The 530,312-nt window shown below is 41.2% G+C and overlaps 6 protein-coding genes, 1 long non-coding RNA gene and 1 pseudogene across 18 annotated transcripts; 6 read left to right on the top strand and 2 right to left on the bottom strand.

Annotated features, from left to right (window-relative positions):
• The first annotated feature begins 95,707 nt into the window (after positions 1-95,707).
• Positions 95,708-109,696, top strand: LOC144576360 (ATP-dependent RNA helicase DDX3X-like). The gene is made up of 17 exons (XM_078364491.1): positions 95,708-95,801; positions 97,503-97,563; positions 98,550-98,597; positions 100,804-100,918; positions 102,199-102,354; positions 102,435-102,534; positions 103,172-103,307; positions 104,024-104,109; positions 104,339-104,437; positions 104,522-104,682; positions 105,090-105,234; positions 105,339-105,483; positions 105,719-105,900; positions 105,975-106,092; positions 106,378-106,531; positions 106,890-107,023; positions 107,229-109,696. The coding sequence occupies exons 1-17, from the start codon at positions 95,766-95,768 to the stop codon at positions 107,306-107,308; spliced, it is 1,956 nt and encodes a 651-aa protein (XP_078220617.1). The 5' UTR covers positions 95,708-95,765; the 3' UTR covers positions 107,309-109,696.
• Positions 109,697-112,374: 2,678 nt separating this feature from the next.
• LOC118150939 (uncharacterized) lies at positions 112,375-148,566 on the bottom strand. Its single transcript, XR_013531919.1, has 3 exons — positions 141,323-148,566; positions 123,474-123,581; positions 112,375-114,984 (listed from the first exon to the last, which is right to left on the bottom strand). It is a non-coding gene; the product is annotated as an uncharacterized LOC118150939 (long non-coding RNA).
• Positions 148,567-149,428: 862 nt separating this feature from the next.
• Positions 149,429-362,797, bottom strand: LOC118150929 (histone demethylase UTY). 7 transcript variants are annotated; one of them, XM_035289914.3, is made up of 28 exons: positions 362,319-362,797; positions 362,059-362,122; positions 343,315-343,423; positions 328,390-328,439; positions 308,169-308,227; positions 305,803-305,923; positions 290,274-290,328; positions 287,165-287,199; positions 244,831-244,924; positions 236,568-236,694; positions 233,281-233,379; positions 232,595-232,814; positions 231,924-232,058; positions 231,304-231,459; positions 230,692-230,787; positions 217,955-218,727; positions 208,448-208,577; positions 206,852-206,957; positions 206,123-206,328; positions 182,728-182,792; positions 182,571-182,645; positions 181,935-182,083; positions 180,128-180,242; positions 176,587-176,774; positions 174,882-175,023; positions 153,033-153,159; positions 151,670-151,855; positions 149,429-150,866 (listed from the first exon to the last, which is right to left on the bottom strand). In XM_035289914.3, exons 1-28 carry the CDS (start codon positions 362,468-362,470, stop codon positions 150,840-150,842), a joined length of 3,861 nt encoding a protein of 1,286 aa, XP_035145805.1. In that variant the 5' UTR covers positions 362,471-362,797; the 3' UTR covers positions 149,429-150,839. The 7 variants fall into 7 exon arrangements, with proteins under 7 accessions (XP_035145805.1, XP_035145808.1, XP_035145807.1 ...); XM_035289917.3 differs by lacking the exon at positions 231,304-231,459; XM_035289916.3 differs by lacking the exon at positions 231,924-232,058.
• LOC118150936 (ubiquitin-ribosomal protein eS31 fusion protein) lies at positions 205,013-205,590 on the top strand. Its single transcript, XM_035289951.3, has one exon. The coding sequence runs from the start codon at positions 205,058-205,060 to the stop codon at positions 205,526-205,528; it is 471 nt and encodes a 156-aa protein (XP_035145842.1). The 5' UTR covers positions 205,013-205,057; the 3' UTR covers positions 205,529-205,590.
• Positions 362,798-372,474: 9,677 nt separating the features above from the next.
• On the top strand, positions 372,475-400,182 carry LOC118150933 (ubiquitin carboxyl-terminal hydrolase 9Y-like; annotated as a pseudogene). Its single transcript, XR_013531886.1, has 10 exons — positions 372,475-372,694; positions 375,060-375,250; positions 376,488-376,607; positions 387,063-387,236; positions 391,113-391,251; positions 392,733-392,996; positions 393,881-394,005; positions 395,483-395,702; positions 398,951-399,136; positions 399,577-400,182. The product of XR_013531886.1 is annotated as a ubiquitin carboxyl-terminal hydrolase 9Y-like (transcript).
• Positions 400,183-404,735: 4,553 nt separating this feature from the next.
• On the top strand, positions 404,736-434,260 carry LOC118150931 (putative bifunctional dTTP/UTP pyrophosphatase/methyltransferase protein). 5 transcript variants are annotated; one of them, XM_035289946.3, is made up of 7 exons: positions 404,736-404,837; positions 412,738-413,104; positions 413,272-413,451; positions 415,112-415,274; positions 422,704-422,847; positions 427,641-427,763; positions 433,911-434,260. In XM_035289946.3, the coding sequence occupies exons 2-7, from the start codon at positions 412,778-412,780 to the stop codon at positions 434,129-434,131; spliced, it is 1,158 nt and encodes a 385-aa protein (XP_035145837.2). In that variant the 5' UTR covers positions 404,736-404,837; positions 412,738-412,777; the 3' UTR covers positions 434,132-434,260. The 5 variants fall into 5 exon arrangements, with proteins under 5 accessions (XP_035145837.2, XP_035145835.2, XP_078220590.1 ...); XM_035289944.3 differs by having other exon boundaries at positions 404,736-404,927; XM_078364464.1 differs by lacking the exon at positions 433,911-434,260 and adding an exon at positions 428,684-433,904 and having other exon boundaries at positions 404,736-413,104.
• Positions 434,261-441,474: 7,214 nt separating this feature from the next.
• On the top strand, positions 441,475-484,547 carry LOC144576578 (uncharacterized). The gene is made up of 9 exons (XM_078364537.1): positions 441,475-441,666; positions 441,814-441,972; positions 454,093-454,415; positions 456,965-457,137; positions 458,107-458,240; positions 458,771-458,800; positions 460,108-463,237; positions 464,547-464,669; positions 484,480-484,547. The coding sequence occupies exons 1-5, from the start codon at positions 441,475-441,477 to the stop codon at positions 458,235-458,237; spliced, it is 978 nt and encodes a 325-aa protein (XP_078220663.1). The 3' UTR covers positions 458,238-458,240; positions 458,771-458,800; positions 460,108-463,237; positions 464,547-464,669; positions 484,480-484,547.
• Positions 469,667-512,697, top strand: LOC118150650 (granulocyte-macrophage colony-stimulating factor receptor subunit alpha). The gene is made up of 12 exons (XM_054251643.2): positions 469,667-479,879; positions 488,955-489,062; positions 494,158-494,300; positions 495,561-495,684; positions 496,676-496,805; positions 497,689-497,861; positions 498,834-498,967; positions 499,690-499,719; positions 502,856-502,991; positions 505,291-505,387; positions 507,603-507,684; positions 509,056-512,697. Exons 1-12 carry the CDS (start codon positions 479,717-479,719, stop codon positions 509,131-509,133), a joined length of 1,398 nt encoding a protein of 465 aa, XP_054107618.1. The 5' UTR covers positions 469,667-479,716; the 3' UTR covers positions 509,134-512,697.
• The last annotated feature ends 17,615 nt before the right edge of the window (positions 512,698-530,312 follow it).

The raw sequence follows: 530,312 nt of genomic DNA, 5'->3' as shown, positions 1-530,312 counted from the left end.
GGTTTTGATTTGCATTTCTCTAATGATTAGTAATGTTGAGCTTTTTCCTGTATGTTTCTTGGCTGCATGTATGTCTTCTTTTGAAAAATATCTGTTCATGTATTGCACCTACTTTTTAATGTGGTTGTTTGGGGGTATTTTTCTTGTTTTAAGTTCTTTACAGATGCTGGATATTACACCTTTGTCAGATACATAGTTTGACAAATTTATAGTTACTTTTTACTGAATTCTTGAGGCTTTTATGTGGGAAACTTTTATTTTTTACTCCTTTTTTTTGTTTATTTTTGAGATAGAGTCTCACTCTGTTGCTCAGGCTAGAGTACAGTGGCACAATTTTTAATCACTGCAACTTCTGCCTCCCAGTTGCAAGCGATTCTCCTGCCTCAGCCTCCAGAGTAGCTGGGATTACAGGCGCATGCCACCATACCCAGCTAATATTTGTATTTTTAGTACATTTTAAAATTATTGATTCAATTTCCTTTCTAATGATTTGGTTTGTTCCTTTTTTATTTCTTCATGATCATCTTTGACAGGTTTTATGTTACTTCGAATTGATTCATTTCTTCTCTATTACATCATTGTTTGGTATAAAGTTTGTTGTTTGTAGTTTTATAATCTTTGTATCTTTGTGGCATGAGCCATAATGTCCCCTCTCTTATTTCTGATTTTATTTATTTGAGTCTTTTCTAATTTTTTCTTAAAGATTTATTTTGTTTATTTTTCAATAAGTTAAATCTTAGGTTTTGTGAATCTTTTAAAATGTTTTTAGTCCTATCTTCTGATCTTTCTGCTCTTCTTTCTGCTAACTTTGGGCTTAGATTGTTCTTACTTTTCTAGTTTCTTGAGGTATAGCAGTAGGTTCATACTTGTATCTTCCTTCTTTTATGATATAGGTTAATCCTTCCTTACACATGATCTCACAATTCTACTTTTGGGTGTTTATCCACATAAATTGAAATCAGCATGTTGAAGAGTTATCTGCACTTCCATGTTCACTGCAGTCATTATTCACAATAGCAAAGATATAAAATCAACTTACATGTTCATTAACAAAGGAATACAGAAAATGTGGTATATCTATGAAAGGAAATAATATTAAGTCTTTAACAAAAGGAACTTCCCGACATTTGTGGCAGCATAAATGAACCTATCAGCCATTATATTAAGAGAAAGAAGGTTGTTACAGAAAGGTAAATACTGCATATTTGTGGAAATATTAAAAATTGAACTTATCAAGGCAGAATAGATTGGGTTTGGGGTAGGTACCTATAGGCAATGGGCAAACATTGGTTAAAGGGTACAAAGTATTACTTAGATAAGGGGAATATGTTTAGCAATACATTTTATAGCATGATAACTATAGTTAATGCATACTTTAAAATTGCTGAAATAGTAGATTTTAAATGTTCTTATCATAAAAAAAGTATGTGAGGTTCTTAATAGGCTTGATTTAATTTTTCCACAACATACACATGTATGAAAACATCACATTATACCCCATAAATATATTTATTTATAATTTGTCAAGAAAAGTTTATAGATGTACTGTACAACAACATAAGTACAGTTAATACTAGTGAACTATACACTTAGAATTAGTAAAATGTTGTGTTTTTGTTTCCCACAGTTAAAACCCCTACAATTTAATTTTTAAAAAATGATTCAGTAATTTTCTCGATTGGGCTAGAAGGGTGGAAGTATTTCTATGAAGTACTTTCAGGTCCAGTAATCTTTTAATCCTGGCACCCTGGATTCTGTAGAGGTCGTTTAAATGGGGTTCCGTACAGTGAAATAGTAAGATGCTCATGGATAGTTATAGTATGATGGGAGAAAATAATCCTACATATGCACACTTAGCCATATCAGCTGCCTTTTTTTTTCCTGGGTTTATTATTTTTTTCTTAGTCTTTTTTGTTTTTCTAATTAGCACCAGGGTTTTGATTACTTTGGTATATTCGATTTGTGGATAGCATTGCTTGAAAATGGCTTCTCCTGTTAAATAAAGGTATAAACATTAATACTTTTGAATATGTTGTTTTACAAATATGAGAATTGATCCTGCCAGTTAAGTCACATATTTAATGGTTGACATTGTAGTAAAGTCAGATTCTTTATTTCCCAATTTAGGACCTTGTTACTAATTATTTCTATCTGAGACTTAGAAGCAAATTAGGATGACAGTATTACATCTGTACACAATGAAATGTCACTTGTGTACACTGTGAAAGTTGTCGAATAAATATGGAATCTTTGATGTTAAAAAAAAAAAAATCCTAAGAAATGGAGCCAGGAAAGGCCAGGAATATGGGGTTCTCAAACTTGTATGCCTGATAGCAAAGAAGACTCTACAAAAACTACAACCTTGCACAAAGGCTGTCACAAACTAATAGTCCATTTAAATGGTCTTATTTAAACTAACTTCAAGCCCATTTAAACTACCCTGCAGAATCCTGGGTGCCAGGATTTAAAGGTTACTGGATGAACTGATTGCTAGTATCACTATTAGTCAATTCTTACATTGCTTTAAAGAAATGCTTGAGATTCAGTAACTTATAAGGAAAATATATTTAATTGGCTCACGGTTCTTCAGTGTGTACAGAAAGCATGGGAGCATGTGCTTCTGGGGAACCCTCAGGGAGCTAAGTCATGGCAGGAGGCAAAGCAGATGGAAGTGTCTCACATGGTTAGAGCAGGACTCAGATAGGGTGAAGTGCCACACACTTTAAACAACCACATCTCAGAAGAGCTTACTATCACATTAACAGCACCAAAGGGGAGTGGTGAGCAACTGTCCCCATAATCCAATCACCCCTAACCAGATGCCCCATTCAACACTGAAGATTACATTCAGTGTGCGATTTGGGTGGGAACACAGATCACAACCATATCACAAAGTTATTAAAAAAAAATTTCGATAAGACATCTGTCCAGCAACTCAACATCACACTGGGATTATGTTTGCTACTTTTTGACTTTCCCACATACCTATGTTATTGATCTTTGTAGCCAGGGATAGTTATTTCAAAACAATTACATAATCCTCCTCATTTATTGCTTTAAAACTCCTTTGTCTTCCTCTACTCCCCTGAATGTGCACCTAGTTTATTATAGCTTTTGTGTTCCTTGTAATGTTCCGTTTCCAAATAAACACCTTTTCTTTTAAAGAGTCTCTGTTTTTCAGATTTACAATACAATATGTTGCATTTTAGATCACTGGTAAGTAGTATACAGGAATTTTGTAAAAAAGCAAAGTCAAATTTGTACTCCTGGCCTCAAGTGATCCATCTGCCTCAGCCTGCAAAATTGCTGGGATTATAGTATGAGCACTATGCCAGAGGTGCCCATCTAAATCACAGCTTTTTTTTTTTTTTTTTTTTTTTGAGACAGAATTTCGCTCTTGTTACCAGGCTGGAGTGCAATGGCCCGATCTAGGCTCACCGCAACCTCCGCCTTCTGGGTTCAAGCAATTCTCCTGTCTCAGCCTCCCGAATAGCTGGGACTACTGGTGTGCATCACCATGCCCAGGTATTTTTTGCATTTTTAGTAGAGATGGGGTTTCACCTTGTTGACCAGGATGGTCTCTATCTCTTGACCTCATGACCCACCCGCGTCAGCCTCCCAAAGTGCTGGGATTATAGGCGTGAGCCACTGTGCCCGGCCTATCACAGCTATTTAATAGTGTATTGAAAATGTACATCAGGTCAGGTAAGGAAAAAGAATAGGCATTCAAATTAGAAAAGATTAATGAAATTATCTTAATTTGCTTGTTGACACCCTGACCAACATGGTGAAACACTGTCTCTACTAAAAAAACACAAAAATTAGCCAGGAATGGTGGTGTGCAGCTGTAATCCCAGCTACTCAGGGCAGGAGACAGGATATTTGTTTGAACTTGAGAGATGGAGGTTGCAGTGAGCCAAGATCACACTACTGGACTTCAGCTTAAACGACAGAGCAAGACTCTGCCTCAAAACAAACAAACAAATAAATAAATAATTTGCTAATGACATGAAACTTTATGTCAAACACATAAACGTTACACAAATACACAAACTGTTAGACATTCAGTACATACAAATAAGTCATATTCTCATATACTGGCACTGAATAATCTGAAAAATAAATTGAGAAAATCATACCATTTAAAATAGAATCCAAAAGAATAAAACACTTAAGAGTACCATTTGTTTGCTAGCTTGCTTGTTTGTGACACAGTTTCGCTCTTGTTGCTCAGGCTGGAGTGCAATGGTGTGATCTTGCCTCACTGAAATGTCTGCCTCCCAGGTTTAAGAAATTCTCTTGCGTCAGCCTCCCAAGTAGCTGGGATTACAGTCATGTGCCACCACAACCGGCTAAATTTTGTATTTTTAGTGTATACAGGGTTTTTCTATGTGGATCAGGCTGGTCTCGAACTCCTGACCTGTGGTGATACGCCGTCTTGGTCCCCCAAAGGGCTGGGATTATAGGCATGAGCTACCATGCCCAGCCCCAGAATATCTTTAACCAAGGAGGTAAAAGACTGGTAAACTGACTTTAGCAACAGTATCTTGTGTATGACACCAAAAGCACAAGTAGCAAAATAAAACATATTTAAATTGAGAAAAAGTGAAATTTATGAGTACCTAGAGACACTACCAACAGACTATATAAATAACTAGTACATCTCAATAGGAAAACCCAATTAAAAATAGGCTAAGGGCTTGAATGGATATTTCTGTCTAAAGAAGATATACAAATCATCAGTAAGTACATAAAAAGATTCTCAACATTATTGTCCATTACAGCAATGAAAATTGAAACTACAATGAGATAGCATTTCATACAAATTAATACTTATTTTTAAGAGAAAATAAGTGTTGGTAAGAATATGGAGGAAATGGACATTACATATTGCTAGTGAAAATACAAAATGCTGCAGCTGTTGTGGTTAAGGATTCTGCAATTTCAGTATTACATATATACCCAAAATAATTGAAAACCTCACTGATAGATATTTGGACATAAATATTTATGGTAACAGTATGCAGAACTGCAAAAGGTGGAAAGTGTATGACCTTTCATTGTAGAACATCAACATTCTAGCTTCCCTTACAGTAGGAGTGATAGTACCGACCCAGGCTCTGCTAATTAGTGCTTATACTGTAAACTGAATTGGAAATAAAGGATACAGCTCTAAAATTTTAACAAGATTGTGCTGCTGAGGTTGGAGATAGCCAGCAGGCCTACCAAAATTAGAGGGAGCAGCATGCCCAGATGTTCTAGGGACAGCATCAGAACTCAAAGTCTGTTACATTGTGAGTCTATAACGGGAGCAGGGACCAGTGTCCTCATGGAATTACATCTCTACAATTATTCTGGACATTGTTCCTCGTTAATTTACTTCTAATCTTCATTCCCTGATCCTTCCTAAAGCCTATATTTTGTTACAGCCCCTCTGCTAAATCAAATAGAGTTTTTGTTATTTATAAATGTTTTCAGTATATGTTCTTGAGTAAGATATGATGGTGTCTGCATGAAACCATGTGACATGCACAAACTGGGTAATTTAAGAATTTAATACATGAACTGTTTACAAAGCAAGTAGATTTGTGGGAAACTAATGAGATACAAGGCAACCCAAAATGTTAGCAACATTGGAGAGTACTGATCAGTTCAGGCTAGTGTGAAAGTGTTGGGAGACTATTTTTTCTTCATGTGTCAGCATTCCCACATGGTTTACCAACAATGCACCTTGAGAGCTAGAGACTAAAGATAGGAAACATCACTCTCCCCTTTGAAGCACTTCAAATCCTAAAGCCTTCCCCTTTTCCTCAGGAGATACTGGCTTACCTTCCAGTATTGCCAACCTGGAGACACTTTCCCCACAACACTTAAGGAGTTTGGCTAGCATTTGATTGAATGAGTTATCTCAACCGGAGAGGATGATGGGAAGATCTTTAGCAGCTTTGATAAAAGTTTGGTGTCCTAACTGAGGGTTTCTCACCTATAATTCAACCCACCACAAGCCAGGTGAATACCTGGAACCTCAGCATCAGATGAGTGAATTGAGGTATTGTATACCTACACAACAGCTCACTCAGGCTGCTGCTTTTTGCTGTGAATGAGAAACAATATTTGTCTTTAACCAGGGCTCTAGTCTCTTTGGTCAGGATATTAAGATAATCAACTTATCAGTTGTCAGGAGGACAAATATCTCAGGTCCTCCACAGTTCCTGACTTCTAAGGATAAGCACAGCCAAGGAAGAGAACTGTAGTGACAGACGCTAAGCTTTCTTCACAAGAGAGGAGCCAAGGTGATGAACACCACCTGCATTTTATAAACCTAATCAGTCCATGGGCAGGCCTGGAAAAAGCACCATAAATTTTCACTAAGGGCCAAGGACTTCACCTAGAACTGACAGTCTGGGTCCCAGGCTTCAGGCCCTGGTTGGCTTAAAGCAGGGCCTCACTAGGGACCAACCCCTTTATGCCCAGGAGTCCATCTGCCTGTTGTCCCCATCAACTTGCCATCCATCGTGCCCAGGATAATAATCCAAAGAATGCCTTCTGCAGGCATGTTGCAAACCACCCTCAGCACTTCCTCTGTCCTACTACTGTGCTCATGGGCACCCAAAGTCTGGAGGGGACTGAGAAAGCAGGGGGCTGGCATGTCAGCACCTCTCTGAGCATGTGCACACTCCTGGCTGGGTTGTGACAGCACCTGGGCTTAGCCACAATATGGCTGCACACTGCAGTGGGCACTGGAAGTGGGGAGAAGCCAGGCAGCAGGACCAGGTACTTTCAAACCAACAGAGACAAGGGAGCTCCCTGGGCCCCCATGGGTGTACACATATCTGAGTCTGCAGTCACTTCTGGGTGGCTGCAGCTAAGCTTGGGGCTGCTGCCCCACCAACTTGGAAGGGTATGTCTCCCACCCACTCCCAGCTCCTGCTAGCCCCATGGAGCATGCAGCCCTGGGCCATGCCTCCCCCGGTGCAGCTGGCATCCCCACAGTGGCTACTCCAAACAGGTTATGACCATTACTATGAGTTATAATGCTCTTGGATAACTTCGCTGAGCATGGTGCCTCATGTCTACAATCTGCTTTGGCAGGCCAAGGCAAGAGGATTGTTTGAAGCCAGGTGTTTGAAACCAGGCTATGCAACATAAAATAGTAATTCCCTGACTCTATAGATACACACACACATGCATGCACATGCACACAAACATGCAAAATGGAAGACATAACAGACCAAACAATAAGAAAATTTTTACCAGGGACTCCAGATGCAGTTATTTTCAAGGTTAGTCACATATTTAGTATTTTTTGAATCAACATGCAAGACATCTATAGCAGTTCCATGTGTCTCATCCAAATTTTGCAACTGAGAGAAAAAAAATAACTAACATTTCCTATGCCTTCCTCTTAAAGAAGAAGAGATGTTTCCACAAAGGCCTTTTGTAACACTCCTCATAATGTATCAGTGGCTAGCACTGGACCACACAGCTTTTCCTGGAAATACTGTTAACACAACTAACCATTATCAATGAATTAATAACATTAAGCAGAACTAGGTTGACTCCCATAACAAGAGATGGAGTAAGCTTTTCCTTTAAAAAAAAACAGAGCAAAACAAAATATACACACATGATATGCAATGAAGGGGTGGGTAGTTCAACACATTTAAAGCATCTTTGGTAGAAAGGATAAGTATGTGTTGGGTAGGCAACCACTCACTACAGAGGTTACTACACTAAAAGAGTGATAAACTATTATAATGAAGAAGGTTTGATTACTTTTTTGTCTTAAAATTAAGTATAGGTATTAAAGTTTTAAGAGAAATCACTACATGAATAGAAAGACAATGCAAAATGTCCAAACAAGTAAAAGGGGAATATGGCCCAAAAAAACCCCAAACAAAATAAACAAGCCTTCAAAACAAATTAAATATCTGTCAGTAAAGCAGTCATAAAAGAAGTGGAGAAAGAGCATGATGAAAACAAAATATGAAACAAAATATATAACAGAGCCAAATATATTAATAATTTCAACAAATGTTAAGTAGACTCTACCTATTAAAAGCCAAAAAATTATAAACTTAGTTAAAACTCCAGCTATACAATGTTGACAAGAAAAATATATGAATTAATAATATGAAAAAGCAGAAAGTAAAAGGACAGAAAATATATAGCAGAAATATATAGTGCAGCTGCTGCCAAAATTTTTTGAATAAAATACTTAAATGCAAAATAAATGTTACATAATGACTGAAACAACAACTTCCAATGTCATAAATGGTAGCACGCTTTGTCATAGAAAATGTTTTAGCAATGGCTTCAAACAGGTACAAGCAGAATGCTTTATTCTTTTTAATAACTTCACAAAATAGCATTGTGTGGAGTTAACTCATTAATTAACCAATATATTATTAACAAATATTTAGGTTAGTTTCACTTTTTGCTACTACAAATAGTGCTCCCTAAGTATGTTTATACACAGGTATTACTTCTGGACATACATATGGAAATTAGTCTGCAAAATAATTTCTAGTAGTAGAATTACTAGGTCAGAGAGTATAGCAAATAGTTAAATTTTTCTTTAAAAATTTAGCAGTTATCCCAAGTTATATTCAGATCAACAATGTAAAAAAGTTTTTTTTTAAAGAAAGTATTTTTATCTTTTAAAAAGTCCCTGACTTTCATTTATACCTGATGTTTTTTATTTTATTTTATTTTTGCCAATCTCATTGATGGAGAAGGATAACTTTAGTTTAGTCTCTTATTTTTGTTGTTTTGAAGTCTGTTTCACATGTTTCTGAACTGTTCGGACTGGGTGCAATGGCTTATGCCTATAATCTCAGTACCTTGGGAAACTGCATTGGGAGGATCACTTTAAGTTCTGGAGTTACAGACAAGCCTGGGAAACACACGGTGACCCTGTTACCAAAAAAAAAAAAAAAAAAAAAAAAAAAAAAAAGAAACAAAATTAGCCAAGTGAGGCAACACATGCCTATGGGAGCTAAGGTGGGAGGATCATTTGAACCCAGAACCTGGGTCACAAAAAAAACGCCATTTGTATTTTCTAGTTCACTTTACTAATATGTGATTGCAATTTTCTAATTGGTTTGTTGACAGTCTTTATATGTAAATTAATCTTTTCATGTCATATCCATTGTCTCTCTAGTTTATCATTTGAATTTTGTTCTTATTTACACTGAGATATTTTATTTCTTATAACAATATTAGTACTTTCACCCCTGAGAGATATTTTTATTTTTGAGTAATTATATATATCATTCATTTCTTTTACGGCTTCTGGAAACAACACACATAGAGCAATCATAAACAGTATCTTTTACCAATTAGAAAAGAATATTTTCCAGTTCATTTTAAGATGCCAGTATTACTACAAATCCCAAAGCAAATGATAAAGTATGTGGTTTGAGATTCACAAGAATATGAATTCATAATAATACTATGACTCCTAACACATACACATTTTTTTTTTCTTTTTGACACAGAGTATTACTCTATCACTCAGGCTGCAGTGAAGTGGCATGATCATGGCTCATTTCAGTCTCAACCTCCTGGGCTTAAGTAATGCTCTCAATTTAGCCTCCCATGTAGCTAGGATGATAGCCATGTACCACTGTACCTGATGAGAGTACATTTATAAAAAAGAACATCCTTACAGACTTATATGAAATTATAAGCAACAATTCTCAATAAAATATTAGCAAATCAAATCCAACACAAAATTATGAAGAAATTATATGCTATTACCAAATGCAATTCCTTCCAATAGGGCAAGCGGATTCCAAATTCAATCAATCAAGAGAATTCACATGTTAACAGTTAAAGAAGAAAAATCACATAATTTTGTCCATTTATATAGCAAGAACATTTCAGTGCTTCGTGTAGTGGCTCATGCCTGTAATCCCATGCTTTTGGAGGCCTAACTGTGACAACTGCTTGAGTCCAGGAATTTGAGTCTAGCAGAGCAACACAGGAAGATCTTGTCTCTACTAACAATAAAAATATTAGTTAGGCATGACGGCACATGCCTATGGTTCCAGCCACCCAGCAGGTTGAGGCAGAAGGATCCCTTAAGCTCAGGAATCAGAGGCTGCAGTGAGTTATGATTGTATTACTGTACTACTGACTGTAACAGAGCAAGACCCTGTCTCTAAAAAAATAACATAAAAACATAAAATATATTATCTATTTATAAGAGAAATTCTCAAGAAATGAAGAATAGAGGGTAATGTCCTCAACTTGATGAAGGAGATCTACAAAACACCTTCAGTCAGCATCAGACTTAATGGCAAAAGAAAAAACACAAGGGGGCCGGGTGCGGTGGCTCAAGCCTGTAATCCCAGCACTTTGGGAGGCCGAGGCGTGTGGATCACGAGGTGAAGAGATCGAGACCATCCTGGTCAACATGGTGAAACCCCGTCTCTACTAAAAATACAATAATTAGCTGGGCATGGTGGTGCGTACCTGTAATCCCAGCTACTCGGGAGGCTGAGGCTGGAGAATTGCCTGAACTCAGGAGGCGGGGGTTGCGGTGAGTCGAGATCACGCCATTGCACTCCAGCCTGGGTAACAAGAGCGAAACTCTGTCTCAAAAAAAAAAAAACCGCAAGGATATCCAAGCTCACCACTGCTGTTAAATATTATACTGGAAGTTCTAGATAGTGCAATAGGGTAAGAAATAAATAAATAGAAAAAAAAATTCTATTTGCAGATAATATAATTATCTATGCAGAAAATACCAATGAGTTTCTATAAAACTGAAAAGGTACTGAGTCCACCAAGTTTTCAGTACTGGACACATAAAAGAAAAAATATAACACCATTTACAACTGACCAAAAACTAAAGTTCTTAGGTGTAAATCTAATGAAATATGTTCAGAAGTTTTATGCCAAAAACCGCACAGCTTACGAAGAGAATATAAATATATGGAGACATATAACTATCATCATGAATTAGAAAACTCAGTGTAGTGATATTAGAATCTCTTCAAATGAATAAATTTAACCCAATTCCTATCAAAATTTGGCCAAGAAACTGGGATATTTTGACTATTAAAAACTAAGCAGTAAGCATAAAGAAGAATTAGCTCACATGGTTTCAAGTCACTATTTGGCTACATGAATAATTGGTGGAGAGCTGCTGTTGATATGATGATGATATTGGAGGTATGATGTTAGAGAAGTAAGAAATACTTAATTCAATGAAACAGAATAGAAAATCCCAGTTGTTTGACAAAGGTGCACATGCAGCACAACAGAGGAAGGACATTTTTTCAATACATGATTCTGGTTCAATCATATATTTGTGGGCAAAGAAAACCCCAAACATCAAAAATAAAACAAATAAAAACCCCAAACATCAAAAAACAAACAAACAACAACAAAAAACAAGAAAACAAAGTTACACTTAACCCACCCCTTATGCAGAAATTAACTGAAAATGGATCACAGACTATAAACTTTTATTAAAAAACACAAGAGAAAATCTTCAGGATGAAAGTTTTGATTAAGAATTCTTAGACATTATACCAAAAACATTTTTAAAAAATTTTATAAAAAGGTTAACTTTGACAAAATTAGATATTTTCTACCTTCAAACAGCTGTTGAGAGAATAGAAAAAGACAGGCTACACATTGAAAAAAAAAAAAAAGGAAACCATAAAACTCACAGAGGACTAATATGTAGATTGTATTATATGAAGAATTTTTAAAATTCAATTTACTATTGAATAGAAGACAAAAACAAAACATGAGACATTTCATGAAGGGAACATATAGATGGCAAATGAAAAGATGTTCAGTATTATTGTTGATTATGAAAATAAAATAATAACTATTACAATTATAAACAATCATAAATAATATCTTTTACCAATTAGAAAAGAATAATTTCCAGTTCATTATAGAATAGATATTACCTTTTTCAATTTGTTTGTACAAACCTGGATCCAAATATGACCGGCACTATGTATGTTATGTTTCTTAAGTTTCTCCTTCATCTTAAGTGTTTCTTCCCCACCTCTCTCTTTTTTATTCCTCCTTGCTGGAGTTTATTTATATGTTGAAGAAACAAAGTAATTTGTTCAGTATACTTTCCACATTCTGGATTCTAACAATTTTATACCCTCAGTGATGTTGAATTTGTTTCTCTGGAATGAGTATTTCCCAACAGCTATAATAGATTCTGAAGGCTTTGACCAGATTTAGATTTCACTTTCTGTCAAACACTACATCTTAAGTGGTAATTGTTAAAACATGCACGCTGAATGAAGAGAACCCCCAAATAGGCTTTGTGTGAGCAACATGGCTGTTTATTCGCCTGGCTAAAGCCAAAAAAGCAGAGGGTGATGGGATAGGAGTTGATTTTGTAGGTTGGGGGAAGCGGTTAGTTAAAGTAGTAATCTATATTTTAGGAAGGGGAAGGGCATCACTGGATGTATGGTCACAAGGGTAGGGGTTATCTACTAAAAATAGACATGATGGTAAAGGGAGTTATTGGTTGCAAGCAGAGGGGAAGGTGAGGTAAATTACATAGTCACAAGGATGGGGGGGCCTAAGAAACCCAATGTCCAGGGGGATAATTCCAGAAGGATAAGCAGGAAAAATGCTTGCAGGCTGCAGGTTGCAGAGGGAGAATAATTAGTTGAGGCAGGAACAAGTTGTTTCCTTCTTTCTGTGGCCACCTGGTTACTTGTGGTTACCTCAGACTTTCTGGCTTCTGGGAACCATCCAGAGGTGTATGTGCAGTCACTAAGCCTGTAGTGGCCAAGATCGGACTCAGAGGCATAACAGTAAAATGCTTTTTTAATAGAGGCACATTATACCTAGCTGTCTTGTTACTTGTGATTGAGGGAACTATTGATGATCAAAGCTAAGATTCAGTCAATTCTTCAAGACTTGAAAATGATGACAAAGATTTTTATGATTCAACATAATTTGCTATGATGCTTCCATCAAGAGATAGTGTAATGCTGTAATTTATAATCTAGAATTTCTTAATATTTTTTGAAAGAGAATTCTTGAATTTTCATTTTGTTATGAGCCCCAGTAATTAAGTAGCTGGTCCTGGGTATTAGCACCATGTAGGAGATATGTAGAAAGGAAAGATTTATTTACAGTGTGGTTGGCCGAATGTTGGTTCCCACCAAAGCAATAAAAACCACTATAAAAAATTCAGAACATTTCCTCTAGTTTCTTCCTCTACATATATGGACTTGTTACATTGTTGAGTTTTTACTAGATGTTTTTCTATCACCTTAATACTGTTTTTAAAAACCTTCATATTAGTTTCCCTGATGTAAAATCCTGAAGTCAAGGATATTTATTAGGTTAGTTTAGTTTAGACTCACAAGTCTCCCAGTCACCCAGTCACCCAGGAGCGCCTTTTGGCTGGGAGAAGCAAATGCCTTTTTGCTTTCAGATGAAAAACTCAGTCTTTTCTATGAAAACAGCAGTTCAGTTCCTCACACAAGGTAAACTTTAGGGGGAAAAGCAATGGAGAATGTTCTTTAGAATAAGTCTCTGAATGAGAATTAAGATCTTTAAACAACTTCCTAGGAGAAAAACAACTTAGAATAAAAGAAGGACCATCAACTAAAGGGAGGTCTGGGACTCAGGAGGATTTACCAGTTCCACCAGAGGAGATACTCATATTATTGTTGACAAAACAGTTAAACTCTGTAAAATATTTTAAGAGATTTATGTTGAGCCAAATATGACTGACCATAGCCCATCACACAGCCCTCAGGAGGCCCAGGGTGGTCAGGGCACAGCCCGGTTTTACATATTTTAGGGAGGCATAAGACATCAATCAAATATATTTAAGACATATACTGGTTTAGTTTAGAAAGGCAGAAAAATTCAAAGTGGGGGCTTTCGGGCTGTAGATAAATTTAGACACTTTCTTACAATTGGTTAACTGTCTAAATACCTGGGATTAACTGAAAGTAATGTTCAGGTTAAGATAAGAGATTGTGAAGACCAAGTGTTATTCTGCAGAGGAAACTCCTAGCAGACTTCAAAGAGAGCAGGAGTTGCTGTCAGACTTAAAGGGGTGCCTGGATTTGATAAGGAAGGAAGAAAAACAAAGGGAAAAGTGGATGATTCTCTATAGAATGTGGATTTTTCCCACAAAAGACTTTGCGGGGCAATTTTAAGCTATGGCAAGGAAATATATTTTGGGGTAAAATATTTTTATTTTCTTCGTTGTTATGCCAGAGTCACATTGGAAAGTAAGTCACAGTATACAGGGTTAAATAAAAGTAATTTGAAGCTGGGCATGGTGGTTCACAATGTAATCCCAGCATTTTTGGGAGGCTGAGGTGGGCAGATCAGAAGATCAGCAGATTGATACCAGCCTGACCAATAGGGTGAAACCCTGTCTCCACCCAAAAAACAAACAAACAAACAAACAGAAAACAAAAAATTATCTGGATATGGTAGTGTGCACCTATAATCTTAGCTACTCAAGAGGCTGAGGCAGGAGAATCACTTGAACCTGGGAGGCAAAGGTTGCACTAAGCCAAGATCAAATTACCACTCCAGCCTGGGTGACAGAGTGAGACTCTCTTTCTCAAAAAAAAAAAAAAAATCTTATATGAATTTATGAGTTGTGTGGCATGACTCTCCAGGCTCCTAAGATAGGAATTTGGGCAAGATAAAAAAGTTAGAGCTTAGTTTCCTCAGTTAGAAGACAAAAGGAGCCATCGTCTGGACTGGATGGTCCCTGAGTCGTGCAAGGAGTAGTCTTTGCAGGAGCAGAATCTTCAGCAGTATATGCCATGTTCCTATAAAAAGTAACTGCAGGATGGTGTCATTTATGACAACTGTTTTAGGCTGGTGATGTTCTGCTGTTTTATAGTCACAATGTCCTCTGTTGAAGAATGATAGTTGAAGACTGTGCTTGTTTGTGTCCCTGTATCTGGACGGATGCAAACTTTAAAAAAACCTTTATTAAGCAAAACATCTTTGTTGGCAGAATACACTATGAAATAGAAAATACAGTCTTTTTTTTAAAGATGGAGTTAGTTATGTCAAGGGTGCTATAAACAACAATGTACCTTAGATTCCCACAGTTTTCATACTAGAAGAGCTAGTGTGAATCATTTTGTTCAATGTTTTTTTTTTTTTGCACTTGACTGCCATAGCCAATAGATGTGTTCAACAAGCAGATAGATAGGCAAGAACTTAAGCTGGATTGTCTGACCCCGATCTAGTCCTCTTTCCAAAATGCTACCCAACTGCCAAAATCCTATCATTTTTAAGCATCTTACCTCTGTTTAGTTGCTCATTCATTCATTCATTCTTTCAGTACCTATTAGTTTGTTGACCTTTTCTGGATCTGGTGGTTTTGAGAAGTCTTGCTTTCCTTAGTGAAAAGTGTTTTCTTTTTTTGTTTTTCTCTTTTGGTCAGACATTTTTTTCTTGAAAGCATTGATAAGAAAAATCTGCATGTCAGGGAGTTTGTCAATACGACATGTAATCCAAAAAGTATCTGAGAAAAGTCTCAATTGTTTTAGAAGTTTATTTTATTTTATTTTATTTATTTTATAATTTGTTCTTACTGTTGATTTGCACAGAAGTTTATTTTGCCAAGTTTAAGGACATGCCTGTGGCACCACCTTCAAAGTTCCTGATGATGTGTGCCAAAGGTAGTTGGGATACATTAAAGGGAGAAACATCAATCAATACTTGTAAATATACATTGGTTTGGTTCAGAAGGGTAGGACCACTAATGTGGGTTTCAGATTTTAGGTGGATTGAAAAGATTTTCTTACTTTCAGTCATTTGAGTAATCATCTAAATACCTGGAATCAACAGAAAGAAATGTCTGGGTTATAATAAGAGATTGTGGATGCCAAGGTTTTGTTGTGCATATAGTCTCCAAGTATCAGAGAGGCTTCAGAGATAATAGATTGTAAATATTTCCTGTCAGACTTAAAGGATCTGTCCTACAATCTGTGAGGCTTGTTAGAGTTCCCCTTGTCATTGTGGCCTAAACTAGTTTTTCACGTTAACTTCTGAATGCTTTATTTGAGAGGATGGGTCTTTTCAGATGGTTTGAGACTTTAGATTTTATTTTTAGCTTACAACTTTATTTCTGGATAGTCCTGTTTCAGGTGTAGATAGTGGTAGGTAGGAGGCTTGTTATTGCTACAGAGTCAAAGAGTAAGGGTCAAAATCCCAGTAAGGAATTTTAAGACAACCAAAAAAGCAAATTGGGATGATGATGTTACAGATTGGTAAAATGAAACCTTGTTAAGTCATTAGTTTACATACCTGCTATCACTTTTTAATTATTGATACATTTATATTTCACCTTAGGTAGAATTTTAACTCCTACTATCCTTACTCTATAGAGAAAACCTAAGAAACAGAGCTTTTAACTATGTGAGCTTTGAACATCTGAGACATCAGTTAATTTAGAAAACCAGGGGTAAGTGGAAACAATGGCTCCATATTAACCTTTTTATGGTGGTGTGTGTGTCACCCAAGCTGTAATGCAGTGGCACGATCCCAGCTCACCACAACCTCTGCCTCCCAGGTTCACCGATTCTCCAGCTTCAGCCTCCCGAGTAGCTGGGATTTCAGGCATGCCCACCACATCCAGGCAATATTTGTATTTTTAGTAGACATGGGGTTTCAGCATGTTAGCCAGGCTGGTCTTGAATTCCTGACCTCATGATCCACCCGCCTCAGCCTTCCAAAGTGCTGTGAGCCACCGCTCCCGGCCTCAAACATCTTCATTGTCGTCGTCTTCCCATTGAAGAGGCTGCAGAGGAGGAGGAAGCGGGAGTAGGTACTGCCATCTCATGGGTGGCCGAGATGTAGGGAAATCCATGCATCTGTGGACCCTGCGGTTTAAATCCGTTACTCAAGGATCAGCTGTGACTAATGTATGTATTTCGACACAGGCACCAGTGCCCATGCACACACACAGCACACCAGCATCTCAGCTCAAAGCCTTCACACTAGTGTCTCCCTGAGTACCCAGGCTGCTCCTGGAGCAGGTGGCACTGCAGGAACCCCAAACTCCAGGGGTCCAGCAAGGGCCACGCACCAGATTTCCACAGTGACAGTAGCTGGCCCTGAGGAGATCTTGCAGGTGCTCAGGCTCCGTTCCCGGATTCAGAGTTGAACATTGCAGCTGCAGTGAAAATTCATCGAATATTTCCAGAGAAAATAAGCCTTTTCAAGAGAAACTTCATATTTCTTTAAAAGCCAAATTCTGTAGAAAAAATAAAATCAAATCTTCACGCCATGGCAATATCAAAGCAGTCATGGCCTTGGAATGGTTTACATCCTGTGGCTACCATATGGGGTGTGGCTGGTCAATATCCTGTGGCCGCCATACTGGGTGTGTATGGTCAACTTCCTGAAGCCACCATACTGGGTGTGGATGGTCAATATCTTATGGTCACCATATTGGGTGTGGATTATCAACATCCTATGGCTTAGCAGAGATGAGATTTCACCATGTTGGCCAGGCTGGTTAAGATTCTCCTTTTATCTATGAAGAATGAATTGTGGATGATCAATATCTTAGAGGCACCATATTGGGTGTGGAGGGTCAACATTCTATGGCCACCATACTGGGTGTGGATGATCAACATCCGATGGCTCAGTAGAGATGAGGTTTCACCATATTGGCCAGGCTGGTTAAGATTCTCCTTTTATCCATGAAGAATGAATTGTCGATAATCAACATCCTATAGCCACTATATTGGGTGTGGGTGGTCAACATCCTGTGGCCACCATGTTGGGTATGGATGGTCAACATCCCATGGCCCACCTCATCTTAGTGAGCAGAGGGGTGACTGAATGGAATTGGAGGCAGCTTTTTCTTTGGCAGTTCCCAGCTTGTCTTTTCTCTTTAGCTTAGTGGTTTTGGGGACCGAAGATTTATTTCCCTTTCACAACTCCCAGTTACATACCAACAATTCATGAATACACATTTATAATTAGTAGACACATAGGCTTTTTATTGGAACAACTTTTTAGAAATGTGAACTGGGAGGTATTCACTGACAGGTCTTAATATGTTTTGTTTCTCTGAGATAAACTAAAAGTATATAATAAGTCTAAACCAATATTGAGTAACTGGATCATGAGGACAGTTTCCCACATTCATTCTTCTAATAGTGAGTGGGTTCTCATTAGGTCTGATGGTTTTATAAGTGTTTGATAGTTCCTCCTGCGTTCATTCTCCCTCCTGCTGCCCTGTGAAAAAGGTGCTTGCTTCACCTTTGCCTTCAGCCATGATTGTAAGTTTCCTGAGGCCTCCTTAGCCATGTACCACTGTGAATCAATTAAACCTCTTTTGTTAGCAATTACTCAGTCTTGGGTATTTCTTTACAGCAGTGAGAGAACAAACTAATACAGTTGTCTCTTCCAGTTTTATAGAGTGGCTATCATAGGGTACAAACTTTACACAGGACACACAAATCCTGGTGGGTTTTGCCTGTCATACACGTGTGAGGGCTGCTTTGCCAGAAATGGATGTGGCCTCTTCGCTGAGAGTTTGGGAATCCAGGCTGAGATTTACACCACAGATGAACAAAAATTGCCTTGCTTGGAGCAACAGTGCAAGGCTATTGTGTCCATCACAGGTTCCTTTTCTTAGAGAACAGGGCTCTATGTGGGCTTGGGCATTGGCATACAGCTGTTTCTCTGGGCCTTGTCTTCTAATTACTTGGGTTGGGATGTTGTAGTAACTATAATGGGAGAGAAAGTATGTCCAAGGAAATTCATTTACAGATAGTATGGAACTTCTGCCACTCTGTTAGGAATGGTGCGCTACTATTTGTAAGTGCAATGTTATGATGGCAGAGCCTCAGGGAGGGAGAGGTGCACTATGTGTTTGTCCATGGGGTAGGACACATTCTAGTAATGCCTCTGGTCTCAAGATGGTGTCATATAGCAGCAGCTTGCATCATGGGGTTAGGAGAGGATCACAGTGTAGGGTCCTTCTTTAAAGTAATGTAGCCATGTTAACTTGCTAGACGGGGCTCAGCCTGTGAGGACTATAGGTGTAGCAGACTGTAGGTGTTCTCTAAGAATGTAGGTATCTGTGGTTTTAATGCAGGCTTTTACGGGCCTACTGCTTACCTTTTCTCCATAGGAATAGTAGCTCCTGGTTAAAAGGTAATCCTAGCTGGAGTAGTGAGATATTAAAGGTAGAGTGTTTTGATCCCTTTTTTAATGCAGCCATCAGGAGCCTCCTCAAGGCCTCTTTCTCTCTCCAAATTCTCTGCTCCAGATATTTTCATCAGAAAGTGGGTATTTTTTCATTCTTTTGGCCCTTCTTGTTGGGGAGGTAAGTGTTAAGTGTTACACATCTCTAATCAGCTGTTACTGATGTTTCTCTTGAAAATTTCTCTAAGGTTATTTGTAGCTTTAACTCTTCATTGATATTTTCATAGTTTTTATGTATATTGTTTTCCCCGATTTTATTTGTCTGTGTTCTCTTTCTCTCTTTCATTTTACTTTACTTTTGAGATGAAGTCTAGCACTGTTGTCCAGGCTAAAGTACAGTAGTGTTATCTCGGCTCACTACAGCCTTTGTGTTCTGTGTTCAAGTGATTCTCCTTCCTCAGTCTCCTGAGTATCTAGGGTTACAAACATGCATCACAATGCACAGCTAAGTTTTTGTATTTTAAGTAGACACGAGTTTTCACCATGTTGGCCAGGCTGGTCTTGAAGTCCTGATGTCCAGTGATCTACCCGCCTTGGCCTCACAAAGTGCTGGGATTACAGGTGTGAGCCACCACACTGGACTCGTGTTCTTTTTTAACTCATTGGTTATGAAGACAATCATTTCAAATTTATTAATCATTCTTATGATAACTTTTTTGAATTAATAGTCTGGTAATTCACTTTTATGTCTCATTATGTTTGGTATCTTACATTTGTTTTTTTATTTAGACTATTTTTTGCTGTATCTTTGAATGTCTTGTTATCTTTTGTTGGGTCTTTGTTGAGTTGTTGGCATTTGTAAAATTAGCAACCTCTCTAGCCTTTGTATGAATGCCCTTTTTCTCCTTTTCCTTTCTTTTAAGTGTAGGGAGGACTTTTTCCAATGAATCTAACTAGATATTCTGATAACCCATCAGACCTTTCATGAGAATGAATGCTATATTTGGGCTTGTCAACATAATTTTGAATTGCTTTGCTTATATTTTCTCAGCTGTTTCCTTTGCTAGCTGCAGTATTATAGTATTATTATAGTTTCATTAAGCTGATGACTGCTGGGGAAAGAGGGTCAGGAGCTTTTATTCTGTCATCTTGCTATGGTTACTACATTCAAATTCTCTATTTTTCACCATTTGTTAATGCTTTGTAAAACAGTGTTTGTGGTCTCTGAGGCAACAGTGCTCTAATATTTTCATTCCCCTGTTTTTGAATATTTTGTTAGTAAGTGTCGGAGAACTACACATTACTATACTTAAATGCATTTAGGGAATCGGCATTAAAATGTCTGTTTTATCAAAGAACTAAAAAATACTTAAACATCTCTAACTATTTCTGTTATTCCTATATAGTGTTTGCCATATTTCCCTGTGATGTCTGCCTGAGACCATATACTTGGTACTTTGTTTAGAACAGCCGGATTGTAATGATGATGAGTTATAGGATTGCATTCTAATTTCTGGAATGTATTTGGTGGGGAACCTTTGGACAGATACATTCTTGAAGGGTCTCCCACTCTGAATTACCTACCCCATGTTTACTGTGCAAGCCTGAAATTTGGTGGTTCACTATACATTATCCCAGCAGGGTGATGCCATACTGATTGATACCTGTATTTAGTTCAAAGATATTTATCTGCCTGAGAGAGCTGTTTTTTATTTTTAATTATACTTTAGGTTCTATACATGTGCAGATCAGGCAGGATTGTTGCATGGGTGCATGCATGGCAATGTGGTTTGCTGCCTCCATCCCCCTTGTCACCCACATCTGGCATTTCTCCCCATGTTACCGCTCCCTGACCTCTCCACCCCCACCACTGTCCGTCCCTTGGCCCCCTACCAACAGATCCCAGTGTGTGATGCTTCCCTCCCAATGTCCATGTGTTCTTATTGTTCAATACTTACCTATCAGTGAGAACAACATGCATGTTAGATTTTCTGTTCTTGTGTCAGTTTGCTGAGAATGATGGTTTTGAGATTCATCCATGTCCCTACAAAGGACACGAACTCAGCTTTTTTATGGCTGCATAATATTCCATGGTGTATATGTGCCACATTTTCCCTGTCTAGTGTATCATCATTGGGCATTTGGGTTGGTTCCAGGTCTTTGCTATTGTAAACAGTGTTGCCATCAACATTCGTGTGCATGTGTCCTTGTAGTAGAACGATTTATAATCCTTTGGATATATACCCAGTAATGGGAATGCTGGGTCAAATAGAATTTCTATTCCTAGGTTCTTGAGGAATTGCCACACTGTCTTCCACAATGGTTGAACTAATTTACCCTCCCACCCACAGTGTAAAAGTGTTCCTATTTCTCCACGTCCTCTCCAGCATCTGTTGTCTCCAGATTTTTTAATCATCGCCTTTCTAACTGGTGTGAGATGTTATCTCAGTGTGGTTTTGATTTGCATTTCTCTAATAATCAGTGATGATGAGCATGTTTTCATATGTTTGTTGGCCTCATGTATGTGTTATTTTGTAAAGTGCCTGTTTGTATCCTTTGCCCATTTTTGGATGCGTTTGTAAAATTTTTTCCTGTAAATCTGTTTTATTTCTTTGTAGATTCTGGAGATTAGCCCTTTGTCAGATGGGTAGATTGCCAAAACTTTTTCCACTCTCTTGGTTGCAGATTCATTCTAATGACTGTTTCTTTTGTTGTGCAGAAGCTCTGAAATTTAATTAGGTCCCATTTGTCTATTTTGGCATTTGTTGCCAATGCTTTTGGTGTTTTAGTCATGAAGTCCTTGCCTATGCTAACATCCTGTATGGTTTTGCCTAGGTTTTCTTCTAAGGTTTTTATGGTGTTAGGTCTTATGTTTAAGGTTTTTTATTTTGTAAATTTCCACAAGGCAAAACCTGGCAGGTATTAAATCTTATAATCTAGGGTGCTACCATTTTTGTCACATTAATTGCCAATCTGGTGGGTAGGGAGGAGTCCCCTGTCAATTTCCTTTTTGATCTTCCACTCTTTGTATAGTAATCTATCCCAAACATATTAACTTCCAGAAATGGGTTCAGCTCATGCTTTCATTTTACATTTTTCTCAGAGTTAACTTTAATGATTCCTTAGGCGACCCATGTACTTTCCCGTGGTGTTTTCCCCTTCCTCTCAGGGTCTCTTTTACCAGTCCCTTGAAATAAGTATAGTGAGTTCATGCCTGTTCACCTGTTCACATGGCTGTCTTAGTGGTCAGGAGCACTTGAGAGGAAGCTTCCCAGCTTGTGTGGAGCTTGTTTTCTTCCAAAGTCTTAATTAGCACCAAGCTGCCTGGCTGGAAGTGGTGAATTGCAAACTCAAGAGTCAGAGTTTGAGTCACAAGTCCTTTTAACCTAAGAAATGACAGGGTGGAGGATATAGCCACTATATAATTTCTCAAGAATTAATCCTTGGTTTTCAAAGATTTGTAGCCCTTTCCAAATATGGGAGTTAATATAATAATTTGTAGGAGGACAACTGAGGAGGATCCTTCCTTTCTCTCTCCTAGTCTCTTTCTTTCTCTCTATCCTTTTTTCTTTCTTTCTCTTCTCTCTCTGTCTTTCTTTCTTTTCTCTTTTCCTTTCCCTTTTCCTCCCCCTCCCCCAGGTTTCTTCCTTCCTCCACCTCCCCTCTCCCCTCCTCCCCATCTCTCCCTCCCCTTCTCATTCCCCCTCTCTCCCTTTTCTTTTCTTTCTTTCTTTTTTTTTTTTTTGAGATTGAGTTTCACTGCTGTTGCTCAGGCTGGAGTGCAGTGGCAAGCTAAGGGATTCCCCTGCCTCAGCCTCTCGATTAGCTGGGACTACAGGCAATGCACCACCATACTGGGCTAATTTTATATTTTTGGTAGAGGAGGTTCCTTTCCAATTGAAGTTTAAGGGTATTGTTTATCTTCTAACAGAGGGCATCCTGAAAGTTCGGGCTGTCAATCGCAGATAAACAGCCTAAGCTACAGAAGTGGGGCAGGTAATTTCCAAACTTCATACTCAAACAATGGGCCCCAGTAAAAAGAGTAGGCCTTAATAAGTACATTCCTTTCCTATTGGGCATACTAAGATAGGGAAATTCAAAGTGGACTTGAAGAGTTGCCTGCCATTGCAAGAAGATGTTTGGGAACAGATGCAGCAACTCTCCCTCCGAGAGAAGCAACAGAAAGGAACACTGCATGGTAATATGTGGGGTTCTAGTAGTTCATTTTTAATTAATCCCTTTATTACTGGCTGGAGGTCTTTCCTCCCTTTAATGGAAATGGGATATTTTTTCTGCAAACTATTTCTCATAGTTGCTTTAGTTTAATTTGTAAGGGTGTGATTTTTAACCATTTAAATTTTTCTTTCCACTTTCTCTGTTATTTGACTTTTTTCTACTCCTAATTCTAAACCCAATCTCATAATTAGATTTTTACACAGAAATTTGTCCTGTTCCCAATTTAATTAGCACTTTCTTGAATATCAGAACCTGAAGTCCCTTCCCTATTATTCCTGATAGTGTCAGTTTTTCCTTAGAGAGTTTTGTACCCCTTGGTTGGTGAAATAAGGAGAATTCAGCCCCCAGTCTTAACAGAAAATGTCACTTCTTTTCCCTCAGGTCCCAAACTTATTCAGGGAGAGCTACTAAGAAGCAACCTGGCCCCCGAGCCTCTATTAATGCTTACAAGGGGATTACCTTTTTTTCTATTCAGGACATTTTTTTTTTAATCCTTGTAACATCCACTCATAGTCTGTGGAGTTTTCCCTTCATTTCTTTCTTCTTTTGATGTCAAAATCTATTATTCCCTTGTGTCCTTATTTTTATTTATTTATTTATTTTTAATTGCATTTTAGGTTTTGGGTTACATGTGAAGAACATGCAAGATAGTTGCATAGGTACACACGTGGCAGTGTGATTTGCTGCCTTCCTCACCTTCACCCACATTGGCATTTCTCCCCATGCTTTCCCTCCCCGGCTCCCCCCACCCCTGCTGCTGTCCCTCCCCTATTTCCCCCAAGAGACCCCAGTGTGTAGTGCTCCCCTCCCTGTGTCCATGTATTCTCATTGTTCAACACCCACTTATGAGTGAGAACATGCAGTATTTCATTTTCTGTTCTTGTGTCAGTTTGCCGAGAATGTTGTTCTCCACATTCATCCACATCCCTACAAAGGACATGAACTCATCATTTTTGATTGCTGCATAATATTTCATGGTGTATATTTGCCACATTTTCCCAGTCCAGTCTATCATAGATGGGCATTTGGGTTGGTTCCAGGTCTTTGCTATTGTAAACAGTGCTGCAATGAACATTCGTGTGCATGTGTCCCTATAGTAGAACGATTTATCGTCCTTTGGATGTATACCCAGTAATGGGATTGCTGGGTCAAATGGAATTTCTATTTCTAAGGCCTTGAGGAATTGCCACACTGTCTTCCACAATGGTTGAACTAATTTACACTCCCACCAGCAGTGTAAAAGTGTTCCTATTTCTCCACATCCTCTTCAGCATCTGTCATGTCCTTTAAGAGGGGTTTGAGCTAATCTTTCTCTAACTAAACTTTCCACATTGGAAACCATGATTTTTGGTTTTTGTTTTTGCTTATCTTCATCTTTCCTTACAAATACCTTTTGGAATTTTCCTCAGTAATTCATCAATCAGTTTTTCATTCCATCCATCAATCTTTTGTATTTTTTTTTTTTGAGACAAGGAAAGAAAGAAAAAAGGAGTGAAGGAGAGGAAGAAAGAGGAATAAAAAGAGAGAGAGAGAATGAAAATGTTGCTTTATTCTCAAAAGTGGGTATTAATAATGGCCGATGAATATTTCATTTAAACCTATGAGTAGGTGCGATGTGGTATTCACAAGAATGTATATTTTGTGTATTTAAAGTGGAGAGCTCTATACATATTTATTAAGTTTACTTGTTCCAGATCGGAGTTCAAGTCCTGGATATCCTTATTAATTTTCTGTCTCATTGAGTCTAAGTCTCTACGTATCTGGGTGTTAGGATCATTAGCTCTTATTGTTGCACTGATACTTTTACCACTATATCTTTGTTGCTTTAAAATCTATTTTATCAGATGTGAGAATTGCAACTCCTGCTTTTTATTTATTTATTTATTTTTGCTCTCCATTTGGTTGGTAAATCTTTCTCCATCCCTTTGTTTTGAGTCTTTGTGTATCCTGGCATGTGAAATGGGTCTGGATGTAGCATTACCATTGGGTTTTGGCTGTATCTTTTGATTGGGGGATTTAGTCAACTTAAATTTAGGATTACTGCCATTTGATGTTAACTGACTGTTTTAGCCATTCATTGATGTAAATTCTTCTTTATGTTGATGCTCTTTACTTTGTGGTATATTTTTAGAAAGGCTAATACTGGTTGTTTCTTTCTGTATGTAATGCTTCTTTCAGAAGCTCTTGTAAAGCAGGCCTGGTGGTAATAAAATCTCTGAGTAGTTGCTTGTTCATAAAAGATTTTATTTTTCCTTCAGTTGTGAAGCTTAGTTTGGCTGGATATGAAATTCTGGGCTGAAAGTTCTGTTCTTTAAGGATGTTGAATATTGGCCCCCACTCTCTTCTGGCTTGGAGAGTTTCTGCTGAGAGATCTGCTGTAAGTCTGATAGGCTTGCCTTTGTGGGTAATCTGACCTTTCTCTCTGGCTGCCCTTAGTATTTTCTCCTTCATTTCAACCCTGCTGAATCTAACAATTATGTGCCTTGGGGTTGCTCTTCTTGAGGAATATCTTTGTGGTGTTCTCTGTATTACCTGGGGTTGAATATTGTCCTGCTTTGCTAGGTTGGGAAAATTTTCTTGAATAATATCCTGAAGAATATTTTCCAGCTTGGATTCATTCTCTCCGTCACATTCAGGTACACCTATCAAACGTAAATTTGGTCTTTTCACATAGTCCCACATATCTTGGAGACTTTGCTCATTCCTTTTTATCCTTTTTTCTCTAATCTTGTCTTCCTGTTTTATTTCATTCAGTTGTTCTTCGACCTCTCATATCCTTTCTTCTGCTTGATCAATTCGAGTGTTTAAACCTGTGCATATTTCTCAGAGTTCCCATATTGTATTCTTCCGTTCCATTAAATCACTTATATTCCTCTCTAAATTTTCTATTCTCATTAGGATTTCATCAAACCTTTTTTCAAAGTTCTTAGTTTCTTTACATTGGACTGCAACATGTTCTTTTAACTAGCAGAAGTTTCTTATTATCTATTCCCTGAAGCATGATTCTGTTAATGAGATGCACTCATTCTCCATCAAGTCTTGTTCCCTTGTTGATGAGGAACTGAGATCCTCTTTAGAGGGAGAGGCATTCTGATTTTGAGTATTCTCAGCCTTTTTATGCTGGTTTCTTCCCATAATTGTAAATTTATCCACCTGTCATCTTTGTAATTACCAACTTTCAAATTAGGTCTCTGAGTGGACGTCCAAGTTGTCAATTCCCAGGGCCGAAATATGAGCAACCCATTGCGCCGGCCAAAACAGTGGCGCTAACACTGATGCTGCTTTTCTGCCCAGGAATCTCCAGTCTGGCTTCCTTCTTGAGTCCGTAATAGGAGACTCTGCCTTCCCAGAGCTCCAAACGTCAGTCAGAAAAGGAACCAGTCCCTTTTACTCTGCACCAAGAGCTGCCGTGCGGAGGTTGCCCTACTGTGTACGCCAGATGTAGTCTGCAGTAGGTTCTAATGTGATCTCTGAGTCTCTGCAGGAACGCAAGAGAGAGTTTTCTCTTTTGGAAAGAAAGGTATTTTTATTTATTATCTTGAATGCCTTTGAGACATTTTGTGTCCTAGAAGCGAACTCTTTGATTCCGTAATTATTAATTCCCTGAGGTGCTGCATTTGGGCCTGGTTGCTGAGATCGTCATTATTCCATTTTGGGTTGACATTTGAAAAATTTTTTTCGGCTGGCAGAACATCTTGCCCAGGAAGGTATTACCTCTCACAGATGATCATGGCTACTCTCCCAATCATTCCTCTTTTCTTGTTTCTTTTTGAAATTCCCAACTTCAGTACTTGTAAGAGGAGCATTTACAAAGCCAATCTCTCCCTGTCCCATGAGAACTTCTCTAAGAAAGAACATGCTAGGTACCTGCTGTGTGGAAGCAATAAGATGTTCTCAATATCCCTCTTACACTGCTGTAAGTTAAAAAAAAAAAAACTCGAATAAAGATTTAAAGGAGCAGTTGGTTTGCCTATCCCATAGTCTGCAGGTCTTTCTTCTTCTAACACTCCTGCTGCCCCTTGATCTTCTTGTCCTATTTTTTGTGAGACATATGGAGGGGACTAGCTAGACATGTGATCCCAGGGCTTTTCAGTGGGTGAGGGCTCTTTACTAGGCTCTTTTTCTTCTTATTTGAGCAGGAAGATGGGGGATAATTATTTGATCCAGCAGAGAGTGTAACCTATGTCTTCTTGTGAGGATGGGGTTTTATTATTTACATAGAAAATTAAAGCTTGGCACACTGAATTTTTACCTGAGCCAAACTTAGGCCAAAAGACCAAAGGCTTATAAATGGGGTCTTTCTTCAATAACAGCCTCAGGTCTATCTATGGTTTCTGTGGGGAACTAGGATGGCTGGATGGAGGGAACCACCACTCCCTGCAGGAAGAGAGATCTGAGACTGGCTCCCAGATTGTGAGAACCACAGTCCAGACTCAAAGAATGGATTATAGCCTCAAGAAGAGCAAAAATCCCTTACTGGCATTGCCTGAGTTTCATTATCCCCCTTATTAGGTTATACCCTGGTCGTCTTCCCTGCTTATGTTTCAATATCCCAATAACAAAACTTTCTTTCCTTTTATAGGCTGATTCCTCTTCCACATTATTTGTTTATTGTGACCTTTTAGTTGCATGAGCTGTGCATTTTTTTTTTTTTTTACATTTGCAGGCTAGCTGCCAGTACTTAGATTTATCATGCCTTGAAAATGGACCACTTAAAACATTTTATCACATTTTCCAGTGTAGACACTCCCCAATTTTGAAAGCCCATTAAGACACCTGGATGTTTCAAAGTCCATATGCATTTTCCATAGAAATAATGATATAGTAATTTTGGTTCCTAGGTCAGCTTAGGTAGTCTCATTTAACCTGAAGTACAGAGCAGGAAGTAAAAATGTAAATGGGGGCACCACATTCTCACCGTTCTGAGACCCTGGAAAAGACAGCAGAGTTCCCATCAGGGGAAAGGGGAAATAGCACTGGGTTGGGATCAAAAGACTTGGTATCAGTTTTTTCTCTGTGCCTTCAGGCCAGAGACCATCTTGTCTGACGCCAGTGCTAAGGACCCTGTATGCAGTTCAATCACTTGGCCCGCCATGGAAACTCAGCACATCCTATACTGGAAATGAAATAATAAGCACGTTGCCCTAAGATCTGATGTCATCATTTTGTTATTTGAACATTTATTTTTCTGTTTTGCTTTGTTTGAGACAGGGTGTCACTTTTTCACTAATAATGGGATGCAGCAGTGTGATCTTGGCTCAACTGCAGTCTTGACCTCCTAGGCCCAAGTAATTCTGCTTCAGCCTCCCAAGTTATTGGGACTATAGGCACCACATTCTGCTCCTAACAGTCATTTTTTTGAAAATTGTAGAGACCAGGGTCTTGCTTTGTGGCCCAAACTGCTCTCAAACTCCTGGGCTCAAGCAACCCTCCCACCTCAGCCTCACAATATTTCAACATTTCTGAGACTCAGTGCCATAAATTAGATGTTTGGGAAAAATAGGCTAGAGACCAGGCTTCTCTTCCTTTCAAATTGTATTGAACTTAGGTGTGTGGATAAGTCTGGTTATTCCTGATTTTCTTTCTTTCTCTCTCTCTCTCTCTTACTTTCTTTCCTTCCTTTCTTTCATCTCTTTTTTCTTTCTCTCTTTCTTTTGTCTTTGTTTTTCTTTCTCTCTCTCTCTCCTTTTTTTTTTTTGTATAGTAATGAAAACAATGAGGGTAGATAGGAAGACATCATGAGAATAGGGACAGAGTTAGAATAATTTACTACTGGGAAAAATTAAAGACTTATGTTTTTAAAAAAATTTACATAGAAAAAATAGAAACCATTATTTTTTTTTCTGAATTGGTGATGTGATGAAAACCACTCCTAAATTTCCCTTTTCAGTTCTTTTTTAGTTAACTCCTACCCTATCTTCCTGGTGTCTCTTTTTCCTCATTAAAAAAAAAATTGTTTATTGTTTCTAGTGTATTTATCACCATCTCACTTAGTTTATTTTTTACTGTCTATGTATTGGCCATCCTTTAGCACTATAGAAAGAAAATACCATCAGGGTAGGTTTTGTGTCTATGTTGTTCAGGACTGTTTCTCCAAAGTCTGGATAGTATCTGCACATAGTAGACATTCAATACATACTTAGTGAATAAATAAATGAATGAATTATGGAATGAGAGCAAAAAAGGTATACTTTTCTTCAGATCTAAATGAAATAGACATTTCAAATTATATTTTGAGGTGTCTACTGAAGACAAATTTAGAAATACGAAACTCAGTAGGAGAAATTTTTCTTTTTTGTCAGAAAAACTAACATAAGGAGACCCAACGCCCAGACTACTACCCATCAATTTCAGTAACCAGGGTGATTGCTTAGATACAGATGCTCTTGGTATATTAGAAGTAAACATGTATAAAGAAGGAATGCTTCTTGTATTTCTGCTTAGGTCTGGAAAGTGTGTAGCACGACTGAAAACAGCCTGAGGCAGAAGCCACCAGGCCTTCAGAATCAGTGGATTCCTGCTTGCCTCTTAGTGCCTCTTGACTTTGACCAGCTAAAGGAATTCCCAAACTTCAGAGTTTTCCCTTATGAACTGGAATATGACACCCTACCTTACAAGGCTATTGTGAGGGTAAAATTAAATGTAAGGAAACTCAGAAAAAGAAAACCTTCAGTAAATGATGGCCACTCCTACTATTGCCATCATTAGCAGAAGCTTTGCTCCAGTCACTGAGCCTGTTTGGGCTACAGTTCTCTTTTCTGCAAAATGAACACATTGGATGAGAATGATTTCAAATGGACCCTGCCACTCCAAAAATCCTGTATGCTCAGTTTTGCTCACTCAAGTATATAACTATGGGGCTTGGTGAAAAAAACAAGATATTTAAAAGAGAATCTAGATAGAGGTTTATTAAATATGATAAATTATCTGTTTATAATTCTACACTCATGACCCTAAGATATAATTTTCCCTTAATAATATTCTGGAATAAAATTTTCCATGTCTTGGCAAATCAAACTCCAGAAACTTTTCCAATGTTTGTAACAGGCTAAAGGAGTGCAATATTTTAAAGATAAATTTAATTTCATGCTGAAATTCCTTTTGTGTTTATGACTGTGTTTCAGAATACAATCCTAGAAGAGAGAAGAGTAGCTTAGAAACATCAAGAGATCACATAAGAATCCAGAAGGGTTTCATACACATTTTAATTGATTAACACTTTAAAATTGTTACTCATTGAAAAATTGGCAAAGGAAATGAACAGATACTTCTCCAAAAAAAAAAACATGTGGCTAAAAAACATAAGAAAAAAGCTCATCATTACTGATCATTAGAGAAAAGCAAATCACATAGAAATTCTGATACACTATTGGTGGAAATATAAATTAGTTTCACCTTTGTAGAGTGTTAATTATTTCCACCATTCCACCACATTGTGCTGATACTCAAGGATCTACAATCAGAAATACCATTTGACCCAGCAATCCCATTGCCGGTGTATACCCAAAGGATTATCCATCATTCTACCATGAAGACATATGCACAGGTATGTTTACTGCAGCACCGTTTACAATAGCAAAGACTTGGAACCAACCCAAATGCCCATCAAAGAGAGACTGGATAAAGAAAATGTGGTACATAGACACATGGAATACTATGCAGCCATAAAATGGATGAGTTCATGTTCTTTGCAGGGACATGGATGATGCTGGAAACCATTATTCTCATCAAACTGACGCAAGAGCAGAAAACCAAACTGCATGTTTTCCTCATAAGTGGGAGTTGAACAATGAGAACACATGGACACAGGGAAGGGAGCATCACACACTGGGGCCTTTCAGGTGGTGGAGTGCTAGGGGAGAGATAGCATTAGAAAAAAATACCTAATGTAGGTGACAAGTTGATGGGTACAGGAAACCACCATGGCACATATATACCTATGTAAGAAAACTGTATGTTCTGCACATGTACAACAGAAATTAAAGTGTTAAAAATAGTTATTCATTTACATGTTCTGACATTTCTACTGCCACAAACAGGATGAATTTGACAGTTTTTGAATCACAAAAATAGAAAGAAAATGAACTTAAAAAACAAGTTATCTTGACTTTGGGTCATATGTATCCCATAAGAGAACTTTAAAGGAGTACTTATATAACAAGAGAGATTTACTTGGGATTAGCAGAAAATAATTTACTGGTTGCCAATCAATCTTTAAAAATTATTTTAAAGAAATTATTTTGTCAAAGAGCTCTTGTGGGAAAAAAAATCTCTTAATTGTAATACTTCTGAGCGATTCACCCATTCTTTAGGTCATATTCAAATTACACACACACCCCAACAAATGCACACACAATGCACCACCCACTTGTCCCATGTCCTCCTGTAACCACAAAATGTAATATTTTACTACACCCATGCACACCCATTTTATTTCCGTAAAAATAATGGCTTTATAGTGTCAAAGAAGCAAAGAGCATAATCAAAACAGAAATAAGTCAAAATGAATAGAAATCCTTTAAAAATAAAACGTAACTTTATGCTCGAATGTATTGTTGCCTAGGTCAACAGCTATCATATTAAACATTCACATCACATAATTAAATTCAAGTGTCCTAGAAACACATAACTTACCAATATCCTGGACATAGAACAGGTGACCCAAGTTTGCCAGATAAGGAGCAGGGAAAGCTCTCCTCAGACTTGAGGCTAGAGAAGGATTCCCCTGCGATTCCCCTCAGTCTCTTCCTGCGTATACTGGTGTTGGAAGTGACTAAAGTAGAAAGAGAAAGTATGAAACCATGGCCTTGTGCTGTCACAGTACTGTCTTCCCACCATTCTCAATAAGGACTAAATTTCCCATAAATGTTACAAAGGGTACCTTGGTTCACAGTCAAGTCCATTAAAAGTCTGTTCGACCCACGGTGCAGCTGGACTGTGCTGTTAATACTAGTTTAACTTCTCACTGAGAAGCAACTCCAGCCCTAACAGTGCTGTCAGCTCTATGGTTAAATGGATTTGTGGGCTTTCCTGGGAGCCTACCAATAAGAACATCCTTTCCGTGGGAAAATGCCTCTGGAGGCCCAAACAACTCACTGTGTCAGGGTTGTAAACCACAATTTGTGAGAGCCTTAGGCATTAATCAATGACTTCTTACCTTTCCCTTCTGAAATGCTCAAGTAATAATGAGAGGCAACTCTTGCACAGAGAACCGTAAAAGACCAACACTCAGGACATAACCTGTTCCACAGCAAGGAATGAGTATATTTAACTGTTGTCTATGAAATTTTAGTGTTGACTATAAAAACAAATTATACCACAGTAGCACCATGTTCCAGTAAACTGAGAGACATTATCACATAATATCCTCTTGAATAAGTGGAACTTAGGTGTAGAAAGGATACTGTTCTCATCAATAGCAAAGAGGTCGTTTGGTACAAATTGAGGAAATACAAGATCAAATAGTTTATACACACACAGCACACAAAGACAGTAATCAATGCAACAGAGATATGGAGTGATTGTATTAGCAGATTGTAACCTGCTAGGAGAAGAAGGATATTTATTGCCTGGGAGCCTTAAGCACATATACACTGTTAACCAGTCCAAATAAAGCAATGGTCATGCTGAAGCAGATACCTTTGATATGTCTTCAGTTTATTTAGTAGAAAGAGGCAAGAGCCTTTCTTATCTACTTAAACACGGCACAGAAACCACCGGAGACCAAATTAGGGCATAAATGTGCAGAAGGTCTCTCAAATCTGAGGTCTTCTTAAGTCAGTTGATCAAAGTCCTTAGCCAAAGGGCAAGGGCACAGACAAAGGCCAACTTTAGTGTAGTGACTTGTCCTCCAGGTAGGGGTTCAGAGGATAGATTTGGGCACATCTAAATAATCCTTCTGAATTCTCCAGTACTGGGTTACTAATAATAATTCAGCTTTGGTGTTATATCTTTCTTACTTAGTCATCTCAAAGTCTAAAAAATATTTCAGCGGGCCGGGCACGGTGGCTCACGCCTGTAATCCCAGCACTTTGAGAGGCAGAGGTGGGTGGATCATGAGGTCAAGAGATCAAGACCATCCTGGTCAAGATGGTGAAATCCCGTCTTTACTAAAAATACAAAAAATTAGCTGGGTGTGGTGGTGCATGCCTGTAATCCCAGCTACTCGGGAGGCCGAGGCAGGAGAATCGCTTGAACCCAGGAGGCGGAGGTTGCAGTGAGCCGAGATCGCCATTGCACTCTAGCCTGGGTAACAAGAGTGAGACTTCTTCTCAAAAAAAAAATTTCAGCTTCCATGGGGAGTCTGAGATGAGGTAAGAGCAAATTTGGGTTCATTTCTTAAATGCCTCAGAATAATATTTTAGGTGGCATAAAATATTTAGATACACACCCATATGTAGACCATATATTGTGTGTATATACTATGTTCACCCAGATTGATGTATATATACTATGTGTAATACAGTATATATAAAGAGTATAGACTACTATCTATAGTATATATACTGCATATGTATATATGCATATGCACACATATATAATCTTTCTTTTTCATACAGTAGATATCACTTACTTTTAAAAATGGCTCCAAAGTATATTACTCAGTTTAAGCAAACTTAGTTCCACATGATTCTGTGGATACCTAATTAGAAATTCATGCCTCACTAACATGTTTCCAAACTGAAGGTAAATTGTAAGAATGCATATCCATATTGATTGTGAAAAATATCATCCTTTGCTTTACTGAAGAAATCTCAATACCAGTGTATCCTGCAGAGAAGCCTCAGATCCTTGGAAAATTTTATTAGTTACATCAACAGAGGTAAGCCCCAGCAAAAAGTTCTTTAAAAGGTATTTAGAAAAAAGACAACAAAGAATTTCTCTCTTCAAGTTAGGTGCAATTTTATCTTTATATAGTGCTCTCTGCCAGACAAAAGAATCTTAAAATAAAAACAACAACAACAACGTCCTAATATCAAGTTACCTTGAGAACTAAACTTCTTTCTTTCAGGAAATTTACTATCTTGGCTAGTGCTTAGGAGTGTTTACTGTTGCAATATTTTCTAGGGTGTCTTTGTTTAATCAGAAACAACTTCTCTCAGCAGTGGTATTGCTTACTCTGTGTGTGTGTGTGTGTGTGTGTGTGTGTGATTCTGACCTAACTTGTCCCAAGGTCCACACTTATTTCTTGATAATTGAACAAACCCAGGTTAGGATAAAGAATTTGAAACTGGAAATGTGCAAACAGCCCAAATGAAATTTTGTCTGATCCCTCACTTCCATTTTAATTCCATCTTTCCTAACTGTTCTCCTCCTCTCTGTATTTTTTTGCCTTTCTAGAAAAATTATATTCATTTATGTATTAAATAACACCAAAGCAAATTGAGAATTTGTTACATATTTAAATAACACAAAATATCCATATTTCCTGGACCCAGAAATGAGGAAAATGATTCTACAGTGCTAGTTTAGAACATTATTGTAGAGCATAATATTTTCAAATATTCTCTTTACATCCTTGTTACTATGTTGGCTACACACATCATTTTCATCATTTCTTGCTGGGAAATTTCATCACAGCCATATTATCTGCCAGTAGGTTCAGATCAATTTAAAATGCCATAGCTTCTGTTCCCTCAGTCTTTGAGTATTTATTTCATTGTGGATTTTAATTACAATGGTATTGTGCTTACAGACTGACCCCAAGCTGTATTGAATTAGCAAGTCATTTTCTTTATCTTTTATAATTAATTCAAAATGACAAGCATGTATATAAAGCATGGTTCTTTATAGACACTGTTCATCGTTGAACTTAATCATTTCCAAAGCAATGAAGTTGTATAAAATCCAAGGAGCCTTAATTCATGACAATTTCTGGCTTTTCTCCCACTCAGTTGATGGGAAATGTTTTCTCTTTTTAACTTAGATAAGCAATGGAGTTAAAGAAACTCACAGCCTACACTCATGATTTGGCTCATGTCTTTATTGTTTTCCAAATTTTATGTGTTGGGTCAGTTAATCAGATCCTAATTCTATCCTTGCATGAAAATAGCTGTAGTTTTTTTTCCTCCTTTTTGCCCCACAAATTTCAGTAATTTTTGGATATGGGTTCTCTGGCCATCTACAGAATTTCTGCCTGTGTAACAGATAGCATCTCCCTGTGCTAATAAGTCTTTTAAAACCCAGAAATTATCTTAGGTGTCCTAGAAGTCATAAATAGCAGTACATTAAGGACATAGCAATTTACTTAATAAATACCTGTTGTGTGGATAGAATAGCTGGAAATAGAGTCAGGTCTGTTTTTTCTCAAACTTGAGTCTCAATTATATTTTCTTTAAAACTGAGATATAATTTACATGCTGTATAGCAATATATAGCCTTTTGACTCTGGATTATTTACTTAGCATAACATTTTAAAGGTTCATTGTCACATGAATCTTCTCTTTTATGGCTAAATACATTCTTTTGTATTAATAGATCACATTTGTTTATCCATTAATCTATTCATGGACATTTGGATTGTTTTCACTTCTTAGCAATTATAAATAACACTGCTCTGAGCATTCATGTACATATTTCCATGTAGATATGTAAGGTCATTTCTGTTAGATACCCAAGAGTGAAATTTCTGGGTCATATGGTCATTCTGTCTTAGTTATATCTTAATTGTTTTCCTCAGGTATCTATGAGTGGTATCAATTCTTCTGTAAATTCTCATATTATTTAGTAATTTTTCTGCCTTTTTATAATTGAAAAATTGGTTTGCTATATTCATCCATCATAAAGGTCCTCCATCCATGTCTAAAAACATTTTAATGCAAAAACCCCATAAAATAAAATCCTAGATACTTAGTGTCCTGAAAAATAAATTCATCTTGATTTAGAATAATTCTGTCTGTAAAAGAATGGGTAAATTCCCCATTCATTAATAATACTTTACTATATTTATATCTGTTACAGCATTTCCTTGAAAAAGCAAATACCTCATTTATGCCTATAATCCCAGCACTTTGAGAGGCTGTCAGGTAGGTGGATTATGATGTCCAGAGATTAATACAATTCTGACCAAGATGATGAAACCCCATCCCTGCTAAAATCACAAAAATCAGTTGGGTATGGTGGTGTGCACCTGTAGACCCAGCTACTTGGGAGGCTGAGGCAGGAGAATCACTTGAAACTGGGAGTGGGAGGTTGGAGTGAGCTGAGATTGCATGTCTGCACTTTGGCCTGGCAACAGAACAAGACTCTGTCTAAAAAAAAAAAAATAAATAAAAAAAGAACACCTTTGGTAGTAGATATTACAAACCATTTCTTCCTTGTATGAATGTCAAGTCTTCTGAGAGCTGACGGCATCATCAGTCTATACAGGAGCAATATTTGCTCACTGTAAAATCTGGTATTGTCAAACCTATCTTTCATGAGACACAGGGACCAATAAGAGTTAGTGAAATCAGAAATAAGTTTTTTTATGTAAATGTTTTTATATTCAGATATACATAATTATTCAGACTGTCCGGATAAGAAATTTTGTTAGATGGTAAGAGGACGCTGTGTTCAATAAACAAATTATTTCTTAATCAGTCACATAAATAACACCTAAAGGAAGATTAAAGGCAATCAAACAGTCTTGCTCATATGTATTGTGAATATAACTTCTGAATTTTATTTAGCCCATAATAAAAGGCTTGCTAAACATTTGTATCAGTACCAAACTTTGAAATATCAACATATTCCAATGCATTCAGAATTCCCAATTATCTTTGCATAGCATTATTAAAAAGTGTAATTCTATATTGTAGTCTGCTTCACAGTTTTTTAAAAAGTATTTTCTCCCTTGTCTTCTAAGTCGATATCTCTTCAGAGATTTTATAGAGTTCAGATGTGTTGTCTCCTTCAGCATCAGTTAAATCATTTTGTAAAATTCACTGGGATTAACAGCCATTAGTAATTTGTTAATCAGTCACATAAATAAAATTTGCCTTTGAATTTTCTGTGAATATTAGAAAAAAAACTCTCTATGATTGTGTGTGTGTGTGTGTTTATAAAGGTTTTATATATATAAAGGTTTACATATATATAAAGGCATTGTCTCCCTCTGATACTTCACTCTGAAAGCCTTTCAAAGCCAAAGAAAAACATAAAATAATACAAAAGAAAGTTGAGAATTTTCCAGCAGCATCGTTTTTGCTGTTTACTGAGTTCTACAAATAGCTAATGAGGCCAGTCACCCTTGAAATCAAATTGCTGTGTTCCATCTTCTATGGAGCTGCAGTAGGTTAATGAAACTTCATGAGTCAGCACTCAGATGGTGTTAACAAAGAAACCAATGTGCACGGTACAGTGAAGATTGTTTTTCAAATTGTCCTCAAACTTTATAAACCATGCAAACAGACATTTGGATCACCTCTGTTCCACCACACAAAACAATCCCAGTTCACCTCACTCTGCAGTGCCTGGTTCCCATGCTGAGCAAATTCATGCTCTTTCAACATTTAGCTTAGGCCAACATTAGCAAAGCAGAATTTTGTCAACTTATAACCTGTGGCCAAATATATAACTTTGAGGTGGTCTGCTCTGTCTGCTTCTTGCCATATAACATTGACCTGTATGGGCATTCCATGTCTTTGCTATTGTGAATAGTGCTGTGATAAATATACATGTGCATGTGCCTTTGTGACAGAACAATTTATATTCCTTTCTGTGTATACCCAGTAATGATTCTCACTGATATAGAGGTAACTGCTTCTATTTGTATCTTACTAAGAGGGAATTAATGGAGTGATAAATGTTTAACAGGTGACTGTCATCTTCCAGCTGTGTATGAATTTCCCTTATAATATCAAAGACAAATTATTGACTAAGGTTGCCTTATAAAGATAAGTCCACTGAACTTACTTTTAGGCAAGCTAGTAAAACTACTTTTCTGAATGTAAATTAGTTCAGCCACTGTGGAAAGCAATTTGGCAATCTCTCAAAGCATTTAAAACAGAACTGTGATTCAACCCAGCAATCCCATTACTGGGTATACAACTGAAAGGAATATAAGTTGTTCTATTACAAAGATACATGAAGATGTATCTTTATCACAGCACTATTCACAATAGCAAAGACATGGATTCAACCCAAATGCCCATCAATGATAGACAGGAAAAAGAAAATGTGGTACATATACACCATGAAATACTATGCAGCCACAAAAAGTGACAAGATCACATTCTTTACAGCAATATGGATGGAACTAGAGGCCATTATCCAAAGTGAACTAACAAGGAATAGAAAACCATATACTGCATGTTCTCACTTGTGAGTGGGAGTTAAACACTAAGTATACATGGACACAAAAAATGGAGCAGGAAACACCAGGACCTATTGAAGTACAAGATAGCAGGGGGAGTGAAGACAGAAAAACTGCCTATTGAGTACTATGCTTACTATATGGTCGATGAAATAATTTTTACAGCAAATCCCCACAACATATGATGTACCTACATCACAAACCTGCATATATACCTCCTAAACTAAAAAAAAAAAAGAAAAGAAATTTTAAGAAATTATTTTTCCACAAATAATTAACCACGTGAACTTGGAAAAGTTGCGTAAGTTCATTAGTACTCTACGTAACTACTAATTAATAGCAATTTCCCTTTCTTTCTGCCAAAAAGAGGTCTAATGTTATTTGTATTCAAAGTCCCCCCTCCTGACCAAAAATAAATGACTCATCACAGCTCCAAAGATAGATTCTCACTATTTTTAGCCCATTGTGGTTATACCATTCCATTTGCTAGGAATGTTTTAAGAAGAGAAATGCGTATCAGATTTAGTTTGGTTGCATAACAACTACAAAAAAGAGCAAGAAATAAAATTAACAGTGGCTTTAAGTAAGATGCAGGTATAACACTCTGGTAGGGAAAAGAAGTCAGGCATTAGGCAACATGGGGCACTCCAATGCTTCAGGGATAAGGTGTCCTACTAGCTTACTTTTCTGCCATTTTGCTTTGCTGTCTCAGGTCCTGCACTGTAACAATTTTAGCCATCAGGAAGCCCTCACTGTAGAGGACTTAGTCACATGACCACAGTTATCTATACAGGAGGCAGGAATAACTCTAGTCAGATATTTTTCTCAATGCCTTAGTTGCAGATGGGGGGACCTATTATTTACACCTAGGTTTTTAATCATTCCTGAAAGTCCCACTCTTTTATTAGGTAGAAACATTCTAGTTCTATGGAGGTCAGCATCCTTGTAGCCCCAGAACAAACTCTTTTCTTCCCCTGATGGAAGCTAATACTTATACAGAAGTGTGAGCAACTCAAAGGGGAACAGAACTATAAACACTGAGACAGTCTAGATCTATCTTAAGGATCCCTCCTCTTTTCTTAACTAGACACAATATTCCCTAAAACCAGAGGGTAGGAAAGAGCTAAAAGCCATTACTCATACCCTAAATATTCAGGACCTCTTTAAATCCTGTAATAGTTACCACAACACCCCATATTCAGAGTGCAAAAGCTCAATGGGAAATGGAGACTAACTCAGGACCTTCACATCATTAATTAACCTGTCCTCATCTGTTTGGATAGGTACTGTCAAAAGATCTCTCCAAATTTTCCCAACCTCAAGTCAGGACCTTGCAGTTTGTTGATATTCTACTCTATGTCCCAACAGAGAAAACTTCCCAGGATCACATTGAAGTTATTAACTTCTTAGCTAACAAAGTACATGAGGTCATGTACTTTACAGAACTTCAGTAAAGTTCCTGGGTTTAGTGCTATCTGAGGGAATAAGTGTATTAGGGAAGACAGGATTAGACCTATGTTCTCTTTCCCACTCCCTAAAACCCTGAGCAACTAAGAAGAATTGGGAGCATTACATGATTTTGTAGACTGTGGATACTTGGGTATGGTGAAATAGCCCATCTCTTATAAAACATCATAAAAGAAACTCAGGGAGCTAAAACTCATCTTTTGTTCTGGGAAACTGAAGCTCTAAAGGCCTTTAATCAGCTAAAACAAGCTTGCTTAGGGCATCAGCTCTCACACTTTCTGGAGGGAGGGACTTCAATCGGTATAAATTAGAAAGGAAGGGAATAATCCTGGAAGTTTTAATGCAAGCCTGAGGACCAGCTCAACAGCTGGTGAGTTACCTGAGTAAGGAACTTAATTTGGTGGCTAAAGCGTAGCCAGCATGCCTCAGAGCCCTTTCCTCAGTTACTCTGCTGGTCTTAGAATCCTCCAAATTAACTCTGGGAAATGATTTAACTGTTTACACCTCACACAATGTGTAGCAGGATTACTGTCCTCTAGGGGGAGGCTTTGGCTAACAGATTGCCCAAGCCTTAACTATCAAGTCCTGCTGTTAGAGGGTTCTAACACTCAATTAAAAACTTGTTCCTGCCTAAATCCAGCCAGTTCCCTCCCCAGGGAAATTGGGGAGACTGTGAAGTTATCATACAGAACTATGCAGTGAGGGAGGATCTCAGGGAAACTCTGTTGGAAAATCCAGACTAGACTCCTCGCAGATGGAAGTTCTTTTGTAGAACATGAGGAAGGATATGCAGTTGTCATGCTAAATGACTATTCCAGGCATCTATCTCTCCAGGCACAAGTGCTCAATTAGCTGAGTTTATAGATCTTTTGGATTACGCAAGAGAAAGTTAGCTAATACTTATACTAACTCTAAGTTAGTTCTGTCTTCGTTCTCCATGTTCATGCTGTCATTTGGAAGGAAAGACATTTTCTTACCATGAATGAATCTCCCATAAAATATCACCAGGAGATTAACAGGTTATTATCCTCAGTTTTCATTTCATGAGAAATAGCAGTAATGGATCTCATAACTGTGGTGCCAACATTGGCCAACCTAGCTAACCTATATGAACTTCATTATTAAAAGGTTCTTTCTAACATTGCCTCTTCTAATAAGTCACCATAATATTTCTGTAATTGTCAAATTGATTGTCTTAGAATAAGATTAGAATTAGAGTTATCTCAGAATTAGATTTTTTTATAATCTTGGAAGATTTTTATTAGAATATTAAGTTAGTCTGAATAGTGATCTAGATATGTGACTTAATATTCTTTGGGTTGAATTTGTTGAAAAGTTATTTGAAATTGAAGTTTTGTATACCAAGCCTTTGGGTGTCTTTTAAGAACTTTGGGACCCAAAAATAACTCAATGCTGAAAATTTTTGGTGGTGGTGAAATAAAATACCCCAAACAAGCTGCAGAAAGAAAGATTTTCTCAGAAATTATCAACATCTATGAGGTTAGTCTAGAAATTCTGCAAGGGCAGACACCTGTATATCATTAATCCTTAACAGAATTGATAAGCATCCTTTGGATTTTAGCCAGTGTGGCAGAGCACCCTGAGATATGGCAGAAGAGAGTCATGATGGTCAGGCCCTGAATTCAGTTAACTATTACTGGTTTCTAAGAACTCATCATGCATTCACAGAGAGTCTTTGTCAAGTTCACATAAATCCTGGTAGAGTGAGATTTTATCCCCATTTTAAATATGAGCCACATAGGTAACTTCTGAAATTACCCAATAAATTCTGTGTCTGGATTAGAATTTGTCTGAAACTCGTTTCCCAACCTGGACTTCAGCATGGCTCCATTTGTGCTCCCCACCCTATCCAGTCCTAACTTGCCTCCCTAAGTCACTGGTTCACCTTCATATATCATAGCCATATCTCCCACACAGAATAATAATGCTCAGGTATTTGGAGATGAATGTGCAAAGAACAGAAATGACTTTAGAGAATAGCTGGTATTACAGGCCTCTGCCACCACGACCAGCTAATTTTTGTATTTTTAGTATAAGTGGGTTTCACCATCTTGGTCAGGCTGGTCTTGAACTCCGGATCCACCTGCCTTGGCCTCCCAAAGTGTTGGGGAAAACATGGTGTGAGCCCTTGTCCCCAACCCTGGAATGGCCATTATTAAAAACTCAAAACAAAACAAAACAAAATAAAAAACCAGGCATGGTGGTGACCCATGCCTGTAATGCCAGCACTTTGAGAGATCCAGGCAGGAGGACTGCCTGAGCCACAGAGTTTTAGACCAGCCTGTGCAATATAGGGAGATCCTGTCTCCACAAAAAACTCAAAGAAATAGCCAGACATGGTGTTGCATGCCTGTAGTCACAGCTATTCAGAAGGCTTTAAAAAACAGGGCCTTTCTCTGTTGCCCAGGCTGGAGTGCAGTGGTGCCATCATAGTTCACTGCAGCCTCATTCTCCTGGGTTCAAGTAATCCTCCCACCTCAGCCTCCCTTGAAGCTGAAACTGCAGGCCTTTAACATCAAGCCTGGCTAATTTTTAAATTTTAGGGGTCTTGGTGTGATGCCCAGGCTGATCTTGAACTCTTGGGCACAAGTGATTTTTCTATCTCAGTCTTTCAAGTAGCTAGGAGTACAGTAGATAACCATGCCCATGTAATTTTGTTTTTTAATTTTAATTTTTCTGTAGAGACATGATGTTGCTTTGTTCCCTAGGCTGGTCTTGAGATCCTGGACTCAGCCTATCTGCCATTCCCAAAGTGCCAGAATTACAGATGTGAGTCATGGCACCTGGCATCCAGCCTTCTTTTATGTGCCTCCCCAGTCTTCCTTTGGTCTTCAGCTGTGGGGACCACAGAGATGCCCCCTGCCTCCCTGTCCCCACCTTCTACCTGCTCTTGCATGACCTTCTTCAGCCATCTTTCCAAGTGATGGGGTAATGTCTGTTCCCCATCAAGCTGCAAAGTTCATGGCCATCACAAGATCTGCCTTCCTGGTATTATCTACCCAGGACATTGCTTGGCACATTAGAGGCCCAGTGCAGAAGATGTGGAAACCAATAAAGAATGTGACTGGTGACTTACTGGTTAATGTGTTGATGAATTCATCAATTCCTGAGGCTAGTACGCATGGTGAGGGCTAGATCTTGACCATGCTTCTCATAGCCACTGTGAGAAAACCACTTGTCTTTTATTGCTTTTGAACTTTTATAGACTTGCTGCTGGGGCAGAGTCCTGCAGTTAACTGGATTCATTAAACCGATGCATCAGCTTCTCATTATCTAAACTCAGATTTGAAATCATCTGTGGTCACGAAACTCTGTTTTATCATCCATTCCACAATCCCTGTGCATGATGACTTCCGTTTTGTAAATGTATTTTGAAAATAATAAAGCCACAATCTTTTTGCATGTTTTCTTCCTTGTTTTTAGTGTTATCGAGTTCTGTAAAAATTTTGTCCATGTAAGCAAAAATTTTTTTTTTTACCCATATAGTGTCTTGCTCTATCAGCAAGGTTGGAGTGCAGAGGTTCAGTCATAGCTCACTGTAGCCTTGAACTCCTGGGCTCAGGCTATCCTTCTTCCTCAGCCTCTCAAGTACGTGGGACTACATAAAGATTTGAAGAAAGGATGTATCAGAGACCTTTTTTTTTCTTACAATATTTAGTGAATCTTACTGTTTTTGGGGAAAGGCAATGGAATCTCAGGTTTATAGATTTTTATTTTTCATCTGGAAATCTGTTTTTACTTCCTACCTCTCTTTGTTAACTGTTACTTGGTCAAGATGCTCATGGGTGATCCCACATTAGTGCATAGGTAAAAATGATGTGTCCCTGGGAATAATCCAAGATGGCTGATTGCTAACATCTTGGGATTACAGCTCCCAGTGAAACTGCAAAGAACAAGAGAATGCCACATTTTCAGACAAATTTTGACCAGAAGATTCCCAGTGGAGGAGCCCCACGGGTCACCAGCGTGACTCTTGTGGCCGGTGCAGCACTTTTGCCAGCACCTCAGGGAGGCAGCTCTTGGTAAAGAGTAAACGGAACTGATTCCCCTTCTGACTGACATTTGGAGTTACGGGAAAACAGAGTCAACTATTACAGACTCAAGAAGGTAGACAGACTGGAGATTCCCAGGCAGAAAAGCAGCATCAGTCTTAACACCGCTGTTTTGGCTGGTGCAGTGTGTTGCTCAAATTTTGGCCTTGGGAATTAACAACTTGGACGTCCACTCAGAGACCTAATTTGAAAGTTGATAATTACAAAAATGACAGGTAGATAAATTTACAAAGATGGGAAGAAACCAGTGTAAAAAGGCAGAGAATACTCAAAATCAGAATGCCTCTTTCTCTAAAGAGGATCTCAGTTCCTCATCAACAAGGGAACAAGGCTTGATGGAGAATGAGTGCATCCCATTAGCATAATCAGGCTTCAGAAGGTGGATAATAAGAAACTTCTGCTAGTTAAAAGAACATGTTGCAGTCCAATGTAAAGAAACTAAGAACTTTGAAAAAAGGCTCGACGAAATCCTAATGAGAATAGAAAATTTAGAGAGAAATATAAGTGATTTAATGGAACTGAAGAATACAATATGGGAACTCCGAGAAGTATGCACAGGTTTAAACACTCGAATTGATCAAGCAGAAGAAAGGATATCAGAGGTCGAAGACCAACTGAATGAAATAAAATGAGAAGACAAGATTAGAGAAAAAAGGATAAAAATGAATGAGCAAAGTCTCCAAGAAATGTGAGACTATGGGAAAAGACTTCATTTACGTATAATAGGTGTACCTGAATGTGATGGAGAGAATGAATCCAAGCTGGAAAATATTCTTCAGGATATTATTCAGGAAAACTTTCCCAACCTAGCAAAGCAGGACAATATTCAACCCCAGGTAATACAAATATATTCCTCAATAAGAGCAACCCCAAGACAGATAATTGTTAGATTCATCAGGGTTGAAATGAAGGAGAAAATACTAAGGGCAGCCAGAGAGAAAGGTCAGGTTACCCACAAAGAAGAGCCTACAGCAGATCTCTCAGCAGAAACCCTATAAGCCAGAAGAGAATGGGGGCCAATATTCAACATCCTCAAAGAACAGAACTTTCAGCCCAGAATTTCATATCCAGCCAAACTAAGCTTCACAACTGAAGGAAAAATAAAATCTTTTACAAACAAGCAAGTACTCAGAGATTTTATTACCACCAGGCCTGCTTTACAAGAGCTTCTGAAAGAAGCATTACACACAGAAACAAACAACCAGTATTAGCCTTTCTAAAAATATACCACAAAGTAAAGAGCATCAACATAAAGAAGAATTTACATCAATGAATGGCTAAAACAGCCAGTTGACATCAAATGGCAGTAATCCTAAATTTAAGTTGACTAAATCCCCCAATCAAAAGATACAGCCAAAACCCAATGGTAATGCTACATCCAGACCCATTTCACATGCAAGGATACACAAAGAATCAAAACTAAGGGATGGAGAAAGATTTACCAACCAAATGGAGAGCAAAAATAAATAAATAAAAAGCAGGAGTTGCAATTCTCACATCTGATAAAATAGATTTTAAAGCAACAAAGATATAGTGGTAAAAGGACCATGCAACAATAAGATCTACTGATCTTAACACCCAGATACATAAGACCTATAAAGAGACTTAGACTCAACGAGACAAAAAATTAATATGGATATCCAGGACTTGAACTCAGATCCGGAACAAGTAAACAATAAATATTTACTGAGTGCTCCACTTTAAATATACAAAATATACGTTCTTGTCAATACCACATCACACCTACTCATAGGTTTAAATGAAATATTGATTGGCCATTATTAAAACCCATTTTTAGAATAAAGCAACATTTCCATTTTCTCTCCCTCTTTTTCTTTTTCTTTCTTCCTCTCCTTCACTCTTTTGTGTGACCATCACTAGTATCTAACTTCAGATCATTTTCATCACCCCATTATAAACCCCATAGCCGAGCCCTACCCTTACACCCAGCAACCTTATCAAGAAAAAAAAAAAGAAAAGAAAAAAGAAGCCGGACCGACTCAAGATGGCGCGATAAGAACTACCCAGGATTGAAGCTCTCAGTGAACGCATGAAGGGTGAGTTAGGGCTGCATTTCCAGCTGGATCTTTGTTGCCCACAGAACAGGAAAATTCCCAGGTATAAAAGAGATGTGGGATGCCAGCGAAGCGGGTTTGACTGGTGCAGCCAGTGGCCGGTGCAGCCAGCGGCCAGCGCTGCAGCAGAGCGGTGCTCCACAGCACTCCACAAAAAGCGCACTGGTCTAGGTGCTCTGTTGAACCGGCAATCTGAGATGTGACAGGGCAGATTGGCATATCCATCTGATTGAATGGGACTTGGACAGTGAGCCAGGCCAGGAGATTGCAGGGAAACGGCCTTTGGGCCAGCGCAGTGGGACAAACAAAATGGTGATTCCAAACGCTCTGGGTGGAGAGTTTCACTGCGGGCACAGCTGAACCCAGGATGGTGCAGCTTGGTGGGGAAGGGGCATTTGACATTACTGAGGCAACCTGCCCCTACTGAGATACACTCCCATTGCTGACGCAGTCTGCCATTGCCGAGGCAACCCACCACAACAGAGAGACTCCGCCACAGGGCATAGCCTGTGGCAACAGGGTGAAGACCACAGCAGCAGGGCAGAGACTGCAGCAACAGGGCAGACCTCACACCAGCAGGGCAGAGCCTTGGCAGGCAAATAGTGACTAGACTGCCTCCTAGCTAAGCAGGACAGCGCAATGGACACATAAAAAAAAACTCCAACCCCCTGAGACAGAGCATCTGGACAAAAAAGGGATTTTTGTTATGAGTTCTGCTGCAGCAAAATTAAATCTAGCAGCCTAACAACCCTAAATGAAAAACAGAGCTTACAGATCAGCACTTGAGCTCCTATAAAGTACAGAGTGTCTCCTCAAGCAGCTCTCTGACCCCTCTATATCCAGAAGACTGATATTTGGCAGGCATCATTCTGGAATAAAGATAACAAAAAAAAAAAACAAAAAAAAAAAAACAAAAACTGGTAGCATCCCTCATTGTTCTGCAGCTGCTATAGGGGCACCCATGACAAGCAGGGCCTGGAGTGGACCTCAGCAATCATAGAGTGAAGGGGCTAGACAGGTAGAAGGAAAACCAAGTAACAGAAATACTTCATCATCAACAATCTGGGTGTCCACTCACAGACCCAATCGAAAAGTCAGCAACTACACCGATAACAGGTGGATAAATCCACAAAAATGGGAAGAAACCAGTGCAAAATGGAGGAAAACACCCAAAACCAGAACACCGCAACTCCTACAAAGGACCAAACCTCCTTGCCAGAAAAAGAACAAAGCTGCATGGAATTAGACTTCAGAAGGTGGATAATGAGAAACTGTTGTGAGCTAAAACATGTTTTAAATCAATGCAAAGAAACTAAGAACCTTGAAAAAAGATTTGAGGCAATGATAACAAAAATGCATAACTTAGAAAAAAATATGAATGAATTGAAGGAGCTGAAAAACACAATACGAGAACTTCACGAAGCATGCACAAGTTTCAACAGCCGAATTGACCAAGCAGAACAAAGAATATCAGAAGTCGAAGATCAACTCAATGAAATAAAACGAGAAACCAAGATTAGAGAAAACAGTGCAAGAAGGAATGAACAAAGTCTCCAAGAAATGTGGGACTATGTGAAGAGACCTAATCGATATTTGATAGCTGTACAAGAATGTGATGAAGAGAATGAATCCAAGCTGCAAAATACCTTCAGGATATTATCCAAAAAAATTTCCCCAAACTAGCAAGGCAGGCAAACACTGAAATGCAGGAAATACAGAAAACACCACAAAGATATTTTGCAAAAAGAGAAACCCAAGGAACATAATCATCAGATTCACCAGGGTTTAAATAAAGAAGAAAATTCAAAGGGCAGCAAGAGAAAAAGGTAGGGTCACCCACAAAAGGAAGCCAATCAGACTCACAGCAGATCTCTCGGCAGAAACTCTACAAGCTGGAAGAGAGTGGGAGCCAATATTCAACATCCTTAAAGAAAAGAACTTTCAATCCAGAATTTCATCTCCAGCCCAACTGAGCTTAATAACTGAAGGAAAAATAAAATCCTTTGCGAACAAGCAAGTACTCAGAGATTTTGTCACCACCAGGCCTGCTTTAAAAGAGCTCCTGAAAGAGGCACTATACATATAAAGGAACAACCAGTAACAGCCATTCCAAAATCACACTAAATGCCAAACAGCATCAACATAATAAAGAATCTACATCAACTAACGGGCAAAACAGCCAGCTAGCATCAAAATGACAGTATCAAATTCACACATAACAATATTAACCCTAAATGTAATTGGACTAAATGCACCAATCAAAAGACACAGACTGGCAAATTGGATAAAAAACCAAAACCCATCACTGTACTGTATCCAGGAAACCCATCTCACATGCAACGATACACAAAGGCTCAAAATAAAGGGATGGAGGAAGATTTACCAAGCAAATGGGGAGCAAAAAAAAGCAGGAGTTGCAAATCTCATCTCTGATAAAATAGACTTTAAAGCAATAAAGATCAAAAGAGACAAAGATGGCCATTAAAAAATGGTAAAAGGATCGATACAACAAGAAAAGCTAACGATCCTAAACATATATCGACCCAATGCAGGAGCACCCAGATACATAAGGCAAGTTCTTAACGACTAACAAAGAGACTTTCACTCCCACACAATAATAGTGGGAGACTTTAACATTCCACTCTCAATAATAGACAGATCAACCAGACCGAAAATCAACAAGGACATCCAGGGCTTGAACTCAGACCGGGAATAAGCAAACCCGATAGACATTTACAGAACTCTCAACCCCAAATCCACAGAATATAGATTCTTCTCAGCACCATATCACACCTACTCTAAAATTGACCACATAATTGGAAGTAAAGCACTCCTCAGCAAATGCAGAACAACTGAAATCATAACAAACAGTCTCTCAGACCATAGTGTAATCAAGTTAGAACTCAGAATTCAGAAACCGACCCAGAACCGCACAGCCTGATGGAAACTGAACAACTGGCTCTTGAATGTTGACTGGATAAACAATGAAATGAAGGCAGAAATAAAGAAGTTCTTTGAAACCAATGAGAACAAAGACACAACATACCAGAATCTCTGGGACACATTTAAAGCAGTCTCTAGAGGAAAATATATAGCAATAAGTGCCCATATAAGGAGAATGGAGAGATCCAAATTGACACCCTATCGTCAAAATTCAAAGAGCTAGAGGAGAAAGATTAAAAAAAACTCAAAACCTAGCAGAAGACAAGAAATAAATAAGATCAGAGCAAAACTGAAGGAGATAGAGACACAAAAAAACCTTCAAAAAAATCAATAAATCCAAGAGCTGGTTTTTTGAAAAGATCAACAAAATACACAAACCACTAGCCAGACTGATAAAAAAGAAAAGAGAGAACAACCAAATAGATGCAATAAAAAATGATTAAGGAGAAATCACCACAAATTCCACAGAAATTCAAACCATCATCAGAGAATATTACAAACAACTCTATGTACATAAACTAGTAAACCTGAAAGAAATGAATGATTTCCTGGACTCCTGTGTCCTCCCAAGCCTAAACCAGGAGGAAGCTGAAGCTATGAATAGACCAATAACAAGGTCAGAAGTCGAGGCAGCAATTAAGAGCCTACCACACAAAAAAAGCCCAACTCCAAGTGGGTTCACAGCCGAATTCTACCAGACACACAAAGAGGAGCTGGTACCATTCCTTCTGAAACTATTCCAAATAATCTAAAAAGAGGGAATCCTTCCCAAATCATTTTATGAGACCAAAATCATCCTGTTAACAAAACCCGGCAGACACCCAACAAAAAAAGAAAACTTCAGGCCAATATCCATGATGAACATAGATGCAAAAGTCTCCAATAAAATATTGGCAAGCCAATTGCAACAGCAAATCAAAAAACTTATCCATCCTAATCAAGTAAAATTCATCCCGGGGATGCAAGGCTAGTTCAACATACACAAGTCTATAAACGTAATTCGCCACATAAACAGAACTGAAAACAAAAACCACAAGACTACCTCAATTGACTCAGAGAAGGTATTCAACAAAATTCAACAACCCTTTATGCTAAAAACCCTCAATAAACTCGCTATCAATGGAATGTATCTCAAAGTAACAAAAGCTATTTATGACATATCAACAGCCAATATTATACTGAATGGGCAAAAACTGGAAACATTCCCTTTGAAATCCAGCCCTAGACAAGGATGCCCTCTTTTGGCTGGGCGCGGTGGCTCAAGCCTGTAATCTCAGCACTTTGGGAGGCCGAGGTGGGTGGATAACGAGGTCAACAAATCGAGACCATCCTGGTCAACATGGTGAAACCCCGTCTCTATTAAAAATTACAAAAAATTAGCTGGGCACAGTGGTGCGTGCCTGTAATCCCAGCTACTCAGGAGGCTGAGCCAGGAGAATTGCCTGAACCCAGGGGGCGGAGGTTGCGGTGAGCTGAGATTGCGCCATTGCACTCCAGCCTGGGTAACAAGAGTGAAACTCCATCTAAAAAAAAAAAAAAAAAAGAATGCCCTTTTTCACCACTCCTATTCAATATAGTACTGGAAATTCTAGCCAGAGCAATCAGGCAAGAAAAAGAAATAAAGGGTATTCAAATAGGAAAGGTGGAAGCCAAATTGTCTCTATTTGCAGACGACATGATAGTATACCTTGAAGACCCCATCTCCTCAGCCCAAAAACTCCTGAAACTAATAAGCAACTTCAGCAAAGTCTCAGGATATAAAATAAATGTGCCCAAATCACAAGCATTCCTCTATACCAATAACAGACTTAAAGAAAGCCAAATCAAGAACGAATTACCATTCACAATTGCTACAAAAAGAATAAAATACCTAGGAATACAACTCAATAGGAATGTAAGGAACCTCTTCAAGAACAACTACAAAACACTGCTCAATGAAATAAGAGAGGACACAAACAGATGGAGAAACATTCCATGTTCATGGTTAGGAAAAATTAATATCATGAAAATGGCTATACTGCCCAAAGGAACTTACAGAATCAATGCTATCGCCATCAAGCTACCTTGACTTTCTTCACAGAACTGGAAAAAACCACCTTAAAACTTCATATAGAACCAAAAGAGAGCCCACATAGCCAAGTGAATTCTAAGCAAAAAGAACACAGCGGGGGGCATCACACTACTGGATTTCAAACTATACTACAAGGCTACAGTAATCAAAATAGCATGGTACTGATACCAAAACAGAGATATAGACCAATGGAACAGAATAGAGGCATTGGAGGCAACACAACATATCTACAACTATATAATCTTTGATAAACCTGACAAAAACCAGCAATGGGGGATTCCCTGTTTAATAAATGGTGTTGGAAAAACTGGCTAGCCATGTGCAGAAAGCAGAAACTGGACCCCTTCCTGACACCTTACACTAAAATTAACTCCAGATGCATTAAAGACTTAAACATAAGACCTGGCATTATAAAAACCCTAGAAGGAAATCTAGGCAAAACCATTCAGGACATAGGAGTAGGCAAGGACTTCATGAACAAAACACCAAAAGCATTGGCAACAACAGCCAAAATAGACAAATGGGACCTAATCAAACTCCACAGCTTCTGAATGGCAAAAGAAAAAGTCACTAGAGTGAATCGGCAACCAACAGAATGGGAAAAAATTTTTGCAGTTTACCCATCTGACAAAGGGCTGATATCCAGGACTTACAAAGAACTCAAACAGATTTACAGGAAAAAAACAAACAAACAAGCCCTTTCAAAAATGGGCAAGGATATGAACAGACACTTTACAAAAGAAGACATATATGAGGCCAACAATCATATGAAAAAATGCTCATCATCACTGGTCATTAGAGAGATGCAAATCAAAACCACATTGAGATACCATCTCATGACAGTTAGAATGGTGGTCATTTAAACATCTGGAGACAACAGTTGCTGGAGAGGATGTGGACAAAAAGCAACACTTTTACACTGTTGGGAGTGTAAATTAGTTCAACCACTGTGGAAGACAGTGTGGCGATTCCTCAAGGCCTTAGAAATAGAAATTCCATTTGACCCAGCAATCCCATTACTGGGTATACATCCAAAGGACTATAAATCGTTCTACTATAAGGACACATGCACACGAATGTTCATTGCAGCACTGTTTACAATAGCAAAGACCTGGAACCAACCCAAATGCCCATGGATGATAAACTGGATTGGGAAAATGTTTCATATATACATCATGGAATATTATGCAGCAATCAGAAATGATGAGTTCCTGTCGTTTGAAGCGACATGGATGAATCTGGAGAACATCGTTCTCTGCAAACTGATACAAGAACAGAAAATGAAATACTGCATATTCTCACTCATAGGCGGGTGATGAAAAATGAGAACACATGGACACAGGGAGGGGAGTACTGAACACTGGGTCTATTGTGGGGAAATGGGGAGGGCCAGCGGGAGGGGGAGTTGGGGAGGGATAGCCTGGGGAGAAATGCCAAATGTGGGTGAAGGGGAGAAAGGAAACAAAACACACTGCCATGTGTGTACCTATGGAACTGTCTTGCATGTTCTGCACATGTACCCCAAAACCTAAAATGCAATAAAAAATTAAAATTAAAAAAAGACTTTAAATCCCATGTTCACTAGGTTTTTTGTGGGAGTTTGGGGGCCCTCCTATGCCTTCTTTAGTTTTTTTTTCTAATATCCGGTGCTGACTGGGAAATAAAATGAGCCTCTAGGAGGGTAGCCCCAGATAGAATCTGGATCTACTCGGGTATAAAGACCATAGCATTAGTCAGTCAGTCCAGGAAGGCAGCTGGATTTTCATAGGAACCTGAATTATTTCCCTCAGTTTATCATAATTAACTACCTTTTGGGCTGCATTTTGCATGCTTGCTAGGAGGCACTGGGGCATCTCTTCTTGGTGGCAGTGGCCATTTTGGCCAGTTTGATAGTCCCAGTTAGGGTTGTCCTCAGGGATCGCCACCATGCCCATGGGCATCTTATGATCAGTGAGATGTACCTGATCAGTGTGTGCCCTTGCTGCCATGACAATGTGGTTATTCTCATCAAGAGTAAGGATAGAGGACAGGATTACATAAGTGTCATGCCAGGTTCAGTCATATGCCTGAGTGAGATAATAAAATTCCTTGATGTAAGCACTAGGATTGGGAGAGAAAGACCCCAAGCACTTCTCAATGATGGACAGATCAGTTAGGGAGAAGGGACCATGCATTCAGACAACACCCTCTCCTCTGGCCACCTGGTGGAGAGGATAAATAAGGGAGTTTTCATCGCTGGGAGCACTGCGTGAGCAAGTGTGAGCACTAACAGGAGAGGCCATGCCAGAACTTGGAAGAGGAGGAGCAGGAGGGGGTTGGGGGTCCACATATGGTAGGGGAGTAGTGGGTTGAGTGGTGGGTAGGGAGAGTTCTTCAGGCAGATTGGTGTTGGAAAAAGAAGAGGAGGAGGTCAGCGAAGGTGCCAAAAGCAGTGTGGGGACATTTTTGACCAGCAGTACTTGGGCAGTACGCAGGATAAGCAGAGGCTGGGGTGGGAGCAGAGATGCCAGAAAGCCTGAATGTAGGGAACCTCCACCCTCTTGCTATTCCTTTGGCAGAAGTTGTCTAAATCTGTTAGAATGTTAAAGTTGAGTGTGCCCCAGGAGGCCACTTGGACTGGTTGTCTAGAGGATACTAGACTGGCCAGGCCACAGAGGACAGGAAGAGTAGCCTTTTCTTTTTTATAGAAAGACCCAGTTGGGGTAGATTTTGGACCAGGGACCCTAGTGGTGACTTGGGATCTGGGTGGGATTTCTGATTACCCATATTTTATTCTTTTCAGTGGCCTAAGGGTGAGAAGTGGACACAGAAAGAAATCATACCCAACACGGGAAGAAAAGCTTTTCTCCTAGAGGGGGAGGCTGAGAGAACCTGCAGGCTGCAATGATAACAATGAGAAAGAAAATAAAAAGGGGCAGAGCTAGAGCTATCTGCCACATGGAAAAGTTAGAGGAGTGAAAGGAGCGGAACTGAAAAGTTGGGTTTCAGTGGTAGAACAAGAGTAAAAGGAAAAAGGAGAACAGAGTTATTTCTAGAGGCAGGAATTCAGTGAATGTTCCCTGGAGCCAGTGGTCTGTTACCCACTGTAGAATATCTGTTACCCCAAGGGAAGCAGACCTGAACCACTGTATATCGGCTAGTAAGAGCCTAAGAAAGCTGTCAAATCTACAGTAGAGACAGGACCACATATAGGATTGATGGACAAAGAGTGAGTGCCCCCAGATGGGAGACCAGTCTGATCCCTTCTTGGCCACGTTCCAGAGGGATGTTTCAAGGTGTCTTGGCTCAGGGGTACTCATATAACCCCTGGGCCTGGTCACCTCAGAACTTTTGGTCCTGAGGTGAATCACCGTTATGCCTTATGACGTCCCTGTGAAACCACGGGTGGAGGCCCACACAAGCCCCAGAGCCATTAAACTGTGGGACTACACATTAACCCACTCATGCATTCACTCGGGAATAGAAAGAGAAACCGGAAGTTTGTAAGCGGAAGCTGGCCTGCCAACAGGCGCGTTTGAGATTGAGAGCCGGGGGTTATGTTTTGGTCCTGGGCAGGGCCTGGACTTGTAAGCGGGCTTCTGATCATTGAAACCTCAGCCACTGCTTTGGAGATGATTGGAAGTGCAGCTCAGCATCCCAGGCTGTCCCACCAAACACCAGAGACTATGAGAGGGTTCAGGAAGGTGCATAAGTCTCCCTCAGATTCCAACCCTGAGATACCCCTTACAGGGAGAAGACAAGAGTGTAGGGACATCGTCTCCGCTATGCTCAGGTCCGTGGGATGAGGCCAGGGCCATGGGCCCTCGGCCCTTGGCAAGGGACGAGAAGGAGTTCCTGACTTCGCTGTGATTATGAGCAGGGAGTCCACAGAGCAGGCAGCAGAAAAGGCTATGGGCAACAGAAGTCTTACCTCGTGGCAGAGGATCTCCTGGTCCAGCGTCAGGTGGAGGAGTCAGTTTCCCTCAGCAGGGAGTCTTACCACTCCTCCCAGGTTTGGACACCAAATGTAAGGTTTACTGCCGAGGTAAAATGAGGAAACTGAGGCAAGTATAAGAAAATGAGAAGCTAATTTATTCAGCTACCAGGTGAGGTTCTGTGGTACAGGAAGGAGTCAAAGAAGTCTGTTTAGTGCTAGGGTTTCATGGGAAGAGAAAGCAATTGATTGGCTTTTGGGGAAAGAAAGTGAAGGCAATTTTATTGGCTGTTAAGAGGCAGGAAATGTCCGGAGCGAGCTGCCATTGGTAGGTGGGTGGGACCTCAGGTAGGTATGTCTTGATTGGCTATTTGGGAAACAAAGTGAAGGCAATTTCATTGGCTGTTGAAAGGCAGGAAATGCTTGGGGCTACCTGTCATTGGTAGGCGGGTGGGACCTTGGGTAAGTGGGCTGGTGAGGGTACTGTACAGGGCAGTTGGATACCTGGCAGGGTTTGGTGGGGCTTCTTTAAAAATTAGTTTGCAGGTTTTTTCAACAGTGGGCTGGGGATTGGATACATAGTTGAGTGTGGGCTTGGGTATGGTATGGAGGGGCGAGTGTGGGGAAGCCATGCGGGGAGGCCAGATAACTAGCTTGGGTGATGACATAGTTATGAGGTGCAGAGAGGGATGGATGTGTTCATTTGACTCCTGGACAGGCAACTGGCCTTACACATCCAACATTACACTTCTCAGTAGCTTTCCCTACTCAGTAACTTTTTCTCCCCTCCCCTCCTTCTTCCTTCTTTCCCCACCTCTTCTCTTCTCCCCACCTCTTCTCTTCTCCTAAACTCTTCTCTCCTTCTCATCCCTTCTCTCCTCCCCACCTTTTGTTTCTCCCTACCTCTTCTCTCCTGCCTACCTCTTCTCTCCTCCCCTCCCCTCCTCTTACCTTCCCTCCTCTTCTCATTTGATATTAAGCCCTAACTTTCTTCCACTACAGATCATCCTACCCATGGTTGAAATTGCAGCTTCCCCTGTGAGCCTGGTGAAAGAAACCAAGATTTTTGTACTGTCAGGGACTTGTATATTCCACATACTTGCTTAATCCTGGAAATTCTTTCATCCCTTGCTTCTAACTTCCCCAAATCCTCTTAATATCCCACCATGGTTAATTATCTCTGATGCTCCTGTAGGGTAAGCTATTGCTACCTGTGTCAAGGTGATGCATCGTTCTTTAAGAGGATCTGTGCCGATAATTATGCTAGAGTGGGGTAGATAGGGGAGGGTACAGAATATATTCAAAGAGTGTGTTGCAAATTATTTGATGGGGGGTGGGAAAGAGAGAGAGAGATTGTGTGTGTGTGAGTGTGTGTGTGTGTGTCAGTGTGTGTGTAGGCATGTATCTTTTTCTTGCATATTTGAGCCAGAGGGAAATAGAGCTATGTATATTCTCTACAACCAAATTAACAGTTGTAGACATTGGTCTTGCTCTTGCTTTGACCATTTATGGTGCTCTCAAGAGCTCAGTGTTACCTCAGATTTTTAACATTACGACCTGGCTAGTTAGTTGTAGCTAAACTTTCCTTATTCTTTGTCACCAGGTGACACAGAAGTTTACTGTAAAAGTACACTGATAAAATAGCATTTGGACCTTGGAAAATATTTTCCCACCAGAACAGTGAAATCATGGTTGTCTTGTAAGCTCATCCACAAAGTACAGTTTGACTATCATGCATTTGGGATACTATGCATATAATCATGAAATATTACTGAGAGGAACACTCTTGCCTGACAATTAATGGAGCAAAGCAGAAAAGGGCATCTAGCTAGGAGAAAATGACTCAAGATGTCAGCTATGAGATGGAAAGAATGTGGATATGTGATAGGTCTTTAGAATTAGAACAGATTGTTCTAGAAAACAACTACTGCATCCTAAAATTAGTCAAGTGTGGTGGCGGGTACCTATTAATTCCAGCTACTTTGGAGGCTGAGGCAGGAGAATCACTTGAACTTGAGAGATGGAGGATGCAGTTAGCTGAAATCACACCCTTGCACTACAAGCCTGGGAAACAGAGTGAGACTCTGTTAAAAACAAAACGAAACAAAACAAAAAAACAGTCCAACAAAATACTTCTCTCTCCTCATATACACTCCCTTCTTCCCTTTATACCCCAAGACCATACATTTTGAACTTGCTGAGCTGTAAGAAGTGAGTGGAGAGGTAGAACACAGATGCACAGCCTTCAGTAACTGAAAAGAAAAAAATATGTCTAACTCTAGCTTCCTGAGCTCCCTTCAGCCACAGAGCTGCTGAGAGACAGGAATCCAGCAGCAGAGTAGAGTGAGGAAGTCATTCCTACAACCTGTATTTGTGGGTCATTAGTCCCCCAACTTCAGCATAATTGCAGAATCTGCAAATTTAAAAGTGCACTAGGTAAAAGCCTTTTGAGGCCCATATTTTGCTAACACATATCAATATTGTGGTAAGCCAAATAAATGTTTGTTAAAATTCACAGTCGCATCTTTTCTATTTTTTTTTTCTTTTAGAGACTGTATCTCGCTTTGTTGTCCAGGTTGGAATGCAGTGGTGTGGAGTGTGGTGGTGTGATCACAGCTCACTGTAGCCTCCAATTCCTAGGCTTAAGTGATCCTCTCACTTCAGCCTCCCAAATTGCTGGAACACCAGTATTTCTCACTGATTCTTTTATTTAAAGAAGAGATCTTGGTATGTTCATCATTTGTCTTTTGAACACCTGGCCTCAAGTAATCTTCCTGTGTCATTGGGATGACAGGCATTGAGCCACTATGCCCAACCTATGACTTTTTCCTAGCATTAATCTCTCTGTCATTGCAAGCTGTCTCCCATATGTTTTGCCTTTATTCAACATTATTTTGGTGGAATGGCCAGTGTTAGTAGACAAGACTATCTGGTCTAAATTTAGCATCCTTCTCTGTTCTCAGGGAAGTTTTCCTGGCATTGTTTTGTTTTCTTTGCACACCAACAGGGTGCAGCTCATTGGAAGGAGCTTGTAAGGCAGCTACCATGATAGTGTCATGATCAGATGAAACATGATAGTATGTGTCCTGCTCATGGTTAAGGTTGTCCTTTATGCTTCTGATTCTTCTGAGTGCATTCTACTGGTAAAAGGTCATGCGCTTAGGGAAACATAGGCATGCTGGTATCTTCTAGGTCCTCTCCAAAAACAAAGCCCAGGTTAGGCACACTATGTAACGTCTGTAATCCCAGGACTTTGGAAGGACAAGGTAGGAGGATCACTTGAGCCCTGGAGTTCAAGTCTTTTTTTTTTTTTTATTGCATTTTAGGTTTGGGGGTACATGTGCAGAACGTGCAAGACAGTTGCATAGGTACACACATGGCAGTGTGTTTTGCTTCCTTTCTCCCCTTCACCCACATTTGGCATTTCTCCCCAGGCTATCCCTCCCCAACTCCCCCTCCCGCTGGCCCTCCCCTTTTCCCCCCAATAGACCCCAGTGTTTAGTACTCCCCTCTCTGTGTCCATGTGTTCTCATTTTTCATCACCCGCCTATGAGTGAGAATATGCAGTATTTCATTTTCTGTTCTTGTGTCAGTTTGCTGAGAATGATGTTCTCCAGATTCATCCATGTCCCTACAAACGACACAAACTCATCATTTCTAATTACTGCATAATATTCCATAGTGTATATGTGCCACATTTTCCCAATTCAGTCTATCATTGATGGGCATTTGGGTTGATTTCAGGTCTTTGCTATTGTAAACAGTGCTGCAATGAACATTCGTGTGCATGTGTCCTTATAGTAGAACGATTTATAGTCCTTCGGATATATACCCAGTAATGGGATTGCTGGGTCAAATGGAATTTCTATTTCTAAGGCCTTGAGGAATCGCCACACTGTCTTCCACAGTGGTTGAACTAATTTACACTCCCACCAACTAGAAGTCCAGGGAAGAAATGGAATATTTTCAATTTGTAGAATATAAGGAGAGGCACAAATTGGGAAACATTTTAAGGAATAAAGTCCACAGATCCTTGTGCATGTGTGCTCTGAGCAAGACAAAATCCAGAAAGGACAGAGCAAAAGATTATCATTTACCTGTAGAAAATCTAAGTGATTCTAATTGGCTTAGAATGGAACAGATGGTTATGGGTATCTGAAATTTAGAAATGAAAGTTAGTTAGTTAATCTACAGGTGAGGAGACTACAAATCTACCTTGTGGCATCACATAAAGGGAAGGGAAAAAAAGCTAAAGAAAAAAAAAAGCAGGAAGAATTAATATTTTGAAAACCATATCTGTATAATTCTGAAAAGACAGAAAAAGATCTCTTGGGTTAGTGCACGGTTGCTGTAGAGTTAACCTAAGCAACATCGGTGAAATAATGTACTTACACCCAGAACTCAAAAGATATTTCCCTGTGGATTAATATTTAAAATTTTACATTTGTATTCATAATCCATTTTGAGCTAAATTTTTATATAAATTATAAGGCATACATCAATATTATTTTTTGTTTTGTTCTTGCATTTTGTGTCTAAGCTCCAGGACCATTTGTTTGTACCTCTAAAAAGGATCAGTAGAGTGAATTCGTGTTGCTTTATTTTCGTGTTTTCTAGTCAGGTCCATTTTTATATCTGTTCATCTTTGTGCCAGTGCCTCACTCTCTGGTTTGCCGTAATTACCTAATAGGTCTTCATATACAGCAAACAGTTTTTCTTTATTCTTTATGAAGATTGTTTTACATCTTATAGAGTCTTTCCTTTTCATATAAATTTTAGAGTAAGTTTGTCTAGGGCTACAGAAAGCCTTCCTGTGATTTTTCATATGTTGGGCTAACTATATAGACAACAATGTTTCTCATGTCTAGAATACATGTCTACATAAATATGCTTGCAGTATAATTGATAGGTTAATAAAATTAGTATCTTTAATATGTTGTGTATCCCAATCTGTATATTTCTCTTCATTTCAGTCCGCGATTTTTTTTCCACTGGCTTTTATAATGTTCAGTATGCAGATCCTGTTTGGATCTTATTCCCGCAGATTATGTCATTTTTAAAAATTGATACATAATATGTTACCTATATACGAGGGTACACGTGATATGTTGGTATATGTATACAATGTGTGATTCTTAAATTAGGGTATTTTGAGTGTCCATTACTTTGAGGATTTACCATATCTATGGATTAGGGAAAATTCAAGTCTTCTTCTCTTTCTAACTTGAAATATACATTGTTATTAACTACAGTTACTCATCTACACTGCTGCGGAATAGTAGAAATGCCTTTTATGTAACCGTATGTTTGTACCCATTAACCTACCTGTCTTGATCAGCTTCCTCCCAGCCATCCATCCTTCCCAGCCTTTAGTATATCATTCTACTCTCTACCTTTATGAAATCATTTTTTAGCCCCCATATATGAATGAGAGCATGCAATATTTACCTTTCCACATCTAGGTTATTTCACTTAACATAATGTACTTGGACAAGGCTCAGTGCTCATACCTGTAATCCCAGCACTTTGGGGGCTGCGGCAGGTGAATCACTTGAGCCCAGGAGTTTGAGACCATCCTGGGCAACATGGTGAAATTCCTCCTCTACAAGAGATACAAATATTAGTCGGGTGTGATGGCACATTCTTGTATGGCCACCTACCTGGTAGGCAGAAGTTAAATGATCTCTTAAGCCTGGGAGTTCAGGGATGCAGTGTGCCGTCATTGTGCCACTTCCTCTATCCTCGGTGATAGGGCAACATTCTGCCTCAAAAACAGTAAACTAATGAATTCCACTTCCATTCATTTTCTGCAAATGACATGCTTTCGTTTTTGCTATTTTTATCTTATTATGTGTTTTGATTTGAATATTCTCATGCTTAGTGATGTTGAGCAGTTTTATATGCCTGTTGGCTGTCTATATGTCTTTTTAGGAATTGTCCATTATGTCATTTGTCCACTTTTTTTTTTTTTTTTTTTTGAGACAAAGCCTCGCTCTGTCCCCTAGGCTGGAATGCAGTTGTGGGATCCTGGCTCACTGCAACCTCTGCCTCCCGGGTTCAAGCGAGTCTCCTGCCTCAGCCTCCCGAGTAGCTGGGATTGCAGGTGCTCGCCACTGTGCCTGGCTAATTTTTGTATTTTTGGTAGAGCTAAGATCTTACCATGTCATTCAGACTGGTCTGAAATTCCTGACCTTGTGATCTACCCACCTCATCCTCCCAAAGTGCTGGGATTACCGCACTTGTCCATCTTCTAATGGGATTGGTTTTATACATGAGTTGTATGAGCTTGCATTTTCCAGATACCATTGGTCCCTTGTCAGATGAATGGTTGGCAAATATTTTCTCCAATTCTGTGGGTTGTCTGTTCCCTCCAGTGTTTGTTTCCTTAGCTGTGCAGAAGCCTTTTCGTTTAATATAGTGCCATTTGTCTATTTTTGTTTTTGTTGGCTGTGCTTTTGAGGTCTTGGCCATAAAATTTTGACCTAGATCAGTGTTCTGTTGTATTTCCTCTACTGCTTCTAGTAGTGGTAAACTTTTAGGTCTTTAAGTCTTTGATCCATCTGGAGGTTATTTTAGTTTACATATTTTGAGACATAGTCTTGCTGTGTCACCCAGGCTTGAGTGTAGTGGCAAGATCTTGACTCGCTGCCGTCGCAACCTCCCAGGTTCAAGCAATTCTTCTTCCTCTGTTTCCCATGTAGCCAGGACTATGGGCACCTGCCACCATCCCTGGCTAATTTTTGTATTTTTAGTGGAGACAGGGTTTCGTCACATTGGCCAGGCCGGTCTCCAGTTCCTGACAAGTGATCCACCCACTTCAGCCTTTCAGAGTGCTGGGATAACGGCATGATCCAGTGCACGTAGCCTGGAGGTGATTTTGTCATTCAGTAAGGAAAGAGCTCTAGTTTCATTCTATTACATATGGATGTACGATTTTCCCCACCACCATTTGGTAAAGTTGGTGTGCTTTTTCAAGTGTATATTCTTTTCATCTTTTTTTTTTTTTAAAGAAAGTCACTTGGCTGTAAATATCAGGATGTATTCTGGGGTTATCTTCCTGGGTTAATTTGCTTCCATTGATCTATGTGTCTTTTTATATCAATACTATGTTCTTTTGGTTATTGTATCCCTGTAATACATTTTTAAGTCAGGTAGCATAATGTCTCTTTTTCATGTGGATTGCTCTGGCTATTTAGCTAGTTTTGTTGTTAGCGTTACATGAACTTTAGGATTGTTTTGTCTATGTCTGTGGAAAATGGCGTTGGTATTTCAAAGGTGATTGGACTGATTCTGCAGATTACTTTGAGCAGATTGTTCACTTTAATGACATTCCTCGAATCTGTGAGCATGGGATGCAATTCATTAGGGATAATGGTCTGCAGTTTTCTTTTTTGTTGTGTGTTTTCTGGTTTGGGGCAGTAGTGTGTTCCATTTAATGACATGAATTCCTCTGATCCAAGAGCAAGTGGATGCATTCATCAAAGATTGTGGTCTGCAGATTTTTGTTGTGTGTTTTCCGGTTTTGGTTATCAGTTAATGCTGGTCTGATAGAATGAGTTAGGGATAATTCCTTCCTCGGTGTTTTGGAATAGGCAGATTGATGTTTATTCTTTGTTACATGTTTAGTAGAATTCAGCAGAGAATCCATTTGTTCTTTGGCTTTTCTTTGTGGGAGGCTTGTTATTACTGAATCAGTATCAATACTTGTCAGGTGTTCAGGATTTTTAATTCTTGATTCACTCCAGGTAGTTTGTATGTTTCCAGGAATTCATCCATTACTTCTGAATTTTCCATTTAGTTTATACTTGTTCAGAGTAACCCCTTGTCTTTTCTCTGGTATCAGATGTAATATCTCCTTTTTTACCTCTATTTGTATTTATTTGTTTTTCTTCTTTTCTTGGTTACCTTAGCTAGTAGTTGATCAGTTTTATATTTTCAAGAACCAACTTTGTGTTCATTGATCCTCTGCACACTTTCTTTAGTCCCCGCCCCCCCCCAGCTTTTTTTATTTGAGATTTGGTGTCACCTTTATTATTTTGTGTCTTCTGCTAATTTTGGGTTGGACTGTTATATTTGTAATAGATGCATCATTAGATTGCTTAGTTAAGATCTTTGTACTATTTAGATGCATGCGCTTATTGTTACACACTTCTCTTTTTTAAACTGCTCATGTGATATTAAACAGATTTTGATGTATTGTTCCCATTTTCATTTATTTTAATAATTTTTTTTCATTTGAATCTTTACTTCTTCATTGACCAATGGTTGTTAAAGAGCATGTCCTTTAATTGCCACATATATATAGTTTCCAAGGTTCCCACTGGTATTAATTTCTAGTTTCTCATGGAGTTTTTTTTTTCTCTTTTGCCTGTTATTATATGATTGTGTGTGTGTGTGTGTGTGTGTGTTTAATTTTTTAAAGTGAGTTAGTATCTCACTATATGAGGCTGATCTTGAACTCCTGGGATCAAGCGGACATCCCACATCAGCTTCCCTAAGTGCTGAAATTACAGGTGTGAGCCACCATGACGAGCCTTTTGTATTTTTTTTATTTTAATTTTCATATGTTTTTCAGACAGTGTCTTGCTCTGGAGTGCAGTGGGGCAGTCATGGCTCACTGCAGCTTTGACCGCTGGGCTCAAGTAATCCTCACACTTTAGGTTCCTGAGTAGCTGGGACTACAGACAATGCCACCATGCCCTGCTGATTTATGTTATTTATTTATTTTTTTAGATGGAGACCCAAGACTATCATTACTCACCTGCAATTAATTTTCCTCAGGACTGGTCCAGCATTTCAGTCAGAAATGAAAGAGGTGATGCAAAGTCGGTGTTTTTTCTTTGTTTTTTTGTTTTGAGGTGGAGTCTCACTCGTTGCTCAGGTTGGGGTGCAATGAATAATGTGATCTTGACTCACTGCAACCTCTGCCTCCCAGGTTCACAGGATTCTCCTGCCTCGGCCTCCTTAGTAGTTGGGATTACAGGGGGGGTGGGGTGGGTGGGGGGGGCGGTGCACAACACCACACATACCTGGCTTATTTTTTGTACTTTTAGTAGAGATGGGGTTTCACTATGTTGGACAGACTGGTCTCAAACTTCTTTCCTGGTGACCTGTCCCGCCTCAGCCTCCCAAGGTGCTGGGATTACATGCATGAGCCACCACGTCGGGTCTTAAATTTTTAATAGAGACAGGGTCTTGCCATGCTGCTCTCCTCGAACTACTGAGCTTACACAATCCTCCTGCCTTAGCCTCCCAAAGTGCTGAGATTACAGGCATGAGCCACTGAGCTCAATCTTAATTTCTCATTTTATTCCACAGTGGTGGTAGAATATGCTTCATGGGATTTTGGTTCTCTGAACTTTTTTCAGAATTGTTTCGTGACCTACAGTGGTCTGTCTTGGAGAATCCTCCATGTGCTCATGAAAAAAGTATGCCCTCAGCAGTTTTGCGGTAAAACATTCGGCAAATTTTTGTCAGGTACCTTCAGTTCGATGTCTAGTCGGAGTTCAGTACTTTATTGTTTTCCTGTCTAGATGATTGCTGTAAGGCAAGTGGGGTTTGAAGTTCCCCCCATTCTTGTGTTGAAATATCTCTCCTTAGATTAAGATTTGTTTTATGAACCTGAGTGTTCCAGTACTGGCTGCATATATATGGAATTGTAATGACCTTCTTTGTCTTTCCTATTTTTCCTGCCTTTGGCCTAAAGTATAGCTACTGCTGCTTACTTTTGGCTTCAGTATGCTATTTTCTGTCCGTTACTTTCAGTCTGTATGCTGTCTTTGCAGGTATAGCGAGTTTCCTGTAAACAGCATAATAGTGGATCACGTTCTTTAATCCATGGAGTCTATGTCTTTTAAGTGTGCATTCTAGTCCATTTGTTTTCAAGGTTACTGATAAGTTGATATGTGAGGTCCTATAGCTGTCATACTGTTAATTGTGTTCTGATTTTGTATATTCCTTCTTTCTTTTTCTCTTACTAGTATTGTGTTGTGGCAGTTATCTGTAGGGGTACCATTTGTGTCCTTTCCTATTTTTATGTTTTCTTACAATAGAATTTTATGTCTTGATGTGTTTTCGTGGTGGCAAATATTTTTCTTCCATTTTCAGAGTTAGTACTCCCTTAAACAGTTCTGGTAGGCCCCATCTGTTGGTGATGAATTCCCTCAGTCTTTGCTTGTCTGGAGAAGACTTTAATTCTCCAGCATTTGTGAAGGAAAATTTAACTGGATATAGAATCCTGGGCTGACAGATGTTTTCTTTCAGCACTTTGGATATATCATCTCATTCTAACCTTGCGTGCAAGATATCTGCTGAGCAATCTGTTTGTCCATTGGGTTTTCTGCTATAAATAACTAGATCCCTTTTTCTTGCTGTTCTTACAATTCTCTCTTTGTCATTGACTTTGGACGACAGTGTTACTATAATGCGCTGTAGAGAAGATTTTTTTTGTGTCACATCTGAGCGGGTAGCTGGATCTCCTGTATCTGGATGTGTAAATCTCTTGCTAGACTTTGGAAGTTTCATTTGTTATTTTGCTAAACAGCTTGTGAGTCCTTTTGTTGTTTTTTCATCTGCTGAGATACCAGTAGTTTATATATTCGGTCACTTTATGGTGTCCTATATATTGTAAAGATTTTGTTAATTCTTTTTTATTCTTTTAAAAATGTGTGTCTGCTTTGTTAATTTCTAAAGACTTGTTTTCAAGTTCTGTGGTTGTTTTTTCTTTCTTTCGTTTGCTTGATCTAGCCTATTCTTGCTGCTTCTAAACCCACTGTGTGTAGTTCATGAAAAGAATTTTTCAGTTCTAGAATTTAGTTCTAATAAAAACTAAACTGGTATACTCCTCCTTCATATACTCACTTGCTTTTGTTTCTGGTTTTTAAAATGTTCTTCTTTCTCGCTGAGCTTCTTTATAGTTATTCATATCGTTTTTCTGCCATTTTATGAATATCTTTTTGATTTGGTTCTATTTCTGGAGAATTATTGTGTCCTTTGGAAATGTCATATTAACTAGCTTTCTCATGTGTCCTTTCACTGATACCAGCATAACTGGCCTATCAGTCCCTTCCAGTTTTCTATAGGGAAGGACATATTTCTGAGGATGAATCTAGCATTGCTTGGGTAAGGCACTTTGGCTTTAATTCTCGGTTCATGCAGTAGGATAGTCTCTGTATGATTTCTTGGTTGTAAAGAGCATCTGAGACTTTTTCACTGGCTGTGGGTGCAGTCAGTATTGGAGCCTGTACTGCAATTTCACTGGGGACTCGGACGCCAGCTTGGCCAGACTGCAGGCCCTAGTAGTGGCAGCAGTGGACTGAACAATTATATCTTTGGGCTTCAATGTGACCTGCAATGGCACAAGTGTTAGTGTGTCCAAGCAGGCCAATGCTTGGGCCCCCAGGTGGCCTACACTGATGGAATAGTGACAGCTGTGTGCTGGGCATGTGGGTAGGTTAGTGGGCCTCTGGACAACTGATGTAGCATGGCTGATGGCGCTGGCAGTGGCAGTGGAAGGTCAGCCCCCAAGCAGTGTGTTCCAGGCTGCAGTGGGCTTGTCAGGCCAGTCTCCTGGCCTACGTGTGATACCTTGCATACACGTATCCGCTGTGGTTATAGCAAGCAGGTGAATGAGATCCAGCCTGAGCCCCCTCAAGAGGAGTGTTCAGGTGTCAATAATACTGGACTGAGCTGGGTAACACCCAAGCTCCAGACTTAGCTCTGGCATAGGAAGAGGATTAAACCTTGTCAGGCTGGTTTTTTTTCCTCAGGGCTGATGTTGTGTACATATGCTGGCCATGGAAAAGCAGGGGTTGGGAGGATCCTCAGGCCACTGGCAGAATGCTTAGGTGAATGGTGGCAGGATTTGTGCCACTTCCCTGCCACTAGGCAGGCAATACTGGTTTCAGTGACAGCAGCTTTGGCCTGCCTGTTGTCAGCACATGTGCCACACGTGCCTCAGCTCTGGTAGTGCTAACTACGTCTCGGGGACAGCAGCAATCTTTTCTATTGCCTCTCAGCCCCAGCACTGCTGGGCTCCAGAACAGTAGGCAATCTTGTTAGGTCTCAGTGAATGTAAGGGATCCTGCACAGGCTCTATCCATAAGCCAGTGCCTTCACACTATTTCTCTGCAGCTCCCTATGTTAGTTTCAGGACTCACTGAGTGGGGTTAGTTCTCCAGTGGCTAGGATTACAGGGGTACTGGTGTCAATATGGATCCCTGGGGGTCATTAACCGCTTAAGTTGTTAGATAGTCTCTCAGCTCCCAGCCCATCCTAGCCAAGCAGGCTGCCTCACCTAATTCTTCCCTGCTTCAGGTATTGCCTCTTTTCCATTGCTGTGTCTTGGATGATCAAGTTAGGTGTGGTTACTCACTTTGGTTCTCTTATTGGAGAAAGCAAACGCCCCTAGTCAGCCATCACGAAGGCTTCTTCATTTCTCTTCGAGAGATGTAATAAGTCGTACTGGTTTTTTAAATTTCTATTTCCCATGTTCATCTTTAGTGTACAGAACGATGATTGGCTTTTTTATTTATCTAATACTCTCTAACCTTGCAGAACTCATTTATTAATTCAAAAAGGTTTTGGAAATTCTTTGGCATTTTCTGTGTGTACAAGCTGCAAGAAAGAAGAGTGTGTGTTCCTCCCTTCCTATATGTCGTTCACTTGTTTGTTTTCCTTTATCACAGCAGCTGGAACTCCCAATATTGTGTTAAATAAGAATGACGAGAATGGACACTCTTGCTTTCTTTCGTCTCCAATCTTTGAGAGAAAAAAAACCCCATATTTTTCTTAGTAGTACAATGTTAGCTGTAGTTTCATTAGGAAATGCTCTCTATTAAGAATAAGTTCTCCTCCATTCTTAGTTTCCTAGCAGGTTCTACCATTGAGTGTTGAAATTTTCAGATGCTGTCACTTTTCTGCATCTGTTGATATCAACCATATGACTTTTCTTCTTTTCTTTTTTTCTATCTATGCAATTGCTGAGGAGTGATTTACTTTCGATTATGTGGTCACTTTTAGAATAGGTGTGATGTGGTACTGAGAAAAATGTATGTTTTGTGGATTTGGGGTGGAGAGTTCTGTAAATAGTTGTTAAGTTTACTTGTTCCAGGTCTGAGTTCAAGTCCTGGATATCCTTGTTAATTTTCTATCTCATTGATCTGTCTAATATTGACAATGCAGTGTTTAAAGTCTCCCACTATTGTTGCGTGGGCGTCTAAGTCTCTTCGTTAAGTCATTAAGAAGTTGCCTTATGTATCTGGGTAACTCTGTATTGGGTGAGAATATATGTAGGGTCGTTAGCTGTTTTTGTTGCATTGATGCTTTTACCATTATGTAGTGTCCTTTTTGTCTCTTTTGATCTTTGTTGCTTTAAAGTCTGTTTTATCAGAGATGAGAATTGTAACTCCTGTTTTTTTGTTGTTGTTGTTGCTGCTCTCCATTTGGTTGGTAAATCTTCCTGCATCCCTTTGTTTTGAGTCTTTATGTATCCTTGCATGTGAGATTGGTGTGGATACAGCACACCGATGGGGGGAGGCAGAGGCTACAGCTATTCCAGAGATCATGCCATGGGACTGCAGCCTGGGTGACAGAGGGAGATTCTTTCTTAAGAAGGAACAAAAAAGAAGAAGGAATGAAGTTATACATTAAAAAAAATATCTAGAGACAAATGACAGAAGAGACATACCATACCAAAACACATAGGATTTGCCAAAAGTGCCTCTAAGATGAACGTTTATCATACTAAACGTTTATATTTGAAAAGAGGAAAGAACTTCTCATGATGGCTGACTGGAGATAGTAGACATGAGTTCTCTGCAGAAAAAGAAAAGTTACAGGTGAATAATTATAACCCCTGGACTGGAATATTGAGTGGAGAATGGTAAAGCCTATCTGGGAATCCAAAAGGGAAGAATCTGAAAGTAAGAAAGGAAGAGCTTGGCAGAGATCAAATCCCAAGAAACCTGGAGTCCTTCGGAACAGGTAGGTGGGCTTTTGTGGTTTCCCTTACCCTTGTTGCAGACTGTTGGTTTCTGAAGTGTTGCAGAGTCTGTCTGCCATAGTGAGCCCAATCACTGGAGAGGGAAAAATTTGAGAACCTCTTTGGGGGAAAGCATGGGCTGGCAGCTCACACAGGCTGGCTTGTTATCTCCCCAGACTTCAGCTGAGGTGGCAGGTTCCGTAATGGATGTCTGTTTATTGTGAGCCTCTTTCTTGTCTAGAGGATCTCAGCCATTGTGTCTCTGTATCACCGAAACGCCTGCAAATTTTCCCCAGCACCTACTTGGACTGCAGCCATCATTTAAGGCTGGTAGAACCCAGGAAGCTGCAGGAGGCCCGATTCCTGGAATCCGTCTGTGCTGGATTCCTGGAGGTCTGACCCTTGCAGTGGGATATCGCTAGGAGAAACAATAGTGCAGTGCACCATGGGAGCACTCTTTGGGACAAAGTAAACCAGAACGTGGTGCTTTCTTGCACGTGAGAGCTTCCCGCTTTGCAGACCGAAGATGACTGTATTCTTTCCGGTATAGATGGAAGCACTGTCCTGGGCTCTGTAGGGGAGGAGTGTGGATCTGCCACAGTAGTCAGCTGGAACCAGTACTTGGACATGGATTTGGAGAGAGAGACTTCTCCTCCCACCCACTCCTGCATTCACAGCCATGGCTGCTCCTGCAGAGAATGGACAGTTATTCCAAGACTATTTGAGGCAGCTCTCCCATCTCCCTTCACGGGCAGTGTGCTCCCCAGACCTGGGCTTGCTTGAACAGCAAAATCCCACCCCCACCATCTCTACACAGAGTGTCAGTGTTATTGCAGTTGAAGTCAGGTGAGCCACAACCTGTGTGTTTGGGGCCGTGGGAAAAATTTCTGAGTTATGGATCCCAAACAAATGTGTGATAGGAGGCAGCTTGCCTTTTGGCCTGCCCAACATGCATGTGGAGCTGATGCATCCCTCTCCCTTCCCTGGCAAGACCATAGTACATTTCACCATAAGCTCCCCATGCCACCCTCAGAGATGGTGCTTGTGCTCTCTGCAAACCAAGCCTCCATCCAGCTTTGTCTCCCTCTCCAGGGCTGGGCAGGGAAGTCATGGCACTGAGCAGTCCATCTTTTTAGACAACAAAGAGCTCCTCCTGGGAAACTAAGTTCTATCACATGCTCATCTGCTTCTGCGGCATTCAGCTAGCTCTTAGCTATAAGCACTGCCTACTTGTCTGGAGGCTAAAATGAGAAACCCAGTACAAATCCTGTTGACAGAGGGCAGGCTGATGGAGAATGAGATAAACTTCCTGAGACGTCTGCAATCTCAGTCTCACAGAAGGTAGTGAGCCTGCTCGAATACACAGTAAATTGCTAACAGAACCAGCATTTGAGAAGGCTACTGGACAAAGCCTATTTATAACCAAGGAACTCATACAGAACCTTGGCCCCTACAGCATCCAGGATTGAAGCCAAATGACCACAGACAACAAACATTACAGTCACACAATGAACATTACAGTCACCCCACTCAAGGGGTGGAAAATCCTCAACCAAAGGAAGGTAAATTAAAAAGCCGAACACGACAGCTGCTGCATAACAGAAGGGATGAGTGTAACGATTCCGGCATTATACGAGAGCATGGTGTTATGACACCCCCAAGGAGCATACTGCCTCTGTAGCAATAAATGGTGATGAAATGAAAATTCTGAAAGGCCACAAGGAGAACTCAGATTGTAGGTTGTAAGGAAGTGATATCAGCAAGGATCCAAAAAGAATGTTAAACAACAAAAATGAAAATCGGAAAAATAATTTAGAATTTGAATAAAAAATGTGCGACCCCTTGCAGACCCCTGCCCAGTACCCGATCCCAAGTAACAGCTCGAGCGAGAGTTGGAAGCCGAGTTCAGGTTTATTGGGACCAGCGGGCAGGCCAGGAAAGGAAGGAGATCGGGACTGGCTGCAACTGCGCAGCTGAAGTAGAAAGGCTTTTATAGGAAAAAGGAACAAAGGGCTGACACAGAGCTGATGAGGTCATCGTGGAGGCTTGAGATAGACTGATTGTCTCCAGGCAGATTGATTGACTGAATGTAATTACTGGGCAGAGTAGGGTGGGCCATGCGGGTCCTTTCTGTAGAGGTCAGGCAAAGTTCAGACAGGCGGGAGGCCTAAGGGTTGAGTGCGTTGGTAGAATGCAGGAAGTCTACGGGTAGGGTCCGGGCAGGGTGACTCACTGGGGTTGTTTTTGGGAAGGAAGTCTGGGGGTAGGGTGCGGGTAGTGAGTTTCTACCTAACATTCCCGACTCTTTAAAAAAGGACAAAGGGGCGGCGGAGTCGTTCTGACTACTTCCTGCTGGACAGGGGCGAAGTGGGGGTTCCTTTAAGGAGTCTGGGAAGTTGGTAGGGGGCGATAAGTGTAGTTGGGATGGCTGAGAACTGGTTGTAGCATCATTTGGTTGATTGTGACTCGAGTGAGTTCTTGAAAACGGCGTTGTAGAAACTGAAAGAAACAAGGAGCGATAAGTAAGAAAAGACATATGATTATCAGAGGCGCTACTAAAGGGGATAGGAGAGAGTACATGGACGATGACCACCATGTGGTGGCTTCAGTGGTAAACTGATGACTTTGTAGTTCTGTCTTGATTTTCTGGAGCTTTTCGATGCGGGTTTCTACTGTTCCGGATTCATTGATATAGTAGCAACATTCTTCCTGTAGGAAGATGCAGGTTCCTCCTTGTCCAGCTGTCAGCAGGTCTAGAGCCCGTCGGTTTTGTAGGGCTACCTGGGCTACTGAAGTGACCTGTCATTGGAGAGATGCTAGGGAGGCAGCAGAGTCATCAATTGCCGCTTGTAGCTGCAAGGAAAGGCGAGTTATAGCTTGATTATTATTAACTAAAGCACCTGTTCCTAGGCCTATAGCGGCAGAGGATCCTGCGAGGGAGAGCCCGATTACTATGGGAAGAAAAACAGCTCGTCGTTGACGATGGGGGCTGGAGTAGGTATGAGTGGTAGTGTGTTTCATAAGAAATTCAGCTGGTGAATAGACAGTGAGGCGTGGGACTAAGGTGACAGGGAGGCAGCGGGAATATTCTTTGAGGTCGGATACGGTTAGGAGTTTGGAGAGGGTGCCATTGCACCAAAAGTAGAAACCGTGGGGAGCTGTTAGATTAGTCGTAAGTTGTTGGGTTTTGTTACAAGTAGGGTCTAGGTTCTGTAAAGAATAGCACATTGGAAAGGAGGAAGTGTTGAAATAGAAGAGTGGGACGTCTGGAATGGGAGGAGGGCATTGGCTTGTTTCAGTGGTTTGGTTTGCAGAAAACATGGTTGGGACTGCGACTAAAGGAGTCTGCCCAAGAGTAGCACACAAGAGACAGGAGATTAAGTCGGTGAGTCCAGTCTGATTAGCAAGCTTTAGGCCTTCTCTCATAAGGGTTAGCCATGAAAAGGGGGCTAACTTAGTTTTTAGTGTGGTTTCTTGTATTTGGATTGTGTTGTGAATTTCTGGTGAGGTAAGGACGTATGCCCGCCAGATGTACAGGTGTGAGGACGGGTAGCTGTCGGTGCTTGTCTCATAGACTGAGACTTTTTGGGGCGACAGCCACCTTTGGTCTCTTGGATCTGGAATAGTTAGAGTGAATTGGGTTTCTGTAGTAGGGTTACCTTCTGAGTCGAATTTGGTAGTCCTTTCAATGAGAGAAGGGAAATGATTCTTCTGCTCGCCTTCGTTGAAAGTAGAGTCATACTTACAGGACCTCCAGACACATCCCATACAAGAGTGCCATGTGGAGACTTTACATTGACCTGGTTGTTTGTAGTTAAAACACAGCAATGGGTGAGTACTGTGGACGTTATTGAAGGCGGAGAAATTGAGTTGGATGGGGAACGTGCACCCGGTGGCGGGGCAGTCAGTAGTGGTCAGCAGGCGGTTATGGGAATAAGGAGGGGTTTCACAAATTCCAGTGTTTTTGGTGTAGTTTTCAGTAAGAAAAAATCTCCAGACATACTGTGGGTTAGCTAGGGATAAGTTAGGTCTTAAAAAGCTTAAGTGATAGAGGACCAGTAGGAACACACTCCCAGCGGGGACTGGCAGAGCCATTAGGATACTTCTTGACTCTGGAGAGATGAACCCAAGAGGGAATCTGAGCAACTTTGATGGCTGTGGGGGTGGCTAAAATGACGGTGTAGGGCCCCTCCCAGCGGGGTGAGAGGGGTTTTGGGGTGAGGGTCTTAATAAGGACAGAATCACCAGGGGCGACTGTCTTTTGGTTTGGTGGAATTACTGAAGTCTGGGGTATGGAGGCATTGGCATGTTCTCTAAGTAAGTGTCTAAGAAGGGTAAAGTAGGGAAGATAAGTGCTTAGAGGGGAATTTTCTGGAGGGGGTGGGGTGGAAAGCAGGAAAGGTCGCCCGTATAAGAGCTCGAATGGGCTGAATTGTGAGGACCCCCGAGGGCAGGCTCGCAATCGGGTGAGGGCTAACGGTAGTAAGGAGACCCACGATTGTTTAAGTTCGAGAGAGAGTTTGGTAAGCTGTTCTTTGATGAGTCCGTTTGCCCGTTCTACTTTACCCGACGACTGGGGGTGGTAGGCCGCATGTAGTCTCCACTGAATTCCTAGGGAAGTACAGACAGCATTAGTAACTTTGGAGACAAAGGCCGGGCCGTTGTCTGACTGTATAGTGGCTGGCAGCCCGAACCGAGGGATGATGTCTCGGATGAGATGGGCGGCAACGGTGTCGGCAGACTCGGAGGTGGTAGGAAAAGCCTCAATCCAGCCTGAAAAAGTATCAACAATGGTTAACAAGAACCGGAACCGTTTATGTTTTGGCATGTGAGTAAAATCAACTTGCCAATCTTGTCCTGGCAAAGATCCGCGCAGCTGGTGGAGCCGTTGGCGGAGGTGACGGGCTCCTTGGGGGTTGGATTTTGCACAAGTGAGGCATTGAGCGTGGACCTGGTGAATAAGGGAAGAAAGTCCTTCTGGGTGTAATATGGGTAGGAGGAAGTGGAGCAGGGCTTTTGGCCCGATATGTAGGGAATTGTGGATGTCTTTTATGATGGCAGTCTTTTGTGCTTGAGGTAGTATCAGAAGGTTGTGATTGAAGGCCCATCCGTCCCTGAAGGTTACTCCAGGGTTTTGCTGTAAAAGTTTGAGCTCAGAGTCGGAGTACTGGGGTTTGTAGCAGTGTGACAGGAAGTAGATTTCCTTTGGGGGTGGGCAGGTTCGCGCCGTCTCCCTGGCTGTCCTGTCTGCAAAAGCATTACCTAGGGCCACCAAGGATTTAGAGGTTTGGTGTCCTCGACAGTGAATGATGGCAACTTGTTTTGGAAGCTGGATGGCTGAAATAAGATCAGCTATAAGTTTTCCATTAATTACCGGGGTACCCTTGGTGGTTAAGAATCCTCTCTCTTTCCAGATCATACAATGGGAGTGTGCAATAAGGAATGCGTATTTTGAATCAGTGTATATATTGACAGTTTTGTCTCTGGCCCACCTGAGAGCCCGGGTGAGAGCGATTAATTCAGCCTGTTGTGAGGTGGTCCCCAAAGGGAGGGAATGTGTCTCAATGACGTCTGAAGGAGTTACTATTGCATATCCAGCAATACGGGGTTTCCCTGGGCGTAGGAAGGAACTCCCATCTACAAAAAGTGTTGCTTCAGCCTGGATGGGGGTGGAGTGTAGGTCAGGCCGCGGAGATTGAGTTTCAATGATAACCTCGAGGCATCGGTGGTTCTGTGTTGGAATGGTTGGCGAAGGGAAAAGGGTAGCTGGGTTAAGAGCGGAACAGTGGGAGAGAGAAATGTCTGGATTCTCCAGGAACAGAAGGTGCAGGAGCTGTATTTTAGATGGCCCAAGGTGAGGTAAAGCCTGACTAGACACGAGTTCCTGCAATCTGTGGGGGGAGAATACTGTGAGTGGTTGCTGGAGGTTAATCTTAAGGGCTTCCGTTGTAAGTGTGGCGGCTGCTGCTAGGGCTCGGAGGCAAGGAGGCCAACCCTTTTCCGTGGGACTGAGTTGTTTGGAAAGATAGGCTAGTGGAAGGAGGGTGTTGCTAACTGGTTGAGTTAGGACTCCAACTGCGATGTGGGCCTTCTCATCAGTATACAAGTGAAAAGGAAGATTAGGATTGGGTAGGGCAAGAGAGGCGGAAGCACATAGCGTTTGTAGGAGTGTGTGGAAGGCTCGAGTTACTGTTCCCTGTGAAGTAAGTGGGCCTTCAGGAGTATCTGCAGCGGCTTGGTAGAGTGGTTTGGCCAGAAGGGCAAAGTTGGGTACCCAGTGCCGAAAAAATCCCACTACTCCCAAAAAGGAGAGTATTTCAGTGGCAGACTGAGGAGGTTGGAGGGCTTTTAGAGCCTGCAGTCGGTCGGGGATAATGGATTTTTTCCCGGGGGAAAGCTGCAGGCCTAAGTAAATGACTGATGAGGTAACGAGTTGGGCTTTTTTCCTTGAAACTCTATATCCTTTGTCTCCTAAAAAGTTGAGCAGTACTGTAGTGGCTCGGCTGCACTCTTCCTGGCTGGGGGAACAGACGAGTAGGTCATCAACATACTGAAGAACAACAGATGGGGCTAAGTGGCAGCTTAGAAGGTCTGTTGCCAGAGCCTGACCAAACAGGTGAGGGCTGTCCCTGAAGCCTTGGGGTAGGACTGTCCAGGTGAGCTGACAGGAGTTGTCAGTAAGGGGGTCTTCCCAGGTGAAGGCGAAGATAAAATAGGAATCTGGGTGTAAGGGAATGGTGAAAAAGGCATCTTTGAGGTCAAGGACTGAGAAGAAAGTAGTGTTGGAGGGGATTCTGGAGAGTAGGGTGTATGGGTTTGGAACTACTGGATGTATGGGGACTACAGCAGCATTGACTAATCGGAGATCTTGGACTAGGCGGTATTCTCCTGAGGGTTTTCGGACTGGAAGGATGGGAGTGTTACACGGGGAATTGGTAGGTACTAGGAGACCACAACATTTTAGTTTTTCAATGATAGGGCGGAGCCCTAGGCGGTGTTTCTTTGAGATAGGAAACTGGGGTCGACAAAGAAATCGGGGGGATTGGTCCTGGAGCTGAATCTTAACTGGCTGATGGTGTGTAGCCACTACAGGTATATCTGTTTCCCATACCTTAGAATGTACTTTTGGGAGGTGAATGTCTGGGGAGACACAGTCTGAGTCAGAGCTAAGGTGGTGGGCAACCAATAGGAGGTGTGGAGGAGAGGAAGGGAAAGTGATGTGGGCTTTAAGTTTGGTAAGAATGTCTCGTCCTAGTAGAGGTACAGGACAAGAAGGGATAATAAGGAAAGAGTGGCTGAATGGGACAGAGTTATATATACAGGTGAGCGGTGGGGTTTGTCGTGGCGCGTGGGCGACCCCGTCGACTCCCACAACAGAGACCTGGGAAGGTATAGTTTGTCCTGGGAAGGAGGAAAGCACAGAGTAGGTAGCCCCCGTATCAAGCAAAAAGGAAATGCTTTGTCCCGCTACCTGAAGCAATACCCTAGGCTCGGCAAGGGTCACTGGGGTCGACGAGCCTGGGCCTCCCTAATCGTCCAGCAGTCCTAAGAGCTCAGGGTATAAATCCTTCTGGCTCGAAGGAACGGGGTATAGGTGGTCAGAAGAGCCGGGCTCTTGAGTGGAGACGTCAAGAGCTTGACTTTCTGAGGAGGGACCCCTTGGTTCAGTTCCTCGGCTCGTGTTGACCGGGGCCCTGGATCCCTGGGGACACTCCGACTTCCAGTGACCACTGAGCTGACAAATAGGACAGGGTCTGGCGGGTGGTCGTGGCTGTGGACAACGGGCGGCCCAGTGTCCTTCCTTGCCGCACTTATAACACGCCCCTGGAGGAGGCTTGGGGCCACTTTTCGATCCCTTGGCTCCAGCCGGCCGTAGGGCTGCTACTAAGGCCTGGGTCTGAGCTGCTGCTAAGGCCTGGGCTTGCATTGCAACTTTTTGCTTCAAACGAGTTTGGCGGGCAACCTCAGCTGCATCTTCCCTGGCATTAAAGACTTTAAAGGCCATTTTCACCAAGTCTTGAATGGGAGTCTCTGGGCCGTCCTCGGCCTTTTTAAGTTTTTTCCGAATGTCAGGTGCAGATTGGGAAATGAAGTGGGAAGCTAAGATGGTAGCCCCGTTTTGGGAGGCTGGGTCTAGTCGGGTATAGCGGACAAGGGCTTCTTGAAGGCGGTTAAGAAAAAGAGCGGGGTTCTCATCTGGCTTTTGTGTGATCTCTCGTAACTTATCATAGTTAACTACTTTGTTGGATACAGTCTCTAACCCACGTAATAAGTATTGAAGCATGCGGTCTCGGGCTGGGATATCAGAGCCGGCACCATCCTGATACACCCATTGGGGATCTGTGGTGGGGATGACTGCCGTTCCTACTGGAACTTGGTTTGGATTTATGGCATGATCCCTATCTGCTTGATGTCTGGCTGCCGCTAGGACGCGCTCGTACTCCTCGGCAGAAAGGGTAGATGTACAGATGATGCGAATGTCTTGCCAAGTGAGACTATAGGCTTGGGTGAGATACTGAAATTCCTTAATGTAAGTGGAAGGATCAGCTGAAAAGGACCCTAGGCGGCGTTCTATTTGAGCAAGGTCTTGGAGAGAAAAAGGGACATGAACTCTAACAAGGCCTTCCGCTCCGGCCACTTCCCGTAGTGGCGCCACTACTGGGGGGAGGGTCGGTGTTTTGGCACGAGTGTGAGCCGCTATGGGAGAGGAGGAGGGAAGAATGTTTGGGGGAGCAGAAGGTGTAGATGGTGAAGGGGAGGTAGGCTCAGTAGGGGAAGGCATAGAAGGGAGGGGGTTAGGTGGGTTAAGAACTTCTGGAGCGGAGACGAAAGGGGAAGACAGATAGTCAGGCATTTCTTCTTGTAGAGTATAGGGAGGGGGTTTGGTTGAGGAGGTAGGAGTCTGCGGTGGAGGGGTTCGGGCTAAAAGAACTTGGTGAGTGGAGCAAGAGGAGCAGAGATCAGGGTGGGAACGCAAGTCCCAAAAAGCCTGAACATAAGGCACTTCCTTATCTTTGCCAGTTCGGCGGCAGAAGCTATCTAAGTCACGGAGCACGTTAAAATCGAAAGTGCCGGTGGGAGGCCAATGCGACTTATTGTCGAGCTGATATTGGGGCCAGGCTACTTGGGAGAGAAAAACAAGCTTTTTCCGTTTAAGAGTTTGAGAGTAGCCTAGGCGATCAAAATTGAGTAACAGACAGCCTAACGGAGTGTTTTTTGGAATTTTGGACTCCGTATTTCCCATGGCGTGTGCAGCGAAGGATTCCCATCCTACTAGCCAGGGGTAGTCTCGGAACAGGATCCGAGCTCGGAACAGTATCCGAGTGGGCTGAGGTAGTGTGGGAGGAGGCGTCCCTGCCGCCCACTAGCTACTCCAGAGGAGAGCGGATAGGAAGGACCAGAAAAGGCGTCCCTCGTCTGATCGTTCCTATTTAGTAATTCGGATTGGGTGGTCAGAGAAGGCGTCCCTTGTCTGCCGACCCAAGGCTCCTGGAGCCTGGCGGGGAGGTCTAACGGGCCGGCCGGATGCCGAAAGACCTCTGGTGCGGGGGCTGAGGAGAGAGAGTTCCCTGTCACACACGCCACGGAAGGGAAAAGGCGGGAAAAGGCAAGAAAAGGGCTTACCTTATCCGGAGTGCTGAGGTCGAATCGAAGGGGGTCTGGCGAGGTCGCTGGAGGGAGGGGGTCGCCAGGGAGGCTGACGACCCTCGCTCCCGGGTTTCGGCACCAAATGTGCGACCCCTTGCAGACCCCTGCCCAGTACCCGATCCCAAGTAACAGCTCGAGCGAGAGTTGGAAGCCGAGTTCAGGTTTATTGGGACCAGCGGGCAGGCCAGGAAAGGAAGGAGATCGGGACTGGCTGCAACTGCGCAGCTGAAGTAGAAAGGCTTTTATAGGAAAAAGGAACAAAGGGCTGACACAGAGCTGATGAGGTCATCGTGGAGGCTTGAGATAGACTGATTGTCTCCAGGCAGATTGATTGACTGAATGTAATTACTGGGCAGAGTAGGGTGGGCCATGCGGGTCCTTTCTGTAGAGGTCAGGCAAAGTTCAGACAGGCGGGAGGCCTAAGGGTTGAGTGCGTTGGTAGAATGCAGGAAGTCTACGGGTAGGGTCCGGGCAGGGTGACTCACTGGGGTTGTTTTTGGGAAGGAAGTCTGGGGGTAGGGTGCGGGTAGTGAGTTTCTACCTAACAAAAAATGCACTAAAGAGATTGGTATTTTAAAAGCAAATAAACAGAACTTCCAACCATAAAAAATTTACTGAAGGAGTTACAAAACCAGTGAAAAGCCTTAACATTAGACTAAACCAAGTAAAAGCAATAGTTTTGGAGCTTGAACACAGGCTTTCAAATTAACATAATAACACAGAGCTGAAGAAAAAGAATTCAGAAATGAACAAAATGTTCAAGAAATGTGGAATTATGTAGTGCTCAAACACACTAGCCTTAGATATGCCTGGGGCAGAGGAAACAGAAAAAAAATGCAGATAGGGAAAAAGTGAAGAAAACTTACCTGGTTGTGCTATAGCTGTAGACATCCAGATACAAGAAGCTCAAACAGCTGTTGGGAGATAAATTACAAAATAAACTTCACAAAGGGGTATAGTCATCAGACTATCTATAAATCAGTGTGAATGAAACCAAATGCAAAGCAGCAAGAAGAAAGGACCTAATTATCTGCAAAGGGAATGCTGCTACACTAACAGTGGATATCTCAGAAGAAATCTTAAAAGTCGGAAGAAATTTGAGTTGTACTCTCAGTTTTTCTAAAGAAAAGAAGTAAAATCTAAGAATTTTTTATTTTGCTAAACTAAGCTTTATAAATAAAGAAGGAATAAAAGTCTTTCTCATGCAAACAAATGGTAGGGGAATTTGTCACCACTGCAGTTGTGGTATAAAAACAGCTCCAAGATGTTCTGAACTAGGAAATGAAAGGTCAACACCCAACATCATAAAAACCACGTGGAAGTGTAAAAATCAGAGTGCTTGTAAAGCAAATACACAATAGAGACTATAAACTACATGAAAATTAACATCATGACAGGAAGAAGACCTCACATATCAATATTAATTTGAACTTAATTGGAACAAAATTCTCCACTTAAAAAATGGAGATCAGCATATTGGAGTTAAAAAAAATCAATCATATCCTGCTTATAGGAAATGCAAATGACTTATAATGATGAATAGACTCAAGGTAAACAGATGGAAAAATTCAAATAAACGTATAGCAAAAGCTAGCAGGAAAAGCTATGTTGATATCAGATTAAACAGACTTTAAATCAAAAACAGAAAAAAAAAACCAACAAAAGAAAAACACTGGGGCAAATAAGGTCATTATATAACAATAAAGGAATCAGTTCATAAAGAAGCCATAACAAAGCTGAATATCCCATGCATCCAATCTTGGACTACCCAGATTCATGAAACAAATACTTTTAGGCCTAAGAAAACATACAGACAGCAATACAATACTAGTTAGAAACTTACTGAAATAAGTATGATTAGAAATGAAGAGGAGACATTACAAAACTGAAAGCAAGGAAACAGAAGATCATTAGAGATTACTGTGAGCATCTCTTTATGCAAAACTAGAATACCTAGAAGAAAAGGATGAATTTCTGGAAACATACAATTGCCTACAATTGAAACAGGAGGAAGGAAGGAATCCTCACAGACTAAAAATGGGTAGTGAGCTATCAGTAATAAAAATATCTCCCAATAAAAATATTCCAGACCGTACTGATTTACAGCTAAATTCCACCAGACATAGAACTGGTACCAGTCCTATCAAAAATGTTACAAAGAATCAAGGAGGATATCCTACTTACATCCTTCCACAAAGCCAGCATAAGCCTGGTACCAAAGGTAGGCAAGGACAAAACAAAACAAAAAAAGAAACTAAAAGCCGATATCGCTGGTAAGTAATAGATGCAAAAAAACTCAACAGAATACTGTTAGACTGAATCCAACAGGCCATCAAGAGATGATACACCATGGTCCAGTGGTTTTTCCTCCTCTTCCTCCTCCTCCTCCACCTCCTCCTCCTCCTCCTCTTCCACCACCACCTCCTCCTCTCCTCCTCCTCCTCCTCCATCACCACCTCCTCCTCTTCCTCCTCCTCCTCCTCCACCACCACCTCCTCCTCTTCTTCCTCCTCCTCCTCCTCCATCACCACCTCCTCCTCTTCTTCCTCCTCCTCCACTTCCACCACCTGCTCCTCCTCCTCTGCCACCACCTCCTCCTCTTCCTCCTCCTCCTCCACCTCCTCCTCCTCCTCCACCTCCTCCTTCTCCTCCACCTCCTCCTTCTCTTCCTCTTTTTAAGATGGGAAACTGAGCACTCTTTCACTCAGGCTGGAGTGCAGTGGTGTGATCTCTGTTCACTGCAACCTCTGCCTCCTGGGATCAAGCGATTCTTCTGCCTCAGTCTCTCGAGTAGCTGGGACTACAGGTACCCACCACCATGCCTGGCTAATTTTTGTATTTTTAGTAGAAATGGGCTTTTACCATATTGTTCAGGCTCATCTCAAGCTCCTGATTTCAGGTGATCTGCCCGCCTCGGCCTCCCGATATGCTGGGATTACAGGCGTAAGCCACCATGCCCGGACAGTTTTTAGTCTAAAAACGCAGGTATGCTTCAACATACACAAATCGATAAGTGTGATTCACTACATAAGCAAAATTAAAAGCAAAAATTCTGTGGTCACCTCAATAGATGAAGAAAAAGTGCTTGATAAAATTCAGCATGACTGCATGATAAAAACCCTTAACAAAATATGCATAGTCAGATTTTGAAGATGACACAAAAAATGGAGAAATAATTCCTGCTTTGAATTGAAAATAAAAATCAATATTTAAATGATCATCCTGCCCAAAGCATTATACAGATTGAGTGCAATTTCCATCAGGGTTTCTTTGTTAACTACCTGCCTCTTTGATTTGCCTAGTGATGTCAGTGGGATACTGAAGTTCCCCTTAATTACTCCATTCCAAGCCCCCCACTATTTCTCCATTGTTATCAGTGTGTTTTCTTAGAACTGCAAAACTAGAATACCTAGAAAAAAAAGGATGAATTTCTGGAAACAAGCAATTTCCTATGATTGAAACAGGAAGAAGAAATCCTGACAGACTAATAATGGGTAGGGAACTATCAGTAATAAAACTGTCTTCCAATAAAAATACTCAGGACCATACTGAGTACTTGTCTTTGTTGTCTTTAATAGTATTTGTCTTATGAATTTGGATGCTTTAGTGTTGGGTACATATATATTTAAGATGATTGAATCTTGCATTGAATCCCTTAATGTTATACAAAGCCCTTGGTTTTTGTTGTTATTGTTGTTGTTTCTACTGTTGTTGGTTTAACAAATCTGTTTTATCGGATACTCTTTTCTGTTTTTACTTTCCATATGAAGAATTTATATTTTCCTGTTCCTTTACTATGACTCTGTAGCTGCCTTTAGCCATCAGTGTAGGTCTTTTGTAGACAGGAGATGGTTGGGTCTTACTTTCCCCATCCAATTTGACATTTTATCTTTTAAATGGAGCACTTAGGCTATTTACATTCAAGATTACTATAGGTATGCAAGGTTTTGTTCTTGTCACAGTGTTAGCTAGTTGTCTTGGAGTGTCAACCATGTGTGGCTGCTTTAAAGGATCTCTGAGATTTGTACTTATGTATCTTTTTATGATAGTATCATTCTTTCATTTCCAGGTTTAGAACTTCTTTGATCATTTCTTATTGACCTTTTCTACTGGAGATAAACTCCTAAGCATTTGTTTGTCTGGGAAAGACTTTATTTTTCTTTCATTTATGAAACTTAGTTTGGCAGAATATAAAACTCTTGATGGGGTATTGTCTTTTTTATTAAGGAAGATTAAAATAGGCCCTTTTGCTTCTGGCTTTTAGGGTTTCTGTTCAGTAGCCTGTTGTTAGTCTGATGAGATATCCTTTATGGAAGATTGAGGCTTCTCTCTTGCCGCCCTTAGGAATTTTTCCTTCCTATTTATGTTGAATAGTCTCATGACTAAATGACTTGGTGAGGTTCTTCTTGGAATTTATCTTCCAGAAATTATCTGGGCTTCTTGTAGTCAGATGTCTAAATCTCTCCCTAAGCCAGAGATGCCAGAGATTTTGTGAGTTATTATCTTAATTAGGTTTTCCATGTATTTTGCTTTTTATTCTTCTCCCTGTATAATATCTAAAAGTCCTATGTCTTAATGCTTTACATAATCCCATTTTCTAAAGGTTTCGCTCATTTTTAAAAATTATTTTTTGTTAACTTTGATCTGACTAGGTTAATTTGAAAGACCTGTCTTCCAGCTCTGAAATTTGTTTTCCCACGTCATCTGGCCTATTGTTGTTTATCAACTCTATTTAGTAATTTCTTTGATTAATATCCTGAGTTGTCTTCATGATTTCTTTGTGTCACTTTTTAGATTTCTGTTGCATCTCTTTGAGCTTTATTTATTTATGTTTTTATTTATTGAGACAGGGTCTCACTCTGTTGCCCATGCTGGAGTGCAGTGGCATAATCTCGGCACGCTGCAACCCCTACCCTCTGGGTTCAAGCAATTTTCCTGCCTCAGCCGCCTGAGTAGCTGAGATTACAGGTGTGCATCACCATGGCTGGCCTCTCATTGAGCTTTAAGATGAGTATTTTGAATTATCTGGTATTTCAAAGGTTTCATTTTGGTTAAAATTAACCGCTGGAGAGTTAGTGTGATTCTTTGGGAGTGCTTTAACAATCTTCTAAATACACTTTTGGAGTTTTTCTCTGCTTGTCATCAGGATAATTTCTTTCTTTTTATTTATTGTTTCTAGTCTTGTTTGCTCACCTGTGTCCCACACCCATCCCACCCGGATCGCACATACACCCCTTGGGGAGGCGTCTATGATGTACAATGTTGTCTTTGACTTTGGTACGGTGTGCTTTCAGTGGCAAAGGGTCTACACAAGTAGTTGCAAGAGTACGACTCACTGTTCAAGTTAGGTGGCACGGATAATAGCTGTTGCTAATGCGGATGTGTATATACTCGATGCCTGTTTATTCAGAGAAACTCTACTGCCTAAGGCAATCGGCTGATCTGTGAAATGCACTGTGGTCTGAGCTCCCTGCTTAGCCCCACATGTCAGGATGGCTGGGACAACATGGGCAGGGCTGAACCGGGAAGGGCCACCTAAAAGTCCCCTAATAACAGGCAAAAGTGTAGGTTCTGAGGGAATAGGGGTCTACTGTACAGCTGCCAAGTGCCCAGAGGTGTGTCTAGGCATGGAGTTGTTAAACCTCTGCTGCCCCAAGTTCTGCCAACAGGAAGTGGGAGCAGCCTAAATTTTGTAATCTAGGAGTGGGTGCTCCAAGTGCCTGAGGATATATGAGGGTAACAAATGAAGAGAGTTTTTCTGCACTGAGATCTTTGCAGCAGAGGGAAGGTTTGGCCCACGCTTCTGAGCCAGGCAAGCAGAAGTAGGGTCTGCCTCCCTTCTTCCCACACCACTTCAAGTGGTGAGGCATGCTTCACCAACAAGCCAGGGAAGAAGGGTGGGCCATCCAGCAACATGAACAGACAGGTTTTGGGTCACAAAGCCGAGGTTTCTCCGGGGCTGCAAGTCGCTGCCCCTGACAAACCTTGGCTTTAGGCACTCTTTGCCTGCTTCAGTTCTGCAATGATGTCTTCCTCTCAGTTCCGGATCTGGAAAAAGGCCTATAGTTTTTCCTGGTGTCTTTCTCCCTCACTGTCTCTCAGCCTCTCCACAAGTTGCTCTCTGGCTTGGGAGAAACAAGGTGGTGTTGTCCCTTGGTCTGAGTTCCACAGATCCACAATGGAACAGTGAGTCACAGAGTGGACTCTCTGCCTTTCTCACACACTGGGGCTTCACTCACTTTATTTCAGCTGAATTCTCTCATTGGGTTTGCTTACACACCTTCTCCTACGCAGGATCTCTGGTGTCCTTCAGTGTACCCTATGCTGGTGAATTCTCATTTTCTATATCATATTAAAGCTTGTGGAATTTGTCTTTCTTTACACATGATTTTTGTTATTTCCAAATGGCTGAGGCACATTAGAAGCCTCTAATCTGCCATTATGGAAAAAATCTATTTTTCAAATTTTAAGAGTTTTAGAAGTGTCAACGTTAATATTTCTTTAAATATTTGGTTACATTCATTAGTGAAGCCACCTAGGCCTGAGCTTTTCTTATTGGGAGTTTTTGATTTTTGATTCGTTATTGAATTCACTGAAGGACACCACAGGTCCTGCAGAGGAGAAAGTTGGTAAGCAAACCCAATGACAATAACCTTCTTTCTGTTACTCTGTTTTTCTAGGCACGGTGGCTCACACCTGTAATCCCAGCACAGTGGTAGGCTTAGGCAGGAGGATGACCTGAGCTCAGGAGTTCCACAGCGGCTTGAACATGTCAAACCTCGTCTTTATAAAAATTAGCCTGGCGTGTGCCTAAGCTTATGACTTCATCCTTCAATCTTGATACTTTATATGTTTATATAAATGTATCAATTTCTTTTGTTATCTAGTCTATTGGCAAATAATTGCTCATTGTAGTCCCCTTTGATCCCTTTTGTATCTCAGCCATTCATTGTGATGTCTTCTCTTTTATTTCTTGTTATTTGAGTGTATTGTTTCTTGGTGTAGCTCAGAATTATTTCTCCTTTTCAAAAGGTTAACTTTGTTTTGTTGATTCCTTCTATTCTTCTATTCTCTAATTGATTTCTGTGACAATCTCTGTTATTTTGATTTATAATTGCTTCACTTGGCTATGTTTGAACTTTGTTTCCTTTCCAGTTACTCTGTATGTTGTATTTTCATTTTCATCTGAGTTTCATTTTCTTTGTTTTTCCCTTGTGACAGGGTCCTGCTCTGCCTCCCAGGCTGGACTGCGGTGGTGTGATCTCTGTTCACTGCAACCTTTGCTTCCCGGGTTCAAGTGTTTTTCCTGCCTCAGCCTTCCAAGTAGCTGGAAATTTCAGGAGTGCTACCACATCTGGCTAATTTTGGTATTTTTAGTAGAGATGGAATTTCACCATGTTGGCCAGGCTAGTCTTGAACTCCTGACCTCAAGTGATCCACCCACCTTGGCCTTTCAAAGTGCTAGGATTACAGGCACCGGGCCTTGCCTGTTTTGAGGTATTTTTAAATTGCCATTTTAATTTATTCTTGTTCTAGTCATTTCTTTTTAAAAAGAGTGTATTATCTTAAATATATTTGTGAATTTTCTACGTGTCCTTTGTTATTGATCTTTTATTTCTCTTATGCTCAGAAAATCTATCTGATTATATTCTCAATCTTCCCACAGTTTAAGACTTTTTTGTCAAGTCTTTCTAAAAATTATTCTGTGTAAATGTCAAACCCATTCTTGAGGGATACTAAAGTCTACTATTACTGGTGTTTTGTCCAATTTTCCTTCTGCTCTCTCATCACTTGCTTTATGTTTAGATGCTGTACACACATACACACACCCTGACACACACATATACATACATACATATATATATATACACACACATATACATACACACATACATACATATATAAAGAAATATGTATGTAGATGCATCTATATATCTGTATGTATATATATAGGGATACAGACATATGTCTATATATGTAGATCTATGTATGTAGATGCTAGATATAGATGCTTCTTCATATATAAAGGTTTCTTTCTTAAAAAACATCATGAACTATAACCCAAATAAAACTGTAAAGACTGTAGCCTATTCTTGTGCCAGTCAGTGAGTTTTGGCTCATAAAAGGCAGCCACTGTACAAACTGTGTTCCAATGGGGAAAACGCTGAGCTGTGACCATTCCAGCTGTTTCCGTACCTCACTTCTGTTTTCTGTAAGTCACTTTCTTTTTCTGTCCATAAATCTTCTTCCACCAAGTAGCTTCACTGGAGCATCAGAGGCTACACTAGCTAAAGAGACTATCCAACTTATGAATGAATTATTCTTTGCTCAGTTAATTCTTTTTCTTTTAACACATAGGTAGGGACTTGTATTGCTATTTTGTTTTCTATTTTATAGTCCTTTTGACCCTCTCCTCTGGGTATCTTTGTACTTGCTGATTTTTGGTGTGCATGTTTAGTGACATGACGTTAATTCTTTTCCCCTTGTTCTTTCTGCATTTACTATCGGTATTTTCTTCACAGTTATTCTGGAGGCTTATATAAAACACCTTATAAGTCTGTCTTAAGCTGGTAACTGACCTACGGTTGCATTACCACGTTTACCTTCCCTCCCCTTTTGTTACATTTTTATATGGTGTGTTCATTTATTATTCTGATTTATATAAGAACATTAAAGTATTCTATATATTTACCCTTATCACACAGTTCTTTTAGTGATACCATTTACTATCACTGTTTTTGACCTAACTTTCTTTAGCATTCCCTGTAAGGTAGTTTCGTTTGTGAATACCCTTAGCTTTTGTCTGGAACCTCTTTGTTTTGCTTTTGTTTCAGAAGAACAGTTTTTCTGGGCTTGACATTATTGGTTGGCATTTTTCTCCCAGCACTTTAAATAAATAATTCCGCTGTCTTCTGGCCTGCAAGATTTCAGCTGACAATTCTTTCAATAGTTTTATGAAGACTTCCCATGTGTGACAAATTGCATTTTTCTTTCTGCTTTCAAATTTCCATTTGCGTAGGACTTTTGACCATTTAATGATAATGTATTCTAGTGTAGATTTGGTGTGGTTCACCTGATTTAGCATCTGTTGAGTATCGTGAATCTGGGTCCATTTCCCTCCCCGGAATGAGGAGTTTTGAGCCATTAGTCCTTCAAATAAAGTATCTTTTTTCTTTCTCCTTTCCCCTGAAATTCTCATAATGTGCTATGTTGACTTGCAACATAAGTGGTGTTCATCAGTCAATTATGCTTTCCTTAGTCTCTTCATCCTTTATTCCTTTTGTTCTTGGGTGGCTGATTTCAAATTTTATGTTCTAGAGTTCACATTTCTTTATTCTCTGTGTTCTGTTGCTCACGCTATTGAATTTTTAAAATTTCAATTGTCGTATTTTTCAGTTTCAGAATTTGTTTTGTTCTTCCTCACATCCATCTCTGTGCCATTCTTTTTGTGTATCACTTTCCTGATTTCACTTAATCATGTGTGGGTCCTCTTGTAACTTACTAAACTTTTTGACAGTGACTTTTAAATTCTGTCAGGCAATACACAGATCTTCATTTCTTTATTGTCGGTTTCTAGAGATACGTTCTCATTATTTTATTTTTTTGAGACGGAGTCTTGTACTGTCTTCCAGGCTGTAGTGCAGTGGCACGATCTCAGCTCACTGCAATCTCTGCCTCTTGGGTTCAAGCAATTCTCCTGCCTCAGCCTCCTGAGTAGCTGGCACTACAGGAGTGCACCACCACACCTAGCTAATTTTTAGGTGTTTTCCATAGAGACGAGATTTCACCGTGTTGACCCAGGTGATCTTGATCTGCTGACCTCGTGACCCACTCGCCTCCTGATCCGCTTGCCTCGGCCTCCCCAAGTGCTGGGATTACAGGCATGAGCCATGGCACTGGGCCTGTTTTCTTCTTTTTATCGTGTCTTATTTTCCTGAATCTTCATGTTCTGTTGAGCTTTGTGTTTGTGTCTGTGCATTTGAAGAAACAGTCTGTCTCAGTCTTTTCAGACTGGCTTTCACTAGGAAATATATTTGCAAGTCATCCTAATGAGAACTCTGGATCTTTATTCCTATCTGCCCTGGACAGTTTTGTTTTGTTAGTTGTTTTAAAAAACCTGTAATATCCTGCTTCTAAAAACAAGTGTGACTGTGTTATACCTGTCTGATGTGTGCAGTAAGACAGAAATGGAACTTTCGGTTGGCACACAGGAATGCTGTGGGAGTGAATATATACACTGCTCTTTCCCCTTTCCTGCAGAAGAAACCTCAGGCATGCATCATTTAAAAATTTTATGTACTTACACTGGTCACAAAAACATGCCTGTCTCCTTAGCAGCCCTGGGCATCCATACTGTGCCAATTCTTTCTGTGTTCTCTCTGAGATAAGACAGAAGCTAGAGCCTTAAGAAAGTGTACTGAATGTCCAGGGACACTGAATTTTTGCCACCCTCTCTCTTTTCCTTCACCCATCGCCTTTTGCTATGAGCTGTGCTGGAAGCTGGATAAGAAGCTAAACTAGGTAAAAGAACACTGTCCTGCTGGGCCAGGTGCGGTGGCTCACACCTGTAATCCCACCACTCTGGGAGGCTTAGGCACATGTATCACTTGATGCTGGCAGTTCGAGACCAGCCTGATCAATGTACAAAAATACAAAGTTAGGCAGGCACGGTGGTGCACCCCTGTCTCTAAGAAAAACACAAAATTAGGCAGGCACAGTGGTGCATGCTTATGTAATCCTACCTACTCAAGAGGGTGAGGCAGGAGAATTGCTTGAACCAGGGAGGCAGAGCTTGTGGTAAGCCAAGATTGTGCCACCGCACTCTAGCCTGGGCAACAAGAGCAAAATTCCATCTGAAAAAATAAGAAAAAGAAAAGTAAAGTAAAGAATACTGTTCTTACTGTTCATTTTAGTGCAGCTGTTCTCAGTTTGTGATTATCCAGGATATTGCAAATGCTGAAAGGACTCTGAGCTTCTCAAAAGGCAATTCTGATATATTATTTTAAATCTGTGTTTATGTGGTGAAACAATATCTGAGACTTCTATATTACTGCCTGGCTGATTTGGCAATAATTTAAAGTAAGTTACTATATAAATATGTTAGCAAGCAATTACAAATTTCTTAAAATTATTAATAAATTTCAGCAAAGAAATGAGTAATAGACACGAAATGTTAGCTACAGAAATAAAAAATACAGGAATCAGAACAAAAGATAGTGTATTGGCTCAATAGTAGAATGTATAAGACACAGAAAAAAAAATTCATTGACAAAGAGAATTTCCTCTTTATTGTATCTGACCATGAAAGAGAAAATAAGCTGAAAAAAGTGAACAGAGTTGCAGAGACCTGTTGTTTCAGGATCCTAAGGGTGTTGCTTTTCTGGCCAAAAACCTCTGTGGGTGGTGGTGCTTTTGCCCAGGTTTTGCTCAGGCCTACTGTGCTTGCTCCACCCACTCAGCTTGGCAGGCTGCGCTTGGCTCACATCACTGGCTTGGGTCCCATGCCTGCCACGGGCCAGCCAGATGTAGAGGGGCGAGGGTTGTGTGAACAAGTGAATGCAGGATCTGGCTACTGCACACAGCACGCTGGCTGCTGCACAAGGGTGGCTAGCTCCAGGTGCTGGGACAGGCACCAGCTCTCTGTGAGGCTTCAGGTGAATCAGGCACACGACAAGCAGCTTCCACAACTGCCACTGAGGAACACAGTGGTAACCGGAAGCCTGGAACCTCCAGAAACCACAAGGCCCCAAAGAGGGACTCACAATCCTGGCTCAGGGAGCTCCCAGTTCTGGGATCCCTGAAAAGCTGCAGCTCTTCTCTCCTCTTCACTCACAAAGTGGTGAGCAAGGGGCAGGTGTTACCCCTGTTTGTTTTAGAGCTCTTTCAGCCCCACCATGCAGCAGGTTTCAAGTTCCTGTCCTGTGTCCGGGAAGAATGAAGCATGCAGACGGAGGGTTAGCAAGACCAAGAGCAGCTTTACTGAGCAACACAACAGTCCTGGAGTGGGAAGATCCTCTCTGGATGCAGGCTGTCCTGTCATTTCTGCAGCTCTAAGCTACTGTTCCTGGCTGAAAACAGTTTATGGGGGGAAGAAAAATCAGTAAAACTTCACAAAAAAACAGTAGAAGACACAAATAAAATATAATTTTGCTTAAAAAACAAACTGGTGAGTGAAATCACAAAATAGCAATAAGAAAACATGTTACTGCAGATACTAAACTACTGAATAGATAATAAACATTCTATGAGGAATTTTGTAACTTAAAAGAAACAACACTTCTTCAAAACTCAAAAACTGGCAACTCAATCAAGATGAACAAGGTAATCTGAATAATTCTGTGGCAATTACAGAAATTGAATTTGTACATGAAAAGTCCAAAAAAGAAGACCCAGAATATTACTGGATCATCGAACCAAAGATTTTTAGGAATTTACATCAAGTTTACACAATGTCTCCAGAAACTGGGCAGAACACTTAAATTCAAAATAAGACCATTCTTACGCTGATACAAAACTAGAAAAGGACAATATTAAAACAGAAATTACTAATGTATTCATGTATATAGGTGTTAAAATCAACAACATTTTAGCAACGTAAGCTAAGCAAATACAAAATGAAATGTGCATACAACGCAAAGAGTGGGGTTAAGTCTCATCTATGCAGAGCTACCTCAACACTGATACTTCAACACTGAAAATCAGTTAATGTAATCTGTAAAAAAGAAAAGTAATATGCTTTATATCAACAGATGCAGAAAAGTGACAGCACCTGAAAATTTCAACACTCAATAGTAGAACCTGCTAGGAAACTAAGAATGAAGGAGAACTTATTCTTAATAGAGAGCATTTCCTAATAAATCCAGAATGTACAAAGAACTAAAACAGATTTACAAGAAGAAAACAAACAAGCCCATTCAAAAGTGGGCAAAGGATATGAACAGACACTTTACAAAAGAAGACATATATGAGGCCAACAAACATATAAAAAAATGCTCATCATTATTGGTCATTAGAGAAATGCAAATCAAAACCACATTGAGATACCATCTCACGCAAGTTAGAATGGTGATCATTAAAAAATCTGGAGACAACAGATGCTGGAGAGGATGTGGAGAAATAGAAACACGTTTACACTGCTGGTGGGAGTGAAAATTAGTTCAATCATTGTGGAAGACAGTGTGGTGATCCCTCAAAGACCTGGAAATAGAAATTCCATTTGACCCAGCAATCCCATAACTGGGTAGATATCCAGAGGATGATAAATTGTTCTACTATAAGGACACATGCACACAAATGTTTATGGCAGCATTATTTACAATAGCAAAGACCTGGAACCAAGCCAAATGCCCATTGATGATAGACTGGACAGAGAAAATGTGGCACATATACACCATGAACTATTATGCAGCTGTCAAAAAAGATGAGTTCATGTCCTTTGTTGGGACATGGATGAACCTGGAGACCACCATTCTCGGCAAACTGACACAAGAACAGAAAATGAAATGCTGCATGTCCTCACTCATAGGCGGGTGTTGAACAATGAGAGCACCTGGTCACAGGGAGGGGAGCACAACACACTGGGGTCTGTTTCAGGGAATAGGAGAGGGACGGTGGCAGGGGTGGGGGATTAGAAAGAGAGCATGGGAAAAAATGCCAGATATAAGTGAAGTGGAGGAAGGCAGCAAATCACACTGCCATGTGTGTTCCTATGCAACTATCTTGCATGTTCTTCAAATGTACCCCCAAACCTAAAATGCAATAAAAGATATTTAAAAATCAGAAAAAAATTATTTTGGGACCACAAGTGTAATCATCACGTCCTCAAAACACACAAAAAGCATAAAGCTTCCTAATTGTTCACATTGGAAAAGAAAAGTTGATTGAGAAGAGACTTAGATTTGCTATCTTACAAAGAATTGACCAGCTAGGAAAGCGTTTTTAACCAAGGAAAATTCTGCAGGGTTATAACACAAATGAAAATCAAATCAACAGCCCAGAAAGAGAGAAACATAAAAAAAGGCCATCTTCAAGTCTGTTCTGTGTCACTTTGACCGTTTTGTCATGTATACACAAAACATGCTTAATATTATTTTTCTGAAGGACAGCTGGGTCAGCATGTAAGTCCCGAAGTAGAGGCAGTACCCTCTGTGTCCAGTTGCTTGACACACTATTCTTGAAAGGTTGCATAGACAGAGCTTTTAGTTAACAGCTTTATGAAACGGCTACAAATCCAGTGGTGCAGAAGTTTTGAATTTCTGAAGAGCAGAAACGATCTCATTTAATAGTCACGGAATGATATCAAGATGAGGATGATAATGAAAGAGCCTAGAAATAAAAATAAGTTAAGATTTTGTTATATAAATCCTGAACAGTGCTCACTAGCTCATGACTGTAAAGGACAGCCACTTTGTGGTGTGGGTTGACAAGAAACACGAAAGCTGAAGTTTTCTGAGATGCTTGCTTTCTCCATTAGAATTAGCTCTCTAAGACTGCTGTACAATTTCTTCCATTTTCCATCATTTAGTCAATAATATTTGGAATACTGTTAAAAGTTTACCAGTTTTTTAGACTGCTAAAAGAGAAGTTGTGTGGAAAAATAATTGTAAACGTTAATTAAAATTTCACTAGCTATTGGCTTATGGAAATGCCACAGCTAGATGACATGTAACACATTTTTCATGAGTCTTACGTATCATATCATCTAGTCAAGCTCCATTAAAAGTGTTAGCCTTTCCGGTTAACACTTCCAGGAATCTTTAAAACCACAGAGTATATGAAAATGCCCCGCACAACTTTCAGATCATTACCACAGAAGCATTAAGTAACCTACACACACAAGGGTTTTATAAGTTATGTAAAGTGGCAGAGAACTATGAAAATATTCTAAAAACATGCAGATTTACAATGTAATTACTGTACCTTCTTTGGGGGTATTATCAGTAAGCAAAAATGCTAATAAACATCAGTTTCACACAGAAAAATTAACATCAAGTATGAGGAAGGCTACATACATTTTTCATTATGCAGTGTGTATTGCACCTGTGGAAAATTTAAGTATCTTCTTAAAACGTATTTTTCAGTTAGCAAAGTGAAAGATCATTGTTTTAAACCCCCCTAAGTGTACTCACGTATCGTTCACTTCCCAGTTTAAACCGATCATAGACTTGGATTAGGTCCTCCGTTTTGTACTGTTCTAGCACCACAAAATTTTCCAAACTTCTGCTTGTTTTTCGTGCACAATCTTGGCAATGTACTATGTAGGTTTTTTGAGTATTGCTTTCAATAGTGACCAAAAGCAGATTGAAAACCTCCACCTATATTACATAAATAAATACATACATACATACATACATACATGCATGCATACATACATACATACATACATAGTAGTGGACAGTGGTATCTGAATTTACTTTAGCACTATAACGATGGGAAATCTACTTCACGTGGAACTGGATGGTGATTTTTGGTTAAATGTAAGTACTTAAGAAAACAAAACAAGACTATGGTTGTGGGTTTGAGACACCAACGTTTCTTTTGTAGCACATCCAGAGAAAGAATTATGTGGTATGTTCAGACATTGTCACGAAAGCTCAATTCAAGGTTAGATGAACATCAGTATAATTTTATTTTACCCAAAATACCCGTGTACCACCAGACAAAAGTGACCGTAATTTGTTTTTCACTTTTTTGTGAGACTATTCACAGAACCTGTTCTGTGTCAGGTTTGTGTTCCCCCAGTGACTGAGCTCCACAACGACTACGTTTCATTTTTTGGATGTCTGGAGCACTTCATTGTGCTTAATTTTCAGCAAAGCTAAAACTGTAATTTAAAAAACCTTGGAATATGCCCATAATCCGATTTTTTCAAGGGAAGAAAACTGAATAACAAAAAGGGTTGTTTTAAGTCTCATATTAAAAAGTATAAAAGTGTATTCGTTAACACGCGCGTAACAGGAGAAAGAAATGTACATCTTATCGACAAAGACGCGTTGCAAAAGCTCAGCAAGAGTAATAGACAATATTGAGGAATACAACGGTTGTTTTGAAGTTCCAGAGAGAGAGATAGATTCACTTTTCGGAAGGCAAACACCTAACTGAAATCTACTTGAGCTCACAATAATATACTTCGGTGAGTTTGCACAATTTGAAAGCTGCCAATGAATTTAGTAAGTTTATCTCAGAATTACAAATTTAAAGGTTCAGAGTGAACTTTTACTTTCTTAGCCAAGCATCCCTGCTCGGACTCTGGGGAAATGGGAAAGAAACTGTGTGAGACCATGACAGCCCACGTACGGGAGACCGGACGGTGGCCACAGCGTGAAGGGTGGTGTTTACGCGGTATTCTCCTAGGGTAGTGGGCCGCCCGCAATGGCGGCTTCTGGGCGTGCATGAGCGGTCCCGCGGAGACGCGCATGTGCGACCACTGACCGGTTAGTCAACAGGGGCGGGGAAGGCGGCGGTTCGCAAAAAAGGGACTTTTTTTTTCCAGTCTAGCGGTTAGACCTTCACGAGGCGCCCGTGACATATGCACGGAAGTCTCGTTTAGGCAGAAAGTGCATGCAGGCCACCCAGTCACTGTGTGTAGCGAGGACAAAGAGTATGGTGTTGGCTCCGGCGAGTGGCCACAGTCTTGGATGCGGTTGTATGAGTTGAGTAGCGCTGTGGTCCTTGCAGGGGCCGGGCCTATGGAATTCTTGAAGGCGAGTGACTATGAAGCCCAGGGAAACAAGCGTCCTGTATCTTGTTTTGCCCGCTTCCCTTACGGATGGAGCAACCGCTGACCGGATGCTGAGCGTGCCGGGTCCGCGTTTCCGGTGTGGCAGTTTTGTGACGTAGAAGAACCTGAAACCGACAGCGGCGAGGGGAGGGCGAATGGCCGCCACCTGCTTCTCTTGACCTGCCTTAGAAAGAATGGAAAGCAGAGGCCAGCGGGAAGACACCTTGAAGGTTAGGGATCCAGGATTGCGCTACACCCCTTTCTTAACTCGGAGAGCCACTGGATAGCCGGCTAGCCGAAAACTGTGCGCCTTTTGTGTAGTATTGTGCCTTTGCGTTAGGCGATACGGGAACTAGGCCCGTAGGAGATTAACCGGTTGATTCGCGGGACAGGTTATTTGTGGTTTACTCTCTTTTTACCGCAGAAGGAATGTTGATATAGGTCTAACTCTGTTTCCATTAAGGGCAGATCCTTTACCTTTGAAGTCTGCCCGACGACGGGGCAGGATATGTGGTGTACGTGTGAGATCAGGCTCCTATACCGTGTCAGGAACCTACTGCAGTTTGCACTGCAGTGCTTCGGACCCTTATGCCTGCATTTTTGCCTCCCACGCCTGGGGGAGAGAATGAATAAAGGATAAAGCTTAGGTGCGGTTTGAGGGATTTAACGGTCTGCCTTTTGAGATAGTTTTTCACTGCGTCGTATTAAGGCCTGCAACTTACTGATTCTTAATATGTTAAATAGACCGTAGAAACAGAGAACTAAGGAATAGAGAATTCGGCGGTACGAGTTTACAATGTTTTCTATGTAACTGGCAACACTTAACTCTTGATAAAGCGTACTGTCTACTTCGCTAGAATTAAGTAGTAACCAGATTCAGATGGCGAAGTTTTAAAATACAGTATCTTAATCGATGATGCATTTAATTTGATAGTATCTTGAACTTTCAATACATATGTAAGCGTGTTATGGCGTAGAAGGTTTGTTCAGAGAGGTGACAAAGTTGCTCTGGGCGTTGCACTTGTTTCTTGCAACCTATTTTGACGTAGGTGATTGTCCGCCCCCCCCACCGCCACGCCCCCCCCACCGCCACGCCCCCCCACCGCCCGCCGCTACTGAGTACTTCTTGGTAAAGCATTATGCTGCAAGCCCATAAAGCGAAATCACCTTTTCCCCCTATAGTTTTAAAATCTAGCCGTATAAGGAGGCAGGAGTTAAGAATGGGTATGTCATTTTAGAAGCATTAAAGAAAAGATGTGTCGCTTTTTAACTTTGTCACCAAAGACCTCTGAAGTTGATGTTTAAAATGGGAGAAATGAATACTGCCACCTTCATAGAGCGTCAAACATGAAATGACAGCTGTGTAAAGCTGCACAGTACTCAAAACATAGTGAAGTTGGTTTATTATTTTAACTTTTGATGTCTAGGAATTTATCTGCCTTAAAAATAGTTGCACAGTCTTTGGCGCCAGTCGACCGTAAGGAATCTTCAAATGTTCCGGTGTCCATTTATTTTTAGGTTTAGGATATCAAGAAAACCACTGTCTTTGGGAACATTTTACTATTAACGACTGTAGCTAAATTGAATGTTTGTTTAAGTTACTGAGAAATGGATGGTAGATTTTTTTTTTTTTTTTTTTTTTTTTGTTTGGAAAGCTTTTACCATGGTAAATTGTTCAAGAAAATTTGTTTGGAGTGAATGAATTTGAACTTTGTTGGTATGAAACTGCCGGTATTCAGGTGGTGCCATTTGCATTTGTCATGGTTGATAGACTTAAGCATCTTTAAAATCTTGTCGGGTAATGCCAGGCAGTCCCAGCAGCCAAGTGTATGGTACAGGATAAGATTGGAATCCAGGTCTTCTTATTTGTCGCTTGTGATCTTATCTGTTCTTGTGTGTCAGCATGTGAGCTATTGATACCTCTTTTCTAGCTTGCGGATCTGGACCTGAACTCCTCTGAGAAACAGAGTGGAGGAGCAAGTACAGCAAGCAGTAAGTAAAACCTTTGTTTTTGGCCCAGCCTCGCTCTGTAGCCGAGGCTAGAGTGCAGAGATGCCATCTCGGCTCCCTGCAGCCTCCGCCTCCCTGGTTCAAGCGATTGTGCTGCCTCATCATCCCGAGTAGCATGGATTACGGGCGCGCCACGCCTGGCTAATATTATGAGGAGAGAGACGGGGTTTCCCCACGTTAGCCAGGATGGCCTGGATCTCAGATCTCCTGACCTGCCCACGTCGGCCTCCCAGACGACTGGGATTAGAGGGTGAGCCCATCGCTCCCCCGGCCCGAAAACTCTTTTTTTAAAACGGAGCCTTGGGCTGGGCTCGGTGGCTCAGGCCAGTAATCACAGCACTTGGGAAGGACGAGGCGGGTAGAGCCTGAGGTCAGGAGATCGAGACCAGCCTGGCCAAGGACGGTGAAACGCCGGCTCTACTAAAAATACAAAAAAATTAGCCCGGCGTGGTGGCTCGTCTCTGCACTCCCAGCTGCCTTCGGAGGTTGAGGCAGGAGGATCCCTTGACCTGGGATTCAGAAATTTCCAGAAAATTTTCACTCTCCAACTTTTCATGTGTTTTTATGGTATCTCCACTTTAATCTTTGGACATTTTAAAAAAGCCTCTTCCTGGGTAGATGATTTAGTATAGCACATAGAACCTTTTTTTCCTCTCTCTCTACGACACTGTTACGTTGGAGTAATGGCCGCGTTTAATGATCAGTGTTGATTTCATGTAGCAGTTATCTGAAATAGAGCCTTTTAAAACATGGTTATTAAATAACCACTACTAGCTACTGAAATACATTTGGTTCTCAGCGTATTTTCGAGTAAGCATTTTTTCCCCTTCATCTTGCAAAGTAGTTTCCTGTATGAAATACAGGTTTTAGAAGTTTGTTTTCCAGGACCTATCTTTTCATAGACGTTTTCTGAATAGGCAGCGTCGTGGTGATGTCATAGGCTTCTAATTTTACATTTTCTCTTTTAGAAGGACGCTATATACCTCCTCACTTACGGAACAGAGAAGCGTCTAAAGGTATGTATTTAAGGCAAGTTTGTAGATGTAACCTTTAGCAGCTCATCAAAGCCTAGGGAAAAAGAGTGACTTGAGGAAGTCTGTGAACACTTTTTGTCCCCTCCTGTGCCTCTTTTGGACTGTCTTTAGGAACTAGCACTTTCTGTCCTCGGAAAAGTTCCTCGAATGTTGAATGATGGATACTTATTGTGTCCTGTGGCAGACTGAGCCCAAAGAATTTGGGTTTGTGTCGTTAACCTACCAAGTAGGTTAACTATGGTACTGTATCTGTTGGTAACATTTATGGTGTGGTTTGAATTTGAAAGTGGCATATTTTTGCGAATGCCTTATGTCAAAGAAACTGTCTGGTGGTAAAGTTTCTGCTTGCTGCTGTCTTGAAAAGTTGCCACAGTGAAATGGTGTTTTGTTTTTCTGGACTAGTTAACAGTTGTAAAATTATCACTTTGGGCCACATTCAATGAGCTGGGGATATGTTTCAACCCAGACAACTTCATTGGAAAGGTGTTGTATGAAATGCATTAAAACACCTAGGGTTGTTTCCTATCAAATTTGTAAGGTAGAAGAGTTCATTAGAAAAGTTTAATTGGGGTGATGTTTTGAGTGCCTCACGCACATCAAAAAATTTCTAGGAGAAGGAAATGTCAGGAAAAATATTTAAAACCAAAAGGAAAGAAGCTAATGATAAAGGGGTGTGGAGTGGGTAGAGTACTTGCAGTTGACTTTGTTTTTCTCTGTTTAGTCTGTACCCTGTTTTTAAGTCTGTATGTGTTTATCAGAAGACCACTTTGCTAAGGATTGTTTTCTTTTTTCAGAGTAACTGCAGAGTTTCTTTTATCACAAGCATGCTAAGTGTTGTATCTGGCTGGAATTGCACCCGAGGTGTCTTAAGTGCCTTAAGAAGAGTTGGCAATATTTTAGTATTTGCGGGGATGGAAGAGACGTTAACCATCTAACTTCCTTAATGTGGGAAGTACTATGGGTCATTTGTCTAATACTGGATTTTTAAAAGCAGGGGAGAATGAAAAGTGACAACTTTATAAACTTGTAACTTTAAACATTTAATTAAAAGTTTGGATTAGGGAAGCCCTCCAGCAAGTTTGCTCTTGTCATTCCTTTGTCAGTTTGTAGACAATGAAAGTAGGTAATAATGAGGGTTTTTAAAACTCAAGTATAGGTTTATTCTCACTGAGGGTATTAAGATGACACAATTATGTTTGGACTCTTGGTAGGCCAGTAGTGTGTGTATGAGCGTAGCACACAGTGATGTTTGTAACAACTTAGTTTTAGTTGTTAACAGTAAAATAGAAAGTCTTGACCATCTCTGAATGCGAGATTGTGTTAAAATAACTTTATGTGAATAGTTCGAGAAACGTTGTTTTTAGGTGGTAGGATGCCATAGTGACTTAAGAAATGGGTTGTGATGTTCAAAGTTAGAGCAGTGTCAATGGGAAAACCTAATTTGCTGTATCTTTACTGTCCCCTGCCTGAAATTTTCAAAGAGTAATTAGAAATTCTCTGTCTTAATAGGCCTGACATATTTTTATCTGATTATGTAGATCTCTTCTCTTAGTTCAAGGTAATCCACAGTCCCTGAGGTAGTCTTTAGCTGGGCCTTTCCAAAATGTGTATTATACATAGCTTACGTTAAATGTTTAGGTTTAACACCTTTTGCGTTACGTTATTCAGGATTTGTCAAAGATGGATCATAGCTAGGAAACTAACAGAAGCATCGCTTGCACTAGCTACAAGTTGAGCTTAAAAGTGAGGGAGTTGGAATCCCTCCTAATCAGTCATAGCTTAAAAAAAGACATCGTAAATAATTGCATTGGAGTAGGTTTACGTGTTGGACACATAACATTTATACTTAGGGGGTGAATGAAAACAATTACTATTGTGGTGATAGTATCATAGCTGTGTTACATGCAGGCTACGTTGTTCTCAGGTCATGAGATTACTTTGCCTCATTTAATCATCTCTGGTAGAAGAACACATTAACGCTTGTAAAAATTCTGCTTATGGGACCTGTTGGTTGACCTTTGTTCCCACAAGGATAAGATAAAGGAAGACTACATGTGAAGCACCTGTTGACCTTTGTTCCCAGCAGGATAAGATAAAGGAAGACTACATGTGAAGGACTTCGTATTTGGGAAGATGGAAATCGTGTAAACGTCTCATCAGCTTTCAATTTTTGCTTTTTTTATTGAAGGATTCTCTGATAAAGACAGTTCAGGTTGGAGTTGCAGCAGAGATAAGGATGCATATAGCAGTTTTGGGTCTCGAGAATCAAGAGGAAGGTCTGGTTATTTCAGTGATCGTGGAAGGTAAATCCCAGCTTGTGTGTTTATACAGTAGCAGTTTAGGAATCTTAATTTGGCAAGTTCTCATTCTTCATACTTACACTGGTCCTTGAGCATATCTTTAAGAGACTACTCATGGATTTAAAGCAGAGTGATGGTTTATCATTGCTCTGTTGGCACTGAGAGTTCTTTACTAAAAGTAGTTTATTAATTTAGACGAATATACTATTTGACACAATGAAGTCTGTTTCAACTTAAATGATACAGTCTGCGACAGCTTTAAATGCTTCGTGTGTGTGCGTGCATGCGTGCGTGCGTGTTTCTTGAGACAGAGTCTTGCTCTGCTGCCCAGGCTGGAGTGCAGTGGCACGATCTGGGCTCATTGCAGCCTCCACCTTCTGGGTTCAAGTGATTCTCCTGCGTCAGTCTCCCAAGTACCTGGGACTACAGGCGCCCACCACCTGGCCGGCTAATTATTCTTTTCTTGGTAGAGACGGGACCGGGTGGGTTGGCTTATGCCTGTAATCACAGCACTTTGGGAGGGCGAGGTGGCAGGATCACAAGGTCAGGAGTTCGAGACCAGCCTGACCAACACGGTGAAACCCCATCTCTACTAAAAATAGAATGATTGGATGGGTATGGTGGAATGTGCCTGTAGTCCCAGCTACTCAGAAGGCTGAGGTAGGAGAGTCACTTGAACCCAGGAGACAAAGGCTGCTCTGAGTTGAGACGGCACCACTGCACTCCAGCCTGGGTGGCAGAGCAAGACTCCATCTCAAAACAAACAAACAAACAAACAAACAAACCCTAATAATTGAATTTGATCCTGTCTTGTTTTTCAGAAACAGGAATAAAACTCTAAGAAAAATGTTCTCTTGTCACGTGTCTTCTACTTTTTTATATCTAAAAATGTTATATCTAAAAAATTTCATGTGTTATTCCTGCTTTCCTGCCAGTAAATATATTTAGATGATACCAGTAAATATGTTTAGATGGTACTGTCTTAAATGAAGATGTAAAGTATGCACTAGTTGTAAGTATCTAAACCTAATTCTTAGCATGAGATGTCTAAGCTGTGTAATTTTATAAAAATTTTTATAATTTTCTTAAGAACGAAGACACAGATTACACATAAGCGCTGGTTAATTAGAGGGGCTTATTTCACACGAGGTAAACACTGAGTTGCTGACATCGTTTAAGGGTGGTTGTGTTCAGTAAGTCAGCTGATACCCAAGGACATTTCTAGAGGGGTGATAATCCGATATCGGCTAAATCGTGTATTTTTGATTGCTCGTGCCATTCAGATTTGATGATCGTGGACGGAGTGAATATGATGGTATTGGCAGTCGTGACAGAACTGGCTTTGGTAGATACGAACGGAGTGGACACAGTCGTTGGTGTGACAAGTCGGATGAAGATGATTGGTCAAAACCACTTCCACCAAGTGAACGCCTAGAGCGGTAAGTTTTTGAACAACATGTTATACTAAGCCATAAGTTTCGTAACAATTTATATACATGTAATAATTGTCTGATTTCAGGGAACTGTTTTCTGGAGGAAACACGGGGATTAACTTTGAGAAATACGATGAAATACCAGTAGAGGCAACCGGCAGTAACTGTCCACCACATATTGAAAACGTAAGTTTTTGTTTGACTCTTAAAGTTCTTAATGCAAACCCATTGGATTATGAAACATTAATGCCACTATTAAGAATAGTCTCGGAATTGGCCGGGCACGATGGCTGACGCCTGTAATCCCAGGACTTTGGGAGGCTGAGGCGGGCAGATCATGAGGTCAGGAGATAGAGGCCATTGTGGCCAACGTGGTGAAACCCCGTGTTTACTAAAAACACTCAGGTGAGCTGGGCATGGTGCCACGCACCTGTAATCTGAGCTATGCAGGAGGCTGAGGCAGGAGAGTCCCTTCAACCCAGGCATCGGAGGTTAAGGTGAGCCAAGATTGCGCCCCTGCACTCCAGCCTGGCCACAGAGTGAGATTCTGTCTGAAAAAGAAGAAGGACGACAGGCACGAGCCACCATGCCTGCCTCCAAATGCTGTTTCAATTTTTTAAACCCAGGAGTCCATTTTGTTAAAAAATGCCACGATTCTTTAACTGAAATCATAGCATCTGTAAACCAAATCACAGACAGTTTGGTTACTTCCATTAATATGGTAGTGTAAAACAGAAATTGCAAAAGATACAGCATTTTATATCTGTCATGTTTACTTCTATATTTACTTGTATTTGATTAACCCGGCTACATTTCCTGACAGTTCAGTGATATTGACATGGGAGAAATTATCTTGGGGAACATTGAGCTTACTCGCTATACTCGTCCTACTCCAGTGCAAAAACATGCCATTCCTATCATTAAGGGAAAAAGAGACTTAATGGCTTGTGCCCAGACAGGTAAGCTTAGTTGATAAAAAGCAAAAGTTAAGACTATCTAATTGGGCTTACTTTAAAAGTAGTATGTTCTGAAGGGATGTCTGAGTCCTGTGTTTAGCATTTGAGAGAGCTTGGGGATGTGCCTTTTTGTCTGTACCTCTGGATCCTTGGGATGTATCTGGGCATCTTGAGGAAGCGCATGGCAAATTGTCAGCTTGAATACCTTCTTTAAGAAACAGAACTGCGTCTTTTTCGGTTAACTCCACGGGAGTTAGCAGACTGCAGCCTGATCTGAAACCTAGCACTTGTGTATTTTTCAACAGCCATATTCGAATATAAATACCCATTTGTTATGTCTGTGCTGTAGAGGTTAGCCAGAGATTTGGCACAGATAAAAAGTGTTCTCTTGTAGAGACTGGCCTGCAAGAGCCATGTACTGTTAGCTCTTTACAGAAAGTTTACTGATTCCTGCTTTACCTTCCAACACTATAGAGCCACTACAAAGAAATGTTGCACTTTTCAGACAAAATGGTTGTGTTTTGTACAAATTAAAATGTACTGTTTGAAAGTAGAGCACAGAAGTCGCTTTACTCCTTAGGTTTGCCGTATAAATTTACTGTACGTCCTAGAAAATTGGAAATGGAGTAAGAAAAAATTTCCTGTAATTCTCGAGAGCATCGAGAACACTTTATCAACGATTAATATTCAGAAATGATAAGTCAGTGTTTTGTCTTCAGGTTCTGGGAAAACGGCAGCATTTCTTTTGCCCATACTGAGTCAGATATATACAGATGGTCCAGGAGAAGCTTTGAAGGCCGTGAAGGTAAAGGTATTGCTGTAAAATGAGACGTTTTTGTTTTAAAAAGGCTTTGCAAATGCCTGTTGACTTTTCTAAACAAGGCCAGCTACACCTTATTTTTATTTTTTCACCCCGTTCACCCAATGAAAATAAGTCTGTAGGTGTAGTCTGCACATTATAAAAGGAAACTGGTAAGTTTTAAAAAAGAATTACAGTTTTTGGCCAGAAAGTGTAAATTATTTTCATTTTTTAGGGAAACGGAAGGTGTGGGCGCCGCAAGCAATATCCAGTTTCCTTGGTTTTAGCCCCAACGAGAGAATTGGCTGTACAGATCTATGAGGAAGCCAGAAAAGTAAAATACTCATTTTAGTGATTGTTGCTTTTCTCCTTGATCAAACGATGTTTTTATGGCCACTGACATGTTCTTTGCTTACAGTTTTCATACCGATCTAGAGTTCGTCCTTGTGTAGTCTATGGTGGTGCTGATATTGGTCAGCAGATTCGGGACTTAGAACGTGGATGCCACTTGTTAGTAGCCACTCCAGGACGTCTAGTGTATATGATGGAAAGAGGAAAGATTGCGTTAGACTTCTGCAAGTACGTCAGTTTTTACATATGGGATGCGCCTCTTTTTGTATTAGAAGTTGATTACTTCTGTAGTATTTTTACTAGGGCTGCCTGAGCTTCGATAATTTAATTTTCCACATAGTTTTGAAAATTGCAGTTAACCTTTTTGTTTAAAGAGTAAGTGAAATTTTAATTGAGGCTCTAAGCTTTATTTTAACAATCAACATGTGGCTAATTTGGTTGTAATCTTGAGCCATTTTGTCTCTGTGTGTGTGCGTGCGCGCATGTGTGCATGCATGCGTGTGTGTATCTGTTTGTGGCACTGGAATATTCCCTTATGGAGGGGAGTACATTAGTGTAATTAGTTAGGCAACATACCGAGTAATTAGTGTGTCAGATCTAATGATCCAGGATCAACTGAGGGTTTTTCATAACAGGTACTTAGTGTTGGATGAAGCTGATAAGATGTTGGATATGGGATTTGAACCTCAGATACGTCGCATCGTTGAACAAGATACCATGCCACCAAAGGGCGTTCGTCACACCATGATGTTTAGTGCTACTTTTCCTAAAGAAATACAGGTATTGTTGGATGTTTTCGTTTTTGATTAGAGCATATGTGTTTATTATATTTAGATAATTTGTGTACTAAAGTAGGCAATTGAGTATTTTTCTCACTTTTTCAGATGCTTGCTCGTGACTTTTTGGATGAATATATCTTTTTAGCTGTCGGCAGAGTAGGCTCTACCTCTGAGAACATCACACAGAAAGTAATTTGGGTGGAAGACTTAGATAAACGGTCGTTTCTGCTTGATATCTTGGGAGCAACAGGTAAAATTATGAATAATAATAATAATAGTGTCAGTTACATGTAAGGAGAATCTCTTTACATCTCTTCTGTTCCTTCCCTTGCCTTTTCCTCATTCTAAACATAGTTATAACAATGTTTACATTAATTGCCTCCAAGATTTATTCTAGCAGAAGGACTAGAATTAACCCAGTTAATATTTAGATTAACCAGCGATGCTAATTCATTATGAGTAAACAAAGCCTTCTGATTTTTCAGGGAGGGATTCACTGACTTTGGTGTTTGTAGAGACCAAAAAGGGAGCAGATTCCCTGGAGGATTTCTTATACCATGAAGGACATGCTTGTACTAGTATTCATGGAGACCGATCACAGAGAGATCGAGAGGAGGCCCTTCGCCAGTTTCGCTCGGGGAGAAGCCCAATTCTTGTGGCTACAGCTGTATGTAAACGTTATTTTTTAATTAATCATGTTTGTACAGTGCTTTTTTTTTTAAAATAAAAGTTATTTTTCAGGTTGCAGCACGAGGACTAGACATTTCAAATGTGAGACACGTTATCAATTTTGATCTGCCGAGTGATATTGAAGAATATGTGCATCGTATTGGCCGTACAGGACGTGTAGGAAACCTGGGTAATAATTTTGTTAGGGAGTTTTATTTATTTTGGTTTTATTATTGTGATGCACCCAGCAAAGATTTGACAAAGGACCTTAAAAATAGAACGTTTATATCTGAGGAAAAATTTTAGATTAATCAGCCAACTAAATTTTTTTTTCCGTCCGTTTGATTTGGTTGTACTGCAAATCACAATGTCACGTTTTAGTTTTGGACTTACAATATTTTACATAGGGATATAGGAATGTAAGAACAGCATGCTGCTTTATGGAAACTTCATGTGCTTTTTTTGATCTATGTAGGCCTTGCCACCTCATTCTTTAACGAAAAAAATGTGAATATTGCAAAGGATTTGTTGGATCTTCTTGTAGAAGCTAAACAAGAAGTGCCTTCTTGGTTGGAAAGTATGGCTTACGAACACCACTACAAGGGTGGCAATCGTGGACGATCTAAAAGGTACGCACTGTTGTGAGCCTTCCCTCTTGGTATTACCTATTGGGGGCAGTAAGCTTTCAGAGTTAGCTTTTCCCCGAGTAACGGGTTAAACAGTTATTTTCAACTATAATACATAAACGTTTGGGCAAGGGGTAATTATTAGAAAGGTTGACATGGCGTTAGGTGTCAGTTCTTCACTACTGAGTACTTTAGAAACTCTGCTAGAACACCTGGGACATTAATGGTACAGTTCCCATGAGAACATAATGGCACTGAACTGAAAACTTAAATGGGGAACTGTGAACTTGAAGCAGGAATTTGCTGTTTAATCCAACTTTGGACTTACAGTGCCATGCTATATTTTTGCTTTCAATAATAGATTCAGCAGAGGATTTGGTGCTAGAGACTGTCGACAGAGTAGTGGCTCCAGCAGTTCTGGCTTCAGTAGTAGTCGTGCAGGCAGCAGCCGCGGTGGTGGAGGTGGTTACGGCAACAGCAGAGGATTTGGTAGAGGTAATGTTAATTTTTCCTTGAGGAAGGGCTTTTTCTTTTTCTTGTGAGTCCTGTTTTTCATACCATAATTCATTGGGGAAATTTAATTTCTGAGGGACACAAACTCTTAACACTAGATTTCTTTTGTTGGGTTTACGTTAGAGTACTTGAGAAAAAAAAAGAAAGGTGACTTAATGTTTCTCTCTTTAAACATTTTTCTTGATAGGTGGCTATGGAGGCTTCTACAATAGTGATGGATATGGAGGAAATTATGACTTCCAGCGGGTTGACTGGTGGGGCAACTGAATCTGCTTCACAGCAAAGTCACCCTTACAAACAAGCTAATATGCAAACCACATGTAACTGAGCCAGACTGTGTCGTGTCACCTCAAGAACTTGCAGGACGTTACCAGCAGTGATTGTCCTGAAAATTCAAGGGAGCTCAAAGTCACAAGAAGAAGAATGAAAGGAAATAAAACAGCAGCCCTATTCAGAAATTGGTTTGAAGACTTAATTGCTGTGATTTGGATTTAACTCTCCCCTCCTGCTTCAGTCCCACCCCAAACTGCATTTATAAGTTCGTGGCTAAGGATCGTTTTGTTTGTTAACATACTGTGACTTTAACTTTAGACAGCTTCCTACTTTGATGTCCTGTTGGATCAGTCATGCTCACGATACCCACTGTTTTGACAAAATAAATTTACTAACCTCGGCCTAAAATCAAACCGTGGCACACAGGTGTGATACAACTTCAACAGGAATCATCAATTCATCCGTGAATATAAACGGGGAAAAAACAAAACAAAACATCTTCAGACAGTAGCCTGCATTCGGACCGCTTGACTCTTGCAGTCTTGGGGGGTGGGGGATCATCTTAAAGCATTAAAGCATAGTTTGTTTTTTTTTTTATGTGGCCAACCTATAGTAAGTTCTGATTTTCTCAGTGTATCCTGGAGGGGCGCTTAGAAACTTACCCTCTTTAAATAAGCCATTCCAGTGGTGAGGAGGTGGAATGTATCACCATACCCATTAATATTTTTGAAAGAGCTCTTAAAGTTAACTGAAATAAACACAGCAGTTTCTCTTCTAAAAAAGTTTGAGAAGTTTATTCTAAGCTAGGCAAACTTGGGCATACTGTCACAGGAAAGGTTGGTTTAAAGCTTTGATAAGATGTTTGGGGAAATATCATTTAAGTAGTTTTTTTATGCCTGCTGTAAAAATTCAAAATGTTAGAATGGCTGGCCATGGCAACGACCAAGTCTCACGGCAGGCCTGATTGGTTTCTGGTCTTTAACTGCATGCTAGTGTTTATGTTCTTCAGTCAAGAAGGAAATTAAACAGGAAGGATTATGCAGCAGGCTTTAATGTAAATGTAGATTAGTAATGCTCTGTTGAAGCTGCATTGAAATGTTAAAATGGCTTACACTTGTGGACTTTTTAAATCTAAGGCTGCCAAATGCTTGAAATCACACAGGTTGCATTTATGTACTAAACTGCACAAGGTATACCTTCTCTCTGCAGTTTTAGTGTATTTTAGTTGCATAGGTTTCCATTGTATTAGCAGTCTCTTGTGGTAAATTTGGCCAAAGACGGTTGTCCACCGCTCAAAATGCCTCTCTCACTTGGAATTCTCTACTGATTTTGCAGCCACAATGCAATGATCTTCAGAAACAAATCTTTTCAGTGGCATCAGAAGTTGGCAAAATTTGTTAAAGTGCAAGAGATTTTCAAGTGTCTTGTGCCTTGTTCTAAAATTTGTAAGTAGGTGTACTTTACAGTATTGAGGTCATTTATTAAGGTGCTATTTCAATTAGTATAAGTTTAGACTCTTGTACATTTTGCCCATAACTTTTTACAAAGCACTTACTGCAGATTGAGAGAACTTTATATATGACTGTCTTGTGTGTGTGTTCTCAATCTCCCAGTTTTATTTCATCTCTCAGAGATTGTTGAATGCAGCCAGTCAAGAAGTAGATTGCAAAATTTTATTTGGGACCGTGGAATGATAGTTGAGAAGAAAACTGTTTGCACACAACAGATTTTAGATACTTTTGCTGCTAGTTGTATAATATTTATTGAAAATTTTGACAAATATTTATTTTTGTAAGCCTAAAAATGATTCTCTGAAAGTTTAAAGAAACTTGACCAAAAGACAGTACAGAAAACACTGGCACTTGAATGTAACCGTATGTGAAATAATATATTTTCTGGTAGTGTGCGCTTTTAATGTCAAGTCCTATTAAACTTGAGTCAAATTAAGCAGACCCGGCATTGGCAATGTAGCTATAATTTTCTGAGAAAATTTAAGACAAAATTGTCAACTTGAATTAAAACTTGCCACGGTTTTGATATCCTTGTCTTATGGTATTAATGAAACTCATCTGAACACTGATATGAAGTGTCTACATCGTAGATGCTCTCTGAGTTTGTTAGATGTTTTGTTTTGAATTTCAGTGATTGTCTGGCATATCTACAGTCCTCAAACATTATATTTTTGTGTATTGCCGTGAGCAGTGACTTACATTCAGTTTCATCAGCCAGCAATATTTTCAGTAAAGAATGTAATTGCTGAATGTAACCATTGACCCTCAAGTCACTCTAAGTTTAGTAATTGCTTATTGTATTAGTTGCAGATGCTGTTACTGCATGTGCTCTGTTATTCTGATTTTACTACAATAAAAAGTTAAAAATCTGTTTTCTGCTGTCACCAGTAGCTTAATGTTGAGTTGAAAATGAACTTGTCTTAACCTGAAGATTGGAAATCTGGTATCTTGGCTAACTACCAAAGCTATTTGAGAAATAGGTCTGGAGGCTAGAAGTATGTACTGGCCTTACCTACTTGAATGAATGATGGCGGTGTAAGTTTCGGAGTACTGAGGCAGGATTTGTATTGTGGACTGATGGAAATCTAAAAGGCCTATATATGCAGCATGTATTGCATTTTGGTCTAAGCAACTTAATGTGAGTGTGATTGTTATTTTAAGCATTTTTGATGTGAAGGATGACTGAACTGAGGAGAAAGTCAGTTGACCAACCAATTACTTTCTGACTGTAAGTAGTAAGGTCAAGAGTTAACTGGAGCCAGTTAATGATAGCAGAGATGGGATATCACCTTTTGTCGAACTTTTCTTTTTTTCTGGTGGCTGGCAGTCCCATTTAACACACTGTGACAGGCAGTTAGCACCAGTTAAACATGATAGGCGAGGCTGAGTGCGGTGGCTCACGCCTGTAATCCCAGCAATTTGGGAGGCCGAGGCAGTTGTGTCACGAGGTCAGGAGTTCGAGACCAGCCTGGCTAACATGGTGAAACCCATCTCTACTAAAAACACAAAGATTAGCCTGGCCATGGTGGTGTGTGCCAGTAATCCCAGCTACCCGGGAGGCTGAGGCAGAAGAATCTCTTGAACCCAGGAAGCGGAGCTTGCAGTGAGCAAAGATCACGTCACTGCACTCTAGCCTGGGCAACAGAGCAAGACTCCCATCACACACACACGCACACATACACACAATAGGCACTGCACTGTAGTCTGGGTAACAGCAGGACTTCACACACACACATACACACACACACACACACACATACACACAGACACACAATAGGCACCGCACTGTAGCCTGGGCAACAGAGCAAGACTCCATCACACACACACACACACACAGACAGCAAGACTCCATCTCTCACACACACATAACACATAACAATGAGAGGCAAACTGGTCTATTATGTTAATGTCTGAAATGCGTTTTTTTGTTTTTTTTTTTAAGGTAGTCAAGAACCTCAGTGTCCCTTTGTGTCCTCTCTTTGCAACTGACCTCAGACTGCAAAAGATAAGCACTTTTTTTTAACATCACAGAGAAGCTTTTGGCTATTCTTAAACTTTGTGTAAATGAAATCAGCAGCTTACATTTTTGTGACCGGTTTCCTGCAGTAAATGTATCTGTGAGATGAAATTATATTGTCACTTAGAATTGTAACATTCTGATTGTTGTATGGAATCCTATTGTGTAAATAGCACCTGATTTCTAGTTCGTAACGGTAACATTTTCATATGATTATGGTAAATACGAATGCTCCTGCATGTTTTCAGTGTTAGAAGTATACCATTTTACACTTCCTCTCACAGTTGATGAGATTTCTGGTTCCTCTACTTTTCTCACCATTACTTGGTTTCTTAAACTCTTTATATATTTACGTAGGCATGTTATTATCCTGTTTTAATTTGTATTTATCATCCTGATGACTAACGATAATGCACCTGAGGTGTGATAGGGTTCATTCAGTTAAAAAGAGTTTGTCCTTATCAGTTACAGGCATACTTAGTAAATGAGCTGATTTTGGGGAACTGCTATCTCCCAAAAAATGATAGTGTAGGTAAAATTGGGTTAGCAATTATCAAGTTGTTCGGTTTGGTTGATGGTAATATAGTTCAGTAAACAATTTACTCCTGATGTTTGAAGATTAGTAGATAATACTTGTGGAATAGATACTGTTTGGAAATTCTGCAGTGAACCAGCCAAATAGTGACCAAGTCAACTTTCTACCCCCAGAAATGGTCTCCCATTTTCTTCCATCCTGATCAGGCATTTTTAGGTGTGATTTTTCACTGAATCATTGTATCTGTCTTCTCCAGGACTGACGGTTAATACATTGAATGTGTGCGCATTTGCACGCAAGTATGTGTATTTGCCCTTTGAAGACCACAGACAGTAGTCTAATGCCCATTTCTAGGAGTATGAGTTCTTTGGATTCAGAGAATAGCTGATCAGTTAGGATCTGAATTCCATGCAATGGTCTCATTCCTCTTGGACAAACGAAGTGGATGCATCTCTACAGCAGTCAAGAGAACAGTTAGACAAGCTTGTCCTGACAACACATGTGAACAGGAAATGGTACTGATGTGTGCTACGTAGCAGTTGTGTGTATGAAAAACATGAGCCCTTTTAGAACTTTTCCTTAAGACATTAACTGACTATCTTTACAAAGATGAGCCTATTCACAGGGATGCTCAATTTAATAGCTGCAAGGAGAATGAATAGATTTCTGTAATGAGATACTATATATTTGAAACCGAAGTTTCCATATGCCCCTCACAAGGCGTATGACGGGAGTGGGTCACTTCTTCAGTGTCCCATGCGGTCCAACCCATAGGGGGAGCATGGGCTGTGACCCCATGGCAGTGTCTAGGATTGAGTGTGTACAGCTCTTGGGGCTGTGCTGGAGTGTGTTCTCTAGGTTTTGCTGTCTGCAGGCAACTTGTCTAGCTAATCAGTCCAGTTAGCCCCTCTGCCTTATTGCAAGGATGGAGGACTGTGTGGATCCCAGGTTCTTGCCCTAGCGCACTGAAAAATCAGACCACAGATCACACGTGTGCTTGGAGAATGAATGCAAGGTTTTATTGAGGGGGGGAGGTAGCTCTCAGTAGATAGCTGGGGAGCCAGAAAGGGGATGGAGTAGGAAGTTGGCCTTCCCCTGCAGCTGAGCTTCTCAGTGACTGGACTCTCTCATTTGACCACCCACACTCTACTGAATTTTCCTCGGCATCGAGACCACCCTACTGTCAGTGGTCTGTCACCATCTGTGTGATCTGCCAGTGTGTACCTCTTGATGTCCTGCTGTTTGCGTGTGTGCCCACTATGGTCTTGGGGTTTCTATAGGCACAGGGTGGCGGCTGTGGCAGGCCAGGGTGCTCTAGGAAAATGCAAGATTTGGGTGTGAACACAGGAGTACGTCTTCTCACCTAGGTACACGGGCACGAGGGTGGAGCCCTTGCCAGGGACCCTGCCCTCTTCTTGTATCATGTTTGTCCTCTGAAGAGGTACACCTATCTAACTGCCATCAAAACATGGAGACAACCAGTCTTAGCTGCTTCCTTCTGACAGGGGGCGTTGTTTTTAGGAAAACGGCAGTCAGATTCCTTCTAGAGCTCTGTTTAATTAAGGGTTCTTAGCTTGTCTTGAGGCTCTGGTTGCCTGCCTGTTTGGAGTTTGGTGGCCTCTGCATGAGAGAAAAACAAAACAAGTTTTATAAGGTCACATATGCATGGTTTAAATGCATATCATAGAAGGAAAATTTAGGGCCAAAGATTGAGCTAAGACGTAAAATATACTAACAAAAACATTGTATACCGAGCTGTTTTGCATTGCTGAAAGAAATTAAATCTCGAATGGGATCACTTAAACTTTAGAAGACAGGTACCTGTTGTAGCCATATTTTTAGCAGTTAACAGGTGTACCCTGCCTGGAAATTCTGGTGTTTGTGGGCTTACCTGGTGGTCATTAAAGCTTATGCCTCTTTCTCGGGTCCCCATTTCTCTCTTGTAAAAGACTGAGGTTGCCACTTTCAGGGGGTCCTCTAATGTACTATCCGGCCCCAGGGACCATTTCTTCCACCTCCTCCTAAAATCAAGGGCTGCCTGAGTTGTAAATTTATCCTTTAGGATTAGCTGTCCCTCAGGTGAATCAGGGGATAGAGAGGTGTGCTTGACCAAGACCTCTCAGCTTTTCCAAGAAGGTAGTGAGATTTTCATCAAATCTTTGGTCAGTTGTGGACAACTTAGTATAATTGGGATGCTTGGTCTTAGTCCTACATTAAGCCTTTCATTACGCACACCTGAAAGTGTCTCCTCTTCCAGTCTACTATCCCATCACTGGTATCCCATTTAGGGTAATTCACTGATACTGCTTCTCTTCCACTTGGATGGTATTTGCTCCATTCCCTGATGCTATGTGTGATGCAAAGCTCATCCCCAGATCCAAGCAGCAGTGCCTATCAGGGACTGATTCAGAAGTAACATATCTTTCCAGGAGAGTTCAAATATTTGGGTGAGATTCTGGAAATTTGCTTTAAGTTTTATAGGGAGAAGGGGACTTGGACCTTACTGGGCCCAGATTCACTGGGCATTTTGTGGTACCCCAGCGAGTTAGAGAAAGCACCACACGCTGAGATTGAATCAGGAGTCCTCTGTTTGCTGGGGACCGAGAGACGGCTAATGCTCAAAATTCTCTCAGCCCTGAAGAAGGGGCTTTGTTTGTTTTCATGCCTTGCTTAAAGGAGGGAAGGGGAGCCTAGCTAAAGCAAGTTTTACAGAAGCAGAGCAAGCAAAGATTAAAAGGTAAACTGTTGCAGAAAGATAAACAGTTGCCGATGTAGGGGCTTTTGGTTATCAGCGGGCAGGTTCGGAGGGGTGGCTGATACTATTAGCAGAGACATCCCTAGGAGAGGCTGGTACAGCTTAACTTGGTATCTTATCAGTAAGGACACTCCATTGTCTGCTTGTAGTCAGCTTAGCCCAGCTACCTGCTTAGGGGAAGGGAAGAAGTCAGGGGAGGGGATGGGCAAGTGAAGAAACTAAAGGGGAGTCTGTCCAGCCCATGAAGCTATCCCAGAGTCTGTGCAGCTCTCAGCTAAGAAAGAGAGAACTGGTTAGGCTAACAAAGGGTAGGTTATCACAATATGATGGAGGGGCAAGAGTGAGTCTGGGGCTTGTGAAGGGCAAGGATTTCTAGGAGGGGACAAGTGAGAGGCTGAAGCTGGATATGGAGGTTTGGGTGGACCTGGAGGAGCAGAGCTGGAGGAAGCTGGCTCATCTGCTGGGGTGCCTCTGGCACTCAGATCCTTAATTTCCTAGGCTTGCCCCTTGAAGTCTTCCCTGAGATGCCAAACAGGAGGACTGGATCAATCGTACACTGTTGGCAAAGTTCTGGATTGCCTTGCAAGTCACAGAAGCCCTGCATATATGAGAGCCAGACCATCTGTTCTCACGTCTATGAAAACGCTCCAGCTGCCAGGTGGTATAGAATTGAATTGAATTGATGGTATAGAATTGAATTATAAAGGGCCAACCCGGTCTTTAATTTCTCCAAACCTTTGAGGGCCATCGGCATTTTTCTCCAGATTCTGAGGGTCAAAGCAGTCTCAATGGTTCAGGACACACTGCCGAGGAATATAAGCTGGGAGTGGTGAAGAGAGCTGGTTGCCCATTCTGAAAGACAGGAAATAGAGGCATGTCTCATTTCTTTAACTTCAGTTTTGCTGAAGCAAAAACTGAGTGTGTGATGGAGAAGGAAAGCTAGTATCCTCCCTTCCCTTCCGCCACTTATCCCTCAGTCTCAGTGACCTTGGCAGGTGTTGGCCATAGGTACCAATGCAGTGTGGACCCATGGAGCAGGGAAAACCTGCAGAATAGGAATTAACCACCCTCATGTGTGCCACCTTTCTCCCTGCTGTTGACAAAGTTTGAGTTCTCTGGGCCTGTTTATGCCATGGGAGTATGGCCTCCTTCCATGGTGTTGGGGGTTGAGTCAATAGGAATTAGTGCTGCCTATTTACATTGTGCCCGTTGCCTGACTTTGGATCCCTCTGACCTGGGCTTATTTTCTAAGTTCTCAGCTGGAGGCTTGGAATGAAGTTTGGGACCAAAAAAGATATTTCAGAGACTGCTTCTGTTTGGGTAGTGTCTCAAACGGGCCTGCTGAATTTGCAGTTGTCAGCCAGCAAGGGATGGTTCTTTGTTAACTTCCCTATCAGAAATAGAGTGTTGGGAAGTGGGAGTCCTCTCACTCAGAAAAGGAAAAAAATAGAAAAACCAGGTTAAGGATCAAAACGGGGAGGTTCTAGGGAAAGACCTCCTTGCCCTGTGCAAGTGGGTCCCTTTAATCCTTGTATGCTTCCTCTGGTTCATACTTGGTTGAATTCCTTGGCCAGGGGAGGAAAGGTTCCATTGGTGTGACAGGCAAGAAGCACTTGCCTGCCAGCCCTGTGAGGTCCTGGCTACCACCCTGGTTTTCTCTCACCTACGCCAGCTCATGGCTGTTAGACACAACCTTTGCATGCTGTGGACATGTCTGGGTTCCCGTGCGGGGAGGAAACAAGGTAAGGGGAGGCTCCCTGAACTGTGTGTGTTTGCGTCTGTCAGGCTGGTGGCAGAGATGGCACCTCTAAGGACAGTTCATCAGATTTGCACTTTTGGCAGCTGAGCCATCTTACTTAACAGCATTGCTGCAGCCGGTAGCAAAACCCTTAACGTTATAAAGGACGTGTTAACAGCCATTTCAAACCACGAGAAAGAGAAAAGAGACAAAGGTGGGGTTTGACCAGCCCACTTAGGGCAGTTAAATCTCCTTGAAGGGAAACAGATCCTTTCATCTGTAAGAAAGAGAGGTGGCAGGGTTTTGGAAAAGAAGCAGATCTTCACATTTTCGCTCACCTTCTGGGATCTCAGATGAGTCCCCAGTTGAAACAGGAAAAGTTTCCCGATCTCCCTGGCAGGGCGTTACACAGGAGAAGTGGCACTTCTTTGAGTGCCCTGAAGCTCAAACCTGTCAGGGGAGCAAGCAGACAGGCAGATTGTGGAGTGTGTGGGCTCCAACCCCCTGGCCTTGGGTAAGGTTGAATGTTTATGGCTCCTGAAGCTCCACTGGGCGTGTGTTACAGACTGCTCTTTCAGCTTTGCCATATGCAGGTGGCTTGTGTTAATCAGCTCACTCAGACCCTTTGCCTTATCAGAAGAGCAGAGGACTTTCTGTATCATGGGTTTCCTTCCCTAGTGCACAGGAGAAATCAGATCACACATGGGCTTGGAGAATGAGTGCAGGGTTTTATTGAGCAGGGAAAGTAGCTCTCACTACATGGATGGCGAGCCAGAAAAGAGATGGAGTGGGAAGGTGGTCTTCCCCTGGAGTTGGGCCACTCAGAGTTCAGACTCTACTTTCACCATCCTTGGTTGAATTTCCGTTGGTGTCTGCATTGTTCTATTGTCCATGGCCTGTTGTGTGTTCTTCTGCCAGTGTGTTCTTCTTGACATCCAGCCACTTGTGAGTGTCCCTGCTACGGTCTAGGGATTTTTATAGGCACAGGATGGGAGGCGTAGTGCGCCAGGGTGGTCTTGGCAAATGCAACATTTGAGTGTGAACACAGGAGTGCCAGTCCTCACCTAGGTTTGTGGCCACAGGCCTGAGGGTGGAGCCCTCTCCAGGGACCCCACCTTTCTCTATGTAGCACGTCCCTGTCCCCATCCCATATCATATTCAAGAGAATTGGTATGTTGTGAAGTCTCAGCCTGATGAGCCAAGGAAGTCAGAGACAAAATGGTACATAATGTATGATTCCACATAGAAAGTTTAAATGTTAAAACCAGGGTTAGAGATGCCTTGAGGGGATATTAACAAAGAGGGCTTTTATGATGTCAATAACCGATGTTCTTTTTGAAGGTGTAGTTCACAGATACACATTCATCTCATAATTCCTTGAGCTGTGCATTTACTATGCATGCATTTTCTCTTTACCAGAGGTATTTTGTAGATCACTTTTTCCCCAAAAGTACTGTATTATAAAACGTTACAATAAATAGCTCCATGGACTTTGGCAAATACGCTGTTGTTACAAACTCACTCTTAGATCAAGATACAGAATGTTTCTGGCATTCTTAAGATGTTGTATTTCATCTTAAACTTAGGAGATTAGTGCTATTAGTGCTCCTTGTCACCAGTGAGGAACATTGGCACAGGAGGGTAAGAACCTGTCCCTTGGTACTACCAGCACTTCTCTAAATAATTTTTCACCTTCCCGTTGTGTTGGAGGGATGGCAAAGATGACAGTGATATTCTCTGCCTTTGTTCCTGAGGTCAAATCGTCAACCATTGTGTTCTCCTGGAAAATAATGTTCTCTTTCCATGTGACCAAGCCAGGAGCAATCTGGGTAAGGGGAGCATCAGTCATTCTTCTGAATCATTTCCCAATCATCATCATCTTCGATCATGCCATAGAGTGTCAAGAATTGTCAATGCCAGGTGCAGGGGTGCTAACAGACTAGAAACTGCTCTCAGAGAGGATGTGATCATCATCTATCAAACTGGATGGTCAGTTTTTGTTTTTTACTCGCTAACCAAAGGAAGGAGGCTGAAGGTCTAGGAAGCTCATTGTAGGTACATTTAAACTGTGAGGTTTTATTGGACCTAGATAAAGTTTAGGTGTTGACTGGGGTAAAAAACATGGGGCTTCATATGGATTCTCTGGTTCAAATTATTTCTTAGTGCCCTCATGTACTGCCACCTTTGTCCTAGAATGAACCAATGCTCTCGTCTCAGAACTTTTTGCTTACCATTGCAAGATATTTCTGGCTTCTCTTAGGAATTAAGAGCCCTCACCTAGACTGAGCTCTCTCATCATACTTTGGCTAGCTGAAAGTGACATGGGAGGTCAGGGAAATTATGTGCCTATTTCTGAAAAGCATAAGATTAGAAATTAAAATGGGTTTATTAATGATATCTGGCAAACACAGTGATGAGAGACACTTACCAAAATGGAGCCAAGCTTTGAGGCAGCTTATGAGAATGGTTTTTTTTTTTTCCTTCCACATCTCAGGACAAAGAAATTTCCAGGATATAAGAAAGAAAAAAGAAAGAATCCATTCTCTGGTTTGAATACCTCTGACAGCAGGAGGATAGTTAAAATCATGAAACAATTTCTAAATTTATATGAGATGATTGTTCTCCTATGTCAAGGATAAAGCAGGAGGGAGCAGAAGCCACTCTGGAAGTGAGCCGGACTATGCTATTTTAGATTATTGTGTTGTCCTGCCAACTGTTGTTCATTCCCTGGTCTTCTGTTAGTTAAAGAATCAGCAACAAATTCCAAAATCTAAGATTATTGGAGATTCCACAGAAATTCAAACCATCATCAGAGAATATTACAAACAACTCTATGCACATAAACTAGTAAACCTGGAAGAAATGGATAAATTCCTGGACTCCTGTGTCCTCCCAAGCCTAAACAGGGAGAAAGCTGAAACTATGAATAGACCAATAACAAGGTCTGAAGTCAAGGCAGCAATTAAGAGCCTGCCACACAAAAAGAGCCCAGGTCCAGATGGATTCAAAAGGAATGGTACCAGACACACAAAGAGGAGCTGGTACCATTCCTTCTGAAACTATTCCAAATAATCCAAAAAGAGGGAATCCTTCCCAAATCATTTTAAGAGACCAACATCATCCTGATACCAAAACCCAACAGAGACCCAACAAGAAAAGAAAACCTCAGGCCAATATCCCTGATGAACATAGATGCAAAAATCTTCAATAAAATATTGACAAGCTGATTGCAACAGCAAATCAAAAAACTTATCCATCATGATCAAGTAGGTTTCATCCCGGGAATGCAAGGATGGTTCAACATACGCAAGTCTATCTATAAACGTAATTCACCACATAAACAGAACCAAAAACAAAAACCACATGATTATCTCAATTGATGCAGAGAAGGCATTCGACAAAATTCAACAGCCCTTTATGCTAAAAACCCTCAATAAACTCGGTATCCATGGAACATATCTCAAAGTAATAAAAGCTATTTACGACAAACCAACAGCTAATATACTGAATGGGCAAAAACTGGAAGCATTCCCTTTGAAATCCGGCACTAGACAAGGATGCCCTCTCTTACCACTCCTATTCAGTATAGTACTGGAAGTTCTAGCCAGAGCAATCAGGCAAGAAAAAGAAATAAAGGGTATTCAAATAGGAAAGGTGGAAGCCAAATTGTCTCTATTTGCAGACGACATGATAGTATACCTAGAAGACCCCATCATCTCAGCCCAAAAACTCCTGAAACTGATAAGCAACTTCAGCAAAGTCTCAGGATATAAAATCAATGTGCAAAAATCACAAGCATTCCTCTACACCAATAACAGACTTAAAGAAGGCCAAATCAAGAACGAACTGCCATTCACAATTGCTACAAAGAGAATAAAATACCTAGGAATACAACTCACAAGGAACGTAAGGAATCTCTTCAAGGAAAACTACAAAACACTGCTCAACGAATAAGAGAGGACATAAACAGATGGAGAAACATTCCATGTTCATGGTTAGGAAGAATTAATATCGTGAAAATGGCTATACTGCCCAAAGTAATTTACAGAATCAACGCTATCCCCATCAAGATACCATTGACTTTCTTCACAGAACTGGAAAAAACCACCATGAACTTCATATGGAACCAAAAGAGAGCCCGTATAGCCAAGTCAATTCTAAGCAAAAAGAACACAGCGGGAGGCATCACCCAACCGGATTTCAAACTATACTACAAGGCTACAGTAATAAAAACAGCATGGTACTGGTACCAAAACAGAGATATAGACCAATGGGACAAAACAGAGGCATCAGAGGCAACAAAACATATCTACAACCATACAATCTTTGATAAACCTGACAAAAACAAGCAATGGGGAAAGGATTCCCTGTTTAATAAATGGTGTTGCAAAAACTGGCTAGCCATGTGCAGAAAGCAGAAACTGGACCCCTTCCTGACACCTTACACTAAAATTAACTCCAGATGGATTAAAGACTTAAACATAAGACCTTGCACCATCAAAACCCTAGAAGAAAATCTAGGCAAAACCATTCAGGACATAGGAGTAGGCAAGGACTTCATGAACAAAACACCAAAAGCATTGGCAACAAAAGCCAAAATAGACAAATGGGACCTAATCAAACTCCACAGCTTCTGCCCGGCAAAAGAAACAGTCACTAGAGTGAATCGGCAACCAACAGAATGGGAAAAAATTTTGCAGTTTACCCATCTGACAAAGGGCTGATATCCAGAATTTACAAAGAACTCAAACAGATTTACAGGAAAAAAACAAACAAGCCTATTCAAAATGGGCAAAGGATATGAACAGACACTTTACAAAAGAAGACATATATGAGGCCAACAAAATATGAAAAAATGCTCATCATCACTGGTCATCAGAGAGATGCAAATCTAAACCACATTGAGATACCATCTCACGCCAGTTAGAATGGCAATCATTAAAAAATCTGGAGACAAGAGATGCTGGAGAGGATGTGGAGAAAAAGGAACACTTTTACACTGTTGGAGTGTAAATTAGTTCAACCATTGTGGAAGACAGTGTGGCGATTCCTCAAGGCCTTAGAAATAGAAATTCCATTTGACCCAGCAATCCCATTACTGGGTATATATCCAAAGGACTATAAATCATTCTACTATAAGGACACATGCACACGAATGTTCATTGCAGCACTGTTTACAATAGCAAAGACCTGGAACCAACCCAAATGCCCATCGATGATAGACTGGATTGGGAAAATGTGGCACATATACACCATGGAATATTATGCAGCAATCAGAAATGATGAGTTCATGTCGTTTGTATGGACATGGATGAATCTGGAGAACATCATTCTCAGCAAACTGACACAAGAACAGAAAATGAAATACCGCATATTCTCACTCATAGGTGGGTGACGAACAATGAGAACACATGGACACAGGGAAGGGAGTACTGAACACTGGGGTCTATTGGGGGGAAATGGGGAGGGCCAGTGGGTTGGGGAGCTGGGGAGGGATAGCCTGGGGAAAAATGACAACTGTGGGTGAAGGGGAAAAAGGAAGCAAAACACACTGCCATGTGTGTACCTATGCAACTGTCTTGCACGTTCTGCACATGTACCCCAAAACCTAAAATGCAATAAAAAAAAAATACCAAAAAAAAAAAAAGAGTATTGGCTGGGAAAACTACATGTATCTATAATAAAATGAAGGATTTAACAAGATTTAATTATTGAACACATGAGTAACTATATTTTTAAAACTGCTGAAACTCTCCTGCTATCTTAATTTTAAATTTGTATTGTTTAATAAATGCATCATTTGGAATAGTGCATTTGACAGCTAATGCCTAAACTGATTGGTGTTAGAAGGTCAAAAATCTGACCTGGGTTCAGTAGCTATTGCCTGCTGTCCAAGTTACTTGGGAGGCTGAAGAGGGAGGATTACTTAAAGCCCAAGAATTTGAAGCTGCAGTGAAAAAAATTAATTAAAAATCTGCATTTCTTTGCCTGATTGAAACTTTCCTTTCAGATAATAAGTTCCAAAATGATAAAATCTGGACAGGCACAGTAGCTCATGCCTGTAATCCCAGCATTTTGGGAGGCTGAGGCAGGTGGATCACTTGCAGTTAGAAGTTCCCATCCAGCCTGGCCAACATGATGAAACCTCATTTCTACTAAAAATATAGAAGTTAGCTGGGCATGGTGGTATGAGCCTGAAATCCCAGCTCCTTGGGAGGCTGAGGCAGGATAATCTCTTGAACCCAGGAGGCGGAGGTTGCAGTGGGCTGAGATTGTGCCACTGCACTCTAGTATAGGCAACAGAGGGAGAGTGTGTCTTAAAACAAACCAACAAACAGGAGAACCTTCTAAAACTGAAACTGAGAAAAAGTTACAAATAGATTTCACTATATAATTATTAATAGTAAAACTCAGTTATTTAAAATGTTTCCCCAGTTTAACAGGTGTGTATGGGTTTACAGCTTAGTTATAGAACATTTTACTTCTACTGAGTGTGCCATATAATGTATTTTGATTAAAAAACTACATATTTTATTTATAGAATAAGGTTATGAAGTGTATATACATATATATGTATACACACACATCACATATATGGAGAGAGAGAGAGAAAGAGACAGAGAGAGAGAGAGAGAGAGACATGGAGCCTTGCTCTGTCACCAGGCTGGAGTCCAGTGGCGCAATCTCAGCTCGGTGCAACCTCCGCCTCCTGGGTTCAAGTGATTCTTCTGCCTCAGCCTCCCGAGTAGCTGGGACCACAGAGGCGTGCCACCACACCCGGCTAATTTTTGTATTTTTAGCAGAGATGGGGTTTCACCACAGCCAGGATGGTCTCGATCGCTTGACCTCGTGATCCGCCTGCCTCGGCCTCCCAAAGTGCTGGGATTACAGGTGTGAGCCACACCGTGCCAGGCCAGGAAGTATATTTTTTAAAAGACGACAGATTTTTTTTTCTTTGGTACAGGCACATAGTACTCTGATATGCATTAGTCAAGACTCAACTTTATATACCTAGAAGACTTTCAGAATATTGAAAAGAGATGATATTATCTTATCTGGAAGTTACATGAAAGGATGTAAAATACTAGTCTTACAAAAAAGTTTCTAAGAAGTTATAACTTTTATCACTTCTTCATATCAGTTACGAAAAACCTTTTAATCTGTAAAATCATACTGTAAAAAGAATGTAGTGTTCTCAGCTCAAGACAACTTTTTATTATTAATAAAACTGATTGTGGAAAGCAGCAGCCATTTTTGTGCAGTTATTGGAGACTTGACAATAGAAAGCTATGATTTCTAACTATGTCTAATCATTCCAATTAATTATATAATTTTATACATTTAAGTATACATTTAATTAAAGTGTAGGAGAACTAGTTTTAAAATACATGGTCTCCCTACATTACTTTTCTTTCCTCTATTTTTGAGCATATCAACAATTGTTAATGTAGGCAACACTGTAACAACTAGTCTCTAGTTAGATCTGCTGAAGGAAGACTGATGATGACAAGGTAAGGGGTGATTTCTGGTTAAACTAAAATTCTTCAGCTGTGCAGCATCTAAGGGATTGGGACCCATGTAGGGTCTGCGCATAAGAACTCACCAGCTTCTTCCAGATGTCTAATCATTTTCCTCAATTTTATTGTTTAAAATTATTAGATCAAAGTAGTATGCATGCTCCCTCTGAGATCTCAGACTCCTTCTGCAGGTGCTGAAGAGGTTCATTCCACATGATGAGGGGTTGAAGGTAAAGTGAGCGTAGGGGAAAGAAAAAGCAAGCAAAAGTCAGTTGGATTCGTTATCTTTTCACATTTGTTTTTGCACCATTGCCAGAATTAGCCAAAGTCAAACTTCAGTGTTTTACATATAAGTATGAGAAAAAAATCTGTTTCAGGACAAAGGAGACAATGTTCCCTATGATGGCAAATTTGTACAACAAACATTGGCAATAGAAACTGCTCAATATGTATTACTGCTCATCTCCAGGATATAGGAAGTATAGTATGAAGGATAAGGACAAGGCAGAAAAAGAATGTACATTCTTCAACAAACACATTTCCAACCCCCAGGCCTATCTGTGTCTGTCCCAGAACTAGTCAGGATAAGTCCAGGAGAGCTGCTGGTTACCAGTAGCTCCTATAATCTGGCCATTTGTTAATATTTCCATAGTCAGGCTAACAAGAAAGACCCAGAAGCCAGTTTCATCTCATTCTCTTGATAGAGGTCTTCATGACTCTTTCCTTGATACCTTGTATTCAAAGAATTCACTGGAACCACATTCTGGAGCCTAGTTTTCATTGTACCAATGCCTATTTGACTTTTACATTACAAATTACTTTTTTCCCTCTTTATTTGACCATGTCAATAATTGCAAATTTAGGCAACACTATAACTAACTAGTCCCTAATTAGACCTGCCAAAACAAGACTGACAATGGCAAGGTCACAGATGATTTCCAATTAAACTAAAATTCTTCAGCGATGTAGCGTCTAAGGGATTGGGACCCACATAGGGTCTTTGCATAAGAACTCACCACTTCTTCCAATAAAACTCATCATTTTCATCAGTATTATTGTGGAACATTATTAGATCAAAGATTCAACATGTTCTATAAATTCAGTCATATACACTGAACCTCAGGCAAGGATGCATTTTGGAAGTTTAAAAAACTATTTTGCTAGTTCTCAAGTACAGAAATAGAGACAGAGAGAGATATATAGGTGGACTATAAAAATAAGGTAAATTTATATTAAAGAATTTAATTAAATACATACTTATTTGGTCAGTATTTGCTCTTCCACTAGAGTGTAAACTTGCCTTATTATTATAGACCATAAATTGGTATAGTGCCTTGCATACAGAAAACGGTTGAAAAACCTGAATTGTAGTTCAGCTTCTGATACTGGTCATTATAAGATTTGATGAATATTAAATCTACAGTGAAGAAGCAGAACAATGGGGAAACAAAAAGTGGTAACCCTGGTTGACAGAGATATATTTTTGGGGAAAAAGTAAAAGGTTTGATGCCTTCAGGGACTTAGGAGCAGTACTTCTTAGCACTGTCTTAGGGCTCTTACCCTTCTTTGAGGCCTCTCTGTTACTTGTAAGAGATTTTAGTAAGCCTGATATAAGGACACTGATGCCACAAAACCTGGAATCTAGACACAGCCATAGAGAAAGGAGAGCAGAAGTGTAATAACAAGAACTAAGAGTCTGAGTTAATTCTGCTCAGCATCCCTCCAGTGGAGATAGACAGACATCAGAGCAGTTTAGAATTTAATGTGTTTATCTTGACAAGCTAGAGAGAGAAATTTCTTACTGGTTTTAATATCTTTTAAAAGCACAGTATTTTCACTGTGGTTGACAATAAACACAATATAAAAAACCTCTAGTTTAGGAAAACATTTTTGCCCAAAGATAGGAGTGCATTCTTCTAGTGAAAGAATAATCTATAAAACTTGTTTTCCTGGCATGCCAATCTATGGAAATTTGTCAGACAGTCAACCTCTGGTTACGTATGTGTGCTTAACTTTCATGTAAGCACAGTTGACTAATGAAAGTTAGTAAAAACAAATACATTTATTCTATTTTTTCAATTTTATTGTAGATTCAAAGGTACAAGTTTGGTTTTCTTACATAGGTAAATGTGTTATCATGGGGGTTTGTTGTACAGATTACTTTCGTCACCCAGGTATTGAGCCTAACACCCGTTAGTTATTTTTTCTGATCAATCTCTTCCCACTCTGCACACTTTGACAGGTCCCAGTGTGTTTTGCTCCACTCTATGCATCCACTCATTCCCATCCTTTAGCTCCCACTTACGAATGAGAACACGTGGTATTTGGTTTTCTATTCCTGCATTACTTTGCTAAGGATAATGGCCTCCACCTCCATCCATGTCCCTGCAAAAGACATGATCTTGTGCTTATTAATGGTTTCTTAGTGTTCCACAGTGTATAGGTACCACATTTCCTTTACCCAGTCATCATCGATGGGCATTTAGGTCGATTCCATGTCTTTGCTATTGTGAAAAGTGCTGCATTGAACATAACACATGCATGTGTTTTTATGATAGAACGTCTTTTATTCCTTTGGGTAAACAGCTAGTAATGAGATTGCTGAGTTGAGTGGTACTTCTGTCTTCAGGTTTTTGAGGAATTGCCAAACTGTTTTCCACAATGTGTTGAACTAATTTGTACTCTCACCAACAGTGTATCAGCATTCCTTTTTCTCCACAACTTCACCAGTGTCTGTTGTTTTTTTACCCTATTAAGTAGCCATTCTGACTGGTGTGAGATGGTATCCCACTGTGGCTTTGATTTGCATTTCTCTAATGAGCTGTGATGTTGAGCTTATTTTCATATGCTTGTTGGCTACATGCATGTACTCTTTTTTTGAAAAGTGTTCGTTCATAACTTTTGCCCACTTTTAAATGGAGTTGTTTGGTTTTGTTCCTGGTAAATGTGTTTAAGTTCCTTGTTGATACTAGATGGTAGATTTTGCCAGATGCAGAGTTTGCAAAACTTTTTTTTCCCATTCTCTAGGTTATCTGTTTACTCTGTTGATAGTCTCTTTTTTGCTGTGCAGAAGCTCTTTTGTTTAATTGCATTCCATTTGTCAATTTCGGCTTTCGTTGCAACTGCTTTTGGCATGTTTGTCCTGAAATCTTTGCCTGTGCCTATGTCTTCAGTGGTAGTTCCTCGGTTGCCTTTCACACTTGTTACTGTTTTGAGTTTTACACTTAAGTCTCTATTCTACCTTTTGTTGATTTCTGTATATGGTGAAAGGAAGGGATCTAGTTTTAATCTTGGACATACGGCTAGCCAGTTATCCCAGTACATTTATTACATAAGGAGTTCTTTTCTCACTGCTTGTTTTTCTCAGGTGTGTTAAAGATCAGAAAGTTGTAGGTGTGCAGCCTTACCTCTAGGTTCTCCATGTTGTTTCATTGGTCTAAAATACCTTTATCGTAATAGCAAAAGCAGATAGAAATGAAACAAATCTACTAAATATAAATATATTAAATTTACTAAAATATTTAAGAATATATTTAATCTAATTAGTTCTTTTCTCATTTTCTATAACTGATATTCAGTGGCCATTTCAGCAGCATTTTGGCAGCTTTGGACAATCAACAAAAAGAAAAGTAAGTGCTACAGAAGAAAGTAAGATAATTAAAGACAAATACTTGGTTTAAAAAAAAGGACAAAATAGAACCACTGTATGGACTGTTAAACATGTTTGTTATTGAATAAAGTGGTTTGTTATTGAATAAAGTGGTATAATTTATTTGTTCATTCCAAATAAAATGACGAAATAGGTACCAAAAATATTAATGATAGTAGTGAACTTAATCTTCCATAAAAGTGTAAAAAATGAATATTTGCAAACCTTGATTTTACTGATTTGTTAAAGGATTGTAAAAGGGCAAGACTATGTATTCCTTGGCTAAGTTTATGCCAATTTTATATGTTTAGCAAACCGAGCCAAGAGTACTCTGATAGTCTATTGCATCTCCAAGGTAGTACTTCTCATACGATGTTGTCTAGGAGTCTTCTCCTTCTATTAAATCTATATGTATCAGACACAGGAAAAGCCTTCTTTTATGTACTAGCAATAGAAGGCCTTATAAGCAGACCTGTTACAAGACAGCATAGAGAAACGTTGCAGGTGCCATATCTGTGGCAGCTGCTATTCACGTTCTTTCCCCTCTTATAGCCCAATTCACTTTTATGTTTGGTAATCAACAGGGATCTTAATATGAATATCACAAGTGTTCACTTTAGAGCTGCCTAGGGGAACCGAGTTAGCTGTGTCAAGGCGATAAATCTGTTTTAGCTTTCTTCATGTAAAGCAGCTCTTGACACAGAGTTGTTTCCTATCCTACCTCGTCCCATATTCCGGACCCACTTCTATCTCCACTTCAAAGTTGGGGTTCCTGCTTTCTCGGTATGTGTCTATCAGGACCAGAAATGAGCTGAAGACATTGTGGGGCTCATAATTCTAAGGAGACTTTGTGGCCTGGAAGAATGTTTACTGTTCTCCAGATTTTTGAGATATGAATAAAATCATGAGTGACCAAACTGTAACTCTTCCTTTATGCCACAATAAATGTAAATGAACACTAACATATATGGTTTAGATTCTGTGTAAGACTAAAGCCTGAATTTGTCAAAGGATTCTGAAACATATTACCTATGTTGCTTAGTTTCTTGTGGGAAAAAGAGCGTCTCAGATTCTGGAAATCTTAATTCTCAGGATCAATAACAAAGCACAGAGTATTTGTCTTAATGAAACAAACTTGTTTAAAGTTAAACTGGATTTGTGGCAAGACGGTCGAATAGGAACAGCTCCGCTGCGCAGTTCCCAGCTACAACGAGGCAGAAGGCAGGTACTGTCTGCATTTCCAAGTTAAGGTTTCTGGTTCATCTCATTGGGACTGGTTAGGCAGTGAAGGCAGCCCAAGGAGGGTGAGCCAAAGCATGGCTGGGCGTCGTCTCACCTGGGGAGTGGAAGGGGCCAGGGAACTTCCTCTACTAGATGAGGGAAGCCATTAGGGACTTTTCCTGGTACTCGGGCACTCTGGCTCAGATACTGCATTTTTCCCATGGTCTTCACAACCCGCAGAACAGAGATTACCTCCAGTGCCTACAACACTAGTGTCTGGATTTCCAGCACAAAACTGGGTGGCCTTTCAGGAAGACACTAAGCTTTAACCTCACCTGTGTAACCAAGTGGCCAGGAAGTCTACACAGTGTCTGGGTAGAGCCCACAGAAGATCAGTAAGGCCACTGCAGGCAGACTGTGTCACTCGACTCCCTTCTTGCTGGACAGGGGCTCCCTGAAAAAAGGCAGAAGCCCACCAGGGACCTATGAATGAAGCCCCACCTTCCTGGGACACAGCACCTGGGAAAAGGGTTGTTGTAGGTATAGCTTCACCAGACTTAAACATCATTGCATGGTAGCTCTGAAGGGAGCACAGCCTTTGAGCTCTAATAAGGGACAGACTGTCTGCTCTAGTGACTCCTTGGCCCCATATATCCTGAATAGGAGACACTGGTCAGCAGGAGATGACAGACACCTCATACAGGACAGTTCTGGCTGCAGGTACCTTTCTGGTACAAAGCTACCAGATGAAGGATCAGGTAGCAACCTTTGCTGCTCTGCAGCCCCTGCTGGTGATTCGCAGGCAAACACGGTCTCGAGTGGACCTACGGCAAACTCTGGCACACCTGCAGCAGAGGATCCTGACTGTTAGAAGGAAAACTAACAAACAGAAAGAAATAGTTTTGACATCAACAGAGATGACATCCACTCAAAGACCCCATTCAAAGATCATCAACTTCGAAGAAGAAAGGTAGATAAATCCATGAAGATGGGAAGAAACTAGTGCAAAAAGGATGAAAACTCCAAAATCTAGAACACCTCTTCTCCTCCTGGGGATCTTAACTCCTCACCAGCAAGGGAACAAAACTGGACGGAGAATGAGTTTGATGAACTGACAGAAGCACATTTCAGAAGGTGGGTAATAACAAACTTCTCCAAGCTAAAGGAGCCTGATGTAACCCAATGCAAGGAAGCTAAGAACCTTGAAAAAAGGTTAGACAAAATGCTAACTAAAATAACCAGTGAAGAGAAAAACATACACGACTTGATGGAGTGGAAAAACACAGCAGGAGAACTTCGTGCAGCCTGCACAAGTTCCAATAGCTGAACCGATCAAGTGGAAGAAAGGATATGAGAGATTGAAAATCAACTCAGTGAAATAAAGTGAGAAGGCAAGATGTGAGAAAAAAGAGTGGGAATAAATGAACAAAACCCTAAGAATTATGGGATAATGTGAAAAGACTAAATCTATGTTTCACTGGTGTACCTGAGTGTGACAGGGAGAAAGGATCCAAGTTGGAAAACACTCTTCAGCATATTTTTATCTAGGAGAACTTCCAAACCTAGCAAGACATGTCAACATTCAATTCAGAAACACAGAGAACAGCATGAAGATGCTCCTTGAGAAGAGCAACCCCAAAACACATAATCATCAGATTCACGAGGGTTGAAATGAAGGGAAAAATGCTAAAGACAGCCAGAGAGAAAGGGAAGCCCATCAGAATGACAGTGCATCTCTTCGCAGAAACCCTACAAGCCAGAAGAGAGTGGGGGCCAATATTCAACATCCTTAAAGAAAAGAACTTTCAACCCAGAAGTTTATATACAGCCAAATTGACCTTCACAAGCAAAGGAGAAATAAAATTCTTTAAAGACAAGCAACTGCTGAGAGATTTCCAAGTCACCACCAGGCCTGCCTTACAAGAAACTACCAGTACCAGCCACTGCAAAAGTATACCAAATTGTAACGACCATTGGCACTATGAAGAAATCGCATCAACTAACTGGCAAAACAGCCAGCTAGCATCAAAATGGAAAGATCAAATTCACACATAACAATATTAACCTTTAATGTAAATGGGTTAAATGGCCCAATTAAAAGACACAGAGTGGCGAGTTGGATAAAAAGTCAAGACCCATCAGTATGCTGTATTCAAGAGACCCACGTCATGTGCAAAGACACACATAGGCTCAAAATAAAGGATCAAGGAAGATTTGCCAAGCAAATGGAAAGAAAAAGAAAAAGAAAAGCAGCGGTCGCATTCCTAGTCTCTGATAAAACAGACTTTAAACCAACAAAGATCAAAGATGGTGAAGGGATCAATGCAATAAAAAGAGCTAACTGTTCTAAATAAACATGCAGCCAATCCAGGAGCAACCCGATACAAACATTAAGGAAGTTCTTAAGGACCTACAAAAAGGTGTAGACCCCCACACAATAACAGTGGGAGACTTTAACACCCACTGTCCATATTACACAGATCAACAAGATGGAAAATTCACAAGGATACGCAGGATGTGAGCTCAGATCTGGACCAAGCAGACCTAAAAGACATCTACAGAACTCTCCACCCCAAATCCACAGAATATACATTCCTCTCAGCACCACATTGCACTTATTCTACAATTGACCATATAATTGGAAGAAAAACTCTCCTCAGCAAATACAAAAGAAAAAAATCAGAGACAAATAGTCTCCCAGACCACAGTGCAATCCAATTAGAACTTAGGATTAACAAAGTCACTCAAAACCCCAAAACTACACAGAAAATTTACAGCCTGTTACTGAGTGACCACTGGATGAATAATGAAATGAAGGCAGAAATAAAGATGTTGTTTGAAACCAACGAGAATGAAAACACAGCATAACAGGATCTCTGGGACACGATTAAAGCAATGTGTAGAAGGAAATTTATAACATTAAATGCCCACATGAGAAGCAAGGAAAGATCTAAAATCGACACCCTATCGTCATGATTAAAAGAACTAGAAGAGCAAGATCAATCAAGTTCAAAAGATAGCAGACGACAAGAAACAACTAAGATTAGAGAAGATCTCAAAAAGACAGACACACAAAAAAAATTAAAAAGAAAAAAAAAAAGCAGTGAATCCAGGAGCCAGTCTTATGAAAAGATCAACAAAATAGACCGCTAGCTGATAGCAAAGAAGGAATGAGAAAATAATCAAAGGGATGCAATAAGAAATGATAAAGGGTATATCATCACGGATCCCACAGAAGTACAGACGGCCACCAGAGAATACTACAAACACCTCTATGCAAATCAGTAAATCTAGAAGAAATGAATAAATTTCTGGACACTTACACCCTCCCAAGACTAAATCAGGAAGAAGTCGAATCCCCGAATAGACCATAACAAGGTCTGAAATTGAGGCAGCAATCAATAACCTACCAAAAAACGTATCCAAGACCAGATGTGTTCATAGCCAGATTCTACCAGAGGCACAAAGAGGAGCTGCAACCACACCTTCTGAAAGTATTCTAAACAATAGAAAAAGAGGGGATAGTCCTGCACATCATCAGGATACCAAAACCAGGAAGAAACACAACAAAGAAGGAAAATTACAGGGCAATATCCACAATGAACATCGATGCAAAAATCTTCAATAAAGTACTGGGAAACAGAGTCCAACGGCACATCAAAAAGCTTGTCCGTCACAATCAACTTGGCTTCATCCCTGGGATGCAAGTCTGGCTTAGCACATGCAAATCTAGAAACATAATCCATCACATAAACAGAACCAAAGACAAAAACCACAAAATTATCTCAACAGATGCAGAGAGGGCTTTGACAAAATTCAACCACGCTTCATGCCAAAAACTCTCAATAAACTAGGTATTGATGGAATGTATCCCAAAATAATAAGAGCTATTTATGACAAACCCACAGCCAATGTCATACTGAATGGGCAAAAACTGGAAGCATTCTCTTTGAAAACTGGCACAAGACAAGGATGCCCTGTCTCACCACTCCTGTTCAACTGAGTATTGGAAGTTCTGGCCAGGGCAATCAGCCAAAAAAAAAAAAAAAAAGAAAAAAGAAATACAGCGTATTCCATTAGGAAAAGAGGAAATCAGATACTTGTCCCTATTTGCAGATGACCTGGTTGTATATTTGGAAGACTCTATCATCTCAGTCCAAAATCTCCCTAGGCCGATAAGCAACTTCAGCAAAATCTCAGGATACAAAATCAATGTGCCAAAATCACAAGCACATACAGAGAGCCAAATCTGTACACCTATACAGAGAGCCAAATCATGAGTTAACTCCCATTCACAATTGCTACAAGAAGAATAAAATACCTAGGAATACAACTAACAAGGGATGTGAAAGACCTCTTCAAGAAGAACTAGAAACCACTGCTCAATGAAATAAGAGAGGACACAAACAGATGGAAAAACATTCCATGCTCATGATTAGGAAAAATCAATATTGTGAAAATGGCCATACTGCCCAAAGTAATTTATAGCTTCAATGCTATCCTCATCAATCTACCATTGATTTTCTTCACAGAATTGGGGGAAAAAACCACCTTAAATTTCAGATGGAATCATAAAGCCAGGACAATCCTAAGGGGGGCAAAAAAATGCTGAAGGCATCATGCTACCTGACTACAAACTGCACTACAAGGCTGCAGTAATCAAAACAGCATGGTACTGGTACCAAAACAGAGATACATAGACCAATGAAACAGAACAGAGGCCTCAGAAATAATGCCACATATCTACATCCATCTGATCTTTGACAAGCCTGACAAAAACAAGCAAAGGGAAAAGGATTCACTATTTAACTAATGTTATTGGGAAAAGTGGCTAGTCATCTGCAGAAAGCTGAACCTGGATCCCTTCCTAACCCCTTATACAAAAATTAACTTCAGATGGATTAAAGATTTAAACATAAGACCTAAAATCATAAAAACCCTAGAAGAAAATACAGGCAGTATCATTCAGAACATAAACATGGGCAAGCACCTAATGACTAAAACACCGAAAGTAATGAATGACAACAAATGCCAGAAATGACGAATGGGATCTAGTTAAACTTCAGCACTTCTGCACAGCAAGAGAAACTATCATCACAGTGAACAGGCAACCTACAGAATGGGAGAAACTTCTTGCAATCTATCCATGTGACGAAGGACTGATATCCCAAATCTACAGAGAACTTAAATTTTCAAGGAAAAAAACCAAACAACCCCATCAAAAAGTGGATGAAGGATATGAAGAGACACATCTCAAAAGAAGACATTTATGCAGCCAACCAAAATGTGAAAAAAGGCTCGTTTTCACTAGTCATGAGAGAAATGCAAATCAAAACCACAGCGAGATACCATCTCACCGCAGTTAGTATGGTGAGCATTAAAAAAGCAGGAGACAACAGATGCTGGAGTGGATCTGGAAAAATAGAAATGCTTTTACAGTTTGTAGGAGTGTCAATTAGTGCAACCATTGTGGAAGGTAGTGTGGTGGTTCCTCAAGGATTAGAAATAGAAATACCATTTGACTGAGCAATCCCAATACGAGGTATATACCCAAAGGATTATAAATCATTCTATTATAAAGACACATGCACACTTAGGTTTATTGCAGCACCGTTCACAATATCAAACCCTTGGAACCAACCCAAATGCCCATCAGTGAGAGAATAAAGAAAATGTGGCACATATGCACCATGGAATACTGTGGAGCCATAAAAAAGGGATGAGTTCATGTCCTTTTCAAGGGACATGGATGAAGCTGGAAACCGCCATTCTCAGCAAACTGGCACAAGAACAGAAAACCAAACACTGCATGTGCTCACTCATAAATTCGAGTTGAACAATGAGAACACATGGACACAGGGAGGGGAGCATCACAAACAGGGGCCTGTTCGGGGGTTGGGGCCTAGGGGAGGAAAAGCAGTGGGTGGGAGGATAGGGGAGGAATAGCATTAAGAGAAATACCTAATGTAGATGGGAGGGTGATGAATGCAGCAGACCATGATGGTACATGTATACCTATGTAACAAACTTGTACGCTCTGCACAGGTACCCCGGAACAGGAAGTGTAATATAATAATAAATCACATTCTAAATTATTTTTCCAATTTTCATTTTTGTTGTTTAACATTCTTTTTGGATCCTTGCTGATATCACTTCCTTACAACCTACAATCTGAGTTCTCCTTGTGGCCTTTCAGAATTTTCATTTCATCACCATTTATTGCTACAGAGGCAGTATGCTCCTTGGGGGTGTCATAACAACCATGCTCTCGTATAATGCCGGAATCGTTACACTCATCCCTTCTGTTATGCAGCAGCTGTCGTGTTCGGCTTTTTAATTTACCTTCCTTTGGTTGAGGATTTTCCACCCCTTGAGTGGGTGACTGTAATGTTCATTGTGTGACTGTAATGTTTGTTGTCTGTGGTCATTTGGTTTCAATCCTGGATGCTGTAGGGGCCAAGGTTCTGTATGAGTTCCTTGGTTATAAATAGGCTTTGTCCAGTAGCCTTCTCAAATGCTGGTTCTGTTAGCAATTTACTGTGTATTCGAGCAGGCTCACTACCTTCTGTGAGACTGAGATTGCAGACGTCTCAGGAAGTTTATCTCATTCTCCATCAGCCTGCCCTCTGTCAACAGGATTTGTACTGGGTTTCTCATTTTAGCCTCCAGACAAGTAGGCAGTGCTTATAGCTAAGAGCTAGCTGAATGCCGCAGAAGCAGATGAGCATGTGATAGAACTTAGTTTCCCAGGTGGAGCTCTTTGTTGTCTAAAAAGATGGACTGCTCAGTGCCATGACTTCCCTGCCCAGCCCTGGAGAGGGAGACAAAGCTGGATGGAGGCTTGGTTTGCAGAGAGCACAAGCACCATCTCTGAGGGTGGCATGGGGAGCTTATGGTGAAATGTACTATGGTCTTGCCAGGGAAGGGAGAGGGATGCATCAGCTCCACATGCATGTTGGGCAGGCCAAAAGGCAAGCTGCCTCCTATCACACATTTGTTTGGGATCCATAACTCAGAAATTTTTCCCACGGCCCCAAACACACAGGTTGTGGCTCACCTGACTTCAACTGCAATAACACTGACACTCTGTGTAGAGACGGTGGGGGTGGGATTTTGCTGTTCAAGCAAGCCCAGGTCTGGGGAGCACACTGCCCGTGAAGGGAGATGGGAGAGCTGCCTCAAATAGTCTTGGAATAACTGTCCATTCTCTGCAGGAGCAGCCATGGCTGTGAATGCAGGAGTGGGTGGGAGGAGAAGTCTCTCTCTCCAAATCCATGTCCAAGTACTGGTTCCAGCTGACTACTGTGGCAGATCCACACTCCTCCCCTACAGAGCCCAGGACAGTGCTTCCATCTATACCGGAAAGAATACAGTCATCTTCGGTCTGCAAAGCGGGAAGCTCTCACGTGCAAGAAAGCACCACGCTCTGGTTTACTTTGTCCCAAAGAGTGCTCCCATGGTGCACTGCACTATTGTTTCTCCTAGCGATATCCCACTGCAAGGGTCAGACCTCCAGGAATCCAGCACAGACGGATTCCAGGAATCGGGCCTCCTGCAGCTTCCTGGGTTCTACCAGCCTTAAATGATGGCTGCAGTCCAAGTAGGTGCTGGGGAAAATTTGCAGGCGTTTCGGTGATACAGAGACACAATGGCTGAGATCCTCTAGACAAGAAAGAGGCTCACAATAAACAGACATCCATTACGGAACCTGCCACCTCAGCTGAAGTCTGGGGAGATAACAAGCCAGCCTGTGTGAGCTGCCAGCCCATGCTTTCCCCCAAAGAGGTTCTCAAATTTTTCCCTCTCCAGTGATTGGGCTCACTATGGCAGACAGACTCTGCAACACTTCAGAAACCAACAGTCTGCAACAAGGGTAAGGGAAACCACAAAAGCCCACCTACCTGTTCCGAAGGACTCCAGGTTTCTTGGGATTTGATCTCTGCCAAGCTCTTCCTTTCTTACTTTCAGATTCTTCCCTTTTGGATTCCCAGATAGGCTTTACCATTCTCCACTCAATATTCCAGTCCAGGGGTTATAATTATTCACCTGTAACTTTTCTTTTTCTGCAGAGAACTCATGTCTACTATCTCCAGTCAGCCATCATGAGAAGTTCTTTCCTCTTTTCAAATATAAACGTTTAGTATGATAAACGTTCATCTTAGAGGCACTTTTGGCAAATCCTATGTGTTTTGGTATGGTATGTCTCTTCTGTCATTTGTCTCTAGATATTTTTTTTAATGTATAACTTCATTCCTTCTTCTTTTTTGTTCCTTCTTAAGAAAGAATCTCCCTCTGTCACCCAGGCTGCAGTCCCATGGCATGATCTCTGGAATAGCTGTAGCCTCTGCCTCCCCCCATCGGTGTGCTGTATCCACACCAATCTCACATGCAAGGATACATAAAGACTCAAAACAAAGGGATGCAGGAAGATTTACCAACCAAATGGAGAGCAGCAACAACAACAACAAAAAAACAGGAGTTACAATTCTCATCTCTGATAAAACAGACTTTAAAGCAACAAAGATCAAAAGAGACAAAAAGGACACTACATAATGGTAAAAGCATCAATGCAACAAAAACAGCTAACGACCCTACATATATTCTCACCCAATACAGAGTTACCCAGATACATAAGGCAACTTCTTAATGACTTAACGAAGAGACTTAGACGCCCACGCAACAATAGTGGGAGACTTTAAACACTGCATTGTCAATATTAGACAGATCAATGAGATAGAAAATTAACAAGGATATCCAGGACTTGAACTCAGACCTGGAACAAGTAAACTTAACAACTATTTACAGAACTCTCCACCCCAAATCCACAAAACATACATTTTTCTCAGTACCACATCACACCTATTCTAAAAGTGACCACATAATCGAAAGTAAATCACTCCTCAGCAATTGCATAGATAGAAAAAAAGAAAAGAAGAAAAGTCATATGGTTGATATCAACAGATGCAGAAAAGTGACAGCATCTGAAAATTTCAACACTCAATGGTAGAACCTGCTAGGAAACTAAGAATGGAGGAGAACTTATTCTTAATAGAGAGCATTTCCTAATGAAACTACAGCTAACATTGTACTACTAAGAAAAATATGGGGTTTTTTTTCTCTCAAAGATTGGAGACGAAAGAAAGCAAGAGTGTCCATTCTCGTCATTCTTATTTAACACAATATTGGGAGTTCCAGCTGCTGTGATAAAGGAAAACAAACAAGTGAACGACATATAGGAAGGGAGGAACACACACTCTTCTTTCTTGCAGCTTGTACACACAGAAAATGCCAAAGAATTTCCAAAACCTTTTTGAATTAATAAATGAGTTCTGCAAGGTTAGAGAGTATTAGATAAATAAAAAAGCCAATCATCGTTCTGTACACTAAAGATGAACATGGGAAATAGAAATTTAAAAAACCAGTACGACTTATTACATCTCTCGAAGAGAAATGAAGAAGCCTTCGTGATGGCTGACTAGGGGCGTTTGCTTTCTCCAATAAGAGAACCAAAGTGAGTAACCACACCTAACTTGATCATCCAAGACACAGCAATGGAAAAGAGGCAATACCTGAAGCAGGGAAGAATTAGGTGAGGCAGCCTGCTTGGCTAGGATGGGCTGGGAGCTGAGAGACTATCTAACAACTTAAGCGGTTAATGACCCCCAGGGATCCATATTGACACCAGTACCCCTGTAATCCTAGCCACTGGAGAACTAACCCCACTCAGTGAGTCCTGAAACTAACATAGGGAGCTGCAGAGAAATAGTGTGAAGGCACTGGCTTATGGATAGAGCCTGTGCAGGATCCCTTACATTCACTGAGACCTAACAAGATTGCCTACTGTTCTGGAGCCCAGCAGTGCTGGGGCTGAGAGGCAATAGAAAAGATTGCTGCTGTCCCCGAGACGTAGTTAGCACTACCAGAGCTGAGGCACGTGTGGCACATGTGCTGACAACAGGCAGGCCAAAGCTGCTGTCACTGAAACCAGTATTGCCTGCCTAGTGGCAGGGAAGTGGCACAAATCCTGCCACCATTCACCTAAGCATTCTGCCAGTGGCCTGAGGATCCTCCCAACCCCTGCTTTTCCATGGCCAGCATATGTACACAACATCAGCCCTGAGGAAAAAAAACCAGCCTGACAAGGTTTAATCCCCTTCCTATGCCAGAGCTAAGTCTGGAGCTTGGGTGTTACCCAGCTCAGTCCAGTATTATTGACACCTGAACACTCCTCTTGAGGGGGCTCAGGCTGGATCTCATTCACCTGCTTGCTATAACCACAGCGGATACGTGTATGCAAGGTATCACACGTAGGCCAGGAGACTGGCCTGACAAGCCCACTGCAGCCTGGAACACACTGCTTGGGGGCTGACCTTCCACTGCCACTGCCAGCGCCATCAGCCATGCTACATCAGTTGTCCAGAGGCCCACTAACCTACCCACATGCCCAGCACACAGCTGTCACTATTCCATCAGTGTAGGCCACCTGGGGGCCCAAGCATTGGCCTGCTTGGACACACTAACACTTGTGCCATTGCAGGTCACATTGAAGCCCAAAGATATAATTGTTCAGTCCACTGCTGCCACTACTAGGGCCTGCAGTCTGGCCAAGCTGGCGTCCGAGTCCCCAGTGAAATTGCAGTACAGGCTCCAATACTGACTGCACCCACAGCCAGTGAAAAAGTCTCAGATGCTCTTTACAACCAAGAAATCATACAGAGACTATCCTACTGCATGAACCGAGAATTAAAGCCAAAGTGCCTTACCCAAGCAATGCTAGATTCATCCTCAGAAATATGTCCTTCCCTATAGAAAACTGGAAGGGACTGATAGGCCAGTTATGCTGGTATCAGTGAAAGGACACATGAGAAAGCTAGTTAATATGACATTTCCAAAGGACACAATAATTCTCCAGAAATAGAACCAAATCAAAAAGATATTCATAAAATGGCAGAAAAACGACATGAATAACTATAAAGAAGCTCAGCGAGAAAGAAGAACATTTTAAAAACCAGAAACAAAAGCAAGTCAGTATATGAAGGAGGAGTACACCAGTTTAGTTTTTATTAGAACTAAATTCTAGAACTGAAAAATTCTTTTCATGAACTACACACAGTGGGTTTAGAAGCAGCAAGAATAGGCTAGATCAAGCAAACGAAAGAAAGAAAAAACAACCACAGAACTTGAAAACAAGTCTTTAGAAATTAACAAAGCAGACACACATTTTTAAAAGAATAAAAAAGAATTAACAAAATCTTTACAATATATAGGACACCATAAAGTGACCGAATATATAAACTACTGGTATCTCAGCAGATGAAAAAACAACAAAAGGACTCACAAGCTGTTTAGCAAAATAACAAATGAAACTTCCAAAGTCTAGCAAGAGATTTACACATCCAGATACAGGAGATCCAGCTACCCGCTCAGATGTGACACAAAAAAAATCTTCTCTACAGCGCATTATAGTAACACTGTCGTCCAAAGTCAATGACAAAGAGAGAATTGTAAGAACAGCAAGAAAAAGGGATCTAGTTATCTATAGCAGAAAACCCAATGGACAAACAGATTGCTCAGCAGATATCTTGCACGCAAGGTTAGAATGAGATGATATATCCAAAGTGCTGAAAGAAAACATCTGTCAGCCCAGGATTCTATATCCAGTTAAATTTTCCTTCACAAATGCTGGAGAATTAAAGTCTTCTCCAGACAAGCAAAGACTGAGGGAATTCATCACCAACAGATGGGGCCTACCAGAACTGTTTAAGGGAGTACTAACTCTGAAAATGGAAGAAAAATATTTGCCACCACGAAAACACATCAAGACATAAAATTCTATTGTAAGAAAACATAAAAATAGGAAAGGACACAAATGGTACCCCTACAGATAACTGCCACAACACAATAATAGTAAGAGAAAAAGAAAGAAGGAATATACAAAATCAGAACACAATTAACAGTATGACAGCTATAGGACCTCACATATCAACTTATCAGTAACCTTGAAAACAAATGGACTAGAATGCACACTTAAAAGACATAGACTCCATGGATTAAAGAACGTGATCCACTATTATGCTGTTTACAGGAAACTCGCTATACCTGCAAAGACAGCATACAGACTGAAAGTAACGGACAGAAAATAGCATACTGAAGCCAAAAGTAAGCAGCAGTAGCTATACTTTAGGCCAAAGGCAGGAAAAATAGGAAAGACAAAGAAGGTCATTACAATTCCATATATATGCAGCCAGTACTGGAACACTCAGGTTCATAAAACAAATCTTAATCTAAGGAGAGATATTTCAACACAAGAATGGGGGGAACTTCAAACCCCACTTGCCTTACAGCAATCATGTAGACAGGAAAACAATAAAGTACTGAACTCCGACTAGACATCGAACTGAAGGTACCTGACAAAAATTTGCCGAATGTTTTACCGCAAAACTGCTGAGGGCATACTTTTTTCATGAGCACATGGAGGATTCTCCAAGACAGACCACTGTAGGTCACGAAACAATTCTGAAAAAAGTTCAGAGAACCAAAATCCCATGAAGCATATTCTACCACCACTGTGGAATAAAATGAGAAATTAAGATTGAGCTCAGTGGCTCATGCCTGTAATCTCAGCACTTTGGGAGGCTAAGGCAGGAGGATTGTGTAAGCTCAGTAGTTCAAGGAGAGCAGCATGGCAAGACCCTGTCTCTATTAAAAATTTAAGACCCGACGTGGTGGCTCATGCATGTAATCCCAGCACCTTGGGAGGCTGAGGCGGGACAGGTCACCAGGAAAGAAGTTTGAGACCAGTCTGTCCAACATAGTGAAACCCCATCTCTACTAAAAGTACAAAAAATGAGCCAGGTATGTGTGGTGTTGTGCACCGCCCCCCCCCACCCCCCCCACCCCCCCTGTAATCCCAACTACTAAGGAGGCCGAGGCAGGAGAATCCTGTGAACCTGGGAGGCAGAGGTTGCAGTGAGTCAAGATCACATTATTCATTGCACCCCAACCTGAGCAACGAGACTCCACCTCAAAACAAAAAACAAAGAAAAAACACCGACTTTGCATCACCTCTTTCATTTCTGACTGAAATGCTGGACCAGTCCTGAGGAAAATTAATTGCAGGTGAGTAATGATAGTCTTGGGTCTCCATCTAAAAAAATAAATAAATAACATAAATCAGCAGGGCATGGTGGCATTATGTCTGTAGGCCCAGCTACTCAGGAACCTAAAGTGTGAGGATTACTTGAGCCCAGCGGTCAAAGCTGCAGTGAGCCATGACTGCCCCACTGCACTCCAGAGCAAGACACTGTCTGAAAAACATATGAAAATTAAAATAAAAAAAAAATACAAAAGGCTCGTCATGGTGGCTCACACCTGTAATTTCAGCACTTAGGGAAGCTGATGTGGGATGTCCGCTTGATCCCAGGAGTTCAAGATCAGCCTCATATAGTGAGATACTAACTCACTTTAAAAAATTAAACACACACACACACACACACACACACACACACAATCATATAATAACAGGCAAAAGAGAAAAAAAAAACTCCATGAGAAACTAGAAATTAATACCAGTGGGAACCTTGGAAACTATATATATGTGGCAATTAAAGGACATGCTCTTTAACAACCATTGGTCAATGAAGAAGTAAAGATTCAAATGAAAAAAAATTATTAAAATAAATGAAAATGGGAACAATACATCAAAATCTGTTTAATATCACATGAGCAGTTTAAAAAAGAGAAGTGTGTAACAATAAGCGCATGCATCTAAATAGTACAAAGATCTTAACTAAGCAATCTAATGATGCATCTATTACAAATATAACAGTCCAACCCAAAATTAGCAGAAGACGCAAAATAATAAAGGTGACACCAAATCTCAAATAAAAAAAGCTGGGGGGGGGGCGGGGACTAAAGAAAGTGTGCAGAGGATCAATGAACACAAAGTTGGTTCTTGAAAATATAAAACTGATCAACTACTAGCTAAGGTAACCAAGAAAAGAAGAAAAACAAATAAATACAAATAGAGGTAAAAAAGGAGATATTACATCTGATACCAGAGAAAAGACAACGGGTTACTATGAACAAGTATAAACTAAATGGAAAATTCAGAAGTAATGGATGAATTCCTGGAAACATACAAACTACCTGGAGTGAATCAAGAATTAAAAATCCTGAACACCTGACAAGTATTGATACTGATTCAGTAATAACAAGCCTCCCACAAAGAAAAGCCAAAGAACAAATGGATTCTCTGCTGAATTCTACTAAACATGTAACAAAGAATAAACATCAATCTGCCTATTCCAAAACACCGAGGAAGGAATTATCCCTAACTCATTCTATCAGACCAGCATTAACTGATAACCAAAACCGGAAAACACACAACAAAAATCTGCAGACCACAATCTTTGATGAATGCATCCACTTGCTCTTGGATCAGAGGAATTCATGTCATTAAATGGAACACACTACTGCCCCAAACCAGAAAACACACAACAAAAAAGAAAACTGCAGACCATTATCCCTAATGAATTGCATCCCATGCTCACAGATTCGAGGAATGTCATTAAAGTGAACAATCTGCTCAAAGTAATCTGCAGAATCAGTCCAATCACCTTTGAAATACCAACGCCATTTTCCACAGACATAGACAAAACAATCCTAAAGTTCATGTAACGCTAACAACAAAACTAGCTAAATAGCCAGAGCAATCCACATGAAAAAGAGACATTATGCTACCTGACTTAAAAATGTATTACAGGGATACAATAACCAAAAGAACATAGTATTGATATAAAAAGACACATAGATCAATGGAAGCAAATTAACCCAGGAAGATAACCCCAGAATACATCCTGATATTTACAGCCAAGTGACTTTCTTTAAAAAAAAAAAAAGATGAAAAGAATATACACTTGAAAAAGCACACCAACTTTACCAAATGGTGGTGGGGAAAATCGTACATCCATATGTAATAGAATGAAACTAGAGCTCTTTCCTTACTGAATGACAAAATCACCTCCAGGCTACGTGCACTGGATCATGCCGTTATCCCAGCACTCTGAAAGGCTGAAGTGGGTGGATCACTTGTCAGGAACTGGAGACCGGCCTGGCCAATGTGACGAAACCCTGTCTCCACTAAAAATACAAAAATTAGCCAGGGATGGTGGCAGGTGCCCATAGTCCTGGCTACATGGGAAACAGAGGAAGAAGAATTGCTTGAACCTGGGAGGTTGCGACGGCAGCGAGTCAAGATCTTGCCACTACACTCAAGCCTGGGTGACACAGCAAGACTATGTCTCAAAATATGTAAACTAAAATAACCTCCAGATGGATCAAAGACTTAAAGACCTAAAAGTTTACCACTACTAGAAGCAGTAGAGGAAATACAACAGAACACTGATCTAGGTCAAAATTTTATGGCCAAGACCTCAAAAGCACAGCCAACAAAAACAAAAATAGACAAATGGCACTATATTAAACGAAAAGGCTTCTGCACAGCTAAGGAAACAAACACTGGAGGGAACAGACAACCCACAGAATTGGAGAAAATATTTGCCAACCATTCATCTGACAAGGGACCAATGGTATCTGGAAAATGCAAGCTCATACAACTCATGTATAAAACCAATCCCATTAGAAGATGGACAAGTGCGGTAATCCCAGCACTTTGGGAGGATGAGGTGGGTAGATCACAAGGTCAGGAATTTCAGACCAGTCTGAATGACATGGTAAGATCTTAGCTCTACCAAAAATACAAAAATTAGCCAGGCACAGTGGCGAGCACCTGCAATCCCAGCTACTCGGGAGGCTGAGGCAGGAGACTCGCTTGAACCCGGGAGGCAGAGGTTGCAGTGAGCCAGGATCCCACAACTGCATTCCAGCCTAGGGGACAGAGCGAGGCTTTGTCTCAAAAAAAAAAAAAAAAAAAAAGTGGACAAATGACATAATGGACAATTCCTAAAAAGACATATAGACAGCCAACAGGCATATAAAACTGCTCAACATCACTAAGCATGAGAATATTCAAATCAAAACACATAATAAGATAAAAATAGCAAAAACGAAAGCATGTCATTTGCAGAAAATGAATGGAAGTGGAATTCATTAGTTTACTGTTTTTGAGGCAGAATGTTGCCCTATCACCGAGGATAGAGGAAGTGGCACAATGACGGCACACTGCATCCCTGAACTCCCAGGCTTAAGAGATCATTTAACTTCTGCCTACCAGGTAGGTGGCCATACAAGAATGTGCCATCACACCCGACTAATATTTGTATCTCTTGTAGAGGAGGAATTTCACCATGTTGCCCAGGATGGTCTCAAACTCCTGGGCTCAAGTGATTCACCTGCCGCAGCCCCCAAAGTGCTGGGATTACAGGTATGAGCACTGAGCCTTGTCCAAGTACATTATGTTAAGTGAAATAACCTAGATGTGGAAAGGTAAATATTGCATGCTCTCATTCATATATGGGGGCTAAAAAATGATTTCATAAAGGTAGAGAGTAGAATGATATACTAAAGGCTGGGAAGGATGGATGGCTGGGAGGAAGCTGATCAAGACAGGTAGGTTAATGGGTACAAACATACGGTTACATAAAAGGCATTTCTACTATTCCGCAGCAGTGTAGATGAGTAACTGTAGTTAATAACAATGTATATTTCAAGTTAGAAAGAGAAGAAGACTTGAATTTTCCCTAATCCATAGATATGGTAAATCCTCAAAGTAATGGACACTCAAAATACCCTAATTTAAGAATCACACATTGTATACATATACCAACATATCACGTGTACCCTCGTATATAGGTAACATATTATGTATCAATTTTTAAAAATGACATAATCTGCGGGAATAAGATCCAAACAGGATCTGCATACTGAACATTATAAAAGCCAGTGGAAAAAAAATCGCGGACTGAAATGAAGAGAAATATACAGATTGGGATACACAACATATTAAAGATACTAATTTTATTAACCTATCAATTATACTGCAAGCATATTTATGTAGACATGTATTCTAGACATGAGAAACATTGTTGTCTATATAGTTAGCCCAACATATGAAAAATCACAGGAAGGCTTTCTGTAGCCCTAGACAAACTTACTCTAAAATTTATACGAAAAGGAAAGACTCTATAAGATGTAAAACAATCTTCATAAAGAATAAAGAAAAACTGTTTGCTGTATATGAAGACCTATTAGGTAATTACGGCAAACCAGAGAGTGAGGCACTGGCACAAAGATGAACAGATATAAAAATGGACCTGACTAGAAAACACGAAAATCAAGCAACACGAATTCACTCTACTGATCCTTTTTAGAGGTACAAACAAATGGTCCTGGAGCTTAGACACAAAATGCAAGAACAAAACAAAAAATAATATTGATGTATGCCTTATAATTTATATAAAAATTTAGCTCAAAATGGATTATGAATACAAATGTAAAATTTTAAATATTAATCCACAGGGAAATATCTTTTGAGTTGTGGGTGTAACTACATTATTTCACCGATGTTGCTTAGGTTAACTCTACAGCAACCGTGCACTAACCCAAGAGATCTTTTTCTGTCTTTTCAGAATTATACAGATACGGTTTTCAAAATATTAATTCTTCCTGCTTTTTTTTTTTCTTTAGCTTTTTTTCCCTTCCCTTTATGTGATGCCACAAGGTAGATTTGTAGTCTCCTCACCTGTAGATTAACTAACTAACTTTCATTTCTAAATTTCAGATACCCATAACCATCTGTTCCATTCTAAACCAATTAGAATCACTTAGATTTTCTACAGGTAAATGATAATCTTTTGCTCTGTCCTTTCTGGATTTTGTCTTGTTCAGAGCACACATGCACAAGGATCTGTGGACTTTATTCCTTAAAATGTTTCCCAATTTGTGCCTCTCCTTATATTCTACAAATTGAAAATATTCCATTTCTTCCCTGGGCTTCTAGTCTTAGAAATACTCGAAGCCAGGAGCGGTGGCCCAGCCTGTAAATCCCAGCACTTTGGGATTTGGGAGGCCAAGGCAGGTGGATCACGAGGTCAAGAGGCCGAGACCACCCTGGCCCATGGCAAAATCCTGTCTCCAAAATACAAAAATTAGCTGGGTGTGTCGGCACGTGTCTGTAGTCCCAGCTACTCAGAAGGCTGAGGCAGAAGAGCCGCTTGAACCTGGGAGGCGCAGGTTGCCGTGAGCCCAGAGACATCTCGCCACTGCCCTCCACCCTGGAGACAAAGTGAAACTTTGTCTCAAAACAAAACAAAACAAAAAAAAAAAAAAAAAAAAAAAAGAGAGAGGAAGACGAAGAAGAAGGAATACTCCCCTTGTCTATGTGTAAAGAACAAACGGAGCATTTATAAAGATGGGAGTGCGCTAAAAGAAAGACTTTTGCACGCTTATTGATTCCTTTGTATAAAACCAGGCAATAATAGCTCTGTTATTAACTACGAAGACAGTTAGAAAGTCTTAGGATGACAGGAGTTTGACACCATCAGATCCCTTCTCCAGTTTTCTGTTTACTACTCACCCAATGCCTCAGTCATGACAAAGAACTGGAGGTTCCCAAACATCCAAACGATCAAGTTCTAAAGTGTGAATGTACATGACAGAATACTTTTTTTTGTTGTTTTTGAGATAGAGTCTCACTCTGTCACTCAGGCTGGACTGCAGTCTCACCGCAACCTCCGCCTCTCAGGTTCAAGTGACTCTCCTGCCTCAGCTTCCCAAGTAACTGGGATTACAGGCTTGCACCACTATGGCTGGCAAATTTTTATATTTATATATAGTAGGCATGGGGTTTCCACATGTTGGCCAGGCTGGTCTCGAATTCCTGACCTCTGGTGATCCGCCTGCCTGGGCCTCCAAAAGTGCCGGGATTACACGTGTGAACCACGGCACCTGACACCTGGCTTACGTAAAACATTCTTGAATGCCAACTGTACTAGTACTCTATTTGATATCTGTTCCCATGGATGTCCCCTACTAGATATGATAAAAAGCCTTGTGGATATGGAATGTAGAGAAAAAGTTTTGCCTTTTAGGAGAAGTTAATTAGAACACGTCTAAGAGAAATAAAACGAGGTCATAGTAACTTAATGGCTAACAAAAAGGAACGGGTTCTTCATTTACACTGAAATTATGTAATCATAAAAAGTTGACTAAATACTAGTACTTTGAACATCTTACTTTTTAATTTATTACTTTGGAAAAGTAGCTAATGTTTTATATTAAAATGCAGAATCTGGTGGGGGCAGTGGTGCACGCCTATAATCCCGGCACTTTGGGAGGTCGAGGTAGCTGGGTCACTTGAGGTCACGAGTTCAAGACCACCCTGTCCAAGACGGGGTGAAACCCCGTCTCCACTAAAAATACAAAAGTTTGGCAGGCGCCTGTAATCCCACTACTTAGGAGGCCGAGGCAGGCAAATCGCCTGAACTGTGAGACAGAGGTTGCAGTGAGCCGAGATCATGTTACTGCACTGCACCCTGGGAGACAAGAGCAAAATTCTGTCTCAAGAAAATAAAAAGAAAAAGAAACGCGGACGTTTAAGATTTGCGGTAACAACCAGATTAAGCAAGCCACACTATACATACATGGCAGAAATGCAAATCAACCTCAGAAAACTTCAGATTTAACTGCTGAGAAACATGGCTGTTTTCCACATAGTTCTGGTTTTACTGTGGGAAAAGTATCTGTTTTACTCAGCTACTAGATTATTTTCTGAACAAGGTGTGTACTATGATAAAAATTTCTTTAACTGAAAGGCAAGTGGGTAGGGTCTGCTTGAGCAGCTTCACATCACCAGCAGTACAAGGGACAATAGAAAATAATCTATTTCTTACAAGATCCCCAAAATGCAACTTACATAGTATGAAAAATTCATCGAAGTAGATTCGAAACTTCATTTACCTAGGCAAACACCGAAGCAGTGATAAGCGATTTTCAGTTTTGGTTCTCTGCCCATTTAAAAGAGTGTAAACTTCTGAAAAGTGTTACTCTCGATAGATAATCTAAGCATGCATCAGAAAACATATAAAAGGGCCGGGCACAGTGGCTCATACCTGTAATCCCAGCACTTGGATCACGTGGTCAGGAGTGTGACACCACTCTGGCCAGCAGGGTGAAACGCCGTCTTCACTAAAAATACAAAAAAATTAGCCTGGCATAATGGTGGGCGCCTGTAGTCCCAGCTACTCGGGAGGTTGAGGCAGGAGAATCGCTTGAACCCGAGAGGTGGAGGTTGCAGTGAGCTGAGAGGTTGCGCCACCCCATTCCAGCCAGGGTAACAGAGGGAGTTTCCATCCCAGGAAGAAAGGAAGGAAGGAGGGAGAAAGGGAGGGAGGGAGGGAGGGAGGGAAGGAAGGAAGGAGGGAGGGAGGGAGGGAGGGAGGGAGGGAGGGAGGGAGGGAGGGAGGGAAGGAAGGAGGGAGGGAAGGAAGGAAGGAAGACAAAACATGTAAAGGATAATCAGGTAAAGTCATTTTTATGAATAGGTAAATTCTGAAAATTCAACATACTGTAATCTCAGCCATAAATCATCTTAAAAAGAGCTAAGACATAAGATACATTAGCAATACAAAACAGTTGGTTAAGAAAAGCTCAGGTATAGTTCTGGTATTCCATATTATTTGTTTCCTCATGATTGATTTGTGGTTTTATTTGAGGGGGCAGAAATAAAAAAAGTCTTAATTTTAATCTCAATGATTTCTGAATAACAGAATTTACAAGAAAACTACAAAACTATCAGCATTTAAAATATCTAGAAGTACTTAATATTTTTCTTCCTCAATTACAAACTGCAATTATTTGTTTTTGAAATAGATATGTGATGATTACTGCTAATGGATTTCAATGGTGAAAAAATTATTACATAACTTAATAAAATATCTTCTTGAGTTTTGTAACAACTATTTCCAGGAATCCAAAATATTCCAAAGTTGTCTGAAGGAAGTAGTTCATTAATGCAATGATCAGGACATTTCACCACATAAAATTATAAATTCCCTTTTTTCATTAAAGCATTCCATGATTCTTCACTAAACCTCGGGAAAGGTGGTACAGAAAAAAGAGCATGATAAAATAAAAATGCTTCAGGAAATAGAGATAGAAAATACAAGTATTAGTATAAAATGAGGAAATATTGCATTAGCAAGTTGTTCATATGAAATAAAAATTTTAATGAACTTAATATAATTTACTAGTGATATAGACTTTGTGATGCTTTTCTCCCATTCACCCCAAACCATGTTGTTTTACAAGCAGGACAGTTTAGCATTTCAAAGTCATCCAGTTTTAAAAAAATAAGTCAGTTAACTATTGTTCTTTAAAACGGAGATCATGATTCTGAATCTCTTTCCCATAAGAAATGTTAAATTATAAACACAATTTATCAAAACGATATATGTCCCCTTTTAAATCTTTATGTCACTATTTGGTTTTTACTATTATAAAATACATTTTGCCAGCAATTATTCATGGGCTATCATTGTGGTGACTGTAACTTAATAAATCACACTAAAAGACATTTACTTTAAAAATTGCATATTTTGTAATACTTTCTAATAGGCACCTCGAAAACTATCATAGATGTAAAAAATAAAACTTTTAAAATCTACACAATTATATATTGAGGTTTCTGTATACATTATACATGTGCGTACACTTACACACACACCTATAAAAAGCATAGAATCATTAGATTTGAAAATGAACAAAAAGTGGATTTTTACAGGAAGTTTTTTTAAACTCAAACATTGGAAAACCCTCGCACCATTTAACAATTTTAATACAAATTTCTGTATAATACTAGGCAGTTTTATTTACACATAGAAAATGTAATAGGAGTAGTGCTTAAAAGTGCAGGACTCCTTAGCATTTAATGGCAGCTAAGTCTGGGAAAAAAAAAATTCCATTCACAAATATTTTCAAGCAATAAATATGATTTTATATATGGTGTAAATCTGTATCAGGATTAGAAACAAAATCACAAATCTGAAGTTTATTTCTTTCTTTACGTGCAATCCATTATCTTTGTATGTGGGCTAGTAATATTTAAAAAAAATGTATTTTGGAACCACAAGTGTAATCATCACGTCCTCAAAACACACAAAAAGCATAAAGCTTCCTAATTGTTCACATTGGAAAAGAAAAGTTGATTGAGAAGAGACTTAGATTTGCTATCTTACAAAGAATTGACCAGCTAGGAAAGCGTTTTTAACCAAGGAAAATTCTGCAGGGTTATAACACAAATGAAAATTAAATCATCAGCCCAGAAAGAGAGAAACATAAAAAAAAGGCCATCTTCAAGTCTGTTCTGTGTCACTTTGACCGTTTTGTCATGTATACACAAAACATGCTTAATATTATTTTTCTGAAGGACAGCTGGGTCAGCATGTAAGTCCCGAAGTAGAGGCAGTACCCTCTGTGTCCAGTTGCTTGACACACTATTCTTGAAAGGTTGCATAGACAGAGCTTTTAGTTAACAGCTTTATGAAACGGCTACAAATCCAGTGGTGCAGAAGTTTTGAATTTCTGAAGAGCAGAAACGATCTCATTTAATAGTCACGGAATGATATCAAGATGAGGATGATAATGAAAGAGCCTAGAAATAAAAATAAGTTAAGATTTTGTTATATAAATCCTGAACAGTGCTCACTAGCTCATGACTGTAAAGGACAGCCACTTTGTGGTGTGGGTTGACAAGAAACACGAAAGCTGAAGTTTTCTGAGATGCTTGCTTTCTCCATTAGAATTAGCTCTCTAAGACTGCTGTACAATTTCTTCCATTTTCCATCATTTAGTCAATAATATTTGGAATACTGTTAAAAGTTTACCAGTTTTTTAGACTGCTAAAAGAGAAGTTGTGTGGAAAAATAATTGTAAACGTTAATTAAAATTTCACTAGCTATTGGCTTATGGAAATGCCACAGCTAGATGACATGTAACACATTTTTCATGAGTCTTACGTATCATATCATCTAGTCAAGCTCCATTAAAAGTGTTAGCCTTTCCGGTTAACACTTCCAGGAATCTTTAAAACCACAGAGTATATGAAAATGCCCCGCACAACTTTCAGATCATTACCACAGAAGCATTAAGTAACCTACACACACAAGGGTTTTATAAGTTATGTAAAGTGGCAGAGAACTATGAAAATATTCTAAAAACATGCAGATTTACAATGTAATTACTGTACCTTCTTTGGGGGTATTATCAGTAAGCAAAAATGCTAATAAACATCAGTTTCACACAGAAAAATTAACATCAAGTATGAGGAAGGCTACATACGTTTTTCATTATGCAGTGTGTATTGCACCTGTGGAAAATTTAAGTATCTTCTTAAAACGTATTTTTCAGTTAGCAAAGTGAAAGATCATTGTTTTAAACCCCCCTAAGTGTACTCACGTATCGATCACTTCCCAGTTTAAACTGATCATAGACTTGGATTAGGTCCTCCATTTTGTACTGTTCTAGCACCACAAAATTTTCCAAACTTCTGCTTGTTTTTCGTGCACAATCTTGGCAATGTACTATGTAGGTTTTTTGAGTATTGCTTTCAATAGTGACAAAAAGCAGATTGAAAACCTCCACCTATATTACATAAATAAATAAATAAATAAATACATACATACATAGTAGTGGACAGTGGCATCTGAATTTACTTTAGCACTATAACGATGGGAAATCTACTTCACGTGGAACTGGATGGTGATTTTTGGTTAAATGTAAGTACTTAAAAAAAACAAAACAAGACTATGGTTGTGGGTTTGAGACACCAACGTTTCTTTTGTAGCACATCCAGAGAAAGAATTATGTGGTATGTTCAGACATTGTCACGAAAGCTCAATTCAAGGTTAGATGAACATCAGTATAATTTTATTTTACCCAAAATACCCGTGTACCACCAGACAAAAGTGACCGTAATTTGTTTTTCACTTTTTTGTGAGACTATTCACAGAACCTGTTCTGTGTCAGGTTTGTGTTCCCCCAGTGACTGAGCTCCACAACGACTACGTTTCATTCTTTTGGATGTCTGGAGCACTTCATTGTGCTTAATTTTCAGCAAAGCTAAAACTATAATTTAAAAAACCTTGGAATATGCCCATAATCCGATTTTTTCAAGGTAAGAAAACTGATAGATGAATAACAAAAAGGGTTGTTTTAAGTCTCATATTAAAAAAAAAACAAAAGGAGTATAAAAGTGTATTCGTTAACACACGCGTTAACAGGAAAAAAAAATGTACATCTTATAGACAAAGATGCGTTGCAAAAGCTCAGCAAGAGTAACAGACAATATTGAGGAATACAACGGTTGTTTTGAAATTCCAGAGAGATAGATTATTCACTCACAAGCGAAAAACCCCTAACTGTCATATGAAATTAACTAGAAAGGACTTCATACTGATCTGCTTGAATACTGAATTAAATCCTGTTTGTTGGCATCTGTGAACTTTTACGAGTCTGTTTCTAGTTTAAACTTTGAGATGATTATCACTTGCATAAGGATTAAGTCAATTCTTCAGTAGGTGATACTTTTTTAATATATCTAGATACTTTTAAGTAAATCTTTTTATTGAAATTGACTACTAATATTACTATTAGGCTAAGTTCTCATCTGATACATCATAATAGCCTGATCATATTAGTAGTCAATTTCAATAAAAAGCATTACATGAAAGTATAGGTAAACTTACAATTAATAAACAACAACAAATCAAAACTTGCGGAATACAAAACAAAACAATTATCAGTATAAACAGTTATGTACCTCACAAATGCTACAATAATGAGCTGGTTCATCATTTGTCCGCCCATGCCATATAACGTCTTTTCCTGCTGCAATAAGAGCTTCTCTCAAGGTCTGACATTGCTTCAGAATTTTCAAAAGACAGTATCTATTATGGAAACAAACTGTGAAAGTAACTCAATACTGAATATTTTAACAAAAAAGATACACCAATTAGAAATAAGTTTGAGAATCTGGGTTCTAAAGTTTATTCACATAGTACTTTTTATTTTCCTCAAATTTAAAAATATTGCATGATGGACAATGACATCATTAAAACATTTAAAGGTGAGAATAACTTACATTTGACCATAAAAAATGCAATGATCTTAATGTACCATAAACTTGCTCCTATTTTAAGACATATTCTTTATCTGGGCTCTAATATGGGCAACTGAGTTAATTTTGTACGAGTCCATTTATTAATCTTTGAAATAGAAGTTCAAAATTACAGGTTGGAATTCTTATTGTTACAGAAAGACAAGAAGGCTACCTATACCCTCAAAAACAGTCTATTTGTAGAACAAATTTTAAAACTTTGACACCACAGCAGGCAGTTATCTATGGAGATAGTATAAGACACAAAGTTAGTTACAATATAATAACGAGGAAAAAAAAGAAAATTACTTGTTAACTTTTAATTTGGAAGTGGTATAGCAGAATCTATTATTACTCACACTGACTTTTCTTATAATTTGTATCTTTCCTACACATACTTGTGTGGAAAACAATATACTGTACATAAGTACAAATAGTGCTGATTTTCTTGTAATTTACTATAACTGCTCAGAACTGTCTGCTAAAGTTTCTGTGAATCTAAGTGCCTCAAAGCAGAGGTGGACTAGATGCTATTCTAAGGCACACTTGAATTCTAAACTAACTTTAAAAGGCATGAAATGGGTTTAACAAAAATACTGTTAACAACATTTGTAAACATATAACCTCCCAGAATCAAAAGAGTTTAAGGAAATTTAGAGCTTATTATTCTATTATTGAGAAATCTGGAATTTCCAAAACTACAGATATTGACTTGAAATTACAATTATATGGATTACATTACAAGTATTTGGAAGGAAAATGATCATATTATCAGTATCTAGAATTATTTTCCTCATTTGTTTATCATCTTTCTTTCCCATGAGTATAAGAATCATGAGAGCAAGGCTTTGTTTTATAAACTGCTGTGGGACTAATGATTGAGTAAATTTTACAATATCCGTTAATGGCAGATTTAATTTCATTAATATATGTTTTCTTGGCATTTGTTAGGTTAACTTGCTAGGTTAAACTATTATGTTTTGTTTCTTTTCTTTTCTTTTCTTTTTAAATCAGAATTCTTCTATGTAACCTGGGGCAAAATCATTAAGGATGTTATAGACAAACTCTGCTAAGTTATTTAAAAATAAGATAAGCCTAAAGTGGTATGGCAAATTCCTTAAGTACCATATAAAATACATAAAATACGTAAGTTGCAGTTTGCCTTTAGCAATTTTGCCAGTTTAAAAACAAAGCCATATCTCTGTCTATATTAGAATTTGGCCAGGAAAGCTTTATGGTGAGTGTGTGTGTTTAAAAGAGGTGCCAGGGGAGAAAACAAGTAAAAAATTCAGTTCATGTCAAAAAGTAACAATATAAACCACACTGGATCTGTAGCATCTACTAATGACTTCCGTCCATCCCTCTCCTACATGATTTCACTGCTGGGAATGGGGATATTACTGTATAAGTTTTCAAAATAGTGCTTCAAAACATGTCATTTCACAGGAAAACACTGCCACAATTTTGTGATTTGATTTTTTGTAAATTCAACTATATTCCAAGTGAGAAAATAAAGTGCCACAAAGAGTTAGCAATTATGAAGGCTTAGTACCACCAGATACAAGACATGGAATTGGTACTTTACATTAATATGCCACACAAGTCTCATAACACTTCAGTGTAATTAGCATCCATACTCATTTTACTACATGAGAAATATGGGGGTCAAAAAGGGAAAGTTTGCATGTTATAAGTCTATTTCTTTAGGGATTAGGGACTTACCAAATGGTAATTTAAAAATTCCTTTTACTATGTCACCAAAACTCTTTTCTGCTCACTGTCTGTCAATTTTTGTAGCCATTCACCCCACCACCCCTGTGCCTTCCTTTGTTTTTCATGAAGATAAGATCCTTGGATGTAAAACAGAACATTATGTTCTCCCAAACAATGAAGGTTAGTTCTTTTTTTTTTTTTTCTTTTTTTAAGAGATGGAGTTTCGCTCCCAAGCTAGAGGGCAATGGTGTGAACTTAGCTCATTATAACCTCTGCCTCCCAGGTTCAAGTGATTCTCCTGCCTCAGCCTCCCAAATAGCTGAGATTACAGGTGGCTGTCATTATGCCCAGCCAATTTTTGTACTTTTAGTAGAAATGAGGATTCACCACATTGGCCAGAATGGGCTTTAATTCCTGACCTCAGGTGATCCACCTGCCTCAGCCTCCCAAAGTGCTGAGATTACAGGCATGAGCCACTGTTCCTGTCCATAATGAAGGTTAGTTCTGTGCACTCAGTATGATTCTATTTTTCGTAAATAGATAAACTTTCATTTCAAATAATTCTTATTATTTTCAAACACCACAGTTTTTAATGTATTGCTTTGCAGGTAGCTTTAAAATTTTATATAAAAAAGAGACAAAACACTACAAAGAAATGGATCTTCATTGCCAGAAGTAAACACTAAACATAAATAGTGTTTCTATAGAAACAGTGGAATATTATTATGACAAAATTAATAATATTGTTGTTATATATTACAACAGCCATTCCAGAATCAGACTCTCTGGAAAGATGGCAGAGAATTATATGCCCCAACAATGAAATCCTAAAAACTGATAGCTGGAACCAAGATGGCCGATTAGAAGCAGCTCACAATTGCAGCTCCCAACAAAAGCGCAGAGGATGAGTGGACACCGCATTTCCAGATAAATTTTTATTGCCCAAAGACCAGAAGATTCCCAGGCAGAGGAACCCCATGGGTGGCCAGTGTGGCTATTTTGCTGATGCATCAGTGCAGCAATTCTCTGTACAAAATACATGGGTCTGGGTGCTGTTTTAGCTGGTGATTGGAGCTCCTGGGAGTCAGACTCACCCATTCAACTGATAAAAAGGGGGGCTGAAACAGGGAGACAGGTTAGGGGATTCCTGGGCAAAAAAGCACCATGAATCTCAGTGTGGCTGTTTCAGCTGGCTCAGTGCATCACTGCAGAGGAAATCACAGACCAGGCACCTTTTCAACAGGTGACTGGAACACCTGGGAGACAGAGTTGACCATTCAACTAAAAAACAAAAAAAAAAAAAAAAGGAGGGCCTCTGAGGCAGGAAGCCAGGTGATCAGGCTCGGCCGGTCTCACATCCACAAAAAAAAATAGGAAATGCTCTGGATTGAGAGTTTCACAGCAAGCAGTGCTGAACCGGGATGGTCCAGCTCTGTAGGGGAGTGGTATCTGCCATTACTGAGGCAGCCCGCCATTACAAAGGTGGGCTGCCATTGCCGAAGCAGTTCTAACTACATCTGTATAAACAGGACTGCAGGGAAGTTCACATGGCAGCTGGGCGGAGCCCACAGCAGGTCAGCAAAGCCTCTGCAGGCAGACAGTGAGTAGGCTATCTCCTTGCTGGGTAGGGAAGCCCTGAAAAAAAAGCAGCAGCACAACAGAAACTCATAAATAAAGCCCTAACTCCCCAGGACAGAGCACCTGGGGGGAAAAAAAGCCATGGTTTATAAGTTCTGCTGCATCAGACTCAAACGCACATGCCCAGCAGCACTGAATGAACAATGGAGTTCACAGCTCAGCACTTGACGCCTATAAAGGACAGACTGTCTCATAAAGCAGCTCCCTGACGTGTGAATATCCAAAGAGTCATCTCATGAAGCAGACGTGGGTGACATCTGGTGGGTATCCTTCTGGGACAAAGATAGCCGAAGAAGCAACTGATACCAACCCTTATGGTTCTCCAGCACTGCAGGTGATCTCCAGGCAAGCATGGCCTGGAGTGGACCTCAGCAGTCCTACAGCAGAGAGGCCTGACTGTTAGAAGGAAAACTAAGAAACAGAAAAAAAATAACTTCATCATCAACGAACTGGACATCCACGCAGAGACCCAATCTGAAAGTCAACAACTATAAAAAAGACAGGTGGAAAAATCCACAAAGGTGGAAAGAAACCAGAGCAAAAAGGATGAAAACACCTGAATCCAGAACGCCTCTCCTACAAGGGATCACAACTCCTCACCAGCAAGGGAACAAGGCTGGATAGAGAATGACTGTGATGAATTGACAGAATCAGGCTTTACAAGGTGGGTATTCAAGAAATTTCTGCAAGCGAAAAGAACATGTTCTAACCCAATGCAAAGACACTAAGAACCCTGAAAAAAGATTTGACGAGGGGTTTCCCTAGTGACGCGTCGGTGCTGCAGACTCGGCACAGTCGCGGGAGCCATGCAGTGCAGAGAAGCACCAAAAGAGACAAATTGAGATTAAGACAAATGACCATCCATATGCTGATCATTTCTATAGAGAACTGAGAATTAAATGAAAAGATAATCCTTTTAAAGACCTCAGAAGATGTATCTGTTTGTTTCAATCTGCTTTTGAGATAGGCTGCTATAAAAGAGACACTTCTGGCAATACCATGCCTTAGTGCCATAGCACCATAAAGAAATGCAGAACCGCTGGAAAAAAAAAGATGGCGTGGTAGGAACAACTCAGCATTGCAGCTCTCAGTGAAGGCACAGAGGGTGACTGCAAGCTGCATTTCCAGACGGATCGTCGTTGCCCACAGAACGGGGAAATTCCCAGGTGTATGAGAGAAACGGGATGCCAGCGCAGGTGTTTCAGCTGACGTGGTCATTTTGGCCGGTGCTGCAGTACAGAGGCACCCCGCACAAAATGCGCTGGTCTGGGTGCCTTGTTAAACCAGCAATCTGAGATTTGGGAGGGCAGATTAGCATATCCATCTGATTAAACAGGACTTGGACAGTGAGCCAGACCAGGAGATTCCCAAGAAGCGACATTTGAGCCAGCACAGTGGGTCGCTGCATGGGAAATCACACAGATCCTGGTGCCCTATCAGTAGGCGACTAAAACACCTGGGAGAGAGTCAACCGTCCAACTTAAAAAAAAAAGGGCTCTGAGACAGGGAGCCAGGTGATCAGGCTTGGCGGGTCCCACCCCCACAGAGACAAACAAAACGACGATTCAAAACACTCAGGGTTGAGAGTTTCACTGCAGGTACAGCTGTACCCAGGACGGTGCAGCTCGGTGGGGGAGGGGCGTCCACCATTACTGAGGCATTTGCCCCTACTAATGTACACTCCCATTGCTGACGCAGCCTGCCATTGCCAAGGCAACCCGCCATAACAGAGAGACTCCTCCAATACAAAGGAGGGCCACCATCACCACAGCAGTGTTAACCACACCCATATAAACAGGACTACAGGGAGTTACACTCGACATCAGGGTGGAGCCCACGGCAACACGGCAGAGTCCCCAACAGTAGGGCGGAGGCCACGGCAACACAGCAGAGCCCACAACAGCAGGGCAGAACCCATAGTAGTCAGGTGGAGCCCACAGCAGCAGGGCAGAGCCCACGGCAACAGGGCGGACCCCACAGCAGGAGGGCGGAGCCTCAGCAGGCAAATAGTGATTAGACTGCCTCCTAGCTGGGCAGGACAGTGCAACAGATACTCATAAAGAAAGCCCTAACTCCCCAAGACAGAGCATCTGAGAAAAAAAGGGGTTTTATAAGTTCTGCTGCAGCAAACTTAAACATACCTGCCTAACAGCCCTGAACGAACAATGAAGCTCAGCACTGAGCTCCTATAAAGTACAGACCATCTCCTCAAGCAGCTCCGTGACCCCTGTATATCCAAAGAGTCACCTCAAAAAGGACTCATCACAATGACATTTGGCGGGCATCATTCTGGGACAAAGATAGCAGAAGACGAAACTGGTAGCATCCCTCACTCTTCCGCAGCTGCTACAGGTGTACCTCAGAGAAGAAGGGCCTGGAGTGGATCTCAGCAGTCATACAGCAGAGGGGCTGGACTGTTAGAAGGAAAACCAAGTAACAGAAATACTTCATCATCAACAATCTGGGCATCCACTTAGAGATGCTATCAAGAAGTCAGCAACTGCTGAGACGACCGGTGGATAAATCCACAAAGATGGAAAGAAACCAGTGCAAAAAGGAGGAAAACACCCTAAACCAGAACACCTCACCTCCTACAAAAGACCAAAACTCCTCATCAGCCAGGGAACAAAGCTGGATGGAGAGTGAGTGTGATGAAATGACAGAATCACACTTCAAAAGGTGGGTAATGAGAAACTTCTGTGAACTAAAAAAACAGGCTCTAAATCAATGCAAAGAAACCAAGAACCTTGAAAAAATTTTTGAAAAAAGATTACAAGAAATGATAACAAGAATGGACAACTTAGAGAGGAATCTGAATGAATTGAAGGAGCTGAAAAACAAAACACAAAAACTTCACAAATCATGCACGAGTTTCAACAGCCAAATTGACCAAGCAGAAGAAAGAATATCGGAAGTTGAAGATCAACTCAATGAAATAAAACGAGAAACCAAGATCAGAGAAAAAAGTGCAAAAAGGAAAGAACAAAGTCTCCAAGAAATGTGGGACTATGTGAAGAGACCTGACCTACCTTTGATAGGTGTACCTGAATGTGACGAAGAGAATGAACCCAAGCTGGAAAATACTCTTCAGGATATCAATTAGAAAAATTTCCCCAAAATAGCAAGGCAGGCCAATATTCAAGTCCAGGAAATACAGAGAACACCACAAAGATATTCCACAAGAAGAGCAACCCCAAGGCACATAATCATGAGATTCACCAAAATTGAAATGAAGAAGAAAATACTAAGGGAAGCCAGAGAGAAAGGTCAGGTCACCACAAAGGGAAGCCCATCAGACTCACAGCAGATCTCTCGGTAGAAATGCTACAAGCCAGAAGAGAGCAGAGGCCAATATTCAACCTCCTTAAAGAAAAAAACTTTCAACCCAGAATTTCACATCCAGCCAAACTGAGCTTCATAAGTGAAGGAAAAATAAAATCCTTTGCAAACAAGCAAGTACTCAGAGATTTTGTCACCACCAGGCCTGCTTTACAAGAGCTCCTGAAAGAGGCACTACACATAGAAAGGAACAACCAGTACCAGTCATTCCAAAAACATACCAAATGCTAAAGAGCATCAACAAAATGAAGAATCTACATCAACCAATGGGCACAAGAGCCAGCGAGCATCAAAATGGCAGTATCAAATTCACACATAACAATATAAACCCTAAATGTAAATGGGCTAAATGCACCAATCAAAAGACAAAGATTGGCAAACTGGATAAAAAGCCAAAACCCATCGGTGCTGTATCCAGGAAACCCATCTCACATGGAAGAATACAAAAAGGCTCAAAATAAAGGGATGGAGGAAGATTTACCAAGCAAATGGAGAGCAAAAAAAAAAGCAGGAGTGGCAATTCTCATCTCTGATAAAATACACTTTAAAGCAACAAAGATCAAAAGAGACAAAGAAGGTCATTACATAATGGTAAAAGGATCGATACAACAAGAAGAGCTAATGATCCTAAATATATATGGACCCAATACAGGAGCACCCAGATATATAAGGCAAGTCCTTAAGGACTTACAAGAGACTTAGACTCCCACACAATAATAGTGGGAGACTTTAACACTCCACTGTCAATAATAGACAGATCAACCAGACAGAAAATTAACAAGGATATCCAGGACTTGAACTCAGACCTGGAACAAGCAAACCTGATAGACATTTAAAGAACGCTCCACCCCAAATCCACAGAATATACATTCGTCTCAGCACCACATCACACCTACTCTAAAACTGACCACATAATTGGAAGTAAAGCACTCCTCAGCAAATGGAAAACAACTGAAATCATAACAAACAGTCTCTCAGACCATAGTGCAATCAAGTTAGAACTCAGAATTCAGAAACTAACTCAGAACCGCACAGCTTCATGGAAACTGAACAACTGGCTCTTGAATGTTGATTGGATAAACAATGAAAGAAAGGCAGAAATAAAGAAGTTCTTCAAAACCAACGAGAACGAAGACACAACATACCAGAATCTCTGGGACACATTTAAAGCAGTCTCTAGAGGAAAATATATAGCAATATGTGCCCATATGAGAAGAGTGGAGAGATCTAAAATTGACACCCTAACGTCAAAATTTAAAGAGCTAGAGAAGCAAGATCAAAAAACTCAAAACCTAGCAGAAGACAAGAAATAACTAAGATCAGAACTGAACTGAAGGAGATAAAGACATAAAAAACCCTTCAAAAGATCAATAAATACAAGAGCTGGTTTTATGAAAAGATCAACAAAATAGACAGACCAATAGCCAGATTGATAAACAAGAAAAGAGAGAACAACCAAATAGATGTAATAAAAAAATGATAAAGGGAAAATCACCACAGATTCCACAGAAATTCAAACCATCGTCAGACAATATTACAAACAACTCTATGCACATAAACTAGTAAACCTGGGAGAAATGGATAAATTCCTGGACACCTGTGTCCTCGCAAGCCTAAACCAGGAGGAAGCTGAAACTATGAATAGAACAATAACAAGGTCTGAAGTTGAGGCAGCAATTAAGAGCCTACACCACACAAAAAAAGCCCAGGTCCAGATGGGTTCACAGCCGAATTCTACCAGACACACAAAGAGGAGCTGGTACCATTCCTTCTGAAACTATTCCAAATAATCTAAAAAGAGGGAATCCTTCCCAAATCATTTTACGAGACCAACATCATCCTGATACCAAAACCCGGCAGAGACCCAACAAGAAAAGAAAACTTCAGGCCAATATCCATGATGAACATAGATGCAAAAATCTTCAATAAAATACTGGCAAGCTGATTGCAACAGCAAATCAAAAAACTTATCCATCATGATCAAGTTGGATTCATCCTGGGGATGCAAGGCTGGTTCAACATATGCAAGTCTATAAATGTAATTCACCACATAAGCAGAACCAAAACCAAAAACCACATTATTATCTCAATTGATGCAGAGAAGGTCTTTGACAAAATTCAACAGCGCTTTATGCTAAAAACCTTCAATAAACTCGGTATCCATGGAACGTATCTCAAAGTAATAAAAGCTATTTACGACAAACCAACAGCCAATATCATACTGAATGGGCAAAAACTGGAAGCATTCCCTTTGAAATCTGGCACTAGACCAGCATGCCCTCTCTTACCATTCTTATTCAATATAGTACTGGAAATTCTGTCCACAGCAATCAGGCAAGAAAAAGAAAGAAAGGGTATTCAAATAGGAATGGTGGAAGCCAAATTATCTCTATTTGTAGACGACATGATAGAGTATATCTACAAGACCCCATCGTCTCAGCCCAAAAACTCCTGAAACTGATAAGCAACTTCAGCAAAGTCTCAGGATATAAAATCAATGTGCAAAAATCACAAGCATTCCTATACACCAATAACAGACTTAAAGAGAGCCAAATCAAGAACGAACTGCCATTCACAATTGCTACAAAGAGAATAAAATACCTAGGAATACAACTTACAAGAAATGTAAGGGACCACTTCAAGGAAAACGACAAACCACTGCTCAACAAAATAAGAGAGGATAAAAAAAGATGTAGTGTGGTGCCTCAATGTTCATGGTTAGGAAGAATCAATATCGTGAAAATGGCTATATTGCCCAAAGTAATTTACAGACTCAACGCTATCCTCATCAAGATAACATTGACTTTCATCACAGAACTGGAAAAAAACCACCTTGAACTTCATATGGAACCAAAAGAGAGCTGCATAGCCAAGTCAATTCCAAGCAAAAAGAACACTGCCGGAGGCATCACACTACCAGACTTCAAACTATGCTACAAGGCTACAGTAATCAAAATAGCATGGTATTGGTACCAAAACAAAGATACAGACCAATGGAACAGAAGAGAGGCTTCGGAGGCAACACAACATATCTACAACCATACAATCTTGGATAAACCTGACAAAAACAAGCAATGGGGAAAGGAGTCCCTGTTTAATAAATGGTGTTGCAAAAACTGGCTAGCCATGTGCAGAAAGCAGAAACTGGACCCCTTCCTGACACCTTACACTAAAATTAACTCCAGATGGATTAAAGACTTAAACATAAGACCTTGCACCATCAAAACCCTAGAAGAAAATCTAGGCAAAACGATTCAGGACATAGAAGTAGGCAAGGACTTCATGAACAAAACACCAAAAGCATTGGCAACAAAAGCCAAAATAGACAAATGGGACCTAATCAAACTTCACAGCTTCTGCATGGCAAAAGAAACAGTCACTAGAATGAATAAGCAACCAACAGAATGGGAAAAAATTTTTGTAGTTTACCCATCTGACAAAGGGCTGATAACCAGAATTTACAAAGAACTCAAACAGATTTACCGGAAAAAAACAAACAAGCCCATTCAAAAATGTTCAAAGGATATGAACAGTCACTTTACAAAAGAAGACATACACGGGGCCAACAAAATATGAAAAAATGCTCAATCATTGCTGGTCATTAGAGAAATGCAAATCAAAACTACACTGATATGCCATCTCACGCCAGTTAGAATGGTGATCATTAAAAAATCTGGAGACAACAAATGCTGGAGAGGATGTGGAAAAATAGGAAGACTTGTACGCTGCTGGTGGGAGTGTAAATTAGTTCAACCATTGTGGAAGACAGTGTGGCGATTCGTCAAGGACCTAGAAATGGAAATTCCATTTGACCCAGCAATTCCATTACTGAGTATATATCCAAAGGATTATAAATTGTGTACTATAAGGACATATGCACACGAATGTTCATTGCAGCACTGTTTACAAAAGCAAAAACCTGGAATCAAGCCAAATGCCCATCGATGACAGACTGGACAGGGAAAATGTGGCACATATACACCATAGAATATTATGCAGTCATCACAAACAATGAGTTCATGTCCTTTGCAGGGACATTGATGAAGCCTGAAGCCATCATTCTCAGCAAACTTTAGTAAAGAAGAGACAATCAGACACCACATGTTCTCACTCATAGGTGGGTGTTGACCAATGAGAACACATGGTCGCAGGGAGGGAAGCATCACACACTGGGGTCTGTCAGCGGGACTAGGGGAGAGACAGCGGAGGGTGGGGATTTGGGGAGAGATAGGGTGGGGAGAAATGTCAGATATTGGTGATGGGGAGGAAGGCAGCTAATCACACTGCCATGTGTGTACCTATGCAACAATATTGCATGTTCTTCACATGTACCCCAAAACCTAAAACGCAATTTAAAAAAGAGATCTTTTACTTGGAAATACCTAGAGATTCCACCAAAAAAAAATCAGATGTCATAAATTCAGTAAAGTTACAGAATACAGAATCAACATACAAAATTTAGTTGCATTTCTATACAGCAACAGCAAGCATTCTAAAGAAGAAATCAAGAATGTAATTCAATCTATGATATGTAAAAATAGAATAAAATACCTAGGAATATTAATTTAACCAAAGAAATAAAAAGTCTGTGCAATGAAAACTAGAAAACCTTGATACAAGAAATTGAAGAGGACACAGATAATGGAATTGTTAAAATGTCCATACTATCCAAAGCAGTGTACACACTGGATATAATCTGTATCAAAATATTAATGACATTCTATATAGAAATAGGAAAACGACTCCTAACACTTATAGGAAACCACAAAAGATCCAGAATACCCAAAGCTGTCCATAGCAAAAGCAACATCAGAGGAGTCACATTACTAGACTACGAATTATATTATTGAGTAATTAATGTGTTTTTATTGTAAAACAACAGCACAGGCATAAGAATAGATAAATTATTTGCTCACACAAACTGAGCAAATAATTTTACAGTAAGCAAAACCACACAGCTCAGACAAAACAACATAGCACAGGCATAAAAACAGACACACAGACCAATGGAGCAGAATAAAAAGCAAGAAGAAAATCTATGTATCTACTGTGAACTAATTTTTGACAAACATGACAACACCATACACAAGAGAAAGAACTGTCTCTTAAAATGAATGCTGCTTTGAAAACTGGATATCCATATGACTCAGAATGAAACTAGACTCCCATCTCTTGCTATACATAAAAAATCAAATCAAATCAAAGCCAGGCATACTGGCTCATGCATGTAAGCCCAGCAACTTGGGAGATGGAGGCAGGAGGACTGCCTGAGTCCAGAGATTTGAGACCAATGTGAACAGCAGAGTGATACCATGTCCCCCCAACAACAACAAATGGTAAAAGTTATTCTGGCACCATGGCAAGCACTTGTAGTCTTAGCTACTCAGAAAGCTGAGGTGAGAGGATTGGCTCATCTTTGGAGGTCGTAGCTGTAATTAGCCAAGATTATTGCACCACTGTCTCAAAAAAAGGAAAAAGTCCAATCAAAACTTATTAAACACTTAAATCTAAGGCCTCAAACTATGAAGCTACCATAAGAAAACATTTGGAAAATGTCCCTGACCTAGTGTGGGCAAAGATTTCTTCAGTAATACTTTATTAAGCATACGAAACCAAAGCAAAATGAACAAAAGGTGTCAATTAAGTTGAAAACTTCTGCCTAGCAAAGGAAAAGAATGAACAAAGTAAAAAGACAATACACAGAATGAGAGAAAATACTCAAAACTATGTATCTGTAAAGTGATTAGCAACCAGAATATACAAGGAGCTCACACAACTCAATAGGGAAAAAAATTTAAAACTGTCATTAAAATTTGGGCAAAAGATGTGAATAGACATTTCTTTTTTGTGGGGCAGGGTACAGAATGGAGTCTCACTCTGTCACCCACGCTGGAGTGCAGCGTAGTGATCTTGAGTCACTGTAGCTTCCACCCTCCTGGTTCCAAGTGAATCCTCTGCCTCAGCCTCCAGAGTAGCTGGGACCACAAGTGTACCTCACAACGCCTGGATAATATTTTTTTAGTAAAGATGGAGTCTCATCATGTTGGCCAGGCTGGTTTTGAACTCCTGACATAAAATTATCCTTCTGCCTTGACCTCCCATATTGCTGGGAATACTGGTGTGTAATACTGGGCCTGGCCAACATTTCTTAAAAGCAAACATACAAATAGTCAACAGGTATATAATGAGTGCTCAATATTCTTTATTACCAGAAAAATGTAAATCAAAACAACAATTTGATGTCATCTTACCCCAGTAAAAATCGCTTTATCCAAAGACTGGGAAGAACAAATATGAGTATGTGGAGAGAAGGGAACTCTCACACATTGTTGGTGGGAAGGTAAATTCTACATCATACAACGACAGTGTAGGACTGTATGTAGGTTCCTCAAAAAACAAAAAAAAAAGGATTACCAGATGGTGGAAACATTCCACTGCTAGGTATATAACCAAAAGAAGGACATCAGTACATTCAAGTGATGTATGAACTCATATGTTTATTGCAGCACTACTCACAATTGCCAAGATTTGGAAGCAACCTAAGCATCCATTATCAGAAAAATGGATAAAGATAACATGGATTATACACAAATTAGAGTGTGATTTTGCTATGAAAAAGAATGAGAATCTGTCATTTACAACATCTTGGATAGAACTGGAGGATGTTACGCTAAGTAAAATAAGCCAGGCACAGAAAGATGACTTTCACATATTCTCCCTCATTTGCAGGAGGTAAAAATTGGAAATTGAACTCATGGAGATAGAGAGTGGAATGAGTCACCAGAAGCTGTGAAAGGTTGGGGAGAGAGAAAGTGGGATGGTTAATGCCTACAAAAAATACAGCTAGTATGAATACCATCTAGTATTTGATAGGAAAACAGGGCGACTACAGCCAATAATTTATTGCACATTTAAATAATGAAAATAGGGTATCTGGAATATTTGTAGTTCAAAAAGATGGTAAGTGCTTGAAGTGATGGATTTCCATTTTCTTTGATGTGGTTATAAAGTGTTGCAAGTCTGTATCAAAATATCTCATGTACCCCATGAATATGTATATAACTACTCTGTACCCATAAAAATTAAAAACAACAAATTTCTGCAAGTTTCGAGGTAACTGCCATTAAAAATGGTAAAAAGTTAAAAAGAACCAAAGTAAATCATTGCTAAAAAAAAAAAAAATCACCAAATAAGAAACAGCCACAGAGACCAAGAAACAAATGCAGAAACAGATTTTTAAAAATTAACACAATGGCAATAGAAAGCCCCACTTATCAATAATCACCTTAAATATACATAAGTTGAAGTTTTCAAGTAAAAGGCACAGAATGGATTAGAAAGCAAGACACAGAAATATGTTGCCTACAAGACACTCACTTCAGTTTAAAGAAAACACATAGACTGAAAGCAAAGGAACAACAGATATTCCACATAAATGGTAACCTAAATAGAGCAAGGATAACTTGAGTAAACAGCTTTTAAATCTAAAACTGTCTCTAGAGACAAAGAAGGTCATTATCTAGTAATAGTTGTTACATCTCCCAGGCCATTCAACTGACAGGTGTAACAATTACAATTATACATGGCACCCCAACATCAGAGTACTTACACATATATAAAGAAAATATTGACAAATCTGAAGGGGGATGCTTATGAAAATATAAAAATACAGTAAGGCTTTATTAATCCTTAATACCTAACTTACAATAATGTATAGAGCAGCCAGACCAAAAAAAAAAACAACAACAAAAAAACATAATAATGAAATAAAATCAACAATCATATTAGGACCAAAGCAACTCGACAAGTATGTAGAAGAATTATATCTTGTCTTTAAGCATATAAACAACATTTTCAGTACACATCACATAGTAGGTAAGAAAAGAATTCTTAACAACCTTTAAAAGATTAAAATAATTCAACAATGTATCAAATCACAACAGAATGGAACTGTAAGTGAACATCACCAAGAGAACTAGACTATTAACACATCCTAAACAACACAAAGTTGAAAAACCGTTGAATAAAAGAATTCAAAGAACATCCTGAGACAAATAAAAACAAATATACATCTAAACCTACAGAATCCAGCAAATATAGTACTAAAGTTTACAACAATAAATGCCTACTTTAAAAGTAGTCGTCAAATAAATACCCTAACTAATCCTGAAGGAACGAGAACACAGTCAGTGGAAAGTCAAACTGAAGAAAATAATAAAGACTTTAACAGGAGAAAGTTATATAAAGATTCAAACAATAGAAAACATTTTAACAAAACTAAAAATCAGTCTTTTAAATCCATAAACAAAATTGGCAGACTAAGAAAAATAAAGAGAAGAATCCAATAAAATAAGAAGAGGAGACATCATAAAAGATACTCAGAAATACAAAGTATCAAAGAGATTCTTATGAATAATATGACAAAAAACTAGATCATCCAGAAAATATGACCAAATTCTAAGAAATACACTATACTTTGCAAACTTGCCGCAAGAAGAAATAGAAATCCTGAAAAGACCAGTAACTGGTCTTTGCAGGTGAATTTTAATAAACAAAGAAAAATACCAACTTTTTCTGCAAAAAAATAGAAGAACACTTCTGAACTCACTTCAGGAGGTCAACACCACCCTAATATCAAATAGCAAAGATGTCACAAGAAAATAAGATGGTAGACCAACATTCCTATTGAACACAGATGAAAAAATCCTTAGTAAAATACTAGCAAACAGAATTGAGCAGCATATTAAAAGGATCATACACCCCTAAAAAGTGGATTTAACCCTGGAAAATAATAATGGTGTGACCAAGGCATATAATTTTGATATATCATACTAACAGAAGAAAAGGTAAAACTACATGTTCAAACTCTATTGATAGTTAAACTCTCATCAAACTAGGTACAGAGGTAATGGATCCCACGTTAAATGCTGTGTAGGAAAAGTCCACAGCTAACATCATAATCATTGTGGGGGAAATGAAAAGCTTTCCTCCTAAGGCCTAAGTAAGAATGCTCACTCTTGCCATTTGTTTAGAATCTAATACTGTATATTACAGCAAGATAATCAGATAAGAAAAATAAATAAATGGCATTCAAACTTTAAGTGAGAAGTAAAATAACCCGTATTTGCAGATACCAATTCTATATGCAAAAAAACCTAGAGACAAAGAAAACTGTCAGAATAATTCAGAAAAGTGTCAGGATACAGAATTGGCATGTAAAAATAAACTGTACTTTCCATTAAAAAAATACTAAAAAGAAAAATAAAATGCCTAAACCAGGAGGAAGCTGAAACTAGAATAGACAAATAACAAGGTCTGAAGTTGAGGCAGCAATTAAGAGCCTACCACACAAAAAAAGCCCAGGTCCAGATGGGTTCACAGCCAAATTCTACCAGACACACAAAGAGGAGCTGGTACCATTCCTTCTGAAACTATTCCAAATAATCCAAAAAGAGGGAATCTTTTTCAAATCGTTTTATGAAACAAACATCATCTGGATACCAAAACCCGGCAGAGACCCAACAAGAAAAGAAAACTGCAGGCCAATATCCATGATGAACATAGATGCAAAAATCTTCAATAAAATATTGGAAAACCAATTGTAACAGCAAATCAAAAAACTTATCCATCGTGATCAAGTAGGATTCATCCCGGGGATGCAAGGCTGGTTCAACATACGCAAGTCTATAAACGTAATTCACCACATAAACAGAACCACAAACAAAAACCACATGATTATCTCAATTGATACAGAGAACGCATTCGACAAAATTCAAAGGCCTTTATGCTAAAAACCCTCAATAAACTCGGTATCCATGGAACATATCTCAAAGTAATAAAAGCTATTTACGACAAACCAACAGCTAATATCATACTGAATGGGCAAAAACTGGAAGCATTCCCTTTGAAATCCGGCACTAGACCAGGATGCCCTCTCTTACCACTCCTATTCAGTATAGTACTGGAAGTTCTAGCCAGAGCAATCAGGCAAGAAAAAGAAATAAAGGGTATTCAAATAGGAAAGGTGGAAGCCAAATTGTCTCTATTTGCAGATGACATGATAGTATACCTAGAAGACCCCATCGTCTCAGCCCAAAAACTCCTGAAACTGATAAGCAACTTCAGCAAAGTCTCAGGATATAAAATCAATGTGCAAAAATCACAAGCATTCCTATACACCAATAACAGACTTAAAGAAAGCCAAATCAAGAACGAACTGCCATTCACAATTGCTACAAAGAGAATAAAATACCTAGGAATACAACTCACAAGGAACGTAAGGGACCTCTTCAAGGAAAACTACAAAACAATGCTCAACGAAATAAGAGAGGACACAAACAGATGGAGAAACATTTCATGTTCATGGTTAGGAAGAATTAATATCGTGAAAATGGCTGTACTGCCCAAAGTAATTTACAGAATCAGCGATATCCCCATCAAGATACCATTGACTTTCTTCACAGAACTGGAAAAAACCACCACGAACTTCACATGGAACCAAAAGAGAGCCCGCATAGCCAAGTCAATTCTAAGCAAAAAGAACACAGTGGGGGGTATCACAGTACCGGATTTCAAACTATACTACAAGGCTACAGTAATAAAAACAGCACAGTACTGATACCAAAACAGAGAAATAGACCAATGGAACAAAACAGAGGCATCGGAGGCAACACAACATATCTACAACCATACAATCTTTGATAAACCTGACAAAAACAAGCAATGGGGAAAGGAGTCCCTGTTTAATAAATGGTGTTGGGAAAACTGGCTAGCCATGTACAGAAAGCAGAAACTGGACCCCTTCCTGACACCTTACACTAAAATTAACTCCAGATGGATTAAAGACTTAAACATAAAACCTGGCACCATCAAAACCCTAGAAGGAAATCTAGGCAAAACCAACCAGGACATAGGAGTAGGCAAGGACTTCATGAACAAAACACCAAAAGCATTGGCAACAAAAGCCAAAATAGACAAATGTGACCTAATCAAACTCCACAGCTTCTGCACGGCAAAAGAAACAGTCACTAGAGTGAATCGGCAACCAACAGAATGGGAAAAAACTTTTGCAGCTTACCCATCTGACAAAGGGCTGATATCCAGAATTTACAAAGAACTCAAACAGATTTACCGGAAAAAAACAAACAAGCCCATTCAAAAATGGGCAAAGGATATGAACAGACACTTTATAAAAGAAGACATAGATGAGGCCAACAAACATGAAAAAATGCTCATCATCACTGGTCATTAGAGAGATGCAAATCAAAACCACATTGAGATACCATCTCACGCAAGTTAGAATGGCAATCATTAAAAAATCTGGAGACAACAGATGCTGGAGAGAATGTGGAGAAAAAGGAACACTTTCACACTGTTGGTGGGAGTGTAAATTAGTTCAACCATTGTGGAAGACAGTGTGGCGATTCCTCAAGGCCTTAGAAATAGAAATTCCATTTGACCCGGCAATCCCATTACTGGGTATATATCCAAAGGACTATAAATCTTTCTACTATGAGGACACATGCACACGAATGTTCATTGCAGCACTGTTTACAATAGCAAAGACCTGGAACCAACCCAAATGCCCATTGATGACAGACTGGATTGGGAAAATGAGGCACATATACACCATGGAATATTATGCAGCAATCAGAAATGATGAGTTCATGTCGTTTGTAGGGATATGGATGAATCTGGAGAACATCATTCTCAGCAAACTGACACAAGAACAGAAAATGAAATACCGCATATTCTCACTCATAGGAGGGTGATGAAAAATGAGAACATATGGACACAGGAAGGGGAGTACTGAACACTGGGTCTATTGGGGGGGAAAAGGGGAGGGCCAGCAGGGGGCGGGGGGAGCTCAGGAGGGATAGCCTGGGGAAAAATGACAAATGTGGGTGAAGGGGAGAAAGGAAGCAAAACACACTGCCATGTGTGTACCTATGCAACTGTCTTGTATGTTCTGCACACGTACCCCAAAACCTAAAATGCAATAAAAAATAAAAAATAAATGAAAGTATGAACCAAAAAAGAAAAAGGAAATGAAGAAAACAATCCATTTATAATAGGAACAAAAAGATATCTTAAGAACAGAACCATGTACTCCAGCCCAGGTAACAAGAGCGAAACTCTGCCTAAAAAAAAAGGAACAAAACCAATGAAATGAAAAGATTTATACATTGAAAACTACAAAATGCTCATATAGAAAATTAAAGGGACATATAAATGAAAAACATTCATACTCCAGTGTATGGAAGTATTAATATAAATGCTATTAAAATACCCACACTACCATAGTAATATGCAAATTTAATGCAATCTTGAGCAAAATCCCAACTACATTGAATTTGTGAATTACTGTGAGTAGTATGCAATTTTAGAAGAGAAAAAGTCTTCTAAAATTAAAGTGAAATCACAAAAGACTTCCAACAGCCAAAGTAATCTTGGGGAAGAAAAACAAGGCTAGAGACATCAAGTGACCTGATTTCAAAATATATCTCGAAGGTATAGAATAAAAACGATAGAGCACTGGCATAAACACAGATATACAGACCAAAAGAACAGAACGGAGAGCTCAGAAATAAATATACCTATGAACAACTGTTCTCTGACAAGTGTATCATGAGTAAACATGGGGAAAGAAAAGTGTCTTCAATCAACAACACTGGAAAAACTGCATTGTTTGATACAGAATTTAAAAAACTCAACTCTCATCTCATACTATACACAAAAATCATCTCAAAATGACTTCAAGTCCAAGACTCAAACTGAAAAAGTACTAAAAGAACGGAGAAAAAAAACATGGCTTACTTCAGGCTAAATTAAATAAAATTCAGAAAGACAAACCAATATCTCACTTATATATGTACAATCTAAAAACATCAAACTCACACGAGCACAATGTTCAATCATGGTGGCAAGGAGGGAAATACAGAAAGATGCTAGTCAAGAGGTCCACGTTTCAGTTACGCAAAGAGTAGGTAGAAGCTGCCAAACTTCCATGGGTGTTGCGACGTAACACCATGTGGAAATCACCAAAGGTTAACATTTAAGTTTTCTAGAGTGTTGGAGGATGGGTGTAACAGCAGTGCCCTAGGCCTGGCCCTTCCTACTTTTCAAACCTTTCTACTCCCCCAGGTAGCTAGGCTTTTCAGGGCAGGGGCAGCCTTCAATATATCTGAAATGCTTTCAAGGACTTTTTGCAATGGTCTTGTTAGCACCTGGCCCTCTAATCTCTCTAACAAGTTATTGCTCTGTAGCACCCTTGGATTTCTTTCCTATTACATTTCCTTTCCACATTTAACAATTTTCCAAATTTTAGATCATAAGCTGCTAAAGTAGCTACATCACTTATTCAAAGTTTGCTTCTTAGAAATTTTCTCTGCCACGTACCCTTTGGTCATTACTCTTTTTTTTTTTGAGACGAAGTCTCACTCTGTGGTGCAGTGGTACGGTCTTGGCTTATTGCAACCTCTGCCCCTGAGTTCAAGTGATTCTCCTGCCTCAGCCTCCCAAGAAGCTTAGACTAAGGCACCCACCACCACTGTCAGCTAATTTTTTTTTTATTTTAGTAGAGATGGGGTTTTACCCTGTTGGCCAGGATGGTCTCGATCTTTGACCCTATGTTCTGCCTGTCTTGGCCTCCCAAAGTGCTGGGATTACAGGAGTGAACCACCGTGCCCTGCCTGTAGGTCATCATTCTTAAGCTGCCCGCCAAACCCTAGGGCAATAGAAACAACACAGCCAGGTCCTCTGCTGCAAGTAACAAGGTAGGCTTTTGTTCTAGTTCCCAGTAACTTCATCATTTCCATCTGAGATCTCATTAGGAAGCCTTTTACTGTCTGTATCACAGCATTTTGGCCAGAAACAGTTTACCAATCTCTAAGAACTCCCAAACTTTCCTTCGTCTTCCTGTCTTCCTTCTGGGCCCTCATCAGAATCACCCATTCATTATAATACAACCCTTGCCTAGCCTGCTCCTTCAACTGTTTGAACCTCTGCCTAATAGTTCCAAATTTGCTTCCAAATTTTCCACTATCTTTTGGCAAAGAGTGGTATCCCACTCCTAAATACTGACTTTTTGTCTCAGTTCATTTAGATAAGATTTTGCCAAGTTGGCCAGGATGGTTTTGATCTCTTGACCGTGTGATCTGCCTACCTTGGCCTCCCAAAGTGCTTGAATTACAGACATGAGCCACAAAGAAATGCCCAAGTAAAAGTAATTTATAAAGGAGAGGGGTTTATATGGCTTACAGTTCTGCAGGCTGTAAAGAAGTATGGCACCAGCAGTTGCTTTTGGGAAGGGTAAGGCGAACTAGAATACACAGAGATCATATGGCAAGAGAAACAAAAGAGAGGTGCTAGTACATTCATATTCATATATGTGTTGATCAAATCCTCAGGCTCTATAAATGCATAAATTTTTCACACCAACTACAAATTAATCATAAAAAAAGTAGAAGATACACAACAAAAATTATTCTTAAATAGTAAATGAAACAAGTTGTCCTGGGAAATTAGTTTTATCTGAGTTAGGAGAAAATAGAGATTTATAAATTTACCAGTATCTATTCATGTTTACTCCTCTCCAAGTCATAATAAACATCGGTGTTTATTTGTTAAAGAAGAAAATATATTAATCTTATGAGATATTATAACACTTATAAATATATAAGATTATTTGTACCTTATTACATTTTGCCAACACTTCTGGACTGCTGATATCATTTGAGGTCAACAAAATTCTTTGGAAAAAAAGTACTGTATGGTTACCAATACCCCCATAGAGAAACTACGGCCGTTTTAGAAAGCACTTACTTAATCATTTCAAAAAGCTTTGGGTCTGAGACTTTGATATTTCGTGCCATATTCCATGAAAGATGCACCATGGGTACTAGCGACTTCACACTTTGGAACTTGTTCCATTCGTACCGTTCCACTGCCAATTTATACTGGCAGGCTAGGAGGAAAAACCAACAGCATAAAAACGTTACATATGAACATAACCATTAAGACAGGTGATAGCTTCAATATCAGTATCAATCCTGAAAACCTTGAAACACTGTTAAGATTATTCTGATTCTAAGTAACTTTAATTTAAAAAAAAAAAGTAAGGTAAAGAGCACTCACAATATGTGAGACATTGTGCTAGGTCCTTTTTACATCTTATCCCATTTTAGCCTTTCAAGGCCTTCTTTATTTTCTAATGCCTATTTGGTAGAAGAAATAAGTGAGGGGCTGGGCGCGGTGGCTCAAGCCCATAATCGCAGCACTTTGGGAGGCCAAGGAGGGTGGATCACGAAGTCAAGAGATCGAGACCATCTGGTCAACATGGTGAAACCCCATCTCTACTAAAAATACAAAAAATTAGCTGGGCGTGGTGGCACGTGCCTGTAATCCCAGCTACTCCGGAGGCTGAGGCAGGAGAATTGCCTGAACCCAGAAGGCGGAGGCTGTGGTGAGCAGAGATCGCTCCATTGCACTCCAGCCTGGGTAACAAAGAGTGAAACTCTGTCAAAGAAAGGAAAGAAAAGAAAAGAAGGAAGGAAGGAAGGAAGGAAGGAAGGAAGGAAGGAAGGAAGGAAGGAAGGAAGGAAGGAAGGAAGGGGAAGGGAAGGAAGGGGAGGGGAGGGGAGGGGAAGGGAAGGGAAGAAAGAAAGAAAGAAAGAAAGAAAGAAAGAAAGAAAGAAAGAAAGAAAGAAAGAAAGAAAGAAAGAAAGAAAGAGAAAGAAATAGAAATAGAAATAAGTGAGGGCTCCCAGCACCTTGGGAGGCCAAAGCGGGTGGATCATGAGGTCAAGATATCGAGACCATCCTGGTCAACATGGTGAAACCCCGTCTCTATTAAAAATACAAAAAATTAGCTGGGCAATGGTGGCGTGTGCCTGTAATCCCAGCTGCTCAGGAGGCTGAGGCAGGAGAATTGCCTGAACCCAGGAGGAGGAGGTTGCGGTGAGCCGAGATCATGCCATTGCACTCCAGCCTGGGTGACAAGAGCAAAACTCCGTCTCAAAAAAAATAAAAAAGAAGAGAAATAAGTGAGGGCCTGAGAGTTAAAAAACAACAACAACAAAAAAAAAACCTTAACCTAAAGTCATAAAGTTAACATTGTGGAGACATGGTGTATTTCAGGTCTTTCTAGGTCTTAAGGCCAGATTCTTTATTTACGTATATTAAATCCTATGACATCCTAGGGCTGCACATATGATATACCACATGAACTGAAACTTCTAATGATCAACTACAATGTTTTACCCCTTAATAAAGGGTTTCCTTTATAAAACCAAAATCTAGCACTCTAAAATATCATAAGTGTATCTTATATTTCTATAATTATTTGTTAAAATCTGTGTTCTTGGATTGCCATTTTTAAAGCTGAATTGAATCTCTGTACTAAAAATTGGAATTTCTTTTTCCACAAGACATACTCTATTTTTAGTGAGTTATTTTCTACTAGTAAAACAATATGCCTATTAGGTAATCCTTTAAAATATAAACTTCATTAGTTTATTATTCAAAATACCTGTAAGTGGACCAACATTCCAGGCAATGTTGTTGCACCAGCCAACAGCTTGAACCCAATGCACAGTGCCTGCATTTATCCAGACCAAATCTCCAGGTCGCTGAATAAATCTATACACAGGAACATTTGCTTCATAAAGATCTTCAAGGTTGGGCCACCAAGAACTCATTAAAAAATTCAAATTGTTTCTGAAAAAGAAAATAATAAAAATCAAGTTGAAAAATGTCTCAAGAGTTTAAAAAATGCTCAGTATTTATATTCCACTAACAGTTTCTATCAGAGGGCTGGATACAGTGTATCAGGCCTGTAATCCCAGCACTTTGGGAGGCTGTGGTAGGCAGGGTGCTTGAGGTCAGGAGTTTGAGATTAGGCTGGCCAATACAATGAAAGCACATCTCTACTAGTTTGAAAAAAAAAATAGCCAAACATTGTGACATGTGCCTGTAATCCCATCAATTGAGGCATTAGAAGCGCTTGAACTGAGGTTGCAGTGAGGCAAAATTGCACTATTCCACTCCATCCTGGGAAACAGAGTGACACTCCACCACAAAAACAAAACAAAACAAAACAAAACAAAAAACCCAAATTTTCATCACAAAAGCATTGCAACAAGAAATGCCTCTTTCATTTCCAATTAAAGTCTTGGACCAGTCCTGAGAGAAATGAATTGTAGGTGAATACTGACAGACTTATCGAAAGCTCAGTTACTATAAGCTTAAACTTGCTATTCAAAAGTCTGTAAATTAATATTTAAGTTTCTTATTACAGTGAAACACACTGATTTTTAATTTTGTTTCAGTAAGAAATATTTTGACTCTTCCTCTTTAATTTACCAAAAACCCTCATGATACCTAGAAATCTCTAAAAGAAAACTCTGGCTAGAAATCACATTAAATCATTTAAATCTTAATCATAATCACTGTGACAGATAAAAGAAGCAGGACCTTCTCTCAATTCCTGTGTTGTGGGTGAAGAGGAGAGCAGAAATCATCCTCTACTGCTGTACTGAATCCTAGGCAGGAAAGGGGAGTGAAGATAAAATGTCTAATTTGCATATGCTTTTAGGAATGAGTTGACTTAAATAAGGCAGGTGAAAAAACTACTAGAAGAACTCACAAAAATATGTGAACCATCACCATCACTGGCACCAATACAAACTGACAAAATGATGAAGTTTAAATATAAAAATCTCATTTGGTTATTCTCATTCATCAAATTTTTCCATATTGTTGTCTGGGTGTGGTGGGTTGTACCTGTAATCCTAGCTAAGGCAGGAGGATCACTTGAGGTCAGGAGTTTGAGACCAGCCTGGCCAACATGGTGAAACCCCAGCTCTACTGAAAATACAAAAATTTGCTAAGTGTGGTAGTGCGTGCCTGTAATCCCAGCTACTAAGAAGGATGAGGCAGGAGAATTTCTTGAACTTGGGAGGCAGAGATTGCGAATGCACTCCAGCCTAGGGGACAGAGCAAGACTCTATCTCAAGAAAAAAAAAGTTTATTTCACAATTGTTATGTACTACACAGTAACTATCTTAAGTTTTCTATTAAGGATTTAATAAAATACTTTATTTCAAATTTAAGTTTTTGTAAGAGGAAGAAATTCACAGACTTGAAAATGTTTCAGATTTAATAACTAGCTTTTGCTTTGTTTCTATTTTGTCTTTTTAAAAAAAAAAAAAAAAGGCCGGGTTCATTGGCTCACGCCTGTAATCTCAGCACTTTGGGAGGCTGAAGTGAGTGGATCGTCCGAGGTCAGGTGTTTGAGATCAGGCTGGTCAACATGGTGAACCATGTTTCTACTGAAAAAAAAAAAAAAAGCCACATGTGGTGACAGGCACCTGTGGTCCCAGCTACTCAGGAGACTGAGGCAGGAGAATCACTTGAATCCAGGAGGTGGAAGTTGTGGTGATCTGATCGTGCCACTACGGTCCAGCCTGGGCAACAGGGACGAGACTCCGTCTCAAAAAATAAAACAAAACAAACCAAAAATTATAATAACAAAAATCTGAAGTTGTCTATATGGAATCTTAGTCTCATTTATTTTATTGTCCTAAAACCGATTTTGACTTTAGTAGAGGTTAGCAATTCAAGGAATAAAAAACTTACACGTTTTCCATGACCGTTTTTTTTGTTTTCCCCTACTGTGGAGACAGAGTCTTGCTCTGTAGCTCAGGCTGTAGTGCAATGGTGCAATTTCAGTTCACTGCAACCTCTGCTTCCTGGGTTCTAGTAATTCTTCTGCCTCAGCTTCCCAAATAGCTGCAACTACAACTAAACACCACCATGACCTGCTAACTTTTGTAGAGATGGGGCTTCACCTTGTTGGCAAGGCTGGTCTTGAACTCCTGACCTCGAGCGATCGTCCCTCCTTGGCCTTCCCAAGTGTTGGGATTACAGGTGTGAGCCATTGTGCCTAACCTATTTTCCATAAACTTAAAAAAATTTGCCAATAAACAGGAAGCAAAGGTAAAAAAGGGGGAAAAATTATAAGCATAGCACAAATCTTACCTTACCTCACACCTATACTCCCCATATAAAACTAGAGAAAGTTTTGTATTAAGAAAAAAAAAAAAAGAAAGAAAGGCCAGGTGTGGTGGCTCATGCATATAATCCCAGCACTTTGGGAAGCCAGGATTAACCTGAACTCCTGAACTCAGGTCATCTGCCTGGCTTCCCAAAGTGCTGGGATTACAACATGGAGAAACTCCATCTCTACTAAAAAATCCAAAAAAATTAGCTGGGCATGGTGATGCCTGCCATTCCCAGCTACTCTAGAGGTTGAAGCAAGAGAATCACTTGAACCTAGGAGTTGGAGGTTGTGGTGAGCCAAGATGGTTTTAAGTAACTAATACAATTTTAATTATGTCTGTATTTGCCCACTAAAGTCTTTACCGACTCTAAAAAAACAAATGATTTGATTCCTTTGTTATTGAGAGTTTTAGGCTGAATTACAAAGACACATAAAATTTGAGTTATTAAACTACAAGGATGCTTTATTATATAATACTTGTCATTTCTAAAGACAATTGTAAGTAAAATTTTTGTTTAAAGCATACTTGTCAAATATGGAAAAACATGTAAATTTTTAACATTAACATAAAAAAAAATTAATTTGCCCTCTTCTCAACTCACACCTATTACCACTGCAGAGACTAGTTCATGGCACCTTTCTGGTTTTTTTTGTTTGTTTGTTTTGAGACAGAGTCTCATGATATGGCATGATTATGGCTCACTTCAGCCTCAACCTCCCAAGTATCAAGGACTACAAGTTCAGGCTAATTGTTGTGGTTTCACCATGTTGCTTAGGCTGGTCTTCTAGGATCAAGACATCCATCTGCCTCTGCTTGGCCTCATGGCATCTTTGAAGTGTTTCAGATAACATAAAAGATATAAAATCAAATCATTTATTAAAAAAATTTCTGCTGAGCAGAATGTAAATACTGACAGTTGCATCAAGAAACTTGGCTTTGCACTTTGTCTTTTACGATGAACTCTTTTCTCAGAATTATGTTAAATGAAAGTTTAGTTCAGAAACCTACTTTTCACAGAAGTCATTCAGAACACCCCAATAATCTTCAGGTACAACAAACCATTCACAATCTCCTGGACCAATATTTATGTTAACAGAGCAGAAGTTGTTATTTTCTTGGTGACCTGAAAGTAAAAGGAAATGAAAGTAATTGCAGCTAAAATTAAATGAAAAAATGTGCCTTTAAATCACTGGATAGTTTTTAGGACTAAGTGAAAAATAAATGCTTAAAACTGTGAATAGAACATAATCTGCAATAAATATTAGCTATAGTAATTATTATTATTTTCTTCTCTATAAACCACATATTAATTCTCACAAATAGTATGAGAAATCGTATTAAAAGAGGTATAGTTTTAAAAATGTAACCTGTCTCCAGCACTCATCCCCTACCACATGTCAAATTTAGTACATAATGTAAGGACCATAAATCTTCCATGAGTAGGTGGATAGCACTACCCATGGCAAGGGCATTTAAAAATAAAAATTACAAATACTAGGACACCATGGACCTACCCATGGTTAAAGAGGTAGAAACATTTACGTAACATACCATTTGTACTAGGAGTGAGGTTTTCCAACTGTAGGTGCAATTGACCTTCGACTGCAGAAAATACATCTGCAATTTAATGAAATCTAAAAGGAAAATAACCCAAAAGGAAAAAAGAAAAAACCTAGCAACTCTGTAAGTGCCTTTAAGGCAATTAACATGCTCAAGAAAATATGCTCAAAGATTGACATCAGTGTATAGTAGTACTGATCCCCTTGAAAAGACATTTTTTGAAGATCTCACTACCACAGAACAACTTTAACAGATGTAAATTTGTAGTTAATCTAGATAACACAAGAACATTGTATTTGAGCCTAATAAAGTGAAATATTATTTCCTCCAAGATAATTTCATTCTTTTAACTAGTAAATAAATTCACTCATTTGTTATTTTTATTTTTATCAATAAAAATCCCTTAAAAATGTGTTTTTTGTTTTTATAGAATACCTATAAAATATTGTCAATTGAACCTCTCGGCTTGAAAGTTTAAAATACTTACTATGTAGCCCTTTAAACAATGTTTGCTTAAATTAGAAAGTTTTTAGATTATATTAGAAAAAAAAAAGGAAAAGAGCATCACGTATTTCAAGTATTGTCAGTTAAATTTTTATTATATATAACTTGAGTAAACTGGTTCATAATATATGATTCTTACTGCAATTGTGGTTAAAACCTTTGAAAATCATTGTTAACCTGGTGTCATTCTTATTATTCACTAAGTACCTTAGGGCCCCTTTCCCAGTTCACCTTGTTCTGATATTTTTATATAAATTCAGGATTAGCCCATACTGTTTATTCTCAGATCAATTCTAAGAGTAATATGAACATTTTAATCTACAAGAAAAAATTTTAGGCCATGCATGGTGCTCATATCTATATTCCCAGCAGTTTGGGAGGGTGAGGAGGGTGGATCATGGAGTCAGGAGATGGAGACTATCCTGGCCAAAATGGTGAAACCTTGTTTCTACTAATAATACCAAATTAGCTGGGTGTGGCGGCAGATGCCTGTAATCACAGCTACATGGGGGACACTAAGGCAGGAGAATTGCTTGAAAATGGGAGGCAGAGGTCCCAGTGAGCAACTGCATTCTAGCCTCACAACTGCATTCTGGTGACAGAGAGAGAAGACTAAGTCTCAAAATTAATTAATTAATTAAAAATCATTTTAGTTTTAATGGTATAAATGAAATGCATTCTCTCTACTTGTTTCACACAATAAACTGAATTTTTTCCATCACATAAGGTATGTTAGAGTATTTTAAATCACCTGGAGTTCGACTCCCTGGAACTTTCATATATAGTTGTACTGTATTCATGCCCAGAATGGTATGCCCAACGTGGCTTAGAAGATTTCCTGCTGACACCACACGTACAAAGGCAGGAAGTTTAGTCAGCTCATGTAATTGCAACTTCCACCTGCAATAAAATAGCAGATTAAGAGTAAAAACTCTGTTGCAAAAACTCATGAGAATTACCATATCCTCAAGAACACTGTGAATCAATCAGAAAAATACTTAAATCTGTAAATATATTACCTGTACAGTCAGTAGAAGTAAACTCTTTAACTTATTCCAAAAATAAGTCCTAAGACAAATGGTTTAGTGAAAAAAAAAATAAAATGTATAACCTAGTAAATAAAAGAAACAATTTAGTTTCTATTTATAAATTTGTATTAATATAATGGGTGCTTTGATTTTCTTAAGAAAAATAAAATTCTAATTGTAAAAGCTGGTCAAATTGTTTCAGAATTGTAGGTTTATTAGGTAAAACTAGCATGTCAACATAAAAAAAGAGCTAATAATGATTAGGAATATTAAAAAAATAGAAAACTAGATAATTCTCATTCCTGTGATACTCTCATTGGTTCAGTTCATGGAAATAGTACTAGATCAGGGAGACTTACTTTTTGTTATCAGAAAGGTCAATGTTGGTCCCAAATTTAATAGTTTTAAATGGTCCTTTCTTTCTCCTTCCAGAACTTAAAAAAAAAAAAAAAAGAAGGAACATTATATTCATGTATTTTAGACAGAATTATTGAGTGGATGCTAAAAGTTACTTACTTCTCTGAAGTTGTGGATTCATTATCTGAATGATCTTTGTGTTGTGTTCTTTTCTCATTTTCTTCCTACATGTCGGAAAAAAAAAAAAATATATATATATATATATATATATATTCATACTTAGTATCTTCTAATAGGCTACTACCACTTCTCTCATACAAATTATCAAAATACTCATCTACATGAGCAGTACTATTTTTGAGAAATAAGTTTCTACAGACACATTTCACAAAAAATATCTTCTATAATCACATTAAATTAAGTCCCAGGAAAAGTCAAAGCCCAGTACATGGAATTTAACATCCTCCATTATCTACAAGATTAGTCAGAAATTCAGTTATTACACTAATTTATAGGAAAAGCATGTAATCATTCAAAGTTTACTTTGGACCAACAAATTTTTGAAATGGTGAATGATTTCATTTAAAATGGCATCAAGAGAATTTGAGAGAGAACTAAAAATGAAAAAAAGGACACCATGCAAAAACTTATTAAAAAAGAAAAAAGATGTAAGAAAGCACCTAATAAAAAGACATATTCTCTGGTTTTTTGTTTGTTTCCCTTTTTTTTTTTTTGAGACAGAGTTTCACTCTGTTGCCCAGGCTAGAGTGTGATGGTGCAATCTCAGCTCACTGCAAACTCTACCCCATGAGTTCAAGGAAGTCCCCTGCCTCAGCCTCCCTCAATTCCCATTTTTAATAAGCAGAAGCATTGCTTTGTTTTTTCCCTGTGGACAATGTTTTATGGGAAAGAATCTATTGACTCTTACACTTTGGCCAAAGACAAGATAATGAAGAAAAACTTGATGCAGGATTACTAAGAGGTATAACTATAAATGTTAATTAAAACTGCCAAGTAGCAAAGCAATGGAACTTTATTTGTTTGCATACATATACAAATATGTATAAAGTGAGATGAGATCCTCTATTTCTGATTGTAGTATAGTATTTAATTACCTCAACTTTCTTTGCAGTAAACCACATTAACAAAGCTAAGGGCATATGAACGAAGTTCTTCACAGGGTAAATTTTCAATGCAATGATTTCTGTATAAATAATAAAACATTTTCCCATTTTTAATAAATGTTGAATATAAAAAATGTTTGTTATTCTCTTGAAAAATGTATCAAGAATATGCAATAAGAAAATGTTTCTGGGGGGACTAGAAATCCAGCTGTAAAAGAATAACGTTTGGCCCCTATCTCATAATGTATAGAAAATTAACTTGAAATGAATGTGACCTAAATATAAGAGATACCAGGCAAAACTCTCATACAAAAAAAATACAGATGTAAATCTGTATGACTACAGGTTAGGCAATAGTTTCTTAGCAATGACAACAACAAATTAAATCCAAAAAATGCAAATAATTAAACTAAATCAAAATTAAATTTTTTGTGCTTTAAAGAACACTAAAAGAAAGTGAAAAGACAACTTACAGAATAGAAAATTGCTCTGGCACATATAATACTTGTGAAAGAATTTTTAGCAAGAATATACATGCATATCATTCACAGCTCAAAAATAAAAATGGCCCAATTAAACAATGGGCAAAGGAAATAAACATGAATTTCATCAAAGTAAATATACCCATTAACAATGTTTAGATGTTTAGCAACTAGCCATTTAAGAAAAGACAAAATGAAATATTAATTCACAACCAATAGTATGGTTAGAATCAAAAGGAGATTGTCTATAGGTATTGGAAAAATGGGAAACTTATAAATTAATAATTAAAATGTAAGCTGGGCACAGTGGCTCATGCTTCTAATCACAGCAGTTTGGGAGGCTAAGGCAGGTTGATCACTTGAGGCCAGTTGTTCAAGACAAGCATGGTCAATATGATGAAACCCACTAAAAATAACTTATAATAAAATTAGCCAGGCATAACGGTGTGTGCCTAAAATCCCAGATACTTGGGTGGCTGAGGCAAGAAAATGTCGACTGAACCCAGGAGACAGAGGTTGCAGTGATCTGAGCTATTGCCATTGCACTCCAGTGTAAACAGAGTGAGACTCTGTCTCAAAAAAAAAGGAAAATGTAAAACGATGCAGCCATTTGAAAAATAATGTGGCAGTTCCTTAACAGAATAAACAATGAGGCTGGGTCCAGTGGCTCACAACTGTAATCCCAGCATTTTGGGAGGCCAAGCCAGATGGATCACTTCAGGTCACTAGTTTGAGACCAGCCTGGGCAACATGGCGAAACCCTGTCTCTACTAAAAATGCAAAAATTAGCCAGGTGTGGTGATGCATGCCTATAGTCCCAACTACTCGGGAAGCTGAGGCAGAAAAATTGCTTGAACCCATGAGGTAGAGGTTGCAGTGAGCCAAGATTGTGCCACTGCATTCCAGCCCAGGCAACGAAGTGAGACTGTCAATGCAAAACAAAGGGTTCAGCTGCAGTGTCTTATGGCTATACTCCTAGCACTTTGGGAGGCCAAGGCAGGTGGATTACAAGGTTAGGAGACCAAGATCATCCTGCCCAACATGGTGAAAATCCGTCTCTACTAAAAATACAAAAAGATGAGTGGGGTGGCATAAGCCTGTAATCCCTGCTACTTGGGAAGATGATGGAGAATCACTTAAATCTAGGAGGCAGAGACTGCAGTGAGGAGAGATGGCACCACTGTACTCCAGCCTGGTGGCAGAGTTAGACTGTGTCTCAAAACAAAACAACAAGAAAAATCACAATAAATAATGTGTTATTATACCTCATGATCTAACATCTACCCAAGGGACGTGACAATACATTTCTTGCTCCACACAAATCACAAATACTGCTTATGAGTATTCATAATAGCATTACATATAATAGCGTTACACAGAATCACCATGAGACAGAACAGAAAGAATCCAAAGTTCATAAACTGACAGTGCCCCTTCAACAAAAAAGGTGTATATCCAGGCAGTGTACTACTGTCATTAAAAGGGAAATGATGTAGTGATACATGCTGTAAATTAATAGATCTTGAAAATTTTTATGCTAAGAAATAGACACCAGTCACAAGACATACCATTCCCCCCGAACACACACACACACACACACACACGCATAAGCAAATGCAACATAGGCAGATCTTCAAGATACGGTGGCTGCTTGAATTCTTGGAGTTGGGGGAAATGTGACTGAATGGCTCTGAGCTTTCATTGGGGAATAAGAAAATATTATGATAATGGTTGTATACCTAGGAAATATACTAAAACCCACTGAATTATAAACTTTATTATGATAATGGTTGCACACCTAGGAAATACACTAAAACCCACTGAACTGTAAACTTCATATGTGTAAATTTTATATTATGTAATAATCTTGATAAAGCAGTATAAAAAGATATAAAGGACAGGTGACATCAGCTCAAATGGTGAATGAGAAAGCTGAAAGCCCTCAAACTTCCTTATGTAAAAAAATTTAAAAGTAACTAACATAACCTGATACAATCTGTGGAAAACAATCACAGATCTACAGCAGTCAAGTAAACAACTCAGAAAAAGCTACACTCAAAACAGTAGAAAAGACAATGCTGTTTTTTACTTGTCCTTGCCTGGAAGAGGCATCAATTTAATTCCTAATTTGTTTCCTCAAAAGAGACAGAGCACAGAGAAAACCTTATCTGTAACATTCTAATTCATCTCGAGATGGTCTAAAATACTGGTTTCTGTTTTGTCTAATGCTTCAAATAAAATTCCAGTTATCCCGAGGCAGGTGGATCACGAGGTCAAAAGATCGAGACCATCCTGGTCAACATGGTGAAAGCACGTCTCTACTAAAAATAAAAATAATTAGCTGGGCATGGTGGCACGTCACTGTAATCCCAGCTACTTGGGACACTGAGGCAGGAGAATTGCCTGAACCCAGAAGGTGGAGGTTGTGGTGAGCCGAGATCGTGCCATTGCACACCACCCTGGGTAACAAGAGCAAAACTCCGCATTAAAAAAAAAAAATCCAATTATCAAAAGTTTCAATTTTCATTCTATGAGCCTAGATTTATCCAAAGACCCTAGACAGACACTGTAACAAAATTAGAAATGAATATATCTTATAAATGATATATATATATGATAATGCAAATATTATAAAATATAAGAACAAAATTTCACAAAATTCAACATCCTTATATTTGGTAAAAACATTCTACAAATTAGGCACAAAGAGAAAGATCTTCCACATAATAAAGGCCATATATGAAAAATCCTCGGAGTGGATTCAAGATGGCGAGGTAAGAACAACTCAGGATTGCAGCTCTCAGTGAACGCTCAGCGGTAAGTCAAAGCCACATTTCCAGACAGATCCTTCTTGCCCATAGAACAGGGAAATTCCCAGATGTAGGAGAGACATGAGACGCCAGCGCAGCTGTTTTGGCTGATGCGGCCGCTTCGGCTGGCACCACAGTGCAGCGGCACTCAGCACACTCTGCACAAAACGCACTGGTCCGGGTGCCCTCCTAAACCGGCAATCTGAGATTTGGGAGGGCAGATTAGCACATACATCTGATTAAACGGGACATGGACAGTGAGCCAGACCAGGAGATTCCTGGGAAGTGGCGTTTGAGCCAGCGCAATGGGAGGCTGCACGGGAAATGACACAGATCTCGGTGCACTATCAGCAGGCAACAGAAAAACCTGGGAGAGAGTCAACCATTCAACTTAAAAATAAGGGGGGGGCTCTGAGGCAGGGAGCCAGGTGATCAGGCTTGGCAGGCTTCACCCCCACAGGGACAAACATAACGGCGATTCGAAACGCTGGGGGTTGAGAGTTTCACTGCGGCACAGGTGAACCCAGGAGAGTGCAGCTCGGTGGGGGAGGGGCGTCTGTCATTACCAAGGCAGTCTGCCCCTACTGAAGTACACTCCCATTACTGACGCAGCCTGCCATTGCCGAGGCAACCCGACACAACAGAGAGACTCCACCGCAAGGCGGATACCGTGGCAGCAGGGCAGAGCCCGCAACAACAGAGCGGACCCCAGCAAGGTGGAACCTCGGCAAGCAAACAGTGACTAGACTGCCTCCTAGCTGGGCAGGACAGTGCAACAGATACTCATAAAGAAAGCCCTAACTCCCCAAGACAGAGCATCTGAGGAAAAAAAGGGGTTTTATGAGTTCTGCAGCAGCAGACTTAAACGTAGCAGCTTAATAGCCCTGAATGAACAACGGAGCTCACAGCTCAGCACTTGAGCTCCTATAAAGTACAGACCGTCTCCTCAGCAGCTCCGTGACCCCTGTATATCCAAAGAGTCACCTCAAAAAGCACTCATCACACTGACATTTGCCAGGCATCATTCTGGGACAAAGATAGCAGAAGAAACTGGTAGCATCCCTCACTGTTCCACAGCTACTACAGGTGTACCACAGACAAGCAGGGCCTGGAGTGGACCTCAGCAGTTGTACAGTGGAGGGTCTAGCCTGGTAGAAGGAAAACCAAGTAACAGAAATACTTCATCATCAACAATCTAGGTGTCCACTCAGAGACCTAAGTGAAAAGTCAGCAACTACTCAGACGACAGGTGGATAAATCCACAAAGATGGGAAGAAACCAGCGCAAAAAGGAGGAAAACATCCAAAACCAGAACACCTCGACTTTTACAAATGACCAGAACTCCTCACCAGCAAGGGAACAAAGCTGAACGGAGAATGAGTGTGATGAAATGACGAAATCAGACTTCAGAAAGTGGGTAATGAGAAACTTCAGTGAGGTAAAAAAACATGTTCTAAAACAATGCAAAGAAACTAAGAACCTTAAAAAAAGGTTTGAAAAAAGATTCGAGAAAATGATAACAAGAATGGGCAACTTAGAGAGGAATCTGAATGAATGGAAGGAGCTGAAAAACACAACACGAGAACTTCGTGAATCATGCAAAACTTTCAACAGCCGAATTGACCAAGCAGAAGAAAGAATATCAAAAGTCGAAGATCAACTCAATGATATAAAACAAGAAACCAAGATTACAGAAAAAAACGCAAAAAGGAATGAACAAAGTCTCCAAGAAATGTGGGACTATGTGAAGAGACCTAACCTACGTTTGATAGGTGTACCTGAATGTGATAAAGAGAATGAATCCAAGCTGGAAAATACTTTTCAGGATATTATCCAGAAAAATGTCCCCAACCTAGCAAGGCAGGCCAATATTCAAGTCCAGGAAATACAGAGAACACCACAAAGATATTCCACAAGAAGAGCAACGCCAAGGCACATAATCATCAGATTCACCAGGGTTGAAATGAAGGATAAATACGATGGGCAGCCAGAAGGAAAGGTCGGGTCACCCAGAAAGGGAAGCCCATCAGACTCACAGCAGATCTCTTGGTAGAAACTCTACAAGCCAGAAGAGAGTGGGGCCAATATTCAACATTCTTAAAGAAAAGAACTTTCAACGCAGAATTTCATATCCAGCCGAACTGAGCTTCGTAAGTGAAGAAAAAGTAAAATCCTTTGCAAGCAAGCAAGTACTCAGAGATTTTGTCACCACCAGGCCTGCTTTACAAGAGCTCCCGAAAGAGGCACTACACATACAAAGGAACAAACCAGGCCAGGCACGGTGGCTCACGCCTGTAATCCCAACACTTTGGGAGTCTGAGGTGGGTGGATCACAACGTCAAGAGATTGAGACCATCCTGGTAAACATGGTGAAACCCCGTCTCTACTAAAAATACAAAAAGTACCCAGGCCTGGCGGCACGTGCCTGTAATCCCAGCTACTCAGGAGGCTGAGGCAGGAGAATTGCCTGAACCCAGGAGGCGGAGGTTGCGGTGAGCCGAGATTGTGACATTGCACTACAGCCTGGGTAACAAGAGCAAAACTCCGTATATCAAAAAAAAAAGGAATAACCAGTACCAGTCATTCCAAAAACATACCGAATGCTAAAGAGCATCAACAAAACAAAGAATCTACATCAACTAACAGGAAAAACAGCCACCTAGCATCAAAATGGCAGTATGAAGTTCACACATAACAATATAAACCCTAAATGTAAATGGGCTAAATGCACCAATCAAAAGACACAGACTGGCAAATTGGATAAAAAGCCAAAACCCATCGATGTGCTGTATCCAGGAAACCCATCTCACATGCAAGGATACACAAAGGTTCAAAATAAAGGGATGGAGGGAGATTTACCAAGCAAATGGAGAGCAAAAAAAAAAGCAGGACTTGCAATTCTCATATCTGATAAAATAGACTTTAAAGCAACAAAGATCAAAAGAGACAAAGAAGGCCATTACATAATGGTAAAAGGATCGATACAACAAGAAGAGATAACGATCCTAAACATATATGGACCCAATGCAGGAGCACCCAGATACAGAAGGCAAGTTCTTAATGACTTACAAAGAGACTTAGACTCCCACACAATAATAGTGGGAGACTTTAACACTCCACTATCAATATTAGACAGATCAACCAGACAGAAAATCAACAAGGATATCGAGGACTTGAACTCAGACCTAGAGCAAGCAAACCTGATAGAAATTTACAGAACTCTCCACCCCCAAATCCACAGAATATACATTCTTCTCAGCACCACATCACACCTACTCTAAAACTGAACACATAATTGGAAGTAAAGCACTCCTCAGCAAATGCAAAACAACTGAAATCATAACAAACAGCCTCTCAGACCATAGTGCAATCAAGTTAGAACTCGGAATTCAGAAACCAAACCAGAACTGCACAGCTTCATGGAAACTGAACAACTGGCTCTTGAATGTTGACTGGATAAACAACGAAATGAAGGCAGAAATAAAGTTCTTCAAAACCAACGAGAACGAAGACACAACATGCCAGAATATCTGGGACACATTTAAAGCAGTCTCCAGAGGAAAATATATAGCAATAAGCATATGAGGAGAATGGAGAGATCAAAAATTGACACCCTATCGTCAAAATTGAAAGAGCTAGAGGGGAAACACCAAAAAACCTCAAAACCTAGCAGAAGGCAAGAAATAACTAAGATCAGAGCAGAACTGAAGGACATAGAGATACAAAAAACCCTTCAAAAAAAATCAATAAATCCAAGAGCCGGTTTTATGAAAAGATCAACAAAATAGACAGATTGATAAAAAAGAAAAGAGAGAACAACCAAATAGATGTAATAAAAAATGATAAAGGAGAAATCACAACAAATTCCACAGAAGTTCAAACCATCATCAGAGAATATTACGAACAACTCTATGCACATAAACTAGTAAACCTGGAAGAAATGGATATCCTGAACACCTGTGTCCTCCCAAGCATAAACGAGAAGGAAGCTGAAACTATGAATAGACCAGTAACACGGACTGAAGTCGAGGCAGCAATTAAGAGCCTACACCAAACAAAAAAAGCCCAGGTCCAAAGGGGTTCACAGCTGAATTCTACAAGACACACAAAGAGGAGCTGGTACCATTCCTTCTGAAACTATTCCAAATAATTCAAAAAGAGGGAATTCTTCCCAAATCATTTTATGAGACCAACATCATCCTGATACCAAAACCTGGCAGAGACTCAACAAGAAAAGAAAACCTCAGGCCAATATCCATGATGAATATAGATGCAAAAATCTTCAATAAAATACTGGCAAACCGACTGCAACAGCAAATCAAAAAACTTATCCATCATGATCAAGTAGGATTCATCCAGGGGATGCAAGGCTGGTTCAACATACGCAAGTCTATAAACATAATTCACCACATAAACAGAACCAAAAACGAAAACCACATGATTATCTCAATCGACGCATAGAAAGTATTCGACAAAATTCAACAGCCCTTTATGCTAAAAACCCTCAATAAACTCGGTATCTCAAAGTAATAAAAGCTATTTATGACAAACCAATAGCCAATATCATACTGAATGGGAAAAACTGGAAGGATTCCCTTTGAAATCCGGCACTAGACAAGGATGCCCTCTCTCACCACTACTATTCAATATAGTACTGGAAGTTCTAGCCAGAGCAATCAGGCAGGAAAAAGAAATAAAGGGTATTCAAATAGGAATGGCGGAAGCTAAATTGTCTCTATTTTCAGACGACATGATAGTATACCTAGAAGACCCCATCGTCTCAGCCCAAAAACTCCTGAAACTGATAAGCAACTTCAGCAAAGTCTCAGGATATAAAATCAATGTGCAAAAATCACAAGCATTCCTATACACCAATAACAGACTTAAAGAAAGCCAAATCAAGAACAAACTGCCATTCACAATTGCTACAAAGAGAATAAAATACCTAGGAATACAACTCACAATGAACGTAAGGGACCTCTTCAAGGAAAACTACAAAACAATGCTCAACGAAATAAGAGAGGACACAAACAGATGGAGAAACATTTCATGTTCATGGTTAGGAAGAATTAATATTGTGAAAATGGCTGTACTGCCCAAAGTAATTTACAGAATCAACGGTATCCCCATCGAGATACCATTGACTTTCTTCACAGAACTGGAAAACACCACCATGAACTTCATATGGAACAAAAAGAGAGCCCGCATAACCAAGTCACTTCTAAGCAAAAAGAACACACCGGGGGCATCACATTACCGGATTTCAAACTATATTACAAGGCTACAGTAATCAAAACAGCATGGTACTGGTACCAAAACAGAGATATAGACCAATGGAACAAAACAGATGAATCAGAGGCAACACAACATATCTACAACCATACAATCTTGAATAAACCTGACAAAAATAAGCAATGGGGAAAGGACTCCCTGTTTAATAAATGGTGTTGGGAAAACTGGCTAGCCATGTGCAGAAAGCAGAAACTGGATCCCTTCCTGACATTTTACACTAAAATTAACTGCAGATGGATTAAAGACTTAAACATAAGACTTGGCACCATAAAAACTCTAGAAGAAAATCTAGGCAAAACCTTTCAGGACATAGGAGTAGGCAAAGACTTCATGACCAAAACACCAAAAGCATTGGTAACAAAAGCCATAATAGCCAATGGGACCTAATCAAACTCCACAGCTTCTGCATAGCGGAAGAAACAGAAATTACAGTGAATCGGCAACCAACAGAATGAGAAAAAGTTTTGCAGTTTACCCATCTGATAAAGGGATGATATCCAGAATTTACAAAGAACTCAAACAGATTTACCAGAAAAAAACAAACAAGCCCATTCAAAAGTGGGCAAAGGATATGAACAGACACTTTACAAAAGAAGACATGCATGAGGCCAACAAACATATGAAAAAATACTCATCATCACTGGTCATTAGAGATATGCAAATCAAAACCACGTTGAGTTAGAATCTCACACCAGTTAGAATGGTGGACAGTGTGGTGATTCCTCAAGGCCTTAGAAATAGAAATTCCATTTGACCCAGCAATCCCTTTACTGGGTATATATCCAAAGGACTATAAATCGTTCTACTATAAGGACACATGTACACGAATGTTCATTGCAGCACTGTTTACAATAGCAAAGACCTGGAACCAACCCAAATGCCCATTGATAATAGACTGGATTGGGAAAATGTGGCACATATACACCATGGAATATTATGCGGCAATCAGAAATGATGAGTTCATGTTGTTTGTAGGGACATGGATGAATCTGGAGAACATCATTCTCAGCAAACTGACACAAGAACAGAAAATGAAATACCGCATATTCTCACTCATAGGTGGGTGATGAAAAATGAGAACACATGAACACAGGGAGGGGAGTACTAAACACTGGGGACTATTGCGGGGAATAGGGGAGGGACAGCATAGTGGGGAGCTGGGGAGGGATAGCCTGGGGAGAAATCCGAAATGTGGGTGAAGGGGAGGAAGGCAGCAAAACACACTGCAATGTGTGTACCTATGCAACTGTCTTGCATGTTCTGCACATGTACCCCAAAACCTAAAATGCAATAAAAATAAATAAATAAATAAAATTAAATTAAAAGAATAAAAAATCCTCAACTTAACATCATACCTAGGAAGGACTGATAGCTTTTTCTCTTAAGATGAAGGCCAAGATAAGGATTTATATGTTGGAAAATTAAATACTGTTACAAGAATGTCGATATTAATAAAAGTGATCCACGGATCCAGTGTAACCTCATCAAAATACCAACAACAATTGTTGCTGAATTTAAAAATCTTAAGGAGAAAAATCTCAAGAGAAAAATTATTCTAAAAAATACTACTTGACTTCAAACTGTACTATAAGGCTACATACAGTAACCAGAATAGCATGTTACTGGTACAAAACAGAAACACAGACCAACTGAGTAGACAGAAAACTGAGAAATAGGGCCAGGTGTGGTGGCTCACGCCTGTAATCCCAGCACTTTGAGAGGATAAGGCGCATGGATGACGAGATCAAGAGATCGAGACCATCCTGGTCAACATGGTGAAACCTTGTCTCTACTAAAAATAGAAAAAATTAGCTGGGCATGGTGGTGCGTGCCTGTAATCCCAGCTACTCGGGAGGCTGAGGCAGGAGAATTGCTTGAACCCAGGAGGCGGAGGTTGCGGTGAGCCGAGATCACGCCATTGCACTCCAGCCTGGGTAAACAAGAGCGAAACTCCATCTTAAAAAAAAAAAAAAGAAAAAAGAAAGAAAAGTGAAAAATAAATTCACAGAGCTACAACTGTCTTATCTTCAACAAGGCTGATAAAAACAAAATGCAGAAAGACCTCCCTATTTAACTAATGGTGCTGGTGGAAAACTTGCTAGCCATACATAGAAGAATGACAGTGGATCCTTACCTTCCACCATCTATAAAAATTAAGTCAAGATGGAATAAAGATTTAAATATGAGATGTCAAAGTATTAAAAAAAAAAAAAAGAAAGAAAAGAAAACCTAGAAAATACCCTTCTCAACATTGGTTTTGGCAAACAATTTTTTTGGCTATGTCTCTAAATGCAAGTGACACAAAAACGAAAATTTAAAAGTGAGGCCCAATTTAACTACAGAGATCAGCACAGCAAAATAAACAAACAAAAACCATCCACAGAGTAAGCAGACAAGTTACAAAATGGGATAAATTATTCATGAACTGTGCATCTGACAATGGTCTAATACCCATAATCTATAAGAAACTTAACAGAGCAAGAAGCAAAACACAAATGACTCCATGAGAAAATGGGCAAAGGACCTGAAAATAAACTTCTTATAAGAAAATACATAATCTGTTTACTGTTGAGAGAAAAAAAAAAAAAAAAAAAGAAGAAGATATACAAGTGCCGACCAACAAAGATGAAAAATGCTCAATCAGTAGTTATAAGAGAATCACAATCAGATATTATCTCAGATTAGTTGGAATAACTACTATTAAAAAGTCAAAAAACAACATATGCTGGGAAGGCTGTGAGAAAAGGGAAGGCTTATACATCATTGATGAAAATGTAAATTAGTTTTCCCATTGTGGAAAGCAGTTTGGAGAGTTCTCAAAGAACCTAAAATAGAGCTACCATTGTTTGACCCAGAAATCTCATTACTGAGTATCTACCCAATGGAAAACAGAACATTCTATAAAAACAGACACATGCACTCCTATGTTCATCATCACTGCACTATTCACAACAGCAACTGGGTCTGACCAGTTCTCAACAGCTGAACAGGCAGGCCTTCATCACAACTGTTTCAGCACTGATTGAGTGCTTAATTAAAAGCTGAGAGAGCCAGTGCCCTCATTTAAAGGCTGGAATGTAGCAAAAGTCCATTAAGAGTTTTGCCCTGCCCTTTTCTGGGCCTTCAAGATAACAAGAAAATGAATGAATTCTTAACAGAACTCACTTATGATAAATAAATTTTTACTGGGGAGTCTAAAAAAATTCTGTAGACCTCCACAAACAAGTTTTACTGGCAGTCTAAAGAAACTGCCCAAATCCACATGATTTACTAAGAGACTGGATAAGGGCCCCCAGCACCTGAACACGTCTAGATAAAGTAAATTTACTGCAACTCCAGAGGAAAGTCTTTGAAACTCAGACCTTGGTTATAGATTAGAAGCTGTTAATCACGAGTTTAGACAAATGCACACTACATACTGACATATAGCTTAGAAGGTATGTAAGCTCTAGAATACCTTGTAATGCTTTTGAGTTGGTCTGGCAATATTTTCCTTGCTTTCTCCCTGCACCACTTAGAGAAATAAACACTCTTCTTTCCCAATTCATCTGCATCTTGCTATTGGATCACAAGAATAAGCAGCACAATCATTGGTTTGGTTTAGGAACACAGAGACATGGAATCAGTCTAGGTGTTCATCAGTGCTGGACTGGATGAAGAAAATGTGGTACATACAGATAACGGAACAGAGAATCCTTGATCTCCCAAAATTTGTTCAAGATTCTTATTTTGCTGTACAACTCAATTTTTTTTTTGGAATTTCCCTTGGCTTCTTATACAAGAAGTCATGTTTTTCCTGCTTCCATGATGATGGAAGGCAGTGAACTCCTTCATGTAGTTTGAGCTCTCCAACAGGAAAGATAAATTGTTTTTCTTTTCTTTTTCCTTTCTTTGTTACCTGCTTCTAGGATGATGTAGAGCAGACTTTACCCTGAGACCCACACCTAGGTAAGTAACTATATTGGGGTTTGCCTTGCCTAAAATTTAGAACAATCACTTGGTGTTAATTTCTCCTTACCATTAGAGTATTCAGTAGTCACCTAAGTTATATGATCAGTTGTTCTGCCTATTTTTGTTGCTGTTTGTTTCTGTATTTTTGTTGTTGTTGTTTTGGTCTTTTTCCATTGGGTTTGATCAAGTCTACCTGATTGGATTAAATCTAAAGGAACTTTCAGATTCTGCAGAACAAGGCCTCTGAAGTGACTAAATTCTCATAAGAGAAAAAAGGAAAAGTATTGACCTAAAATAATTTATAATAATCTGGGGTCCTTTAAAGAAAAAAAGCAGGCATCAGACTCCCTTTAGGAGAGAAAACTGTTTTTCCTTGGTTGGAATTCCAAGAATGTAAATACAGAAGTTCCTCTTGGCTCTCAAACTGCTTACTTTTGTATTGTGTTATTATTTTTTACTGAAATAGTTACTGCAACAGAGGTTACTCTTAGGTTTTTACATTTTATTACTTTTTTTTAAGTTTTGGGGTACATATGCAGAATATATAGGTTGGTTACATAGGTATACATGTGCCATGGTGTCTACTGCACCCATCAACCTTCATCTACATTAGATATATCTCTTAATACTATCCCTCCCCTAGCCTCCACCCCCTCAAGAGGCCCCAGTGTGTGATGTGCCCCTCCCTCTGTCCATGTGTTCTCATTGTTCAACTCCTACTTATGAGTAAGAACATGCAGTGTTTGGTTTTCTGTCGTTTTTTCAGTTTGCTGAGAATCACGGTGTCCAGCTTCAACTATGTCCTTGCAAAGGACCTGAACTCATCCTTCTGTATAGCTGCACAGTATTCCATAGTGTCTTAGTGCCACATTTGCTTTAACCAATCTATCATTGATGGGCACTTGGGTTCATTCCAAGACTCTGCTATTGTGAAGAGTGCTATAATAAATATATGTGTGCATATGTCTTCATGGTAGAATCATTTATAATCCTTTGGGTATATACCCAGTAATGGGATTGCTGGGTCCAATGATATTTCTGGCTCTACATCCTTGAGGAATCACCACATCGTCTTCTACTATGGTTGAACTAATTTACGCTCCCACCAACAGTGTAAAAGTGTTCCTATTTCTCCATATTCTCTCCACCATCTGTTGTTTCCTAACATATGCCAAGGAAGGCCATCTTGGGATGCCAAGGTGGTCTGATTACTGAGGTTGGAAGTTTGAGACCAGCCTGACCAACATGGAGAAACCCCATCTTTACTAAAAATGCAGTATTATCTGAGCATGGCGGCACATGCTTGTCATCTCAGCTACTTGGAGGCTGAGGCAAGAAAATCACTTGAACCTGGAATACAGAGGTGGCAGTGAGCCAAGATCACACCATTGCTCCCCAGCCTGGGCAACAAGAGAGAAATTCTGTCAAAAAAGAAAAAAAAAAGAGAGAGAATTGCCAACATACCTTTTTGTATGCATTTGTTAATCAAGCAGTTTCATAGTTATCCCTGCCAAGCACTATAAGGTACCAACATTTGGCATAAGGATTTCAAAACTATAAAACCAGCCCCAAACAGAATGATCTTTGCTTGTGTAATCTATAAAGAGGACACTAGATTAATAAAAACCCAGATATATCTTGAATTTAAAGACTGCCCTAACTACTCATCTATGGAGTAGGCAGTACAGTCCACATGTAGTGATGTTTATTTTACAAAATAACTGCTACTGTGTTTGTTTCAAAGTTAAACTATAAAATAAGTTCCTCCAAAGTTAGTTTGGCCTGTGCCCCAGGATTGAACAAGACATCTTGGAGGTTAAAAGCAAGATGGTATCAGTAAAATCTTTTTCACTGTCTGTGTTGTAATTCGAAATGGTGGTTCCATAACTTTAAATAATGATAATCACACCTGTAATCCCAGCACTTTGGGAGGCCAAGGCGGGTGGATCATGAGGTCAAGAGATAGAGACCATCCAGGTCAACATGGTGAAACCCCGTCTCTACTAAAGATAGAAAAAAATAAGCTGGGCATGGTGGTGCGTGCCTGTAATCCCAGCTACTCCGGAGGCTGAGGCAGGAGAATTACCTGAACCCAGGAGGTGAAGGTTTCGGTGAGCCAAGATTGCACCACTGCACTCCAGCCTGGGTAACAAGAGTGAAACTCCGTCTCAAAAAAAAAAAAAAAAAAAAAAGATAATCATGGTTTTTATAAATCTAAACAATTTAATTATATTAATCAGGTAAATTTAACAGGATAAATACTTATAGACAGAATTATCAAAATTTAAAATCTAAAGTTAAGTAACATGTTTTATTATTTATATTTTGCAATTAAAAAAAGGGTGTTGTTCATGGACTCAGGGAGAGGAGCATCACACACAGGGGACAGTTGGGGGGGTAGGGAAGGAGGGGAGAGTAGGGAGGGATAACATGGGGAGAAATGCCAGGTATAGTATGCGCCTTAAGTAAAATAAATAAATTTTTTTTAAAAAGGTGAACACTTTGTCTAATTCAAAATATATTTAAAGGTATCAAACAAGGTAAAAGGAACCAGCAAATAAAAGAGATTGAAAGAAATTTTACAAAAATAAAGACATTTTGTTTCAGTAAGTCAGCTTAAAGAGAAATAATTTCATATAAGAAAAAAATGTAGAAAGATAAATTTAGTACTGAGTTAAATAACCAGTTGTTTAAGAAACAGAGATGTTCAAGACAAATTAGAGAGTCAAGTTTGTCATAAACCATTTCTCTATGTCACAATAAGAGGATTTATTTTTAAAAAAACCTTTCATATGATCAAGTTGTCTGATTAAAGGAAAATTATATTATTTCTACAGATTAGATTTGATGTTAAAAAAAAAAACCTTAAACATTAAATAATTCATTATAACAATGATTCAGAAGGGGTTGATTTACTCTTAACAAATTATAAGAGACCTTAACCCAAAGTTCAACTTCTATTGTATGGTGCTTTTTTCTACCCTTTTAAAAGGTATGTAACAGTAACACTCCTCCCTTCAATTCATCTTCAGTTAATATCAGTTTATTTTTCTGCTGAGGGTTCTGTTTGCTGTAGTCTGAAGCTAACAATGTACTCTTAAAGGTCAAAAGAAAATGTTTTCTTCCAACAGAATCTGCAAGAAGTAGAAGGTCTTTTCTTTTGCCTTTGGTAACTAGCCTAATAGATTTTACATTTTATCAAAATAATTCCTATGTCATTCTTATTAAATTTGGTTTGCACAGGAAAAACTGAGATTAAGAACAATTTTTTTAAAGTAAGGTTACTACATCCTTAGATCTTCCTACATATACTTTAAAAACCCTTATGATACTGAGTTACAGGGCTTTGACTCCTGATCTAAAAACACTGAATTCTGCTAAATCCAAATCACAGAAGCCTCATCTTTAAGCCCCATAGAAGAAACCAACCAAAATAAACTGTATTCCTCAGGAACAGGTCCAGAAATTAAAGTCAGTCAGCTCCTCAAGAGCCAAGGACTATTGTGAAAGTGGTGGGTGTGTGAGATTGTAAGAACAAATTTTAAAACGTTAAGATAAATTCAGTTTTTGTATTAATTAACCATTAATGTCAAATACAGAAACAAGAACAGCATATGCGCCCTCTGTGTCAAATTAATGAGGATTTTTTCAAGTATTAACTAACAAAGATTATAAAGGCATATGGAAGCCATATCTTATGATAAAGATGAAGATTTTATAGATTGTTTATAAAATTATGGATAATAAATGTGATGAGTTTCATGCTAGTTTTATTAAAGACTATTGTTTGGAAAGTTAAGTATCCTCTATCAAAGAAAGGTTTTCACCTATTTCTTTTTTTCTGAATATCCCTGAGCTATCACTTTGGTTAAATAATGATTTATTTTACAATTATCTGTGATCCTGTTTTGTTTGTCAGGTGTTTTAAATGTTTAATATTTGACAAATTTTCCAAAATCAAATCATAAATGCTGTCTTTTGCTGACTTAACCCTTTAAGATATTACTAATAGGTTCCCAAAAGTCCAAAATGACATATATGGCTTATTTGGTATATAAATTATATATGAAGTTTTGTCAAATATAAAATGGTGCTTAACTTTTTTGGGGCTGCATCTGTATATGTAGGTTATGGCTGTGTGTTGCAAAACTATGGGAAATATTATAATTCTGATATGTCTTAATGTGCATTGTCAGTAATAATTATAATTTTACATTAAATTACTGTATGTTACAGTGGTAATATATTTCCTAGTCAATTACGTCTTTGACAATGACTGCTCTGAACCTTTTTGTCATCCAGAGACAATTGTCTTGATTTGGTTCTCCTTAGGCGGATTTATAATCATTTATAAACTCTAACAGGTGCTCTTAAATGCAGGTTTCTAATAACTTGGATATTGTGACATCAGAATATAGAAAAAATGTTCAGGATTCATGGAGAGCTAAAATGTTTGTGAACATCAAGCAGAACAGATATTACCGCATGGACTAAACTAATAGAATTTGAAGTAACGTTTAAAACTTTTTGCCTAAAACATTGGTGATCCTTTTTTATCAGACTCAAGAAAACGTTGAAGCTCGTTACAGTTTTGACAATTGACTAGGGTGGGCGCGGTGGCTCACGCCTGTAACTCCCAGCACTTTAGGAGGCTGAGGCGAGCAGATTATGAGGTAAAGAGATCAAGAGATCCTGGCCAACATACTGAAACCCCATCTCTACTAAAAATACAACAGTTATCTAGGCATCGTGGCATGACCCTGTGGTCCCAGCTACTCGGGAGGTTGAGGCAGAAGAATCACTTGAACCCAAGAGGCAGAGGTTGCAGTGAGCATATACTCCTACTGTCTGATTTCTCCAGAATTTGTAAACCATTTGAAAGTATTCTTAATATTTATTAATACAATTATTGTGTAAGTGAAGTAAGAATCTGTTTTCATTTGTAACAGGACAAAACTGGAAAAACTCATTATTTTACGAAGGCTTTGTATGAAATGGTGGGCTTTCCTTTAAGAAATCAAACTTGACTTATAATAGAGTCCATAAAATTCCCTTGGGAAATCTGGTCTCATAACTTAGTCTGCACTGTCCCTATCCATATAGGGTTCCTAACCTTTGGTAAGTAAAGAATATCATTTTCTAACAGGCCTGAGAACCCCAACTTTATTTTGGAACCTCAGGAGTAGAGGAATTCAACCAACTTACAGGTGTTGATGGTACAAATCCAAGGCGGGGCTCAGGTTTAAAAAAGTCTTGGCACGATAAAAAACCTAAAAGGAAATCTAGGCAAAACTATCCAGGACATAGGAGTAGGCAAGGACTTCATGACCAAAGCACCAAAAGCATTGGCAACAAAAGCCAAAATAGACAAATGGGACCTAATCAAACTCCACAGCTTCTGCCCGGCAAAAGAAACAGTCACTAGAGTGAATCGGCAACCAACAGAATGGGAAAAAATTTTTGCAGTTTACCCATCTGACAAAGGGCTGATATCCAGAATTTACAAAGAACTCAAACAGATTGACAAGAAAAAAACAAATAAGCCCATTCAAAAGTGGGCAAAGGATATGAACCGACACTTTACAAAAGAAGACATATATGAGGCGAACAGTCATATGAAAAAATGCTCATCATCACTGGTCATCAGAGAGATGCAAATCAAAACCACATTGAGATACCATCTCACGCCAGTTAGAATGGCGATCATTAAAAAATCTGGAGACAACAGATGCTGGAGAGGATGTGGAGAAAAAGGAACACTTTTACACTGTTGGTGGGAGTGTAAATTAGTCCAACCATTGTGGAAGACAGTGTGGTAATTCCTCAAGGCCTTAGAAATAGAAATTCCATTTGACCCGGCAATCCCATTACTGGATATATACCCAAAGGACTATAAATCATTCTACTATAAGGACACATGCACACGAATGTTTATTGCAGCATTGTTTACAATAGCAAAGACCTGGAATCAAATCAAATCAACCCAAATGCCCATTGATGATAGACTGGATTGGGAAAATGTGGCACATATACACCATGGAATATTATGCAGCAATCAGAAATGATGAGTTTGTGTCGTTTGTAGGGACATGGATGAATCTGGAGAACATCATTCTCAGCAAACTGACACAAGAACAGAAAATGAAACACCGCATATTCTCACTCATAGGTGGGTGATGAAAAATGAGAACACATGAACACAGAGAGGGGAGTACTAAACACTGGGGTCTATTGGGGGGAAAAGGGGAGGGCCAGTGGGAGGAGGAGGTGGGGAGGGATAGCCTGGGGAGAAACGCCAAATGTGGGTGAAGGGGTGAAAGCAAACAGAACACACTGCCATGTGTGTACCTATGCAACTGTATTGCATGCTCTGCACATGTACCCCAAAACCTAAAATGCAATAAAAAAATAAGAAAAAAAAAAAAAGTCTTGGCTGAGATTACTTCTATGAAACCAAGTTTCATCAAAGCCAATTTTAAAAAGACTATGTGAAAAATAATTATTCTTGCTGTGCTTTTACACATAATCTGGCCAAGTATAATAAACAAAATATATCCTACCATAATGTGTCTTTCATGTGAAATGGGAGAAAAGAAAAATTATGTTTGAAGAACTGTAGCACATCTGTGGCCAGAGTCTAGTATTGTGTAATGTCTTTCCTGCAGTTTGGAGCAATTCTAATTTTTCTTCGCTACAAGTCTACAAAATAATGTTTTGAATTTTTTCCCCATTTTTCCTAATTTGTAGACATAGAAAACTATCCTATGCTTTTGCATACAAGCCTGAGACCCTGAGAACTGAAGGTAGACAATTTAAATGCCAGAAAAAAAATAACAGCAAACTATTTACACACATAAGCCACTTTCATACTTGCCTACTGATGTATATGGACTTCCGAGTAATACGGTATCAATTTTTCCACGATTTTTCTTTTGTTTGTTGTTTTTTCCCTTCTTCCCCTATCTTCTCTTCATAGAACACAGCACTGCATAACCTTTTAAAAATGAACTTGCCTAATAACTCATGACCTATCTGACTAGGAATAAACCATAGTAGCCATGAAAGATCAGACAAAAGTGACCAGAGACTCATATTCTTCTACAAAAGATTAACAAAAAGAGGTGTGTGTGGTTGGGGGAATTAAAAAGAAAGTATCTTAGGTACCTGAACTCACTAAGCTAAAGGGAAAGTCAAGCTGGGAACTGTTTACAGCAACCTGCCTCCATTCTATACAAAGTCACCCCTCTATTTATGGAGTTAAATGTGTAACTGATTGCCTCCTTTGGAGAGGCTAATCAGAAACACAAAAGAATCCAACCATTTGTCTATTAGTGGCCTGTGGCCTGGAAACCACCGTCCCCCACCCACCTCAATTTTGAGTTGTCACACCTTTCTGGACTAAGCCAGTGTTCATCTTAAGTATGTTGATTGATGTCTCATATCTCCCTAAAATGTATTAAACCAAATTGTGCTCTAACCACTTTGGACACATGTCATCAGAACTTCCTGAGGATGTGGCACAAGTGCACATTTTCAAGCTTGGCAAAATAAACTTGCTAAATCATCTGAGAACTGTCTCAGATGTTCATAAACTAATGGTGAGTTATTGTTTCATGGAGTCAGAGTTTCAGTTTGGGATGATAAAAACGTGCTTAAAGATAAAAACCGTAGTTTTGGTGGCACAACAACATGAAAACATAATGCCACTGAATTTAACAAAATTTGTTAAATCATTAATTTTCTCTTTAACATATCACAAAAAAATTATAGAAATATACTATTGTCACAGCAGAATCAGATACTAGTGATATTAATGTGATTAAAATGTAAAATGAAGTGAGAATTTTAAACATGTTCTGGAGGTCAATATTAATGAATTATAAATCTGAAACTTAAAAGAATATATTATTTTTCCATTATAAAACTTTAAGTTTTAAGTAAAAGCTTTATACAAAAATAATTTTTCTACATTGTTTTAACCTGAAATAATAAACTGCAATTCAATTTTATACATTGTTTTAATCTGAAATAATAAACTGCAATTCAATTTTATAATTTATTTCTAATTTTCTTTATCTATTTTTTTGAGACAAAGTATTTGCTCTGTCACCAAGGCTGGAGTGCAGTGGCACGATCTTATTCACTGTAACCTCCACCTCGTGGTTTCAAGTAATTCTCCTGCCTCAGCCTCAACAGCTGCTGGGAATACAGGCACCCACCACTATACCAGGCTAATTTTTTTTTTTTTTTTTTCTAGAGACAGAGTTTCACCATGTTGGCCAGACTACTCTTGAACTCCTAACCCCAACTGATCTGCCTGCCTCAGCCACCCAAAGTGCTGGGATTACAGCTGGGAGCCATGGCACCTGCCCGAGGAGCCATGTTAATAAAACAATTCAAACAAATACTTGACAAATATAATTGTGTTTGCAATGCATAACTTTTATTGTTTGAAAAAATTCAAAAACCCTTATTTCTAACAATTCTATTTCTCCTCATTTACTATTATGTTTTAGTAAGCACTGTCCTGTTTAATATTTTATTAATTTTCCATGTATCTTTGAAACATTTCTGTAGATTTCTTCTTCTACAGTTTTTTTTTAAGAGACTACACAATAGAGGAAGACCACTAATGCTTCAAAGGAAAAATACTCCACATAAAGTAACATAGGAATGTCTTTTCACTGGCTCAGTGAACACCTCAGTTAATAAGATAATTTTCTTCCTATTAGGTATCATTCTGCAAACAGTAATAGGCTTAGTTTATCATTAAAATAAAAAAATCGCTTTTCGATCCGCCATCTGCGCCTCACGTGGGGCCGCCACCAAAATGCAGATTTTCGTGAAAACCCTTACGGGAAAAACCATCACCCTCGAGGTTGAACCCTCGGATACGATAGAAAATGTAAAGGCCAAGATCCAGGATAAGGAAGGAATTCCTCCTGATCAGCAAAGACTGATCTTTGCTGGCAAGCAACTGGAAGATGGACGTACTTTGTCTGACTACAACATTCAGAAGGAGTCTACTCTTCATCTTGTGTTGAGACTTCGTGGTGGTGCTAAGAAAAGGAAGAAGAAGTCTTACACCACTCCCAAGAAGAATAAGCACAAGAGAAAGAAGGTTAAACTGGCTGTCCTGAAATATTACAAGGTGGATGAGAATGGCAAAATTAGTCGCCTTCGTCGAGAATGCCCTTCTGATGAATGTGGTGCTGGAGTGTTTATGGCAAGCCACTTTGACAGACATTATTGTGGCAAATGTTGTCTGACTTACTGCTTCAACAAACCAGAAGACAAATAACCGAGTTAATAAAAGACATGAACTAAAAAAAATAAATAAATAAAATAAAATAAAATAAAAAATCCAAAAATAGGGTGGACATGAGATAGTAATTTTATTTCTCTATTAGCAATGTATGTTTTATATACTATCATTTTATTTACATTTAAAATATTTTACCAGGGGTGGTGGCTCACACCTATAATCTCACTCCTTTGAGAGGCTGAGGCGGGTGGATCCCCTTATTTCAGGAGTTCAGACCAGCTTAGCCAACATAGCGAAACCCCATCTCTACTAAATTACAAAAAATAAGCTGTGTGTCATGGTGCATGCCCGTAATTCCAGCTATTCAGGAGGCTGAGGTGGGAGAATTGCTTGAACCCAGGAGGCGGATATTGCAGTGAGCTGAGATTGCACTATTGCATTCCAGCCTGGTTAAGAGAGCAAGACTCTGTCTCAAAATAATAAAATAACATAAAATAAAAGTTTAATAATTTATGAGCTATAGCAGTTTATAAACACACTGTTAACAATATACACTAGACAGTAGTTACAAAAGTAATGTGCACTATTAAAAAATAGCAACAATTGAAAAGAAAAGAAGGAAAAACTTACTCTCAATGATTCCTGGAAGGAGGAAGCCTGGTATTGTGCATATTTAGCAATTGTAGTATGAGATCTGTTACTTTCACAACGCCAAATTTTCTTTGTTCCAGTGGGATCCCAGTTTTCGTCTGATGGTTGCAACAACTGTGTCCTCACTTCTACCATATGTTCATTGTTAGCTTCTACCAAAGTTTTGGTAGAGAAAAGCCCAAGATCTTTAAAAATAAGTAAGTTTTTTTAATCGGTAAATTTGTATTCAGTTCCATTAAAAAGCCAAAGTATTTCTAAAAAGTATTGAATAGAGTTCCATCAGTTTCACTTAAGAGGGCTCCAAGCCATTTGGTTTCAGAGTTATACAGCAGTTCCTTGAAGCTCTGGCTTTAACCATCATGTCAGGGGTATAACAGTAGAATTTCAGCATTTATAAACATAATCCAATTTTACTTATATTTGATACTCAAAACGTCTTCAGCTATGTAATCTAAATCTTTTATGTTGCATGATACTAAATTTAAATCTGAAGTAAAAACCCACTGTAACAGCAGTCAGTAACCATTATCATTCACATCAGCGCTAAAGATGCTTGCTCATGCATAAGAGACATAAAAGTCAGAAAGAAAGAGAATATACGTTAAAATAAAGACTGAGAATGCTGGGAAAAAAAATCAGTAGTAAGGTTCTGTCAATGTTATAAAGGTTTAAAGACAGTAAAAGAAATAATCTTCTTTTTAAGCTTACCTAATTTAAGAGCTCCAGCAAGGCCACGTATTACTGTAACAGGGTTTTTTGGATTTGTACAAAATTGATGTAAGGGAGGAAAGAAAGCATCACGTTTATTTTCCAACTGTAAAAGCAAAATATTTTGTTAGGTCTCAGGTAAGTGACAAAATATACCTCAAATTTGTATCTTTAATAAAAAAACTAAATATTTGTACTACAAATTTGTGGATTTTTTCCATCACTCTGGCAATTTACAATCTGTAATGTATCCTAATCTTTGATATTGTGTTGCTACATATTATATACTCTATTATCTGTCCTGTTAGCAAAGTGTGGAGGTACTAGCTAAAAAAAAAAACTCTCTTTTAAAAAGATACATTTTAAATTTGATTCATTTTAAAACTGTTACCTATATCTATATCGAAACAATTCATAAAAATCTTTTAATTTATTTGAGTTGTTCAAAAGTATTTCCCAAGCATATTTTTCAAGTACCTTCTATTACTTCTTAAACGAGACAAAAGGTAGAAGTGACATATAAAATTTATACTTTAAAAAATTTTTAAATCAAAAATTCTAAAGAATAAGATCCACAACAGCAAATCTTAAATTTGTTTTTATTGCCTCAAAGCTTCACCTGATAGATTTAGTTTATTTTCCTTTCTGACTCTTCCAATACCGTTTTCAATAAATTTCAACTAGGTAAAAGACTTAATATTGACCACCTGGCCAAAAAAAAGGCCAAAATCTCCAAAATCCTCTCTTACAGATACAAGATCATTCTAATTACTGCATCTTCATTTTTTAGCATAAGATTCTTTAATTTGTGATGGAGAATGAAACAGCTGAGTGAGAAATTCTTCAGGAAGAAAAATAGTTATATTGAGGTAAGCCACATCAACTTTCTAGATCAAATGCTTACATTGCTAAATAGTAAAAAAGCTGCTTCAATTCCAATGGAAATTTTATATCTACCTGTATTTATGTAAAACTTTTAAATACATGTACTCATAATCATTTTTAAATTCTCAACCCATTTTTATTATGAAGCTAGAAAAGAAAATCTCTTCATTATCGAAAGGTAACACTAATCAGGTGTACATAACTAGCAGCGTCACAATTCAGATTTTTTAGAACAATGTTTACTAAAAGCTGACCTTGGAACAATTATGTTTTGCTACTTTCATACAATCCCAGGCAGTAATTGAGAAGATCTCAATTTTTCTTGACAAAAATCTGTTTCCATACTTGTTTCAACTTTTCTGTCAAAGACCAGACAGTAAGTATTTTTGGCTTTATGAGTAATCCAGTCCCTTTTGCAAACTGTCAATGTATTGCAAATGCAATCATAAGGACAGTGAATAAATAAGGATGGCTGTGTTCCACTAGAATTTTATTTTCAAAAACAGGTTGATAGGCAGCATTTAAACTAAGAGCACTTATTTGTTATAAGCCTTGAAATACGAACATGTTTTTCTGAAATATTCAGCCTGTGAAAGTAAAGTCTATGCTCTCTAAGGGAATCTGCCTTGATTTAAAAAATACATCAATTTTCTAAAAGACACATTAGGTAGGACGCTTGATTTACTTGTAAGATACTCAGTGGAGACTCACATAAATACTAGGTGTAGGTGGGTTCAATTTGTCCTTTGGCAAGGGTGGGTATGGTGAAGTTGGTGGTCTTGGAGGTGGACATTTATCCAATGAAATGCAGCTATTAAACAAGCCATTTTTACCTAGATTCCTAAAGAAAAAAAAAGTGGGGCAGAAGAAATATATCAGTTATGTATTTATTTTAACAATAGAAAAAAAAAAGGAAAATCTCAATTAAAAGACAAGCATAAGGCATTCAACAAACACAAATAGTGTAGGATATTCAGATCCATTAAATAAAATATTAAGAACTATTAAATTTCAGCCAATGTGATTTCTTATAAATGCTAAACAAAATATATTATGCACAGAGTACATAAAGTATTGACAAAATTCCTCTTATTGTTCATTTCCAATTTGGTTTCTCATATCAAACATTAATACAAACTCAAATGTTCTCTTCAACATGTACTACCCTTAAATATTCTCCATAAAATAAAATAGTTGATCTGGATGTGGTTTATATATCCTTATTATCAATTTATATATCCTTTCTGATATGGTATCTTAGTAATTATTTCTAGAATACCACTGTGATGACTGTCAAATCCAAAAAGCTCATTAGTTTCATCCTCAAGACTTATTTTCTGTGGAATTAAGTAATACTCAACAAGACTCCATTTACCAAAGTTCCACATCTTATAATTTTAAGTGATGCAACTAGTTGTTCTGTGTTGTCATATTATGCATAATTTCTACTTAACAATATTCAAATTTTTCCTTTAATGAAAGATTCGGTATTTGTTAAATTATTGATAATTTATTCAAATGTGGTAAAATTACTTCCATATTCCAATTCTTCTTTTCGTATACAAATATAAGAATATTCCTAAACCCTTAACTTTTTAACAATTTCAAAAAAAACTGGTAAGCCCTTCAAATTATTCAAGCTGTCTCACCTAATTATTAAAATTCGGAAATAATGTATTAAAATATCAAACAAAGGACCTCTTAAAAATGTTAATATTTCAGACAAAATCCTAAAAACTCCATTTTGGAAAGTAAAAAAAAAGAACTTTTTTTGGAAAGTAAAAAAAAAAAAAAAAAACCACACATTTATTTCAGAAGAAATTCTGTTTAAATCTAAATATATAGAATAATAAAACAGAACTAAAAACTTGTTTGGCTTTATTTTCCTATATAAAAAAAAACTTTCAAGTCAAGCCTCTGTGATTGCTCTAATAAAAATGAAGCTTTGAAATGCAACATAAACACATTTAAGATGTCAAAGAATCAGTCCCTAGGGTATATACTCTTTGTAAACAACTAAAATGCTGTTAAGCATTTTTAAGTTAAGAATTGGCTTAGAAATTTGACTTCTCTAATTTTTAAATTAAAAATATGCAAATATCTATTAAATATTTACATTTATCTATTAAGTTCTAAAGTAGTATCTAGATTTTAGTCTCTCTCCATAGAGCATAATGACCTATATATATAATTATAGCTGATATATGTTAAGCTTTTAAACTTAAATTTAGAATTGAACCAAATATATAAAATCCTTAGAACTCTTATTTTTAATAAATAGAACATACTCGGTGAAGAACCAATTCAAGTATTCTCACCATACCAGAATTTATTTGTACTAAATATGGTCAAATGCTTAAATGTATTATAAATTTCTTTATGCTAATTTATTGTGGTATCAAAAATTTAAACAACATCCTCTATAAAAAATAAGAATAGGGATTTTAAAGAGTCACTTCGCTAGAGAATATCCAAGATGGCCCCTTAGGAGCAGCTCAGGATTGCAGCTCCCAGTGAAAGCGCAGAGGGTGAGTGGACACCACATTTCCAGACAGATCTTTATTGCCCACAGACCTGGAGAATCCCGGGCAGAGGCGCCCCACGGGTCGCCAGTGTGGCTGTTTTGGCCAGCACAGCTGTTTCAGCCAGCGCTGCTGTTTTGCCGGCACCCCAGCATGGCAGCCCTCCATACAAAGTGCACTGGTCAGGTTGCCCTTTTAAGCTGGCAATTGGAGCTCCAAGAAGGCAGATTAGCACATATCTCATTAAAGTGGATTGAAACAGAGAGCCAGGCCAGGAGATTCCAGCGAAGCACTGTTATTTCAGCTGGCACAGTGGGTCGCCGAATGGGAAATCACACATATCCCAGCACCCTTTCAGCAGGTGACTGGAACACCTGGGAACAGTTAAGTCAACCATGCAACTTAAAAAAAAAAGGCTCTGAGGCACGGAGCCAGGTGATCAGGCTCAGTGAGTCTCACCCCCAAAAAACAAAACAAAACAAACAGCAACTGGAAACGCTCAGGGTTGAGAGTTTTACGGCAGGCATAGCTGAACCAGGATGGGCCAGCTCTGTGGGGGAGGGACATCCACCATTACCAAGGCACTCCACCCCTACGGAGGTAGTCCCCCATTGCCGAGGCAGCCTGCAATTGCCAAGGCAACCCGCTGTTGCTGAGGCAACCTGCCATAACACAGAGAGTTTGCCATTACAGAGGCGGGCCACCATTGCCCAGGCAGTTCTAACCACATCCATGTAAACAGGACTGCAGGGAAGTTCACACCATAGCAGGGCAGAGCCCAGAGCAGCTCAGCAAAGCCTCTGCAGGCAGACAGTGACTAGGCTGCCTCCTTGCTGGGCAGGGCAGCCCTGAAAAAAAAAAAAGGCAGCAGCCTTTTTTAAATTTATGAGCCTTTATTTATACTCATAAATAAAGCCCTAACTCCCTGAGACAGAGCACCTGGGAACAAAAAGTGGTTTAAATGTACCGCCTAGCAGCTCTGAATGAACAACAGAGCTCACAGCTCAGCACCTGAGCTCCTATAAAGGACAGACTGTCTCCTCAAGCAGCCCCCTGACCCCAGTGTATCCAAAGAGTCACCTCACGAAGAACTGATCAGACTGACATTTGGCGGGCATCATTCTGGGACAAAGATAGCAGAAGAAGAAACTGGTAGCAACCCTTATTGTTCTGCAGCTGCTGCAGGTGATCCCCAGGCAAGCAGGGCCTGGAGTGGACCTCAGCAGTCCTGCAGCAGAGGGGCCAGACTGTTAGAAGGAAAACTAAGAAACAGAAATAACTTCATCATCAACACTCTGGATGTCCACTCAGAGACCCAATATGAAACTCAGCAACTACAGACGACAGGTGGGTAAATCAACAAAGATGGGAAGAAACCATCACGAAAAGGAGGAAAACACCCGAAACTGAAACATCTCACCTCCCACAAGGGACCATAAACCCCTCACCAGCAAGGGAACAAAGTTGGACAGAGAATGAGTGTGATGAAATGACAGAACCAGACTTCAGAAGGTGGGTAATGAGAAACTTCTGTGAGCTAAAATAACATGTTCTAACTCAATGCAAAGAAACTAAGAACCTTAAAAAAAATTTAAGGAAATGATAAAAAGAATGGACAACTTAGAGAGGAATATGAGTGAATTGATGGAGCTGAAAAACACAACACGAGAACTTCACGAAGCATACACAAGTTTCAATAGCCGAATTGACCAGGCAGAAGAAAGGATATCAGAGGTCAAAGATAAACTCAATGAAATAAAATGAGAATGCAAGATTAGAGAAAAAAGCACAATAAGGAATGAACAAAGTCTCCAAGAAATGTGGGACTATGTGAAGAGACGTAACCTACATTTGATAGGTGTACCTGAATGTGACGAAGTGAATGAATCCAAGCTGGAAAATACTCTTCAGGATATTATCTGGGGAAACTTCCCCCACCTAGCAAAGCAGGCCAATATTCAAGTCCAGGAAATACAGGGAATACCACAAAGATATTCCTCAAAAAGACCAACCCCAAGGCACATAATCATCAGATTCACGAGGGTTGAAATGGAGGAAAAAATGCTAAGGGCAGCCAGAGAAAGGTCGGGTCACCCAGAAAGGGAAGCCCATCAGACTCACAGCAGACCTCTCAGCATAAAGCCGACAAGCCGGAAGGGAGTGGGGGCCAATATTCAACATCCTTAAAGAAAAAAACTTTCAACCCAGAATTTCATATCCAGCCAAATTAAGCTTCAAAAGTGAAGCAAAAATAAAATCCTTTACAAACAAGCAAGTACTCAGAGATTTTGTCACCACCAGGCCTGCTTTATAAGAGCTCCTGAAAGAGGCACTACACATAGAAAGGAACAACCAGTACCAGCCACTCCAAAAACATACCAAGTGCTAAAGAGCATCAGCACAATGAAGACTCTTCAACCACTAACGGGCAGCTAGCACCAAAATGGCAGTATAAATTCACACATAACAATATTAACCCTAAATGTAAATGGGCTAAATGCACCAATCAAAAGATACAGACTGGCAAACTAGATAAAAAGCCAAAATCCATCAGTGTGCTGTATCCACAAAACCCATCTCACAGGCAAGGATACACAAAGGCTCAAAATAAAGGGATGGAGGAAGATTTACCAAGCCAATGGAGAGCAAAAAAAAAGTAGGAGTTGAAATTCTCATCTCCGATCAAATTGACTTTAAAGCAACAAAGATCAAAAGAGACAAAGAAGGTCATTATAAAATGGTAAAAGGATCGATACAACAAGAAGAGTTAACAATTCTAAATATATATGGACCCAGTACAGGAGCACCCAAATACATAAGGCAAGTTCTTAATGACTTACAAAGAGACTTAAGACTCCCACACAATAACAGTGGGAGACTTTAAAACTTCACTGTTGAATATTAGACAGATCAACCACACAGAAAATTAACAAGGATATCCAGGACTTGAACTGACACCAGGAACAAGCAAACCTGATAGACATTGACAGAACTCTTCAACCCAAATCCACAGAATATACATTCTTCTCAGCACCACATCACACCTACTCTAAAATTGAGCAAGACCATCCTGGTCAACATGGTGAAACCCCATCTGTATTAAATATACAAAAAATTAGCTGGGCATGGTGGCACATGCCTGTAATCCCAGCTACTCAGGAGGCTAAGGCAGGAGAATTGCTTGAACCCAGGAGGCGGAGGTTGCGGTGAGCTGAGACTGCACCATTGGACTCCAGCCTGGGTAACAAGAGTGAAACTCCGCCTCAAAGAAGAAAAAAATTGACCACATAATTGGAAGTAAATCGCTCCTCCGCAAATGCAAAAGAATGAAAATCACAACAAACAGTCTCTCAAAACACAGTGCAATCAACTTAGAACTCATAATTCAGAAACTAACTCGGAACCGCACAGCTTCATGGAAACTGAACAACTGGCTCTTGAATGTTGACTGGATAAACAATGAAATGAAGGCAGAAATAAAGAAGTTCTTTGAAACCAACAAGAATGGACATAACGTACCAGAATATCTGGGACACATTTAAAGCAGTCTCTAGAGAAAAATATATAGAAATAAGTGCCCACATGAGAAGAAAGGGATCCAAAATTGACACCCTATTGTCAAAATTAAAAGAGCTAGAGGAGCAAGATCAAAAAAACTCAAAACCTAACACAAGACAAGAAATAACTAAGTAACTAAGATCAAACCAGAAGTGAAGGAGATAGAGACATGGAAAACCCTTCAAAAAAATCAATAAATCCAGGAGCTGGTTTTTTGAAAAGATCAACACAATAGACCACTAACCAGATTAATAAAAAACAAAAGAGAGAATAACCAAATAGATGCAATAAAAAACGATAAAATGGCAATCACCACAGATACCACAGAAATTCAAACCAGCATCAGAGAATATTACAAACAACTCTATACACATAAACTAGGAAACCTGGAAGAAATGGATGAATTCCTGGACACTTGCATCCTCCCAAGACTAAACCAGGAAGAAGTCAAAACCATGAATAGACCAATAACAAGATCTAAAGTTGAGGCAGCAATTAAGAGCCCACCACACAAAAAAAGGCCAGGTCCAGATGGGTTCACAGCTGAATTCTACCAGACACACAAAGAGGAACTGTTACCATTCTTTCTGAACTATTCCAAATAATCCAAAAAAAGGAGAATCCTTCCCAAGTCATTTTATGAGACCAACATCACCCTGATACCAAAACCCGGCAGAGACTCAATAAGAAAAAAAAAACCATACAATGTTTGATAAACCTGACGAAAAACAAGCAATGGAAAAAGGATTCCCTGTTTAATAAATGGTGTTGCGAAAACTGGCTAGCTATGTGCAGAAAGCAGAAACTGGACCCCTTCCTGACCCCTTACTCTAAAATTAACTCCAGATGGATTAAAGACTTAAACATAACACCTAACACCATAAAAACCCTAGAAGAAAATCCAAGCAAAAACCACTCAGGACATAGGAGTAGGCAAGGACTTCATGACCAAATCACCAAAAGAAGACTTACATGAGGCCAACAAACATATGAAAAAATGCTCATCATCACCGGTCATTAGAGAGATGCAAATCAAAACCACATTGAGATACCATCTCACGCCAGTTAGAATGGCGATCATTAAAAAATCTGGAGACAACAGATGCTGCAGAGGATGTGGAGAAATAGGAACACTTGTACACTGCTGGTGGGAGTGTAAATTAGTCCAACCATTGTGGAAGACAGTGTGGCGATTCCTCAAGGACCTAGAAATAGGAATTCCATTTGACCCAGCAATCCCATTACTGGGTATATATCCAGAGGATGATAAATCGTTCTACTATAAGGACACATGCACACGAATGTTCACGGCAGCACTGTTTACAATAGAAAAGACCTGGAAACAACCGAATTGCCCCTCAATGATAGACTGAACAGGGAAAATGTGGCACATATACACCATCGAATATTATGTAGCCATCAAAAACGATGAGTTCCTGTCCTTTGTAGGGACGTGGATGAACCTGGAGAACATCATTCTCGGCAAACTGACACAAGAACAGAAGAAAATGAAATACCGCACGTTCTCACTTATAGGTGGGTGTTGAACAATGAGAACACATGGACACAGGGAGGGGAGCACTACACACTGGGGTCTGTTGGGGGGAATAGGGTAGGGAAAGCAGTGGGCGGGCAGCTGGGGAGAGATAGCATGGGGAGAAATGCCAGATATAGGTGAAGGGGAGGAAGGCAGCAAATCACTCTGCAACGTGTATACCTATGCAACAATCTTGCATGTTCTTCACATGTACCCCAAAACCTAAAATGCAATAAAAAAAGAAGTAATGAAACTTTATTGATAAAGTCCGTAATGAGAATGAAACAAAACTGAAGAAAAATAAAATGTTGGAACGGCTAAAGAATGTCTCTTATCTGAAAGCTTATTCTTAATCTTTACTTATTGAAGACATTCATCACACAAGATCAGGTGAGAAACCCGATGTCTACTAAAAATGCAAAAAATTAGCTAGGCCTGGTGGCACATTTCTATAATCCCAGCTACTCGGGAGGTGGTGCCACGAAAATCACTTGAACCTGAGAGGTGGAAGTTGCAGTGAGCTGAGATCGCTCTACTGCACTCTAGCCTGGGCAACAAGAGCGAAACTCTGCCCCCAAAACAACATAAAAAAGACATTCATTATTGTATAATATTAAAGATGGCTTTTTTGAAAATAATTTACCTAGGTTTACTTTGAAGTTCATCTATATAATTAGTATAAAATGATTCTCTCCAGATAAACAGCTCATAAAAAGTTACCTTTCGTTATAAGCCTCCTTAATCAGGGCAACTAACTCTCTTACTCGCATATTACTTAAACAAAAAGAACAAAGTGCTGGTACCAAAACAGATATATAGATCAATGGAATAGAATAGAAGCCTGAGAAATAACACCACACATCTACAACCATCTGATCTTTGAGAAACCTGAGAAAAACAAGCAATTGGGAAAAGATTTCCTGTTTAATAAATGATGTTGGAAAACCTGACTAGCTATATGCAATAAACTGACACTGGATCCCTTCCTTACATCTTATAGAAAAATTAACTTAAGATGGATTAAAACCTAAAGCTATAAAAAGCACAGTAGAAAACCGTGGTAATACCACTGAGAACATAGGCATAAGCAAAGATTCCATGACTAAAACCCGAAAAGCAATGACAGCAAAAGCCAAAATTGACAAATGGGATCTAATTAAACTAAAGAGCTTCTGCACAGCAAAAGAAACTATCATAAGAATGAACATGCAACCTACAGAATGGGAAAAAATTTTTGCAATATTTCTATCTCACAAAGGTCTAATATCCAGAAACTACAACAAACTTAGACAAATTTACTAGAAAAAAAAATATCCCATTAAGAAGACATACAGCCAACAAACATGAAAAACTGCTCATCACTGGTCTTCAAAGACATGTAAATCAAAACCACGAGATACCATCTCATACAAGTTAGGAGTGGGTGAGGCCAGGCGTGGTGGCTCACACCTGTAATCCCAGCACTTTGGGAGGCCGAGGCGGGTGGATCACGAGGTCAAGAGATTGAGACCATACTGATCAATATGGTGAAACCCCGTCTCTACTAAAAATACAAAAAATTAGCTGGGCACGGTGGCACGTGCCTGTATTCCCAGCTACTCTGGAGGCTGAGGCAAGAGAATTGCCTGAATCCAGGAGGTGGAGGTTGCAGTGAGCCGAGTTAGCGCCATTGCACTCCAGCCTGGGTAACAAGAGTAAAACTCCATCTCAAAAAAAAAAAAAAGAGTGGGTGGTCATTAAAATGTCAGGAACAACTGATACTGGCCAGGCTGTGGAGAAAAAGGAACAGTTTTACACTGTTGTTGGGATTGTCAATTAGTTCAGCCATTGTGGAATACAGTGTGGCGATTCCTCAAGGTGCTAGAACCAGAAATATCACTTGACCAGGTAATCTCATTATTGGGTATATACCCAAAAGATTATAAATCGTTCTACTATGAAGACACATACACAAATATGTTTATTGCAGCACTATTCCCAATAGACAAGACTGGGAACCAAATCAAATGCCCATTGATGATAGACTGGATAACAAAAATGTGGTACATATAAACCATGCAATAATGTGCAGCCATAAAAAAGAATCAGTTCATGTCCTTTGCGGAGACATGGATGAAACTGGAAGCCATGATTCTTAGCAAACTAACACAGGAACAGAAAACAAACACCAAATGTTCTCACTTATAAGTGGGAAATGAACAATGAGAACACATGAACACAGGGAGGGAAACATTATACATCAGGGCCTGTTGCCGGGAAGGGGGCAATGGGAGGGAGAGCATTAGGACAAATACAAAATGCATACAGTACTTAAAACTGAGATGATGGGTTGATAGGTACAGCAAACCACCACGGCACATGTGTACCTACGTAACAAACCTGCACACTGCACATTCATCCCAGAACTTAAAAGTAAAATAAAGAAAAAAAAGATAAACACAGGAATTTCAAACAAATTTCCTTATGAAACTTGTTTCATATGAATGACTGCACAATATTTTGCACATTATGTTTCTTAAGAGATCAAATCACATTTTATAGACTTCTGATCTGGTCGGTAGTTGAGCATTTTCATTTTGTGAAAACCTTTCCCACACTAACCTGCATGCTTTCAGAACTTCTGCTGAACTGGGGCATATAGAGACAGACATCGATGGGATGATCTGACAAGCAGATCTGTGGCTAACTAAAGGCAGGTCTATTTTTGTAGAACTCTGTGAGTTCTCCAGCCCCTCTCCATTAACTGTGTGTAATCCACTGTGAGAACTGTTAAGGCTGGTAACACTGTTTGTACTTGTCTGCTCAGTGGACTTAGGAGAAGATGTTGCTGTGGAAATGGCTGAAGAGGGTAAAGAGACAACAGAATTGTCAGTCTTTGTATGAACAGTTGGGCGAATATTATTGACTTTGTCACAGGTTCCAGTACCCATACTGTCACTGGCTTTTCCAATCAACAAGGCAGAAAGCTGAGGATTGTCTGAAATTAATAAATTTGGTGAAACTCCATGATTAGGACCGGAAACAACATCTGCTATCGTATGATGAACATGATTAGAAAGTCCGTTGACATCAGCAGAGCCATTTGATGTGTCTCCAGTATGTCTGCTTGTTTCAGGTACCAATGATCTATGTTTTGAAGGCTTGCTCTCTTTGGTAAAAATAATGCCTTGTTGTCCATTTGAGGTAGCAATATGAGAAGGGAGGTGACTGTCAGCGACCTTCTGTGGTCCTGAATTACTACACAAAGTTAGATGTTCATTCTGCTTCTTAAAACCAGTGCTAGTTGCCTGATGATACTGGGCACACCCAGTGGAAAACAGAAGTTGTTCTTCAGTAGTTCCTGACAAACACGAACTCTGACTTTTATGAAGCCCCTAAAAAAAAATTTTAAATTTAGTATCATGGAAACTCATATGCATACACAGAATAGTCCTGAGGATTCAAATGTCAAAACCACCATAAATAAATTAAATTTTATGTAACATAATTTAAGTAAAATCTCAAAATTATTTAAAAGTTAAATCAACAGATTAAAGTGGTATTTTTAAAATAAAATGGTCTAACCTACCTGTTTAATTTGATTTACTAATATGTAAACAACTGTCTTCACATAAGGCTTTTTAAAGTTTAAACTGTTCAATTCTGACATACTTTTTTAGCAGAATAAAAGCGTGTCTCAAAATTTAGATGTGGAAAACATATATATGATCAATTAAAGATAAACAAAATAAACTGAATCACTGGTTTGTGATCTTTTAAGTTTAATACCAAGCTGTACTTATTATAATTCTAAGTATATTTAACACACGATGTACATTATTACATTATATTACACTTTAATACATGAGGTTTATTTCATTTATAAGCCATAGATGATGCAAAAAAATCTCAATAAAACTAAAAAAACTGAAATCATACAAAGTATATTTTCTGAAAAAAATTACATTACCTATCAAAAACATAAAATCCTATAAATACTCAAATGTATGAAAAGTAAACAGAATTCTAAATTTCCTATAAGCCAATTTAAGAAATGACAAACTAGAGAATTCTATGAACTTAATAAAAATAAAAGCATGCCTTATCAAAATAAAAGCATGCCTTATCAAATTGTAGTTTAATGCAATATGTAGGTTTTATGGTTTTGAACACTTATGTTATCAAAGAATAAAGTTCTAAGATCAAAAAGATAAAATACCAATTTAAGATGTTGTAAAGAATCAAACCAAAACTAAACACAAGATAAATAACACATGTAAGAAGGAAAAAAGAAACTGAAATAGAAAACAGAAAACTCATGGAAAAGGTTTAAAAATATATAAAACTGGTCTTCAAAAGGATTGACAACACTTAAAAAATCTTTACTTAAATACATTACAACAATAAATAGAAACTTAGCAAGGTAGAAACAAAAGATATTATATTGTCAGAGATCCTACAAACAGCATTTCAGGAAGAAATATACAAAAATATTTTCCAGATATTCAGCAGGACACAGAATTACTAAGTCACTTTACAAAGCCAATAATACTCTAATGCCAGCGAAAGTGAATAAAAGATATCACTGAGGAGAACATCTCCCTTTAAAGACAAGATCCTTAAGAATATATTAGCAGGTCAAACCCAGCAATACATAAGAATTATGCAACAAAATAAAGGAGAACTTTTCCCAGAAAGCAAGTAGGTTTACATGTGAAAATCAAGCAATGTAATACCATACTATGAGAATAGAGACAAATAACAAAAAAGATGGAGTTACATTTACCTATTTTCAAAATACCTATAAAGTTACAGTGACAAAAGCTTTTTAGAACTGGTGTAAGCAAAACTATACAGGAGTATGGCAAAAGAGTCTATAAATGCATCCACATATGGATTGTAAATTAATTGTTGACAGAGTGTCATGGTGGGACGAATCAGAGTTTTCTACAAATTATGCTTGGATAATCAGATATCCTCATGCAAATTGGAAATTCTCATACGACATACAAAAATTAACTCAAAATGACTCAAATGTATTAAAGACTCATTAAATTCTTTTATAAAATATAATATGACAATCAATTATAGAGGGTAATCTCAATAAGGTTACTTATGAATGTTAATCTTTTTTTTTTTTTTTTTTGAGACAGAGTGTCACTCTCCCATCTAGGCTAGAGTGTAGTGGTGTGATCTCAGCTCACTGCAACCTGCACCTCCCAAGTTTAAGCAATTCTTGTGCCTCAGCCTCCGTAGCTGGGGATACAGGCACACGCCACCTTGCCCAGCTATTTTATTTTTATTTTTTAAGTAGAAACAGCTTTTCAGGGCCAGGCACAGTGGCTTATGCCTATAATCCAGCCCTTTGGGAGGCTGAAGCAGGCTGATTACCTGAGGTCAGGAGTTCAAGATCAGTATGGCCAACATGGTGAAACCCCATCTCTAGTCAAAATACAAACATTAGCCAGGCAAGGTGGTGCATGCCTGTAGTCCCAGCTATTTAGGAGGCACATGCTGAAGAACTGCTTGAACCCAAAAGGCAGAGATTACAGTGAGCTGAGATCATGCCACGAGGTTCCACCCTGGGCAACAGAGTGAGACTCCATCTCAGAAACAAAAAATAAATAACAGGGTTTCATCATATTGGCCAGGCTTGTCTCAAACTTCTAATCTCAAGTAATTCACCTGCCTCAGCCTCCCAAAGTGCCATGAGTACAGGCATGAACCACTATGCATGGCCATAAATGTTCATCCTATCTACAGAGCACTTTCATAGAACAGCGAGTCTGTGATAAAATAACTGACACATAATATTAACCATGTCAAAAAAATGTTTTAAGATAAATTTTAAGCTTATACTTCAACTACTAACAGCATGGAAAGTCTCTGTTTTATACTGAATGAGAGCTTTTTCTTTCTGGAAGCCATATTTATTAAATACCTGGTTTGGCCACATCTAACTTTTTCAGGCTCTAGGGATAAAACAATAAAAACACCCCAATTCTCTATTTTATCCAGCCTATTAAATAGATAAAAAGGATATGAAGTAATTTAGAATATACAATATTAGATGTTTGATATGGACCTTACAGAAAAATGTATCAGAGAAGAGAGTAGAGAATGCAATAAGAAGGAGTTACATTATGAAAAGAAAGATAATGAAAACCTGTTTTTTTTTTTTGACATTTTGATGTTTGATTAAACTTCTGGAGAAAAATCAGAGAGAATAATGAAGATACAGTCTGCCCTTTCTATCTGAGTTCCCACACTGGTGAATTCATCCAATCATTAATAAAAACTATAAGAAAAAATATATATAACAATATAATAATACAAATACTTATATTTAAAAGAGTTTAACTTATTTTTGAGGAGCTAACTTTTCTATGATGATCAGAACACAGCTGTAACAGAAATCAAGAGGGAGTCAACCTGAAAACCTGGTAGACTGTACAAAGTGCTTGTTTCACAGGCTCAATGTTTTGACAGTTTCATGTATCAGGGAGATCACTTCTTACAGTGCCTCCACATCTTTCTGAGTTTTATCACCAGAAGACTTCATACAATAAAGACTAGAAAACACTACTTTATGCTTCTAACAGGAAAATAGGCAAAGTAAACATTCTGAAATATTTCCTGAGCATCTGTTTTAAAAAGGCATGACTCAGGGAAATTATTTTACTATTCAGCCAAAGTCTAACACATCTAGGATTTTACTGTAACCTAAACAACATGACAGACAGAAAATACTCAATGCCAACCCTCTCTAGCCTTCTTGTCGGGCCCCCCGACTACCCACTAGTTCGGCGAAGAGTTAGAGCTGGAGTTCCGCCAGCGGACCCCGGCAACTACCTGCAGGTCACCTACTTCAAGGTGCAGACCTGCCCGGAGCCGAGCGACCGGGGTCATTCTGGGGAGAGGGGTGTTGCAGGGTTACTTGGGGAGTTTGGGAGGCCGGGGAAGTGTCCGCAGGGAGGGGAAAATGGCCTCCTAGCTGGGGAGATTTCCTCGAAACCCGGGAGTTCAGGGCCATAGCAGGAGACCTGCCTCGCATAGTTCACATGGGCAGGTGCTTACCCCAAAGGTCCAGGCTGGGATTGGGGCACAGGCCAAGAAAAACCCATGGCCATTTGGGTCCCCGGGAAATTTCCTGGAAGGAATTAAAGCAGCAGTTTGGGTCTCCCATCCTGATGTCATTCTAAGTTTCCTAGTGAGAAGCTAGTAGCCGTCTACAATATCTTCCTTCCGGTTGGTTTTCCAGTGGTGCTTTTCCTGCTACTTGTTGCTGCAGCTCTCTTTCATGATGTGAGGTTGCCTCCGCCTCCTGGGTTCAGGCAATTTTCCCGGCTCAGCCTCCCGAGTAGCTGGGATTACAGGCACGCGCCACTATGGCCAGCTGATTTTCTGTATTTTTAGTAGAGACGGGGTTTCACCATGTTGACCAGGATGGTCTCGATCTCTTGACCTAGTGATCCACCCGCCTCAGCCTCCCAAAGTGCTGGGATTATAGGCCTGACCCACCGCGCCCGGCCGAAAACTAGTGTTTTTAGGACTGCCAGAGTGCCAAGTGTCCAAGTGTACACATGGGCTTGGAGCGTTCCAGGCATGTTTGGTGGTGAATTTGGTGCTGATTTTGGTGCTGCTGCTGCTGATGATGATCCAGGCACTGTTTCAAGCAGTTTGCATTTATTTATGCATTTGCCCTAATGTTCACAACATCCTGTCATGTAGAAGCTGTTACTGGTACTTTATTGGCCGTGGCTGTGCTTTTTATCTGTTATATGTGCACTTTAAAAGACCTTAAATTCAACTGAAAGAGTTTTAGAGACTCTCGGAGACCTCAGATTTCTACCCCTCTGCAGCATTCTACCCATAATTCCACTCATTTTTCCTAGTTACTCAGAAGAGTGTTGGACATGAAATCAAAAATTTGGTTGTATTGCTTCATCATAGCACTATGTAAAATTATTTGACAAACATGTATTGCTTATCTACAGCATTCCAGTTCTTGTACAAGTAATTAAATGCTTGACCAATGTCCAAAAAAAAATGGCTGGGCGCAGTGGCTCACGCCTGTAATCTTAGCACTTTCAGAGGCCGAGGTGGGTGGATCACCTGAGGTAAGGAGTTCAAGACCAGCCTGGCCATCATGGTGAAACCCCATATTAAAAAAGAAAAGGAAAAAAAAAAAACAGGAACACACAGAAATAAACTGGGTGTGGTGGTCTGAGCCTGTAATCCCAGGTAAATGGGAGGTTGAGACAGGAGAACTGCTTGAATCAGGGAGGCAGAGGTCCTCATGACTGAGATTAGTGTCCTTACAAAAGAAGCCTGAGAGAAACTCCTTGCCCATTTCACCATGTAAGAACACAGCAAGAAAGTAGTATCAATGAAGCATCTCACAAGACACCAAATATGTTAGCCCTTTACCTTGGATTTCTCAGTCTCCAGAAGTGTGAGAAATAAATTTGTCACAATCACCTAGTCTATGGTATTTTATTACAGTAGTCTGAATGAACTAAAACTCCATGCAAAAGAGAGACGAGACAAATATGTTTGAAGTATCCAAAGAAAAACTCAACCTAGAATTTCAGCAAAATTACCATTCAAAAAACAAGGAAAAAAATTTTTTTCAGACAAACAAATACCTGAGAGATTTCTGTAACCAGAACACATGGCTAACAGGAGAAACCAAGAGATATGAGAAAAGGAATGGAAACTTTTGTATGTTTGGTGTAGTTGTTCTATATACCTAACATAGCTATAAAAATAAAGTATATCAATAAAAATTAAAAATAAATTTCAGTAAATTTGCATCTCTGTATCAAAACTTTAACAGTTCTACCGTGCCATCAGATAAAGCAGGTCCTTCACTAATGCCTGTTTTACTTTACCTCTTCATATTCTCTAGCAACTCCTTACCTGCCCTTTCTCCTTCCAAATTCCTTCAATTGTCTGAGTCTATAATGTGCTGTCCTTCCCAAGGCAGTTGCTCATGTCACATTGTAATACAACTAATGGTAATTTAAAATTTGCTAGTCCTTTTCTTCCACGAATAAATACCCAACAATTTGCATAGTAGTGATGTTCTCCAGAGAATCTCCAGTGCAAATATTACTTGCAAGCATTTTTTTAAAACATGGTCATTATGCCTTATTGAAACAGCAATGATATTTGGTGTAATTGTAACGTGATAATTTTTTACTTTTCCTCTGATTTCCATACTATCTAATATAATTTATATGTATACTAGCTTTACAATTAATAACTACAAAAATCCCTCTATTTGTAGGAGATATATTTCTAGACCCTCGGTGGATGCCTCAAACTGTAAATAGTACTGAATTCTCAATATGTTTTTGTTTTTTAATCTGATAACTAAAAGATGCAACTAATTGAATAAATCGTAGGTAATGTATACAGCTTTGATATGCTGAACAAAGATGATTTACATCCTGGTCAAATGGAATGGAACAGGACAAGATTTCATGACACTACTTATGACTGACATGCAATTTAAAACTTATGTATTGCTTATTTCTGGAAATATGCATTTAATATGGACTGCAGTTAGTCCCAAGTAACTGAAACCACACAGAAAGCAATATAACAAATTTACAATACTGTAAATAAACTTATGTGCACAGACTGACTTACACTGCGTCCAGGCATACCTCATTTTATTGTGCTTTGCTTTAGTGAACTTTGAAGATACTATATTTACTACCAATTGAAGGTTTGTGGCAACCCTGGACATAACCAAGCAAGTTCATCTGTACCACCCTTCCAACATAATGTGTTTACTTTGCGTCTCTGTAACTCTCTCAATTGTATTAAACTTTTTCATTATTATATCACTGATTTCTCATCAGTGATCTTTGATATTATCATCATCATTGTTTAGGGGCACCACACACAGGGTAGCAAAATTAACTAAGAAATGTTCTGTGTTCTAATTTCTCTACCACCTAGTACTTCTCCTATTTTTCCCCTTCTTGTCAGGACTCCCTATTCCCTAAATCACAAAAATACTCAATTAGGCTAACTAATACACCCTACTATGGCCTCCAAGTATTTCAATGAAAGGAAGAGTTATGTATCTCTCACTTCAGATTTGTGGATAATTCACAACTTTGAAAGAAGTTCTACTAGGGGTATTTTTTTTTAAAAAAAACAGTCTTACTCTGTCACCCAGGCTGGAGTGCAGTGTGCTGTCTCAGCTCATTTTAGCCTTGTCCTCTTGGGCTCAACCAACCCTGTCAACTCAGCCTCCCAGTATCTGGGAATGCAGGCAGACACCATCATGCCCTGCTAATTTCTGTCGTTTTGGTACAGATGGGGTCTTGCTATATTGTTTGGGCTGGCCTCCAACTCCTGGACTCAAGCAATCCTCCTGCCTTGGCCACCAACAGTGTTGTAATTAAAGGCATGAGCCATTATACCAAGACACATCTCTCCCTTTAAATCTAAAGTTAGAAACAATTAAAGTTGGTAAGGAAGCCATAACCAAAACAAAGATAGTTGCAAATCTAGGCCTTTTGCAACAGTTAGCTGAGTTGTGAAAGCTAAGGAAACTAAAACTGTTATTCCTGTGGATTTACAAATGTTAATAAAGCAAAACAACCTTATTGCTGATATGAACAAAATTTTAGTGGTCTGGATAAAAGCTCAAACCACTAACAACATTCCCATAAGTCAAAGCCTAACAGGGAGAAAGCCTCTAAATCTCTCCTTTAATTCTATGAATGCTGACATTGGTGAAAGAACAGCAAAAGAATGAAGCTAGCATAAGTTGGTTTATGAGGTTTAAGGAAAGAAACCATCTCTGTAAGTACAAGGTAAAGCAGCAAATTATCTAGAAAACCTAGCTAAGATCATTGATGAAGGTAGCAACGCTAAACAGGGGATATTCAATGAGGATGGAACAGCCTTATAATAGAAGATGCCATGTAGGACTTTGCTAACTAGACAGAAGTTAATGGCTGGTTTCAAGGCCTCAAAAGACAGGCAGATGCCCTTGTTAGGAACTAACAAGGCTCATGACTTTAACTAAAGTGAGCAATGCTCATTTATTATTCTGAAAATCCTAGGGCCCTAAAATGCTTTATAAATGGGATAACAAATCCTATATGATAGCCTATCACTGAACAGCATGGTTTACTGAGTTTTTTTAGCCCATATTGATATCTAGTACTCAGAAACTAAGAGATTCATTTCAATATGCTTTTGCCCAATGAATATGCATTTACTAATTCAAGAGCTCTGATAAATATAAAAGAGATTAAATTTGTCTTCATGCCTAACACAGCATCTACTCTGCAGCTCATGGATCAAGAAGTAATTTCAACTTTCACTTCTTATTATTTAAGAAATGTATTTCATTTCATAAGGCTATATATAGCTAACACAGACAGTGACTCCTCTAATAAATTTAAGCCAAGTAAACTGAAAACTTTTGGAAAAGGATTCATCATCATTCTACACGCCATTAACAATTTTCATGATTCAGAGGAGGTCAAAATGAATGTGGAAGAAGTTGATGCCAATCCTCATGGATGACTTTGAAGAGTTCAAGATTTCAGTTAAGGAAGAAACTACAGATGTAGACGTGGCAAGGCAGTTTAAGAAGTGAAGTCTGAAAAAATGACTGAATTGTGCCAATCTCATGATAAAATTTGAATGAATTAGAAGTTGCTTTTTCATGGATGAGAAAACAAAGCAGTTTTATGAGAGGAAATTCACTGCTGGGGAAATGCTGTGAAAACCGTTGTGATAAAAAAACAAAAGGTTTGCAATATTACATAAACTTAGTTGATAAAGGCAGTGGTAAAATTGAAGAGGATTGACTCCAACGTTGAGAAAAATTCTATTACTAGCAAAATACCAAATAGCTTGGTATGCTACAAAGAAATCTTTCAAGAAGAAAAGAGTCAGCTGGGTGCAGTGGTTCATGCCTGTATTACCAGCACTTTGGGAGGCTGAGATGGGAGGATCTCTTGAGGTCATGAGTTTGAGGCTAGCCTGATCAACATGGTGAAAACAAAAATAGAAAAATACAAAAATTAGCCAGGCATGGTGGCACACATGAAGTCCCAGATAAAGCTGAGGCAGGAGAATCACTTGAACCTAGGAGGCAGTGGTTGCAGTGAGCCAAGATTGTCCCATTGCACAACCTGGGTAACATGTGGAGACTGTCTCAAAAAAAGGGAAGGAGGGAGGGAAGGAAGAGAGGGAGAGAGAGAACGGGAGAAAGAGAGAAAGAAAGGAACGGAGGAAAACAGGGATGGAGGGAGAGAGGAGGAACAGGTAGGAAATATCATTGTTGTCTTAAGGGACCATAGCCATTCCATCAGCAACCAGCACCCTGATCAATCAGCAGTCATCACCAAAGAGGCAAGACCCTCTACCAGCAAAAGATCTATGACTTGGTTAATGATCACAGGTTTTCTTTTTCTAAACAATAAAATATTTTCAAATTAAGATGTATATGTTTTTTGCTTAAACAAACTGATTGCAAACTGACATGGTATAGTGTAAACATAACTTTTAGATGCACTAAAAAAAAAAATAAATTAGTTTGACTGGTATTATTATGATACTAACTTTCTTGCAGTTGTCTTGCATGCAACCTACAAGATGTCCAAGGTAGGCTTGTAATGTTCCTCATACCACTTCAAAGTTTTATACTGTTAAGAACCAGTTAAATCACTTTTAAAAGACAAAGCCATTCTTTAAATTTCTATCTTTTCTTCTCAGAATGTAAAGAAACTATAAATAAAGGTAAAGTACTATGTAAGAGCCAAGAAAGCAGCTAGTCTTTTTTTACCTGAGCAGGGTTAGAAAGCTGTTTTCTCCATGGCCCTTCTGTGCTGCTGTTCAGGTCTGTATGATTATGAGGTAGAATAAATGTGTTTTGCTGCAGGTATGGCACATTTCCATTACTTTCACTTCCTGCTATACAATTACTGCCTACCAAGATAGTGTCTATACTTCCTAGAATTTTTAATGTGCCACAAGGAATACAACCTGCAGAAAAAGCTCCACTGAACAAAGATTTTTCAGTGCAAGCAGGGTGAACTTCAGGCTGAGAGACGCTAGATACTTGGGTCAGAGCAGCATGTGGTTGTCGATTAGAGATAGAGTTTGTAGACAGTGATGAATCAGCTAATGCCTCATTATGAATTCCAGTAGTTCATACCTGAGCAACTCCTTTGTGTCTTATCTTCAAAAAAGGAAAACTGCTGTGTGACTCTGAAAATGTGTAGTTGACACATCTCTAATTTCATATATGATTTCATCTATTAAACAAATCCTTAAAAAATAGGTTCACTTTAAAATAGAATTCCTACACAAAGAAAGCTATTTCAATATATAAAGAAATCACTGTTTATCAGCAGCTATAAGAGCAAAGTAATGCTGCTAAAAATTATAAATGAGTCAAAATTTTATAGGCAATTTTTCTTTCATGAAACAGAAGATTTCAAATTTTCATTCAATTTACATTTATGCCAAATCCTTCAAATCAAACAATCATTAAAATATCACTACCACAATTTAGGATAATTTGTTAATTATTAAATAATAAAATAAGCTCTCAGAACACAACCATGTAGATCACAAGTAAAACGTTATGCATATAAATAATAAAGTAACAAGTATTTGGTTAATTTGAGTATATTTCCTTAAAAAAAATTTTGTCCATTAAGAACACATACGTAAAACTCAGATATATACGTTCCATAAGATATAGACAGAAACTGAAAGTTAGCATTAATATCCTCTAAAATGATACTAAAATCAAATAAAAATATTAAACGTACTTGCTACATTAAGACAAACTGACTTTCTAACTGTTCTAGCTGATGCTTCTATGCTGGATTTAAATTATCTCTATTTGCATGCAGTTGTTCTTTCAACCGCTAGAATAAGAGAAGTATATAATCAAAGTTTAATCTAAAATTTAAGACAATATAAGGCAACTCCTAACTAAAATGACTACACAGATAGTACCTTTGCAGGATCAGTGACAGTGATTCTTAACCAATGTTAGTGAAGCGCAATATACTTTTAGCAAGTCTGAAAAAGGCAGTAAAATCTAAAACTCTGAGGAAAATTGTTCCATGTGGGTATAGTTAAATGTATTCTAAGGCAATAAAAATTCAAAGACAAAGCTATTTAGCTTAAAATGTATTAAAATAGTGCCGGGCGCGGTGGCTCAAGCCTGTAATCCCAGCACATTGGAAGGTCGAGGCGGGTGGATCACGAGGTCAACAAATCGAGACCATCTTGGTCAACATGGTGAAACCCCGTCTCTACTAAAATTACAAAAAAATTAGCTGGGCACGGTGGTGCGTGCCTGTAATCCCAGCTGCTCGGGAGACTGAGGCAGGAGAATTGCCTGAACCCAGGAGGCGGAGATTGCGGTGAGCCGAGATCGCGCCATTGCACTCCAGCCTGGGTAACAAAGAGCGAAACTCCGTCTCAAAAAAAATTAAAAAAATGTATTAAAATAGAAGTACTGAATGCAGCATTGTTTATAACAGAATTACTGAAAAACATGTTAAATCCCAATAATTGGGATCTGTTTAAATAATAGATTCGCCCCAGGAAATCATAACTAAAAGAGCAGAAAAGCAATACACAAACACAGAAATATCCTTAAGAGGTATCTTTAAGAAAAATAAATAAGATCCTTAAATATATGTAAAAGTCTACCTATAATTCTATTTTAAATAGAGACACCTGGCCGGGTGCAGTAGCTCATGCCTGTACGTCCTGCATGTTGGGAAACTGAGGTGAGCAGATCATTTCGGGTCAGGAGTTTGAGTCTGACCAAAATGGGGAAACCTTCCTCTACTAAAAATACAAAAAAATTAGCTGGGCATGGTGGTGCATGCCTGTAGTCCCACCTATTTGGGAGCCTGAGGCAGGAGAACTGTTTGAACCTGGGAGGCGGAGACTGCAGTGAGTAGAGATGGTGCCACTAAACTCCAGCATGGGTGATGGAGCAAGATCCCTGTCTCCATAATAAAAAAAAAGACAAATATATTTGTCTGTACATGTACAATTTACATCTCTAGAAAAAAACAATTAAGATTGGCTGTCCATGAAAAACTAAAAATGGTTGTCTGGAGGGACAAAGTGGAAAAAACGTTCACCTTATGTATTCCATAATCTAAGTTTCGTCTCCCCTAAGAAAATGGATTCTCATTCCTATTATTCCGGAAAATGTGAACTCATTTTACCACATGTATAATTTGGTTAGCAGTCATTCAATTTGAGACTTAATGCCTAAAAAACAGCGTTTATGATTTCTCCTGCTTTCAAATTGGGGGAGAGATTATCAAAGGAATTCATACCTGTAATTTCTGTGGTGTCAAACACAACGAATAAAGTTGTTGCAGTTCTGGATGATGTGAAACACTTTGGCCACTATTCCAGTTATCAGAAACATTCTGAGGAAAATTTAGTGTAAAAGATTAAGAATATTTGCTTAATTTTACACACTAAAAGTTATGACTAGTGAGAACCAAATGAGCAGGAATTGGATATATACGTGTGTGTGTGTGTGTGTGTGTGTAAAACTTATCCTTTAAGATCATTTTAAAAATTATTTTAAATGCCTAATTGATTTGTAAACTTACAAATTTAAGCAAAAAAGGCCCATATTTAAATTACATCTCAAAGAAGTAGAAAGGTAGTCTAATATATTCAACATTCAATTTATTTCAATGTCAGAAGTGATGGTAAAAACTGTGTTAAATTAGTAAAAGCAGGGAAATGAATAAATGATTTGATGAACATTAACTTATCCCTACCTTCTATATTTAATGTGATGCAAAGATTATAGAATAAAAATAGTGCTTCACTTTCTGAAGTCCACAAGCTTAAAATACAGTCCAGACACAATTTCAGAACAGTCAGTTTCATTTTTGATTGGGATTTTCCGTATCTCTAAAATGTATATATACCTTTGTTTGACTAGACGTTCTTGTCTTCTTGGCAGGACAGGACAGGCCTTCTACTTGGCTAGGAGTAATCATGTGTAGTGACAAAGGTTGTTGTAAAATTGGTGTTTGACTATGGTTTAATACAGGTTCAGTATTTGGATCATGAGGTTTATATGCCTAAGGATCACAGAAGTAAGACAAAAATATGGTTCTGCATATTCCTGATTCACTTCAAATTATAAAACTTTATATACTTTTCAATGCTATGTGGACATCACTGATGGCAATTATTAAAAATTATAATCAAGTGAAACATCAAGGGAGCAATGTGTGCCTTTTTCACAAAAGTTTCATCTTTTAAACTTAATAAACAATTATAGAAAAGTCACTTAAGAAATAGCTTTCAAATCATAAGAATACACAAAGGTTATAAACCGTCACCAATACTTCTTCCCATATCAGAGGGAGTTTTATTTTGATTTTCTACAATTTTTTGCAATTAAAGAAATTTGTATTTTTTAATTAAAAATATTTCTCTATTTTAAAGTCAATCCGTCATTTAGTGGAATAAATCATTACTAAAAAGTGGGGAAAAAACACTTAAAAGCTGGGCACCTACAGAATATAACCCAACTTCTCACCTGCTGTGCTGTGTTCATGGCACCCTGCCTGGAGGTAAGCTCTGCGGGGATTGGTAGGCTCCATGCCTCCTCAATACTAGGAAGCAATTTAGTTTTATTCTGTAGACTACTTTGTGGAAGGTTACACAACTGAGCCTAGGAAAAATTATGTAAAAAGCAAATTTAACACAAGCCTACTTGAGTAAGAGCAAGTCCACTTAATCTTCCTCACTGTTATAGGTATTTTTTTTTTTAAGTCCTAAATTTGGGATTTTAGACAGAAGTATAAAGAGGACAACTAGAAAATTCTTGTGATATTCAGAACAAACACAGGTTGTTTTTCAGTTTTCAGATATCTTATGAAATTTCAAGCAAGTGTGAAAAATGGCATTTCTGTTTTTTTCCCTACAATGCCATGAAAATTTAAAAATGTAGATAGCACATTGAAAAAGTTCATGCATATTAATGAAAAATGTAAATTAACATGCATCAACAAAGTAAATGTGCAAAAGAACATAGTGTACATACCGTATATTTCACTTAAAATTAAACACAAAATAATATCAAAAAATATTACAAAGTACATTAACAAAGCAACATCAATCACAACTACGTAAACTTGTCAGCCACCCTTCTCCTGCCAATTATTACAGGAATGCAATCATTTAAAATACACTATTTAAAATTTTTACCTGTAGAAATTTAATTCTTGCAGCAAGTGTAGAAGTATTACTGCAATGTTTGCTCCTAGTTGCATTTAAGTAGCATTTAATAGCATCCTGAGGTTGATTGCAGGATTCATAGAGAGTACCTAGGTCCATCCAGGCTGCTGCATGGCCATGGTCCAATTGTACAGCACAAATATAGGCTTGTAAAGCATCCATAGGCTGATTTTGCTGCTGATACAACACACTGGAAAGAAAAGGAATGCTGTCAAAAAACTAACTGGCTACCTTCTTTTGTTTATTTTTCAGTATTTTTGAAACAGTGTCTCACTCTGTTGCCCAGGCTGGAGAGATGTAGCATTTCCATGGCTCACCACACTTCTCCACTCAAGCAATCCTTCCCAGTAGTTGGGACCACAGGCAGGCAGCACCACACCCAGCCTCCTGTGCAGGTGGGACTATAGACACATGCCACGATGTTTGGCTAATTTTTAAAACTTTTTTGTGAAAATGCATCCCATTTTATTGTCCAGGCTGGTCTTTAATCCTTGGCTCAAGAGATCCTCTATCCTCAGCTTCCCAGAGTGCTAGGATTACAGGAATGAGACTCTACAACCAGCCAGTTAATTTTATATTACTATACAGTGTATTAGGTGTTTTAATCATTCAGTGTATCAAGTAAAATTCTACTGTGTTTATATACATAGCCTTACCCTATTGAACACCATGTATCTGCACTTGCTTCTGATTTATCAATAGATTGCCTATAAGATATAAAGGCATCCTGAACTTTCCCAATACTCGAATAACACCTAAAAGGAAAAAATATAAATTATCCATTAATAATTTATTTGACAAAAAGATGAACTGTATTTCAAAGGAGAACAAATAATAGGCAAGCACATGTGTATGTGTGTACATATGTTTATCAATATACGTTACAGTTATTTTATCGTCTTTTATAACTTGCTTTTAAATACTGTCTTGAAAAGAGCTAGTACATGATAATAAACATTTTCTCAAAGTATTGGAGCCTAAATTATTTCAATGCTATCATACTGCAGGTATTATATAGCCTTCTATTTACACAGTTTGAACTCAAGTTTCCTACATCGTAAGAACAGAATTAAATATAAAGAGAAAAGTTCCTTTGATAATGACCTTTATACTAGGATTTAATATTCTCCTTCCACTTAGCAACACTCAATCTGCTGGGATTACAGGCATGAGCCACTGTGTCTGGCCTTCATTTAATTTTTTTAAGACAGGGTCTCACTTTGTCCCCAGGTTGGTGTGTAGTGGCATGATGATATGTCACTATAGCCTCCAACAATCCTTACAGCCTTCCCAGTAGCTGGGACCACAAGCAGGCAGCACCACACCCAGCTAATTCTGGTATGCTGGGTAAAGACAGTGTTTCAGCACTTGCCCAGTGTGATTGTAATTCCTGAGCTCAAGCAACCCAGCCTCCTTGGCCTCCCAAAGTGCTGGGATACAGTAATAAGCCTACATGCGAAGCCTGAAACTGTAAATTTTAGCATCTGTGTTATACCATATTATAAAATGCTACAAGAAGTAAACAGTAACTACTATCCTTTACAATAATGAGACATTTCAATACTATAACATAATATGCAACCAATCTTGTTGGAAAAAAAAACAAAAAATGTCCCGGTTCATATTCTTTCTTTTCTATAGTAAAAATAATTGCTCAAATATAATAAAACTTAATGCCACAGACCAGTTTTTACACCTGTCCCTTTTTGATAATTAGCCTCTTTTAACATTAGTGTATTAAAAGCTTATACTGTGGAAAAGCTAACAGTCTGTAATTGTGCTAGCTTACGCCTTCATGTGGCTTAGTTAGTTCACTTGCTCTATTTAGTAAGAGAACTATTTCAATTAAGTAATAAAATAAGTTTGCTCAAAGCACTTTGTTGTGCAATGCAGGCATAAAAAAATTCAGCTTCTCCTGAACTTTAGTGGTGAGGATCAAGTCAAAGTCTGAACTTCCAAGTTTTGTAATACAAGCAACCCAAGCTAATTATTTTATAATCACTAGAGTTTTTCATTAAAAAAACCCTATTACAAAGAGTTAACATCATTCTTATTATATATCACTAACAGCTGACTAAATATTTTTAATAAGGAGTAATACTAAAAATAGTCTCCCTTTAATATAAATCTTTTCCAAACTTCCAACAAAAATAAAACACTGTACACAAATAAAATTAACAGAAAAATTAAATTTGAATGTCACTTCGTGTCAACGTTACATAAAATGAACTAACTTATGTAAAAATAGAATCAAAATTTACCAATGAGTCAAATTAGGGGAAAAAAATTAATATATCACCTTGTTTTGAAAAGGTGCCTGACAGTTCTAATCTAATCCTCTAAATAGGTGAAATAAAAACTGAGACATCAAGTAGTTTATATTCTTTTTTAATTTTTGAGATGCAGGCTCACTTTGTCACCGAGGCTGAAGTACAGTGATGCAATCTTGGCTTACTGTAGCCTCTGTCTCCTATGTTCAAATGATTCTCCTGCCTCAGTCTCCAGAGTAGCTAGGATTACAGCATGCACCACCACACTTGGGTGATTTTTGTATTTTTAGTAGAGATGAGGTTTCACCAAATGATCCACCCACCTTGGCCTCCCAAAGTGCTAGGATTACAGGTGTGAGCCACTGCACCCAGCCTCAAGTAGTTTAAATGGACTATCAATGATTCCACAGTCAATGGCAAAGCCAGGATTTAAACCCAAGTTTCTCACTCTTCAATCCATTGATCTTTCCAACACACTAAAATACAATCTGGCAATTAAAAACACATACATGTACAAATATGTATGCTATCAGACAGGTAAACATTGTATCAGTAGGTATAATTTAGACAATCCATATTCAAAATAAGAAAAATACCGAGAAAAAATTTATGGATTACCAAAAACATTTCTATGTTCTTTCCACAACAAACAATAATAACTTACATATTTCCTCTCAACTAGAACTGTAATTTGAGATCTATGATTAATAAAAATATTTGTTTCAATATACAAAATCACCAAACAAAACTGTAAAGGCAAATTTCCATAGATGACTGTCATTAGATAAAATATAATTTCAGGTTTTACTGTATATTTTTTAAAATCCTAGATATCAAAGGAAATATAATTTAAATACTAAACTGAAAAACTATTAGTGAATATTACATGATGATACTCTTTAAAATTCTTTAAAAACCAGCAATAAATCTACTCAGATTAAGAAAACATGATGGCAAAACCTGAGTCTACTATAAAAATACAACAATTAGCTGGGAGTAGCGGTGTGCCCCTATAGTACTAGCTACTTAAGAGGATGAGGCATGAGAATTATTTAAGCCAAGGAAGCAGAAGTTACAGTGAGCTAAGACTGTGCCACTGCAATTCAACTTAGGCAACAACTGTGTCTCAAAGAATAAAAAAAGTAAAATGAAAAAATAAAATCTAGTAAGTAAAAGAGTATCTCAGTAAGAGCAATTAAATTCAAAGCTATTTATATCTCCTAGAAATGTTTGATTTTTTTCTCTAAAATATAGTTTTGCAAAAAAGTTATATACAATAAATATTATATTTTAATAAGCATACAATACCATTATATTTGAATGTAAATGTTATTTGAATTTGGGGAAATTATAAATATAATTATAAATATAATTATATATTAACAAAAATGTAATATTTTAATTTTAAATAAATTACTGTTATAACATCGCTAAATAACCACAATAAAACCTCAAGATTATATGGGAAATGTAAGTTCAAAGAGCTGTGGGAGTGGTACAGAGTGGGTACTATAGATTTTGTTTAATATTTAATAACTATAGCTACACAAACAACTGAAAGACAAACTGGGCAATTTATTTTTAAAAGTCACTTCCCAGATTACATAATATAAAATCTACAAATGATTTTATATTATAAATAACTTCTGGATACCACAAGTGTTTCATCTCACCTTCCAAGGAAATACCAAGATTGGCCAGAATTAGGATCTGCCTCTAGTGACTTTTGGAGATACTGAATAGCATAGCTTTCCTTTGTGGCTTTGTCTCCTACTAGATCCATATTATGATGCATCCAACCTATAATTAAAAGTTATAAGTATTTACCCATCATCATTCCACTTCATTAGTTTCAAGAAAATCATGAACGAAACAGCAAATTACTTTTCAGTAATTTATTAATTCAACTTAGATCAGAGTTTCCCAAAATTGAAAACTAGCAAAGTGTAGAGAAGTCTATTTCACACAAAAGGATACAATCAAAGCTAGAAAAAGATCTGAAAGCACAAAGAGAAAATTAAATGATTTTAGGAAAAGAATTGACAAATGACAAACCAAATTCTCCTCTGTAAATTTAAGTGGAAAAAAACGGCAAGTTATAAATCAAAAGCATAAAATGGATAAATTTACTTTTTCCTTTTTTTAAAATAGCATTTTCGGTTTTGGGGTACATGTGAAGAACATGCAAGATAGTTGCATAGGTACACGCGTGGCAGTGTGATTTCCTGTCTTCCTCCCCTTCTCCTGTATTTGGTATTTCTCCGTATGCTATCTCTCCCCAACTCCCCACCCCCCACCGCCCATCCCTTTTCCCCCCAACACACCCAAGGTGTATCCATGTGTTCTCATTGTTCAACACCCGCCTATGAGTGAGAAAATGTGGTGTTTGATTTTCTGTTCTTGTGTCAGTTTGCTGAGAATGATAGTTTCTAGGTTTATCCATGTCCCTACACAGGAAACGAGCTCATCATTTTTGATGGCTGCATAATATTCCATAGTGTATGGGTGCCACATTTTCCATGTCCAGTCTATCATCCATTGGCATTTGGATTGGTTCCAGGTCTTTGCTATTGTAAACTGTGCTGCAGTGAACATTTGAGTGCATGTGACCTTATTGCAGAATGATTTACAATCCTTTGGATATACACCCAGTAATGGGATTGCGGTGTCAAATGGAATATCTGTTTCTGGGTCCTTGAAGAATCACCACATTGTCTTCCATACCGGTTGAACTAATTTACACTACCATCAATGGTGTAAAAGTGTTCCTATTTCTCCACATCCTTTCCAGCATCTGTTGTCTCCAGATTTTCTAATGATCTCCATTCTACCTGGTGTGAGATGGTATCTCAATGTGGTTTTGATTTGCATCTCTCTAATGACCAGTGATGATGAGCATTTTTTCATATGTTTGTTGCCTCATGTATGTCTTCTTTTGTAAAGTGTCTGTTCATATCCTTTGCCCATTTTTGAATGGGCTTGTTTTTTTCTTGTCAATCTGTTTGAGTTCTTTGTAAATTCTGGATATCAGCCCTTTGTCAGATGGGTAAACTGCAAAAATTTTTTCCCATTCTGTTGGTTGCTGATTCACTCTAATTTCTGTTTCTTCTGCTATGCAGAGTTTGATTAGGTCCCATTTGTCTATTTTGGCTTTTGTTGCCAATGGTTTTGGTGTTTTGGTCAGGAAGTCGTGCCCACACCTATGTCCTGAATGATTTTGCCTAGATTTTCTTCTAGGGTTTTTATGGTGCCAGGTCTTATGTTTAAGTCTTTAATCCATCTGGAGTTAATTTTAGTGTAAGGTGTCAGGAAGGGGGTTCAGTTTCTGCTTTCTGCACATGGCTAGCCAGATTTCCCAACACCATTTATTAAACAGGGAGTCCTTTCCCCATTGCTTGTTTTTGTCAGGTTTATCAAAGGTTGTATGGTGGTAGATATGTTGTGTTGCCTGTGATACCTCTGTTCTGTTCCAGTTGTCTATATCCCTGTTTTGGTACCTGTACCATGCTGTTTTGGTTACTGTAGCCTTGTAGTATAGTTTGAAGTCCAGTAATGTGATACTTCCCTCTGTGTTCTTTTTGCATAGAACTGACTTGGTTATGCAGGCTCTCTTTTGGTTCCATATGAAGTTCAAGGTGGTTTTTTTCCAATTCTGTGAAGAAAGTCTTTGGTAGCTTGATGGGGATAGTGTTGAATCTGTAAATTACTTTGGGCAGTATGGCCATTTTCACGATATTGATTCTTCCTAACCATGAACATAGAATGTTTCTCCATCTGTTTGTGTCCTCTCTTATTTCGTTGAGCAGTGGTTTGTAGTTCTCCTTGAAGAGGTTCTTTACGTTCCTTGTGAGTTGAATTCCAAGGTATTTTATTCTCTTTGTAGCAATAGTGAATGGCAGTTTGTTCTTGATTTGGCTCTCTTTAAGTCTGTTATTGTTGTATAGGAATGCTTGTGATTTTTGCACATTGTTTTTGTATCCTGAGACTTTGCTGAAGTTGCTTATCAGTTTCAGGAGTTTTTGGACTGAGACGATGGGGTCTTATAAATATACTATCATGTCATCTGCAGGTAGAGACAATTGGGCTTCCTTCTTTCCTATTTGAATACCGTTTATTTCTTTTCTTACCTGATTGCTCTGGCTAGTACTTTCAGTACTATATTGAATATGAGTGGTAAGAGAGGGCATCCTTGTCCAGTGCCAGATTTCAAAGGGAATGCTTCCAGTTTTTGCCCATACAGGTATGATATTGGCTATTGGTTTGCCATAAATAGCTTTCATTATTTTGAGATACATTCCACCAATACTTAGTTTATTGAGGTGTTGAATTTTGTCAAAGGCCTCCTTGGCATCAATTTAGATAATCATGTGGTTTTCGTCTTTTGTTCTGTTTATGCGGTGATTTACATTTATAGACTTGCTTATGCTGAACCAGCCTTGCATGCCCGGGATGAAGCCTACTTGATCACAGTGGATAGACTTTTTGATGTGCTGTTGCAATTGGCTTGCCAGTAGTTTATTGAAGATTTTTGCATCTATGTTCATCATGGATATTGGCCTGAAGTTTTCTTTTCTTGTTGAGTCTCTGCCGGGTTTTTGTAACAGGATGATGTTGGTCTCATAAAATGATTTGGGAAGAATTCCCTCTTTTTGAATTATTTGGAACAGTTTCAGAAGCAATGGTACCAGCTCCTCTTTGTATGTCTGGTAGAATTCGGGTGTGAACCCATCTGGACCTGGGCTTTTTTTCTGTGTTAGGCTCTTAATTGCTGCCTCAACTTCAGATCTTGTTAGTGGTCTATTCAGGGTTTCAACTTCTTCCTGGTTTAGGTTTGGGAGAATCCAAGTGTCCAGGAATTTATCCATTTTTTCCAGGTTTACTAGTTCATGTGCATAGAGTTGTCTGTAATAATCTCTGATGATGGTTTGAATTTCTGTGGGATCTGTGGTAATATCCCCTTTATCGTTTTTTATTGCATCTATTTGGTTATTCTCTCTTCTCCTTTTTATTAATCTGGTTAGTGGTCTATTTTGTTGACCTTTTTGAAAATCCAGCTCCTGGATATACTGATATTTTGAGGGTTTTTTTCTGCCTCTGTCTTCTTCAGTTCTGTTCTTATCTAAGTTATTTCTTGTCTTCTGTTAGGTTTTGAGTTTTTTTGATCTTGTTCCTTTAGCTCTTTCAATTTTGACGATAGGGTGTCAATTTTAGATCTCTCCTTGCTTCTCATGTGGACACTTATTGATATATATTTTCCTCTAGAGACTGCTTTAAATGTGTCCCAGAGATTCTGGAATGTTGTGTCTTTGTTCTCATTGGTTTCAAATAACATCTTTATATCTGCCTTCATTTCATTGTTCATCCAATGAACATTGAAGAGCCAGTTGTTCAGTTTCCATGAAGCTGTGCGGTTCTGAGTTCGTTTCTGAATTCTGAGTTCTAACTTGATTGCACTGTCGTCTGACAGACTGTTTGTTATGATTTCAGTTGTTTTGCAATTGCTGAGGAGTGATTTACTTCCAATTATGTGGTCAATTTTAGAGTAGGTGTGATGTGGTGCAGAGAAGAATGTATATTCTGTGGATTTGGAGTGGAGAGTTCCGTAAATGTCTATCAGATTTGCCTGTTCCAGGTCTGAGTTTAAGTCCTGGATTTCCTAGTAAATTTTCTGTCAGGTTGATCTGTCTAATATTGACAGTGGAGCGTTAGTCTCTCCCACTATTATTGTGTGGGAGTCTAAGTTTCTTTGTAAGTCATTAAGAACTTGCTTTATGTATCTTCTGCTCCTGTATTTAGTGTGTATATATTTAGGATGGTTTAGCCCTTCTTGTTGCATTGATCCTTTTACCAATATGGAATTTTGTTCTTTTCCTCTTCTGATCTTTGTTGCTTTAAAGTCTATTTTACCAGAGATGAAAATTACAACTCCTACTTTTTTTTTGCTCTCCATTTGCTTGGTAAATCTTCCTCCATCCCTTTATTTTGAGCCTTTCTGTATCCCTGCCTGTGAGATGGGTCTCCTGGATACAGCACACCGATGGGTTTTGGCTTTTTAACCAATTTGCCAGTTTGTGCCTTTTGAATGGAGCATTTAGACCACTTACATTTAGAGATAATGTTCTTCTGTGTAAATCTGATACTGCCATTTTGATGCTAGCTGGCTGTTTTGTCTGTTAGTTGATGCAGATTCTTCATTTTGTTGATGCTCTTTAGCATTTGGTATGTTTTTGGAGTGGCTGGTACTGGTTGTTCCTTTCTATGTGTAGTGCCTCTTGCAGGAGGTCTTGTAAAGCAGGCCTGGTGGCAACAAAATCTCTGAGTACTTGCTTGTTTGCAAATGATTTTATCTTTCCTTCACTTATGAAGCTTAGTTTGGCTAAATATGAAATTCTGGGTTGAAAGTTCTTTTCTTTAAGGACGTTGAATATTGGCCCCCACTCTGTTCTGGCTTACAGGGTTTCTGCCGAGAGATCTGCTGTGAGTCTGATGGGCTTCCCTTTGTGGATAACCCAACATTTCTCTCTGGCTGCCCCATAGCATTTTCTCCTTCATTTCAATCTTGGTGAATCTGAGAATTATGTGCCTTTGGGTTGCTCTTCTTGAGGAATATCGTTGTGGTGTTCTCTATATTTCCTGGACTAGAATATTGGCCTGGCTTGCTAGGTTGGGGACGTTTTCATGGATAATATCCTGAAGTGTATTTTCTAGCTTGGATTCATTCTCTTCAACACATTCAGGTACACCTATCAAACGTAGATTAGGTTTTCTCACATAGTCCCATATTTCTTGGAGACTTTGTCTATTCCTTTTTCCCCTTTTTCTCTAATCTTGCCTTTTATTTCATTGAGTTGATCTTTAACCTGTGATAGCCTTTCTTCTGCTTGGTCAATTTCAGCTGTTGAAACTTCTGTATGCTTCACAAAGTTCTCATGTTGTCTTTTTCAGCTCCATCAATTCACTTTTATTCCCTTCTAACTTGTCCATTCTCGTAAGCATTTTGTCAAATCTTTTTTCAAGGTTCTTAAGTTTCTTTGCATTGATTTAGAACATGTTCTTTTAGCTCACAGAAGTTTCTCATTATGCGCCTTCTGAAGCCTGATTCTGTCATTTCATTACAGTCATTCTCCGTCCAGCCTTGTTCCCTTGCTGGTGAGGAGGTGTGATCCCTTGCAGGAAGAGAGGTGTTCTGGTTTCGGGTGTTTTCATCCTTTTTGTGCTTGTTTCTTCCCATCTTTGTGGGTTTCTCCACCTATCGTCTTTGTAGTTGCTGACTTTCAGATTGGGTCTCTGAGTGGACATCCAGTTTGTTTTTTTGTTTGTTTCTTTTGAGATGGAGTTTCACTCTTGTTACCCAGGCTGGAGTGCAATGGCGCGATCTCAGCTCACCACAAACTCTGCCTCCTGGGTTCAGGTAATTCTCCTGCCTCAGCCTCCCGAGTAGCTGGGATTACAGGCATGCGCCACCATGCCCCACTAATTTTTTTTTATTTTTAGTAGAGACAGGGTTTTACCATGTTGACCAGGATGATCTCGATCTTGACCTCGTGATCCACCCGCCTCGGCCTCCCAAAGTGCTGGGATTACAGGCTCGAGCCACCACGCCTGGCCCTCCAGTTTGTTAATGATGAAGTTATTTCTGTTTGTTAGTTTTCCTTCTAACAGTCTGGCCCCTTTTTCTTTGTAGGTTACCATATAGTAGGGAATTTTGAAAACAATGTTTAACCCCATGCTTACATCCAAAGAATAAAAGCAAGGTATATAACCAACAACGATCAATTCATATTATTTTTGTTGTTTATGTGATGGAGTCTTGCTTTGTTTCCCAGGATGGAGTGCAGTGGCAAGACCTTGGCTCATTGCAATCTCTGTGTCCCAGGTTGAATAGATTCTTCTGCCACAGCCCTTTACGTAGCTGGGATTAACAGGCATGGCACACACACTATGCATGGCACTAATTTTTGCATTTCACCATATTCACCAGGCTGGTCCTGGCCTCAAGTGATCCAACCACCTCAGCCTCCCAATGTTCTGGGATGTCAGGTGTGGGCCACCACACCTGGCCCATTTATAGTCTTTTTAATAGCTGCTTTCGACTTCTGCCTAAAATATAATCCTTTATAAAATATTTTTAAAATACATTATTAATTTAATAAAATCTTAAACAACTTACAAAAGGCCTTAGACATTATTGGCATTGTTTACTTAAAATAATAATATTCTAAAAGTCATAGCATTAGATAAACAACCACAACAACACTTCTAGGTTATATGGAATAAGCAAAATATAAATAAATAAATAAAAGAAAAGTAGGTTCAAAGAGCCCTAAGAGTGTTACAGAGTGTGTGCACAGGTTCTCCTTCAATAAACAGATTATGAACCACAGCTACATAAATAATTGAAAGACTATCTAATGGGAATATATGCTTAATACTCAAGTCAAGTCAAAAGCAGTCTGTCAGCTGTGACTTAATTCAATTGCATAAAATTTGCTTTGCAGAAATATCTAAGCAAAACTATGCTTAAATGCTTTTAAAATTATGGATAAAACACTGAGATTGTAAGACAATTTATACTACCGCAAACTTGAGTAAAATTTAGGATTTTATTTGCTCAGACCAAAGTACTGAAGTACCAACAAATATTAACCCAACTAGCAAATACAATCAAGTTAGATAAGAAACAAAATTAGTTAATGAAGAGGAGCCATGCTATATCCTAAATGACAACAACATATTATTTTATATTGTTTTCAAAAACTAGATTAACTTATCTTCTACATGAGAATGTTACAGATATTTGAGAAAAAAACCCTGTAAGATGTTCTTTATAATAATTTTAGGTGGAATGTTTCCATTTATCGTACATCAATACAAGTATAAAGCAAGGTTAGTATCCACTTACTAGCTTTATGATGACCTCAATTCAATTTACTTCATAAAATGTTAAGTAGGTGGAAGACCTCCAACCTCATCCTGTGGTCAAGCAATAAGGGGATAACGTTGAGAATCCAAGAGTAGCTGCAGTAATCATGAACCTTTTTTTTTTTTTTTAAGACAAAGTCTTCCTCTGTTGTCCAGGCTGGCATATAATGCCTCCATCTCAGCTTACTGCAGCCTCCACCTCCCAGATTTAAGTGGTTCTCCTGTGTCAGCTCCCTGAGTAGCTGGTATTACAAGTGCATGACACCATCTCAGGCTAATTTTTGTATTTTTAGTAGCAGGTGGTTGGGGGAGGGTCACTATGTTTGTCAGGCTACTCAAACTCCTGACCTCAGGTGATCTGCCTACCCAGCATCCCACAGTGGCTGAGATGACAGATGTGCAGGACCATACCCAGCCAGCACTAAGCACTCTTTATATAGATGGTGAGACGTGTGCTTCCTAGCGTGTGTAAGTATATCAACTATGAAAATACACTTATAGAAGAAAACATTTATATAGTAGTCCCCCCTTACTACATTTATGCTTTCTACAGTTTCAGTCTCCTAGTGCCAAAAAATGTTTAATGGAATAGTCTCAGAAATAAGATATTTGTTAAGTTTTAAACTGCATGCCACTCTGGGTAGCAAAATGAAAATTCATACTACTGCACCTACTCCCACTCTGTGCCATGTATCCACACTGTCTACGCAACCCAGTCAGCAGTCACTTAGTAGTCGTCTTAGCTGTAAGAAAACCACAGTAAAATATAGGTTTTGGAAGTACTTGCAGCCCCCAAAGTATCATGGAGCATGTAACTCTGAGAAAACAGGGAACTACTGTAATAGAATTATTCATTTAAAATTTTACCTCAAAATAATACATGTCACATTTAATCTTAAATCATAGACTTCTAAATGAAAATGGACATCTAAGCAAAAGGGAAAAAACTGAACCTCAAAAGGAAAATCTATTCAAATTAATGTAACATATAATAAAAGTTAAGTTTTCATGTACCTAACTGTTGCAATACAGTTGCTTTTACTTGCGCAGGAAGGTTTTCTGTCTGTAAAAGTTGTTCATATGCTTCCTTTGCAGAATGATACTTCCTCTAAAGAGCAGAGGAAAAAAATATTTAGAGAAAAACAAATATTTAAATAGAAATATTCTTGATTTTAACAATATATATATAAGGCCATATTTATAGCAACTAAAATAAAAATAATAAAGTGATACGTAATAATGAGTAGTAAAAATTATAAATGTAATAAAAATAAAGAAATACAATTAAAATAGCTAGCACATGAAGATTTACAAATAATGATGATTAAGAAGTTTATAGCACCATAAAAAAGTAACAAAGTAAAAAATGCTAATATTTTAACTGAGTATATCTTTGGCCCAGGACAGCCATATTTCAGATTACACCTAAAAAAACTAACATTAAATATAACAATGTATAATTAAAATATTACAACATTAAAAAAACTATATCTGAAATGCTACAAGAAAAATTTGCAACCTCTAACATTATTTCAATAACATTCATAAAGCTACATAAGTATTCTATCAGATAATACACTATTAACCTAGAAATACTTTCAAAGAGAAGAATAATTTGTTAGATCAAGTGCCACATTCTTTACAAAGTACTGCTCTTAACAAAAAGTACATAAGCAAATCTCTGTACAAAATTAAAAATCAAAATTTAAAATATATAGTTCTTGAACATATTCTTTAGAGATATTTATAATTTTAAAGATATTACATTTCTCATAGTTATAAAGTAACAATATTTTTTATATTTAAAGTTACAGGCAATTTCTAAGTAAAACCATTTGCACACAGCTCTATCTCATAAAGTACTAATACAACTAAAACCTATTATTATTAGAGTCATAAATTTAAACTCAACTCCTCCAAATTATAAATAAATAAATACTGAATCTGAAATATATTTAGCAAAACCATGCTAAACAATGCAATAAGAAAGTGGCTGATACTCATAATCTTCAAGGTAAGAAAGGTCAGATATGAAACCCCTCTCAGGGAGGGATAGCAGGGATTGGGGGAATTGGGGAGGGATAACATTAGGGGAAGTACCTAATGTAGGTGATAGAGGGAGGAGGATAGATGTAGCAAACCATCATGGCATGTGGAGGGACGGAAGGAAGGAGGAAGGGAAGAAAAGAAAGGAGGAAGGAAGGAATCCTCAAAAAATGTCAGTGAAACACTGACAGCTTTTCCCCTAAAAAGAAGAACTACAGAAGAAACCAAAATCACACTACTACTCAACTTAGTAATGAAAGTTCTAGCATTAGCAATTAGATAAGAAAAAGAAATAAAAGGCATCCAAGTCAGAAAGGCAAATAAGCTCATTTTCCTGAGATGACATAATCTACATAAAAAATTGTTACACATACACAAAAGACACACACACACAGAGTAAAGTCAGCAAAGTTTCCAGATGCAAAATCAACAATCAAAATTAGTTGTTCTTTAGTCCCTCCTTACATGCAGTTTCACTTTCTATTGTTTTAGTTACCCAAATGCAAATGAAGTCCAAAAACATTACATTAAAAATCCAGAAATAAAACAATTTATAAGTTTTAAACCATGTGCTGCTCTGGGTAGCATCATAAAATCGTACAGCATTCATGCCACTGGCAACATAAATCATCACTTTTTCCAGTGAACCTGCACTGTATATGCATACCCATACTGTATGTGCCATGAAGTTTCTTTCTTAATAGCTAACTTGATTTATCAGTATGAAAACCATAGTATATATAGTGTCTAGTACTATTTGAATTTTCAGGTAACAAAAGAAGTCTTGGAATGAGTCTCCATCAAGTAACTTAATGGGGAATTGTGAGGGGATAGGAAATGACAGAGATTAATGTATACTAGCAATAGCAATTAACTTTTTAATTTTAATTAATTTCTAATTAAATTTGAAAAAGAACTAAAAAAACAATTCTATTAGGAGTATTAAAAAGAAAAAAAGGAAAGGAATAAATGTATCAAAGGCAAAAGATCTGTACATTGAAAACTACAAAACAATGCTAAAAAGACACAAATAAGCAAGAGACATCCTATGTTCATGAACTGAAATTCTTGATATTTTCTCAATGACGGCACTTTCCAAAGTAGTTTACATATGTTAAACAATCAATCCCTATGCAAATTGCATAGTGATTTGCAAAACCAGAAAAACTCATTCGAAAACTCATATTGCAAAAGGCCATAAAAAGCCAAATAACTTGGAAAAATTGAAGAATTTGCACATTCAACATTCAAATGGACCATAAAATGACAAGTAAATGAAACAATATGGTATTGGCATAACAACAGAAGAGAGCTCAGAAATAAATTACCTGCACAAATGGCTAACTGATTTTCACCAGAGGTGCCAAAACAAGTTAATTAAAAATACTGTTTTCAACAAGCAGTGATAGAAAATTTCAATATCCACATTGAAAATAATGAAATTGGGTCCTTTTACACTATACATAAAGAATTAACTGAAAATGAATAAAAAGCCCTTAACGTAAGACCTGAATTATAAAACTCTTTTAAAAAACTGCATTATGTCTTCACATCTTGGAGTTGACAGTGATTTTTTAAACATGACAATGGTAACATAGGTAACAAAAAGAAAAACAGGATGTTTTCAAAATTAAAACTTCTGTGCATCAAAAGACACCATCAAACTAGTGAAAACCCCAAAGTGGGAGAAAATATATTCAAATCATGTATCTGGCAAAAAGATTAATGTTCACAATATATGATGAACTCCTATTATTTGACAACAAAACTCCTCACAACCAATTTGAAAAAGGTCAAAGGACTTGAATAGACATTTTTCAAAAAGCTATCCATGTTGCCAATAAGCACATGAAAGGATGCTCAAAACCATTAGTCACTAGGGTAATCTAAATCAAACACTAATGAAACATTACTTCACAATCACCAAGATGAAGAACATGGAAAAATCTGAACCCCTGTATATGGTGCAACTATTGTGCAAAATAGCTTGGTGATTCCTTAAAATTTACTAAACAAAATTATCATATTTCTCACCAATTCCTCTAGATATATAGCTAAATGAAAACAAAGACTCAAATAAATACTTGTACACTTCTGTGTACAAGCAGTATTATTCTGTAACATTACTGTAATTTTTCTGTAATACTGTAGATGGCAGTACAATTCACAATTGTCAAATATCAAAATAATTCAGCTGTTCATCTACAGATAAATGGATAAGCGAAAATATAAATATGAATAAGTATAATAAAATATTATTCAGGCACAAAAATACATAAGTTCTGAAAATGTGAATGACCCTTGAAGACTCAAAACTAAGTAAAATAAAAGAGACACAAAAAGACAAATAGTGTACGATCCATATGTGCCAGGTATCCTCACATAGACAAATGCAAAGATAGAAACCAAAGGATACCTTGGGCAGAAGTCAGAAAAAAATGAGGACTTAGTAACTACAGGTTTTGTATTTTAAATGATAAAAAAGCTATGGAAACAAACAGTGGCAATGGTTACACAATACTGTCAATGTTATTTAATGTTACTAAATGAAACACTTAAAAGCACATAAAACATGCCTCAGGTGGGTGAGGTGAGAACTGATTTAGGCCAAGATCCATCTTTCAAAAAAAAAAGGAAGATAAAAATAGTAAATGTCATGGGATGTTTCTCTAGTTAGAAAACAAAGAAAGAAACAAAAAATACAGTTAGTACAGTATGTTGCCTTAGGAAAAGGTTTACATATAAACCTATACATATCTATTTATCAGCAAAACTGGTCTCAAAGTCCTCCAGGCCTCAAACAATCCTCTTTCATCAGCCTTTCAAAGCATATTTTATTGTTTTCAAGTGTACCACTGAAGTACTTTCACTGTCTTGTGTAACCACCATCACTATTTCTAAAACCTTTTGGAAAATAAAGTGATGATGGCTACACCCTGAAATAGAAAAATGTTACTTTATTAACTCCACATTCTCTATTGACTTCAGCCCCGGCAAGCTTTATTTCAGATCGTTAAATATGTCTATTCTAGATATCTCATACAGGTAGATCACAGTATTTGCCCTTTTCTGTCTGGTTTACTTCACTTAGCCTTTAAAACAAAACAAAATAATATAAAATACAGTGTTATATACTCAATACCCTAAAATTCTGAAATTCTGAAGATTTTTAGGGAAATTAGTATGTGAAAGTGTTCTACTTAAGCAAAGCAAAGCAGTTTGGGAGCTATGATGAAGGAAATAGTAGGACTTTTGTTTTCAGCATTTTATATATATTTTAAGCCACATAAATTTATCCACTGAAAATACTAAAATAAAGAATAACCATACACATTTAAAAAACATCTTCATCCAAATGACATTGTGTCCCCCACTGAGTTAACAGAACTTAAGACTCATCTTGAGCACTAATCCTAGAAACAGATATTTCTCCAAGGAGCATTAGTTCCTTTTACTAGATAACAGTGTTAGTAACAAAGTTCTGGGCACTAGGTGTGCTTGCTAATACTGTAGCATCACTGTTGCAGTTCATCTTGGCTGAGAGAGTAAGAATATATACACATATGCATATTATAGTTAATTTATATATAGACACATATCTACAAATATATTTACAGATAAGCTTAAATATATTTACATATAAGCTATCTATATAAAAATACCTTAATCAAAACATGAGTTCATATTGGTTGTCACCAGCAATAATCCATTTCCCATAGTTCATCCTAGCATCCCCCAATGGTTGATTTGTAGACTCCTACCACAACATGGAATAAAACTGCTGCCAGTACGACTCATTTTCTTACTTGCAGAATTTATCATTTTCCTATTTCATTTTCTCATTTCTTTTCTCCTCTTCTAGTGTTTTTATTATTTTCTATTTCTTATTTGTAGGATCCCTGTATGTTACAATTTTTTAATTCTAAATTTTATGCCGTTAACAATCACCTTCCCCACTAACAGCACAATTCTTAGACACAAATTGTTTTCTTATTTTCTTTAAATGTAATTTCATTTCCAAAGATGAGTAGATTTCTATTACCCTCTTCCAAGAGATCATGTGATATATTTGTAACAAAATTTATTTAGATACAGTATATGTTCCAAAATTTCTCACAGTTTTCTGGGTTTTTTGGTTTTTTTTAATACATTTAAGTTTCATTCTTCAGGCTCTAAAGTTAAATGCCTGTTGTATTAATAAGTAAGCTAATGTATCCAAGATACTGTCATATATCTAACAATACAGCAGTATGCAAAATGATTTGATGATTCTAATACAGTTTGGGGGCTTCATCTAATAATGAACCCTTTTCTTCTCAACTCTCTAAAAACATCTAATCTCATTACTCTACCTACAGTTTTTAGTTTTACAAAATGCCTTTACCAAATATGGAGTCTCTTGTAGTGGCTTCTTTTATTTATCACTGTGTATTTAATATTCATATTTGTTGGTAGGTGAATGCAGCTCATTCCTTTGAAATGTGTAATGATATTAAATAGTATGTATTAGGTATTAGCAGAGTTTTACAAGCTCACCTAGTGAAATATATCTTGGTAGTTTCTAGTATACAGGAGTTAAAAATGAAATTACTATATACACTAATAAATAGATTTTTAAAGAAAACAGACTTTCAAGTCATTTTGGAACATGTGTAGGAGGACTTGAATATGTAAAGTCTGTATTTAGTATTATAACTTTCTTTCAAAATGGCTGTTCCAATTAGCATTAACAAAACAAATGGATACTTGCCAGACATAATACTGTTAGGCTCTTAAAATTTTAGACTATTTTTTGGGGGGTTGGAGTCTGGCTCTGTCACTAGACTAGAGTGCAATGATGCCACATCTTGGTTCACTGCAACCTTTGCCTCCCAGGTTCAAGTGATACTCCTGCTTCAGCCTATGGAGTAGCTGGGACTATAGGCATGCATGTTGATTTTCAAATTAGTAGAGACAGAGTTTCACCATGTTGGCCAGGATGGTCTTGATTTCTTGACCTTGTGGTCCACCCGACTTGGCCTCCCAAAGTGCTAAGATTACAGGAGTAAGCCACTGTATGCTCAGCCTACACTTTAATAGATGTATAGCTAATAGTACTAACTCATTTTTTATTTTAATGTGCATTTCCGTAGTAACATCTTTTCATGTTTAGGTGCAATCTGAGTATCTTTTTCAATGTGTTTTTCTTCATCTATTTACACCATTTTAAATATTTTGTTATTATTACTAGCATTGGGTTTTACAAGTTATTTGTAACATTGTATAAAACCCTTTATTCAACATGTGAGTTCTAAATATTTTCTCCCAGCTATAGCTCATCTTTTCAATTTCTGAACAGTATGTTCCTGAGAGCAAAATATTTTAATGCTAATTAACAAATATAAGTTTTTTTTTCACAAGGATGGTATACAGTGTTACATCTAAACATAAACAAGGTCATACGTATTTCTCCTAAAAGTTATATGCTTTGCAATTTTAAATTTACACCTGTGATTCATTCTGAATTCCTTTGTACATACAGTCTGAGATAAAGATCTATATTTTTTCTGCATAAATGTCCATAAATGGTAATGTTCATACCAATTTTTGGAAGCACAAACAATCCTATCACAACTGTATTACCAGACAACACTGTCAAAATAAGTTGACTAAACAAGCTCTGGGAGTCACCTGAGATAGAACCGAAAGACAATTTAGAAAACCAGAAATAGATATGTAAATTAGTTAAGCAATCTAGGTCTAGACCAATGTAGCAACAGTATTATCATTTCCCACCTTAAAAGAATAGCATGACCAGGCTCATTCTTAACACTGAAAATACAAAACAGTAGAGCACTTCAAGTATAAGAAGAACCTAGTGGATCCCTTTAATAAATGACACACTCAAAAGTACTTTTCTGAGTGTGTATTCATCCTCATAATGCTGAGACTACCCTCCCCCATACAAAGAAGTACCAGTCAGTTTGACTATGGAAAGCATCACCTTTCTGTGAAACAGCATCATTTGAGTGGGAACCTGAGGAACCCTCAGTAATAAGCGGAGGGATAACGGATAACCACCAATCTCCTTCAAAGGAATTTCCTTTAGAATCACAGTCTAAAAGAGTACAGGCAGAATCTGCATCACAAAAATGCTTCAAGAGTCACTTGAAAGTCCTTAAACAAATGAAAATGATAAAAATCTCAATGAAAAATATGTTTAAAGTGAAAGAAATTGAAATATAAAATTTAAAAATTCTATAGCAAAACTCACTGAACAGCTCAGTAGCACAGCAGAAACAAAAAGAGAACAGAATCTTCAGTTACAATGAACTTGAGGACCTGGCAACAGAATTTATATTTGTACAACAAATAACACCAGATTAAATATAAAAAAGAGCATCTATGGAACAATAATGAAATATCAAGCATTTATAACATAAGTATCCATGAATACGAAGAATACAAATAAAACGTGACAAAAAACAGTAATCCGCAAAATTATGGCTAAATGTCACAAATTGAGGACAGAAATAAACATATTCAAAAGGCTGAGCAAGCCGGGCATGGTGGCTCACACCTGTAATATCAGCACTTTAAGAAGCCAAGGTGGGTAGATCAACTAAGGTCAGGAGTTTAGACCAGACGGCCAACATGATGTAACCCCACCTCTATTAAAAATACAAAATAAGCTAGGCATGATGGCCATGTGCTTGTAATCTCAGCTAGCTGGCAGCCTGAGGCAGGAGAACTGGTGAAACCTGGGAGACGAAGGTTGCAGTAAGCCAAGATCGTGCCACTGCACTCCAGTCTAGGCAACAAGAGCAACACTTTGTCTCAAAAAAATAAAAGAAAAAAAAAAGAAAAGCTGATCAAAGCTCAATGGGATAAACCACCCCAAAAATCCATGACAAATATAAATTTCTTATCATAAACTCAAGAGGAGTATATTAATCAACTACTGAAAGAAAAGGTGTTTCAACATAAATAATATTTGGCAAAAAATGCAGGTCAGGAATGAAGAAAAATAAAGATATTCTCAGATAAAGTAATGTGTTGGTAGCCAACCTATCATAAAAAAAGTATAATGGAAATCAGAATTCTTCAGAAAGAAATTATTAAAGGAAACTTAGAGAATCAGAAAGAATAAAAAAATAAGAAAAAGAGCAGACATATGGGTACCCAAAATAAGATTTCAACGTAAGTTTAAAAAACCATGTTTATTTATCTTTTTAAAAGTATCCAATATAACATAAAAGTATTTTTAAAGTGAGGAAAGTAAAAAGGGAAGTAAATTGATACAGGGCATGTCCAAATTTCAACTGAGGTAGCAAAATGATGAAATTAGAAGTTACATCTATATATTCTAAATAATCAAATAAAGGAAAGAAAAATATATAGATATATTCAAACATCCAACCAATATGTCAATATAAAATTTTAAAAAATAATCACATAATCTCAAACATGTCAATAATTATCAATGTAGGATGTAAACACAGCCATGGGTTTAAAAAAAAAAAAATCACACTACATGCCACTTACAAACTATGAACTTCAAACTTAACACACACAGACTGAATGTATGAGAACAGAAAAACAGCAAATAACATAATAATTTTTTGGCTGGGTGTGGTGGCTCCCCCTTGTAATCCCAGTACTTTGAAAACCCAAGGAAGACAAGTTACTTGAGGTCAGGAGTTTGAGATCTGCCTGGCCAACATGGCAAAACCCTTTCTCTATGAAAAATAGAAAAATTAGCTGCATGCAGGAACACACACGCCTTAGTCACAACTGCTTGTGAGGCTGAGGCAGGACAATGACTTGAACCACAGTGAGCTGAGACTGTGCATTGCACTTCAGCCTGGGTAACAGGGCAGATTCCGTCTCAAAAAAAAAATTTTTTTTTTCAAGCAAGTCTCATTTCTCAGCTTCCCGAGAAGTTGCGACTACAGATGTGTGTCAGCAGCTCTAGCTAATTTTGTATAAAAAAACGGGGTTTGGCCATGCTTGACCTCCTGGACTCAAGTAATCTGCACACCTGTACTCCCATAATTGCTGGGATTACAGGCATGAGCCACCCTGCCTGGCCTTAATATTAATAATTTTAAAGACAAAAATGTGGCTGGGCGCAGTGGCTCGCACCTATAATCCCAGCACTTTGGGAGGTTGAGGCAGGAGAATCACCTGAAGTCAGGGGTTCAAAACCAGCTAGCCACTATGGTCTAGTAGACCATATTGGTCAGGTTTCTCTTTTAGTAGAGAAACCCTGTCTCCACTAAAAATACAAAAATTAGCAGGGCACTGTGGCAGGTGCCTGTAATTCCAGCTACTTGAGAGACTGAGGCACACTAGTACCGTGAACCTGGGAGGCAGAGGTTGCAGGGTATCAAGATAACGCGTCTGCACTCCAGCCTGGGTGAGAGAGAACACATTTCAAAAAAAACACAACCAAAAATGCAGGACTGGAGTGACAGCAGAGAAAATGGTAGAGTAGGCAACTCCAAGAGCTCATCCATCCATAAAACATTAAAAAAAAAAAAGAAATGAGGAAAGGGGACAACTTCCACCAAGATGGCTTAATAGCAATAGTTCCAGTTTGTAGTTCCAGCAAGAATACAACTGAGGTACCAGGTTCATCTCAATGGGACTGATTACAAACAGCCAAAGGTAGGTAACCCAAAGCAAGGTAGGACATTGCCTCACCCAGATCTACACTCCAAAGACCAGAAGATTCCCTCTGGCACCAACTATGCCAGCATCCCAAATTTCCAGCACAAGACTGGGTGCCGTTTTAGTTGAGTGTTGCCTAGAACACCAGTGGGATAGAACTGCTCATTCCCCTGAAAAACAGGGCTGAAACCAGGGAGACAAGTGAGCTAGCCTAGTGGGTGCCACTCCCATGAAGACCTGTCAGCTAAGATTCACTGACTTGAAATTCTTGTAGACAGCAAAGCAGTCTTGAGCTCGACCTGGGACTTTCGAGCATGGAGGTGGGGGTTGAGGAGATCAGAAGCCATTCCTGAGGCTCCCATAGGCAGTTTCAAAATCGCTTGTGTAAACAAGCCTCATGGAAATTTACACAGCAACTGGGTGCAGCCCAGCACAGCAGTTCAGCAAGGCCTCTGCAGGCACACTGTCAAGTAGATTTTCTTCTTGCTGGGCAAGACATCTCTGAAAAATAAAAAGAAGGGAAAAAAAACCAGCAGCCTGTCAGGGACTTAGAAAGCCCCCACCTTCCTGGGACAGAGAACCTAGGAAAGGGATCAGTTGTGGGATCTGCTTTTAGCAGACATACATGCCACTGCTCCACAGCCCTGAAGAGAGCAGAGAATCCCCCACAACAGTGCTTGACCTCTGTTAAGTGGCAGGCTGCGTCCTCAAGTGGCTCCCTAATCCTCTTATATACTAACTGGGAGTCAAAAGCTCTGGCTGACATCAGGTAGGTGCCCTTTTGCAACAAAGCAACCAGAGGAAGGAGCAGGCAGCAATCTTTGCTGTTCTGCATCCCCTCTAAGTAATTTCCAGGCAACCAGGGTCTGGAGTAGACCTCCAGCAAACTCTAGCACACCTGCAGCAGAGGGGCCTGACTGTTAGGAAGAAAAATAACAAACAAAAAGAAATAGCTTCAACATCAACAGAATGAGTGTCCACTCCGAAACCCCATGTAGAAGTCAACAACTTCAAAGACCAAAGGTAGGTAAATCCACGAAGATGAGAAGGAACCAGCACAAAAAGACTGAAATTTCCAAAATCCAGAACACCCCTTATCCTCCAAGAAATCACAACCCCTTACCAGCAAGGGAACAAAACTGAATGGAAAATGAGTTTGACAAATTCACAGAAGCAGGCTTCAGAAGGTGAGTATAAACTTCTCCAAGATAAAGGAGCATTTTCTAAGCCCATACAAAGAAACTAGATCCTTGACCAAAGGTTAGATGAAATGCTAACTACAGTAACCAGCATAGAGAAGAACAAAAACGACTTGATGGAGCTGAAAAATACAGCACAAGAACTTTGTGAAGCAAACACAAGTTTCCATAGCCAAATCAATCATGCAGAAGAAAGGATATCCAGAAATTGAAGATCAACTCAATGAAATAAAGCAAGAAGGCAAGATTAGAGAAAAAAGAGCGAAGAGAAATGAACAAAGCCTCCAAGAAATAAGGGGTTATGTGAAAAGAAAATCTACATTTGATTGGTTTATCTGAAAGTGATGGGGAGAATGAAACCAAGCTGGAAAACACTCTTCAGGATATTATTCAGAGAACTTCCCCAACCTAGAAAGGCAGGCCAATATTCAAATACAGGAAATGCGGAACACACAGGACAAAGGTATTTCTCAAGAAGAGCAATGCCAAGGCACATGATTGTCAATATACCAGGACTGAAATAAAGGAAAAAAAGCAAAGGGCAGCCAGAGAGAAAAGTTGGGTTACCCAGAAAGGGAAGCCCATTGGACTCACAGATGATGTCTCGGCAAAAACGGTAGAAGCCAGGGACCAATACTCAACATCCTAAAAGAAAAGAATTTTCAACCCAGGATTTCATTTCCAGCCTAACTAAATTCAAGAGAAGGAGAAATAAAATTCTTTATGGATGAGCAACTGCCAAGAGATTTAGCCACTATAAGGCCTGCCCTACAAGACCTCCTGAAAGAAGCACTAAACATGGAAAGTAACAACCAGTACCAGCCACTGCAAAAACATACCAAACTGTAAAGACCATCAACAAAATGAACAAACCACATTGAAATACAACAGCTAGCAACAAAATGGCAGGATCAAATAAACACATAAATTTTTTTTTTTTTTTTTTTGAGACAGAGTTTTGTTCTTGTTACCCAGGCTGGAGTGCAATGGCACGATCTCAGCTCACCGCAACCTCCGCCTCCTGGGTTCAGGCAATTCTCCTGCCTCAGCCTCCTGAGTAGCTGGGATTACAGGCACGCGCCACCACGCCCAGCTAAATTTTTGTATTTTTAGTAGAGACGGGGTTTCACCATGTTGACCAGGATGGTCTCGATCTCTTGACCTCGTGATCCACCCGCCTCAGCCTCCCAAAGTGCTGGGATTACAGGCGTGAGCCACCGCGCCCAGCACACATAAAAATATTAACCTTAAAATGTAGATGGACTAAATGCCCCAATCCAGACACAGACTGGCAAACTGGATAAAAACTCAAGACCCATTGGTATGCAGTATTCAGGAAACCCATATCACGTACAAAGACACATAGGCTCAAAATAAAGTGATGGAGAAAGACCAAGCAAAGGGAGAGGGAAAAAAAGCAGGGCTTATAATCCTAGTGCCTGATAAAAGACTTTAAACCAATAAAGATCAAGAGAAAAAAGGGCATTACATAATGGTAAAGGGATCAATGCAACAAGAGCTAACTATCCTAAACATATATGCACCCAATAAAGGAGCCCTCAGATATATAAACAAGTTCTTAACTATCTATAAAGAGAGTGAGACTCCCATATAATAATAGTGGGATACTTTAACACCTCACTCTTAATATCTAAACAGATCAAAGAGACAGAAAATTAACAAGGAATCCAGGACTTGAACTCAGATATGGAGTAAGCAGAACTAATAGACATCTACAGAACTCTCAATCCCAAAACCATAGAATATACATTCTTCTCAGCACCATGTTGCACCTGTTCTAAAACTGACCACATAATTGGAAGTAAAACAGTCTTCAGCAAATGTAAAAGAAGGGAAATCATAACTAACAGTCTCTCGGACCACAGTGCAATCAAATTAGAACTCAGGATTAAGAAATTCACTCAAAACTGCACAACTACAAACTAAATAACTACAAACTGCAAACTAAATAACCTGTTCATGAATGACTAATGGATAAATAATGAAATGAAGGCAGGAATAGAGATGTTCTTCAAAACAAATAGGAATGAAACACAACATACCAGAATTCTCTGGGACATATTTAAAGCAACGTGTAGAGGGAAATTTTTAGCACCAAATGTCCACCAGAGAAGCAAGGAAAGATATATCGACATGTTAATGTCCAATTAAAGAACTAAAGCAGCAAGATCAAACAAATTCAAAAGCTAGCAGAAGGCATGAAATAAATATCTAAGATCAAAGTAGAACTGAAAGAGACAGAGACATTGAAAACCGTTCAAAAAAGTCAATAAATCCATGTGTTGGTTTTTTGAAAAGATCAACAAAATAGAAAGACCACTAGCCAGACTAATAAAAAAGAAAGGAGAGAAGAATTGAATAGATACAATAAAAAGTGATAAAGGGGATATCACCAGTGAACCCACAGAAATACAAACTATTATCAGAGGTTACTACAAACACTGCTGTGCAAATAAGGGAGTAAATCTAGAAGAATAAATCCTCCCAAGACTAATCAAGGAAGAAGCTGAATTCCTGAATAGACTACTTAGTAAAAAGGTCTGAAGCTGAGGCGGCAATTAATAGCCTAAAAACCAAAAAAAGTCCAGGACAAGATGGATTCACAGCTGAACTGTACCAGAGGTACAACTAAGAGCTGGTACCATTCCTTCTGAAACTATTCCAAGCAATACAAAAGGAGGGAATCCTCCCTAACACATTTTCTGAGACCAACATCATCCTGATACCAAAACCTGGCAAAGATACAACTAATAAAATAAAAATTTCAGGTCAATATCCATGATAGACATTGATGCAAAAATCTTCAATAAAATACTGGCAAACTGAATCCAACAGCACATCAAAGAGCTTATCCATCACAATCAAGTCGGCTTCATCCTAGAAATGCAAGGTTGGTTCAACATCAGCAAATCTATAAACGTAATACATCACATAAACAGAACCAAAGACAAAAACCACATTATCATCTCAATAGATGCAGAGAAGGCCTTCAACAAAATTCAACAGTCCTTTATGCTAAAAACTCTCAATAAACTAAGTATCGATGGGTTGTATCTCAAAATAAGAGCCATTTATGACAAACCCACAGCCAATATCATACTGAATGGGAAAAATACCAGAAGCATTCCCTTTGAAAACTGGCATAAGACAAGGATGCCCTCTCTCACCACTCCTATTCAACATAATATTGGAAGTTTTTGCTAGGGCCCTCAAGCAAGAGAAAGAAATAAACCATATTTGAATAGGAAGAGAGGAAGTAAAATTGTTCCTGTTTGCAGATGACATGATTGTACATTTAGGAAACCCCTTCATCTCAGTCCAAAATCTCCTTAAGCTGATAAAAGCAACTTCAGCAAAGTCTCAGAATACAAAATCAATGTGCAAACTCGCAAGTATTCCTATGCACCAATATGAGACAAACAGAGAGCCAAATCATGAGAAGCTTCCATTCACAATTGCCACAAAGGGAATCAAATACCTAGGCATACAATTCACAAGTGATGTGAAGGACCTCTTCAAGGAGAACTGCAAATCACTGCTCAAGGAAATGAGAGAGGACATAAACAGAAGGAAAAACATTCCATGCTAATGGTTATGAAGAATCAATATTGTGAAAATGGCCATAGTGCCAACATAATTTACAGATTCCATGTTATTGCCATCAAGCTACCAATGACTCTCTTCATAGAATTGGAAAAAAACACCTTAAACTTCCTATGGAAGCAAAAGAAGAGCCCACAGACCTAAGACAATTCTATGCAAACAGAAACAAAAAAACAAAGCTGGTGGCATCATTCTACCTGACTTCAAACTATATGACTAGGCTACTATAATCAAAACACAGCAGGTTGCTGCTATTAAAACTGACATATAGACCAGCTGAACAGAACAGAGGCCTGAGAAAGAATGCCCCACAACTAAAACCATCTGATCTTTGACAATAATAAATGTTGTTGGGAAAACTGGCTAGCCATATGCAGAAAGCTGAAACTGGATGCCTTCCTTACATGTTACACAAAAAACTAACTCTAGGTGGATTAAAGATTTAAACATGAGACCTAACACCATAAAAACTCTACAAGAAAACCTAGGCAATACAATTCAGGACATAGGCATGGGCAAAACACCAAAAGCAACCAGCAACAAAAGCCAAAATAGACAGATGGAATTTAATTAAACTTAAGAGCTTCTGCACAGCAAAAGAAACTATCAATAGAGTGAACTGGCAACCAACAGAATGGGAAAAAAAATTTGCCATCTACCCATAGACAAATGGCTACTATCTAGAATCTACAAAGAACTTAAACAAATTTACAAGAAAAAAAAACATCAAAAAATGGGCCGGGAATATGAACAGACATTTTTCAAAAGAAGACATTTATGCAGCCAACAAACAAATGAAAAAAAGCTCATCATCACCAGTCATTAGAGAAATGCAAATTAAAACCACATGCCAATTAGAATGGTGATCATTAAAAAATCCAGAGACAACAGATGCTGGAGAGGATGTGGAGAAATAAGAACACTTTTACACTGTTGATGGGAGTATAAATTAGTTCAGCCATTGTGGAAGACAGTGTGGCATTCCTCAAAGATCTAGAAATAAAAATACAATTTGACCCAGCAATCCCTTTACTGGGTACATACCCAAAAGATTATAAATCATTCTATTATAAAGACACACACACACGCACACAAACACACACACGTATGTTTATTGTGGCACTGTTCAAAATATCAAAGACCTAGAACCAACCCAAATTGTCCATCAAATACAGACTGGACAAGGAAAATGTGGCACATATACACCATGGAATACTATGCAACCATAAAAAAGGATGATTTCATGTCCTTTGCAGGGACATGGATGAAACTGGAAACCATCATTCTCAGCTAACTGACATAAGAACAGAAAACCACACATCACATGTTCTCACTCAAAAGTGTGTGTTGAACAATGAGTGCAGATGGACAGAGGGAGGGGAACATCACAGGGTAGGTCTGGGGGTTGCGGGGATTGGGGAGGGATAGCCTCAGGAGAAATACCTCATGTAGATGATGGGGCAATGGATTCAGCAAACCATCACCGTGGCACATGTGTATCTATGTAACAAACCTGTATGATCTGCACATATATCCCAGAACTTAAAGAAGATATTAAATAAATTAAAAAAAAAAAAAAGAAATAGGATACTTATTTCCTACATCATTTCTTCAATGATCACAAAAATTGATGTGTGATTATAAGACCTAATATAAACTACATATTCTAACATCTTGAGACATTTTAATTTTTAATAAATTTCAAACTTTAAAAAAGCAAATAACATTATATCATAAGTAGGTGAAAAAAGAAAATATTTTTATATTTATTTGAAAAATTTGGGAGATTTCTTATTAATGATTATTAAATTTAAAGGAATTTTCAACATTTTTTTTTAAGCAAGCAAAACTGTCCAAAACATCAAGGATTTAAAGTAGTCATAACATTGCACTAAGAGTGGAGCTTGACAGGAAAAGCTAGAAGACAGATTCTTTGGGAAATTAGAATATCCCAATATGCCAATGAGTATGGGACACCATACTCATATTCAGAAAAAGATTCACATTTGCTCAATAAAAACCTAAGATGAAGGCTGTAATATTTAACCTTCACCTGATTTGTCTTCTATTACTCAGGACAAGGATTACTCAGGACAAGGAGGAAAACGCAGATATGTAAACTATCTATGTATTGGAGTTGTTTCACACCAAACAGACAATTTACAAAGAGTGAGCATTTTTCAGGAGTTACTTTTCATTTTTATCCTTTTCTTTCTCTTTCACTTCTTATATTTGGCTCCAGGTGTGCAAAGAAATCTGTATCTAGTGTTAGCTGAACACAAGCTAAAGGAATACAAAACATACACAAAAAAGAATACAGAGGAGAGTGAAAATCACCTGGTGACCATGGAACAGGAGAACTCTTTATCTGAGGAATTCAGAAGGGAGCAAAGACCGCAAGGTGACTGTCAAAAGAGGCCATCTGGAGGGAAAAATGTTTATCTGGGAATTCAGAAGTAACTAAGTATCCTTAGTATCTAAAGTCAGCATCTGGTTCCACACTTCTTTCAACTTTTATAAGTAACTAAAATTTCTACAAATCTCTGATATGCCATGCTGAAACTAATTTTACAACCCTAAGCTTCCGTTTTAAGGTCCATAAATGCTAAGGAAAATCCACCATCGTGCATCCAGTCTTCTTCTGAGATGCCCAGCTGCATCGTTTTGTACATTCTTCCTTTCTAATAAACTTTCCTTTTTCAAACTTATATTGTTTTTGGTAAATCTGTTTTATCAACTGTTGACTCAACCACTTCCCCATGCTGGTGCTCTGACACCTTGCCATGCAAATACAGACTCTGGAAACAAACTTTAAATAGTCATTTAAAGATCAAACGTGGAGTACAATAAGAAACAAAATCAAATTCTGAAGAGAGGGAAGAAACTGTCTTCTAGAACTGCCATCTGAAAATATTTGAAATGTCAAACAAAACATAATGAACATGTAAAGAAGAAATACAGTATTGTCCATTCAAAAAATAAAGATTTCTGGTTGTCAATTGGGCATTCAGGAAGCTGGAATTCATCACTCCATCCTAGCAAAAGCAAAAATCCAAACAACCTGAAAGATCCACAGCTCTTGTTAGATTCATTAGAGAAGTGAGAGCACAGCACAGGCCAACAGCCCCAAAGGAAGTAAAATGACAGAGCAATGCAGAAAATAAGGACTGGCCAAAGCAAACACTCCCGAGCACTATCCTCAGAAGGAACCAGTTCTGTCACAGGGAAATCTGAACTGTGAGTTACAAATTACAGTTCAGCATGGACACATTTGAGAATTGCTTGAACCCAGGAGGCAGAGGTTGCAGTGAGCTGAGATCACGCCATTGCACTCCAGCCTGAGTAATAAGAGTGAAACTCCATCTCAAAAAAATAAATAAATACATAACAGGGACCCAGTTACCGGGGCACACAAATAGATTTCCAAGTTTTCCCTCTAGTTTCTCACAGTGAATACTGAGGGGGGAAAAAAAATCTCCCAATCTTGCCATCCTGTCCTGCACCAACATGGGAAAAAAATCTAAGAAACACTTTCGACACTGACAGTTCAGAGGCACAGACTCACTAAAGGCTGAACCCAAATGCAATGCTTCTCCTCCCCACCACACCTTACCACAACATTAATAAGGGGTGTCTGTGTATATTTATAAATATACATCTAGTAAGTAACTAGGTACAGCATCCTGAAAAAAACATGACCAAAAAGGCAAAAATCACAGGAGAAGATAGAGCAAACATCAGACTCAGACTCAATTATAACACATATGTCATCAATATTAGGCTAGGAATTTTAGATAATTATAATTAAGATGCTAAGAAATTTAACTGATAAAGCATACAGTAGAAACAGGTAAAGGAAAGAGAGATGCTAGAGATTCAAAACAATAATAAAGAAGAACACCTTTGAAGACTTACTGGTAAACTAGACAATACTGCGGAAAGAATCTTGGCTTCCAGTTCAACAGAAACTTCATAAATTGAAAAACAAACAAAAGAAATGGAAAGTAAAAAAAAAACAAAAATGGTGAGAAAATGAAAAAAAGTGTAAATTACTCATAATGGGAATTACAGAAAACAAAACAACTGAAATATCTAAAACAAAAATGAGACTATCTACAAATTAATCGCAGACACCAAACCACAAACTGGAAGCTCACAAAACACTTGGCAGAATAAATGCCCATACATTTATACATACATATATCATTTTCAGACTATATGAAATCAAGATAAAGAAAAATACTGAAGGAAGCTAGCAGGAAAAGAACATTAGACAGCAAAGGTAAGTATTACCTATGGCTTCTCCTTGAGCACCATGAAAGCAAGAAGGGAGTGAAATGTGTCTAGTATTTACAAGAGAAATAGAAACAAAACAAAAAACCTCTAACAATCAGGGATTTTATAACTTGATAAAATGTCTTTCCAAAATGAAGAACACAAAAGGAACTTCTTAGAAAAATAAAAGGAGTTGATGTCAATATACCTGCTTTTCAATGAATGTTAAAACAAATTCTTAAAGAGAAGGAAATTGAAAATAATCAAAAAGTCAAGCATAAAGAAAAGATCAATATAAAAGGAGTAAGTGGAGGTAATGTAAATACAGAAAAACTCTTATTTCATCTAACAAATAATGGTTCACTTAAAACAATGTGAGATGAATAACAACAATCATGCAAGGAAAGTGAAATAGAAGTAGGATTATTTTATTTTTCTGAGTACTCTCATGATGAATAAAAGGGTAAAGGGGAATAGTGCTACTTTATAGTGGACTTGTATTAGTGCACAATTAAGAATAAGTGACATGCCAGGTGTGGTGACTCATGCTTGTAATCCCTGCACTAGGGGAGGCCGGGGCAGGTAGATCACCTGACGTGAGGAATTCAAGGCCAGCCTGACCAACATGGTGAAACGCCATCACTAATAAAAATGCAAAAATTAGCCACCATAGTGGTGTACATCTTAATCCCAGCTACTTGGAATGCTGAGGCAAGAGAATCGCCTTAACCTGGGAGTCAGAGGTTGCATGAGCTGAGATCTCGCCATTGTACTCCACTAGTACAACAGTGAAACTCCTTTGGCCGGGTTGGGGGTGAGGAGAGGAGGGGGAAGCAAGGCAGGGGTGGGGACAGTGACGGTATAACAGGAGTAAAATGGAATATTATATAATGCTCAATTAAAACCACAAAAGGTGGAAACAAGTCAGAGACAAAACAGAAACAGAAATATAGCGACAAACAAAATCAGCAGATAATAATCCAATTAAAGTCACATTCCACCTAACAACTTTTCAGTAAATCACAGATTGCATATATGACAGTGGTCCCATAAGGTTATAATGAACCTGAAAAATTCTTAACCCTAGTGGCATCACAGCTATGTTAAAGTCTTAGTGCTATGGATTATTTGTGTTTGTGGTGATGTCGATGTAAATAAAATTACTGCACTGCCAGTTTTGTAGAAGTGCAGAACTGTATAATACACTTGGTAATCATAATAAATGATCGTGTTACTGACTTATATATTTACTATACTATACTAATTGTTATTTTAGAGTGTATTCTTCCTAATAATTAAAAAAATTAACAGCAGAATCAAGAAACAAGACTTGTCTATATATAAAAAGCCCACTTACAATATTTTTAAGAAATATTAAAAGTAAATGATATGAAAACATAAAATATGCTAACTGTAATAATGATTTAAAAAACAAAACACAGAAGACTTCAAGTAAAGCCAAGTCTTCTGGGATAAACAGTAGCATTACACAGTAACAAAGGGGTCCATTTGCAAAGAAGAAATAATAATCCTTAACATTTATGCACCCAACAATACATATATAAGGCAAAAATTAGTAGAACACCAAGGAAAAATGGATGAAATCAATAAGTGAGTAGGAGAATTTGATATCTATTTATTAGAAGCAGAACAATCAGCAAGCAAGCAATAAAAATATAGAAACAGTGAAAATCAACAACATCATCACCAAGTGAATATATACTCATTCCTTGTTATTCACAGGGGATTGGTTCTACAATCCCAGAAGATACCAAAATACACACATACTCAAGACCCACAAATTCCCTGTGTAACCAGGGTATATAAAGAGCTAGCTCTCTGTATCCTGAGTTTCCATCTCACAAGCATTGCATTTTCAACCTACATTTGGTTTGGAAGTGGAGCCTGCAGCAGCAGGAGAATATATATACTTCTTAAATTCACATAAAGCATTCACAAAGTCACAACACATTCTGCAACATAAAACATATCTTAACAAATTTCAAAGAATAAGAAATCATACAACGTGTGCAGGACAGCTTTAACTTACAAATCAACAGATTTAAACTAGAATTCAATAAAAATAAAAGGACTGAAATTAAATTTCAAAATAGATGAAGATTAAATAGCACACTTCTATGACAGGATAAGTAAAAAGACTTCTCAAGAAAATAAAAAATATTCTGAATTAAATGAAAATAGAAACATGACTTATAAAAATTTGTGTAATGGGGTAAAAGCAGTGCTTACAGGGATATTACCAGAACTGAATGCATGTATCAAAACAGAGGATATTGGCCTATGCCTATAATCCCAGCACTTTGGGACACCAGGATGGGCAGATCACTTGAGATCAGGGGTTTTAGACCAGCCTGACCAACATGGCAAAACCCTGTCTCTACTAAAAATGCAAAACTTAGCCAGGTATGGTGGCAGGTGTCTGTAATCCGCTGAGGCAAGAGGATGGCTGGAGCCTGGGAGGTGGAGGTTGTAGTGAACTGAGATCACGCCACTGTACTACAGCCTGGGCAAGAGTGAGACTCCATCTCAAAAGAAAATGGGAGATATGCTGAAAATCAATCACTTAAGCATACAACTTAACAAATTAGAAAAAAATCAAATTAAATTTAAAAATGAAAAGTTTAAATAATAAAAATTATAACAGAATGCAATCAAACTGAAAACAGGAATTCAACAGAAAACAAGTCAAGGAAATCAAATTAGTTCTGTGAAAAGATACATACATCAACAAGCCCCTATATTGCAGGCTAACAGAAAAAGAAAGAAGACACCAGTAACTCACATCAGAAATGAAAGGAGAAACATAGCTACTGAAAGGATAATAAAAGAATGTAACAGAAAATTGTAGAAGAAACGAACCAACTCCTTGAATGGCAATTTGCCAAAACTCACATAAAAATACATAATCTCAGTAAGTAGATATCTAGTAAAAAGAAAATTCAATGCCATAATAATATTCTAAAAAAAAAAAAAAAAGGCACCAAGCCTAGATAAGTTCACTGGTGAATTCTATCAACATTTAGGTAAAAAAAAACTACAATTCTCTACAACCTCTTAAAGACAAAGAAACAATACTTGCTAATGAATTTTACGTGGCCAGTACTACTATAAAACCAAAACCAAAAAGAAATTCCAAGTAAAAAAACTACAATTCAAATCTCTTATAAATATGATGCAACAGGATGGAAAAAGTTTTTCCAACCCACCCATCTGACAAAGGGCTACAAATAGATTATCCAGAATCTACAAAGAACTAAAACAGATTTACAAGAAAAAAAAAAAACAAACAAACTCATTCAAAAGTGTGTGAAGTACATGAACAGATACTTTCCAAAAGAAGACATACATGAGGCCAACAAACATATGAAAAAATGCTCATCATCACTGGTCATTAGAGAAATGCAAATCAAAACCACACTGAGATACTGAATCACACCAGTTAGAAGGGTGATCATTATAAAATCTGGAGACAACAGAAGCTGGAGAGAATTTGTAAAAATAAGAGCACTACTACACTGTTAGTGGGAGTGTAAATTAGTTCAGCCATTGTGGAAGATAGTGTGGCAATCCCTCAAGGACCTAGAAAAAGAAATTCCATTTGGCCCAACAATCCCATTACTCAGTATATATCCAAAGGATTATTAATAATTCTATTATAAAGACACATGCACACATATGTTCACTGCGGCACTGTTTACAATAGCAAAGACCCGAGAACGATCCAAGATGGCCGATCGCTAACATCCCGGGATTGCAGCTCTCAGGGAACGCGCGGAGAACTAGAGGACGCCACACTTTCAGACAAAGTCTGGTCGCTCACGGAGCAGAAGATCCCCCAGTGGTGGAAACACACGAGTCGCCAGCGCGACTCTTGTGGTCGGCGCAGCGGTTCCGCTGGCACCTAGACGCGGCAGCGCTCGGCGCAGAGTAAATGGGACCGGTTCCCCTTCTGACCGAGGTTTGGAGCCCCAGGAAGGCAGAGTCGCCTACTACCGACACAAGAAGGAAGCCCGACAGGAGAATCCTGGGCAGAAAAGCACCATCAGTTTTAACGCCGCTGCTCTGGCCCTGGGAACTAACAACCTGGACGTCCACTCAAGAGACCTAATCTGAAAGTTGGTAATTTCAAAGACGACAGGAGGATAAATTTACAATGACGGGAAGAAACCAGCGTAAAAAAGCTGAGAATACTCAAAGTCAGAACGCCTCTCCCTCTAAAGATGATCACAGTTCCACATCAACAATGGAACAAGGCTTGATGGAGAACGAGCGCCTCCTGATGACAGAATCACTCTTCAAGGAATCGATAATAACAAACTTCGGTGAGTTAAAAGAACATGTTGTAGCCCAACGTAAAGAAACTAGGAACTTTGAAAAAAGGTGTGATGAAATCCTATTGAGAATAGACAACTTAGAGCGGAGTATGAGTGAATTAATGGAACTGAAGAATACAATACAGGAACTCCGAGAAGTATGCAGAGGTTTAAACACTCGAATTGTTCAAGCAGAAGAAGGGATATCAGAGGTCAAAGTCCAACTTAATTAAATAAAACGTGAAGAAAAGATTAGAGAAAAAAGGATAAAAAGGAATGAGCAAAGTCTCCAAGAAATGTGGGACTATGTGAAAAGACCAAATTTACGTTTTATAGGTGTACCTGAATGCGACGGAGAGAATGAATCCAAGCTGGAAAATACCCTCCAGGATATTATTCAGGAAAATTTTCCTAAACTAGCAAAGCAGGTCAGCATTCAACCCCAGGTAATACAGAGAACACCACAAAGATATTCCTCAAGAAGAGCAACCCCAAGGCACATAATCGTTAGATTCACCAGGGTTGAAACGAAGGAGAGGATACTAAGGGCAGCCAGAGAGAAAGGTCAGATTACCCACAAAGGCAAGCCTATCAGACTTACAGCAGATCTCTCAGCAGAAACTCTACAGGCCAGAAGAGAGTGGGGGCCAATATTCAACATCCTCAAAGAACAGAACCTTCAGCCCAGAATTTCATATCCAGCCAAACTAAGCTTCACAACTGAAGGAAAAATAAAATCTTTTATGAACAAGCAAGAACTCAGAGATTTTATTACCACCAGGCCTGCTTTACAAGAGCTTCTGAAAGAAGCATTACACACAGAAAGAAACAATCAGTATTAGCCTTTCTAAAAATACACCAAAAAGTAAAGAGCACCAACATAAAGAAGAATTTACACCAACAAATGGATAAAACAGCCAGTCAACATCAAATGGCAGTAACCCTAAATTTAAATTGACTGAATTCCCAAGCAAAAGACACAGCCAAAATCCAACGGCATGTTACATCCAGACCTGTTTCACATGCAAGGATACACAAAGACTCAAAACAAAGGGATGGAGAAAGATTTACCAACCAAATGGAGAGCAAAAATAAATAATAAATAAATAAAAAGCAGGAGTTGCAATTCTTGTATCGGATAAAATAGATTTTAAAGCAACAAAGATATAGTGGTAAAAGGATCAATGCAACAACAAGTGCTAACGATCCTAACACCCAGATAGGAGACTTAGATTCAATGAGACAGAAAGTTAATAAGGATATCAAGGACTCGAACTCAGATCCAGAACAAGTAAACTTAATAAATATTTAAAGAGCTCTCCACTTCAAATACACAAAATACACATTCTTGTCAATACCACATCACACCCACCCATTAGTTTAAATGAAACATTGATAGGCCATTATTAATACCCAATTTTTTTCAAAATAAAGCAATATTTCCATTTACTCTCCCTCTTTCTCTTCCTCTTTCTTCCTCTCCTTTACTTATTTATTTTTTTTTTTCTTTTCTTCTCTCAAAAAAAAAGAAATCAACTTGTAAACCTCTAGATCCAGGTCGGCAATGTCTCTTTCATTGCTTGATTTCCTTTCTTCCCTTCCCTCCCTCCCGCCCTCCCTCCCTCCCTCCCCGTTTCCTCCCTTCCTTCCTTCCTTCATCCCTTCCTTCCTCCCTACCGTCCTTATTCCCTTCCTTCCTGCCTTCCTCCCCCCCACCAAAAAAAAAAAAAAAAAAAAAATAGCAAAGACCTGGAACCAACCCAAATGTCCATCAGGGATAGACTGGACGAGGAAAACGTGGCACAAAGACGCCATGAAATACTATGCAGCCACAAAAAAAAACAAAGTTTGTGTCCTTTGCAGGGACGTGGATGAATCTGGAAACCATCATTCTCAGCAAACTGACACAAGAACAGAAAATCAAACATCATATGTTCTCACTCACAGATGGGTGTTAAAGAATGATTTGCACATCTACCCCAGAACCTAAAGTACAATTAAAAAACAAAATTTAAAAAACATGATGCAAAAATGTTCAGCAATATATTAGCAAATGAAATACCACAACCTATTTTACAATGCACCAAGGTGGGATTTACCCTAGACATGCAGAGACAGTTTAATTGAAAATCAATTAATGTAACCCATTAAATCAAAGGGCTTTAAAAACAAATCACATGACAGCAGGGCACAAGCATCATGAATGCAATCCCAGAACTTTGGGAGGGTAAGGTAGGCATATGGCTTGAGCTTAGGAGTTCAAAACCACCTTGGGTAACACAGTGAAACCCAGACTCTGTGAAAAATACAACAGTTAGCCAGGTAAGGTGACACAACTATGGAGGCTGATGTGGGAGGACTGCTTGAGACTAGGAGGTAGAAGCTGCAGTGAGCTCAGATTGCATCACTATACCACAGCCTGGGTGACAGAGTGAGATATCAATAATATTAATAATAATAAAAAATGATGATATCAATAGATACAGAGAAAGCATACGACAAAAGTCAAACACCCACTGATGAATTTTTTAAAAACTCAGAAACTTGTATTAGAGGGAAACCTTCTCAACTTCAAAAATCCTATCTACAGAAAATCTACAGCTAAAATTAGTGAAACATTCAGACCTTTCCCTCTGTCACTTACAAGGTAAGGATGTCTCCTCTCACCACTGCTTTAAACATTGCACTTAAAGTCCTGGCTTATTCAATAAGACAAGAACACACAATAAAATGTTTACAGATTGGGAGGGAAAAAATAAAACTGCCCTCTCCATGGACAATATAATCTATGTAGACCATCTGAAGGAAGTGACCAATAAAACCTCTTGGAACTAATGCAATTGACTCACAATTGCAGGATCTAAAGACTAAAACAAAGACGGAAAACAGTTCCTTTTTCTTTTTCTTTTTGAGACCAAGTTTTGATTTTGTTACCCAGATTGGGTGTAATGGCGCAATTTCAGCTCACCGCAACCTCTGCATCCCAGGTTCAAGTGATTCTCCAGCCTCAGCCTCTGGAGTAGCTGGGATTACAGACAAGCAGCTTCACGCATGGCATTTTTTCTATTTTTAGTAAAGAAGAGGATTTCACCATGTTGGCCAGGCTGGTCTCAAACTTCTGACCTCAGGTGATCCACATGCCTTGGCCTCCCAAAGTTCTAGGATTACAGGCGTGAGCCACTGTGCCCAGTCAACTGTTTCTTATATACCAGCAATGAACTAGCGGAATTTGGAATTAAAAACAATAGTCTTTACATTACACTCCAAAATGAAGTACGTATAAACCTAGCAAACATGTACAAGATTTACATGAGGAAAATAACAGTAACAAAAACTTTGATGAAAATACCAAAGAAGAAATAGAGAAGTATTCCTGGATGAGAAGACTCAATTCTAACAACTTATTACATTTTATGGATAAAAACTGATATTAAAGTTTACATTAAGAGATATGTTGTAGTATGTATTGCCCTAGAACACTGGCCAATTTTTTTGTCCTGTTCTGTCTTCAAGACTGCAGGGCATGATCACAGTTCACTGTAATCTCCAACTCCTGGGCTCAAACAATATTCCCACATCAGCCTCTTCAATATCTAGGAGAGAGGTGTGCACCAACATAACTGGGTAATTTTTAGACTTTTTGCTGTGTTGCCTAGTCTGATCTTGAACTTTTAACCTCAAGGAATTCTCTCAGCCTCCAAAGTACTGAGGTTACAGACATGAGCCACTGCATCTAGATTTTTTTTCCAACTTTTTGTAAATACAGAGTCTTGCCATGTTACTTAAGCTGGTCTTATACCCCTGGCCACAAGGGATCCTCTGACCTTAGCCTCTCAAAGCACAGGACTTACAGGTGTGAACCACTAAGCCTGTCAATTCTTCTGCATCTTTAGCTATGTTCCACAGAGAGATCTCCAGAAGAGTCTTTGTGAGATATTTTAATTTGTCTAATAATGATTGTTTCACCTCTGCCACTTCTTATTTTGTATATACATGTAACTTCTTTTTCTTGATGAAATTTTTGAATATTCTGTGTGTTTTTATTCACCGGGGGAAGAAAAATAAGGCCTACTTTTTACAAAGTTCTGTTATTAATTTCTGAGTCTTTATTTTATTTGTATCCCATTCAAACATAGTTATAATATCTTTATGTTCAGTTGTACTTAAATTCATAGAATAAGACTGCACGGTCTTTTATATAAAAACTGGATGTGGCTGACCCTTTACATGAAATTTTTGTGTCTGTCTATATAAATAAAAACTGCCTGGTATTTTTGGTACTAAAACCAACTCTAAATTATTTTTACTTTAAGAATAAAATAGGCTGAGAGTGGTGCTTCATGCCTGTAATCCGAGCACTTTGGGAGGCCAAGGTGGGCAGATCACTTGAGGTCAGTAGTTCAATACAGGTCTGGCCAACATGGCAAAAGCCTTTGAGGAAATGCCCACTTAATCTTTGCAGGGATTCAACTTCTGGATTCATTTAGGCAATTTCTAAATACAAAAATACAAAACTCAGCTTAGAATGGTGCATGTGCCTATAATTCCAGGTACTTAGTAGGCTGAGGCAGGAGAATCACTGGGAGATGGAGGTTGCAGTAAGCTGAGATCATGCCACTGCCCTCCAGCCTCAAAGCCAGAGCAACAGTCAGTCAAAAAATAAACAAATAAATAAACATTTCATTTTGTTTAAAATGCCTTAATTGAAGAAGTATTCACAGTAATTCTATTTTTTCACAATTATTCAATTGGCCAAAGTAAATCACTGACATTATACAATACAGTTCTACTTGTACTAATAGTAACTTCCAAGACATAAGTAAATAAAAACAAAACAAAAACAGAGTCTAAGAGCATATGCTCACAGGCTACAATTTTAATAAAATAAAGAAAAACAAAATAGAAATCCATATGTGAATTTACCTAAACAACTCAAATATTTTGGTACAATGATATTCAAATAACTATTAACAAAGATAGTGACTACTTTGTAAATAAATATAGACAGAGGGATAAAGAACTCACAGACCTTGTCTTTTCATTCTGTATACATATATCCAAAATTATGCAGCATTATAACAACTTGATAAATGTTAAAAATAGTTTCTAAATCTGAAAGACTAGTCAGAACATCCCTGTGGTTTTCTTTTTAAATTTTTTTTATATTAAATTTTAATTTCTGGCTAGTTGCGCTGGCCCAAACTTGTAATCGCAGTTCTTTGGGAAGCTGAGGTGGGTGGATCACCTGAGGTCAGGAGTTTGAGACTAGCCTGCCCAATGAGGTGAAACTCCTTCTCTGCTAAAAATAAAAAAATTAGCCAGGTGTGGTGGCAGTTGCCTGTAATGCCAGATACTCAGGAGGCTGAGGCAAGAGAAATCACTTGAACCTGGGAGGCAGAGGTTGCAGTGAGCTGAGATTGTACCACTGCCCTCCAGCCTGGGCAACAAGAGTAAAACTCTGTCTCAAAAAAAAAAAAAAGAATTCTGGAGCAGCAACTTAGGCATTCAAGTTTCCTACTTCTGGGATAAAATTTCATTATTTATATTCTGCTAGGAAAAACCTTCTACATTTCTAAACTTCTTTTTATATTTTTATGTAATCATTGTAAAACATATGCTCTTAACACGTCTGTAGCCAACTTCTCCAACATTGCTTTTAACATTTTTGCTCTTCTTCACTTGTGAGAAATATTCATTTAATCTTTCAAGTATTCAACTTCTAGATTCATTTAGGCAGCTGCTAAATAGAAAACTTAAAAAAAGGAGGATTAAGGAGATTTACATGTTAAAAATATGTAAAAACAACACCAAAAAAACTAACAGCAGATGATGAAATGCTCCATTTTATCTTCTCAAAAAAAAAAAAGCCAAAAAGGAAACCAGTATGTTTATTTAGAGATGTTACTGTATATATTACATGCAAACAGCATTTGTAGAAACTTATTTTATACATCTTTTAAACATTTACAACATGCATTAAAAATCAAATAACATTCCATCATGCATATATCTAGATACATACACTCTCCCCACATTTTCTTTATTCATCTGCCAATGGCCATGTAGTTTGTTTCTACCTCTTGGCTACTGTAAATAATCCTGCAATTATTATGAACTGCAGATAGATGCTGATGTTGTTTCCTTCCAATATATATATGAAGTGAATGGCTGGTTACATGGTAGTTATATTTTTCATTTTTTTGGTAACTTTCATCTGTTTTCATAATGGCCTTACCAATTTACGTCTCCCACCAGAATTGTATGATTCATCGCCTTTTCTTTATTTTTAACCTTTTTATAACATCTGCTGATTTTGTTAGGCTTTGTGCCCCCAACCAAATCTCATGTTAAATTGTAATCCCCACTAATACTCATGTGTCAAGGGAGAGACCAGATGCCTGGAGGTGATTTCCTCCACTTTGTTCTTGTGACTGTGAATTCTCCCAAGACCTAATGGTTTTATTAGGAGCTCTTCCCCCTCTCTTTGACAATTATCCTTTCTGCCACCTTGTGAAGAAGGTGTCTTTCTTTCCGTCACCTTTTATCATGATTCTAAGTTTTCTGAGGTCTCCACAGCCATGCAGAACTGTGAGTCAATTAAACCTCTTTCCTTGCTAAATTAATTACCCAGTCTCAGGTATGTCTTTATTAGCAGTATAAAAACAGACTAATACAGCTATCCTAGGATGTGTGGTGATATTTCACAGTGGATTTCCCGGATTAGTTCTATTAAGCAATGTGTCATATACCTGTTGAAAATTAGTACACTTTCTGTGGAAAAATGTCTATCCACATCCTTTTGCCCACTTTTATTTTTAGGTTACTTTTTGGTTACTGACTAGCATGGGATTTGGAGATATTTGGGGTATTAACCCTTATTGGAATTTATGGTTTGCAAATACTATGTTCCAAACTACCAAGATGCTTTTAACTTTGTTGACTGCTTTCTTTGCTGTACACAAGCTTTTCAATGTGATGCAATCCACCTATTTGTACTTTTATTATCCATGTCTTTACTGCCATATCCAACAAAATCACTGCTGAGATCAATGTCATGTGGCTTTCCCTGCTTTCTTTCATTATGATTTGAAGTCTTATGTTTATAAATTCCTCAATCTATTTTGAGTTGCTTTTTGTGTGTGGTGTAAGATAAAAATCTAATTCCATTATTATAAATGTGGATATCCAGTTTTCCCAAAAAAAATTACAGAAAAGACTATACTTTTCCACAGTATTTTCTTGGAAACTTTGTCAAATACCAGCTGACCCTATGTATGTGGAGTTTTCTTCCAGGCTTTCTTTCTATAAAGTACCATTAGTCTATGTGTCTTTTTACCTACCAATCAGTATCTTACTATTTTCATTACTATTGCTTTATAAACAATGGCCCTGTCTTGTTTAGCTTGCCCAAGATTCCTTGAGCTCCTCAGGGTGTCTTTTGATTCCACAAAAATTTTTACAACAGTTATTTGTAACTCTGTGTAAATTCCAATGGCAATTGCATAGAGATACAAATAACTGTTGTAAAAATTTTTGTGCAAATGTCATTGGAATTTGCACAAAATACAAAAAGGGGGACAGTGTCTACACATCACTTAATGTAGTATATACATTATGATAAACACTGATTCTTCCAATCCATGAACATGGAGATCTTGCAATTTATTTTGTTCTTGTCAATTTCCTTCAGTGATGTTTAGCATATTTCAGGCTACAGATCTTTCAATTTCTTTTGCAGATAATTCATTATTAACATATACAAATGCTATGATATTTGTGTATTAATTTTGTATCCTGGAGCTTTAATAATTTGGGGTTTTCTTCTTAAAGGTGTATTAATTTTTGCTGAAGGTGTTAATTAAGGTTTTTCTAAATCTACAAGATCATGACTTCTGCAATCCAAGGCATTTTTTTCCTTTTTCTTCTCAATAAGAATTTTTCTACTTCTTTATCATGTCTAACTCCCCTGGCTAGGACTTCTATTACATGTTGAACAGGAGTGGTAAAAGTGGGCATCCTTGTCTTTTTTCTGATCTTAATAAAAAAGTTTTTCATTTCCAGTTGAGTACAATGTTAAGTGTAGGTCTGGGTTATAGGGCCTTAATTATGATAAGATACATTCCTTATCTAATTTATTGAGAATTTTTATCATGAGAAAATTTTGCGTTTTTGTCAAATCCTTTTTTCTAGCTAGTGAGATAATCATATAATCCTCTTTGTCTTTCCTTATGTTTATGTAGTAAATCACACTGATTAGTTTATCAATGTTTGAATGATCATTGCATCCTAAAGATAATTCCCTCTTGATCATGGTATGGTAGTCTTTGAATGTATTAACTGAATTTGGAGTGGTAGTAGCTTTTACTACTTTTATTTCTTCTCAATATTTTTTTTGGTATTTTATTAGGTATTTACATTGATTTTAGCAATTAATGTAACTCATCATAAAAACACAGTAAGGATAAACCATATGTTATTCAAGAAGCTACAAACCTATTTAATTGGCTATTGAAAGATTAAGAAAAAGGAAAACTCAGCAAATTTTAGAAAATCTAAGTATCGGGTGAACAGAAGATAATAAAACGATATAAGAAAATCCAGCTGACAAAGTCTTTCATTTACTAGTTAAAAATTAGGAAAATGAAAATAATCTATATATGTACTCACAGAATACTACATTTTACATTGCAGCCTATATAGTATATTAAATAATTGTAACAAAAATTTTTTTAATTAGGAGTACATTCTTGTATTACTAAGTAAGGTATCACTGAGATAAAGAATCCCACTGAATATATCCATTGACATGGAGTCACCATATGAAAGCACACTATCCATTTTTCCACTTCTGAGAGGACTATACTAGTTTAGACTTCATGTCCTCACGCTATTCTACTGCCATCCACCACACAAATAACTAGTCTAATTTTTAATCATTCAAATATAATAATGCTTCAGTAAGAACTGAACTTAAAGTTTTAATATTTGAATATTTTAAAATTAGACTATTTTATCTACATTTCTTTCCTTAAAGATTTCAATAAATTTGAGATTATTTGAATAATTTGAACTCTACGAATAATATGAACAGGTAGAAGACATTTAAAATTACTTTCTCCATATCAGGTAGTATGTGCTCCCACCAAAATCTCACTTTGAATTGTGATTCTCATAATTTCCATATGCAATAGGAGAGACCAGTGGGAGGTATTAATAATTTAATCATGGGAGCAGTTACCGTCATGCTATTTTCAGGATATCGAGTGAGTTCTCACAAGATGAGAAGGCTTTATAAGAGATTTTTTTCCCCCTTTGTTCAGCACTTCTCATTCTTGTCATCATGTAAAGAAGGATGCATTGCCTCCCCTTCTGCCACGATTTTAAGTTTCTAAGGCCTGTCCAGTTATACTGAATTCCAGGTCAATTAAACCCCTTTCCTTTATAAATTATCCAGTACTGGGGAAGTCTTTATTAGCAGTGAGAACAGACTACTACATGAGGCAAGTTTAATGTTAGCATCAAGAATAGTTTCAAGGGGGACTTAGGAAAATGGCACTGTAGGACCAACTCAGGATTACAGCTCCCAGTCAATCCGCAGACGGTGAGTGGACGCTGCAATTCCATATGAATCTTTACCGTCCACAGACTAGGAGATTCCCAGGTGTAAGAGACCTACTGACCGCGCAGCAGTTTGGGCCGGTGCGGCTGTTTGGGCTGAGGCCACAGCACAGCGACACTCCATACAAAATACACTGGTTTCGTTTCCCTGTTAAACCAGCAATTGGAGATTCTGGAAGGCAGATTAGCACATTCATCTGATTAAGCAAGACTTAAACAGAAAGCCAGCCCAAGAGATTGCCAGGCAGCAACATGGTTTGAGCTGGTGCAATGGGTCGCTGCATGGGAAATCACACAGATCCCCGCACCCTTGCAGCAAGCGACTGGAACACCTGGAAGAGAGACAACCACTCAACTTAAAAAAAAAAAAAGGGGGGGGGCTCTGAGGCAGGGAGCCAGGTGATCAGGATTGGCAGGTCCCACCCCCACAAAAACAAAACAGCAACTGGAAATGCTCAGGGCAAGCATAACGGAACCCAGGATGGTGCAGCTCGAAGCGGGGAGGGGCGTCCGCCATTACCGAGGCACTCAACCCCTATGGAGCTACACTGCCATGGCTGATGGAACCTGCCATTGCCGAGGCAACCCGCCATTGCCGGGACAACCCGAAACAATAGAGAGAATCCGCCATTACACAGGCAAGGACACCCATATAAACAGGACTACAGGGAATTACACACAGCAGCAGGGTGGAGCCCACAATAACAGGGCAGAGCCCACGGCAGCAGGGCGGAGCCCACAGCAGCTCAGAATAGCCACTGCAGGCAAGCAGTGAGTAGACTGCCCCCTTGCAGGGTAGGACAGTGCAATGAATACTCATAAATTGAGCCCTAACTCCCCAGGACAGAGCACCTGAGAAAGAAAAAGGGGCTTTATGAATTCTGCTACAGTAGACTTAAAAGTTCCTGCCTAGCAGCCCTGAATGAACAACAAAGCTCACAGCTCAGCACTAAAGCTCCTATAAAATACAGACATTCTCCTCAAGCATCTTCCTGACCCCCGTACATCCAAAGAGCCACCTTACAAAGGACTGATCAGACTGACATTTTGCAGGCATTATTCAGGGACAAAGATGGTAGAAGAAGAAACTGGTAGCATCCCTCACGTTTCTGCAGCTGCTACAGGAGGTCCCCAGGCAAACAGGGTCTGAAGTGGACCGCTGCAGTCCTACAGCAGTGGGGCCAGATGGTTAGAAGGTAAACTAAAAAAGAGAAATAATACATTATATACAATCTGGACATCCACTCAGACACCCAATCAAAAAATCAGCAACCACTCAGACAACAGGTGGATAAATCCACAAAGATGTGAAGAAACCACTGCAAAAAGGAGAAGAACACCCGAAACCAGAACACCTCCCCTCCTACAAAGGACGAAAACTCCTCGCCTGCAAGAAAACAAAGCTGGACGGAGGATGAGTGTGATTAAATGCCAGAATCAGACTTCAGAAGGTGGGTAATGAAAAACTTCCGTGAGCTAAAAGAACATGTTCTAAATCAATGTAAAGAAACTAAGAACCTTAAAAAAAGATTTGAGGAAATGGTAACAAGAATGGACAACTTAGAGAGGAATATGAGTGAATTGAAGGAGCTGAAAACACAATATGAGAACTTTGCAAAGCATGCACAAGTATCAACAGCCGAATTGACCAAGCAGAAGAAAGGATATCGGAGGTCGAAGATGAACTCAATGAAATAAAACAAAAAACCAAGATTAGAGAAAAAAGCGTAAAAAGGAAGGAACAAAGTCTCCAAGAAATATGGGACTATGTGAAGAGACCTAATCTACATTTGATAGGTGTAACTGAATGTGATGAAGAGAATGAATCCAAGCTGGAAAATACCCTTCAGGATATTATCCAAAAATATTTCCCCAAGCTAGCAATGCAGGCCAATGTTCAAATCCAGGAAATACAGAGAACACCATAAAGATATTCCGCAGGAAGAGCAACCCCAAGGCACATAATCGTCAGATTCAACAGGGTTGAAATGAAGAAGAAAATGCTAAGGACAGCCAGAAAGAAAGGTCAGGTCACCCACAAAGGGAAGCCCATCAGACTCACAGTAGATCTCTCGGCAGAAATCCTACAAGCCAGAAGACAGTGATGGCCAATACTCAACATCCTTAAAAAAAAGAACTTTCAACCAAGAATTTCGAATCCAGCCAAACTGAGCTTCATAAGTTAAGGAAAAATAAAATCCTTTGCTAATAAGCAAGTACTCAGAGATTCTGTCACCACCAGGCCTGCTTTACAAGAGCTCCTGAAACAGGCACTACACATAGAAAGAAGCAACCAGTACTAGCCATTCAAAAAACACACTAAATGCTAAAGAGCATCAACAAAATGAGAAATCTGCATCAACTAACGGGCAAAACAGGCAGCTAGCATCAAAATGGCAGTATCAAATTCACACATAACGATATTAACCCTAAATGTAAATGGGAAAAATGCACCAATCAAAAGACAAAGACTGGCAAATTGAATAAAAAGCCAAAACCCATCAGTGTGCTGCATCCAGGAAACCCATCTCACAGGTAAGGATACACAAAGCCTCAAAATAAAGGGATGGAGGAAGATTGACCAAGCAAATGGAGAGCAAAAAAACAGGAGCTGCAATTCTCATCTCTGATAAAATAGACTTTAAAGCAACAAAGATCAAAAGAGACAAAGAAAGACATTACATAATAGTAAAAGCATCCATACAACAAGAAGAGCCAATGATCCTAAATATATATGGACCCAATACAGGAGCACCCAGATATATAAGGCAAGTTCTTAATGACTTACAAAGAGACTTAGACTCCCACACAATAATAGTGGGAGATTTTAACACTCCACTGTCAATATTAGATAGATCAACAAGACAGAAAATTAACAAGGATATCCAGGACTTGAACTCAGACCTGGAACAATCAAACCTGATAGACATTTATAGAACTCTCCACCCCAAATCCACAGAATATACAATCTTCTCAGCACCACACCACACATACTCTAAAATTGACCACAAAATTGGAAGTCAAGCACTCCTCGGCAAATGCAAAACAACTGACATAACAAATAGTCTCTCAGACCACAGTGCAATCAAGTTAGAACTCAGAATTCAGAAACTAACACAGAACTGCACAGCTTCATGGAAACTGAACAACTGACTCTTGAATGTTGACTGGATAAACAATGAAATGAAGGCAGAAATAAAGAAGTTCTTCGAAACCAATGAGAAAGAAGACACAACATACCAGAATCTCTGGGACACATTTAAAGCAGTCTCCAGAGGAAAATATATAGCAATAAGTGCCCATATATGAGTTGAGAGATCCAAAATTGACACCCTATCGTCAAAACTGAAAGAGCTAGGGGAGGAAGATCAATAAAACTCAAAACCTAGCAGAAGACAAAAAATAACTAAGATCAGAACTGAACTGAAGGAGATAGAGACACAAAAAACCCTTCAAAAAATCAATAAATCCAAGAGCTGGTTTTTTGAAAAGATCAACAAAACAGACCACTAGCCAGACTGATTAAAAAAAAGAAATGAGAGAACAACCAAATAGATGCAATAAAAAACGATAAAGGGAAATCACCACAGATTCCACAGAAATTCAAACCATCATCAGAGAATATTACAAACAACTCTATGCACATAAACTAGAAGAAATTGATAAATGCCTGGACACCTGTGTCCTCCCAAGCCTAAACCAGGAGGAAGCTGAAACTAGGAATAGACCAATAACAAGGTCTGAAGTTGAGGCAGCAATTAAGAGCCTACCACACAAAAAAAGCCCAGGTACAGATGGGTTCACAGCCAAATTCTATGAGACACACAAAGAGGAGGTGGTACCATTCCTTCTGAAACTATGTGAAATAATCCAAAAAGAGGAAATCCTTCCCAAATCATTTTATGAGACCAAAATCATCCTGATACCAAAACCTGGCAGAGACTCAACAAGGAAACAAAACTTCAGGCCAATATCCATGATTAACATAGATGCAAAAATCTTCAATAAAATACTGGCAAGCCAATTGTAATAGCACATCAAGAAACGTATCCATCATTTTCAAGTAGGATTCATCCCGGAGATGCAAGACTGGTTCAACATATTCAAGTCTATAAATGCAATTCGCCATTTAAAGAGAACCATAAACAAAAATTACATGATTATCTCAATTGACACAGAGAAGGCATTCGACAAAATTCAACAGCGCTTTATGCTAAAAACCCTCAATAAACTCGGTATTGATAGAACGTATCTCAAAGTAATAAAAGCTATTTATGACAAACAGACAGCAAATATCATAAATATCATACAGAATGGGCAAAAACTGGAAGCATTCCCTTTGAAATCTGGCATTAGACAACGATGCCCACTCTCACCCCTCCTATTCAATATAGTACTGGAAGTTCTAGCCACAGCAATCAGGCAAGAAAAAAAAATAAAGGGCGTTCGAATAGGAAAGGAGGAAGCCAAATTGTCTCTATTTGCAAAAGACATGATAGTATATCTAGCAGATCCCTTCATCTCAGCCAAAAAACTCCTGAAACTGATAAGCAACTTCAGCAAAGTCTCAGGATATAAAATCAATGTGCAAAAATCACAAGCATTCCTATACACCAATAACAGACTTAAACAGAGCCAAATCAAGAATGAACTGCCATTCACAATTGCTACAAAGAGAATTAAATACCTAGGAATACAATTTACAAGAAACGTAAGGGACCTCTTCAAGGAAAACTACAAACCACTGCTCAACAAAATAAGAGAGGACACAAACAGATGGAGAAATATTCCATGTTCATGGTTAGGAAGAACCAATATCGTGAAAATGGCCATACTGCCCAAAGTAATTTACAGACTCAACGCTATCCCAATCAAGCTACCATTGACTTTCTTCACAGAACTGAAAAACACCACCTTGAACTTCATATGGAATCAAAGAGAGCCCACATAGCCAAGTCAATTCTAAGCAAAAAGAACACAGCGGGAGGCATCACACTATAGGACATCAAACTATGCTACAAGGCTACAGTAATCAAAACAGCATGGTACTGGTACCAAAACAGAGATATAGACCAATGGAACAGAACTGAGGCATCAGAGTCAACACAACATATCTACAACCATACAATCTTGGATAAACCTGACAAAAACAAGCAATAAGAAAAGGACTCCCTATTTAATAAATGGTGTTGGGAAAACTGGCTAGCCATTGTGCAGAAAGCAGAAACTGGATCCCTTCCTGACATTTTACACTAAAATTAACTGCAGATGGATTAAAGACTTAAACATAAGACTTGGCACCATAAAAACTCTAGAAGAAAATCTAGGCAAAAACTTTCAGGACATAGGAGTAGGTGAGGGCTTCATGACCAAAGCACCAAAAGCACTGGCAACAAAAGCCAAAATAGACAAATGGGACCTAATCAAACTCCACAGCTTCTGAACAGCAAAAGAAACAGTCACTAGAGTGAATCAGCAACCAACAGAATGGGAAAAAATCTTTGCAGTTTACCCATCTGACAAAGGGCTGATATCCAGAATTTACAAAGAACTCAAACAGATTGACAAGAAAAAAACAAATAAGCACATTCAAAAGTGGGCAAGGGATATGAACAGACACTTTACAAAAGACGACATACATGAGGCCAACAATCATATGAAAAAATCCTCATCGTCACTGGTCATTAGAGAGATGCAAATCAAAACCACATTGAGATACCATCTCACGCCAGTTAGAATGGCGATCATTAAAAAATCTGGAGACAACAGGTGCTGGAGAGGATGTGGAGAAAAAGGAACACTTTTACACTGCTGGTGGGAGTGTAAATTAGTTCAACCATTGTGGAAGACAGTGTGGCGATTCCTCAGGCCTTAGAAATAGAAATTCCATTTGACCCAGCAATCCCTTTACTGGGTATATATCCAAAGGACTATAAATCGGTCTAATATAAGACACATGCACACGAATGTTCATTGCAGCACTGTTTACAATAGCAAAGACCTGGAACCAACCCAAATGCCCATCGATGATAGACTGGACAGGGAGAATGTGGCACATATACATCATGGAATATTATGCAGCAATCAAAAATGATGAGTTCGTGTCCTTTGTAGTGACATGGATGAATCTGGAGAACATCATTCTCAGCAAACTGACACAAGAACAGAAAATGAAATACTGCACCGGGCGCAGTGACTCACACCTATAATCCCAGCACTTTGGGAGGCTGAAGCGGGTGGATCACGAAGTCAAGAGATTGAGACCATCCTGGTCAACATAGTGAAACCCCGTCTCTACTAAAAATACAAAATATTAGCTGGGCATGGTGGCACGTGCCTGTAATCCCAGCTACTTGGGAGGCTGAGGCAGGAGAATCGCCTGAACCCGGGAGGCGGAGGTTGCGGTGAGCCGTGATCGCGCCATTGCACCTCCAGCCTGGGTAACAAGAGCGAAACTCCATTTCAAAAAAGAAAAAGAAAAGAAAATGAAATACCGCATATTCTCACTCATAGGTGGATGATAAACAATGAGACCACATGGACACAGGGAAGGGAGCACTATACACTGGGATCTATTGGGGGGAATAAGGGAGGGACAGCGGTGGTGGGGGGGAGCTGGGGAGGGATAGCATGGTGAGAAATGCCAAACGTGGGTGAAGGGGAGGAAGGCAGCAAAACACACTGCCACATGTGTACCTATCCAACTATCTTGCATGTTCTGCACATGTATCCCAAAACCTAAAATGCAGTTAAAAAAAAAAATCAAAACAAAAAACACAAACTGAAAAGAGGGTACAAGCAACTACCATCTGTCCCCATAAGCAATTATCAGCTGGCCATCCGCCCATACACTGGGTAATGATTTTAACGCTGGTGATATCTTACTGAGATACTCTCTCTCCATAGAGCTAAAGAAAGGGAACCCATTAAAAAATGCTGGTCCTTCTAGTTGTTGTTTGTGAATGTTTTCTCCCATACAAAAGCTTATCATTTAATTTGTCTCCCTATGCTTTTGATTATAAATTAAAAAGTTATTCTTTGTGACCCATCTGCAAACACCTGGCCCTTGCAAATAGATGCTTCTATCTAAAAATTACCACAAAGCGTTAGTGCAACTATTGATATAATTTAGATCCATTCAAAATGAACCAAACTATCCAGGACATTATTAAAGAGAGCTAGTAGTAATGGGATTAACAATTAACCTCAGGCTCAAGCTAAGTAGTATAAAAAAGCCCACATCCAAATGAAAAGCAGTTCCCTTAAGCTTCAAAATCCACTCTGCAAAGTTTACAGTCCTTCTGGTGAGTTTATCGTCCTGTTTATTTTTCTGTGATGAACACTGAGGTGAAGTAGCATTTGACCGATTGTGAATAATACTTTAAATTAGAGCAGAATCCATCCAGTTCTTTATCGCAGACAATGACCAGATATAAAATCAAGATCTTCCTTGTGGTTTTAAGACTGAGTAATGGTTTGTTCAACCCTGATTTACTTATTTACTTTTTATATACAGTGGTTCCAAATGAAGTAGTGAGGTAGTTGACAGTCTTTACCAATAACATGTATTTCAAAGTTTAGAAATATTATGAAATAGACAATGTGGGTTTTCAGCAAGTGTCATTTCTTTGGAAACATATGTTAACTAAGTTTCAAAAAAAAATAGATTCAAAATATTTTACTATCAAGTATAACTTTTACCAGCTCTTCTCATTTAATAGGGTCATAAAAGATTATCTACTTGGGGCCAAGCACAGTGGCTCACACCTATAATCCCAGTATTATGGGAGGCTGACACAGGAGGATCAATTTAGACCAGGTGTTTTGAGACCAGGTTTAAAAACTCGCAAGACCATAGCTCTAATAAAAATTAAAATAAATTGGCTACGAGTAGTGGCACGCTTCTGTACTGCTAAGCACTTGAGAGGCTGATGAGAAAGCATGGCTTGAGCCCAGAAGTTCAAGGCTGCAGTAAACTACAATCATCCCCTGCAGTGCACTCCAGCCTGAGAAATAAGTGAGAACTGATCTCTTGAAAAATAAAATAATAAATTACTTTTCCTTTACTGGAAGACTAAGAAAGTTTTTTAAAAAGGCAAAATCATAACAAATGGAAAAAATACATACCCAAAACTTGGAATGGCAGGTTAAGAATTTTTATTCATGACACTCATGTAAAAAAGATGGGCAATTCTTAACCTGTTTATGTCCAGTGTTCCATTACTGGAATGCTAAGCATATGGTGGTTATTCATATTCTACTGCTCAAGGTGATCGCTAAGGTATGACTGCAAAAATGTATAAAATTGCCACTTTCAGCATATATAGGTCAAAATGATTTTGTAAAACCAAGTTAACCACTAACTTAGAATATCCGCACCTGAAGGTTTAGCAACTTTAATTCAGTAAATCTAAGGCCACTGTGTATGTCTTATGTAGCACAAGGATATATGAGGTACAGAAACATGACCAGCTGCTTACATGTTCTATATCTGATTGCACCCCTTAGTAATATGAAAAATAGAAAATTTCGACATCCTTCTTGTCTTGGATATAATCTCACATCAAATCTACTTCTCTGCATCACTATTTTCTACTTGCACTAGAAACATAAGGCTAGACCTCAAAAATTATATATACATATAGTAAGCTTCCCCCCACCCCATGAAATTCTCTTTGTTTTTTTAAGACAGGGTCTCACTCTGCCACACAGGCTGGAGTGCAGTATCACAGCACAATGCAGCCTCTAACTCTTCAAGTAAACCTCCAGCTATGACCCCTCAAAGCTAGCTTGAACTATAGGCACATGCCACTATACCTGGCCAACTATTAATTGTAAAGACCAGTTTGACTATATTACCCAGACTGGTCTCAAACACATGAACTCAAGAGATACTCCTGCATCATACTCTCAAAATGCTGGAATTAAGACATGAGTCACCATGAGCTACATGGTTATTAAATCTCTCCTTATTTCACAATTGAAATTCAAAATGTTCTGCTACTCACAATATGGAGAATCACTACCAATTTTTGTAAGTCTACCAGCTCCACCACAAACTGTAAATCCCTGTGTTACTATCACTTTAATACTGTAATAAAACTAAATCTGCTATACAAAGCAAAATATTTAAAAATTAAGTTGAAATCCCTTTAAAAACAGAAAACTTCCTAACAATGACTATTACAATCATTCATTGATATTTTAAAAGAAAACTAGACATTACAGAGTTAGTTGAAAGCTTCTTAAATATAGGCACCCTAGAGGCAAATTATATTAAATCAAAGCACTGCATACATAGCAAGTATTATATTTAGAAAATAAAATACAAAGTTTAAGATAGTTACAGAAACTGCTATATATAAATATTAAATAAAAATCTCCAATTCCTTTGTCTTTAACAACTTGATCATTAAACAAAATTTCAAACATATTTATTTAATTAGAGTAAAACACAAAATACATACAGGAGCATAATACCCAAAGTTCAAATTGACTAAGACGTTTATTTCATTTAAATTCTGATATTCTGAAGTACATTTTATTTCATATAAAGCATAGGTAACTGTTTTATTCTTGTTCTTAACTTAAAACACTTACCTGGGTTTCATGCAAATGGGCAATATGAAACTGAACTGCAATGGATCACGGGAAAAGATCAGTTACAATACAGTCTAATTTAATGTAATAACGTTTTTAAAAAGTAGGGATAATATAAAATGTCAGACATATGCAAATGCTTAAACTTTAGAATATACATTCGACAAGGAGTGAAACTTCTGTTTTTAGTTAAAAAATGAGATTAAACCTAATGAAGATCACAAGTATTCAAAGAAAAGCAATATAAAAAATTATGTAATACTGTAATCAATTTGTTTATAATTCTAATAATCATTAAAATCTGTAACAGGTTTAATTATACTTCATGAAAAGTTCTTAATCAGAATATTAAGTAAACACAAGCATTTAAGTTACATGTCTCAACATACAGTATTCTAATTTTTACATAACGATAACATAATAACTTAAAAACATAATATTAACTCTGTAATCAAGGAATGTTTTTCAAAGTATACGCTTTTTCTTTATACTCAATCTTTTGTTAACTACTTTAAGTTATAGATCAAATACTAGCAACAATATACAGAAAATTAGATTTCTTTCCATTTTCCAGAATTAGATCACTGATTTTTAATTAGAAACAAAAACGATCAAACTACCTAAAAAGCAAGGTATCAAAATAATTTATATATTGAGTCCTAAATAAATTTTAAAAAAATAACATATTTGAAGACTCAACTAAAAGACAAAATGTTTGGCTTCTTTCTGAAGCCTTTCTTGATGCCCAATTCCCCATCACCAGAGCACACAACAAAATCATGATGGATAATTACAAGTCCAATTATTTAAATTTTATAGTTTTTATTCATCCATGAAAAATATCTTTTCCCATTCTGTTTTAGGATATATCTTTTAAAACTCACAAAAATTATAAACACAATATTTATATTTTCAAAAAAATATGATCCCATGATTATGAATTTCTGACATCCTTTTGTCTCTCCTCCCTTCTGAACATTCCCCCTCCTTGCTTCTCCTCACTGATTTCAGTCACTGTCCTAAAGATAAATTATACCTGGGATGGATGATACAATTACCAATTCCTAGCTCAATTATTTAAGATTTTGATTTAGTGAACCTGGGTAAAAGTCTAGAAAGCAGCCTGTATAATATGTTCTGCAGCTTTTCAGTAAATTCCCCGTATCTAACATTGGAGACTAATGCATTAGATAATATAAATTCCTTTCCATAAGAGAAAAATTACTCCAAAACTCTGTAATTAACTAAAATCAAAGAAACTAAAAGTTTGTAAAAGCAGACAAACATAAAATGTTAAGTAATCAGCCATAAAGTAAAGAAAAACTTACAGAAAACGTTTCATTTCAAGATAATAACCTCTCCCCCAAAAAACAAAAGCAGTGAAAGAAAAAATCATACATATACACAACCAACCACTGCAGTTGACACAGGTTGAGAGTTCTTTCCTCCCCTTTCAAACAGGGCTTTTCTTACCACTAAAACTCAGGTAATCAAAATATCACGTCTCTGAATTGCTGAGATAAGCTGGATGATAAGTTAAGAAAAGAAAAAAAGTACCAGGTGCAGTGGCTTGTGACTGTAGTCCCAGTACTTTGGGAGGCCCTGTGGCCAAGATTTCAAGAACAGCCTGAGCAACATGGCAAATGCCCTTCTCCACAAAAAAATAAAAATATAAAAATATTAGCTAGACATTGCGGGCGGCTATAGTTCCAGCCACTTGGGAGGCTGAAATGGAAGGATCACTTGAGCCTGGGAGGTAGAGGCTGCAGTGAGCCATGTTTACACCAAATGCACTCAGCCTGGGCAACACAGTGAGACCCTGCCTCAAAGGGCAAAACAAAACAAAAACAAAAGGAACAAAAAGGCAAAGAAAAAACCAAAGACTATGTGTCATAGTACCCTCATATACCCATCAAATAAAAATAATACAAAAAATTAGTGGTAAGTAGCAACCTAACACCATCTAAATTTAAATTTAAATTAACAAATTTAAGCTGGAGTCCCAAGTCTCTGAGCCATCCCATAAAGTACAGTATCATATTTTGTAGGATAAATATCTCCACGTTGCATCCTTTTTTTTTTTTTTTTTTTTTTTTTTTTTTTAAGACAAGAGTCTTGCTTTTTCACCCAGGAGTGCAGTGGTGCAATCTCATCTCACTGCAACCTCCTGGGTTTAAATGATTCTCCTACCTCAGCCTCCAGAGTGGCTGGGATGACAAGTGTGCACCACAGTGCCTAGCTAATTTTTGTACCGTTAGCAGAGATGAGGTTTCACCACGTTGGCCAGGCTGCTCTCAAACTCCTGACCTCAGGTGATCCACTCACCTTGGCCTCCCAAAGCGGTGGGATTACAGGTGTGAGCCAATGTGCCCAGCTCATGTTTCATTCTTATCTATACATTAAAAGGGAGTCTAACTATATACAACTAGGTGTGCTCAATATGGATAAAAAATGGACATAAAATGTCTTTAATATTCAAACATTTTTATTACAAAGTAAAATCTCATAATGAAAACTTTCATATGCTTTTCAAATCTGATTTTCCCCCAAAGTATTAACTGTAGTCATTCATCATCAACAGTTCAAAAAACAGTATTTATTTTTAAAATTACATATTTTTAACTTATTCATAACAGAACCTGAATTTTTTCATTCAGGTTCTGTTTAAAATAGGCTTTGAAAACGTTTTACTTTTACAAAATCACAAGTGCACAAAAGAGTTTCAAAAAACAGGCTCATGGTATGTGGAAATCCTAAAGTATTAAAAGGTGAAGTAATTTTTAATTTAAAAACATTGAAACTACAAAGTAAGAAAAACTACCTGATCTTAAGTAAGTAATCATTATTTGTTAGTGCTTTGTGAAATATCAGTCATTTCTACAGATATCAAATAATAATACTGAGTTATCTTTGGGAAAGAAACATAGTACCCAAATCACCTAAACTCCAGTAACTTAAACTCTCTGAAGCAGGCACATCCCTTCTCATTTCTCTTCACAAGAATCAAGGAAACAGTTTATCGGTACACAAAAGTATATTTGAGACATGATTTCAAATATCCTATCAATAATATTTTTTGGTCAAAAGTATTTTATTTAAAACTACTTACTTTCAGCACTGGACAAAGTACATGGATTACAGTCAATCAAAGCTAACTGAAAATGCTGGAAGAGAAAAGTAAAAATATTAAATTTACAGTTGCATAAAATGAAGTTTTCTATTTTAGGCTTTTAATGTCTATCATAAAATAACAAAGCTACCTTATATAAAAATGCACTACACTCAACCAAATAAACTTACTATAAACCCAAATTTATTTTTAAAATATATTATCAAGTTATTTCCCTGAGATAGTTCAGAACGGAGAGCATAAGAAAGAATTGCTATATCAACTATATTTATATTTTTTATTAAAAAACTTCATATATTTGAGTCTTCCCATAAACAAAATATTAAGGTATAAGATGAGACATGTACATCAATTCATTGTTTTAAAATGTGGAAAATCTAATTATATTTTTAGAGGATTATTTCTTATCTTAAGATGAGAAATAAACTTTAGAAATCAAATTAGATAATATGAGAATTAGCATAAAGAATAAAACATACCTGCTTTCATTGATTCTTCAATGTCACTACACTTCAAAACATTGAAAATCTGTATTACAACCTACACATACACACCAAATACCCATTTTCAAATTCACATGTAAAATACACTTGTTCTTGGCCAATAATTTTTTTTTCATTTTTTGACAAAAGAGGTAAAGAAACTGAACCTCAAGCACTGAAAGCAGCATGCTTTTAAACATATGTAAAACAGGATGCTAAGCATTTTAAATGTATCTAAATTGTGTGTGTAAAATATCTATAATCATTTATGAAATATTAAACATTTACAGTTCTACTCTAAATATATCATATAAGCCTATGCAGCATGCAAACCAACTTCTAATTCTCTATCTACTTATAGAATGAGTAATTACTAAAAACATAACGGTAATTTGATGTCTATAAACTATGAACTACTTTAAAGGTAATAGGAACAAGAATTGTTTTTTGCTTTTTGTTTTTTTTTTTTTTGAGACAGAGTTTCGCTCTTGTTACCCAGGCTGGAGTGCAATGGCGCCATCTCGGCTCACCGCAACCTCCGCCTCCTGGGTTCAGGCAATTCTCCTGCCTCAGCCACCCGAGTAGCTGGGATTACAGGCACGAACCACCGTGCCCAGCTAATTTTTTGTATGTTTAGTAGAGACGGGGTTTCACCATGTTGACCAGGATGGTCTCGATCTCTTGATCTCGTGATCCACCCACCTCGGCCTCCCAAAGTGCTGGGATTAGAGGCTTGAGCCACCGCGCCCAGCCAAGAATAGTTTTAAATAAAAAATGCATATATCTCTTTTAAACATTCTACAAACTATCCCCATAAATATTCAATTTTCAGAGTCCCCACTAATTTTCAAGAATAATCAACCATAATAACAATAAAGAACAAGCTACATTAAAAGTCAACTAGAAAAAAATCGTATTTACAATGTAAGTTTTTAAATTGTGCTAAAGATACTGACATTTAATGTTAAAATGACAGGTAATATACAGAGTCAAAACACACGTTCTTTGTAAAAATAAATTGTATTAAACCATGTTTAAAAATTAAAAATCAATGCCGGAATCACTGAGCACCTAACTTTGCCTAGTCAATTTGAGAACAGTCAGTTAACAAAACAAATTAATGTCTCCTAAATGATATTACAATCAAAGAATGGGCACAAACAGCACAGTGAGAGTGAACACTGTGGCTACTAGATATACACCTGACATTTGTGTTACAATATTAAGCTTGATTTTTCAGCAAATGGTGTTTGAAAAAGTAAGTATCTATATAAAAAGATTAAAGTTGGGCCTCTGTCATGTCATATACAAAAGTTAGCTTAAAATGAATAAGACACATAAACTTAACAGATAAAACTATAAAAGTCTTAGAACAATATACAGGAAGAATCTGTATGATTCTGAATTTGGCAGTGATTTTTCTGGACATAACACCAGAGACATAGGTAACAAAAAAGGAGATTCACTTTGCTTCATCAAAATTAAAAACTCTGTACATTAATGAATCACAAGCAAGATACTGAAAAGAAAAAATATTTGCAAATTATAAACCTGATAAGTAACAAAAATATAGAATTGAAAATAAGTTATAAAAAGACCCAACAACTCAAAATAGGCAAAGAACTGGAATAGACATCTCAAATAACACATGAAAAGATGCCAATAAATATACGAAAAGATGCTCAAAATTATTAGTTAACAAGAAACACAAATCAAAACCATAATGTAATACCAATTCACTCTCATTAGGATAAGTAATATGAATCGAACCAACACAAAACAAGTTTTTTTTCTTTTCATTTACTGACAAAGAGATGAAGAAACTGAACTTCAGACACTGAAAACAGGGACTCAAAACTCTGTATGTATCAATATTCAAAGCAGCATTATCACAGGAGTCGGTGTGGAACAATGCAGATATTCACCAGAGATTAAAGGAGTAAGAAAATGTGGTTTGGGCCAGGCGCAGTGGCTCAAGCCTGTAATCCCAGCACTTTGGGAGGCCGAGACGGGTGGATCACGAGGTCGAGAGATCGAGACCATCCCGGTCAACATGGTGAAACCCTGTCTCTACTAAACATACAAAAAAAAAAAAAAAAAATTAGCTGGGCATGGTGGCGCATGCCTGTTATCCTCGCTACTCGGGAGGCTGAGGCAAGAGAACTGCCTGAACCCAGGAGGCGGAGGTTGCGGTGAGCCGAGATCGCACCATTGCACACCAGCCTGGGTAACAAGAGCGAAACTCCGTCTCCCAAAAAAAAAAAAAAAAAAAAGAAAATGTGGTTTATCTACAGAAAAGAATACTATTCAGCCATATTCAGCCTAAAAGAATGGGAGGTTTCTGCCAAGCTGTTTGAGGTTGCAGTGGGCTCAGATCACACCAATGTGCTCCAGATTTGATGACAGAGTGAGACCTTGTCTTTAAAAAAAAAAAAAAGGGAATCTGATATATGTCACTCATTGATGAATATCTGAAATATACCAAGTGAAATAAGCCAGATATAAAAGGACAAAATTGTACAAGTATATTTATATGAGAATTCCAGAAGAGTTCTATTTAGAGCCACAAGTAGAATAAAGGAACTCCCATGTATTTGGAGGAAAGGGGAATGGCAAAGTATTGATTTATGGGTAGAAAATGTTTGTACAGGATAAAGCAAAGTTCTGAAAATGAAGAGTGGTAATGGTTTACACTTCATTGTAAATAATGCCACTGAAATGTATATTAAAATGATAAATTACATGTTATGTATATCTTTCCACAATACCAACCAAACAAAAAAGACAAAACCTAAAAAGTATTAGGACTTCATTTAACTTATAAAGTTACTATTTAACTTCATTTGTTGTTGTTGTTGTTGTTGTTGTTGTTATTGTTGTTTTGAGATGGAGTCTCTCTCTTGCCATCTAGGCTAAATAGTACAGTGGCTTGATCTCACTTCACTGTAACCTCCATCTCCCGGGTTCAAGTGATTCTACTGCCTCAGCCTTCCAAGTAGCTGAGATTACAGGTGCCCACCACCACTCCCAGCTGATTTTTTGTACTTTTAGTAGAGATAGGATTTCAGTATGTTGGCCAGGCTGGTCTTGAGCTTCTCACCTCAGGTGACCCGCCCCCCTTGGCTTCCCAACGTGCTGGCTGGCATTAAAGGCCTGAGCCACCTTAACTTCATTTTTTTAAGACTTACTGCTTGAAACATATTCTGAAATTGGTAAATTATGCATAATACAAATATGCTCTTAATAGTAAATACTTCATTCAAATTAATGAGAGATAATAATACATGAAGGGGTTCAGAGTATGCCACCCTAAAATATGCTATTCTGACATAAAGATTACTTTCAGCCACAGGTAAATCAGAAGAAACAGGCATAATAAAACTTCCTATTCTCCTTTCTAGCTGAAAGGCCATGAGAATTCCTAATTTGTGAAGACAACTTTATACTCATATAGGCTTAAAGGCAGCACAGGAGTAATCTACCTAACTTCTTCCCAAATATTTACCTTTCCACAAATTGACTCCCCTAGAAACACCAAGTCCCTTCCTTTTGTCCTGTCACTTCTCTATAAATTTACTGTTCTTTTGCTTATATCCCACAGCAGCCCATATTTTAATCACTCCTCTGAGTTACTCCCAAAAAGAAAATAAACCTTCAGGAACCCCTAAATTTATGGTGCCAAGGAGAAAGTGAAACCCTGAAAACTTAATCACATAGAATATTTGCAATTCTGCTTCTTATAGTTTCTTAGATAATAGCTCCAGCTCACTGATCTTTTTCAGTAAACAACTAGGAGACACCAGACATTTCCCCTTCCAATCACTAGTGTTTGGTAGAGATTGTCTCTTTTTATCAGCCTAACTCAGACTGGATAGTGCCCAAGATCCCATTACAGTTACATCTTTAGTATGAAATGTTAAATATGCCTTTCCTGAAAGAAAAAGCCTACCTCAGAAATCCCCCTTTTTTTTTTAACTATGCAGTAAGGCTTACATGGAAAGTTTTGTCTGTATAAGCAACCCGCAACTTCAACACTTTGTAAGACTTTCTTTGGAATCTATTTGCAGGGACTGTGACTTTTCAGTTGAATGAATAAACTCTCCTTAAACATTATGCTGACCCTTTTGATTACTTAGGTTGACATCACTAAGTTCTGCTGTGTATAAAGTACAAATGCACATATTAATAAATTTTTGTTTATTTTCTGTTGCTTTAATTTTTCTATCAGTCCAAATGCAAGACCCCAACCAATGAACCTAAAATAAATGAAAGCAAAAGTTTTTTTTATACGAGCTCAAAACAACTGCAGACATTGGAAATAAAAGGCTCAATAAAAAAAAATTGGACTGTATCAATGGTAATTTCCTAAATGTTACCTTTGAGAAAATTGATGGGTATATGGGATCTTTTTAAAATTACCTTTTATAATTATAAATATATATTTTTGAAATAAAAAGTAATAAAAGTAAAACTGGGGGGTGAGGAGGTCCAAAATGCCTGATTAGGAACAGCTCTGGATTGCAGCTCCCAGCGAAAACACAGAGGGTGAATGGTCACCACATTTCCAAATTTTAATTGCCCACAGACCAGGAGATTCCTGGGCAGAAAACAGTCACAACTCTGCAGTGCAGTTGTTTCAGCCGGCACAGTGGGTCTCCATACAAAAACTCACACAAATCTGACACCTTTTCAACTGTCAACTAGAAAGCCTGAGAGACAGAATCACCCACTCAACTGACAAAAAGGGGATTGAAATAGGGAACCAGGCCAGGAGATTCCCAGGTGGAAAAGCACCATGAGTCCCCAGCATGGCTGTCTCAGCCAGCGCAGAAGGTCTCCACACAAAAACTCACACAAATCCAGGCACACTTTCAAATGGCGACTGGAACGCCTGGGAGACAGAGTCGGCCATTCAACTGAAAAAAAATGGGGGCTGAGGCAGGGAGCCAGGTGATCTGGCTCAGCTGGTCCCACCCCCACAAAGACCAGCAATCTGAAATGCTCTAAATTGAGAGTTTCACTGCAAGCACAGCTGAACTTGAGATGGTCCAGCTCTGTCGCGGAAGGGCGTCAACAATTACCAAGGTAGTCCACCACTACCGAGGTGGTCCGCCATTGCTGAGGCTGTCCAGCATTACCAAGGCAGCCCGCCATTACCGAGGCAGTCTGCCATTACAGAGGTGGGCCGTGATTACCAAGGCAGTTCTAACTATACCCCGATAAACAAAACTGAAGGAAGTTCACACAACAGTTTGACAGAGCCCACGGCAGTTCACCAATACCTCTGCTGGTATACTGTGACTAGGAAACCTCCTCACTCAGCAGAGCATCCCTGAAAAGAGGCAGCAGCATGACAGAAACTGATAAATAAAGCCCTACCTTCCTGAAACAGAGCACCTGGGGGAGAAAAAGGCGGTTATGAGTTCTGCTGCAGCAGACTTAAATATATCTGCCCAGCAGCTCTGAATAAAACAATGGACCTCACAGCTCAGCACTTGAGCACCTATAAAGGACAGTCTCCTCGAGCAGCTCCCAAACCCCATATTTCCAAAGAGTCACCTCATAAAGGAGACCTCAGACAGACATCTGGCAGGTATCCTTCTGGGACAAAGATAGCAGAAGAAGAAACTGGAAGCAACCATTACTGTTCTGCAGCCACTGCAGGTGATCCACAGGCAAGCAGGACTGCTGGAGTGAACCTCCTGCTTGCCTGGGGTCTGACTGTTAGAGGGAAAACTAAAAAACAGAAAGAAATAACTTCATCACCAACAAAAAGGACGTCCACTCAGAGACCCCATCTGAAAGTCACCAACTGCAAAGACCACAGGTAAATAATCCACAAAGATCAGAGGAAACCAGCACAGAAAGGATGAAAACACCCTAAACCAGAATGCCTCTCCTCCAACAAGGTATCACAGGTCCTCACCAGTAAAGTAACAAGGCTGGAAGGAGAATGAATCTGATCAACTGACAGAAACAGGCTTCAGAAGGTGCGTAATAACAAACTTCTCTGAGCTAAAAGAACTCAAAATAAACAGAGAAAGGAAGATTTACCAAGCAAATGGAGAGAAAAAAAAAGCAGGAGTTGCAATTCTCATCTCAGAAAAATAGACTTTAAACCAACAAAGACCAAAAGACACAAAGAAGGACATTACATAATGGCAAAAAAATCAATTCAACAGGAAGAGCTAAACATCCTAAATATATCTGCAGTCAATACAGGAGCACCCAGATACATAAGGCAAGTTCTTAATGGCTTACGAAGAGACTTAGACTCCCACAAAATAATAGTGGGAGACTTTAACAACCCATTGTCAATATCAGACAAATCAACAGGGCAGAAAATTAACAAGGTTATCCAGGACTTGAACTCAGACCTGGAACAAGCAAACCTGACAGACATTTACAGAATTCGCCCATCCCAAATCCACAGAATATACATTCTTCTCAGCACCACACCACAGCTACTCTAAAACTGACCACATAATTCAAAGTAAATCACTCCTGAGCAATTGCAAAAGAATGGAAATCATAACAGTCTGTCAGACCACAGTGCAATCAAGTTAAAACTCAGAATTCAGAAACTAACTCAGAACTGCACAGCCTCATGGAAACTGAACAACTGGCTCTTGAATGTTGACTGGATAAACAATGAAAAGAAAGCAGAAATAATGATGTTCTTTAAAATCAACAAGAATGAAGACACAACATACCAGAATCTCTAGGAACATTTAAAGCAAGGTCCAGAGAAAAACATATAGCAATAAATGCACACATGAGAAGAAAGGAAAGATCTAAAATCAACACCCTATCATCAAAATTGAAAGAGCCAGAGGAGCAAGACAAAAAAACTCAAAACCCAGCAGAAGGCAAGAAATAACTAGGATCAGATGGTGATATAGATACAAAAAACCTTTCAAAGAAAATGAATAAATCCAGGAGCTGGTGTTTTTGAAAAGCTCAACAAAATACACCACTAGCCAGATTAATAAAAAAGAAAATAGAGAATCAAATAAATGCAATAAAAAATGACAAATGGTATGTCACCACAGATTTCACAGAAATACAAACCATCATCAGATATTATTACAAACATCTTTATGCACAAAAACTAGTAAACCTGGAAGAAACTGATGAATTCCTGGACACTTCCCCCCGACCCCAAGCCTAAACCAGGAAGAAGTCGAAACCCTGAATAGACCAATAACAAGGTCTGAAGTTGAGGCAGCAATTAAAGCCTATCACACAAAAAAAGCCCAGGTCCAGATGGGTTCACACCCGAATTCTACCAGACATACAAAGAAGAGCTAGTACCATTCCTTCTGAAACTCTTCCAAATAATCCAAAAAAAGGGAATCCTTCCCAAATCATTTTATGAGACCAACATCATCCTGATACCAAAACCCGGCAGAGACCCAACAAGAGAAGAAAACTTCAGGCCAATATCCACGATGAACATAGATGCAAAAATCTTCAATAAAATATTAGCAAACCAATTGTAACAGCACAGCTAAAAGCTTATCCACCATGATCAAGTAGGCTTCATCCCGGGCACGCAAGGCTGGTTCAATATACGCAAGTCTATAAACGTAATTCACCACATAAGCAGAACAAAAGACAAAAACCACATGATTATCTCAATTGATGCAGAGAAGGCCTCTGACAAAAATTCAACAGCCCTTTATGCTAAAAACCCTCAATAAACTAGGTATAGATGGAACGTATCTCAAAGTAATAAAAGCTGTTTACAACAAACCAACAGCTAATATCATACTGAATGGGCAAAAACTGGAAGCATTCCCTTTGAAATCCGGCATTAGACAAGGATGCCCTCTCTCACCACTCCTATTCAATATAGTACTGGAAGTTCTAGCCAGAGCAATCAGGCAAGAAAAAGAAATAAAGCATATTCAAATAGGAAAGGAGGAAATCAAACTGTCTCTATTTGCAGACGACATGATTGTATACCTAGAAGTCCCCATTGTCTCAGCACATCTCTTGAAACTGATAAGCAACGTCAGCAAAGTCTCAGGATACAAAATCAATGTGCAAAAAGCACAAGCATTCCTATATATCAATAACGGACTTAAAGAGAGCCACATCGAGAACGAAGTGCCACAGATGAACCTAACTGTTCATCTATGACTGAATAAGAAAATGTGATACACACACACACACACATAAACACAGTGTTCATCCATTTAAAATAAGAATAAAGTTATTTTTCCTTTCCAATTCACTTAGTTACAGTTCTGATGAGTAAATATAAATGGTGCTGTGTGTGCCATTTCGCTTAAAGTTGTAGCTTCCAATAAACTATTTGATGATGTTAAATAAAATCTTAAACTGTATTATCGTTTGTGGCTATATAGATGAACCTGGAGGAAATTAAAAGAAATACTGTATAATCTCACTTATTTGTAGAACCTTGTTAAAAATTCTAATCTCACAGAAATACACAGTTTAACAGTGGTCATCAGAGGCCAGCAAAGATGGGAGAAACAGATGGAGATAAATTAATCAATGGGTACAAAATGATAGGTATATACAAAAAATATTTCTTGTGTTCTATATAGCATAGCAAGAGGACTACAATAAGCAATATTACATATTATCTCAAAATAACTAGAAAAAAGATTCCAAATGTTCTTACCATGAAGAAATATGTTTGTGGTGATTAATACACTAAACCCTGACATGATCACTACCCAGTATATACGTGTGTCAGAAGCATCACACTGTATTTCCTAACGAGGTCCAATTATTAAATGTCAATTAAAAATAAAATTTTAAAATAATTAAAAATGTTTTTTAATTCTGTAAAATATGATACTCTATTTTTATTCAAGGCAGCTTAGTCATCCCAAAATGATTTAAGAAATAAGGCTTGAGTTGTTATATGAATTTATAATCTCTTAACACAGCACATTTTAAGGCTTTTTAAAGTCTTCATTAATAACTCTACTTCGGTGACCATTGTTTTCCATTTGTTTTAATGCAGACTCTGCTCTTAAATAAACCAATATTAATATTAACTTGCAAATGGGGACTGATATATATTTAAAAGCAATGTCAAAGACCACTTGAGCTCTGGTCTAAATGGGACCATTGTCATATTTATCCATTCGATATTTGTTAACCTGCATGATAAGTTTTAATTTTTTAGCTTACTTTTGTTATGTGATGCCCACTATTTAGACAGTAGCCTAAAAACTGAAGAGCCACATAAAATTTTGTCAAATACTTTCATAAAACATTCTTATTCACTACATCATAGAAGGTGGCTATGGTTAATCTATATCCACAGACACAAAGAACCAAATAAGCACCTTAGCCAAGCAATTCAGCTATTGGCTATTTATCCAAATGAAATAAAATCTGTAGCTAAAGAGACATCTGTCCCAAGTTTATTGCAATACTGTTCACAATAGCCAAGATACAAAAATCAACGTAAGTGTTCAACAATGACTAAGTTTTACACACACACACACACACACACACAAGCTTCATCCATTTAAAAAAAAAAGTACAGTAAGTTATTTTTTTCAAATTCAGTTATAAGTCCGATGAGAAAAAAAAATTGGTGCTGTGTATGTCACTTCGCTTTAAGTTGCAGCTTCCAAGAATCTATATGGTGATATTAAATAACACCTTAAACTGTATTATCATTTGCAGCCACGCAGATGAACCTGGAGGACATTAAGACACCTCATCAGAATTATAACTAAATGAATTTGAAAGAAAAAATAATTTACTGTACTTTATTCTTTTTTAAAATGGATTAAAAGTGTGGGTATATATACATACCAATTCAATCACTAATGAACACAGGTTGATCTCGTATCTTGGCTATTGTGAATAGTAATGCAATAAACTTGGGATTGATGTCTCTTCAGCTACTGATTTCACTTCCTTTGGATAATACCCAGTAGCTAAATTGCTTAGCCAAGATGCCTATTCAGTTAGTAATTCAGCCAAATTACACATTTAGTTAAAAGGCAAAATAAAATCAATTCTATTTTTAAAAAATACTACAAGAGTGATAAACTATGAGACTTTTGTTTTGGACCTGGTTTTGACCATAGGAATGATGCTGTAATTCTCATTTTCTTTACCCTTTCACATCTGCCTCTTAAATAAGCCTTTATTATTTTTCAATAGGAAATCAGAAAATGATAATACCTCAATATATTCACCAATTATCCTCATTTTAACACAAAGGATTTTAAAAATCCAAAAGGTTATAATGTTGATGTGTGTTCAAATAAATTAGCATATATACAGATAAGCACATACTAAGTAAATTTCTATATAATCTTTTTTCTGGCTTTACTGAGTTATGTTTACTGAGGTAAACATATATATTATATATACATTAGACTGTGATGTAAGCATATACATAAATTGTGAAACGTGTACAATAATCAAACTAACTAACATATCACCTCACAGTTATTTCTTGTATGTTCTCCACATGTGAGAAGTGGTAAGGGTGGAGGATACTGTGAGAATGGTTAAGATCTACCACCTTTATACAATCGTTATTAAATCAAGTAGTTGAACTGGTGTTAGCTACTGAAGAATACTATATTTCACAAATATATTTGTATATAATATTCTTACCTTCAAGTAACATTTTTAACAGTTTACCAGTTTATGCAAGGTGTTAGGCATTATATAAGACTATCTGTCAAAATTCACCTTTTTATCCAACTAATGATCATTCACTGCTGCAAATATATACCAAGTATAACAACTGATTAGTACTAATATCATACATAGTGAGAGAGAATAAAGTAAAATCTTAATTATCCTGAAGAAGTAAAAAATTAGATGTGAAGTACAGAAGTTACTCTAAAATGGAATTAATTCACGTATACTTTTAATCTATTTCATAAACTGACAACTGCTATTTCTACCATGTGTTAAATCCATGGAAATTTGATTAATTTCACTTTTTAAAGCACAGATTAAATTCTGTGAAAGAAAAACAGAATTCACAAATACTAGATAATGGCCCAAACTTAGAGAAATTTTAGGTAGCAGACGAGAAACAGAACTTAAAAGGGCTGACAAGCCAAGTAAATTTTTTTTTGTCAGATTCATTTTCTTTCTATGCCCCTAGTAAGAACAAAACAGGCACTGTAGCCAAGGTTACACATTCAGTTAAAAAGAGTTAACATCATACTTTAAAATCTGGTATCTCAATGCCAGTTTACACTATATTAAAACTGAATTAAACTATTTCAGTGATAGATTTGGCCATTTTCAGAAACATAACTGAAATATAAAGCCCTGAAATGTATGCCATGCATAAACAAAAGACAGAGAGACCTGTTTTGAAAACGACCTGCATTTTATTTAAATAATTTACCATTCAGAAATATCACATATACTCTTCCATGGAACTAAGGAAAGAAAATGAGGTAGAGAAGACATGAACTGTATGTAATAAACTTAAATGCTATTCTCCACCCCAATATATCCATTATGTGACCCTCCTGGAGAACTAAACCTTACTCAAGCATAGGACTATGAGTAATACTATACTAGCACTCTGATAGGAAATAAAATAATGAGCACATAGCCTCTTTTGGGCAAATGACAGTAAAGGCAAACTTTGGAGGCTTTTTACAAAGTTATTTACTCATTTTGGATGACAACAACAGGAAATTTTGCTCTTTTCCATATTACAAGTGAAGATAAGAATGATAAACCATATATTTATTAAGTAGTTAATTATACAATATTATTAACCATCTCAGCCATTACTCTGTAATGTCCCTATGAAAATATGTAGAGGTGACAGGGGGTTGTCATCTGAATTAAACCTGACAACTTTCTTCCATCAAACATTAAAAAATCCAACAGAAAACAAAAGTGAACATGGATCTTTGGTGAGATATCTGAATACCTGAATCAGCTAACCTTGAAGCTTGTTCTTTTTTTTTTTTTTTTTTTTTGAGATGGAGTTTTGCTCTTGTTACCCAGGCTGGAGTGCAATGGTGCAATCCCGGATCACCGCAACCGCCGTCTCCTGGGTTCAGGCAATTCTCCTGCCTCAGCCTCCCAAGTAGCTGGTATTACAGCACGCGCTACCATGCCCAGCTCATTTTTTGTATTTTTAGTAGAGACGGGGTTTCACCATGTTGACCAGGACGGCCTCGATCTCTTGACCTCGTGATCCACCCGCCGCGGCCTCCCAAAGTGCTGGGATCACAGGCGTGAGTCACAGCGCCCAGCTGAAGCTTGGACTTTCTATTGTGAGTTAGTAATTTTAGAGTTTGAATTTATAAAAGTGAAGCCAAAATGTCTGTCCTAGGACACTTTGCCAGGAAAATACCTTGGTGTTATACAAATATCAAAATAGATTCCACATTTGGCTAGATAAATTATTAATTAGTCTAACAAAAGAAAACTGGAAACTTTAAAAAGGGAGACATTCATTCTGACTCACACCTTTATTCATTTTAAATGCCAATTACTAATAGTGATATAGAGAAATATCTCTTCCTCAGTTAAACTATTGATGCTTATAACAATGCCAACAATAGAGAAGGAATATTTTGATTATTAGGGAAAAGAGGAAAAAAAATTCAGGATGATATAAAAATCAAGTAACACATTCACATAAAAGGAAGATTAATGTCGAAAACTTCCCAAAAGTTTTTACTGCTATACAAATGAATTAAAGACCGAAAGTTGTCAAGTGCTTAAGATAAATGTAAGATGGCAAAAACAAAGAAAACAGCATATATCTAAGACATTTTTTGCTAAAATCAGTAACACTTAAAGCGTTTGTTACCCTTTACATATGACTAAGCAAAGAAAAGCACATACAGGATTGAGTATCTGTTACAATCAATAAGCAGGACGACTTTCAATGAGCTAACGAACTCATGGTAAACCATTGTCAAATTCCTCTCTGCCTAAATATTTTAATTTTTAAATACTGCCACTTCATTAAAATGAGAGCTTTGGATCCATAAAATTCTTTGAGATAACACTGTATTGACTACTAAATTAAGTATTTCCTCCTCTGGTTTTTATATGCATGTTTCATATTTATGAAAAAAATAATGTTTGGTACTTACTCCTTTTGCCCTCCAATAAATTTCCATAGAACAAAACCATAAAGCATTGCTGTAGCAAAACAAATATGTCCTTAGAAAATTTTACCACGTATATTTTCTGTTGTAAGATATCTTAGAGCCTTTGACAGATTGTGTGTGTGTGTGTGTGTGTGTGTGTGTGTGTGTGTATTATGTGCAGAAAGGATTAAAATCTACAAAGTGGCATAGCTGTACTCATTTTCAATTTCAAATCCACAGATATCCCAAATGGTATACAATTTGAAAATATTACCCTAAATTTGAGAAAAACTGAAATATTTGTCCTATTTCTACACATAACTGAACTCAACCTTAGACTTTAGGGACTCCTCTGCTGCACATTTTTCCGAGCAGTGTAAAACCTAAGTTATTTATTTGGCCTATTTGCAATGATTTTAATGTTTTAGGTTGCCTGTGTTCCATCAGTGTCATTCTTTAAAAAACAGAAATAGCAGAAACAGTCTACATGATTGTAAACTTTAAAACAACTAAGGCATAACTGAGTAAGAATCACATGTAGTAAGGCATTAACTTGGCAAGAGTGGGTTGGCCAGACCAGCATATTCAAAGAAAGTTATGAATCTTGACAAGCTCCTGGCAGATATCTCTAAGTCTTAGAATATCGTGACAAGAGTGTCTTGATTTATCTGGGGCTTTGGGTGATCCCAGATAGTAATGTTAACAAATGTTAATTTATGACAGAGGCCTGGGGCATCATGGCATCAGACCCCTCTCTTTAGGCACTGGAGACAGATCCACTATAGCTCCAAGACCAAACCTAGTAAAAACTCTGAAAAGCAAGAGTCAGTAACCTCCTCGGGTGGACAATATTCTGTTCATGCTTTCCTAACTTGGTGTAGGAAGAAAGAATTGCAGCTCACAGATGTACAACATTAGGGGACAAATGAAATCTTGCACCAGGTTCTCTCGCCTAGACACTGCGCTATATGTCTTTTCCTTTGATAATTTCAACCTGTATTCTTTCACTGTAATAAACTGTAACCATGAGTATACTGTTATCTGGGTTCTTTAAGTCCTTCTAAAAAATCATTCAGCTTGAGGGTGGTATGGGCAACCCAAACAACACAAGTTTTTAAAAAGCATTTCTTTAACATTTTGTGTTGGTGAGTTCAAGTTAAATCCTACTGTTATGTCACATAAATACGCTCCCTTTTTAAAATTAAGATAATCTATGAAAAACGTGTATCTGAAAAAAGAGAAACATTCGTAATAGTCAAATTCACAAATTTTATTATTTTCTGCAGAAGCTATAATTTTCTCAAAAAACAATGTCTTTAACTTAAAGGGATGACCTATTTTCATTAAAGTCTTGGAAAACATAAAATAGGTGTACATAGCAAAAAACTAAAAATGTTGAGAAATCAAATTTCCATTAGAATTAAGATATTTAAACAACAATATAATTTTCCCAAAATGATACCTAATACCCAAAAACTGAGTATTTACCAACTGGCAGTCCAAAAGCTGTAGAGAGAATATTGTAACAAACCACTTTGCTATGACACAAGTTTTGCTATTATAGGTGTAGATTTCTAATGAGACCTATAACTGAAACAGCATCACTAACTGTTATCTCTAAGGTGGCAGACACCTATACAAAGTAATGTTGATGCACAAAGGAAATCAAAACCTCACCATCTCCTGATCATACGGAAGCTTTTAAAATTAAACCAAACAAAAACTTTAAAGTGCTAAAGTTATCCTGCAAGTCTTAGTATTTATTTTTTATCCTGAAATCAGTTCAAACTTTTCCTACCTCTTTAGGTCAAATCCTCAATTTTCTAAATTTTTTATAGTGCTAATATAAATTTCAACACTTCTCAGTATCATTAAATAGGATGCGCATGCGCACACACACAAGTGAAATTGTATATAATAATGTCAACCACGTACCTTTAAACTAGACCTGTAGTCTGTGTTCACTTTGAACATTAGCCCAAGTCGTAAATGAATTTCCTTGGCTCGACAAAAGCTGGGATCAATATAAAGCACATCTTGAAATGCTTTAATTGCCCTGAAAAAATGCGAACATAAGAAACTGTAATTTGAAATATGTATGTGTATCTCCCTTGAGAGTATAGGAAACATTCTGATTATTCAATTTTAATGAAAATAGTAACTATGTAATAAAAACAAAAAAAAGAAAGGGATAAGAAAGCTAACAATCCTTTCTCCTCACTTCTGTAAACTACTCAAGATTATTTAAAGGTTGAAGAAAAATTTCAGTGCAAATTACTACAAATCTTTCTGAACTATCTCAGGGAGAACTAGCAGGAAAATGTGAAAAGGTAAGAAAATGAAGGTGTTAATGCTGCTTCTATTCAGTTTCAAAGAAGTACACTTCTAAAAACTTTATTTATACCTTTTATTTCTGCCTTTCATTTTTGGTTTACTTTTTTTTTTTTTTCAAATGAGACTGTCTCACTCTGACACCCATGCTAGAGTATAATAGGACAATCATAGCCTCCATCTTCTGAGCTCAAGCAATCCTCTTATTTCAGCCTCCTCAACAGCTGGAACCACAGGCTCATGCCACCACACCTAGCAAATTTTAAAATTTTTTGTAGAGAGAGGGTCTCCCTCTGATGTCCTGGATGGTCTTGAACTCCTGGGCTCAAGGGAACCTCTTGCACCAGCCTCCCAAAGTGCTGAAATTATAGGCAAACACCTGTCCAATATATATAATAATACGGATAGGGGATTAATTTTTATTTTTCCACACAGATTTCCAATAGTCTAGCATAATTTGTGGAATAGACTATTCAAATGCCACAGCAATATGGGGCCACCTTGGATATAAATCAAGTACTCATGTTAATGTGAGAATGTTTCTGGGTTTTCCAATCTAATTAAATGTTCACTAGTCTATCAATCTACCTTCGCTCAAATTCTATACTACTGCTTTAACTATTGTTTCTTTTTCAAAATAAGTCTCTCCAATCAAGAAAAATCCCTAGGACTCCCCAAGCCAGAGCTGTTTAAGGCAAGTCTAGTCCAGTCACAGACTTGCACAGAACTCACTCATGCACCTGGAGCTGTCCAACCTGCTGGCATGCCTGACTGTATGCCATAGCCAGACCCCGTGCTCACTTACTCACACATGCTTTGCCACTTTGCACCTGGCTCCCAACTGGTCAATGTGAGATTCGGGCCGGGCCGAGCACAGCATGTAGGGTCAACTGGCCAGAACCAGTCCAGCCATCACAAATGAAACTTGAGCAGAGGCCCTACCAGCCAAAGAGGTCTTGCAAAGAAGCACCTAAAAGTGTCAGCAGTCTTCCCAATGATAGGTGATCAGAGTCTTTCGATTCAATGCCAAAATATGCATAAAATATTCATTTTTTGCTTTCAGTAGGAATTATTCTTTGAATTATGAGACTGGGGCCCCAGATATCAGGTCTCCTTAAACCACTAAATAAAGGGTTAAATAACAATGACAAAGAACTAATGTATCTGTTTTCTCCATTAACAAACTTAAAAGATTAAACAAATTGATCTCTAAAACCTTTCTATTTCTGAAGTCTAAAATGATGAATTCTATGAATAGGATCTTCAAGAAGCTTACAGAGACCTCAAATTGGTCCCAATCTATTCTTGGTCTTATATATGCCTCATTATACAAGAGGGTTAGTGAATTTTTAAGATCTCTTAAAACAATGTATATAATTCATTTAAAAAATCATTGTAGAATATTTAACACTCAGTATCAAACACTCAGTACTTCCAGACTTGATGTAATTAAATGGCCCAAAAGCAGAAAAGGAAGAAAAACAAATGGCAGGAAAAGCTATTCAGGTTAAAGTTAAATATTCACCTGTAGGAAAACATGTCAAATAGTTGTCTGTGCATATTTAAGATCTTTATAAGGAAAAGCTATTCAGGTTAAAGTTAAATATTCACCTGTAGGAAAACATGTCAAATAGTTGTCTGTGCATATTTAAGATCTTTATAATAAACTTTTACAGCAACCTACACGGTATGGTTGCAAATCTTGGCCATGAACTTATTTATCTTCCTTTGGACTGTCAACGGCACTTAAAGGAGGTAAGAAACAAAACAGAAACATGACAATTTGTGATCAGGTTACCAGTTTACTGGCCAAGATGAAAGATCAATGGGTGGAACTTGATTAGAAATTCCCACAAAAATAAGTGATACTACCAAGAATGTAAGGCTATGGACATTAAAACATTTTATGTGTGTTTATCTTACACACCACAATTTATGAGAAACATAAATGGTGACATAAGTCCACTTACCAATGAAATGCATTGTAGTAGAAGTAGACCAAACCAAGGCCATATAAAAATGCAGCATTCTGTTAATATAAAACACAAAACAATCTTTATAATAACATTTTATATCTATTACATATACTAATTATACATTAATAAGAATTCAAGTAATGTTTTAAGTTCTGAATATATCACCTATTACAATATTTTTCTCTAGTTCTCTCCATTTTGTAAATTAAAATCAATTTTCTATTCGATTTTACAAAAAACATAGTCACTTTTTTTTAATGTACAGCATTACCCTGTACTGTATGTTAGTACAAGCTGCATATCCCTTATCTAAAATTCTTGAAACTTAAAGTGTTCCAAATTTCTGACTTTTCTGGGTTTTTAAGTATTCATTTACAGATATCTTGAGGCTGGGACCCAAGTTTAAACATAAAATTCATTTGTTTTATATATAGCTTATATATATAGCCTGAAGGTAACTGTGTACAAAACTTTTAAAAATTTTGAGTATGAAAAGGGTTTGTGTATACTGAACCCTCAGAAAGCAAAGGTGTCACTATTTCAGCGACCCAAGAGCACAATCTGTGGTTGTTTGGCATAACCAACATTCCAAATCAGGAACTTACATATGCTACTGATTAGCAACCATTTTCTTAATTAACACGTAAGTACTTAAAACAGCAAAAAAAAATATGACACAGCATTATTCAGTTGGAAAATGGTGTCTGTTTAACTAAACAGCACAGTAGGATACAGTCATGGGCCATATATTAATGAAGGACAACTTTTCTAAGTACACCATATGATATTCACACAATGATGCAAGTGCCTAACTACAAATTTCTCAGACTGCATTCCTGTCATTAAGAGATGTATGAATGTATCACCTCTAACAGCTGATAAACTATAAGAAGAACAATAAGAAAACAACAGGTTTTCAGTCTCCACCTATGCTGCTATATTTTGATGAAAAGTTACTGTACACACTGTATTTTTTTACTTTTATTTTTTTGATATGGAGTTTCACTCTGTCACCCAGGCTGGAGTGCAGTGGCATAACGTAGGCTCACTGCAACTGCTGCATCCCTGATTCAAGCAATTCACCTGCCTCAGTCTCCTAAGTAGCTGGGACTACAGGCACCCACCATCACACCACATCATTTTTGTATTTTTAGTAGAGACAACAGTTTCATCATGCTGCCCATGTGGATCTGGAATTCCTGAGCTCAAGAAATCAACCTGCTTGACCTCCCAGAGTGCTGAGATTATAGGCGTAAACCACCATGTCCAGCTTGGATGGCTTTTATTTTTCCCTCCAGACAAGAGAAACATTTAAAATATGCCTCTTTAATTCTTATCATTCTTATCCATAAGGGTAGATGCAGGACTTTTCTGACACAGTATTTTTACATCAGTAAGTAGAGAGCAAGCAAAAAACAATGCACATGGACCCATGTGGGGCATTGTGGAGAACCTGCCATTGGCACATCTAGGCTACATAAGTGCCATTTTATTACCCTTTGTGGCCTTGCTTGTCTAGGTGAATCTGGCATGCATGAACAAGATGTATAACAGCTAAAGGGATTTGAGAGTGTCTTCTTCTCTAGGAGATGCTGAATAAACTATGTGCTGTGCACCTGCATTTGGATTAGGACACATCACATTAGAATAGTATGAAATTTTCAAGTTTTAAATTTATGGAGAATTTTTCATTTTAGATTTTTGAGTTACAGATGCTCAAATATTCAATATTTCTCTTCAGTTTTCAGTTCAGTGTGATAACCTCTACTTTTTCATCATGAGCACATAGTATATGTGGTATATATTCACTAGAACACTGACAGATCCCCTCTTTCAATATACAATTGAAATCTACATAATACTCAATTTGTATTAAAAACAAAATTTTAAACTCAGAAAAGTCACCTAGCAATTACATTTTTAGGTTCTTAGATGTTACTAAGTCATGCAACACAACAGAAAGATGTCCACACACAGGAATCCTGTAGAAAATTATAATTTTAGGCTGCTTTGGCATCAATTTTGAATAGAAGGAGAGCTTTCTCATACTAGAAGCAGGTCTTTGTCACCCTGACACAGTTTCTAGTTTCTGTCTCTTATTTTTCCTCACTTTAGTCAATCTAGGTACCTTCCTTAAGCAACTGCCTCCTCGTTACCACCCCTCTATGGAACAGCTAGACACAACCTACCTGATTTACCCCACTAACCCCTATAACCTACAAGGACTGCACAGATATGCCACCATGACCAAGTGTCAGTCACACCCTGAACTCCTGTAACTTGATCTAAACTTACCAATTAGAGTCCCTGAGGGAAACCTGCTTGGGCAATATCCTGATCCTTAATAAAGGCTTTGGACCACAGTTCCTTCACTCTCCACTGGGTTCAGCATCCCAGACAGCTCCCTCTTTCCACTTACCTTTCAAGGCATGCTAACTCTTCTCTGCAACATACTACTTCTGTTATTTCATTTGTATTGTGTTGCTCCATCCTGTGTATCACTTGATTGTTACATCCAAACCAAATTCTCCTCCTGTCAAGGCTCTCCTATGTAGGTGTCTTGACAGAAATAAACTAGACCCTGGTTAAATAAGAACCACAAGGCTTCTGTCAAAACAGATGCTCTGTGGCTTACAAAAGGGTTATGTCCCACTAAACCGTGATAAGTTCAAGTGTTGTGTGTAATACATTTAATGCACCTAATCTACTGAGCATCATTGCTTAGCCAAGTCTATTTTAAGCACGACTGGGACATATTTTATATTTTTATTTTGTTTTATTTATACTTTACTTTATTTTATTATATTATTTTATTTATTTTTTGAGACAAGGTCTCACTCTGTCAACTCAGCCTGGAGTGCAGAGGCACAATCACAGCTTCCTACAGTCTCAACTTTCCAGATTCCAGCAATCCTCCCATTTCAGCCTGCTGAGTGGCTGGGACCACAGGCACACACTGACCACAGACACACACTATCATTCCTGGCTAGGTATTTTGGTAGAGACAGATTTTCATATTACTCAGGCTAAGGGACATTTGCATTAGCCTACAGTCAGGCAAAATCAATGAAAACAAAACTTTTTTTACAATAAAGTGTTAAAAACCCCATGTAATGGAATTTTTTTTTAGTTTGAATACCAAACTAAAAGTGAACAACAGAATGGCTGTATGGGTACTTAAAGCTAACTGCTTCTGCTGAATGCATACGATTTTCATACCTTCACAATGTCCGAAACCAAGGGTAACCATTATCAATAAGGAACTACCTATACAGACAATCTGGTGACAAGGACATCTGATCACAAGCATTATGCCATCCACCAAAATACAGAATAATAAATACTATGAAAGACACACTGTATACATTCATGACAATCTCTCCCAGATTCTCTTCATGACAAGGCTAGAATTTATCGGCACTCTCTAGAGACCTTAAAACCAACTTAGATGTCAAGTAGTCAAAACTCAAAAGGACGAGAACTGGAGAATGCCAATCAGAATATGGGCAGCAAATAGCTATGGCAATCCTAAGCAAACAGACAAAGCTAGAGGCATCACATTACTAAATTTCAAACTATACTAGAGGGACACATTACCCAAAACAGATGGTACTGGTACAAAAGTCAACATTTAGACCAATGGAACAGAATAAAGAGTTGAGCCTTATTTATGTGGAAGAAAAGAACAAGGACACTGAAGTTATTAGGAACTTTGCAATGTCTTCTTTTATACCTCTTAGCAAGGTGCAAAAGGAAGCTGTGTCACCACATACTCCTAGCATCAACCAGGCAGTATTGGGCAGACCATATTTGGCATTCTGATTGTCCTAATCTTCCATTACATCAGACGAGCCCAGAAGGGAACTTGACAAATGGTGAGAACTATGGGTCCAGTTTGATTCTTCTGTATGTCGCTATCTGATTTTCCCAACACCATTTATTGAACAGGGTGACATCTTCACAATGTAAACTTTGACTGAGCTTATCTAATAACAGTTTGTTTCTACGTATACAGTTTTATTCTCAGATTCTCTATTCTGTTCCAGTGACCTAATGTGTCTATTTTTATACAAGTACCATGATATTCTGGTTACTGTAGGCTTGTAGTATAATTTGAAGTGAGGTAACTCAGTACCTCCAGCTTTGTTCTTTTCCCTTAGAACTGCTTTGGCTATTTAGGCTTGTTTGATTTAACATGAATTTTTAGATGGTTTCTCATTCTGTGAATAAATAACACATAATTTGATAGGGATTCTGTTGGATCTGTAAACTGCAATGGACAGTTAGTCATTTTGACAACATTAATTCTTCTAATCCAGGATCATGGGATGTTCTTCCATTTGTTTGTTTTGTGTCATCTTGTTTCACCGGCATTTTGTAGATCTCCTTATAGAGATAATTCAACTCACTGGTTAAATTTCTATGTATTTTTTTTTTTTGTAGCTATTGTATATGAAAATGCCTTCTTGATTTGATCCTTGATTAGGTCACTATTGGTATATGGATATGTTACTGAATTCTGTCTATTAATTCTGTATCCCACAACTTTACTGAATGCATTTATCAAATCTAAAAGTTTTTAATTTTTAGAAATTTCTACATAAGAACATATCATCAGCAAACAGGAATAATTTCAGAATTATTTCCTGTTTTCCAATTTGGATGCCTTTATTTTTTTCTCTGTGTGACTACTCTGGCATGGGCTTCCAAAACAATGTTTAATAAGACCAGTGAAAGTATCTTTGGCATCTTTGGATTGGCCAAGCCTTTGGGGAAATGCTTTCAACTCTTCCTAAATAGGATGTTGGCTGTGACTCTGTCATATTCAGCCTTTATTATGGGTTGAGGTATGATCCCTCTTAGGCCTAGTTTATGGAGAACTTCTATAATGAAGGAATGCTGAATTTCATAAGGGCTTTTTGTATTTTTATTGAGAAAATCTTATGTTTTTGTCCTTGATTCCACTTAAGTTATATATCATACTTACTGATTTGTATATGGTCAACAATCCATGGATCCCTAGGATAAATCCAACCTGATGATGGTTTATCATTTTAATGTGCTATGAATTCATTTTGCTAGTCTTTATTAAGAATTTTTGCATTTACTTTCATCCGGAGTACTGACCTGTAGTTTCTTCTACTGTCATTACCTGGTTTGGAATCAGAGTGATACTGGTCTCATACAATGAGTTACAGAAAATTCCCTCCTCCTCATTTTTCTGCTGTAGATTCTAAAAATTAGTACTAGTTAGTTATTCTTTGTATGTCTGTCAGAATTTGGCTGTGAATCCATATTATCCTAGGCTTTTTTTGTTGAAAGATTTTGTTATTCATTCAATCTTGCTCAGTTCTATTTCCTCCTGGTTTAGTCTTTGGAGGTCGTGCATTTGGATGGATTAATCCATGTCCTCTAGGATTTCCAGTTTGTGAGCACACAGATGTTCATAACAATCTCGGAAGACATTTTTTATTTTTGTCTTATCAATTGTGATCTCTTTTATCATCTCTGATTGTGCGTATTTGGATCTACTTTATTCTGTCCTTCATTAGTCTAGCTAGTGGTTTTTATCAATTTTGCTTATAAGGCCAGGGTGCAGTGTGTCTCATGCCTGTAATTCAGGTCCTTTAGGAGGCCAAGACGGGCAGATTAACTGACCTCAGGAGTTCAAGACCAGCCCAGACAACATGGTGAAACCCCAGCTCTAACAAAAATACAAAAAAAAGTTAACTGGGCACGTGCTACTCAAGAGGCTGATGTGGAAGAATAGCTTGATCCTGGGAGAGAGGTGGGGGTTGCAGTGAGCAGAGATTGTGCCACTCACTATACTCCAACCACATAGGGAGACTTTGTTGCAAAAAAATTTTGTTTTGTTTATATTTTTGAAGAGCCTATAAACATGGATATTTTGAAAAAACAACACTGACAAACCTTTATCTGAACTAGAAGAAAAGGAAAAAAGACCAATACAAATAAAGTAAGAGATGAAAAGCAACATTATAAAGGAAACTGCAGAAATTGAAAGGATCATTAGAGACCTTTATGTACCAACAACATGGAAAACCTAGAGAAAATAAATAAATTTGAGACACACACAATCTACCAAAATAAAGAGACAGAAATCCTAAAGGGACCCATAAACAGTAACAAGACTGAAACAGTAATATAAAGTCTCCCATTAAAGAAAAATGATTCATCACACTTCCTTTATTGTTTGCTTTGCCAGTTAGTTTTATACTGTATTTGTGTTTTTATGAAGGTAAATGTTACTCCTTCTTTCATCAGTACACGAACATTCTCCAAGACAGATCACATTTCAGGAAACATTTGTAAACACTGATAACATTTCACATCACACTGGAAAACAACTAGAAATCACTAGCAAGAGAAATGCTGGAAACTGTACAAATGCATTAAAAAAAGCATGGTCCTGAATGATCACTGGATCAACAAAGATACTAAAATGAAAGTCAAAATTTCTGAAACACAAAAAGAAGCACAGTATACCAAAAGCAGTGAGAAGTGAGACACAACAAAAGCAGTGTTAACAATAAAGTTTAAAACATTAAATGCCTACTGTAACGCCGGTGGGAGCTCGGACACACCCATCCCTCTCCACGCCTGAAAACTATGTCACCAGAATCTGCACTCAACACATGCCCACTTCTGCACTCTGCACCAGAATCTGCACTCAACACTAAACTCTGCACTCGGCACCTAGCCTGCCATTGGAAAACCCCACCAAAATTTAAAAGAAGCCCCGCCAAAACCTGCCCAATAGCACATTGCCCCATCCAGCCCCTCACTGGAAATCCCACCTACCTACCAATAGCAGCTTGCCCCAGCCACGTACTGTTTCTCCACAGCCAATCAAACGCCTTCACTCCCTATAGAACCCCACGCCCAAAAGTCAGGCTCTACTTCCCTGGCCCGTTTTCCAGGGACCACAGAACCGTGCCCAGGAGTTAAATAAATTGGCATTTAATTGTTCTAATACTGACCTCAGTTTCCTCATTTAAACTGAGCAATAACCCTTACACCCACCTTTAAAATGTACAAATTCTACAAATTACAAATCTAATGATGCACCTCACGAAATTACAAAACTGGCAGAAGAAAAAAGATCAGCATTAAATGAAATACAGACTAGAAAAAGTAAGTCCATTCAGTGGAATACAGACTAGAAAATGTGTGCCTATAATTGTATCTTTTGCTGTATATCAGCTCTTAAAAATAATTTCTTTGGCACAGTAGCTCACATCTATTATCCCACCAATCCCAGCACTCTGGTAGGACCCGGGAAGTAGATCACTTGAGGTCATTATGTGCAATATAAACTGGAAAATGTAAGTCCATTAAATGGAGTATAGACTAGAAAATGTGTGACTAGATTTTATGTCTTGGTGAATATTAGCTGTTAAAACTAATTTCCTTGGCCGAGCATGGTAGCTCATGCCTGTAATCCCAGCACTTAGGGAGGACACAGCAAGTAGATCACTTGAGATCAGGAGTTTGAGATGAGCCTGGACAAAAAGAATAAATAAAACAAAAAGTGGTTTCTTCTAAAGGGTAAAGAACAGTGATAAACTAGCAGTTGAAGTAACCAAAAAAGTAAAGGAGACACCAGAATAAATAAAATAAAAAATGAAAAAAGGGACATTGTAATTGGTATCACAGAAATACAAAAGATCATCATAGACTATTATGAAAAACTATGCATATACTCAAACACTTAAAAACCTAACAAAGGATAAATTTCTGGAAACATACCATCTACCAAGACAGAATCAGGAACAGGCAGAAAACCTGAAGAGACAAATAAAAGTAGTGAAATCAATCAGTAACCAAAATATCTCCCAACAAAGAAAACCCTAGCACCAAATGGATTCACGGCCAAAGTCTGGGAAGTCTGAGGTAGTGGAAAGGGGATAGATGATGACAAATTAATTAATGGGTGAAGCCTACACTATTTAGATGACGGATAACACATTAAATGCCCTGACTTGATTACTATGCAACCTATGCATGCAACAAACTGCACATGAAGCCCATAACTTTTACAAATAACAATAAAAAAGAATTTCTACTAATCCTTAACAAACTCTTTCCAAAAATTAGTCCACTTTCACTAAGGGGCAGAAGTAGGCAAAAGACTATAAAGGCTATATTAAGACAAAATTTTGAACCAACTATACCTAACTATAGACACTTCACTAACAATAGCAGAATATACTTTCTTCTCAAGCACAAAAGAGCTTTTGTGTGCAGTGGACACAGTGGCTCACCCCTGTAATCCTATCACTTTGGGAGGCCAAGATGGGTGCCTTATGAGGTCAGGAGACCAATACCATCTTAATAAACATGGTAAAACCCTGTCTCTACTAATATAAAAATTTAGCCAAACATGGTACTTTATGCCTGTAGTCCCAGCTACTCAGGTTAAGGCAGGAGAATCCCTTGAATGGGGAAACAGAGATTGCACTGAGCCGAGATTGCCCTACTGTACTGCAGCCTGGTGACAGGCTACAGCTCAACCCTGTACTAGAGCCTGATGATAGAGGATACATCTCAAAAAAAAAAGAAACAGCTTAAAACAGGCTTAATAGTTTTTTAAAGTTTTAAAAATCTTATATTCATACAAAGTATCGCCTGTGAACCACAAGACCACAAGAGAATATACTGAGTAATCAAACATGGAAAATTCACAAATAATAAAAATTAAACATATATTTGTAAATCTGTATCTCAATTTCTAATGAGTCAAAAAACAAATCAGTAAACACTTGATAAAAATGAAAGGTAAAATATATCTTCACAAAACTCATAGGAAGCAAGAACTACAATGGTGAGAAGACAAACTACAGGTATAAATTCTATTGCTGGGAAGACTCCGCGAAGATGGCTGAATAGCAACAGCTCCAATCTGTCTGCAGTTCCAACTGAGGTACCAGGTTCATATCACTGGGACTGTTTAGACAGTGGAAACAGTCCAAGTTGGGCAACCCAAAGCAGGGTGGGGCATCACCTCACCTGGAAGGCGCAAGGAGCCGGAGAACTCTCACACCCAGCCAAGGGAAGCCATTAGTGACGTTTCCGGACACTCCAGCACTCCAGTTCATACCCTGTGCTTTGCCCATGGTCTACACAACATGTGACCAGGAAACTTTCCCTCTAGTTCCTACAACACCAGTGCCCTGCTTTCCATCACAAAACTAGGTGGCCATTTTTGCTGAGTGGCACCTGGAATGCCAGCAAGACATAATTGCCCATTCCCCTGAAAAAGAGGGCTGAAGTCAGGGAACCAAGTGACCTGGCTCCATGGGTCCAATTCCCATGAGGACCAGCAAGCTAAGACCTACAAACTTGGAATTCTCACAACAAGCACAGCAGTCTGAGCTCGACCCATTACTTTTGAGCTTGGTGGTGATGGGGGTGGCCACCATGGTTGAGATCCCATAGCCTAAAGGAAGGCCAAACAAAGCCACATGGAAGTTTACACGGCAGCTGGGTGGAGACCAGCAAGGCAGCTCAGCAAGGCCTCTGCAGGCAGAGTGTCAAATAGATTCCCTTCTTGATAGACAGGGCATCACCAAAAATAAAAAAAGAGAGAAACCCATCAGAGACCTACAAAGTCCCCACATTCCTGGGACAGGGCACCTGGGAAAAGGAGCGGTTGTGGGTTCATCAGTAGACTTGAACGTCTCTGCCCAACAACAGCCATGAAAGAAGAAATAGATTCCCCAGAACAGGGACTGAGCTCCATTAAAGGACAGGCTGCATCCTCAAGTGGTTCTCTAACCACTTGTATATCCTAACTGGGAGTCACAACATATAAGTGAGTTCTGACTGACATCAGCCAGGTACTCTTTTGTGACAGAGCAACCAGAGGAAGGAGCAGGCAGCAATCTATGCTGTTCTGCATCCCCTCTAAGTAATTTCCAGGCAACCATGGTCTGGAGTAGACCTCCAGCAAACTCCAGCACACCTGCAGCAGAGGGGCCTGACTGTTAGGAAGAAAAATAACAAACAAAAAGAAATAGCTTCAACATCAACAGAAAGGGCATCCACTCAGAAACCCCATCCAGAAGTCAACAACTTCAAAGACCAAAGGTAGATAAATCCACGAAGATGGGAAGAAACCAACACAAAAAGGCTGAAATTGCCAAAAGCCAGAACGCCCTTTATCCTCCAAGAAATCACACCCCTCACCATCAAGGGAACAAAACTGAATGGAAAATGAGTTTGACAAACCCATAGAAGCAGGCTTCAGAAGGTGGGTAATAACAAACCTCTCGCGCTAAAGGACCATTTTCTAACCCAATGCAAGGAAACTAAGAATGTTGAAAAAAGGTTAGATGAGATGCTAACTAAAGTAACCAGCATAGATAAGAATATAAATGACTTGACGGAGCTGAAAACTACAGCATGAGAACATTGTGAAGCATATACAAGTTTCCATAGCTGAATCGATCATGCAAAAGAAAGGATATCAGAGATTGAGGATCAACTCAATGAAATAAAGCTACAAGGCAAGATTAGAGAAAAAAGAGTGAAAAGAAAGGAACAAAGGCTCTAAGAAATATAAGGTTATGTGAAAAGAAGATCTACATTTGATTGGTTTACCTGAAAGTGACAGGGAGAACGAAACCGAATTGGAAAACCATCTTGAGGATATTACCCGGAGAACTTCGCCAGACTAGCAAGGCAGGCCAACATTCAAATACAGGAAATACACTGAACACAAAAAGAGCAATGCCAAGGCACATAACTATCAGATTCACCAGGGTTGAAATGAATGAAAAAGGCTACAGGCTGCCACAAAGAAAGGTTGGGTTACCCACCAAGGGAAGCTCATCAGACTCACAGTTGATGTCTTGACAAAAACTTCATTGGCCAGAAGAGTGGGGGCTAATATTCAACATCCTAAAAGAAAAGAATTTTTCAACCCAGTATTTCATATCCAGGCAAACTAAGCTTCAGAAGTGAAGGAGAAATAAAATCCTTAAAAACAAGCAACTGCTGTGAGATTTTGTCACTACAATGCCTGCCCGACAAGAGATCCTGAAGAAAGCAGCAAGCATGGAAAAGAACAACCAGTGTCAGCCACTGGAAAAGCATACCAAAATGTAAAGACCATTGACACAATGAAGAAATTGCATCAACTAACAGAAATAAACAGCTAGCATCAAAATGACAGGATCAAATTCACACATAACAATATTAACGTTAAATGTAAATGGGCTAAATGTCCCAAAAGACACAGATTGGGAAACTGGATAAAAACTCAGGACCCAGCGGTATGGTGTATTCAGGAAACCCATCTCATGTGCAAAGACACACATAGGTTCAAAATAAAGAGACGGAAGATTTACAAAGCAAATGGAAAGCAAAAAAAAAAGCAGGGGTTGCAATCCTAGTGTCTGATTACAACAGACTTCAAACCAACAAAGATCAAAAGAGAACAAAAAACTGCAGTACATAACGGTAATGGGATCAATGCAACAAGAAGAGCTAACTATCCTAAATATATATGCATCTAATACAGGAGCACTCAGATACATAAAGCAAGTTCTTAAGACCTACAAAGAGACTGACTCCCACACAATAATACTGGAAGAATTTTAACACCCCACTGTCAATACTAAACAGATCAACTAGACTGAAAATTAACAAGGATATTCAGGACTTAAACACAGATTTGGACCAAGAGGACCTAATACACATCTACAGAACTCTCCACCCCAAAACCACAGAATATATATTCTCAGCACCACAATGCACTTATTCTAAAACTGTTGCCATAATTGGAAGTAAAATACTCTTCAGCAAATGTAAAAGAAATCATAACTAACAGTCTCTCAGACCACAGTGCAAACAGCTTAGAACTCTGGATTAAGAAACTCACTCAAAACCACACAGCTATATGGATAATAAACAACTTGCTTCTGCTGAATGACTAATGATAAATAAAGAAATGAATGCAGAAATAAAGATGTTCTTCAAAACAAACAGGAATGAAGACACAATGTATCAGAATCTCTGGGACACATTTAAGCAATACTTAGAGGAAAATTTATAGCACCTAATGCCACCAGGAAGACAGGAAAGATACAAAATCAACACCCTAGTCATGATGAAAAGAACTAGAGTGGCAAGATCAAATAGATTCAAAAGCTAGCAGAAGGCAGAAAATAAGATCAAAGCAGAACTGAAGGAGACAGAGACACCCTTCAAAAAAAGTGAATAAATCCAGGAGTTGTTTTTATTTTTTAAAATCAATCAGTAGATGGATTGCTAGCCAGACTAATAGAAAAGAGAGAAGAATCAAATAGATGCAATAAAAAATAATAAAGGGGTAGCACCAAAGAACCAACAGAAATAAAAACCACCATCAGAAATTACTACAAAATAAATCTAGAAGAAATGCATAAATTCCTCCCAAGACTAAACCAGGAAGAAGTCGAATTCCTGAACAGACCAATAACAAGGTCTGAAGTTGAGGCCACAAATAATAGCCTACAAACAAAACAAACAAACAAACAGAAACTCCAGGACCAGATGGGTTCACAGCTGAATTCTACCAGAGGAACAAAGACAAGCTGGTACCATTCCTTCTGAAACTGTATCAAACAATATAAAAGGAGGGAATCCTCCCTAACTCAACATCATCCTAACACCAAAACCTGACAGACATGCAACTAAAATAGAAAATGTCAGGCCAATATCCATGACAGGCATTGATGCAAAAATCTTGAATAAAATACTGGCAAGCTGAATCCAATGGCACATCAAAAAGCTTATCCATCATGATCAAATCAGCTTTCTTCCAGAAATGCAAGGCTGGTTCAACATCCGCATATCTATAAAGATAGTATATCACATAAACAGAACCAAAGACAAAAAACACATTATCATCTCAGTAGATGCAGAGAAGGCCTTTGACAAAATTCAACAGTCCTTTATGCTAAAAACTCAATAAACTAAATATCGATGGATTGTATCTCAAACTAATAAGAGCCATTTATGACAAACCCACAGCCAATATCACACTGAATGGGCAATAACTGGAAGCCTTCCCTTTGAAACCTGGCACAAGACAAGGATGTCCTCTCTCAACCACTCCTATTCAACACAGTACTGGAAGATTTGGCTAGGGCCCTCAGGCAAGAGAAAGAAATAAATGGTATTTGAATAGGAAGAGAGGAAGTCAAATTGTTCCTGTTTGCAGATGACATGATTATATATTTAGCAAACAATATCTCAGCCCAAGCTCTCTTAAGCTGATATAAGCAACTTCAGAGAAGTCTCAGGATGTAAAATCAATGTGCAAAAACTGCAAGTATTCCTATACACCAATAATAAACAAACAGAGGGCCAAATTATGAGAAACTCCCATTCACAACTGCCACAAAGAGAATAAAATATCTAGGAATACAACTAACAAGAGGGATGTGAAGTATCTCTTCAAGTGGAACTACAAACCACTGCTCAAGAAAATGAGAGCAGACACAAACAGATGGAAAAACATTCCATGCTCATGGCTAGAAAGAATCAATATCATGAAAATGGGCATACTGCTGAAAGTAATTTACATATTCAATGCTATTGCCATTAAGCTACCAATGACTTTTTTCATAGAATTGGAAAAACACATCTTAAACTTCATATGGAACCAAAAAAGAGCCCGTAGAGCCAAGACAATTCTACGCAAAAAAAAAAAAAAAAAAAGCTGGAGGCATCACGCTACCTGATTTCCAACTATATTACAAGTCTACTGCAATCAAAACAGCATGGCACTGCTACCAAATCAGAAATATAGAGCAATGGAACAGAACAGAAGCCTCAAAAAGAATACCACACAACTAAAACCATCTGATCTTTGACAAACCTGAAAAAAACAGGTAATGGAGAAAGGATTCCCTAGTTAATAAATTTTGTTGGGAAAACTGGCTAGCCATATGCAGAAAACTGAAACTGGATCCCTTCCTTATACCTTATACAAAAATTAACTCTAGATGGATTAAAGATTTAAACATGAGACCTAACACCATAAAAATTCTATAAGAAAACCTAGGCAATACCATTCAGGACATACGAATGGGTGAAGACTTTATGACAAAAACATCAAAAGCCGTGGCGACAAAAGCCAAAATAGACAGATGGAATCTAATTAAACTTAAGAGCTTCTGCACAGCAAAGGAAACTATAAACAGAGTGAACTGGGAAACAAAAGAATGGGAAAAAATTTTACAACCTATCCAGAAGACAAAGGGCTAATATCCAGAATCTACAAAGAACTTAAACAAATTCAGAAGAAAAAAAAAAAACATCAAAAAGTGGGCAAAGAATATGAACAAACACTTTCCAAAAGAAGGCATTTATGAAGCCAACAAACATATGAAAAAAAGCCTATCATCACTGGTCATCAGAGAAATGCAAATCAAAACCACATTGAGATATCACCTCATACCAGTCAGAATGAAGATCATTTAAAAAAATCAATAAATAATGAAGTGACACCTGGATATCCACATGCAAAAGAATAAAGTCGTCTCTGTACATTCCTAAATCTGATATCATTCACTCACCTATTCTGAGAATCAGAAATAATTTTCTGTGATCCATGATAAAGGATGGCAAAAGGCAATATAAACTCAGATGAGTAGGGAGCACCTACCGGTGCTCTGAAAACAAGTTAGGAAACCAAACTACTTTTTCTAGTCCTAGCAGAAATAGGTATAAGAAAGGAAAGAAAGAGGAGGGGAGGGAAGAGAAGGGGAGGAACGGGGAGGTGAGGGGGGAGGAGAGGTGAAGGAGGATGGGAGGTGTGGGGGGGGAAGGAGGGAGGAGGGGGTTGGGGAGGTAAGAGAGGAACAGGGAGAGGAGAGAGAGAGAGAGAGGCGAGACCGGGGAGAGAGGAGAGACCGGGGAGAGAGGAGAGAGAGGGGAGAGAGGAGAGAAGAGAGGGGAGGGGAGGGGAGAGGAAGGAAGGAAAGGGAAGGAGGGATGGACTAAGAGAAAGAAATATTAACTCTTAGTTGCTCTCTTCATTTCCCCAGAATCTTCCAAGTCGAAAAAAGGGGTAATGAAGTTTCTGTTTACATTTTCATGAACATAGCAATGTAAAGATGAATTGAATTATTCTACAAGGAACCTTAGATTGTTTTCCTTGATACTACATCTAGTATCTTAAATACGTGTGGTTATTAGCATATGAAATGTGACTTGCTCAAATAGTAGTCAAAAACATTCAGCATATTTTAAATGTCTAGCACAAATAAAAGTAAAAAATATTTTAATATTAGTTCTTTATATCCTTTAAAAATAAATACATTTTGGACATAATAGTTGAATCAGGCATCTTTCCAAATTATTTTCACTTGCTGCTTTTTCAGTTTTTTAAATATGTCAACTAGAAATTTTTTTGCCATATAAGGCTCACATTAATTCAAAGGTACAGCACTGCTTTATAGCAATAATATAAGACACATGAGTAAAACTGTGGATTTTGCTGCGTATGTGCTCATCTTTTGAAAAGTTATCTCCTGCTAAACTTGTATAAAGATGATTATCTACCGGCTGATTCAGTCTCTCTCAGATATGACAGAGATTTATCTTACAAAATATTAATTTTATTAACAAGGTTTCTAGGAAAGTTTCTATTTCCCCCTGTACAAGTCTCTCCTGTTTTCCTCTTTTTTCTGTTAGAAAGTTATGTACAATGAAATTGAAAGCAAAGGCCAAGCAAGAAAATCTCCCTTAAGAATGGAAAAAAAAAATCTCCCTTAAGAATAACCAATCATCATATAATTTCCTAAATATGTCCTCTGTCCTTCTCTCCATAAATATTGTTTGTTCCTAGACAATTTAGGGTCTCAAATTTTCTCCTTGGGTTATTTTAATAAAGTATTTCTTAAGTTCTAGCCTGTCGCTTCCATCAATCCACTATAAACCTGGACCACAACTAGTAGAGCTTGCAAAAACATCTGAGTTTTCTATTTCTAAAATCTTCAGAAGATAACCAGCAACCCTAGCTCAAGACATAAGGCCTTCATATTATGAGTTTGGCCCATTTTCTTCTAGTTCATCTCCCATTACATTAACAGGAGAAAAAACAGGCAGACATCTTAATAAAATATACTCTCACATTATTCTGCGATTATTCTTGCCATATATCGCAAGAAAATCTGTTGCCATCTTCCTTTAAACCCACATCTCACATATAGCAAATTCTACATATGTGAGCCCCAAAAATCTGGGAAGGAGTAAAAAGCAGTGAGACTTCTCTAGATAATAAAAATATGTCAGCTTTTTTATTAAAGAAAGCAATTAAGTTTAAAAACTGTAAAACACAGAGGTCTCCAAAGTTTCACCAGTATCAAAATTCAAGTTCCAGAAAAAAGAAAGCAATGAATAAAATTAAACCTTCAGTGATGCCTATATTCAACTAAATTCAATACTTTGAAAAGAGCAGAAACTGCTGAAGCATCTGGTGGGAAAGCTGGACATATATATGAAAACAAGGAATTTTAGCAGAAGGATGTAAATATAATAACAACAACAGGAAGATGTTAGAAACAAAAGTCAAAACAGAAAATGGATGAGATGTGTTTTATCATCTATTAAATGCAAAAATAAAAATTAAAAAAATGACAGAAAAGTAGAGCACAGTCACAGGTATCTGTGAGATGATATGTACTTGCAAGGTACAAGTGAAGAAGGCAAATGGAAGCGGAGAAAACTGTTAAAAGACCAGTAAAGATTTTTGATGAGCACTACCTCAATGAGGAAATCAAGTCAGCATAAACAGGAATAAATCATAATGAATAGTAAGTACCCTTGATATGCTGTTTAAAATGCAATGTACCCAAATTCCAAAATCTCAGTAAAATCATTGGAAACATACTCAAAAAATACCAGTGGAGGTACAGTCTCCAATATACCAAACGAGTATCCTCCCAGATTGTCAATAAAAAACACAGTCTGAGAAACTTTCGTAGTCAAAAGGAGTCTAGAAAGACGTGAGAAGTAATAATGTTATATTCTGGATGGGATCCAAAAATAAATATTAGGTTAAAACTCTGGAATTTGAATAAAGAATGAACTTTACTTAGCGGTAATTCATCAATAGTGGATAATAAACTACAAAAAAGGTACCAGATTAACATAAGATTTTACCAATAGGGGATTTGGAATAAGCACCCTGTGGTTTGGAATAAGCACCAAGTGGGTTTGGAATAAGCACCCTGTGGTATCTTTGATACAATCCTGCAAAAAAGAACTATTAAAAATAAACTTTAGTTTGAAAAAAATGAGGATAATGATCAAAACTGACGAAAAACATCAACTGATATATCTTTAAAAACTTAAGAAAATTCTGAGCAGATAAAGTACAAGGAGATCAGCAAATGGTGGAATAGAAAGTCCTCTGTTCATATTCCCTATGGTAGCAATAACTTGCAGTGATTCACAAGGAAAATGGGACCTCTGGATTCCAAATAGGAGGCTACAAAACTCCTGAGACTAAGAACTGTTTTGCTAAAGCAGGCCCATGCCCAGGCAGCAGTGTTGGCAACAAGGTTTCCGACTATAGTCCTAACACTCTGTAGCCTCAGTCATATCGGACTCATAGAGACCCTGAAACTGCCCTTTAAGTTGGCTACAGACCTTCTTAGTCTCAGGCCAGGAAAGAGTTTTGCCTAATTAGAAACCCACTCATTAGACAAAACTCTTGTCCAGTATGTGCCCCTGAGGTAAGCCTACTAACTTGTCAAACTGCATCTCTTAAAGCAGCACTGTAACACAGCTCCCGCTACTCTTAGCCACAGTCCAGAAGCAGTCCTGTCTATATAGGTACCCCTGTCTTAACAAGACAACTGGAGGCATGCCTGTTTAGTGCACCAGAGGCAAGCCCAAAAAACTCAGTCACAGTAAATTCTGAAAAAGCACTGTCACTAGATTCCTCATGCTCACTAATGCACTGTAAGCAGTCCTACCTGACAAGAGACTTACCATGTAACAAGCCTGCTATCTCTACAGCCACTGCCAACCTTAAAACAAACATTTGTCATAGCACCAGCCATACTGACCCAAGGTCTTAAAAACAATAGTATAAGAAAACCATTAGAAACACCTGCTTCAAACCTTACTAATAGGTGTGCCAACCACAGACTTTAACTACATACTCAGCAGTAGCCACCAACGTGGCTCCAACGCCACTCAGTGATCCCAGACGCTATCCCAATACCCCAGGCTCCAACAAGGAGGTCTGTAAAGATGAGAAGCATGTTTGCTCTTTGAATATACAAATAGCCAAAATGACATCAGCAAAACGTATTGATAAAGCTCCAGTGACCAAGCACAAGGAAGTAGAAATATATTACATAATAAACAATTCAAAATAATCATCTTAAAGAAGGTGAATGAGATGGCAAGACAAGACATGTAAGTATAAGAAATCAAGAAAACAGTGAATAAATAAAATAGAGCCTTAAGAAAGAAATAGAAACCATTAAAAAAAAAATCCTAGAACTGAATAAAGAATATCAAAATAGAACATTAAGAGGCAGTCTCAATACCTGACACAAATATGAAGAATGATCAGTAAGCTAGTTACATAAGGTCATTTGAAATTGGCCTGGTAGCTGTTTCAAGCTGGTGTCGGGAATCAAGAATAAAATTAGACAGATAGATGAACAGAAAAAAAAAAGAAAGAAAGAAAATGTAAAAGTAAAGAAAGCATACAGGACCTATATATAGGGACCATCAGAAAAACAAATACACATTTTTACATACAAATACATAAAATCTCTCAAGGAAGAATAAAAAAGGCCAAAATAAAGACAAGTCAACAAAAAAGCAGAATAGGAAGTTCCCTGTTCATATCAAAAGGAACTCAAATAATCAAATACCTAAATTTAAGAACTATAATTATAAACTTCTAAAAGGAAAACAGGGATAAACGTTTATGGTATTGAACATATGGCATATATTTAAGCTAGTCAGTTGATGGTAAAGACACAAGCAAAAAAGAAAACAATATTCTTTTTATACATTTCAACATTTTCATTACACATACATTCAAATGTTTTTTCCATCAGCATGGACACTTGCTTGTTTCTGCTTTTTGGCTTTTATGTATAAGGTTGCAGTGAACATCTGTGTAGCTGATTTTGTTTGAACACCTAAGTTTTATTTTGTTTTATGCCTAGGAGTGGAATTGTTTGAAGAGACAGTAACTTTGTAAAAAGCTGCTAGGTTGTTTTCTAGAGTAGCTGCACCCTTTTACATTCCCACCTTAATATTTAAAGATCTGTTTCTCTATATTCTAGCCAACACTTCCTGTCTCTAAAATTATGATCATCCTAGAGAGCATGAAGTGATCTGTAGTTTTGATTCTCATTATCCTCATGACTAATGTTTGAACATCTTTTTGTTTATTGGCCATTAGTATACATTTATTTTTGGGCAAATGTCTATTCTGATTATTTTTCTTCTGATATTTCTTGAGTTGCAACAGCTTTTAAAAATATGTATCTGATTGTTGGATCCTTACATGATTTGCAGATGTTTTCTCTTATACTTTTTAGTTGTCTTTTCAGTTTTGAGAGCCTTCTTTGAAGCACCAAAAATTTAAGTTTTAATGGATTCCATCCAAATTTGTCCAGAATAGGCAATATAAACACAAATGAAATTAATGGTTGCTTAGTACCAAGTTCATAGAGGGAGATGGAAAGATATGGTGTTTTATTTTTGATATCATGAAAATGTTTCAAAATTAACAGTTGTGATGGCTGGACAACTCTATGAATACATTAACAACTACTGAATTGTACACTTTAAATGACTGATTTCTAAGCTATATAAATTATATGTCCATAATGTCATTACAAAAAAATAAAAATAAACATATTAATATATGTTTTGAAACTAAGTAGTTTCACTTTTAATTATATTTCTTTCCCACTCAAGTAATTCACAAAAGCCAGCAACAATTTTATTTATATTAGGGATCAACCTATGGGCTTTCAAAGTCTGTGACAAAAACATAACTTACCCTTTACCCACATAGTAATATCTATGTGGCTAATCCTCACTATCTTGTCATAGGATGTAACTAATATTTATGTAGTTACATCCTATGACAAGATAAATGTATTTTGTGTAAGATATGCTATAAAGAAAATCAAAACTGGCATTGAAAATTTGTACTAACCTTCCAGTAGTCATCCTGTAAACTGTAGTATCTCTGATATGCAGATAATGCTGAAAAAGAAAAAAATAATTATGAGCCAAATCATATCCCATTTAAAAATCCACTGTAAGACATGAAATACTTTACTATAAGCTATCAAAGATGCCCATCTATTAACTAACAATAAAAGCCAAATAATCTAAATTTTATGGCTTACTAATATTTAATCAGGTATATACAACCAGAATCAAATCTCACCCATGCACTCAAACAAAAACAGTATCTTAATAATTCCTTAAATTAATCTGACCTCCTTCAAAGACCAAAAGTAATAACAATCTGATAGAGGTATTCCCTATTATGAAAAGTTTTCCAATTTTTCTTCACATGCAATTCACTTTCTAGAAAGATAAAAATTCAGTCACCTAAGGTGCAATATAACTCTCTGTGATGCTTCCCTTTACACAATCAGTATTACCTAGGCTACCACTATCTATAATTTAATTCTCAGTTAGACTTCCCTATGCCCTAAAACCTATCTAAAGGCATAAAAGGTACTCAAATCATATAAAGCAGTTCTTCCAAACAGACTTAAAAAAGGGCACATAAAACAAAATCATAAAATAAAAACATAAAAAATAAGTCATATAAGCAGATTGGAATTAGTGGAAACACTAGGAAAACCCATCACTTTATCCAATAAACTCAGAATCTCTGAAAAACAGCTAAGCCATGTCACATTCCTGGGGATAAGCTTTTAGAATAAAATATACCTAGCACTGAATATCACCCAAAAGTCAAAAATAAGTTGAAAAATATTTAAAAGAAAAAATAAACTGAAAGCCAGCAGAATGCCAAGAGTAGCAGACTGAATATATTGTAGTATGCTGAGGAGTCTGTCTTGAACAAGCATTTTTACAAATTTCAGAGATTTTTACAATTAAACTGTAAACGTTACCTGAAACGCTTCCATTGAATTTAACCACAGAAAGTTAAGGGGTCAGAAGAAGCCTACTGAGGAAAACTTGCTTTTTTTAAACAATCATAAAATGACAAAAAAGAATCTAAAAAGAACTAAATTTAATGCTTGACAGTAGCATATATAAGAATCATCTTACAATATAGGTTACATTTCTATGACTAAAATATTTACTTTCAAAACAAAAAAATGTAAGGCAGCAACATCAAATAAAGAAGCCTGAAAAGATCCACAGACACTTTATCTAGAAAAGCTACCTTAAAGTCTCTCCATAATCATCTTAAGGGCACTAATCAAATGGAGAAACTTTTACATGAGAAAACTGAAGTTCTCAAGAAAAACAGTGAAAATCTGTGGTATTTTAGACAGAACTCATTCTTTCTCACCCCAGTCCTAACCTACCCCAGCTCAGTAAGAGAGGATTACTATACCCAGCAAAATATAGTGTTCCCTATTGCACAAACTTCTGCTTTAGGGCTAGGCTAACTCCTCTACAGATGTAGGCTACCAACATTTCCCCACTCAGCTCAGTATTGAAGAAACTATATTAAAAACAAGTGCAAATGAGAAGACAAGAAGTTGCTTTGCTCTCCCATTCCCACACTGGTTAACTGGAAACTCTAATGCAGGTGTGCAGCAGACCATGAAAACACTGATGACCAACTGCCCTTGAACCAAATAACTCTGGGTAGATTCCAGGCAGAGAGGTAAGCAGAAAAGACTCAAGACTACAGGTCTTGCCCAGTGTCTGTTCCTAAAGCACAGGGATCATTTCAAGAGAAGTGGCCACTATCTCAGGCTGCAGCCCTTGAAATGCAAAGGTTCAACTCTGGTAGAAAAGTAGGCTTAAGATCACAGAATGAAGTAGTTTCTTTTCTAGTGTGAATTGATACATAAAAGAATTTGGAGATGTTCAAGCCCAAGTATATCACTGAAAACACAGATATTTAGTAGTTCCATAATAGCAAGTATCTAAAATGCAGACGGCTAGAAGTTTTAGAGAGAAAAACATGGGGATAAAGAACCACCTGGGTTAGAAAAATCCTGAAAGACAGACCTTCAAAAAGTATCGTGCAAATGAGTAATGTAGGACACTGTTTAGCATAAAAACTGTAAGTAACAACTATCAAAAAAAAAAAAAGAGAGAGAGAGGAAAAAAACAGAGAGCCTGACAAATAACATAGTAGTAAACTCCCACCATATTACAGGTTATCTTTTTCCCTTTTATCCTACATCTGAAACTGAAGAAGCCACCATTCCAGAAGCACCAAAAAAAAAAACCATGAAGGCAGGCCGGGTGGTACCAGTCTCCCTAACTAAAGGACCAAAGAAAAAAGCAATCCAGCAAGACAGAAAAACAGAATATATTCTGTCCACTTCAAACGCACAGGAAAAAAAAGTTGCCTCAAACCACTTCTCTACACAAAGGCCAAGTAGAGAGCACTGATGTCTATCATATCTCAGGCTACCTACTGGATTAATGTGAAAGAAAGCCAAATAGGGATCAAGAAAAGATCGAGGAAGATGAAAATAATCCGTCTTTATTGCTGCTGGCTGGTAACAAGGCTCGTGTGCCCTCAGCTGAGGGTACCCTAAATTTCATATCACATTGCAGAAAGAAGCTGATTGCACATGTGAGTGGAGTCAGAGTGTCCCAGTGGAAGTCAGCATTTTAACCACTGGCCAGTAATAAGAAAGCCTGGAACAATAATGCAACATCAATGGAAACCATTTAGGAAGCCACAACTCTCATTTCAGTTCAACATAAACAAAAAACCTAACTCAGTGAAGACTCTAAACTTTAACATTCACCTGGCAGTAAGCGACAGCAATACCATTTACTGTGCCAGATATAACTAAATAGCCACCTACAATAAAAAGATTAATACAGATGCAGTGGCTCACATCTGTAATCCCAGTACTTTGAGAAGCCGAGATGGGCAGATCAGTTAAGGTCTAGGATTCGAGAATAGCTTGGCCAACACAGTGAAACACCATCTGAATTAAAAATACAAAACTTAACCAGGCATGGTGGCACATACCTGTAGCTACTCGAGAGGCTGAAGCAGAAGAATCCCTTGAACCCACGAGGCAGAGGCTGCAGTGAGCCTAGATACTCTACTTAGGCAACACAGTGACACTGTCTTATAACATAACATAAAAACTTTGAAGATCTAGTCAAAAATCATTCACCATATCAAAAAAAAAGTATATCAAACTGAATGGAAAAAGACATGAGAAATGTTTGAATATATGATAAAAAAATTAAACTGAAATGATTACAGTGCTTAAAAGAGGGGGGAAAAAAAAGAAAATCACAGTATAGAAACAGAAGATATAAAAGGCAAACCACATTCCCCACACAGAAACTCTAAAATATTACATGTTAGAGATAGTGGACTCCCAACTGTTCCTGGGCTCTCAGCTAGGACAGTGCCACAAAACTTCTTCTAAACTCTTACCTCATGAAGGTGTGTAAGGAGATACACTGTTCATAAGAAGGGGACCAGGAGCACCAGTTCATTGAGAACATACCGTGCAAGATTGCCCACCATTCTGATCATTATCTACTTCAGTGAACATGACTAATATACAAGAGTCAGGACCTCTACAATACTGCTGTGTATTTCCATGCAAGATTGGTAGCATCATGTTCCCACTGCCTGTAGAAGTATCTTATAAACTGCTGAATGTGGAAGTGTATGCTAAGAAAGCAGATAGAGTATGCTGATGACCTCCTCCAAAGGCATAGAAGAGCAATAACGTTCTGCATATAGCAGAGAAATGTTAAAAAGGGCTAGTGAAAGTAAACACTCAGAATTGGAACAACCAAGATAATTAAACTCACAGGATGGAAAGTATAAGGCTATGTGGTCTTCTTCAGAGTAAAGGTAAATTAAGGCAAGTTAGACAGTGCCAGTGAGGTAAGAATAGGGATAAATAGTCACTAAAATTAGAACTTAATAGATGTGTTCATTGCACAGCTTACAAGTGAAGGTAAAACATGTCCATGGATTATGAGGTTATTTTCTGGTTTGGCTGTGTCACTCAAAATATAAAGCATGAGTTTCAAAACATCTCAGATAAAGTCTGTCAGAAAGTCTTCTTTTGCTTATTCTTCACTTCCTATTGTGTCTGACTTGTAATGTTGAATTGAAATTTTCTCTCATGCTGTGAATATGCCATGTAAATTTTCAAATACTGTGATTCACTGAATCATTATTACATGAAAAATATTATATCTGAAAATTACATTTTTCAAATCTTTGTTTTATTCCAGTACTTATCAAAAATTTTTAAAAGGACTTCTACCTGAAAAGTTTGTATCAGTAATTAAATCCACAAATTATACCCTAATTTATTTTCCTTTTAATAAATAAATACCAATACATAAGTAAAATAACATTATTGCAATATTTTAAAAAGGCAGCCAGGTATGGTGGCTCGCACTTGTAATCCCAGCACTTTGAGAGGCTGAGGCAGGCAGATCATGAGGGCAGATCGAGACCATCCTGTCCAACATGGTGAAACCCTGTCTTTACTAAAAATATAAAAAACTTAGCTGGGCATGGTGATGCACACCTGTAGTACCAGTTACTTAGGAAGCTGAGGCAGGAGAATTGCTTGAACCCACGAGGCAGGGACTGCAGTGAGCTGAGATCACAGCCCTGCATTACAACCTGGGCAACAGTGTGAGACTCTGTCTCAAAAGAAAAAAACAAAGCACAACAATGTAAATGTAAACTTTAGAACTTACAAATAAAATAGTCAAAGTAAAGACCTCAGCTCATACACTCAGCGGCACAACACAAACACAGAAACATTATTAAACAATGACACAGAAAGATTTAAAAAACTACTCAAAATTACTCAATCTAAACTAATGAGAAAAAAAAACTAAGGCAAGAGAGAAAATGGAGCCTCAAAGATTTGTATGTTATTAACCAGAGATCTAAGTATCATCACACTCTGTAAGGAATGGAGAAAGAACCAAAGGTAAAATGTACTTAAAGATAGGTATAAAATTTGTCCAAATGTGAATGAAAAAGATGAGACATATGTGCATGCTAGCCACAAGAAAGCCCCTACACCCTTCAAAGGCCCTCAGACTAACCCAGGGAATTGCCTGTAACTCACGCAAAGGCATTGTTCCAAAGAGGGAGGTCACTTTGAGACCAACACACTGCTAGAGCACTAAGCAACTTCAAGTAGCAAAATCAATTGTGAAGAGCAACAATCACCAATGAGTCACATTTCCGAATATCAAAATTTCCTACAAAGCTATTGTAATCAAAACACTATAGCTAAGATACCTAAGAACAGAATTAGAGACCAATGGTAGAACAGAGCTAAGAACCTAAAAATAATCTTACATATATGATCATTTGGCTGTTTACAGAGTACCTAGTCCACTTTTGAATGGACACTTCAATTTTCTCATGCAAAATAATGAGGCTGGTCCACTATACTAAATGTAATCAATTCTTTATTAAATATAAGAAGTAAAACCAAAACAATCTGGAAGAAAATATAGATTCTTCACGTTCATGAATATGCCACAACAAAGAGGGCATGAAAACCATGAGTAACAAAAGATAAACTGAACTTGATCTAAAAACTTGTGCAAAGCTCATTGTCAATAAAGTGAAAGGAAAACTTGTGCGACAGGAGAAAATATTTGCAAATCATGTATTTAATCAAGGTTTATTATCAATATACCAAAAACTCCTAGAAGTCAGTAACAAAAAAACAAGCATCTCAACAACAAAAATATATAATAAATAATCTGAACAGACATTTCTCAAAGAAGATACATAAATGGCCAATAAGCATCTGAAAAGACATTGAACATCATCAGTCATTAGGAAAATAATGCAAATCAAAACCACTATGAGACTCTCACTTCACACTATAATGGTTACAATGGGGATTGTGAAAATGGTAAAAACCAAATGTTGGCAAAAAACTGGACATCTCCTCCTTTAATGGCAGGATAGCAATAACAGGTACAGCATCCGTGGAAGGACAGGTTTTCTTTAAAAAAATTACTTTTTTCTTTTTCCCAGAAATAAAAATAGCAATTCCACTCCCAGCTAACTTGTCAAAAGAACGGAAGGCCAAGTGTGGTGGCTCATGCCTGTACTGGCAACACGTGAGAGGACAAGGCGGGTAGATCATCTGACTTCAGAAGTTCGAGACTAGCCTGGCCAACATGGCAAAATCCCGTCTCTACTTAAACACACACACACACACACACACACACACAAGCACGCAAAAATTAGCTGGGTATGCTGGCAAGCACTCTGTAATCCCAGCTACTCAGGATGCTGAGGCAAGAGGATCGCTTGAACCTGGAAGGCAGAGGTTGCCATGAGCCAAGATCGTGCCACTGCATTCCAGCCTGGGCAACAACCACCACCACCACCATCACCACCACCAATAACAACAACAAAACAACTAAAAGCGGAGAGTCAAACAGATATCTGTATACCAATTTTCATAGCACATTCCCAGCAGCCAAAAGGTAGAGGGAAAAAAAACATTATCCAAGATGAACAGTAAACTGTGGCATACACAGCTTGGACATGTCAAAACGCAGTCTCTACGAAAAATACAAAAATCAGTTTAATCATGAGGAAAACATCACACGAACCAGTTCGGGGACATTCTACAAAATACCCAAACAACACTCTTCAAAACTAGAAACATTATCAAAAATAAGGAAAAGGTGAGAACTAGCAACATATGAGAAAACCATAAGCAGACATGAGAACTAAATGAAATGAGCTAACCTAGTCAGACCTCTGGAAGAGAAAAATGACAGTGGGCAAAAACTTTTTTTTTTTTTTTTTTTTTTGAGACAAAGTCTCACACTGTTCCCCAGGCTGGAGTGCAGTGGCATTATCTTGGCTCACTGATATATCCACCTCCCAGATTTAAGCGATTACTTGAGCTCGGAAGTTCAAGACCAGTGTGGAAAACACGGCAAAAACCCCATCTCTACAAAAAAAGCTATCCTGGTGTGGTGATGCAGGACTGTAGCTCCAGCTACTAGGAAGGCTTATGTGGGAGGACTTCTTGAGCTAGGAAAGCAGAGATTGCAGTTAACCATGATCGTGCCACCACTTCCAGACTGGGCAACAGAGCCAAACCTTGCCTAGGGTGAGGGAGGTAGTAGTTGGTCAAAGGAAACAAACTTTCAGTGAGATGGCATAAGTTCAAGGGATCTACTGTAAAACATAGTAACTATATTTATATTATATATCTTGAAAACTGCTAAGAGTAAATTTTAAAGATTCTTATCAATAAAAATATAAAAATATGTGAAGTAATGCAAATGTTAATTAAATAATTCTACAATGTATACATATTTCAAAACAAGTTGTTGTAAACAAGCAGAATACACAATTTTTATATGTCATCTTACAAATAATTTTTTGACAGAAAAAAACTTTACAAAAGGTCTTGACTACTGCATACATAGTACACAACAACAAAAATTTAAGATAATTTTTCCCATTTTTTTATGAGTAGCCTTTAAGAATCTAAATAATTTGTAAGAATTTTTTAATAAATGAAAACAGAAGCAACTGTCAAAAAAACAGAAAAGAAAGGGAACGAAGTGGACAAAAGAAAATTTGGAAAAAAAGGGAAAGGAGAAAGAAAAAAAGGAAGAAATAGAGGAGAGGGTAATCCCAGTACACTAAAAGGCCAAGGAGGGCAGATCACCTGAGATAAGGAGTTCAAAACCAGCCTGACCAACATGGTGAACCCCATCTCTACTAAAAATACAAACATTTAGCCAGGCATAGTGGTGTGTGCCTGTAATTCCAGCTACTCCGGAGGCTGAGGCAAGAGAATAAGTTGAACCCAGGAGGTAGAGATTGTGATGAACGGACCAGGTCATTGCACTCTAGCCTGGCAACTGACCAACACTCCATATTGAAAAGAAAAAGAAATAAAAGAAATAGATAAGTGTTAAGAAGGCTCATGACGTTAGCATGCTTAGCATAATCTTTCTAGCGGGAAAACTTTGACTAGATAATACTAATCATAAATAGTAGGCCAGGCACGGTAGCTCATGCCTGCAATCCCAGCACTTTGGGAGGCTGAGGAGAGTGAATCACCTGAGGTCAGGAGGTCAAGTCCAGGTTAAGCAACAAGGTGAAACCCCATCTCTAATAAAATAATAAAAATTAGCCGGGTGTGGTGGCACACACCTGTAATCTCAGTGACTCGAGAGGCTAAGACTGGAGAAACTCTTAAACCTGGGAGGCAGAGATTGCATGAACCAGGACTAAACCACTGCACTCCAGCCTGGGTGACAGAACAACATTCCATCTCAAAAACAACAACCAAAAAAAAAAAGGAAAATTAAAGAAGGGTGTGATGGTACAAGTTCACACAGAATATCCAGGTTTGAAAAGTATTAATAATGCAGGTGCATAGAGATGACAGGAAAAAAGATGACTTCAGATAGACACAAAATAAAAGAACAGATCTCAATCTATGCTTCTATATTCTGACTATGCTCTAAGTAAAGAGACTCGGCATTTCTCCTCACACCCTCAACTGCTATACAATATCTGCCTCTAAAGGAGTAGGTTAATTAGAGAAAAGTAGTAAGCCAACAGGAAAGATGAAAAGAAAAACAGGAAATAAGTCTGTTAGTCACCTTGTCATCTGCTTTGGTGTGGTTTTGGATTTTTCTTTTTGAGAATATGATTGAAAGTTTGTACTTTTACTCTCAAATATGTTATCAAAAGAGCTTATGTTAACTTTTACATAGTTGGCACTATATAAAAGGCTAATGTACAATGTGACCCTTTATACAGCCTTTTCACATAGTTGGCACTATATAAAAGGCTCTTGCACCTTTTTTTTAATTTTTTAATTTTTTTTTGAGATGGAATTTCCCTCTTGTTACCCAGGCTGGAGTGCAATGGCACAATTTCAGCTCACCACAACCTCCGCCTCCCGGGTTCAGGCAATTCTCCTGCCTCAGCCTCCCGAGTAGCTGGGATTACAGGCACGCGCCACCATGCCCAGCTAATTTTTTTTGTATTTTTAGTAGAGACAGGGTTTCACCACGTTGACCAGGATGGTCTCGATCTCTTGACCTTGTGATCCACCTGCCTCGGCCTCCCAAAGTGCTGGGATTACAGGTGTGAGCCACCGCGCCCGGCCCGGCTCTTGCACCTTTTTACATTCACAAATGTAATGCTGCCTAAAAAACATCTCCACTTAAATGTAGCACAGCCACATATTAATATTTGTAAGAAAAATCATGGCCATCATTTACTACACAAATCTGCATTTTTTTTTTTTTAATTCTTATATCCTACTCTCTCTGACATGAAAAGACTGATTTAAGGAGAGACAAGGAAGCTGTCAAGATAAGCAGAAGTGCAAAAAAGGCTAGCTCTTTTATTCCTACCTCTTTATCTTCTTGAGGTCATCAAATCCAATTAGTAGACCTGCTGAAAATTCTTTTAAATGTATTACTCCTTTGACATTATTAAAACAACATGCTCATCAAGGTCATCGGTACCTTAGAACTGTCTACATACAATCTCCAAGAAAGTTTTGTTCCTTCTGGTGACAAATGCCTGTAATCCCAGCTACTCGGGAGGCTGAGGCAGGAGAATTGCCTGAACCCAGGAGGCGGAGGTTGCGGTGAGCCGAGATCACGCCATTGCACTCCAGCCTGAGTAACAAGAGCAAAACTCCGTCTCAAAAAAAAAAAAAAACAGAAAGTTTTGTTCCTTCTGTTTTTCCAATGTGTTTTGCCACAAATTATTTAGTTCTCAAAGCTAACAGAACTTTTACTTCTTACCTAATGCATCAATTTCAGAGTTTTAAGAGCATAGGCATGAATGTTGGAAAATCTGAGGTATGGTCATTAATCTGCTATCCTGGGAACTTCTTAATTGCATTTTCCTCCTTGAATAAATCATACTACATCAGTGACATCGCAAACTATGATCACTGAGAAATCCCTAAAGATTTTTTAGGAGAGGTAGAGAAGCAAGTTACTATCTATGACGTTTTTAAACTGTAACTGAATTCTTAACACATTTAATTCAACATTACATGACGACATTGTGTGCTTAGCCTTGGAATGCAGGGAAGATCAATTAATCAGCGAATACATATGCAAAAATTTGTCAACTATACAGAGACATATAATACCATTCTACGAGAATAAGTTTATCTCAATATTGTGTCTTTTACTGTCAAGAAAAAATCAGACCTGCATATTAAAGAAAAAAATCTATATAAATTTTTTTATAAATTTCCCATGAATCTCTAGGTAAAAGATCACATGATACATAAGAAACAATTTATCAGCTTTCAGAGATTAAGCTGATCTTCATTATTTGCAGGTTACCTGTTATTCAACTTACTAAAATTTCTTTGTACACAAAGTCAATACCTATGATGGTTTCACAGTTATTCACAGACCTGCACACGGTGGCAAAAAATTTGAGCCACTGGATATACATATTCCCAGCTAATGTTGGAAAAGGTGACTTCATGTATCAGGTACTCTAAACATATTTTCCTGCTATATATAGTATCACATTTCCCTTATTTTTGCTCTTTTGTTAGTAATTTCACTGTTTAAAGTCACTCTCCGCTAAGCACAGTGGCTCACACCTGTAATACCAGCAGTTTGGGAAACTCAGGCAGTCATACCACTTGAGGTCAGGAGTTCAAGATCAGCCTGGCCAACCTGGTGAGATGCCCATCTCTTAAAAATACAAAAATCAGCTGCGTGTGGTGGCAGACACCTATAGTCTCAGGTCCTAGGGAGGCTCAGGCACAAGAATTGCTTGAATCCAAGAGATAAAGGTTGTAGGGAGCCGAGATGACACCACTGCACTCCAGCTTGGCCAACAAAGTGAGACTGTTTCAAAAAATAAAATAAAGAAATAAAATATAAAAAAACAAATTAAAGAAAATTGATAAAAATCACTAACTAACGCATAATGCCAAAGAGTTGTCTGGTGTACTTAAGTACAAGAAAAATGTGATGTGACTCACAGAAAAATGTACTTCATTCAGGCATGAGTTATACTGCATCTGCGTTTGAATTCAATGATAATCAACAATTCAGATTTTAACAGAGATCTTTAAAGAGAAACATAAAATACAGTTATATATTGATCAGCTAATAATAATGCTGCCATCAAAAGCTAACAGGAACTTTATCCTGTCTTTCCCATGCTTTCTCTCTGTAATAACAGAAGCCTAGGATTCATAGCAAGCTTCAGCCTAAGGCATAGAAAAGCTCCAGAGCATTCGGAATCTCATCTGTACATGCCCACTTGCACCACAGCTGAGGAACCGTAAAAAGCAGCCCTAGGTTTAATACCCTGGCATTATGAGTCTTAATGGACTAAACAGTTAAAAAAAACACACCATGAGCTCTTTAGTCTAGTGCATCCTGCTTTTGGTGTGGAAGGCAGTAGGGAAAAAAGTAGGGTTGTATGTCCCAGTCCCTTATCACGTCAGGATGTTGTACTCCCAATACATTCTGCAGTCATTTTTTAGAACTGCAAGTGAGAAAGAAGGAAAACTACGTTGGCCCAAGGCCCCGTCAAGAATAATCCTTCAATGAAACATATGCTATGGTCACTAGTTACATATTCTACCTTATACGGGAAACAAACAGCATATCTGAATTACAAACTGAGAATCTATGTATTTAACAAATTCCCCATGAATCTCTAACGAACAAAAGAAAGCTATAATCAAAAAAAAAAAAAACAGAGAGAGAACATGGCAAAGAACAGCTAATGGATGCAGGGTTAATACCAAGGTGTTAAGTTGATAGGGGCAATAAACAATTATATCAAACCTGCATTCTGCACATGTATCCCAGAACTTAAAAGTTGAAGGAATAATAATCCAAACTTTTTACACTTCAAATTAAAGAAACGTCATCTTCAATTTAAACAACAACAAAAACAGATTCATCCATAAATGAAATAAAACTACTATTTTTGGAGAACCCTAACTCAAAGACCTATTATTGGGAAACAAACATATTATGCTCTGTAATCTATGTGCCAAGGCAGAGTATTATAATTTCACCCAAGAAAATGTAAGGCGAACAGGAGAAGAAAAAGAAACATAAAGTTTGACAAACATTGTTAGTCATTCTTTGAATAACACTTGGCAAATGAACAGGAACCAAAAACACAAAACCAATATTTCTAACAAAAGTGATCATCAGGAAAACAAATAAATTAATTACTTGAAAGAAGAGAAGAAGAAAGTTATGAATGGCTGGAAATTCAGCTTATAATTGGAAAACTTACAACTCACCATTAAATGTAAAATATAACTGTATGCCCCTGAATTCATTTTCTTCTTTACTATTACAAATGATCAAGTTATTCTTTACCTCTAAAAAGACTAAATCTTCTTATGCCAATATGGAACTGAGAGAATATCTAATCAAAAACGTAAATGTCAAGGTTAATTTTCCCTGACCTCAGTATATTTTGCCCAATGTCTAACCTACTATGTGACCAAACACAACATAATACAACAAAATACCCTTCAAAACAAACTTCCTTGCAGTGTTTATTCACTTCATAGACAAAAATTATACAAGATCTGTTCTCTTCCTTTTAAATAGAAAATGTAACTAAATTTTCCATCTTAAAGCTTTAAGAAATTAAAATACAGCTAGTAGTGATGGGTCACGCATGTAATCCCAGCACTTTGGGAAGCCAAGAGGCAGGTGGATCACCTGAGGGTCAGGAGTTCGAAAGCAGCCTAGCTTGGACAACATATTAAAACCTTATCTCTGCTAAGAATACAAACATTAGTCAGGTATGGTGGCAGGCAACTGTAATCCCAGCTACCCAGGGGAGGCTGAGGCATAAAAATCTCTTGAACCCAGAAGTGAGAGGTTGCAATGAGTCAAGTTCACACAATCGCACTCCAGCCTGGGGGACAGAGTGAGACTCGACTCTGACTCGAAATGAGAGAAAGACATAGAGAGAGAGAGAGAGAAGAGGGGTAAGGAGGGAGAGAAGGAGTGAGGGAGGAGGGGGAGAGACAAATTTTAAATACATATTAAATGACTGCTGCAGAGAAAAGACAGTCCCTATATAAATCTACTTTTTAATCAGGGTCTTTGTTTTTAGCTCTCAAATTTACATATTAAACACAAAAATATCGTAAATGTGTAACAGAAAAATCTATGTATTTTTCTTCTCCAATCATTTCCTTTGAAATATTATACTTTAGGCCGAGTGTGGTGGCTTACGCCTATAATCCAGATACTTAGGAGGCAGAGGCAGGTGGATCACTTGATGTCAGGAGTTGGAGACCAGTCTGGCGAACATGATGAAATCCCATCTCTACTAAAACTACAAAAATTAGTTGGGCGTGGTGGTGCATGCTTGTAATCCCAACTACTTCAGGCTAAAGCATGAGAATCACTTGAATCCAGGAGGCGGAGGCTGCAGTGAGCCATGATGGTACCACAGCACTGCATCCTGTGGGACAGAGCAAGACTGTCCCCCATCAAAAAAAAAAAAAGAAGAAACTGCATTTTAACCAATTTTTTATTTAAAAGTTTATAAGTAAGCATTTCTAGTAAAAGCCCATTTAACAAGTACTAAGAATTCCATTTACCGTTCATGACTTCCTCTGCTACAATTCCCCAAACTTCCTACACCATTTGGAAGATGTTAAAGAAAAATAAATCTCTTAATATAAACCATTTTTAAATGGTAAAGTTCCAGCTGAAACATAAATACCCCATAGAGCATGCTATAATACTTCAAATCCAAAGTACATTTCATTAGCAAACACTGGCTTAACCTAACAAAAAATGTTGTATATCAAATACTAGGGTGCTTCCCCACCAACTCTTTCCTCTAAGCCTAAAATAGTCAACTGTTCTTTCTACTACTATATTTGCTGGAAAATATATCTACCTACTCTCTGCCAATATGTTTACTTCTATCAAAAAGTTATAAAATATTCTTGTTTATAAGATAGTTGTTCGGTATGAGAATACTGACATGGAGAAAAAATGTTTAATTTCCTAAATAATGATGTTAGTAGGCAGCTTGGTGCTATGAAAAGTACACATTTTTTACAATTATCTTAAGTAACTTAATTCTACCTATTTTATTTTTTTTGAGACAGTCTTGCTTTGTCGCCTAGGCTTCCCAGGTTCAAGTAATTATCCAGCCTCAGCCTCCTGAGTAGTGGGATTGAAGGCACACATCACCACATCACCACACCAACATACATCACTACACCCCGCTAATTTTTGTATTTTAAGTAAAAACAGGGTTTTGCCATGTTGGCCAGGGTGGTCTTAAACTACTGACCTCAGGTGATCCTACTGCCTCGGCCTCCCAAAGTGCTGAGATTACAGGAATAAGCCACCATGCCTAGCCCTCCACCTATTTCTGAGAAGAAAAATCATTTGACTGCATGAAAAAATCTGCTGTATACAAGGCTCAACTTCAGAGATGAGCTATCTGTAATACATACTACTACAGATTAGACTTGCAGTATTTTCTAACTATAATGAAAAATGTTGTAGAAACTGAAATACAATTAGAAACAAAAATTCCCTGATTTTTCCAAAATGTCCACATTTTTGTAATACAAAGATACCAAACTTACAGTTTTTCTACTGTGATAACATTTTTAAAAACATGATTTTCACAGGGCAGGCAAATAGCAATATATAATGTAGGATGTTACACATTTTACTCAATAATCTAATTTACTGAGTATTTGCCTGAAATTACGCAAAATATTCACATTCCCATTGAGTCTAAATTCTTTCTCCTTGATTACTATGTTTGGAAGTTTATTAGAAAAAAGTAAAATATGATATTAAGTATCCCTGAAGAAGGAAAAAACATTACAGCTAGTGTGCAAACATAAGTCAAGCAAGAAATTTAGAAAGAGAGTAACAATACCTTTTGAATAATCTTCCAATAAGAGGTTGAAGTGACCTAACTGGCAAAATAAATTGGAGTCCACTTTCCCTTCAGCTTTTAAAATTAAAGATTCGTAGCAGCGAATAGCCTAGAAATAAAAATTATAAACATTAAGAAAAAGGCATGTCGTTCCTAGAATACATATACCTGCGTTACATTCTTAAAGAAATCAAAGCAACCGTAAACATATGTCATTTCTTCCATAGGCATAGGATTAAATTCAGTGTTTCAGAGAGGAAATAATTTCTCTAAGCATTTATTAAAGCCAGTATTCATAATCTAAGTGTTTTTCCCTCTTAAAAAAAGAATATATCCTATGCTTAATGCAATTAGGAGCTCATTAATAACTTTATGTAAAATTTGCATATCTAAACTGTTACTACAATCCTTATTTATACAACAAAAGTACTCTCAAATAAGCACTGGAAGAACACTACTGACTTTGGTAGCCATTAACCACATGAAATTTTTGAATATTTGTAATATGGAAAGCCCAAAGAGATGTGCTGTGTTTCAAAGATTTCACACATACTTTGGTTGGGGGTACCGATGAGGATAGGTTGAGATCAAACCTTTAATCTTTCAGGGCTTTGCAGAAGGAAATAGATGAATGGAAAACATTACTAAAACATCGGAAAGAACAGGGTTCTGAAATTTTGCTGCAAACAGACTTGTTACTAACAAGTCTGGAAAACTTAATTTCTTCTAACCCCAGTCATAATAACATGCAAAGAGCTAGTATAAAACAATTTTAAGGCCAGGTGCGGTGGCTCACGCCTGTAATCCCAGCACTTTGGGAGGCCGAGGCGGGTGGATCATGAGGTCAAGACATTGAGACCATCCTGGTCAACATGGCAAAACCCCGTCTCTACTAAAACTACAAAAAATTAGCTGGGCATGGCAGTGCGTGCCTGTAATCCCAGCTACTCGGGAGGCTGAGGCAGGAGAATTGCCTGAACCCAGGAGGTGGAGTTTGTGGTGAGCCAAGATAGTGCCATTGCACTCCAGCCTGGGTAACAAGAGCAAAACTCTGTCTCAAAAAAGAAAAAAAAAAATTTTAATTAGAACATTTATACGGTGTTTATTGGAGCATCTAGCACACATTGAGAACTTGATAATGTTTCTTTACCTTTCCTTAGAAAACAATCAAGCTCTAACTCTGTATTAGTCTATTCTCACATTGCTAAAGATATACCAAAGAGGGTAGGATCCAAGATGACTGATCGTTAACATCTCGGAATTGCAGCTCTCAGTTAAAGCACAGAGAACTAGAGGACGCCACACTTTCAGACAAATTCAGGTCACTCATGGAGCAGAAGATCCCCAGGGAGGAGTCACACGGGTCGCCAGCACAACTCTTGTGGCTGGCCGCAGCGGTTTCGCAGGCATCTCCACACCGCAGCTCTCGGCAGGGCAGCTCTCAGAGTAGAGTAAACAGGGCTGGCTCCCCTTCTGACCAAGGTTTGGAGCCCCGGGAAGGCAGAGTCGCCTATTTCAGACACAAGAAGGAAGCCAGACAAGAGAATCCTGGGCAGAAAACCACCATCAGTCTTAATGCCACTGTTCTGGCCCTTGGAACTAACAACTTGGACATCCACTCAAGAGACCTAATCTGAAAGTTGGTAATTTCAAAGACGCAGGAGGATAAATTTACAATGATGGGAAAAAAACAGCGTAAAAAGGCTGAGAATACTCAAAATCAGAATGCCTCTCCCTCTAAAGAGGATCACAGTTCCACATCTACAATGGAACAAGGCTTGAGGGAGAACTAGCGCATCCCAATGACAGAATCACTCTTCAAGGAATGGATAATAAGAAACTTCTGTGAGTTATAAAAACATGTAGTAGCCCAACGTAAAGAAGCTAAGAACTTTGAAAAAAGGTTTGACGAAATCCTATTGAGAATAGACAAATTAGAGAGGAATATAAGTGAATTAATGGAACTGAAGAATACAATACGGGAACTCCGAGAAGTATGCACAGGTTTAATCACTTGAATTGTTCAAGCAGAAGAAAGGATATCAGAGGTCAAGGTCCAACTTAATGAAATAAAACAAGAAGACAAGATTAGAGAACAAAGGATAAAAAGGAATGAGCAAAGTCTCCAAGAAATGTGGGACTATGTGAAAAGACCAAATTTACGTTTTATAGGTGTACCTGAATGCCACAGAGAGAATGAATCCAAGCTGGAAAATACCCTCCAGGATATTATTCAGGAAAATTTTCCTAAACTAGCAAAGCAGGTCAATATTCAACCCCAGGTAATACAGAGAATACCACAAAAATATTCATCAAGAAGAGCAACCCATAGGTACATAATCGTTAGATTTACCAGGGTTGAAACGAAGGAGAAAATACTAAGGGCAGCCAAAGAGAAAGGTCAGGTTACCCACAAAGGCAAGCCTATCAGACTTACAGCAGATCTCTCAGCAGAAACTCTCCAAGCCAGAAGAGAGTGGGGGCCAATATTCAACAACCTCAAAGAACAGAACCTTCAGCCCAGAATTTCATATCCAGCCAAACTAAGCTTCACAACTGAAGGAAAAATAAAATCTTTTATGAACAAGCAAGTACTCAGATTTTATTACCACCAGGCCTGCTTTACAAGAGCTTCTGAAAGACGCATTACACATAGAAAGAAACAACCAGTATTAGCCTTTCTAAAAATATACCAAAAAGTAAAGAGCACCAACATAAAGAAGAATTTACATAAACGAATGGATAAAACAGCCAGTTAACAACAAATGGCAGTAACCCTAAATTTAAATCGACTAAATCCCCCAATCAAAAGACACAGCCAAAACCCAACAGCATGTTACATCCAGACCTATTTCACATGCAAGGATACACAGACTCAAAAACAAAGGGATGGAAAAAGATTTACCAACCAAATGGAGAGCAAAAATAAATAAATAAAAAGCAGGAGCTGCAATTCTCGTATCGGATAAAATAGATTTTAAAGCAACAAAGATATAGTGATAAAAGGATCAAAGCAACAACAAGAGCTAACGATCCTAACACCCAGATACATAGAGTCTTAGATTCAATGAGACAGAAAATTAATAAGGATATCAAGGACTTGAACTCAGATCTGGAACAAGTAAACTTAATAAATATTTATAGAGCTCTCCACTTCAAGTACACAAAATATACATTCTTGTCAATACCACATCACACCTACTCATAGGTTTAAATGAAACATTGATTGGCCATTATTAATACCCATTTTTTTTCAGAATAAAGCAATACTTCCGTTCACCCTCCCTCTTTCTCTTCCTCTCCTTTACTCATTTTTTTTCTCTTTCCTTCTCTCAAAAAAAAAAAGAAAGAAAGAAAGAAAAATTAACTTGTAAACCTCTAGATCCAGTCCGGCAATGTCTCTCTCAATGCTTGATTTCCTTTCTTCCCTTCCCTCCCTCCCTTCCTCCCTCCCCACTTCCTTCATCCCTTCCTTCCTCCCTCCCTTCCTCTTTCCCTCCCTTCCTGCCTTCCTCCCTTCCTCCCAAAAAAAAAAAAGATATACCAAAGACTGGGTAATTTACAAAGCAAAGAGATTTCTTTGACTCACAGTTCAGCATAACTGGGGAGGCCTCAAGAAACTAACAGTCATGGCAAAAGCGAAAGCAAACACATACTTCTTCACATGATGGCAGCAAGGAGAAGTGTACAGTGAAGTGGAAAATGCCCCTTATAAAACCATCAGACCTCATAAGGACTCACTAACTATCAGGAGCATAACATGGAGGTCCTCATGCCTGAATTACCTACCATGGGTCCCAGCCACCACAGGTGGGAATTACGGGAACTACAATTCAAGATGAAATTTGGGTAGGGACACAGCCAAACGATATGAAACTTTCAAGATTTTTTTCAAGTTTCTCAGGAAGTGTTTCAAATTTTCCCATTTAAACACCTCTTTAGTGATGTCTTTAAGGGGACTACTAAAAAGAGCAACGGAAATGATTTCTTAGATCCCAGAGTGCACTGTCAGGAACACTCCCAAATGTGGTACCTCTGAAAAGGCATGTAAGATCAAGTCATTCCATTAAAAACCTACAATGACTTATCCTATTATTAAAATCCTTTAACCTCCTCAGGTACTAATGCGCTGTTGGATAGAATCCCTACATGGTATATCTTCATTTTTTTCCCCTCTGATGAAAGAAGACATTTCAAATGCAGAGAAAAAATTATATACCTGTAACACATACATACTCAATAAGTTTATTTATTTTTTGAGATGGCATCTCACTTCATTACCCAAGCTGGAATATAATAGCTTTATCTCAGCTCAATGCAACCTCTGCTTTCCGGTTTGGAGCAAATCTCCTGCCTCAGCCTCTCAAGTACCTGGGATGACAAGAACGCACCAGCATGCCCAGATAATTTTTGTATTTTGGTAGTAGAGATGGGGTTTTGCCATGTTGACTGGTCTGGTCTTAAACTCCTAACCTCAGATGATGCACCTGCCTAAGCCTCCCAAAATGTTGGCATTACCAGCATGAGCCACCCCAGCCTGGCCGAAGTTTAAAGACCTACTATACACGATGCTATTCTGAAATTAATCAATTATCTTCACAGTGATATGTAAAAGAGGACTGTTTTCAGCTTCTATTATACTCTTACTCTCAAGATATATGCACATTTAGTACGAAATCACAATCACTGAAAATAATTGTCTAAATTGGCTTTTAAATTCAATAAATTACCAAAATTTGAAGATACAATATTTGCTAAGTTTGCCCAGCAAAAACATTCTTAAAACCCTCTATATTAGTGCCTCTTACTCCTACACAGTTGTAAAGATCTCAGAAACAAAAGAGGAACAATTTGTAATTTCATTTGCTCTGCTGCTTTATTCTCCAACATCCTTTCTCAGTAACAGAAACAGACAAAAAAAAAATCTAAAGAACGTGGAAAACTTGAAAGGCACCCTTAACCAACTTAACCTAACGGACATTTATAGACCACTCCACTGAGCAGAGGTAATACATAATCCTCTTCAATGACCGAAAATGATAAAATCATCTCAATTCACATATAAGTATTCAATCCATACAAAATACACTCTTTAATCACAAATATAACATATTAAAATTCCTAACAGGTTTTATTTAAAGGTTAACTATCACATTTGAAGGCTAGGTAATACATTTAAGATAACAATTGGTGAAAAAAGGAATCAAAAGGGCAATTAGTCTGATTTTGATGGCTCCCACCTGTAATCCTAACACTTTGGGAGGCCAAGTCAGGAGGATCACATAAGCTCAGAAATTCAAGATCAGCTCTCAGCACCACAGAAACATACTGTCCCTATAAAAAAAATTTTAAACTAGTCAGTTTAACTATGTGCACCTATAGTCCCAGCTACTCGGGAGCTGAGGCAGGAGTATCACTTGAAACTATGAGTTCCAGACTCCAGTGAGCTATGTTCAGACTCTTGCATTCCAACCCAAGCAATAGAGTGAGACACTTTTCTCTAACAATAAAGGGGGCAGATTGGAAAGTAGTGCTGTATAGTGAACTGAATGAGATTAATACAGAATACTGTGAATTTAAAGTTATTCACTGGAAAACAGTGTTTTCATCAACTGATGTTTGAACTAATTAAAACCTTTTGTCAAAAAAGTGAATTTCAGCTCCATATGCAAAAATAAACTAAAAATTAATCACATATCTTGTAAAAACAAGAAAACATTTACCAGTAAACAATCTTTCTGACCTTGAATTAGGCAAAGACCTCTTGAATAAGGCAATAGGAGAACAATTTACATAAGAAAAAAAGATGAACTTTATAAAAATTGAGAACTTCTTTTCGAAATATACTAGTAAGAGAATGAAAATACAAAGCATAAGTATTTTATAAATCATAAATTAAGAGCCCAAATTACAATGTAAGTTTTTTTGACTCAATTTTTTAGAAGTAACTTTAAAAAATAGGAAAATATATGAATAAGCTTTTCAAAGGACATAAGGCAAATAAAACACATGTAAAGATGCTCAGTATTTTCAAGAATAAGTTATATATAAGGCAGAAGAAAATAAATCTGAAAGTAAGTTGAAAAACAGGAACAAGGATAAAGCTTAGTATATTTTTCACAATTCCACTCACATAGAAATCTAGAAATGTAAACAATCTTGAGTGTCAGAAAGCACTGATTGCTTATAATTGCCACCTCCCTGTTATGAATTATCAATCCACTGCCTGAGTTTAAGATTGAATGTTTTTTCCAAGACACATAATTTGTACTAAACCTCCACTGTCCCAGACCCATAAATGTTCTTTCTTAACACAAAGTTCAGTAACCTGAAAAGAGAACTTCAAGTAAGGGCACCATGAAAAAAAATAGTGAATGTCCTCTACAAAAAAAAGTGGTTATCCCAGCAGTTTAGGAGGCCGAGGTGGTAGGATCACAAGGTCAAGAGATCAAAACCTTCTGTCCAACATGGTGAACCACGTCTCTACCCAAAATTAGCAGAGTATGATGGTAGGTGCCTATATTCCCAGCTACTTGAGAGGTTAAGACAGGAGAATCACTTGAATCTGGGAGGGTGAGGTTGCAGTGAGCAGATATGACACCACGGCACTCCAGCATGGGCAACAGACTGAGATTCCATCTTAAAAAAAAAAATGGGCCGGGCGCGGTGGCTCAAGCCTGTAATCCCAGCACTTTGGGAGGCCGAGGCGGGTGGATCACGAGGTCAAGAGATCTAAACCATCCCGGTCAACATGGTGAAACCCCGTCTTAACCAAAAATACAAAAAATTAGCTGGGCACGGTGGTGCGTGCCTGTAATCCCAGCTACTCAGGAGGCTGAGGCAGGAGAATTGCCTGAACCCAGGAGGCGGAGGTTGCGGTGAGCCGAGATCCCGCCATTGCACTACAGCCTGGGTAACAAGAGCGAAACTCCGTCTCAAAAAAAAAAAAAAAAAAAAAAAAAATGAAGGGAAAGGCAGAGGAAAGGGAATGAAGGCAAATAGGCAAATCATAAGAAATTTTATTTATTTATTTATTTTGAGATGGAGTATCACTCTGTGATCCAGGCTAGAGAGCCCAATCTTGGCTCACTGCAACCTCTACCTCCCAGGTTCAAGTGGCTCTTCTGCCTGAGCCTCCCGAGTAGCTGGGACTATGGGCAGGCTCTACCATGCCTGGCTAATCTTTATATTTTTAGCAGAGATGGGGTTTCACCATATTGGCCAGGCTGGTATTGAACTCCTCACCTCATGAACTGCCTGCCTCGACCTCCCACAGTGCTGAGATTACAGGTGTGAGCCACTGCATCCAGAAAGAAATTTTATTTTTTTAACATTGTGCTAACATTCACAGCTGAGAACAGTTTCACAGTTTAGTCCACAAGTACCCTCCACACCATGCAAAAAGGTTTTCATAATACATACGTAAAATGTCTAATTCTCAATAAAAAAGTTCTAGGCCCAGAAACAAACATGTATATGTAACCTTGTTATACTAAGTCACCTTTTTCAAGCAACAAAAACTAACCTCAAATAAATACATATTATATTTTAGCAGGAACTTCAAAGTAGCTATTACAAATATATTTAAAGAATTAAATAATGGGCAAATACAGGAGATCAAGGTTACAGAGAAATGTGATCATACCACTGCTCTGGGTGGCACAGCAACACTCAAAAAAAAAAAGAAAAAGTGGGCAACAGACATGAACAGATCAAAGAAGACATGTAATTGTCAAAAAGAACATTAAAAAATGTTCAACATCACTAATTACCAGAGAAATGCAAATCAAAATCACAATGAGATATCATTTTACACTACACAGAATTTCTATTATTAAAAAGACCGGCCAGGTGTGGTGGCTCACTCCTGTAATCCCAGCACTTTGGGAGACTGAGGTGGGCAGATTGCAAGGTCAGAAGTTCGAGATCAGCCTGACCAAAATGGTGAAACCTCATCTCTGCTAAAAATACAAACATTAGCTGAGCATAGTGGCACACACCTGTAATCCGAGCTACTCAGGAAACTGAGGCAGGAGAATTACTTGAACCAGGTAGCGGAGTAAGCCAAGATCCTGCCACTGCACTCCAGCCTGGATGAAAGAGCAAGACACCGTCTCAAAAAAAAAGAGATTGAAAAAACAAGGGATACAGACAAAAGGAATCTCTTAAACGGTGAGAATGTGTATTAACACAATCTATGGAAAATGTGTGGAGATTTCTCAAACTACTAAAAACAGAACAACCATTCAATTCGACAATCTAAATACACATTACATACCCAAAGGATAAGAAATCATTATACATTAAAGAGATCAGCATTTGTATGTTTATTGCAGCGTTACTCACAATAGCAATGCTATGTAATCACTGCAATGTCCACCAATGGATGACTAGAAAAAGAAATGCAGTATATAAATACGATTAAATACTATTTGGCCATTAAAAGAATGAAAATACATCTTATGCAACAAGACAGAAGGAACTGAAAGTAAGTAAAGCAACTCAGAAATTGAAAGTACATCAAATATTTGAAACATCAATAGAAATGATCACATACAAAAAAAGAACAAAAACAGAACTTCCAATACCGTTTGAGATCATGCAGACCATTACTAACTCAATATATCTGCAGTCCCAGAAAAAAAATGGAGACAAAAGAGGGCAGAAGAATATTTGAAGTAAATGCCATGAAAGACTCTCAGTTTTGAGAGATACACATATATGCTACTTATCAAAGAACCTTAAAAAAGTCAAAATAAAAGTAAAGAGAACCAAAACTAGGCAAATCCATAAGCAAAATGTCAAAATGCAGAAGCAAAGTGAAACGTGAAAGCTTATTCACTTTCTTATTTTTTTATTACTTATTATTTTTTTCTCCGCCACCCCTAACAAACACAGAAATGACAGACTTAGTACTGGGGTGGTATAGAAGAAAATAAATATCATCCAGGCCAGAATCAGTGGCTCATGCCTATAATCCCAGCATTTTGTAAGGCTGAGGCAGGTGGATCATTTGAGGTCAGGAGTTTGTGACCAGTCTGGGCAACATGGTGAAACACTGTCTTTACTAAAAATACAAAAATTAGCCAGGAGTGCTGGTGGGCACCTAACCACTCAGGAGGCTGAGGCTAGAGAACTGATTAAACCCAGGATGCGGAGCTCGCAGTGAGCCAAGATTGCGCCATTGCACTCCACAGCCTGCACAATAGACAGAGCAAGCAAGACTCTGTCCCCGCAAGACAACAAAAGAAAAAAGAAAAGAAATAAATAGAAAGAAAATCTATATGTGTGGGGAAATTGTCTTACAATCTTTATTTTTGCGACAGAGTTTGTTCATTCACCAGGCTACACTGAAGTGGCATAATCTCGCCTCACCGTACCCTCTACCCCACAGGTTCAAGAGATTCTCCTGCCTCAGCGTCCTGAGTAGCTGGGATTACAGGCACCCACCACCACACCCGGCTGATTTTTACATTTTTAGTTGACACAGGGTTTCATCATAACAGGCTAGTCTTGAATTCCCGAACTCAGGTAATTTACCCACCTCAGCCTCCCAAAGCACTAGTATTAAAGATGTGAGCCACCACCCCAGACAAAAACAAAAGACAATTAGAAAACAAAGTACACCCAGTAGCCCTCATAAATATTGATGGAAACAACATCAACAATTCAGCAAACTGAATTCAACAGCACATGGAAGGGATCATACATCATGCCCAAGAAGAAATTATATAATTATATAACAGTGGTATATAACATTGAATTTTGCACAGTTGCATATACAAAAAAATCAATTATTGTAACAACCATATAAGGAAACACAAAAACCATATAGTAATTTCCATTTATGTGGAAAAAGTGTTTGAAAATAGCCCAAAACTAAATAGCCCACAGCTAACCTGATACTGAATGAGAAAAGACTGAAAATTTTATTCTAAGATCAGAAACGAGTGAAGAATGACAACTCTCACTTGTATTAAACACAGTACTGGAAGTCCTGTGTTAAGATCAGTTAGCAAGAGGAAACTAAACGGCATCCGGTTAAAAAGAAGCAAAACTAACTCTGTTGACAAATGACAGGGTTTCACTGCAGAAAACCTGAAATTTCCAAGCCAGTGTGAAATTATACACCAATTATTACAATTTTAGAGTATTTGATTATAATTTTAGAGTGTTTGTAATTTTAGAGTGCTGATTTCTGCACCAAATTTTAAAAGCTAAAATTTGTAATAGCTGTGTTACTATATACTATGCATGAGCACTTAGAAAAAGGAATGAAGAAAACTATTGCCATTTACTATATCAAAAAGATAAAATACTTGGGAACAGACAACCCAGGAGGTGCAGGAATTACAGACTGAAAACTATAAAATGCTATTTAGGAGAAGCAAAGACACCAATAGTTACCCTGTGTTCATGGATTGAAAGATTCAGTATTGCTAAAATGTTAATAAAACCCAAAGTGATTAACAGCTTTCAATGCAACCCCTAAAAAAAAAAAAATCCCACTGGCACTGTTTTGCAGAAATAATACAGGATCTCAAGGGACTCTAAGAAGCACGACAAACTTGAAGGACTAAGTTGAAAAGCCTCCTATGTTCAGATTTCAAAACATATTACAAAGCAACATTAATTTAAGAAGGTATAGTACTGGGATAAAGACAGATATACAGACCACCAAATGAACACAACAAGCAGTGCTGAAATAAATCCCTGCATAAAAATGTCCAAATGATTTTCAAGAAGAGTGCTAAGACCACACTTAACAGGGAAGGAGAGTCTTCAAATGATATTGGGAAAACTAGATATTCACATGCAGTAGGGAGAAAGAAGTTGGACTCATATCTCACACCACACATAAAAACTAACTCACAATAAAGACCTAACAATAAAACCTAAATCTTTTAAATTCCCAGAAGAAAACACAAGAGAAAACGTCCAGGACACTGGCTCTGCCAATCATTTCTTGATATGACACAAAAAGAACAGTTAACAAAAATCACAAGACAAATGAAACTACACCAAACGTTGAAACTTAAGTTTGAAAATAAACACTCAACAGTCAAAATGCAACCTACAAAATGGGATTCAATAATTGCAATTTATGTATCTAATAAAGGATTACTAAAATCTAGACTGCATACAAAACTTCTAAAACTCAGCAATAATTATAAAGCTGTTTCTCAAAAAATTAGAAATAAAATCAGCAATCCATCCAGCACTTCTATCTCTGGCTATATTCTATTTCATCCCCAAAAAATTGAGAACAGGAACTGAAAGAGATACCTGTATACCCATGTTCACAGCAGCATTATTCACAAGAGCTAAAACATAAAAGCAACTCGTGTGCCACCTGGGAGATCAATAAATAAGGAAAATATGGTAAACACATACAAATAAGTATCATTTAGCCTTACAAAAGAAGAAAAATCCCATGTATGTTCCAGCATACTAAGTGATATAAGCCAGTCACAAAAAGACAATATTGCATATTCTACTCAAATGAGGTAGTTAGGGTAATCAAAATCATAGATGGAGAGTATGACAAAAAGAATAATATTGGTTGCTAGGGGAGGGGGGAAGATGATTTTCTTCTTTTTTTTTTGGTGGGGAGTTTCACTCTTATTGCCCAGGCTGGGGTGCAATGGTGCAATCTTGGCTCAATGCAACCTACCCCTTCTGGGTTCAAGTGATTCTCCTGCCTCATCCTCTTGAGTAGCTGGGATATTAGGTGCCCACGACCACATCTGGCTAAGTTATGTAATTTTAGTAGAGATGGGGTTTCACTATGTTGGCCAACCTGATCTTGAACTCCTGACCTCAGATGATCCGCCCATCTTGGCCTACCAAAGTGCTGGGATTACAGGAATGAGCCACTAATGGCTAAAATATTACTCCCGGCCATTAATATTAGATAATAATTCCTTATTTATTGAGTTTATATTTTTAGTTTTCAATTTTACAAAATAAGAGTTCCAGAGATTGACAGTGGTCATGGTTGTACATTATGAATTTATTTAACTAACTATATACTTAAAAATGGTTAAGATGGTAAATTTTATTTTATATGTACTTCAACATATGAAAACAAGGAATATATGCCCATGAAAAAATACAGAAGTAAAATGTAACAGCCCAAAATATATAAAGTAAAAAAGTTTAAAATCTTTTTTCTCCCCCTCACCATATAGATATTTGTTTAGTCTCAAAGATGACCATTCTTAAATATTCCTGAGAAACTCCAACAATGTGTCAGAGAAATTTTGTTTATTTGAGACAGGGTCTAACTCTACTTGGAGTGCAGTGAATTCAATCACAGGCAGCAGAGACCTCCCAGGCTCAAGTGATCCTCCTGCCTCAATCTCTCAAGAAACTGGGACTATAGGCACAGGTCACCATGCCTAGCTAATAATTAGTTTTTTGTAAGGACAGGGTTTTGCCATATGGCCCAAAAATCTTGAACTTCTAGACTCAACTGATCTGCCAGCTTGAACAGATCTGTCAGTCTTGAACTTCTAGACTCAACGGATCTTTCTTCCTACCAAAGAGCTGAGATTACAGACATGAGTCACCAAGCCAAGCCAAGTAAAAATTATAACAAAATGAGATCAGCAAATAAAATAATAATAAAGCAGATTATTGTAAACATCTGCTAAAAGCCATAGTCCGATTTTAAATCTGAATTCTGAATAAAATTACAAGATGCACTGCTGTGGTATTAATCAAGTAATCTCCAAGTAACAACAATTCCTATTAAGAAACAGCAATTCCAACTTTACTTTCATAAACAAACCTTTACTGTGAACTTATATTCTTTATTTTTTTATTTATTTTTTGAGACTGAGTCTTGCTCTTTTGCCAGGCTGGAATGCAATGTCATGATTTTAGCTCACCACAACCTCCATCTCCCAGATTCAAGCGATTGCCCTGCCTCAGCCTCCTGAGTAGCTGGGACTACAGGCATATGCCATCACGACCAGCTAATATTTTTCTATTTTAGTGGAGACAGGGTTTCAACATAGGAAGGACGGTCTCAATCTCCTGACCTCATGATCCGCCCGCCTTGGCCTCCCAAAGTGCTGGGGCTACAGGCATGAGTCATTGCTCCCGGCCTACTGTGAACTTTTAAAGCCCTTCACACATTCTACGTTGATATTCTGTTGTTAGCCATCCTATCCCTTAAAGGAATATTTGCATAATCTAAATTGAGAGTTATATGGTCTTCATAAAGCTTTCCATTCATGGCACTCTCAAGTTTGTGTTGCTCTGAGTTGTCGTAGCAATTTATAGGGCAATCATGTGAAGATTCAAAGCAAATTCCTAAAATGCAGCAGTCATTTTATGACCACCATTGACTAATTTACAAATACGAACATTTAGGCCTCAATGTGTCATGTGAAACAACCATATATATATATATTTTTTTTTTTTTTTGAGACGGAGTTTCCCTCTTGTTACCCAAACTGGAGTGCAATGACGCAATCTCAGCTCACCACAACCTCTGCCTCCTGGGTTCAGGCAATTCTTCTGCCTCAGCCTCCCGAGTAGCTGGGACTACAGGCACATGCCACCATGCCCAGGTAATTTTTGTATTTTTAGTAGAGACGGGGTTTCACCATGTTGACCAGGATGGTCTCGATCTTTTGACCTTGTGATCCACACGCTTCGGCCTCCCAAAGTGCTGAGATTATAGGCGTGAGCCACTGCGCCTGGCCGATTTTATATTCTTAAAAATACAAATTAGCTCTCTAGATACCTCATTTCAGAAAAAGACCATTCGTTAGCATCAGTTAGTTGCAATGCAAAAATAACCTTCAAAACTAAAATTAATCTATGTCAGAACAACTATCTAATACTGTGGTTGGAAAGCAGTAAAATTTAATTTTGGCTTACAGCGTTATGCCTATAAATAAACTTTTGTCACCTGAATCACAGAGATTCATGTCAGGCAAAACAATCTTATTTGGTAACTTAAATAATGTGAAGTGTTCCCTAGTTATATTAGTATTACTCTTTTAAAAGCTAGTTATTTAATAATAAAAGTAGACCAGGCATGGTGGCTCAGGCCTGTAATCGCAGCACTTTGGGAGGCAAAGGCAGGTGTACCACCTGAGGTCAGGGGTTCCAGGTCAGCCTGGCCAACACGAGGACAAAATATTGGCCAGGCACGGTGGCGAGGGGCCTGTAATCTCAACTACTTGGGAGGCTGAAGCAGGAGAATCACTTGAACCCAGAAGGCAGAGGTTGCAATAAGGCGAGTACTCTCCCCAGGGCAACAAGAGTGAAACTATGTCTCAAACAAAAAAGCAAACCAGTATCAGGAAAGTGCCTATATTCCAAATTACTCATATAGTTTGGAACTGTACCTAGATATAAAAATATTTTCTATAATTGCTTCAGATATGTATGCCCAGTGTTGCACCAGAAGTTTATATATTATACTTTGTCCAATATGTAACAACAACCATAACTGTTTAGAAGACAACTTCCAATCTATAAAATACTTTCTCCTGATAACAACAAATTAAAGACCTAATACTAAACAACAAAACATTACATTACGATTGCTTTTTTTAACTCAAAACACAACTTTTAGAACTGGAAATGAATATTACGCTACAAGGTAGCAAACAAAACATACAAAGCAGATATCTTAAATGTCACTATTGAAATATTACAGTTTTAAAAAACAACTCTAAAAGCATTTTAATAGGTTTCTCCTGTTAACCCCTCCAGAATTATATTGAGCATACCGTAAAAGTAACATTCTGCTTGACAGCAAAACTCTATCATAATACAAACAAAATCAGACCTAAATGGTTTTCCAAGATGAAATAAATGTTACTGTTGCTAAAATCTGCTTTTCATTTAATTGAACTGCATATTGTTTAAATATGAGTAAGTAACTAAGCTTCTACCAAAAATTTAACACTGTTAAATATTTACACTAATTCAGATGATAATCATAAACATTCCTAAGTTACAGAATTTCAAGGGACTCTATTGTTATAACCACCATCCTAATGGTTTGATGTAACGGTTTATCTATTAGGTTAAAAAAAAAAAATCAGAGAAACTAGTCATTGGGATACAGCATCCTTAATGTCTAGAAAACTTGACAGGAAAAAGGAGACACTTAGAGTAACATTTTAAACCTCTAGAAGCTTTTAAGTCAAGATTGACTTCTTAAGTCTATCAATAAAACTTTCAGACAAAACAAATATGAACAAAAAATGAAAAGATCAGAAATAAAGATCGTTCTAAGAGTTTCTCTTAAAAACAGGAATGACAAGCAAATTTCTGTGGGAAAGGGAAAAACTATATACATACTGCAAAATCTTGGAATACAGGTGCTATGGTTTGAATGTGTCTCCCAAAATTCATGTGTTGAAAACTTAATCCTCAATGCACCAGTGTTGAGAAGTGGGGCCTTTAAGATTTGACAATATCAGGAGCAGGCTGATCTCCTAAGTGGACTAATAATGTGACGGTAAGTTCATTACAAAAGCAAGTTCAGCATCCCTCTCCACTTGCACTGTTAGACACTTTCTTGCCCTTCCATCTTCTCCAAAGAATGATGTAGCACCAAAGCTTTCGTGAAATGCAGCCCCTTGATCCTGGACCTCCCAGCCTTCAGAATCCCAAGCCAACTAAATTTCTAATTTACAAATTACCTAGTCTGAGGTATTCTGTTACAGCAACACATGACAGGCATGATAAAAATCATCATTAAAAAAAGAAATCCTGGCAGTTAGTCAACCCCATAATTTACCACCATGTAAAGACCTGATCCCATCTCGGTAGAAAAAAGCCAATTTGTTTTAAAGGCTGAGAACAGGAATTCTGAAACTGGCAAGGCTCAGCATTCCACAGAAGATGAGACGGTATTTCACGTAGCCCAGTTTACTAATACTAGCAATAAACTAAATTCAATAGATCTTTTATCAGAACTCCAGTTCATTCATTCTTTGAAACTGAATTTCAGAAACTGAATCAAACACAGGGTTTGAGGATACATGACTTCAAACTTTTTTTTGTTTGGTATTTTTTTGTTTTACTTATTTTGAGAGAGGGTATCTCTGTCACCCAGGCTGGAGTGCAGAGGTACAATCATAGCTTACTGCAGCCTCAATCTTCCAGCCTCTAGTGACCCTCCCACTTCAGTCTCCCAAAGTGCCCGGATTACAGGCATTACCCATCACATCCAGTCTGAAATTTTCAATGTGAACATTTCACTATTATATTCAGACTTATAAGAAGCAACAGAAAATTTTATGACTGCTATTTAGCTTTAAATGAAACTACTGATGTTACAACATGAATTCAAAAATCATGCTGACTAAAAGAAATCAGACTAAAGTATAAACTGAATAATTCCACTTGTATCAAATCCTTACAATGCAAACTAATATAAAGTGACAAGAGATCAGTGGAGATCAGGGATGATGAGAAATAAGGAGGGGAAATGAGGAGGAATTTCAAAGAGCAGGAGGAAACTTCAGGAATGAATACCTGTCTTAATTGTAGTGATAGTTTCATGAATATATTCATTACCTTAATTGTGATGGTTTCATGAATATATATCTATATGTATGTGTCAATTTTAATCAAATTGTGCAAGTATGGGCAGTTTTATTGTCTATCAATTATACCTCAATCAAGCTAATAAAAAAAGAAAAAATTTGATAAGGCTGCCAGCACAGACCGCAGAATGCTTTATTAAGTAACTTTAATGTTGAGGTTAGTGGGTCTTGACTTAAGCACAGGGCAACTCCCAGTGAGTCTCAAATCTAAGTGACATTGTACTGATTTTTTGTTTTAAAAAAGTCTCTGCAGTTTAATACACAACATTACTCAGTGTTTTATGAAGCTAGAGTTCTCCCCAAACATAATGAAAGTACTTTATCGTATTTAAAATGTTACTGTAATCAAAACTGGAAAAGACATGCCTACCTTCAGAATCAATATGTAAAAAAAAAATCCTTAAAATTTAACCCCATGTTGCATATATGAAAAGTTCATTCCAAACTAAAATTTAATATTAACACAACGTACTGAGAATTTATCCAAACTCCAGCTATAAGAAGAGTTAAAGTTCTCAACCAGTATTTTCTCACATTATCCCAGAAAACATCGAATTACTTTTATCTGATTACCATAACTAAAGTAAGAAACGCTGGCCTATTCTTCAGATACTGTCAATGCAAGCAACTTCATCAATCCCAATTTAAATCCGCAACAATCACTGCAATCATAAAATAATATTCCTCTAAAGTTTTTTAATATATTGGAATGATTGTATTCAAGTTTAGGAAATTAATTATTGAAATATTCAAATTATTTTAAACATCAAAGTAGGAGATCAAGAATCACTGTTGCTTATATCGTTATCACTGAAGTTTTTCAAAAAGCGATTTTCACTTGCATAATGTTTAATTCATGCTTCATTTATCAGTGAAATTAAGTAAATTTAAAACATATGTATGTTACACACATATATACATTAAATTTTAGTTTTCTAGCCATTATTTGCCATCAAAACAAAGATACTAAAGAGATTACAGGTAAAAGAACTTGGTGTCTGTACTGAATTACACTACAAGTAAAAGTGTTGGCATGTAAAAATGTTAGTCCTGAGAATAAAAATAAAATTTGCTTCACAAATGCAGTAATAACCTGAAATTCGCAATTATTCATTTTGGCATCTAAAGGACAGTGCGATTATTGCACCATCCTTATTTCACGGGATCAGTTGACAACATATAAATACTTTAACAAAATTTTAACCAGACGGATACACAGAGGAATATTCCAGCGCCGTTATGCAACAGTTCACTTGGGAGTAACTAAACGTGCTGCAACTAATAAGCACATATAGGTTTAAGAATGCTTATGTCAATGCTGGGGATAACGCAAGATTTCTACGAAGTAACATGAAGCTACACCAGCGCCCTTTGAGGTTTACTTCCTAATGCGGTTTCCCAGTTAATACCTCTTCCGTCTCTCAAAGCTTCTGCCTTTATTGCTCCTCCCACTTTTTACCCGCCATCTTGACCGACAGGAGCAGCCATTAACTAAATGGCAGTGCCAAGTTTTCACACAAACGACTTCTTCGTAGTCTGTGCTTGACACATAAAAACAAGGCTCCTCAGTGGAAAAGCACACAGACATTCATGAAATGTCATTTGCTGTATTGTAATTGCAGCTGGTAGATCCTTAAAAAGTAAACAAGCCACGTAACTTCAGGGTAAATATATACGCATCAGTATATAGTACAAGTATCAACTGCAAACTCTTCACTGCTCTTACTACTTATACTAAGGACACCAGGGATATGTATATTTAAAAAAAAAAAGCCAAAAACATGTTTAAAATTAGACACCAAGAGACAAACGCCAAAAAGAGAAGGGAAGACGCAGGAAGTTACAAATTTTCAAAACTATATATATTCACAATCTGTGGCGCTAAAGTTCAGGGACAAAAAGCATAGGTTAACAGGCAGTGTGGTGGACCTGGTTTTGCCCGGTCTCAAAGCGGTCCGTCTCTCTTCCTCAGCGTAAAAGGGAGGCTAAAACAAGGGCCAAGTATTCAAGAGGACGCGGGGAGCAAAGGCAAGAAATAGTTTTCCTACTTCTAGGCGACAGAGCAGCGCCAAAATAAATTCTGGCTAGGCAGTAAGGGACGCGGGGCCTGGGTCGAACAGACCGCGGACGAAATAACTCTGACTGCGCCTGGTTGCTTTACCTTGCCTAGTAAGGTCTTCGACCTGGCGCCATCTTCATGAAGCCTCACGAATCCGAAGAGGCGGCTGTAGAGAGAGAGATAGGGTTTGTTAATACTGTGAGAAAGCCAATGACCCATCCCTTCTCAAATCCGAGGGCTGGAGCAGCAGCTTGCTGACTGCCAAGGTGAGATGATCTAGTCTCACCACAGCGTGGGCAAGCTGCGTCGAAGTCCTCCCTGAGGGGCCGCCAGGCAACCGGATGGGTGATGGAGATGCGTACCTGTCCATGCCACCAAGTGCCTGCCTTTCCTCAAGTGTCAAGGTAAAGGACTCCTCTTGGCTGTCGCCACTCGCTTTTCCCGCCGCCATTTTCTTTGCCTCATCACCGAAGGCAAGAACGGCGGTAGTGAGCGATACTCCGCAGGAATTCATGGAAACGTAACAAATTTCCGATACCAAAACTTAATCGATTTGCTAAAATGACGCCCTAAATCGACGTTCGAGACCGTGGCGACAATTGTATCGGCGCCTCAGCGGCGTTAAGGAAAAACGCTAAAGCAAAGCCGAAAGCAACTAAACCACGGACTGCGAGACTCGGCTACCAGATCACATCTCAGAAACTACAAGGAAGGCAGCAGCTGGCGGGGCTGGAGAGATGAGCAGAATTTCTTAAAAATCTCAAACTTCGCGAACACCAGCACAAAGTTGTAATTGTATAACAAGGCGAACTGCAAGCACCACCGCAACCTCCCTTCATCCAACCAGCAACTTGTAAGCCAATCCAGGGTACCAATTCGTCTCACGTGATCTTTGTTGACTTACGTCAGTCAAGGCTCCACAAAACTCTCTGGCTGCTGGGACCCCGCCCATCCAGTTCTCTAAGAACCTAGGAACTTAATAGACGCTGACTCTGATTCTGACAGCTGATTGGTTAATGGACATGTCTACCTAGAATAGTGTAGTCTGGGTTACAGTAACCTGTAGGTTGTGCCAGTTAAAATCACTCAACACGAAATGGAGTTTCCGAGCCTAGTGTTTTCACTGATGCGATATACTCGAAGGGAGAAGAGAATGATGGGGAAGGTCGCATCACGCATTTCCCACTGGGACGCAAATCGGAAAGAGGAACCCAGGGACTTTTGGAGAGTCCGAAATGCGGCTTCCACCGCCACGACCTTTGTGAATGCGGGAACGCACGGCAGAGATCGCATTGCTTTGAAGCTGCGCAGGCCCTAAACCTTGACCCTTAGAAAAGATTTTTGGCCCTAAGACCTTGTCACTTCTCTAGGCCGTTTCTTTTCCCCATTTCCTCTCCACTCGCCAAGTCTAAAAAAGGCATAATATCTTATGACCTTAGTCTGTAAGCCAGCCTTTGGGAATGAGCGGTAGCACCTGCTTTTAATCAGTTCATGATATTATCTAAGTAACAAACAATGACCAAAAACAAAGTAAAATTGTTACTCCACAACCGATCCAAAATGTTGGTTTCTGTTGTGGTAACTGCGTAAGATGTCAATGACCCCCAGTAGGAAATACTGTGGACAAGAATTAAGAGAACAGTAATTAAGACCTTTATCACAATTTCAAGATGCAGTAACCCATACAAAAGAAAAAAACTTTTTTTCTGACCCTCTCAATTATAACTAAAAATTATAAATAATATATAAAACAATTTATTTCTGAACCCCAAATATACGAGAGAGATCTTAGTCAATTTATAAAGTTTATTTTTCTTTTTTTTTGAGACGGAGTTTCACTCTTGTTACCCAGGCTGGAGTGCAATGGCGCGGTCTCGGCTCACCGCAACCTCCGCCTCCTGGGTTCTTGCAATTCTCCTGCCTCAGCCTCCTGAATAGCTGGAATTACAGGCACGCGCCACCGTGCCCAGCTAATTTTTTCTGTTTTTAGTAGAGACAGGGTTTCACCATGCTGACCAGGATGGTCTCGATCTCTTGACCTCATGATCCACCTGCCTCTGCCTCCCAAAGTGCTGGGATTACAGGCTTAAGCCACCACGCCCGTCCAAGTTTATTTTTCAAGACTTACCTATTCTACCTTTGCCTAAAGTGATCGCAACACAGCGCTATTAAGTATTTTAGGGAGACTTGATTGGTTCGGTCAGGTAAGAGGAACAACTCCAATTGAGGATTCCACATTAGTCTTTGATATCAGACAGGCCGGTCCCTGTGGCTCTCCTGTAATACCAGCTCTTTGGTAGGCCAAGGCTGGCGGATCACCTGAAGTTTGAGAGTTTGAGACCAGCCTGACCAACACCGTGAAACCCCGTCTCTACTAAAAATACAAAAAAATTAGCTGGGCACAGTGGCGCGTGCCTGTAATCCCAGTTACTAGGGAGGCTGAGGCAGGAGAATTGCCTGAACCCAGCAGGCGGAGGTTGTGGTGAGCCGAGATGGCTCCATTGCACTCCAGCCTGGGTGACAAGAGCGAAACTCCATCTCAAAAAAAAAAGTACGTTAGAGACAAAAGATTACACTCACATACACAATTTAGTCTGGCTAGTGAATCTGCGTTTTTACATACATAAATACTAAGGCAGAGAAAGCAGTCAGATATGCATTTGTCTCTTCTGAGTCTCAGAGGGATAACTTTGAGCAGTAGCTGTCTTTTTTCCTCAAGGAATTTGTTTCTGGGCAGATTGGCAGGAATGTATGTAGCTTCTTATGTTGGTAACTATCTTACTAAGATATAAAATGGGAGGCAAGTTTGGTGACACAGTTCTTAGCTTAACTTTTCCCTTAGTGATTTTGGGGTCCCAAGATGAATTTTTCTTTCTCATATTATATGGCATATGCATGTTGTATAATTGCATGTATTTTTCTATGTAGGAAAAACAAAATCTATATAAAGACACATATATGTTAAACATCTCTGTCAATTACCATTTTAAAAAGACAAGCTGCATAATATTCCATGTAACAAATATTTTACTGGTTATGCTTCCAGTTATTAAAAAATATTTTAGAATATAAATATTTTAGAACATATAAACAAATGTTCCTTTATACGTGAAGAAATTGTATTTTTTACTAATAAATTTGCCTACTCTAAAAATGGACATTACATATTTTTTCAAAAAAATGTAGTAGAAGAGCACATGGAAGATAGAGTCATATTGCAAAAGAAGAAATACCACAAAACGAGAATCAATTACTGGAAAATTAGAATATGTAACTAAATATTTAACTAGATACATTTGAGTACATGTAACTTTTTTTAAATTTATTTATGTTATAAGTTAAGTTCAGGGATACATGTGCAGAATATGCATGTTTGTTACATAGGTATACATGTCCCATGGTAGTTTGCTGCACCTATCAACCCATCAATTAGGATTTAAGGCCTGCATGCATTAGGTATTTGTCCTAATGTTCTCTGTCCCTTTGAGCCCTGTGCCCCTCACATAGGATCCAGTGAGTGATGTTCCCACCCTGTGTCCATGTGTTCTCATTGTTAAACTACCACTTATAAGTGAGAACATGCAGTGTTTCGTTTTCTGTTGCAGTCAATTTACTGAGAATGATGGCTTCTAGCTTCATTCATGTCCCTGAAACGGACATTAACTTATTTTTATGTCATTTTTTTTTATGACTGTATAGTATTCCATGGTGTATATGTGCCACATTTTCTTTATTCAGTATATCACTGATGGGCCTTTGGGTTGGTTCCAAGTGTTTGCTATCATGAATAGTGCTGCAGTAAACATACGTGTGTCTGTAGCTTTGTAGTAGAATAATTTATAATCGTTTGGATATGTATCCAGTAATGGCATTTCTGGGTCAGATGCCATTTTTGGTTTTAGATCCTTGAAGAATCACCACACTGTCTTTCACAACAGTTAAACTAATTTACACTCTTACCAACAGTGTAAAGTGTTCCTATTTCTCCACATACTCACCAGCATCTGTTGTTTCTTGACTTCTTAATGAATGCCATTCTAACTGGAGTGACATGCTATCTCATTGTGGTTTTGATGTCCATTTTGATAATCACCTGCAATAATGGGCTTTTTTATAATATGTTTATTGGCCCCATGAATGTCTTCTTTTGAAAAGTGCCTATGCATATCCTTTGCCTACTTTTTGATGGGGTTGTTTTTTTTCTTATAAATTTAAGTTCCTCGTAGATTCTGAATTTAGATCTTTGTCAGATGGGTTGACTGCAAAAATTTCTTCCATTCTGCAGGTTGACTTTTCTCTGTGATGATAGTTTCTTTTGCTGTGCAGAAGCTCTTCATTCTAACTACATCCTATTTGTCAATTTTGGACTTTGTTGTCATTGCTTTTGGGTTTCAGTCATGAAGTCTTTGTCCCTGCCTGTGATCTGAATGGTATTGCCTAGGGTTTCTTGTTGGGATTTTATGATATTAAGTCTTACATTTAAGACTTTAATCCATCCTGAGTTAATTTCTATATAAGGTGAAAGAAAGGGGTCTGTTTTCAGTTTTTTGCATCTGGCTAGCCAGTTTTCCCAGCACCATTTATTAAATAGGGAATTCTTTCTGCATTGCTTGTTTTGTCAGGTTTGTCAAAACTCCGATGATGTGTAGTGCTATTTCTGAGGCCGCTGTTCTGTTTAATTGGTCTATATAACTGTTTTGGCATCCATATCCCGCTGTTTTGGTAACTGTAGCTTTGTATTATAGTTTGAAGTGGGGTAGTGTGATGCCTCTGGCTTTGTTTTTGTTGTTGTTGTTTGCTTAGGATTGTTTTGGCTATATGGGCTCTTTTTTGGTTCCATAGGAAATTTAAAGTAGTTTTTTCTAATTCTGTGAAGAAAGTCATTGGTAGCTTGATGAGAATAGCATTGAATCTATAAATTACTTTGGGCGATATGGCCATTTTCACAATATTGGTTTTTCCTATTAATCTGATCCAGGGCTTTGTTTGTTTGTTTGTAGGCTATTAATTATTACTTCAATTTCAGAACTTATTATTCATTCACTCAGGGACTCTACTTCTTCCTGATTAGTCTCTGGAGGGTTTATGTGTCTAGAAATTTATTGAATTTTTCCAGATTTTTTACTTTATTTGCACTAGAGGTGTTTATAGTATTCTCTGATGGTTGTAAGGCCGGTGTCCTGACCTAGAGCTCAGACACGCCCATCCCTATCCGCACCTGAAAACTATGTCATCACTCTGCGCTAGACATCAAGCTCTGCACACGGCACCTAGCCCGCTATTGGAAACCCCCTTCAAAATTCAAAAGAAGTCCCGCCAAAACCTTCCAGATAGCACACCAGCCCGCTCACCGGAAATCCCGCCTACCTACTGTTGCACTGGAGCAAGTGGAAATTCGCTAGAAAAGTATGCCAATTCGGTGGCTCAAGCCTGTAATCCCAGCACTTTGGGAGGCCAAGGCGGTTGGATCACGAAGTCAAGAGATCAAGACCATCCTGGTCAACATAGTGAAACCCCGTCTCTACTAAAAATGCAAAAACAATTAGCTGGACACGGTGACGTGTGCCTGTAATCCCAGCTACTCAGGAGGCTGAGGCAGGAGAATTGCCTGAACCCAGGAGGCGGAGGTTGCGGTGAGCCGAGATCGCGCCATTGGAGACAGCCAATGCTGGAGAGGATGTGGAGAAATAGGAACACTTCTACACTGCTGGTGGGAGTGTAAATTAGTTCAACCATTGTGGAAGACAGTGTGGCGATTCCTCAAGGACCTAGAAATAGAATTTCCATTTGACCCAGCAATCCCATTACTGGGTACATATCCAAAGGATTATAAATCGTTCTACTATAAGGACACATGCACACGAATGTTCATTGCAGCACTGTTTACAATAGCAAAGACCTGGAACCAACCCAAATGCCCATTGATAATAGACTGGATTGGAAAAATGTGGCACATATACACCATGGAATATTATGCGGCAATAAAAAACGATGAGTTCCTGTCCTTTGTAGGGAAATGGATGAATCTGGAGAACATCATTCTCAGCAAACTGACACAAGAACAGAAAATGAAGTATTGCATATTCTCACTCATAGGTGGGTGATGAACAATGAGAACACATGGACACAGAGAGGGGAGCACTACACACTGGGATCTTTTTTTTTTTTTTTTTTTTTTGAGATGGAGTTTCGCTCTTGTTACCCAGGCTGGAGTGCAATGGCGCAATCTCGGCTCACCGCAACCTCCGCCTCCTGGGCTCAGGCAATTCTCCTGCCTCAGCCTCCCGAGTAGCTGGGATTACAGGCATGCGCCACCATGCCCGGCTAATTTTTTGTATTTTTAGTAGAGACGGGGTTTCACCATGTTGACCTGGATGGTCTCAATCTCTTGACCTTGTGATCCACCCGTCTCGGCCTCCCAAAGTGCTGGGATTACAGGCGTGGGATCTTTTGAGGGGAATAGAGGAGGGAGAGTGCGGGGGGAGCTGGGGAAGGATAGCCTGTGGAGAAATGCCAAATGTGGGTGAACGGGAGGAAGGCAGCAAATCACACTGCCATGTGTGTACCTATGCAACTATCTTGCAGGTTCTGCATATGTACCCCAAAACCTAAAATGCAATTAAAAAAACTTAAACACATATACGAAAAGAAACAACACCATCAAAAAGTGGGGGAAGGATAAGAACAGACATTTCTGAAAAGAAGACATTTATGCACCCAACAAACATGAAAAAAGGCTCATCATCACTCGTCATTAGAGAAATGCAAATCAAAACCACAATGAAACACCATCTCACGCCAGTTAGAATGGCAATTAATAAAAAAATCAGGAGACAACAGATGCTGGAGAAGATGTGGAGAAATAAGAACACTTTCATTTTTTTTTTTTTTTTTTGAGATGGAGTTTCGCTCTTGTTACCCAGGCTGGAGTGCAATGGCACGATCTTGGCTCATCGCAACCTCTGCCTCCTGGGTTCAGGCAGTTCTCCTGCCTCAGCCTCCTGAGCAGCTGGGATTACAGGCACGCACCACCATGCCCAGCTAATTTTTTGTATTTTTAGTAGAGACGAGGTTTCACCATGTCAACTAGGATGGTCTCGATCTCTTGACCTCGTGATCCCCCCGCCTCGGCCTCCCAAAGTGCTGGGATTACAGGCTTGAGCCACCGTGCCCGGCCAATAAGAACACTTTCACACTGTTGGTAGGAGTATAAATTAATTTAACCTTTGCGGAAGACAGTGTGCTAGGATTGGCACAGGTACACCAAGGAATACTCAGTAGCCATAAAAAAAGGATGAGTCATGTCCTCTGCAGGGCCATGGATGAAGCTGGAAACCATCAGTCTCAACAAACCGACACAAGAACAGAAAACCAAACACCACATGTTCTCACTCATAAGTGGGTGTTGAACAATGAGAACACATGGACACAGGGAGGGGAACATCACACACTGGGACTTGTTGGGGGGTTGTCGGGGGCTAGAGGAGGGATAGCAGGGGGTGAGGGGATTGCGGAGGGATGGCATTAGGAGAAATACCTAATGTAGATGACAGAGTGACAGAGGCAGCAAAGCACCATGGCACATGTATACCTATGTAATGAACCTGCATGTTCTGCACATGTATCCCAGAACTTACAGTATATTAAAAAATCAAAAAATAAATTAAAAAAAAGAAGGTTTTGGGCCAAAACTATATGGGTTTTCTAGCTATATGATTATGTCATCTGCAAACAGATTATGTCATCTGCTGTCTTCTCTTCCTGTTTGGATGTTCTTTATTTCTCTTGCCTGATTGAATTTCAATACTATGTTGATTAGGAGTGGTGAGAGAGGGCATCCTTATCTTGTGCCAGTTTTCAAAAGGAATGCTTCTAGCTTTTGCCAGTTTAGTGTAACGTTGGCTGTAGATGTGTCACAGATGGCTCTTATTGAGATATGTTTTTTTCACTACCAAGTTCTTTGAGACTTTTTAACATGAAGGGTGAAGTCTTCAGGTCAATAAAAGCCTTTTCTGCATTTATTGAGATAATCATGTGTTTTTTGTTTTGTTTATGTGATGAATCAGATTTGCTGATTTGCATATGTTGAACCAACCTTGCATCCTGGGGATGAACCCTACTTAATAGTAGTGGATTAACTCTTTCATGTGCTGCTGCATTCAACTTACAAGTTGAAGAGTTTTAAGGACTTTTCATTAATCTTCATCTAGGATACCGACCTGAAGTTTTCTTTTTCTGTGGTGTCTCTGCCAGCTTTTATTATCAGGATGATGCTGGCTTTTTTTTTTTTTTTTTTTTTTTTTTTTTGAGACGGAGTTTCGCTCTTGTTACCCAGGCTGGAATGCAATGGCGCAATCTCAGCTCACCGCAACCTCCGCCTCCTGTTCAGGCAATTCTCCTGCCTCAGCCTCCCAAGTAGCTGGGATTACAGGCACGCGCCACCATGCCCAGCTAATTTTTGTATTTTTAGTAGAGACGGGGTTTCACCATGTTGACCAGGATGGTCTCGATCTCTTGACCACTTGATCCACTCGTCTTGGCCTCCCAAAGTGCTGGGATTACAGGCTTGAGCCACCACGCCCGGCCTTATGTTGGCTTTAAAAAATGGAGAAACTCCTTCCTGTGGGGATTGCTCCTGAGAAGGGCCCTTGACAGGACCTTGCCATCTTGAGCTTGAGCCCATACATGTTTCTCCTCTCCTGGAGGCTGTTGAGCTAAGGGAAAGGAGGAAGTCTGGTTACACTGATTTTATAAACATCAATCTTTGCCTCTGATATTTGCAACAGGATGGCTGAGCTAAGGCCTTGTGGTCTAATGAGACATTGTATGGGTAGACATTGTGTGCCTCCTAGTTCCTTCTCTGCACAATAACTGTATGACTTCATTTACCTCTGGTAACTCAATCATACTGTTTGCATATGATCCTATATGAATAGGCAAGGTTAGAATGACATTTAGAAAGGTCCAGCTATACCTTGTTAACAATCTTACTTGCTTGCTTAACTGATTTTAGAAAAACACATGTTTAGATTTATGATCCCCTTTTTGCAAGCTTTATTGTCCCTTTGCTGTTCACTCTTTGATTAAGAGTCATACTTTCTGTACCCCTTTTCTTGTGATTTTTGTTCTTGATTTTATTTCAAGATACAATGGAATGTATGTCACTCCTCAAACACTGAAAGGTGTATAACCTGTAGTTTGCACAAATAAACTTGCTGTCTTGGCACTTCTTGCTCCGGCATTGCCTGGCAGTCCTCCAGACCCCGCTCTCTATCTATCTTTTCTTCCATGCACTCCCTCTTCCAGGTTAAGAACAATTGAGTGGGGCTGAGGCTCTCTGCTGGTCGGAAGCCCCCCGGCAGATGTGCCGGACCCCCACACCTTCCCAATCTTTTTGCCATAGTTTTAGTAAGAATAGTACCAGTTCTTGTTTGAACATCTGGTAGAATTTTGCTGTGAATCCTACTAGTCCTTAGTTTTAAATTTTGTTGAAGAGCTATTTGTTACTGAATCAATTTCAGAACTCCTTATTGGTCTGTTAATGATGGAATCAGTTTCCTTTTCTTTTCTTTTTTTTTTTGAGTCGGAGATGGAGTCTCACTGTGTCACTCAGCTAAAGTGCAGTGGTGCAATCTCGGCTTACTGTAACATCTGCCCCCTGGGTTCAAGTGATTCTCCTGCCTCAGCCTCCTGAGTAGCTGGGACTACAGGTGCGCACCACCACATCCAGCTAATTTTTTAAAATTTTTAGTGGAGAAGAGGTTAGTAGAGAATAGGTTTCACTATATTGGCTAAGATGGTGTCAATCTCCTGACCTGGTGATCTGCCTGCATCGGCCTCCCAAAGTGCTGGGATAGCAGATTGAGCCACTGCACCCTGATGGAAATTTTTAATTAATAAAATAATAATGCTTAACGCTAAGCTTGTGTGTAGTGTTAACTAAATGCTAAATGAAATTTTAAGGCTATACGATCTTTTTTTTTTTTTTGAGACAGATTCTGTCACACAGGCTGGAGTGTAGTGGTGTGATCTCAGCTCACTGCACCTTTGTCTCCTGTGTTCAAGCTGTTCTCCTGCCTCAGCTTCCCGAGTAGTTGTATGTCACTACACTCAGCTAACTTTTGTATTTTTAGTAGAGACAGGGAGGGTTTCAGAATGTTGGTCACTCTTGTCTTAAACTCCTGACCTCAGGTGATTCGCCAGCCTTGGCTTCCCAAAGTGCTGGGATTATAGGCATGAGTCACTGCAGCTGGCCAATGTTACATTATCTTGTGTGACTATTTCTAAGAAAACTGTTAGAAAAGCAATGTCTTTAAAAACATGGACTTAAAAGTTCTGTAGTTAAGGATCTTTATCATGGCTCACATTGTTGGTATGAAAATTTTAAATTACTGTTTCAAAGTGGCTGTGTGATAGTAAAGGAGATGTTGCTGTTGCCAATTTGTCAGCCTGAAGGAGAAAACAGTGAACAGAATCGTCGTTTTCATAATGTAATCATCTTTTCTCTTTTTAACTCAGCTTGAGAAGCACTTACTGAGTGGGAATATCTGCCCCCGTTGGAGCCCGTCCACCAAAAAGATTTGTGGGACTCAAAAATGCTGGTGCTACCTGTTACATGAATTCTGTGATCCAGCAGCTCTACATGATTCCTTCTATCAGGAACAGTATTCTTGCAACTGAAGGCACAGGGAGTGATTTAGATGATGATATATTAGGGGATGAAAAGCAGGAAAATGAGGTAAATTTTGATTACCAATTACTGTTTTCTTTGAAGATTCTGATGCAGATACCATTGTTTTCCCTGAGATTACTATACTTTCATGGAATTTTCTGGGGAGTACATTTTGGTGATATGGCTAGAATCTCTGAGTTACTCTGTCTGTAACTAACTATTAGATAGTTACAGTGCTATCTAGTGGACTTGAAAAACTACCATTGATAATTTTTATCACTATTTTTTTGTCTCCCAAGCATAGTTCATATAATCATATTTTGTGTGACTTGGTAAATTTAATTCTGTTTGAAAAATCATGAATCTGTTCATTTTTAATAATTATACTTTCATTGTCTTGTTTTTTAAAATGTTATTTAATTTCATTTTTTTATTGCCTGTGTTTCATATGCTATACTTAATTTTAGGATTCTCTCTATTTTTCTCAAATTAGAGCTCTTTCTGTTAAGGAAACAAATTTGTTTTTCTGAAGTAATGCTTCCTAGACTTATTAACAATGTTAGTTAACAACTGCAATCAGACTGCCTATTAAAAGTATCCAGTTGAAAATAAGGCAGTAAAAAACTTATATTCTAATGGCTTTTGGTTATAGGTTTTATTTGGTGCAGTGGCACAAGCCTGTAATCCCAGCACTTTGGGAGGCCAAAGTGGGCCACTCTCCTGAGGTCAGGAGTTTGAGAACACCTTGGCCAAAATGGTAAAACCATGATTCTACTAAAAATTAGCCAGGTGTGATGGTGGGTGCCTGTAATCCCAGCTGCTTGGGAGGTTGAGGCAGGAGAATTACTTGAACTCAGGAAGCAGAGGTTGCAGTGAGCTTAGATTGTGCCATTGTACTCCAGCCTGGGTGACAGAATGAGACTCCCATCTCAAAAGAAAAAAATGTTTTGATCATATTTATACTGAAAGTGTATATCTTTTACTCTTTTGCATGTATTATAATAGGAAGTAAATATAGAACCCAGAATATATATATATATTTTTTGAGACAGAGTTTCACTCTTGTTACCCAGGCTGGAGTGCAATGGCACAACCTCGGCTCACAGCAACCTCCGCCTCCCAGGTTCAGGCAATTCTCCTGCCTCAGCCTCCTGAGTAGCTGGGATTACAGGCACATGCCACCATGCCAAGCTAATTTTTTTTTGCATTTTTAGTAGAGACGGGGTTTCACTATGTTGACCAGGATGGTCTTGATCTCTTGACCTCGTGATCCCCCTGCCTCGGCCTCCCGAAACCAGAATATTTTAACTGCAGTAAATAGTTTTTCTCCAGTTTGTACATTTCTTCCATTAAGTGGTCAGAAATAGTTTGAGTTTCACATTATATTGTATCATTTTTGGAGATTACAGATACTTGCTTCTACCTTTCAGGATCTAATAAATCATACCATCTAGGCACTCCCGTCTGGGTAGCTATATTTTTAGTAAAATCTCCATGTAGGTTGTTCACCAGGTTAAGAGCCACTATTGGAAGGAAATTGGAATTTAAGTCCTACTTTTATAGCCCATATTACCCGTAGGGTGTTATATTTAAACCAGATAGGGTTGGCTGATCATACTGGCAACAAGTTAATGAGGCCAACAGAATGTAATATTTCAACTTAGGTCTTCTACCTTTGTGTTTGGTTGCTTGGGTTTTATGTTGTCTGAACATGTGGCATGCATGTCTCTGCCTAGTTACTTTTCTACACAGTGAGCTTCTCCAAGGCAGGAACTGGAACTCAAAAACAAAACAGAACACACACACACACACACAAAAACAACTGGGTAGTGTTTATGTCTGTATCACAAATATCAGATACAGAACAAAGCATTTAGAAACATGTCAGATATTTGTAAAGCAACTGTATGTTGCTCTGTAAGCACAATGAGATTATGACCTTTGGAGCTTCTGTATATGCTCCTGTTCCTTCCGCAACTGTCTTTAATAACTGTATTTCTTGGGTTTTAGTAACAGTGATCACATTACACAAATTGTCTCATGTAATCTGGGAAAATGGATTAACTTCACAAGAAGGCACTGGATCCTAGGAAGACTGAGTAACTCACTCCCCTGCAGTTACTTATGGCAGATCACTCATTTGTCTTTAGCCTTGTCTACTTGACCAAACTTTACTGTATTACACTACCTGTGATATATGTTTTTTTGTTTTGTTTTCTCACTACTCTTTTATGATAACTTCTCTGTGAAATCTTTTATCACAACCCATCTGTGAAATAGGCACTAACATTAAAAATTAAGTGCTTTGGGAATAAGAAATAAGAAAAAAATGTACAACATTTCATTTACTAACTTTTTGTATTTGTTTCAACTTCTTTCATTATATTATTAAAGTTAGATTAGCTCATTAATGATGTCTTTTGTTGTCTAGAGTAATGTTGATCCCTGAGATGATGTATTTGAAAATCCTCATCAATTTGAAGACAAACCAGCATTAAGTAAGACAGAAGATAGGAAAGAATACAATATTGGTATCCTCAGACACCTTCAGGCCATCTTTGGTCACTTACCTGCTTCCCGACTACAATACTATGTACGCAGAGGATTTTGGAAACAGTTCAGGTAAATTATGGGTGGGTAATCCTTTAAGTTTTATAAAAACTTCATTTTGCTAACTGCACTTCTAAAATGTATCTTAGAACACATAGTTTTATATTTAATATTTAAACTATACTAATATCCTATCCTTGGTCATAGTGTTCTCTATTATTATCCAAATAGAAAGATGTAAAAATTTGTCACAGTGAAGAAAGACACTGTATTCCTTAATCACTAAAGATATCGTTTTTTTTTTTTTTTGGAAGACTTATAAATTATATAAAAGCAGCTGGGCATGGTGACTTGTTCCTGTAATGCCAGCACTTTGGGAGGCTGACACAGGTGGATTGCCTGAGATCAGGAGTTCATGACCAGCCTGACCAACATGGAGAAACCCTATCTCAACTAAAAATACACCATTAGCCAGGCATGGTGGCACAGGCCTGTAATCCCAGCTACTCGGATGCTGAGGCAGGAGAATTGTTTTAATCCGGGAGGCAGAGGTTGTGGTGAGCGGGGATCGCACCCTTGCACTCCTGCCTGGGCAACAACAGTGAAACTCTGTCTCAAAAAAAAAAATTATATAAAAGCAAAATATGACAGATGTTGTGGTTCATGCTCATAATCCTAGCACTTTGGTAGGCCAAGGCAGGTGGATCATGAAGTCAAGAGATCAAGAGCATCCTGGCCAACATGGCGAATCCCGTCTCTACTAAAATACAAAAATCAGCTAGGCATGGTGGAACATGGCTATAGTTTCAGCCTCCTGGGAGGCTGAGCTAGGAGAATTGCTTGAACCTGGGAGCCAGAGATTGCAGTGAGTTGAGATCATGCATGCCATTGCATTCTAGCCTGGCCACAGAGTGAGATTCTGTCTCAAAAAAAAAAAAGAAAAAAAAACCAAAATACTAAAATGTTGTCATCCACTTGATTCAGCAGCTTCCTCCTGAAGCAAATGTCAAGTATATTGTTTTATCCATATAAATTTTTTATATGTCTCTAAGGTTTTTCTTTTAAATGATGATCATACTACATTATCACATATAATGAAAATTATTTTATAAGCTTTGAAAACATGGTAAAACCTTGTCTCTACAAAAAAATACAAAAATTAGTCAGCCATGGTGATAGGAGACTGTAGTCTCAGCTCTTTGAGAAAGTGGAATATCATTTCATTCACTATCATTTGTTATTTGTTTCACCTTCTTTCATTATAGCTTAGATTAGTGCATTAATGATATTATTTTTGTCTCTGGAGCAGTATTGATCCCCAAGATGATATATCATACTCTCCTTAAAAGCCAACATTACTCATAAACAAATGGACATTTTCACCACTGAAATCAAAATCCTTCTTCCTAGCCTGGGAACAAAAAAATATGTAAGTATATATTACATATAACAGTATGTTGTATATGTTATATATAATAATTTATAACTTTATATTTTATAGAGAGGGGTATTTTTTCTTTACAAATTTGTACAGTAATAATTTCCTAACATCCTCAAAAGTGACCAATAAAATTTGGCCTTTTTTTAGGTTTGGAAAAGCTTAATTAGGCCAACTGCGATAGCTGAGATTGGTAGTCCCAGCCCTTTGGGAGGCCCAGGTAGACAGATCACTTGGGTCTAGGGGTTCAAGACCACCCTGGGCAACATGGCAAAACCCCATCTCTACTAAAAATGCAAAAAATTAGCTGGGCATGGTGGCCTGTACTAGTAGTTCAAACTACATGGGACACTGACACAGGAAGATCACCTGAACTATGACTACACCATTGCACTCCAGCCTAAGCAACAGACTGAGACTCTGTTTCTAAAAACAAATAAAGAGCTCAGTTACATCATGATCCTGTTTTGTTTGTTTTTTATTTTTTTAAGGCCTACTTAAATACATGATACTAAAATGCTGTACTGCAACTTTTTACCTTATACTGTAACATATGCTCTTCCTAGTGTATAGAAAAACAGTGCTGCCCTTCATAAGAATACAGAGTTCTTTCAACAAAGTATCTCCTAGATATCTCAGAGGTAGGAAAGGAAAGGGTTCTTCTGATTTTTGGTCTGCCTTTTCTGTTTCACTTTTGGCAGCCACCCTTATATCTGTTAGCATATCACTTTGATTTATTTTGAAAGTCACAAACCTATGTAGTATACTGACTACCAATTACATCTCAGTATAAATTCTATATTCTGTAGCTGAACTGTAAGCCCAGGTTATAAGGATGATATGCATATATAATTCTTCTTTTCTTCCTTCAGTTACATAACCTGATAGCAGTACTTGCTCTCCGTTTTACCTGTTGCAACGATTTTTTCTCTCCCATATGCTTTCTTTACCTCAAGATCTTTTTCTTCAGTCTAGTCAACATTTCCGTTATTGTTTTTTCAATTTGCTGTAATACTTCTAAGTTTCTCTCTTCAAATTTTTCACTCAATAATTTGTGTGTGTTAATTGTATAACATAGTTACATAATTATATACATTATTATACAGTAATTTCATACACATGTATGTAGATATATATAGTTTTGCTTCTTTATATTTTGTGTTAAAATGTATTTAAGTTATAATGTATTTACACTTAAATGTAATGTGTGTTTTTGTCTTGCCATGATTTTCTCCAAATAAGTGTAGAGCTTGCAATTTGTCCTAACATATTTGTGTTACATACACTCTAGACACATGTTCCTAACACACTTCTTTCTTTTTGTGGTAAAGTTCTTATAAAATTTCCCATTTTATCAACTTAATAGTGTACAATTCAGTGGGTTTGGTACATTCAAAATTTTTGCGAAAGTATTTGGTTCCAGAACGTTTTCATCACCAAAAAAAGAGGTCCCCTGTTCATTATAGAGTCATTTAGCCCAATTTCCTCTTCTTCCTAGCCTGGCAACAAAAGGTGTACCGTTCACTATATATAGATAGGTTTGCCAATTTTGGATATATCATTTAATTTAATCACAGAATATATGGCCTTTCTAACTTCTTGTGTTAAACATGGTGTATTAAAGTATCTCTGTTTTGTAGCATGAATCAGCACTTTGTTCATTTTATGGCTGACTGATACCCTTTGTTTATTTATTCTTTGATAAACTGGATCATTTCTATCTTTGGGCTATATGAATAGTGCCTCTGTGAAAATTGATGAACAAGTTTGTGTGTGGATATATGTTTTCATTTCTTTTTGGAGTATACCTAAGAGTGCAATTACTGAATCATGTGGTAATTCTATGTCTAACATTTAGAGGAACCATCAAATTTGTTTCCAAAGCCCCTGTAGAATTTTACATTTCCTTTTTTTTTTCCTCAAGACTGAGTCTCACTCTGTTAGACAGACTGGAGTGTGGTGGCTCAATCTCAGTTCATAGCAACCTTAGCTCCCAGATTCAAGCAACTCTCCTGCCTTAGCCTTCCTGCCTCAGCCTCCTGAGTAGCTGGGACTACAGGTGTAGCTGGGACCACAGCTCATTTTTGTATTTTGAGTAGAGACAGAGTTTTTAGTAGACACAAGATTTGGTCATGTTGACTAGGCTGGTCTCAAACTTCAGACGATCTGCCCACCTCAGCCTCCCAAAGTGCTGGTATTATGTGAACCACTGTGCCTGGTCCGGAATTTTACATTTTTTATCAGCAAAGTGTGAAGGCTACAGTTTCTCTATATCTGTCAACACTTACTATTTCCTTCCTTTTTAGTATATCCATCTTGAAGTATGTGAAGACGATAGTCTTTTGGATTTGATTTGTATTTCCCTAATGACTTAGTACTGTTGAACATTTTTTGATGACTTATTAGCAATTTCTGTAATTTTTGGGGGGAACTGTCTATTCAAATACTTTTCTCATTTTTTAATTGCCTTTTTTGTTGCATTGTAAGACATTTTGGTATCTTTTTTGTATATTTATGATAGAAGGCCCTTAAAGATAAATTAATTAGAAATATTTTCTCTCATCAGTATCTTTGTAGTGTGCTTTATGCCTAAGAGGTTTTCCCATCTTTTATTTTTTTTAGAGTCTCACTGTCATCTAGGCTGTAAGTGCTCTGCTGTCCTCTTAGAGCAGAGCATTCTGTCTCTGCTCACTGCAACCTCCATCTCTCAGATTCAAGTAATTCCCCTGCCTCAGCCTCCTGCGTAGCTGGAACTACAGGCCGGTGCTACCATGCCCAGCTAATTTTTGTATTTTTAGTAGAGACAGGGTTTTATCACATTGGTCAGGTTGATTTTGAGCTCCTGACTTCAGGACATCTGCCCACCTTGGCCTCCCGAAGTGCTGAGGTGACAGATGTGAGCTATTGCACCTGGGCAGTAGTTTTAAATTTTGATTAAATCATATTTATCTTATTGTTTCTTTTCATTCAGGCTCTTCCTGTGATTTACTATCTTTATTGTGACAGAGTGTACATAACATAAAATTCACCCATTTAATAGATTTTAGTTGTCCAGGTCACTAGTATTATATTCCTTTACAGTTTGTGCACCAATATATCCAAAGGTCTTTCACCTTTTTAAATTTTTTTCCCTGAGACAGAGTCTCACTCTGTTGCTCATGCTGGAGTGCAGTGGTGTGATTTTTGCTCACTACAATCTCCACCTCCTGGGTTAACCAGTTCTGCTTCAGCCTCTCGAGTAGCTGGGATTACAGGTGCCTGCCACCACAGCCAGCTAATTTTTGTATTTTTAGTAGAAACGGGGTTTCACTATGTTGGCCAGGGTGGAATTGAATTCCTGACCTCAGGTGATCCACCAGGCTTGGCCCCCCAAACTGCTGGGATTACAGCCATGAGCCACTATACCTGCTAGTTTTTCCTTTTTTAAATTAAAACTTTATATTCATTAATAATAAGTCCCTCATATGCCAACATTGATTTTGGGTACTGTTTTTTTTTTTTTATTATACTGATGTATACTAGTGTGTAATCTTTAGAATTTCAATTTTTATGCTTTTCATATTTTTTTTCTGATTATTCCTTAATTTTCCCGATTATTGAAGGAGAATCATTATGTCAAATGGAAGTGGCAAAAGTGGGTATCTTTGAGTTGGTCCTGATCTTAGAGGAAAAGTTTTTAGTCTTTCATCATTAGAACCTTACCTTAGACAAGCTTGTCCAAGCCACCTTATTTTTTGTTGTTGTTCTGTTTTGTTTTAAGCTAAAAGCAGCCTGAAGCCATGGCTTTTAGTTTCTGTGTCTAGTGATAAGGGAAAACAGGGTGAAAGAGGAGCTTTACTGGCCCGTCAAGAAATGGAAACTCAGAACCAACGAGTGTGTTGTCTCCTTTGGACAATCCTACCTAAAATCCCATTTAAATATTGACTCAATATGAATCAAAGCTAGACAAAAGAAATAAAATTTTAAAAGTTTAAGGGGCCAGGCATAGTGGCTCACACCTGTCATCTCAGCACTTTGGGAGACTGAGGCAGGCAGATCACAAGGTCAGGAGTATGAGACCAGCCTGGCCAACATGGCTAAAACTCCGTCTCTACTGAAAATGCCACAAAAAAAAGTTAGCCGGGCATTGTGGCAGGTACCTGTAAATTCAGCTACTTGGGAGGCTGAGGTAAGAGAATTGTTTGAACCCAGGAGTCAGAGGTTGCAGTGAGCTAGTTTACAGTTTGTGCACGATTATATCCGAAGGTCTCCAGGCTGGGCAAGAGAGTAGGATTCCAACTCCAAAAAAAAAAAGGTTAAGGGGAAAATTTATGAGACATTGGATTTGGTAGTTATTTCTTTGGTTACATTAAAGGTATAGGCAACAGAAGAAAAAGTAGATAAAGAACAAAAGTAGTATTCTGATGGACCAGTGAAAATATCTCTTAGTAGTTACTGGGATATAAATTTATTCTCACGGGAAAGGAAACTTGTCAAGAAATTCCTAAGTTCTATTCAAAGTTTTGGCAGAAAAATGATTATAACAGGGAAAGACAGAATGGGAAATGATATAAACAGTAGTTTTAGTTTTCTTTCCTAGTTTCCCTTAAATTCTGTGGGTATTGAAAGTAAAAATAACATTAAAGGGGTAATATGCATAGTTTTAGTATGTTTGACAATTACATATGGAGACAAGTCAATGCTTTTTATCTGGCTGTGAAGCTTCTGTATCTCAGTGGAAATGGTAAAATATTAACACTAATAATACATTAATAATTCATAAAGCAACTTTTAAAAAATAGCACATAGAGATGCAGAGATGGAAAATCAGTGGACAATGAATACTAAAATATGTTTAAATAATTTAGAAGAAGACGGAAAAGTCCACCTTCCCAGATACAAAAGTAAAATGACAAAACATTGTACCTTAAATTTCGTTATATTGGTAGTAATACAGAATGTAAATTGTTCTTGTTAAAAAAAGACAGATTGTCAGATGAGATTAGACAAACCAAGACTTATGTGCAATCTTTTTATGTACGACTTATATGCAGTCTTTAAGACACCTAGTTTATATTTAATGTTACACATTAAAAGTACAGTAATTAAATGACACAATGAGGTATTAAAGCAGCCAGTAGACGGATGTGATTACAAAAGGACAACCAGAAAGTTTCTTTGATGTTGAGGCTGTTTTCTGTGTTAATCATGATGATGAACACATAGCCAGGTGTGTAATGTGTGTGCATATATGTATTTATATGCATATATTTTATATGCATATAAATACATATGTGTGTATATATGTAAAATTACAGAGACATAGACAGTGAAGCATACATACAGAAATGAGTAAAGGTAAAACCTACAGAAATCTCAATTAAGATTTTGACTGGTGGTAGTAATAGTATCCCAATTGTGGTATTGTGTTACATAGTTTTGCAAGATGCTATTGCAAGGAAAATTGGTGAAATATATCTGTATTATTTATTAAAATAGAGAAAACCGTATCTCTATTAATTATAATTTTTTTCTTTTTTTGAGATGGAGTCTCAACTTTGTCACCTAGGCTGGAGTGCAGTGGCTCAATCTTGGCTCACTGCATCTCCACCTCCTGCATTCAAGCGACTCTCCTGCCACAGCCTCCCAAATAGCTGGAGTTACAGGCGCAGGCCACCAACCCCAGCTAATTTTTATTTTTAGTAGAGACCTGGGTGGTCTCAAACTCTTGATCTCAGGTGATTCATCTACCTCGACCACCCAAAGTGCTTGGATTAGAGGCGTGAGCCCCCGTCCGGGCCATATCTCTGTTATATCTTAAAACTCCATGTGATTCTATGGTTATCTTTTTTTAAAAAAACTTCAGGATTGGAAAAAGAACATAGGAAATTACTAATCAAGAAAAGTTGAAGGAACCAATCCAGGTAACTGGAAAACCGTGTATTGAGTAGGTACTATAAAGTGAAATAAAAAGAACTGTATAGAAATACTAACCTCTGCAATTCTAGTTCCACATATTACCAATTTTGGAAATACTTTAGATGTTTATTAGGGGTGAACAAATGTAGTATAGATAATAACAGCTAAGATTATAATTTTATAAAGATAAATTATAAGTAAGGGAAGGTAGATGCCTTGAGTGAACACTGTGGTATTCCACTGTAATCATGTTTATTTTAAACTATGTATATGGTGTGATATGTATGTATGCTTCTGTCGGGTTTTTTTTGGTGATGATCATAGTGTTTTGTTTTTGTGTTTTTCTCTTTGACAGAGTCTTGCTCTGAAGCTCAGGCTGGAGTGCAGTCCCACAATCTTAGCTCACTGCAACCTCTGCCTCACAGGTTCAGGAGATTCTTCTGCCTCGGTCTTCCGGGTAGCTGGGATCACTGGCACCCATCACCATGCCCAGCCAATTTTATTTGTTATTCTTAGTAGAGATATGGTTTCACATTGTTGGCCAGTTGGTCTCAAACATCTGACATGAAGTGATCTGCCACCCTCAGCCCCACAAAGTTCTGTGATTACAGGTGTGAGCCACTGTGCCAGCATGTATTTATATTTCTTTTTTTTTTTTTTAGGCAGAGTCTTGCTCTTTAACCAGACTGAAGTGCAGTACCACAGTCTTGGCTCACTGTCACCTCCGTCTCCTGGATTCAAGCAATTCCCCTACCTCAGCCTCCCGTGTAGCTGGAACTACAGTGTACACCACCACACATGACTAATTTTGTTGGTATTTTGGTAGAGATGGGGCTTCACCATGGCCAGGATGGTCTTGATCTCCTGACCTCATGATCCACCATCTCAGCCTCCCAAAGTACTGAGATTATAGGCACGAACCACCATGCACAGCCACTGGTCTATAAATATGTTTTTAAGTTTAGACATATACATACAAATAGGTGTAACAATATAGATAAGTGTGTGTGAGCATTAATATAGTACATATACATATATTTTCAAATTCTGTTCACTGAGAATATCTGAAAATAATGAACCCAATAACATAGGTGTCTAACAGTTGGTATCTAAAGTTTAGTTTGTATATATCATTTTCTGATTAAAGGAATCAAGACCTGCTTGGAAAGTTGGTTCATTCCCATGCTTGGGCAGAGATGACTATGAGCATATTGGCCTAGATGCAAGACAGTAAGGGAGTTGTCAAAAAAAAAAAAAAAAAAAAAAGGAAATAATATCAAGTAGGTAAAGTAGCTAACTGAAAAGCTCACATATCTAATATTGAAACAATTTTACGAAGAACACAATAATAGTATTAGATTATAACACTTAAATATTTATACTGATATAAATAAATAACTGGGTAAGTAAATAAATGAAAGAAATAGCATAACACCATTAGAGCATCGCAGTAATAACTGATACAAGAAAAATTCAAAAATCAGTAGCGAATCATTGAATGGTGAGCACTACATTTTCATGTGGGAATTATCAATTTGTTTGCTGTCTTAAAACTAGGGTAGCAGCTGGGTATGGTGACTTAATGCCTGTAATCCCAGCACTTTAGGAGACTGAGGTGAGTGGATCACGTGAGCCCAGGAGTTTGACATCAGCCTGCCAACATGGTGAAACTTCCATCTCTACCAAGAATATAAAAATGAGCTGGGCATGGTGGTGCACACCTGTAGTCCCAGATAGGGGGCTGAGGCAGGAGAATCACTTAAGCCCAGTAAGTTGAGGCTGCAGTGAGCTGTGATCACATTGCTCTACTCCATCTGGGAAAATAGAGCAAGATCCTGTCTCAAAAAAAAGAAAGTAAAGACAAGAAAAAAAAAAAAAAACTGGGAAGAAAATAGTAAATTAACCTCAAAACCAAAGGAGTTTTTAGAAGTACTAGAAACCAATGAAATTGGAAATAAAAGAATAATAGGGAAAGAAACATGAGTAGTGCGAAAAATGAAAACCAAATAATTTTGCTTATGATCAACATGAAGTAATTTGGACCAAATTAGGTTCTTCTTTGCTGAAACTGTAAGGGTTTATTGTCTTGTGAGGTTTATTGCCGAGTTTAAAATGAGGAAACTGAGGCCTGCGTGAGAGTAATTAGATGCCAATTTATTCGGCTCCCAGGCGAGGCTCTGTGGTCCAGGGGAAAAAGGCCAGAGAAGTCACGCCCAAATCCTCCGGGCATGGGTTTTATAGGGAGTGAAGGCGTTTGCTTGGCTGTGGAGAAACAGGATGTGGACGTGGCAAGCTGCTATAGGTAGGTAGGTAGGCGGGATTTCCAGATGGGGCACTGTGCTATTGGGCAGGTTTTGGCAGGGCTTTCCAAGGGTGGGGTAGGTGCCTAGTGCAGAGGGGATTCCCAAGGGCCGGAGTTGAGTGTAGAGTGCAGAGGGGATTTCCAAGGCGGAGCTAGATGATGGGCATATTCTGGTGACGTAATTTTCAGGCCGGGGGAGGGATGGGCGTCTCTGAGCTCTCGGAGAGGCAAGCAGCCTTACAGAAACAATTTTTTTTTTTTTTTTTTTTTTTGAGACGGAGTTTCGCTCTTGTTCCCCAGGCTGCAGTGCAATGGCGCTATCTCAGCTCACCGCAACCTCCGCCTCCTGGGTTCAGGCAATTCTCCTGCCTCAGCCTCCTGAGTAGCTGGGATTACAGGCACGCTCCACCGTGCCCAGCTAATTTTTTGTATTTTGAGTAGAGACGGGGTTTCACCATGTTGACCAGGATGGTCTCGATCCCTTGACCCCGTGATCCACCCGCCTCGGCCTCCCAAAGTGCTGGGATTACAGGCTTGAGTCACCGCGCCCGGCCAGAAACAATTTTTTAAAAATATGCAGATATGGATGGGTGTGGTGGCTCATGCCTGTAATCCCAGCACTTTGGGAAGCCGAGGCGGGTGGATCACGAGGTCAAGAGATTGAGACCATCCGGGTCAACATGGTGAAACCCCGTCTCTACTAAAAATTAAAAAAATTTAAAAATAAAAAAAAATTAGCTGGGCATGGTGGCCCGTGCCTGTAATCCCAGCTACTCAGGAGGCTGAGGCATGAGAATTGCCTGAACCCAGGAGGCGGAGGTTGCGGTGAGCTGAGATAGCGCCATTGCACTGCAGCCTGGGGAACAAGAGCGAAACTCCGTCTCAAAAAAAACAAGCAAACAAACAAAAAAACACAAAATAACAAAGGCACATTCCAGTTCATCAGTATTCTGAAAGGGTGGCCTTATAGTTGAATGAATACTCCAGATGTGGCACTACAGATTTCCCTGTATGGATTAATGAAGCCTAATACATTAACACTTTACCCCTTCATTGGTTACATTGTCTTGTTGATTTGTACCGACTTAATGAAGATCTCCAGGTTTTATTAAAAATCTTATTTGTTCTTTGCTCCTCTCTTTTTAATTTGCAGTCATATTTTTGAATTACCAGATTTTACATTTTTCCTAATTAAATTTAATGTCTTTTAAAAAAATAATAAATAGTAACTTATGTATAGTTTTCTGCAATAATAGAATGGAGGGAAGTATTACATGTATGTGTTTTCCTATATATAATGTTCTAGACAAGGCTACTCTAGATTTATGAAGAACAAATCCGCAGTTTCCAGGAATTAATAGTAGGAAAGTCATTGGCTTACAAAATGTTACTATTAGGAAATTTTGGAAGCTACTTAAGAGATTGTTTGAAATATCAATTGAGGTGGTGGTTACACAGCTGGCTGCAATTTATAAAACTCACGTCCTATGGCTCCAAAAGAATACTTTTTATTGTATGTATTAGTATTTATAATTTATTTCACATTTAAATTGTGAAAGTTCACCACCAAACACTGTACTACCTTAGCAAGTTCAACATATTGCCATATCTTTTGCTAAAATAATATTGCTAAAGGTTGTTGTGAATATATTGTTAGATGTTCTTGATAGCTTCTAACATACCCTGTTTCAGCAGCATTAGTTCTCATTTTGTATAGTCACAGTTGATATTTTTTTAGGATTGGTTGACCTTATTTTTATGCCTATTCTATTAACTGAAAATATGTTTACTCTAGAACAGGGCAAACTTTTCTCTTTTCACTTGGAAAAATCCCTTTGATAAGCAATGGTAACTAAGTAGTAGGATCTTTTCACTATATCACCAAAAATAAACAGAATAAAGTTTTAAGGTAGCATTTATAGCATCCACATAAGCATTAGATTCTCTCTCATGTAAGTGTGATTTTTATTTGAATTCAAAGTGCTTGAATATACTCTGCTTTATAAAGCCAACATTATTCTAAAGCCTGCTATCCAGCTTAGTCACACCAGTTATTTGTAACATTTTGACACTAGTATTATTTTTACTGTAAGCATTTTCATTACCATTTCCTCTGCAGACATAATCTACATTTCTCCTTTCTATGTGGCATAAAATCTCAGTTTATATTTCTGTTATATTTGTTATAAAATATGGTATTCTAGGTATGTATTAATATTATTCATTTTATTTCATTTTTTTCTTAGGCTTTGGGATGAGTCTGTTAATCTCCGTGAACAACATGATGCCTTAGAGTTTTTTAATTCTTTGGTGGATAGTCTAGATGAAGCTTTAAAAGCTTTAGGACATCCAGCGATGCTCACTAAAGTCCTAGGAGGTTCCTTTGCTGATCAGAAGATCTGCCAAGGCTGCCCACCTAGGTAAGTATTATGTTTTTAATGTATACTTCATGTTAGTTTTTTCTAATAATGTAAATAAAACTTTCATTAGTACTTACATAAAAGCAGAGTGTACCAAATAAATTACATTTGTATGCATTTTGCACTAGTCTGTTTTTTTTTCTTCCTAATAGCATTTGGTTAGTACTTTATTACTTCCTCATTCACTCATGTTTGCTTTATCTAACCCTGTGACTTAAAAATGGCATTTTCCATAAATCTGCAGTTATTGCTTAAATAGACATTTTCTTCTTATGGTCTAACTAGTAATCAGAATATTTAAATGTAACTTAGAAAGATAATTGGCAGGATGAGTTGGTTTCTCTTTCCACATTGTGGTTCAAAAATATTAAGTGGAAGATTCCAGAAATAAACAATTTAGAAGTTTTAAATTGTGCCCCATTTAAAATAGTGTGATCAAATTTGGGGCTGTTCTGCTTTGTCCTCAGGATGTGATTGACTGTCAAAGATCACACCAGTTATGTTCAAATACTTCTTATCCTACCTAGTAATATTCTAGTAATTCAGATATGCCAAAGAAAAGGTAAAGAACAGCTGCTATTCTATTCCTGTGCTTCATTTATAAATTAAACATAATCAAATTTAAGTATGTACATATAAGAAAAAAACATACTATATATACAGTATAGAGTTCAATGCTACCTGAGTTGTTACCCATCTATCTCCTGGCGGTTTTGAACATATCTTCCCAAGGAAATAACATTTAAGTGACTTTTAAAGTACTATCAATTCTTACTGTTTTTGAGAAATGTTACATATGCTTGCATATCAAACCACTTAGCAAGATTTGACAAGATAGGCAACAGTAAAAATATCTGTAGCATAAAGTATATATTCCAACTAAACTTACTAGTATCCCAAGTCTTTTATATCATAAGGCATTGAGGGTATTTTGTTTTGTCTTGTTTTTTGAGATAGAGTCTCATTCTGTTACCCAGGTTGGAGTTGCAATGGCACAATCTTAGCTCACTGCAGCTACAACCTGCTTAGCTCAAGGAATCCTCTCACCTCAGCCTCCCAAGTAGCTACAACTATAGTCACATGCCACAATACCCAGCTAAATTTTATACTTCTTGTAGAGATGGGGTTTCATCATATTTCCCAGGCTGGTCTCAAACTCCAGGCTCAAACTTTCCTCCTGCCTCAGCCTCCCTAAGTGCTGAGATTACAGGCATGAACAGTATCTCTTAATTATATTATAATTAAATATAAGTTTAAATTACAGTATCTGGCACTATAGGGAAATTTAAATTTATATTTAAATTATAAGGTATAATTTAAATATCTTATAATAAAAAGATACTGCTCACACCTGTAATCTCTTTTAATTATTTTATTCTCTCAGCCATTTTGTCTTCTATAGGGTGATTGCTGATCACAAAGCAACTTGTATAAGTCATTCATAAATGTAATTTTGTTTTTCTGACCATCGTGTTTTTCCTGACTAAATTGAAAGTGTTCAACTGTGAGAAACTCGTCAGGGGTGGTAGCTCACACCTATAATCCCACCACTTTTAGATGCCAACACTGGCAGAACACTTGATGTCAGGAGTTTGAGACCAGGCTGACCAGCATGGTAAAACCCCATCTCTACTAAAAATACAAAATAATTAGCTGGGCCTGGTGGCAGACTCCTGTAATCCTAGCTACTGTGGAGAATCACTTGAACCTCGGAGGCAGAGGTTGCAGTGAACTGAGATCATACCACTGTACTCTAGACGGGGCAATAGAGTGAGATACTATTTAGACGTTTTCAAAGTAATGATTAGATGAATGGATTTGATAGTTGATGTGTCTGATCCAATTCATTTTTTGAGTTTGTCATCAGAACCTGAAAGTTCCTTTTGCAGAAAATTACCGTAATCCATGATGCTGACTTAATCTTGCATTATTTACTCTCTTCTCCATGTATTTATTTATTTATTTGAGAGAGGATCTCACTATGTTCCCCTGACTGAAATGTAGTGATTATTCGAAAGTGTGATCACAGCACATGACAGCTGCAAACTTCTGGCCTCAAGTGACCCTCCTACCTCAGCCTTTTGAGTAGCTGGCACTACAGGCAAATGCCACACCACATCTGACTGTCTACTTATTTTTATGACTTTGTAGACATCAGAGGCATTTTAGCATGATGAGTGTTTGAACTTAACACAATTAGGAAAGCATCTATGACAGAAATTGAGGGACACTTAAAAATTAATTTCATTAATAGTTTAGAATAGCTTTTTTAGAACTTGATTAATTCTTATTTTACCTTGGCATGAATTACTGTTTAAATAGATAATGTGTGTCATAGGGTAACTGAGCATAAGAACTTAAGAAGTAAAGCCAAGCAAGCTGGTTTTCAAAGCATCACTCCACCTAATAAACTGTATCAAATTAGTCTTTTCAACTTCCCTACACAATCCTATCGTCTTAGCTTTAAAGTAGGGATGAGTGGGTATCTCCAACAGTTTTTATGAAGGTAAAGATGGCTATAATCTGGTGTAAGGTTTCTAATACAGTGCTCAGTACAAAATAAGTGACTGATAAAATATTGATAACCTTGTATGATTAATATACTTGACATGATGTGTTCAATACTGCATATGTACTTTTTATCAAGTTCACAACTAAGGAAAAGATTTACTTATTTATTATTACTATGTTTTTGAAATGAAGTCTTGCCCTGTCTCCCAGGCACTGCAGTGCAGTGGTGCAGTCTTGGCTCACTGTGGCCTCTGCCTCCTGCGTTCAAGTGACTATCCTGCCTCAGCAATTTGAGGCAGGATATATTATATACAACTTGTGTGTGTGTGTGTGTGTGTGTGTGTGTGTGTGTGTGTGTAATTTCTACATATGTCTGTTCTGTTTTCTTTTGTTTTAGCAGAGATGGGGTGGCCAGAGTGGTCACGGACTCTTGATTTCAGGTGATCTGCCTGCCTCGGCCTCCCAAAGTGCTGGGATTACAGGTATGGGCCACAGCTCCCTGAAGGATAAGATTTAGAAACCAGGCTGGGCATGATGACTCATGCATGTAATGCTAGCACATGTGGAAGACGAGGCAGAAGGAGCTCAAGAATTAACTCCAGGAGTTGAAAACCAGCATAGGCAACATAGCAAGAACCCATCTCTAAAACAAAAAAGAAAGAATTACCTGGGTGTGGTGGCACCCACTTGTAAGCCTAGCTGCTAGGGAGGTTGAGGTGGCAGGATCACTTAAGTGAGCAGTCCCCAACCTTTCAGCACCAGGGACAGTTTTGTGGAAGATAATTTTTTTCACAGACTGGGATCAGGGGATAGTTTTGGGGTGATTCAGGTATCTGCCATTTATTGCTCTTTTTTTCTGTTATTATTACATTACCATATATAATGAAATAATTCTAGAACTCACCATAATGTAGAATCAATGGGAGCACTGAGCGTGTTTTCCTGCAGCTAGCTGGATAGATTATCATGCTTTGGATTCTTATAAGGAGTGTGCAGCCTAGATCACTACCATGTGCAGTTCACAGTAGGGTTCTGTCTCCTATAAGAATTGAATGCTCTCACTGATCTGACAGTTTAGGGTGTTCAGGTGGTAATGCAAGCCATCGGGAGTGGTGTAAATACAGATGAAGCTTTGCCAGCTTGTCCACCAGCCAATGGCTGTTCTGCAACCCAGTTTCTAACAGGACACAGACTAGCACCGGTTGGGACCCCTGGCTTAAGCCCAGGAGTACAAGGCTGCAGGGAGCTATGATTGTCCCACTGCACTCTAGCCTGAGCAAGAACCTATCCCTAAAAGATTAAACTAAAAAAATTAAACGTATAGAGTACATTCTTTTAATTTGTTTTATTTAATAATACCTTTAGGTATGAATGTGAAGAATATTTTACAACTTTGAATGTGGACATTAGAAATCATCAAAATCTTGATTCTTTGGAACAGTATATCAAAGGAGATTTATTGGAAGGTGAAAATGCATATCATTGTGAAAAATGTGTTAAAAAGGTATATTGTTTCACTTTTGAAAAATAATGATTTTATTGAACAGATTAGGAAGACATTGGGGTTGTTTATGCTAATTCTCAAAATTAACTTCTGCCTCATCTCTGCTGTTATAGTGGTAGTAGAGAGGTGGCCAAGATGGTCCCTCATTTAAACCAAAAGCGTATTGACAAAATACAGTTTAAGACTAGGAAAAAAAGCTTTTTATCGGGTGAATAATTTTGAAAGTCACAGAATCTCACAAGTTTCCAGCCCTGCCCTGAAATAAATTGCACCTGAATGCTTCAGTCTCAAAGAGTTGATAGTTGAAAACATTATTCTTTTCTTACTCTAGTTTTCTCTTGAAGTAAGGAAGTTTGTTAATTTTATTTGATTACATTAGATTTTCACAACCACATGTACTTTTAGAAACAGATCTCATTTTCTAGGCCTAGCCAGCTACTTTCATCTCTGGCACTTAGTTTGAGGGATGGAATAGTAACATGCCTTTGAAGACACTATACGTTAAATAATGTATATATTTTCCTTGACTTTGATAACCCCTCACCTTAAAGGTGCCTGCATTGTTTTGAACTTACACAGCATTTAGATTGTGGTTTGTTGATAAAGCCATACTGCCTGCCACCCACACTTCTGATACTGGGACAGTTTCTTCTCCCCATTTCTGTTATACTTAATCTACATGTTTTAAAATAATTATATATAGGTAGTAACTTTTTATAAGATAGTGAGGATTAAATTCATTAATATGTTTGTAGTGCTTTGTGTATTACCTGGCTTTTAAATGATGTAGATATTAGCCACTATTATAATTGCTTATCATATGTCTTCAGTTAACTCACAGCAAATTCTGTTCGTTAGCATAAAAGAAAACATCTGAGGAGTAACACAGTGAAATAATAGTGCCTATGTGGAATGTGGAATCACTTAGCCATCAGTGTCTGTAGGCGTAATGTTCTTCAGTTAGCAAGAAATGAGGGACCTTTCATATGCACACGTTCTGCAACATAGATTCCTATAAACATGTATTAAAAAATATTTGAAAAAAATAGCAATACTCAATAAAAAATTATACAAATTCAAAAGCCATTATAGTGTAATAACCATCTACATAGCATTTACATTGTATTAAGTAGGTTATATAAAATGATAAGTCAAACTATACAGGAGGGTGTCTGGATTATATGTAAATACTGTAACATTTTAAATCAGAAACTTCAGCAGACACAGATGTTGCTATTTATGGGGTTGCTGGAGCCAGTGCCATACAGATACCGAAAGATGAGGATATTTATATATTTTTAGCTTTGGTAAATAAGGATTAAGTCAGTTATACCATAATTATCCTGTTGGAGTTTATTGTTATTTACTCATCTGTTTATAAATGCATTTAAATAGATCATAAACTTTAAAATTAATGTTAATTTGTTCTAGTTTTTGTTCTGGCTACAAAAGAACATCTGTTTATATTCTGTTTATTTTAGGTGGACACAGTAAAGCGCCTGCTAATTAAAAAATTGCCTCTAGTTCTTGCTATCCAACTCAAATGATTTGACTATGACTGGGAAAGAGAATGTGCAATTAAGTTCAATGATTATTTTGAATTTCCTCAAAAGCTGGATATGGGACCTTACACAGTAGCAGGTGTTGAAAAGCTGGAGAACGATAATGTAAACTCAGAAAATCAGTTGATTGAACAGAAAGAGCAGTCGGAAAATTAAACTACAGGAAGCACAAAGTACAGACTGGTAGGTGTGCTTGTACACAGAGGTCAAGCAAGCAGTGGGCATTATGATTCTTACATCATTCAAAGGAATGATAAAGATGATGAGAGAGATCACTGGTATAAATTTGTTGATGGAGATGTAACAGAATGCAAAATGGATGATGATGAAGAAATGAAAAATCAGTGTTTTGGTGGAGAGTATGTGGGAGAAGTATTTGACCACATGATGAAGCGCATATCTTATAGGTGGCAGAAGAGGTGGTGGAATGCTTACATACTCTTTTATGAACAAATGGATATAATAGATGAAGATGATGAGATGATAAGACGTATATCAAAGCTAACTATTGCAAGACCCCATCAAATCATTTTGGCACCAGCTATTGAGAGAAGTGTACGGAAACAAAATGTGCAATTTACGCATAACCAAATGCAGTATAGTTTAGAGTATTTTCAGTTTGTGAAAAAGCTGCTTACATGTAATGGTATTTATTTAAACCTTACTCCAGGTAAGCTTTGGAAGTAGCTTCTTACTAATAAAGGATCATTTTTATTTAGCATCTAGGATATCTTACAAGGCATCAAATGTTTAATCTTTTTCTTCAGTTTTATTTTTTTTTCATAGAATTATTAGTCTCATTTTACATGAATGTGCTGGCCTTTTTGGTTTATTTTAAAATGAAAAATGTAGGGTATCTGTACCTTTGAATAGTGATTCTTAATATGTGGAAGTATAGAAAAGCATTTATTATAGTAATTACTATTTTTTACTATAACATTACTTTTAATATGGATTATGAAGTGGTAAGATAATCACTAAGAATTACTTCTGGCTAACTAAGGTTTTTTAACATAGACTTTGAAGATAAAAATGTTTTTAACTGTATATGTACTTTTTATTTAAAGGGCAGGATTATTTATTGCCCTGAAGCAGAAGAAATTACTATGATTAGTATTCAGCTTGCTGCTAGATTCCTCTTTACCACTGGATTTCACACCAAGAAAATAGTTTGTGGTCCTGCCAGTGACTGGTAAATGGCTTTGGATTTTATTCATACAGTACTTATAGTTGTTTTTTTTTATTATTATTTTGCTTTATGTTTTTCTAACCATGAAAATATCATTTCAAATACAGAATAATAATCTTGGTTGTAATCATTAGGGAAATCTTACTAAAATTGCCTAATCTAAAAGTGCCTTTAATTATTTAAAAATTGGCTCCTGCTCTTCTGACTTTGTATCACATCTTAGTCTATTTCATCATTAAATTATTAAGCTTTATTTTTATTTTTTATTTTTTTAAATTTTTTATTGCATTTTAGGTTTTGGGGTACATGTGCAGAACATGCAAGACAGTTGCATAAGTACACACATGGCAGTGTGTTTTGCTTCCTTTCTCCCCTTAAGCTTTATTTTTACTAGATGAAATTCTCACTCGTAATTAAAAAGGTAGATTGGCTGGGTGCAGTAGCTAATTCCTATAATCCCAGCACTTTGGGAGGCCAAGATAGGGGGATCATGAGGTCAAGAGTTCAAGATCAGCCTGACCAACATGTTAAAACCCCATCTCTACTAAAAATAAAAAAATAACTGGGCATGATGGCATCTGCGTGTAATCCCAGCTACTCAGGAGGATGCGGCAGGAGGATCACTTGAACCTCAGAGCCAGAGGAAGCAGTGAGACTCTATCTCAAAAAAAAAAAGGCAGATGATTTTTTAGGCCAGGTGTGGTGGCTCATACCTGTAATCCCAGCACTCTGGGAGACCAGAGTGGACAGATCACTTGAGGCCAGGAATTTGAGACCAGCTTGGGCCACATAGTAAAACGTCATCTCTACAAAAAGTTAAATTAACTGGGTGTGGTGACTCACATCTGTAATCCTAGCACTTTAGGAGGCTGAGGTGGATGGACCACTATAGACCTGGAATTTTAGGCTATCGTAGGCAGCAGAGCAAGATCCTATCTCTACCAAAAAATTTTTTTTAAATAATTAGCTAGGCCTATGGCCTGTTTTATGTAAAACCAGCTACTTGGCAGCCTGAGGCAGAAGGATCATTTGCATCCAGGAGTTTGAAGCTGCAGTTAGCTATAATTGTACCACTGCATTTATTCCAGCTTGGGCAATAGAGAGTTTCTCTCTTTAAAAAATAAAAAAATACAATTTAAAAATGGCTGTAGTTTTAAGTTACTATTAAATATGCAGTATATTATAACTTGATTTAACAACTCAGCATTGTTCATGTTGAAAGATGTTAAGAAATGTTTTGGCGCTAGCGAGAGTTTGATCATGGATTTGCAGAGAGTTAACACACGTTTTGAATTTTATTCACTTTTTTGACTCTGTGGGACTAAAGTTACAAAGCTGTGTCAATCTGTTATTTGTACTAAAACCAACTGACCATTAATTGCAGAGTACATCTTAGATTATTGTTTCATTTATAAAAACCTGTAGCAAGCAAAATAAACACATTAGTAAAATTTGACATTCATAGATGTTTCTGTTTTAGGTATGATGTACTATGCATTCTCCTCCGTAACAGCAAGAATGTACGTTTTTGGTTTGCATATAATGTTCTTTTTAATGTATCAAATCGCTTTCTGAATATCTTCTGGAGTGCCCAAGTGCAGAAGTGAGGGTTGCGTTTGCAAAACTTACAGTGTTTATTGTACACTTTTTCTTGCAAGATGGATCTTGCCTTCTCTTTTGCATCTTCAGGACCTAGTCAGGTAATTGCACAGCTTTTTTTTTTTTTTTTTTTTTTTTTGGTAATTAAATACTTAGAAGTAAATTCTGTTCTTGGCAGATTCAAATCACCAAATTTATGTGCCTCTCTTTGCTGTATTTGCTGTACACAAATGCAGACACACATTATGACACTTGTAAGTTCTTTAAGTTATTTCATGGTAATAGTGATTGTTGATACTGAAAAAAAAGAGAAATTCCTTTTGTGTATTCAGTTATTTACCGTTATTTAGTAAATCCTTAAGTTTTTACATTTTTTAGATTTACTTTTATAATGGCTAAGTGAAAAGCTTTTTTAGTGAAACACAGTACCATGAAATTAGTGATAATGTAAATAAATAATCCACCTAAATTCTTTTATTGAAGTTTTTGGGGCTTTTTGTTTGTTTGTTTGTTTGTTTGATTGTTTGTTTGTTTGTTTTTTGTAATCACAGCAACATACGAGATCTACAATGAAGTCTACCTGAGCTCTTCATTATCTCTCTCAAAGAGCGCGAGTGTATTTAGTGATTTTCTTTATGAAATATTTGCTGTATATATGATGTCGATAAAATAATATTTCATTTTTCACAGGCATGTGATAACTTGAACTTGAGTGACCACTTACTAAGAGCCACACTAAATCTCTTGAGAAGGGAAATTTTAGGGCATGGGCGTCATTTACAGCAATATTTTAATTTGTTTGTAATGTATGCCAATTTAGTTAAGAACTTTTCATGACTATATTAAGGATTGTTTCTTTTTTAAATATTAAATGAGAAGCACATTTTAATCAAGTGATTATATGTAATTTGTTCTAAAATAGAAGCAGTGTACCATATTCATATTCTTAAAAGACATTGCAGGGCCGGGCGCGGTGGCTCACGCCTGTAATCCCAGCACTTTGGGAGGCCGAGGCGGGTGGATCACGAGGTCAACAGATCGAGACCATCCTGGTCAACACGGTGAAACCCCGTCTCTACTAAAAATACAAAAAATTAGCTGGGCATGGTGGCGCGTGCCTGTAATCCCAGCTACTCAGGAGGCTGAGGCAGGAGAATTGCCTGAACCCAGGAGGCGGAGGTTGCGATGAGCCGAGATCGCGCCATTGCACTCCAGCCTGGGAAACAAGAGTGAAACTCCGCCTCAAAAAAAAAAAAAAAAAAGACATTGCAGATTTTCTATGTAACTTTAATGGCATTTCTTGTATTATAAGGCAATTTATGCACTTGTTTTATTTCTCTGATAATCTTTAAGATCAGATACTCTGTCTGATAGATATCATCTCTTATTGTTACTTTTTGTAAAATACTGGCTTCATGGTCATATCCCACACCATCTGAATAAGAATTCCCAGGGCTTGCATAAGGAATCCATATTTCTAAAGGATACCAAGTGGTTGTGTTGCTTATCAGGTTTAAGAATTATTTATTTAAAGAACTTACCATGTACATATGTATCTGTTAAGCTAAATTGAAATGAATAATAATGCAAATAATCAATCTTAATCTGTTATTAGTACAAATATCAGTTAACACGTGATTTTCAGTGTATCTTTCTTAGAGTAGCCTGCTTTTCCTCACATTAATCTATTTATTATTTTGATTGTTTCTACAATACTTACCTAAAAAAAATATTTCTGGCTTATTCCATTGTGTTTTGATGGTTTTTAAATATTTACCTAATTCTCAACTAGATAGCAGAATTTTTGTAACAAGAGGGGATTGCATAGTAGTATTTTGTCATTGTTGAATGAATGGATAGATTGCCAGGAATATACATAAAAAAATCATTGTAGTGTTTTCAGTGTTGTTTTATGTTGTTTTTATTGTCTGGAAGAAGAATAAATTATTACAGATGCAGTAATGTGATTTGAATATCAGTAGTGCAGGTGTTAGTATAACAATATTTCAAAATTAGTAATTTATTGATATAGTTAAAATTTATTGACTAGTTAATTTTAGTGATACTGATAAGTATTTGATCACATTTTTATGAACGATTGATTCAGTTAGCAGATATACTCATATCTGTGATGTTTTTGATTTTCAAAAGTTAACTGAATAACTTTTAAATGTCTTACTACATAAAATGAAGTTCTGTAGTCACACATTCCTCTAATGAAGGTGATATCTATATTGTTAATCTTTGACTTCGACAGTAAGAACATTTTACCAGTTATTCTTCCTTCTCTGATCATGTCTGTGTTTTCTAATAGAGTAAGAAGTGGATATTACACAAACATAAATGAACTGTTTATTTTAAATATAAAAGTATTAAATTTACACACAAAAATGCTGTTTTCAACTATTTTATTTTAGATATTTGCTGCTTATACACAACACATTGATAGTGTATAACATAACCTCATGGCAATTTTCCCAGCCAAGAATTGGTATAGATTTATGACTCAAGTGTAAATCAGGGCATTAGGTTTCAGATTTTAGAAGTTTTTGGATTTGAGAAAATTGAAACAATGCATTTGCAACACATTGTGTAACATTCCCAGTAAGACCTCAAGCAATATCCTACAATCAAACATACTAATATTTCTATGATGAATAATAAAAAAATCCCTTTAAGGGTGGAAGAAGGATTTTTTTAAACAGAGTGGATGGTTTGTGCAGACTTGGTACAGACATGACTTGGTGGCTTAGGCACCGTGTTAGGTATTCAGTGTGACTTGCTATGGTGAAGGATACAGAATAGCAGTACTGATTTGCAGGATTCTCTAAGGAGGGGCCGTGGAGGTGGAGGTGGTGGTGGAGATGGGGAGTGTGTCTAGTAGTGGGATGCCTATGTCTAGAATATCTAAAATCATTTGGATACATTTATTACTATAGATGTAGTTACAACAAGCCATGTAAGGAGATGTCCTAGAATGGAAACTTTTTCTAAAATATTTTTTATGGCTCATTTAATTTAGTTTCTGTCTTTCTTATGCCGAGAGTTATTATTTGGCTAGGGCCTTCCAGACTCTTTAGGCCATAGAAAGTTTACATTCTCAAGGCTAATTGGAATGCCATAGTCATGATCATTATTTCGCGGTTAGGCTACCTTATCTTATTTAATTCAGTTAGTGTATTTTCTATTCTGTCTGCATTCTGCCTGTATTGTTTGTATTCTAAACAAAGAGAATGAGCTTTTAATAATATAAGTTACAGAGTGCTATAGTAATTACTCTATTATTATAGTTTTTACTCTCTTAGTTTTTTTTTCCTATTTATTTTTTTTGTCCTTTTTTTTTTTATAGGTGTGCCAGAAAAAACACAGCTTCTGAAATTGAATGTACCTGCTACCTTTAAGCTTGTGTCTTTAGATGAAGGGCCAGGTCCTCCAATCAAATATCAGTATGCTGAATTAGGCAAGTTATATTCAGTAGTGTCTCAGCTGATTCGTTGTTGCAGTGTATCATTAAGAATGCAGTCTTCAATCAATGGTAAAGTAGCATGTTCCACTTTCTTTTTCACAGCAGTTTAAACATAATCTTTTTTCACAGCAGTTTAAAACTAAGCTTTTACAAAGCTTTATGTAACATTTGATTTAAATTAGCTCTGACGATTTATAAAAATGGAACTAGTCTGAAGCTCTGAAAAAGTTTCAGCTTTTTCATATATCTAATGGAGTTCTTTTTTGTTTTTTTAATGCAGGGTTCTGTGCTATCTTTTGAAATTGTTAGTTTAAGAATGTTAAACTTTGTTTTTAGTGTCAACATTTGTATTTTTGCATTTTATCATCTTCGTATAGGTGACCATTTAGGTGAATTTTTAGTTTAATTTAAAGTCAGATTTTATTTTTTAAGGTAAGAAATTTACTATTTACTATTATAATTTTGTGAGTAATTCTATTGGTTTATCATTGATAACAAATCTCTTCTAGGTATCCTCCTCTCCCCAATCCTTTCAGGGACCCCAATTTATCACAGCCTATAATGCCAGTTCAGCAGAATGTGGCAGACATTTTATTTGTAAGAACAAGTTATATGAAGAAAATTATTGAAGACTGCAGTAACTCAGAGGATACCATCAACTTGCTTTGCTTTTGCTCTGGAGAGAATCCTCAGTTCTCATCTACTGTCCTCAATGAACTTCTCTGGCAGGTCAAAGAAAAATAAACATTGATGTATCTGTTATCTGTTATTTTATTCATTTTTTAAATGAGTAATTCACTATCTTTGAACTATTTGTAGGTTGCATATTCATATACCTATGAACTTCGGCCGTATTTAGATCTACTTTTGCAGATTTTACTGATTGAGAACTCTTGGCAGACTCACAGTGAATATGCTTTGCCACCAGAAGAATTACAATTTCCAGTATTCTTGATATTACTTGAATTATCAATCACCAAATATATTTTTTATCTTTTGGTGCGCGGCTTAATGTTCTATCTTGAAAAACATATGAAGGAAAAAAGCCACTTATTTGTATTCTGTTCTCTTAATGTTTCACTTTTATGCTTAATATTAGGTTTTGTCCTCCATTTACTGTTTCTATTTATTTTAAAGAAACCAGCAAGACTTTTGATTCCTACTTAAGTTCTATTAATATTTTAAGATTATCATGTACTTTTTCTAGAATTATAGTAGAAAACAGTTATCTAAAAGCAATCCCTCACCTCTAAGTAGTTAGTTTTATATGTATATAAGAAAAAAGGGCCGGGCGTGGTGGGTCAAGCCTGTCATCCCAGCACTTTGGGAGGCCGAGGCAGATGGATCTTGAGGTCAAGAGATCGAGACCATCCTGGTCAACGTGGTGAAACCCCGTCTCTACTAAAAATACAAAAAATTAGCTGGGCATGGTGGTGCGTGCCTGTAATTCCAGCTACTCAGGGGGCTGAGGCAGGAGAATTGCCTGAACCCAGGAGGCGGAGGTTGCAGTGAGCCAAGATTGCACTCCAGCCTGAGTAACAAGAGCGAAACTCCGTCTCAAAAAAAAAAAAAAAAAAAAAGGAATAAAAAATAAATACATCTGGGCCGGGTGTGGTGACTAAAGCCTGTAATCCCAGCACTTTGGGAGGCCGAGGCGGGTAAATCACCAGGTCAAAAGATCGAGACCATCCTGGTTAACATGGTGAAACCTCGTCTCTAGTAAAAGTACAAAAAAATTAGCTGGACAAGGTGGCACGTGCCTGTAATCCCAGCTACTCGGGAGGCTGAGGCAGGAGAATTGCCTGAACCCAGGAGGCGGAGGTCGCGGTGAGCCGATATCATGACAGTGCTCTCCAGCCTGGGTAACAAGAGCGAAACTCTGTCTCAAAAATAAAGAAATAAATAAATACATCCACAAAAAATCACGGTAGACAGTAACAGAAAATGAAAATAGGGCCGGGCGTGGTGGCTCAAGCCTGTAATCCCAGCACTTTGGGAGGCCGAGGCAGGTGGATCACGAGGTCAAGGGATCGAGACCATCCTGGTCTACATGGTGAAACCCCCCCTCTACTATGCGGGGGCGTGGGGGATGCTCCTAGCACCTGGTGGGTGGAGCCCACAAATGATGCTCAGTACCCTCTAGCACCCAGGGTGGCCCACAGCAAAGAAGCCTCCAGCCCCAAACGTCAGCATTGCTGAGGCTGCGAGACCTGCGTCTAATGGGAGAAGGGGGCCTGAGGGCAGACACCACGTCCACTTACACCTTCCAAATGCTCCAGTTCTGGCTGGGCGCGGGGGCACGGCTGGAGTATAAAGCAGGCAGAGAAATGTAAAACAGGGCCTGGCCTCTCCTCGCAGCCTCCACCTTTCTCCCGTGCTGGACGCTTCCTGCTCTTAAATACTGAACTGCAAGTTCTTCACTGTGGGGACGCGGACTGGCTCTCCTTGCCCCTCAGCCTGCAGATGGCCTATGGTGGGACCTTGTGACTGTGTCAGTTAGTCATTAAGTCCTTTATATATAGATACATAAATATATATAAATAAAACTTCTTTATATATGTATATACTTCCTTTTTAAATGTATCTATATATAATTACTAATTGGCTACTATATATACATATGGAAGATATATATATTTATATGTATACATTATATATTTATATATTAGATATGTATTTATGTATATGTGTATATTAAAAATGGTATATATAATGCATATATATGAGAATATAATGCATATTTACGATGGAATATATATAATGTATAATGGAACATATATAAGGTATATATATAATAGAATATATACAAATTACATATATTTATATATAATGAAATATATAATGCATATTTGTAATGGAACATATAAGGCATATATAATTGAATATATATAATGTATATATATATTGAAATACATGTAAGGTGTATATATAATGAAATATATAACATATAATGGAATACATAATGCATATTTATAATGTAATATAATAATGTATATATAATGAAATATATATAAGGGGTATATATAACGGAATATATATAACATATATGATGGAATATAGGCATATTTTAATGGAATATACATAATGTATATATATAATAGGATATATAAGGTGTATATATTCATTATATACATATATATAATGGAATAAATAATGCATATTTATAATGGAATATATAATCAAATATAAGATATATATATAATGGAATATATATCAGGTGTATATATAATGGAATATATATAACATAATGGAATATATAATGCATATTTATAATGGATTATATATAATGTATATGTAATGAAATATATACAAATATAGTGCAATATATTAAGGTGTATATATATATATATATTTTTTTTTTTTGAGACGGAGTTTCACTCTTGTTACCCAGGCTGGAGTGCAATGGCGCGATCTCGGCCCACCACAACCTCCACCTCCCGGGTTCAGGCAATTCTCCTGCCTCAGCCTCCCGAGTAGCTGGGATATGCGGTATGCACCACCATGCTCCCAGCTACTCAGGGAAGCTGAGGCAGGAGACTCGCTTGAACCCGGGAGGCAGAGGTTGCAGTGAGCTGAGATCAGGCCACTGCAACACAGGGAGACTCCATCTCAAAATAAATACATAATAAAATAAATAATTAGAAAACAAGGAAAGAAACAAAACTCGCCTACACGGAGTTTATCTTATATGCACCACGGTCTGTGAAGCTGTGGTTCCTTCTATTGCTTCAAAATGAAGACACTTACTCCTGCAAAAATCTGAAATCACAATCTATTTGCCGCTGTTTAAAAAAAATTGTTTCTCAAAAACCATATTTAAAAAGACACGTCACACGGTTTCCATGTTTTTCTTTTCTCCCATCGATCCGATTCTTCTGTGACTTCTGTCAATACGGTTCTTCGTTTTCCCCAGAATGTGCTGGACATGGTGGGATTTTCGCAGTTAACAAAATTAACTGTATAATTATTTTCTGTGGATAGACGTGACTGCAATATGATCTGGGTACATTATTATTATTATTACTATTACCTTGGACCGTAATGCCCACATGATTATTTCTAACATTTTATTTCACAATCTTTTGCGTCACACAGGCTGGGAAACGGTACCCGAGTCTCCACAGCACACTGGGTGTGCACCCAGCAGGTGGGTGTGAAACTTCCTGGGGTTTAAGAAAAAAACCTCCTCGAACAGCTCACGGGCGCCCCCTGCAGCCTGCAGCGCGCCAGGGACCTGGCGACCTGAAGGTGGGGTCCGTTTAGGGGGTGAAGGCACAGCCGACACCAAGGTGCCCCAGACCTCACAGCGCCCACCCTGCGCCCACAGAGAGTCCCCAGGCTGCTCCCATCACCACGCCCCGAGGGGACCCCCTTCTCCACACCCCTCCCACCATGGCCGCGGGGACCCCTTTCTCCACGCCCCTCCCATATGTCCCGAGGGAACCCCCACATCCACGCCCCTCCCACCTGGCATGAGGGGACCCCCATATCCACGCCCCTCCCTCCATGCCTGCGGGGACCCCCATCTCCACGCCCCTCCCACCTGGCCCGAGGGAACCCCCATCTCCACGACCTTCCCACCTGGCCCGAGGGACGCCCTTCTCCACGCCCCTCCCACCTGGCCCGAGTGGACCCCCTTCTCCACGCCCCTCCCACCATGCCCGCGGGGACCCCCATCTCCACGCCCCTCCCACCTGGCCCGAGGGGACCCCCCCTTCTCCACGCCCCTCCCACCATGCCCGCGGGGACTCCCCATCTCTGCGCCTCTCCCACCTGGATGGGGAAGGGGAGAGTGACCCAGGACCCCAGAGGGATGGGGGTGGGAGAGTAACCGGAGCCCCCTAAGGACGGGAGAGGGGAGAGTAACCCGGGACCCCCAAATCCACGCCACTCGCACCTGGCTTAGAGGGGGCCCCCAACTGCAGGACACTGGCCCCTGGCTGTCAGGGAACCCCCATTTCTTCCACATTCTCAGACGTGGTACCAACAAGGCCCCCATGTCAGAGACCGGCCCCTCTGTGCGGATAAGAAACCCCCAGCCCCACAGCTGCCCAGTACGCCAGCCACAGGAACCCCAGCATTTCCATGATCCACGTGGCGCTCTCAAGAAACCACAAATATCCACTCCCGCCTTTCCTCCCAAGGGACCCCCCCGAAAACTGCTCGTCCAGACTGAGTGTCAGTCTCCACTGAGCGGGCGGGACGAGCGCCAGGGGCGGGGAAAGGGCACGGAAAGCGATGCTGGGGGCGGGGTTGCGTGACCTGGGCGTGGCCTCGAGGTGAAGAGAATGGAGGCGTGGCTTGGGCGTGACCTCGCGGGAGGTTGATGGAGGCATGGTCAGGGCGTGGCCTCGCGGGAGGTCCATGGAGGAGTGGTTTGGGCGTGGCTTCGCGGGAAGTCGATGGGGCCTGTTCTGGGCGTGGCCTCGCAGTATTTCAGTGGAGGCGTGGTCTAGGCGTGGTCTAAGCCTGGCCTCGCGGGAGGCCGATGGAGGCGTGGTCTGGCGTGGTCTCACGGGAGGTCGACGGCGACGGGGCTTGGGCGATACGTCGCGAGAGGTCGAAGGAGGCTGCTCTGGGCGTGGCCTAGAGGCGAGGTCGAGGGCGGCGGGGCTTGGGCGTGACCTCGCGGGAGTTAGATGGAGGCGTGGTCTGGGCGTGGCCTCGCGGAGACGGAACTCCGGCCGCGGAATTTCCGGAGCCGTGATGCTCAAGCCGCAGGCTCCAGGCTCAAGTCAGCTACCTCCCGGCTCCCGGCGTGGACGCCAAGGTGCTGTTCCCGGTTATCGGGAATCTGCTACACAAACGCGTGGTGCTGGCCAGCGCCTCTCTACGCTGCCAGGAGGTCCTCAGCAACGCGGTGCGGCCTGGGCCTGGGCGGGGCGGGGCGCTGGGGACTGAGGGGCCGAACCAGCTGGGCCCAGCGACTCAGGACCCCTAGGAATGGGGGAGGGGAGAGCGACCCGGGACCCCTAGGGATGGGGGAGGGGAGAGTGACCCGGGACCCCTAGGGTTGGAGGAGGGGACAGTGACCGGAACCCCTATGGATGGACGAGGATAGAGTGACCTGGGACTCCTAGGGATGGGGGAGGGGAGAATAACCCGGGACCCTTTGGGATGGGGGAGGGGAGACCGACCAGGGACCCCTAGGGATAGTAGGTGAGAGTGACCCCGTACCCTTAGGGATGGGGGAGGAGAGAGATCCGGGACCCCTGGGGATGAGGGAGGGGCGAGCGACCCTGGACCTGTAGGGGTGGGGGAGCGGAGACTGACTTGGAAACCAAAGGGATAGGGGGTGAGAGCGACCCAGGACCTATAGGGTTGGGGCAGGGGAGTGACCCGGGACCCCTAGGGATGAGGGGAGGGGACAGAGTGACCCAGGACTCCTACGGATGTGGGAGAGAAGAGGTACTTCAGTCTTCTAGGGATGGAGTGGGTCCTAGTGGCTGAAGGTTGGCTTTGCAGGTGGCCTGTGGGAAGTGTTTTTTGGAACTCTGGGTGGGGGAGATTTGATTGTGGGTGCTAGGCGCCTAGGCAGTGGGTGTCTGCTTCTTCTGGAAGCCTAATCACATGGCGGAGAGCACTGGAGGGGAGAAGACTGGTTTGTTCCCGATAGCCGTGCTTATTTTGGAGGGCTTCCAGCCATCCCCCGTTGAAACATCTAGTTTTTCATTCATAGAGCTATGAGAAAGTACAGCTTAGGTTTCAGTGGTTTTCAGTTAGAACAAATGCCAAAAAGAAAAAGGAAAAAAACCTGAAAACATTACTTTGAAGGCTTGTAGCCAGAAGTTACAGAATTTAATTCAAATAATAACCAAAAACCGCTAGGCAAGACCAGAATCTAACAGCAGGTGTGACGACAGGCTTTGAAACATAATTTTCCTTTTTCCAGTTTTGTCAGTTTTATTGAAAGAATAATTATGGTAAGACTGCTTTGCTTTGTTTTTATTTTATTCACTTTATTTATTTATTTAGACACGGAGTTTTGTTCTTGTTGCCCGGGCTGGAGTGCAGTGGTGCAATCTCGGCTCACTGCAACCTCCACCTCCCGGGTTCAAGTAGTTCTCCTCCTCAGCCTCCCGAGTAGCTGCTATTACAGGTGTGCATCACTACACCTGGCTAACTTTGTATTTTTTGGAGAGACGGCGGTTTCTCCAATTTGGTTAGTCTGGTCTCGAACTCCCAACCTCAGGTGATCCGCCTGACTCTGCCTCTCAGTGCTGGGATTACAGGCCTGAGCCACCCCACGTGGCCAAGGCTGATACTTGGCCTAATTATTTATATTCACTGTAGCAAGAATAAGTTTTACTTTTTTTTGTATTTATTTATTTTGAGACGGACTCTCTTTCACCAGGCTGGCGTGCAATTGTGCGATCTTGGCTCACTGCAACCTCCACACCCCCATCTCCCAACCCCTCCTCCTCCCCGTTCAAGCAATTCTCCTGCCTCAGCCTCGTGAATAGCTTGGATTACAAGCTCACACTACTGTACCCGGCTACTTTATTCTATCTTTAGGAGACACAGGGTTTCACCATGTTGGCGATGCTGGTCTCGAACTCCTGACCTCCGGTGCTCTGCCTGCCTTGGCCTCCCAAAGTGCTGGGATTACAGGTGTGAGCCACTGCAACCGGCCCCAGATAGGACCTTTTTAAAGCTGAGCCCACCATGGGTTTGCACTATTAAATACCTATGAGTTGGGCTAATTCCCTTCCTCTTGATGTTTCAGGATAATTTGGGGTTCCTGGGTGGTGAGAAAGTGACAGTCTCAGCGCAGATCAGGGACTCTGTACAGCGACTGTGTACACAGAAGATGAGGCCAGTTTCCAACAGTTTTATTGGCTCCATAAGTCAAGTTGGATTTTCTTTTCTTTTTTTTTTTTTGAGTCGGAGTCTTGCTCTGTCGCCCAGGCTGGAGCACAGTGGCACAGTCTCAGCTCACTGCAACTTCCGCCTCCCGAGTTCAAGCGCTTCTCCTGCCTCACCCTTCCCAGTAGCTGGCACTACAGGCGCCTGCCACGAGGCCCAGCTAATTTTTTTGTATTTTTAGTGGATATAGGGTTTCACCATGTTGGTCAGGATGGTCTCGATCTCTTGACCTTGTGATCCGCCCGCCTCGGCCTCCCAAAGTGCTGGGATTTCCCGTTGTGTCCTCTTACTAAAGAAAACAGATTTTATTTTTTGTTTTTCTTTTTGAGACGGAGTGTCACATTTCTGTCCAGGCTGGAGTGAAATGGCGTGATCTTGCCTCAGTGCAACCTCTACCTCCCAGGTTCAAGTGATTCTCCTGCCTCCCGAGTAGCTGGGATTAGAGACTCACGCCACCATGACCAGCTAGTTCTTGTATTTTTGGTAGAGACGGGGTTTCAACATCTCGGCCAGGCTGGTCTCGAACAGCTGACCTCAGGCAGTCCACCCACCTGGGCCTCCCAAAGTGCTGAGATCACAGGCGTGAGCCACCCAGCCTGGTCAGAAAGCAGATTGTTACTGCACTTATGCAAATAACTTTATTGCCATAAATTAAGAAGACTTAAAATGTGAAAAAGATCACCCCAGTCTCCTATTAGTTGGGTCCATTCCGTTCATTTCCGTCCTACTTGATATTAATGAACATTTTGGCTTTTCAAAAATCCCAAACTTCTTTCCTTTCTATTCTGATGTGACAGTCTCCAAAGTTGTCAGAAACCTGCATTCACGAGCATCTGTTAGAGCTTTACAGATGATTATAAAAGCACCTTTTAAGCAGGACCAGGCCGGGCACTGGGGCTCCCCATTCCAGCATTTTGGGAGGTCGAGGCAAGTGGATCTCCTGAGTTCAGGAATTCAAGACGAGTCTGTCCAACAGCGAAACCCCATCTCTACTAAAAACACAAAAATTAGCTGGGTGTGGTGGCGGGCACCTGTATTCCCAGCTCCTTGGGAGGCTGAGGCAGGAGAATCGCTTGAACCCGGGAGGCGGAGGTTGCAGTGAGCCGAGATCACACCACTGCATTCCAGTCTGGGCGACAGAGCGAGACTCCATCTCAAAAAAAAAAAAAAAATTCCAAACTTACTAAGTTTGATGGCTCAGTTCAAATGTCTGCAGGCCTGACCTAGTTTTATTTATTAACTTAGTTTATGTTTAGCTTTGAGGCAGAGACGCTAACAGCCCTTTCCCAGAACCAGCTTCCTTCACATCTCTGGGCTGAACTGCCTGAGGCCACAAGATCAGAAGTTAAGGTGTTCTCCTAAGTAGTTCAAGGTCCAGTATCGGTGTTTTATTTACTAAAAAAATGCACAAGCAAAGATGATTCTGTTTGGGCTGAGTTATACTTGTGTAGCCTTTATGCCAAGTTGTGACACCTTGTAGTATTTGGCAGAGGTAAGTAAGAAACCATTTGATTGATAAACACACAGAAATATGTAGGCCGGCAGCCTTTAAGGCACTTTTAATGCTGCTGTACCCATAATTTTTAAACATTCAAGTTACATGAACTGAGTGATCTCAGAGCTTTTGCTTTTTCCCCAAAAATATTTGACTTAAGGCCGGGCAAGGTGGCTCATGCCTGTAATCCCAGCACTGCGGGAGGCCGAGTCAGGAGGATCACGAGGTCAGGAGTTTGAGACCAGCCTGGCCGACATAGTGAAACTCCGTCTCTACGAAAAACACAAAAATTAGCCAGGTGTGGTGGCACGCACCTATAGTCCCAGCTGCTCAGGAGGCTGAGGCAGGAGAATCGCTTGAACCCTGGAGGTTGCAGTGATTTGGGATCACGCCACTGCACTCCAGCCTGGGTGACAGAGCAAGACTCCGTCTCAAAAAAAAGTATTTGTCTTAAGTGCTTACTTTTTTTTTAGGCCAGTTACATGGAGCTCTTTTAATAGACATGGCACACATACACAGATAGTCACATAGGAAATCAGAAGAAGATTCACTAATTATAAGATTTCTTTCGTCTTTTTTTTTTGTAGAGACGGAGTTTTGCTCTGTCACCAGGCCGGAGTGCAGTGGCATGACCTCGGCTCACTGCAGCCTCTGCCTCCCGGGTTCAAGGGATTCTCCTGCCCCAGCCTCCTGAGTAGCTGGGACTACAGGCACCCACTACCACACCCAGCTAATTTTTGTCTTTTTAGTACAGATGGAGTATCACCACGTTACACAGCCTGGTCTTGATCTCCTGACCTCCGGTGATTCACCCACCTCGGCCTCCGAAAGTGCTGGGATTATAGGCGTGAGCCACCGTGCACGGCCTCCTATTCATTTTTAATTCCAGGGGTTCCATAAGGAGAACAGATTTTTCCCCAAATGGGATTTGTGGTGCCTTTTCTGTTTTCTCAAGGAGTCCCAGGCCACCAGAAGTTGTCTTAGGGTCTCTTAAACATGCAGCACGGGAGACAGGACAGAGTGGAGAAAAGAAATTAAGTCAAATGAGCAAAAAGCTTTCCAGGAAAACAAGATTTATTTTTCATTTATTTATTAGATGACGCGTCACTTTGTCACTCAGGCTGGAGCGCAGTGGTGCAATCTCGGCTCACCGCAACCTCCGCCTCCCGGGTTCCAGGTTCCAGCAATTCTCCTGTGTCAGCCTCCCGAGTAGCTGGGACTACAGGAACATGCCAGCACGACCTGCTCATTTTTGTAGTTTTGGTAGGGACAAGGTTTCACCATATCGGTCAGGCTGGTCTGTAACTCCTGACCTCGTGATCCACCCACCTTGGCCTCCAAAAGTCCTGGGATTACAGGCCTGAGCCACCGTGTCCTGCCAAAAAAAATGTTTAGGAACAGAAAACCATAAAGGCCTTTTGAGTATATTTACAGCTTGGATATATATTTTAATGAAGCTGAGTTCTTTTGTTTGTTTGTTTTTTAAAGCATGGCTGAGGGTGGAGGTTAGAATGACATACATGTTGTGCCAAGTTACATTAAATCATTGGGTTATGTGCAGGAATTACGTGTGATAATGAGAGAGCGTTTCAGAGGACAATCTCAGGAGCTGTTCCATCTGTGATAAATCAGACCTGGAGAAGTGCAGGAAGCAAGCATTGCCGTCAGCCCGAGGCACCTCCCAGATCGGGAGAAGGGCAGCCTAGCTTGGACGGCTTGAACCATTTTAGGATGGAAAACGGGAGAGGCCAGGCTTGGGGCTAAAGGCTTGCGGGCAGGAGGGGTGGAGAGTGAGGATGGGTGAGGAACGGATGCAGGGTTTGAGAGTACAGAGAGTTTATCTGCAGGATCAAAAGGGGTTTGGGAGGAAGAGGTTTCTAAGGAAGGAGAGACCTGTGGACCGTTTTCATTAAGAAAAAGGATGGGGCCGGGTGCGGTGGCTCAAACCTGTAATCTCAGCACTTTGGGAGGCCAAGGCGGGTGGATCACGACGTCAGGAGTTCGAATCTAGCCTGGCCAACGTGGTGAAACCCCGTCTTTACTAAAAATCTGAAAATATTAGCCATATATGGTGGCGGACACCGGTAATTCCAGCTACTCAGGAAGCTGAGGCAGGAGAATCGCTTGAACCTGGGAGGTGGAGGTTACAGTGAACTGAGATCGTGTCACTGCACTCCAGCCTGGCCACAGAATGAAACTCCATCTCAAAAAGAAAAAAAAAAAATTAAAAGAGGATGGTCAACCTAAGAAGAAACTCGGCATCCCCAAGATTTCTTCTACCTAAGTCTGCTGCTACCCACTGCTTCTGGGTTGCAAGAGAGCTTCTGCCCCCAACACCCATCCCAGGTTTTGGCACCAAATGTAAGTTAAAGAAAGAGGAAGGAAACAAGAAAAGTGGCTCAACTGTGAACGACAGGTTTATTTTGGAGGATAAACCTGAGCGGGGCTTCTGGTAGAGTTAGGTCAGGAGCGTTCTCTCCTACAGACTCAGGGCGCTTAAGGGTTTAGGAAGGGGGAGCATATCGCAGGCTCGGAATGTTTCTGAGGGAAAGTTTATTGCGGGGTTGACGTGTCTCTGGTTGGAAGGGAGGTTATCTTGGGGTTGGCGTGTTTCTGGTCGCAGGGCATTTATTCCAGAGCTGGAATCTTTCTGATCATGCTGATATCAGCCATTAGGCTGATGTTTTTCTGCAGGATTTAGGTGGTTTTTAATCAAGGGAACTTCAAATGGCAGTCTGTGTCCATCATGGCGCTGTATGTCCAAGATGGTGCAGTGTGTCCAACACAGTGTGTGTCCAAGATGGCAGTGTGTATATCCAAGATGGTACTCTGTGTGCAAAATAGTGCCGTGTGTCCAAGATGGCACTGTCTGGCCAAGATGGTAGCGTGTGTCCAAGATGGCACTGAGTGTATTCAAGACAGCAGTGTATGTATCCAAGATGGTGCTGTGTGTTCAAGAATGTGGCATGTGTCCAAGATGGGGCTGTGTGTCCAACATGGAGGTGTGTATCCAAGATGGTGGCATTTGTCCAACATGGTGGCTTGTGTCCAAGATGGGGCTGTGTGTCCAACATGGAGGTGTGTATCCAAGATGGTGGTATGTGTCCAACATGGTGGCGTGTGTCCAAGATGGCGGCGTGTGTCCAGCACTGTGTGTCCAACATGGCGCTGTGTGTCCAAGATGGAGGTGTGTGTCCAAGATGGCGGCATGTGTCCAACATGTCAGCGTGTGTCCAACATGGCGCTGTGTGTCCAAGATGGAGGCATGTGTCCAACATGTTGGCGTGTGTCCTACATGGCTGCGTGTGTCCAAGATGGCGGCGTGTGTCCAAGATGGCGGCGTGTGTCCAACATGGCGCTGTGTGTCCAAGATGGAGGCGTGTGTCCAAGATGGCCATGCTCCTGCTCAGTCAGAGGCCAGATGTGGAGTTCCCTGGGTCCTGGCAGGTGTGGCAGCCATGGCCACCCACACTGGGGGCAGTGACCACCATCATTCCTGACTCCACAGCCTCTGCGGGGGTCACTGCCTCCAGGCCAGGTCTCCTAGCAGATGGTGTGGTCTGGGATTGACTTAGAGCCAGCTTTCATGCCCCTCATGCAGCCGCCATTGCTGGCATTTTTCCGGAATTCTCTATGGATGGATGTTCTTGTCTGTCCCAAACTTCCGGGCTCCAGGAAAGAGAGAAAAGAGCCTTGGCCCAGCACTGAACTCTCCTTAATAGGAAGCTACCCAGAGAAGATGCATCTGGTTCTTTTGTACCCTCTGGCCTGACTGCCCAAAGTGGAGGGCAGCCCTGGCCGTGGGTTTTTTTTTTGAGGCGGAATCTTGTGCTTGTTTCTGAAGCTGGAGGGCAGTGGTGCAATCTCGGCTCACTGCAACCTCCACCTCCCGGGTTCAAGCAGTTCTTCTGCGCCAGCCTCCTGAGTAGCTGGGATCATAGGTTCCCAGCATCATGCCTGACTGATTTTTGCATTTTTAGTAGAGACGGGGTTTCTCCATGTTGGCCAGGCTGGTCTAGAACTCGCGACCTCAGGAGTTCGTCCACCTCGGCCTCTCACAGTGCTGGGATGACAGGCGTGAGCTACTATGCCCAGCTGATCTTTGCGTTTTCAATACATACGGGGTTTCTCCATGTTGGCCAGGCTGATCTCGAACTCACAAGTTCAGGTGTCCCTCCAGCCTCCGCCTCTCACAGTGCTGGGATGACAGGTGTGAGCCACCGCGCCCGGCCCTGGTGGCTGTGGCATATCTAACCAGGGGAGATGTTTCTCCTGGTTGTGACCTCTTCCCTTCCACTGCCCCCGCCAGGGACAAGGCAGGCGGCTAGGGGATCCAGGCTCTCGGCAGGATGCTGGTGGAGTCGGTGCACGGGGACTTCCTCAATGTCGTCTGCTTCCCACTCAACCACTTCTGCAAGCAGCTGATGCAGCTGTACGACCCGCCCTGGCCGGAGGACCTGCAGTGCATCAAGCATGGCTCCATCCCGGCCGTGGACACCTTCGAAGACCTCAGTGACGTGGACGAGGGCGGCCCGGCGCCCGCTCTGAGGGACAAGGCTGAGGCTGGAGTGGCCAGAGACGCCACAGCAGAGGCTGAGGGGAACAGGACCTGTGAGACCCTGCCCCCGTTCCCCACACGCCTCCTGGAACTCATCAATGGCTTCAAAACATCGAAGGTACCTGTGTCTGCATCCTTGGGCCACTGTCCCAAATGACCACACGCAGGGCTTAAATCCACAGGAGTCTTGTCGTCACAGTCCTGGAGGGTGGCAGGCTGAGATGAAGGTGTCTCGGGCACGCCTTCTCTGGCGGTTCTAGCGAGTGTCCTTCCTGCCTTTCCCAGCTCCTGGCACCTCCAGCATCCCTGGGCTTGTGGCCCCATCACTGCAGTCTCTGCCTGTGTCTCCACGTGGCCTCCTCCTGTGTGCCTGCATCTCCCTCATCCACTGACCCCGACTCATCTCAAGATCCCGGCCAGGCGTGGTGGCTCACAGCTGTCATCCCATCCCTTTGGGAGGCTCAGGTAGCCAGTTCAGAAGGTCAAGAGATGGAGACCATCCTGACCAACAGTGAAACCCCATCTCTGCTAAAAATACAAAAATGAGCTGGGCATGGTGCATGCCTGTAGTCCCAGCTACTCAGGAGGCTGAGGCAGGAGAATCGCTTGAAGCCGGGAGGTGGAGGTTGTGGTGAGCTGAGATGGCACCATTGTTAAATTAGAGATCCTTATTTAATAAGAATTGATAAGTTATGATTATAATTTAAAATATAATTTATAGTTATAATTTATTTATAATTATATAGTTGCTTATAATCACATAATTATATAAACATAATTACATAAATAATATAACATAAATTATATAATTACATAAATTATATGTTATGATTATATAACTTGTATATATAATTTGACTTGTATAATTTATACAAGCTATATAATTTACATAACTTAATAATTATATAAATAAGTCATATAATTCACGTAATTTATATAATCATAATTATATAAGTATACCATTATATAACATAATTATGTACATTTATGCAATTTATAAATATATAATTATATAACTGTTATGTAATTATTTAACTAATATATTTATATTAGAATATATGTTAGTTAAATATATAATTCTGTGATTACATATTTATATATAATCGTGTAATTATAGTTAAGGTAAAGTGAGGTCATTTGGGAGGACCAAATCCAATAGGACTGGGGTCCTTGTAAGAAGAAGAGATATATAAATTACATAATTTATATAATTTATTAGCCACTGGGAGGTTTATAAACAACAGAGTCCTGGAGGCTGGAGGTCTGAGATCCAGGTGTGGGCAGGGCCGGCTCCTCCTGAGGCCTCTCTCATGGGCTTGGAGACGCCATCTTGTCCCTGTGTCCTCACGGGGTCGTCCCTCTGTGCGTGCCTGTGTCCTCACCTCCTCTTCCTATAAGCACCCCGGAGTGCCATTGGATCTGGTCCACCCAAATGACCTCATTTTACCTTTATCATCTCTTTAAAACCACGCCTACAGGCCGGGCACAGTGGCTCACACCTGTTATCCCAGCACTTTGGGAGGCCTAGGTGGGCAGATCACCTAAGGTCAGGAGTTCGAGACTGTCCTGGCCAACACGGTGAAACCCTATCTCTGCTAAAAACACACAAATTAGCCGGGTGTGGTGGTGCACACCTATAGTCCCAGCTACTCTGGAGGCTGAGTCAGGAGAATCGCTTGAACCTGGGAGGCAGAGGTTGCAGTGAGCCGAGATCGTGCCGTTGCACTCCAGCATGGGCAACAGAGCAAGATTCCATCTCAATAAATTAAAAAAAAAAAATTTAATTAGGGAAAAAAAACCTGCCTACAAATAGAGTCACATCCTGAGATACTGTGGGGATTAGGGATTGAATGTGTGGGTTTTGGACTTGACCCATATCTGTAGCATGTTGATTTTCCCCCCGTGGGATGGTTTTCCTACATGACATTCCTAGATGTGCTTTTATGCCTCGTAGCTGGGGACTTGATCCTATAATCCCCACTGCTCGCTCTAAGAGAAAGCTCAGCGGCCACGTGAAACAGTTTCGACACCCTTGGCCTCCAGGATCTCGTGGAGGGTCTGTGGGAGGAAAAAGGGCTTGGCAAGTGACTCACTGAGTCCCCCTGCACCTGTTTTTAACGGGCAGGCCCTATTCACCGCCTGCAAGCTGAAGGTGTTTGATCTGTTAAAAGACGAAGCTCCCCAGAAGGCCGCGGGCATTGCCAACAAAGTGGACGCCTCTGTGTGCGGCACGGAGAGGCTTCTGGACTTCTGCGCAGGCCTGGCGTTCCTGGAGAAGTCAGAGCAAGGTAATGAGACTCTTAACTTCAGGTTTGGCCCTGAGAATCTTGGCAAGTAGAAGTAAGTCACTGAGGGACGTTGACCTGGAGCCCAGGCAGGGTGAGGAAGGAGGGCCAGACCTTCTGTCCCCTCTCTGCCCTCAGGGTCGCTGCTGTTCCCAAAAGGATTAGAAGCAGACGGTGGATGAGAGAGGGAACAGCGGTGGCTGCGAGTAGGCAGGAGAAATGCAGGCTCCTTATGAGGTCTGGTCTCAAAGTGGGCGTATCTAGTCAGTGTTCTCCTGAGAAAAAAACCCAACACGGGGACACAGACATGTCTTTACTTGTTTATTTATGTTTATAGACAGATAACCTGGATGGGTGGGTAGACAGATACATGGATAGACGATAAATGTATAGATACCTCGATATAGATGGATGATGGAGACGGATAGACATAGATGATAAGTAGAGCTGATAGATATGTAAATGGATAGATAGATGGATGGATGCATTGATGAATGGATGGATAGATAATAGTAACTGGATAGATGGATGGATGGGAAGGTGGATGGGTTGGTAGATCAGTGAATGGGTGAACGGATGGGTGGGTGGGTGGGTAGGTGGATGGATGGGTAAATGGGAGGGTGGGTAGCGAATGGATGGATTGGTGAATCGGTGGATGGGTGCATGGATGGGTGGCTAGATTGATGGATGGGTGGATGGTTGGATGGGTGGATGGGTGGATGGATGAATGGATGGATGGATGGGTGGATGCTTGGATGGATGGATGAGAGTGTGGATGAACAGATGTATCATTGGATTGGTGGATGGGTTTTTGGGTGAGGGAATGGATGGATGAGTAGATGGATGGATTGGTGATTGGGAGGGTGGGTGAATGAATGGATGGATGGATGGATGGATGGATGAATGGTGGATGAGAAGATGGATGAATAGATGTATCACTGGATTGGTAGATGAGTAGTTGGGTGAGGGAATGGATGGATGAGTGGGTGGGTGGGAGGATGCATAATTGGATGGGTGGGTAGATGGATGGATGGGAGGGTGGATGAATACATATATCAGTGGATTGGTGGATAGCTAGTTGCATGAGGGAATGGATGGATGAGTGTGTGTGTGGATGGATGGATGGATTGATGAATGGATAGGTGGGAGGGTGCATAATTGCGTGGGTGGGTGGGTGGATGGATGGATGGATGGATGGATGGATGGGAGGGTGCATGAATAGATGTATTCATGGATCAGTGGGTGGGTAGTTGCGTGAGGGAATGGATCAATGAGTAGGTGGATGGGTGGATGGATGGATGGGTGATTGGGAGGGTGGGTGGATGGATGGATGGGAGGGTGGATGAGTAGATGTATCAGCAGATCGGTGGATGGGTAGTTGCGTGAGGGAATGGATGGATGAGTGGGTGGATGGATGGGAGGGTGGATGGGTAGTTGCATGAGGTAATGGATGGATGAGTGGGTGGATGGGTGGATGGTTGGATGGGAGGGTTGGACGGATGGATGGATGGACGGATGGATGGATGGGAGGGTGTATGAATAGATGTATCAGCAGATCAGTGGATGGGTTGTTGGGTGAGGGGATTGGATGAATGAATGCATGGATGCGTGGATGGATGGATGGGTGATTGGGAGGGTGGGTGAGTGGATGGATGGGTGGGTGGGTGGATGGATGGATGTATCAGTGGATCGGTGGATGGGTAGTTGCATGAGGGAATGGATGAATAAGTGGGTGGATGGATGGGTGTGGACGGGTGGATGATACATGGATCAGTGAATCAGTGGTTGGGTGGATGGATGAGTAGGTGGGTGATTGGGTGGATGATGGATGGGGTGGATGTGAGGATGGATGGGTGGATTATTGGATGGGTGGATGGATGGGTGGATGGGTGGGAGGGTGCATAATTGGATGGATGGATGGATAGATGGTAGGGTTGATGAACAGATGTATCAGTGGGTCAGTGGATGGATAGTTGGGTGAGGGAATGGATGGATGAGTGGGTGGATGGGTGGATCAGTGAATCAATGAATGGGTGGATGGATGAGTTAGGTGGGTTGATGGATGGATGAATGGGTGAGCGGTTGGATGGATGGATGAGTGGGCATGTAGGTGGGTGGGTGGGTGGCTGGGTGAATGGATGCATGAGTGAATGACTAGGTGCGTGATTGGGAGGGTGGGTGAATGGATGGATGGATGGATGGTTGGAAGGATGGGTGGGTGGATAGATGGATGAGTTAGGTGAGTGGATGGATGGATGAATGGGCGGGCGGTTGGATGGATGGATGAGTGGGCGTGTAGATGGGTGGATGGATGGGTATGTGAATGGATGGATGAGTCAATGACTAGCTGTGTGATTGGGAGGGTGGGTGAATGGATGGATGGATGGATGGATGGATGGATGGATGGATGAGAAGCTGGATGAATACATGTATCAGTGGGTCGGTGGATGGATAGTTGGGTGGGGGAATGTATGGATGAGTGGGTGAGTGGGTAGATGGTTGGATGAATGGGTGGGTAGTTGGATGGATGGATGAGTGGGCATGTAGATGGGTGGATAGATGGGTGGGTGAATGGATGGATGAGTGAATGACTAGGTGCATGATTGGGAGGGTGGGTGAATGGATGGATGGATGGATAGATGGATGGATGGATCAGAGGGTGGATGAATACACGTATCAGTGGATTGGTGGAGGGGTAGTTAGGTGGGGGAATGTATGGAAGAGTAAGTGTATGGGTGGATGTATGGGTGGGTGAGTGGATGAATGAGTGAATGACCCGGTGGCTGATTGGGAGGGTGGATGAACAGATGGATGGATGGATGGATGGACGGACGGATGGACGGACGGATGAGAGGGTGGATGAATACATGTATCAGTGGGTCAGTGGATGGGTAGTTGGGTGGTGAAATGTATGGATGAGTGGGTGAGTGGGTAGATGGCTGGCTGGATGGGTGGGTGAGTGGATGGATGAGTGAGTAGGTGGGTGATCGGGAGGGTGGGTGAACAGATGGTTGGGTGGGTGCATGGGTGGGGAATGGATGGATAAGTGGATGGATGGGTGGATGGATGATGTGTTTTGTGACTCAAACAGAACTCTTCAGCACGATGGTAGAACAGAGCACATGGCCAAGTCCTTGAGTAGCTTGGGAAGGGCAGGAGGACAGACGACGCCTGAGCAGATTAGGACACAAAGCATGCTCAAGTCGAGGCCCCAGAGGCTGCGTCCTTGCCGCAGAGACACGTGACTATATCGTTAAGAGTTCAGAGCATAGGAGGCAGAACGTCTTCCCAGCTAGAAGAGTTCAGTGCCGTTCTCCTGTACTAAAAATCATGGTGGCTCATGCCTGTAATCCCAGCACTTTGAGAGGCCAAGGTCTGTGGATCACCTGAGATCAGGAGATTGAGACCAGCCTGAGCAACGCGGTGAAACTCCATCTCTACTAAAAATATGAAATTAGCCAGGTGTGGTGGCGCGTGCCTGTAGTCCCAGGTGCTTGGGAGGCTGAGGCAGGAGAATCACCTGAATGCAGGAGGGGAAGGTTGCAGTGAGCCGAGATCGTGCCACTGCACTCCAGCCTGGGCAACAAGAGCGAAACACTGTCAGAAAAGAGAGAGTGAAGGGAGGAAGGGAGGGAGGGAAGGAGGGAAGGAGAGAAGGAAGGGAGGGAGGGAAGAAAGGAAGGAGGGAAGGAAATCATGATGAATATGGAGAAAGGCTTTGTGCACTTGACGTCTAGGAGCAGCTGTCGTCTGCACGGGCTGCCTGCTCCACAGTAGGTGTCAGGAACGGTCACCTTTCATGACCAACTTGAACCCAGGGCCGCTTCTGACACAGCAGAACCAGAGAGGTGCCAGGCCATCTGTTTACACGTATGGGTGTCCACTGACAGGTCCTCCGCCTTCCAGCCTCTCGTTCTGTGGGAGGGGGCGTCCTGGCAGGGAGCTTGCGGGCTGCGTCTGCGGACAGCTGACCTGGGCATGAAGTGGGTGGAAGGAAGAACTTCCCTGTATCACTCGGGGCTCTCCAGGGCAACAGAACCCCTAGGATGTAACCTAGAAGATTTATTTATTTATTGTTTAGATGGAGTCTCACTCTGTCGCCCAGGCTGGAGTGCACTGGGACAACCTCGGCTCACTGCAACCTTCACCTCCTGCATCCAAGCAATTCTCCTGCCTCAGCCTCCCAAGTAGCTGGGGCTACAGGTGTGCGCCGCCCCAGCTGCCTAATTTTTGTTATTTTTAGTAGAGATGGGAAAACATCTTGGCCAGGCTGCTGTCAAACTCCTGACCTCATGTTCCACCCACGTCGGCCTCCAAAAGTGCTGGGACTGCAGGTATGAGCCACCATGCCTGGCCTCTTTCTTTTTTTTAAATGGAGTCTGGCTCTGTCCCCCAGGCTGGAGTGCAGTGGCACGATCTAGGCTCACTGCAACCTCCCCCTCCCGGGTTCAAGTGATTCTCCTGCCTCAGCTTCCCGAGTAGCTGGGATTACAGGCGCCCACCACCAAGCCTCTATTTTTAGTAGAGACAGGGTTTCCCCATGTTGGTCAGGCTGGTCTCGAACTCCCGACCTCGTGATCTGCCCATGTCGACCTCCCAGTGTGCTGGGTTGACAGGCATGAGCCACCGCGCCTGGCCTCTTTAGATAGAGTCTTGGTCTGTCACCCAGCCTGGAGTGCAGTGGCAGGACCTCCACTCTCTGCAACCTCTACCTCCCGGGTTCAAGTGATTCTCCTGCCTCAGCCTCCTGAGTAGCTGGTATGTCAGGTGCCCACCACCACGCCTGGCTAATTTTTGTTACTTTTAGTGGACATGAGGTTTCTCCATATTGGTCAGGCTGGTCTCGAACTCCCGACCTCGTGATGCGCCCGCCTCGGCCTCCCGAAGTGCTGGGTGACCGCATGAGCCACCGCAGCCGGCCTCCTTGGGTTTCCTTGTTCTGAGGTCACATGAGCATCCTGTTTCTTCAGGTTACAGTAACACAGAGGCGGCAAACCTCTACCTGACGTCGGACGGTGACTGGTCTCTTCATGGCTTCATCATGTACAGCAGTGAGGTCACCTGGAACCTCTTTACGCACCTGTAATTCACCATCCGAGAGGGAAGAAACCAGCACCACCGGGTGCAGGGGAAGAAGGCGGAAGATGTGTTCCAGGTAGGGGGAGCCGCCGCGGAGCCTTTCCGCCTGGCGTGCGTCCTGCTAAGGCACGTTGGCGCACAGGGCAGCGTGGGCGCCTGGATCAGTCGGTCTCCAGGCTGGCACATCCCAAAGCCTTGGTGCTGTGGCTGTGTCTTCAGTCACCTCTGGAACAGGTCCACCGTAACTATCGTCCACTGTTACCCCGTAGCAGCTGCAGACAGAACTGCCAGTGGCCGGGCGCGGCTGCTCACGCCTGTCGTCCCAGCACTTGGGGAGGGGCCGAGGTGTGTGGATCACGAGGTCGGGAGTTCAAGACCAGCCTGACCAACATAGTGAAACCGTCTGATAAAAATACAAAAAATCAGCCGGGCGTGGTGGTGGGCGCCTGTAATTCCAGCGACTCAGGAGGCGGAGGCAGGAGAATCGCTTGAACCCGGGAGGCGGAGGTCGTAGTAAGCTGAGATCGCGACATTGTACTTCAGTCTGGGACACAACAGCAAAACTTCATCTGAAAAAAAAAAATAAGAAACCAGAATTTCCTCCCAGAAAGGGGTTTGGAGGCCGTACGTCGGAACTCACACCTGGAATCCCTGCACTTTTTGAGACGAAGTTGGGAGGATGGTTTCAGCCCAGGAGTTTGAGACCAGCCTGGCCAACACAGTGAGACCCCATCTCTATAAAAACAATGAAAGATGAGGACTTGGTGGCATGAGCCGGTCATCCCAGCCAGCTTGGGAGGCCAAGGTGTGATGATTACCTGAGGTCAGGAGTTTGAGACCAGCCTGGCCAACATGGTGAAACCCCATCTCTACCAAAAATGCGCAAAATTAGCCGGGCGTGGTGGCGGGCTTGTGATTCCACCTACTCGGGAGGCTGAGGTGGGAGAATCGTTTGAACCCAGGAGGCGGAGGCTGCAGTGAGCCGAGATTCCATTCATCTCCACACAGGCTGGAGATACTCTTGTCTCTCTGTTTCTGTGTCTCTGTGAAGAACACAGAGAGACTGAGACTGGGAGGCAGAGACAGGGAGGCTTGGAGGGACAGAGATAGAGGCAGAGAGAGAGACAGAAGGAGATGGAGTGATAGAAAGAGAACAGAGAGGGAGACAGAGACGCACAGAGGGACACACAGTCTCACAGAGGGAGACAGAGACATGGAGGCTTGGAGGGACAGAAAGGCAGGAAGAGACAGAAGGAGATGGTGCGATAGAGAACAGAGACAGCGAGACAGAGACACAGAGGGAGACAGGGAGACAGACAAGGAGGCTTGGAGGGACAGAGATAGAGGCAGAAAGAGACAGAAGGAGATGGTGAGATAGAAGGAGAACAGAGATGAAGGGAGACAGAGTGACACAGACAGAAGCCAGCGGTGGAGAAGCCGAGAGGCGCAGACGGCGCCCCGAGCCGGAGTGAGCAGCCAGCCTGGGCCTCGAGGAGGATGCCCTGACCCTGTCACTGCCGCCTGCTGAGGGGAGAGCCGGGGAGGCCCCGAGGGATTTCGGGAGCCAGGGTGGAGGGCTGTCCCCTGGGAGCCGGGCTCAGGATCAGGCTGGGCAGGGCTTCCTTGCCCGGGGGGGGACAAGGCACATCCAGGGTAGGAGTGGTGAGCGCAGCCCTGACCAGGACTGACTTGGGTTCCTCTGTGACCGGGGTGGGTACCACCATGAAACCTGGGGCAGCTAAGACCAGCCTGGTCAACATGGAGAAACCCTGTCTCTACTAAAAATACAAAAATTAGCTGGGCATGGTGGCGTGCGCCTACAGTCTCAGCAACTCAGGAGGCTGAGGCAGGAGAATGGCCTGAACCCAGGAGGCGGAGGTTGAGTCTTGCTCTGTTGCCCAAGCTGGAGTGGGATGGTCTGATCTCAGCTCACTGCAACCTCCACCTCCCGGGTTCAAGCGATTCTCCTGCATGAGCCTCCCGAGTAGCTGGGATTACAGGCACCTGCCACCACAACTGGCTAATTTTTGGGCAGGCTGGTCTCGATGTCTTGACCTGGTGATCCACCTGCCTCGGCCTCCCAAAGTGCTGGGATGACAGGCGTGAGCCACCGTCCCCGGCCATGGTGTCTGCATCCCCTTAGCAGGAAGGAGAAGGGAGGAGTACAGACCCCCACCCCGGGCTGGAAGGATTTCCCTCCAAGTCTGTGTCCCCACACGTGGCCCAGAATGGCTGCTGTGGCACTGGCCATCGCGTGAACGTTAATTCTACTCGGTTGAGCTTTGGAGGGTGGTCAGGGTTCCGTCGGCGCCAGGACGACCCGGCCGCACAGCAGGCATTTGCTTCCCCGCAGGCTGCATGGGCGCGCTGGCCCAAGAGCTGATCCGGGAGAACCCGCATCTGCAGGTGACCGTGTTCGACCTCCCCGAAACCATCGAGCTGGCCGCACACTTCCAACCTGCCGGGCCGCAGGCGGGTCAGGTCCGATTCGCTGCCGGTGAGGCTTCCTCGCTTTTGCCCTGCTGCCTCACCGCCTTCCAGAGAGCACGTGGGGCGGCGTGCGTGCATGCATGTTTCTGTGTGTGCTTTTCCACAGTGTGTGTCTCTGGGTGTCTGTGTGCATAGCTGACTGTGCTTGTGTGTCTCTGTGTGCTATGTCCTTGTGTGTGGTGTATGTGTGTCTCTGTGTGGTGTGACCTTGTGTGTCTGTGCGTGAGACTCTCTGTGTCTGCGTCTGCACATGTGTCTGTGCATGGCATGTCTCTGTGGTGTGTGGTGGTTGTGTATGTGTCTGTGAGGGTGTGTGTAGGTGCATGTGTCTCTGCGGGTGTGTGTGTGTGTGTGTGTGTGTGTGTCGTGGGTGTCTGCATATGTGACTGCTGTGGGTGTGTGTGTGCCTGTCTGTCTGTGTGGGTTTCTGTGTTTGTGTATGTCCGTGTGGGTGTTTGTGTGTGCATGTGTGTCTGGTATGTTCTTCCATGCGTGTCTGTGCATGGGACCGTCTCTGTGTGTGTGTGCACAGTTCTGTGTGGTGTGTGGTTGTGTATGTATCTGAGGATGTGTGTGTATGTGTATGTGTGTGTGTGTCTCTGCGGGTGTATATGTGCATGTCTGTGTGTCTGCCTCTGTGTGAATGGTGTGTGGCTGTGGGTGTGCGTATGTGATTGTTGCGTGTGTGTCTGTGTGGGTTTCTGTTTGTGTATGTCCGTGTGGGTGTTTGTGTGTGCATGTGTGTGTTATGTTCTTCCATGTGTGTCTGTGCTTGAGACCGTCTGTGTGTGTGTGTGTGTGTGTGTGTGTGTGTGTGTTCTGTGTGGTGTGTGGTTGTGTATGTATCTGAGGGGGTGTGTGTGTGTGTGTGTGTCTCTGTGGGTGTATATGTGCATGTCTGTGTGTCTCCCTCTGTGTGCATGGTGTGTGGCTGTGGGTGTCTGTGTGTATGTGACTGCTGCGTGTGTGTGTGTACCTGTGTGTGGGTACATCTCTGCGTGTCCGTGCATGTCTGTGGGTGCCTGTTTGTGGCATGTGATGCATGTGTGTCTGTGACTGTATGTGCGTCGGTGCATCTGTGTGGCTATATGTGCGATGCCCGTGTGTCTGCGTCCGTGGGTATGCCTGTGTGTGTGTGTGTGTGTGTGTGTGTGTGGGTACACAGAGACACGAGGGCATCTCTAACCAGGTAGACGTGGCCAGGCGCGGTGGCTTACGCCTGTAATCCCAGCACTTTGGGAGGCCGAGGTGGGTGGATCACCTGAGGTGGAGAGATTGAATCCAACCCTACCAACATGGAGAAACCCATCTCTAGTAAAAATAAAAAAACTCGGCCGGGCACGGTGGCTGACGCCTGTAATCCCAGCACTTTGGAGGCCAAGGTGGGCAGATCACCTGAGGTCGGGTGTTCGAGACCAGCCTGCCCAACATGGTGAAACCCCGTCTTAAAAAAAAATACAAAAAACTTAGCCAGGTGTGGTGGCGGGCACCGGTAATCCCAGCTATTTGGGAGACTGAAACAGAAGAATCATTGGAACCCACGAGGGAGGCGGAGGTCACAGTGATCTGAGAGTGCGCACTGCACTCCAGCCTGGGCAATGAGCGAAACTCCACCTCGGAAAAAATAAATAAATAAAACAATAATAGTAATGGTAAATGCGCCGGGCGCGGTGGCTCATGCCTGTCATCCCAGCACTTTGGGAGGCTGAGGAGGGTGGACCAGGAGGTCTAGAGATCGAGACCATCCTGGTCAACAAGGTTAAACCCCATCTCTACTAAAAATACAAAAAATTAGCTGGGCACAGTGGCACCTGACTGTACTCCCAGCTACTCAGGAGGCTGAGGCAGGAGAATTGCCTGAACCTAGGAGGCAGAGGTTGTGGTGAGCCGAGATTGCGCCATTGCACTCCAGCCTGGGTGACAAGAGCGAAACTCTGTCTCAAAAAAAAAAAAAAAGTAATCTTGGCCAGGTGCAGTGGCTCACACCTGTAATCCCAGCACTTTGGGAGACTGAGGCAGGAGGATCACAAGGTCAAGAGATCGAGACCGTCCTAGTCAACATGGTGAAACTCCATCTCTACTAAAAATACAAAAATTAGCTGGACATGGTGGCACGTGCCTGTAATCCCAGCTACTCGGGAGGCTGAGGCAGGAGAATTGCCTGAACCCAGGAGGCGGAGGTTGCGGTGAGCGGAGATCGCGCCATTGCACTCCAGCCTGGGTAACGAACAAAACCCCATCTCAAAAAAAAAAAAAAAAGAAAGAAAGAAATCAGCCAGGCTTAGCGGCTGGTGCCTGAAATCCCAGCTACTCAGGAGGCTGAGGCCAAGAATCACTTGAACCTAGGAGGGAGGCGGAGGTCGCAGTCAGCCGAGATCAGACCAGTGCACTCCAGCCTGGGCAACAAGAGCAAAACTCCATCTCAAATAAAGAAGAAAATAATAATAAATACAAAAGAACCACCAGGTGGGCGGCTGAGTGAAGCTGTCCTGGGTGCAGGTAGTCAGTGGGGAGTGGAGATGGGGAACAGCTGAACTCTGTGACCACGGGTGTCCATGGCACCGAGGCCACAGAAGGAGAACACGCAGGAGCTGCAACAGGGCGGCCCCAGGTTAGACTGAGAGAAGTGGCAGCTGCAGGTGCCTGCACGGATTGAGAGGAGATGCCTCCCGAGCCGTAACTCAGCAGCATCCGACGTCGGCCAGGCCTGCGGGCAGAGGCCCTGTGCACCTCCATGACCCTCTTCCCCCCAAGGTTTCTGGGTATCTTTCTAGTTTTTAAAGAAACACAATTGGCTGGGCACCGTGGCTCACATCACTAATCCCAGCACTTTGGGAGGCTGATGCAGGATGATCACCTGAGGTGGGGAGTTTGGGACCTGCCTGGCCAAGACGGTGAAACCCCGTCTCTACTAAAAATACAAAAATTAGCCAGATGTGGTGGCAGGTGCCTGTAATCCCAGCTACTCAGCAGGCTGATGCAGGAGAATCGCTTGAACCCGGGCGGTGGAGGTTGCAGTGAGCCGATAATCGAGCCACTGCAGCCCGGTGACACAGAGAGACTCCATCTCAAAACGTACACACACACGCCACAGTCGCCCTACAGCTCGTCTGCAGGAGAAACAGAAATGCTAAAGTTTATTTTACTTTTTGAGTCTTGCTCTGTCAGCCATGCTTAAGTAGAGTGGTGTGATCTCAGCTCACTGCAGCCTCCACCTCCCGGGTTTGAGCGATTCTCCTGCCTCAGCCTCCCGAGTAGCTGAGATTACAGGCGCCCACACCACGCCCGGGTAATTTTTGTATTTTTAGTAGATAGATGGGATTTTTGTATTTTTAGTAGATAGTCGGGGTTTCACCATGTTGGCCAGGCTGGTCTTGAACTCCTGACCTCAGGTGATCCGCTCAGCTCAGCCTTTGAATGTACGGGGATGACAGGCATCAACCACTGCACCCAGCTATTTTGTTTTGTTTCCTTTTTGAGTTTGAGACGGTGTCTCCCTCAGTCGCCCAGGCCGGAGTGCGGTGCCACTGTCTCAGCTCAGGGCAACCTCCACTTCCTGGTGCACGTGATCCTCCTGCCTCAGCCTCCCGAGTACCTGGGACGACAGCACACGCCGCCACACCCAGCAAAGTTTTGCTTTTTTAGTAGAGACGGGGTTTCACCACATAGGCCAGGCTGATGTTGAACCCCTGAGCATATGTGATCCACCCGCCTCGGCCGCCCAAAGTGCCAGGATTACAGGCGTGAACCACCGCGCCCAGCCTTGAATGTATGTTTTAAGGGGAGACCGTTCACTGCCCTACAGCAGACCATCTTATTTCCACAATTACCGAGCGGTGTGTAGCTACGTACACCCCCTGCACCCAACTCTCCCCGGGCGCCTGAATAGGGGAATTGGCCAGCGAAGACCTGACTCCCCCCTGGCAGATGGAGACTCCGCTTCCTGCTGACTCTGCTTGCCTTGCCCGGGTCACACCCCTGAATTTCCTGCCTTTTTTTAAAATTTTTTTTTTGGTCAGCCAGGCTGGAGGGCAGTGGTGCAATCTCGGCTCCCTTCAACCTCCCCCTCCCAGGTTCGAGCGACTGTTCGGCCTCAGCTGCCCAAGCAGCTAGAATTACAGGTACCCGCCAGCACGCCCGGCTAACTTGTATTTTTAGTAGCGATTAGATGTGGGGTTTCGCCATGTTGCCCAGGCTGGTCTGGAACACCCGACCTCAGAATGTCCACCCACCTCAGGCTCCCAAAGTGCCGAGGTTACAGGGGTGAGCCACCGCGGCTGATCCTTTCCCTGCCGGAATCAAATCACACGGGTGGGACATCACTAACCAGCTCTTCACGGTGCTGCGTTCAAGTCCCCACGGGGATATACCTCGGGCACACCCATTCCCACTCACGCCCGTCTCTTCTCCCTGCCTGATCTAGGACGTGGGTGGCCGTCCCAGCATCTGTCATGGCAGGATGGCTTCGTGGGTCACACCTGTCATCTCAGCACTTTGTGAGGCCAAGGCGGGTGGATCACGAGGTCCGGAGTTCAAGACCAGCCTGGTCAACGTGGTGAAACCCTGTCTCTACTAAAAATAAAAACGTTAGCCGGGCGTGCTGCTGCACGGCTGTAATCACAGCTACTCGGGAGGCTGAGGCAGGAGAATCACTTGAACCTGGGAGGCAGAGGTTGCAGTGAGCTGAGATTGTGGCCTGCACTCCAGCCTCTGCGACAGAGTAAAACTCTGTCTAAAAAAAAAATGGAGGACCACTTCTCCCATACCTGACGGACGCGTCACCTTTTGCCTTTAAACCAGGTGACTTTTTCCGGGACCGCCTCCCCCCCGCAGACCTGTACATCCTATGCCAGATCATCCATGACTGGCCGGATGACAGAGTTCACGAGATACTCAGCAGGGTCGCCCAGAGCTGCAAGCCAGGTGAGCAATGCTCGTCAGGTTCATGTTTTCGTTCGCACGTTGTGTTTTTGGCTCAAGTTTCCACAGGTGGCCGGACACGGTGGCTCACGCCTGTAGTCCCAGCACTTTGGGAGGCCAAGGCAGGAGGATCACCTGAGGTTAGGAGTTCGAGACCAACATGGCCAACATGGTGAAACCCCGTCTCTACTAAAAATACAAAATTAGCCAGACGTGCGGGTGGGTGCCTGTAATCCCAGCTACTCAGGAGGCAGAGGCAGGAGAATCGCTTGCACCCAGGAGGCAGAGGCTGCGGTGAGCTGAGATCGTGCCATTGCACTCCAGCCTGGGCAATAAGAGGGATACACATACACATACAGACACACAGATATACACACACACAGACACACACGGAGACACATATACACATATACATACACACACATACACATATACACATACACACACACATAGACACAGACACAGATACACACAGTCAGGAGGCTGAGGCAGGAGAATCGCTTGAACCCAGGAGGCAGAGGCTGCGGTGAGCCGAGATGACGCCATTGCACTCCAGCCTGGGCAACAAGAGGGATACACATACACATACAGACACACAGATGTACACACACACAGAGACACATATACACAGACACACACATACACATACACATATACACAGACACACACATACACATATACAGGCACACACACATACGCACGCACACACACACACACATACACATATACACAGAGACACAGACACAGATACACACACATAGACAGTCAGGAGGCTGAGGCAGGAGAATCGCTTGAACCCAGGAGGCAGAGATCGCGCCACTGCACTCCAGCTTGGGCGACAAGAGCGAAACACCATCTCAAAAATTGAAAATTAAAAAAGTTTAAAAGTAAAGTAGGCCAATAGACACCTCTCATCCCCACAGGCAGGGGGCCACGGTGGGAGAATGGCTTCAGCCCGGGAGTTTGAGGCTGCAGAGACCTGTGACCCGGCCCATACAATGCAGCCTCGGCGAAGGAGTGAGCGTCTGTCTCAATAAAAACACCCCAAAGTCTGCTGAGTGAAATGTTCATCTCAGCCAGCCAGGCGCAGACTCACATCCCTTTGGGAGGTCAAGCTGGGTACATCAGCCGAGGTCAGGAGTTCAACACCAGCCTGGCCGACGTGGCAAAATGCCATCTCTGCTAAAAAAAATTAGCCAGGCGTGATGGCAAGCGCCTCTATTCCCAGTTACTCGGGAGGCTGAGGCAGGAGGAGCTGAACCCGGGAGGCCGAGATGAAGACTGCCCAGCCTGGGCAACACAGTGAGACTCCGAATCCAAAAAAATAAAAATCCTAAGGAAGAGAAAGTGTATTTAGTGTTCATTCAAATAGTAAAGTTTATTTAGTATTCAAGTGGGTCATCTTTTATTTATTTATTTTTGAGGTGGAGTCTCGCTTTGTCTCCGAGGCTGGAATACAGTGGCGCCATCTCGGCTCACCGCACCCGCCGCCTCCTAGGTTCACCGGTTCTCCAGCCTCAGCCTCCCGAGTAGCTGGGATTTCAGGCACGCACCACCACATCCAGGCAATTTTTCTATTTTTAGTAGAGACGGGGTTTCAGCATGTTGGCCAGGCTGGTCTCGAACTCCTGACCTCGTGATCTGCCCACCTCAGCCTCCCTAAGTGCTGTGAGCCACCGATCCCGGCCTCAAACATCTTTATCTTTGAGGAGGCTGCAGAGGAGGAGGAAGCATGAGTAGCTCCTGCCATGTCAGGGGTGGCCGAGACGTAGGAAAATGCACACAGCCGTGGACCCTGCGGTTTAAATCCATGTTACTCAAGGGTCAGCTGTGACTAATGTATGTGTTTCTACACAGGCACCCGTGCCCGTGCACACACACAGCACACAGCATCTCAGCTCAAAGTCTTCACACCACGTGTCTCCCCGAGTACCCAGGCTGCTCCTGGAGCAGGTGGGGCTGCAGGAACCCCAAGCTCCAGGGGTCCAGCAAGGGCCACGCACCAGATTTCCAGTGACAGGAGCTGGCCCTGAGGCAGTCTCGCAGGTGCTCAGGCTCTGTTCCCGGACTCAAGAGTTGAACGTTGCAGCCGCAGTGAAAATTCCTCGAATATTTGCAGAGAAAACGCTTGATGAGCTTAACAGAGCCAGGGCCAGGAGCCTCACTTCCTGTGGGTTGAAACGGGACTCCCCACAGGCTCAGCTGCTCAAGGGGCCTCCACTCATTTCTCTCTCCCTCTCTCTCTCTCTGTGTGTGTGCGTATCCATTTCTCTCTCTGTTCTTCTTGAGATGGAGTCTTGCTCTTGTCATCCAGGCTGGAGGGCAGTGGTGCGATCTCGACTCACTGCAGCCTCTGCCTCCTGGGTTCCAGCAAATCTCCTGCCTCAGCCTCCTGAATGGCTGGGACGACACACATGTACCATCACACCCAACTAATTTTTTGTGTTTTTAGTATAAAGGTTTCACCGTGTTAGCCAGGCTGATCTCAAACTGCTGACCCCGTGATCTGCCTGCCTCAGCTTCCCAAAGGGCTGGGATTACAGGCGTGAGCTGCCACACCCGGCTAATACTTGCAATTTTTTATTTTTCTAATAGAGAGATTTTCACTATGTTGGTCAGGCTGGTCTCAAACTCCCGACCTTGGGTGATCCAGCCACCTCAGCCTCCTAAAGTGCTTGGATTACAGGCATGAGCCACTGCGCCCAGCCATATCTACCTACTCACGTATTTTTTTGTGACAAGTTCTTACTCGGAGACCCAGGCTGGTATGCAGTGGCACAGTCACAGCTCACGGCAGCCTTGCCCTCGGGGCTGAAGCCATCCCCCCATCTTAGCCTCCCGAGTAGCTGGGACTAACTACACACATGCGTCACCATGCCCAGCCAATTTTTTAAAACTTTTTTTTTGTGGCTGGGCATGGTGGTTCACACCAGTAATCCCAGCACTTTGGGAGGACAAAGTGGGGTAAGTCACCTGTGGTCAGGAGTTTGAGACCAGCCTGGCCAACATGGTGAAATCCTGTCTCTACTAAAAATACAAAAAAAAAAAAAAAAAAAAAAAAGTAGTTGTACATGGTGTTGGGCGCCTGTAGTCCCAGCTACTCCAGAGGCTGAGGCAGGAGAATCATTTGAACCCGGGAGATGGAGGTTGCAGTGAGCCGAGGTCGCACCACTGCACCCCAGCCAGGATGACAAGAGCAAGACTTGGTCTCAAAAAAAAGGTTTTCTGTGGCTGGGCGCAGTGGCTCACGCCTACAGGTCAGGAAATCGACACCATCCTAGCTAACACGGTAAAACCCCATCTTCACTAAAAATATAAAAAAGTAGCTGGGTGTGGTGGTGGCCGCCTGTAATACCATGGAGACTGAGGCAGGAGAATGGCTTGAACCCGGAAGCAGAGGTCGCAGTGAGCTGAGATCTCGCCACTGTACACCAGCCTGGGCGACACAGCGAGACTCTGTCTCAAAAAAAAAAAAAAAATTTTTTTTTATGGTGATTGGAGTCTCACTCTGTCACTCAGGCTGGAGGACCATCTGTCATCATAAGTCACTGCAGCCTTGACCTCCGGAGTTCAAGCAATCCTCCCACCTCGGCCTCCCGAGTAGCTGAGAGTTCACATACATGTCACCATGCCCTGATAGTTTAAAAATGTTTTGTTTTTTTGTAGAGATGGGGTCTTGCTATGTTGCCCAGGCTGCTCTCAAACTCCTGGGCTCAAGCGATCCTCCCGCCTCAGCCTCCCAAAGCGCCGGGGTTAAAGATGTGACCCACTGCACCCTGTCTTTCTGTCTTTCTTCCTCTTCCTCTCTCTCCTCTGTCTTTTTATGTGTCTCATCTATCATCAATATCTTTCTGTTTCTCCTCTTTCCTCCTTCTCTGCTCCTGCCTTATGTCTCTCTGTCTCTTCCTCCCTCTCCCCACCCCGTCTGTGTCTCTCTTTATACATCTATCATCTGTCATCCTCCTTTAAAAAAATACAATAGAGACAGGGTCTCTCTCACTGTGTTGCTCAGGTTGGTTTCAAACTCCTGGGCTCAAACCATCCCCCCGCCTTACCCTCCCAAAATGCTAGCATGGCAGGCGTGAGCCACTGTGTCTGGGCTTGTAACAATCATCTGTCACCTATCTGTCTTCTGTCCATCATTTATTATCTATCCATCCGTCCATCCATCCATCCATCACCTACCATCTATTCACTATCCATCCTTCTCACCCATGCATCCATCCATCCACCTACCCATCCACCATCTACCATCTATTCACCCATCCATCCTTCTCACCCATCCATCCTTCTCACCCATGCATCCATCCATCCATCTACCCATCCACCATCTACCATCTATTCACCCATACATCCTTCTCACACATGCATCCATCCATCCACCTACCCATCCATCACCTACCATCTATTCACCCATTCATCCTTCTCACCCATGCATCCATCCATCCATCCATCTACCTACCCATCCATCTATCTATCTCATCCATCCATCCACCCATCATCCATCCATCATCTATCATCTATACACTCATCCATCTTTCTCACCCATGCATCCATCCATCCATCTACCCATCATCTACCATCCATTCACCCATCCATCCTTCTCACCCATGCATCCATCCATCCATCTACCCATCATCTACCATCTATTCACCCATCCATCCTTCTCACCCATGCATCCATCCATCCACCTACCCATCCATCATCTACCATCTATTCACCCATCCATCCTTCTCACCCATGCATCCATCCATCCACCTACCCATCCACCATCTACCATCTATTCACCCATCCATCCTTCTCACCCATGCATCCATCCATCCATCCATCTACCCATCCATCACCTACCATCTATTCACCCATCCATCCTTCTCACCCATGCATCCATCCATCCACCTACCCATCCACCATCTACCATCTATTCACCCATCCATCCTTCTCACCCATGCATCCATCCATCCACCCACCTACCCATCCATCCATCCATCCACCCATCATCCATCCATCTACCCATCCATCATCTATTCACCCATCCATCCATTTCACCCATCCATCCACCCATCAACCCATCCTTCTCACCCAATGCATTCATCCATCCATCTACCTATCCATCATCTACCATCTATTCACCCATCCATCCTTCTCACCCATCTACCCATCCATAATCTACCATCTGTTCACCCATCCATCCTTCTCACCCATGCATCCATCCATCCACCTACCCATCCATCCATCCATCTACCCATCCATTATCTACCATCTATTTACCCATCCATCCTTCTCACCCATACATCCATCTAACTACCCATCCATCTGCCTATGCACACCCAGCATCTATTCATCCATCCATCCTTCTCATCCTTGCATCCATGTATCCATCCGTCCATCTGTCTCATCCATCCATCTACCCATCATCTAACATCTATTCACCCATCCATCCTTCTCACCCATGCACCCATCTATCCATCCATCCATCTACCTATATATTATCTGCCATCTGTTCACTCACCCATCTGTCCTCATCCATCCATCCATCCATCCATCCACCTGTCCATCACTCACCATGTATTCACTCATCCATCCTTCTCATCCATGCCTCCATGTATCCATCCATTTATCTCCGTGTGCATTATCTATTCATCCATCCATCCATCCTTCTTCTTCCATGCATCCATCTATCCATCCATCCATCTGCCTATGCACACCCAGCATCTATTCATCCATCCATCCTTCTCATCCTTGCATCCATGTATCCATCCATCCATCTGTCAACCTACCCACCCATCATGTCCCATTTATCCATCCATCCTTCTCGTCCATGCATGCATCCATCCATCCATCTGCCATCCATCATCCATGCATCTTTCTACCATCTGTTCATCCATCCATCCAGGAGAACGGGAACAGGCCCGGGCCATGCAGCCAGCCAGCCAGCCAGCCATCTCTCAATCTAATCTTCTCCCTGTCTCTCCGCCCTGCATGGAGTCTCCATCTCTCTCCCCTCCCCTACTTGCGTGGGTCTCCTGGGCAGGGCTTCTCGGCAGCCTCTGTTCACTGTTCTGAGCTCCAGTTGCCCGCTGTGTGCCCTGCTGGCCCCTGAAGGATCCCTGCCTGGCTGGCCAAGACTCCAGCTCTCTGCTCTCCCCTCAGGGGCCGGCCTGCTGCTGGTGGAGACACTGCTGGACGAAGAGAAGAGGGAGGCCCGGGTCGCCCTGCTGCAGTCGCTGAACATGCTGGTGCAGATGGGGGGCAGGGAGCGGAGCCCGGGCGAGTACCAGCGCTTGCTAGAGCAACACGGCTTCTGCCAGGTGCAGGTGGCACACTTGGGGGGTATCCTGGATGCCATGCTGGCCACCAGAGTGGGTCCCTGAAACCCAGGCAGCGTGCTCATGATAGGGACACCCTCCCGCAGGCTGCAGGGGGCCGCCCCATCCCCAGCTGCCACAGGACAGTCACACAGAAACATGCAGTCGTGGGTGAATAAAGAAAGCGAAAGCCTGTGTCTGGCTCCTCTGTGGGGGGTTTGATGAGGGAAGAGGCTGCATCTGGGACGGAGGCTGCATCTGCGGAGGAGGGGAAGGAGGGAAAGGACAGTGCATTTGGGGAGGAGGTGAAGGAGGCTGCATTTGGGGAGGAAGGGAAGGAGGGTGCATCTGGGGAGGAAGGGAAGGAGGGTGCATCTGGGGAGGAAGGGAAGGTGGGTGCATCTGGGGAGGAAGGGAAGGAGGTGCATTTGCAGAGGGGATGGAGGCTCGATTTAGGGAGGGGGGAAAGGAGACTGAGTTTGGGGAGGAACGGTGGAGGCTGCATTTGGGGAGGAGAAGACAGAGGCTGAGTTTGTGGAGGAGGGAACAGAGGGACAGCCAGGGATGACACTTCAGCCCAGGAGACATCCTGGGAGCCAGGAGCCTTGCAGAGTAGCCGGTGTGGACTCCCGGGGCAGGTGGTGGACACAGGGCTTTCTCATGCCTCCTCACGGTCTGACGGCCGCTGTGACGGTGCCCATGTCTGCCTGTCTGGGTCTCAGTCCTGCCTGCATCTTCCCCTCTTCCGCACGATTTCCAGGGCATTTCCTGCGTGGGACACCATCGCATCGCTGCTGCTCACCCCTGAATGCCCATGGGCCGTGGGGCGACAGTTCTCCAGGCAGCTTCCATGTCTCCTGACTTGGTGCAGCAACTCCCATGAGCGGGACTCCCTCTAGCCCCTGCCGCGGGGCTGAAATGCATCTTTTTTTTTTTTTGAGATGGAGTTTCACTCTTGTCACCTGGGCTGGAGTGCAGTGACAGGATCTCAGCTCCTCGCAACCTTCACGTCCCGGGTTCAAGTGATTGTCCTGCCTCAGCCTCTTGAGTAGCTGGGAATTCAGGTGTGCACCACCATGCTGGGCTAATTTTTGTATTTTTAGGAGAGACAGGGCTTCGTGTTCGCCAGGCTGGTCTTGAACTCCTAACCTCAGGGGATCTGCCCACCTCGGCCTCCCAAAGGGCAGGGATTACAGGCGTGAGCCACCGCGCCCGGCCTACTTCAGCTGTTTTCTTAAAGCACAAAGCAACCCACACATTTTTTTTTTAATTGAGATGGAGTCTCTAACCTAAGCATATCCTAAGAGTAGGGGGGAAAAAAAAGGAGTCTGACTGTCACCCAGGCTGGAGTGCAGTGGCCTGTCTCAGCTCACCGCAACCTCCGCCACGTGGGTTCAAGCAATTCTTGTGCCTCAGCTTTTCTGTGTTTTTAGTAGACACGGGGTTTCGCCACACTGGCAAGGCTGGTCTTGAACTCTGGACCTCAGGTGATCCGCCTGCCTCGGCCTCCAAAAGTGCTGGGATTACAGGTATGAGCCACCTCGTCTGGCTTTTTTTTTTTTCAGACAGTTTTGTTCTTGTTGCCAAGGCCAGAGAGCAATGGCGCAATCTCGGCTCACTGCAACCTCTGCCTCCCGGGTTTAAGCGATTCTCCTGCCTCAGCCTCCCGAGTAGCTGGGATTCCAGGCGTGTGCCACCACACCCGCTATTTTTTGTATTTTTAGTACAAACGGAGTTTCACCGCGTTGGCCAGGCTGGTCTCAAACTCCTGACCTCAGCTGATTCGCCCGCCCCAGCCTCCCAAAGTGCTGGGAGCCACCTCTCCAGGCCTATTTTATCTGTTTTCTTAAGCACAAAACGGCAGGGCGTGGTGGCTCACGCCTGTAATCCAAGCACTTTGGAGGCCAAGGCGGGTGGATCACCTGACGTCAGGAGTTCAAGACCAGCCTGACCAACATGGTGAAACCCCGTCTTTATAAAAAAAAAAAGCACCAAACCACCTACACATTCTTTCGTGATGTCAGGCAATTGGAAGGGTGGAGCGGCTTGATTTGGGGGTTACTGAGACTGTGTGTCCCCACTGAAGAAAGCCATACCTGTCCATCTATCATGTATTTATGCATCATCTATCCATCCATCCATCATCTATCTATCCATCTATCATCTATCCATCTATCATCTATCCATCCATGTATCCATCATCTATCTATCCATCTATCATCTATCCATCATCTAATATTATCTATCATTCATATATGTGTACATCTATCCATCTATCATCTATGTATCCATCATCTATCCATCTATCATCTATGTATCCATCATCTATCCATCTATCATCTATGTATCCATCATCTATCCATCTATCATCTATCCATCTATCATCTATCCATCATCTAATATTATCTATCATTCATATATGTGTACATCTGTGTATCCATCTATCATCTATCCATCTATCTGTCCATCCATGTATCCATCATCTATCCATCTATCATCTATGTATCCATCATCTATCCATCATCTATCTATGATCTATCCATCTATCTATCCATCATCTATCTACCATCTATCTATCATCTACCCGTTCATCTTTCATCTAAGTATCCATCATCTATCCATCTATCATCTATCCATCATCTATCTATCATTCATCTATGTGTACATCTACCTATCATCTATCCATCATGTATATATCCATCATCTATCCATCTATCATGTATATATCCATCATCTATCTATCCATCTATCATCTATTATCTATAATTCGTCTATGTGTACATCTATCTATCATCTATCCATCTATCATCTCTCATCTATCTATCCATCATCTACTATTATCTATCCATTATCATTTGTGTGTACATGTATCTATCATCAATCCATCATCTAATATTATCTATCCATTATCTATCGTTCATCTATGTGTACATGTATCTATCATCTATCATCTATCCATCATCTACTATTATCTATCCATCATCTATCTATCCATCATCTAACCATCTATCATCTATCTATCCATCTATCGATCTATCATCTATGTATCCATCATCTATCTCTCCATCATCTATGTATCCATCATCTATCTATCCATTTATCATCTATGTATCCATCATCTATCCATCTATCATCTATCTATCCATCTATCATCTATCCATCTATCACCTATCTATCCATCATCTATCCATCTATCATCTAGCCATCATCTGTCCATCTATCATCTATCTATCCATCTATCATCTATATATCCATCATCTATCTATCCATATATCTTTATCCATCACCTATCCATCTATTATCTATGTATTCATCTACCCATCTATCTCTCTATATATACCTTTGTGCATATGGCATTGGATCTCAACCAAGAGCAGGTCCCCCCACCCCGTCCCCCGTTGGGGAACACTGTTCAGTGTCTGCGTTCATCTTTGGTGTCCCTATGGGGGTGGGGGGTGCTCCTGGCACCTGGTGGGTGGAGCCCACAAATGATGCTCAGTACCCTCTAGCACCCAGGGTGGCCCACAGCAAAGAAGCCTCCAGCCCCAAACGTCAGCATTGCTGAGGCTGCGAGACCTGCGTCTAATGGGAGAAGGGGGCCTGAGGGCAGACACCACGTCCACTTACACCTTCCAAATGCTCCAGTTCTGGCTGGGCGCGGGGGCACGGCTGGAGTATAAAGCAGGCAGAGAAATGTAAAACAGGGCCTGGCCTCTCCTCGCAGCCTCCACCTTTCTCCCGTGCTGGACGCTTCCTGCTCTTAAATACTGAACTGCAAGTTCTTCACTGTGGGGACGCGGACTGGCTCTCCTTGCCCCTCAGCCTGCAGATGGCCTATGGTGGGACCTTGTGACTGTGTCAGTTAGTCATTAAGTCCTTTATATATAGATACATAAATATATATAAATAAAACTTCTTTATATATGTATATACTTCCTTTTTAAATGTATCTATATATAATTACTAATTGGCTACTATATATACCTATGGAAGATATATATATACACATATATTTATATGTATACATTATGTATTTATGTTAGATATGTATGTATATACATATATTAAAATGGTATATATAATGCATATACATGAGAATATATAATGCATATTTATGATGGAATATATATAATGTATAATGGAATATATATAAGGTATATACATAATGAATATATATACATTACATATATTTATATGTAATGAAATATATAATGCATATTTATAATGGAATATATATTATATAAACAATGGAATATATAAGGTATATATAATTGAATATAATGTATATATATGTTAAAATATATATAAAGTGTATATATAGAATATATATAACATATATAATGGAATATATAATGCATATTTATAATGGAATATACATAATGTATATATATAATGGAATATATTATAAGGTGTATATTTAATGGAATATATATAACATATAATGGAACACATAAGGCATGTTTATAATGGAACATATAATATATAAACATAATGGAATATATAAGGTATATATAACTGAATACATATAATGTATATATATTGAAATATATATATGCTGTATATATAATGGAATAAATATAACATATGGAATATATAATGCATATTTATAATGGATATACATAATGTATATAAAATGGACTATATATAAGGTGTATATATAATAGAATATATATAACACATAATGGAATATATATAATGCATATTTATAATGGAATATATATATAACATATATATAGGAATATATATAAGGTGTATATATACAGGAATATATATAACACATATATTTATATATATAATAGAATATATAATGCATATTTATAATGGAATATATATAATGTATATATAATGAAATCTATATAAGATGTTTATATAATGAAATATATATAACATATATGTTTATATACATAATGGACTATATAATGAGTATTTGTAATACTATATATAATGTATACATATAATGGAATATATATAAGGTGTATATATACAGGAATATATATAACATATATATTTATGTATAATAGAATATATAATGCATATTTATAATGGAATATATATAATGTATATGTAATGGAATATATACAAAATGTATATATAATGAAATATATATAGCATATGTTTATACATATAATGGATATATAATACATATTTGTAATAGAATATATATAATGTATATGTATAACAGAATATATAGATAAGGTGTATAGATAATGGAATATATATAACATATATTTATAATGTGTGTACAGCATAATGGAATATAAATGCATATTTATAATGGAATATATATAACATATAATGAAATATATATAAGGTGCATTTATCACATATATATACAATAGAATGTATATATATATAATGGAATATACATATATATAACATTAGTTCTGTCCCCCTAGAGAACCATCGCTAATACGCCCTGTATGATGGAAGATTGCAATGGTGAATTTTTTTTTTTTTTGACGGACTCTCGCTGTGTCTCCCAGGCTCCAGTGCAGGGGAATGATCTCGGCTCACTGCGACCTGCACCTCCCGGGTTCAAGCGAGTCTCCTGCCTCAGCCTCCCGAGTAGCTGGGATATGAGGTATGCACCACCATGCTCCCAGCTACTCAGGGAAGCTGAGGCAGGAGACTCGCTTGAACCCGGGAGGCAGAGGTTGCAGTGAGCTGAGATCAGGCCACTGCAACACAGGGAGACTCCATCTCAAAATAAATACATAATAAAATAAATAATTAGAAAACAAGGAAAGAAACAAAACTCGCCTACACGGAGTTTATCTTATATGCACCACGGTCTGTGGAGCTGTGGTTCCTTCTATTGCTTCAAAATGGAGAAACGTACTCCTGCAAAAATCTGAAATCACAATCTATTTGCCGCTGTTTAAAAAAAATTGTTTCTCAAAAACTTACCATATTTAAAAAGAGACGTCACACAATTTCCATGTTTTTTTCCTCCCATCGATCCGACTCTTCTGTGACTTCTGTCAATACGGTTCTTCGTTTTCCCCAGAATGTGCTGGACATGGTGGGATTTTCACAGTTAACAAAATTAACTGTGTAATTATTTTCTGTGCATAGACATGACTGCAATATGATCTGGGTACATTATTATTACTATTACCTTGGACCGTAATGCCCACATGATTATTTCTAACATTTTATTTCACAGTCTTTTGCGTCACAGAGGCTGGGAAACGGTACCCGAGTCTCCACAGCACACTGGGTGTGCACCCAGCAGGTGGGTGTGAAACTTCCTGGGGTTTAAGAAAAAAACTCCTCGTACAGCTCACGGGCGCCCCCTGCAGCCTGCGGCGACCTGGAGGTGGGGTCCGTTTAGTGGGTGAAGGCACAGCCGACAGACACCAGGGCGCCCTGGACCTCACAGCGCCCACCCTGAGCCCAGAGTCCCCAGGCCGCGCCCATCACCACGCCCCAAGGGGATCCCCTTCTCCACACCCCTCCCACCATGCCCGAGGGGACCCCCATATCCACGCCCCTACCACCCACCCGAGGGGACCCCCATCTCCAAGGCCCTCCCACCCGAGGGGACCCCCATCTCCACGCCCCTCCCACCATGCCCGCGGGGACCCCCATATCCACGCCCCTCCCACCTAGCCCGACAGCACCCCCTTCTCCACATCCCTCCCACCATGCCCGCGGGGACCCCCTTCTCCACGCCCCTTTCACATGTCCCGAGGGGACCCCCACATCCACGACCCTCCCACCTGGCCTGAGGGGACCCCCATCTCCACGCCCCTCCCACCTGGCCCTAGAGAACCCTCATCTCCACGACCTTCCCACCTGGCCCGAGGGACCCCCTTCTCACGCCCCTCCCACCTGGCCCGAGGGGAGCCCCCATCTCCACGCCCCTCCCACCTGGCCCGAGGGGACCCCCTTCTCCAAGCCCCTCCCACCATGCCCGCGGGGACTCCCCATCTCCGCGCCCCTCCCACCTGGATGGGGAAGGGGAGAGTGACCCAGGACCCCAGAGGGATGGGGGTGGGAGAGTAACCGGAGCCCCCTAAGGACGGGAGAGGGGAGAGTAACCCGGGACCCCCAACTCCACGCCACTCGCACCTGGCATAGAGGGGGCCCCCAACTCCAGGACACTCGCCCCTGGCCGTCAGGGAACCCCCATTTCTTCCACATTCTCAGACGTGGTACCCACAAGGCCCCCATGTCAGAGCCCGGCCCCTCTGTGCGGATAAGAAACCCCCAGCCCCACAACTGCCCAGTACTGCAGCCACAAGAACCCCAGCATTTCCATGATCCACGTGGCGCCCTCAAGAAACCACAAATATCCACTCCCGCCTTTCCTCCCAAGGGACCCCCCAAAACTGCGCGTCCAGACTGTCAGCCTCCGCTGAGCGGGCGGGACGAGCGCCAGGGGCGGGTACAGGGCCCGGAAGGCGATGCTGGGGGCGGGGTTGCGTGGCCTGGGCGTGGCCTCGAGGCGAAGAGAATGGAGGCGTGGCTTGGGCGTGGCCTCGCGGGAGGTCCATGGAGGTGTGGTCTGGGCGTGGCCTCGCGGGAAGTCGATGGGGCGTGGTCTGGGCGTGGCCTCACGGGAGGTCGACGGCGACGGGGCTTGGGCGCGACGTCGCGTGAGGTCGAAGGAGGCTGCTCTAGGCGTGGCCTAGAGGCGAGGTCGATGGCGGCGGGGCTTGGGCGTGACCTCGCGGGAGGTAGATGGAGGCGTGCTCTGGGCGTGGCCTCGCGGAGGCGGAACTCTGGCTGCGGTATTTCCTGAGCCGCGTTGCTCACGCCGCCCGCTCCAGGCTCAAGTCTGCGGCCTTCCGGCTCCCGGCGTGGACGCCAAGGTGCAGTTCCCGGTTATCGGGAATCTGCTACACAAACGCGTGGTGCTGGACACCGCCTCTCTACGCCGCCAGGAGGTCCTCAGCAACGCGGTGCGGCCTGGGCCTGGGCGGGGCGGGGGACTGGGGACGGAGGTGCCGAACCAGCTGGGCCCAGCGCCTCAGGACCCCTAGGGATGGGGGAGGGGAGAGCGACCCGGGACCCCTAGGGATGGGGGAGGAGAGAGTGACCGGGACCCCTAGGGATGGGGGAGGGGAGAGTGACCCGGGACCCCTAGGGATGGGGGAGGGGAGAGTGACCGGGACCCCTAGGGATGGGGGAGGGGAGAGTGACCCGGGACCCCTAGGGATGGAGGAGGGGAGAGTGACCCGGGACCCCTAGGGATGGAGGAAGGGAGAGTGACCTGGGATTCCTAGGGATGGGGGAGGGGAGAGTGACCAGGGACCCCTAGGGATAGGAGATGAGAGTGACCCCGTACCCTTACGGATGGGGGAGGAGAGAGATCCGGGACCCCTAGGGATGAGGGAGGGGCGAGCGACCCTGGACCTGTGGAGGTGGGGGAGGGGAGACTGACTTGGAAACCAAAGGGATAGGGGGTGAGAGTGACCCAGGACCCATAGGGTTGGGGCAGGGGAGTGACCCGGGATCCCTAGGGATGAGGGGAGGGGGCAGAGTGACCCAGGACTCCTAGGGATGTGGAAGAGAAGAGGGATTTCAGTCTTCTAGGGATGGAGTGGGTCCTAGTGGCTGAAAGTTGGCTTTGCAGGTGGCCTGTGGGAAGTGTTTCCTGGAACCCTGGGTGGGGGAGATTTGATTGTGGGTGCTAGGCGCCTAGGCAGTGGGTGTCTGCTTCTTCTGGAAGCCTAATCACATGGGGGAGAGCACTGGAGGGGAGAAGACTGGTTTGTTCCCGGTAGCCCTGCTTATTTTGGAGGGCTTCCAGCCATCCCCCGTTGAAACATCTAGTTTTTCATTCATAGAGCTATGAGAAAGCACAGCTTAGGTTTCAGTGGTTTTCAGTTAGAACAAAATGGCAAAAAGAAAAAGGAAAAAAAACCTGAAAACATTACTTTGAAGGCTTGTAGCCAGAAGAATTAGAATTGAATTCAAACTGGAGAAAATAATAAAAACCAAAAACCGCTAGACAAGACCAGAATCTAACAGCAGGTGTGACGACAGGCTTTGAAACATAATTTTCCTTTTTCCAGTTTTGTCAGTTTTATTGAAAGAATAATTATGGTAAGACTGCTTTGCTTTATTTTTATTTTATTCACTTTATTTATTTATTTATTTAGACATGGAGTTTTGTTCTTGTGGCCCGGGCTGGAGTGCAGTGATGCCATCTCGGCTCACTGCAGCCTCCACCTCCTGGGTTCAAGTAGTTCTCCTCCTCAGCCTCCCGAGTAGCTGCTATTACAGGTGTGCGTCACTACACCCGGCTAACTTTGTATTTTTTGGAGAGACGGTGGTTTCTCCAATTTGATTAGTCTGATCTCGAACTCCCAACCTCAGGTGATCCGCGTGACTCTGCCTCTCAGTGCTGGGATTACAGGCCTGAGCCACCCCACGTGGCCAAGGCTGATACTTGGCCTAATTATTTATATTCACTGTAGCAAGAATAATAGTTTTACTTTTTATTTGTATTTATTTATTTTGAGACGGACTCTCTGTCGCCAGGCTGGAGTGCAATTGTGTGATCTTGGCTCACTGCGACCTCCACCCCCCCATCTCCCAACCCCTCCTCCTCCCCGTGCAAGTGATTCTCCCGCCTCAGCCTCGTGAATAGCTTGGATTACAAGCTCACACTACTGTACCCGTCTACTTTATTCTATCTTTAGGAGACACAGGGTTTTACCATGTTGGCGACGCTGGTCTCGAACTCCTGACCTCCGGTGCTCTGCCTGCCTTGGCCTCCCAAAGTGCTGGGATTACAGGTGTGAGCCACCGCAACCAGCCCCAGATAGGACCTTTTTAAAGCTGAGCCCACCATGGGTTTGCATCATTAAATACCTATGAGTTGGGTGAATTCCTTTTCTCTTGAGGTTTCAGGATAATTTGGGGTTCCCGGGCGGTGAGAAAGTGACAGTCTCAGCGCAGATCAGGGACTCTGTACGGCGACTGTGTACACAGAAGATGAGGCCAGTTTCCAACAGTTTTATTGGCTCCATAAGTCAAGTTGGATTTTCTTTTCTTTTTTTTTTTTTGAGACGGAGTCTTGTTCTGTTGCCCAGGTTGGAGCACAGTGGCACAGTCTCAGCTCACTGCAACCTCTGGCTTCCGGGTTCAGGCGATTCTGTCTCACCCTCCCCAGTAGCTGGCACTACAGGCGCCTGCCACCAGGCCCAGCTATTTTTTTGGTATTTTTAGTGGAGATGGGGTTTCACCATGTTGGCCAGGATGGTCTCGATCTCTTGACCTTGTGATCCGCCCGCCTCAGCCTCCCAAAGTGCTGGGATTACAGCGCCCGGCCTCAAGTTTGATTTTTTAGAGGGGTGCACACCATTCCAGCCAAAGCCTTGGCAAAATAACCAGTTTTTCCCGTTGTGTCCTGTTACTAAAGAAAACAGATTTTTTTTTTGTTTTGTTTTTCTTTTTGAGACGGAGTTTCACTTTTCTGTCCAGGCTGGAGTGAAATGATGTGATCTTGGCTCAGTGCAACCTCTACCTCCCAGGTTCAAGTGATTCTCCTGCCTCCCGAGTAGCTTGGATTACAGATGCACACCACGTTGACCAGCTAGTTTTTGTAGTTTTGGTAGAGATGGGGTTTCAACATCTTGGCCAGGCTGGTCTCAAACAGCTGACCTCAGGCAGTCCACCCACCTGGGCCTCCCAAAGTGCTGAGACGCAGGTGTGAGCCGCCCAGCCTGGCCAGAAAGCAGATTGTGATTGCACTTATGCAAATAACTTTATTGCCATAAATTAAGAAGACTTAAAACGTGAAAAAGATCACCCCAGTCTCCTATTAGTTGAATCCATTCCGTTCATTTCCGTCTTGCTTGATATTAATGAACATTTTGGCTTTTCAAAAATCCCAAACTTTTTTCCTTTCTATTCTGATGTGACATTCTCCAAAGTTGTCAGAAACCTGCATTCACGAGCATCTGTTAGAGCTTTACAGCTGATTATAAAACCACCTTTTAAGCAGGATCAGGCCGGGCACTGGGACTCCCCATACCAGCATTTTGGGAGGTCGAGGCAGGTGGATCTCCTGAGTTCAGGAATTCAAGACCAGCCTGTCCAACAGTGAAACCCCATCTCTACTAAAAACACAAAAATTAGCTGGGTGTGGTGGCGGGCACCTGTATTCCCAGCTCCTTGGGAGCCTGAGGCAGGAGAATCACTTGAACCCGGGAGGCGGAGGTTGCAGTGAGCTGAGATCACATCATTGCACTCCAGCCTGGGCAACAGAGCGAGACTCCATGTCAAAAAAATATATACATATAAAAATAAAAAGTAGGCCGGGCACCTGTAATCCTAGCACTTTGGGAGGCCACAGCGGGTGGATCACCAGGTCAAGAGATCGAGACCATCCTGGTCAACATGGTGAAACCCCATCTCTACTAAAAATACAAAAATTAGGTGGGCATCATGGTGCACACCTGTAGTCCCAGGTACTCAGGAGGCTGAGGCAGGAGAATTGCCTGAACCCAGGAGGCGAAGGTTGTGGTGAGCCGATATCGCGTCACTGCGCTGCAGCCTGTGTAACAAGAGCAAAACTCCGTCTCAAAAAAAATTTTACACTTCCTTCGGCTCTCCTGACACAGGCCTACTTCCTGTACTTCCTCTGTTCAGGGCATACTTTCTTTGTTTCTTCTGTGCAGGACACACTTCCTGTTGCTCCCCTGAGACAGAGGTACTTCCCGTTCTTCCTCTGTGCAGGACACACTTCCTGTGTTTCTCCTATGCAGGACACACTTCCCGTTGGTCTCCTGAGTCAGACGTACTTGCTGTTCTATCTATATGCAGGACAAACGTCCTGTGTTTCTCCTGTGCAGGACACACTTCCTGTTACTCTCCTGAGACCAACTTCCTGTTCTTCCTCTGTGCAGGACAGATTTCCTGAGTTTCTTCAGTGCAGGACACACTTCCTTTTGCTCTCCTCACAGCGACCTAATTCTTTTTCTTTCTCTGTGCAAGATACACTTGCTGTGTTTCTTTTGTGCAGGACACACTTCCTGTCACTCTCCTGAGACAGATGTACTTCCTATTCTTCCTCTGTGCAGGACACACTTCCTGTGTTTTATCTTTGCAGGATATACTTCCTTTTGTTCTCCAGAGACAGACCTACTTTCTGTTCTTCCTCTGTGCAAGACACATTTCCTGAGTTTCTCTTGTGCAGAAAACAATTCCTGTTGCTCTCCTGAGACAGACCTACTTCCTGTTTTTCCTCTGTGCAGGACACACTTCCTATGTTTCTCCTGTGTAGGACACACTTTTTTGTTGCTCTCCTGAGACAGACATAATTTGTGTTCTTCCGCTGTGCGGGACACACTTCCTTTGTTACTCCTTTGCAGGACACACCTCCGATTTTTCTCCTGAGACAGACGTACTTCCTGTTTTTCCTCCATGCAGGACACACTTCCTGTGTTTCACCTGTGCAGGACACATTTCCTGTTGCTCTCCTGAGACAGACATACTTCCTGTTCTTCCTATGTGCAAGACAAACTTCCTGTGTTTCTCCTGTGCAGGGCACACTACCTGTTCTTCTCCTGAGACAGACTTGCTTCCTGTTCTTCCTCTGTGCAGGACACACTTTCTGTGTTTTTTTCTGTGCAGGACATGCTTCCCGTTGCTCTCCTGAGACAGACCTACTTCGTGTACTTTTTCTGTGCAGGACACACTTCCTGTGTTTCTCCTGTGCAGGACACACTTCCCATTGCTCTCCTGAGAGATACGTACTTACTGTTCTTTCTCTGTGCAAGGCACACTTTCTGAGTTTCTCACATGCAGGACATTCTTCCTGTTGCTCTCCTGAGATAGATGCATCTCCTGTTCTTCCTCTGTGCATGACACACTTCCTGTGTTTCTCCTGTGCAGGACACACTTCCTGTCACTCTCCCGAGACAGAGGTACTTTCTCTTCTTCCTCTATGCAGGACACACTTCCTGTGTTTCTCCTATGCAGGACACACTTCCTGTTGCTCTCTTGAGATGGACTTACTTAGTGTTCTTCCTGTTTGAAGGACACACTTCCTCTGTTTTTTCTGTGCAGGACATACTTTCTGTTGCTATCCTCACACAGACCTACTTCCTGTATTGCTCTGTGCAGGACACACTTCCTGTGTTTCTTCTGTGCAGGACAAACGTCTTGTTGCTCTGCTGAGACAGACCTACTTCCTGTTCTTTCTCTGTGCAGGACACACTTCCTTTGTTTCTCCTATCTGGACAACTTCCTGTTACTCTCCTGAGGGAGACTTGCTTTCTGTTCTTCCTCTGTGCAAGACACACTTCCTGTTTTTCTCCTGGGCAGCACACACTTTCTGTTGCTCTGATGAGACAGACCTACTTCCTGTACTTTCACTGTGCAGGACTGACTTCCTGTGTTTCTCCTGTGCAGGACACACTTCCTGTTGCTCTCCTGAGACAGACTTACTTCCTATTTTTCTTCTGTATACAACAGACTTCCTGCGTTTCTCCCATGCAGGACACACTTCCTTTTGCTATCCTGAGACACACCTACGTCCTGTTTTTCCTCTGTGTAGGACACAATTTTTGTGTTTCTCCAGTGTAGGACACACTTCCTGTTGCTCTCCTGAGACAGACGTACTTCTTCTTCCTCTGTGCAGGACACACTTCCTGTGTTTCGCCTGTGCATGACACATTTCCTGTTGCTCTCCTGAGACAGACATACTTCCTGTTCTTCCTCTGCAAGACACACTTCCTATGTTTCTCCTGTGCCTTACACATATCCTTTGGCTCTCCTAAGACAGATGTACTTACTGTTCTTCCTCTGTTCAGGACACATTTCCTGTGTTTCTCCAGTGCAGGACACCGTTTCTGTTGCTCTCCTAAGACATACTTCCTATTCTTCCTCTGGCAGGACACACTTCCTGTTGCTCTCCTGAGACAGACATACTTTCTGTTCTTCTGTGTATGACACACTTCCTGTGGTTCTCCCGTGCAGGACACACTTCCTGTTGCTCTCTTGAGACAGACATTCTTGGTGTTCTTGCTCTGTGCATGACACTCTTCCTATGTTTCTCTTGTGCAGGACACACTTCTTGTCACTCTCCTGAGAGAGATGTACTTTCTTATCTTCCTCTATGCAGGACACACTTCCTGTGTTTTTCCTGGGTAGGACACACTTCCTGTTGCTCTCTTCAGATGGACCTACTTCGTGTTCATCCTGTTTGAAGGACACACTTCCTGTGTTTGTCCTGTGCAGGACAAACTTCCTATTGCTCTTTTGAGACAGACCCACTTCCTGTAGTTTTCTTGTGCAGGACTGACTTCCTGTGTTTTTCCTGTGCAGGACACACTTCCTGTTGCTCTCCTGAGACAGACGTACTTCCTGTTTTTCTTCTGTATACAACACACTTTCTGTGTTTCTCCCGTGCAGGACACACTTCCTGTTGCTCTCCTGAGACAGACCTACTTCCTGTTTTTCCTCTGTGTAGGACACACTTTCTGTATTTCTCCAATGTAGGACACACTTCCTGTTGCTCTCCTGAAACAGGTGTACTTGCTCTTCTTTTTCTGTGCAGGACACACTTCCTGTGTTGCTCCAGTGCAGAACACACTTTCTGTTGCTCTCCAGAGACAGACATACCTCCTGTTTTTCCTCACTGCAGGAAACACTTCCTGTGTTTCTCCTGTGCAGGACACACTTCCTGTCACTCTCCCGAGACACACGTGGTTCCTATTCTTCCTCTGTGCAGGACACACTTCCTGTGTTTCTTCTGTGCAGGACACACTTCCTGTTGCTCTTCAGAGACAGACCTACTTCCTGTACTTCCCCTGTACAAGACAGACTTCTTTTACTTCTCCTTTTGGGGACACACTTTCTGTTGCTCTCCTGAGACTGCCCTTCCTGTTCTTCCTCTCTGCAGAACACACTATGTTTCTGCTGTGCGGGACACGCTTTCTGTCGCTCTTCTCACACAGACCTACTTCCTGTTCTTTCGCTGTGCAGGACACACTTTCTGTGTTTCTCCTGTGCAGGACACACTTCTTGTTGCTCTTCAGAGACAGACCTATTTCCTATACTTCCTCTGTGCAGGACAGACTTTTTGTTTCTTTTGCAGGACACACTTCCTGTTGCTTTCCTGAGACTGACCTACTTCCTGTTCTTCCCCTCTGCAGGACACACTTCCTGTTGCTCTTCCGAGACAGACCTACTTCCTGTACTTCCCCTGTTCAGGATGGACTTTCTTTCTGTCTCCATTGCAGGACACACTTCCTGTTGCTCCCCTGATACTGACCTTCCTGTTCTTCCTCTCTGCCTAACACACTTCCTGTGTTTCTCCTGTGCAGGACACACTTCCTGTTGCTCTTTTGAGACAGGGGTACTTACTCTTCTTTTTCTGTGCAGGACACACATTTTATGTTGCTCCAGGGCAGGACACACTTCCTGTTGCTCTCCAGAGACAGATGTACCTCCTTTTCTTCCTCACTGCAGGAAACACTTCCTGTGTTTCTCCTTTGCAAAACACACTTCCTGTCACTCTCCCAAGACACACGTAGTTCCTATTATTTTTGTGTGCAGGACACACTTCCTGTGTTTCTCCTGTGCAGGATGCACTTCCTTTTGTTCTCCCGAGACAGACCTACTTCCTTTTCTTCCTCTGTGCAGGACACACTTTCTGTGTTACTTCTGGGCAGGACACACTTCCTGTTGCTCACCTGAGACATACCTACTTCCTGTTATTTCTCTGTGAAGGACACACTTCCTGTGTTTCTCCTGGGCAGCATACACTTTCTGTTGCTCTGATTAGACAGACCTACTTCCTGTACTTGTGCTGTGCAGGACTGACTTCTTGTGTTTCTCCTGTGCAGGACACACTTCCTGTTGCTCTCCTGAGACAGAGGTACCTTCTGTTTTTCTTCTGTGTATGACACACTTCCTGTGTGTCTCCCGTGCAGGACACACTTTTTTTTTGCTCTTCTGAGACAGACCTACTTCCTGTTTTTTTCTCTGTGTAGGACACACTTCCTGTGTTTCTCCAGTGTTGGACCCACTTCCTGTTGCTCTCCTGAGACAGGCGTACTTACTCTTCTTTTTCTGTGCAGGACACACTTCCTGTTGCTCTCCAGAGACAGACCTACTTCCTGTTCTTCCTCACTGCAGAAAACACTTCCTGTGTTTCTCCTGTGCAGGACACACTTCCTGTCACTCTCCCGAGACACACATCGTTCCTATTCTTCCTCTGTGCAGCACACACTTCCCATGTTTCTCCTGTGCAGGATACACTTTCTTTTTTTCTCCCGAGACAGACCTACTTTCTTTACTTCCTCTGTGCAGGACACACTTCTCGTGTTTCTTTTGTGCAGGATACACTTCCTGTTGCTCTCCCGAGACAGACCTACTTTCTTTTCTTCCTCTGTGCAGGACAAACTTCCTATGTTTCTCCTGGGCAGGACACACTACCTGTTGCTCTCCTGAGACAGACGTACTTCCTGTTCTTCCTCTGTGCAGGACACACTCCCTGTGTTTCTTCTTGTTAGGACACACTTCCTGTTGCTCTCCTGAGACAGGCATACTTACTCTTCTTTTTCTGTGCAGGACACACTTCCTGTTGCTCTTCAGAGACAGACGTACCTCCCGTTCTTCCTCACTGCAGGAAACACTTCCTGTGTTTCTCCTGTGAAGGACACACTTTCTGTCACTCTTCCGAGACACACGTAGTTCCTATTTTTCCTCAGTGCAGGACACACTTCTCGTGTTTCTTTTGTGCAGGATACACTTCTTGTTGCTCTCTCGAGACAGACCTACTTTCTTTTCTTCCTCTGTGCAGGACAAACCTCCTGTGTTTCTCCTGGGCAGGACACACTTCCTGTTGCTCTCCTGAGACAGACGTACTTTCTGTTCTTTCTTCGTGCAGGACACACTTCCTGTGTTTCACCTGTGCATGACACATTTTCTGTTTCTCTCCTGAGACAGACATACTTCCTGTTCTTTCTCTGTGCAAGACACACTTCCTGTGTTTCTCCTGTGCATTACACATATCCTTTGGCTCTTCTAAGTTGGACGTACTTCCTGTTCTTCCTTTGTGCAGGACACACTCCCTGTGTTTCTTCTGGGTAGGACACACTTCCTGTTGCTTTCCTGAGACAGATGTACTTACTGTACTTCCTCTGTTTAGGACACATTTCCTGTGTTTCTCCAGTGCAGGACACAGTTCCTGTTGCTCTCCTGAGACAGACATACTTCCTATTCTTCCTCTGGCAGGACACACTTCCTGAGTTTCTCCTGTAGAGCACACACTTCCTTTTGCTCTCCTGAGACAGATATACTGCCTGTTTTTCTTCTATGTATGACACACTTCCTGTTGTTCTCCCGTGCAGGACACACTACCTGTTACTTTCCTGAGACAGACCTGCTTCCTGTATTCCTTCTGTGTAGGACACACTTCCTGTGTTTCTCCAGTGTAGGACACACTTCCTATTGCTCTTCTGAGACAGATGTAGTTACTCTTCTTTTTCTGTGCAGGACACACTTCCTGTGTTTCTCCTGTGCAGGACACACTTTCTGTCACTCTCCCGAGACAGATGTTCTTCCTTTTCTTCCTCTATGCAGGATACACTTCTTGTGTTTCTTTTGGGCAGGACACACTTCCTGTTGCTCTCTTGAGATTTACCTACTTCGTGTTCTTTCTGTTTGAAGGACACAGTTCCTGTATTTCTCTGTGAGGGACACACTTTCTGTGTTTCTCCTGTGCAGGACAAACGTCCTGTTACTCTCCTGAGACAGACCTACTTCCTGTTCTTCCTCTGTGCAGGACACACTTCCTGTGTTTCTGCTGTCTGTACAACTTTCTGTTACTCTCCTGAGGGAGACTTGCTTTCTGTTCTTCTTCTGTGCAGGACACACTTCCTGTGTTTCTTTTAAACAGCACACACTTCTTGTTGCTCTGATGAGACAGACCTACTTCCCGTACTTTTCCTTTGCAGAACTGACTTTCTGTGTTTGTCCTGTGCAGGACACACTTCCTGTTGCTCTCGTGAGACAGACTTTCTTCCTGTTTTTCTTCTCTATACAGCATACTTTTTGTGTTTCTCCCATGCTGGACACATTTTATGTTCCTATCCTGAGACAGACCTACTTCCTGTTTTTTCTCTGTGTAGAACACACTTCCTGTGTTTTTCCAGTGCAGGACACACTTCCTGTTGCTCTCCAGAGACAGACATACCATCAGTTCTTCCTCCCTGCAGGAAACACTTCCTGTGTTTCTCCTGTGCAGGACACACTTCCTGTCACTCTCCCGAGGCACACGTAGTTTCTATTCTTTCTCTGTGCAGGACACACTTTCTGTCTTTCTCCTGTGCAGGATACACTTCCTTTTGCTCTCCAGAGACAGACCTACTTCCTATTCTTCCTCTGTGCAGGACACACTTCCTGTGTTTCTCCTGGGCAGGACACACTTCCTGTTGCTCTCCTGAGACAGAAGTACTTCCTGTTCTTCCTCTGTGCAGGAAACACTTTCTGTGTTTCTCCTGTTGAGGACACTCTTCCTGTGTCTCTCCTGAGTCAGAGGTACCTCTTGTTCTTTCTCTGTGCAGGACACTTCCTGTGTTTCTCCTGTGCCGGAAACACTTCGTGTTACCCTCCTGAGACAGGCGTACCTCCTGTTCTTCCTCTGTGCAGGACACACTTCCTGTGTTTTTTCTTTGCAGGATATACTTCCTTTTGCTCTCCAGAGACATACCTACTTTCTGTTCTTCCTCTTTGCAAGACACACTTTTTGAGTTTCTCCTGTTCAGGAACACTTCCTGTTGCTCTCCTGAGACAGACTTACTTCCTGTTCTTCCTCTGTGCAGGACACACTTCCTGTGTTTCTCCTGTGCAGGACACACTTCCTGTTGCTCTTTTGAGACAGACATACTTTCTATTCTTCCTCTGGAAGGACACAGTTTCTGTGTTTCTCCCATAGAGGACACACTTCTTGTTGCTCTCCTGAGACAGACGTTCTTGCTGTTCTTCCTCTGTGCATGACACACTTTCTGTGTTTCTCCTGTGCAGGGCACACTTCCTGTTTCTCTCTTGATACAGACCTACTCCCTGTACTTTCTCCGTGCAGGACCGTCTTGCTGTGTTTCTCCTGTGCAGGACACACTTCCCGATGCTGTCATGAGACAGACGTACTTCCTGTTTTTTCTCTTTGCAGGACACTCTTTATGTGTTTCTTCTGTGCGGGACACACTTCCTGTTGCCCTTCTGAGACAGACGTACTTACTGTTCTTTTTCTGTGCAGGACACACTTTCTGTGTTTCTCCTGTGCAAGACACACTTCCTCTGTCTCTCCTGAGATGGAGGTACCTCGTGTTCTTCCTCTGTGTAGGACACACTTTCTGTGTTTCTCCTGTGCAATAAACGCTTCCTGTTTCTCTCCTGAAACAGAGCTACTTCCTGTTCTTCCTCTGTGCATGACACACTCCCTGTGTTTTCCTTGTGCAGGACACACTTCCTGTTGCTCTCCTGACAGACGTAGTTTCTGTTTTTTCTCTGTGCAGGACACGCTTCCTGTGTTTCTCCTGTGCAGGACACGCTTCCTGTTGCTGTCCTGAGTCAGACGTACTTCCTTTTCTTTCTCTGTGCAGGACACACTTCCTGTCACTCTCCTAAGACAGATATATTCCTACCCTGTGCAAAACAGACATATTTTCTATTCCTTCCTTGTGCAAGACACAGTTTCTGCTTTTGTTCTGTGAAGGGCACTCCTCTTCTTTCAGCTCTGTTAATGACAGATTTTGTGTGCCTCTCCTATACAGCACACACTTTCTATTTCCCATCTGTGCAGGACACACTTCTTGTCTCCCCTGTACAGGACACATCTCCTGTTTATCCTCTATGCAGGACACAATTTTTGTTCCTACCCTGTGTGAGACATACTTCCTGTGTCTCCTTTTAGCAGGACACACTTACTTTTCTTCCCTTGTGAAGCACACACTTTCTGTTCTTCCCCTGTGCAGGCCACATTTCTCGTTATTCTCATGTTGACACACTTTCAATTCCTCTCCTGTGCAGGACTTATTTCCTGTGTCTCTTCTTTGCAGGACACACTCCCTGTTCCTACCCTGTGCAGCACACACTTTCTATTGCCATGGAGGCGTGGTCTGGGCGTGGCCTCGCGGGAGGTCAATGGAGGCGTGGCTTTCGCGGGAGGTCGATCGAGGCGTGCTCTGGGAGTGTCCTCGCGGAGGCGGAAGTCCGGCCGCGGTATTTCCGGAGCCGCGCTGCTCAGGCCGCTGGCTCCCGGCGTGGACGCCATGGTGCTGTTCCTGGTGACCGGGAAGCTGCTGCACAAACTCGTGGTGCTGGCCAGCGCCTCTCCACACCGCCAGGAGATCCTCAGCAACGCGGTGCGGCCTGGGCCTGGGTGAGGCGACGGACCCGGACGGAGGGGCCGAACCAGCTGGGCCCTGCGACTCACAACCCCTAGGGATGGGGGAGGGGAGAGTGATCTGAGACCCCTAGGGATGGGGAGGGGGAGAGTGATCTGGACCCCTAGGGATGGGGGAGGGGAGAGTGACCCGGGACCCCTAGGGATGGGAAAGGGAGAGTGATCCGGGACCACTAGGGATGGAGGAGGTGGGACTGACCCGAGACCCCTAGAGACAGGGGAGGGGAGAGTTACCCGGGATCCTTAGGGATGGGGGAGGGGAGACTGATCAGGAACCCCTAGGGATGGGGCAGGGGAGTGACCCAGGACTCCTAGGGATGTGGGAAACAAGAGGGACCTAAGTCTTCTATGGATGGAGTGGGTCTTAGTGGCTGAAGGTTGGCTTTGCAGGTGGCCTGTGGGATGTGTTTTCTAGAACACTGGATGGTGGAGATTTGATTGTGGGTGGTAGGTGCTTAGGCAGTGGGTGTCTGCTTCTTCTGCCTCAGCCTCCCAAAGTGCTGGGATTACAGGTCTGAGCCACCACACCCAGCCAAGAATAAATTAATTTTTACATAGGCCCTTTAAATTGGCTTTGATGGAACTTTGTTCCGCACAAGGAATCTAAGGAAGGACCTTTTTTAATTTGAGACGGAGTCTCACTCTGTCACCCAGGCTGGAGTGCCCTGGCGCAGTCTCAGCTCACTGCAATCTCCTGCCCCTCCTCCCCCCGGCTTCAAGTGATTCTCTGCCTCAGCCTCCCGAGTAGCTGGGATTACAGGTGCTTGCTACTGCACCCAGCCAAGTTTTGTATCTTTAGTAGAGACGGGGTGGTTTCAACATCTTGGCCAGGCTAGTCTTGAACTCCTGACCTCATGATCCACCCGCCTCCGCCTCCCAGAGTGCTGGGATAACAAGCGTCAGCCACCACCCCCGGCCCCAGATAGGACCTCTTTAAAGCTGAGCCCACCATGGGTTTGCACCATTAAATACCTATGATTTGGGCGAATTCCCTTCCTCTTGAGGTTTCAGGATAATTTGGGGTTCCTAGCCTGTGAGAAAGGGACAGTCTTAGCGCAGATCAGGGACTCTGTACGGTGACTGTGTACACAGAAGATGAGGCCAGTTTCCAACGGTTTTATTGGCTCCATAAGTCAAGTTGGATTATTATTTTTTTTCTTTCGAGACGGAGTCTCGCTCTGTCGCCCAGGTTGGAGTGCAGTGGCACAGTCAGCTCACTGCAACCTCCGCCTCCCGAGTTCAAGCGCTTCTCCTGCCTCACCCTCCCCAGTAGCTGGGACTATAGGCATGCGCCACCAGGCCCAGCTAATTTTTTTGTATTTTTAGTAGAGACGGTGTTTCACCATGTTGGCCAGGATGGTCTCGATCTCTTGACCTCGTGATCCGCCGGCCTCGGCCTCCCAAAGTGCTGGGATTACAGGCGTGAGCCACCACGCCCGGCCTCAAGTTTGATTTTTTAGAGGGGTGCACACCATTCCAGCCAAAGCCTTGGCAAAATAAATAGTTTTTCCTGTTGTGTCCTGTTACTAAAAAAAAAAAACAGATTTTTTTTTTTTTTTTTTTGAGACGGAGTGTCACTCTTGTCCAGGCTGGAGTGAAATGTCATCATCTTGGCTCAGTGCAACCTCTACCTCCCAGGTTCAAGTGATTCTCCTGCCTCTCGAGTAGCTGGCATTACAGACACACGCCACCACAACCAGCTAGTTTTTGTATTTTTGGTAGAGACGGGGTTTCAACATCTTGGCCAGGCTGGTCTCAAACTCCTGACCTCAGGTGATGTGCCCACCTCAGCCTCCCAAAGTGCTAAGATTACAGGCGTGAGCGACCGAGCTTGGGCGGTTTTTTTTTTTTTTTTTTGAGATGGAGTCTTGCTCCATTGCCCAGGCTGGAGTACAGTGGCACAATCTTGGCTCGCTGTGACCTCAACTTTCTAGGTTAAAACGATTCTCCTGCCTCAGCCTCCTGAGTAGCTGGGATTACAGGCACCCGCCACCACACCCGGCTAATTTTATATTTTAAGTAGAGACGGGGTTTCACCATCTTGGCCTAGCTGGTCTCGAACTCCTGACCTGAAGTGATCCGTACACCTCACCTCTCGAAGCGCTGGAATTACAGGCATGAGCCACCGCACCCAGGTTATTTTTGTATTTTTTTTTTTTTTTGAGACAGAGTCTCACTCCATAACCAGGCACCAGGCTGGAGTACAGTGGCACGATCTCGGCTCACTGCAACCTCCGCTTTCTGAATTCATGCGATTCTCCTGCCTCAGCCTCCTGAGTAGCTGGGATTACAGGCACACGCCACCACGCCCGACATATTTTTTTTGTGTTTTTAGTAGAGACGTGGTTTCACCATGTTGTCCGGGATGGTCTCGAACTCCTGACCTTGTGGTTCAACCGCCTCGGCTTCTGAAAGTGCTGGTTTTCTGTTCGTGTTTTGTGGTTTCGTGGTGTTGCTTTGTGGATTTGTGTTTTTGTTCTGTGTGATTTTCCCCGCTGGTCTGTGAACACTTTGTAATCCTTCAGGGGAAGGAGGGACATTCGGTGTCCTTATTACACGCAGGACGCGGGAACCCACCTGGGGTGTCACCTGAGGAACCTGACGGGGTTAACCTCCCGCAATTACTTCCTGGTGACCGGAACCAGCGGAGAAGCCGGGATCCAGTTCTTCGATTCGCTTTTGGACACAAACAAAATCGGTGAGAATAACTCGCTTGCAAAAATGCTGACAAAAAAAAAAAAGGGAGAGAGGAAGAAATAAATCATACGATTTCCTGTTGTTTATAGGTGAGAAGGAATTTGCCTTAAAATCTGTATAACTGGCCGGGCGCGGAGGCTCACGCCTGTGATTCCAGCACTTTGGGAGGCCGAGGCGGGCAGATCACCTGAGGTCGGGAGTTCGAGACCAGCCTGGCCAACATGGAGAAACCGGGTCTCTAATAAATACACAAAATTAGCCGGGCGTGGTGGCAGCTGCCTGTAATCCCAGCTATTTGAGAGGCTGAGGCAGAAGAATCCGTTCAATCTTAGAGGTGGAGGCTGCAGTGAGACAAGATGACGCCACTGTGCGCCCCATCTCTCCCCGTCTCCCCTCATTCCTTCCTCCCCTCCCTTCTCCACTCCATTCCTCCTCCCTCCCTCTCCCACTTCCTTCCTTCCTCAGCAGCACCTTCTCCAGGCTGGCGTGTTGGAGGCGACCCCCAAATCCACACCCTGTCCTCTTCCCAAGCCCAGCGCAGCCCACCCACAGCCTCTTTCATCCCCTGGACGCCCCCGGCCTCTTGAGGCCCCGGACGCTCACCCAGCCCATCCCCAGCTCCCACCCAGGGCCCTGCCCCGTGGGCGTCTCTGCTGTGCCTGGCACCTGCCTGGCCCTCCTGCCCAGCTCCCACAGTCTCCCCTTCCGTGGCTGTCCATGAATGACTGACCTCTGCAGTTCAAGCAATTCTCCTTCCTCAGCCTCCCAGGTAGCTAATGTTTTGTGTTTTCAGTAGAGACGGGGTTTCACCGTGTCGGCCAGGCTGGCCTCGAACTCCTGACCTCAGGTGATCCACCCGCCTCCGCCTCCCAAAGTGCTGGGATGACAGGCGTGAGCCACTTCATCTGCGAGGGAGCGGGCGGGTGTGCTGGCCCCGGGTTCAGGGGTGAGTCTGGCACCCTCGTTACAGAACGTTTCGACCCGCCCAGCAACGTCACCGTGACCTATAACAAGACACAGTGTCTGCTGCGCTGGAAACAGCCTAGGACACACCAGCGCCTGCATTACCTGGAGTTTCGGTACCAGCTGCACGTGTGCTGAGAGGTGGGTGCAAGCACCCGGGGACCCAGTGTAGACACGAGGGGACCCTGCCCCACCTCCACCTGCACCCAGTGTACACAGGAGTGGACCCTACCCCACCTTCACCTGGACTCAGTGTACACAGGAGGGGACCCTGCCCCACCTCCACCTGGACCCAGTGTAGAAAGGAGGAGACCCTGCCCCACCTCCACCTGCACCCAGTGTAGACAGGAGACCCTGCCCCACCTCCACCTGCACCTAGTGTAGACAGGAGACCCTGCTCCACCTCCACCTGCATCCAGTGTAGACAGGAGGAGACCCTGCCCCACCTCCACCTAGACCCAGTGTAGACAGGAGGGGACCCTGTCCAAAGGCCATTGGGTCCTGCGTGGGTGTGTTTTGTAGATTTGGGGTTTGTGGAGGGAGAGCTGCCTGCAGGTACTCAGGACACTCACCCTTTCGGTGCCCACACAAAGGGAGAGCCTGTGTGCACCGTCTGAAGTGGGTTAGACACTGGAGCACTGAGCCTTGTTTTCTGTGTCGTTCGTTTCTAGAACTCCCAGCCTCACGCTGAGAACACAGTGGTAAGTGAAAGCACAGACTGTTCTCACGACCCCCAGCATAACCCTCTATCCCCTAAAAACAACCCACAGTTCAGCCCCAAATCCCCTACTCAGCGCAGCTGGCATAACTCCACAGCCCCTGCCCACCACCCCATGTCACCTCCAGTCCCCACTCACCACCAACGTCACCTCCACTCCCCACTCACCTCCCACGTCACCTCCGCTCCCCACTCACCTCCCACGTCACCTCCGCTCCCCACTCACCTCCCACGTCACCTCTGCTCCCCACTCACCTCCCACGTCACCTCCGCTCCCCACTCACCACCCACGTCACCTCCGCTCCCCACTCACCACCCACGTCACCTCCGCTCCCCACTCACCTCCGCTCCCCACTCACCACCCACGTCACCCCCGCTCCCCACTCACCTCCCACGTCACCTCCGCCCCCCACTCACCTCCCACGTCACCTCCGCTCCCCACTCACCACCCACGTCACCTCCGCTCCCCACTCACCTCCCACGTCACCTCCGCTCCCCACTCACCACCCACGTCACCTCCGCTCGCCACTCACCTCCCAACGTCACCTCCGCTCCCCACTCACCTCCCACGTCACCTCCGCTCCCCACTCACCTCCCACGTCACCTCCGCTCCCCACTCACCACCCACGTCACCTCCGCTTCCCACTCACTTCCCACGTCACCTCCACTCCCCACTCACCTCCCACGTCACCTCCGCTCCCCACTCACCTCCCACGTCACCTCCGCTCCCCACTCACCTCCCACGTCACCTCCGCTCCCTACTCACCACCCACGTCACCTCCGCTCCCCACTCACCACCCTCACACAGAGGACGGAGGGCCCCCTCGGCCTAGACAGAGTGGAGAGGTGGGGCTGGTTTTAGCCGTCTTCCAGCACAGAAGGGCAGTCCCAGGCTCTGCTTCTCTTGTGTTCCCCCTACTGTGCCCTGCCAGTACTCTCAGTGCCCTGGCCTTGCTGCCACCAAGGCACTGACCTTCCCGGCTCCTACAGCCCACATGGTTGATATCCAACCTCAGCTCTGCTCTCAGGATGCACCATGACCTCAGATGGTCCTCAGTCAGACATCTCTTCCCCACCCCCCTGGGTGCCACCTTTCTCAAGCCCTTTCCCCGACCATTGGACTCCATGTCAGCAGACACCCGTTTCCGATCCGAGCTGAATAAAGAATGAGAATCAGAACAACTGCCACCCCGTCCCCCCCCCCACACACACACACACATGCCTTGCACATGCCACCCTCTGGGATGGCATGATCCTTGGATCATCAAGTTTAATCCTCAAATAACCCAGCAGGGTCAGTGCTACTGTGAGGCCCAGTCTACGGCTGAGGAGAATGAGGCGCCGGCCCACAGTCACACGCGCTCTGACTTCTCACGCCACTTGTGTGTGCCTTTGGAGAGGGTCCCCTCCTGCATGGAGTACAGCCCTGTGCTTCAGAAGGAGCCATGGGCTGGAAGCCAGAACATCAATCAGCCCAGTCATAGCCTCTTGAGATGCCTCAGAGGCTTCCAGCCGCAGCCATGTCCTCTTCTCTCCCCTGTATTCATCACCCTGCAGCCACTCGGGCCTTCCATCCACTGAGAGAACATGCCAAGCTTGTTTCTACCTCAGGGCTTTTGTCGTTGTGATGGGTTGCACTGTGTTCTCCTAAGATCTGTATGTCCTAAACCCAGCACCTCAGAATGTGGCCTTATGCGTAAGGACAGAGTCATTACTGAGGTGATCAAGCAGAACTGAAGTCATTGGGGTTGACCCACATGCCACGTGGCTGGCGTCCTTATGAAAAGGGGGATGTCAGAGACAGTGATGCACACAGGGAGAACGCCACGAGGAAACGCAGGCAAAGACAAGGGACATGCTTCTACGAGCCAAGGGGTGCCGCCCAGCCAACCGAAGGTAAGACAGAGGGACAGACCAGATCGTCTTTCACAGTCCACAGAACAATGAACCCAGCCAGCACGTGGATTTAAGACTCCCGTCCTGCAGAACTGCGACACAACGAATGTCTGGAGTTTAAGCCAGCCCCTTATGGCCCTCTGCTTCAGCCGTCTTCGCAAACTGCTGTCCCGACACATCTCTGCAGGATAGGGCATGACTCCTCCATTCAACAGCACATCAAGCCCAATCTTTCCACCTGCCCATCTTCATCTACCTTGCTTTTCACTGCCTGTGTGATACCCCGTTGTTGGTCGTCCCAAATGTGCCTGACCCTGCTCCACTGATGGAGACTTACAAGCTGCTTCCCACTTCTGCCACAGAACTGACGTTTCCGCTAACTCGCGTGTGAAGACCTGCTGGAGAGAATGCCTCGGCCGCCGGGCACGCCCATCTAAGATGCTGGTATCTGCCAGCAATGGCCTTCCACGAGGACTCACCCGTGTACACTCCACCAACCCATCCATGGTGCCATTTCCTCACACACTTGTGGCTCTGAGCCTTATTCTGCTGATGGGTGACAAAATATCACTAGGTTCCTTGGTTCTGGATTACTTCTGACGGAGGCTGAATGTCCCCCATGGGGCCTGGCCACACCCATTGGGATATGTGGCTACAGCGAACACTTGCCTGTTTTCCACAGCTCAGTTTCTTAGCCAACCCTCTTCTCGTCATCACCACAAAATCACAACAAATGTGAACTGGGTGTGTGTGGAATCCCTAGTAAGAACTCATGTAACTGGAAAGGCAAGAAGGGGGTTGAGTCCCCTCCTACCTGGTGCTACAGAGAGTACCTGCTTTGCGGCCTGAAGAGGAAACACTCTTCCACGTAGCTTCTTTACCTGCACATCAAGGAAGATAAGGAGGAAAGGTCATTAAGTGCAAAGCAGGAAGGCTGGTTAATGGCCCTAGGAAGGTCGTCTACCTAGTAGAAGGCATTGGAAAGCAAGAAGAGCTGGGAGGGCCGGTCTTATGAGTAACACACCTGTGCACCTCACTCAGTTTGGTTCTGCTAATCACAGCAGTGGGACCCTCGGCACCTGTCTAGGTCAAGGACCACAGGGTGCACCAGCCCGCAGGGCAGAACATCATTTCAGTAAGTTGAGTCGCATTCCTACAACTGAGCACGCTCCATCCAAGGGGAGAAAAATGCCACTTCCCCTCCCATTGTCTGGGCGAGGGTTTGGGGGGGTCCTACCTCCCATTCCCCTCAGCTTAATTCTGGGTATGTCACGGTGAGCACGATGCCACAGGCCACAGAGCTGTGCACTGCCTGGCCTCAGGTCCAGACAAGCTCACAGCAGAGGCTGCAAGCTGGAGGCAGGGAAGACCGGGCCGAGATGGGGTCGGTGTGTGTGGCAGCACAGGGCTTTACTTTTTTGAACACAGAGTTTCGCTCTTGTCGTCCAGGCTGGAGTGCAATTGTGCGATCTCGGCTCACCGAAATCTCCGCCTCCAGGTTCAAGCGATTCTCCTGCCTCAGCCTCTGGAGTAGCTGGGATTACAGGCATGCTCCACCACGCCCGGCTAAAATTGTTGTATTTTTAGTAGAGACGGGGGTGTCTCCATGTTGGTCAGGCTGGTCTAGAACTCCCGACCATCCGCCCACCTCGGCCTCCCAAAGTGTTGGGATTACAGGCATGAGCCACCGCGCCCGGCCCGAATCCACGGGATTTCTACTCGCAGACGCATGCCGCGAGTAGACACGCTTAGAAGGAGCGGGGCTGAGACCCTGGCGAGAGCAGGGGACAGGAAAGGGTGCCTTGGGAGCGCCCCACACGGGTTCCCAGACAAACATCCAGGGAAACCCCAGCCTTCAGGTGCTGTCCGCAAGAGGGCCGAGCACACAGGCTCCCGTGCCTTTCAGCGGCGGCCGGTGTTACGGCCTCGGGACCCTGAGAGTCGTCGCGTCCAGGGCCGACTCCGGCTTTTGCTAACAGAACAGTCCTCCACCTCCCCGCGACCCAGCGAGGCCACCGGAGCCAGGACGACGGGCTCGCAAGCGAGGAGACGTGGGCCGCGGTGAGAACTAAGAGCTCCGGGCTCCTGTCGGGGCTGCAAGGTCGCTCGCTGCCACTGACTCCGGGAAACCGGGGGTTAGTGACAGGTGCTCACAGTCCGTAAACTCTTCCACTTTTATGCAGCTCCCGTCATCCCTTTCACGAAGAACGTACGGGGGCGCGAAATCACGCACGTACGTACACCACGCACATACGCAGGAGGCACGTACTCAGCCTTGCATATAGACAGCCAAGTCTTTAGAAATCCACTCTTCATGAAGCCACGCGTGACGTCATCACGCACTTAGGCACGCACTGGTCGCCCGGAGACGCTGTTCAGTTTACGGGTCCTGACGCCCGCCAGCCCACCAGGCCAGCAGGGGAGCTGGAGACCCGCAGCCTGGACAAACAACCGGAGGGAGGAAAAAAAGAGTGTCGGGACAAAGCCACCATGCAGGAGTTTTAAGCTCAGAGCTGCGATACCAGTAGGGAGGAGCTGGGAGAAACCACGGGGGGGGGGGGGTCGGGGGCTCGGTGCTGAGAGGAGGTGGGCGGAGCTGCGGAGGGGAAGGGCGGGACTGAGAATCGCTGGGGCGGGGTTGGGGGGGCTGGGCGAAACCATTGGGGGGATGGGGTCGTGGGGGAATCTGAGCGAGGCTGCAGGAGGTGCTTGCGGACTCCTGAGAACAAGCGCGGGGAGGGAGGGGGCCGCTGAGAGGAGGAGGGTGGGGCTGAAGGAAATAGCTGGGGAGGGGCTGGGGGCAGGTCTTTGGAAGCAGAGGCAAGAGGAGTAGGGCGGGGCTCGGGGTGGGGAGGGGCGGGGCTCGGGGTGGGGAGGGGCGGGGCTCGGGGTGGGGAGGGGCGGGGCTCAGAGAAACCGCTGGGGAGGGGTTGGGGGTGGGGTTTTGGTAGCACCCACAGGAGAAGCAGGGCGGGGATGGGGAGAGGCGTGGCTCGGTGAGGGGCGGGGCTGAGAAACTGCAGGGGAGGGGACTGGGGGCGGGGCCTTGGGGGGGGACCCACCGGAGAAGAAGGGCAGGGTGGTCTCGAACTCCTAACCTGGGGTGATCCACCCGCCTCAGCCTCCCAAAGTGCTGTGATTTCAGGCATGAGCCACCGTGTCTGGCACAATATCGGTTTATTTTTCTTTAATTTATTATTATTATTGTTGTTTTTGAAACAGAGTCTCTGTCACCAGGCTGAGGCAGGAGAATTGCTTGAACCCGGGAGGGGAGGTTACAGTGAACTGAGATCTTACTTCTGCAGTCCAGCTGAGACTCTTAAAAAATAAAAATAAAATTAAAGTCATTTATGCCAGAGGTTGCAAATCGTTTTGGGAAAAATCAGACCTGGCCGGGTGCGGCGGCTCACGGCTGCCATCTCAGCACTTTGGGAGGCCGAGGCAGGTGGATCACCTTAGGTCAGGAGTTCGAGACCAGCCTGGCCAACATGGTGAAACTCTGTCTCTACTAAAAATACAAAAAATTAGCTGGGCGTGGTGGTGCGTGCCTGTAATCCCAGCTACTCAGGAGGCTGAGGCAGGAGAATCGCTTGAACCCGGAGGCAGAGGTTGCCATGAGCCGAGATCTCAACACTGCACACCAGCCTGGGGGACAGAGCGAGACTCAGTCTCAAAAAAAAAAAAAAGAAAAGAAAAGAAAAATGAGACCTGGATGATGACCTTGAGCAGTAAGATATAAATAACTCCCACAAGCTTAGCATTCCAGTAATGGAACACTAGGCATAAATGGTTATTTTTTATTTATTTTTTGAAACAGAATTTTGCTCTTGTAGCTTAGGCTGGACTGCAGTGGTGTGATCTCGGCTCAATGCAACCTCCGCCTCCCGGGTTCAAGCGATTCTCCTGCCTCAGCCTCCTGAGTAGCTGGGATTACAGGCACCCGCCACCACGCCCAGGTAAGTTTTATATTTTTAGTAGAGACGGGGTTTCACCAGGTTGGCCAGGCTGGTCTTGAACTCCTGACCTCGTGATCCACCCACCTTGGCCTCCCAAAGTGCTGGGATTACAGGCTTGAGCCACCGTGCCCGGCCGATTCCAGTCGTTTTAAGGCCCTTTTGCTCCATCTGCCCCCGAAAAGTACCCACCCAGCAAATGACAACTCAAAGCCCGATTCTCCCAGCACCGCACGCCTGCAATCACAGGAATGGGCCAGCAGGGGGCAGTCGAGTCCATGGGTGGAAAACCGCGTGACTGGCTTTAAGGTTGCGGGATTTGGGTAAATACGGTGATAAAAACCAGCTTCTCTGCTGGGGATGGTGGCTCATCCCGGGAATCCCAGGATTTTGGGAGGCCAAGGTGGGCGAATCATGAGGTCGGGAGTTCGAGACCAGCCTGGCCAACACGGTGAACCCCTGCATCTACTAAAAATACAAAAATCAGCCGGGAATGGTCTCAGAGAAGAAAAATTAAAAACAGCTTCTCTTTACAGCCCACTTTAGGGCCTCCCAATGCAGAAAAAATGACGTAGAATAATTTGAGTCGGGCGCGGTGGCTCATGCCTGGTCTCGAACTCCTGACCTCAGATGATCCACCCACCTCGGCTTCCCAAGCCTCGGCAGTTTGGGAGGCCGAGCTGGACGGATCACCTGAGGTCAGGAGTTCGAGACCAGCCTGGCCAACATGGTGAAACCCCATGTCTACTAGAAATACAAAGTTAGCTGGGCGTGGTGGTGGGTTCCTGCATCTCCCCAGCTACTCAGGAAGCTGAGGCAGGAGAATCGCTTGAACTGAGGAGGCAGAAGTTGCAGTGAGCAGAGATTGCGCCATTGCACTCCAGCCTGGGTGACGGAGCTAGACTCCGTAAAAAAAAAAAAAAAAAAAAAAAAAAAAAATTAGCTGGGCGTGGTGGCTGAAACGGGAGAATCGCTTTAACCTGGGAGGCGGAGGTTACAGTGAGCTGAGATGGCACCGGTTTACTTCAGCCTGGGTGACAGAGACTCCATCCCAGAACAAAGAAACAAAAAAGGCCAGGTGCGGTGGCTCATGCCTGTAATCCCAGCACTTTGGGAGGCTGAGGTGGGTGGATCATCTGAGGGCAGGAGTTCGAGACCAGCCTGAACAATGTGGTGAAGCCCCGTCTCTACTAAAAATACCAAAATTAGCCTGCTGTGGTGGTGGGTGCCTGTAGTCCCAGCTACTCTGGAGGCTGAGGCAGGAGAATCGCTTGAACCCAGGAGGCGGAGGTTGCAGTGAGCTGAGATCCCAGCACTTTGGGAGGCCGAGGCAGGTGAATCACTTGAAGTCAGGCATTCGAGACCAGCCTGGCCAACATGGTAAAACCCCGTCTCTACTAAAAACACAAAAAATTAGCCGGGCGTGGTGGCACGTGCCTGTAATCCCAGCTACTCGGGAGGCTGAGGCAGGAGGATCGCTTGAACCTGGGGGGCAGAGGTTGCAGTGAGTTGAGATCAAACCACAGCACTCCAGCCTGGGTGACTGACCAAAACTCATCTTTTCCCCCAAAAAAGGAATGACTACTCCATAGGCAGAGCAGCCTGGAGGGCGGCTGTGACCCGGCTGTACCGTTATTTCTTGATGATATTCTAAACAAGGGGTGGATTATTCAGGACTCTCCTTCTTAGAGCATCGAGGGTGACTTCCTGACCTTGCCATGGTGTCTGTAAACTGTCCTGCTGCTGGTGGGAGTGCAGCAGGGAGGCGGTTAGAGGTGACGAAGGTGGCCATCTTGGTTCTCCTGGGTTTCATCCGGCTTTTTTTTTTTTTTTAAGACGGAGTTTCACTCTTGTTACCCAGGCTGGAGTGCAATGGCGCGATCTCGGCTCACCGCAACCTCCGCCTCCTGGGTTCAGGCAATTCTCCTGCCTCAGCCTCCCGAGTAGCTGGGATTACAGGCATGCGCCACCGTGCCCGGCTAATTTTTGTATTTTTGGTAGAGTTGGGGTTTCACCTTGTTGACCAGGATGGTCTCGATCTCTTAACCTCGTGATGCACCCGCCTCGGCCTCCCACAGTGCTGGGATTACAGGCGTGAGCCACCGCGCCCGGCCACATCTGGCTTCGTTATGGCAGCCGGTTTCAGCAGCAAGTTCTTGATGTCTGTATCTTCTGCCAACCTCCAGCATGTCTGACACTCATTTTCCCAGCCCCGATTCAAGATGAGCTGCTCTGGTTCACACAACACCTCCTGATACAACCACGACCCTTAGACCAATTTTCCCATTTGTTTATTTGAGATAGAGTCTCCCTCTGTCCCCCAGGTTGGAGTGCGGTGGTGTGATCTCAGCTCACTGCAACCTCCACCTGCCAGGTTCAAGAGATCTGTCTCAGCCTCCCGAGTAGCTGGGACTCCAGGCGCCCACCACCACGCCTGGCTAATTTTTTATATTTTTTTTTTTACAGAGATTGGGTTTCACCATGTAGACCAGGATGGTCTCGATCTCCTGACCTCGTGATCTGCCCACCTCGGCCTCCCAAAGTGCTGGGAATACAGATATGAGCCACCATGCCCAGCCTTAATTTTATATTTTTAATAGAGACAGGGTTTCTCCATGTTGGCCAGGCTGGTCTCAGACTCCTGACCTCAGGTGATCTGCCCGCCTCAGTCTCCCAAAGTGCTGGGATTTCAGGTGTTAGCCACTGCATCTGGTCTAATTTTTTGTATTTTTAGTGGAGATGGGGTTTCTCCCTGTTGATCAGGCTGGTCTCAGACTCCTGACCTCAGGTGATCTGCCCACCTCGGCCTCCCAAAGTGCTGGGAATACAGATATGAGCCACCATGCCCAGCCTTAATTTTATATTTTTAATAGAGACAGGGTTTCTCCATGTTGGCCAGGCTGGTCTGGAACTCCCGACCTCAAGTGATCCGCCCGCCTCGGCCTCCCAAACTGCTGGGGTTCCAGGCGTGAGGGACCACATTGGGCCTAATCTAGACTTTTCTGGGGAGCTGGAGGGAAGGGATTCCAGGGTGAGTCACAGCTCTCCCTTTTCTGCTGTTCACTCTCCTGGGGTGTTTGATTCAGCACTAGTGAATCTGGACAAGGAAGGGTTAACGGCATCCCTGCCCCAGTTCCTGGAATTCCGTGGTTGTGGCCAGGCTCACATTTCCTTGTTAGCGGAACGTCCGGCCGGATTGAACTGAGTACTGGCCCTGATGACTTTCCTAGTAAAACTAATTACGTCCGCAAGAACCGTATTTCCACATAAAGTCTCATTGCCAGAGACCCTCTGCTGGGAACTCAACCTACAGATTTTGGGGCCCCGTGCCCCAGCACCGGACGATCCTGGCGTCTGTCACGTGTTGTCGGCTGCAGAGAGGCGGTGCTGGAGCCTTCAAGTTTTCCTGCATGGAGGGCTCATGAGTAACCAGTGTATGCCTGGTGTTCCATTACTGGAACACTAAGCTTGTGGGTGTGATTGCTATCCTGCAGCTGAAGGTTACTGCCAAGGTCTGGTTTTTCACAAGATTGCGACCTCCGGCATGAACGGGGTTAAAGGGTCTGGGCAGAGTATTATTGTGTTACAGGCCCCGTGGCCCCAAGCTCCCCAGCCTTTGCTCTGAGACGCGCCTTTGATTTGGAAGTCTTAGGCCGGGCACGCTGGCTCACGCCTGTCATCCCAGCACTTAGGGAGGCCAAGGCGTGTGGATCTCAAGGTCAGGACATCGAGACCAGCCTGGCCAACAAGGTGAAACCCTGTCTCTACTAAAAATACAAAAAATTTAGCCGGGCGCGTCAGCCGGTGTCTGTAATCTCAGCTACTCAGGAGGCTGAGGCAGGAGAATCACTTGAACCTGGGAGGGTGGAGGTTGAGGTGAGTGGAGATCACACCACTGCACTCCAGCCTGGGCGACAGAGCGAGACTCCATCTCAGAGGGTAAAAAAAAAAAGACGGGAGCTGTGGCTGACACCTGTAATCCCAGCACTTTGGGGGGCTGAGGTGGGTGGATCACCTGGGGTCAGGAGTTCAAGACCAGCCTGGCCAACAAGGTGAAACCCTGTCTCTATTAAAAATACAAAAATCAGCTGGGCATGGTGGTGGGTGTGTGTAGTCCCAGCTACATAGGAGGCTGAGGCAGGAGAATTGTTTGAACCCAGGAGGTGCAGGTTGCAGTGAGCTGAGATCCCGCCATTGCACTCCAGCCTGGGAGACAAAGTGAGACTCCATCTCAGAAATAAATTAATTAATTATAAATAAATAAATAAAAACCGGTGACATTTCTGCACTCCAGCTTGGGAGACAGAGTGAGACTCTGTCTCAGAAATAAATTAATTATAAATAAACACATACAAATAAACGAATGAATGAAAAGAAAAACAAAATTTTTGCACTCCGTCCTGGGAGACAGCGAGACTCCATGTCAAAAATAAAGGATTAAAAATAGATAAATAATGACTAAAAATAAATAAGTATAAACAAAAACGATAACTTTTATCTTTTTTTTAATAGAGACATCAGCTCCAGTAAAAAAAATTAAAAAATAAAAAAAAACGGTAACCAGCACTGCAACCTGGTACAGAGCGACACTCCATCTAAAAAAATCATAAAACAACATTGACTTGCCACGCAAGAACCTGAGGGAAAATAATAGTAACAAAACAAACAAATATATTTTATTATTATTACTTTTAGATGGAGTGTCTGTTAGATCTATTTTTTTTTTTTTTTTTTTTTTTTTTTTTTTATTGAGACGGAGTTTCGCTCTTGTCACCCAGGCTGGAGTGCAATGGCGTGATCTTGGCTCACCGCAACCTCCGCCTCCTGGGTTCAGGCAATTCTCCTGCCTCAGCCTCCCGAGTAGCTGGGATTACAGGCACGTGCCACCATGCCCAGCTAATTTTTTGTATTTTTAGTAGAGACGGGGTTTCACCATGTTGACCAGGATGGTCTCGATCTCTTGACCTTGTGATCCACCCGCCTCGGCCTCCCAAAGTGCTGGGATTACAGGCTTGAGCCACCGCGCCCGGCTAGATCTATTTTTTAGATAGATGATATACAGATGATAAATGATAGATGATAGCTGATGATAGATAGATGATAGAAGATAGATGATAGATACGTAGGTAGATAGATGATAGATGGTAAATACATAGATGATAGATACATAGGTAGATAGATGATAGATACATAGATACATAGGTAGAAAGATGATAGATGATAGATACATAGATGATAGATAGATACATAGATAGATGATAGATACATAGGTAGATAGATGATAGATGACAGACATAGATAGATACATAGGTAGATAGATGATAGATACATAGATGATAGATACATAGATGATAGATACATAGGTAGATGATAGATACATAGGTAGATGATAGATAGGTAGATGATAGATACATAGGTAGATAGATGATAGATGATAGATACATAGATGACAGATACATAGATGATAGATACATAGATGATAGATGATAGATACATAGGTAGATGATAGATAGATACATAGGTAGATAGATGATAGATGATAGATACATAGATGATAGATACATAGGTTGATAGATGATAGATACATAGGTAGAAAGATGATAGATACGTAGATGATAGATGGATACATAGGTAGATAGATGATAGATGACAGATACATAGGTAGATAGATGATAGATGATAGATAATAGATAGATGATAGATGATAGATACATAGCTGATAAATAGATGATAAAGATTCATTTCCACCACTGTGTTCTTTCTTCCCCTGCTCCAAACAGCAGGTGCCACGTGAGAGGTGCCCCCACCATGGGGGGGACATGGGGCCACCGCACCCCCTCCCCTTCCCGTGAAGCATCTAGGCACCACTGACTTTTCAGGAAGTTGAGCAACGGTCGCTGAGATGATTTGGAAACGCATCTGATAGCGACTACTTCCACTTCTGGGAAAGGGATGTCGCCACGTGCCTGCCTGCCTGACGGGCCTCCAGCCCCCCCAGAAACCTTGGGCTGGTTTCCGGCTTCCTGGGGAGCTGCCTGTCCCTAGACAGGAGGCTGGGGTCATACCTGGCTTCCTGCTGCGGCTGCAGGGAGGGTCTGTGCAGGGGAAAGCGTGGCCACGGAGAAACTGAGCCGGTATCGGCCGCAGAAAAAGAAACGTGACACTGTCTCCACCGCACAGAATGGGAGCGTCTCAGACTCAGCACGGCTGACATTGGGAGCGGCCGCACAGAGAACCCTCAGCGCCATGCTGTGCTTGAACCCACACGCCAGGGCCAGGGAGGAGACTTCCCAGGAGTGACGCCAGGAATGTCCATAAATTGTGAATGTTTTGCTGCTGAGACAGAGTCTCGCTCTGTCACCTGGGCTGGAGCACGGTGGTGCAATCCTGGCTCACAGCAACCTCCTCCTCCTGGGTTCAAGCGATTCTCCTGTTTCAGCGTCCGGAATAGCTGGGACTATACGTGCATACTACCATGCCTGGCTAATTTTTGTATTTTTAGTAGAGATGGGGTTTCTCCATGTTGGCCAGGCTGGTCTCGAACTCCCGACCTCAGGTGATCCGCCTGCCTCAGCCTCCCAAAGTGCTGGGGTGACAGGCGTGAACCACCACGCCTGGCCTGTGACTCTTTTGACATTGTCCCCGGACATGGCCAAGTGTGTCATGGGCGTAGACTTCTCCCTGGCCTGTGAACCGCTGTGATAGATGTGTAGATAATGGCAAGATGGAGAGATGGACAGATAATACATGGAATAGAAGACAGATAGATATGATAAGTGATCATTATATATACAATAGATAGATGATACATAGATGATAGAAAAATAGATGATTGATAGATGCACAGATAATGACAGATGATGGGCTGATAGATGATAGATACATGACAGATAGATGACAGATACATAGATGATAGATAATGATTGATAGATGACAGATGATGGATTGATAGTAGACAGATGATATAGATGACAGATAGATGATAGATAGGTAGATAGATAGATACATAGGTAGATACATAGATAGACACATAGATAGGTAGATACATAGATACATAGACACATAGGTAGATAGATACATAGACACATAGATGGAGATAGATACATAGATGATAGATGGATAGATAGAGACATATATGCATCCATACATACATAGATGGATAGATAGAAAGATAGATACATAGACAGATAGGTGATAGATAGAATAAAAGACAGATGATACATTGACATAACAAATGATTACAATACATAGGAAATAGATAGATATATAGAGAGACCAGGCACTGTGACTTATGCCTATAATCCCAGCACTTTGGGAGGCTGAGGCGGGCAGATCACCTGAGGTCAGGAGTTCGAGACCAGCCTGGCCAACATGGTGAAACCCTGGTCTCTACCAAAAATACAAAATTAGGCAGGCGTGGTGGAGGGCACCTGTAATCCCAGCTACTCAGGAGGCTGAGGCGGGAGAATGGCTTGAACCCGGGAGGTGAAGGTTGCAGTGAGCCGAGATCGCGCCACTGCACTGCAGCCTGGGTGACAGAGCAAGACTCCATCTCAAAGATAAAATGAAATAAAAATAAGATAGATTGACTGATAAAATAAGTGATCATTTCACATATGATAGATGGTAGGTGATATGTCGATGACGGATGATAAATTCTTATAATAAAAGATAGATGGGCCGGGCGCGAACCTGTAATCCCAGCACTTTGGGAGGCCAAGGTGAGCGAATCACCTGAGGTCAGGAGTTCGGGACCAGCCTGGACAACATGGTGAAATCCTGTCTCTACTAAAATTACAAAACATTGGCCGGGCATGGTGCCACGCCACTGTAATCCCAGCTACTTGGGAGGCTGAGGCAAGAGAATCGCTTGAACCCAGTAGGTGAAGGTTCAAAAAAATAAAAGCGGCCAGCTCTCACACGAACTCACAGAGGACCACTCACTACCTCAGTAATGTGAGGATAGCACCAAGGACTCACCCATGACCCAAACACGTCCCACCAGACCCCACCCCAACACTGACCATCCCATTTCAACATGACGTGTGCAGGGAAAAACACCCAAACTCTGCCACCATCTCAGTTCTTTTTTTCTTTATTCTTTGAGGGAATCTCACTGTGTCGCCCGCTGGAGTGCAGTGGCTGGATCTCAGCTCACTGCAACCTCCGCCTCCTGGGTTCAAGCCATTCTCCTTCCTGAAACTCCCGAGTATCTTGGACTGCAGTTGTGGGCCACCACGCCCAGCGAATTTTCATATTTTTAGTAGAGATGGAGGTTTCGGCATGTTGGCCAGGCTGGTCTCAAACCCATGACCTCAAGTGATCCACCCACCTCGGCCTCCCAAGGTGCTGAGAATGCAGGCGTGACCTATTATTGCACTGGCCTTTATTCTTTTCTTTTTTTTTTTTTTTTTTTTTGAGACGGAGTTTCGCTCTTGTTGCCCAAGCTGGAGTGCAATGGCGCGATCTTGGCTCACCGAACCTCCGCCTCCTGGGTTCAGGCAATTCTCCTGCCTCAGCCTCCTGAGTAGCTGGGATTACAGGCACGCGCCACCATGCCCAGCTAATTTTTTGTATTTTTAGTAGAGACGGGGTTTCACCATGTTGACCAGGATGGTCTCGAACTTTTGACCTCAGGTGACCCGCTGGCCTCGGCCTCCCAAAGTGCTGGAATTACTGGCATGAGCCACCGTGTCCAGCCCAGCATGTAAATTCTGTCTCTATGCTTTATATCTTACTGTCTCCTGTCTCCCGTTCCTTCCCCTGAGAAAAGAGAGGCACAGTTGTTTTTAGCTAAGAGGAAACTTGAGGGCAGGAAAACAGAAAGTCCCTGCTGAGCCCACGCCCCTCATTGCAAAGAGAGAACTGGGGATTCCCAGCAAGGGAAATGCCGAGGAGATGCCACAGGGAAGGCTGAGTCTGTTGAAGCAGTGACATTTTATGGGCCGCGTTTTCATCAGGCAAAAGATGTCCCCGTCCCCTGTTTGCAGACCAGGACAGACACCTGCAGGAAGTGGCTGAGAGGTACTGAGATGAGTGTCAGAGCTCAGTCCGACCAACACGTCACTCAGGGAGGGCCACGTTCTGGGCTTAGCGTTGCAGGTGCAGGACGCACGGAACCATGGTTTCTGGAAAGGCAGGGAACTATAAATAAACAATGTCATCTGAAGGTGACGTGGGAGGGAGGCGGAGAACTGAGAACTGTACCTTCCATCAAGATGGAATCATGGCGACCCACTTTACCCTCCAATATGAAGCCGGCAGGCAAAACCAGGAAAAATGCAACTGTGTTAGTTTCTTTGTTTTTGTTTTTTGAGACAAAGTCTCACTCTTGTTACCCAGGCTGCAGTGCAGTGAAAGATCTCAGCTCACTGCAACCTCTGCCTCCTGGGTTGAAGCCATTCTCCTGCCTCAGCCTCCTGAGTAGCTGGGATTATACATGTCCACCGCCACACCTGGCTAATTTTTTTTTCTTTTTTCTTTATTTTGAGATGGAGTCTTGCTCTGTTGCCCAGGCTGGAGTGCAATGGCGCCATGTCGACTCACCCCAACCTCTGCCTCCTGGGTTCCAGTGATTCTCCTGCCTCCACCTCCTGAGTAGCTGGGATTACAGGCGTGTGCCACCACGCCTGGCTAATTTTCGTACTTTTAGGAGAGATAGGGTTTCACAATGTTAGCCAGACTAGTCTTGAACTCCTGACCTCAGGTGATCTGCCCACCTAGGCCTCCCAAAGTGCCGGGATTACAGGCATGAGCCGCTGTGCCCGGCGTTTTTAAAAAATATTTTTAGTAGAACCGGCGTCTCAGCAGATTGGCCTACCTGGTCTTGAACTCCTGACTTCAGGCAATCCGCCCACCTCAGCCTCCCAAAGTGCTGGGATTGCAGGCCTGAGCCACCGCACGCAGCTGTTACTTTCTTAAGTCTGCAGTAATAAATTAACACAGGTTAGGAGGTTTCCAAAAAAAAAAAAGATTTATCCTTTCCCCGTCCTGGAGACCACAAGTCTGAGATCTAGGTGGCTCACAGCTGCGTTCACTCTGGAGGCTCCTTCCTGCCTCTCCCAGCTCCTGGGGGCTCCAGCATCCCTGGGCTTGTGGCCCCACCACTGGAGTCTGTGCCTCCTCCTCTGTGGCCTCCTCCTCTGTGTCTGTGTGTCCTCTTCAGTCTTTTAGAAGGACAGCTGTCATTGGATTCAGGTCCCACACTAATCCAGGATGATCTTGCCTTGAGATCTTTGAGTCGTCACATCTGCAAACACCCTGTTTCCAAATAAGGTCCCATTTCGAGGTTCTGGGCTTTAGGATTCAGACACATCTTCTGTGACGACCAGTGTCAATCTTTTAAGAGGCCGAGGTGGGTGGATCACCTGAGGCCGGGAGGTCAAGACCAGCCTGATCAACATGGAGAAACCCCGTCTCTACTAAAAGTACAAAATTAGCCAGGTGTGGTGGCAGGCACCCGTAATCTCGGCTGCTGGGGAGGCTGAGGCAGGAGAATCACTTGAATTCAAGAGGTGGAGGCTGCGGTGAGCAGAGATGGTACCATTGCACTCCAACCTGGGCAATGAGGGGAAAACTCCATCTCAAAAAAAAAAAAAAAATAGCTAGGACAGTTAGAAGCTACTGTTTAAATGCTAAACAAATGGACTGGGTGTGGTGGTCACACTTGTAAGCCCAGCACTTTGGGAGGTCAATGGAGGCAGATCGCTTGAGGCCAGGAGTTTGAGACCAGCCTGGCCAACATGATGAAACCCCGTCTCTACTAAAACGATAAACATTATCTGGATGTGGTGGTGCATGCCTGTAATTCCAGCTACCAGGGAGGGTGAGGTGAGAGAATCGCTTAAACCCAGGAGGCAGAGGTCGCAGTGAGCTGAGATTGTGCCACTGCACTCCAGCCTGGGCAACAAGAGCAAACCTCCATGTCCAATAAATAAATAAATATAAATACATAAAATAAAAGGGAAGAAGGATCATGACCCCACAGATGAAAAGGACGCCAGGGGCCAAGCTCAGTGATCCACACCTGCCATCTCAGCACTTTGGGAGGCTGAGGCAGGTGGACGCCCGGTGAGGAGTTCACGACCAGCCTGGCCAGCATGGTGAAACCCCATTTCCACTAAAAATATAAAAAATTAGCCAGACGTGGTGGCGGACCCCTCTACTCCCAGCTACTGGGGAGGCTGAGGCAAGAGAATCACTTGAACCCAGGAGGCAGAGGTTGCTGTGAGCCGACATCTCACAATTGCACTCCAGCCTGGGCTACAAGAGTGAAACTGTCTCAAAAAAAAAAAAAGAAAAGGAAAGAAAGAATAATAGGTTTTAGGGGTCATGAAGTCTCTAGGTCCAAGAGTCTAAACTACCCAGATTCAACCAGTTTTGCGACACCCACCCATGAACAGAACATGGGAGGAAAAACTCCCTCTAACCACCTGTGATTCCGTCTGCAGCCTGAGCAATCAGTGCTCCCCGCTTCCCAAGCGTCTACCTGCCAGATTTTATTTGTTTGTTTGTTTATTTAGGAGACAGAATCTCGGCCGGGCGTGGTGGCTCACACCTGTAATCCCAGCATTTTGGGAGGCCGAGGCAGGCGGATCACCTGAGGTCGGGAGTTCGAGACCAGCCTGGCCAAAAGGGTGAAACCTTGTCTCTACTAAAAATACAAAAATTAGCTGGGCATGGTGGCAGGTGCCTGTAGTCCCAGCTACTCGGGAGGCTGAGGCAGGAGAAGCGCTTGAACCCAGGAGGTGGAGGTTGCAGTGAGCCGAGATCATACCCATCTCCAAAATAAAAATAAAAATGGCCACAAGGAAATTCCGTGACCTACCTTGTTTGGCTAAAGGTCCTAAGACTCTCATTCCAGAGATGGTCCTACCCTCACCCAGAGAAAGGAAGGCTGGCCAGAGAGGTTGAGAAGAATCTAGACAGACTGGCCTCGCCGGGTTTCCTCCCTAGCCCATAGCATTAGACCAGCCCCCTTCCCTCCGGTTCTGTTTCTACACAGCTGTCCACACCGTCTTAAACCTAAGCATTAAAATGAACAGTTTCACTCCGGGCACAGAGGCTCACAGCTGTAATTTTAACGCCTTGGGAGGCAGAGGTGGGTGGATCACCTGAGGTCGGGAGTTTGAGACCAGCCTGGCCAACACGGAGAAACCCTGTCTCTACTAAAAATACAAACCTTAGCTAGGCCTAGTGGCCCATGCCTGTAATCCCAGCTACTCGGGAGGCTGAGGCAGGAGAATCGCTTGAACCCGGGAGGTGGAGGCTGCAGTGAGCCGAGATTGTGCCACTGCAATCCAGCCTGGGTGACGGAGCGAGACTCCGTCTCAAAAAAAGAAAGACAGAAAGAGAGAAAGAAAAGAAAGAAAGAAGGAAGGGAGGGAGGGAGGGAGGGAGGGAAAGAAAGAAAGAAAGAAAGAAAGAAAGAAAGAGAGAGAGAGAGAAAGAAAGAAAGAAAGAAAAAGAAAGAAAGAAAGAGAAAGAAAGAAAGAAAGAAAGAGAAAGAAAGAAAAAGAAAGAAAGAAAGAAAGAAAGAGAAAGAAGAAAGAAAGAAAGAAACTTAGCAAATAACCCTGCTTCTCATCTGTTCTGAGAAGCTTCCTCTCAGCTGCTAACCTTTAGGGTACACTGCCAGAGAAGTGAGGTTTGAAATCCCGTGACTCCCGACTTCTGGTAATCCTCGGTGACAGAAAACTAGAAAGGAGGCCGGGTGCGGTGGCTCACGCATGTCATCCCAGGACTTTGGGAGGACGAGGCGGGCGGATCACCTGAGGTCGGGAGTTCGAGACCAGCCTGACACACGTGACGAAACCCTGTGTGTACTAAAAATACAAAAATTAGCTGGGCATGGTGGCAGGTGCCTGTAGTCCCAGCTACTCCAGAGGCTGAGGCAGGACAATCACTTAAACAGGGGAGGTGGAGGTTGCAGTGAGCCGAGATGGCACCATGGCACTGCAGCCTGGGAGACAGAGCAGGACTCCAAGTCAAAAAATAAAAATAGCCGGGCGCGGTGGGTCACGCCTGTAATCCCAGCACTTTGGGAGGCCGAGGCGGGTGGATCGCGAGGTCAAGAGATCGAGACCATCCCGGTCAACATGGTGAAATCCAGCCTCTACTAAAAATACAAAAAATTAGCTGGGCATGGTGGGGTGTGCCTGTAATCCCAGCTACTCGGGGGGCTGAGGCAGGAGAATTGCCTGAACCCAGGAGGCGGAGGTTGCGGTGAGCCGAGATCACGCCATTGCACTCCAGCCTGGGTGACAAGAGCGAAACTCTGTCTCAAAATAAATAAATAAATAAATAAAAATAAAAATAAATAAGATTTGAAACGTCGCCCTGAGCCGAGCCGAAGTCAGGACCCAGCCTCAGGCATTCCTTTACAGCTACACGAATGCACAAAGTCGCAGGTCCTGTGGAAACGGGGGAGAAGGCGGTGCACATGCAGTGTTTCACTGGTGCTGCTACCCAGCTGCCATTTTCCGTTGCATGAAGCCTGTGGTCACACATCTCTACTCTGCCTGCTTCTCTTTTTTTAAGAGAGAGTTTCGCTCTTGCCCAGGCTGGAGTGCACGGACGTGATCTTGGCCCGCTGCCACCTCTGCCTCCCAGGTTCAAGCGATTCTCCTGCCTCAGCCTCCAGAGTGGCTGGGATGACAGGCACCTGCCACTACACCCGGCTAATTTTGTATGATTATTATTATTTTACTTTTTTGAGACGGAGTTTCACTCTTGTTTCCCAGGCTGGAGTGCAATGGCATGATCTCGGCTCACCACAACCTCCGCCTCCTGGGTTCAGGCAATTCTCCTGCCTCAGCCTCCTGAGTATCTAGGATTACAGGCAAGCGCCACCATGCCCAGCTAATTTTTTGTATTTTTAGTAGAGACGGGGTTTCACCATGTTGATCGGGATGGTCTCAATCTCTTGACCTCGTGATCCACCCGCCTCGGCCTCCCAAAGTGCTGGGATATCAGGCGTGAGCCACTGCACCCAGCCTTGTATGATTATTTTTTTTAGTGAGCCACTGAGCCCGGCCTGCTTGGTTCTCCTTAGGGCTTTGTAGACAGCACAAAAAGCATCTGTATTTCTGTGTGTGTGCAAGCCTGTGTGCAGGTGTGTGTACAGGACTGTACGTGTACAGATGTGTGTGCAGTGTATAGGTATATGTCCATGTGTAGTATGTGTGCACACGTGAACTGTCTGCAGGTGTCTGGGGATGTGTATGGATGTGTGTGTGTATGTCTGTGTGCAGAGCTGTGTGCACGTGTTTGTGTGTGCAGATGCGTGTACAGGAGCATGTGTGTACAGATATGTATGTGTGCGCAGGTGTGTGTGCAGGAGTGTGTGTGCACGTGTGAGCAGGAGGGTGTGTGTGCAGATATGCATGTGTGTGCAGGAGGGGGTGTGTACAGATTTGTGTGCAGGTTGTGTGTAGATGTTCATGTATAGTTGTTCGGGCATGTGCAGATGTGTGCAGATGTGTGTGCAGGTGTTTGTGTGTGCAGCTTGTGTGCAGGAGGCCGTATGTGCAGGTATGTGTGCAGATGTGTTTGCAGACATGCATGTGTGTGCAAGAGTGAGTGTGTACAGGAGACTGTGCAAGTCTGTGTACAGTTGTGTGTGCACATGTGTATGCAGGTGTTTTGTGCAGATGCGTGTACAGCTGTGTCTGCAGGAGTGTGTGTGTGCAGGAGTGTGTACAGGTGTGTGTTCAGGAAGCTGTGTGCACATGTGTGTGCAGGAGTGTGTGCAGGTGTATGTGTGCAAGGGTCTGTGTGCACAAGTGGGTGCAGGAGTGTGTGTACAGAGGTATGCAGGTGTGTGCACAGGAGTGTGTGCAGGTGTGTTTGCAAGGGTCTGTGGACACACGTGTGTGCAGGAGTATATGTGCAGGTGTGTGTACAGATGTATGCAGGTGTGTGCACAGGAGTGCGTGTGCCCACATGTGTGTGCAGCTATTTGCCGGCGTGTGTCTGCGTCTGCAGATGTGTGTAAGATTCACACTTGAGCTGACCACAAAGCCGCTCTGTGGAGCGGAGGTCAAGAGCCGATGACCTCACTCACAATTATAGTTTCCCAATCCTATGAAATGAGGAAGCCGAGGCAGGAGGCGGGCAGGCCATTAGGACAGAGAGGAGCCGTGAAAGGAGGTGCCCAGGCTGGAGTCCCCCGGAGAAGAGAAGGAAAGCAAGGGGGGCAGCAGGTGCCCTGGGGTAAGATGCATTCTTTAATGTTCTCCTGTTTCGGCATGTGGAGCCACCAGGGTCCGTGTTTCTGCTTCTGTCCCTGGATCTAAAACAAAGACACAGAAACACAAAATATGATTTGAAACTTGCGTGGACTTGAGCAAAAGTCAGCTCGGCTGCCCCGAAGAGTCAGCCCCAGGGATACTCGGCTATAAGCTGTATTCTGCCTTCCTTATAAGCCGGTTAAGAAAAAAAAGTGGGGGTGAGGGAGGTGTTGGGGGACAGGGATTGGGCTTCTGTGAAGCTGTTTGCCAGGAATTCTCCTGGATTGAAAGAAAAAGAAACAACTGATGAAGCATTGGCTGTACATTGCTAAGCTCCAATGAGTTGGGTGGAGCGTCCGGCGCGGTATTCTTAGGTGAATTCATAGGTGTTTGTGGCAACGGGAAGCAGTTTCAAAGGGTGAATGCAGGCCGGGCGCCCTCGCTCTCGCCTGTAAACCCAGCACTTTGACAGGCAGAGGTGGGGAGGATCATGAGGTCAGGAGTTGGAGACCAGCCTGGCCAACACGGTGAAACCCCGTCTCTACTAACAGGACGATAATTAGCTGGACCTGTTGCCAGGTGCCTGTGACCTCAGCTACTCGAGAGGCAAGATTATTAAGAAAGTGAAGGGGCCAGCCGTGGTGCTTCACGCCTGTAATCCCAGCACTTTGGGAGGCCGAGGTGGGGAGGATCACGAGGTCAGGAGTTTGAGACCAGCCTGGCCAACCGGTCTTGAAACCCCACCTCTACTAAAGCCACAAAAATTATCTGGGTGTGGTGGTGGGCCCCTGTAGTCCCAGCTACTCGGGAGGCTGAGGCAGGAGAATCACTTGAACCCAGGAGGTGGAGATTGTGTTGACCTGAGTAACAAGAGAGAAGCTCCGTCTCAAAAAAAAAAAAAAGATGATTAAAAAGGAATCACGGGGAAATGTGCTTCTCTTCAAGCATTTGTTTTAAAGGATTAATCTTTCTCATCACTATGTTTTGCAAGAATACATATTATCTTTTATTTATTTTTATTTTTATTTTTTATAAGACAGGGTTTCACCATGTTGACCAGGCTGGTCTCGATCTCTTGACCTCGTGATTCACCCGCCTCGGCCTCCCAAAGTGCTGGGATTACAGGCTTGAGCCACCGCGCCCAGCCAAAATGTATTCTTTTATTATTTATTATAATTACTGTTTGAGATGGAATCTCACTCTGTCTCCTAGGCTGGAGTGCACTGGCATGATCTCGGCTCACTGCGACCTCCGCCTCCAAGGTTCAGGCAATCCTCCTGCATCAGCCTCCTGAGGAGCTGGGATTACAGGTGCCCACCACCACGCCTGGCTAATTTTTGTATTTTTGGTAGAGACGGGTTTCATTATGTTGGTCAGGCTGGTCTCAAACTCCTGACCTCGTGATCCACCTGCCTCAGCCTCCCAAAGTGCTGGGATTACAGGGGTGAGCCACCACACCCAGCCTCTGATTTTGTTTTTTTCTTAACTCTTTTTTTTAAGACGGGGTTTCACCATGTTGGTCAGGCTGGTCTTGAACTCCCAACCTCAGGTGATCTTCCCTCCTTGGCCTCCAAAGTGCTTGGAATACAGGCATGAGCCACCACACCCAGCCTTTCCTTAACTCTTGACCTCAAGTGATCCACCCACCTCCCGGGTTCAAGCAATTCTCGTATCTCAGGCTCCTGAGTAGCTGGGATTACAGGCTCCCGCCACCACGCCTGGCTAATTTTTGTATTTTTAGTAGAGACAGGATTTTTCCACGTTGGTCAGGCTGGTCTGGAACTCCCGACGTCAGGTGATCTGCTCACCTCAGCCTCCCAAAGGTGCTGGGATTACAGGTGTGAGCCACCGTGCCCAGCACCAATGTGTGTCTTAAATGTATGTGATTGACGTCCCATGCCTCCCTAAAATGTACAAAACCAAGCTGCGTCCCAATCACATGTTCTCCGGACCTCCTGAGGCCTGCGTCACAGGTCATGCTCAGCCATATTTGGCTCAGAATAAATCTCCAATATTTTACAGAGTCTGACCCTTTTCGTCCACACTACAGAGAATACTTGAATCTGGGAATAGATAATAACTTGCAAGTAGTTCTCTTTGGAGAACTTAATTCACTCAATTGTTCCACACAGGCTTTTTCCTTGTGAAATGGTCTGTTCAGGTGTGGTCATATCTCAGTAGGCTGGGCACGGTGGCTCACGCCTGTAATCCCAGCAGTTTGGGAGGTTGAGGCCGGTGGATCACTTGAGGTCAAGAGTTCGAGACCAGCCTGGCCAACATAGTGAAACTCCATCTGTACTAAAAATACAAAATACAAAAATTAGCTGGATGCAGTGATGGATGCCTGTAGTCCCAGCTACTCAGGAGGCTGAGGCAGGAGAATCACTTGAACCCAGGAGGCGGTGGTTGCAGTGAGCTGAGATCGAGCCATTGCACTCCAGTCTGGGAAACACAGCAAGACTCTGTCTCAGAAAAATAAAATAAAATAAAATAAAATCTTCCTCTTCTTTTCTGCAACAGATGACCGGGGGAAAAAAATAATTAAATAATAAAAATAATAATTAAAAAAAACCACACAATTGTTTTCCTGGGCAGGTCAGTTTTATTGTTACTGACATCGGAGGAAATGTTTTCCAGAGCTTGGTAATAGCAAAGGGTTTTTAATTTAAAATACTCCTGATAGCGCGGAGCCGCGTTTTGGGGCAAAACACTTTCATTTCCCTCACTCTCCACCATCCTTGCTTTAAATCAGAGGAGGAAGCTCAGAGGCTTCTATTTTCGAATCAGCCAAAATCAGTGCAAAGGAGAAAGAAAACGCAGTCTGCAAACATGAAAAGAAGAGAGAATATATAGGTGCTGCCTACAAACCATAAAAACGTTGCATAATTTTCCGTTGGTACAAAACATTTTGCACACCAGGCACACCCATCTGAGACAGGTCTCAGTGCCTTTGGAAAGTTTATTTTGCCGAGGTTAAGGGCGTGTGGCTGTGGAACAGCCTCAGGAAATACCCATGACAGGTGCCCTAGACGGGGTAGTTTTCCTTCAGACATTTTATTATTATTATTTGAGATGGGGTCTTGTTCTGTCGCCCAGGCTGGGGTGCCGGGGTGCAATCTCGGCTCAGTGCAGCCTCCACCTCCCAGGTTCAAGCCATTCTCCTGCCTCAGCCACCACGCCCGGCTAACTTTTGTATTTGTATTTGTATTTATTTAATTTTATTTTATTTATTTATTTGAGACAGAGTCCCACGCTGTTGCCGAGGCTGCAGTGCAGTGGTGTGATGTCGGCTCACTGCAACCTCCACCTCCTGGGTTCAAGTGTATCTCCTGCCTCAGTCTCCCGAGTAGCTGGGTTTACAGGTGCCCACCACCAGGCCCAATGCAATTGATATATTTATAAATATAAATATACATAAATACTTGTATATTTATAAATATAAATATACATAAATACTTGTATATTTATAAATATAAATATACATAAATACTTGTATATTTATAAATGTAAATATATATGTTTATAAATATAAATATAAATATATAAAAATATGTTTATAAATACAAATATGTAAAAATATATATGTATAAATATAAATATATAAATATATATGTTTATAAATATAAATATATATTTAAAAAGATATATATAAATATATATATTTTAAAAGATAAGTATATAAATATATATTTTAAAAGATAAATATATAAATATATATTTAAAAAGATAATATATATTAACAAATATAAATATTTAAAAATATATTTATAAGTATAAATATATATAAATAAATATATAATATATATGATATTAATAAATGTATTATATATTGTAATATATAATATATTAATAAATATATAAATATATATAACTTTATACATATACTCTAAATTTATGTATTTATAAATATATATAAATACATACATTTATATATAAATATATAAATTTAAATATCTATAATATTTTAAAGATTTATAAATATTTTATATTTATTTATTTATTATTACTATTATTTTTGGGAGGGAGACAGAGTGTTGCTCTGTCACCCAGGCTGGAGTGCAGTGGTGAGATCTCAGCTCACCTCATCCTCCGCCTCCAGGGTTCAAGCGATTCTCCTGCCTCAGCCTCCCAAGTAGCTGGGACTACAGGCGTGCGCCTCCCCGCCCAGCTAATTTTTTGTATTTTTAGTAGAGACAGGGTTTCTGTATGTTGGCCAGGCTGGTTTCGAACTCGTGGCCTCAGGTGATCTGCCCACCTTGGCCTCCCAAAGTGCTGGGATTAGAAGCGAGCACCACCACGCCCAGCTAATTTTTGTATTTTTAGTAGAGACAGGGTTTCCGCATGTTGGCCAGGCTGGTCTCGAACTCCTGGCCTCAGGTGATCTGCCCACCTCAGCCTCCCGGAATGCTGTGATGACGGAAGTGACCCACCGTGCCCAGCCCTGGGGTGCAGTTTTTTAAATCTTTGTAGTATTTTTTTGTTTATGAATAAAATGAGAGGCAGGTTTGCCTGACACCGTTTCCAGCATGACCTTGCCCTTGGCTTCGTGATTTTGGGTCCTGAGATTTATTTTACTTTCTCAGTTCACGGCAGGAAACCGGTGAAGACAGAACGTGGAGTGGACAGGTGGAGATGCTTGCCTAGAACGCGGTACGTGGCCTCCTTTGGGCTGTCTGTGATGGGGGATTTATTTATATATTTTTATTTATTTTTTTATTTATTTTTTGAGACGGAGTTTCGCTCTTGTTGCCCAGGCTGGAGTGCGATGGCTCGATCTCTGCTCACCGCAACCTCCGCCTCCTGGGTTCAGGCAATTCTCCTGCCTCAGCCTCCCGAGTAGCTGGGATTACAGGCATGCGCCACCGTACCCAGCTAATTTTTTGTATTTTTAGTAGAGGCGGGGTTTCACCATGTTGACCAGGATGGTCTCGATCTCTTGACCTCGTGATCCAGCTGCCTCGGCCTCCCAAAGTGCTGGGATACAGGCATGAGCCACCGCGCCCGGCCTAAATGGGGGATTTATTGTTCTTAAGTCTAAAGAACTGAAATGTGCTGGGCACGGTGGCTCACGCCTGTAATCTCGGCACTTTGGGAGGCGGAGGTGGGTGGATCACCCGAGGTCAGGAGTTCGAGACCAGCCTGACCAATATGGTGAAACCCTGTCTTTAAAAAGAAGAAATTTAAAAAAAATAAAAATAAAGAACTGAAATGTTTTGCTCCCTCATGATGAACAGGAAAGATGGAAGTGGGAGTTCAGGGCAGAGGACTCTGAATGCAGGGTTGTCTGCCCTATGACAGATTTAGCACATCAGGTTCCCTCTGAGATGGCACGCATCCCCCCGAGGCAGCCTGACAAGGGTATCCAGGCACAGGAGAGGCTTGAAGCTGGGTATAAAGAGCCCAGCGCTGGCCGGAGGAGGTGGCTCATGCCTGTAATTCCAGCACTTTGGGAGGCCGAGGCAGGTGGTTCACCTGAGGTCAGGAGTTCGAGACTAGCCTGACCAACATGGTGAAACCCCGTCTCCAGTAAAAATACAAAATTAGCTGGGTGTGCTGGCGCACCTGTGTAATCCCAGCTCTTTTGTAGGCCAAGGAAGCTGGATCACCTGAGGTCGGGAGTTCGAGACCAGCCTGACCAACACAGTGAAACCCTGTCTCCACTAAAGATACAAAATTAGCCGGGCGTGGTGGTGCAGGCTCTAATCCCAGCTACTCGGGAGGCTGAGGCCGGAGAATTGCTTGAACCCCAGAGCCGGAGGTTGCACTGAGCCGTGATTGTGCCACTGCACTCCAGCCTGGCCAGCAAGAGTGAAATTCCATCTCAAAAACAAAATAAAATAAATATTTAAAGAGGTTTATTCTTAGCCAAATATGAGTGACCAAGGCCCAGGAGAACACTCTCTAATGAGGTGCTGAGAACCGGTGTCCAAGATGCCTGAAGTCCAGCTTGATTTTATATCATTCTTTTTTTTTTTTTTTTTACTAATTATATTTAGTTATTGTTTATCTATTTTTTGAGACAAAGTCTCACTCTGTCGCCAGGCTGGAGTGCAGTGGCGCAATCTCGGCTCACTGCAAACTCTGCCTCCCAGGTTCAAGCGATTCTCCTGCCTCAGCCTCCCGAGTAGCTGGGACTACAGGCATTTGCCACCATGCCCGGCTAATTTCGTATTTTTAGTAGAGGCGGGTTTTTCTCCATGTTGCTCAGGCTGGTCTCAAACTCCCGACCTCCGGTGATCCGCCCGCGTCATCCTTCAAAAAAGCCAGGATTACACAGGCCCACCAGCACGCCCAGTTAATTTTGTATTTTAGTAGAGACTGGGTTTCACCATGTTGGCCAGGACGGTCTTGAACTCCTGACCTCGTGATCTGCCCGCCTTGGCTTCCCAAAGAGCTGGGATTAGAGGCGTGAGCCAGTGTGCCCGGCTCAGAATGTGGGTGTCTGGGGTGCCTCAGGAGAGCCTGCCCAGCGCTGAAAAACAGTTGCAAGAGCCAGAGGCAGGTACCGGGAAGCTGCGTGCAGCCGTTCAGAGGAGGAAGCCGGCCACACGTCCACGTCAGGCGGTCGCCATGAGCAGTGGGCGGAGGGGAAGAGGAACGCAGGTGTGGTCTGTCCGTTTTTACTTCCCGTTAGCAGCCAGCGAGGTTCCTCTTAGACAATCTTATTTCGTTTTGTTTTTTTTTTTTTTAAGATGGAGTCTCTCTCTGTCACCCAGCATGGAGTGCCGAGGTGCCACCTCAGCTCACTGCAACCTCTGCCTGCTGGTTCTCACTCATAGGCGGGTGTTGAACAATGAGAACACGTGGACACAGGGAGGGGAGCGTTACACACTGGGGTCTGTCAGGGGCAAATAGAGGGACAGTGCGGGGTGGGGAGTTGGGGAGAGATAGCATGGGGAGAAGTGCCAGATACAGGTGAAGGAGAGGAAGGCAGCAAATCACACTGCCACGTGTGCACCACACACACACGTATGTGCATTGCAGCCCTGTTCACAATAGCAAAGAGCTGGAACCAACCCAAATGCCCATCAATGATAGACTAGATGAAGGAAATGTGTCTGGTAGACACCATGGAACACTATGCAGCCATCAAAAAGGATGAGTTCACATCCTTTGCAGGGACATGGATGAACCTGGAGACCATCATTCTCAGCAAACTGACACAAGAACAGAAAATCAAACACCGCATGTTCTCACTCGTAGGCGGGCGTTGAACAATGAGAACACATGGACACAGGGAGGGGAGCATCACACACTAGGGTCTGTTGGGGGGAATAGGGGAGGGACAGCGGTGGGTGGGGAGTTGGGGAGAGATAGCATGGGGAGAAATGCCAGATATAAGTGAAGGGAGGAAGGCAGCAAATCACACTGCCATGTGTGTACCTATGCAACTATGTTGCATGTTCTTCACATGTACCCCAAAATCTAAAATGCAATTAAAAAAAAAAGAGAGAGAGATTCTCCTGCCTCACCCTCTGGAGTAGCTGGGATTACAAGCACCCTCTACCACGCCTGGCTTTTTTTTTTTTTTAATTTTTAGTAGGGATGGGGTTTCACCTTGTTGCCCAGGCTGGTCTCAAACTCCTAACCTCAGGTGATCCGCCTGCCTCTCAGCCTCCCAAAGTGCTAGCATTACAGGTTTGAGCCAACACAACTTAGTCTTGCTCTGTCACCCAGGCTGCAGTGCAGTGGCATAATCTTGGCTCACTGCAACCTCTGCCTCCCAGGTTCAAGCGATTCTCCTGCCTCAGTCTCCTGAGTAGCTGGGATTACAGGTGACCACCATCACGCCTGGCTGATTTTTGTATTTTTAGTACAGACGGGGTTTCACCACGTTGGCCAGGCTGGTCTCGAACTCCTGACCTCAGGATTCACGTGCCTTGGCCTCCTAAAGGGCTGGGATCACAGGCGTGAGCCACCGCGCCCAGCAATACGCAATCTTCGAGAGAGAAAGTCTGCAGCAGGAACGTCAGGTGGGCCAGCTGGTTTCCACCAGGTGCAGAAATTACGAAGGGTTCCTATGTACTCTTTTCTCTTACCCACATGTAAGCAGAAGCCACAGAGACGGTTCAGCCAGGTTGATATGAGCCGATATTGATATGGTATTACTGATATTGACGCATTGTTACTAACTAAAGTGAGTAGTTGGTCACACACTTTACATGAGAATTCTCATTGTGTATTCCATGGGTTTGAACAAAACTATAATGACATGAGCCGGGTGCTCCCAGCACTTTGGGAGGCTGAGGCGGGCGGATCACCTGAGGTCGGGAGTTCAAGACCAGCCTGACCAACATGGAGAAACCCTGTCTCTACTAAAAATACAAAACATTAGCCAGGCGTGGTGGTGGGCACCTGTAATCCCAGCTACTTGGGAGGCTGAGGCAGGAGAATCACTTGAACCCGGGAGGCGGAGGTTGCAGTGAGCCGAGATCGCGCCACCGCACTCCAGCCTGGGTGACAGAGCGAGACTTCAACTCAGAAAGAGAAAAAAGTGTAATTACTTGAATTCACCATTTGTAGGAACATCCACTGTAGGTTTTCCTCCTCCTCCCCTTCTCCTCCTCCTCCTCCTCCTCCTCCTCCTTGGGGCCATTATTCTGTCTCCCACATGGGAATTAGGATGTGGACATCTTTGGGGCCATTATTCTGTCTCCCACATGGGGATGAGGACGTGGACATCTTTGGGGCCATTATTCTGTCTCCCACATGGGAATTAGGATGTGGATATCTTTGGGGCCATTATTCGGTCTCCCACATGGGGATCAGGACATGGACATCTTTGGGGCCATTATTCTGTCTCCCACATGGGGATCAGGATGTGGACATCTCTGGGGCCATTATTCTGTCTCCCACATGGGGATCAGGACATGGACATCTTTGGGATCATTATTGTGTCTCCCACATGGGGATCAGGACGTGGACATCTCTGGGGCCATTATTCTATCTCCCACATGGGATTAGGACATGGGCCTCCTTGGGACGTTCCCTGGGGCCCCATGCCAGGAGTGCCCTGGCTAATCCTGCTCCTCACTGTGTGACACTTTCTGTCCTGCAGCCCCTCTGCAGCTCTTCTCTCTGGTCAGCATGAAGTTTCCCCTGGTGACAACCCTTCTCCTGTCTGGGTTGCTGCAGGCTGCAGTCCTCCTGACCGCAGGGAACTCGGGTACGTATAAAAGCCTGGCTGCACCTTCTCTATGGCTCCGGCTTAGATGTCTCGTGTCTGGAGACCTATCTGGATACCTCCGTGCATATTTGCCTTCCATCTGTAATGTTGATTAGGGACCCCGTAGGCAGATGATAAGAGCTTAACTGGCCTCACCTGCTTTCCTATTTCATGCCCATCCACCCATTCTACAGAGGAGAAAACAAAGGCTCAGAGGCCTCCAGGGTTTAACCCAGCGACCATCCAGGTGGTTGTGGGGCAGGACCGGGACTCAGCTCCTCCAGGGTTTAACCCAGCGACCATCCAGGTGGTTGTGGGGCAGGATCAGGGCTCAGCTCCTCCAGGGTTTAACCCAGTGACCATCCAGGTAGTTGTGGGCCAGGATCAGGACTCAGCTCCTCCACAGTATAACCCAGCGACCATCCAGGTAGTTGTGGGGCAGGACCGGGACTCAGCTCCTCCACAGTATAACCCAGCGACCATCCAGGTAGTTGTGGGGCAGGACCGGGACTCAGCTCCTCCAGGGTTTAACCCAGCGACCATCCAGGTGGTTGTGGGGCAGGACCGGGACTCAGCTCCTCCAGGGTTTAACCCAGCGACCATCCAGGTAGTTGTGGGCCAGGATCAGGACTCAGCTCCTCCACAGTATAACCCAGCGACCATCCAGGTAGTTGTGGGGCAGGACCGGGACTCAGCTCCTCCACAGTATAACCCAGCGACCATCCAGGTAGTTGTGGGGCAGGACCGGGACTCAGCTCCTCCAGGGTTTAACCCAGCGACCATCCAGGTGGTTGTGGGGCAGGATCAGGGCTCAGCTCCTCCAGGGTTTAACCCAGCGACCATCCAGGTGGTTGTGGGGCCAGGATCAGGACTCAGCTCCTCCAGGTTTTAACCCAGCGACCATCCAGGTGGTTGTGGGGCCAGGATCAGGACTCAGCTCCTCCAGAGTTTAACCCAGCGACCATCCAGGTGGTTGTGGGGCCAGGATCAGGAGTCAGCTCCTCCACGGTTTAACCCAGCGACCATCCAGGTGGTTGTGGGGCCAGGATCGGGACTCAGCTCCTCCAGGGTTTAACCCAGCGACCATCCAGGTGGTTGTGGGGCCAGGATCGGGACTCAGCTCCTCCACGGTTTAACCCAGCGACCATCCAGGTGGTTGTGGGGCCAGGATCAGGACTCAGCTCCTCCAGGGTTTAACCCAGCGACCATCCAGGTGGTTGTGGGGCCAGGATCAGGACTCAGCTCCTCCAGGGTTTAACCCAGCGACCATCCAGGTGGTTGTGGGGCGGGATCAGGACTCAGCTCCTCCAGGGTTTAACCCAGCGACCATCCAGGTGGTTGTGGGGCCAGGATCAGGACTCAGCTCCTGCAGGGTTTAACCCAGCGACCATCCAGGTGGTTGTGGGGGACTCAGCTCTGCACGGTGCCAAAGTGTTTCTTCCTTCCTTCCTCCCTTCTTCCCTCACTCCCTTCCCAAAGTGCTGGGATTATAGCCAGGTTGGGACGCGTGTTCTGAGCCTCATCACTGCAGATAAAGCGTGTTTTCCTGTTCTCATTCAAATGGTTTTCTTTTTCCTTCTTTTTTTTTTTTTTTGTTTGAGACTGGGTGTCACTGTGTCACGCAGGCTGGAGTGCAGTGGCGTGATCTCAGCTCACTGCAGCCACGACTTTCTGGGATTAAGTGACCCTCCCACTTCGGCTGGCCACGTAGGTGGGGCGACACACGTGCCCCACCATGCTAAGCTAATTTTGAATGTATTTTTATTTTTGTTTTGTAGAGATGGAGTCTTGCTGGGTTGCCAAGACTGGTCTCAACCTGCTGTACTCAAGTCATGCTTTTGTCTCAGCCTCCCAATTGCTGGGATTACAGGCATCAGCCACCGCACTCAGCCTTCAGATGGTTTTTCATTTTTATTTTTATTTTTAGACGGAGTCTTGCTCTGTCTCCCAGGTTGGAGTGCAGTGGCACAATCTGGGCTCACTGGAGCCTCCGCCTCCTGGGTTCAAGGAGTTCCCCTCCACAGCCTCCCGAGTAGCTGGGATTACAGGTACTAGCCACTATGCCTGGCTCATTTTTCATATATATATATATATTTTTTTGAGACGGAGTTTCGCTCTTGTTATCCAGGCTGGAGTGCAATGGGGCGATCTCGGCTCACCGCAACCTCCGCCTCCTGGGTTCAGGCAATTCTCCTGCCTCAGCCTCCTTAGTAGATGGGATTACAGGCACGCGCCACCATGCCCAGCTAATTTTTGTATTTTTAGTAGAGACGGGGTTTCACCATGTTGACCAGGATGGTCTCGATCTCTTGACCTCGTGATCCACCCGCCTCGGCCTCCCAAAGTGCTGGAATCACAGGTGTGAGCCACTGTGCTCAGCTGATTTTTGATTAATTTTGCAGTAAACTTCTCCATGTGGAGAAAGAGCAAGCTGGGAGTATAGAGGGGTATCACAATGCCTGCCTAATTTAAAGAATTTTTTTTTTTTAGAGATGGGATCTTGCTACATTGCCCAGGCTGTTCTCCACCTGCTGGGTTTAACTCACCTTTTTGCCTCAGCCCCTCAAAATGCTGGGATTAGAGGCATGAGCCACCGCCCTCACTGTTCATGTGCTTTTTTGTTTGTTTCTTTTGAGACAGAGTCTTGCTCTGTCTCCCAGGCTGGAGTAGAGTGGCAAGGTCTTGACTCACTGCAACCTCCGCCTCCGGGTTCAAGCGATCCTCCTGCCTCAGCCTCCTAAGTAGGTGGGATAACAGGTGTCCGTCAGCACGACTGGCTAATTTTTCAGTTTTTAGTAGAGACAGGCTGGTCTTGAAGTCCTGACCTCATAATCTGCTGCCTCAAACTCCCAAAGGGCTAGGATTAGAGGCGTCAGGCACCGAGACTGGCCTTCAGGTGGTTTTTGAATAGTTCTGCGGAAGACATCTCCTTTGCAGAAACAGCCAGGGTGGTGAGAACGTAGGGAAGATGGACAAGGGAGGAGATTCCTGAGGACGTGGGACGTCCTGGGGCCACGTCAGGGACAGGAAAGTGAACAGTGTCCAGCCCTGAACTTCACCCCGCAGAGCAGGGTGGGAAGAGCAAAAACAGGCAAGACCGGGCGCGGTGGCTCATGCCTGTCATCCCAGCACTTTGGGAGGCCAATGTGGGCGGATCACCTGAGGTCTGGAGTTCGAGACCAGCCTGACCAACATGGAGAAACCCCGTCTCTACTAAAAAATATAATAATTAGGCCAGGCGCGGTGGCTCATGCCTGTCATCCCAGCACTTTGGGAGGCCAATGTGGGCGGATCACCTGAGGTCTGGAGTTCGAGACCAGTCTGGCCAACATGGAGAAACCCCGTCTCTACTAAAAAATATAATAATTAGGCCAGGCACGGTGGCTCATGCCTGTCATCCCAGCACTTTGGAAGGCCAATGTGGGCGGATCACCTGAGGTCTGGAGTTCGAGACCAGCCTGGCCAACATGGAGAAACCCCGTCTCTACTAAAAAATATAATAATTAGGCCAGGCGCGGTGGCTCATGCCTGTCATCCCAGCACTTTGGGAGGCCAATGTGGGCGGATCACCTGAGGTCTGGAGTTCGAGACCAGCCTGACCAACATGGAGAAACCCCGTCTCTACTAAAAAATATAATAATTAGGCCAGGCGCGGTGGCTCATGCCTGTCATCCCAGCACTTTGGGAGGCCAATGTGGGCGGATCACCTGAGGTCGGGAGTTCGAGACCAGCCTGACCAACATGGAGAAACCCCGTCTCTACTAAAAAATATAATAATTAGGCCAGGCGCGGTGGCTCATGCCTGTCATCCCAGCACTTTGGGAGGCCAATGTGGGCGGATCACCTGAGGTCGGGAGTTCGAGACCAGCCTGACCAACATGGAGAAACCCCGTCTCTACTAAAAAATATAATAATTAGGCCAGGCGCGGTGGCTCATGCCTGTCATCCCAGCACTTTGGGAGGCCAATGTGGGCGGATCACCTGAGGTCTGGAGTTCGAGACCAGCCTGGCCAACATGGAGAAACCCCGTCTCTACTAAAAAATATAATAATTAGGCCAGGCGCGGTGGCTCATGCCTGTCATCCCAGCACTTTGGGAGGCCAATGTGGGCGGATCACCTGAGGTCGGGAGTTCGAGACCAGCCTGACCAACATGGAGAAACCCCGTCTCTACTAAAAAATATAATAATTAGGCCAGGCGCGGTGGCTCATGCCTGTCATCCCAGCACTTTGGGAGGCCAATGTGGGCGGATCACCTGAGGTCGGGAGTTCGAGACCAGCCTGACCAACATGGAGAAACCCCGTCTCTACTAAAAAATATAATAATTAGGCCAGGCGCGGTGGCTCATGCCTGTCATCCCAGCACTTTGGGAGGCCAATGTGGGCGGATCACCTGAGGTCGGGAGTTCGAGACCAGCCTGACCAACATGGAGAAACCCCGTCTCTACTAAAAAATATAATAATTAGGCCAGGCGCGGTGGCTCATGCCTGTCATCCCAGCACTTTGGGAGGCCAATGTGGGCGGATCACCTGAGGTCGGGAGTTCGAGACCAGCCTGACCAACATGGAGAAACCCCGTCTCTACTAAAAAATATAATAATTAGGCCAGGCGCGGTGGCTCATGCCTGTCATCCCAGCACTTTGGGAGGCCAATGTGGGCGGATCATCTGAGGTCGGGAGTTCGAGACCAGCCTGGCCAACATGGAGAAACCCCGTCTCTACTAAAAAATATAATAATTAGGCCGGGTGTGGTGGCTCACGGCTGTTATCCCAGCACTTTGGGAGGCCAATGTGGGCGGATCACCTGAGGTCTGGAGTTCGAGACCAGCCTGACCAACATGGAGAAAACCCGTCTCTACTAAAACCAAAAATAGCCGGGTGAGGTGGGTGGGGGTTGCCTGTAATGTCAGCTACTCGAGAGGCTGAGTCAGGAGAATCGCTTGAACCTGGGAGGCGGAGGCTGCAGTGAGCCGAGATCACGCCACTGCACTCCAGCCTGGACGACAAGAATGAAACTCTGTCTCATTAAAAATAATAATAATAAAAGAAAAAACAGGAAAAGAGGGAATTCTGAATCCGCCCGCCCTTTCTTCCAGGTCGAACAACTGTGGCCCCAGCCTCCAGCCTCAACATCACGTTTGACTCCAGGACAATGAGATTAAGCTGGAGCTGTAAGGAAAACACCACCCTCAGCAGGTGCATCTTAATACACAAGAAGGAAGGACCCATCGAATACAGGGTGAGACGGACACAGCAGTCGCTGACTTAAAAGCAACGGGGCCAGCTGGATGGACACAGCGACTCACGGCTGTAATCCCAGCACTTTGGGAGGCTGAGGCAGGGGTGTCACCTGAGGTCAGGAGTTCAGGGTCAGCCTGGCCAACACGCTGAAACCCTGTCTCTATTAAAAATACAAAAGATTAGCTGGTTTTGGTGGCATGCACCTGTCATCCTAGCTACTCGGGAGTCTGAGGCAGCAGAATCGCTTGAACCAGGAGCCGAGATCGACTCACTGAACTCCAGCCTGGGCAACAGAGCGAGACTTCATCTCAAAACATAAAAATTTTTAAAAAAAAGAAAAGAAAGAAAAAAGAAAAAAAATTAGGCAGAGCACAGTGGCTAATGCTTTCAATCCAACACTTTGGGAGGCCGAGGGGGGTGGATCACAAGGTCAGGACTTTGAGACCAGCCTGGCCAACATGGCAAAACCCTCTCTAATAAAAACACAAAAATTAGCTGGCGTGCTGGCAGGTGCCTGTAATCCCAGCTACTCAGCAGGCTGAGGCAGGACACTGGCTTGAGCCCGGGAGGCGGAGGTGGCAGAGAGCCGAGATCGTGCCAGTGCACTCCAGCCTGGGTGACAAGAGCAAAATTCTCCTGCCTTGTGTCTGCGATGTGTCTGGTCTGACAGCCTGATTCCCTGGGGGAGAGTGTATTTCACCCAAAGAGATGAGAAATCCCGGCAAGTGCGATTAGATGGGAGCCTGGGTCTGTGGAGGATTTTTTTTTTTTTTTTTTTGAGATGGAGTCTCACTCTGTCGCCCAGGCTGGACTGCAATGGTGTGATCTCAGCTCACTGCAACCTCCGCCTCTCGGGTTCAAGAGATTCTCCTGCCTCAGCCTCTCAAGTAGTTGGGACTACAGGCACCTGCCACCACGCCCGGCTGATTTTTGTATTTATAGTAGAGACGGGGATTCACCTTGTTGGCCAGGCTGGTCTTGAACTCCTGATCTCTGGTGATCCTCCCGCCCCGGCCTCCCGAAGTTCTGGGATGACAGGCATAAATCACCCCACCCTGCCTTACTCTGATATTCTAAGCAATGCTCGATTATGATATTCTTTTTCCACCTGCCGGCTGGTATTTGGGGAATCCACTCAGAGTCCTAGGAGGAGGCATAGGACTCATGAAGGGAGGCAGGTGGGTGTCTCCGAGTTTCTATGTGAGCAGAGGAGACAAATTCATTTCCTAATCTGCTCTGACGCGCTGCAACTTCTCAGCTCAGGAAGAAAGAATGTTCGTGTACCTTTCGGGAGGTCACTCTACATGGAGGAGTCACGTTTGAGGTTCACGTGCAGACCAGCCAAGGAGTAATTCAAGAAAAAATGCCTTATCCAAACTCCGGTAAGGAAGACAAGGCTGGAATCTCTCCACAGCACTCCCCGCCATTCCAAGCCGCACCCAAGACCGTCAAACTACATCCCATTTAAGAGCTGGAGTCTGGCTCTGTCCCCCAGGCTGGAGTGTGGTGGTGCCATCTCGGCTCAATGCAACCTCTGCCTCCTGGGTTCAAGCAATTCTCCTGCCTCAGTCTCCCGAGTAGCTGGGATTACAGGCATGCACCACCGTGCCCAGCTAATTTTTGTATTTTTAGTAGAGTCGGGGTTTCACCATGTTGACCAGGATGGTCTCAATGTCTTGACCTCGTGGTCCACCCGCCTCAGCGTCCAAAAGTGCTGGGATTAAAGGCATGTGCCACCGCAGCTAAGTTTTTGCATTTTTATTTATTTATTTTTTTGAGACACAGTTTCATTCTCGTTTCCCAGGCTGGAGTTCAGTGGCACAATCTCCACTCACTGCAACCTCCACCTCCTGGGTTCAAGCGACTCTCCTGCCTCAGCCTCCCTAGTAGCTAAGATTACAAGCATTCGCCACCACGCCAGGCCAATTGTTTGTGTTTTTAGTAGAGACGGGGTTTCACCATGTTGGCCAGGCTGATCTCGAACCCCTGACCTCAGGTGATGTGTCCATCTCGGCCTCCCCAAGTGCTGGAATTTCAGGTGTGAGCCACTGCACCTGGCCAATTTTTTGTATTTTTAGTAGAGACGGCGTTTCACCACGTTGGCCAGGCTGGTCTTGAATTCCTGACCTAAGGTGATGTGTCCGTCTGAGCCTCCCAAAGTGCTGGGATTTCAAGTGTGAGCCACTGCGCCTGGCCAATTTTTTGTATTTTTAGTAGAGACGGCGTTTCACCATGTTGGCCAGGCTGGTCTCGCACTCCTGACCTCAGGTGATTCGACCACCTTGACCTGTCAAAGTGCTGGGAGGCATGAGCCGTCGCTCCCGGCCCCGTTTACCTTTTGAGTGAAAATTGTCTTGTTCTGCCTCTCCCCAGGTAGGGAGGGGACTGCTGCCCGCAATTTCTCCTGCTTCATATACAATGCGGATTTCATGAACTGCAGCTGGGCGAGGGGTCCGACCGCCCCCCGTGATGTCCAGTATTTTTTGTCCATACAAGACTCAAAGTAAGTGTTCACCTCATGTGAAGAATTATGAGGAAGGCAGGGATGGGGGAAAATAATGCTGTTCATTTTTTCTCTTTTTCTTTCTTTGAGGCAGAGTCTTGTTCTGTCGCCCAGGCTGGAGTGCAATGGGGCGATCCCGGCTCACTGCAACCTCCGCCTCCCGGGTTCAAGCGATTCTCCTGCCTCAGGCTCCTGAGTAGCTGGGATTACAGGCGCCCGCCACCACACCCGGCTAATTTTATATTTTAAGTAGAGACGGGGTTTCACCATCTCAGCCAGGCTGGTCTCGAACTCCTGACCTCGAGTGATCCGCCCACCTCACCTCTGAAAGCGCTGGGATTACAAGCATGAGCCACCGCGCCCAGGTTAATTTTTTTTTTTTTTTTGAGACAGAGTCTCACTCCGTAACCGGGCACCAGGCTGGAGTGCAATGGCGCGACCTCGGCTCCCTGCAACCTCCGCCTCCCGGGTTCAAGCAATTCTCCTGCCTCAGCCTCCCGAGTAGCTGGGATTAAAGGCACACACCACCATGCCCAGCTAATTATTTTGTATTTTTATTAGATATGAGGTTTCGCCATGTTGGCCAGCTGGTCTTGAACTCCTGACCTGAAGTGATCCATCCACCTCACCTCTCAAAGCGCTGGGATTACAGGCATGAGCCACTGCGCCCAGGTTAATTTTTGTATTTTTATTAGAGACGGGAGTTTCGCCATGTGGGCCAGGCTGGTCTCGAACTCCTGACCTTGTGGTTCAACCGCCTCGGCTTCTGAAAGTGCTGGTTTTCTGTTCATGTTTTGTGGTTTCGTGGTGTTGCCTTGTGGATTTGTGTTTTTGTTCTGTGTGATTTTCCCCGCTGGTCTGTGAACACTTTGTAATCCTTCAGGGGAAGGAGGGACATTCGGTGTCCTTATTACACGCAGGACGCGGGAACCCACGTGGGGTGTCACCTGAGGAACCTGACGGGGTTAACCTCCCGCAATTACTTCCTGGTGACCGGAACCAGCGGAGAAGCCGGGATCCAGTTCTTCGATTCGCTTTTGGACACAAACAAAATCGGTGAGAATAACTCGCTTGCAAAAATGCTGACAAAAAAAAAAAAGGGAGAGAGGAAGAAATAAATCATACGATTTCCTGTTGTTTATAGGTGAGAAGGAATTTGCCTTAAAATCTGTATAACTGGCCGGGCGCGGAGGCTCACACCTGTGATTCCAGCACTTTGGGAGGCCGAGGCGGGCAGATCACCTGAGGTCGGGAGTTCGAGACCAGCCTGGCCAACATGGAGAAACCGGGTCTCTAATAAATATAGAAAATTAGCCGGGCGTGGTGGCAGCTGCCTGTAATCCCAGCTATTTGAGAGGCTGAGGCAGAAGAATCCGTTCAATCTTAGAGGTGGAGGCTGCAGTGAGACAAGATGATGCCACTGTGCGCCCCATCTCTCCCCGTCTCCCCTCATTCCTTCCTCCCCTCCCTTCTCCTTCACTCCATTCCTCCTCCCTCCCTCTCCCACTTCCTTCCTTCCTCAGCAGCACCTTCTCCAGGCTGGCGTGTTGGAGGCGACCCCCAAATCCACACCCTGTCCTCTTCCCAAGCCCGGCGCAGCCCACCCACAGCCTCTTTCATCCCCTGGACGCCCCCGGCCTCTTGAGGCCCCGGACGCTCACCCAGCCCATCCCCAGCTCCCACCCAGGGCCCCGCCCCGTGGGCGTCTCTGCTGTGCCTGGCACCTGCCTGGCCCTCCTGCCCGGCTCCCACAGTCTCCCCTTCCGTGGCTGTCCATGAATGACTGACCTCTGCAGTTCAAGCAATTCTCCTTCCTCAGCCTCCCAGGTAGCTAATGTTTTATATTTTCAGTAGAGACGGGGTTTCACTGTGTCGGCCGGGCTGGCCTCGAACTCCTGACCTCAGGTGATCCACCCGCCTCCGCCTCCCAAAGTGCTGGGATGACAGGCGTGAGCCACTTCGTCTGCGAGGGAGAGAGCGGGCGTGTGGGCCCCGGGTTCAGGGGTGAGTCTGGCACCCTCGTTACAGAACGTTTCGACCCGCCCAGCAACATCACCGTGACCTGTAACAAGACGCAGTGTCTGCTGCGCTGGAAACAGCCCAGGACACACCAGCGCCTGCACTACCTGGAGTTTCGGTACCAGCTGCACGTGTGCAGAGAGGTGGGTGCAAGCACCTGGGGGCCCAGTGTAGACAGGAGACCCTGCCCCACCTCCACCTGCACTCAGTGTAGACAGGAGGGGACCCTGCCACACCTCCATCTGGACCCAGTGTAGACAGGAGGGGACCCTGCCCCACCTCCACCTGCACCCAGTGTAGACAGGAGGGGACCCTGCCCCACCTCTACCTACACCCAGCATACACAGGAGGGGACCCTGCCCCACCTCCACCTACACCCAGTGTACACAGGAGGGGACCCTGCCCCACCTCCACCTACACCCAGTGTACACAGGAGGGGACCCTGCCCCACCTCCACCTGCACGAGTGTAGACAGGAGACCCTGCCCCACCTCCACCTGCACCCAGTGTACACAGGAGACCCTGCCACACCTCCACCTGCACCCAGTGTAGACAGGAGACCCTGCCCCACCTCCACCTGGACCCAGTGTAGACAGGAGGAGACCCTGTCCCGAGGCCATTGGGTCCTGCGTGGGTGGGTCAGCAGCTGTGGTTGCAGGAAGGCCCCTGGCCAGTGGGGATTCTGTGTCTGCAGCTCCTCACCTCCGTATCCTGTAGATTTGGGGTTTGTGGAGGGAGAGCTGCCTGCAGGTACTCAGGACACTCACCCTTTCGGTGCCCACACAAAGGGAGAGCCTGTGTGCACCGTCTGAAGTGGGTTAGACACTGGAGCACTGAGCCTTGTTTTCTGTGTCGTTCCTTTCTAGAACTCCCAGCCTGATGCTGAGAACACAGTGGTAAGTGAAAGCACAGACCGTTCTCACGACCCCCAGCATAACCCTCTATCCCCCTAAAAACAACCCACAGTTCAGCCCCAAATCCCCTACTCAGCGCAGCTGGCATAACTCCACAGCCCCTGCCCACCACCCCATGTCACCTCCAGTCCCCACTCACCACCAACGTCACCTCCACTCCCCACTCACCTCCCACGTCACCTCCGCTCCCCACTCACCTCCCACGTCACCTCCGCTCCCCACTCACCTCCCACGTCACCTCCGCTCCCCACTCACCTCCCACGTCACCTCCGCTCCCCACTCACCACCCACGTCACCTCCGCTCCCCACTCACCACCCACGTCACCTCCGCTCCCCACTCACCTCCCACGTCACCTCCGCTCCCCACTCACCTCCCACGTCACCTCCGCTCCCCACTCACCTCCCACGTCACCTCCACTCCCCACTCACCTCCCACGTCACCTCCGCTCCCCACTCACCTCCCACGTCACCTCCACTCCCCACTCACCACCCACGTCACCTCCGCTCCCCACTCACCACCCACGTCACCTCCACTCCCCACTCACCTCCCACGTCACCTCCGCTCCCCACTCACCATCCACGTCACCTACGCTCCCCACTCACCTCTCACATCACCTCCGCTCCCCACTCACCATCCACGTCACCTACGCTCCCCACTCACCTCTCACGTCACCTCCACTCCCCACTCACCACCCACGTCACCTCCACTCCCCACTCACCACCCACGTCACCTCCACTCCCCACTCACCTCCCACGTCACCTCCACTCCCCACTCACCACCCACGTCACCTCTGCTCCCCACTCACCATCCACGTCACCTCCACTCCCCACTCACCACCCACGTCACCTCCGCTCCCCACTCACCTCCCATGTCACCTCCACTCCCCACTCACTACCCACGTTGCCCCCACTCCCCACTCACCACCCATGTCGCCCCCGCTCCCCACTCACCAGCCGCATCACCCCCGCTCCCCACTCACAACCCTCGTCACCCCCGTTCCCCACTCACCACCCATGTCACCTCCGTGCCCCACTCACCACCCATGTCACCTCCACTCCCCACCCCACAAAGCCTACACTCCCCACTCACCACGCACGTCACCCACGCTCCCCACCCACCACCCACGTCACCCACACTCCTCACTCACCACCCCACAAAACCTACATTCCCCAATCACCAGCCACGTCACCCATGCTCTCCACTCACCACCCACGTCACCCCCACTCCCCACTTACCACCCATGTCACCCACGCTCCCCACCCACCAGCCACGTCACCCACGCTCTCCACTCACCACGCACATCACCCACGCTCCCCACTCACCACCCACGTCATCCCTGCTCCCCACTCACCACCCACGTCACCCCCGCTCGCCACTCACCACCCACATCACCCACGCTCTCCACTCACCACCCACGTCACCTACACTCCGCGATTCAGGACCCCTAGGGTAACCCTCCAGTTTGATTTTACAGGACTCTTAGTGCCAGTGTGACCCAGGCGTTGACAGGATGGGGCTGAACTTGAACCAGAGACGCAGACCTCGCAGTTCTGGGGCCGAGTCTGCTGTTCCCCTCAAGCATCATGCCGCAGCAGTTGGCATATGGATGCTGAGCCTTTTCTACTGACCTTCATATCTTTTTCCTCTTTCTTCTGAGCGGGTTAAGAATACATCTCTGTGAATGTCTCAGGAGAACATTTCTTCCTCTGAAATGCTTTTAGAGTGAGCACTTTTCTGGGATGTTTTCCAAGTCGCCCTGCCACTCTGACCCTCAGTATCTTTCTCTGTGCAGTGAGTATGCTGGACATAACGGTGTTAACCTCCCCTGCTAAACTGTCCATCTGGCCTGTTAATATCAGCTGTGGCTCCTGAATAATTTATTTATGTATTTATTTTTGAGACCGAGTCTTGCTCTGTGGCCCAGACTGTAGTGCTGTGGCACGATCTCCGCTCACTGCAACCTCTGCATTCTGGATTCAAGCGATTCTCCTGCCTCAGCCTCCTGAGTAACTGGGACTACAGACACCCACCACCACACCCCACTAATGTTTGTATTTTTAGTAGAGACGGGGTTTCACCGTGTTGGCCAGGCCAGTCTCAAACTCCTGACCTCACGATCCGCCCGCCTCGGCCTCCCAAAGTGCTGGAATTACACATGTGAATCACCGTGCCCGCCCCTTCTTTTTTGAAAAGTAAAATTTTAGCCAGGCACGGTGGTTCAGCCTGTAATCCCAGTACTGAGAGGCGGACGTGGGCGAATTATGAGGTCAGGAGTTTCCCACCATCCACAAATCACTTGACGGCAGGAGTTCGAGACCAGCTTCGCCACCACGGAGAAGCCCTGTCTCTACTGAAAATGCAAGAATCAGCCGGTCACCTGTAATCCCAGCTACTCAGGAGGCTGAGGCTAGAGAATGGCTTGAACCCGGAAGGTGGAGGGTGCAGTGAGCCGAGATCGTGCCACCGCACTCCAGCCTGGGTGACAGAGTGAGACTCTGTCTCAATATAAGATAAAATAAAATAAAATGGAATAGAGTAGAAATCACCCAGGTTTTCCCACATGATGCCCCATACTAACCAGAGTTAACTCTGCTTCAGATCAGACCAGGTGCATTCAGAGAGGCAGAAAAAAAGGAAAAGCCGGGTGAGGTGACTCACGCCTGTAATCCCAGCACTTTGGGAAGCTGAGGCGGTCGGACTGTCTGAGGTCAGAAGTTTGAGACCAGCCTGGCCAATATAGTGAAAATCCGTCTCTACTAAAAATAGCGTGGTGGTGCGCGTCTGTGATCCCAGCTACTCAGGAGGCTGAGGCAGGAGAATCGCTTGGAACCTGGGAGGCGGAGGTCGCACTGAGCAGAGATCACACCGTTGCACTCCAGCCTGGGCGACAGTACGAGACTCTGTCTCAAAAGAGAAAGAGAAAAAGAGTAGAAAAAAAAATTTTAAAGACAAAAGAATGAAAAAAGGGCAAGCTTTTCCTCCACGTAGAAGACAGTTCTCTTAACATCCCTTGAAAAACTTTGTCTTGAAGTTTCTTAAAGGTTTTCAAGAGAAACTTGAAACTCTCTTGAAAAATGCAAAAAAAAAAAACAAAACGTTCCTTTTTTTCCTCCAAAGATTACAGTCCAGGGTGACTGGGATAATAGATACAACCTCCCAAGCTCTGAGCCCAGAGCTAAGCGTTCTGTGAAGATCAGAGCCGCTGACTTCCGCATTCTGACCTGGGGTCCCTGGAGCAAGCCCACTGAATTTGGTAAGCCCTGGGGTGTGCTGCGGAGATGTTGGGGACATTTCTACCATCTGCCACCACCTTGAAGGCGGAACAGACATCAGCTACCCTGTCCTGCGTGCTGAGATTTGATTGAGAGTATCGGGAAAGGCCTGGTGCGGAGGCTCACGCCTGTAATCCCAGCACATTGGAAGATCGAGGCGTGCAGATCATGAGGTCAGGAGTTCAAGACCAGCCTGACCAACATGGTGAAACCCCGTTTCTAATAAAAACACAAAAATTAGCTGGGTGTGGTGGCAGGCGCTGGTAATCCCGGCCACTTGGGAGGCTGAGGCAGAAGAATCACTTGAACCTGGGAGGCGGAGGTTGCAGAGAGCCAAGATCATGCCACTGCACTCCAGCCTAGGCAACAGAGCGAGACTCTGTGTCAGAAAAAAAGAGAGAAAGAACATGGCTAGGAATACTGTCATGTCCTCTTATTATTATTATTTTTTATATAGAGACAGGGTTTCACCATGTTGGCCAGGCTGGTCTCGAACTCCTGACCTCAGATGATCCACCCACTTTGGCCTCCCAAAGTGCTGGAATTACAGGTGTGAGCCCCTGCGCCCAGCCTATTTTTTTTTTTTTTGAGGTAGAGTTCCTCACTCTGTCACCCAGTCTGGAGTGCAGTGGCGCGATCTCGGCTCACTGCAACCGCCATCTCCCAGGTTCAGGCGATTCTCCTCCCTCAGCCTTCCCCAGTAGCTGGGATTACAGGTAGCTGCCATCATGCCTGGATAATTTAACATTTTTAGTAGAGATGGGATTTCTCCATTTTGGTCAGGCTGGTCTTGAACTCCTGGCCTCAAGCAATCCACCCACCTAATTTATTTTTAGTAGAAACAGGGTTTCATTATTTTGGTCAGGCTGGTCTCGAACTCCTGACCTCAAGCAATCCACCCACCTAATTTATTTTTAGTTGAGACAGGGTTTTACTATTTTGGTCAGGCTGGTCTCGAACTCCTGACCTCAAGCAATCCACCCACCTAATTTATTTTTAGTAGAAACAGGGTTTCATTATTTTGGTCAGGCTGGTCTCGAACTCCTGACCTCAAGCAATCCACCCATCTAATTTATTTTTAGTTGAGACAGGGTTTTACTATTTTGGTCAGGCTGGTCTCGAACTCCTGACCTCAAGCAATCCACCCACCTAATTTATTTTTAGTTGAGACAGGGTTTTACTATTTTGGTCAGGCTGGTCTCGAACTCCTGACCTCAAGCAATCCACCCACCTAATTTATTTTTAGTAGAAATGGGATTTCTCCTTTTGATCAGGCTGGTTTCGAACTTCTGACATCAAGCAATCCACCCACCTAATTTATTTTTAGTCGAGACAGGGTTTTACTATTTTGGTCAGGCTGGTCTCGAACTCCTGGCCTTCTGATCCATCCGCCTCGGTCTCCCAAAGTGCTGGGATTACAGGCATGAGCCACGGCGCCCAGCGGGATGGTGAAGTTTTAACAGCTCACCAGGAATTTCCCTGTGGGCAAAACCGGAGAGGCGGGTGGCCTTTCATCTCACGGCCGCCTTACTTAGGAACAAAAATGAGGCAGGTTTGCTGAAGCCGGTTTCCGCTCAGCTTTTCCCTTCCACTAAATGCATTTGGAGTCCCGAAACAAGTTAGTTTCTTGACCAGGCGCGGTGGCTCACGCCTGTAGTCCCAGCACTTTGGGAGGCTGAGGCGGGTGGATCACCTGAGGTCAGCAGTTCGAGACCAGTCTGACCGACACGGAGAAACCCCCGTCTCTACCAAAAATACAAAAATTGCCCGGGCATGGTGGCGCACGCCTGTAATCCCAGGTACTCGGGAGGCTGAGGCAGGATAATCGTTTGAACCCGGGAGGCAGAGCTTGCGGTGAGCTGAGATCACGGCATTGCACTCCAGCCTGGGCAACAAGAGCAAAACTACGTCTTTTTTTTTTTGAGACAGAGTCTCGCTGTGTTTCTGAGGCTGGAGTGCAGTGGCGTGACCTCAGCTCATTGCAACCTCCACTTCCTGGGTTCAGGCAATTCTCCTGCCTCAGCCTCCCGAGTAGCTGGGATTACAGGCGCGCGCCACCATAACCAGCTAATTTTTGTATTTTAGTAGAGATGGGGTTTTTTCGTGTTGGCCAGGCTGGTCTTGAACTCATGACCTCGTGATCCACCCACATCAGCCTCCCAAAGTGCTGGCATGACAGGTGTGAGCCACTGCAGCCCCTCCCTCCCAAAAACAGAAAGTTAATTTCCTTTCCCACGTCCGTCAGTGATTCATGGCAGATGCATTCCTGTGTCTCTCCAGGCTCTGATGATAGGCAGACCAGCTCCGCGCACATCTACGTGCCGTTGATCCTCGGGACCCTGGTGTGCGCCCTGGTCCTCGGCTTCCTCTTTAAAAGGTAATCCCTGAAACACCTCAGCAGCCCCCAGGCAAACAGGCAGGCGGGGTGGGGGCAACGGCGCTTTCTCCAGAGTGTGTCTGTGTCAAACACCGCGGGTGTTGAACTCATAGGTGGGTGTTGAACAATGAGAACACATGGACACAGGGAGGGGAGCATCACGCACTGGGGTGTGAATAGGGGAGGGACAGTGCGGGGTGGGGAGTTGGGGAGACATAGCATGGGGAGAAATGCCAGATATAGGTGAAGGGGAGGAAGGCAGCAAATCACACTGCCACGTGTGCACCACACACACACGTATGTGCATTGCAGCCCTGTTCACAATAGCAAAGACCTGGAACCAACCCAAATGCCCATCAATGATAGACTAGATGAAGGAAATGTGTCTGGTAGACACCATGGAATTCTATGCAGCCATCAAAAAGGATGAGTTCACATCCTTTGCAGGGACATGGATGAACCTGGAGACCATCACTCTCAGCAAACTGACACAAGAACAGAAAACCAAACACCACATGTTCTCACTCATAGGCGGGTGTTGAACACTGAGAACACATGGACACAGGGAGGGGAGCGTCACACACTGGGGTCTGTTGGGCAGAAATAGCAAAGGGACAGTGGGGGATGGGGAGCTGGGGAGAGACAGCATGGGGAGAAATGCCAGATATAGGTGAAGGGGAGGAAGGCAGCAAATCACACTGCCACGTGTGCACCTATGCAACAGTCCTGCATGTTCTTCACATGGACCCCAAAACCCAAAATGCAATAATAATAATAATAATAAAGAAACACAGAGACGGCTGCAAAGGTAGCTGCTGGTCCCGTCACCCATCCAGTAATACGGAGACCTTACTTGGGACGCCATGTTGTTGCCGGACGTGAGGTCCCCCCTGCTCCCCACAGAGCTGGGCTGTAGGCACAGAGGTGTTGCCTTCATGCCCTGTGTGGCTCCTGCTCTAGGGGAGGATGCTTCCTGGTTGTCTCAGCTCCTGCCTCAGCCTCCTGAGGAGCTAGGACCACGTGCGTGCGCCACTACACCCGCCTAATTTTTGTATTTTCGGTAGAGAAGGGGTTTCTCCATGTTGGTCAAGCTGGTCTCAAACTCCCGGGCTCAGGTGATGCGCCCGGCTCTTCTCTGTCTCTCTCTCTCTGTCCTCTCTCTCTCTGTCTGTCTCTGTCTTTCTCTCTGTCCTCTCTCTCTCTCTGTCTTTCTCTCTCTGTCCTCTCTCTCTCTCTTTCTCTCTCTATCCTCTCTCTCTCTGTCTTTCTCTCTCTGCCCTCTCTGTCTCTGTCTCTCTGTCCTCTCTCTCTCTCATCTCTCTCTCTTCTCTCTCTATCATCTCTCTCTCTGCCTCCCCCCTCTCTCTCTGTGTCTTCTCTCTCTCTGTGTGTGTGTCTCTCTCTTTCTCTCTCTTCTCATGTCAAAATCCTTGACTTAGTGACATTTGCAGAGATTGTATCTCTGATAAGGCCCCATTCACAAATTCCGGAACTTAGGCTGTGGAGAGAGGTTTTAGGGGGACGATAGTTTGATTCAAAACAATTGTATCATCTTCCCTCTGGAGCCTCCAGGGGAGGATGCTTCCTGCCTTGCCCAGCTCCTGGGGGGCACCGGGTGCCTTGGGCTTGCGGCCCCATCACTGCAGTCTCAGCCGCTGTCTCCACGTGGCCTCCTCCTCTGCTTGTCTCAGAAGGATTCCTGTCATTGGATTTAGAACTCCCTCCAACCCAGGATCATGTCATCTTGACATCCTTAACTAATTACATTTGCAATGATCTTTTTTCCTTTTTTTTTTTTTTTTTCTGAGATGGAGTCTTGCTCCCGTCGTCCAGGCTGGAGTACAATGGTGCCATCTCAGCTCACTGCGACCTCCACCTCCCGGATTGAGGCAATCCTCCTGACTCAGCCTCCACAGTGGCTGGGTTGACACTCACCCGCCACCACACTCTGCTAATTTTTTGTAGAGACGGGGTTTGACCATGTTGGCCAGGCTGGTCTCGAACTCCCGACCTCAGGTGATCTGCGTGCCTCGGCCTCCCAAAGTGCTGGGATGACAGGCGTGAGCCACCGCGCCTGGCCAAGATTTTCATCACTTGGTGATTCTTAGTGAAGTTGTTTTGGGTAGTTGATCTCAGATACCTTGAACTGAGCATCCTGAGGAAGGAACTCTGGTGGCCTGGGGCTCCCTTCACACTTTCTCTCTCTGTCCCTCAGGTGTGTCGTGATGCAGCGACTCTTCCCCCCAGTTCCAAAAATCAAAGACAAACTCAACGATGAGAGTCAGGTGGAGGACCAGGTAGGTAGGGGTGGGCGGAGCGGAGAGCTGGGGTGGAAAACCGGGGAACGGGGAATGGGGACACGGGTTCTGAGTGTCAGCTGTCCTGATTCTCCACCAGCTGGAACCTCGGCGTCACCACGGGGTGTGGCTGGAATCTGTATCCAGCTCCTGGCCCTTCCGCCTGGGATTGGGTCAGGGTGTAGTCAGGTCGTGGTCAGCGTTTTCTCTGTGAGCTCCATTAGGAGAAATTGAGGCAGGTGGGGGAGGTAGACTGGGCTGGACGCGGTGGCTCATGCCTGTAATCCCTGCACTTTGGGAGGTCGAGGCGGCTGGATCACCTGAGGTCGGGGGTTTGAGACCAGCCTGACCAACATGCTGAAACCCCGTCTCAACTGAAAATACAAAATTAGCTGGGCGTGGCAGCAGGCGCCTGTAATCCTCCCAGCTGCTCAGGAGGCTGAGGCAGGAGAATCACTTGAACCCGGGAGGCAGAGGTTGCAGTGAGCCGAGATCCCGCCATTGCACTGCAGCCTGGGCGACAGAGTCAGACTCTGTGTAAAAGCAAAAACAAAACAATCTCTTCTCCAGAAAACCTCAGCCTTTACCATTTAGACCTTTGACTGATTATGAGGCCCACCTTTTCCTCTTTAGAATCTTCCACTATTTAGATGAGGCCCACCTTCCCCCGTCAGACCTTCAGCTGATTAGATGAGGTCCACCCTTCTCTTAGATCTTCCACTATTTAGATGAGGCCCAGCATTTCCCCTTTGAGCCCTTCAACGGATTAGCTGAGGCTCGACTTTCCCCTTTAGATTTTGGACTGATTAGATGAGTCCCACCGTCCTCCCCTTTGGACCTTCAACTGATTAGATGAGGCCCACCTGCATCCCTGGCCATCTGTCATTCTGTTTTCTTCCACCCCCATGCTAGCGTCCTCCCCGGCCCCCACTTTCCACTGACCCCCAGGGGTTCCCCACCTCGAGTTGCCAGGACCATGGCTAAGGCCTTATCACCTCCCGTACCCTGTCCTGAGTTCAGGCTCAGAAGCTCTTCCCAAGACCACTCTGTTCATCGCCAACCATGAGATCACATGGGTGGGTCTGTCTCAGATCTTCACCCCAGGAAAAACACCACCCCCCCCGGGAGGGCGCGGTGGCTCACGCCTGTCATCCCAGCACTTTGGGAGGCCGAGGCGGGGGGGATCACCTTGAGGCCAGGAGTTCGAGACCAGCCTGGTCGACAGAGTGAAACCCTGTCTCTACTAAAAATACAAACATTACCGGGCAGGGTGGCAGGCGCCTGTCATCCCAGCTACTTGGGAGGCTGAGGCAGGAGAATTGCTTGAACCCAGGAGGTGGAGGCTGCAGTAATCCTCCTTCTTTTTTTCAGATAATCTGGGAGGAATTCGCCGCAGAGGAAGGGAAGGTCTACCGCGAAGAGATCCTGACGGTGAAAGAAGTTGCATGAGACTCAGAGGGTGTAGGAGCAGCAGGCGCCTCTCCGCCCCCGAGACATTCAGCAACTGTATTTGTGTTCATGATGCTGTCAACCTTCATATCGTTTTCTATGCTTTTGTTTTGTATCGTTTTTGCAACAGAGTCTCGCTGTGTGTCCCAGGCTGGAGTGCAATGGCGCTATCTCGGCTCACCGCAACCTCTGCCTCCGGGGTTCAAGCGATTCTCCTGCCTCAGCCTCCCGAGTAGCTGGGATTACAGGCACCTGCCACCAAACCAGGCTAATTTTTGTGTTTTTAGTTGAGACAGGGTTTTAGCAGGTTGCCCAGGATGGTCTCGAACTCCTGACCTCAGGTGATCTGCCCACCTCTGCCTCCCAAAGTGCTGGGATTGCAGGCGTGAGCCACCGCGGCTGGCGTATATTTGTATTTAAATATATGATATCTGGGGCCAGGCGCGGGGGCTCACGCCTGTCATCCCAGCACTTTGGGAGGCCGAGGCACGCAGATCACCTGAGGTCGGGAGTTCGAGTCCAGCCTAACCAACATGGAGAAACCCTGTCTTAAAAAAAAAAAAATAGATGATATATGTAGATGACAGATAGGTGATTGATAGGTGCTAATTGGTAGATGACAGATGAAAAAATGATAAATGAAGAAGTGACAGGTGGATAGGTAATAGATGATTGACTATTTGATAGATGACTGATGGATGATTGATAGGTGATAATTAGTAGATGACAGATAAAAATATATATGATAGATGAACAGATGATAGATATATGGGTGATAGATGGTAGCTAGATACGTGACTGACACATATTTGATAAATACATGATGGATGAACTTCATTTTATTTTAGTATTTTATTTTGTTTTGTTTTATGAGATGGAGTCACATTCTGTTGCCCAGGCTGGAGTGCAGTGGCACGATCTCAACTCACTGCAACCTCCGCCTCCCAGTTTCAAGCAATTCTCTGGCTGCAGCCTCCAGGGCAGCTGGGATTACAGGTGTCCACCATCACACCACCAGGTCTTAATATTTTTGGTAGACATGGGGTTTCACCATGTTGGCCAGGCTGGTCTCGAACTCCTGACCTCAAGTGATCCACCCACCTCGGCCTCCCAAAGTGGTGGGATTACAGGGGTGAGCCACCTCGCCAGGCCTTGATGGGTGAATTTTAGATACATGATACATATAGATAGATAGATAGGTAGACAGACAGACAGATAGAGAAATATGTAGATAGATAGATAGATGATATATACATACATACATAGATACATAGATTGATAGATAGATGATAGATAGACACATAGATAGATAGATACATAGATGATAGACAGATAGATGATAGATAATAGATACATAGATGATAGATGGATAGATGATAGACACATAGATAGATACATAGATACATAGATGATAGATAGATGGATGATAGATACATAGATGATTGATTGATTGATTGATAGATAGATAGATAGATAGATACATAGATGATAGATAGATAGATGATAGATACATAGATGATAGATAGATAGATAGATAGATAGATGGATAGATAGATAGATAGATAGATAGATAGATACATAGATGATAGATAGATAGATGATAGATACATAGATGATTGATAGATAGATAGATAGATAGATAGACACATAGATGATAGATAGATAGATGATAGATACATAGATGATTGATAGATAGATAGATAGATAGATAGATACATAGATGATAGATAGATGATAGATACATAGATGATAGATAGATAGATAGATAGATAGATAGATAGATAGATGGATAGATAGATAGATAGATAGATGGATGATTGATAGATAGATAGATAGATAGATAGATAGATAGATCGGATCTATCTACTATTTGTCAGGCTCCCTCCTGGAAGTTGGAACTGATCTCACTTGGTCCAAGGCACCCACCTTAAACCACACTGTTAGACCATGAAGCCTACAAAGACAGTCTCAGGGGCCGTTCCGGGACCTGAGAGGTCACCGCCCTCCAGCCGAGAGCCAAGGCCAGACTCCGTTTGGAGAAGGCTGTGTCTTGGGTGTTCAGTGTCTAACAAGGGACAGAAGGAAGTAGTCTCCTGGACATGGGCTTGGCCGGAGAAGAGCCACAGCGATCCACGTTCAGCCCCTGCCCATCCACGCGGGCGGAAACACGAGGGTTCCATGGCCTGCGGCCTCATGAGTGACATCAGCAGCATGGCCACGTCCTCCGTCCGCGCCTGCCTCTCTCCTCCTGTTGAGTAACGCGGTGCTCACCAGCTTCCCTAATTCTTTATTATTTTTTTTTTTTGAGACGGAGTTTCGCTCTTGTCACCCAGGCTGGAGTACAATGGCGCGATCTCGGCTCCCCGCAACCTCCGCCTCCTGGGTTCAGGCAATTCTCCTGCCTCAGCCTCCTGAGTAGCTGGGATTACAGGCACGTGCCACCATGCCCAGCTAATTTTTTGTATTTTGAGTAGAGACGGGGTTTCACCATGGTGACCAGGCTGGTCTGGCTCTCTTGACCTCGTGATTCACCCGCCTCGGCCTCCCAAAGTGCTGGGATTACAAGTGTGAGCCACCGCGCCCAGCTTTTTTAATTAATTTATTTTTTTTTTTTTTGAAGGAAATTTGCTCTTGTGGCCCAGGCTGAATTTTGATGGTGCGATCTTGACTCACAGCAACCTCCGCCTCCCGGGTTCAAGCAAGTGATTCTCCTGCCTCAGCCTCCGTGGGATTATGGGCATGCACCACCACGCCCAACCAATGTTGTATTTTTAGTAGAGACGGGAATTTGTCCATGATGATCAGGCTGGTCTCCAACTCCCAACCTCAGGTGATCTGCCCGCCTCGGTCTCCCAAAGTGCTGGGATGACAGGTGTGAGGTGTGCAAATTCATGCAACGTGTAGTAAGCACAGGAGGCTTTAGAATGAAGACCGAGCCTCAGAGGCGGACCCAGGGTTCTGCACCGTCCTGTGGTTACAGAAAGCGTGGCGCGTCCGTCCCACAAAAACAGGCCTTTGCAGAGGGAGAAGAGAGATTCTCCTGCATGTCCGATGTTCTTAGGGTTTGCATCTTCTACCCTGGAGTGGGAGAGAAGGAATTCTATTGAGGGGAAGGAAATGATTGCTAGGGAGATCCTCTGGCCAGGTCGGAGCTCAGCGGCGCCATCTTGGCTCACTGCAGCCTCTACTTCTGAGGCTCAAGTGATCCTCCCACCTCGGCCTCCTTGGTACTTCGGATGACAGGCATCCATCACCATGCCTGGCTAATTTTTGATTTTCTCAAGAGAAGGGGTCTCGCTGTGTTACCCAGGCTGGTCTTGAACTCCTGAGCTCAAGCCATCTTCCCACCTGCACCTCCAGAAGTGCTGGGGTTACAGATGTGAGCCACTGAATGTGGCCAGAGTAACGTCATGTATCCTTGTGGCTGCCACGTGCACTCCGCCCTGAACACGTGATGAGGTTTCTGTACCTTATGCTTATTTATCTCAACCTTCTGTCCTTTTGGGGGTCAGTTTATGGGTATATGTGCAGGTTTCTCATATAGGTAAACTTGTGTCATGGGGACTCACTGTACGGTCTCTTTAATCAAACCAGGTACTAAGTCTCATATCTGTTAATTATTGTCACGTTGCTTTCATGATAGAATATTCATTTTTAACAACGATGTTTACAGCCGGGCATGGGGGCTCATGCCTGTCATCCCAGCACTTTGAGAAGCCCTGGTGGGCAGATCAGGAGGTCAGGAGTTTGAGACCAGCCTGGCCAACATGGTGAAACCTCGTCTCTACTAAAAGTACAAAAATTAGGGCCGGGCGCGGTGGCTCACGCCTGTAATCCCAGCACTTTGGGAGGCCGAGGCGGGTGAATCACGAAGTCAAGAGATCGAGACAATCCTGGTCAGCAAGGTGAAACCCAGTCTCTACTAAAAATACAAAAATTAGCTGGGCGTGGTGGCGCGTGCCTGTAATCCCAGCTACTCAGGAGGCTGACGCAGGAGAATTGCCTGAACCCAGGAGGCGGAGGTTGCGGTGAGCCGAGATCGCGCCATTGCACTCCAGCCTGGGCAATAGAGTAAGACTCCATCTCAAAGAAATAAAAAATTTAAAAATAATAAAACTAGCCAGGTCAGGTGGCTCACGCCTGTAACCCCAGCACTTTGGTAGGCCGAAGTGGGCGGATCACAGGAGGTGGGGACTTTGAGACCAGCCTGGCCAACATGGAGAAACCCAGTCTGTACTAAAAATACAGAATTAGCTAAATGTGCTGGCGCATGCCTGTAATCCCAGCTACTCGGGAGGCTGAGGCAGTAGAATCCCTTGAATCTGGGAGGTGGAGGTTGCAATGAGCTGAGATCACGCCACTGCACTCCAGCCTGAGAGACACGGTGAGACTCTATAGCAACAAAAAAAAAAAAAAATGAGAAGGAAAAAGACAGGGACTTTTGAGTTTCTGATGAGCCTTTCCAAAGGTGGCAATCAGAATATCGCAGTGAGCAGAGGGGAGACCTTGAATAGAATGGGAGGCAGGTCTTTGCTAAGACCTGGAATCAACCCAAATGCCCATCGAGGAGAGACTGGACTGGGAAAATGTGGCACAGATACACCATGGAATATTATGCAGCCATCAAAAATGATGAAGTCATGTCCTTTGTAGGAACATGGATGAACCTGGAGACCATCATTCTCAGCAAACTGACACAAGAACAGAAAATGAAATACCACATGTTCTCAGTCATAGGCGGGTGTTGAATAATGAGAACCCATGGACACAGGGAGGGGAGCAATACACACTGGGGTCTATTGGGGGGAATAGGGGAGGGACAGTGTGGGGGGGAGCTGGGGAGGGATAGCATGGGGAGAAATGCCAGATATAGGTGAAGGGGAGGAAGGCAGCAAATCACGCTGCCACATGTGTACCTATGCAACTATCTTGCATGTTCTGCACATGTACCCCAAAACCTAAAATGCAATTTAAAAAATAAATAAATAAAAAAAATTAAAAAAAAAAAAAAGAATGGGAGGCAGGCACCCCTGAGCAGCTCCCAGCATGAATGTTCCTTTTAGCTTCATGATTTTGGGGTCTCAGATATTTTCCTTTCCGAGTCCTCTGCTTCTGGGCAAGACAGGCGTCTTCCATGGACTTATCTGACCCATTTATAGCTTTACATGGGGTTTTGCTTCCCTTTTTTTTTTTCTTTGAGACAGAGTCTCACTTCGTCACCCAGGCTGGAATGCAATGGCTCCATCTCGGCTCAGTGCAACCTCCGCCTCCCGGGTTCAAGTGATTCTCCTGCCTCAGAGGAGCTGGGATTACAGGGACCCCCCACAACACACACCTGGCTAACTTTTTGTATTTTTAGAAGAGACGGGGTTTCGCCATGTTGGCCACGCTGGTCTCGAACTCCTGACCTCAAGTGATCCCCCCATCTCAGGCCCCCAAAGCACTGGGATTACAGGCAGTATCGTATCTTGTCTTCTGTGAAATCATAAAGTTTTGGGAGTTTGTTTATACCCCCCCAATAAGACTTGTTTAAACCTAAATGGGTCCTGTTAAAAATTCCTTCCTTAGTCCAGGCACGGAGGCTCACGCCTGTAATCCCAGCACTTTGGAAAGCTGAGGTGGGCAGATCACCTGAGGTCAGGAGTTCAAGACCAGCCTGACCAACATAGAGAAACTCCTTCTCCACTAAAAATACAAAATTAGACAGGCGTGGTGGTGAGCACCTGTAACCCCAGCTTCTCAGAACGCTGAGGCAGGAGGATCGTTTGAACCCAGGAGGCAGAGGCTGCACTGAGCCGAGATGGTGCCACTATACTCCAGCCTGGGCAACAGAGCAAGACGGTCTGGCTGTTGCCCAGCCTGGAGTGCACTGTCGTGATCTCGGCCCACTGCAACCTCCGCCTCCTGGGTTCAAGCAGTTCTCCGGCCTCAGCCTCCTGAGTAGCTGGGACTACAGGTGCCCGCTACCACGCCCAGCTAATGTTTGATTTTTAGTAGAGACAGGGTTTTACCATGTTGGTCAGGCTGGTCTTGAACTCCTGACTCCAAGCAATCCACCCACCTCAGCCTCCTGAGTAGCTGGGACTAGAGGTGCACCACCACACTCGGCTAATTTATTTTTAGTAGAGATAGGGTTTTACTATTTTGGTCAGGCTGGTCTTGAACTCCTGACCTCAAGCAATCCACCTACCTAATTCATTTTTAGTAGAGAGAGGGTTTTACTGTTTTGGTCAGGCTGGTTTTGAACTCCTGACCTCAAGCAATCCACCCACCTAATTTATTTTTAGTAGACACAGGGTTTTACTGTTTTGGTCAGGCTGGTCTCGATCTCCTGACCTCGAGCAATCCACCCACCTAATTCATTTTTAGAAGAGACAGGGTTTTACTGTTTTGGTGGGGCTGGTCTTGAACTCCTGACCTCGAGCAATCCACCCACCTAATTCATTTTTAGAAGAGACAGGGTTTTACTGTTTTGGTGGGGCTGGTCTTGAACTCCTGACCTCGAGCAATCCACCCACCTAATTCATTTTTAGAAGAGACAGGGTTTTACTGTTTTGGTGGGGTTGGTCTTGAACTCCTGACCTCGAGCAATCCACCCACCTAATTCATTTTTAGAAGAGACAGGGTTTTACTGTTTTGGTCGGGCTGGTCTCAAACTCCTGACCTCAAGCAATCCATCCACCTAATTCATTTTTAGAAGAGACAGGGTTTTACTGTTTTGGTGGGTCTGGTCTTGAACTCCTGACCTCAAGCAATCCGCCCACCTCGGCCTCCCAAAGTGCTGGGATTACAGACGTGAGCCTCCGCACCCGGCCTCTTTCAGCTTTTCATATTTAATTTTGCCACTGAGTCAGTGCTGAAGCGGTTGTGACGGAGGGCTGTCTGACTGAGACCTGACCTGCCACACGCTCACTGGGCCAAACTTCTGTCTTGCAGAACAGCATTGGTTACAAAATCCCCGTGCCCTCTGAGTTCCAAGAAAGGGTTTGGCGCAAATCACCCGCCCTCTCTTCCTGAGTCAGAAAAGAGACACCACCCCTGATCCTGCAGAATGCAATTTGGGTAAGAAAAAATTCGGGGCTGGTCCGTAGCATAAAGGGAAAACAAGTTTATTAAGAAACGAAAGGAATAAAGGTCAGGCGTGATGCCTCATGTCTGGAATCCCAGCACTTTGGGAGGTCAAGGCGGGTGGATCACCTGAGGTCGGGAGTTGGAGACCAGCCTGGCCAACATGGCAAAACCCCATGTCTACTTAAAAAAATAATAACAATACAAAAATTAAGCCAGGCATGGTGGTTCACACCTGTAATCCCAGCACTTTGGGAGGCCGACGACAGTGGATCCCCTGAGGTCAGGAGTTCAAGACCAGCCTGACCAACAAGGGGAAACCCCGTCTCTACCCAAAATACAAAATCAGCCAGGTGTGGTAGCCCATGCCTGTAATCCCAGCACTTTGGGAGGCTGAGGCGAGCAGATCACCTGAGGTCAGGCGTTCGAGACCAGCCTGGCCAACATGGGGAAACACCGTCTCTACCAAAAATACAAAATCAGCCGGGCGTGGTGGCGCAGGCCTGTAATCCCAGCTACCAGCCATTCAGGAGGCTGAAGCAGGAGAATTGCTTGAATCCTGGAGGCAGAGGTTGCAGTGAGCTGAGATCACACCACTGCCCTCCAGCCTGAGAGACAGAGCAAGACTCCATCTGAAAATAAATGAATAAATAAATAGAATGCATAACCTTTTTTGACGTGAGTTTCTGTTTTAAAAACACCTTGTTGACCAGGCAAAGTGGCTCACACCTGTAATCCCAGCACTTTGGGAGGCTGAGGCGGGCGGATCACCTGAGGTCAGGAGTTCGAGACCAGCCTGGCCAACATGGTGAAAACGTGTCTCTACTAAAAATATAAAAATTAGCCAGGCGTGGTGGCGCTTGCCTGTAATTCCAGCTACTCAGGGCACTGAGGCAGGAGAATTGTTTGAACCCGGAGGTGGAGGTTGCAGTGAGCTGAGATCACGCCATTGCACTCCAGCCTGGGCCACAGAGCGAGACTCCATCTCAAACTAAAAAAGGCATCTTATTTAACGTATGCTGTTGGTGCATGCAAATTGGACTCACGCCAACATCACTGTAACTCATATCCGAAAGAAGCTTCTGGAACACAACATATTTTCTCATAAGGCACATCACAGCCATATTGCACTTGAGGAATGCCGGGCAGGAAAGAAACGATTTTCATCTAGACTATTAAGTTCTGTGCATAGGGCCTGCAAATTAAACTGAGAAAAGCCAGATTAACAGAAGAAAAGCACGACAATTTGATTTCTTTTTTTGTTTCTTTGTTTTATTTTGAGCCAGAGTCTTGCTCTGTCACCAAGGCTGGAGTGCAGTGGCGCAATCTTGGCTCATGGCAACCTCCACCCCCGGGATCAAGTGATTCTCCTGCCTCAGCCTCTCGAGTAGCTGAAATCACAGGCACCCACAACCACACCCAGTTATTTTTTGTATATTTATTTATTTATTTGAGACAGAGTCTCCCTCTGTCGCCAGGCTGGAGTGTAGTGCCACGATCCTGGCTCACGGCAACTTCTGCCTCCTGGGTTCAAGCACTTCTCCTGCATTACCCTCCCAAATAGCTGGGATTACAGGTGTGCACCACCACACCCAGCTAATTTTTGTATTTTTAGTAGAGACGGGGTTTCTCCATGTTGGCCAGGCTGGTCTCAAACTCCTGACCTCAGGTGATCTATCCACCTCAGCCTCCCAAAGTGCTGGGATTACAGGCGTGAGCCCTGGCGCTCGGCAGAAACCATTTTCTTTTACACTATTAAGTTCTGTGAATGGGGCCTGCAAATTAAACACAAAAGACAGATTAACAAAAGAAAAACACACCCATTTGATGTCAATTTTTCATTAGTACAGGCCTGGGGTGTTGATAGAAGAGAAAAATACTCCTGAAGACACAATTGGGTTCAGGGCTTATATGTTATTTTAACAAAGAACAGTACACAGTGGAGGTGAAGAGGCAAAAAAGAGCAGATTGGAGCTTCTCTGGAAAATGAATTGTGGGAAGGTGGATGTATGTCCATGGCCTTAAAACTTTCCCAGAGACAGAATTTCCAACACTCCTCATTTCTCAGAGGTTTCTGCTTTCACTCAGACGAGGGAAGCTCCAAGAAGCTTCTTTCTAGATCTGTTGATTCTCAATTGCCTGAGTTCAAAATATTTGTGTGTGTGTGTGTGTGTTAGAGACAGAGTCTTGCTCTGTTGCCCAGGCTGGCATGCAATGGCCTGATCTCTGTTCACTGCAACCTCTACCTCCTGGGTTCAAGCGATTCTCTTGCCTCAGCATCCTGCATAGCTGGGACTACAGGTGCTGCCACAACATCCAGTTAATTTTTGTATTTTTAGTAGAGACGCGGTTTCTCCATGTTGGCCAGGCTGGTCTTGAACTCCTGATCTCATGATCCACCCTCCTCAGCCTCCCAAAGTGCTGGGATTACAGGCGTGAGCCTTACACCTGGCCCGCCAACTTTATTTCTAACCCCATAGGAGCTCACAAAAGATGTTCATTACATGGCTGAAGCTGAAACCTTAGAAAACTTAATAGGAAAAAGGGAAGAGGGAGAAAAGGCTTTTACAGGAAGAACAAATGCGTTTTTTTGTTTGTTTGTTTTGAGATAAGTCTCACTCTGTCGCCCAGGCTGGAGTACAGTGACACGATCTCAGCTCACTGCAACCTCTACCTCCTGGGTTCAAGTGATTCTCCTGCCTCAGCCTCCTGAGTAGCTGGGACTCCAGGCACCTGCCACCATGCCCAGCTGATTTTTATATTTTTAGTAGGGATGGGGTTGCTCCATGTTGCCCAGGCTGGTCTTGAACTCCTGACCTCAGGTGATCTACCCGCCTCGGCTTCCCACAGTGCTGGGATTACAGGCGTGAGCCATCACACCAGGCCAGGTGTCCTAAAACACACAAGAGAAGGCACAGACACATAGGAGAAGTCCACATGCAGATGGAGGCAGAGACTGCAGTGATGGGGCCGCAAGCCCAGGGATGCTGGAGCCCCTGGGAGCTGGGAGGGGCAGGAAAGAGCCTCCCCTAGACCCTCTAGAGGGAACTGGATAAAGTTCAAGTGGATTGAACTATGGCACTTCCCAAAAGATATGTTAATATTCTAACCCAAGAAACTGTGAATGAGGCAGATGCTGGAGTGATGGGGCCGCAAGCCCAGGGATGCTGGAGCCCCCAGGAGCTGGGAGGGGCAGGAAGGAGCCTCCCCTAGAGCCTCCAGAGAGAGCGTGGCCCTGATACACCTGAATCTCAGCCTTCTGGTCTGCAGGACTATGAAAAAAACAATTCCCGGACTGGCTCAGTGAATCACGCCTGTCATCCCAGCACTTTGGGAGGTCGAGGTACAGGGATTGGTTGAGGTCAGGAGTTTGAGACCAGCCTGACCAACATGGCAAAACCTCGTCTGTACTAAAAATACAAAAATTAGCTGGGCTTAGTGACGGGCGCCTGTAATAACAGCTACTCGGAAGGCTGAGGCAGGAGAATCGCTCGCACCTGGGAGGCGGAGGTTTCAGGGAACGGAGATCGCGCCACTGCACTCCAGGCTGAGCAACGAGAGCAAAACTCGATTTAAAAAAAATAGTCATAAATAAATAATAAAAATAAAAATAAAATTTAGTATAAACTTTTGTAAAATATTATCATAGAATTTTTAAATAAAATTTTGTTATACATGTTAAATAAAATTTTATAATAAAAACAATATCTTTATAATATTTTAAAATAAATATTACAAATATATGTGATAATGTAAATATAAATATTTTAAATAAACATAAATTTGAGTATTTCATAATAAAATTAATATAAAATTTCATTATAAAATTTTAAACAAATAATAAATATAAAAATATAATTTATATTATATTTATATAAATATAAAATAAAATATTTATATTATAAAATAAATATTATAAATATATATGGTAATCTAAATATTATACTTTTTTTTTTTTTAGACAGAGTTTCCCTCTTGTCATCCAGACTGGAGTGCAATGGCACGATATCAGCTCACTGCAACCTCCACCTCCTGGGTTCAAGCAATTCTCCTGCCTCAGCCTCCCGAGTAGCTGGGATTACAGGCACGCGCCACCATGCCCGGCTAATTTTTGTATTTTTAGTAGAGACGGGGTTTCATCTTGTTGACCAGGATGGTCTCGATCTCTTGACCTCGTGATCCACCCACCTCGGCCTCACAAAGTGCTGGGATTACAGGCGTGAGTCACTGCGCCCTGCCAAATATTTTTTTAAACATACATTTTCTAATATTTTATAATAAAATTAATGTAATAAAGTTTCATTATAAAATTTTAAACAAAAATAAACAAATATTTATATTTTAAAATAAATATTATAAATATATATGATAATCTAAATTTATAAATATTTTAAATAAATAAACATTTGTAATATTTTATAATAAAATCAATATAATAAAATTTCATTATAAAATTTTAAACAAATAAAAATATTTTTAATATTTTAAAATTAATATAAATTTTAATAAATATATTTTAAAATAAATATAAATATATATGATAATTTAAATATTCATATTTTAAATAAAAGTAAATTTTATCTTTTACAATAAAATTAATATAAAAAATTTTATTGTAAAATTAATAAACAATAAAAATAAAAAATAAATAAAATAATAAAAGAACTAATTTGTGTTACGAAGCGTCTCTAGCTACTTGCCAGGATTTCTGCAGAGTTGAGCATGTCCTCAGCCACTAGAGGGCAGGGATGTCCCCCACCTACAGGTCACCAGATTGTCACATATGGACTGTGGCCGAGCACCCGGCCCCCGCTGTCAGGTGACCCTGCTGAGGCTCCCATGCAGCACAGCCTGACCAGCGCTGAGGAGCAGGAAGAGCTTTCGGAGCTGTCTGGGCCGGGCGCGGAGGCTCACACCTGTTATCCCAGCACTTTGGGAGGCTGAGGCAGGAGGATCACCTGAGGTCGGGAGTTTGAGGCTAGCCTGGCCAACATAGTGAGACCCCACCTCTTAAAAAAATAAGAATAATATATATATATATATATATATATATATATATATATATATATGCAAAAATTAGCTGGATGTGGGAACGTGTTCCTGCCCCAGCTTCTGGGGAGGCTGAGATGGGAGGATTGCCTGAGTCTAGGAGGTGGAGGTTGCAGTGAGCTAAGATCACGCCGCTGCGCTCCAGCCGGGGCGACAGAGTGTAACTCTGCCTTTTAAAGAAAGGAAAAAAAAAAGAGGCTGGGTGAGGTGGTTCATGCCTGTCATCCCAGCACTTTGGGAGGCTGAGGCGGGCGGATCGCCTGGGGTTAGGAGTTTGAGACCAGCCTGACCAACATGGGGAAACCCTGTCTGTATTAAAAATACAAAAATTAGCCGGCCGTGGTGGCGCGTGCCTGTAGTCCCAGCTACTCGGGAGGCTGAGGCAGGAGAATCGGTTGAACCTGGGAGGTGGTGGTTGGCGGTGAGCCGAGATCGCGCCACTGCACTCCAGCCTGGTGACTCTGTCTCAAAAAAAAAAAAAGAAAATCATTTCCCCAGGCCCCAAGCCACCAGGCTGCTGGGGAGGAAAAGATTTTCATACACAAATAAACATTGTAAAAAATTGGTTAAGCAGATGTGCTGACATGTAAGTCACATGTCAGATAATTCACACAGTAAAATGGTCCGATGCAGTGACATTTAGTGTTAGTGGTGGTTGTTCAGACAGCTGCCAGCCGGGAGATCCCGGCCCAGATTAGAAACAGCCGGACCCCATCCTGGGTCAGAACAGTGAAGAGAGGACACATTTCCTAAGAGGCTGTGGCTCCTGATCAGACAGATGTTTATTTAAAAACTTGACCCACGCCTTTTGGGTCAGGCAGGGAGGAGATAAGGAGTGACGGCCGAGGACATCTTTCAAAAGACTTCCTTTGTGTTGAGAAAACTGAGCTGCACATTTGCCCACGGAGGGAGGGAGGATTCGCCGTCTCTGTGGACAGCTGTTTTGTAGGAGCTGGTGACCAAGACAGAGCCCGTGTCTCCAGCCCAGAAGTTAACATGCTGTCTGTGATAAACCCCGAGTGACCCACTCACCGCGTGGATCGCCGTGGGTGGTGGCGGCTTTGGTGTTCAAAACCTCAGCACAAAACCTGAGGCTTCTCTGGAGGACCATGGCTCAGGCTCTGAGGATGAGCTGAGCTGTGGAGTCACTTGTGAGTCAGCAGGGTGGAGTTAAATGAAAATATCAGGCTGGGTATCGTGGCTGACGCCTGTAATCCCATCACTTTGGGAGGCTGCAGAGGGCGGATCACCTGAGGTCGGGAGTTCGAGACCAGCCTGACCAACATGGTAAAACCCCGTCTCTACTAAAAATACAAAAAAATTGGCTGGACGTGGTGGCAGGTGCCTGTAATCCCACCGCTTTGGGAAGCTGCAGAGGGCGGATCACCTGAGGTCAGGAGTTCGAGACCAGCCTGACCAAGATGGTAAAACCTCGTCTCTACTAAAAATAAAAAATTAGCCGGGCATGGTGGTGGGCGCCTGTAATCCCAGCTAGTCGGGAGGCTGAGACAGGAGAATCGCTTGAACCCTGGAGGTGGAGTTTGCGGTGAGCCGAGATGGAGCCACTGCACTCCAGCCTGGGTGACAGAGAGAGACTCTGTCTCAAAATAAATAAATAAATAGTAAAAATAAATAAAGAAAGTAGTAAATAAATAAAAACATCAGCGCCTGGGAAGTCGGCTTGAGACCGTGTTTGTGGCCAGAAGATTCTGGGAAACAGAGGTCAGGGTTGTGCAGGAGGAGGCTGGGGACCCGTTGAGGTGGCCAAGTCCCTTTGTCCGGGGACCCAGGACAGGATCCTGAAGGCCTGCCTGCAGAAGCGTTTCGAAGGGAACAGTCAGGAGAAGGAAAGGAAGATTATTACTGTAGAGGTTTGCTGGGGTCGCTGTAACCAGGGACAAGAAATTAGAGAATTAAAGTGACACAGACTCATCCTCTGCCCATCATAGAGACCAGGAGTCTGAGACCCAAGTATCTCATGGGGACAGTTCCTCCAGAGGTGCTAGGGGAGAGTCCCTCCTGCCTCTCCAGCTCCCGGGGGCTCCAGCATCCCTGGGCTTGTGGCCCCGTCACTGCCGTCTGCCTCCCTCCCCACGTGGCCTCCTCCTCTGTGGCTCTGCGTTTTAAGTCTCTCTCTCCTTTCTCTCTTAAACACACAAGATTCTGTATTTAGGCTTCACCCTCAATCCGGGACAGTCTCCTCTCAACACCGTTTCCAAATAAGGTCCCATTCACGGGTTCTGGGGATTAGGATGTGAACACGCCTTTTCGGGGGTCTCAGTTTAATCTGCTACAGGTGAATCCCGTTCCCTCTGGAGGCTCCAGGGAAAGATCATTCCGGCCTCTCCCAGTTCCTGGGGGCTCCAAGTGTCCTGGGCTTGTGGCCACATCACTGCAGCCTGTGCCTCTGTCCCCACCTGGCCTTCTCCTCTGTGTCTGTTTCTTGTCTCTGTCTCTCAGAAGGACACTCATGACTGCATTTTGCACGCAAGGACCATCTAATTCAGGATGATGTCATCTCCAGATTTACCTGAATATATCCTATTTACCACATTTACCTGAATATATCCTATTTACCACATTCACCTGAATATATCCTATTTACCACATTTACCTGCATATATCCTATTTACCACATTTACCTGCGTATATCCTATTTACCACATTTACCTGCATATATCCTATTTACCACATTTACCTGCGTATATCCTATTTACCACATTTACCTGCGTATATCCTATTTACCACATTTACCTGCGTATATCCTATTTACCACACTTACCTGCGTATATCCTATTTACCACATTTACCTGCGTATATCCTATTTACCACATTTACCTGCGTATATCCTATTTACCACATTGACCTGCGTATATCCTATTTACCACATTTACCTGAATATATCCTATTTACCACATTCACCTGAATATATCCTATTTACCACATTGACCTGCATATATCCTATTTACCACATTGACCTGAATATATCCTATTTACCACATTTACCTGCATATATCCTATTTACCACATTGACCTGAATATATCCTATTTACCACATTCACCTGCATATATCCTATTTACCACATTCACCTGAATACATCCTATTTACCACATTCACCTGAATATATCCTACTTACCACATTCACCTGAATATATCCTATTTACCACATTTACCTGCGTATATCCTATTTACCACATTTACCTGCGTATATCCTATTTACCACATTTACCTGCATATATCCTATTTACCACATTCACCTGAATATATCCTATTTACCACATTTACCTGCATATATCCTATTTACCACATTTACCTGAATATATCCTATTTACCACATTCACCTGAATATATCCTATTTACCACATTCACCTGCATATATCCTATTTACCACATTCACCTGAATATATCCTATTTACCACATTTACCTGCATATATCCTATTTACCACATTTACCTGCATATATCCTATTTACCACATTCACCTGAATATATCCTATTTACCACATTCACCTGAATATATCCTATTTACCACATTCACCCGAATATATCCTATTTACCACATTTACCCGCATATATCCTATTTACCACATTTACCTGCATATATCCTATTTACCACATTTACCTGCATATATCCTATTTACCACATTCACCTGAATATATCCTATTTACCACATTCACCTGAATATATCCTATTTACCACATTCACCTGAATATATCCTATTTACCACATTTACCTGCATATATCCTATTTACCACATTTACCTGCATATATCCTATTTACCACATTTACCTGCATATATCCTATTTACCACATTCACCTGAATATATCCTATTTCTGATAGGTGCACAGTTCTGGAGACCTGAAGTTGGAGGTCAAGGTCTCTCAGGGCTGTGCTCACACCAGAGGTTCTAGGGCAGGCTCCTTCCTGCCTCTCCCAGCTCCTGGGGGCTCCAGCATCCCTGGGCTTGCAGCCCCATCACTGCAGCCTCTGCCTCCATCCGCAAGTGGTCTTCTCCTCTGTGTCTGTGTCTTCTCTCTGTTGCTTAGAAGGATGCCCGCCATTGCTTTTAGGGTCCACACTGCGGAAGGGTGAGCTCATCTCCAGATCCTTTAACCTAATGACATATGCAGAGACCCTGCTCCCAATTAAGATCTTGTTCACAGGTTCCAGGTGGATGTGGGTTTTGCAGGGAAAGCGTTCAACCCCATGCAGTCATCAAAAAGCTATGTTTAGGCCGGGCGCGGTGGCTCATGCCTGTCATCCCAGCACTTTGGGAGGCCGAGGCGGGTGGATCACAAGGTCAAGAGATCGAGACCATCCCAGTCAACAAGGTGAAACCCCGTCTATACTAAAAATACAAAAAATTAGCTGGGCACGGTGGTGCGTGCCTGTAATCCCACCTACTCGGGAGGCTGAGGCAGGAGAATCGCTTGAACCCAGGAGGCGGAGGTTGCGGTGAGCCGAGATCACGCCATGGCACTCCAGCCTGGGAAACAAGAGGGAAACTCCATCTCAAAAAAAAAGAAAAAGAAAAGAAAGAAAGCTATGTTTTACTCCAGGAGAAGAAGGTTGCAGGGAAGACTCACATGTCCCCAAAACAGCCTCTTAATATGCAGATGAGCCAGCACCTGCTCCCTGGGAAGCAGCTGAGATTCGCTGAAGGAGGACCTGTGTACCTGGAAGTGGGGAAAAAATTCCTTAGGAATATGGAAACACATCTCCGTGGCAGGCGGCTACAAGTCTCAGAGACCTGGCCGGGCGCGGTGGCTCACACCTGTCATCCCAGCACTTTGGGAGGCTGAGGCCGGCAGATCACAAGGTCAGAAGTTCGAGACCATCCTGACCAACATGGTGAAAGGTCATCTGTACTGGAAACACAAAAATTAGCCAGGAGTGGTGGCATCCACATGTAATCCCAGGGACTCAGCAGGCTGAGCGGGAGCATCAGTTGAACCCGGGAGGCATAGTTTGCAGTGAGCAGAGATCGCACCACTGCACTCCAGCCTGGGCAATAAGAGTGAAACTCTATCTCAAAAAAAAAAAAAAAAAAAAAAAAAACGGGCCAGGTGTGGTGGTTCACACCTGTAATCCCAGCACTTTCAGAGGCTGAGGCAGGTGGAACATGAGGTGAAGAGTTTGAGACCAGCCTGGCCAACGTGGTGAAACGCTGTCTTTATTAAAAATACAAACATTAGCTGGGCATAGTGGCAGGCACCTGTAATCCCAGCTACTCGGGAGGCTGAGGCAGGAGAATCACTTGAACCCGGGAGACGGAGGTTGCGGTGAGCAGAGATCGTGCCATTGTACTCCAGCCTGGGAGACAGAGCGAGACTCAAAAAATAAAAACAAGGCCGGGCGCGGTGGCTCAAGCCTGTAATCCCAGCACTTTGGGAGGCAGAGGCAGGTGGATCACAGGGTCAAGAGATCGAGACCATCCTGGTCAACGTGGTGAAACCCTGTCTCTACTAAAAACACAACAAAATTAGCTGGGCATGGTGGCGCGTGCCTGTAATCCCAGCTACTCAGGAGGCTGAGGCAGGAGAATTGCCTGAGCCCAGGAGGCGGAGGTAGCCATGAGCCGAGATCGCGCCATTGCACTCCAGCCTGGGTAACAAGAGCGAAACTCTGTCTCAATAAGAAAAAAAAAAATTGGGCACAGTCACGGCCCATCATCCCCACCCCCCGTGCCCACATGGGTGGCATCCGAAGCTTGGAGAGTCCTGGATGCCCTGGGGGTGGGGCTGGGGGCTGTGAGCAGTAGCAGAGCCACAGGCATTTCAAGAGCCAGGAAGCAGCGTCAGGGGGGTGCCTGGTTTCCCCCACAGAAACCTGCAGGTCTGCTGTCGTGGAGCCCAGCAGAAGAGCAAAGGGTCAGCACACAGTCTGACATATCCATGGGTCATGGACTCCCTAGTGGGAGTCTTAGGGGGGACCTCTGAGGCCAGTTCCTGGCTTGAGGCAGTCCTTACCGTCCAAGCCAGGCAGGCCTGGTCTCCGTGACCCCAGCACTGCCTCTGGAATTCCCCTCAATGTGGGGCTTCCCTGGCCAACTTTCCCAGCAAAAAACGCATCAGGCCGCAGGCTCTGCTGCCCCCTCACCCTCGGGCTTCCGGGGAAAGCGGCTGCATCTCTCAGATTCCTTTTCTTTTTTCTCTTTTTTTGAGGTGGAGGAGAGTCTCGCTCTCCAGTCGCCCAGGCTGGAGGGGAGGGTTGTCATCTCAGCTCACGCAACCTCCGCCTCCCGGGTTAAAGCGATTCTCCTGCCTCAGCCTCCCGAGTAGCTGTTACTATGGGCATTAAGCACCATGGCCAGCTAGTTTCTGTATTTTTATTAGAGACGGGGTTTTGCCATGTTGGCCAGGCTGGTCTCAAACTCCCGGCCTCAGGTGATCCTCCCACCTTGGCCTCCCAAAGCTCTGGGATTACAGGCGTGAGCCACCACGCCCAGTCTTTCACCCATCTTTTTAGGGACCTCCTACGAAAATCTTCTCTGTAGCCTGCTTAATTACAGGAGGACGGTATATTACATAAAGCGTAACGAATATGTGTGAATCAACTCTTTATATTATCAGTGAGGCTTCTTAGCCTGTTAGTAGTTAAGGTTTGGGGGAGTTAAAACTTATACTTGAATTCCTTTTTTTTTTTTTTTGAGTTGGAGGCTCGCTCTGTAGCCAGGCTGGAGTGCAGTGGCATGACCTCGGCTCACTGCAACCTCCGCCCCCTGGGTTCAAGTGATTCTACTGCCTCAGTCTCCAGAGTAACTAAGACTACAGGTGCACACTGCTGCACCTAGGTAATTTTTGTATTTTTAGTAGAGACGGGGTTTCACCATGTTGGCCAGGCTGGTCTTGAACTCCTGACCTCAAGCGATCCACCCACCTTGGCATTCCAGAGTGCTGGGATTGCAGGCATGCACCACCACGCCTGGCCTGTGCTTGGATTTTTGACTGCAGAAGGGGTGAGTGTTTGTAAGTCCCACGGTATCAAAACATCTTGTTCTCTGTGTCAAATAAATCCACTAAAAAAAGAAGAAGGAAGCAGTTAGCTGTGAGTTGACATCAAGTTTTACAAGCTCGTCACTTCAAACTTCCTTTTCTGGGCCATGAGCAGTGGCTCACACCTGAAATCCCAGAATTTTGGGAGGCTGAGGCAGGTGGATCACCTGAGGTCAGGAGTTCAAGACCAGCCTGACCAACGTGGTGAAACCCCGTCTCTACTAAAAATGCAAAAATTAGCCGGGCGTGGTGGCAGGTGCCTGTAGTCCCAGCTACTCCAGAGGCTGAGGTGGGAGAATCACTTGAACCAGGGAGGAGGAGGTTGTGGTGAGCTGAGATCGCACCACTGCACTACAGCCTGGGTGAAAAGAGGGAGACTCTGTCTCAAAAAAAAGTTTCTTTTTCTGGGTTTGGTTCACACGTTGCTGTCGCCTTTCCCTGCAGAAGAACCACATGTGGTTAATGGATTGTTTTATGCGGCATTTGTCAGCAAGAGCAGTGTCTGCAGGTCCCTCCTGGGGAGCCTGGCTGAGACGTTGCATGTAGAGCTTCAGCCAACCCCCGTGCAGGAAGCTGAGTGGTTCCCACAATGGTGGCAAAGATTCGAGGACAGACATGTTGAGTCCAGAGTCTAAGTCATGAATTAGGCTTTTTTTTTTTCTTTTTATTACACGGAGTCTCGCTCTGTTGCCCAGGCTGGAGTACAGGTCTTGGCTCACTGCAACCACCACCTCCCAGGTTCAAGAGATTCTCCTACCTCAGCCTCCTGAGTAGCTGGGACTACAGGCACCTGCCACCATGGCTGAGTAATTTTTGCGAATTTTAGTAGACACAGGGTTTCACCATGTTGGCGAGGATGGTCTTGATCTCCTGACCTCATGATCCACCCGTCTTGGCCTCCCAAAGCACTGGGATTACAGGTGTGAGCCACCGCACCTGGCTGAATGGGAGGTTTCTATGTTGCCCAGGCTGGCCTTGAACTCCTAGCCTAACCTTATGCACCCGAACAGCAGGCCTGAGCCAGTGAAGCTCCCGATTCTTCTTCTTCTCCTTCTTCTTCTTCTTCTTCTTTTTTTTTTTTTTTTTTGAGGCGGAGTTTCACTTGTTACCCAGGCTGGAGTGCAATGACGCAATCTCGGCTCACCACAACCTCCGCCTCCTGGGTTCAGGCAATTCTCCTGCCTCAGTCTCCTGAGTAGCTGGGATTACAGGCACTCGCCACCATGCCCAGTTAATTTTTTGTAATTTTAGTAGAGACGGGGTTTCACCATGTTGACCAGGATGGTCTCGATCTCTTGACCTCGTGATCCACCAGCCTCGGCCTCCCAAAGTGCTGGGATTACAGGCGTGAGCCACTGCGCCCGGCCCCGATTCTTCTTACTAGTGGCTTGAATATGGGGTGAGTTTCAGCCAGCTGCAAAGGTGGGAGAGACCCCAGAAGTGAGCAGAGACCAGGCACCTTGTGGGGGACCCAAGGAAAATCCCAGAGCTCGGCCAGGCTGAAAGCTGTGCATGGAAAACACAGACGTGGAGGGGAAAGGTGCGAGGGCTTCCTTCAAAGATGGCTGCTCTGCATGCAGAATTTCCCCCAGGGGGAGTGGGGTGCTCTGAGGATCTGGTCTGGACTTCCTGGACCTGGGAGAGCATGAAGCTCAGCTCCTGTGTTTCTTCCTCCCTCCCTCAGGTAAAGGAAATTTTGGGGACTCAGGAGAGGGGTGAATATAGGGGACCCTGAGCCCTGGTCTTGCAGTGGGTCCCAGGGAATGGGGTTCATCCCACAGCTGTGACACTCAATGGGGGATCTCAGGAGGGAACATGTGAGGCCACAGTATAAGAATCCAGTGTCATCAGGCCATCTGGGTGTCGTGGCTCAGGCCTGTCCTCCCACCACTTTGGGAGGCCGAGGCAGGTGGAGCACTTTAAGGTCAGGAGTTTGAGACCAGGCTGACCAACATGGGGAAACCTCATCTCCACTAAAAATACAAAAAGTAGGCCGGGCACGGTGGCTCATGCCTATAATCCCAGCATTTTTCAAGGCTGAGGAAGGTGAATCAGCTGGGGTTGG

This window comes from Callithrix jacchus, chromosome Y (genome assembly GCF_049354715.1).
Source record: "Callithrix jacchus isolate 240 chromosome Y, calJac240_pri, whole genome shotgun sequence".
Lineage (NCBI taxonomy): Eukaryota > Metazoa > Chordata > Mammalia > Primates > Cebidae > Callithrix > Callithrix jacchus.
Note: the sequence above shows the minus strand (reverse complement) of the source record. Positions and strands in the feature narration are given on the sequence as shown.

What these genes read in the sequence shown, in the direction of transcription:
- LOC144576578 (XM_078364537.1), top strand. Translation starts at nt 441,475, where the DNA reads ATGCTGGGGGCGGGGTTGCGTGGCCTGGGCGTGGCCTCGAGGCGAAGA. An exon ending in GGGCTTGGGCGCGACGTCGC is followed by an intron (nt 441,667 to 441,813) that starts GTGAGGTCGAAG and finishes GTATTTCCTGAG; the next exon opens with CCGCGTTGCTCACGCCGCCC. An exon ending in AGGAGGTCCTCAGCAACGCG is followed by an intron (nt 441,973 to 454,092) that starts GTGCGGCCTGGG and finishes TCTTCTTTGCAG; the next exon opens with GACACACTCCCTGTTCCTAC.
- LOC118150929 (XM_035289914.3), bottom strand. Translation starts at nt 362,470, where the DNA reads ATGAATTCCTGCGGAGTATCGCTCACTACCGCCGTTCTTGCCTTCGGT. An exon ending in TGACACCACAGAAATTACAG is followed by an intron (nt 218,728 to 230,691) that starts GTATGAATTCCT and finishes ATTTTTTTTTAG; the next exon opens with GGGCTTCATAAAAGTCAGAG. An exon ending in AAGCTTTTTGAAATGATTAA is followed by an intron (nt 153,160 to 174,881) that starts GTAAGTGCTTTC and finishes TTTCCATAATAG; the next exon opens with ATACTGTCTTTTGAAAATTC.
- LOC118150931 (XM_035289946.3), top strand. Translation starts at nt 412,778, where the DNA reads ATGCTGGTGGAGTCGGTGCACGGGGACTTCCTCAATGTCGTCTGCTTC. An exon ending in ATGGCTTCAAAACATCGAAG is followed by an intron (nt 413,105 to 413,271) that starts GTACCTGTGTCT and finishes TGCCTTTCCCAG; the next exon opens with CTCCTGGCACCTCCAGCATC. An exon ending in CGCCCAGAGCTGCAAGCCAG is followed by an intron (nt 427,764 to 433,910) that starts GTGAGCAATGCT and finishes CTCTCCCCTCAG; the next exon opens with GGGCCGGCCTGCTGCTGGTG.
- LOC144576360 (XM_078364491.1), top strand. Translation starts at nt 95,766, where the DNA reads ATGGAAAGCAGAGGCCAGCGGGAAGACACCTTGAAG. An exon ending in TATTTCAGTGATCGTGGAAG is followed by an intron (nt 100,919 to 102,198) that starts GTAAATCCCAGC and finishes CGTGCCATTCAG; the next exon opens with ATTTGATGATCGTGGACGGA. An exon ending in AATCGTGGACGATCTAAAAG is followed by an intron (nt 106,532 to 106,889) that starts GTACGCACTGTT and finishes TTTCAATAATAG; the next exon opens with ATTCAGCAGAGGATTTGGTG.
- LOC118150936 (XM_035289951.3), top strand. Translation starts at nt 205,058, where the DNA reads ATGCAGATTTTCGTGAAAACCCTTACGGGAAAAACCATCACCCTCGAG.
- LOC118150650 (XM_054251643.2), top strand. Translation starts at nt 479,717, where the DNA reads ATGACCTCACTCACAATTATAGTTTCCCAATCCTATGAAATGAGGAAG. An exon ending in AAGGACCCATCGAATACAGG is followed by an intron (nt 494,301 to 495,560) that starts GTGAGACGGACA and finishes GCAACTTCTCAG; the next exon opens with CTCAGGAAGAAAGAATGTTC. An exon ending in AATGCCTTATCCAAACTCCG is followed by an intron (nt 495,685 to 496,675) that starts GTAAGGAAGACA and finishes GCCTCTCCCCAG; the next exon opens with GTAGGGAGGGGACTGCTGCC.